General features: G+C 32.3%; 103 protein-coding genes and 18 long non-coding RNA genes across 178 annotated transcripts in view; 60 read left to right on the top strand and 61 right to left on the bottom strand.

Annotated features, from left to right (window-relative positions):
- Positions 1–5886, bottom strand: part of LOC107365005 (uncharacterized) — a 39928-nt gene extending 34042 nt beyond the window's left edge. The window contains exon 1 of the mRNA XM_089269150.1: positions 5053–5886. Within this exon, the coding sequence (XP_089125276.1) occupies positions 5053–5104 (52 nt within the window). The 5' untranslated portion in view covers positions 5105–5886. The remainder of the gene's footprint in view (positions 1–5052) is intronic.
- Positions 5887–9753: 3867 nt separating this feature from the next.
- On the top strand, positions 9754–11326 carry LOC107364760 (uncharacterized). The gene is made up of 3 exons (XR_003082786.2): positions 9754–9975; positions 10093–10197; positions 10715–11326. It is a non-coding gene; the product is annotated as an uncharacterized LOC107364760 (long non-coding RNA).
- Positions 11327–12246: 920 nt separating this feature from the next.
- Positions 12247–13956, bottom strand: LOC107364758 (GTP-binding protein 10). Its single transcript, XM_015932190.3, has 3 exons — positions 13833–13956; positions 13151–13727; positions 12247–13041 (listed from the first exon to the last, which is right to left on the bottom strand). Exons 2-3 carry the CDS (start codon positions 13722–13724, stop codon positions 12353–12355), a joined length of 1263 nt encoding a protein of 420 aa, XP_015787676.2. The 5' UTR covers positions 13725–13727; positions 13833–13956; the 3' UTR covers positions 12247–12352.
- Positions 13957–14296: 340 nt separating this feature from the next.
- LOC149093578 (uncharacterized) lies at positions 14297–14912 on the top strand. Its single transcript, XR_016200226.1, has 2 exons — positions 14297–14419; positions 14536–14912. It is a non-coding gene; the product is annotated as an uncharacterized LOC149093578 (long non-coding RNA).
- Positions 14913–15762: 850 nt separating this feature from the next.
- Positions 15763–18033, top strand: LOC107365050 (protein spaetzle 3). 2 transcript variants are annotated; one of them, XM_089269758.1, is made up of 5 exons: positions 15998–16017; positions 16089–16436; positions 16551–16730; positions 17647–17772; positions 17861–18033. In XM_089269758.1, exons 2-5 carry the CDS (start codon positions 16180–16182, stop codon positions 18027–18029), a joined length of 732 nt encoding a protein of 243 aa, XP_089125884.1. In that variant the 5' UTR covers positions 15998–16017; positions 16089–16179; the 3' UTR covers positions 18030–18033. The 2 variants fall into 2 exon arrangements, with proteins under 2 accessions (XP_015788003.1, XP_089125884.1); XM_015932517.3 differs by having other exon boundaries at positions 15763–16436.
- On the bottom strand, positions 16385–20324 carry LOC107365051 (uncharacterized). 2 transcript variants are annotated; one of them, XR_001569346.3, is made up of 5 exons: positions 20073–20324; positions 19847–19920; positions 19541–19777; positions 17543–18057; positions 16385–17394 (listed from the first exon to the last, which is right to left on the bottom strand). It is a non-coding gene; the product is annotated as an uncharacterized LOC107365051 (long non-coding RNA). The 2 variants fall into 2 exon arrangements; XR_001569347.3 differs by having other exon boundaries at positions 19887–19920; positions 20073–20257.
- A 22321-nt stretch (positions 20325–42645) lies between these two features.
- Positions 42646–57549, bottom strand: LOC107364911 (uncharacterized). The gene is made up of 9 exons (XM_089269371.1): positions 57151–57549; positions 56586–56938; positions 53280–56334; positions 52964–53075; positions 51693–52877; positions 49074–51479; positions 48727–48991; positions 46496–46742; positions 42646–45145 (listed from the first exon to the last, which is right to left on the bottom strand). Exons 6-9 carry the CDS (start codon positions 49088–49090, stop codon positions 43521–43523), a joined length of 2154 nt encoding a protein of 717 aa, XP_089125497.1. The 5' UTR covers positions 49091–51479; positions 51693–52877; positions 52964–53075; positions 53280–56334; positions 56586–56938; positions 57151–57549; the 3' UTR covers positions 42646–43520.
- A 301-nt stretch (positions 57550–57850) lies between these two features.
- On the top strand, positions 57851–61316 carry LOC107364913 (uncharacterized). Of its 4 annotated transcripts, none has more exons than XR_016199819.1 (5): positions 57851–58402; positions 58702–59055; positions 59532–60055; positions 60220–60368; positions 60500–61316. It is a non-coding gene; the product is annotated as an uncharacterized LOC107364913 (long non-coding RNA). The 4 variants fall into 4 exon arrangements; XR_001569296.3 differs by having other exon boundaries at positions 57856–58452; positions 58702–58808; XR_001569297.3 differs by having other exon boundaries at positions 57857–58402; positions 58702–58808.
- A 497-nt stretch (positions 61317–61813) lies between these two features.
- Positions 61814–66800, bottom strand: LOC107365054 (uncharacterized). 6 transcript variants are annotated; one of them, XR_016199818.1, is made up of 7 exons: positions 66479–66800; positions 65718–66053; positions 65288–65549; positions 64274–64970; positions 62917–64154; positions 62680–62815; positions 61814–62560 (listed from the first exon to the last, which is right to left on the bottom strand). It is a non-coding gene; the product is annotated as an uncharacterized LOC107365054 (long non-coding RNA). The 6 variants fall into 6 exon arrangements; XR_016199816.1 differs by having other exon boundaries at positions 62917–64970; positions 66180–66518; positions 66649–66798; XR_003082758.2 differs by having other exon boundaries at positions 62917–64970; positions 66479–66518; positions 66649–66797.
- Positions 66801–66894: 94 nt separating this feature from the next.
- LOC107365004 (solute carrier family 35 member G1) lies at positions 66895–69961 on the top strand. Its single transcript, XM_015932462.3, has 3 exons — positions 66895–67319; positions 67603–67860; positions 68053–69961. The coding sequence occupies exons 1-3, from the start codon at positions 67023–67025 to the stop codon at positions 68755–68757; spliced, it is 1260 nt and encodes a 419-aa protein (XP_015787948.1). The 5' UTR covers positions 66895–67022; the 3' UTR covers positions 68758–69961.
- Positions 68688–79365, bottom strand: Kua (Plasmanylethanolamine desaturase Kua). Of its 3 annotated transcripts, XM_089269137.1 has the most exons (5): positions 79150–79365; positions 78701–78894; positions 78295–78414; positions 76770–77080; positions 68688–71057 (listed from the first exon to the last, which is right to left on the bottom strand). In XM_089269137.1, exons 2-5 carry the CDS (start codon positions 78786–78788, stop codon positions 70785–70787), a joined length of 792 nt encoding a protein of 263 aa, XP_089125263.1. In that variant the 5' UTR covers positions 78789–78894; positions 79150–79365; the 3' UTR covers positions 68688–70784. The 3 variants fall into 3 exon arrangements, with proteins under 3 accessions (XP_089125263.1, XP_015787827.2, XP_015787829.2); XM_015932341.3 differs by lacking the exon at positions 79150–79365 and having other exon boundaries at positions 78701–79143; XM_015932343.3 differs by lacking the exons at positions 68688–71057; positions 79150–79365 and adding an exon at positions 76503–76690 and having other exon boundaries at positions 78701–79143.
- A 288-nt stretch (positions 79366–79653) lies between these two features.
- Mcm2 (DNA replication licensing factor Mcm2) lies at positions 79654–83270 on the top strand. Its single transcript, XM_015932340.3, has 5 exons — positions 79654–79849; positions 80015–80403; positions 80491–81786; positions 81851–82522; positions 82710–83270. Exons 1-5 carry the CDS (start codon positions 79771–79773, stop codon positions 82980–82982), a joined length of 2709 nt encoding a protein of 902 aa, XP_015787826.1. The 5' UTR covers positions 79654–79770; the 3' UTR covers positions 82983–83270.
- A 2194-nt stretch (positions 83271–85464) lies between these two features.
- LOC149093577 (uncharacterized) lies at positions 85465–88049 on the top strand. Its single transcript, XM_089268607.1, has 2 exons — positions 85465–86079; positions 86174–88049. The coding sequence occupies exon 2, from the start codon at positions 87229–87231 to the stop codon at positions 87595–87597; it is 369 nt and encodes a 122-aa protein (XP_089124733.1). The 5' UTR covers positions 85465–86079; positions 86174–87228; the 3' UTR covers positions 87598–88049.
- Positions 88050–88994: 945 nt separating this feature from the next.
- Positions 88995–89672, top strand: LOC107364797 (uncharacterized). The gene is made up of 3 exons (XR_001569253.3): positions 88995–89154; positions 89292–89373; positions 89484–89672. It is a non-coding gene; the product is annotated as an uncharacterized LOC107364797 (long non-coding RNA).
- A 1954-nt stretch (positions 89673–91626) lies between these two features.
- Haspin (haspin) lies at positions 91627–95284 on the bottom strand. Its single transcript, XM_015932449.3, has one exon. It carries the CDS (start codon positions 94896–94898, stop codon positions 92694–92696), a length of 2205 nt encoding a protein of 734 aa, XP_015787935.2. The 5' UTR covers positions 94899–95284; the 3' UTR covers positions 91627–92693.
- A 54-nt stretch (positions 95285–95338) lies between these two features.
- On the top strand, positions 95339–97625 carry LOC107365049 (uncharacterized). The gene is made up of 3 exons (XM_089269811.1): positions 95339–95656; positions 95770–96808; positions 96898–97625. Exons 2-3 carry the CDS (start codon positions 95869–95871, stop codon positions 97200–97202), a joined length of 1245 nt encoding a protein of 414 aa, XP_089125937.1. The 5' UTR covers positions 95339–95656; positions 95770–95868; the 3' UTR covers positions 97203–97625.
- On the bottom strand, positions 97609–100681 carry LOC107364765 (uncharacterized). Its single transcript, XM_015932195.3, has 2 exons — positions 98434–100681; positions 97609–98025 (listed from the first exon to the last, which is right to left on the bottom strand). The coding sequence occupies exons 1-2, from the start codon at positions 100293–100295 to the stop codon at positions 97926–97928; spliced, it is 1962 nt and encodes a 653-aa protein (XP_015787681.2). The 5' UTR covers positions 100296–100681; the 3' UTR covers positions 97609–97925.
- A 1078-nt stretch (positions 100682–101759) lies between these two features.
- Positions 101760–102366, bottom strand: LOC107364799 (uncharacterized). The gene is made up of 3 exons (XR_001569254.3): positions 102247–102366; positions 102002–102110; positions 101760–101901 (listed from the first exon to the last, which is right to left on the bottom strand). It is a non-coding gene; the product is annotated as an uncharacterized LOC107364799 (long non-coding RNA).
- A 2308-nt stretch (positions 102367–104674) lies between these two features.
- On the bottom strand, positions 104675–105327 carry LOC107364795 (uncharacterized). The gene is made up of 3 exons (XR_001569251.3): positions 105181–105327; positions 104958–105039; positions 104675–104849 (listed from the first exon to the last, which is right to left on the bottom strand). It is a non-coding gene; the product is annotated as an uncharacterized LOC107364795 (long non-coding RNA).
- A 1429-nt stretch (positions 105328–106756) lies between these two features.
- LOC107364763 (arrestin homolog) lies at positions 106757–109077 on the top strand. Its single transcript, XM_015932194.3, has 8 exons — positions 106757–106909; positions 107003–107063; positions 107147–107513; positions 107588–107808; positions 107946–108018; positions 108089–108229; positions 108538–108627; positions 108875–109077. The coding sequence occupies exons 1-8, from the start codon at positions 106862–106864 to the stop codon at positions 108942–108944; spliced, it is 1071 nt and encodes a 356-aa protein (XP_015787680.2). The 5' UTR covers positions 106757–106861; the 3' UTR covers positions 108945–109077.
- Positions 109078–109515: 438 nt separating this feature from the next.
- Positions 109516–113082, top strand: Nup133 (nuclear pore complex protein Nup133). The gene is made up of 7 exons (XM_015932249.3): positions 109516–109754; positions 109902–110521; positions 110578–110637; positions 110700–111024; positions 111094–111232; positions 111294–111408; positions 111479–113082. Exons 1-7 carry the CDS (start codon positions 109607–109609, stop codon positions 112928–112930), a joined length of 2859 nt encoding a protein of 952 aa, XP_015787735.1. The 5' UTR covers positions 109516–109606; the 3' UTR covers positions 112931–113082.
- A 359-nt stretch (positions 113083–113441) lies between these two features.
- Rop (Syntaxin-binding protein Rop) lies at positions 113442–117411 on the top strand. The gene is made up of 6 exons (XM_015932250.3): positions 113442–113585; positions 113901–114109; positions 114222–114638; positions 114711–115508; positions 115866–116109; positions 116198–117411. The coding sequence occupies exons 1-6, from the start codon at positions 113555–113557 to the stop codon at positions 116257–116259; spliced, it is 1761 nt and encodes a 586-aa protein (XP_015787736.1). The 5' UTR covers positions 113442–113554; the 3' UTR covers positions 116260–117411.
- Positions 117412–117772: 361 nt separating this feature from the next.
- Positions 117773–118423, top strand: LOC107364820 (uncharacterized). The gene is made up of 2 exons (XM_015932263.3): positions 117773–117962; positions 118073–118423. The coding sequence occupies exons 1-2, from the start codon at positions 117829–117831 to the stop codon at positions 118251–118253; spliced, it is 315 nt and encodes a 104-aa protein (XP_015787749.1). The 5' UTR covers positions 117773–117828; the 3' UTR covers positions 118254–118423.
- LOC107364818 (histone H2B) lies at positions 118367–119014 on the bottom strand. Its single transcript, XM_015932262.3, has one exon. It carries the CDS (start codon positions 118949–118951, stop codon positions 118577–118579), a length of 375 nt encoding a protein of 124 aa, XP_015787748.2. The 5' UTR covers positions 118952–119014; the 3' UTR covers positions 118367–118576.
- Positions 119015–119020: 6 nt separating this feature from the next.
- Positions 119021–119715, bottom strand: LOC107364815 (histone H2A). The gene has a single exon (XM_015932259.3). The coding sequence runs from the start codon at positions 119631–119633 to the stop codon at positions 119229–119231; it is 405 nt and encodes a 134-aa protein (XP_015787745.1). The 5' UTR covers positions 119634–119715; the 3' UTR covers positions 119021–119228.
- A 901-nt stretch (positions 119716–120616) lies between these two features.
- LOC149093576 (uncharacterized) lies at positions 120617–121672 on the top strand. The gene is made up of 2 exons (XM_015932252.3): positions 120617–120819; positions 120930–121672. The coding sequence occupies exons 1-2, from the start codon at positions 120686–120688 to the stop codon at positions 121108–121110; spliced, it is 315 nt and encodes a 104-aa protein (XP_015787738.3). The 5' UTR covers positions 120617–120685; the 3' UTR covers positions 121111–121672.
- Positions 121673–123437: 1765 nt separating this feature from the next.
- LOC107364817 (histone H2A) lies at positions 123438–124122 on the bottom strand. The gene has a single exon (XM_015932261.3). It carries the CDS (start codon positions 124032–124034, stop codon positions 123660–123662), a length of 375 nt encoding a protein of 124 aa, XP_015787747.1. The 5' UTR covers positions 124035–124122; the 3' UTR covers positions 123438–123659.
- A 12-nt stretch (positions 124123–124134) lies between these two features.
- Positions 124135–125039, top strand: LOC107364816 (histone H2B). Its single transcript, XM_015932260.3, has one exon. It carries the CDS (start codon positions 124390–124392, stop codon positions 124762–124764), a length of 375 nt encoding a protein of 124 aa, XP_015787746.1. The 5' UTR covers positions 124135–124389; the 3' UTR covers positions 124765–125039.
- Positions 125036–126776, bottom strand: LOC107364814 (endoribonuclease LACTB2). Of its 3 annotated transcripts, none has more exons than XM_089269134.1 (7): positions 126548–126776; positions 126158–126454; positions 125957–126071; positions 125785–125887; positions 125491–125718; positions 125346–125427; positions 125036–125280 (listed from the first exon to the last, which is right to left on the bottom strand). In XM_089269134.1, the coding sequence occupies exons 1-7, from the start codon at positions 126567–126569 to the stop codon at positions 125234–125236; spliced, it is 894 nt and encodes a 297-aa protein (XP_089125260.1). In that variant the 5' UTR covers positions 126570–126776; the 3' UTR covers positions 125036–125233. The 3 variants fall into 3 exon arrangements, with proteins under 3 accessions (XP_089125260.1, XP_015787744.2, XP_015787743.2); XM_015932258.3 differs by having other exon boundaries at positions 126641–126776; XM_015932257.3 differs by having other exon boundaries at positions 126645–126776.
- Positions 126777–128556: 1780 nt separating this feature from the next.
- On the bottom strand, positions 128557–131312 carry LOC149093575 (uncharacterized). Of its 2 annotated transcripts, XR_016199812.1 has the most exons (5): positions 131187–131312; positions 130816–130903; positions 130305–130646; positions 129973–130231; positions 128557–129799 (listed from the first exon to the last, which is right to left on the bottom strand). It is a non-coding gene; the product is annotated as an uncharacterized LOC149093575 (long non-coding RNA). The 2 variants fall into 2 exon arrangements; XR_016199811.1 differs by lacking the exon at positions 131187–131312 and having other exon boundaries at positions 130816–130919.
- Positions 131313–134692: 3380 nt separating this feature from the next.
- Positions 134693–135291, bottom strand: LOC149093574 (uncharacterized). Its single transcript, XR_016199815.1, has 3 exons — positions 135151–135291; positions 134936–135003; positions 134693–134830 (listed from the first exon to the last, which is right to left on the bottom strand). It is a non-coding gene; the product is annotated as an uncharacterized LOC149093574 (long non-coding RNA).
- Positions 135292–136658: 1367 nt separating this feature from the next.
- loqs (double-stranded RNA-binding domain-containing protein loquacious) lies at positions 136659–143758 on the bottom strand. The gene is made up of 9 exons (XM_015932379.3): positions 143615–143758; positions 143351–143474; positions 143136–143277; positions 142788–143064; positions 142065–142442; positions 137742–137753; positions 137475–137604; positions 137256–137397; positions 136659–137186 (listed from the first exon to the last, which is right to left on the bottom strand). The coding sequence occupies exons 1-9, from the start codon at positions 143618–143620 to the stop codon at positions 136841–136843; spliced, it is 1557 nt and encodes a 518-aa protein (XP_015787865.2). The 5' UTR covers positions 143621–143758; the 3' UTR covers positions 136659–136840.
- LOC107364931 (endoribonuclease LACTB2) lies at positions 138114–141915 on the top strand. Of its 3 annotated transcripts, none has more exons than XM_015932382.3 (7): positions 138114–138655; positions 139974–140628; positions 140720–140834; positions 140896–140998; positions 141121–141345; positions 141415–141496; positions 141574–141915. In XM_015932382.3, the coding sequence occupies exons 2-7, from the start codon at positions 140337–140339 to the stop codon at positions 141645–141647; spliced, it is 891 nt and encodes a 296-aa protein (XP_015787868.1). In that variant the 5' UTR covers positions 138114–138655; positions 139974–140336; the 3' UTR covers positions 141648–141915. The 3 variants fall into 3 exon arrangements, with proteins under 3 accessions (XP_015787868.1, XP_089125261.1, XP_015787867.1); XM_089269135.1 differs by having other exon boundaries at positions 138294–138655; positions 140048–140628; XM_015932381.3 differs by lacking the exon at positions 138114–138655 and having other exon boundaries at positions 139925–140628.
- A 429-nt stretch (positions 143759–144187) lies between the features above and the next one.
- On the bottom strand, positions 144188–145241 carry LOC107364932 (ribosomal RNA small subunit methyltransferase NEP1). Its single transcript, XM_015932383.2, has 4 exons — positions 144890–145241; positions 144682–144823; positions 144557–144615; positions 144188–144489 (listed from the first exon to the last, which is right to left on the bottom strand). Exons 1-4 carry the CDS (start codon positions 145142–145144, stop codon positions 144223–144225), a joined length of 723 nt encoding a protein of 240 aa, XP_015787869.1. The 5' UTR covers positions 145145–145241; the 3' UTR covers positions 144188–144222.
- Positions 145242–146310: 1069 nt separating this feature from the next.
- On the top strand, positions 146311–146940 carry LOC107364966 (NPC intracellular cholesterol transporter 2 homolog a). The gene is made up of 2 exons (XM_015932426.2): positions 146311–146423; positions 146484–146940. Exons 1-2 carry the CDS (start codon positions 146351–146353, stop codon positions 146846–146848), a joined length of 438 nt encoding a protein of 145 aa, XP_015787912.1. The 5' UTR covers positions 146311–146350; the 3' UTR covers positions 146849–146940.
- LOC149093573 (uncharacterized) lies at positions 146484–147549 on the bottom strand. Its single transcript, XR_016199814.1, has 2 exons — positions 147410–147549; positions 146484–147058 (listed from the first exon to the last, which is right to left on the bottom strand). It is a non-coding gene; the product is annotated as an uncharacterized LOC149093573 (long non-coding RNA).
- Positions 147269–170189, top strand: LOC107364965 (TBC1 domain family member 30). Of its 2 annotated transcripts, XM_015932423.3 has the most exons (11): positions 147269–148246; positions 148564–148728; positions 160344–160471; positions 161004–161129; positions 161994–162179; positions 164317–164657; positions 165949–166054; positions 167853–168060; positions 168362–168574; positions 168649–168893; positions 168964–170189. In XM_015932423.3, the coding sequence occupies exons 1-11, from the start codon at positions 147640–147642 to the stop codon at positions 169876–169878; spliced, it is 3240 nt and encodes a 1079-aa protein (XP_015787909.1). In that variant the 5' UTR covers positions 147269–147639; the 3' UTR covers positions 169879–170189. The 2 variants fall into 2 exon arrangements, with proteins under 2 accessions (XP_015787909.1, XP_015787910.1); XM_015932424.3 differs by lacking the exons at positions 147269–148246; positions 148564–148728 and adding an exon at positions 149622–150482.
- Positions 170190–170372: 183 nt separating this feature from the next.
- On the top strand, positions 170373–171321 carry LOC107364963 (mite group 2 allergen Tyr p 2-like). Its single transcript, XM_015932422.3, has 2 exons — positions 170373–170598; positions 170660–171321. Exons 1-2 carry the CDS (start codon positions 170508–170510, stop codon positions 171025–171027), a joined length of 459 nt encoding a protein of 152 aa, XP_015787908.1. The 5' UTR covers positions 170373–170507; the 3' UTR covers positions 171028–171321.
- Positions 171322–172037: 716 nt separating this feature from the next.
- On the top strand, positions 172038–175672 carry LOC107364964 (uncharacterized). Of its 2 annotated transcripts, XR_003082783.2 has the most exons (4): positions 172038–172642; positions 172788–172887; positions 173996–174036; positions 174240–175022. It is a non-coding gene; the product is annotated as an uncharacterized LOC107364964 (long non-coding RNA). The 2 variants fall into 2 exon arrangements; XR_016199810.1 differs by lacking the exon at positions 173996–174036 and having other exon boundaries at positions 172244–172642; positions 174240–175672.
- Positions 175673–176258: 586 nt separating this feature from the next.
- On the bottom strand, positions 176259–177197 carry LOC112539147 (uncharacterized). The gene is made up of 2 exons (XR_003082785.2): positions 176421–177197; positions 176259–176320 (listed from the first exon to the last, which is right to left on the bottom strand). It is a non-coding gene; the product is annotated as an uncharacterized LOC112539147 (long non-coding RNA).
- A 477-nt stretch (positions 177198–177674) lies between these two features.
- Positions 177675–178475, top strand: LOC112539146 (uncharacterized). The gene is made up of 2 exons (XR_003082784.2): positions 177675–177817; positions 178199–178475. It is a non-coding gene; the product is annotated as an uncharacterized LOC112539146 (long non-coding RNA).
- Positions 178476–190099: 11624 nt separating this feature from the next.
- Positions 190100–192690, bottom strand: LOC107364934 (platelet glycoprotein 4). Its single transcript, XM_015932387.3, has 2 exons — positions 192307–192690; positions 190100–192086 (listed from the first exon to the last, which is right to left on the bottom strand). The coding sequence occupies exons 1-2, from the start codon at positions 192403–192405 to the stop codon at positions 190389–190391; spliced, it is 1797 nt and encodes a 598-aa protein (XP_015787873.1). The 5' UTR covers positions 192406–192690; the 3' UTR covers positions 190100–190388.
- A 1136-nt stretch (positions 192691–193826) lies between these two features.
- LOC107364935 (ectonucleoside triphosphate diphosphohydrolase 1) lies at positions 193827–197873 on the bottom strand. Its single transcript, XM_015932388.3, has 2 exons — positions 197662–197873; positions 193827–195509 (listed from the first exon to the last, which is right to left on the bottom strand). The coding sequence occupies exons 1-2, from the start codon at positions 197758–197760 to the stop codon at positions 194070–194072; spliced, it is 1539 nt and encodes a 512-aa protein (XP_015787874.2). The 5' UTR covers positions 197761–197873; the 3' UTR covers positions 193827–194069.
- Positions 197874–198105: 232 nt separating this feature from the next.
- Positions 198106–199004, bottom strand: Dph3 (Diphthamide biosynthesis 3). The gene has a single exon (XM_089269136.1). It carries the CDS (start codon positions 198642–198644, stop codon positions 198381–198383), a length of 264 nt encoding a protein of 87 aa, XP_089125262.1. The 5' UTR covers positions 198645–199004; the 3' UTR covers positions 198106–198380.
- On the bottom strand, positions 198981–206069 carry LOC107364950 (unextended protein). Of its 6 annotated transcripts, none has more exons than XM_015932406.3 (6): positions 205600–206069; positions 204611–204789; positions 203194–204449; positions 201551–201694; positions 201285–201422; positions 198981–201001 (listed from the first exon to the last, which is right to left on the bottom strand). In XM_015932406.3, the coding sequence occupies exons 2-6, from the start codon at positions 204727–204729 to the stop codon at positions 199908–199910; spliced, it is 2751 nt and encodes a 916-aa protein (XP_015787892.1). In that variant the 5' UTR covers positions 204730–204789; positions 205600–206069; the 3' UTR covers positions 198981–199907. The 6 variants fall into 6 exon arrangements, with proteins under 6 accessions (XP_015787892.1, XP_015787890.1, XP_025017202.1 ...); XM_015932404.3 differs by having other exon boundaries at positions 204987–205628; XM_025161434.2 differs by having other exon boundaries at positions 205086–205609.
- Positions 206070–207420: 1351 nt separating this feature from the next.
- LOC149093571 (uncharacterized) lies at positions 207421–208410 on the bottom strand. Its single transcript, XR_016199813.1, has 3 exons — positions 208287–208410; positions 208084–208132; positions 207421–208008 (listed from the first exon to the last, which is right to left on the bottom strand). It is a non-coding gene; the product is annotated as an uncharacterized LOC149093571 (long non-coding RNA).
- Positions 208411–210368: 1958 nt separating this feature from the next.
- Positions 210369–213887, bottom strand: LOC107365038 (kinesin-like protein KIF3A). 2 transcript variants are annotated; one of them, XM_089269132.1, is made up of 14 exons: positions 213714–213887; positions 213277–213487; positions 213068–213209; positions 212821–212996; positions 212552–212669; positions 212292–212384; positions 212007–212211; positions 211856–211929; positions 211577–211786; positions 211323–211470; positions 211129–211249; positions 210878–211025; positions 210701–210801; positions 210369–210611 (listed from the first exon to the last, which is right to left on the bottom strand). In XM_089269132.1, exons 2-14 carry the CDS (start codon positions 213367–213369, stop codon positions 210531–210533), a joined length of 1710 nt encoding a protein of 569 aa, XP_089125258.1. In that variant the 5' UTR covers positions 213370–213487; positions 213714–213887; the 3' UTR covers positions 210369–210530. The 2 variants fall into 2 exon arrangements, with proteins under 2 accessions (XP_089125258.1, XP_089125259.1); XM_089269133.1 differs by lacking the exons at positions 212552–212669; positions 213714–213887 and having other exon boundaries at positions 212292–212373; positions 213277–213511.
- A 174-nt stretch (positions 213888–214061) lies between these two features.
- On the top strand, positions 214062–216714 carry LOC107365001 (eukaryotic translation initiation factor 2-alpha kinase 1). The gene has a single exon (XM_015932458.3). It carries the CDS (start codon positions 214559–214561, stop codon positions 216584–216586), a length of 2028 nt encoding a protein of 675 aa, XP_015787944.1. The 5' UTR covers positions 214062–214558; the 3' UTR covers positions 216587–216714.
- Positions 216715–220498: 3784 nt separating this feature from the next.
- Positions 220499–223456, bottom strand: LOC107364952 (tRNA (cytosine(72)-C(5))-methyltransferase NSUN6). The gene is made up of 2 exons (XM_015932409.3): positions 223317–223456; positions 220499–222302 (listed from the first exon to the last, which is right to left on the bottom strand). The coding sequence occupies exon 2, from the start codon at positions 222206–222208 to the stop codon at positions 220673–220675; it is 1536 nt and encodes a 511-aa protein (XP_015787895.1). The 5' UTR covers positions 222209–222302; positions 223317–223456; the 3' UTR covers positions 220499–220672.
- A 37-nt stretch (positions 223457–223493) lies between these two features.
- On the top strand, positions 223494–227163 carry LOC107364954 (CD151 antigen). 2 transcript variants are annotated; one of them, XM_015932410.3, is made up of 6 exons: positions 223494–223686; positions 223854–223995; positions 224753–225019; positions 225796–225891; positions 225955–226158; positions 226259–227163. In XM_015932410.3, the coding sequence occupies exons 2-6, from the start codon at positions 223933–223935 to the stop codon at positions 226388–226390; spliced, it is 762 nt and encodes a 253-aa protein (XP_015787896.1). In that variant the 5' UTR covers positions 223494–223686; positions 223854–223932; the 3' UTR covers positions 226391–227163. The 2 variants fall into 2 exon arrangements, with proteins under 2 accessions (XP_015787896.1, XP_089125254.1); XM_089269128.1 differs by lacking the exon at positions 223494–223686 and having other exon boundaries at positions 223756–223995.
- On the bottom strand, positions 227148–229441 carry MED17 (mediator complex subunit 17). Its single transcript, XM_015932408.3, has 2 exons — positions 229289–229441; positions 227148–229197 (listed from the first exon to the last, which is right to left on the bottom strand). The coding sequence occupies exon 2, from the start codon at positions 229195–229197 to the stop codon at positions 227266–227268; it is 1932 nt and encodes a 643-aa protein (XP_015787894.1). The 5' UTR covers positions 229289–229441; the 3' UTR covers positions 227148–227265.
- Positions 229442–229625: 184 nt separating this feature from the next.
- Positions 229626–233716, bottom strand: Invadolysin (leishmanolysin-like peptidase, invadolysin). The gene is made up of 12 exons (XM_025161401.2): positions 233647–233716; positions 232928–233591; positions 232472–232609; positions 232263–232345; positions 232059–232179; positions 231757–231938; positions 231376–231694; positions 231179–231286; positions 230983–231059; positions 230350–230887; positions 230128–230280; positions 229626–230049 (listed from the first exon to the last, which is right to left on the bottom strand). Exons 2-12 carry the CDS (start codon positions 233039–233041, stop codon positions 229891–229893), a joined length of 1992 nt encoding a protein of 663 aa, XP_025017169.1. The 5' UTR covers positions 233042–233591; positions 233647–233716; the 3' UTR covers positions 229626–229890.
- Positions 233717–235018: 1302 nt separating this feature from the next.
- Positions 235019–237167, top strand: LysRS (Lysyl-tRNA synthetase). The gene is made up of 2 exons (XM_015932333.3): positions 235019–235394; positions 235562–237167. Exons 1-2 carry the CDS (start codon positions 235082–235084, stop codon positions 237016–237018), a joined length of 1770 nt encoding a protein of 589 aa, XP_015787819.2. The 5' UTR covers positions 235019–235081; the 3' UTR covers positions 237019–237167.
- A 588-nt stretch (positions 237168–237755) lies between these two features.
- LOC107364888 (homeobox protein MOX-1-like) lies at positions 237756–238495 on the top strand. Of its 2 annotated transcripts, XM_089269129.1 has the most exons (3): positions 237756–237853; positions 237966–238191; positions 238274–238495. In XM_089269129.1, the coding sequence occupies exons 2-3, from the start codon at positions 237973–237975 to the stop codon at positions 238478–238480; spliced, it is 426 nt and encodes a 141-aa protein (XP_089125255.1). In that variant the 5' UTR covers positions 237756–237853; positions 237966–237972; the 3' UTR covers positions 238481–238495. The 2 variants fall into 2 exon arrangements, with proteins under 2 accessions (XP_089125255.1, XP_015787820.1); XM_015932334.3 differs by lacking the exon at positions 237756–237853 and having other exon boundaries at positions 237860–238191.
- Positions 238496–239899: 1404 nt separating this feature from the next.
- Positions 239900–252354, bottom strand: LOC107364884 (uncharacterized). Its single transcript, XM_015932330.3, has 5 exons — positions 252139–252354; positions 251992–252065; positions 249302–250737; positions 241191–241465; positions 239900–240572 (listed from the first exon to the last, which is right to left on the bottom strand). The coding sequence occupies exons 1-5, from the start codon at positions 252251–252253 to the stop codon at positions 240058–240060; spliced, it is 2415 nt and encodes an 804-aa protein (XP_015787816.1). The 5' UTR covers positions 252254–252354; the 3' UTR covers positions 239900–240057.
- A 5294-nt stretch (positions 252355–257648) lies between these two features.
- On the bottom strand, positions 257649–263140 carry LOC107364976 (serine protease 33). Its single transcript, XM_025161420.2, has 7 exons — positions 262903–263140; positions 261854–262808; positions 260073–260424; positions 259686–259818; positions 258419–258563; positions 258120–258271; positions 257649–258048 (listed from the first exon to the last, which is right to left on the bottom strand). The coding sequence occupies exons 2-7, from the start codon at positions 262365–262367 to the stop codon at positions 257878–257880; spliced, it is 1467 nt and encodes a 488-aa protein (XP_025017188.1). The 5' UTR covers positions 262368–262808; positions 262903–263140; the 3' UTR covers positions 257649–257877.
- Positions 263141–263316: 176 nt separating this feature from the next.
- eIF2A (eukaryotic translation initiation factor 2A) lies at positions 263317–265935 on the top strand. Its single transcript, XM_015932368.3, has 4 exons — positions 263317–263800; positions 263919–264243; positions 264313–264984; positions 265261–265935. The coding sequence occupies exons 1-4, from the start codon at positions 263453–263455 to the stop codon at positions 265629–265631; spliced, it is 1716 nt and encodes a 571-aa protein (XP_015787854.1). The 5' UTR covers positions 263317–263452; the 3' UTR covers positions 265632–265935.
- A 1787-nt stretch (positions 265936–267722) lies between these two features.
- LOC107364919 (uncharacterized) lies at positions 267723–271377 on the bottom strand. Of its 2 annotated transcripts, none has more exons than XM_015932369.3 (3): positions 271229–271377; positions 269837–270380; positions 267723–269651 (listed from the first exon to the last, which is right to left on the bottom strand). In XM_015932369.3, the coding sequence occupies exons 2-3, from the start codon at positions 269868–269870 to the stop codon at positions 268393–268395; spliced, it is 1293 nt and encodes a 430-aa protein (XP_015787855.1). In that variant the 5' UTR covers positions 269871–270380; positions 271229–271377; the 3' UTR covers positions 267723–268392. The 2 variants fall into 2 exon arrangements, with proteins under 2 accessions (XP_015787855.1, XP_025017189.1); XM_025161421.2 differs by lacking the exon at positions 271229–271377 and adding an exon at positions 270633–271025.
- A 2251-nt stretch (positions 271378–273628) lies between these two features.
- LOC107364936 (DNA-binding protein P3A2) lies at positions 273629–279246 on the top strand. 5 transcript variants are annotated; one of them, XR_016199805.1, is made up of 11 exons: positions 273629–273837; positions 274163–274277; positions 274373–274499; positions 274578–274886; positions 275035–275157; positions 275748–275906; positions 276016–276226; positions 276313–276382; positions 276850–276928; positions 277019–277045; positions 277484–279246. XR_016199805.1 is itself a non-coding variant. In XM_015932390.3 (9 exons), exons 1-9 carry the CDS (start codon positions 273684–273686, stop codon positions 277671–277673), a joined length of 1458 nt encoding a protein of 485 aa, XP_015787876.1. In that variant the 5' UTR covers positions 273629–273683; the 3' UTR covers positions 277674–279246. The 5 variants fall into 5 exon arrangements, 2 of the variants coding, with proteins under 2 accessions (XP_015787876.1, XP_015787875.1); XR_016199804.1 differs by having other exon boundaries at positions 276850–277045; XR_003082732.2 differs by having other exon boundaries at positions 275035–275295; positions 276850–277045.
- A 908-nt stretch (positions 279247–280154) lies between these two features.
- Positions 280155–282949, bottom strand: LOC107364937 (toll-interacting protein B). The gene is made up of 3 exons (XM_015932392.3): positions 281969–282949; positions 281474–281675; positions 280155–281210 (listed from the first exon to the last, which is right to left on the bottom strand). Exons 1-3 carry the CDS (start codon positions 282331–282333, stop codon positions 280947–280949), a joined length of 831 nt encoding a protein of 276 aa, XP_015787878.2. The 5' UTR covers positions 282334–282949; the 3' UTR covers positions 280155–280946.
- Positions 282950–283634: 685 nt separating this feature from the next.
- Positions 283635–286725, top strand: LOC107364844 (pyruvate kinase PKM). 2 transcript variants are annotated; one of them, XM_089269122.1, is made up of 5 exons: positions 283635–283864; positions 284312–284408; positions 284668–285081; positions 285187–285797; positions 286001–286725. In XM_089269122.1, the coding sequence occupies exons 1-5, from the start codon at positions 283826–283828 to the stop codon at positions 286418–286420; spliced, it is 1581 nt and encodes a 526-aa protein (XP_089125248.1). In that variant the 5' UTR covers positions 283635–283825; the 3' UTR covers positions 286421–286725. The 2 variants fall into 2 exon arrangements, with proteins under 2 accessions (XP_089125248.1, XP_015787768.1); XM_015932282.3 differs by lacking the exon at positions 283635–283864 and having other exon boundaries at positions 284098–284408.
- A 992-nt stretch (positions 286726–287717) lies between these two features.
- On the top strand, positions 287718–289879 carry LOC149093570 (UDP-glucose 4-epimerase-like). 2 transcript variants are annotated; one of them, XM_089269123.1, is made up of 3 exons: positions 287718–287963; positions 288542–289397; positions 289482–289879. In XM_089269123.1, the coding sequence occupies exons 2-3, from the start codon at positions 288543–288545 to the stop codon at positions 289692–289694; spliced, it is 1068 nt and encodes a 355-aa protein (XP_089125249.1). In that variant the 5' UTR covers positions 287718–287963; position 288542; the 3' UTR covers positions 289695–289879. The 2 variants fall into 2 exon arrangements, with proteins under 2 accessions (XP_089125249.1, XP_089125250.1); XM_089269124.1 differs by lacking the exon at positions 287718–287963 and adding an exon at positions 288065–288086.
- Positions 289880–289927: 48 nt separating this feature from the next.
- Positions 289928–291176, top strand: LOC149093569 (pyruvate kinase PKM-like). The gene is made up of 2 exons (XM_089269126.1): positions 289928–290248; positions 290452–291176. Exons 1-2 carry the CDS (start codon positions 289943–289945, stop codon positions 290869–290871), a joined length of 726 nt encoding a protein of 241 aa, XP_089125252.1. The 5' UTR covers positions 289928–289942; the 3' UTR covers positions 290872–291176.
- Positions 291177–293328: 2152 nt separating this feature from the next.
- dlt (codanin-1 like protein dlt) lies at positions 293329–295202 on the top strand. Its single transcript, XM_089269370.1, has 2 exons — positions 293329–295107; positions 295191–295202. Exons 1-2 carry the CDS (start codon positions 293329–293331, stop codon positions 295200–295202), a joined length of 1791 nt encoding a protein of 596 aa, XP_089125496.1.
- Positions 295203–295423: 221 nt separating this feature from the next.
- On the bottom strand, positions 295424–309210 carry LOC149093568 (uncharacterized). Its single transcript, XR_016199806.1, has 2 exons — positions 309173–309210; positions 295424–295790 (listed from the first exon to the last, which is right to left on the bottom strand). It is a non-coding gene; the product is annotated as an uncharacterized LOC149093568 (long non-coding RNA).
- Positions 295646–302725, top strand: LOC107363200 (pyruvate kinase PKM-like). Its single transcript, XM_089268706.1, has 5 exons — positions 295646–295823; positions 296079–296332; positions 296534–296950; positions 301668–302147; positions 302339–302725. Exons 2-5 carry the CDS (start codon positions 296114–296116, stop codon positions 302579–302581), a joined length of 1359 nt encoding a protein of 452 aa, XP_089124832.1. The 5' UTR covers positions 295646–295823; positions 296079–296113; the 3' UTR covers positions 302582–302725.
- dbo (Kelch-like protein diablo) lies at positions 298161–301582 on the top strand. Of its 2 annotated transcripts, XM_025161430.2 has the most exons (6): positions 298161–298380; positions 298655–298691; positions 299433–299854; positions 299919–300663; positions 300733–300876; positions 300956–301582. In XM_025161430.2, the coding sequence occupies exons 3-6, from the start codon at positions 299524–299526 to the stop codon at positions 301566–301568; spliced, it is 1833 nt and encodes a 610-aa protein (XP_025017198.1). In that variant the 5' UTR covers positions 298161–298380; positions 298655–298691; positions 299433–299523; the 3' UTR covers positions 301569–301582. The 2 variants fall into 2 exon arrangements, with proteins under 2 accessions (XP_025017198.1, XP_015787767.1); XM_015932281.3 differs by lacking the exon at positions 298655–298691.
- On the top strand, positions 303060–307016 carry LOC107363199 (serine/threonine-protein kinase PAK 3-like). Its single transcript, XM_089268705.1, is given in 6 exon segments — positions 303060–303824; positions 304554–305139; positions 305281–306011; positions 306050–306348; positions 306506–306645; positions 306981–307016. Coding segments are annotated over 6 exon segments (2409 nt in total). The 5' UTR covers positions 303060–303177; the 3' UTR covers positions 306987–307016.
- Positions 308076–313530, top strand: LOC149093567 (folylpolyglutamate synthase, mitochondrial-like; the record flags this gene model as incomplete). The annotated part of the gene is made up of 6 exons (XM_089269127.1): positions 308076–309208; positions 309468–310048; positions 310239–311193; positions 311336–311587; positions 311950–312682; positions 312947–313530. A coding segment is annotated over one exon (1023 nt), but the record flags the coding sequence as incomplete, so codon positions are not given.
- On the top strand, positions 309518–310442 carry LOC107362836 (pyruvate kinase PKM-like). The gene is made up of 3 exons (XM_015929973.2): positions 309518–309814; positions 309905–310048; positions 310239–310442. Exons 1-3 carry the CDS (start codon positions 309518–309520, stop codon positions 310440–310442), a joined length of 645 nt encoding a protein of 214 aa, XP_015785459.2.
- Positions 313531–314318: 788 nt separating the features above from the next.
- On the top strand, positions 314319–316712 carry LOC107363325 (uncharacterized). The gene is made up of 4 exons (XM_015930542.3): positions 314319–314492; positions 314798–315748; positions 315852–316064; positions 316307–316712. Exons 2-4 carry the CDS (start codon positions 314866–314868, stop codon positions 316405–316407), a joined length of 1197 nt encoding a protein of 398 aa, XP_015786028.1. The 5' UTR covers positions 314319–314492; positions 314798–314865; the 3' UTR covers positions 316408–316712.
- A 1634-nt stretch (positions 316713–318346) lies between these two features.
- On the bottom strand, positions 318347–319727 carry LOC112538968 (uncharacterized). Its single transcript, XR_003082466.2, has 2 exons — positions 319587–319727; positions 318347–319517 (listed from the first exon to the last, which is right to left on the bottom strand). It is a non-coding gene; the product is annotated as an uncharacterized LOC112538968 (long non-coding RNA).
- Positions 319512–321179, top strand: LOC107363245 (uncharacterized). The gene is made up of 3 exons (XM_015930440.2): positions 319512–319711; positions 320116–320447; positions 320536–321179. The coding sequence occupies exons 1-3, from the start codon at positions 319566–319568 to the stop codon at positions 320778–320780; spliced, it is 723 nt and encodes a 240-aa protein (XP_015785926.2). The 5' UTR covers positions 319512–319565; the 3' UTR covers positions 320781–321179.
- A 77-nt stretch (positions 321180–321256) lies between these two features.
- Positions 321257–322945, top strand: LOC149093566 (2-oxoglutarate and iron-dependent oxygenase domain-containing protein 3-like). Its single transcript, XM_089269120.1, has 3 exons — positions 321257–321930; positions 322029–322326; positions 322407–322945. Exons 1-3 carry the CDS (start codon positions 321500–321502, stop codon positions 322830–322832), a joined length of 1155 nt encoding a protein of 384 aa, XP_089125246.1. The 5' UTR covers positions 321257–321499; the 3' UTR covers positions 322833–322945.
- An 838-nt stretch (positions 322946–323783) lies between these two features.
- LOC107363246 (methyltransferase-like protein 27) lies at positions 323784–325003 on the bottom strand. Its single transcript, XM_015930441.3, has 4 exons — positions 324778–325003; positions 324363–324557; positions 324135–324300; positions 323784–324074 (listed from the first exon to the last, which is right to left on the bottom strand). The coding sequence occupies exons 1-4, from the start codon at positions 324886–324888 to the stop codon at positions 323875–323877; spliced, it is 672 nt and encodes a 223-aa protein (XP_015785927.1). The 5' UTR covers positions 324889–325003; the 3' UTR covers positions 323784–323874.
- A 153-nt stretch (positions 325004–325156) lies between these two features.
- LOC107363247 (uncharacterized) lies at positions 325157–327287 on the top strand. Its single transcript, XM_089269121.1, has 2 exons — positions 325157–326405; positions 326507–327287. The coding sequence occupies exon 2, from the start codon at positions 326545–326547 to the stop codon at positions 327037–327039; it is 495 nt and encodes a 164-aa protein (XP_089125247.1). The 5' UTR covers positions 325157–326405; positions 326507–326544; the 3' UTR covers positions 327040–327287.
- Positions 327288–332860: 5573 nt separating this feature from the next.
- LOC107363348 (methyltransferase-like protein 27) lies at positions 332861–333905 on the bottom strand. The gene is made up of 4 exons (XM_015930559.3): positions 333737–333905; positions 333456–333650; positions 333220–333385; positions 332861–333136 (listed from the first exon to the last, which is right to left on the bottom strand). The coding sequence occupies exons 1-4, from the start codon at positions 333848–333850 to the stop codon at positions 332940–332942; spliced, it is 672 nt and encodes a 223-aa protein (XP_015786045.2). The 5' UTR covers positions 333851–333905; the 3' UTR covers positions 332861–332939.
- Positions 333906–334825: 920 nt separating this feature from the next.
- LOC107362949 (proton-coupled zinc antiporter SLC30A1) lies at positions 334826–339342 on the bottom strand. Its single transcript, XM_015930094.3, has 4 exons — positions 338920–339342; positions 337846–338363; positions 335891–336085; positions 334826–335705 (listed from the first exon to the last, which is right to left on the bottom strand). The coding sequence occupies exons 1-4, from the start codon at positions 339320–339322 to the stop codon at positions 335373–335375; spliced, it is 1449 nt and encodes a 482-aa protein (XP_015785580.1). The 5' UTR covers positions 339323–339342; the 3' UTR covers positions 334826–335372.
- Positions 339343–339445: 103 nt separating this feature from the next.
- Positions 339446–341317, top strand: LOC107362954 (transcriptional repressor protein YY1-like). The gene is made up of 3 exons (XM_015930100.3): positions 339446–340536; positions 340800–340931; positions 341050–341317. The coding sequence occupies exon 1, from the start codon at positions 339535–339537 to the stop codon at positions 340315–340317; it is 783 nt and encodes a 260-aa protein (XP_015785586.2). The 5' UTR covers positions 339446–339534; the 3' UTR covers positions 340318–340536; positions 340800–340931; positions 341050–341317.
- A 489-nt stretch (positions 341318–341806) lies between these two features.
- LOC107362943 (uncharacterized) lies at positions 341807–353164 on the bottom strand. 6 transcript variants are annotated; one of them, XM_015930085.3, is made up of 5 exons: positions 352695–353164; positions 352143–352362; positions 346504–346858; positions 346054–346341; positions 341807–345765 (listed from the first exon to the last, which is right to left on the bottom strand). In XM_015930085.3, the coding sequence occupies exons 2-5, from the start codon at positions 352153–352155 to the stop codon at positions 342201–342203; spliced, it is 4221 nt and encodes a 1406-aa protein (XP_015785571.2). In that variant the 5' UTR covers positions 352156–352362; positions 352695–353164; the 3' UTR covers positions 341807–342200. The 6 variants fall into 6 exon arrangements, with proteins under 6 accessions (XP_015785571.2, XP_015785570.2, XP_089125235.1 ...); XM_015930084.3 differs by having other exon boundaries at positions 352143–352534; positions 352695–353137; XM_089269109.1 differs by having other exon boundaries at positions 352143–352160; positions 352695–353125.
- Positions 353165–353314: 150 nt separating this feature from the next.
- On the bottom strand, positions 353315–357265 carry LOC107362945 (uncharacterized). Its single transcript, XM_015930088.3, has 9 exons — positions 357141–357265; positions 356679–356831; positions 355769–356477; positions 355192–355675; positions 354979–355127; positions 354734–354904; positions 354512–354660; positions 354291–354439; positions 353315–354208 (listed from the first exon to the last, which is right to left on the bottom strand). The coding sequence occupies exons 3-9, from the start codon at positions 356423–356425 to the stop codon at positions 354057–354059; spliced, it is 1911 nt and encodes a 636-aa protein (XP_015785574.2). The 5' UTR covers positions 356426–356477; positions 356679–356831; positions 357141–357265; the 3' UTR covers positions 353315–354056.
- Positions 357266–358156: 891 nt separating this feature from the next.
- Positions 358157–361516, bottom strand: LOC107362944 (RNA exonuclease 1 homolog). 2 transcript variants are annotated; one of them, XM_015930086.3, is made up of 8 exons: positions 360703–361516; positions 360528–360636; positions 360265–360369; positions 359972–360202; positions 359314–359845; positions 359059–359249; positions 358608–358983; positions 358157–358539 (listed from the first exon to the last, which is right to left on the bottom strand). In XM_015930086.3, the coding sequence occupies exons 1-8, from the start codon at positions 361413–361415 to the stop codon at positions 358448–358450; spliced, it is 2349 nt and encodes a 782-aa protein (XP_015785572.1). In that variant the 5' UTR covers positions 361416–361516; the 3' UTR covers positions 358157–358447. The 2 variants fall into 2 exon arrangements, with proteins under 2 accessions (XP_015785572.1, XP_015785573.1); XM_015930087.3 differs by having other exon boundaries at positions 359972–360199.
- Positions 361517–362878: 1362 nt separating this feature from the next.
- On the bottom strand, positions 362879–366064 carry LOC107362951 (beta-arrestin-1). The gene is made up of 7 exons (XM_015930097.3): positions 365838–366064; positions 365441–365685; positions 364852–365115; positions 363992–364149; positions 363722–363865; positions 363382–363633; positions 362879–363075 (listed from the first exon to the last, which is right to left on the bottom strand). Exons 1-7 carry the CDS (start codon positions 365965–365967, stop codon positions 362994–362996), a joined length of 1275 nt encoding a protein of 424 aa, XP_015785583.1. The 5' UTR covers positions 365968–366064; the 3' UTR covers positions 362879–362993.
- A 1002-nt stretch (positions 366065–367066) lies between these two features.
- LOC107362948 (uncharacterized UDP-glucosyltransferase YojK-like) lies at positions 367067–368680 on the bottom strand. Its single transcript, NM_001323128.1, is given in 2 exon segments — positions 367067–368546; positions 368646–368680. Coding segments are annotated over 2 exon segments (1515 nt in total).
- Positions 368681–369831: 1151 nt separating this feature from the next.
- Positions 369832–377593, bottom strand: LOC107362947 (NADP-dependent malic enzyme). Of its 3 annotated transcripts, none has more exons than XM_089269116.1 (5): positions 377340–377593; positions 375140–375309; positions 372472–372831; positions 371246–371942; positions 369832–371141 (listed from the first exon to the last, which is right to left on the bottom strand). In XM_089269116.1, the coding sequence occupies exons 1-5, from the start codon at positions 377392–377394 to the stop codon at positions 370624–370626; spliced, it is 1800 nt and encodes a 599-aa protein (XP_089125242.1). In that variant the 5' UTR covers positions 377395–377593; the 3' UTR covers positions 369832–370623. The 3 variants fall into 3 exon arrangements, with proteins under 3 accessions (XP_089125242.1, XP_015785576.1, XP_015785575.1); XM_015930090.3 differs by having other exon boundaries at positions 375140–375276; XM_015930089.3 differs by lacking the exon at positions 377340–377593 and having other exon boundaries at positions 375140–375511.
- A 92-nt stretch (positions 377594–377685) lies between these two features.
- LOC107362942 (uncharacterized) lies at positions 377686–386066 on the top strand. The gene is made up of 11 exons (XM_089269107.1): positions 377686–377799; positions 378222–378693; positions 379081–379423; positions 379505–379916; positions 380567–381385; positions 381488–381795; positions 381867–381924; positions 382023–382330; positions 382420–382563; positions 382653–384024; positions 384110–386066. Exons 2-11 carry the CDS (start codon positions 378263–378265, stop codon positions 384334–384336), a joined length of 4422 nt encoding a protein of 1473 aa, XP_089125233.1. The 5' UTR covers positions 377686–377799; positions 378222–378262; the 3' UTR covers positions 384337–386066.
- Positions 386067–386328: 262 nt separating this feature from the next.
- On the bottom strand, positions 386329–387804 carry LOC107362953 (very long chain fatty acid elongase AAEL008004). The gene has a single exon (XM_015930098.3). The coding sequence runs from the start codon at positions 387416–387418 to the stop codon at positions 386612–386614; it is 807 nt and encodes a 268-aa protein (XP_015785584.1). The 5' UTR covers positions 387419–387804; the 3' UTR covers positions 386329–386611.
- A 1110-nt stretch (positions 387805–388914) lies between these two features.
- On the top strand, positions 388915–391336 carry LOC107362950 (proclotting enzyme). Its single transcript, XM_015930095.3, has 7 exons — positions 388915–389240; positions 389335–389575; positions 389642–390103; positions 390192–390271; positions 390337–390615; positions 390798–391061; positions 391124–391336. The coding sequence occupies exons 2-7, from the start codon at positions 389497–389499 to the stop codon at positions 391280–391282; spliced, it is 1323 nt and encodes a 440-aa protein (XP_015785581.1). The 5' UTR covers positions 388915–389240; positions 389335–389496; the 3' UTR covers positions 391283–391336.
- Positions 391337–391815: 479 nt separating this feature from the next.
- Positions 391816–393450, top strand: LOC107362952 (uncharacterized). The gene has a single exon (XM_089269119.1). The coding sequence runs from the start codon at positions 392136–392138 to the stop codon at positions 393144–393146; it is 1011 nt and encodes a 336-aa protein (XP_089125245.1). The 5' UTR covers positions 391816–392135; the 3' UTR covers positions 393147–393450.
- Positions 393451–393882: 432 nt separating this feature from the next.
- Positions 393883–396013, top strand: LOC107363094 (uncharacterized). Its single transcript, XM_015930264.3, has 2 exons — positions 393883–394153; positions 394216–396013. The coding sequence occupies exons 1-2, from the start codon at positions 393983–393985 to the stop codon at positions 395797–395799; spliced, it is 1755 nt and encodes a 584-aa protein (XP_015785750.1). The 5' UTR covers positions 393883–393982; the 3' UTR covers positions 395800–396013.
- Positions 396014–396216: 203 nt separating this feature from the next.
- LOC107363097 (Suppressor of deltex) lies at positions 396217–405246 on the bottom strand. 3 transcript variants are annotated; one of them, XM_089269114.1, is made up of 3 exons: positions 405126–405246; positions 399501–399916; positions 396217–398798 (listed from the first exon to the last, which is right to left on the bottom strand). In XM_089269114.1, the coding sequence occupies exon 3, from the start codon at positions 398777–398779 to the stop codon at positions 396542–396544; it is 2238 nt and encodes a 745-aa protein (XP_089125240.1). In that variant the 5' UTR covers positions 398780–398798; positions 399501–399916; positions 405126–405246; the 3' UTR covers positions 396217–396541. The 3 variants fall into 3 exon arrangements, with proteins under 3 accessions (XP_089125240.1, XP_089125239.1, XP_089125241.1); XM_089269113.1 differs by lacking the exon at positions 405126–405246 and adding an exon at positions 400143–400281; XM_089269115.1 differs by lacking the exons at positions 399501–399916; positions 405126–405246 and adding an exon at positions 400143–400283.
- On the bottom strand, positions 402353–404439 carry dsh (Segment polarity protein dishevelled). 2 transcript variants are annotated; one of them, XM_089269118.1, is made up of 3 exons: positions 404249–404439; positions 403048–404057; positions 402353–402960 (listed from the first exon to the last, which is right to left on the bottom strand). In XM_089269118.1, exons 2-3 carry the CDS (start codon positions 403997–403999, stop codon positions 402575–402577), a joined length of 1338 nt encoding a protein of 445 aa, XP_089125244.1. In that variant the 5' UTR covers positions 404000–404057; positions 404249–404439; the 3' UTR covers positions 402353–402574. The 2 variants fall into 2 exon arrangements, with proteins under 2 accessions (XP_089125244.1, XP_089125243.1); XM_089269117.1 differs by lacking the exon at positions 404249–404439 and having other exon boundaries at positions 403048–404147.
- A 331-nt stretch (positions 405247–405577) lies between the features above and the next one.
- On the bottom strand, positions 405578–406924 carry LOC107363098 (uncharacterized). The gene is made up of 2 exons (XM_015930269.3): positions 406629–406924; positions 405578–406545 (listed from the first exon to the last, which is right to left on the bottom strand). Exons 1-2 carry the CDS (start codon positions 406863–406865, stop codon positions 406150–406152), a joined length of 633 nt encoding a protein of 210 aa, XP_015785755.1. The 5' UTR covers positions 406866–406924; the 3' UTR covers positions 405578–406149.
- Positions 406925–407194: 270 nt separating this feature from the next.
- LOC112538969 (cathepsin L-like peptidase) lies at positions 407195–408220 on the bottom strand. The gene has a single exon (XM_025161063.2). It carries the CDS (start codon positions 408178–408180, stop codon positions 407569–407571), a length of 612 nt encoding a protein of 203 aa, XP_025016831.1. The 5' UTR covers positions 408181–408220; the 3' UTR covers positions 407195–407568.
- Positions 408221–411678: 3458 nt separating this feature from the next.
- LOC112538953 (uncharacterized) lies at positions 411679–412372 on the bottom strand. The gene is made up of 2 exons (XM_025161037.1): positions 412365–412372; positions 411679–412237 (listed from the first exon to the last, which is right to left on the bottom strand). Exons 1-2 carry the CDS (start codon positions 412370–412372, stop codon positions 411679–411681), a joined length of 567 nt encoding a protein of 188 aa, XP_025016805.1.
- Positions 412373–414670: 2298 nt separating this feature from the next.
- LOC107363015 (uncharacterized) lies at positions 414671–415879 on the top strand. The gene is made up of 2 exons (XM_015930177.3): positions 414671–414821; positions 414897–415879. The coding sequence occupies exons 1-2, from the start codon at positions 414784–414786 to the stop codon at positions 415753–415755; spliced, it is 897 nt and encodes a 298-aa protein (XP_015785663.1). The 5' UTR covers positions 414671–414783; the 3' UTR covers positions 415756–415879.
- A 142-nt stretch (positions 415880–416021) lies between these two features.
- LOC149093564 (uncharacterized) lies at positions 416022–418615 on the bottom strand. The gene is made up of 2 exons (XM_089269106.1): positions 418317–418615; positions 416022–417220 (listed from the first exon to the last, which is right to left on the bottom strand). The coding sequence occupies exon 2, from the start codon at positions 417210–417212 to the stop codon at positions 416778–416780; it is 435 nt and encodes a 144-aa protein (XP_089125232.1). The 5' UTR covers positions 417213–417220; positions 418317–418615; the 3' UTR covers positions 416022–416777.
- A 503-nt stretch (positions 418616–419118) lies between these two features.
- Upf1 (Upf1 RNA helicase) lies at positions 419119–424966 on the bottom strand. Of its 2 annotated transcripts, none has more exons than XR_016199803.1 (4): positions 424654–424966; positions 423388–424415; positions 419650–423270; positions 419119–419564 (listed from the first exon to the last, which is right to left on the bottom strand). XR_016199803.1 is itself a non-coding variant. In XM_015930166.3 (4 exons), exons 1-3 carry the CDS (start codon positions 424864–424866, stop codon positions 421098–421100), a joined length of 3414 nt encoding a protein of 1137 aa, XP_015785652.1. In that variant the 5' UTR covers positions 424867–424966; the 3' UTR covers positions 419119–419564; position 421097. The 2 variants fall into 2 exon arrangements, 1 of the variants encoding a protein (XP_015785652.1); XM_015930166.3 differs by having other exon boundaries at positions 421097–423270.
- Positions 424967–427253: 2287 nt separating this feature from the next.
- LOC107363016 (cysteine dioxygenase type 1) lies at positions 427254–430169 on the bottom strand. Its single transcript, XM_015930178.3, has 5 exons — positions 429756–430169; positions 428684–428801; positions 428380–428524; positions 427665–427837; positions 427254–427592 (listed from the first exon to the last, which is right to left on the bottom strand). The coding sequence occupies exons 1-5, from the start codon at positions 429917–429919 to the stop codon at positions 427485–427487; spliced, it is 708 nt and encodes a 235-aa protein (XP_015785664.1). The 5' UTR covers positions 429920–430169; the 3' UTR covers positions 427254–427484.
- Positions 430170–430492: 323 nt separating this feature from the next.
- On the bottom strand, positions 430493–432418 carry LOC107363009 (disintegrin and metalloproteinase domain-containing protein 12-like). Its single transcript, XM_015930171.3, has 2 exons — positions 432253–432418; positions 430493–431550 (listed from the first exon to the last, which is right to left on the bottom strand). The coding sequence occupies exons 1-2, from the start codon at positions 432416–432418 to the stop codon at positions 430511–430513; spliced, it is 1206 nt and encodes a 401-aa protein (XP_015785657.2). The 3' UTR covers positions 430493–430510.
- A 56-nt stretch (positions 432419–432474) lies between these two features.
- LOC107363017 (uncharacterized) lies at positions 432475–436933 on the top strand. Its single transcript, XM_015930180.3, has 5 exons — positions 432475–432623; positions 432703–433362; positions 434129–434243; positions 434316–434435; positions 434503–436933. The coding sequence occupies exons 2-5, from the start codon at positions 433337–433339 to the stop codon at positions 434626–434628; spliced, it is 387 nt and encodes a 128-aa protein (XP_015785666.2). The 5' UTR covers positions 432475–432623; positions 432703–433336; the 3' UTR covers positions 434629–436933.
- On the bottom strand, positions 434810–437455 carry LOC107363012 (zinc metalloproteinase-disintegrin-like atrolysin-A). 2 transcript variants are annotated; one of them, XM_015930173.3, is made up of 2 exons: positions 436417–437455; positions 434810–435867 (listed from the first exon to the last, which is right to left on the bottom strand). In XM_015930173.3, the coding sequence occupies exons 1-2, from the start codon at positions 437453–437455 to the stop codon at positions 434828–434830; spliced, it is 2079 nt and encodes a 692-aa protein (XP_015785659.1). In that variant the 3' UTR covers positions 434810–434827. The 2 variants fall into 2 exon arrangements, with proteins under 2 accessions (XP_015785659.1, XP_025016845.1); XM_025161077.2 differs by having other exon boundaries at positions 434810–435777.
- A 179-nt stretch (positions 437456–437634) lies between these two features.
- LOC149093563 (epithelial sodium channel subunit beta-2-like) lies at positions 437635–439575 on the top strand. Its single transcript, XM_089269105.1, has 4 exons — positions 437635–437987; positions 438060–438297; positions 438388–438955; positions 439071–439575. Exons 2-4 carry the CDS (start codon positions 438211–438213, stop codon positions 439229–439231), a joined length of 816 nt encoding a protein of 271 aa, XP_089125231.1. The 5' UTR covers positions 437635–437987; positions 438060–438210; the 3' UTR covers positions 439232–439575.
- A 712-nt stretch (positions 439576–440287) lies between these two features.
- LOC107363008 (degenerin del-1-like) lies at positions 440288–449737 on the top strand. Of its 5 annotated transcripts, XM_089269104.1 has the most exons (11): positions 440288–440410; positions 440475–440910; positions 445695–446191; positions 446256–446375; positions 446443–446526; positions 446618–447185; positions 447274–447534; positions 447604–447682; positions 447751–447846; positions 447927–448005; positions 448070–449737. In XM_089269104.1, exons 3-11 carry the CDS (start codon positions 445841–445843, stop codon positions 448229–448231), a joined length of 1800 nt encoding a protein of 599 aa, XP_089125230.1. In that variant the 5' UTR covers positions 440288–440410; positions 440475–440910; positions 445695–445840; the 3' UTR covers positions 448232–449737. The 5 variants fall into 5 exon arrangements, with proteins under 5 accessions (XP_089125230.1, XP_089125229.1, XP_089125227.1 ...); XM_089269103.1 differs by lacking the exons at positions 440288–440410; positions 440475–440910 and having other exon boundaries at positions 445388–446179; positions 447930–448005; XM_089269101.1 differs by lacking the exons at positions 440288–440410; positions 440475–440910 and having other exon boundaries at positions 445388–446191; positions 447930–448005.
- LOC107363013 (zinc metalloproteinase-disintegrin-like atrolysin-A) lies at positions 442341–444551 on the bottom strand. The gene is made up of 2 exons (XM_015930174.3): positions 443888–444551; positions 442341–443398 (listed from the first exon to the last, which is right to left on the bottom strand). Exons 1-2 carry the CDS (start codon positions 444396–444398, stop codon positions 442359–442361), a joined length of 1551 nt encoding a protein of 516 aa, XP_015785660.2. The 5' UTR covers positions 444399–444551; the 3' UTR covers positions 442341–442358.
- On the bottom strand, positions 449117–450910 carry LOC107363014 (cathepsin L-like peptidase). The gene has a single exon (XM_015930175.3). The coding sequence runs from the start codon at positions 450897–450899 to the stop codon at positions 449202–449204; it is 1698 nt and encodes a 565-aa protein (XP_015785661.1). The 5' UTR covers positions 450900–450910; the 3' UTR covers positions 449117–449201.
- A 1140-nt stretch (positions 450911–452050) lies between these two features.
- Positions 452051–453699, top strand: LOC107362912 (uncharacterized). 2 transcript variants are annotated; one of them, XM_015930050.3, is made up of 3 exons: positions 452051–452183; positions 452617–452750; positions 453090–453699. In XM_015930050.3, exons 1-3 carry the CDS (start codon positions 452140–452142, stop codon positions 453581–453583), a joined length of 672 nt encoding a protein of 223 aa, XP_015785536.1. In that variant the 5' UTR covers positions 452051–452139; the 3' UTR covers positions 453584–453699. The 2 variants fall into 2 exon arrangements, with proteins under 2 accessions (XP_015785536.1, XP_015785535.1); XM_015930049.3 differs by having other exon boundaries at positions 453087–453699.
- A 376-nt stretch (positions 453700–454075) lies between these two features.
- On the top strand, positions 454076–455631 carry LOC107362921 (uncharacterized). Its single transcript, XM_015930056.3, has 3 exons — positions 454076–454296; positions 454566–454694; positions 455073–455631. Exons 1-3 carry the CDS (start codon positions 454272–454274, stop codon positions 455564–455566), a joined length of 648 nt encoding a protein of 215 aa, XP_015785542.2. The 5' UTR covers positions 454076–454271; the 3' UTR covers positions 455567–455631.
- Positions 455632–456182: 551 nt separating this feature from the next.
- LOC112538954 (uncharacterized) lies at positions 456183–457390 on the top strand. The gene is made up of 3 exons (XM_025161038.2): positions 456183–456341; positions 456563–456699; positions 456851–457390. Exons 1-3 carry the CDS (start codon positions 456295–456297, stop codon positions 457342–457344), a joined length of 678 nt encoding a protein of 225 aa, XP_025016806.1. The 5' UTR covers positions 456183–456294; the 3' UTR covers positions 457345–457390.
- Positions 457391–459471: 2081 nt separating this feature from the next.
- Positions 459472–460654, top strand: LOC107362902 (pfs47 receptor-like). Its single transcript, XM_015930040.3, has 3 exons — positions 459472–459599; positions 459782–459924; positions 460059–460654. Exons 1-3 carry the CDS (start codon positions 459556–459558, stop codon positions 460553–460555), a joined length of 684 nt encoding a protein of 227 aa, XP_015785526.1. The 5' UTR covers positions 459472–459555; the 3' UTR covers positions 460556–460654.
- Positions 460655–461273: 619 nt separating this feature from the next.
- Positions 461274–462417, top strand: LOC107362917 (pfs47 receptor-like). The gene is made up of 3 exons (XM_015930053.3): positions 461274–461419; positions 461602–461744; positions 461887–462417. Exons 1-3 carry the CDS (start codon positions 461358–461360, stop codon positions 462381–462383), a joined length of 702 nt encoding a protein of 233 aa, XP_015785539.1. The 5' UTR covers positions 461274–461357; the 3' UTR covers positions 462384–462417.
- Positions 461274–464907, top strand: LOC107362900 (pfs47 receptor-like). Its single transcript, XM_015930038.3, has 4 exons — positions 461274–461346; positions 463098–463155; positions 464063–464208; positions 464349–464907. Exons 2-4 carry the CDS (start codon positions 463109–463111, stop codon positions 464840–464842), a joined length of 687 nt encoding a protein of 228 aa, XP_015785524.1. The 5' UTR covers positions 461274–461346; positions 463098–463108; the 3' UTR covers positions 464843–464907.
- Positions 464908–465504: 597 nt separating this feature from the next.
- LOC107362936 (uncharacterized) lies at positions 465505–466710 on the top strand. The gene is made up of 2 exons (XM_015930078.3): positions 465505–465623; positions 465817–466710. Exons 1-2 carry the CDS (start codon positions 465577–465579, stop codon positions 466445–466447), a joined length of 678 nt encoding a protein of 225 aa, XP_015785564.1. The 5' UTR covers positions 465505–465576; the 3' UTR covers positions 466448–466710.
- A 3946-nt stretch (positions 466711–470656) lies between these two features.
- On the top strand, positions 470657–471590 carry LOC107362924 (uncharacterized). The gene is made up of 2 exons (XR_016199802.1): positions 470657–471101; positions 471238–471590. It is a non-coding gene; the product is annotated as an uncharacterized LOC107362924 (long non-coding RNA).
- Positions 471591–471612: 22 nt separating this feature from the next.
- On the bottom strand, positions 471613–473849 carry LOC107362934 (cathepsin B). Of its 2 annotated transcripts, XM_015930076.3 has the most exons (4): positions 473143–473431; positions 472530–473085; positions 471985–472113; positions 471613–471895 (listed from the first exon to the last, which is right to left on the bottom strand). In XM_015930076.3, the coding sequence occupies exons 1-4, from the start codon at positions 473269–473271 to the stop codon at positions 471735–471737; spliced, it is 975 nt and encodes a 324-aa protein (XP_015785562.1). In that variant the 5' UTR covers positions 473272–473431; the 3' UTR covers positions 471613–471734. The 2 variants fall into 2 exon arrangements, with proteins under 2 accessions (XP_015785562.1, XP_089125226.1); XM_089269100.1 differs by having other exon boundaries at positions 472530–473849.
- Positions 473305–480367, top strand: LOC107362923 (ATP-binding cassette sub-family C member 1-like). Of its 2 annotated transcripts, XM_089269096.1 has the most exons (9): positions 474122–474271; positions 474346–474660; positions 475268–475884; positions 475983–476766; positions 476863–478075; positions 478156–478351; positions 478448–479523; positions 479610–479914; positions 480244–480367. In XM_089269096.1, exons 1-8 carry the CDS (start codon positions 474176–474178, stop codon positions 479864–479866), a joined length of 4554 nt encoding a protein of 1517 aa, XP_089125222.1. In that variant the 5' UTR covers positions 474122–474175; the 3' UTR covers positions 479867–479914; positions 480244–480367. The 2 variants fall into 2 exon arrangements, with proteins under 2 accessions (XP_089125221.1, XP_089125222.1); XM_089269095.1 differs by lacking the exon at positions 480244–480367 and having other exon boundaries at positions 473305–474271; positions 479610–480224.
- Positions 480368–481622: 1255 nt separating this feature from the next.
- Positions 481623–487501, top strand: LOC149093562 (multidrug resistance-associated protein 1-like). 2 transcript variants are annotated; one of them, XM_089269099.1, is made up of 9 exons: positions 481623–481767; positions 481842–482156; positions 482645–483261; positions 483359–484142; positions 484219–484675; positions 484736–485431; positions 485521–485716; positions 486066–487100; positions 487187–487501. In XM_089269099.1, exons 1-8 carry the CDS (start codon positions 481672–481674, stop codon positions 486634–486636), a joined length of 3732 nt encoding a protein of 1243 aa, XP_089125225.1. In that variant the 5' UTR covers positions 481623–481671; the 3' UTR covers positions 486637–487100; positions 487187–487501. The 2 variants fall into 2 exon arrangements, with proteins under 2 accessions (XP_089125225.1, XP_089125224.1); XM_089269098.1 differs by having other exon boundaries at positions 481624–481767; positions 484219–485431.
- Positions 487502–487544: 43 nt separating this feature from the next.
- Positions 487545–489214, bottom strand: LOC107362935 (cathepsin B-like). The gene is made up of 4 exons (XM_015930077.3): positions 488947–489214; positions 488302–488881; positions 487997–488125; positions 487545–487919 (listed from the first exon to the last, which is right to left on the bottom strand). Exons 1-4 carry the CDS (start codon positions 489088–489090, stop codon positions 487792–487794), a joined length of 981 nt encoding a protein of 326 aa, XP_015785563.1. The 5' UTR covers positions 489091–489214; the 3' UTR covers positions 487545–487791.
- A 1334-nt stretch (positions 489215–490548) lies between these two features.
- On the top strand, positions 490549–494307 carry LOC107362925 (protein argonaute-2). Its single transcript, XM_015930062.3, has 4 exons — positions 490549–491497; positions 491563–493439; positions 493505–493776; positions 493855–494307. The coding sequence occupies exons 1-4, from the start codon at positions 491199–491201 to the stop codon at positions 494143–494145; spliced, it is 2739 nt and encodes a 912-aa protein (XP_015785548.1). The 5' UTR covers positions 490549–491198; the 3' UTR covers positions 494146–494307.
- Positions 494308–494562: 255 nt separating this feature from the next.
- LOC107362927 (RNA-binding protein 12) lies at positions 494563–497354 on the bottom strand. 2 transcript variants are annotated; one of them, XR_001568763.3, is made up of 3 exons: positions 495453–497354; positions 495184–495384; positions 494563–495050 (listed from the first exon to the last, which is right to left on the bottom strand). XR_001568763.3 is itself a non-coding variant. In XM_015930064.3 (2 exons), exon 1 carries the CDS (start codon positions 497228–497230, stop codon positions 495215–495217), a length of 2016 nt encoding a protein of 671 aa, XP_015785550.1. In that variant the 5' UTR covers positions 497231–497354; the 3' UTR covers positions 494563–495050; positions 495184–495214. The 2 variants fall into 2 exon arrangements, 1 of the variants encoding a protein (XP_015785550.1); XM_015930064.3 differs by having other exon boundaries at positions 495184–497354.
- Positions 497355–497819: 465 nt separating this feature from the next.
- CngA (Cyclic nucleotide-gated ion channel subunit A) lies at positions 497820–514726 on the bottom strand. The gene is made up of 5 exons (XM_015930069.3): positions 514370–514726; positions 514093–514304; positions 500568–500903; positions 499215–499660; positions 497820–498934 (listed from the first exon to the last, which is right to left on the bottom strand). Exons 1-5 carry the CDS (start codon positions 514393–514395, stop codon positions 498329–498331), a joined length of 1626 nt encoding a protein of 541 aa, XP_015785555.1. The 5' UTR covers positions 514396–514726; the 3' UTR covers positions 497820–498328.
- Positions 514727–548160: the final 33434 nt, after the last annotated feature.

Raw genomic sequence — 548160 nt, 5'->3', positions numbered from 1 at the left:
TTTCCTTTTTCCGTTTTTATCTGTACACTTTAACAATCAATCAATAATCTCTTAGTTGCAATTGCACCTATTGGAGTCTCTTGTTAATAAATGTCACTCCAAGATTGGTCAACATTCAATCCCTGTTTAGATTCAACTTTTCGTTTGCTTAAAACAAAGTGTTCGTTGATGTTCACTTTTTTCAGAACTTTTTTTGTTCCTTCTCAATGGTTACAAGATTAAATGATGTTCTCATGCGAATTCCTATCTCTAACCATTTTCACCTTTTCTTTCTCACCCAATTATTGGATAAACGTTTTGTTTTTCATCGAAACATTTGAAATTAAATATTCGACTGTACAATATTATCGTTGCAAACGAATGTCGAACACTTTAAAAGATAAACTTCGACTTGGAATCAATCATCTGTTGTTCATCCCATTCGAAGAGCCGTTCAACTGTGTGATTGATATCGAAGTTTCGAAATTTCTTTTCTCTCGAAAAAGCTTTACTCGAATTTCCAATTCATCGCTCAACCATTCCTCTGAAACCATTGGAAAAATGTAGCTCTTCGAGTTTCCAAAAATAGCGAACAAGAACTTTTAATGTTTAAATATTCCAGAAAAAATGCTGACACAGAATTGGTGAAACAATGAAAATTTCAATAATTTTGCCAATATTCATCTTTGGAATGAAAATTGAAATTTTGTTGATCATTTCAATAATTGCATTTGAATATTTTCTCAGTTTCATCTCTTCATTTCCATCTGATAAATACGAACTTAAAAGATGCAAATTACTGAAAAAAAAAGAATAATTTTTAATCTTAAATTCTGTTCTTTTCATGAATCATAATTTTCAAGGCAAATGTCGGTTCATTTGTTTTTCAATAAGCACTTGCTTCACATACAGAGAAGCACATGAAAATGCAAAGTCTTATTTAAACATTGACTTCAGATTATTCATCACTTGCCATGTTTTTGCAATAATCAGCTTACAAAGTCATAAGATATTCAGATGCTTTCCCAGCAAGCCTTGCACTGAGCCTTACGATAAAAAAATGAACAAATGAACATTGAAATTGTGAACCAAAACAAAACCGAGTAAAATTGAGGACAAAACATCTGTTTGGACCAAAAATTTTCACCTTTTCTCCGCCATCTATAAAGAATGTTTAACTTTCAAAAAGCACTCTGTAGCTGTTGAATGATACCTGGTAAAGCCTGAAATATGGTTACAGCATTTGGTGTTGAGGTAACCTTCAAGTAATGAGATTGGCAAGGGTAAAGATTGAACATAAAATGTTACTCACATTAATCTTGGCATGTTAATCTCATCAATGTTTACTTGCATCTTTAAAACTGTTTGATGGTCAAGTAATTAAAGCAATTTTTACATTCAATGTTGCCTTAGTTGCAACAGGGAATGCCAAAAAATGGTGAACATTTATTGATTGGATATTTGGGTTTGGGAATGAGGCAGAAAAAAAAGAGGAGAGAAAAGGTTGAAAAGGGAAGGAAAAAGGTTGATTTTTACTGTTGATAATGTTATTGATTTTAAACATGGTTCAAGCTGGAAAAAAACATGGTAAAGTCAATAATGCTTTTTGTATCAATAAAAGGTTTGTTTAAATGATATCAAGTCAGTTTGATTATCTTTAAGTCGACAATGAGATTTCAACAGCTCTCCATGTTAATCATTAACATGGTATAATGAATGTTCTGTACAATTGTTTGACTTTTACCAATAATATTAAACTTTGAATATTCATTTGTTCATGATAATGATGAGAAAAAAATGAGAGAAGAAAAAAGAAGATAAAAGTAATCATAATCATGGCCAAATGATTATAAAAGTACCTGAGGATAACAGGGAAGATTCAAGGGTTAACACTGAGAGGAAACAATTCAAGTGTATTATGAGACTGATAAAGATCGATTGTTATTGTAATGAATCGTACAATGATTATCTTGAAATTCATTTTTTCTTCTTTTTCTTTTTTTTCTCTTATTGTTGATATGCTCATGAGGCAACAACCAGGACTAATGAATGAATGAATGAATGATTATTGGTTTAGATGGATTATCATGCAATAGAATCATTGAAATGATTTTGCAACGGTGTTTATGTTGAAGAAACGAATGGAAAAAAGGTTTTTTTTCTCAATGATGATGATTATGGATGATCAGGATGATCAGGGAAGAGTGAAAATGGCGAGATGATGATATATCAATATATCAATAGAATCAACATTTTAACTACTTTTTTTATTCTGGTTCTGGTGCACTGGGAGTAGCAAATCCCATGTCAATATATTAATATTCAACACGGAAACTTTCAACTAACCATCAAGATCGAGGTAACTTGAGAGACATTAAGATGATAAAGATGAACATTTTGTCCAATTAATTCATGATACAAAAGACAATTTTTACTCATTTTTTTCCTTCTTCTTCTCATCATTACTTATAATCTTCTTAAGCTCTTTCAGTCTCGACACTTTTTACAGACTTTCTGTGAATAATGAATTGACGCAAGTTTAATAACAATAATTATCTGCTAATATAATTAATACTTGGAATCAACTTTTTTCCCTCTTTTCTTTGCTTCCAATTTTCTCATCAAAATCTCATGTTCAACTCATTGTAACATCATGTTTTCAATGTTATTTAATTAATCTTTAACTTATTGTTGCAAGCAACATTTCAGATTAGTTTTTTCTCTCATGCAAATTGACTTTCACTTTGGAGTTGCTTCAGATAAAACTGAAACTGCTTTACATGTTCATCATTTACCTGGAATATCGAGAAATTTTCTTCTAATCCATTCTGAGAGTTTCAGATAATCATTTTTTCCATTTCAACTGAATATTGAACTGAAAACTGCGTGTTGCTCTGAATCATTAATAGAGAAACTTGTGAATCTAAAATGATATTTTTGCTAACAACACTTTGAATTAAATGACTGATAACGGAATCATTGAGAGAAAATTGTTTTTTCAAGAAATGTTCTCAAATTTTGCATTGAATATTCAGAGAAATTCTAGCATGGAAAAGGTTCAACTCGTAAATATAATCTTCGAGAAATGGTAAATTTGGTTCATTGTAAACATGATTTTTTCAGTTAATTTCAACAGTTTTAGTGTTGGAACTTCACTTTGGAAGATTTTTGAGTCTGGATTTTTTTTTCATTTTTTTGTTCTTTAAATTCTTCCACCTCTTTCACAGTCAACCTGAATTGATTAACAAAAAGAAATGAACAAAAAATTCTGTTAACAAATTGACTAACATAATGTGCTTATAAAGTTGAAAGATCAGTGAAAGGAAAGGAAAGGTTGAAAGCGATGAAAAACTGTGAGCAACTGATCACAGTTTGTGAGATAAAATCAATGAGAAAAGGTTGATGAAACATTCAAAGTATTCAGTTTAAAGTTTCAAAGGAATACATGATATCACAATCTTGAATAACGTTCTGATGCACTTGAATAGACTTCAAGACTCAAGTGGTTTACACTTGTATCAACATATAGCTTTTTAAATGAAACAAAATTGAAACACTGACATTCCCTGTCACTGTGATGACCACCAAGTCATGGAAATGAACTTTTCCAATGTTGATGTTTTGGGTTCTCATTTGAAAATATACTTTTCACTTTACGATAATGATGAGGAAGAAAAGAAATCTGAAAGGCAAATAAGGCTAATGAACAGAGCAACAGTTGTACATAATGTAATATTATTTTGAAAGGGTTAACGGTTGACTGGTGAAAGTGAATCAAGGAATCATGATAATGATGAGGATGGAATGAACAAGCAAAAATTATTTAGTCGAAAAGAGAAAAAAAAGAAGAAAAATATTCTTCCAAATTGCTACCAAAAACTTGAGATGAATAGTTTTCCTTCCTTTGGATTCATCAACAATCATCTGTTCTCATCAGCAACTCTTCATCTCATGGGCTGCTTTTCACTTGAGAAGTGAATTAGTTCAGTTATTACATGTTATTAAATGGTGCAACAACCATGAAAATACCTTGGTGGAATATGTTAACATGAAAATGTTTGGAGAAACATTGAAAAGTGAAACAAAAAAAGTCAGTAAAAGTGTAAACTAAACATCAACGTTTACTTCAACAGTGAACTTGATTCTTGAACATTTACTGTTCATCATTTTAATTGCAATTGAAATGAAAAGTCAAGCAAAGGTTAGATGATGGAAAAGATGAATTTAAATGCATGACATTTTAATCGACTTGAGAATTGAATTATTTAAGGAAATCATGAAACTCTTGCAACTGTTTGAACAGGTTTACTTTTCCCATTGATTGCAATTTAACTTTCTTGCACATTTTAAATGGTTATTTCGTTATTTATTATTATTATCATTGCTATTATAACCTTTTTATATTTTCATTATTATTGTTATCATTTAAAGATGAATAGATTGACTGATGCATGGAAAAGGTCTATTAAATTGAATTGTGAATCAATCTGAATCAAATTTTGCTGAGTGAAAATTCATTTCCATTTTCTGCTCTTCTCTTCATTTTCTCATCATTTTTTTCCCATTCAACTGAACACTGAACATTTCAAGTAAATCTCTTTGAATTATTTTCCATATTTCACATTCACAATTTCAATCTCAACATGATTAAAAGTAAAGACTAAAGATTTGGATTGAATTGAAAAAGATGATAAAAAAAGGCATTCTTGTTGCTCTTTTTTTGCTGTTCATTTTGTCATTGATATTACATTATTATTACATTGGCTTGGGAGTTGAGAGTAACTTTGACTTTAGATTTAAAATTTTTATTAAATCGACATTTCTCTTGGATAATGCTCTCAGTTGAAATGCAATTTTGTTTGTAATATTGAAATATTAACACAAATGACACAAAAGCATCATTAAAGGTAAATTTGATTTAAAATGAAATGGCAAAAGATTGTAAGTAAATAATTCTTTGCATCAAAAACTTGATGCTTTTCAGCTTGACTACACTTTAATCATTTGTTTGTGGAAAAGGTCAACTAATCTGATTGCTTAGTGATTAGTGTTTAGTAATTAGATTGTACTTACGACTTTCACCTCTTTGAGGTGTTCCTTTGGCTTTATCATTTTTTGGTGGCATATTTTGTCGGATATGATTTGCTTGTTTGGAGGAAGGATCCGCTGAGGTCACTTTTGTTTCGTGTTTTTTTGTCACAATAAGTTTGTTGAGTAATTAGCGATAATTGGTATTATCCAGGAAAAAAATGTTTTGCTTTTGAGATTATTTGGTTTAACCAATTGATGTAAATCTGTTTTGATTGTTGTTGGTTAAATTGAAAAGTGAATAGTCAATATGGAAATGGATCGACATTGTGTTCATCATTACGGTTAAAGTGTATTACATTGAAGATGTTGTTGCATTGAAACACTTTACTCGAAGAGGTAATAAACTAGTTGCATGTAAATAACATTGCTTTCTGTTGTAACTAACCAGTAGAGACATCATGGTTTCATTTTGCAAATAACTTCAGGGAAACCATTGTAATCATCTTTCAGTACATTACTTGCAACTTCGAACTCGATGTTGATAAACTGAATCGTTGGTCGAAATTCTTTAGTCACTTTATTTTCTGCCTGAGGGCGACACTTGTTGGACTTTTTGTATTTCAATCTTTTCTAGACTGGTTTCGCTCTCTGGTGTACTAATTTAAAACCATTTTTGTTGTAATTGAAAAATTGTTTGTTAATTTCAACTTTTTGATTCCTTTGCTCTAGTTCAGATTATCTTTTTTGGTGGTTTTTTGAGTATCCAGAAGCAACTTAGAATCATGTTTTTCAGTATGTTTTAGCTTTTAATTAAACGACCATTTTCACAATAACTTTTGACAAATTTTTCATTCATCTCAATTGGTTTCTAAATGTTTTTCCATACTTATTATTTTTAAACCGATGGTTTACACTAAAGAGCTCTTGATTTTCATAAGCCATTGGGCTTTTCAGAATTAACTGTCTTTTAAAGTTTTTGCCACATTTTTTGATCCATTAACCATCCTATTCCATTGAACTGGATACAATATAAATCGACTTCTTTGCTAGGTCTAAACGTAAAACCATGAACAGTAATGTAACTGGTTCCAAGAAACAGGAAAATCAAGCGAATTAAAGTTGATTATCGATTAGAAATTGTCTAAGTTGATTCTCTTTTGATCTGAAACCAAATGTGAAATAAATATTGTATCCTTCAAGAGCTAATGTATTTTAATTACCTTCAAAATGTCTGATAAATTTGCTCTCGATGGGTGCTGGGAAAATCTGGGTAAATGGAAAATGAAAAATCGATTAAAAGTGTATTTCAAATCAGTCAATTTTCTAATAAATTGATTATTTTTTAAAAATGTTACACTCAAAATGTCATCTTTTCACTTGTCCATTGCCTTGCAATGTAATCATCTGAATGTTCATTTCCATCATGAAAATTTACAACTTGAAACCAGGTTTTTTTAAACGACGCAATTTGCATCGAAATGTTGCCCGGCAAAAGCAGCCAGATTACTTGAATGATCGTTCGAGATTCATGATATTTCGTTTATCTCAATTCTTCACTTATTTTGGATTAATATCCTCATTAATAATTGTGATATCCAATTACATTGCATTTAGAGTGACTACCAAAGTTGACATAAGGACCTACAAAAAAGCTACTTTGCCATCCATTTCAGTATGTTTCTTTTACGATATTGATCCTAAATATGGACCAACTATACAAGAATCAGCAGATCATTATCACGCCACTCGATTAACAGTGAAACAAATCAATGATCTACTACCAACGTGGGACCAATTTGTGCCTTCTTGCTTGATTGTTGTACCAGGATTCCACAAACCCGTTTCCTGTACGCATCTTGATCCCAATATTTCTGAATATTTGAACTTATATTCAAAATGCTTTCGCATCTTCGATTCATCATTCAACAAACTGAAATACCAAAATTACCATCACTGGGGCAACCAGCTGGTTGAAATAACGATCAATAAATCAGTCTTGACAACATCCAAGATTGGTGTGTTTCTCAATAATCCGACTTCGGGTCTTGAAAATGCAATGGGAAATCCAAGTTTCATCCAATTCGACACATCAGAAAATAACCAGGCATCAATCACTTTTAAAAGGATAAAAATCAAATCAAAACCTTATCCTTACGTAACTGATTGCTTCGATTATACTCAACTAGATTGTAAACAGCGTATAAGGTGTATCCACAGCTGTGTTGGAGAGTTGCATCTTGCCGTCAAAAATGAATGGAGTTATCGTCGTTACATCAAATTAATACCACAGCATTATAATGCACGTTTCTCTGATCGTCCTGAACTCTCGTTCTTGTCAACCTATTGTTTCAATAAATATCCACAGCAGCCTTGTACCCAAATGTTTTATCTACCAGAGTTGGGGACACAAATCAATTCACCCTTTAAGGAAAACGGATCTTACCATATTTTGATAAATTATCCACATGGAACAGAGAAGATAATTAAATACTTTCCTGGCGAGTCTTTTGTAAATTTCCTCGTCCACTTGACATCAGTTATCGGCATTTGGATATTTTTACCCACGATTAGAGCGTTAAATATATTATTTTACTGGACTTTTAAAGCTTTTAATTTCCATCAAAATGTGAAAAAGAAACTAAAATTATCACATTCGTCTTTGAAAAATGGTTGGTTAAGTCACAAGAGTCATCCAATAAGGACAAGAAATCAGCTGTCACACGCTAAAAAAATGTCAACACGCAATGCTGCAAGAATAGCTTGGTAAAGGAAGAGTAAAACAGATCAAATTTCTCAATCGAAGAACGAAAGTTTAAGTTGATTGAACACCCGTCGCAATCGCATGACCAAACGACAAGTGACTATCACCTGTGAATTAGTAAAAGGTTAAAGTCAATCAATAAGCTTAGAGCTGAAGTGCGCGGCTGTTTCAATGAGAAGCCAGCTTGATGTTACGCCGAAGGAGCATCTCGATTAATTGCTAAAGGTAGCGAGTAATCGATAGCAATGATGCCTGGTCCAAACTTGGTCCATCCATAAATAATTAGGAACATGTCCGTCATATAGACTTTTATCAAGCCTTAATCTAAAATAATTAATGTTAATTGTAAATATAAACTGTCAATAAATTGTCACTCAACTATCCTTGTAAATTAATGTAACATTCAGACGATCAAATTAAAGTTGAAAATGAACATGAAATATCTTGGTAAATATAAAATGATTTTGACAAAAAGCTAATCATTTGGTAATTGCGTTATCATTAAACCTTTTCACTGATCAATTCATGAACATTTAAGTAATTTGTTGAATATTGAAGAGCAAATTATCGGATAAACCTATTAATTAGCATGAAAAAGGCAAAGTCAATAGCAAAATATCCAATAATTAGCAAGTTAAACTGTTAAGGTTAACATTTCAATTGAACCGGAATTAAATGTTACCAAACTTTCATGTGATAATCAGTAAAAAATGATTATAATAGTCATGATATTCATAATAAATTATCACAGTTTAGTTAATAATCAATTCCTATTAACCTGTTGATTTCATTTTAATTATAATAATTGACTTAATTGAGTTTCACTGTAAAGCAAAAGCAAAGTAAAAGAGTGACTCTAATTGTTGCAATCAACATTGACTAAGAAATCAATTAAACAAAATTAATTTCTTGAAGAGAAATGGGAAAATCGAGAATGAAAAATGTTCAAAATCGAAATGAAAATGGTCCAAGTTTATATCCAATTGATTGATAGCTTGAGTTTAAACGATTAAATTGTTGTAACAATGAATTGTAACAAAAATGGAAAAATTGATTAACCAATTTCAATTAAAGAATATCGAACATTAATAATTGTGATTAAGAATTAAAGATTAAAATGTAAATAAATTGTGATGTGAATATTAGATTTAGCTTTCCGGTAAATAGATTATCAATTGTTTCCGCTAAATTGTCACACCAATTGTTAACTAACAACAACCATTTCAGTGATTACAACAAATGATAATAAGAGCAATTAAAGTAACATCAACGTGAAAAAAAGAAAGTTTAACAATAATAATCAAGAAATGATTAGTAAATTGCAATAAACAAATTAAAAAAAAGTGTACATTTTTAATTTTTACAATTCACTTCACACTTGTTAACTTGTTCATTGTTAATCACTCCTAGTCACAGTTATATAAGTTTTGCAAATCAAATTTAAAGTTAATTACATTTCATTTCATGTTTGTTGGTTAACAAATTACACCAATAATTTAGCATATTTTTAATTGTTCAATATGAACTTATTTCATTCTCATTTCAAATGTCACAATCACGTAAATGGGTTTCAATTGTGGTCAAATGGTTGAATGGTAAAATATTGATATCAAAATGATGATCATCTTTTTTCTGGTTAACACTTAAATTGCTGATTCCAATAAGGAATTGAACATTACATTTGATACATTTTGCTTTATTGCTTCTAAGTTTATTGATATTAAACTCTCAACACTTAAAAATTTATTGATTTCAATTGAATTATTGGTTAACATAGCGTCAAGGTTTTTATTGGAATGCATCATTTTAACCTGTAAATTGCTACTATTAAGATATCAAAGGAAATATATTGATTTAAAAATGGCAAAATTAAGATTAATTTCATAAATTTCTGTAAAATTTAATATAATTTGTTAAGATTAAAGCTTTAAATAAATGGTAATCAAATTTGGCGGTTTCATTGGGTCATTGGTTGTCAATGTAAAGTGTGCATCAGCTGTTAAATTGTTGAGATTTCTGGTAAACATTTACTTCGTTAATTTGTTTATTTGTTCATTTGTGTAATTATTTTTTCTTTTTTACTGTAATTTTATTAAAGATGGGACAGTTGAAGCCTGGCTAATTGCAGTTTACTTGGTTTATCAAGCAATGATAAATTGTGGACAACTGGACAGTTCCGATTGTAAAAGCAAATATTGAGCAAAGTTGGTTCTCTTCCTATCTTGTGTTTATGTGTGTTTTACTGTCCATGTTAAACATCATCAATCATATTTAGTTTGATCATTTAACCGATTTATTTTCTTTTTAATCTATTTTTCCAGGTTATTAAGATAACCAAGTAACCGGGTTTGACCATGTTTTAACTTGAATTGTAAAGTTACCGAGGTAAGGTAACCTTTGACCAAGATCAAGATGCGTTGAACAAGGTAAGTGTTATGTAAAATTGAACATGCTGTTGTTGTGTAAATTAAATGTTGATTATTAAGTTAACTGATGTATTAGTTGTTGTTGTTTTAAATTATCAGTCAATGCTTATGTCAACTAACTACCGGGCCCAATTTTGCTTGGTTAAGCACGACAATTTACCTCAGTATCAAGTTCCTGCTACAATTAACCCAATCTTTAACAATTCACTTTCTTTTACTTCTCTTTTTACTCAGTTCCCTCCTTATTGCTCAGCCTCTTCTTTCCTCTTCTAACTAACTCTAGAGTTTCTACCATCGAATTATATCAAATTATGAATTTTTGTGTGTTTACCAATCAGAATTTGGCCAACTTTAGTTGACTATATAAGCTGATTTCATTGTTGTAAATTTATCAACTTGCTTACCAGTCTTCAAACAAACAACAACAAAACAGTCAACTCTTTAGTTGTGATTCATTCATTTTTCATTTTTACCAAAAAAACAAACACTAATTCTCTTCTAATCATGTCTCCAAAAGTTATTGTTTTCGCCATAATTGTCTGCCTTTGGTGCCTTATGGATTTAAGTTATGCTGGTGACAAAGGAGGATCCAACATTGTGCTCCAGGATAAACACTCTCAAATTATTTTGAACTCTGGTGGTAAAAAGGGCGGTGAAAACATCATCATCAAGGATAACAAATGCTGCGGACACAAGCAACATGTTAAATATGTCTACATACCTGTCTACACTCACCATGCTGAACACCATGGCTGGGGTCACGAACAACAACACTGGGGAGGTTGGCATAAGTGAAGGGTCACTGACTGATTAGCCCAACTGTCATTCAGTAACTCTAGAAACAACCAAATTGTCAATTCGCCAATCCATTTCTACCTTATTCATCATCATCCTGCCCAAAGGACCCTCTAAATTCATTTATCCAGCCACAATGTATCGATCAATTGATGGAAAGTTCTTTTTTGCTTCATATTTCATTTTTTCTCAAAATAATTCTCACTCATTTAATTGTTAATCAGTTGATCTGAAAAATGATTAAATGTAGCCTTGTATAGATGAAAAGAAAACTTACTTTCAACTCTGTCATTGATATGATACAATAAATTGAATAATTATTTATGAAACAAAATTCACTTTTCCAATCATTTCTTTTATAATTTTTATCACCAGAAAAATTAACGAAAAATTTAACCTAACTAAAGTTAAATATTGAGAAAAGTTTACTTCGCAAGATTTTATGAAAAAATGTTTCCGTTTGATTGTTAATAATTTGCTATGTAACATTCATAATCAATAATATTGCATTGTATGTTTTTATTAATTCACTAATACACTAACCCACGAAAATACTTGAGTTAATTTTACAAAATGGTTTGATAAGCGCTAGTAGCTCAACCATCCTTCATTAGAACAGCAATTGGAATGATATTCATCGCCTAATTATAGTTTGAGTTTGATAGAGTCTTTTAACCAGGGATAAAAATTGATTATTTAATTCTTCAGTTTTTGTTGAACTGTTGAACTGTTGCTATTTGTAATTTAACAATGTTTTTAATTTACGATCGGCCAGAGACAATTATTGACGAGTAATTTCTAATATCATTTCCCATCATCAAATGAGTGAAGCTAAATGGCAAGGCCACAAAATGGCAAACCAAACAGTACTGATCAAGATCAATCAATTATCAATTTCGACTCTAATTATTGCGATCCTCCAGGCTATCGATTGAGCTGTTTCACTTGATTAAAGAATAAAATAGCGTGATAATTAGTAAGAAAGAAATTCCAACTAATTGGTATTCACTAATTAGACTAAGGATCACCCCTGATAATGACAATAAGACAATTGTTTTTCAGGATAAGCTTCAAGTAATTTTGAAATAGTGTTTCTCAAATTGTAAGTTGAATAATCAATACAAACAAAAGTGACAAAACCGAAAGATCAATCATTGACTTAATTTTGACAATATAATGAATAATTAGCTTAATTATTCCGGTCAATTGACAAGCAGATTCAATGCTCAAATGGTGAAATTATTATAACAAAAATTTAGGAGAAAAGGTGAATTTATATGTTAATATAATAATACAAAATATTGTACATACAAAAATCGTGTTGATTTAATGAGACTCTCTTTTACTTACGACGAAATAATTACAACAATTTAAATTTTGTTTGTTTTCTGGATTCCATGACTCGATCTAATAGACTAATGAACGTACGAGGACAGTCTGGATCGCGCTTACTCATATAATTAAAGTCAATTAGTTCACGAACACGCTGCTTTACATAGTCAATATTTCTATCTTGAAGACAAGATATTGGAATAATATCTTGATATTTGATTAATCTACGAGGTAAAATTGATTTATCTAAATCACATTCATCAGGTTGTAAATAAATTTTCTTTAAGTCTACCATAAACTCTTCGAAAGCAACATCAGCTCCAGGTAAATCCATCTTGTTTACGACAATTAAGACTGGTTTAGATAAAAATCTATCATCGTAAATTTCAATTTGTTTGTTGAGTAAAAGCACCGTTTCGATTGGTTTGCGAAATATTCCTCGATTGAATCCATGAACATCAATAACAAAAAGAATCAATTGATTATGATATAAATGTTTCAGATAATGGTGACCAAGACCATCATTGCAATGAGCTCCTTCTACAAGACTAGGTAAATCAACACAGCTTATAAGTCTTCCATCTTTGAATTTAATATCATCCAACCAAGGCCTTTTACTTTTATACGATTTTTCTGGTGATCCGATGAGATATTGATCAGATGTCGATAGTTTGGTTAGTAAAAGAGATTTTCCAGAATCTGGATAACCGACAAGACCTTTAATAAAGCAAATTGATATTTAAGAAAGTGTTTGATCGTTTTCATAAAGGAAAGTTATTGAGTATGATAAGATATAAAATGGGTTTGATTATTCGATTAAAATTACCTATGTCAACGCAGTATCTTAAATCCAAAGTTATCCATTGTGATTGTCCTTTACCTCCGAAAAAATTGTTCCTTACGCTTCCACCTTGTCCTCCATGAGCAACAATTTTGGAGTCACCATTCTTGACTAAATCCCCAATTGGACTCATAAACTCATTGAATAATGTGACCCCGCATGGAACTTTAATTGTCAAATCAATGCCATCGGGTGCAACCAGTCTGGACTTTCGTCCATCCAGTCCATGACCAGCTAAAGCTTTAAGATCAGGAAAATTTGATTTAATATATGAAAGATCATCAATCTCGTCTGAAGCTGTAACAATTACATTTCCTCCAGAACCACCGATAGCCTTTGACACTGGACATCCATTACCTCCTGAACCCCCAATAACTTTTAATTTAAGTGAATCACAATAGTCTAATAAATCGCTTTTCAATTTAGACTTAGGGAAATTGTCCTTTCTTTTAAATCCAGACACTTTTTCTAAGGTTAATTTTTGGGTGGAATCAGTGAAGGTAGCATAACTCCTAACATTTAGGATGATTCCTCGAAATGCAACTTTAGTTATGAACATTTTCTACAATGAAAAAAAATCAAAACATTAATCAAAGTTTGAAGTTAATTTTGCGGGTTAAACAAATACAAGAAATTACGACAAAGCAAAATCTTAGAAAAAACTTACAATTAACAGTTTATAAACACAACAGTCGACATAATATTAAATTACAATTTCAAGAGTAATCAACTTATAGTTTTCTAGTTGATTAAATGGCAAATCAACAATTTATTAAACAGTATAACATTTTTTTCACATGTAAACAAATAACAACGCTTGTAGCAAGAGCAAAGAGTAAATTGCAGAATTAAGAAGCGGGTTTTTCAAACTTTATTATTTTCACGTCGTTGTTAATTCCACTCAAACAAATAATTAGTGATTTACGTCGCATGAAACCTTATGGATGAAGGTTTTACGAAGTATTAACAGCCAAAAAAATAACAATTGAATCAAAATCGAGCTTTAATCTGTAACTAAAAAAATTACTTGTGAAATAAGTTTAAAAAAACCGCTCCTTTAATCTGTAATTTACTGCTTGTGCCGCAAGACCGCAGTAGCTCTCTGTAGTGTAAATGATTTGTATTACAGGATTTGTTGTTGTTTTGCAGTGATACAAATTTACAACCTAATCAACTAATTGTTTGATTATTCCTGAAATTATTATTTAATTATCACATTATTTGCTTTGTGAAGTGTGTTTTAATTTGTTAAAGGTAAGTCTTTTTCCTGGTTTCATCTAGATTTTTAAATGAATTAATTTAAATGCATGTCCGACCTTGTCGTCCGATGTTCAACCTTGATTAATGTTTTGATTTTTTGCCCTTTGTAGAAAATGTCTCTTTCAAGAATCATCTTTCGAGGAACTGCCATCAATGCTAGAGGTCTTGCCACTGCCACGGATTCTATTCAGAAATTGTTTTTGGATAAGATTTCTGAATTTAAAAAGAAGGGTGATTTCATTGAGTCTGATGCCCAAGCAAATGCGCTAATGAAAGCCGAAATGGAAAGAATCGCAAATCAGTTTGGTGTAAAGAAAGATGAGGAGGACAAGATTACTTTCAAAAGCCAAGAAGGATTCAAGCTTGAGGAACCAATCAAGATTCAATATGACAATTAAATAGTGAATTACATCTCTTAAATAAATAGGTTGTACAAAACCAATAGAAATTTAATGAACTTTAAAATAAAGCAAGAACGAATCATTGATACCATGTAATTCGTTTTAACTTAAAAAAACCTCCTTAAGGCTCTTTTTTAATCTTTCTGGTGGACTGTGCAACTCAGGTAAAAAATAAAGAAGACAAGTGAGTAAAGAAAAGAAGAGAGTTGAAGGAAGATACTTTATTTTACAAGAATTTGGCCAAAAATCGTGAGACTTGTTAAAAAAGGAAATGAGCGGTTATGTCATTGAGAAACAAAAGAAAGAGATTCACGAGCTCAAACTGGATATGGAAGAAATGAAACATGAAATTAGTTAAAATACTGTGATGACCACTGACAGCAATCAAGTAAAATTAATACTCCTCCATATTTTAGCAAATATCGTACAGAGCAACTTGCTGATGATGAAAGTGAGACGATAAAAAAAAGGACAAGAGACGGCAAAGTTAAAGACGGCTTCAATGGTGGATTAGGAAGAACGAAATAAACTGAGAGGAAAAAAAATTGATGTTAGCAATGATGATAATGATGATGATGATGATGAATATTATTATTATTAGTAAGAAACATGACTATGTTAGTTTGGCAAATTAGAGGTAAAAGTGATTGTTAAAAACTGATAAAGCTCGGCTCTTGATGAGATCGTGACTGGTTATCCAGACGCTTAAAGATGATGGTGAGGGTAATGTGTAAGGTACGAGAAAATATGATGATGAAGCTTCAACAGACGCCCCCGAATCATGGTTACCTTTTTTCTGTTTACAGAATTCAGGGTGTGCCTCGACCTCCCCCTCTACCTCGGTAACCTTTTAAGCCTCCTCCTCCTCCTCCTCTTGACCATCATCTTACATCTACTTCTTATTCCCAATAAATATCAACATAATCATTTCCCACGGCAACAAATGAAAATGCACACAGAGTCGCTTTACATTCTCGCCATCTTCATCATGACTTTCACTCATCTCACTCTCTCATCATTATCATCTTCGTCTTCTTTTTTTCCTCTTCTATCACTTTACCTGCCAACTTTGAGACTTAAACTTGAACATTTTGTTCTTTTTTCCAGGCGAATTATATTCTCATAGTTCACCTTATCAAAAACCTTTACTTTTTTCAATGTTACTGTTTAATTTGCAAAGAAATACAAATTGTACGTTTAATTTTATCCTTTGAATCTGTTGATTTTTGTTTAATGTTTCATCATTGTTACCTGATAATTAGTTCTTTACCTTTTGTGTTCAATGATATTAAGATTAATTATTATAGTACCTGTTGATTTGGTCTGATTAACCGTTTCCATGAATCTTTTTGGATGATTACCTACAAAAGCCTCTGTTTAACCTCTTTTTTACTAGTTACATTCACTTTCATCAAAATCTTGGCAAGTGAAACCATCAATGTACATTTATCAAATGATACATCAATATCATCTTCAGAACCATCATCGACTGACCATTCTTCATCATTTACACCTTTTAATAGTAATGTTAATCAAATTGTTAGAGGATATCCATGTGTTAAGAAAAGTAATCAACTTTATTGTGGTTCACCCGGTCAAATTTATCCAAGGTAATTAATTTCGTTTATCAAAATTGTATTTTCATGCGATATTGTTATGATATATTCAAGCTTCCATATTGTTACTTCAATTGAAAATAACATCAAAATTTAACTGTTTTGCAGGAAAAACATTGAAAATTACATAGAGGAAAATAAAGCTTTGATAAAACGAATGTTTGGAGAAAATTTATCACAGTTATTTGATGGACAAATTGATGATCATTTAAATTTGGATAATCAAGCTGATAAAAAGAGTAAAGTTCGAGTTCCAAGATCTAGTTATGAAGAATTCAATGATAACAGGTAAGTCCAAAATGATTCCAAAACTTTGCCCGATTTCAGAATCTAAGCTCTTTTTAAAATGTCTAAATATTTAGGATAAATATTTTCTGAAAACTAATTAATCGTAATTGCTTTAACAAGGCTTATGAGACTTTGAACAATTATTTGTTGTACCTTTCAATGGATGAAGATGAAAATAGGCACAAATAATCTGAAGAGGAATGAGAAAAATGGATAAAAGTATCTTTCTGTCTTTAACTTTGTTGTAAGTCATCATAATTATCTTTTGCTAGCGAGTTTTAGAATGGACTTTCTTTTCATATTGCTCTTGTGGTCAGCCTGGAGATCACGTTTTCTTCTCTTTCTCTCTTGATTATTATAGAAACCTATTACAGGTTAAAATGAAGATGTAGGAGAGAGTGAGGGTTAGTAAGAGAAGTCAAACGATGAACAAAATGAAAAGCAGGTAAAAATGTAAGACAAGATTTTGACTGAACACTTAACAAGAGTTTGAATCGGCCTGGAAAATAATTCAATAGCACTACAATGGGATAACCGCAAATAATGTTATTTCTTTGAGACTCCTTTTGTTGTTTCCTTGTAGAAGCACTGTGCTTATTAAATTTTGTCAATAATAACGCAGAATAATGCCAATTATTTTCCAATATTTCACGTATTTGGTTACCTGCACATAAAGAGATTGGTAGAAAAATATTGTATAAGTTGACCTGAATGAGACAGATATGATTATCTAGATTCAGACAATTTGACTGAACAAAGCTGACTAGGATAGATATGTAGCTATTAAACTTTAACTAAACCATTTTATTTACCAGCAATTGTATAGTTGATGATTGCATGGGCAGACTCTATAAGCAATCAATTGATGATAACAATTTAACCAACTATATTTTCTCATCCATTGTATTTTGTCCAGAATTGATTCGTGTGAATCCAATGTTGAAATTGTAACTCCTTATTGGGCAGCCAATTCAGCAGGTAAAATCCGAGCTGTGGTCAATACTCAGCATTTACAACAGGCGATACAACAAGAAGTTTGCCGGTGAGTATAAATTTGCATGACTCCAAATTGAATTCACATCAACAAATGAAATATCCACAATTTACTTATTGATTTCCTTTTTTTACAGCACATCACAAACCAGTAGATGTAATAAAGATTGCACTTGTGAACAAAAATATAAATGGCATCGTTTACTCGCTTATGATCCAGATGATGATTGCAAAGGAATTTTCATGGATTGGTTTTTATTTCCATCTTGCTGTGTTTGTCGGTGTTTAAAGATCTTTAAACAATAACAAATTTTGGACTAAAATAAATGGTCATCTGTGAGAAAGAAAACAAAAAATAAAAATTAATGGACACTGCGGACACAAAAATGCTTATTTATAAAACATCAACATGACAACAAATTGAAAATTTTCACATGTAAAAAAATTACTGCCATCTATTGTAAAAACACTTTCATATTTTTATAATTGTAATTACTCAATTTTGTATTCCATATTATTTAAATATGTGATTTGTAATTAAATATCTCAATCACTAGTTGAAAGAGACAAAATTTATTTCTAATTGAGTCAAATTATTTCAAGTTATACTTTAGAGCCTTAAAAATTAAAGATTTTTTGCAGCGAAATTAGAATCACCGAAATTGAAAATTTGAATTCTCAGAAAACAATCTTAAATTCAGAATAATTAAGTTTAATTTTTGATTAAATTGAATTGTAAATTGAGAAAAGTGAATTGGAAAGACTTAATTCAGTCTAAATAAAATTGAAACCTTTGAAAGAAAGCAGATTTGGATTTAACTTGAGCTTTTAATGCAAAATATTAATAATAAGAAACTGATGTTAGACACTGATGTATTGTAATAGATCGCTGAGTAAAGGCTGAAGTATACACAACGAAATTGGCAATCAGATGAACTAAAATTAATTTTCAAAGAGAAAAGAGTTTAAACAATTAGCTAATCAAATGAATGAAGTTTTCTAGTGGAGACAATTAGTGTGTAGTTTTTTAGATTCAGAGAGATTAATCAATGTTTTTTTCTGTTTCAATTTTTTTCCATGGAATCATCCATGGAATTTATCCCTTCATTTCCATAAAGAAATGAAGACTTAAATTTTAAGTATTCAATTAGCTTTTCAAATTCAGAAGAAGCTCTTCAGGATAGTCAATTGATAACGGCAAAGTTTCAGTTTCTAAAGTTTCAAAGTTTTTCCCAAAAAACTGTGAGAATTAGAAACTGTGCTGCCATCTAGCGTCATGTAAGAATAAAAAAATAATGAAGACAATCACTGATTATTTTAGCACGATCAATAAGTTCTGTCCTTTGTTTGATCATTAATTTATCATGGAATGGTTGATTCAAACTGAATGATGAACTCAAAATAAAATGAATCTTTATAAAAGTATTGCCTAAATTTAACTAGTCGACTGACTTTAAATCGTAAATGCAACTAAGCATATTGATACTTCAAATTGATTTGATTTGAATAAACAGAATTGGAATATAAATCAGATGCAAACTTGAAACTATGAAATAGATTTAAGTTAGTTTTCTCTCTTTTCCTTTTTAGTTAGAGTTAAAGCCAAAGGCGTTAAGTTAACATGTAATTGTACTTAAATTGGATATATGAATGCTTGACAAAATTTCAATCAGAAAGTAAATTGACATAACACTGAACAACAAAGTTGACAACATGACGAAAAATAAGCCAGATTATGCTAAATCAATAACAATACTAGAAAAAAAACTCAGATCCTAAAAAGTGATCAAAAAAGGTTAAGTAAAACGTTTACAAACCCACATAATTGAAGAAACTGTCAAATAATCAAATTGGCAATTTCACAATTCTTGATATAACAAAAAAATAAAAGTGTCCATTTGTCACGAAGCAAAAAGACAGCGAATCGAGAAGCCCAAACAAAACGGTGATGTAAGGAGAAAGCAGTCAATCAGCATTGAACTAAATGTAGAATGATTACTATCTAATCAACAGAAAAGATCAGCATAATATGGTACCGCAGCTCCAAATTGAATCTGAATATGAAAGTAAAATAGAGAAAAGAAATAGTTAAATTGGCCAAATAAATAGATTTTATCATTTACCACAATCTAGAGTTTTACTCCTTGCCTAATCTTTACCAACCTTATTTCACCATCAAACGATAGTCAGATATTACCTGTTTCCATGTGAAATAGTAAAAAATATATAAAAATACATTGTTAGACAGATAGTAGAACATATTAAGACTCACAGGGAAAGAGGAGAAAAATGGAAATAATTGAATAATATAACGACAAGAAGGGGCAAAATGTAGACAGGTTAAGTTACCTTTGAAAAATAGTACAATAATGGATAACAATGGTAACCAGATAATGAAGACGATCCCTTCAGTCCCTTGAGAATGTAATTCAAGTCCGTTAATATGGAGGAAAGCAGCAAATCAAATAATAAAGACCAGATCATTATCTAATCATTCGGTTTACCGTTGAAAAACAAATAAAAAAAAGTACAATGCTGAATTTGACTGAACAATGTTAAGATGACAAAATGAGTTACATTAACAATAAGAAAGCTAAAATTGGCGCCTTCAAGATTAAGAAACACCATCACCATCGTTACTGTTTGCCAGTTAAATTTTAAATTTTTGTGCCGCAAATTTTAATATTAGTTAACTGAAAATTTTGCAGATTATTTTTGTAGTTATTTTTAATTGTTTGTTCAATTTACCAACAAGATCACAGTTATTTATGTTCATCTGTTTAGTTAATAAGAAAAGGTAAGTTGAAAGCCTTGATGAGACCAAGTAAAAGTAGAGAAAGTATTAAACATGTTTAAGGTTAACTGTTTTTTCATCAACTGTTAATAGCGTGACCCACCAGTGTTATTATTCTTGATTATTACCATTATTTCTATTATTATTATGTGATTGAAATTTCCTTTCCATTTATGAAATATAAAAGGCAAGTCTTAAAATGGTAAACGTAAATATGAATCGACATTTAATCGCCAAGGAAGGATTAAACATTGAATGATTGACAGTTTCTTATCCCAAGTCCAAATGTGTTGTTTTGTATTACTATTCAGAAGAAACCTTCACTTTCATTTTTCTCATTTTTCTCTTTCTCTATTTACTTTTCAGTTCATCATCACCATCCTCATCAGTATCATCAACAACATCAAAACTCAGCATCTTCGCAGTTTCCCATTATTGAGAGTTGATGGCAAAAAGGAGAGGAGAAGGAGAATCAAAGATGTCCAGAGATTATAGCTAAATACAGTTTGATTGTAAAATATTAACAGCAACATGGAGAGACAATCATCGATTGATTCCTAATAACATGTAAACGCCTCTTAAATGTAATACAATTTAATCCTTTATTTATATATTATTAGGTATCAAGTAACCTGGGATGACAACAATCATATCAACATATCAACAAGACAGACCAATTGCTCAACAATTAAATCCCAAAGCAACTGGATTCAACTTTTAATTTCAAGAAGACGAACAAGAAATAGTATTGAAAAGTGAAAAGGGTTTACTCAGACAGAAAGGTTAACCTTACGTTTCACAAGACAACCATTAACAATGGCTATAACTGTAATTGTAAAGGCGAGTGAACAAGGTAAATTTATAACAATCAACACGTAATATTGTTAGTTCATCTCATACGCCCTTTAGGTAAAAAAAGGTAAATACATTTCAAATTAAATCTAAATGGTGAAGGCAAAAGATTGACCCAAATTCAACTGTCATCATGAGCATTGTCCAGTCAAGGTTTTTACATTGATCAAACCTGCCCCCAACAAAAAATATATATCATCGACAATATTGTCAGCCTTTTTCCAGACAATAAAACATTAATAATACAACATCAACAAAACGATTGAACAATAAGGTGAAATAATCAAAGCTTACTTCATAATCCAAGCCTACTGACCTGTGGTTACCCACTAATAAAATGAACGGAAAAAGGTGAACAAAAATGCGAATCCATTCCAACCTTGCATTGATATTGAAATACTAATATCAATTTTCAGGCTCATTAGCAAATTATTTGATGCTCATTATGAATAATAACAATACAAAATGCTGCAAGTCGTAATAAACAAAATTTTCAGTTTCCGTTTTAAGGAATCAATTGAAAAAATTAGTAAATAAACTGAAAATTATTGCATCTTTATTATTATGTGAACAATGGAAGCTGAGTAATTTTTTTGCAGGAAAAATATTCAATTGGAATCATATTTCAGAATGTTAATTTACCTTTATTTACAGCTCAAGAATTTAGGTCAAACATGAAAAGGTTTCAACGAAAACTTTCTTTTTTTTCATTCTTCGATCCAATAATACAATTGATGAAAGTTTTATTTACCTGTCAACTACGAGCCGTTTAGATGCTGTCAACAATAGTTAAGGTCAACACTGACCACAAACAATGTAAATCAATGGACCCAATAATAAGTGATCAAACAAGGAGGCTTGCAACAGCACAGCCTTAAAGGTACTAACCACTAGACTACCAGAGATTAAACATTTTACATAACATCAAGTTGTGTGAATGAAGCAAAGTTGCAATAGACATTTGAAGAAATATAGTTTTTTCATGTGAAATGATCTCATTGAAAAAATAGACCAATGCTGAATGTTATTTTTACAAATTGAAATCATGAAGCATATCCATTTTTGTTGCTCACTTGCTTTAAGAGAAGCAAAAAGTTGAGCTGAATGAGAAAAGGTTATAATTCTTGTATCATGTAGGTTAAAATTGGTAAAGGTAAAGGTAAAGAAGGAGAGAAAAAAGATGAAAAACAAAAATGAATTATCATGAATAAGATTTAATAACCCGGAAAGCCGCAAATCTTAAGAAACGTCTTTCTATTGTCATCATCATTTCAATCCCAATAACATGACAATTTCGACTGTGTCCCAACAAATAATGATGATAATAAAAACCGTGTGGTTCCTCGAAAAAAAATGTACACAAAATAATTTCTTCTCCTTCGTCTTCTTTGTTAACCAATTATATATTTCTTTCTCTTTTCTTACTTTTCTTGCAAGATATTTTATGGACATTTTTATGACTTTTATTTCAATGTGTACATCAGATAATAGTTGATATTATACAGGTAAGAAAAAAAACGATGTTTAGGTGTGTTGTTACCTTTCTTTTTTACTTGAAACTGGGACTTGATGGGAAAATGGCAATAACCATAATAATAATAACAATAATAGTAATGGTTATGCAATTATTATGATAGCCAGTGATGCGAATAATGATTCAAATGTGAATATAAATTTTGTCCATTTTTGGGTGAAAATGTGTCTATTTGATCAGTGAAGACCTTTGAGTATTAAATGAAACATTGAAGACAAATTTGCTTCACAGAGACTCGTCTTCATTTGCTCATCATCAAGACCAACATCCTTTACCATTATTTACCTGAAATGTCCATTTGATTAATAATCTTGATGAGAAATAATTTAGTCAATGGTTTAACCATCCAATTCAATAAGTCTACTTGATTGGTGAAGATGGTTAACAGATTCACACAGGCAAATAAGATAAAGATGTTTGAATTGAGAGTAAATATTGAAATGCTACTATTTAAACAAACGTAAAGGCCATTTCCTTTTTATGTGACCTTTTTGTGTTCATTAAACACTCGCAATCCTGAAATGGTTAACGGTAAATGTTTACCGTTTACTGAATAGTCAAGATACTTCATCTTTATGAGCCTCTTTTAGGTGAAGATGCGTTTTGATGCCTTAACGGTCATTATTTTGATGACTAAACTTGGTGTTAATAAACATTACAAAAGGAAATGAGAAGCGTCTTGACTCGATCTTGATTTTCGAGCCTTAAAACCTTAGATAAACATTTTCTTAAACCTTGTGAGATGAAAATGTGTTTCAATGAAGGGCTTAATTGCAACGACTTTTCAGATGCACTTGAATGTAAAACGAGTGTGAAGCTGCCCTTTGATTAGGGGTCAATACAATTATGCATCTTGTTAACCCCTTAACTTTGAAAACATGAACCTCTTTTGGGTAAGCTTATTGCTGCTTTATCATAATAATGCTCAGATTAACGGAGAGAAATGTGAATATTAATCAAAATGATTGTGCGAACGCGCAACATTAACATATTTCAATCAATCTCTAATAATAACATCCTTTGTGTCTTGTATCATGCTAATAATAGGAGAAGGGTAAAACTGACCTTCAGTACAAGTAAAAGTGAAACATGGTTAAAGGTAAGGAAAAGGTTATTCTTGTATTACATGTTGTTTGAGGTTTTTTTTGCTTACTTTTCATTTCTAATAATACTTTTCACTTGCAAAGGGATTTCAATGTTGTCCCATTGAATAACATCAACAAACCCAGTAAGCTTGTAATCTGCTCAAAAAAAGGAAACAATTTTTCAAAAATTTAATCGTTTTCAACATTTAACCTTTCTACCTTCTTGGCTTATTGTGGGCCAATATTTTTGGGAGTGCCAAAGGTTAATGGGCAATGACAATGTTCATCAAGAAACAAGTTTCCCTCTTTAACTGTTTACTTCACTTTTCATTGTTCAACAAGTCAACTCATAGTAAATAGAGTTCAAGTTTTCAATGCTTAATCAAAGTTAATTTTAGCTTCAAAGTTCATTAGAATCAAAATATTTTTTAATCGAAATTCGGTGTTGGTTCGAACTCGGTCGATTTGGAAACTAATGAATCTCACAGTTTATCTGATTTCTATATCTCGATGTCTCGAGTTTTCAAAGTTCTGTTCAAATCTTTGTGTGTTGACATTTCCATTGAAGTTTGTTTCCAATTGTATCGTAAAGTTATTTTTGCGATTTTCTCGATTTGCTTTTGGCCTTTAACGGTTAAATGAAATGCAATTTGAGTTATTTGATTAACACAATTGAGTTGTTAGAAAATGCTGTTAACACGTTTTTTCATTTTTTGTAACATAAATCTGATTCTTGAAATAAAATCTTGTCAGGTAACATTTAATTGTCCAAGCGAAAAAAAGTTGTAAAACTGTTTTTTTCTCTGTGGTTTCATTATGAAGATGGCGAATGAAATATGTGTGAAATATCATCAAATTATATCGCTTTTCAACAGCAAATGTATATTTTACCGGTAAACTGTAACGCGAGTTGAAGAGTGAAAAGGGTTGAAAGGTAAAAAGAAGTAAAGAAAAAGTTGTTTTACAATTGCAACAAACAGTTGTCATATTTGATTGTATCAAATCTCTCACCTTTCATCTTCTCCATCATCCTCATCATTTTACCCTTTCTGCTCATTTACAATCGTACATTTAAACAGCGAAAATAAATGTTTTTTTTTGTTGCGGTAACTTTTTTTTCATGTAAACCATTGTAAAGTGCAATACCAACAACTACACTTCATTATGAAACCTGTTCAGGTTATTAAATGAACAATGAATGCACAAAAGGCTCAATTTGTAATTTGATTTCACTTTCAATGTTTGCTTTTCTTAAATGATCGTCATTTTTCATTCGATTAAACCCAAAAATCGAGTTTCCCATGAAAATTAAACTCCCAAACTTGAGCATTCTCTGATTGTTTCAGCTCGAAAAAACGAAAAAAATTTTGAAGAAAAAGAAATTCTTTTCTTTCTGAAACTTGGAATTACTGATTCATGAGACTTGATGAGCAACAAGAGCTTGATGACTAAACTGGTAAAATGTGCGAATCTTTAGAGTCGAACTTTATTACCTGGAAAAGCGAGGTAAATGATGGACACAATGAGCTATAATTATGAGGAAAGTTGTACAAAGTAATAAACAAATTATGAAAAGGTCTTCTCTTGAAAAGATTATCATTGGACCATGAAATGTTCATACTGATTAGACAAATGTATTTGATAGAAAAGTTCAAGGTCTTAAAGAGTGAATAAAGGCGAAGCGAAGGGCGAAAAAGAAAAAGAAAGTTATGACTTTTTCCTCTTTTTTTTAAGAATCATATTTTTCTCTGCATTTTTATCAATTCCCTTGATCGTCTTCAGGGAATGATAACAACAGAAGACGCTGTAAAGGTAAGGAACCGGAACTTCACATATTTAGAGAATTGGAAGAAAAAGAGAAAAGAGAAAAAAATATTTCATTTTACCTGTAAAGGTTTGCAACATTATTATGCAGAGGAGAGAGAGGATTGACCAAGAAGAAGAAGAAGAAGAAGATAAAAAAAAGTGTTTTCCCAAGTTTCACACTTTTCACTAATTTGGATATTGACTGGAATCCAGGTCATTAGATGAAGATGAGTCTCAGGTACAAATGGCACAGGATGTAGTTATACAGTTGAACACATTTGGATAACAATGAGCAAAGGATGAAGATGACTTTCTCTTGCTTCTCAGTTATCATTAGGACAGTTAATCTTATCCCATTTCACGCTTCTTGGTATTACATTTTTGTTTGTTTAAAACGCTGCCAATGCTGGGAGTGATAACAGATAATATTAACTCGCTTTAAAGGTAACCAAAATTGGAACGTGGTTCAACCATTTTTATATTCAACTTTTACTTTTATGTTATCAAGTAATAAATTTTACTTTTACTTCTTGGGTCGCTTCTTTAATGATAATCTTGTCCTATTCAACTAGGTTATCAGGTCTTGAGGTCAATTAACAAGTTTTGCCTTACTTTATTCTGTGGACCATTTCATGGATAATATGGTCTTGTCCTGTTTATCTCTTGATTTATCTCTTGTTTTTTCAACCAATTTCACTGTGAAACTAATAAATTATTATTTACTTTTTACCATCTTATGAACATCTTTTTATTTCTCCCTTTCAATGCTTAAATGTTTGGTTGTTGAAATGTGCAAGGCAATCAATTGGTAAGATAATGACAATCCCTTGAATTGAACATTGAACATCATCTGTACATTTTTGTTTTGGGCTTATTTTGACAAAAAAGGCGATTTGCTATAGAGATAATTTTCACGACTGGAGATGATTTGATCCTAATAAATGTTTCAACTTCAGTTTTCAGGTCGTCTGTGTTCAAATATTTAATCAAACTTAACTTAAAGTAGATTCAGTTTATTTGGGTTATAAATTTATTTGCAAAAGAGTGTGTTGAGGCCGGTGGGACTAAAATTTATTTGATCCTTCTATTTGAATCAAAGTAAGTTCATAGAGTCACTTTTTGGCAGCTAATAGGACTTAAGATGATAAAACCGAAGATAAAAGTAACTATTTGTTTCCGATTGCTTTTTTAATTGGAGTTAACCAGAAAACTCTGAACCAAACCAACCTAAGCAACCTAAGCAAAACCATCTAAAGGACAAGTTTCAGACAAAATAATTAACTTAGAACCTTTTAGTATTAGTAAACATAACGAAAATGAACCCAAATGCTTTTGTTTATAAGAGTTTATTTAGACTAAATATGATTGACTTGATCTTGGTTCAGTCGGTAAAATAAATCTTCAGAACCAAGTAAACGCAAAGTTTTGATTGTTTGATAAAGTTTCTTAACAGTTGGACAAAACAACAAAACTACGAGTAATGGCCGATGAAACTTCAAAAACGAAGCCAAAAACATTCTCATTACAATTACTGACTCGAAGTCATTAGATTGAACAATCGACTCAACTTTTCGTTGGAAACTTTTAAACATGTAAATAAGATTGACTTAAAAGCGAAAGTTGATTCTCTAACATTGGCATTGACCCTTCTTGGATCACATCTTAACATGCATTAAGAGTTAACTTGATCTCTACCAATTTGCACACTGATCCAGCATCTTTTGTTAACCTTTACCAGAACAATTGTTTCCTATCAACTGAACACTCAACGATTGTACAAATATTAACTTGAACAATATTTCAACTCTCACGGTTTAAATTATTAAACATTTTGTACCGTTACTCCTTTCAATAGATAATAAATAAAGTTTTGAAATATTAAAATTCATATTTCCTTTTTCACTCCATTAGGAGTCAATGAAAGATTGTTCAATGTTGAACCAGTGAGAAAAGGTTAATATGAATAGGCAATAATGAATCGATTGGTAAAGGCATAAATCAATGATTGAAAGGGGCACTTTGTAATACAAGACATAAAAGTAAAAGTAAAATTAATTGATTCGCGAAAAGGGAAGCGCACATTTTGTACTCTTAAAGAAGCTCGAATCATATTCACCTTCATTTTGCATCATTTTCATCATAACTCCTTCTGTACGCCTCGTGCTAAGGAAATATGCTTTTCAAGACATTTATTTGTTAACAAATCATTTCTCATTCTTTGGCTTGTCTCTTCATAAAAGGTAAAAAGTGTCTTCAACAATAATAACTCATTTGGACTCGAAGGGTTAACATTAAGACTGGTTAATGATTAAAATGAAGGTTAACAAACCCACTCGAATGGTACAAAAATCAATGAGAAACAACCCTTTGACCAACCAAATCGAAATGTAAATCAATAATAATTTACTTATTATAATAACAATAATTGTTCCCTTCAAACCTTTACATGTTTATCAATGTTCAAACTCTGACATAAGTCTAACCCTTTTAAGTGCACTTATCCAACTGGATGTGAAAGGCAAACATCTTGAAGATCATTTGATATTCATATTCACTCCAGGAATCTTTACCTTTCATCTAAATCATGAAAAGATGTTCCTAGTTGTTCAACATTTTACTTCCCTAGACAACAAAACATTGACTCCATATTCAAACCTTTCTTTTTTTGGTACTCAAAGGATTTACATATATTTACGCTTTTAACACGCCTAGACGTGACTTTAAGATATGTACATGGATACACACGAACACAAGAAAGCGTCGTAAGGCTTTTAATGATAATTTATAATCAAACATGAAACCCTTTTACGATGTTCAAGATGATTCCAGGTACATAAATTACAACGGTAAATGGCACTGTGAGACACTTTTCAAGGTTCCAAAGTCACCCAAAAAGTTAATGTTTCCCCGTCTAAATGGCATTATCTATCCTCTCCATTTAATTGATCCCCATTCAATCCATTCAAGCCTTAACATTATTTCAAGTTTCTTCCAGTATATAATTTGGACTTACAATGATCACAATACACAGTCCGCCTCACTTATTATAACTTTTTATTAATTCGCAACTTTGACTTCTTTCCGTCTCAACATATTTATGTCTATTTGTGTATCGTTATTAGTTTTACATTACAACTTGAATGGAAACTCATTGAAACTCTTTCTCCAACTCATCTTCTCTCAACAATATCGCCGTGTTTCTCTGGGTCTTCCTTCAAGTATGCAAACGTGAAAATGTCACATAAATTTGGATTTTCCAGGTTCGACTAACTGTTCACCTCTTTTTGGCCTTTGTTTGTGCTTTACTGCACTTTCCTAGGCAACTTTAATTGTCCATAAATGTTGATGTTCACAATGAGGAAAGGAAAGCTTTGGCTATGGAAAAAGGTAAAAGAGGAATAAGAAAAGATCACTTCTTGATTGATAGATAAACTTATATTGTTCAATATGATCACAGGTAAACAGAAATGGAAAAATAAAGAAATGTTTGATTGAGAAAAGAACATTTTCATCTTTTCTTTGCTGGAAAAAAATTTATATCAAAATGTTAACTTTTCTGTGGTCTGTAACCTTTTTTATTGTACCAAATGTTTTACATCGATTCGGGCATTGTTAAGATTCAAGTTCAATGATTTTAATGCCAACTTATGTTTGATTGACTTTTAGCTGTAAAAATTGTCTATTTTTAATGACGCCGACCGAGTTAGGATCAACTGGTTAACAAACCACTCAAATTAGTTTAGGAAAACGTATTTAGTTTTGATCGCAAAAGATCGCATCAACTTTAATGATAGAGATTTAATAAAATTGTCATTCAAGTTGCTTTGGCTTTCCTCGAAAATGAACTCTCATTTGGATGTGTATTTATGCAACTACATCAATCTAAAACCGATGTAAGAATGTTATTATTTAGCTTCTTACGCAAAGAGTTTGTGCATATTTTGAGACAACATTTCACTGTTAAAATCAGTCTGAAAATCCTCGTCTTTAACGTATTCTGAAGCATTTTTCACTTCAAAGCTTCATAAGTGTCTGCAAGATTGTTTTTTGCTTCATTTTAAAAAGCTTCCTTTGGTTCTATGTGAGTTTTTCTGGAATCGAAATCAAATTGCGAACAATTTAGGGGCATTTATTATTAGGGTTTAATAATTGCAGTTCTTGGAGATGAAATAAAAGTAAAGCTATCGAGTTAATACTACAATTGTCAATGTTATGAGAAATACGTCTTTAGCTGTTGATTTGGATTGATTTGGATTTGCATTTCGCACGATTGCAAAGGCAAATGATTTGAAGTTTATTAATAGTTTCATCTTAAATTGTGATATTTTCAATGGGAAATTGACTGCATCTTATAATCAGTTTATGCGGCAATCATTTCGTTATAAATGCAACTTTTATTCAAATTGAGTGAGAAAATGATACAAATTGATATTGACCTTCTCTTAATAGTTATGACTTATTTCAGGTCATTTAATGTTTAGTCAACTGTTGCTATCAAATTATGGATAAAATTGTAAACTGACTTTCTTATGGTCTCAATTGTTTGTCAAATGAAACTTGAAATTGAATAAGAAGAAACCCGGAAGACGGAAGAAAATGATCTCGTAATGCAAATGATAATAAAGAGAGGAAAAGATGAGTTTGTTAGCCAATTGAGATGATAGTAAATGAATATTTTGAAAGTCGATCAGGTTGTCAGGTTAATCTAGCGCAATTTGTTCACATTGACACAAAAGTACACACAAAAAAGACTGTTCAAACAAACACCAAACGCTAATGTTGTTGTCGTTGTTCATTGATTAAATGTAACGGTCCGTTAGCCTTTAAGTGGTGACCATTGTGATACCAATTGATAATCATTAATCATTGAGTTAAGGGCAAAAGGCCAAGGAAGAAGAAGAAGAAGTCAAAGTTTCTCACAAGATGAAGATGATTCTGATGAGAGTAAAGATCATGATAAACAGTAAAAAACCTTTTGAAAGGTAAAAGGTAAAAGAGAGGACAAAAGAAATTAAAATGATAAAAGATACCCTTTTCTGTCGGGCTTGTTCATTCGTTTCATGTTGATTTTGGACGTTAGCTTCTTCTTTCGCCAACATCATTTGTAAAGTGTCATCTTATTATAAATTAGATAACTATTTAAATTTAATGTGACAAAGAAGCGCAAAATAGACAGTCTAATAAGCTTCTCTCCTTGAGAAGATGTAAGATGGTAAAAGATGGTGAACATGAAGAAGATACTCTTCGATACCTATTATCACTATTATTGTCATTGTACCAGGTTATGTAAAGCCGTTGGACAGATGGAGTCGAGTCTTGCACTTTTTTTTATATTCCTTCTCATCTTCCTCCTTCCATCCTTTTAGATGATCTTTTCGAGGTCTTTACATCGATTAATAACAAATGTTTCCAAGGAAAAATTGTCTCTTCTCTTTTCGCCCATTCTATCGTCTTAAATCCTTCCCTTTGATCATCATCATCATTATCACCATCATGCTCATCTTCATCATTAAACTTCAACTTTTTAGGTTAATCGTTGTTCATTACCATAAACCATATTAACATAGAGTTTGCTTCTTATATCAACATTTTGGATTCGTTTTTTTTTTCGACTTCACTTGACATTGATTGATTTTGGTTCCGTTACCTTTTACTCAATCTCAGGACTTTATAACTGTCAGTTGTGATTAATCGTCGAGAATTGGTTTCATTAAATGTTTCAAAGTTTATTTTAATAACAATTCAACCTTTTTCTTCTTCTTCTTTTGCTTTTTGCTTCTCATTGCTTTGGTTGCTTTTTGTCAATTGAGGTCAGATAATTGACTTAATTTGATGGGTTAACCTAATTGTTGAACAATCACAGGAATTTCAAGTTCTTCACCAACAATTGTTGAGCTTTTCCCTTTCATTTCAACTTTCATCTGATATTAACATGGGCCCAATGTTGATTGTAAAGCTAATTGTTGGCTCAATGTGAATGGGTTTGGTTAGTTTATTTTATTGCAATGAATAATGAAAATTGATTGTAAAATAATATCGTTTGATATTCATTTTGATTTACTTTTTTCTTCTTTACTTCTCAATCCCTTTTGACCTAAAAATGTTTTGTTTTTTTTCAAGTGTTTTTTTAGTCGCCATTCAATGAGGACAAAAAAACCTCTCAACCTTTCATCAAACATTCAGGATAAACTTAATAATGAATTAAATGAAAAGTTTTGATAACATTTACTTTTCATTTTAAAGTTACATCTACACTTGACCTTTTCTGCCAACTTTCACCATTCATTTCGAGTCCAAGTTTACCTTTCTCACCTATCAACCTTTAACATTTGTGACCCTTAAATACGTAAATACAAGCAGAGTAGTTTGGCACCGATTTCATTGAGAAAAAAAACTCTCATGAGAGATTCGAGTTTCCTTCAAACATCAAGTTTCATTATAAAACGCTTTGATAGCACTAAAATTTACCGAAATGATTCGATAATTTAATAGAAAAGATTTTTCTTATTCTTCTTGCTTGAATATCGGTAAAAAAGGAGTGAATTTGATGATAATTTTCACTCCGAAATTTTCCAGTTTTCCATCCATTCATCAACTTTCATGCTTCTACTGTAAGAACTCTTTGCTCTGTACTTTCAGCTTTACAATCAATTTAGAACCTTTTGCAATTTGGCGATAATTTCGAAGAGATTTCTTGTTTTTAACATTAAGCTTGAATTTGGGAAGCGTTTGGTCGATGCTTTGATTGGACTTTGAGATTCTTTTGAAGGAAAATGGTTTCGTGATTTTAATCGATTGGTGCAAATATGATTATCATTTCCTTCGAATGTAGCGTTTTTATCGTCAAATGTGATTCGTTACTTGAATAGGTTTGCGTCAGTTTATATTGTCTCAACTTCTTATTTTGCTTTCAATCTAATTTTATGTTTCCGTACTTTTGGTTTAGCTTTAAATGTTGAGTTTAATTTTAAATTTATCTTGATTCGTAATTGTGTTTGCGAAAAAAAATCAGCAAAATTTAAGCTCAAGATGATTACTAAGGATTTGGAAGCAATGAAAGGAATCACTTTTCAAATGAAACTCTATTAGTTGAACGATGAGAAACTTTGAATTGCAATTAAAAAGCAAATGAATGTTAATCTCAGTTGAAACTTTCAATGGACTGCATTGATTCTGAGGTCTTATAACAGTTAACAGATTAAGTCTGAAAGATTGAACAATTGAATGTAATTCAAGTAATTGTTGCACTGTTATTTGAAAGATTAAAAATGCAAAAAAGGTAAAGGGTTAAGGGGTAAAAGGAGACGAAAGAATAGAGTTGGGAGTAAAGGTGAAAAAAAGAGTTTGCTTCTGTGGCTAAAAGTCGAATCTCCATTGACATGAAATGGAAACAAGAAGAAGGCGAGAAAAAAAGAGATTTCCGATTCAAACAGTAGCCATGGAAAAAAAGGGTTTTATTGGGTGAAAAAAACCAACATTGACATAAAGTTGATTGAAGCTTCTAAAGTAATTCAAATAAAGCTATTTTACCCTTTCTTTACCCATTCAAATTGTACACAGGATGAAGAGAAATGAGTCAACTTTGTGATGAGACGAAAAAAAAACGAAATGAAAATTGAAAAGGTTGAAGTAACTTTGAACAGGTATGAATGATGAATATAAAAAAAACAGGTAAAAAAAGTGAACTGGATTCTTGCAGGGTTTTGTAGGGTTTAGAGCTGTAAACTGTGTTTGGCTTGAGTAAAGGTCAAAATGATGAGGATGAAGAGGATAACGAATGATAATGAAGGTGAATCGAGAGTGAAAAAAGTGTTTCTTCCCAGCGACTTAACACGGGACTTTATACACTTGAAAAGGGCTTCATCATGTTTCACATTTTGCTACAACAAACACACTAACTTTTACCATTTTTTTGTTCATCTTTTTACCAACTCTTGTTACCATTATTACTGTACTTTGGCAGTTCGTCAAAAAATTTTAACAAAACAATTCTTTTCCCTATTCCTTAACATGGCGATTGAGTCTTTTTTTACAGACTCATCGGTTTTCATCTTCCCTCTCATTTCACTCCTTTCCTTCCTCCGTTTCTTCCCTTCTGTGGATTGTAACATTTTCACTTGATTAATTTGATTCACTTTTTTGTCCCTTTGTAACAAAATTTTTGCTTCAACATTCAACGCTAATTTGACCTTAAGGCGATTAGTTGTGAGGTTTGTTACTTGCAAAGCTCAACTTGTTTTTCAATTCATTTTAAATGTAACTTTGGTTTGTCTTGTCTCGACTCATTTGCTTATGTTAAGTGCAACGGAAAGAGTCACTTGTCTTAGGTTGAGCTTTACACTTGAAGGGTCAACATTTACGAAGATTCACTTGAAGATGAATGCTTAAGGTTTGATTGAAGGTTCATTTGATCATTTGTTGTGCTAATGATTTAACCAGGTACGGCTGGCAAACAGTTTGCCCTTTTCAATAATTTTTTTGTCCTGTGAATGGTAAAAGGTAACATTGTAAAATGATTTTTATTGTGATAAATTGTACATTTTAACAATTTATCATTATTGGCTGTTAAGGATTGCCATTTTTTGTAACCATTACAACGTTGCTATATTTGGTATTATTCAATGAATCAAGTTGAATCAAGCGCAAGGGTAAGAAAGGATGATGATGATGATGAGAATTGATGACTCCATGAGAATCATCAGCTAATCATATTTAATCGTTTCTCATTGTAAAAATTGAAGGTTAACGTTGATAAAAAAGTAAAAATGGAAGAAAAGAGTTTCGTTTTTTTATCCATTTAAGATGATCATCAGATTATATGCGCTTGTGTACAAAAAATGGTTATAAAAGGGTTATCAACTCCAAGCTGAACAATGACAGTAGCCATATTGGCCATAAAATTTGATCACAAGACGATAACTTTCGATAAAATTGATGATAATGATAAAGGATCAATTTTTTTCTTCGCTATTGTACGCAAATATCGAACTCCAAGTTCAAGATTTTATCAATTAATTGTTCACCAACTGAAGGATGATTTTGCGGTAAAACCAATCGAAGGTTCATCGATCCAAAATCAATACTTTCTTATCAACTTTGGTTCAAGACTGTAATGAAGTCGAAATCGTTGAAACGTTGAGCTTGAGAAGTAAAAAAAAGTTGCTTTTTCTCGATAAAAGTAAAAATGAATTCATGAATTGTAACCTGAGTTTAACCTAGATTGATACAATTGATTGTAAGCCTACTTAAATATCATCAAAGTGCATTAATGAATATTAATATATCCGTTTAAAGTTGACTTTTTTGTTGAAGCAACGAAAAAGGAAGAAAGCGAAAAAAAGCGAATTTCGTCTTTTCAATATTTGATTTATGACATTTCATTTACCCTTTCATTTTAAGGGTCCTTGCCTAGCAAATAGCTAGACAACACGTTTAAACACACAGATACAAAGGTAACTCAATATTACAATAATTGAAGATGACAAAGGAAAGGTTGAAAAATGAAAGGCGATATTGATTAATGTGATTTTACGAGAATCTGGAAAAGCCAAAAATCCATTCTAAATTTTCTGTTCCAAGCGATTCAAGATTTAAATCAAAAAATAACTTCTTTGACCAGACAATATTAATTTATTACAATTTGTCCAAACAGACAAACGTTTGGTTGAAAAAGGCAAAAATAAAGAAGAGATTAAAATGTCGATTAAAAAGTGCACTTGAGTCGCATCTTATGCCGCCCTTTACCATAAACTCTGACATGTTTTTCAATGGCTTACAGGGTGTCCAAGGAGGTAAAAGGTTGAATAATATGTACAATAAAAGGACGAAGAGAGAGAGAGAGAAGAAAAAAAAACACTGAAAAACCTTTACTATTAATATTGTTCACATGAATGGTTAAAGGTAAAGAGGTAAAAATGCTTACATCTTTACATACAGTTTTAAAACTCATAACCATCTGGCCCATGTAAGGCAATGTAACTGTTCCCATTGACTTTACATAAGATGATGAAAATGATGTTGAAGATTGGTAGAGATTGGTTGAGATTGAAAACTTGGAGAAACCCTTTTAACCCGTTGCCTTTACCTCCTCTTATCCATCTTGTTTATCATTCATCATCAATATTTGTCATCTTTCAATTTTTTACCTTTCTTCTTCTTCTTCTTCTTCTTGTTCATCATTTTCATCGTCAACATCATTAATCACAATACCTTGACCCGTTAGAGTAAAAAGTTTGATAAAAGTCTCTCTCTCTCTCTCTCTGAATAATGATTACAACTGATTAGAATCACAATTGAATACACTTTTTTGTACCTTTTCCGTTCAGAATTGTTGTCAAGAATCATCATGATAATGGCTAATATTTACAAGTGAAAGTGTGCTTTCCATTCATCCTTTAAACCAACCTTTTGCTTCTGTTAACATAAGAATGCTAATAAATATTGTTATCCTTTTTTACCTGGGAAGGTAAAGTTGAATTTATCTTTTCTCTTCTCATCTTCATCTTGTCAAATGGCTTGGCTAATTTTATGCTCATTATTTGAACGGAAATTTTAAACTCTTTTTATTAACTTTTAACCTTTTTTGTGCCTCTTCGATTGTGTTTTTGCCCATTTTTACATGTTTTTCAATGAAAAATGAGATTCTTTTCAGGTCAACATTTGAACGCTAAGGTCAATGGTTAACACTTTTAAATCAAAGACTATTAGTTGTCGATAAATAAGATTTATTTGAAGCAATTTATTTAGTATTACAATCATTATCATCACTGTTATTATTAACACTATTGACTAGGTAAGATGTTATCATGTTCATATTTTATTGTTTACAATCGAAAAGGAAAATCTTTTTTTTTCAATTTTCTTTACAAAAATTATTAACATAATCACAATTATTGCTATCATATTTACAGAACATAATTCATCTTTCAAGTCCACTTTTGGACATTAATGTTACAAATGCTTTGCTGGCCTTTAAATATTTATAAATGCTTGAATCGTGTTAATAATGAAAGCGATACCAAGCAATAAATCAAAAACTGCACTCCAAGATTTACGAGTTTAGGTTTGAAAAAATTGACCATTTCTGTGGAAAGTTTATCAAATTGGAAATGCCAGCCTTCGACAGATCATAACAAATGTGCCTTCTAATAGTTCGTTGTTCCGGTCAACAAATTTCTCTGAAAAATGTTCACTTTTACTCCATGAAAATCAATTCAGATTCACTCGTTTCATCAAAGTATCAAAAGCAGTAGTTTTGAATTTAAAAACGAAAGTTTTTATCAACTATCGTCTTTGATTATTGACTGAATTTTGGAGTTTTCAAGCTAATATTAGATTATTCGTTAATTTTTCTGTTGAACTTGACAATTCTAAATAAGTAACTGTGAAAAAAACTCCTTTCGATGTTCAACTTTAGGTTTGTTGGGACATTAAAACCGCGTCCATTAGTGGCAATAAAATTTTCTGTGATCAAATTGAAAGTTGCAACTTCGAACGCCTTTTGAACAGTTAGGGAACCAGATTTTTTGATCAAACTCGTTTTTCTGGTGTACGATCAACAAATCAAATACAAAGCTTTCACTTATTTTGCATCATTTAGAATCAATTCATATTTTAGAGTAAGAATTGATCTTTTCATCATGAAACATTTAAGTTTTACGAGTATTTAGTTCTCTCGAAATCTTTCTTATTCAGCTAATTTCATCTGCTTCTTTTAGCTTCGAATGCGTCCACTTTCCCATTGCTTATCAATTGTGAAAAATTGTTTAACATACGAATATTATGTTAACACGGAAAGTGTCCCAATGACTTGTAATAAAAATCAATCTTTTCATCGCAATAAAACTGTTTTATGGTTAATTAATTGTCATAAAACCTTTCGTCCCTCAAATCGAAGGTAAGAAAGCAAACTTACTTGTTTCAAAGTTTATCAAAATTTAAAGTTCAACTGATCAATTAGCATGTTTAGCTGATGCATTTGGCGATCTTGTGGTTAACTTCATTGACTTTTCTTGTTAAACTTATTGTCAATTTATTTAAACATGTGAAGACGAAGCTCTAAAAGCACAGTTACTTTGAAAGGTTGAACAGCATTTTAGATTTATTTTGATTGATAATTTGGAGAAGACAATTTATAAGTGGAAACATGATTGGGAGGGAATCATGATATGGGAATGATACAATATGATATAATAATCTGTCCACCAATGCATAAGAGTGAATCAATGAGGTGGGTTGGAATTGCATTTTGGCTACAAAAATGGTTGACAGGATGAATATTGATTCATGTCAATCAATCCTAGTCAAATAATGAAAGTGTCTTATAAACGAAAGGTTGTCCTAAAGTAAAAGACTAAACATCTCAAGACATTTTTGCATCTTTATACAATAACTGGTCAATGGAAGGACATCTTTGTCATGTTAATCAACCGCAGTTGATGAAGCAGCACCAAAAAAGGTTCATTGTACAGTCATGATTGAAGACGATTAGAAGGAGTTTCCAGGTTGTCCTTGTTGTACAGGTAATCAATATGAAAGCAAATGGTATGTAAAGATTTACATTGAAAATGGTTGTTTGGGGTTGACCAAAAGTTGAGATTGGTGAAACAAGTGACCAGCAAGTAGACAGCAAAAGGTCAAAATGATGGATATTCATTATTGATGAGTTTTGCTCTGCTAAGGTAAACATCTTGAAATGATAATACAACTGTTGGTAATGATAACGAGACTTGAAGAAGCTTGAAGATGATTGAATAACATCGGAAATAATGATAGGATATTGTTGCCTATTAATGAGACTAACATGATCAAACGTGATTATCATCATTACCACATAACCATTGAAATTGCTTTTCGTGCAGTTTACATCTATTTTTGTCTGTTTAGTATATTTACATCGCTTTAATGGCCATTTCTGACTTTAAGTTTACAATTGAAAATTTAATAATCATTATCATCGTCTTCCTCTTTACCATATGGTTAGTTGAAATTTCCTGTTCAATGGTACAGTTAATCAACGGTATTTAGACCTCAACTTGAGGCCAAATTCAACTCCCACTTGCAACTGCGGCCAATCAAAGGTATTAAACATGTTATAGTGGTTCAACTTTGCGCAAGTTCATCATTACTATAACCAGCTTGATTCAATGTTTAATTTAGTTTACAGTTTGATTATAGCTTTGGAACAATTTAGATTTCAAGTTTGTCTTTGCATTAATGTTCAAGAAGAATGCAAATGTTCATTTATCCAACAATTTGGACTAAAAATGCCAAGTTTAAACAAGTTTAGTTTGATTCAAAAATGTCTTTCATCTGCACTTCTGTCGTTCAATTTGCTTTCAGTGTCTCAAGATTCACTGTAAAAGTCTAGTTTTGAAGAAACTCATTCAGTAAATTATCCAGAAATTAAATGAATTGTTGGGAGAATCACAGGAAAGGAAGCAAAATTTTAGAACTTTTTACAACTTCAATATTAAAACCCTTATTATTATTATTTTTTGAAGACTTAATTTTTCAAAGCTTGCTTTAAGATTTTGGAAAATTTTGATTTCAATTTTAATTTTACAAATTTCTTGATCAAAAATGTCGAAAAGATTGCAGCATTTCTTGATGACTCGAGTCAAGTTGCCAAAATGTTTACACAAAATCATTTCAATTTTCAGAGTCGATTTTTGTATTTTGAAACTTTAACTGTAAAAGCACAAAGTTGATCGCTTTTCCAATCAAAATAGATTTTATTTTCGATTCAGAACAAATCTTCAGAGCAAATCAATTCTAATTATTTGAAAACCTTGAGAAATTGAAAGCAAAATTTAACATAATCATGACAATCGTTGATTCTAAGACCAATTCCGATCAGTAAATCGCAAAATGTTGTTGTAACCTTTTCTTGAAACGTAAAGCAAAAATTGAAAGTTGATCACAATTAAGCATTAAATGGTAAACTGCAAGGCCAACAATTATTAACCATTGTTTGAGTGAAATTTGCACATTAAAAGGTTGACAATTTAGCATGTAAATAAAACAGTAACAATCAGGTCATTTCCCTTGATTATCATCAATCATAATAAAAATCAATTGCAACAATGCAAAGTGTAAATGTTTATTAGTCTAAACCGTTGAGAAGCACTTTTTTTGCGTCTTTCATTGGCGTTTTCAATCTTGTTCAATTGTTTCATTGTATTGGAGCAAACTAAATATTCAACTGTCAATATTGAACAGGGTCAAAGTTCCAATCGATAAGAATGAATCTAAAATGACGAAGAAGAAGAAGAAGAAAGGTTCAAAGAAATGAATAGATTCACATTGACAAACCTTACTTTATTTGCATTTTTCACCTTTACCTTTGTCCCATTTCGCCCATTTAAACATCAAACCGTTGATAGATTGCCAGTGTATATCTAATTAGGTTATGTTGAACATTTTTGCACCATGAAAGTGTTGACCTTTTTGTCGCCCTTCAGTTTCAACTGAACACACAATGAGAAACGGTAAAAGCGAAACCAATCAGGAAAAGATTCCCATTGAAAGGTACAGTTATTATCATAACCATTATTACCGTTATTGCCATTATCATGGGAAGAAATTAAACTTTTTTTTTCTTCTCTCTCTTTTCATCATTATCATCACTTAACTCTTTGTATACACTTGGATATAATTGAACTGAGCAAACTTTGGATATCAAATTAAAAAAAAAAGTAAACCTTTTCTTATTCTTCTTCTTCTTTCAACTCTTTTCCTTTTCTCAACTTTTCATAATTTTCCCTTTCAATTTGATATGGAAAGGTGAAAGGTAAAGGTTGACAGAACAGAGAGAAGCAACTCTTTCGACGATTTCAATGATTCAAGTTTTGAACAATATTTTGATGGTAAACCATTTCGTTCAACAATTTCAATGATGATTGATGAAGTAAATTGACACGAATTGCTTATTATCATCATTTTCATTGAAGACTAAAAATTGGATAACTTTTTCTTTCTCTTCGTTTGGTGTTTGTTTAAAATTTTCATCTTAACTTTGGTCTTCAGCTTTTAAAGGTATTCAAAGGTAAAGGTTAAGGTTTGGACTGACTATGGTCACATTGTAAGTGTTGATTTGCTTGGATGTGCTACTTTGAAACAGGTTAACCTTACCTTTTGCCTTCATCATTTTACTCGCTTCTTTCGCCAGTTTCCTTGGTCATGTATTTTACTACTGGCAAGTGCTAAATTCCCAAAGAAAAACTTTCATTCTCATCTTGTTCATCTTCTTCTCCGTCTTTGTATGTATATTTGGGCTTCTATTCATTTTGCCCATTCTTTTGGCTCTTTACTAGGCCAACAAGGTTGAGCAAAAAACAAACCTTAAGACTTAAGTTATACGGACAATCTGTTCGTATTTAACCAAAAAAGACCTTTTAGAATGCATTTTTTCATCCTTTATCTTCCTTCTTCTTCTTCTTCATCTTTCCCAATTTTTTTCTCTCCTTTTCATTTCTTCTTTATTCGTCTTCTTTCTCGTCTTTATTGTTACCTTTGTGTTGACAAAAAAGACAAAAATTCAATATATGAAGGTGTTGAACCTGTGAGATCCTTTGCAAAGTGTTTTACATTCCTGTTTCCCTACTTGGGTCACTCTTAGGTCACTTCTTGTTTCCATTTTATCACTCTTTAACTTGTTTTGTCCAAAAAATGACATTAAACAAAAAGCATAAAATTTTTAATGGAATCGTTCGATCATCATTTCCATGGAAATTTTGATCGTTTTCACTTTTATCGTTCAACTTTTGAACTCAATGTTTGTCAAAGAGTGCAAGCCTTTGAAAATCAAATTTTTAAATATTATCATTGATTCTGTACCAATTTAAATCTCTCTGATTCTTCCTTTTTTTAATTTAATAATGTTTTCAATTTAGATTTCTGTCCGAAGGAAAATTATACAAAAAAAGAAACGATTTCGGGACTTTTTCTGCTGATTGTTTAATGTATTAAACCTTAATTTACAATTCTTGATTTGATAAGTTGAAAAAACAAAGTAAATTGGAGGTTGATCTTTTCAATTATTTGGTTTACTGAGTTGACAATTTATTGCTATTTACAAACTCTTATTTTTAATCAATTTTTGTATTGAAACTTTGGATTAAAAGAAATGATAAAACCATTTTGGTAAACTTTGATCAAAGAAAGGTACGGATTTCATTGAACTTTCACCTTAAATCCAGAGGTGATCTGAAAATGTGCCTTTTCAAGAGTTTCAATGGTTTCAATGAACAAAAATATTGAGCAAATACAAAAGCAAACAGCGAAAAGCATTTTAATACATAAATCAATGGCTTTTGGAGGGTTCCAGGTTTTTATCAACTTGAAATCAAGTTAATGTAGTCAATTTAAACGATGAAAAGATAAATAATTAGCCTTTTTAAAAGGTCACTTTTACCACCCATTGATGACCCTTACATATTATTAATCTTTTACCAGGCAATAAGATAAACAAAGTTACACACATTGACCGGAGATCAGTAAAGTCCAGTAAAAGTGTCATAAAATGGCATAAAAATGGTAAACAGAAAGGCATTGAATTAAAAAGTGTCAGCAAAAGTAAATTAATGGCAATTGTCTTGTCCTATTGATTGTCACATTCAAACCGTGTTTCAATGAGGCTTCATCATGATAAACCTTGAAAAGTCTCAAATCTTTTAACATCTTAACACATGTTCATGTTGACCTTTCACATTTCATTATTAACCTCATCGGGACTGATTGTGACACGCGTTAAGGTTATTATCAAGAATCGGTGAATTATTTTATTGCTTATTTGTCTAATTTTAATGTTGAAGTGAGGCTCGGAATGAGCATAAATAATGTTGAAAAAGATTTAGTTTTTTCTCAATTTGTTTATTTCAATGTTGGAGTTAAATTACATTTAATAAATTTACAATTAGAGAGACATTTAGAGTATTAATTGATGGCACAGCGCGAATTCACATTGTTTAATCACTGTGATTAATTGTTAAGGTTAATACAATATATGTTGGTTATTTGGACTAGTTTTTTGTTTTGTGTTTTGTGTTTCTCATTTGTCATTTTTATCATTATTATGAGTGCTCTGGTTAATTGTATGGTTTATACAGATAATTAAAGATTAACAATTTGTGTTGGTTGATTGATATTGAGTTGTGACTCGATTAATAAAGGTAAGATATTGTTGTATAAAAAATATTTACAATTGTATTGTTAACAAGTATTGTAGTCAAACACACACCATTTTGTTTTGCATTTCATTTTTCCTTAGCCTTGCTTGTCCAGCCAATAATTAGTTTAACCATCATTATTGATTCGGTGGGCAGTTTGATGATTAATTATTAATCTCAGTGTGCATATGTGTGTGGCTTTCTGTGTGTGTTGATATATTTATATATTTATGTATAAGTGTATATAAGTGTCTCTCTCTGTGTGTGTGTGATTTGTTGGTGATGGTAATTAAGTATATTAAAAGATGATTAATGTAAATATGAAATGTGGTCAAATGTCAACGGAACAATTAATAATAACGTCTTCTGGAAACAGTTTAGTTTCATTGTGGTCAACATCATTGGGAATGTAATTGAATGGAGTTCAATAATATCTCAATTGATATATATTGGTAATCGGCGTTATAATATGAATAAATGTAATAATAATATTGGCAATGATAGTAATAGAGTTGAGTAAGGAATTGGGTTTAACCAGTTTTTAGTCAACTGGGTAAATCACGTAGTTTTACTCGAGGATGAGGTCGATGAGGTTGTTGTGGTTGATAGGTTAAGGCTTTTAGCTGGACAACCATTGTCTTGATGTTTGGACAAGAGTGACATGCGACTAAATGTTTTACCACATCCTTTACAGCCGTACTTTTTAACATCTGAATGAGTCTGGAAATGAGCTCTCAGGTTTGATCGGTCAGCAAATTTACGGCCACATTGGGTACAAGCAAATGGCTTTTCACCGGTATGGGTTCGCATGTGACCCTGAAGTAGCCAAGGTCTGGAAAAGGCTTTGCCGCAAAGGTTACATTTACAGGGTAAAGTGTGGGTTCGGATGTGCATTTTTAGGGCGCCAAGTGAATGATACACTTTGTCACAGAATTTACATGAGAATGATTTTTTGGTCTGAGTTGAACAATGGAACTCTTGGTGTTTGGTTAATCCTGAGCAGGTTGAATAGCTCTTCTTGCAATCTGGACATTGGTATCGAGGAGCGGAAGAGTTGCAGGTTTTTGAGTTTACTTGGGTTGTCGTTGTTGTTGTCGATGATGAGGATGAAAGTGATGACAAGGAAGAGGTAGAGGATGACGATGAGTTTTGGTGGTGAGATGATGGTGATGGTAATGATTTAGGTGACAATTGGGTTTGTTGAGGTGACGAGGGACAGGAAAATGAGACTGGAATAGGTGATCCGGTTGCATCTTTACGCATCTTGGCGGGTCGACTTGATTGGAATGAGGAAGGACAAGAAGAGGATTTATTTTCAACTGATAGGTCAGTCATTGGCGAGTCTTCGTTTTCCTCGTCTACTGTGGCCACTGGTGAATGGACATATGAACTTCTTCCTGATGTAATTGGCGTTAGAGAATGGCGACGAGAGGTTAACTCATCATCAGAATGAGAGTCTCGAGGTGAAGGAAGATCAGAAGATGAACAGGAATCGGAACGGTGAAGGGAAGAGCTCAGTGAGCCATTGGTCAAAGCTAATGGTGAAGACGAGTTTGTGGTTCGCGAGGAAGTTGATCGTGAATAAGGAGTTCGTGGAGGTGAGATGAGGTAGGGTGGACTGGAAGGTTGATTGTAATAATGGTTATGATGGTGGGAATGAGGAGACATGTAATAGTTGTGGTGAGGATGATGATGATAATTGGCTAGTGAGTGGCTGGAATGGTGAGAGTGATGAGAGTGATGGTGACTATGATGATGGGCTGGATGGGGATAATGGGCATCCCGAGGTGTGTAAAGGCCAGAGTAAAGTGAATGTGGATGAAGTGATAAATGATGGGATTTGGTTGGTGGTAAAGGCCAAGGAATCAAATCGGAATCATGGTTAATATTGAGTGGTTCCAATGGAGCCAGAGCAGTTTTACCGGGCAAGGAAGATGATGTGGCTAGGAAAGCTCCTCGAGGTGAACCAGAAGAGGGAATGTAAAGTGTTTTGGCAGTTACAGCGGGTGAAGGGGTTAAAACGTTTAATGTGGATGAGGTTGATGAAGATGAACCAGGTTGACCGCGAGGTGAACCTGCATGACCAGAATCGGATTCTGATTTGACTGGACGGTCTTTGACTGAACCATTAGAAGGGACATTTGCTTCGGTTTTGCGATTTTTCGTGCTCAAATCAAATGGAACTAAAAGAAAAACAAAAAGAAAACAAGAAAAATGTTAGTTTTAAAGCGGCAAAAGAAATGTCAATTTTTCATTATAATTCCTCTTTTATTGGTCAACATTTCTCAAGTTAAATACACAGATTAAGATGTACCTCATAAGGTGAGAGGATGAAGATGATAATGATGAGCAACAAATAAAACTAGCTGAGGTCAAGTTTGGAAGAGCAAAAAGTCCATAAAAGTGAACGGGAAAAGTTGATGAAATTGTTTAATCACAATAAATTAATATACCTTTACTAGTGATCTTTTGCTTTTCGTTATTGATTTATTTTTGCATTGAATAGCGCAAAACCGGTTATCTGTTGTATATTGAGTTGAACGAAATGATCTTATTTACCTGAAACACTGTCTTGACTATTTTGTTATTTAAAAAACCAAAAATGTTTCACAAAAAAGGTATAAAAGATACATAAAAGGTTCCTCTTTTAAGTTGTAACGTGAATTTGAACATTTTTTTTACTAACATTCAGAGACTTGAGCCAATTCGGATTGTTACCGTTGTTTAAATTACGATTAATTTTCCAGTTGATTGGTACAAGAAACCTTTCTTTTTTGATGTTGACCACCAACTGATGAAACAAATTTGGTTATTTAATTTCAAATTGTTGAAATTGTATTCAACTTCACCTTGTTTCAACCTTTTTTTCATGGTAAATAATAAATAACAGTTTTTTTTGGCTCTCAACTTTTCGTCAATTTACAATTTCGGGATTGATTTGTTTTGTTTTTTATACTCTGTAAAAGCTTAACCATGATAATTAACTGACAAGATGAACAGCAGAAAACCAGTTTTACCTTTTGTTCAAAAGTAAAGGTTTTCGTTTAACACAGAGGTTCATTTAATTGTTCTGAGAATTCTGAAAAAGCGAAAAAAAGGCAAAAACGAAAACAAGAAAATGATAATAAGATGAAAGACTAAGGTGAAGGTGAGGATGAAGAAGATGATGGAAAGACGAAATAATTGAAATTTCGTTATCATCATCATCTCTTTGGGTAAAAAGCTGACTTGTCTCAAAGTTGTCTTCAGATTGTTATTCCAGTTTAAATTATTTACAGTAAACCGGTTTACAAGGTAGCAATTTAGCTTCCTTCCTTAACATTATTATGGACCACTTAAAGATGAGAGAGTTGATGAAGATGATGAAGGATCAATGATCCACTAACATGATTTCCTAGTTTTGACTTAACAGTTGCTTTCTAACTGATTTTCAAGGGTTGAAGGAACATGAAATGAAATGAAAAGTGTGAAAGTTGACAATGATTGAGGATTTGATTGGGAATGAAATATTGTAAATAAAAAGGTTAACTAACCATTGCTATTGTAATTGTAATTTTCATTCTGTAAATCATCTTGGATTGATCGTTCATGATTGCCCGATATTACGGTTGTGGGTGCACTTGGTGTGGTTCCAGTTGTCGTGGTTGTGGTTCCTGTTGTTACCAGAGATTTTTTAATCAAAAAACTTCTAGGCATTTTTGCTTGACTTTTGACTATAACAGTTGCTGATAAACAAATAAACAAACAAACAAGTTGGCACAAAGGTTGTCTAACAACGGGTTAGTTGATTAAAGTTGCAACAATTAAGTGATCAACAGTTAAGACACTCAATTATCGGTTGGACAAAATAAAAAAGAGTCACAAAATTGGTTGTAAATACGAACAAAATGTAGTCAAACAAAAAGTTCCAATGGATTGTGTTGGCTTGAAATTGGAGCAATTTTGGTTAAACAACAAAAGTCAATGAAGACAGCGATGAATGTCAAAAATAACGATGACGGTTAAACGATGATCTCGGGATGTAAACATGAAATGAAATGATGTTGATGAAAAGATGTAAATATATATAAATGTTATGTTATAAAATAATTTAAACTAAAACTGTTAATGTTAACTTGACTTGGTTCAAAGGTAAAATGATCTGTCGATGTAACCTTCATACCAATAACTACTAGCGTCGATCGTTCGGGAGAGCTTAACCTTTCCAAGTCTTTCTCTTTCTCTCTCTCTTCATCTTCTTGCTCACTCTATTACCGCCCTAACTCGTGGCTCGTTTCGCAGGGCAGGTGAAAGAAAGAGAAGAAAGAAAGAGAAGAAGAAGAAGAGAAGAAAGAGAAGCCATTGGAAGATTGGCCGTAGAGAGAGAAAAAGAAAGAGAAAGAAAAGTAAGCTTCTAGTTGAAAACCAATGATAACCGATCAATGTAAAGGCAGATGCTAACCTTTACACTGTTTAAACGGTTCACCCTCTTTTTCACCCTCTTTTCATCCTCCCAATTTCCCCTCTTTCTGTCCTCTTCTTCTTCTCTGTCTTGCTCCATCCTTCCGTCGGATCCCCCTTCGTTTCCTTTATCTTCATCTTCATCTTTACCTTCATCTTTGTCTTCTTCATCTTAGTTGTCGTATTCGTTGTCTCAATAATCTTTGTCTTCACGTACTTTTTCGCTATTTTTCGTGGTTTACTCTTTTTTTGTCTTCATCTTATTCCTAGATTGCATCCATTTTTTTACCTGTAAATTTGAGCAGAAAATTATGACATTAGATTATTAACAATTAGCTAATTTACACTTGCTTTGATCCTTGTTTTTACCACATTAACCTTGCACTTGAATATATTTGCATGCCTAATTCCTGATCCCTTTTGATTAACATGAATAAATGTTGGTAAATTCAATATCAAGTGAATCAAAATCAAGCTCATAGAATAGTTATTCATGGTAAAATCATTTTGTTATCATGAATAACATTTTGCTTGTTTAATATTGGCTAGCAAAAGTTAAGGGTAAAAAACAAATGCATAAACATTGCAAATGTTGAAGACACTTTTTTCTTGACTAATTGTTTTCAACATTTGAATCAAAAAGACAGGTGAGGAAATTGAAGCAATAATAAGAAAAGAAAAGGTTAATTAGTGACACTTAAATATGTGGGTAATTAACAATTAACCAAATTGTGTGAGTGTTTAAAAGCAACAGGTTGAGATGGTAACCTTGTTGAACGACTTATTCCAGCCTTGAAGACATCGATATCAATGCAAAATGATCAACATCATCATTACCACCATCAACATCATCGTGGATGGACAATTGCAGCAATAAGGGAATAAACCTGCTTTAAAATTTGGAGTAAAAAAAGGAGAAACAATTAGCAATACGAAATACTGTTGTTTGGTAAAATGTGGAATTGAAATTGGCTGATTACCTATGTATAATACATGGATAATCAATGATTGCAACTAATAATTAACAATTGAAATAAGATTATGATGGTGAGCCAGTGAGATAGGAGAGAGAGAGAGAGCGTGAGCCTGAAAAGACATGTGAAAATGAAAATTGATGGTGAACTTGATCATCAACATATGCAATCAACAGGTTTCATCTGGTGACACGTTCTGATTACTTTTTTATCATCACCATTATTATTATCATCCAAGATGCCAACTGCAAAGTTAGTGTGTTTATCATTTTTGTTGATCGCTAACAGTTAACAGTCAACTGTTGCTTCCTTCTGCTTCAATTTTTTATCATTAAAAGATAATATTTTTACTTTCTGAGTTTCTCCATGCTTGCTGTTTCTTTTGCTGCTGCAGTCGTCTTTTGATGATGATTATGATGTTGATGGTGATAGCGATGATTATCCTTGGTAACAGTCACTACGACAACATTGTGTATATGTGAATGCAAAGTGTCCCCAAAGTTTATTATTGCTTGAGGTAAATATTTCCACCTGGAACAATCAAGGCACTTGGTTAGTTGATTACTCTTTCGGTCTCCTTGGCTCGTTCCCTGTTCGCTTAGATGCAGGTTAAGACTGAAAGGGAAAATAAATAAATTAAAATTATTATTAGTGTGTTATAATTATTTTACTTGCATCCCTTTAATCAAATTTTTACCTTTCCAAGTTGACCATTTTCCCATGTGTATTTCATTATCTGCTCCTACACCATAACATATCCATACATGTATAGACAAATGAAGTGAGCCATTGGTTTTTTTGTTTCTTGTTTTTTTTGTTTTGTTTGATTATATTATAAAATAAGTTCATTATTAGTAAAATGTTACTGTTTCACTTTATTCTTGTATCAAGTTTATGTGTGTGAATATGTTGTGCTTCAATGATCATCACATTTATGGTGATCGTGTGAACAGTAACATTCACAACTGGGTTACAGTTGCTCTTGCTGAAAACCAACAGTATAGTAAGGCGAAATCAAATAGACATTAATTAACTGGACAATTGAGATTATTTCACTATGCATTGCCATTTACATTAGCTTCCATACAATTGTTAATCCAGATGATGATAAAGATGGAGGTAAAGGTGTTATTTAATTGTTGACTTGGCTGCAATATGTAGGATTAACAATCCTTAAGACTAAAGCAAACAGTTGATAAAAGGAAACTATGAACATTAAAGTTAATACAGTCATCTGTTGCAGTCTTTATCCTTGGATAAGGTAAACAATTTAAATTTGGTCAAATCTTATTGATTAAGGGAGCAATAAATAAATTAGAATCAAAAATTAAGCAAAAAAATATATATAATTTAATGAAAAAACTTGACTCGCCAATTTATACAAATCACATTTTGAATATGCTTTCTATGCTTTCAGCTTTTCGGCTGCTTGGTTTTTATGTCTTAAAATAATCAGCTCTTCGCATTTTCGGCTGATATCTAGGGTGATGTAACCTTTATTATTAATTGAATGTAACTCGCTGGGTTCATTAATATGTTAACATTAATCACATTGTAAATTGATGTGTGGAAACCAACGTTAAATTAACCTTTGAATGATGATAATATAATAGTTTGAAAATAAACTCTCAATTCGCGTGGCAAAAGGTTAACCAGACATTTTAACATCACCCTTGAAACCTGTTGTTCTTGATGATGTTGATGCGCTCTGTGAATTTTACATCTTGCCGTTATCCAAATGCTCTTTGCCGTCATCTTCTTTATCCTCTATCCCTATCATCATCACCATCTTAAAATTTTTGCTGTTTTTCCCTCTTCTTATCCACAGAAAGAGCCAAAAAAAGGTTCAAGTTTTGCTATATTTCTCTATCTTTTTTTAACAGTAATACATTATCATCGTCTTTTACTTGAAAAAAAAGTTGAATTCCTACTAATTGAAAGGTCCATTGGTTATGTACCTCCGATTCATCCCACTAACCACAACAGACACACCACAATATTAATCGCAGTTACTCTTGTTCTTGGTTAACTAATCAACTACAATCAATATGATGCCAATGACCATGTGGTTGTTGATCCCCAGAAAAGTTACCAATGTTAAGCTTTACCATTGAATTAACTAGGCTTGTTTTTTGCTTTACTGGCTCCTTTTGCAGGTCAAAGGTAGGGTAGCACGGTCAATCAGACACGTTTGCTGTTGATGTTGTTGTCCATGATGATGTTTAGGATGGTAATGAGAAGGATGATAATTTTGAATGATGTCCATCGAGAGGTAAAAATGAACGGGAAAAGGCTTGACAAGCGCAAAATAAGGCTTTAACGGAAATGACAATGATAACGTTTAAAGACAATATTATCGATCCAACTTGATGTAATCATTGATTGTTAACATTAATGGTTTTTACATGTAATTACCAATCACCATTACATCAGTTGTTGTTTTTTTGTGTTTGTTGATCTACATTTTTAGCTACCAACACCAGACATCTATCGGAAGTTGTAGTTACAATCATTTATCTGCTTAATTTTATACTATTATCCATGTTACCTTGTTTCCGTCTTGATGTATTCAATTTTTGATGATCACTCTTGGCTCAACGCTTAGTTGAATCAAATTTAAGCTCAATGTTTTTAGTTCAATTGTCTTGTTTTTTTTGTTGTTGTTATTATCATAGAAGATACCAATGATTGAAAATTATTTTATGCTAATTGAAGCCTAATCGATGGTCCATAACGATCTTTATGTGAACTTATTTTGGCCATAGACTTTCGGGGAGTAATCAGAGTGATTCATATTAAATACAATGCAAACATATTAAACCGTGAGAATATTGTCTCTTCATCACGGTCATTTTCTCATCTTTTCCTCATCTTTATCAAGTAGCATCATTATCAATATCATCATCGGCAGCAGCAGCAGCATAGAGAATGGTTGGAATTAATTCATCTGTAAATAGTTGACTGTTTGACCAGAAAAAAAGCAAACTTTATGCATAGCGAGATTCTCCTTTCACTCAATAATGGCATCAGTAGATTTAAGTAGCAATGCTCAACATTGAGTCGATGTTAATTGTTGAAAATGTTGCCAGTAAAACTCAGGACACTATGAAGATAATATGCCAACAAAAAAGGTACCAAAACGTAAGATATTAAAGTTGTTTGTTTGAAAAAAAAGAGAGCAAAAAATAGAATGAAAAACCAAAGTATTATGAAGGGATAAGAAAAAAGTGTAACAAAAGGCAAAAGGATTTAAAAGAAAGCAATTTCTTTGTCACTTGTTTTACTACAAAATTTTACCTTTCAGTTAATAACCTACCTTTTTACCAAGTATTTTAAACAGGTTGAGAAACGACCAGCACTTTATTACAAGTGGCACATATTTAGCTTAAAGCAAACTAGAAAAAAATCATTTGTTAAACAAAACAATACAATTTTTGCTTTCCTTTTTTACAAAAGGGGTCTTTTGTTAATTGAGATCGGCTTTTGGCTAAACAAAAAAAAATATCTTATGTTTTACAATTTGTCTGACTTGTTAGACAACTGTTTCTAGTTTTTTTTGTCTGTTGTGGTCAATTTTTAAATTGTTAAATGAGTCAGTATCGTTATATTGAAAGACTTATCTTTTGTTTTCACGGTGTCATGAAGGTACAAGCAACTTGTAAGTGACCCACAGGCAATGGACAGAGCTCTATGGACACTTCATTGAAGGAAAAGATGACAAAGAATAAATGGATAGGAAAAAAGAAAGACTATTTTTCTCTCTTTCCCTTTCTCTTGTACCTTGTTACTAGTCTCTGAATGGCCACGTACGAGGTCAACGGATTGTTAAAGGTCAAGCTAGGATAAACAGTTGAGCCTTAACAGGAGTAAACAGTTAATACAGGCTTTAAAACTCTTTCGGTCTTGTGACGGTCGAAAGAGTAAAATGGATGTAGAACCAGAGAAAGTACAGTTCCTCTCATTCTCTCTCACACACTCTGTTAACTTATCCCTTTACCTCCCTTTTCCTCCTTATAACTGGTCACTCTTGGTCCACCAGTCGCTCGCTCTCTCCCTTCGTGGCACGCGTCAATTGCACGTACCACGAGTATAATAGCACAAAGTTACTGGTCTGGTCAAAAAAAACGAAACAATGAAAACACCTTTGCTCTTTTCTTGACTGAAGATGACCCAGTTTATAAAAACTTCTGTCCCTACTCTTGTTGTACATCAAATCTATTCTTCTACCTCCCACTAACCTTATCCTTTTTATGATTCAATATAAAAAAAAGGTAATTTTAAATGTATCTCCCAATCCTTTGTTTACAATGCATATCGGAAATTGAAGTCAAAATATCGAAATGTTATAATTGTCAATGAACGCAACTCTGGTCTAATGCTGCATTAACCTTAATCGATGGTGTGATTGATCAATGATTAAAAATGATTACAGTGATGATGATACCAATCGATCATAGATGGGAACAATAAGATCGTCTTTTCTCGGTGTCTTCACAATAACCTAGGAAGAGAAGATGAAACATGTTATTACATAAATAACAATCATTATTACTATCTGTTATAATTTAATCTGAACAATATTCTGACCTTTAACAGTAATATTTGTCCTGCACAAATTCCCATAAGTGTACAATACAATTGACCTAACTGTTTCCCAAAAACGAAGATAACCCAAAGTCCTTATGTTGGAAAGGGTGACCTGGGAACCAAATGGGAACCAAACAAGATGATGGGATCGGTTTTTTTTGGTAACACCAAACGAAGAAATGACCCTTGAAGTGATCAATCAGGGAATGATATAAGAAGAAGAAGAAGAAGCTCCATAGTGGTTTTGTTACCTTTAACCTCTAACTATTTAAACTTCCTCTACCTTTACACTTAGGGTCATTTTCAAAATAGTTACCTGCACTGATAATGATGACGATGATGATGGTACATTGTAATAATATGTAATAATATGTATTTATAATATGCTAATGAAACAACATATTAATGCAATAATCAGTTGAATATGTAAAGGTTTCCATATCATTGGCATAACATTGAAAGGAGGACAAAACGCTGGTGATCATCTTCATGGGTTACAAGTGATTCTCATCCAATATATTTTGGTAATCAACAATCTGCTTCTCAGGTTAACCTTTTTATTTTGGTTCCTTCAATAGCTTTTTACAATCAAATTACTTCCTTGAGATTATGTTTTATCATTTCCTTGAACAGTCATCACAATCAACCAATACATGTTATCGTTGTCTTCCTTGTCCATGTTAACACATAACATTCATTGTTTGTAGGCCGGTTGATATGTACATATGGAGCTGTATTACTTGCCATTCCATGGCGATTAACCAGTATTGAAACAATAATCTGATTATCGTTGGATTGATTAAAGTTGATTATATTCACACAAGAAAAGGTAAATTGCCTCTCCAATCATCTTGCTCTCATTTGCGATTTAATGGTACTTTTTACCGCTTGTGTTTCCTCTTGTTTTATTTGCTTCCAGTTATCATTGGCCATTGTTATTGAAGTTGTTGTTGCTGTTATTGTTTTTGTTTTGTTTGCAATTAATGATTTACTTTGTCTTGAGTTTCCGGTCACTTTATGGGTGTCAGTAGGGTGTTAAAATTAGTGATTATTAATGGTTAAATGACAGGACACAAATGAAAGTAAAAAGGTGGCCAAGGAGAAACCTTAAAACAGTAAAAGACTTCTCTCTCCATACTGGACATTGGTTTTAGACAAAAAGTTGACTAATGATTGTCCAGTTTCCTTTTTACAGTAATGATGAAAATGCTGAAATGACCAAGACTACAATGGGAAGATTGATTCCATTTGTTATCCTTCCAAGATTGGTTTTAGTATTGGTCAGCCAATGGTTTTGATTAACAGCGATTCTCACGTTGGAAATGTCATTGAATTGAAAAATGAATCCGAATGGTGATTGTTCTTTGAAAGGGTAAAAGGGTGAGAAAATCAAAATTAACTTTTAGGTGAGCTTCTGATAATTAAAAAAAGGGTGAGAGTTCAACATATTGCAAAGGTAGGTATGATGAATATATGAAAATCAATTTACCAAAGATTTGATTTGTCTGGATATTTATAGCTTATGTTGGTGATTCTGAAAGATATTTAACGTTAAGATGGTTCTCCTCACTTTCCTGTTGTCTGCTAATGTTTTTGGTGCAGTTGATGATTGTAATTGTAGCTCTGTTTAATTGAATATGATAGTTTCAAATTGATTTTACTTTGATTGATTTGAAATAATGTTGACAGACAAATGAGCATCTATTTGGATAGACATCATTTGAATCATTTCATCATAACATTTCGCGTTTTGATGGAAACAATTTTCATCTACTGTTTGAAATTACTGTGAATCTGTGTGTGGTAAAAAAATAGCTCAAAATGTATCTCCATGCTAGCACTAATAACCATTGGCGAACCCCTTAATTGACCCTCCGTCATCACAATTGACAAAAAAGAGATGAACCTTCGGAAAGGACAGAGGATAAACACATAGTCAAATTATCATTGAACGTTTGTTTCAGTTTACATCAATCGTCTTGGCAGGTTGAAACATGGTTACCGAAAGACGAAAATGATGTTGATGATGATGATGGTTGGTGATGGTGATGATAATGATGAAGGCTAGTTCAAGCCAAGTTGCTTCTTAAAGACAGGCAACCATCACTCGGACAGGTGAGAAGATGTTAAGTTCAAGAAGAAAACGAACAACAAGCAAGATGAAGAAGGCAGCAAAAAAAACAGCATAAGAAGAGGAAGCAAAAAGATGTAACAGCAAAAAGCAACAACTGCTATATTGAGCTCATCATTGACAGCAAAATATCAGCCTTTGGGTAAAAAGCCTCTGAAGGTAAGATAAATTCACGTAGACATCTTACAAGCCAGGTAAGCATGTGAATAGGGATGAAACGAGAGGTTAAAAGAATAGGAAAGAACAAGGAAAACAAAAAAAGCCTTAAAAAATCGTGTTGAATTTGAAGCTTCATTAAAGAAAGCTAAAAGCGGAAACGTAAAAATAATTAACTGCCAATAGCTTGAAAGGGAAATTGAAGCGCCGAATATAAACCTGAATTGAATCACAAATATTAACCATATTTGATTACAATCTTGTTAAGCAAAAAAAAATCAATTGCTGAAAAATTGCCGATACTGAACTAAATACATAATTATTAGCATGGTATAATGATTTTGCTGAAAAAAGGGTAATAAAGTGCTCTTGATAAAAATGGATAACAATGGCCAGTTCTAATACTTGTATGGTAAAGAAATCGAAGAAGGTCGAAAAATACTGACAATTGAAAATAAGAGAAATGTTAAAATTGGATGAATTAATAGTCAAACGAATGAAAATACATTGGTTTTAGTGATAATGTATTAAATTGTGAAGTACAATTGCACGCGCCACAATCTACAATTGTCAATTGTTAATGTTGTTATTGTTGATGGTGCTGGTAATAAAAGATGTCTGTGTGTGTGAGAGAGAGAGAACGAGAAAAGACACAGAGATGGTGAGAGAGTAAGACAACCTGCGTGCGAATAGCGTATAAGCGTGCCTTCAGAGGAAATAATAACACCCGGTACAAGAAGGGACTTACTCTCCCTCGCAATTTTCATAAGCATCCGTTAAACAGGCTCAACCAGAGAAACAGCCTTTTCTCTCCCCTCGAATTGATCTCCTTTTGATGATGATGATGTAGATGTAGATGGTGATGATGAAAACCTTGTAATGAAAGTGAGGGGAAGTGTTTGTAGAAATACAAAATCACCTGCCTTTGGATATAAGCTTGCTTGACGGTGTTGAGCATCCACACGAGCAATAAAGGTGACCTGACCCTCTCACTCTCCTAGGTTTACCTCTCGACCTCTTGATTCTCCTGGTTCCTTATCAAATGGTTCAAACAATAGACAAACACAGAGACGAGAGTGAGTAACTGAAAGAGAAAAAGATAAAATGAGAAAGAGAGAGAGAGAGACTTATGATACCTGACCTGAAAGAAGGAGAATGATGATGATGATAGAGAAAAGCAGATTTACTCTCACTTTGTATATGTATGTAACTATTGACATTTGAATAAATATTATATTGCTAACTGACATTTGGCTCGTGCCTCGAAACCCGCTTTTTAAACTAATAACGATAACTTTTTTGCTTTCCAGCTGCAATTTGTTGCTGTATTACTACCTTGATCAAGGTTGTTGATGATCATGTTGTTGTTTTAGTATATACTCCAAGATTGATCTGCCATTTATATTGATCCATATTTATGTTGATCGGTACGGTTAGGTAGGTAGGTATACATATACATCAAGGTTTACCATTAACCATTTAGGCGTTCAAATTAATTATGCTGGTTCAACTGGTATTGATTCATTAGCTTTAACTATGGGTATTATTTCATATCAGGCCTTTCATCTTTAGCGGCTGCAATCCTCTTGATTTACCTTTTACTTGGTTAACTTGGTATTCCCTTTAGATGCTGCTGTTGTTTTTCCCGTAAACATGTTGCTACATTTGCCATGCCGTTCATTACTATCCTACATTGTTTCAAATAAATCACAAATTGATGGTTAATTAAATAAAGATCAACTTTTAAATTCACATTTTATGGCAAACTTAATGTGAATGAATAGGAAATATTACATGACTTGCATCAATAGCTTTTATTGTTTGCGTCCAGATTAAGTTAAAATAGTTCATTGTTTTCGTAAATTATTCCATTTTCTGAAATACTTGAATTGTTACTCACCTTATTTCAATAAAAGATATAAAAACAAGGCAAAAATTGAGACAATTGATGAAGACAATGGAACTAAACTTGATTATAATGTAATTTTCTGGTTAAAAAACAACCAAAAACCAGCCAATGTAGACGACATTGGGAGACACCAAGTGTTAATATCAAGAGACAAATTAAGATCCAATTTTAACAAGTATTCCGTTGCTGCACCCAAGGGTGAAAACAAGGATGATAATCAAGATTAAGATGAACCCGAATATTTATCAGTGAGAAACAAGTGCGATCCGTTATAATTGATCGTTAATATCTGTTACTAAAATGGACTATTATGCCACTTAAAGTTGATACAACCAATTATCTTTTACTTGTTCTTCATCAACTTTTCCTCATCATCATCTTCTTACAACTTTCTTCTCAGTGTCTTGTCTCTTTACCTCATATTCACATATCTTCACCTAAGGCATTTTCATCTCCTTTTGGCGTTAACTTACCTATTACATTTTTGTGCCCAATGTTGATCAACAATTCATGCTTCCATTAGTTGAGCAAAGTCAAAAATAAGATGAACAAGAAGAGCGTTGATTAAGTGTCTGAGTGTTTTTTCTTGATGCTTTAACCTGAAAAATCTATTCTAAGATATGTTTTCCAATATTAACGCCCAGTGACCTTTTTCTTGGCCAGTTTAAGGTTAGCGTTGTTTTATTTATTTATTTTCTTTCTAGCCTCTACTTCTTTATCCTCTTCGTTACCTTGCTACATAATCTTCAAGATGACCACTGCTCTAATAATAATAATATGATGATAACAAGAGGATCTGGGCTTTAAACTTCAAACTTTCTGTTTTTCCCTTGAAATTTGTTCCAAAAAAAACTATTTCCTTAAAAACATCGTAATCATGTCTTACAACCGTGGGATTCAGAGGTTCAGATTTAATTAACGAAGAAAAATCACATTTTCATGAAATTTCAAATTATGCGCCTTTATAAAAATGTGCTGTGTCAAGGTTCATCATGAATTACCCTTTCCCTTTGTTTGATCAACTTACGATGTTTATTTTATTTTTATTGTGTTAAATCAATTGTAAAGCCAATTGTAATTGTTTAATTGATTAACAGCTCATGCTACTTGTCAAATTAATCAAGTAAAAGGATTAGTAAATGTTATTGACAGAAGATAAAGGAAAAAAGATTCATTGAAACAGTTTTATGCCAAGGAAGATCGGATAGGAAGAACGAAGAAGCCATTCTTACTGTTTACAGTTGTAAGTAAATACAGTTTTATGTTTAAAATCAAAGAACCGTGAATGACAAGGTAAGAAGATGATAAGAAAAAGGTGAAGATGGTTAGAAAGATGAAGAAGAAGATGTGATTAGATAAAGATTAGTAACGGGAATTGTAACATTATAATTGTTGCCCATCAAACTCAATCTTTCCGGCTGTCAATCTTTTGAAAGCCATGTTAATATCTTTTTTCTTAACCTTTCGCCTATTTCTGCTCTTCTTTCTCATCTTTCTCCTTCTTAATCTTTATGTTTCTTTAATTTCTTTACTAATTAATAGATTGGTAGACCATTTTGCATCCCTAAACGACTTTAATTACCGCTAATAGAGACAAAATCATTAACACATCGTTATTTGTTATGTTAATGTGTCTATCTAGCATAGAGGTAATGTTGATAACCTGTTACTTGTGATGACAAAAAAAGGATGTTGATCCAACCTTATTGTCAACTTAAAATGAGTATAACTAATTGTCTTCAATTAATATTATTAACGATGTTAATGTTGATGGAAATATTAATCACGAAGGCAACAATTTCCTGTTTAATACACCCTTCAGGTGATGTTCAAAGTAAAAGTTTATTTTTATCATTAATGAACGTATCAGCATACAAACAAAAAATTATATTTAAGGTCAGAGAATTTAAAGCTTCTATTATATAATGATCATTGAAAAATTTATTAATTTTTCTTCAATGAATGAGATTTACTTTTTCCTCTTTATCATGTTCTTGAGATTTATTGTGAATATTATTTAATTACAAAATGAATACAACAGAGTTGAACAATAATTCAAAGTTATCTTTGATAATCATGATGTGTTTTGTTATTATGTTCATCATTTTCAACCTTCACTGATTGAGTTTGAAAAGGAAAAGACTGATTTCCCTTAGAGATAAATGCTGGTTGACACGCAATCATTTCAAAGATAATATGTATTAATTATGATAAACTGGACAGCAAGTTATCAAAGTATTCAATTGATCAAATAATTGTTCAATTGTTAGATTGTTTTTTTATAAAATTCCACTTTGAAACCCACCTAAACTAAGGCTATTATTGAATTTAAATCATGGATTTTAATGAAACATTTTTGCATTTTTTCGCAGTTCAAATCAAAGGTCGACAATTTATATCAATTCATGGTTAATTTGCTGCTATTAATCATCATTTTATTGAATCTCTGCTGAATCAACAATGGAAAACTATTTCTTCTCATAAAAAAAACCTGTTTGCTTTTACAACACATAACTGGACGGTGATTATGTTGTGGACATTCAATTTAGATGGAATTGGTTTGAGCAAAGTTTCAATCGTCATATTTGCAATTAATCTCAATGGAATTGTTATTTATGATTGGAAATATATTTCTCTTTTCGATGGACTCAATGATAGATTGTAAAGCCAACTGCGTGAAGGAACAATTTTTAATCATTTCAAGTAACAAGAAAAACTAGCAACATGGCAAGGTGTGTTTTTGGCTAATAATCTACAGACAAGAAGAACAAGTTACCTCTGGTCAAGCGATGTTATAGTTCAAGATATTATTAACACACAAAATCGATACAAGTCACGGAGAAGGAAAGGTCACTTGCAAAGGTGAAAGGCTAAGATGAAGATGAGGATGAATAAGGTATATCTTAAGGCTAAGATAGAGATGGTGTGATCTAAATGATTGTCACCAACGCTTTCTTTCAATGATTTATCACCTTAACAGACACCATGTTAACATTACTTACCTGAACTGTTTCTATCGTATTAATGTATTAATGATAATCTATTATTTTTCTCTCTCAGTTTGGAATCTTTAATTTGTAAACAATTACTATTACCATTGGACTAATCACGAATTTTTTAGCAACAATTAGTAGTCAGGTTAACAGAATTTCAACTCTGCAAGAATCCAACTAATTCCGTTAATCAAGACACTTTCATCAAGCAAACAAGTAAACAACTTTTGTGAGGATAACAAGAAATAATGATACATTTCTTGATATATTTATTTTTTCGCTTTCCTATTTAACATCTTTACTCCGATAATGATGATAATATATTTTTTTTCTTCTTGTTTTTTTAGGACCAGACTAATTAAATGGCATTTTGTTACCCAAGAAACCGGACTGACTTAATTAGCTTTGTCCCAATCTGATTAGGAGTGAAAATGATCAACACAATGGCAACATTTTTATGCTGTTAGACAAGTAATTGTTTTGGATCTGCTTTTTTCTCCAGTTGGACAGCAAGAAACAATCTGATGAAACAAAATTACTCAGGATTACAGGATGATGAATTAGTGGCTGATAAGTGATAAAAAATACAAATGAAAGCTTGGATGTGAAATTCTTGGAGACTTTCATTGCTATCATATAATATATTAATTAGCATGTTGATTGTTCTGATTCACTTTTTGACCTAGAATGGTTTCCTTTCATCCTCTGTTACAATCAAATGTCTACTATTTTTATGGTTGGAACAAAATTTTTATGGATTAATGGACTTGATGCGCTTTTTAGTTGCCTCTTGACCATTGTCCATTCATTTACTTCTGAATATTTCAATCTCTCTCTCTCTCTCACCCTCAGGCAATTTGTTTTTTTTTGTTGTCTTTGTATCATTATAAAGCATTATATTAGGAATATTATTGTACACTTTTGACTTTTCTTGTAATTTGTGCATTAATGTGATTATCTTACCTTCTTGAAGTCTTGCCTTTCATTGAGAATCAACTGTTGACCCGATTTTTATCAACATGATTCCTGTGTTTGTCCAAAGGCAGTGGAATAAAAAAGGTCAACTCGATTCGGTAGATTAACATCAACATGATTAAGATTAACTTTACAATGTAATAAAAGTAAATAATAGTATAAATAAAACGAAATGAAAAAATTATCAAAGGCTGACCATTACTTTTGTTTGATAAATGTCAATGTGTTACACTTTTTGTCAAAGGGAGAGACAAAAAAAAACAACAAATAAAAGATATAAAAGGTAAAAATAAAAAAGTTAATCAAACTTAGTTTGTTAACTAAATAAATTCAATTGTCAATTGATATCTTAGTTACTATTAAGTAAAGAGTGAAGCTAATTTCCGTTCGCTCCTGTAAGGCTTAATGATCAGTATGAAATTGCTGCCTTGAACAAGACTGATCAAGAAGATGATGATGATTGGATTTGTGTGTGTATTACAGATTATAGTTGACAAACGGATAGCGGAGTGAGAAAAACTGACCTCGGAAAGAAAGATGAGGTGAAAATCATTTTGTTCCGGTTTAAAAGATAAACTAACCTTCATGGCCTAACCTCGATTTTTTGGACTCGCTTCCTTTGGACTTTTTTTTATCCCTTTCCACTGTAACTACTAATAGTAACAAACAATCAAACCTTAATAAAGTCCAATAAATACAAATAATATAATAATGTAGTAATAATGTAATAATAATAATGTCATCAAACGGAAATTACTGATAAACCAATGTAAAAAAGAGTATAAATTAACACAGGGAATGCCATTGAGGGTGTTCAAGTCTATTGATGGAAACCAATCCTTAATGTACTCTATGGAAGATCATTTGTTAACCATTAATCGACTTTTCCGTTGATTAGTTGGTATTTTTTTGTTCACTTACTACTGGAATTTATTCATTCCTTCCTCATCACTTTCCTTTGTACTTCATCAACACAATCAAAGCAAATTTATCTTCAATTTTTTTGGGCCTTTTTTTACATTTACCCAACCATTGCCTTGCAATTTCAGCTTCTCGGTCCTTTCACTTTTTTTGCGAGCAGCTAATGATTTGACAGTCATTTTTTATCTCACCCTCCATGTCTTAATCAATGATTAGTTGGTGATATCAATTTTCTTAGACGTTCTTGAGAGACATTTAGGATTCTGGAAGCAACAAAATGTCTAAAAAATCCAATTAGGTGTTGATTGTGTTGAGTTTTTGTTGTATTGGAAGTAAATCATATTTCAAATGAAATGTCATCCTTTTTTTGTTGCCTTTTTATTTGTTCATTGCAATGTTTTTTTTTGCTGTTGGTATCAACTTGGTTTTTCTTGCCTTCTCCCTTTTGATTGTTGTTGTTGATAGTTTGTTGAAAATTAATCGTTCGTAATCATATTTGAAGGCTTGATTATCTGAGAAAAGGAAAGAGAAAAGAGAAGAGTAAATATATTTTTTTCTCTAAAAATAATGAGAAGATGAAGAAGTACCAGTAAAGGGAAGGAAAAGTGCTTCGGAATAAAGGTTAACTTACGTGAGAATACTCCTTATGGGATTATTTCCGGTTACCAAAGGTAAATGTTACCTATGTTTTTGGCTTTTCCTTGGTTCCTTTCATTTGCCATACTGATAACATCACGATTATTATTAACATCATCATGGTCATTAATCTACAGATACAAATAAGGCAAGGTGAATGTTCATTATTAGAGTAGTCATTTTTTCCTTCGAGAATTGTGAAGTTAATTGATTATGAAAGCTTGAGTATTACTTGCTCGGAAGTCAACGAAATCGTAGATTATTTCATGGTCTATGACTGGATGAAACGATAAAAGTACCAATAAGATCGAACTTGTTTTGTCCAGTTTTCTATTGAATTGGTTTCTCATCTCTACAGACTGAATAAGCTCGACACCTAAAATTAACTCAAGTCTGATCACTGCTGTACTTTGATACTTTTTAGTGTTGATTTTGTTTGTTGTCAGTCAATTGTGGTAATGAAGATGTTGATAGGAAAAATTGAATAACATTTCAATCTGTAATAATAGAAGCTATTGTGCATTACAATATTTTAATAATAAATAAATAGATATAAGTGTAAAAGAAAATGTTTTTTCTTTTACTTCTTTTTTTCTCAGTAGATCATTCATTTTTATACTTTTTGCTCTCTTTTTTTTGTTAAGATTCACGTTTGTAAATTGTTTTCTTTTCACTGGTCAAAATTGACTTTTTACTTATATCTATTGATAATGGATCTGTTAGTATGATGACCATTCCATTTCAAATCACGAAATCAAATGATTAACTTAAATAGTATGATCGTTTACCTCAATTTCAACTGAAAATTGAGACACTCATCAAAACATCTTTCAGTGTTTCTTTTTTTTGTTTGTTTCTTTCACAGTCAATAACAGACAATGAAAAACGTTTGACCTGCTATTTAAACGTTGATTTAGCATAAACATGTTATTTAGTTTGTATAATAATGTCATTCAAACTGACGATAACAAGTCTTGATAGATTTGTAATTGACTTTTCACCAGGATAAGAAGCCACCGTTGGAAATTAATTCAGCTCAAAAATCAGGAATGAACAAATACTTGACTATTCGAGTATAAATGAAATGACTCCTGGACTCTTGAAAACCGCAGAGTAAGCCTTTAAAATTTGTTTGCTTTTCCTTAGTTTGATCAATGAAATATTGATACATCACATTTACTCTATACACTTCATCAGCTTTGATTTGTCAGTCAATCTGAATTGAATTATCAGGGGAAACGCATGAACAAAGGGGAACCTTTTCCTCCTATGAAGTGGATCGTCCAATGAGAATGATTTTATAGTGATTGAAGGTGGTTACTTGTTTCTATATTGAATCAAGTATCAGTTGAAGAGTTTCTTTATTCATTTATTTTGCCTTCTAGAACAAGATTCCTCAAATTGATGAGATACCATGGGTCTTCATTTGGCCTTTTGATGGCTTTGTAACGTTTCTTTTTGATGGATCCTCTAAAAGATTGGGAAGAGAAAGGTAAAAAAAACATGTTTTAGTCAAGGTTATTTAACAACTGTTGGCAATGCAGGTAAAAATAATAGACAAGTTTACAGGTCTACATTTTTGTTTTTACTTCTGTATGATTTTGATTGGGAAGTTCTTGAGTTGATATTATTATTTTGAATGGTCAATGTGAAAGGTTAACCTGTTCATTTTGACAATTTTCATAGATCACTCTATGAGGTTAGGTGAATTAGAAGTGTTTTTGAGTCTTTCAGCTTTCTTTTTGCCTTTTGAAAAGCATTGAGACGGTAAGGTAAAAAAATTTAAGGCCAACTACTGTGAATTTCTTTGGACTTCAAGTCTTGGCTCTTTGTTCATCCAATGGGCGGTTGGGTGGTGGATAGTGAAGGAGCATTGAGATATCCAGAGAATGGATGCTGAAGTATCCAGGTTAAAACTGGACTGAGGTTAAAAAAGGACAGCAATAGCCAACAAATTTGATGGAATGTAAAGTTGAACTCATGGTGAGGACTTTTTTTGTCTCTAAATAACTAGCAAAGTTATAAAAATCTTTGACCACAGGAATCAAGGAAATGTGCGAGTTTTACAAGTTCATAAGTTTTCTTTCTGCAGATTTGGAGCTGAAGAAGTCCTGTGCTTGGAGTTGTCCGGCAAAAAAATCTCAATGTATTATGTATTAATATAAACAATAAAAACAGGTAAAATTTAACCATTTGTTTATCGGATTTTGAAACTGCAACAGTCTTTTTTCACTCGCCAAAAACCAAAGTATAACCATGATAATAAAATAATAATGGTACAGCAACCTGTGCGGGGTCAATAGAAAATAAGAATGAAATAAATAAGAAGAAAGGTAATCATAATCACTTGTTGTTAATGTCAAAGTTTAATCTTAGAATTCTTTGGAAAAAAGAACTTTAAAATTTAGCTTAAATTGTTAACTAAAAAAGAAGAAAACATTTAACTATTACTTTTTTGCCCAAAGAAACAGGTAACTCTTGCTTTGGTCAGTCTGTTTTTACTTCTTCTTCTTATTCTTTTTCTAGACTTTTTTGCCTTGAAACACACCTTTTCTTGGTAACTCAATCCTTATGAGTAGTAAGAAAGGCTAACCTTTTCTTACCTTAAAAGTAGTTGAAAATGTGATCTTTAGTTTTGCTCTTTTCTTATATTCCACCTTACAATAAGTTAGCCGACGACCAGACGAAACATTGAGAATATTTCCACTTGTTTAAGAAACTCTTTGACTTTTCTTCATCTTTGTACTTCTCCCTTTGCTTATCTTCCCTCTTTGAATGGACATTTTCTTCCGATGATGTTGTGGTTATCCGTATTGACCGCTGTTGGAGCCAACCAAATCACTATGTATTTAATGAAATTGGAAACTAAAGAGGCAAAAAATACAAAAAAATAAGAGGGTAAAAAAGTTTGCTTAGACGTTTAAGATAAAAAAAGGAGGATCGGAAGGAAGGAGATTGATAGGAAGTAAGAAAGGAAGGAAGGAAGAAATAAGCTGTAAGAAGAAAAGAATGAAAAAGACTTTTAAAACGAACCTGAAGACTGACCCTTATACGAACTATTTTCTTCGCCAATCTTTAAGATTTTCAAGGGACAGGTGAAACCATTGAGCAGGTCAATGGCTTTCTTTTACTGCCGATGTTCAATTTTAAACCAAACACTCCAATGTTCAAGATTCCTCATTGATTCTTTTTTGGTCATCTATTCCATTGTCCAGACTTCATTGCACCTTTTACCTCGACCTTTATAATTATTATATCAACGTGAGCAAGTGATCCATAATTACGAGATCTTTGTTTATGGATACAAGTTGACTTTGCCATTGAATCCTGATACAATAGATAACCATAAAGCAAATGCTTGATAAAGTCCTGTTGAAAAGAAAAATTTTCCATAATTAAATACACCATCTTAATCATGATTATCAAATTTTTACATAGATGTTGAAAAATGAGTTATAGGTTTATCAAAAAAAGTCAACATTAATGTTCACTCACATGTAAACAAGCTAACAGCTTTAGCTTAATCTAACCAACTTGAAACACTTCTTGCAAATTGATTATGTTATTTGGACAAAAAATGGGAAGTTATTTGATCAAAGAGATTATCAAATTTCAGCTAAAATAAGTCAGTGAATCAAATAAATGGGTTTTCATATTCAAATGATCAAATAAGACAACTCTTGAGCTGAGTGACTAAAGTTGTTTGTCTTTTTGATAAATCAAGGGTTTGATATGAGATGAAATCCATTTGTTGGGTATTGGTTTCAAAGGTTGACATTAACATTAAATCTTACCACTGATTGTTCATTAAGTCATCATCTATGGCAACAAAATCTGTTTCCCAAAGAAAAAAAAGAATAGACAATTAATGTTAATTTAGTGATCAAAGCTGAGTAACATAAGGATCATCACGATCATAATCGTGATTATGCAATTCGTTTGATGGTTAATTTACAGCACTAACTGGCAAAAATCATTGTGACAATACTTGTGGGAATGATTACTTCACCAATAACAGTTGTTTAATGGAACATAAATTGAGTAAATAATTAATTATTATTAAATATTATCCATTAAATTAACATCACATTAAGATCGCATTGCGTTTGACATTTAAAAAACACCACGCCATCTATACTATTTTTGTTTAACTAAATACAAGTGATGTTGATCATGTGATCTGGTTTCAACATACTGTTAATGCGATTGATTGAAATACGATTTGGAAGGTTTTGTTTTACTCTGGCCTCTCTAGTCTTGTTTAGTGTTTTAATAATTGGTTAATTGTTTTTCTCAGACCTTTTTTTCACTTGTGTGATCAAGTTTCAGTTTATCATAATGCGTCTCAAGTGGGATAAAAACAATAAAGGAACCATATTGGATGATCCATTCATATCTAAGGTTTCTCTTGGTGATAGTAAGATGGCCATTTTAAGCTCAAATCCTTCTGATGATGAAGATGTATTATTCGATGAATCTGAGACCAGTCGGCTACATAAAAATGATCGGTATGATGACGAGAAGGGTTCAACCTTACCAACAAGTCCTAAGTTAAATATTTATAAAGGAATCGTTTTCTCAGCCTTGTCCAGTATATTCTTTTCCATGTCTTCAGCGATTGTCAAGTATCTCAAGGTAAGGTCATTAGTTTCTTTCCATTTTGCACCAAAAAAGGAATTGAATAATTATTCCAATAACAAGCTGCTAATTGTTTCTAACTGTGTTGGCAATGCTTATAATTCAATTATATTAGCAGTTGTATGCTAACAAAGCACATATTACTGTAGCTTTAACATTAAAGACGTGAAACATATTTTTGCTGCTCTCAACTGATAAACTGATAAACTTTGTTGGTTTATTTACTTATCTACATTCATCATTTCCTTTGCACCTAAATTTTGCTATCTCTTCTTTACAGAATATTCATCCGGGCGAGTTGGCATTATTTCGTTTCATAGGTATTTTCATTCTCTCCGTTCCCCTTGTGTTTTATCACGAAGAAAACTTCTTAGGGCCATCAGATTTAAGATTATTCCTGGTATTCCGAGGTATTGCTGGTTCTACTAGTCTTTTCCTTCGCTTTTGCGCCTTCCGTGACCTACCATTTGTCGATGCTTCTGTTATCATCTTTACGGTCCCTGTTGTTGTTACGATTTTTGCTTGCGTATGTCTTAATGTAAGTTTAAACATTCTTAAAATTATTATATTTTTTTATGCTTCTTTTTTTATGATCTCACCTGAAAACAATTCGGGTCACTTTTTCTTTTTTAATCGATCCTCATTATATTTCCTTATTGTTAATTTTTTTGCAAATTTTGGTAACACATATTCATACTTTTTTCTAACGTCTCTCTTTTTTAACATGCAGGAGCCTTGTGGGTTATTCCAAACTTTCATTGTCACCTTAACCATGATTGGACTTTGTTTAACTGTACGACTCCCAATTTTAGTCGAAGAAGAAGGTGCTGTTTTCAATCACATATTGAACAAGATGCCGAATAGTTCTTATGTACCTGACATCAATCATCAAGTCTCAAATCAAACAATTTTCAATAGTCATGGACAGCAACCTGGGTTCAACTTTTCTGAAGCAAGCTATCTCAGAGGAGTCCTCGCTGGCTTAAGTTCAACATTCTTTGCTGCTTCCGTTTATATTATTTTACGCAGAGTTAAAGCAACGCATTATTCGGTAATCATGTTCAATTTCGGGATGGTTGCAATATTTGAAACTGCCCTTATAACCACAATTCTTGATGGTTTCTCAATTCCTTCAAGTTCAGAGGAATGGATTCTCATAATCTTCCTCATGCTATTCAGCTTCTTAGGCCAAATATTATTAACCAAATCACTCCAAATGGAACAAGCTGGCCCTGTGGCAATAGTCAGATCAGCGACTGATATTGTCTTAGCATTTGTGTGGCAAATATGGTTCTTCAATCAGACCCCTGATTTTTGGTCCGTCAGTGGTGCCTTTTTGGTAGTTTTGTGCATCTTTTTGACCAGTTTAAGGAAGTGGATTCTTTCATTACCTGAACACTCGATGATAAAACATAGACTCAAGTTTGTTAGATGAACAAATTAATTATTTTCTTTGCTGTGCTCATTAAACAGCATGTTAAATTCTCGCACCTTGTGCTAATTCACCAAAAGAAGTTATCTTCATTCCCAAGCCAAAGCAAACTCAAAATCAAAAAAACCAAATGGTCCCGGCTATATCTTCTGTATGGACGGTGTCCAGATTTACCAAACAAATTTACCAAAAATGAAAAGCAAGCAACTTAACTTCTTAGCTCACGGTTAAATGTCAACTCCTCGTCGTTTACCCAAGACATCTTTGAGCCTAAGCGATATCAATTTGTCGGTAACTTGCAATATTGTTATCAATATAATTTAATGTTCAAGATTCCATTATTTTTACTTCCAAATACCTTTTATTAAGGCTAACTATGATAGTCCATTTTGTTAGCCTTAAAAGATGTGATAAATACAGTATATGCTTTTTATTATTTTATCTCGACAAAACATGAATTTCTGCCCTTTAATCGATTAGGAGATGTCAAGTGGATGATCCATCTCAGTCAGCTTGATTATAGAGGAAGATCAATTTAAATCAGAAAGCAAAATCTAATATAATCTTACCAAACTTTCCCTTTCATTATTATTCTCAGAATTTTTTTTCCATTCAAAAAACTGACTTAAATGAGAGAAAAAATTTTATTTAAATTCTATTAAAATCAAAAGATTGCCCATGCCTTCAGTATTAACTTACAGGGAGAAACAAACCTTTGCCTAAACATTTTCTTACCCAAACTTATCTCATAAGAACTGAGAATTGGGTGGAATCCTTGATTTCTGTTAATAACTTAAAATTTCTATCAATTCAGAGTATTTTAAAACAAAGAAATTTTAATATATTATTATTGAATGATAACTAACTTTAAAATCAATTGTTACCAACTCAAACAAAAAATCCAATTCAATTTGAAAGAACCAAAAAGTAAAACAATTTACTTGCATATATTGTAACTATAAGAACTATTCATGTATTATCATCATTCTTATGATTATTGAATTTAATGTCTATCCATATTGATCCTTATGTTGGACGAATTCTAGTCTTTGTTAATCCAAAAAAAGATCAACTTAATGTAAATTGCAATCATAATGAAATGAAACCTACAACAAAGTGAGATAATTCAAATGTAGTAAATTTATAAATATATCAACTGTCAAACAAAAAACAAACAATCCTAATTAAAAGATAAAATTATTGACAATCAGTTGTTGCACTTATTAATTACGTGGTAAAATAATAAATTAGAAAAACAATAAATCAAATTACATGTGAATCTAATCAATCATCTTTCATTGCTCAAGAGTATTTGATTTATTCACAGCTGACTTGGCTAATTGTCTTTGATTCATTGGCATTCATGGAACGATAACAAAAAACGGAAAAGATCAAATGGTCATATTTGGCGACATTCTGTATCCACAAATCTCAATTACGAATTTTGTTTTTATTTATATTTCCAGTTGATTTGATTGAACTCAACCTAATTCATATGAACTTTAAAATTTAACTTGTGAACAATTATATTTTTAATCTCGATCGACTTAACAGTGTTAATTTGTTTCTTTACAAAAAAGTGACAAAAAATGGTTAACAATACATTTGATTGTCTTTTTGTTTTCATCAACTTGTCCATTAATTTGCTTCAATCTGTCCTTTTTTGCCTTTTTTTATTCACTTCAACCAGTTCAGCTGAGGTTGATGATTAACTTTTCATGGGAAAGAAATGAGTTTCCTTTTTCGCTTTAATTGGAACCTTGGAATGATTACGATTTGTTTTTTGCGCTACCATCTTCAAGTTACAGAAAATTAACTCTCTCCTGAAGAAACATGCTTTAATGTTTAGTCATCAGTTTATGCTTTGTTTGTCTTCTCAAATAGCTTTTGTTGCTTTCCTTTCTGATTATATAATCCATTGTTAATTATATACACAGTATTTCAATCATTGTTGTTAATTGTTGTGTTAATCAAACAGTTTCATCCAAATTGATTGTTACTACGCCATGTTAAGTGTTTCTTTTTGCGTCTCATTTTAATTTACTATTCACTTTACGCGCCCATCTAAAGTCATCTTCTCTTGGTTTTTGCCCGGTTAACCATGATATTGTTAATTCCAACCAGTACCAGAAACGTATCAAATCAAGTGGATAATTAAGCCAACCAGTTGTTATACAGTAACATGATTCATGTGGTGAAACATGATGTGTTCGATGGTGTTTACGAGGCAAAATAAGGTGAATATTTTGTAAAAAAACCACAACTCGTGGTAATCCAAAATATGTGTGAGACCATTTGTGAATCTGTTTGCATAAATAATTAATTAGTATTTTTGTCATCTTTTTCCCATAATCTCTTTCAATGTCAACCTCAGGATAACCTTTTGGTTTAAAACGTGGTGTAAATCGTAAGCTTACACAGCTATTAAAACATTGTAATACCATCTGATATATATCTTCTGGTTGATGGCTGGACACGTAAATTTTCAAGCTGTTTGAGGCCGGCTAAGTTCTTAATCCTATTGAAGGTGTTCTACATGGGATTTAATAAGTTTTCTTGGTCTCAAAGACAATAAACATTGCCACAACCATTTGGTTTTTGACAGCAAAATAAAGACAATATCTTCAATAAAAAACCACGACAAGATGTAAAATGGAAAAGCATAATTTTTTAACTGGAAACCAAAAAATTATCAACTTTGTCTATCACCATCCCAGTAAACCTGATTGTCACTGATAAAGCATTGACATGTACAACATAACACTAATCAAGCAAACGGTAGGCTGTAAAAAAACTGATGGACTCTTCTTTCTGGATTAACATAAAGATCACAATTGTTATTTTACATTTTTTTTCAACAACCACTAATACTTAGGACGATTTAAAAGAGAGGGAGATATAAATTTATACCATCTAGTATCTAGCCGAGAAGCCTACTGTGTTAACTGCTTAAGTGTATTCAACTTGGTACTGTCTAACTTGATCCAGCTCGCCCTCACATCTTCCTGTTGATCATTCATTATGTGCATCCATATTATTGTAGCCGTTAAAAATGATCCTTCAACTATAAACGTAAAAGGCAACACGAGCCAAATGTCAGTTGAGAAAATACATTTATTCAAATGTCAAGTAATTGCCAAAACTATACAAACGTGGTAAGACGAAAGACCCAGTTAAATCTGCTTCTATGTTTCTCTTTCTCTTCATTTTTACCTCTACTTTAACACTGTCTCTCTCTCTTTCTCTTTCAGGTATCATAAGTCTGTATGTTTCCATTGTTTGAACCATTTGATAAGGAGCCACGAGTAGAGGGTCAAGTCAGCTTTTAAGCTTTGGATACTGTTGATCATCTTGCTCTTATTGATGCTCAATATCAAAGGCAGGTGATTTTTGTTTTCATCTTTCCCTCACTTTCATTACAAGGTTTTCATCATCATCATAATCAAAGGAAAATCAACTTCGAGGGAGAAAAAGTTGGACTCTTTCACCGTTTTCTAGTTTCTCTTCTCTCTCTCTTTATCTCTCATTTACCCAATATTGAAATAGAGACCTGACCCTGTTTAACGGATGCTTATGAAGATTGCGAGGGAGAAAGTCTCTTCTTACTCCGGGTGTTTTGATTTCCTCTAAAGGCACGCTTATACATATACGCAGGTTGTGTTGCTTTTATTGTTGATAATCAACAATTGACAAAATTGTAAACGCGCGTGGCCTGGTTTGATAATCATTATCCTAGTGCATCAAAAATCGTGAAAACATTTCACAAAAGAGTAACGTTTTTTTCAGCTTAAACTACTTTCACTCTTCTGCCTAGGTAACTTATCCCAAGGTCTGATGAAATTACACTTTTGATTATTAACTCATAAACTGATTGATTTTTTTTTTCATTGATGTTTCGCAGTAAAATGATGATGAAAGGGAATCGATCTGTTTGCGCTCTCATAGTTATACTGTTCCCACCTCAATAATTCAAGGCTAATTTTACTATAAATCTATGCTGATTGCTATTACATTTATTTTTACAATTTTTCCTTTCTTTTTTTCGGCAAACGTTGTAATTTTATCTCTTCTTTTTCTTCTTTCTATTTCTAGAAATACCAGTCACCGTTCAATTTCATGGAGAAAAGTTACCGGAAAAGCTGATGCAGTTGAAAAGCAAAAATAATTATTCATCTCCAAGGTAAAGCTAACTAGTATTTTGATTAGGTTATGTTGTATCGATTTACTTTTTCAATGTTTACTTCATAAAAATCAGTCAATGAATTGATTACATTACAATTCATTCACATAAACTCTTTCATTCACCTCACGAGACTCATTTCTTTTTCGATATTTCAATTTATTCTCATATTTTTACCCTTCATGTAGAGTACTGTCTTTTATGGTGGTAAATTCATTAAGACTTTGTTTTTTGTAACCAAGCTAAATGTAAATATGGCTCTATGATTCTGGATTAGATACACATCTTGATAAAGACGGAACTTCGTTCAATCAATCTCCAGAAGTGCGAAATAATCATGAAGCTATGTAACAAATTGATGATTGATTTCATTTTTTTTTGGTGAATGTTAAGATGAGAAACTCGCTAGACTCACGAAAGTCAATGTTGAAAAAAAGGAAACGAAACTTTTACATCAATAAGGATTTCTTCATCCGCAATTTAACTATGAATATAAATATTTGATTGAGATTTTACGTTTTTGACAAACCATGAATGTTTGTAAACTTGATCCTGATCCCTTACTATATTGGCTGGAAAATCGATTCATGTTCACACGATATTGACCTAGCTGATCAATATTCATCTATTATTATTGGTCAACAAAATGGTTTGCCAAGAATCTTTCTAATTTAACTGTACCTCAATTGTGAAATATTATACTCTGATGTACGTATATGTTACATTTTATTGTCAGTAAGATAATGACGCAGAAACAATCATAATAATCATGGCTAAATATTATCCAGTCTAAAATGTTTTCATGATAACATTGAATGTTTCAGGGAAATACTTTTTTGCATCATTTTCTAGCACCATGGTAGTAATTTTTATGATGGTATTATTGATATGAGTTTAATGTTTGCCATTACAACTTATATATTTGTATAACTGTCAAGTCGTTTTCACATTTCTACACCCAACCTGATTTACTATCTTGTAAATTAACACTAATTATCATCTAATTTTCTTGTTATTCCAGAATGGTTAAAGTAACACCAAATATTAAAAGATTTCCGAACAATAAGGAGCAAGTTCAAGTGTCATTCCATTGGCAAAAACGTGGGACAATAGCGATGATCAAAGAGGAATTGGAATAAAGCTTAGGATTATTAACATTTAATATTACATGCAAGCTATTTAACTGGTTGGATTCATTTCAAAGGATTAATGAGAAAGGACAGATAAGCAAAAAAGAAGTCCAAGGTGGAATAAATAGGATTATAATGATGACGGAAAGAAGAAGGCGATGAGAATGATGACAAAGTCAATGATGAAAATACATCTCTGTTGAGAGTCTATTCTGATTCTTATCTTGATGATAAGGGAGGACTAAAAATAGTTGACAAATACGCAAGTTAACTTGGTACGAATCGAATTAAGCTTGAGAAAGGAGACAAACGATAAACTGGCCTCTATGATCAATCAAAATATGTGAGAAGATGAAGAGATCCAAGATTTCATTCTATCTTCATCTCCATTTCTTTCCCATCTTCCTGACGTCCCTGATTTTGGCTGCATCTTTCCTCCTTTAAGAATGTTCATCACTCTTAATGTTAATAATTTTTCTCACTATAACTCATTTTTGGCTTCCAACACTGGTCTTTAAAACTTGCCAATTTAAAGAGTTTTGAGAAAATGGGAAAAATTTGAATTTCTAAGAATCCAATTGAAATTAAGATTCTTAACTGTTGATTCAATCTTGGTCAGCTTTCGCCTTAAATTTCACTTCTGTAAAGTGCCTGTCAATTGATGGTTAATGGTTTCAAGAACAATCGTTTCATTTCAACTATAAGATGATTTTTCCGAGTCTCTTTCTCGTTAATTGGATAACTATCAAGTGATGATTTTTCCATGCGATCCCATGTATACTTTGAATATAAGGAAAACTGAATTGGTGAACAGTTTCCTTTTAACTGTTTCTTTCGTGTTATTGGATTAGTGGTTGATTAACATTTCCACAAGCATTCACAATTGACTTATTGTCTTGATTGGTTATTTGTTGACATGAAGATACTTGAAGATGCTATTAATTGTCTTTCAAATTGATAGTTTAAGACTAGTTAATCACGCAAATCATGGATCTTAACATCAGTGGATTGTCATTATTTATTAACATTGGTAAATCAACTCTACAAGTAACTGTCTTCCTTCAACCCAAATTTGATAATGAAATGAAATGAGTGAAACCATTGAATTATAAAATCTAGTGTTTAACAATCACTTTATTGTAAACAATAAAACCTGATTGAATACCTTGAAAATTTAAATAAATTTCAACTCAGGTTAATTATTCAAAGTTGAGATGATTGATCAAGCCTTGTTAATCATTAACGTAAATCGTTAATGGCTAGACTTTAATATCATTGCGTGTAACAATATTTCTTTGTCATTCTTAACTTTTAATTGCGCTAAAATGAATAATTAATCATCTTACAGTTAATGTTGAAAAACAATTGATTATTGACAATTGAAAAGCAACACAAAAGGTTTTTTCCTTTTCCTCCAACAATAACATTTAACCCTAGAAAAATCTTAATTATTTTAATTCTCATTAATTTCTAGATCCATTAAAACCTAACAATATTTTCAATTAGTTAAAATATTCTGGTTAAATTGCTCTAATCTAATTACAGTAACCTAAAAATTATGAGCCAACCATTATTAATGGCAACCATGAGACAGAAAAAAGCAGAAGTTTCAAAATTCAGAGTTATAATTAGATAATCAAGAAATTTAAACCAGTTGACTAATCTTTCTGAACTGAGCTTGAAATGAAACCAAAGATAACCAGTAAATCACAAGCAAAGGTTATTCAATTGGTAGGGAAAAAAAGGTAAAGTAAAGAGTTGAACCTTAATGGCACTTTTTGGGTTAACCAGAAATAAAAACACCAACAACCGAGACAATTGTAATTAGAAATATTCAAATTGGAAAATTAAAATTTCACTTTAAACCTGTTAATCATCTTAAATTGTACCCTTTATGCATCTAATCATTTAATCTTGCCGTCTATGATCGATATACCATTACGCTTTACTGGGTCAGTCTAGTTTTAGGTTTTTTTTCAAGCTTAATTCATACCTGGTTAAAGGGTGTGTCATTTAATCATCATTTCATTTTGAGGGTTTACTCCCTTTGCCTATCATCTTCACCTTTACCTGGAAAAGATGAGAAACATTCCAGGTTTACATTATTATTATCATTATTAAAAGAGCTTTGAAACGCTAATTCTAATCAACTAATATTATTTTATTCATCCAACATTTTCTTTATAACTTTATCATCCTAGTCATTAATCTTCATCATCACTTTTCTTGATTTAGTTATGAAGATGAAAGACGATGAAGAAGAAAAATGAAGTCATTTTTTGTCTATTTTCATCTTCATCTTTGGACATTTTATCCCTTTTCATTGAGAAACAACCTTTGCTATTTTTACATTTTCAGCTTTCCAACTATTAATAAACCCAAACCTATTTCACCTTATCATAATCATGATTACTATTGCTATTATTATCGTCATTAAATTGTCTGGTAAACCATTTTATTACATACAAAACTTACAAGGGTTCATATTGGAAATACATTTACAAATGAAATTGTTGACAGGCAATTGACATGGCTTATGGATTGAACCCATTTCAATTGAACTTCAAAATGTCTTATAATCATTTTATGTTCATTTACCAATTTGATGATTCCTAACTTGTGGTTACTAACATTTAGGAAAATTTGACAAAATGTTGAGGTTGCCATTGAAAGAGATTGGGTTTTAAAATGGTTACAGTTCCTACCTGATTTGTTGTTGCGATAAATATTGAGAGTAGAAAAATAAAACAAAGTAAATTGTAATTTGTCTCAATTGTTTTCACCTCCTTGATATTAAAATAAATTGCCAAATAGGTTAAAGCTGGAATAATGGACATGAAATTATCACCGTTTGTTTCAATGAAATCGTGGCGTAAAATTGCGGTTGGATCAATGTGATGTTCACGAAATGGCCTTATAAAAGCTTTACCAACAATGGGCAGTTCAACTGAACCCCAAGTATCAGCTAACCAATGGACAAGGCCACTAATGAAATCAGCGACAATTATACCTAAAACTGAGATGAAAAGAAGTGTCAAAATTAGCAAATTGCAAGTCAATGGGTATTTCAATTGTTGGAGAACCATTCAAGGTTGACAATTATTTTCATCGTTACTTATTATTTTAATAATCAATAATTAACTGCTACATGTGAATGGCTGGCTGACTAAAATTAGGTTAATAGTAAGTAGTCAACAACAAATTGGCTTAATGGTAAAAAAGTGTTTAGTTTTTGTTACGGTTTTTCACTTTTTCTTGACTTCCATTTTTATATACTTTACACGCAACTTTCACCATTTCACTTTGTTAACCATAAATTGTTGGATTAATAAGATGTTTATTGTTAAAGGTTGGTGTTATCATTAATTGGTGTGGTTATATTGTTGATGAGTGAATTAACGTGAAAACCAAAATGAATAAATGAAACAAAATAATCAATTTGTTAGCTTTTTCATGTGAGCTCCAATGCACTTGATATTGTTACTTCATAGATTATTTATTCCTTGGCCTGAATCATGTTTAATGTGAGTAAGAAATAATTTAGCAGCATTTAATGAAATTTATTTAATGGCTAGATATTAATAATAGTGATTAAGGGAAATCATTTCAACAAATTGATTGACCAGTTTCCTCGTAAAATTAACCTTGTATTCAATTTACATTGATTTATTATTTATTGTTCGTATAAAAATCAAAATTATTTAGTAAATTTAAAGACATAAACTAATCATTTTTAATTCAGCCTGATTGTCTACTCAAATTACTTTCTTGGTTACCTAATATATTAACTTGAATGGTTTGTTTTAAATTTTCACTCTATGTAATATTCAATACATTTGGTTTGTTATTGAATAAACTGACTCTAGTTTCAGATTGACGGGACTTTTGTATTTTTTATGGCTTATAATGGTTAAGATTTTGTGTGTTTCTGCTCTTGCAATCTCATTCCGGATTTACAGTGTTATTCAATAAACAAATTGTGTAATCTATTAACACTAAATTGATATAATCATGGTTTAAGGTTATTCATTCATAAATTCATTCAGTGTGTGTAGCTATAAAAATGCTCTATCAACATGATTGAAACTTTGACTTGGTTTTGTTAATTTCCCTGGTTTTTTCATACACTTTCAATGATATGTAATCATGTATACATCATGGTAATCTTTGTTGTTAGTTGGGAAAAGGTTGATATTGAAAAAGTAATTAAATAATTGTAATTGTACTTACTGGCTGATGAAAAAATTGAAAGCCATTGGGAAGAAACAAAATAAGACCAAAGGTAATAGGCATTTATTGTAATTAAAATACAGCAAACTGCTATTGAGATTTTTTCTTGAAGTCTTTTGCCTGGAGTCGTTAGGAGAGAAAAGAGAGAAACAATCAATATTTAATTGTAATTAAAGCTGATAATAAGGTCTAGGAAAATACATTGGTAACAATTTAAGCTCAACTCTTGAAAGTAAAACAAGCAAGTCAACAAAAAGGTTATTTTTCAAGATATTAGGAATAGAGTCAAAGGTAAATTGTTGTAGTTATAGATTTATGGAGTTAAACAGTTGATTAAACATAAAATTCAGTTAAGATATAATATCGAAATTGAAAAAGGTAGTTTAGATGAAGTAAATCAACTCACCTTTAGAGTAATGAAAAAAAGACGATGACAATGGATCATCTGTAAGAAGACTTTCTAATGTAGATTTGTTTTCACTTGAGTCTGACATATTTAACAATTGATAGTTAATTTAGTAAATATTTAATTTCCTTTTAACTCTTTCCAATGGTTCTCCGAGCTTGAAACAGCAACTTAATCCAATACTATTTTGATTCCTAGAACACAATTCAATAATTGAAACAGTTAAAGTTGTGGTAAAAAAACGAGAAAAGGTTAGGAAAAGTCCACAAACGTCTCCTGGAGTAACATAGTGTACCAAAGAGATGGTTTGCTTTAATCAATGATAATTACTCCTATGGACTGGTTAACGATTGCACTTGGAGTTGTTTTAACTAGAATGGTTAACCTGTTTCTTCAATTTAATGAATAACTTGTCTTAATTTGCTACTTTCTCAGATAGAGCCACCTACCAAGATTGATCAGTCCCATGATGAGATGGTAAACTATCTTCCTTATCATCTTTATCCATTGAAGCCATCTCCCTCTGTTGGTTGAACAGGATATAATTGAAATTTACGACTTCACAATTAAAGGTAATTCATTTATTTACACTGTCATCGTCAGCTATTAATAAAAAGCTTCATCACCATATTTTTGTGGTTATTGCTTTGGTTCATAATGAAACACACACCGATTTGTACAACCAAATTAGTTGACTTAAATTACTGATGATATTAACTATGTTATATGGAAACTGTTTTTCATTTTTCGATGATTTTATAAATTCAGTTCTTTCGAAACTCAGTGTCATGTTTTGTTTGTTTATAATATAATTACGATTAAGATAATCAAATAACGTTACATTTTTCATTCTTTCAATTCAGCGCTCACTTTGTCATTCGCTAGATGGCATTAACGTGAAATTTAGTTTGGCGCCTTTTTGCCAGTTTCTTTATCTCTTGTTTAAAAGACCTTTTGTAATATTTGTCTACCTTGCGTTTTAAATCTGCATTTAGTTTAAATTTGTTTTATTCATTTGTTTTTAATTATTTTTTTTTGTAATTAACTTTTATTAAATAACTGTTTCTACCATGAGTGAACCGGATGATGTTTTCGATGAAATCATTGGAGCTGACTCTTTATCTTCTCCTCCTTCCCATTACTCTGATGGTAAGTGTTTTTTGAACTTTGATCGTCTTGAGATGCATCTGCTTGTCTTTTACTTATACTTTGTCTTTGTCTGTTTTTCTTTGTTTGTGTTTTTTTATCGTTATCTTATTATTATACTTTTAACTTAATTCATTCTTATTTTTATTGTAAATATTTTATTTATAGCTCAAGATGACGTTCCCGAAGAGGTCGTCAATGTATCAAATAGACGTCGGGTTGATCAAGATGATGTCCCTATGGATCGAGAAGAAGAAGATGAAGAAGGAGAAGATTTGTATGGGGACAATATGTCCCAAGATTACAGACCTATTCCTGAATTGGACATCTACGATGCTGAAGATCTTGATGATCGTTCTGTATCAGAGCTTTCGATTTCAGCCAGGATTCAAGCTGAGGCCGGTATGAGAGCTAGAGATAGAGCTGAAGCTCGTGGTACAGGTCGCATGAGAAGAGGTTTAGAAATTTTCGATGCTAGCTCTGAATCGGATACCTTTCGTATATCCGATGTTAAAAAACGTCGAATGATGGCTGCAAAGGGCCTGAGTGAAAAAGATGTAAGTAATGGCTTTTTTTGTTTTTCATCTACTAAAATTATCAATTGAGACATTTTTTAACTCGTATTATGTATTATTGAATTAAAGGATGAATTCATGGATGATGAGCCAATGGAATCTATTGAAAATATCGGTGATACTCGTGGTTTAACTGTCCGTGAACACGTTTCTCTTCAAATTACCCGGCGAGAAATTCATCATAGATTCAAGAATTTTTTGAGAACCCACAGCGATGAAAAAGGCAGAATTGTATTCAAAGAAATAATTCGTCAAATGTGTGAAGAAAACAAGCAAAGTTTCGATGTTGCGTACCCTGTTCTGGCTTCAGAAGAATCAAATCTTGCTTTTCTTGTCGTCGAAGCTCCATTTGAAGTACTTGAAATTCTCAATGCTGCAGCCAAAGAAGTTGTTTTATCAATCTTTCCTGCTTACGAAAGAATAGTTTCCGAGATCGCAGTTCGAATTTCTGACTTACCTCTTTCAGAAGATATTCGTTCTTTACGTCAATGTCATTTGAATCAACTTATTCGTACTTATGGTGTTGTTACATCCTCAACATCAGTTTTACCCCAACTTCGTGTTGTTAAATATGATTGTAATAAATGTGGTTATATTCTTGGACCATTTGTCCAAAATCAAGACCAAGAACTAAAGCCAGGTTCTTGTCCAGAATGTCAGAGTCTTGGACCTTTTACGGTTAATATGCAAGAAACAGTCTATCAGAACTACCAACGAATTACTATTCAAGAACCTCCTGGACGTATTTCTGCTGGTAGAATTCCTCGTGCGGAGGATGTCATTCTGTTAGGTGATCTTTGTGATACTTGTAGGCCTGGAGATGAAATTGATATCACTGGAATTTACACCCATTCATACGATGGCTCGCTCAACATAGCAAATGGATTTCCTGTTTTTTCAACAGTTATTGTTGCCAATCATATTTTAAAACGTGATGATTGGTCATTTTCTGGAAATCTGACGGATGAAGATACTAAAGCTATCATTAAACTGTCTGAAGATCTTCGACTTTCTGACAGAATCATCGCTTCAATTTCTCCATCAATCTATGGCCATAAAGATGTTAAGAGAGCCTTAGCTTTAGCTTTGTTTGGAGGCGAGTCTAAAAATCCCGGCCAAAAACATAGAGTTCGTGGTGACATTAATGTTTTAGTTTGTGGTGATCCCGGTACTGCTAAATCTCAGTTCCTTAAATATTTGACCAAAATCGCTCCAAGATCCGTCTTTACCACAGGACAGGGTGCCTCTGCTGTTGGTTTAACTGCATTTGTCCAAAAAAGCCCTATCACTCAAGAGTGGTGTCTTGAGGCTGGTGCTTTGGTACTCGCTGATAAGGGAGTTTGCCTTATTGACGAGTTTGACAAGGTATGTAGATATAATTGATTGCATCGAATTGACTATTCTAATTGTATGCTTTATTAATTTACAGATGAGTGAAAAAGACAGAACAAGTATTCACGAAGCTATGGAACAGCAAAGTATTTCTGTTTCAAAAGCTGGTATTGTTGCTTCACTTACAGCTCGTTGTTCTGTTATAGCAGCGGCCAATCCAATCGGTGGTCGATATGATTCATCATCTCCATTTTCGCAAAATGTCGATTTAACCGAACCTATTATTTCACGATTCGACATCATCTGTGTAGTTAGAGATATACCAGATCCAGACGGAGACGAACGATTAGCGAAATTCGTCGTTCGTTCCCATGTCAAACATCATCCAGATATGGCAGGTGATGAATTATCTAAGCTTAATCAAACCATGGTAGAGGTTTATGAAGATCCTGAAATTGAGCCAATTCCACAAGATCTATTGAAAAAATACATCATGTACGCCCGGGAAAGGATTCATCCCAAATTGCATCAGATCGATCGTGAAAGGATTTCTCGACTTTATACCGAGTTACGTCGAGAATCTTTAGCCACAGGTTCCATTCCTATCACTGTTCGTCATATTGAAGGAATTATCCGGTGTTCAGAAGCTCACGCTAAAATGCATCTTAGAGATGTCGTGACTAATGACGATGTTGACATGGCCATACGTGTCATACTTGAATCTTTTGTTGATACACAAAAATTCACGGTTATGAGATCAATGAGACATGTAAGTGAAACATTTTATATTTAAATAATTGCCTTGATTTCGTTTAGTAAGCTAATACAATTAAGTTGTAATATTATTTAAAATGAATTAGGAAAATCTGTTTTACAATACAAAATGTTACTGTTACCTTTCTAGAGGCCCCTTTCTGAAAACTTATCTAACTATTTTCTTATTTTCTTCCTATCAGACCTTTTCACGTTACTTAACCTACAAAAGGACTCCAGAAGAGCTGCTTCTTATGCTGCTCAAACAATTGGTTCACGAGCAATTGGTTATTCTTCGTGGTAAATCTCAGGGCGATATTCATCTTGATGAAATTACCATTCCAGAGAGGGATCTTATTGTTAAAGCTAAGGAACTTCGAATATTCAATGTTCAACAATTTTATCAAAAATCCATCTTCAAATCTCATAACTTCAGTTATGATGCTAAGAGAAAAGTTATCGTTCAAAAGGTTTAAGTACCAAAAGAAGCTCAATCCTACTTACGTGATGCCTTGCCATGTCTATTCCAAATTCTCATTCTTGTTTAAACAAGATTCCAATAGGTTCTAATTAAATAGAACCAACCCATTTTAATCTTTATATCTTGAAAATTTTTTATTTTCACATCAATTGCAAAGCGGTGCCTATCAATCTTCAATACATTTTGTTATTCTCAATTATTCCAAGCATAATTTGTAATTTAAGTCAACTTTTTACACTTACTATGTATATCAAATAAATTGTTGACTTGTTTTTAATCAAAATTTCATATTTTTCAAAATAATTCTAAACATACAGATTTATAAAATCCATTCATTCGTCAATCCTGTAATACAGAATTTTATAAACGAAGATCTTATACGAAGCTTACAAATCTAAACTAAACATAATCCCGAATCACTGTAAACGCTAATCCTATTTCATAATCGTGAACTGTTGAATGATAATTCACACGATGCGATCAGATTGCTTGGTAAATGGTGTAATCTTGTCACTTGGACTCTTTTGTCGATTAACGTGTCCAAATTAACGATTTTGAGTTTTGACAATTCGTTTGAAGAATCATAAGATTTGCCAATTTTTACGAGTTCCACTATGAGTTATGCACAGATATAACGTCCGATTAAACTGCTATTTCATTGTCAAATTCATGAACCAATAAACCCAATAAACCGATGAAGAAAATCAGCCAAATGAGTCCATAAAATCTGCATTCGATTTGATAAGTGAAGCTAAACTGCCCGTTGAAGCATAAATCAATTTTATTTAGATGAACAGATCTGTAATAAAATGATTTACAATTTGAGTGCAAATTAACAATGAATGAATGAATATTTTACGATGAAACAATGCAGCCAACAATATTTTCAGCAGTTTCTTATTTTTAGTATCCATCATTTCAACCCTTGCAATGGACTTGTTTATTCTCAATTGTTTTTATTCAGATTATTGATTAAATTTGCTATAATATCATGAATTTGGCCTCAAAAAGAGGTCACAAACTGGACTAAACTGCTGGTTGAATAGTGTTTCCTGGCACTTTAGCTACTATAACCATAATCAGTAATTTGATCTAATCGCATAGTCACATTGATTAGAATGTTTTTGGCATTTTTAATGCTCAATACATCAAAATACATAAAATGTAATTGTTTATCAATTGACTAGCAATGTCAATGTACCCAACTCTGGTAATATTGGTGCTATTAAAATTGAATTGAGATTCAGCTATATCGTTTAATGAGATATCAGTGAAACACCAACCATCTAAATGATGGATTTCAAATGCCCATTCAATTTGTCAGAGAGTAATTGTCAAATTCAATGAGATCTTTGAGATTGTTTGGTTATTCTCATAAATCTCATCATTTAATCTGTTTTTGAGCTATGAATTGCAATTATTGCTATTATTCTGAATGAGCTTTATGAAATAAAATCAAACAATAAACTGTAAGTGGCACTCATGTTAATATCTCACTCACTCAGTGGTACTCATGCCAACCTTGATCTAGCCAATTGTCCAGTTGAAATGGTTAGATGATTGGTAATACCTTATTAAATTAAATTGTTAATCCATGTAAAAACCTGTAAAATCAGGAAAGCGGTTTAGATTAATGCTTTCATTGAGAATGAAGTGAGCCAAATATTTGACTGTTCATCACGGACTAAAAGATGCGTTTCAAGATTGAACTTGAATAGGAAGCAAAACCTTTCAAGATGATAATGCTGGTCATGTTTAAGATGAGGAAGAAAAGGAAACATTTTTCCGGTGGATTTTGAAGTTTAAAGTCCATATTAATCTTTCCGTCAAGCTTAATTGCACTGATTCGCAATCTTGCGTTTTCATTCTCATTCATTTGTCTCAGCTAACATCAACATCTCAATCTCTTTGTCCTTTTCATATTAACATCATTTTTTTGTTTTACTCCATTCTCATACTAAAAGCTTTATCAAGCACGTTCACAAGTTTAATTAAATCTAATTTAGTAAACCAAATTCTTAGTCAACTGTTGACTTAACTCTGCAATTGTTTAACCTTTTGACTGGGTCCACTTTGCCTTAAAAAAGGTTTACCAATTTTGGTAAACTAATTATTAAAGTTTTGAGTCAAAATTTTGTCTTAAATTGAGCTTATTTTTAATATAAATTGCACATTACGATTGTTTAATTTTGTCCTTAATTTGGATCTCAAGCTTGCGCTTTTCACTGGAAGCTGCCAATTACAATTTTCATTAAAAAGGACTCGTTCAACGGACGTGGAAAACTGTAACAAAATTTAGCTTCGTTTGGATAAAAGGAAATATAATTTAATAAAATAACAGCAAAAAATGAATTGAATTTGATTAGTTTGAACAAAATTAAAGCTGATTTAATAATCAATGAGTTGATCTTGAAATTATTTCAAGAATTGATCCGAAAGATTGATCCTTAATGTTAATCCAATCTTTGACCAAATCCATAAAAATATCAATAGGCCTAACCTAATCTTTTGTCGGTTATTGGGATTAGTTTGCTATTTTAATATTTTCAATTGTTTATTTTGTATTTTCTTAATTGTAATTGGCTTATTATATTAATGAAAAGATTTAACAATCATCTTCATCTAATCTCTCCAACAGTGTCCAATTTTCATTCTTATACGATATTCCCTCCTTTTACATCTCTCCTCCTTCTTTTGACTTTTTTTATTTTCCTTCTTTATTTTCTCACCATTCTTATTCTTGTTGATAAATCTTACCTGAATAAAATGAAAATTTGGATGGACTAGGCCAGGTAAAGTTGTCCATCAACAACTTGTTTGAGTGTGTTTAAAGTAATTGAGCAACATCAAGGACCACCTCATATGCCTTAAAACGTTGCCTGATTCAGATAACCAGATGCCTTCAATTTTATATACTTTTTCTGTGTCTCTTTCCTCAACCTCATCATCTTTGCTCTTTATACCGACTTAAATTGTGAACGGCTAGCGTTTTATTGTGATTTTAATGGTATTAATGTGCTATAGTTATCATTTAACCTACTGAATAAACTATTAGATTAACTAATCTTGTTAAAATATTAACTTATTCACGGGTTTGTGTTTGGTGTTTATTTCTATTCTTTTCAACAACAACTTGTAACCTGTTAATGCTGCTTTCTACCTTTTGTTATATTCCTTTTGTTTCAGTTTTCTGGTGATTCTTTTTATTCTATAAACATTGTTGCTTCAATCTCAGTTTCATCCAAATCATCGCAATTAAAAGTCTCCACAAAGTATACCAATTATTCAGCTAATCATTTGATACCCAAAAATTTTAACATTACAAGCCTTTGTTTTGGTTTGGTACGGATTCACTCTTACTTTCCTTGAACCAGCAAAAGCATAAACTGTTGGTGTTTCACCTGTAAATCCTTTCTTTTTCATTTTACTCACGGTAATCTGTCACCCTAAAAGTCGTCAAGAAATTCATGTTATATTCAACAGAAACAATCTTTGTCCAATTGATTTTTGATGGTACCATCAATTGAAGGAAAACTTAAAATCTGAGAACGGAAAGGTGTTAAACTGAAAATATGACTTTTGAAGCATAACAAAACACATTTCTTTAAAGCAAGTTTCAACACAAAAGAGAAGCAAAAAAGTGGAAAAAGAAGATGCCATTCAACATGTTTAGACCTCATTCTTGCTTCCATCATGTTTGACTTTGCCTGAATATTTTCATCTATGGATTAATATACTGTTGTTCATAACTTCATTTCATGGTGATTCAATCAATTAAATTTATCAGTGGGTTTTCAGACTTTAAAATCATCACTTTCTCATTCTACCGTCTGTGGAAATTTACAATCCATGGTTACCCAAAAGAAAAATTTACCCAAACTGGCGATAATAGGTAAACAAGTTTACGTAGGACTGGATACAAGGTTTTGTTTTCATCAGCTGACGAATGGTTTTATTGGAAACTCTCACAAGATTATCTATTCCTGTTGAAAAACTTCCTTAATTGACCTTCATTCCTTAAACTACAATGATTAATATGGAGTTATCAACTAATTCGGAATATCATCTATTTGTATGAAACTACATTTTACCTTCTTTTCATCTTACACCAAAAGTGTCTTCTAAAAATCTTCAACTGTCACCATCAACATTTATATCAACCTCAAACCAATACAAACCATTATTTCTCATTTTTCGAATGTTTTTACTCTCAAATTATTGATTGACTGAATCTCATCACCATGAGTACTTTAACAAGCTACTCAAACTATACAAGTTCAAATTATGGTACTAATTTGAAGACACCGAAACGCTATTTTAACTTAGGCCTTCTTTGCTGTTGTATAGCTGGTATTGTATTTATAATTGGTTTAATTTCAATGGTATGGGGATCATCGCCTCATGAACCTGATGCAATTTGGATAGCAGGAATAGTTTTCTTATTTGTTGGTGGTTTCCTTTTCTTTATTGGTATCAGTTCCATTGGAATATATCTTTCCAAAGAAGACAAAAGAAAACGTGAACAGGAACGAGCTCGAACAAGACAATATGCTGCTAGTATTTCATCAGCGAGAAGTCTCCGTTCAAATGATTTTTATCTTATTGAATGAGACAAACAAAGATTGGTCAAGCTCATCAACTATTGTCCAGTAGGAAAAGACACAAATCCATTGAAAAATTATCACGATTTAGTCTTCTATTGATGGTACAACAATCGGAATCATATAAATAGACACAAGAAACATTTATATTATTCTCATGTCTTCCAAATTTCAAACTAATGAGACTGTTTTCATTCTTACATTTATTGTATTTTCCTATTTTATTACTGCTACAAAGTTGTTAAAATTGAAATAGTTCAATCTAATATATTTATTATAAAAGCTATTTTTTGTAAATACATTAACTTTATCTTGTAAATAACTATTGTAAACATTTTGTTTGGTCTCTGTAAACTTTTATTAAAAATAGTAAATCAGTATTAAAGTTTTCTGTTTGTATCCACTGCATTCAATCTGTTCAAAACTACAGATTGAATGCAGTGGATACAAATATATCTGTAGATTTCATTTGATCTAATAATTATGTTTAAGTATTTGAAGCTGAAGAGCATTTTAAACTAAAACCCATTAGTCAAGTACAGTTACCTACCAGTTGCTGCACCAACCAGATAATGATGTAAACCGATAAACAAGATATCTGCTTTGCATTCAGTCGAATTTCGATTCGATTTCTTTAATTGTCAATTGGCTTAATTGTGTTCCTTCGTAAAATATCGATCCAAAAACTAGTAAAGACCAGAAACTAAACTTTTTTATCCATCCTTTTCATTTGAAATTTTCATGGTCTGGAAACGGAAACTCTAATCACGAATTGAATATTTTAACAATTGTTTGCAATGACTGTTTACCAGTTTTCACTTTTCTAACTTAAAATAATTGCAAATGTAACTGAGCAAACCGATTTATTGATGAGGTGATTAATTTGATAGAATTAACTAAACATGGGAGAGTGACATTGTTACATCATTATTATTCAGAGAATAGGATAAAAATTGCAATTCTCTGAAATGGATTGAAGAAGGTTAGGATTAATATTGATAACGTTCTGGTATTTGACTTTCAGAGTTGAGATCTGAGACTTTTGGGGTTTATTAATCCATGCTTAAAAAGCATGTTTGCCATCCGAAATGATGCAAAATTTGGTGTTCAAATGAAACATCTATTTCCGTTTTCTCTTTTTCGCATTTTAGTATGAATCAGTAATCTGATTAAACACTTCATAAATGACACGTTTATCTGATGCAAATCAATAAACTCAAATAGCATGTTCGTAACCTTGACAAAAGTTTTGACTAACAACTTACTTTGTTAGTGTTCAATTTATACAATGGTCCAAAAACAGTTTTCTGATACCAAGATGCCAACACAAGCTATGCAAATTGTCGTCAATCAGATCGTAATAGTGTTTTATTTTTTAACAGACGGTGTCTATGATGCTAATTTTTGTTAATTTAACCCTGACTACTAGAGTATATAAATCTCATTCCGAATCATTTGGTTATCAATTGTTACAATCCTTTCTCAAGTTGAATTCACTATATCGTATACAGTGTCACCATGAAATTCATTTCTATCTATTTTATTCTAATCCTGATGGGCGTTCTAGTGAGTATCATATTCCTTGCAGATTAACTATTTGGCTTTCATTAGTCATTAAAGCGATGCAGTATCACAAATTAGTGAATTGTTCATAAACGCTTTTAAGAGTATAAATTATAAATTATTTATATTTTTCCTTGCAGATTTACCCATCTTTGTGTCAAAGCCCCACAATATGCGAAGTAGATGAAGATTGTAAAAATCCACCAAACATTTGTTTTCAACGTAAGTAACTTGTATTTATTTAATTTCAATTCAACTCGATTCCATTCAAGTTAATACATTAGTTTTATATTTCGTTTTGGTCTAATATCTCTATATTTATTTTATTTTAGCTAATCCATTCGGACCTGGTATGTGTGCTTAATCACCAAACTCTGGATCAGAAACTGGACGATGATCTTAAAATTCGATTATCCTGAATTATCGATCTCATTTAAGGTCTATGTTATAAGAAACTAACATGATTATGCTATTATATCTTTCGATCTAATATGAATAAAGAAAAGATTATACTTTAAAAATTTTTGTCTTTTTTATCTTTGTTGAAGTAACGAAACATACGGCAAAGGACGACCGAGGTATCTGAGTATTAACTGTTTGAGTCATAAGCGGTTAAAACTAATCTGAAGTTCACTCATTTATTCAAATTAAATAGAATGCAATTTCCATATTCTATTATGAAAATTTTGAGTGAAATAGTTATTCGTTGATTAGCTATACATCTGAGCATTTATTGAAAAAAGCTATTTGAATAGCTATCGCAAAACTGCGGAAACGATAAGCAATATTTCCAATCTAATTGCTTATTTTTGATTTAAATATCTATATTTATCGTCGGTATATTCATGTTTAGTCAGCTTACCTTAAAACTGTGATAGATCACTGTTTCAACGTTGTTAACTTATCTCTAAATAAGCAGAAATCTCGCAAATTCGATATTTCTCTAACTTCTAAATTCTCCAAGTAAAACATAATTACTCCGAATATTGGCATTATCAGCTATTATGACTGTCTATGATGTAGCTTGTGTTGGCATCTAGGTATCAGAAAACTGTTTTTGAACCAATCGAAGAGTTTTTGAACCATTATCTTGTATAAATTATACAATACAATGTACGTGAAAGCTTGTGCAAAGGTTATGAACATGCTATTTGAGTTCATTGATTTGCATCAGATAATAGTGTCATATTTGTATCATTGAAGTATTTAATCAGATTTCCGACTCATAAATTTTTTATATTATTCTCTGAATAATATCGATGCAACAATGTAACGTTCCATTTCCAATGTTTAGTTAATTCTATTATATCAATTAATCACTTTATCAATAAATCGGTTTGCTCAGTTACATTTGCAATTATTTTAAGTAAAACTAGTGAAAACTGTTAAACAGTCATTGAAAACATATGTCAGATGTAATTCAATTAGTGATTAAAGTTTCCGTTTGCAGACAATGAAAGATACAAATGGAAAGAATGGATAGAAAAAGTTTAGTCTTTGGCTCCAAAAATGGACTGAAATGGTTTCATGATACAACCAAGCTTTACAATAAAAAAGGACATGTCGAGGTTGCCTACTCTTTCTAGATGTTCATCGTAAAGTTCTTGACTTCCCAAATTAATCTTATGAATTTCTGTGAAATGCTAGTTTGTCATCTAACGTCACCAGGAGCGATTCCTGGAAAATGATCTAAAATACCTCATAAACCTGTTTTTCGGCCTTTCTAACTTAATTTCTGTAATGTTTGCCCCTCACGCCTGTTTCATTTAAAAAGTGCCCGAAAAAAGGCAATTCATTTTCAAGCACCGGGCTATAATACGCTAGACTAGTTAATCTATCCACTAAAGCTTCACTTTTCACTCACTTTATGGACGTCAACTCTTACTACCTATTGATACTGAAATGGCAAAACATGACTCTATTCAAATATCTATTTGATGATTCCACTTATACAATTAATGGTCTATTCATACAAAACATGATAATGATATGTTAAAGATTAAGAGTTAACGCACCATTAATCAACATGAGAACAAAAGTTCCTGAGGGAAATATTTATATTCTCAGCATTCAATGGTATTTAGAAAAGTAAAATTAAACCGATTCTAGTCTGAGAATCTATTGATTCCGTTTGTCATGAAGTACCTTTTGGAATGTAAATGTTTCCCAAGTAACTTCTATTTTCTCACAGTTACAAAGAATTATTCATTTCTACCTTTAAAATCTGGATCTTAATACATATCATGAAACAAGAGATGAAAACTTGTTATAAAGCTAAACATTGCAATTCAAAAATCTACAACTAAATTAATTTCGTTTGTTTTTTATCATTATTTATTGGTATTGGTGGTTAATTTAGAAATACATTTTTCGTTTGTAAGAACAGATGAAAAGTTTCTTTCTAAGAATTGACTTTTGGTTAGATTTGTCCCAATCATCACAGATGATTGACATTGAATTGTGTTTGGGATATGGTTTTTTTATGAGGAAGAATAAATGAATTGTTTATTATTTATACAGGTAACAATTGCAACAATAAAATAAAATACAATTTTAATTGAGAGTGATTGGTATTTTTTATAAAATAGAAGATAAATCTTTGTATTCTTAGTAAACTGTAAATGGAGTCGATTTTTTTATTCCAGTTGATTGTGATCATGATCTTCATCGTGATAGATGAACTATTGATTGATTGGCAATTGACAGCGATGTTGGGGTTGACATAGTTGTCCAAATTTCGCAGAGTTAACAGTCGAGCCTTCACGGTTCAATAAATTAAAAGCTGTCCTGTAACTTATCCAAATTGTTCAACCAGAGTTTTGATTTTATTTGGTGAGATTAATGTAGTATTTAGATAGTCTCCAGTTTGATCAAACAGTTTGAGCCACATCGACTTGATTTATAGTTTTAATTTCAACAGCTTTAGTGTCCGAAATGAGATACTTGATAATAATGTTGTTACTATTAAGTATTGGTTTAAACCAACGACCATCAAATGTAGCGTCGATAATAATAGTTGGCCCGTCATATCAGGATTTTAAAGTAAGCTTTGAAAAATTCTCGATGTCGTGATGTTTAAGTAATTTTGAGTGCTACAATTAACCAATTTTACCTTTTGTGTTCAGTGAATATAGTCAAAAAGTTTATTTTTTGTGTTATTTCAACAGGCCCACCAAGATTGGGAAGGGAAAGAATCCTCTGCAGATGTTATGTACGATAAGTTGAAAGAGATGGACACAATTTATGCCACCAAAAAGCATCCATTTCCTTATCTTTTCAGTGACGCTTTCATAAAAATGGTTGGTAAATTGCATCGATATGAACAGCGTCGAACACAGAAAAAGTACTGGAGGAAACTAAAAAAGTACAAAACACGACCAGTTGATGTTTGGATGCCTTAATCGAAATGGACGGGGAGAAAATGTATCTGATTATTTTAGGACAACATATATTGTATAGTCAAGTTTAGTAATTTACAAAAGATCTTTTTAGCATTTAAATAATGTTGTGTTCATATTAAAAAGTTTGCTTTAAAAATACTATTAAGACAGTTTAGAGAAGAGTTCATTAAAATATGGGCTTTGAACGAATTGTTTGGTCGATTTGTAGTCCAAAAGAAGATTATGAAGATGTTTCAAAGCTTTCATTGCCGCATGATGAGCCTTACTCCTTGATCTATATTTTTTATCCTTTGTAAGTTTATATGTCAAATAATGGACCCAAAGAATATTAGTGTAAGGAGTAAACACTTTCCAATTATTCTTGTTGGCAATGCGCATTAAGCGATATATCTCGAATTGATAGTCACCAGTTCCAGTAAAAAGATCTTCATACTTGGAAAGGTCATCATAAACAGTGTAACCATCTTTAGCCATTCGAGCTAAAGTAAAGTCAATGACTGAAACTTTGAGACCGACAGAAGGAAGCATAATGTTTTTACCATCAATTTTGTATTCGAGCATAGATTCTGAACAAGGCATTATCAAAACATTGCCTGTGTGAAGATCTCTGTGTTCAAACTCGAATTCACTTTCAGCGGCAGCCAAAGAGAGAGCTGTTTGTAATATAACACTGAGAGATTCCACTGCAGAGCTGAATTTATGATTTTCAAGATCGATTCCACCGTTATTTAAAAGTATTATGAGCCAGTTACAGTTCGGTCCATATTTATCTGGATGATCGTTTTCGCTTTTTTTCAACTTGTTATATTCGTTCCAAGCTTTGACTAATTCTTTAGGCCAGGATCCATTTACACAAGAAGCTCGGAAGGTGTTTACGAAATTAGGTGTTTGATTTCGTAATCCTGATCTTAAATCACTAAATGTGAGCGATATAACTAGTTCTGGTAGAACTTGTGCCCATAAATCATCTTCGACAGAAGTTGTAGGTACAAGCGGTACTACTTTTATGACTACTTCTTTATCATCCTCAGTCTTTGATTTGAAAACTTCTCCATAAGATCCTTCCCCAATTTTACATATTGATTTCATTAAACTATGATTAAGAACATTATTGAATGTTGTAATTTGAGGTGGGTTGCAAAGAGCCAACACTTTCTCTTTCGTGGTCAGAGGTAGATGAACATCAACGTCTTCTATGATAGTTTTGTCAAATGCAACCAGAAAGTTAACCGTTTGATTTTCTGCGAGGGATTCTTTCCTTTTTCTGGTTATTCGCCGGGAAGGCTCTCGCACAATAGTTCGACAAGATTTTCCTAGAGCACGGAGAACATTTGCAGTGTCGACAATACTGCGTCGATAAAAATTAACAGAACCACGAGGGTATTCTGCCTCATTCATGTTGGACTTTAAACTTCCGAGAGATTCACGAATTTTTGTGGCCAAATTAGCTTTAGTATCAATACTGAAAACATTGTGCACTGAATCGTCCATTTTAGCTAAACTATGTACAGTTGACCAATTCAAAGGTTGGTCATTCGATACATCAATGGATGTATTAGAAATAACTAATGGTTCATCAAAGACTACGGGATGAGGAGGTAATAGTTGGGTTCCTCTACGGTCAGCAACGTTCCATGGCTTTTTCTTAGCTGGTGGTGGTACCTTTGGTGTTGTAAATGACACATCTTGATCCATATTCGGATCAAGGGTATTGTTAGCGTTTATACACGAAATATCATCGAATTTGGGACGAGCTTTTGCATTTGGTAACGGAGTACTGGCTTCTTCTTTATTTTCCCTATCTTCAATGTGATCACTAGAAACTTCATTATCAGCACATGAAGGTTCTTCAATGTTAATAGCAGGATTTGATTCCTTTCTTTTACTGGCGGAATCGATCTTTTTCAACAGAGGCATGAATGGTTTGACTATTTGCTTACGACTGATTTCAGTATATTTTTTGGGTTCTTTATTTGCATCACTCGATACAACAATGTTTAATGGTAGAGCTGCAATTTCATCGTAATCGGGTAACCCAGCGTTCATAAATGCTTCCAGAACTGCTTCCTTGGTACATTTTGTGGGCTCCTTTCTTTTAACAAGGGTTTTCTTTTTCACTTCTTTCCTTTGCTTATCACCAGCATATGTAGCAAAAGTGACTTTTCTCTTGAGTCTTGTCTTTACTTCTTTATGGTTGGTAGGAGAATCTTGACTCAGTAAATTCAGATCATTTGAACGATCAGCAAAAGTGGTTTTAGTCACAAATTGATCAAACAATTTCTCTGCTCTAGATTTAACAGGGAGTCGACAATAATTAGCTTTCAATGGTGACTTAACAGTCTCCATAATGAAAACGATGATGTAATAATGTTGTTATTGTAGGTATACTTAATAGAGCAACAATTAAAAGATATAATTAATAAAACTTTGAAATGAAAACAAAAACAGGATGATTTAAGAGAACACTGAAAGAGAATAGAAAGTTTATTTTTCTAACGTCACTCCAATTTGAATTCCAGTATCGCCTTCTAAACCAATCAGCGAAGAGAACAAATTTACTATGGCAACCAGAAACTTTTTGGCGCGGAGATTTTTTCTGGTTTTTCTGGTTTCATCAATTCTCGATCAAGTTTTGAATATTTTTATAATCATCAATATGAAGTTAATTTTAAATGATCACCATCCACTAATTATAATGAACATCATCTACAAAACTAATCATCGTTTGAAAATGACCTTCCAGAAGTGTGATCTTTTAAAAATGTGAAAATGATATCTTCATTATCAATTTATCAATTTACATATTTATATCAACTCTGTTTACAATTACAAACCGACTTCATAAATTCTGGAACTTAATTATGTGATTATGATGTGTTCAACTTGAATCTTTTTCAAGATTAGGCGCTCTAGGAGGCGTGACAGTCTTATTTTGGGTTTTTTGGGTTGTTTTAATTGCATCTATGATTTAATTAGATTGCCAGCCATTCTTTTAGGTCTTAAATTGGCCTTAATTAAGCCATTTGTCTAATCTTATGGTGTTTCTTATTTGTTGTGGTCTTTATTTGTGTCCATCTTTAAGCTGAAAATAATCTGAAAGCGAGGCAAGTTAGAAATCAATATTTAAGTCAAACCCAAATATTGATTTTTTTGCTTTCACTGCTCACCTCTTTCTTCTCTTTCTTCTATTACTCTGGTCTTATTTTTTCATACAAAGATTTTCACTTGAATTCAATGGATTATCTCTTGTTCAACCTAGTGCTGGTTTATTAAATTGAACCAACAGTATTCATCACGTTTTTGTTATCTCTACTAAATGATGTACCCTATTGGAATGAGCAGCTCTAATTGCTCTAATTCAACAAACTCTATTAATAATTCAAATGGAAGCAACTCTGGAAATAGTGCAGCTAACAGTACTAAAATTAGTCCATCATCTAGCGGAATAACTACACCAACTAGGGTTAGTATTAAGGAAGCCAATGATCATTTGCAGTTACTTCATTCTCGTGTTAATGAATTGGAAGATATTATTCGCCAACAAAATGGCCAATCTGCGGAGCAAGAGGAAACCTTTAGGAGACAATTAAAGGAATTGAAGTCTGCTAAAGAAGCTCAAATTGATGAGTTAACAAAGACAATTGTGCGTCTGGAAGAGAAGATAAAAGACCTTGAATCTTCTGTTAAATTTAAAAATGAAAGGCTTGAAGAGAATCAGATTCGATTGACACAAATGGACCAGATAAGTGATTTTTTACCAGGATTAGAAAATTTAATTTCTATATTAAAACGAGTTACAGCCCAAGAAGACACTGTGATCTCACCTATCGAGACATCAATCTCATGTAATTTACCAATCATTGGATTAATGGATCAAGAAATAAATGATAGTCACAACTCGAGTCACAAGCAAATCAATAGCAATTCTAAAGATGATGAATCTAATGGCGACCATTCTAATGAAGTCCATTCCTCTACAGTTGACATTGCATGTCAAACTGACATAATTGGTGATGCTGGGATAACTGTTAGTAATCCAGAAATTACTAATGGAAGTGTTAGCACAAACAATAGCAACGAAAATGACCCAAGCAATTTTAATGATGCAGTCGAAACCAGTGGTATTAGTACCATTAGTGGATCTTGTTCATCAGAAGCTTGCTATTCAAAAAGGTCATCAATAGATGACACAAATTATAAGGACAAAGTACCATCTGAGGAAAGAGTTGGTTTTACCATCACAGACGATGGAGCTGGTAAGTTAGATTTGTGTACAATAATATTAATTTTATCATTATATTATCGAAACTAACTTCTATTTCAAATTTTGTTATCACGTATTTAGATCAACAATGGATAGCTGACAAACGCACTAAGAATCCAAGGAGTAATCGCCCAAGGAGATTAAGAAAAAGTTCATCTGTTAACTGTCAATATTCTAATTCAAACAATTGGGAAAAAGACTTCTATTGTGGAGCATCATTAAACAATCCGGTATTCGGCCCTGGAAGAACAATTGGATATAAAAACCACTCAAATAACTCTTCATCACATATTTCTGGCAAAATCGAAAAGAGTTTCAGTATTACAAGTAATTTCTCTGAAGATGAAGACTTTCCATCAAATGGGTCGCGAGGCTATCACAAATGAATATTGACCATCTCACATTATCTCATCTTTATTTCAGTTTTTTAATTTAGCAAATGAATTAAGCGATTGATATACATATTCAAACATGAAAAGATGAGCGATACCAAAGACAGTTTTATAAACAATGAAAATCAAAAACGCAACATTGACAAAAATTATGTGTTTTATATTTATTAATTTTTGCTTGAATTAATGTAAGACAAATTTTAAAAGCTAGTCATTCTAATTACCTGTAAATCGTCTGTGAATGTATTATAAGAATCAATCTTGAGTTATCATTTATATTTAATACTATTATAATATATATGTATATATTATACTATTATTATATTAATATGTAAATATAATGTGCTATGTCATTTTGAATTATATTTGTTGGTAATTAAATAATATGCAATTAAATAAATTTTCAATTCATTTCAACCCCTGTTTTTATTTAACATTGTACTTTGTAAGAAGAGTGAAATACAATTGCTCAGTAAAATTTGAATATATAAATAGTAAGACATTTATCACTGACCAAAACTGACCAATAGTGATTACTCAAATGGACTGTATTTAGACATCCATTTGTTTAGAAAAAATTATATAAAATATTTATGTACAATCGGTGGATAAAGTATAAAGAGATGAGTAACATTGAATTAAATTCATGATTAAATTTTCGTACTCAGTAAGTCAATTGATTAACAGGTATAAGTGGATCGGCCATGTTTGATTAAGTTAATTTCTTTTGCACTGGAAAACCTTTTCACAGCGATTCTTCTTGGCAGCTTCCATTACTTGACCAATTCCTAGTTCATGATAAACTCTATTGAATCTCCTGAAATAAAAATAGGAAAAAAACATGATAGTTTATGAAATATGAGCTCAATAATAGAAACCTTTAATGAAACAATTTTTAGATTGCAATCTGTTCATCTTTTCCCTGATCATTGTTCTTCAGACTTCACTCAAATTACGCTTCACTAATCTCTCGTTTCACTGTCATAAACTTTATTTCAATAAATTGAATGAAAATTTTGAGTTATTGCTTTAGTGATCACTAAAGTCACTTCCTTAATTGTATTTTGATGTCAGTTTTGGTCTGATTCCTCAGCCTATTGTATTACTAATTGAATGTCATTAGCAACAATTTGTATTAAAAGTGACAAAATTATGTAAAATAGATGAGACAAATCATAAGTGTGATAAAATTAGTAAATAATATTAACAAAAAAATGACACTTACATATTAAGTGTAGTTTCAAAAAAATGTTGCCCGATCTTTTGCGATTTTCCTTGAACAGCAATCTTGCAAAGTATTTCTTTTATACAATCAGCATCTCTTAGCATTTTCATTTGATATTGGCTTAGGATATCATGAACAGGGTCATCATGAAGTGAATGATTTGAATGAAATAATGATCTTCGTCGTCTTCGCCTTCCGACTCCAGCTGCTGCAGTAGCTACAGGAACTGAAACAAAGGCAGGAACCATTGATGCCATCAAAATGCCAAGAGGAATAATACCGAGGAGGAAACCCGCCAATCCAGACCAAGAGTTTACATTATTGCTAGATTTACTTGGAGAGTTATCATCTTCATATGGTGGACCATAGAATCGAGTTGGATAATATGAATTGTAATAAAGCTGACGGTATGGCGGTGATCCAGCATATTTAGCTGTTGCTGTTGGGACAGTTGAAGCTTTAACCATAGGTCGATAATTTTTAAAATCAGGAAAAGCTTCAGTTGATTCATAATCTTCTTCCAGATAATCAATTGACGGAGTTAATGGAGGTTGTTGCAACAAATGATCTGGAAATTGTAAAGGTTTACCATTTTTATCAACATTAACAGGAGTCTGAGATAATTTGGAGCGGCTTTTTGAGATGAGATATGGCCCAGTATCATAATATTTATTAATGTTGCCATTATTGTGAACATTGTTCACATCACTTTGGATTAGGTTACCATCAACGTTATTAAGGTGGGGATTGGGCGATGGGCTGTTTGTCTCTGAAACAGATTCACTTGACTCTGAAGTTTCATCGCCTACAACAGCTTCACTTGGTCCAATTTCACTAACATATTCACCATTATAGTTGCCATTGGTACTTTTTAAATCTTCACCAATGGACAAATGTCCTCTCTCAGCAATTATTTTATTTGGTTCGTTTGAGGCATAGTTTATCTTGGGATTGATTTTGTAGGTTCCATTCGTTAAAGACTGTTTTTCGTTTGAAGACTGACTGTAAGCGCCAAATGTCGAGTCAAATCTTGTCGGTTTTTCAGAATTAGGTGATGACATTGATGAGGTTGATGAAGAAGATGAAGAGGAAGACGAAGATGATGATGATACACCTTTGACTGAATTCAAAGAAGAAGGTGTTGACACGGATGATAATCCAGTAGCTTGGGTTAAAGTTGGAGGCCAATTGAAGCTAAAAGCTGTGTTTTGATGATTTTTATGAGACACTTTGCCATAAGTCTCTGGTGAATAATAAAATAAAGAACGAGTTGTGTTTGTTGGTTCATTGTTGGTGTTAACATTACTTTTATCCACTTTTGATGAATCTGATGATGATAGCTGAGCAACAGGGCGATGGTTAACAGCATTGAGAAGAGCAAAATAATTTTGATCAAACTTTAGCTCATCATTTGTACGACTGTCACTTGGATCAAGTGCAGGCTCTCTTGGTTTTATCCTTTTACTTGTCCACAAGCGATGATCAGGTATTGCTGAGGAAACATTTGAAGTTTGATGAGCTAAACGACGGTTAATCAGAGTTTCATTGAAAGATACATTCAAATGTGACTTAAGTCCATCTTCATCATCCGAATGTGAAGAGTGATGATGGTGATGATGAGAGTCTAGACCAATTGGTTCGATTGAAGGTAAAGATGAGGATTGAGATGAACTGTTGTTGATTTCAGAGTTTATAAATAATGGTAGAAACGGTGTATTCAAATGTGTAAAAGTGTTGTTATGATTATTTCCAAGGGTAAAGTTACTGAAGTCAGTAAAATTGATCGCTGACAATTCATTAAAAGCTCTGATCACTGGAATTAATATGATTGATAGACCAATGAGCAAAATTGAACTGGTCATATTCAATGAGAGCAAATACCAAGCCAAAGTCAAAGAAAAATCGTAGATAAACTGGTCGAGGTAAAGCTGGTTAATAAACACAAAATTAAAATTATAATTGTAATATTTAACAAATAATTATAAATTAAGAAGATACAAAATAAAATTGTAAATGTACATTTTGTTGATAACAGCAAGAAGATGGTAAAAAGTCGATGACTAAGAAATCAGCTGAAATGACAATTCACTAAACAGTTTGCAGCTCGGCGCTTAACTGGTAAAGGTTGAACCGAATAGAAGAGTTTTGTTTCAAATGATAATGTAAAATGTCTATCGTTGAATTTCCATGATAATACTGATGCTGTTAATAATAATTATCATTATACCGGGTGTGGTTAACATCTTAATGTTTGTCATCCGAAAACAAACATGGATTTCCTTAAATTGAAATACGCTGCTTAACAATAACGTTGAAGCGTCTTACAGCCGTCTTGCCTACAGTTACTTTATAATGCTGTGTCTCGGTTTATGGTTTAGGTTAAAAGGTCTTTATTGACCTTGACAATCGAAATTATTTGATTCGGATCAAAAGTCAAATGTTGATTCCTTGCCTTAATTTGATGAATTTAAACAGAAGGAAAAAAAAACTAGCTTCAAAAATGGGTTCCCGGAAGATTCATGCATTCATCTTTTTTTTTGTACAATTCATACCAACTCTTGTTATCACCTTTTATCATTGCAAATCATTTAAAATAATCTTAAATCACCTTAACACCATTATTGTAAACACCATTTCAAACTATACCTTTAGGTGCCTTGTTTTTTTGGGGCAGGTACCTTTCATCTGGTACAAGTTATTGTTGATCCATCCATTAGTTTTTCGGAGCATAGAGAGAGTCGCAATTCCGTTGACAATCAGTTTAATATTGAATTATAATTGCTCAAATTTAACCTTTTAAACTAGTTTTTCATTCATCTAGCAAAATTTTGATCACCCACTTTTATACATAATACAAGCTGTGACATCAGTGACTATCTGGGATTTACCGATTCACCCAGCTTCGCAAAGCCTTGTTTAGGGCGTTTAGAGTTAAATTTGAATTGAGTTTTTTGAGAGAATTGATTTAAATATCTATATTTATCGTCGGGATATTCATGTTTAGTTAGCTTGCTTTAAAACTGATAGATCGCTGGTTCAACGTTGTTAATTTATCTCTAAATAAGCAGAAATCTCACAAATTCGATATTGCTCTAAATTCTAAATTCTCCAAGTAAAACATAATTACTCCGAATATTGGAATCATCAGCTATTATGACTGTTTATCATGTAACCCTTATGTGTCTTATTTTCTTCATCAAAATCTGAGATCTATAATAAACACTGATGACCACAAACAGTTGCTACTCAAATACCTAAGTTGCCCTTTGCCGTATGTTTCGTTACTTCAACAAAGATAAAAAAAGACAAAAAAGTTTCCAATCGTATTTGAAGTATGATTTTCATTTATTCATTTCAGATCGAAAGATATAATAGCTTAATTATGCTAGTTTCTCATAACTAATAAATGTTATATAGTGGAATGAAATGCTGCAGATGGTGCACAATAGCCAGGGTCGGATCCATTAGCTGAAACAAAGTATTATAAATACAAAATATTATATTAGAGACGAAGAAAAATATGAAACTAAATGTTGAATTTAAATTGAATAAAACTCAATATACTTACGCTTGAAACAACTGTAATTCAATTCCACTAGAAATTTACAATCATCGTCTTTTGTGCATGTGGCGGAGAGCCCTGACGATTCATTTGCAAGACACAAAGGTGGACAAATCTGGAAAGATAAAAAATAATATATAATTTATGATCTTACAAGTGTCTAACACAATTTACTAATTAGTGATATCGCATCGCGTTAATCACTAACAATGAGAATCAAAAAATTCATATTTAAGGAATATTATACTCACTAGAATGCCCATCAGGATTAGAATAAAATAGATGGAAATGAATTTCATGGCGACACTGTATACGATATAGTGAATCTAGCTTGAAAAAGGATTGTAACAATTGATTGTGCCAAATGATTCGGAATAAGCTTTATATACTCTAGTAGTCAGGGTTAAATAAACAAAAATTAGCATCATAGACACCATCTGTCAACAAATAAAACACCATTACGATCTAATTTGCGATAATTTTTATCCACTGTGTTTTGTTTGAACCAATCGAAGAGTTTTTGAATCATTATCTTATATAAATTATACAATACAATGTACGTGAAAGCTTGTGCAAAGGTTTTGAACATGCTATTTGAGTTCATTGATTTGCATTAGATAATAGTGTCATATTAGTATCATTTATTAGTCAGATTTCTTACTCATAAGTTCTTTATATTATTCTCTGAATGATATCGATGGAACAATGTAACGTTAATTCTTCAATGTTTAGTTAATTCTTTCAAAAAAATCACTTTATCAATAAATCGGTTTGCTCAGTTACATTTGCAATTATTTTAAGTTAAACTAGTGAAAACTGTTAAACAGTCATTGAAAACAATTGTTAAAATATTTAATTAGCGATTAACGTTTCCGTTTCCCAACCATGAAAAATACAAATGGAAAGAATGAATAAAAAGTTTAATTTTTGGCTCAAAAAATGGACTGAAATGATTTCATGATAAACCCAAAGTTCTTTACAAACAGTTAGATTGATGTAATGATTCAAACCTAGTTTTCAATAATAATGCAATAAAAGGACATTGCTAGATTATCTACTCTTTCTAGTTGTTCATGGTAAAGTTCTTGGCTCCTAAAGTTATTCTCATGAATTTATGTGAAATTTAAATTAGCAAACGAACTTAGTTTCATCTCTAACATGATAAGGAGCGATTTCTCGAAAATGACTCTGAATGACTTTGGCCTCAAAATATAGTATCTGCGGCAGTAGATTGGCACTTCCTGCAATAGGCTAGCAAAATTTTGATCACTTTTATACATAATACAAGCTGTGACATTATCAGTGACTATCTGGGATTTACCGATTCGCCCAGCTTCACAAAGCCTTGTTTGAGCGTTTAGAGTTAAATTTAAATTGAGATTCTTGATTGTATCTATATTATGACTCTTCATTTTCTGGTTTCTGGTTATAATATTATAATTTGTAACAGTTGATAATGGTTGAAAAGGTCCATAGGTTTGTTATTGATCTAGGGGTCTCACTATAAAAACCAAAGACGACCAAAAAACAAAGTTCGATTATCCTGAATTATCAATTTAAGGTCTATGTTATAAGAAACTAAAATGATTATGCTATTATATCTTTCGTTCTAATATGAATAAAGAACTTCTAATAAACTTCTTATTCTAATAATCGGGTTTTCGAAGAAATCGTTTATCAGTGAACTTGCCTACAACCTTTTAAGGACCTTTAGGTCATTTTCCAGAAATCATTCCTGAATGTCACAGAAGTTCTTGAGAATAATTTGTGAATCAAGAAGATTTACGATGAACAGCTAACATATCAGTTAGAAAGAGTGGGCAATCTCGACATGCACTCTTTCCTTGTGACCTTCATTGTTACTTCTGTATTATTGTAAAGTTAGGTTTTACTCATTCAGTCAACCTAACTGTTTGAAAGACCCTTGGGTTTACCATGAAACCATTTCAGTCCATTTTTTGAGACAAAAACTAAACTTTTTATTAATTCTTTCCATTTGTATTTTTCATGGTCTAGAAACGGAAACTGCAATCACTAATTAAATATTTAACAATTGTTTGCAATGACTGTTGACAGTTTTCACTAGTCAAACTTGAAATAATTGAAAATGTAACTGAGCAAACAGATTTATTGATGGGGTGATTAATTTGATAGAATTAACTAAACATGGGAGAGTGAAAACTATATTGTTGCATCGATATTATTCAGAGAATAGGATAAAAATTGCAATTCTCTGAAATGGATTGAAGAAGGTTAGGATTAATATTGATTAGGTCTTGGTATTTGACTTATAGAGTTGAGATCTGAGATTTTTGGGGTTTATCAATCCATACACTTAATTTACGATTCAAAAGGATGAAGTTTTTGTTCCGATTATATACAGCTGTATCTAGTTCAGTTCTTTCCTTTGTCAAATTTTATTTTTCCCTGCAGATTTGTGTATCTTTATATCTTGCACAAGACCTTTCTGGAGTGGTCGACGGCTCATGCACTACTAGCGTTAATAATTACTATCATAATACAATCTGGAAATTGCATTCAGTTTGATTTGAATAACCGAGTGAACTTCAGATTAGTTTTAACCGCTTATGACCACAAACAGTCAATACTCAAATACCTCCGTCTTTATTTGCCGTATGTTTCGTTACTTCAACAAAGATAAAAAAGTTTTAAAGTGTATTTAGAGTATAAGCTTTTCTTTATTCATATTATTAATAGATCCAAAGATATAATAGCATAATCATTTTAGTTTCTTATAACATAGACCTTAATCAAAATCGATAATTCAGGATGATCGAACTTTGAGACTATCCTTTTGCTCAATCATCGAATAAAGCCAAACATTCGCCAGTAGCTAAACAAAATAAATATATTATAGAAATATTAGACACAAACGAAATATGAAACTAATGTATTAATCGAATCTAGTTGAATTGAAATTAAATAAACTCAAGATACTTACTTTTTAAACACACGTTCGGAGGATCGTAACACTGATCGTCACGGGTGCAAGCTTGGCGTACTTTACACAGAGATGGGCAAATCTGCAAGTTAAAAGTAAAAATAATTTATATTTCATGCTTACACAAACGTGCATCAACAATTTACTAGTTGAGGATATTGCATCGCTTTAAGGAACAACAATGAGAACCAAATAATTAATCTGCAAGGAATAAGATACTCACTAGAATGGCCATCAGGATAAGAATAAAATGGATGGAAATGAATTTCATGGTGACACTGTGTACGATATAGTGAATCTAACTTGAGAAAGGATTGTAACAATTGATTGTGCCAAATGATTCGGAATAAGCTTTATATACTCTAGTAGTCAGGGTTAAATTAACAAAAATTAGCATCATAGACACCATCTGTCAACAAATAAAACACCATTACGACAATTTTCATAGATTGTGTTGGCATCTTGGTAACAGAAAACTGTTTTTGAACCATTGAATAAATTGAACACTAAAAAAGTAAGTTGTTAGTCAAAGCTTGTGCAAAGGTTACGAACATGCTATTTGAGTTTATTTGAGTTGTGTTTTGATTTGTATCAGATAAACGTGTCATTTATACAGTGTTTAATCCGATTTCTGACTCATGCTAAAATTTAAAAAATAGAAAAGCGGAAATACATATTTCATTTAAACACCAAATTTTGCATAATTTCGACGAATTTCGATCAATAAACCCCAAAAATCTCAGATCTCAACTCTATAAGTCAAATACCAAGACGTAATCAATATTAATCCTAACCTTCTTCAATCCATTTCAGAGAATTGCAATTTTTATCCTATTCTCTGAATGATATCGATGGAACAATGTAACGTTAATTCTTCAATGTTTAGTTAATTCTTTCAAAAAAATCACTTTATCAATAAATCGGTTTGCTCAGTTACATTTGCAATTATTTTAAGTTGAACTAGTGAAAACTGGTAAAAAGTCATTGAAAACAATTGTTAAAATATTTAAATAGTGATTAAAGTTTCCGTTCCTCAACCATGAAAAATACAAATGGAAAGAATGAATAAAAAGTTTAATTTTTGGCTCAAAAAATGGACTGAAATGATTTCATGATAAACCCAAAGTTCTTTACAAACAGTTAGATTGATGTAATGATTCAAACCTTGTTTTCAATAATAATGCAATAAAAGGACATTGCTAGATTATCTACTCTTTCTAGTTGTTCATGGTAAAGTTCTTGGCTCCTAAAGGTATTCTCATGAATTTATGTGAAATTGAAATTAGCAAACGAACTTAGTTTCATCTCTAACATGATAAGGAGCGATTTCTCGAAAATGACTCTGAATGACTTTGGCCTCAAAATATAGTATCTGCGGCAGTAGATTGGCACTTCCTGCAATAGGCTAGCAAAATTTTGATAACTTTTATACATGATACAAGCTGTGACATTATCAGTGACTATCTGGAATTTACCGATTCGACCAGCTTCGCAAAGCCTTGTTTGAGCGCTTAGAGTACAATTTAAATTGAGGTTCTTAATTGTATCTATATTATGTCTCTTCATTTTCTGGTTTCTGGTTGTAATAATTTGTAACAGTTAATAATGTCTGAAAAGGTCCATTGGTTTGTTATTGATCTAGCATTTATAAAGGTTGCTTTCCTCGAGACTTCAATTATCTCTCTGCTTACGCACATTTGATCGTTTTGAAGTTTATTGTTACCATTAGGATTTTCATTGATTCACTGGACTTCTAGATGTAGATCAAATTTAACCCTATTAAATGAATCCCATCAAAAAACAAAACTCATTTACTAGGCTTCTCAACATTTTTAATCTTTCATATAAATTGTAGCACTTCTTGTTTTATTACAATCAATTGATATTTGTATTTCATTCCAGCAATGACAGTTACTCGACAAGTTCATAAGAAAGCTTCACCCAATGGAAAGGTTAGTTAGTTAATTTAATTGAAATCAACAAAAATTGTGTGCTTTGGTAAAAATTTGATAATTAATTTACTTTTTTAAACTAACCTCCTTTAGCTTACTCTTATTTTGGTTAAAAGAGAAATATTGAGTCATATTTCATATGTTGAACCAATAGGTAAAGTGATTTCCATTAGCAGTGATGTTTAAAATAAATTTTGGTTATTTATTTATTTATTTTTGTGTGATTCAAATTAACAGAAGGTGTTATTGTTTATTCGGATGACATTGCTAAATCCAAAATACATGGTCAAGTGATCGTTACTTTCCGTTATGGTCGTGAAGAGGATGAAATATTGGGATTACATTTTAGCAAGGAACTATTTCTTGTATCACAAGAGATTTATCCCCATGGACCTGCATTTACACCTTCTAAAATTCAAACCAAGCTGGTTAATAAGTATGGACCAAATGCTGTCCCATTTGCGTTCAAATTGAACAAAAATACACCTCAAACGGTTGTCATTCAACCAGAAGAAGGGAGTGAAGGCCAACCCTGTGGAGTCTATTACACTGTTAGAGCTTTCGTTGAAGACTCGGACGGAAACAGATCAAAACCAGATAAAAGGTAAAGTTGTAGTAAATTATATTCATAGAATCTAATATTTAATGAATTTTTTCGATCTTTTCTTTGGTTTCTAGACAAACCGTTGAGATGGCAATACGTAAAACTGAGGTTGCACCAAAGGGTAAAAGTCGTCAACCATCATGTATCATCCGTAAAGATTTCCTTCTAAGCCCAGGAGAGTTGGAATTGGAGGCAACTCTGGATAAACCTCTTTACTATCATGATGAACCGATGAACATAAATCTGTCCATCTCAAATTATTCAAACAAATCTATTAAAAAGATAGTCGTCTTAGGTGAGTAGAAATTTTCAAGCTATTGAGCTTTTTAAATCTACCTTTAAATTATTCCCGAATTTTCATATTTATTTAATTTTCTTTCACTTCTTAATTATCTGGTCTTCAAATTTTCATTTACCAACCATTGTTAAAAGTTTTACAACACATTGATGTGGCCATGTTCACTTCGGGTAACTATTCATCATCTCTTGTCTCGATTGAAAGCCAGTAAGTTGGATTACAATTATGCTTAATCTGTGATAACTTTAATGGATGATTTGAAATCTTGAAATTTCAGAGAAGGATGTCCGATTAATCCTGGTTCCACTTTGAGCAAAACTTTCGTGGTTACTCCTAAGTTTAATGGTGTTAATGGTCGAGGGATAGCCATCGAGAACGCATTACCAGGGGAAGATAAAAAACTTGCTACTTCTACTCTGTAAGGGGTTCAATTGCTATTCTAATAGTGAAAAAGAAACATGTTGACTGAACTTTCTTTATTCTGTTATAAAGGGTGTATTGTTTAAGAGTGAAATTATGTGAGCAAAAGAGTAACATTTACTTATCTGTTTGTGCTGGTTATGGCGATAAATATGTTGATAAGATGCAGATAAAGGCGAAAATGGACAATGATGAAAAATGCATCATATTTATCAACATCTTTATCATCATAATCACCACAATCAGGTAAATAAATAATACTCTTTTTGCTCCCATAATTTCACTCTTAAACAATACACCCTTTAGATTAAGCTCAGAGCAGTCCAAGGAAGACGTTTTTGGTATTCAAGTTTCTTATTGTGTTCGCATTAAACTGCAAATGGGTGCTCTTGCTGGGTAAGATGAACTCAAATGAATGCTTGGATAATCAATTTATCAAGCTTATCAAGATTGAAAATTCAACTGAACAGATCATAGATGATTTGACAGTTCTGCTTTTTATTTCTTGTTTTTGAAGCCTTTAAGCTCTTACATTAGATATTTTTATGCAAAAAAATGTATTTATAATAAGTTTGATTTTAACCCTTTCTGGTGAAAATTTTACGAATAAGCATTGCTAATGAATCTTTTTCATCTATTCTAGTGAAATGGTTGGTGAACTGCCATTCTTGTTGATGCCGCAATCAGCAAAGGCTGCGATTGGGGATAGCTGAATTATTTTGTTTTCAATGTGTTCTATCTAATTCACTAATAAAGTTGTAATTTTAGAGATACTTGATGAATTTTTGAAATATTCAATAATGTAAATATCAATTTGAATGTTAAATTAAAAATCTTAAACGCAAAGCTCAAAGAACTTTTTATTCAATAGCAGCAAAATGAAAAGTCTTAAATTAGCAATTAATAATTTTGTAATTTCAATCAAACCAATAAGTTATAAATCAGAATCATCTATTTTTGTACATCTAAAAATTAAATCAATGCAGCTCAATACAACTTACCAGTTATATTGAGCTGTCAACAGCATCGAGAATCTTTTCACAAATGAATTTTGCTCACATTACCGCTTTTTTGATCTTATCTGTAAAAATATATTCTGGGTAAATAGTTATTCTTGTAGGGACGTTTTTTATCCTTTCAACGATAAGCTAATGAATTTTCATTTTCATTAACGTTACTCTTTGTTTCACATCAAGCTTACGCATTGCGCATTCAAAAAGGACGCCAAAAATTGAGTTAGATTCTTTGGTATCCATTGACTCTTACAGTTTGTTTAAACTTGCAAACCGCTAATTTTTTATGAACTTTAAATCATATTATCAACTGTTTATAAGCTTAATCTTCAATAATAAATAAATAATTTAATATCTTGAAGATGGATTCTTTCCTGAATATCAGTAGAGGAGGAAATACTTCAATTCAGTGGGGCCAATACAATGTTTTAGGTGAAAGTGATCATCATTTATTGCAAGCACATGGATCTGTATTACCGGTACTTTTGATTGAAGCAATTTCTTCTGAAGGTAAGTCAATTATAAAGATTTTACTAGATGAAGTTACGGTAATCAATATTCAAATATTGATGTGTGACTCATTAAGTCAACCTTTTGGCTATGAACATGAAATAACTTGTATCTATTTACGTTCTTCACCTTTTCTTTTTCTTCCAGTCTCACCATTCCAGTCAATCAGTGTTAACATTGTTAAAGAAGGATGGGCCTGGTTAGTCTGTGGAAGAAGGCTTTTCGTTTGGAAATATGTTCAAACCAAGAAATCAAGAATTGAAAGCTTTGAATTGCAGTTACCTGGAAGTGATTTACTACATAAAGCTGACTTAGTTTGTCTAGTATCCTACAAGTCAACCCATGTTCCAGGAATAGTTGCTGTATCACCAGAAGGAACTATCCGATATTGGCCTTCTATTGCCCATGATGGCCATTTCATCGAAACTGTTGCTGGTGACCTTCAGGGTCAAGAATGTTTTTCATTGACTGATATTGAACCTTTAGGATATATCCTTGGAACCACTACATCATCATTGTCACATATTTACATTACAAGTAGCTCAATCGTTTGCAGAACTCTTAAAATACCTCAGGGTGTTCTTGCTGGATTTGGACAACGAGTTACATCTTTCATATTCGGAGCCTTGCCATCTTCTAATTCCAACGAAAACAAACCTTTAACTAAAATAATTAGAGAAAAAAGTAGTTCGGATGAAGCTGTCATTTTCGTCTTAGCCGGTACATACCTACAGAAATGGAGCTTAGTTGATTTTCAAACCGAAAAGGTAATAAATTTAATTGCTCTGTTAATTTGTTTGTCTAATTTTTGTTTCTTATTTAGCTCATTTGTGAATATGACTTGGAGAAAGCTATCACGGACTCTTATTTGTCAACCGTTTGGGTGAGTTTTAAAGCTGTAAAATTGTTTGAAAAAATTCTTAATCAACCTTTCCATCTCTACAGAACCCTGGTAAAACTCATCCCAACCAATTAAAAATGTGGTTCATTGACATGGAACTTCAAGAAAATCTTATCTTAATATTGGTTGCTGCCCTGAATCAAGACGTCTCACACAAATTGTATTATGCTATTGCCGTTATCGATGTTATGAATATTTCAAGTAATCAAGAAAATCTAAAAATTACTAAATTCAGCGTTCTCCGAAGCCATACTCCTAATTATTCCTCAAATAACGAGGCCAATTTATTATCATTGAAAATGATTACCAACGTGGAAAGCTCTGATGTAATCTACATTTATGATAAAACACGCATTTTCTGTTGTCAATGTAAGAGTTTTTCAATATCCAAAAATGATGTCGTGAATTAATTCCATCTTTCTAATTTCAATATTTCAGATAATAATGATGTTATTGATCTCATATCTTTCACTAATCGAGAAAGTCAAATTCTTGGAGCAGGAGTTTTTGAGGGAAATCCTCTTCTGTTTACCTCACGAGATAACCTGGTTGCTGTCAAACCAAAAGATAATATAAAGTAAGTTTATTTAATCTGGAACATAAGCGTGAATATCTAATTTACTCCTCTTCTTTTCTAGTCAACTCATTGAAACTTACAAAGCCACTCCATCCATTATAAAAGCACCAAAAATGAGTGGTAATCCAATCGAAAATTTAAGATCAGCATTTCGAATGTATCGCAGAAAAGAAACGGTAAGTAGTCATACTATTTTCGCCAAATTTTCATATTAATAATTGGATTTTTTCTGCTGCTCTATTATAGAGAGAATGTTCAGCATATATCGCTGCTTTCTTAGCTAATTTTGACAAACCCTCCGCAGAATCTGGCTCAGATGAATTCATCCTCAAGTTAAGTCAAGAGCTCTGCGACGAAAGTCCATCCACTGATCCTCGTTGGCTTGACAATTTAAATCTTCGAGCTAATCGTGAAGCAATGTCTGCTTTGATTCTGAAACAATTAGAAGAAAAACTTGATGTTCACCGACAGTTTCTCGATTTTCTCAAAGTTGTTCGTATTTGGTCTCAGCTTTCTCTTGTCAACTACAATGGATGTGTTTCCCCGACTAAATTGATTCTTTGTGAACACGAAGAGAAAATAGTTATGGCAATCGCTATTAAAAATTTACACCAAGAGTTGGACGATATTTTTGAACCAGCTATTGATCGTTTGATAGATTTACGAAGAGAAGAGTCGGAAGAATCCCACTTATCGGCTAATGATCGATTTTACCGCCAGGTAACTAAGATTCATGAAATACTTCCTGTATTAATTCAATTCGAAGAAGAGGAGCTTCTCGCCTGCATGAACTCACCAAAAGATGGCTTGAAGTTGGTTCTCACCATAAGTGATATTGTCATCAATGTTTTCCATGAAGTTCGCAGATTTAAAGCCTCTAACCCTGAATTATATGACAACTTGGCCGCTAAAAATATTGAATATGTACCTTTAACCGCAACTGTTGGGCCTAATGGAATAAGAACATCCTTACTGAAGCAACTAGATGTTCTGATTAAAAACTCAACTCGGACAGACGCTGTTTTAGCTGGCCAAGATGATGAAACCCAATTAAAAGGAATCATTTATCAGAAAATTGTTGATATTAGTGATATTATTCTGGAAGGTTATGTGAATCATTTGAAAACAATTGATGAGACTAGCGAAAGATTCAAATTGATCAACAAAAGTTTCGATGCTGACAGAACTCAATGCATTAAACCTCTCTTACAAGCTAAACAGTATGAAAGAGCTTGTAGTTTGGCTGAGAAATACCACGACTTCGAGACTTTGGTTAGATCTTGTGAGGAGTTGGACAACAAAACGAAACTCAATCGTTATGTCGAGGAATTCAAAGAGAAGGGATTTTCCGAGTTCCTATTCAAATGGTATATGAAAGAAGGTAAACAAGGTAAAATGTTGACCACTCGATCACAGGACTTGTCTAATTTCTTGAAAGATCATGATGATATCAACTGGTTACATTATATTGGAATGGACAAGTTTAACGATGCTGCTAACAGTTTACAAATATTAGCCGCAAAAACTGATGATAATATCAATAAAAAGAAGACCTTACTCAGTCTTAGCAAATTGTGTTTATTAACAAATGGTGATCAAGATCAAGATCAAATCGAGGATATCAACAAACAATTGGAAGAAATATTAGTTGAAACAGAACTATCTGAACAAACTGATGAAGATAACTTTGATGAATAACTTTGTATTATAAAATGGTGTCTTCTTTCAATTCTAATTTTCTTAATCTAACCTCCAATGTATCCAACTTTCATTGTGTAAACATCATTTTTGTCGTATACAGGTATATGTTGCTTTTAAATTAAAAATAAATTAGTTTCCGACCAATTAAAGACCAATTTAACTGAATATATTTATGATCGATAATTATACCAAAAAAAGATTACAATTCATTAGCAACCTAACCTTTTTAGACATACATTTTACTCATCTTTAGACGAATCTAAAAAAGGAAACAATTCCTTGAATGCCTGGATTTTATTGAGCACCAGAATTTCAGTTGATCTTATTAATAGATGTTATCAAAATTGTCAATAATCTCATTCAATGTCAAATGATTATTTAATTGTCCTTGAAACAAATGAAACTCGAATTTTCTTTTCTGCTCAACTTTGAAGCGACATCTATGTTCATCTGGGCGTGTTGTTGTCTATTTTTGACGTAAATTACAGGATAACAATTGAGTTGTTTTTTTCCTGGGCTATCAAAGCTGTTTTTCTTGAAGTAAACACATTTACAGTTTCACTTATTTATTTGGTTATTGTTCTTTCGAGTCGTGTTTTAGATTAAATTAAAAAAGGATTCATGATGGCTCTAAAGATGCTCGTTGGTCAAAGTAAGTAATTCCTATTTCCTATATTTCAATAATTCTGTTTATGATTGTTTCTTTTTTACTGCTCTCTCATCATCACCACTATCAGTACAATAGGTCACCAAACCTATCCCATTTCCCTTACAATCTATCCTTTTTCCCTAACCATGTCTTTGCTTCCTACGCTCTATTCTGTTTCAGCTTATCTGCCTTGTACGGTTTACTTCCCTGGCTATTGATTTTTTCAATTCAGCCTTCTATTGGTGTTTTTATCAAAATTTAATTATTTACGATGCAATTTTACATGAATATTTTGTCAATCTTTTTCACCTTACGCAGAAATCATGAACGAAGCAATCAGACCTTGCAAGAAAAAAGGTGAATGGAAGGTTCTAATTGTTGATCAATTGGGGATGAGGATGATCTCAGCTTGTTGTAAAATGCATGAGATTGCCGCTGAAGGTATAACGATTGTGGAAGATTTAGTCAAAAAAAGAGAACCTTTGCATCATATGGAAGCTATTTACCTGATTACTCCTACCGACAAGGTAATATAAATCTATCTGGTTATCATTTATTAATTTAAAAGCGATTAATGGATTATTGACATTAATTTTTAATGTTTGTCTTTACTTTTTTTCATTTTTTTCATTCAATTAGTCAATTCGACTTTTGATGCAAGATTTTTTAAGTGCAAGATCAGCAATCTACAAAGCAGCACACGTATATTTCACGGAATCTTGTCCCGATGAATTATTCAACGAGTTGTGCAAATCGCCCGCTGCCAAATACATAAAAACGTTAAAAGAGATAAACATTGCCTTTTTACCCTATGAATCACAAGTATTCTCTCTCGATTGTCCAGAGGCATTCCAATATTTCTACAATCCAGCAAAACAATCAGGTCGTTCAGCTAATTTGGAAAGAATTGCTGAACAAATAGCTACAATTTGTGCTACCTTGGGTGAATACCCAAGTGTTCGTTTCAGGTCAGATTTTGATCGCAATGCTGAACTGGCTCAGCTTTTGCAACAAAAATTAGACGCCTACAAAGCAGATGATCCTTCAATGGGCGAGGTATGCAAGTTACATTTATTAGGACTTTGTCAACATATTTGTGTATTTACGATTTTTCTTTGTTTTGATTAGGCTCCAGAAAAACACAGATCTCAGCTGATCATTCTCGACCGTGGCTTCGATTGTGTTTCTCCTTTGCTTCATGAGCTAACTTTTCAAGCTATGGCTTATGACCTTTTACCAATTGAGAATGATGTTTACAAATTTGAGCAAACAGCTGGTAATGATGTTCGTGAAAAAGACGTTTTGTTGGACGAAAATGATGATCTTTGGGCTGAATTAAGACATCAGCATATTGCCGTAGTATCTCAAAATGTGACCAAAAATTTGAAAAAGTTCATTGAAAGCAAACGAATGAGCACATCGGATAAAGCAAGCCTAAAAGATTTATCTCAAATGATCAAAAAGATGCCTCAATATCAAAAAGAATTGAGCAAATACTCGACCCATTTACATTTGGCTGAAGATTGCATGAAAGCATATCAAGGCTATGTTGACAAATTATGCAAAGTTGAACAAGATCTTGCTATGGGTACCGATGCTGAGGGAGAAAAAATCAAGGACCCAATGAGGAATATTGTACCCATTCTCCTTGATGTTGGAGTTGGAATTTTCGATAAAATTCGCATAATCCTCCTGTATATCCTTTCCAAAAATGGAATTTCTGAAGAAAATTTAACAAAATTGATTCAACACGCGCAGATTCCGCCTGCAGATAAGTGCATCATTACCAATCTGGCACATTTCGGCTTATCCATAATTTCAGATGGCGGTCGTAAAAAAATGTACCAAATTCAGCGCAAAGAACGCATCAATGAGCAAACTTATCAAATGTCTCGTTGGACACCAGTATTGAAAGATCTCTGCGAAGTAAGTGCTTTTAACATTAACTCATATCATGTTTTTTTCAAATATTTTCTGTGAAAACTGTAGCTAAAAGTAGTATTTTATACTAATGATTATTAAGTGACTAAAGATTACAAATGACTAATACTCCTTTGTAATCTTTTGACCGCAGACAAATGTACAAATGTATTTACTTTGCTTTTGGTTTTATGTTTTAGTATTTTACTCCCACTGTAGGTTGATTTTCCAGTTTTGTATGTAATCCTAGTTGATTACATTTGATGAAGACAATTTTGTATGAAACTGAGATCAATATGTTTATGACTCTTTTTTCAATGATATCTTACTAATTATTGCTTATACTTTTAATGTTACAATCAGGATGCAATCGAAGAAAAACTTGATCAAAAACACTTTCCTTTCTTGAGCGCTCGAGTCGCAACTGGGTTTGGTCGACCCACTCCTACTAGTGTTCGTTACGGAAACTGGCATAAAGACAAAAATGCCCTGAATGTCAAAAATGTACCCCGACTGATTGTCTTTATTATTGGTGGATTAACCTATTCTGAGATGAGAGTTGCTTACGAATTAACAAGGGATATAAAAACGTGGGAAGTTATTGTTGGTAAGAATTCAATTCAATTATTTCTTTATTTACAATCTTTGCAATATTAATGATTTTAATTGGTTAAATTTTCCCTTTTTCATTCCAGGTTCTGATCACATTCTGACTCCTGAAGGTTTCCTCTCAGATTTACGAGATCTTTCCAGTTGATCATCTCCTTGTGGACGTGATGAATGAGCATAAGTGCAATCGAAAGTTTTCAGCTTGTTTTTATTTAATTTGCTGGATTTTAATTTAAACATCAATGAAGTGAAAACTCGGAGCAACATTTTCTCAATGCTTACTATTACATTAATATAAGTGTTATACTTTGCTCGACGAGATCTTATTGTTATCTTGAAACAAGTGACAACCAACTTAAGTTTCTCAATCTCTCTGTTGCCCCGCTGTTAATAATCTCATTCCATGGCTAACATTAGAAAATCTCTTGTTTCAAAATTTCGAGTGTGCTTTATTGCTTTTGAGTGATCAAAAATTTCTTCCCGCATAGCAAATGAAAAATATCTAACTAACGAAAATCAATTATCATTCCAATAATTTTCTTGCTTGGTGACATTCTTCCAGAATTTTTTCAATTGTGTACCTTTAATCAAACCATTCCTCTCCCAGCTTCTCCACAACAGTTAACTTCACTCACTGTTTTTGTAATTGTTCAACTTAACATTGTATTTTTGGTTCTTTCTTTTCTTCATTTGCTTGCGTTTTAAATTAACATTTGTCACCTTTGGTTAAGAAATTTAATATTACGTTAGTCCAGTTGCCAGAAGGAATTGGAGTTGTTTTGCACTAAAAATAATCAGCTATCACCAAAGCCCAAAGCGATATCACAAACCACAAACATCTCCATTAACATCTTGTTCATCTTCGTCATTCTTTCATCATCACAATCATCTCTTTGAGAGATTCAAATAACTTAAAGCTAGTCAACATTGGATCACATAGACAAACAGTAAAACTTACAGCTCTGAAAGTTTGGTTTGTTAATTGCTTACTGTTCACTTCTGGATTGCTAATTATGATTGTAAATTAACTCCCATATCATTTTGAATCAACAGTGAGTAGGATTTTTAAGTTAATCTAATCACACTCTAAAATTTCATTTTGTTTAAAAATTTGATTGTTATAGAAATTTTACCCATTTTAAAATGATCAGCAATGATTGATAATTTTCTTCAATTTTAAGATAACTTCGTACTTTATTCTGTTTTGGTTGTCTGTGAACTTTAAGATGATTTACAACTCAAACCGAAGACTGTACATAAATTTAATCACTATTAAAAGTTAAATTATGAATATTATAAAGCTTTCCCTCAATTTAAATTATCAATGGTTGATTCAAACCTTTAAAACCTGAAAAACAAACATGCAATTACAATGTAAAAACTATCAATAAAAATTACAATCAAGATGAAAAAACTAATCTATTATATAATAATTTTTTGGCTACACATTGATTTTCATGCCAAATATTTACAATCAAATTGTATCTAAGGCAATTTTAATAATTAGAGCTCTTTATAACTGGTGAGTTAACTCTACGTTTAAATCAAACTAATGGTGAAACATTGAATGCTCGGATTTGTCTTTCTAGGTATCGTTAGAGGGAAGCACTTTTATGCTGTCAACTTTGCGCTTGTTTTTTCATATTTCTGTAAAGTTTACATTGTAAACAACTGACATTTTGAAATATCTAATTTTGTTAATTAAAATATAGTAATTATGTCTTCTCCTGGTCCTTCTGAAGATCAATCTTATAATAGTGTACAGCCTAAAGAAGACAATGAAGTGATTAATCAACAGCTTTATCAGTTGGTCCAAACAGCTAATATTGATATGGATTACCGAGTATTCTGGTTAGTTTACCGCCTTTTTCCTCGCCCATTCATTCAATTGTTGTTTTAAAAATGATGATTATGCTTACTTTGGATTCTGTAATTTTATCTTACTTTTTGTTCATTTACAGTGTTGTTGTCGACCTGCTACGAGCTGGGATATGTCCAGAGGCTTTATTTGTATTCTTTTCAAACATCTATCCTCATACTCGTGTTGGCAGAAAGCTTGCTACGGCGAAAAAAAATCGAAGAAGCAAACCTTCACAATGTGAAAATCAAGTCGCAACAAACAAGGAAGGGGAACAATTATGACCACCGGGACTGTTCGTGTTTGTCAATTCCTTTTCAAGACACAAAATTACCAAACTGTTTCTTGAATAGACTATTGTTGAAATCATTCCATTCATCTACTCTTTGCGAGTCTGTAAATTTTTTTCGTGTTTTACTTTATTAAAGACATGGTTGAATTTGTTTAGTATTCACCACTAGAAGACTTTTGGTATAAAAAGAGAAATATTAAATAGAGAGATGATCAAGAATAGCATAAAACTTCTTTTCGTAAATATTTATTGGCCCTGAAAAGGGCCGTTTTTTGTTTTAAATAATGAAGGGAAGGGTCAGGAAGAATGAAATATTTATTTGGATGAAGTGTATTTGGTAACTGCCTTAGTTCCTTCAGACACAGCGTGCTTAGCCAATTCACCAGGAAGGAGAAGTCGGACAGCAGTTTGAATCTCCCTAGAAGTGATGGTAGATCGCTTGTTGTAGTGAGCCAATCTTGAGGCTTCAGCAGCAATTCGCTCAAAAATGTCATTCACAAAGGAGTTCATGATAGACATGGCTTTAGATGAGATACCAGTATCAGGATGAACTTGCTTCAACACTTTGTAGATGTAGATGGAGAAGGATTCCTTTCGTCGCTTCTTCTTCTTTTTCTTGTCGGTAGCTCGTACAGCTTTTTGGGCCTTACCGGCTTTCTTAACGGCTTTACCTGATGGTTGAGGAGGCATAATTAATCAAAAGAGTGTTAAATGAAGATCACGAAATAAAATTATATCAACGTAAGATAACAAAAACAGTTTAAATACAAAAAAGTTTTAATTACAAAGATGATTCACAATGAAATGATTAAGGTTTAATATTAAAAGAATGATGGTTGGACTAGCACAAAATATCTTTTCGTAAATATGTATTGGCCCTGAAAAGGGCCGTTTTTTGTTTATAATTCAGGAAAGGGTCATAATGATAATGAATTTACACAGAATAACTATATTGTCACTTGACTTTCTAGTATTCTTGAGAGGCTTTTCCCTTGGCTGGGGCAGCTGCGGAACCCTTCTTTGGTAATAGGACAGCTTGAATGTTTGGCAAGACACCACCTTGAGCAATAGTTACACCGGAGAGAAGTTTGTTCAATTCTTCATCGTTTCTGATGGCGAGTTGAAGATGACGGGGGATGATACGAGTTTTCTTGTTATCTCTGGCAGCGTTACCAGCCAACTCCAAAACTTCAGCGCCTAAGTATTCAAGGACTGCAGCCAAGTAGACTGGAGCACCAGCACCAACTCGTTCAGCATAGTTTCCCTTTCTCAAGAGACGATGGATTCTACCAACAGGGAATTGAAGACCTGCACGGGATGATCGTGACTTGGCCTTTGACTTGACTTTTCCTCCTTTACCACGTCCAGACATGATTAATTTATTGAATTGAAGATGAAAACAAAGTCACAAAAAATCAAAAAAGTTTTAAGAATATTGAAAGTTTACTTTAAACAGTTGAATTGAAAGGTTGTTGAAGCTCAAGTTAGCTTATATACTCACCAGCTAAAGTGTTTAAGTCACTAACCAATGAGAAGAGGCGTAGTTCTAGCAACAGCCAATGAGAGTGGAGATGAGTCCTAGTTTACGTCCGCGTTATCCTTAAACACGTTTTTACAGAGATCGATCAATTTTTGAGTGCAAATCGATTTAATCGATTTAGAATAGAAATCGAAACATAACCAGCTGACGCAACCAGTAGGAGGCAAATCACATGGTTTTCAGCAAGTTGTTTGAATTTTGATGGTAATAGTAAATATTGAAATTGAAATTTTATCTGTTCAAAGCAAAATAGTTTACTATGTGATTTCAAAAAATACAACTCGCCATTCAATATTATTATTTTATTTAACCCCAATCTATTCAAAATTGATAGAATCACAACACAATGATTGCTAGTTAAGGGTCCCTTAAACCTCAGTAGTGTCGCTTGTAGTTTGTTACTAAATTCAGAAAAATTAGTTTATAAGAATCTAAACATCTTCATAAACTGGAGTTGTAAATTTTCAACGAATACTCTTTGGGAGAGAGATTAAAAAGTGGCGATTAAAATGTGTCTAGCCATCAACAATGAAATTGCCATTCCCTGGAAACGTATTCAATTGAAAAGATCTAAACATCTGTCAGTTCCTCTTCGTTGTTGGCTGGATTCGTCATTGTAGCCATGGTTGTAGTGAGTTTCCCTAATAAACCAAATAATTCAGTTTCACCATGATAATTATATTTGGTATCAACTCTATTATCTCAGCTGACATTTGTTTATTATTTGTTTATTGTTTACAGGGTTAGTTTTTTTAGGTATCGTTAGAGGGAAGCACTTTTATGCTGTCAACTCTGCGCTTGTTTTTTCATATTTCTGTAAAGTTTACATTGTAAACAACTGACAATTTCAAATATCTAATTTTGTTAATTATAATCTACTAATTATGTCTTCTCCTGGGCCTTCTGAAGATCAATCTTATAATAGTGTACAGCCTAAAGAAGACAAAGATGTGATCAATCAACAGCTTTATCAGTTGGTTCAGACAGCTAATATTGATATGGATTACCGAGTATTCTGGTTAGTTTACCGCCTTTTTCCTCGCCCATTCATTCAATTGTTGTTTTAAAAATGATGATTATTTTTACTTTGGATTCTGTAATTTTATCTTACTTTTTGTTCATTTACAGTGTTGTTGTTGACCTGCTACGAGCTGGGATATGTCCAGAGGCTTTATTTGTATTCTTTTCAAACATCTATCCTCATACTCGTGTTGGCAGAAAGCTTGCTACGGCGAAAAAAAATCGAAGAAGCAAACCTTCACAATGTGAAAATCAAGTCGCAACAAACAAGGAAGGGGAACAATTATGACCACCGGGACTGTTTGTGTTTTTCAATTCCTTTTCAAGTCACAAAATTACCAAACTGTTTCTTGAATAGACTATTGTTGAAAGCATTCCATTTATCTACTCTTTACGAGTCTGTAAATATTTTTCGTGTTTAACTTGATTAAAGCCATTATGGGACTTTTTTAGGTACATTAAATCAGCTTGCCTCGCAATAAACCATCTTACATGCAATATCTCACCAACTGTAGGGAAATTTGGTTGACTAAAATTATTAATGAAACTAAACGAAGATAACCAAGGAATTGTACGATTTTTGAAAAATCTAGTTAGGATTAAATGTGGACAAATAGATGACCACTTATCCACAAAGAATTTCAGTTTTTCTAATCTTTGTTTACCAATTTACTTCTAAGCTTTCTGATTTACATTTGTATTCTTTTCAAGTTTAATTCACAGGCAAATCTGTCTTCAAATGTAGCTTTGCATGTTTCCATGGGAAATTGACTAATCATAACAAAGATTACTGAGCCGTACTGCAATTCACTTTATAAAAAATATTGATTAAAATTGGCTGATTATTGGGTGCAATACTGCGTTAGCTTGAAATCGATTCACTATTGATACATCAAGCATTTAATTATATTGTTAGCAGAAAAACAATGGTTGAATACAAGACGCATTTAGAGAACTATGAAAGTACTTATACAATATTTTTTGTATTCAGAAGCAGAGAATAGTAATTCCTACGTCCATGAATGGCAAATTTGGAAATATGTGATTGTTTACTGTTCAGAAAATGCCAACGCGAAGACGTTTATCTCGGGTTTTCAAGTTTACAATTTTTGGTTTTGGACTTCATACGATATTCACAATAATTTGCTCAATTGGTTTCCTCATCCAATTGATATTGGTTCTGATAAATTACTTTTCCTATCCTGTTTTAACCAATGTATATTTAACTGTTCCAGAAGTAACTGAATTGCCTGACGTTCCAGTTTGTTTTGATGGTGCTTATATGATAAATTGGACCAAAGCCCTGCTCGAACATCCCCAATTCAAAACAGTATTCAAAATTCCTCGATCAGTGAATACAAGAGATGAAGCGGCCATCCGAGTTCATATATTTAAGTTGTTTGATAAAAATCAAATCATGAGACTGACTGTCAAAAACTTGACGGTTCGCCAAACTGGTAATTTGTTTTATACTAAAGATGAGTTATTTGATTCCGTATCCATAACCAATTTAACAGCCTCTGAAAGTAAAGATTATTGTGAGATTCATGCATTGACTCGTAAGATGCGCTATTGTTCTGTAATTGCTTGTTCCGTTAAGAAAGTTGTGACTCTTTCGAATCTGGAAAATGCCAAGTCTTCAATCAGTCCAAATATCTTGACCATTCGAATCAAACAACAAATCTTTGACTATGCACCCAATTTTTTCATCACTTTAGTGCCGCCTAAAATAATGCCGCGAGGTAATCTACTTCGATGGGATACAATGAGTGTTTACCATAAGGAACCAAGATTTTATAAGATGCATTATTTCATCTTTGAACGACGACTACTTCCAGCTCCTTATGCTACCAATTGCTTTGATTATCACACCCTCGGTTACAAACAATCTATTGATATGAAGGATAGTTGTTTCAATAACGAGTCTATGAAGATGTTTGGTGTACCATTTCATGCATCAACCTTGAATCTCAGTATTGGTATTCCTTTTGGATCGGTGAAGTATGCAGAAAATCAATTCAACACCACATTTCGAAAGCAATTGGATACCATTGTAGACACTTGTTTCAAGTTAACGGAAAGACCAGACTGTTACCGAAAAACTTTCATAATTAGACCAAGAAATCCTATCATAACAACAGGTAATTGCTCAGTAATTGCTTTTGGATCGATTAAAGAGCCAAATATTAAGGTCGTGTTGGAACCTAGGCTGATGTGGGTTGATATCATCATCACAATTGGAAGTATTTCGGGTACTTGGTTTGGCTTTTCGATTGCTGATCATGTTCCACTAATTTATCGGTCATCTTGGAACAAAGTCTCAAGCTGGATTCGTTTCCAACCAAAAGCAGAGAAAACTAAAACTCGAGTTATCCGAGAACTGCAAAGACGAGCGTCAAAAAGGTTGCCAAGTATATATGAGCACTACCATTCACCACTTGGTTATAGAAATTATCCGAGATTCTGAATTGAAAGTTGTTGACAAGTTTATACCAAATTTTTCATAGCTAACTATATATTATTCATGTATTTTTATCTTAAAGTAATATAATGCGACCAACATTTACAGAATATCATGATGGAGACGGAGAAAATAGATATGAACTCCATTCGACATTGAAACTAGAAAATGTATCTTTTAATGTAGAAATGTTTAATTTATAAAAACAGATTTGAAATGTAATCACTAGAAGGCTTTAGATTTAAATAGGAATATAGAGATGATTGAGAATAGCATAAAACTTCTTTTCGTAAATATTTATTGGCCCTGAAAAGGGCCGTTTTTGGTTTAAATAATGAAGGGGAGGGTCATGATGATGATAGTGGTTGTACACAGAATTAAGCTTTCTTGTCACTCTTTTTGGGTAAAAGAACAGCTTGAATGTTAGGTAAAACACCACCTTGAGCAATGGTTACTCCAGCAAGAAGCTTATTCAATTCCTCGTCGTTTCTGATGGCGAGTTGAAGATGACGGGGGATGATACGAGTTTTCTTGTTATCTCTGGCAGCATTACCAGCCAATTCTAAAACTTCAGCAGCCAAATACTCAAGTACGGCAGCCAAGTAAACTGGAGCACCAGCACCAACTCGTTCAGCATAGTTTCCCTTTCTCAAGAGACGATGGATTCTACCAACAGGGAATTGAAGACCTGCACGGGATGATCGTGACTTGGCCTTTGACTTAACTTTACCTCCTTTACCACGTCCAGACATGATTAATTTATTGAATTGAAGATGAAAACAAAGTCAAAAAAAATCAAAAAAGTGTAAATAAGATTATTGAAAGATTACTTAAACAGCTGAAATGAATGATTTTTCAAGCTCAAGTTAGTTTATATACTCCACAACCAGGGTGCTTAAGTCACTAACCAATGAGAAGAGCCGTAGTCACAGCAACAGCCAATGAGAGTGGAGATGAGTCCTAGTTTACGTCCGCTTATCCTTAAACACCCTTTGTCAAAGTATATAAACTAAAGATAGTGATTTTGCTTGACATTCATCAATATTGTTGTCTTACGTTGATATAATCTTATTTCGTGATCTTCATTTAACACTCTTTTGATTAATTATGCCTCCTCAACCATCAGGTAAAGCTGTTAAGAAAGCCGGTAAGGCCCAAAAAGCTGTACGAGCTACCGACAAGAAAAAGAAGAAGAAGCGACGAAAGGAATCCTTCTCCATCTACATCTACAAAGTGTTGAAGCAAGTTCATCCTGATACTGGTATCTCATCTAAAGCCATGTCTATCATGAACTCCTTTGTGAATGACATTTTTGAGCGAATTGCCGCTGAAGCCTCAAGATTGGCCCACTACAACAAGCGATCTACCATCACTTCTAGGGAGATTCAAACTGCTGTCCGACTTCTCCTTCCTGGTGAATTGGCTAAGCACGCTGTGTCTGAAGGAACTAAGGCAGTTACCAAATACACTTCATCCAAATAAATATTTCATTCTTCCTGACCCTTCCCTTCATTATTTAAAACAAAAAACGGCCCTTTTCAGGGCCAATAAATATTTACGAAAAGAAGTTTTATGCTATTCTTGATCATCTCTCATCTCTCTCACGAGCTCAAACATATCTGATAACGTTGGTTTTGTAAAAATTTGTTTGAATGACACGAAATAGAAAGTTTTCTTTGTTACATGTGACTCATGTTAGGATTGTTAATAACTGAAACGACTTAGAGCATTAAAATAAACAGAAGCTTAAGAGTTTATGATTAGTCTAATCCTCTAATTAGAAAAATTATATTCTAGAAGATCTTTAATAACACAAGATAGTTTATGACTGAATTTTCTTGCACCTAACTCAATACAATGTATCTCTCTTTTCTCATCATATCACAAGGGAAGATGTACAATAGAAAAATAATAAGCATCAACAATATTGGTGAAGGTCTTTTTTATTCAGTCAAATGCTTGGCTTTTTCAGCGAGTAATGCAGTTCATCAGGCGACTCTGAAACGAAAAGAAAAAATATAAATTAAACTGATTCTGTGGTAAATAAAGATCCAATTCCTTACCTATTTTCTCATCTTTCAATAACTTATACAAATGATGTGAGACGTTAGAAGCAGCGGCCATATGTAGATGTTTTGGAGTATCCTGTAATTGAAAATTAATTTCATGAGAATTTTGATCTGTGAATGACATGATTTCCAAGTTAACCTTGTAAATGATGGATACGATTTCTTGGATCGTTATGCCTGATTCGCTTTTGGCTGAGCCAATGCAGTCAAGGATTTGCTTTTCACGAGCTAGACGGTGATTTATATATTCCAAGATTTTTTCTTCGGGCTTTGCAACAGCAGGACCATGGCCAGGGAAGATTATGTCAGGTTTAAGAGAAGATATAATCTGAAGTGAGTTTAGATAATCCCGCAAGTCTTCGAAAACCTAATTAAAGACCACAATTAGATTTAATTTTAAGTGTCTGAATTTGATTTCTGATTTGTAACTCACAGCACTTCCTTCTCCGAGAATACAATCGCCACTGAATAACGTTTTATCTTCATTCAAAAGTAAAACAGCGTGATCTTCGGTGTGACCAGGGGTATGGAATACTCTGATCAAAAAATGTGCACAGAGTAAATTATGCCAAATAATTCTGGTGCATTTTTCATTTTTGGATTACCTTAAAGTTGTCTTATCATCAACTTCAATCGTTTGTTGATCTTTCAGGTATTCATAGGTTAATCGACTATCAGTAATATCATTTGCATCATTTTTGAATTTCAGAACTTTGCAGTCTACAAAAAAAAAGAAACAAGAGAATTAATTTCATAGTAATTAATGAGTTAACGTTCAATGAAAAAGACTAATTGCATTAACTTACTTGAAGGCACATTTGACAAACCTAAAACACTCAATAGACCACCAATATGATCATCATGCCAATGTGTTATGATGATATTGGATAGCTTAATTTGATTTTTTTGCAGCACATCTTTCAAAGTGCCAATATATTCTTTGTTGTTATTTTCGCCAGTATCAATAAGCACTCTATTATCACCTGTACCAACCAAATAAGTATTTGTACCTTGTAGAGTAAACGGACCAGGATTACATCCCAAAACACGGATAACTCTCTCGGATAATTTGGTCACTTTAGGTATAATCGCAGACATAATCACTAGTAGAAGAAAAACCAAAAATCACAATGAGTACAGCAACCTGTTGGCATTAACCGTCAGCCTCGATAACAGTTATAGAATATATAAAGTACAATTAAATTGGACATTGATCATCAAGACAATCTATTGTTTACATGGAAACAGGAAAATATCAGATGCACTTCAAAAAAACAAATAATAATCACCAACGAGCTGTGTCTTTCTCTCTTTCCAATCAGTAAATCGCGATGACTATTAATAAGCAATTAAAATAACCAATTAGTTGTAAAAAATAATACAAATGTAAATATAAAATGCACAAGAAAATGTAAACAATTTATTCAAGCCAAGCCAAAAACTGGTTTGAACATCTTCAACCCCAAAGAGAGGCAAAATAAAAATGGAGGGAAAATTGAAAATCAACAAGTCATGATAGTAAACTTTGATTTAAACAGTGAGACTGTTAAAATTGTTGATTGAAAAGGGGCTAGTGAAAGATGGTTAATGTTGATTTTAAAAAGAGGTCAGGGAAAGGTGGACATTAACTATTTTATTGGTTCAATAGGGTAACGAAATGAACATTTATCAGTAAGTGTGGTTCATTGAAATTCAAAATGTATTCACATATAAGTAAGGAATAAGCCAGGCTTCCGTAGATGGTATCAGTGAAACGGATCAATTATCATCATGATAATAAAGCTTAACGTTTGATCGTGCAAATTTTCATTCTTCATGCATCATCATCCTCATAATTATAATCTACACCATTATTATTTTCATTTAAAGAGTATCAAAATATCCATATTGACGCTTCTTCCAAACCCTAATCCAAATTGGACTTTCATTTAAACAAATCTTCTTCTCCATCTTAACCGTCTGAATACATTTCAATCATTATTTCAGCATTAACTTACACTTGATTAACGTGATTTATCTGAATGTTAAGGTTGCCAATTAGGGTAGAATCAATTGTTACAAATTTCCAATCCATATTATATGGAAAAGTAAATTCACAAAAACCAAACCCATTTTAGTGTTTCTTCAACAATCAAACCATCAAAGCTGTGCCAAGTTGATTAATTAGAAGATATCATCAATCAGCTTCGAATCAATAACTCAAATCCTTAATTTAGCATCAATCAAGTGATTTAAGATTTTTGAACAAAAACAAATAATTTGCTTGTCGACCCTTGGATCCACTTTTGCTTCATCTTGCCATATTGATATCCTTCAAAACAGTATCAAGCCAAAATTGAATGAAACGATTAAAATGAATTTGATTATCTTTTGCTTTCTATTCATTGTTCAACGACAATTAAACTTGAATATTTAATAATTGAAATCTTTGGTTACCTTTTGCTTAAACTAATGTTTACAAAGTTAAACCCAAATAGGTAAATGGATACTGCTCAGGAATATCATTTGATTTGATTTTAACAAGCTTGCTCTTGTTAGAGTAACAACCTTATTAAATCTTGTATCAAACAAAGAAAGCAAATTAGATGATTAATCATTTTGTAGGTCATCTTGAAATGAACTTTTCAAAGACTGTCCATCTCCAGCTTGGTCACAATTTATATCAACAACAAAGTACCATTCACCTTACCCAATTACAATTGAAACAAAATACTAACCAATTAAATGGAAACTACAATTGTTAAAATTGATAGATTATCGTTCAATAAGCTACATTGATCTGGGATAGTTGATAATCGCTCAACAATTCATGTTCATCATCTTACGATAGCATTACCAGAAAAAAATCATTAATATAACGAATTACATACATTTTTACATTTTTATATCAATATATTGATGGTTATCAATCACTTGTCTTTCAATATCAATCAACAGATTATCATGAAATTTGAAATTATCATTGAATTGAACTATTTGTAATTGAAGGATAACAAGTTGATGATTCTAATTAAAACAGGCAGCTAATCAGATTCAATTTATAATGAATAAATCATTTTGGTGTAACGCCAATTACTTGTCGATAACTTATTCATCAATTGAATCTAATCATTTAAACTTGATTAATAGCTATTGAAATTATTTTTAACACTTCTTCCTTTGAATCAGGTTCAATTGAAAATTAATAAAAGCATCCAAGAAGAAATATATTTAAAGGTAATATTTAATCAACTCAACATTGTTGATAATTTTTGGTTCCCGTCTTTGAGAGTGTGAATCAATTGTCAGCAATTAGATTGTTCAAAGATGATTGACCTTTGATTTCATTTTATGCATTTTCTTGGGCAAGGTGCAAGACTGAGAACAGGTTGATTGTTGCCTTGATTGATCAGACAATCTAATAATCAGTAGCCATTTGAATCATAGTTTCAACTCGCCACATTAATTGAATTAAAATGTAATCGATGAAATTGCAAATCCCAGCAATTGCCAATTATTAACCGTCCGCAATCATCACGCTTAGCATCCTTTTGCCTTTCCATAAACTGCCATTTACTCGTTTCATTATCATCATGCATCTCTTTACCGTATTATTAAAAAATTTAAACACAGCAACAATTGTTATCATGATTTAGCCATTCCATTACATGACATGAATACAAGGCAGCAACAAAAATCGCCATTTAACAGCAAAAAATGAACAAAATTATTGTTGTCTGGAGAAACATTGAATGAAGTTAGCCTTTAGAGCTTTGGTCAATAGTGAAGATCCGTCATCGTCCCATTACTATTCATTTTTGATTGCAAATAATCAGAAGAGTTATCTTGATTTAAAATGTATAATTAAGGTACCTCCAAATTGGATGCTTTTGCGCGCAAAGATCAGATCAAATGCCAACAGACTGGCTTTGACACCCTTTTCTGGCTCCTCATACAACAGCCAAATTAACTTTGAAATTTTAATCAACCTAAAATGAAGCCAAAGTGTACCAAAAGCTCATCTTCATCTGCCACGAACCAAAATATAATAACCACTTCTGATTTCACATTGTAGACATCATGGCTTGATGATTGAGTTGGGATTTTGTTCAATAGTTGGTAAAATTAACAGACAGGTAACAATCCTTTACTGGCTTTTCACAGTTTAGTCTAAATCTGTTCCTCGGTTAGTTGTTACAATTTTTATGGTAATTCATGGTAAAGTTGATTCTTTTCTTCTGCCTTTTTCAGTCTCAAATGCTTTATCCTCTTGTTCCCCATTATCATCACCAGCTTATTGCAATGTTGAAGCAACGTAAGTTCCTATTTCAATTGATCCATATCCTCATCAATTGGCGTCTACAAATCACGACTAACCATGAATACGGTCATTTATTCATACTGTTTATCGGCAGCTTCATCACCACCACTTATCTTCATTATCATCTTCTTTCCATTCAGTTTGTTATCTGAAAATGAAATCAGGTGAAAAAAAACGAAACAAATGAAGAAGACAATTATTATTGTTTATGTTTTGGCATGATTTTGTCTTGTATTTAGTTAAAAATAAATCACAGATTTATTCATCAGATTTAACGTTAAATCAAGATTATTAAGATAAAATCACAGTTTACTGACTTACATTTTGTCCTGTTGTATATATTTTTGGTGAAAATCAATCAGTTATTAACAAGATTAATAAACAAGATTATAAATCTTGTCCATAAAAAATAAAGATACCATCAGCTTGTCTTGTTTTCACATATATCTTATTGTTTGCATTCTGGTGTATTTATTTTGAACATAAATAATCCACCATTACCATGTTAATCACGGAAGACCACTTGGATTGGATGAAGAAGAAGCTGTTGTAGTCTTTAAATCATTTCCGTACAGTTAAGCTTTCATTAACATTAAACAAAAGTAAACTGTAAGTAATTTAATCTCAAGATCATCTTGGAGGCAAGTTCTTACCATTTAAGATGACAAACGTCTTCCGTTGGCGTGATCATTAGTAGTAATCATTATCATTACCTGGATCATCATTTAATACCACCATTACAATTATCTTCATCAGCATCAACATACGTATCAAGAATAACCAAAATGTGAACAAGTAAATTAATAAAAGCCTAATTGACAATCAACCCCAGGGTAAAGGCTAATGTTAACCAGAAAAGCCGAGCAAGCGAAAGGCTTCAGTTTAAAGGGTAATTAGTAAATTGCCTTTAGATGTAATCATCGCATCAATTTAATCAAGCCAAGGTGTCATAATACCATAAAATGAGTATCAATTATTCAAGAAAAACAGGAAAACTCCATTTAACCAAGGTTAATAGTTGAAGATGATGATGGCAACCAAGAAAATTGTAACATGAAAAATGTCATTGAAAAGAGACGCACAAAATAAGACATGAACATTAGATTAGTAACATGGTAAGTATCAATTAATAACTAATGAAAACGGATAAAGATGAATACTCACGTTTACATGATGAATAATCCAGTCTAGACCATGAACCGATTAAATTGATTGAATTGAAATTGATAGCCAGTGTTTAAAATAAAAGCGCCTAAAACAAAAAACATGTGTTAAAAAAATACACATGTGATAATGGAAGACTTGAAAACTGTTTATTGCGCATTAAATAGGAGCTTGATACGAAAGTGCTCATTTTCCGTTCATGCGGTCAATTGTACAATGACCAAACTAATCATCAGATCAATTACAAATACAAACAATATTAGTGAGTATAATATGGTTTCATTAAAACATTCATCTGTATTATCACAATTGAAGTTTGTTTCCTTTAATAGACAAGGTTGATTGAGTTAAATGCAATTTACAATTTTTACCTTTTCTCTGCCATCTTTTTTGTTGTATTTTTTTCAGGGTTAATAATGACTTGATAATGACCTGACTACGATTCACTTTAATCAGTTGAATAGCGTGAAATGATGATGGACTCAGAGCAGTGATCGAGAGAGACTCTGAGAATGATGATTAACATGAAGACCTGTTTTCCCAAAAATCAAGTTAAAATGGTCTCTTCTTCAACCATTATTATCATTATTATTATTAGAGTTTTATTTCGCATTTATCATCATAAAATGTGATTCCTCACTTGATCTAATTTTTGACCAACAATTGGCATAAAACTGATTACAAGTTGTAAAAAGAGCTACGAATTGGTGTTGAAAATTGTTTCCACGATTAACAAGTAGGACAACAATAATTTGTGAGTTTACTTTTTGACTTGATTTTTTTTGCATTTAAAATCTTGATTCAGTTATAAATATAAGTGGATGATAGGATTGAATTAACTGAAACCACCAAGAGTTCAATAATTGTCTGATTGTCTTCCATCAAAAATTAATAGCCCATTTCCTGAATGATTACCATTAACTTTTCCTCTCAATTGATTTATATTTTCCAATCAATTCTGAAAAAGATGAAAAATCAAAGCAAAAACGTTAAATTTGACGAATATTAAGACATCTTTTGTAGTAAATTAAGGTGAGCTTCAAGTTAATTGTATCAGGTTTTATCTAATTATCCACTAAATAACCATTCAATTGTTTTCTCGGGTAAATTTTGATTTGACATTTGTATTCACAGTTATTATTAGCGTTTTAATAAGATGGATTAATCATTGAGACCAGCAGTGATTGTAATTTGGACGATACATTTTAGGTTTTAAATTTCCAGTGAAAATCATTTTGTCCTCCTTCAATCAACATGTTTTAATTCACTTTTTGAAACGTTGCTCTTGCATTATTATAACAGGTTGATTAATTGTCAAGCAAATATTTGGAAAGCTTTATCATGATTCTCATCAAAAATGGTATTCCTTAAAGATTGTCTTCATGGTCATGTACATTGGTGGGTAAAAACTCATCTCAACCATGAGAAGAGAAAGTCTTAATGATAATCAGAATCCATCCGGGTAAACAGATAGTAAACAAAAAAGTAAACAAGAACTGAAAATGAGAAGAAATGAAAATTATTGACTGTCCAAAACAAAAAATACCAATAACAAGGTAATCTGATTATTTGTGATTATGAACATGTCTACTTACATTAACAACAGATTTAAATTATCTTGACAATATATCATTTGTATTTGCTGGTGTCAGATAAGCGCAAACGTGTATGTATACATTTTTTGATTGAAAAGATTAAAACGTGAAAGATGAAGATGACCCAGCAATGCATAAGCAGAAGCTAATAGGCTTAAAGCCAAGTAAATAATGACCTGGATAACGGTAAACCAAACAGTGTCCACTTTGGCTAGAGAAAAAGAAAGAGAGTCAAAAGAGAAATAAATTATTAAAAGATAGATTGGAATTGGTCTGAAAGGTGGCTCAGGAAAAAAAGGTAATATTAATATAAGAAAAGGTGAAGTGATAATAATACATGAAAGTATCGATGAGGGTGAAAGACAATAGGGTGGGGAAGGATTGAAGGTGGCCATGGAGTATAAGCGCGGGAGGAGGTCAAGGGCCCAAACGGGTTAACGAGTGACTGCGATGAGGATGAGAGCGGGAGAGATGATGATAATAAAAGAATCAGGTTTGAATAAAACTTGATCATGATGATGATGATGAAGATGTGTATGGAGGAGAAGCGCAAAAACTCTTCATTTCACCGGCTCACCGTTTCTTGGATGCATCTCTTTTACCATTCTCCTTACGGTGGCCTAATTGTATTAATATAATTGTTGATGTGCACAAACAAACAAACAGGTAATCAAGAGAAACAATTGCTTGGAAAAAGAAGAACAAAACATCCTATTGACACATTATGAATTTTCATTCCAATTAACTTCAGTTGAAGAACACATTCATTTATTTTGTGTTGTTTTCATTGGATCAAACTCTATCTTAATCAACAGCAACTTCACCAAACGTTTCAGCATAACCATTGACATCATTTGTTGGTTAATTTTTCAGTTTCAGTTGATAACTCAATGTTGTTATAAGAAAAGCAAGTGAATCGTCTTCATCAATTTGGGGTTTCACTGTGTTACCACATGTAAAATGAACCAAACCAATGTTTCGTGACCAGTTGATTGTATTGGAATCATAGTTTCTGGATTACAAGGTATAAAATATGATGAGTGAAGTGCCAACGGTTCCTCGGATTAAACAGCTGTTAGTCAAGGAGAATAGCCTTTGTCAATTTTATCCAGGAAGGTCTGTGGTAGCCATTGGAACAGGACAATCAATATGTGGTGTTACCATAACCATTTTTGGTGTACTCATTTATCCTCTTGAATCTTCTCCAGTTAACCTTTATTCGGCCATTTGGATTGGTTTAATAGTCATTGTGAGTGGTCTTTTGGGCATTACCTCAGGTCGAAATGATCTCTCTCTTATATTGCTCAAGATAAACTTTTTCACCGCTATTTTCACCACTGCGGCCATTTCTTTTGTAACTATTGTTGCAGCCAATGGACTTTTACTTTGTGAAACGAAAGATCTTGTTGTTGAAATAGGTGATCGTAAAGAGATTATATCGACCAGTGAAAAATGGCGTCCACCTGATCTCCGTCGACCTTTGGTTATGATTAACTGTATTATATTGATAATCTCAAGTTTATCCTGTCTGCTTTCGTTGATCAATTTCTGGTTAACGGTTAGAGCTCTCATCTTTTATTACAACCACAATGCATCCACCATTTTGGGTTTAACAGACAAACCAAAGGCTGATGTTGATGGAATCAAACGTCGTGATCGTATTGTTTCTTGGATAATTGAACAATCATACGAGGTATCGCCAAATCTTAACAGTTGTTCAAACAACAATAGTTCAGCAGCTCGTTCACCATACAATTCAAATGGTCTATTATCAACTACATCAACCCTCTCGACCAGAATCTATTCATACGGACGAACAATTCCTTGATCCTTACAAATTTTGAGACCAAATTCTGGACCATCAACAAGAATGTGTTTGGCCAATAAAAGGAGTATTCAAAATATCATTTAATCACATACCATTGGTAAGCATTTAGTATTCAACGTGTAAGAACCATCAATCAACCATGAACCTAAAATAATTGTATATTTTTTAGTAATAAGCTTTGTAATAGCAAAGATAAATTAATAATGTATATTTTTGTCGCTGTATATACATATGCCATTATAATTACCATTATAAACCTGATGATAGTCCATTATTATCCAAAACTGTTGCTATCAATTTACTCTTCTCCTTTTCTGTACAAATGAAATCAATGATATCATTTAACCGAGTAATCACAGAATAGTCATCATCCATTGATCCAAATAGATGAGTAGTTGGATGAAAGTAGTTTGACTCATGCAAAGCTCTTCCGCACTCAATGTTTCCATTGTATGTTCATTTTCCGTCTTCTCCTCCTCCTCCTCCTCTCATTACCATCAATATAAATTTGAGATAATCTATCCTTCATTTCTTTGTGACCCGGGGCATGGTAATCATTAAACAGCATCTAAATTCCATCTATGAGAATAACCTAAATTTGTCATTTAAATGGCAAAGAACTGAATAAGTTTGAAGTAATTAGTGTCCTGAGAATGGTGACAGAAGATTAGTAGGAAAAGAGCAGCTAAGTTATTACCTTTCATGAGTAATGTGCATGGTGGACAATTAAAGTCAGGTACATCAGGTTCACTTCGTTTTCCATCGCTATTCAAACAATCAACAAGTTCCTGGGTTAATCAAGATATTTAAAGCAAAAGAGATTTCTCATCAAAGTAAAACATTTGTCAGCATTTTCCTTCCTCCTGATAATACTTGACTTTTTGAATCTTTAATTTTAACCCCCTTGATTACCTTTTAAGAGACACAATTGAAACCAAAGAAAGTAGAGTCGAAATTGTTGTTCACAACAAAAAAAAGAATCCCATTCAAAGATGAAATAACTGGAAAAAAATCGTTGCCCAAATTGAAATTTGTCAAACAGTTGTCATTAGGTGTGAACCGCAGCTTTGTCATAGGGTAATTTTCATCAATGTTGGTGGTAAAGGCATAAAAGGGCTATTTTTGTGAGATAAATTTTCTTTTTTAAACTCCAAACACAAATGAACCTGAATTAACATAATCAAGGATGGAGAAACAAAAAAATTAAATCAAAGTTAACGGTAATTGGGGAAAGCAAGGGCAGAAACACAAGATAAGCTGAGAAAATTAAGGTCAGTCGTTTCTTCATCAACCTCAACAGATGATGATTTGGTTTTTGTTTAACAAATTATTTGTTGACTTACCTTTTTTCCATTTATTTCTTCACTCATCTCAATTGTTCATTTATGCGTCTATTGTGAGTTGAACCTGAAAAACAGTCAAAAGATTATTACTTTTGTAAACAACTATTATATAATGCTGAAAAAGTCAGCATTCAATGCGCGGCAAAAAAATCGTTACTTTAACAGTCAACTTGTTTTACATAAACATTTCTCTCTTATTATGTGACCCCTAATTGTGAGTTTTGTTTTCAACTCAAATTGAATTGTGGTTGCTTCTTAATTATTTGAACTCAAATTTTGTAACTTTCCATGATTCCAAATAAATTAGAATCTTAGTCTTACTGTTCTCATAATAATGCAACTATTTACATTTATTGGTCGCGAAAATTTTAATTGAATAGTTTTTACCATGGAAAGCAAATCGATACAAATTTTATTCTTCACGAGTAATTTTTTATTCATTGAATATTATCGATGGTCATGTAAATGATACTTGATACTTGAGAATTACAAGTTTTTGTCGTACAATATAATATAAAATTATGAAAGGAACGAATTCCTTATATTAATTAAAAGGTTTAAAGATTAAACCACATAGGATTTAAATAGTCTCTTAAATATAGCGTACTTTATCTAGTAAAGTAAGCGCATTAGAAGCTGCTTTTCGTTTAGCTAATGTCAAGTCTTTGTTCGAGCCCCATCCAGTTAAAACGGGAACATCTTTGGCAGAATCTCCAATTTTTTTCAAGAAAACCATAACATGATATGAACCATCTTTATCATTTTTAATGTCCACGAAATTGGTCTTTAATCCAACTAGCGAGCAAGCTTTATCAAGAGATGCTATATAATCGTTAGTCTCGACATCATAGTCAATTATTGCTATTACATCGTCCAGTTTACGTTGCATTGGATCATTGACATTACCGAAAAATTCCACTATTTTGTCAACTTCCGAACTATCTTTTTTCACAGATACAGAACTATTTTTCAACTGTTTATGAAAAAAAGATCGATATTAATAAACTGATAAATAGTAGTTTAGCATTAAGATAAAGTCAAGTCAAATCAACACGAAAAATTTGAATCAAACCGTAATTAAATTTAAAGCTAGAAATGTATTTTAAACTAGATATTGCAAAAACACTTTTTACACAATCTCTAGTGAACGTAAAAGTTAGATTTATCTAATTATAATAGAATTGTAAATCATAGAAAACATTAGATTAAAGGGAGGAATATCCATGTATAAAAAATAGATTTTGAATCTAAAAAAGTAACTATTCTTCGACTGGATGCAAATTTTCAATAGTTGGTAATGACTCGACTTTTTCCTTTATGGCTTTTACCGAATCATCTTGGGCATCATATAGTCCTTTAAGCTCCAGAAGCCTTAGCATTTCTTGTGCTGCAATCTTTTTACCGCCCTTCTTTGACTTGTCTCTTCCTTGCGAATCAAGGTCTAAATTCTCTAATTTACAGGTAATTGTGAAAATCTTGGCATGTGGTGGACCATCTTCTTCATCTGTCAGATATAGTGGAGGTGCCCATTTCTTTTTCATACAAATTTCTTGTAATTTGCCAACAGGGTTAGATTTGTCTACAGCTGTATCAGCTTCTTTTTCACTGTAAAATAAATTAGAAAAGAATAATTCATTAATATAAGAGATGATATGATTTATTCGTATTACGAACCAAGGGACGGCTTCTTCCAATCCGGCAAGCTCTTGAGCTGCTTCTTCATCCTGTTCAGCGAGAATCTTCAATGCTTGGAAAGCTGCAGCTTGCTTTGCCTTCTTTTTACTGAATCCAGCAGCGATAGCCGATAGTTGAGTTTCTAACATGCATAATGAAAATACATAACATTTATAATTAAATTATAGGGGCGAGAAATTATGAATAAAAAATACTAACCTTCAATAAAAACACGGAAAGTAAAAGTTGGTTCATGGACTCTGCCTTCCTCGGAGATCATATTATAATCAACGGTCCAGTTATTCTTGGCACAAATGTTTTTAAGAACATTGATTGGAGTCTTAGCGAGCTGAAAAAGTTGAATAAAGACAATTAAATTGTAATTCACAGAGATAATCGAGGATAATAATGTAGATAATAATTCCAATGTGTTAAGCTTCATTGGGCGAAGGAAATAATTGTCCATATACTGGGTGTTATACTCACTTCCATTATAAAACAAATAAATTAAAGATGAATAAAAATACTTATGATGATACAAAGTAGAGTGTAGAAGAGTGAAAGGTAACTGCGATAAAAACAACGAGAGAAGGAAAGAGAATTCACTTGGCTAATTACTTCAAGTACACTGATCAATGTCCATTATTGAGTTGATTTTATATTATTGAAGAGGATCACTAGAAGAAACTCACTGTTAATATTATTGGTCAAATGTTTTCTTAGATATCACAAATTTAGCAAATCAAGAAATTCGGTTTAACTTAAAAAAATAATCAACAGAGAACAATAACAGAGAACATCTGTTTACTTACATAGACACAGACAAAGAAAGAGAGAAAAAAGGAGACAGACGCGTTGAAGACTTTTTTGTGGTTTTTTTAAACTTTCATTGCTTGGAGCAAGGAATTAACAAATCAATTTATTTCGCCACTACTTAACTTTCAATGGACAAATCAATTTATTAAATCAACTTTGTTTCTGTCTCAATACACCACAAAAAAACGTTACTCCAACAGTCAACTTGTTTACATTTTTCTCTTATAATGTGACCCCTAATTGAATTTTGTTTTCAACTCTAATTGAATTGTGGTTGCCTCTTAATTATTTTCACCCAACTTTTTTAGTTTCCCATGATTCAAATTAATTTAAATCTTAGTCTTACTGTTCCCATGTTAATCCAACTGAACTTAATTTGATTCCTATTTTAGTTTTACCCTTATTTACAATATTCATTAATGCTTCATCCAATTTCAAGTTATCCATCTTTTCATTTCTTTGAATAACAAACTAAGCACATCAGCTGGCTCAATCTTAATCAAACATTTATCTGAAATTGATTGTCATCTGTCAAGCCATCCTCTATAATAAATGTTGATTTGAGTCTGGACTTTAACGGACTGGTGAGTGACTCTTCAATTGAACCAATGAAATGTTCAAAGTTAAATGAACTGATGATTGATTGCGGTGAACAAATCATTGTTAACTGATGTGATAATGTTACCTGTAAACATTCAGATTTGATAAATTTTGAATTTCGTGGAGTGAAATAGCAACACTTTCACAGATTAACTTTAATTACATGTCAAGTTAAGAAAGCGATTATTTTTCTCATGAAAAGATTGAAATGAAAATTGTATACAAACCATTGAAACCCATTCTCAAAGTGCAGCAGTGATTGTAACATTTCCCATTTCAATTGTGAACAGTTTATGAATAATAACAAAATCATCCTAAACAATTAACTCTCGTTAAACTTAACTAATTAATAAAAGTTAAAATTTGAAAATGAGAAAAGGTTAAAGACATAATAGTAATCATTACAATTGGAAGATTTACTGCTAAAAAATAAGATCACCAGGTAATAAGAAAAAAATTATTTTATTATTACAGATTACAATCGTATATTACAATTAAAGGTTTAATGTAATTCTGATTTAATTGTTGATTCATTCCAAATGTAATTGTTCGAGCAAAGCTCAAGCCTCATAACCAGCCATAAAGGAAAGACAATACAACGGCAGTTCAAATAGCAATTGATATTCTTACCATTCAGTAACATTATTGTTACCATTCAAATTAATTAATTCAAGTCAAGATGAAATGATCGTATCATCAATAGTTTTATGGTTCAATAAAAATGCTAAATGCTAGACTCAGATTATTCACTCTCAATAAGATGCTTTCAAATAATGTATGCTTCTCAATCAGAATTACCGAAATCTTAATTGCGATTTTCTGAAACCAAAGCCTGAGAGGATGAAACCCAAGCTTCTCGTTATCATATCCGCTTGAAACGTTAACTGCTTTAATGAAAAAAATCAAAAAAATTAACTAATTCAGTATCACTAGAAATACAATTTGAGTTTGAAGGAACAATTGCATAGCTTTTAACCTTTGGAGCGAGCTTCCAAGTCTTTGAAATGCTTCACTTTTACTGACTCAGAAAGGACAGATAATTCATTACCATGTATTTCAATTTAATAAAAGAAAGTGGTTTCTTAAAATTAGATCTGAAGTTATGGCATTAAGTCCAGTTTCATCGTTAGGAAAATAAAGCTTTCGCACTTTTATTACTCTTTGAATTTCCCTCTTTTAGTGAAATTATGTTGTGTAACCTGCAAACAGCGAGCTGAATCAGCTGACTAGTTGAAAATTCCGTCATGATTTGCTCAGAGTCTTCTGTAATCTTAAGTTGTTTCTTATTAAACTGCATGACAGTTAATCGATTTTTCAACTCGATCGTTCTCCATTTACACCCATTATTTTGTGATATTTCATCGGATTAATTGAAGTGACTTGGATGGTTAAAATAACATTTTTTGATTGGAAAAGTGCAAACTGATATTATCTATGACGACTATTTTGATGGTTTAACGTAACATGGCTGCTATTTTCACGTTTAATGTTATCAAAACAATCGTCCGATTATAGATTGTCTTGATGACTAAAGCTGTGTTAAAGTGTCTTCAAGTCCACAAGCACTCGATTCAAACTAATTTAACTCATTAGAAGAAATCTCCTGTCTTCATTAGAGTTGATGAGCATCAAAAATTATCAAAGCTAATAATATTGTCAACGATAATGTCAGCTATTATACCTAAAGTGACCAAATTATCTGAGAGAGTTATCCGTGTTTTGGGATGTAATCCTGGTCCGTTTACCCTTCAAGGTACAAATACTTATTTGGTCGGTACCGGTGATAATAGAGTGCTTATTGATACTGGTGAAAAGAACAACCAAGAATATATCAATACTCTGAAAGATGTTCTTTCCAGCAGTCAAATTAAGCTATCCAATATTATTATAACACATTGGCATCCAGATCATGTTGGCGGTTTGTTGAGCGTTTTGGATTTACCAAATATCCACCCAGGTAAGTTATACAACATCCTTTTTTATTTTTACCCCTAAGTTTGTTGTAAGATGTTCAGTCTTTAACTGTTTTTTTTTCTTGTACTCGACAGGCTGTAAAGTTTTCAAGTTCAAAAATGATAAAAAAGATGTTATAAATGATCAAATTTCATATGAGTATTTACGAGATGAACAAAGCATTGAGGTCGATGATAAGACAACCTTAAGGTACATTATAGTTTCATGTTGTAAATAACAATACTTTAATGATTCTTTATCTTTTGCTTAGAGTATTATTCACTCCTGGACATACCGATGATCATGCTGCTCTACTACTGGACGAAGAAAAGTCAGTTTTTGCTGGTGATTGTGTTCTTGGTGAAGGAAGTGTTGTAAGTTGTCATGAACTTCACGAGTTATAAATTTGTATTTTAAGGCATGAAATAAGTCTGTTTCTAAAGCATAGAATTTATTTCAACATAAAATTGCGTCTTCATTTTCATTGAAACTTTAGATCTTCGAAGACCTCAGTGACTATTTGAAATCCCTGGAAATAATCGCATCTTTCAACCCAGTTAAAATATACCCAGGCCATGGCCCTGAAGTGTACAATCCTAAAGAGAAAATCAATGATTTGATTGGGCGACGGATGAATCGAGAAAGGCAGATCATGGAATGCATTAGATCTAGTGACTCGCAAGGTACCACAATTAGTGAAATTGTTTCCATTATTTTCAAGGTATGATATTTTAGTACTTTACCAGGAATTGAGTATTTCACAGCAAATTATTTTATTTATATTATTCAGGATAAACCCAAAGAGCTACACCCTGTTGCCGCTTTCACTATAACTCATCATTTACAAAAACTGTTGAAAGAACAAAAAGTCGGTAAGGCAAATTTTGAAATGTGATACATTTTGGACTTGAATTAATTGAAAAAATATTATCAAATCTCTTTTTTTCAGAAACTGATGGCCTAGCAGACCAGGCGCATTATTGGATTAAGGGTGTTCGCAATCAATGTTTGAAAGGACTTTAGGATTTCCATTGTTTTCTTTTTTGGCTTGAGATATCTATTTTTTTGATAATATATGATAATAACGTTATGTTAGTTTAGAGACTTGGACTCTAATTTCAATCTTTTCTTAATTATTTTCAAATAGACAGAATTAACTGTTAAGAACAGTAATTTGTTGGAAAACATTTATTGGTTGTGAAAAAGTTAAATGTTAATGAATAGTTTTTGATTATATGGAAAGCACATCGACGCAAATTTTATTTATCACAGATAAATTTTATTTATTGAATATTATCGATGGTCATCCGCATGACCCTTAATAGTATTACTAATATTGTAAGGCTTTTTCGTGCAATATGGTATAAAATTATGAAAGGAATAAATTCTTTGTTTCAAATATTTTAATTAAAAGGTTTACAAATTAATACACAGGATTTAAATATAACGTACTTTATCTAATAATTTAAGGGCATTAGCAGCTGCTTTTTGTTTAGCTAATGACAAGTCTTTGTTCGTGCCCCATCCAGTTAAAACGGGAACATCTTTGGCTGAATCTCCAATTTTTTTCAAGAAAACCGTAACATGATATGAACCATCTTTATCTTTGTTAATATCCAAGAATTTGGTATTTAATCCCATTTTCGCGCAAGCTTCATCAAGAGATGCGATATAATCGTTAGTCTCGGCTTCATCGTCAATTATTGCTATTACATCGTCCAGTTTACGATGCATTGATTCATTGACTTTTTTGAAAAATTTAGGAATTTTATCAACTTCCGAAATGTCTGTTTTAATCGGTACAGAATCACTTTTAAACTGTTCGGTAAAGAAAAAGATCAATATTAGTAAACTGTTAATAGCAGAATGTCAATAATTAAATAATAGTTTGACATTAAGATAAAGTCCAGTCAAGGCAACACGAAAAATTTGAATCAAACCAAATTAAATTTAAAGCTAAATGTATTTTAAACTAGATACGAAACGTAAAAGTTAGATTTATCCAATCAGCATAGAATTGTAAATCATAAAAAACATTAGGTTGAACGGAAAAATATCCATGAATAAAAAATAGATTTTGAATCTAAAAAATAACTATTCTTCGACTGGATGCAAATTTTCAATAGTTGGTATTGACTCGACTTTTTCCTTTATGGCTTTTACCGAATCATCTTGGGCATCACATAGTCCTTTAAGCGCCAGAAGCTTTAGCATTTCTTGTGCTGCAATCTTTTTACCACCCTTCTTCGTCTTGTCTCTTCCTTCCGACTGAATATCTAAATTCTCTAGTTTACAGGTAATGACAAAAATCTTGGCATGTGCTGGACCATCTTCCTCATCATCTATATATTTTGGAGGTGTCCATTTATTTTTCATACAGATTTCTTGTAATTTGCCAATAGGGTTATCTTTAGTTTCAACTGGAACAGCTTCTGGTTCACTGTAAAATAAATTAGAAAATAGAAATATATTAATATATGATATATGATTCGATTTATTCGTGTTACGAACCGAGGGACAATTTCTTCCAACGCGGGAAGCTCTTTAGCTGCTTCTTCATCTTGTTCAGCGATAATCTTTATTGCTTGAAAAGCTGCAGCTTGCTTTGCCTTCTTTTTACTGGATCCAGCAGCTATGGCCGATAATTGAGTTTCTAACATGCATAATGATAATGAAAATAAATGATAATTGAAGGGGCGAGAAATTATTAATATATAATCACATACCTTCAATAAAAACACGGTAAGTAAAAGTTGGCCCATGGGGTCTGCCTTCCTCGGAGATCATATTATATTCAATGGTCCAGTTATGCCTGGCACAAATGTTTTGAAGAACATTGATTGGAGTCTTCTGAGAAAAGTTCAATCAAGACAATTAATTGTAATTCACAGGGATAAATAAAGGATGATAATATACATGTTAATTCCAAGGGGTTAAGTTTAAAGTGTTGGGTGAAGGAAATAATTGTCCATATTGGGCGTTATACTCACTTCCATTATAAAACAAATAAATTAATGATGAATAAAAATACTTATGATGATACAAAGCAAAGTGAAGAAGGGCTAAGTTTATAGAGAACGTAGCTGAGATTAAAACAATGAGACAATGAAGAGAAGTCACTTGGCTAATTACTTCAAGAACACTGATCAATGTCATTTATTGAGTTGATTTTATATTATTGAAGACGATCACTAGAAGAAACTCATTGTTAATATTATTGGTCAAACGTTTCCTTAGATATTACAAATTAGCAAATCAAGAAATGCGGTTTAACTTAAAAAACAAAGATTAATAACTTATGTTTAGATCATGTTTTCACTCACAAGGGAACTCCTCTCATGACGTGCTGATTTTGATGGGACAAGCTCCCAAACAAACGTTTTTGCGGAAGCGACCATGGTGGTCATAAGTGAAATAGTTACCTTGTTGGACAGAAAAAAAGAAAGATTCAGGGACGGCGACGACTTTTTTTGTGGGTTTTCCAAACTTTCATTGTTTGGAAAAAGGAGTTAACAAATAAATTTATTGAGTTAAATTTCGTTACTATTCAAGATCACAAAAGATAAATTATCAAATTGTTTATTTAATGCAAATTGATTTAATGAATTTCCCATGCTTCTTCAAACGCGGATACTATTTTTGTACATGCGAGTGCTCCTGACAACGGATATTGGCTTATTGAAACGGTTTCGTCAACATAGTCAGCTTCAACCTGTCCATGAGCCATGGCACCAATCACAACTACTAATGGAGACTCGTCTGTTGGAACTAGTTCTTTACAATGAACTAGTTTTTTACACGAGAATGAAGTGCCTATTTTTTTGCATCCGATTGGTAAGTGCGATTGTACTGGATTCTTGATAACCTGTGAAAAACAAAACAAAAAATGGCCGCATTTAGTTGAGTTCGGTTGAAAACTTTGTTTTACATACCTTCAAGAGTCGGTCAGATCCTCCGGCAGCCCTTATACTTAGTTTATGTAGGAGTTGTACTGAAAAAAATGAAAACGTAAAATTAAGAATTTGAAAACTATCTAAACAAAAGTAGAAAAACTTACCCATAAGATTAGCAAATCTTTTGAATGTACGAGGGAATCGTGTTGCTGGATTTATTTCAATAAGGACATTTTGTAAGGTGTGAATGTAAACTTGAAGGAGTCCAGCTCTATTCAGAGGACTGTCAAACAACATTAATAAACACTGTGGATAAATAGGAAAGAAATAGTTAAAAGCTATAAAATAAACAATGAGAAAATGGCCACTTACCTGATGAGTGATATCTGGTCGACAGAAAGCGGGATCTTTTTTATATTTCCGAATCTGAGAAATGTGGTCATCACAATTCAACAACTCAAATTTATTACCAATTTTCACAACTTCTAAATTTGCATTTTCCAATACAACGATCAACCTTTTGGATTGGTCTTTGGCTGTTTTGAAAAATTTAGGGCGAATGATTTGGTGATTATTTTCTCCTGAAGATTGTTCCTCTACTTCTTCTTCTTCAAAATCTCTTTTCATATTTAAATTAGTATGAATTCACTTTAGTAAAAATTTATTGGAATTATTAAAATAAATAAAAACTGGAAACACGTTTTAAGGAAAGACTTCAAATGCTAAACACAAACAAGCAAGATTTTGAATTTAAAAACAGCTGGTATTCATCATGCGCTTGAAGCGCCAAATTCAAAATAAAAAACTCGTAAATAAACAATTCTTATCTCTTATCTTTAGTATTTGAATTATCGATGAAATATGAATATTGAACATGTTACAATTTCAAGCAGTTAATAAACTTTTATCTTTACTGAAATTTTAGAGTCGTGATCAGTACTCTCAATGAACAATGTTCAAATGCTAAATGTACAAGAGATTGAATCCCATAAACACTCACAAATTGTGAGTTACATAAGTTGTATAACATAAGATAAAGATTGGAGTGTAAGTAAATTATTTTTATTATGAATTAACTATAAAAGTGATTGCCTTTTTTTAATTTGCTAGACTCAAGAAATTCAAAAATGGATATTTAGATTTGTTTCTGTGCCTGTAAAACTTAAACAGAACTGTTTGGTCTGAGCGAAGCGAGTGTCAAAAATTTGTTTGTCAAATGAAAAGATCACTTAACCAGAATTTTTTTTCATATTTATTTCTGAGGATTAATGTACCTTGTTAATCATGATATTTTTATAATCAAATTCTAGAAAATCTAACTTTAGCAATTTCTATTGAAATATGTAAAAGCGAGTTATCTATTTTTCATTGAACTCAAAGCTCTAACAAATAATGACATTGTAGTGATTAATAATTCAAATGAATTTTCTCGATGCTCGTGTACTGACGCTGACGCTTATCAAATTTTACTGGTTGCAAATAAATTGTGAGCGTGAAAATAATAGAAGAGCTGAAAATTAACGATAAACTTGAAAATCTCTTTTAGAGAACATTGTTGATTAAAAATTTGCCATACATTGATCAGTTGATCGGAGAGAATCACAATGCTAAATATCTCGGATACTTAACAAGGTGATAAATGAAATTTCTGGGGATTTTTGCGTGATTAATCTCGATAAAAGAACTAAACAATTGAATTGATAATGATAACGAATTAAAAATGGCATATCAGAGATCCTTTGTTCCATTAGGTATAAAGTAATTGTAATCCGGGAACATTGAATCACAATTGGTTTACATTTTGTTTCAACAATCAACAATAATATTGCAACAATGATTTACTTATTTCTTTTGTTAGCTTTAATAAACACTTCGTTTGCTGGAGAAGTCAATTTCGATGTTTGCTGTAAGTAAAATATTTAAATTGTTACCATTCAACATAACTAATCATGTTTTTTATTGGCAGCCGATGATTTGCATGGTCCAACAAAGGTCGATGTAGTAGGATGTGAAGCTGACGATTGTACACTTTACAAGGGAAAAGATGTTACATTTGAGGCTGACTTCGAATCTCCCGTTGATACAGATGATTTAACTATTGCGGTTTCTGCTCGTTTGTTTGGTGTATGGCAACCCTGGGGTAAGGCTCCTGACAAAATTTGTGGAGTAAACATTGAATGTCCATTGAAGAAAGGTCAAAAATACACTTACAAATTCAGCACACCTATTTTGGCCGATTATCCATCGATCCGAACTCGAGTCAAGTACAATTTGAAAACTCCTACAGGCGAAAACATTATTTGTTTTACTTTCCCTGTTTCCATCAAATAATCATGTTATGATGTATTAAACGATTGACCGACTAGGTTGTTAGTATCACATTTACCAATAAATGTAATTAAATGAATCATTCAGCATATCAATTGTTTCCATTTGAATTTCTTTGCTTACAATTACGTCTCCAACCCGAAATGATATTCGTAAAAGGTCCTTATTGATCCCGGTTTTTGTAATCCTCGTTGAAATGAGAAAAAATTGAGTCTAAGAAAAGTAAAAGAGCAATAAAATTGGTTCAATCAGGGTTGTAAATTGTAAATGATAATGAGTGGAGGAAAGGTAACTCTAATTGAATAACAATGATACGAAAGACAATAATGGTGGTGAAAACGAAGGCTGATTAAAGAGTAAAAGGAAGACACAGAATGGATGAAAAGCACACAGGATGAAAAGAGAAATAAATACAGAAGACTTTCACCTGTATGATAATGATAACGATATTGTTTTCCATGTTTTTCTTTCCATCTTTTCCTTCACTAATTAAACTCATAACCAGTGATACAATTTTAGACTGCAACCAAACAAACAGAGAGAGAAAAAAACGTTTGAACTTACTTTTTTATAAATGTGTTTATAAACAATTATCAACAATTCCGTAGTCACAAATTAAGTAAAACATTGCTCACAGTGATCCAGGCTGAAATAATGTTGGTGATTCTGGTGTCTCTAATTAATTAACAGTGTCAACAACAACTGTAATCAAAAACAGTCAACTTTGATCCTTTTGGTTAAGCCTTTACTCATCGTCTGACATTTTTATTTTCTGTTTCCAACCAGTCTGTTCGATGACATCACTAGGTGAACCATCCAATGGCGTCTTAGAGTGGGAAGACATTTTATTGGACAATGAAAGTGTATCGCAAGATGATCTGTTAAAGACGAAAGATGATAATAATGGGAATTACAATGTCAACGGTGACCCACTGATTTTTGAAGATGTCAACAACTGTTTTGATGATGATTACGGTGATGATGATGATGATGACAATGATACATTGTATTGTGAAGATACTGCAAGTGAATATCGGACTCCACCAGGATCACCAAAGCTTTTTTACTCAAGTGATGAAACTTTAAACCAATCGCCATATTTAACAGATAATGATGATGATGACATTGCTGATGATGATTATAAATCGTTTGATGGACAATCAACAACCCTTTTCCGATCCAATTCAATAGGAGTATGCAATGAGAGTCTCAAGTTACCTTATCATAAACAAACTCGCTCCGGATCCTTGGTTGACCAATTGTTGAATGATATCCATTTTACTTTAAGGAAAACTGATTATCGAAGACGTTGTAGTCGAGGATCAGATACAAGTAGCCTTTCACCTCCTGACTTTACCTACCGAATACCTCACGTACGAAAAGCAAATTTACTTGCCAAAGGTAAATTAATTACACGCCAGTTGGTTCAAATAGAAAAAGCTGTTTGCATTTGTTGCTGCCTTTGTAAACATTTATCTGAACTAGATGTGTCAGTGTTAGAATTGGCTGTTTTTGATGAGCAATTGAGAAAATTAGCCTCATTAATTGACACTTGAACAATATTTTATCCAACATTGCAAACTAATTACAAGCCAATTGATGTTGTCAAATTGAGTCTATTTTTAGTTTACTGAAGACCATCTTGACCGTCGATTGTAAAATTTATTATTCCCTTGATGCCAAGCTTGCTTTCTTACCCATTTTTTTCATCTCATCAGATATTTGTGAACTTCAGCTATTACTCAGTACACTGGAATGTGATATTAAAAGGATGAATACAATTTTACTGCATCATTTAAAGAAAAAAGATCGACTCCATTTTCAAAGAGGACAATTTTTCGACATAATAACCGCTGCTCTCCAAGCCATATCTCCTAAACGACGTAAGCAAATCCATGCATAATACCAATTAATCCCAATTCAAACATCAACCTCATATCAAGCCATTTCCTTGATAAACTCTGTGTTAAAGTTAATCCATCTCATCAGAAAGGAAACCAATTTCTTTAGCCACCAATCTATTCAAATCATTGGAAACAAAAAAAGCATCAAGTTTATTCAGACTTAATGCAGATGTATCACTACATTTACATAATGATATAAAACCAATGATAATTAGATTAGCGAGTTAAATCAACTGAAATGTCAACAGCATTAAACAGAGGTCAATACAATCAAGTATTCAAATGAAAAAAAAAATAATTCACATTAGGGATCCTCTAACGAAATAAAAGACTATGCTAATCAAGTTAACATCAAGAGCAACACAACAAGAGTTACCAAGTTAATACCAATTAATCCTTGTCACAAATTCAGAGTAACACAGAAAATAACAATAAATCTCTCAATAATAAAATAATTAATACCACAAGATTAAAATTAAATGTAAAACAATTATAAAAATAGTAACCGATTTCTGGTTTTCAAACCAATTAACCCAACTTCGGTTACCCAAGTTGGGTTAAAAGTTTAAAAACCAGACAACAGAGGGAGCAACAAGACAGAACAACAAATTCATTATTTTTCCCATTTCCTAGTAAAGACTTGAGTTTGCGTTCAGTTCAGATGAAGGTCGATCGATTTTGTCTTTACTTTTATTTCCTCTCTCTCTGAATCTTTCCCTGACTCTTTCCCTCACTCACTCTACAACAATATATAAAATGAATTACGATGATAAATATTTTGTGAGAATAAGTGAAAACTAAATGCAAAAGGAAGATAAATCTTCCGGTGCGTAAAAGCACAGGTTGCACTGTTCAGAGTTTCAATTGTCGATCAGATGATTCAGTGGAAACATACAAAATCCATGAGTCAACTTGAAAACTGGCAAATGTTGAAATAATTTCTCCACAATTGCTATTCTCATTTCTGAATCTCTCCTTTTGCCTCATTTTTTGCTCTGTGTCCATAAATATCGTTGTAATATTTATATAAACATATTTTCATTTCATATAACATCTGATTTCCCATGTTTCTGTTGCATTCACACATTCGATGGACTTGAATATCCAGTAAAACAGTAAAATTAACACACACTTGACTCTTTTGATTAGTATTGCAAGTCTATAAAAATACAACTCTCAATCCTTTTATACTAATGTGTTAACCATATTGATAAATACACTTACCTTTGTAATCCACCTCTTGAAATGAACACTTAACATCACAACAATAATCATCATCATCTTCATCCATAAAAACCATTCAATGATGATTCTGTGTTTCCCTATTTCTGGTTTGTGATTAAACCAAACACATTATTAACCAGCATTGACAAATATTAATTTACCCTGGTAACTGTAATCAACATCAATAACTCATGTTTCCATTAATTGTTTCCCATCTTTATCATCAACCACTCTGAAAATCATCATCTGTCTGTAAAGATGATGGTAGTTGATTGTTACCATTCAATTGAATAGTTAATTTCCATCTCAAAATTAAAACCATTTACCATTGTTTCAACACAATTTAATTCAATTAGTTGAATACAAAATTCCCTGTTAATCCAGTCTTCTTCTTCCCATTAATCATATTTAACAAAGATAACAACTAATCACCATTTAAACCCTTCTAATCATGAGCCAAATGATTAACTCAGCAATATTAAATCTTGGAAGAAAATTATCCTCCAGTGGTAAGTTTAATTAATTTTTTGCTGCTTCCCTTAATTAACTTACAAATTGTAACAAGACTAAATATGATCACAACTGATTAATTAAGTTTTCAAGTCTTGTTAACAGCCATTGATCAATTGTTCATCAGAGCACAATGATTAACATCTTACTAATCACCAACATTTATTGTTAACCAGAAAAATATCATTTCTGTAGGCAAGTTATAATGATTGTGACTTACAAATGATTGGGAGTGAAAAGTTTTGATGAAACTGACAGCAACTTATCATTTCTGGTAAACCTGGTTTACTTGTTATATTGATATTTATTTTACTTGTTGGATAACCCTGAATAACCAGATAAAGGTCAACTTTGAACCTATTTTTTCCCTGGTTAATAATAAATTTGATGAAATACAATGTTTATGAACAATGGCCAATCCTTAGTAATAACAATCAATACAATGGATAACAAACCATGAAAGTTTCCCATAAACATTTGTTACCATTAAAAGGAACCAGAATTAGAATGAAAAATGAAAGTCAAACTACATCCATGAAAATTAACCAGATTACAGATTAAGAAAAGAATGGTAAAAAGACCAGAAAAAATACTGAAATAGCTTTGCTCAAGGAGAATGAATTTTGTGAAGTTAGTTTGAAATGTTTCCTACTTTCTGTATAAATTTATTTCATTTTCATTTTCTATTAGATTAACCAAATCAGAATGATTTGATTATTTCAGGAGCGATTATTTTCAACCATTTACTTAACAAACCAGTCGTGTGAATAGACGCTTTCAAAGGACGGTTAAGTTAGGACAAGGATCAGTCTGGTTGATTGGGTTAATCTGAGCTTAGGTTGAATTTTAGCTCAATAGCTGAGACTCTGAAATATTACATTTGATAAAAAGATGCATTATTGAATAATCTCAATGTGCTTTGGTGAAATTGAAAAACCAGGATTATAAAAAATCTTTCATCTTTTTGAAATATTTTCATCTTTTGACTTCTCATGAAATTAAAAGTTTCCCATGTTCAATATAAAATTTAAAGCATTTTCTTTCATTAATCTTACCAAATTTAAATGAAATCACGTTCTTATCATTGCTAGACAGATTCTGAGTGAAAATATTCAATTTTGCTTTGTTATCTTTGCTAACCAGTTTCAATAATATAATGCTAATACAATGTTATCATTTTGTAACCCATCAATGATCAACTCTTTTGTATCACCAATTGATTTCACTCATTAATCGCATTGAAATTAGCTACAAAAATAACCATAAATTTTGATGCCAGTGATTCCGATTCATATGATCCATTAACCAAACTCAATGCAGGAAAAATCATTTTACATGTTATCTTTTCCTGGTCACTCAATATTGAATACTTTAATGTAATTTTTGAATATGATAAATATATAAATGATAAAAATGTTGAAACAAATAAGTTTCATATTTACATTAGTCTGAAGCTGAGTTAGTCAATATTTTACCCACGCTTTTTCATCGCACATATTACAGTTGTTATTGTCAAATTTTTCATTTTGTTCAACCTTTCCATTGCAACCAGTCCAATGGTTAGCTGATTATTATTGATTTATGATTTAATTGATTGGGTTTTCCCTTCAAATAGCCTTAATAAGGGATTGGAAGGATAAAGGTGATGATTTTGTTCAATACTTGAAATGATGAAATGGTTCATCTTTATCATTTCCAGTTGATCATTGCATCTTTATCGCTGTTAAATGAGTGTTTTCTGGTGAAGAAGGAAAAGATCGTCCAATCATATCTGTCACCAGAGAATTCATTTGATTGATGTTTCCAGAATCCATTTACCTTCTTTACCTGATGAAGTGTTATTGAAAAGCACAAAGAGCAATCCTCATCTGTTTCCCCAGTTATTCAAGTGTGATATTCATTAGAAGAGATAATGATGAAGATGATGATGATGAGACGCTACTGTCTTACTTCCTCTTTACATCATCAAGGTTAATGATGATAATATGTGTAAAATTTGATGATTAGCAAATTGTTTAACTTGGATGCTTTTTTCAAATGTTGGCCCTTTGAATGTGCTTCACAGGTTTCTTTACATGTTTATTAAATAATCATTATTTACATGTATTTCATCTTGATTTTGTTGCATTCTTGAATATTTAAATATTTGATCATGAAATGGGTTGAAGTTGGAAAAGCAAATTATCCAAAATATAAAAAAAATTGAAACAAAATCCATCAGCAAATATCATTCATTCGTTGATGGATTTCAATGATGTCGATCCTTTTATTTAAAAATAGATAAATGATAAAGAGGAAATAGCTGAAAATCAATTCTATTTGAAACAATCTCCAAGCTGAACCAGTTTTAAATTCATTATCAATATCAAAAATCGTTCAAAGTGACTCAAGCTTTTACACTTCAATCCTCAACTGTCAACAAGCAATTATTGATTACTTAAAGACAATCTTAACAGTTTCAAATATCGGAAAACTCAACAGCTTTTCAATAAAAGACAGACAATTTACCAAATTATAAGATCCATTAAATTGCACGAAATGTTATCAATTCTTAACTCGATTCTAATTATGGTTCAACTTTTACACGGAAAATTTTCATCCTCAAGAATATTCCAATTAGTATTTGCCTATTCATCAAATTCTGGTTGATAATTGGTTCTTTGTTAAGAATCGTATCATGAATAGTTTGCCATTGAATGTTTATTCTGTACAAGAACAATGGAGTTAATTTCCACACAAGTTCAGTCGATTCTTCATGGAAATGTCAGTCCATCGTTGCTAATTCGTTGCTTGGAATTTCTTCAATTTCAAAATAACTTTCACGTCTCATGTCGATGTATTCAATGAATTGATCTTTCTCGATTTTCACCCGAAACTGTTCAGTATAAGAATGATAAATTTTTCAGATGAACATTTTCAAAAGTAAATGAACTTTTATTTTCAAAAACGATCAAAATGTTAACCTTTTTTGTAAATTTATAAATTGTTATTAAATCTGAAATAACTTACAGATTTTAACCCATTTCAAATGGATACTGAATTTGATCTGTAATCAAAGTCAATGAATTACTCTATTTGCTCATTCAATTTTCATTTGTGTTCACCTTTCAAAGTTTCAGTATTAATAATAGATAATGATAAATGTGATTCACATTTTAACATGAAACTAGAATAGCTTGGAGACAATTATTAACATGAAAATGTGTTTTAACTCTTTTCTGCCTTCTGCCAATTCAGAAAGTTTTGACAGATTGAAAGTGTTGCATTTACTGTTATCAAAGAGTTGACAAAAATTGACGTTCAAATGATGATCATTACAGATGATTGTTGAATTTTTCACAACTTGATAAATGGAAAAGTTGAGTTAGAAAAAATTTCAAAGTGAAAAAACATTGAAAAGCTGAGCCATTTTGTGCACTTCATTATAAGTATCATGATATAAAATATCGATAACATTTTCAACACTGAAATTTAATTCCAAAATTGAAGGTGAAATGTTAAAGGGAAATCTAAAGTTTAATCAAAATTACAATTATATAACAGTGTTAATAACATTTTTCAACTAAAATTGTGATCAGAATTGTAATTCCAAATTTCATTATCACTTTGTTTGTTCAACTTTAAACTTAAAACTTGTTTCTCATTCCATCAACATTCCATCCAGAACTTTGTCAATTTATTCAAAGTATAACCTTAAGTTACATTTTTTCATCTACTTTTCAAATAACATCTTCATACACATGATTCATAACTAACTAAGCCAATCTGCATTCCATCAGAATAATTCTGGCCAATTCAACACTTGTAACCTTTTCTGCCGCAAAAATTTTCCTCAAGATTCATGCATTTCTTTTCAGGCAAAATTCATTCTCTTCCGATTCATTTGTATAGCTTAAGATAACCTTATAATGAAATGTTAGAATCGATAGATTTTCAATTTTTTCAAATTTCGCTTCTTGGAATGGTTTTCACTCCTCAATCAGAAACAAAGTATCTTTTCGTGAATCCATTTTCTTGGTGCAAATGACTCGCATTGCTAAGAAAATCTGATCCATTCTGAGACTGATCTAAATAAAGAAAATCTAACGATTTTTTTCAGCAAAACATTGTTATTTAAATTTTTGCTTCAAAATACTTGCATTTGTTTGCTATTAAGATTACAGATTATATGCTTGACTGTCTTGAAATAATTTGAACTGATATACAATTGGAAAAATAAGTTAACCATTCAATGAGATTCGAACCTGGAAAATGTTCATTCAAGTTAAATTGTTGAGTAAAAATGTCTCAACTTGTGAGAGATTCACTGTTAAAATGGGTTTTCTGGTACTTACTGGTTTCTTCAAGTTACCTGGCTATTTTACTTCCACTATTTTCCTCCTTTTCACAATCCTTGTTACTTTATTGATTTAGATTCACCTCAAGTTACTATTAGATTAAAAGGTATCATTGGATTATTTTGCTTTATTATTTAGCTACAATTATTGATAATAAACACAATATGTTAAAGCAAGACAATGTTAATGGCAACAATACCAGAAATTGGCATTTACAGTCGCTTAATATCGATCAATTTGACGGCATCAATTGATTTTAACCCAATAAACCTTTTAATTGTAGTCAACCTTTCAATTGGACATTTATTGTTAGCTCAAGCCAACAATATAATGGTTAAATTATCATTTACTGACCTTCCAATTACATTGTAAAATGAACATTAGCCAAATAATTAAAGCAACCATTTGATGAGCCAAATAACCATTACCAAAACAGTCGACATTTGATTTTTAATTGCTTTATTATACTTTATTCACAATTGAATCTTAAAGGTTTATGGAAGGAAAAATAACACCAAAAAATCAATACAAATATAAAAATTCAACAGCTGACTGCCATCTATTGTTTACCATAAAACTCATTAGTGCATCGAGTAATTAAGTAAGCCAATGAAGAATCAATTAATTTAATGGCCAACCAATTAGATTAAAGTTTGAACAGCAATTAATTCACCAATAGAACCCAAGAAAGCAGCCAAATTCAACCTGCGCCTGGATTCAATTTTGACTGACAAATTGTGAGTTTAACATTTCATCTTTCAATGTTGTAAAAATTGAAACAATATCTAGGAAAAGCTGATCAATTTAGTTTAATAAATTTCAGAATTGATAGTGAAAAAGAACCAGAATTTGAAGTGGGAAATTCAGGTTCACCTGTTGACTGAATAAACCAATTGTATCTACATTCAGAACTACAATTGTCTAACAATTAACCGGTTGAAAGCACTTAACTTAACATTTTACCAAACCAGAATTAAACCCAATAATTGACCCAAAATCTTATCTAGAAATTTTCTTCACCATCTTAACCAAATGATTTGAATACTTAAATTGAAAGCAATATGAATAATATTTGCACAATATTTTACATTGAATTATGTTTCAAATTTCAATGTTGACCTCTGTTTGACATTTAAAGGTTATAGTTTTGTCAAATTGCAGCATTAAATTGATGAGCCTTTGAACTAAATATATTCCGATGTAATCGTAATAACCTTTAACTCGACTCATTTCTTGATCGATTTTTCAGATACATTACAATAAAAGCTTTACCAACAATTGATTTGCATTTCTGTATAACTTACATCTGATCAGTTGATTGTCAAGAAACTTGCTTTCACTTTTTACCTTAATTAACCCAATGTTGTTGTTGTCATCAACGAAACTGATCTTATTATCATCTCCAAACATTTACATTTATTCTGAATATGAACATGCTATCATTTACCTGAAACAATGTCAATAATGATTGAAAATTTTACCCAAAAAATTGAATAATTTTCACTCCCAGACTTGACCAGTAATTCAAGTTGATATTCATTATAAATGATTGATAAGCTTGCTTTGTTGCATTTACAATTGAGATTGTTGTTCATCTATTATCTCCAATTTATTAACTTTCATGCATTCACTATATTATTCAGATTATTCAGATAAATTATTAATAAGAATAACCTTTAACATTTCCTTCCTTTATCATGTCGGTTAATTTGGTGCATCAACTTAATCATCTTTACAAGATTCTTCCAGACTAATCCATGAATATCTATCTACCTGGGAAACTCTGATTTACTAATTAAAGGTATTAATGTGATCAAAAATGAGCTTATTGGACGAAAAATTTAACCCAAAAAAAGGTTTAAAAACGTTGAGAAGAAAAGACTTTTTTTCCCATTTTTTATGAAACAATTTTTAACCCAAATTTTCATTTCAATTGTTCACCAACAATGGTTTGCAACTGAATTGATTTACGGCGTTGAATTTCAAATTGAAATGGCCAATGAAGGCTCAATTGAAATTCAAATTAACCTGGAATTATAAAATTTATCATTTCTATTCAATGAAATCTTTTCAATTGAATATTTCATTTTGCTGATGCACTTGAATAGTGTTTTAAATGACGTAAAACTCAAATCTTGTCTTAACACAGCTTTTCATAACATTATAAAATTGATAGATTTTATCATAATTCAATAACTGAAACGGAATTCATCCATTTCTGGATAATTAAATCGTCTCTTGGAGTTGATTCAAATTTAATTTTCCCAATTAAATTGCAAGTCAACTTGAACAGTTTAACCATCATCGAGAGTTTACATTTTATCATCTAAAATGATTGAACTATTTTTCTGATAATCATTTCAAACATGGTTCCATTTTGATTGATTATCATCAATTAACAGATGAAAAATAGATGAATTTGATTAACACAGAACCGAGTTAATGCAATATTTTGCCAAAAGCATTATTGAACCCAAACTCTGGGATTTTACCAGATAAATCATTTGATTAAAGCTTCACATTGTAATTAGTATTGTTCATTATCGTTGATCAAATTAATTACAACAGACAATTGAGTGAACATTAATATAACCAAACATTGAAATGGAAACTTGTGATTGTCTTTCATTTTCCTGTTTGTTTTATTAATACAGTCACCATTGAGATAATGCACCATCGAGATAATGCACTCATTTTTTCAATGGCCCCTATTAAGGAGGAGTTATATCTACTTTTGAATTTCGTCAAATTTTGATTCGATTTCTTTAATTATCAATTGACTTAATTCAATTTTCTTTCGTGAAATTTTAATCCAAAAACTCGCAAAATCAGATTAAAGCAAAATTTAAGGTTAAATTTCATCTAATAAGGAAGATTGAAAATCATGGATTACGCTGCCCGAAGAATAGTGAAAATAAGCTATTCCCAGTGCGGTGCATTATCTCAATGGTGACTGTATTACAAGCTGAGCCCCCGATCATGGCTGATCGTAAATTTCTTTTCACTGAATACAATAAATTCAATCCACATTTAAAGACTCGAACTGTTGATGAAAAATCATTGTCAAAGAGAAAAACTAAAGAATTTTCGTTGATTTTGAGAGTTGTACAGTTACACAGTTACAGAGCACCAGATATTTAACTTACTCTTTGCTCGAAAGACAGTTTTACATAAACTCCTAGCCCAACAATAAACCATCAATCTGAATGAAAAAAAGTTTTTCCCCCAAAGTCAATAGTAAAAGATACGGATTCTGCATTTTTTCCCCTACCCTGTTTAAACGCTGATTTCTCAGTAACCTGAATTCCGAGAAAGCTCTGACTATTTTTCGTAATTGAAGTTCAATCAGGGCTTTCATTCGATGTGAAAATTTTCTTTAGAATCCTTTTAGTTTGGTCACAATCTTCCCGCAAAAATTTCATAGTTTGACTTTATATATTGTATAGATTGAGCAGAAAATGCAATTGAATTTGTTTTCATGGGATTTCATGACAAAACAACAAAATAACAATTCAATTTAAACATGTTTTTAAACACTGAGATTACATGATTATCATCAATTTTAAATAGGAATTGCAGTTTAACTGAAATGCCATTTTCTAGTTCAATAATCTTGTTCAATGAATGAGATAACTCAACAGGAATCCGACGATTACCCAATGGAAAAATTAATTAAACTGAATCAAGATTAATATGTAAATGTAATCAATTGTAACAAACATCATTGGGATTATTAATTTTCACAAAATATCCAAATATCTCATTTTGTTACTTTTATCATGTTGTTGCTTCAATCATTTTCAATACTCAATCCCTTCAGATTAATGATTAAAGCTTCCCAGCTTTATCCACTCTGCTAATTGTAATTTTCAAATCAAGTTGACGTTGAAACTTGTCCATGATAGTCGCTTTATCTGATGAAATTTTCATGTCGATAGTTCAATCAACCTGTGAAAATGGATGAAACAAAAAATGTATTTACTCGTCAAATAAACTCTCTTTTCAACTGTGACCTTTCAATGATCAAATAACACCAAATCATGTATCAATCATGAATCCTTTTTGTTTTGTAAAGATGGTTAAAATTAGATTCAAGTTGAATCAACTTTGTTCAATCTCAATTAGATGAAAAATGTTTCAATCCCAGAGAGATTAATTAACGTTTATTCAATCCTTTTATCAGTTCAATCTTCAACTGGAATCGTGAAATTTCAGCAAAATCGATAGACTAATTAGAAAAGCCTTTAAAAGGTGAAATTATTTCCAAAGTCAAAGTTGAACCAAATGTTGACCCTTAATCCAACAATGAAACATTTATCAAGCTGACATTTACAATTATATTACCATTTATATTTGATAACATTTCAAGTCAAAATAATATTCACAAATTGATATAAATATCAATAAAAATATCATATGAAAGTGAAAAAGTATCAATTTGTTTGCATTCATTATTAAACAAATTCAAGCTCATATTTGCCTTCAATTTCAAGTTGAACATCAACTTCAATGAAATGATCATTAATTTCAGCATTTATTTCACTCGCAAATCACAACAATAAACAGTCAATTTATTTAACAATTAATGCTGCATAAATGTGCAACTCAACTCAAACAGTAATTAAATTTAGCCTAAATGGTTAATCATTTAACTGTTTGTTTAATGTTTCAATGAATTTCCAGGGATTTTATTGTTCAAAATTAAACTCAATACTGAAGCTTAAAAATTACTTTAACCTAATTTAATGAAAACTGTATTTTAAACGTTGCTTTCATTAAAAATGGTTGAAAAAGTGAAAAGTCAATTGAATGGTTTATCAACCAAGAAATGAATAAAATAGCGTCAGATTAAACTTGAAAAGGTTAACATTTGATTGAGATGAAAGTTGCAATTTATCCATAATTTACTGAATGTGTGTGCTCCAATTAAGACAGCAATTCATCATCTGTTGAACATCTTGATCTGAAAATGTTCCCATTATACATAATTAAACATGCAAACCTTGCGAGTAAGGGGCAATCCGATCAACAAGAAATGTGAATGAAAATTAGGATAAAAATGTTTGTAAAGATAAGATAAGATAAAATTTCAATAATTTGTGACGTCACTAATTTACAAAGATCCGATCAACCAATTTTATCCACATTTCGGACATGCGTCTGTCGCCAATTAAAAAATTTTTCCCGGTGGACATTATTGAGATTAAATTTTTGTGATAATTAGATTCACTTTCTTATCAGTTTTTAATCTAATTGAAATTTTTATCTAAATAATTGTCTTGATCGGATTGCCCCTAAATTATTAGACAATTTATCAGAAAAATTGTTGACAGTCTAACAATAAACTAACAAGCAATTGTAACCTACAATTTAACACTTTATAACCTTTAACCAACAATTGCAAGTTATCAAGTTGTGTATTAAAAATGCTCTTGAACATTATTATCAGTTGTGAGTGGGAGTTGAAATGACAATCCCAATGATTAGTTTAAGTGATTAATTTGATTCTCGTTTTTTTTACAGGAGTTGATACCAAAATGAGATTCTCAATTGAACCCATTCCAGGAGATTCTGGTTTCAATCAATGGCATGATGCAATGAGAATGGTTGCTCGACTTCCTGGCGGAATACCAAATGAGTTTAGGAAAAAGGTAATCATAAAATTGTATCCAATCAATTATTGAAATGACTTCATTAATATAAATGGACAAAAAACTCAAATGTTATCAGTTATTAGATTGACGGTGGGAAGAAGAAGAAGAAAACTCAGTTTTCTCATTTCCATGAACATAATTTCAACTTGTAGCTTATCACCAGTTTTACCAGATTTATCAACGTCAATATTGTAATTACCAGAGTGTCGCCTTTACCTTGATTATTGCTATTTACATTATTATCCGCATTTAACGTTAATCAAAATGTTGACTTGTAACACTTGGGTTGGCTTAGATAGGAATGCTTTTGGGGATTTTATTGGATCATCATTTATCATAATGAACTTTCAAGATTAACATGTAAACTTATTTGAAACAACCTTCACCTTGTTAACCATTTATATTATTACAAGTTACAGATAATGCTCTTTCACCTGTTGACCTTATTCATTACAGTTGCTTTTATCAAATTATTGATCAATAAGATTAAATCTAATAAATCATTAACCTTTTACCTTCTCTGTTTCAGTTATGGTTAACCTTGTCTGAGCGATTCATTGAAAGTCGTAACATTAATTGGAGTAAAACGTCCAAATTTTGTTTCAATGAAAAATGTAATCCTGAAGATGATTCCCTTGGAACTCAGATTGTCAAGGTAATTAATATTCTAGTTGCATGAAACTTTCCCTGTTTTCATTTTCATGAAAATTTCTTCTCAATACTTGAGCCAATGGAAGCATTGAGTCAACTCCAAGTTAACAATTGATTAGCAGATAATTGTCAGTTGAATGTGATTCATGGAAGAAAAAAAATGAATTTCAAAAACCAGATTCTCTGAAAACTGTGAAGGAAATGCTAAGAAACTACGAAAATCTTCATTTCTTGTTTACTTTTCTTCTTTACAGAATGTTCAAAATTGAACGATTCAGGAATTTTTCTTCTCTTATTATCTGGTGTTTTTGGGCAAATGATTTTATTTCAGGGAAAATTTTTCTTTCAAAATAAACTTGACTTGTCAAAATGAATTTTCAGATCAGTTGAAAGCTCTAACTCAGCATTGAAAAGCTGACAGTTGAATGTCTAATCATAACTTAAAATTAATAAAAATCACTTTATCCTTTGAATCTAATAGACATTTAACATTTTAACATTACATTAAACATCTTGAACGGACATTTTCAACCTTTTACTTGAATCTCTTGGATATATTTTTTTCTGTTCATTCAAAACGGTTAACATCTTGAAGAGAGTGATTTGAATTGTTCAAGAAAAAAAATGTATTTCTTTCATTTCAAGAAGATATTGAAAAGGCTTATTCAAATTGCAATCAGATAAGAAGCACTCAAAGTTATTAAAGATATTTCATTTCCAAGAAATAAAACATCACAGCATTTCCATGAAACAAAAATTTATCTCCTTAACAATTGTTAAACATATGGCATTGGGAAATGTTGAGAGAAATGGTTGAAATGAAATTTGGTTATTTCCAGACTAAATTGGATTCCATTTTACCTTTCAGGATCTTCATCGAACAGGTTGCAGTCTATTCAGTGGTGAAGACTCTGAACATAACCAAGCTCTTCTCAAGCAAGTTTTACTTGCCTTTGCCCGTTGGAACAGAGGAGTTGGCTATTGCCAGGGATTCAACATGTTGGCAGCAATAATACTTGAAGTGATGAACTGGGATGTCGATAATTCCTTGAAGGTAATACAAATGTTTAACATTATTTTCAAGCCTAAAGACCATTATTATTCAAGCTTCAGGTTGAATGCTAAACAAATTCAACTGTTGAAAGCAACTCTTTAATATTGAAATATTTCACTTGAACAATTTATCCATTGAAATGTTGCTGGCGACAGTAAAAGTATCATCACTCCTTCAATTTACATAAGAAATTATTTCTTGATGAGTTAACTTTTATGTCACTATTTTGAATTTTATTTTCCTTTTCCATCATGATTATCATTTCTTATTGACTTGGTTATTTCAATGTATTCCCAGCAACAGCATAACCTCAATTTTTATCAACATTTTGTTAGGAAACTGGGAAAACAACAATAAAAACATTACAGTTAACAAGGCTTGTTATTACCAGGAAAACTCCCAACAGACTTGATTGCCTTCAACCAGACCTGTGTGTAAATGAGCACAATTTAATCAATGATAATGTCCACTCTGTTGAGTGTCTGTGTGGTTAACACAATCGACAAGATGATCAACATTTTGGGTACAATTTGCCTTTCCAAATTTCATTGCCATTTGACCATCATTCATCAACATCATCATCATGTAAAATGGATAACCAAGGTTAACCCAATTTAAGTTGAATAACCATGTTAACTTTATGGTTGGCTGATTGTTTACTCACAACCCTCAGAATAATAGAAATAATAATAACTTAGATAATAATGATCAACACTTTTCTTCCATGGAAAGCTGACAGTTGCGTAGGTTTACCCATTGAATCAGTCCACCATCTACTGGACCTCTTGTTGACCCTCTTTTACTCATCATTTCCGTTGCTTCAACCAATATCAAAATGTATTTTTATTTAGAGACTTTGTTGCATTTTTATCGAGGAAATGGCCAGTTTTTATGGCCATTCCGATTCTTTAATCAAATTTACTTTCGTTTTTCAACTTCACTTACCAAATACAAATGCAATTTATATTTTTACACTTGAAGCTTTTGTTCAAGTCCAGTTGAGTTTGGCCAAGGTTCATTACTTGTTAACTTGTCTCTGCTAATTAATTATGCTCTGGTTAGTTGTAATTATGGTTAACTTTAATTTACTGGAATAACAGTTTTCAATGGAAAGTTTACTTTCAATTCGTACACTTTAATTACCTTTGTTGATATTGTAAAACCACAATCAAGTTGATAGTTTCATTGGGACAAATGTTGACACTCTCATTACAATTCACATTGCGTGAGGTTAACTTACAACAATGTAAACACTTATTGAGAAGGCAATCGATAGGAATACCATAAAAGTGTATTGTTATTTCATTTCAAGCTCATGAGATGAAATCAAAAAATTGACCAATTCTGGTGATAAATTGACAACACTTGTTATTTCAATCAACATCACTTTTAACAGAACGTTTTTCATTCTGTTTACAGAAATGATTCAAAGACAATTTGAACAAACAATTGCAACTTATGCTACATCCAATGTAAACAATTTAAATATTTCACTAACAGTAAACACCAAAATTGACTTCACCAATGAACTGTATTAGTGAAATTGGTGAAGTCAATTTTTACATCAGAAGACACTAAATCATTGTTGGCTATAAAATCCAAGTCAGTTTTGATTCAAAGTCAGTCCATTTCCATAATTGTTTCATTATTTTCGTAAAATCACTCATTCAGATGTTAAATTGTCTCTATCGATTCAATTGATGGCTTCGTCTTGAGAAGTTGCAGTTTCTGTTGAAACTGCTTGTTATTTTAATGGTTAATGTCAGCAATGATTATTTTCATACTTTGAATGCTCATTATCGAAGTATCTTTACTTTAGGATTTAATATGTTCGTTGTCATTGATGCTCATGAAAGCTCATGAAATATCTTAAGTTTATATCCAATTATTGAACCAATTTCATTTTTGTCTAATCCAGTGTCAAATTTTGCTACAAATAATAATCTTTTTTGACACTTTTTTGTAATAATGACACAATAATGAAACAAACAAAAGGATTAATTGAATGTTTCACAAACTGGAGAAGTAAATTGCATGTTTAAATCTTTAATAACCCAATCAATTTACATTGAATGTAAAATATTGTCTAATTGTTTGACTCTAATTATTATTAATTTGCATTTTGTTTGCTTCATAGGTTATGATTTACCTGATTGAAGGTGTTCTACCAACAAGTTATTTTGCCAACAACTTGAGAGGTTTATCAGTCGATATGGCAGCTTTCCGTGATCTACTTCGACTTCGATTACCTCAACTTTCAAAGCATCTGGATAAACTTCAAAATGAAGCTCAAGATTTAAGCACTGGAGCCAGTTATGAGCCACCTTTGGTCAACGTTTTCACCATGCAATGGTTTCTAACGTTATTTTCAAATTGTCTTCCCAAACCTTTGGTCCTCCGAATTTGGGATTTAATATTTTTGGAAGGAAATGAAATTCTTATCAGAACTGCCTTAGCAATTTGGGATTGTTTACAAGAGTAAGTAAAGGCCACAATTGAACTTATCATTAACAATTAACTTCCATTAACTTGAGAAACAAAAATATTACATTTACTAGGATTCATCAAAATATCACTCAATGAATAATTCAATTACATACAGAAGCAATTATTTCAAGTAACTCTTTCAGCAAAAGCTGTTTATTGTTATTGTTATGGACATAAGAAATTTGTCTTTTTTAATTTCCACCGTAATTTTGGCAATATTTTGATCAATTATTGACTTTCATTTCACTTGGAATGATCTTGACACTCAAATTTTCATCATTCCCAGCCTTGACCTGAATTGTAGAACAAGGTTTGCCTTTGATGTATTTAGTGTAGGCGTTTGTTTCAAGTTCACCCTTCTATTGTAGCTGAACCTGATTAATCTTTGAACAGTTTTTCATCAAAAAAATAGTTCATTGTGTGTTTACTCGAGCAAATATAATCGATTATAAGTCTACATCCCTTTGATAAACCCTATGTAATTGCAATCCCAGCAAGGGGTGAAAATTTGAAAATTGAATGCAATAATTATTGGTGTTCAACATTTTTCCCACCTTCAAGTTGAAAGCGTACTTTTTAATTATCAAGTTTATTCCAAACTCCCTGCAGAGATTCAATCATGCAATGCAACATTTCACACTTTTTGTTACTTTCAAGTTATTCTTGAAACTGCTCAAGGCATTCAAGACAATATTGAAACAGAAAGTTAGATCTTGATAAATGACGCTTTATTTAATCAACAAGCTCGTTTTTAACGCTTTCAACTAATGAAAAATGCTTTTTCAATGTTCATTCAAAGCTGGAATTTTTTTATCTTTTGGTTATTTTTGAACATTTTACAAATTTTCGAGTAAATTTCACCAATTCGAGTTTGCTCTTCTCATCAGATTAGTGATTAAACTTCTGAAGATTGTTCTTAAATACAATTTTCATTGAAATGCTGTTCATTTAAGGTTCTCAGGTTCAACTTGGTCGTTTTGTTAGCCATCAGTCCAATGATAAAGAATGGTTTTTCAAATTTGAGTTTTTCTTTGAAAGTTGATCTTTTATTTCAGGTTTGGATGCAAATATAATTGAATTTGAAATTGATCTGATTTTTGATCTTAAATTGACGAAAGTTGATAGGATAAAATATAAATTGAATATAAAAATATATTCCAAATGTAAATGTTGAAGGTTTCGCTGTGATCGGTAAAAATTAATCAACTTGTTTTCATGGTTAAATCAATAGGGAAGGAAAAATTGCATTTAACTAATTGAATTGTCATTTTGTTTATTCCAGTCGAATCATCAATGTTGAAAGTGCTGATGAATTTTACAGCATCATGGGAGTTTTAACACGAGAAATGATGGAGTTTGGAGTCAGAGATACAAATGAACTTGTCAAGGTAAGTTTCAAATTGAATTGTTCATCTGTTTAATGTTTCCTTCAACCAAATTGACCAATTAAAGATGAAAAAGAGTTGATGAAATGAGGTAAAATTGACCAAAAGCCAAGCTGTATTTCAACTGTTCACATTAATTTCACTATTTACCTTGAAACATTTTTATCCAACCTAACAAAGTTATTATTATTAACATTATGATTATGACGTTAGTCTCAGGGATTTGATGAACTTTTACCGATCAAATGACAACAATTTGTTACTTTCATATTAACCCAAAATATAACAAAATTATTTCTTAATGTTTGCCTTGGAAAAGCCAAAAAGCTTTGAAAAGACTTAATAAAACTCATTTAACCCATTTTATTAATCTTTCTGGTTACCTTACAATCAATCCTGTTTGTTTAATCAATAAAAGACAATATTATTGTTGAAAAGCCAAACTTGGAAGCATAACCTTTTGTATTTCATTCAAATCCAAACAGATTCAGGGAATTAATTCAAAGAACAATGAAAACATGTTTTTGATTCCATTCATTTGTTGTTCAAAACTAAAGCTAACATAAGAATGGCCATGTTTCAGGTCGATTAAGGGAAGCAAAACTCAAATTTCCATCTCCAATGACCCAAGACCTTAGATGTTGAAATCGGGTTAAAATGGGTTTCCTGGTTTTCGTTCTACCGTTGGAAATTTGTGACCTTTTTTCATCTTGAAGTCTTACAATTGTTAGACAATTAAATTTGAAGGAAGCAATATTCAGTTTTAGACAAGCTTATAACCAAATTATGGTTGCAAGCTATAAATTTGTCTTAATCAGTATAATAACAATATTTTTGACGTTTATAACATCATTTGACTTTGAATGGTTAATAATTTTCAAATAATGGCATTTTCATTAGGAAATGTATTTCAGGATAAATCAATTTTAAGCTGTTGATAGTTTCAGCTATTTTAAAATCTTTAGTGATTTGACTTACAAGTGTTCAGATTGATTTTAATATTTGGTTTCGATATTATTTGTTTGCCTTTATTGATTCAATATTGTATTACATTTTTTTGTTGTGTTTAGCTTTTGCTGTTCAGAGCTTCTGTAATTCATGGAATTGCCTTTTTCTCGTCAATATTGTCATTGTAACTTGGATAAAATGAATTTGGTTGATCCCAAAAGCGGAACTTTGTCTCTTCTTGTTTATGTTCACATGAAACAACAAAACTCAGAATTGAAGTTTACATTCTTACAACTTTATTCATTCCTCTAAAGAGTTATCATAACTGATAAGGTTTCAATAGATATATAATGCATGGTACCTTCGAGTATTGACCTAAATTTAGTTCAACAGTCTTCTTGACTGAACATCAAAAATGACTTTTTTATTTACCAAAAAAAACAAGGAACCTCTGGAAATAAATGTCGAAATGTTAAACACATTAAATTTTGGTAACATTTTCCTTTGAAATTGAAACACTTTTTAATAATTGTGTTTGAGTGTAATTTCATGATTATTTAATAATGTTGAAGCAAACAAAATGTTTACAATTTAAACTCAAACAGCTACAAACTCATCAACATTTTAGTTATTTTTTGGGTTAATTTTGCTCAAACAAATTCATTTCTTGAATATTTTCACTTCATATGAAGATGTGAGCTTGAAATGTTCAATTTACTTGCATTTCTGAAACAACTTATTTGGTTAAAATTTGTGAAAATTAAACAAATTTGTCAACAATTTGTTTACAAGAAAAGCTTGAATATTTAAGTCTTAAATTTGATTCTAACATTTATTTCCTCTCCGTCTTTAGACAATTTGTACAATGGCACCATTCCCGTTTCCACAATTAGCTGATTTTCGGGAAAAATACACCTTCAATATAAGGCCTTTAACCTCTTTGGTCAAGAAAGGAGTTAATTTGTTTTACAGTGATGAGGAAGAAGATGATTCAACTACCGATCCAATTATGGTGGCAAGTTGGTGTTTGTCCAATGCTTTTAGTGGAGATCGAAGTCGAGGTAAATTAACACTTGCATCAAAAGGGGAATGTCAAGCAATTCAATTTAATCTAACATCATTAGGGTTAGAACAGGTTGATTTGTCTCTTGACTATAGAATTACAATGAGAATAAATTAAATATTCAGAAGACGAAACATTATTACAGAATATATCAAATGTCATGTGAAGTGAAGTTAATTCTTCAAGAATTTATTCAAAGAAATCTTTCATTCCTTTTGCTATTCCAAGTTAACTTGCAATAAAGATAATCATTGTTTCTGTCTTTGTATTGAATCTAAATTTACATTTTTGAATTACAGAACGAAGTGGAAGTCGAGCAACATCACCTTCAACACTTGATGGTTTCAGTAATAGTCTATCGATGATTGGAACGACAATTGGCACTAACTCAACAAATTTCCTCTCTTCTGCCAATATTGACCCTCAACGTATGAGTCTGGACATTTCACTTCTTAAAAAGCAATACATGAAACTAAAGGAGCGTCAAAGGCAAGCTCATATCATTTTAATTGGTAAGAATAATGATTGTTGATCAACCCAAATATTTTGGAAAATCAGTTCAACATTATCTAATCTCATCTTTCAGAGGGATTCCAAAACGCTCAAACAAATTCAGTTTCCCGGAAACAATCGATGACAGTGAACCATTTATTGCAAGGTAAAACTGCTCTAATTGCCAAGCGACCTAGAAAACCCTGTTCAGTTCGTCAACCCACCATTGGAAGTGTAGCATCTGCAAATGGATCTGGACGCTGTCCAGGCAATAAAAAATTTCTCACCGAACGATCAAAAACAGTGGCCAATCTTGATCCAATGTTAAAGCCTGAAAAGGTAATGTCCAACAAAATGTTGAAAATAGGTTTAAACCAATATTTACACTTTTTCATTTCTATTTTTACAGAAGCTGACTGTCGATAGCAAAGCAACAGAATCAGGAGAGACTCTCTTTTGGACTGATTTGCGCTCAGAAAGGCAAAAGAATCGAATTGCTCGTAAAATGTCAGAACCTTCATTAAGCATATGCCATGAGTCGTCCATTGAAGCCAACAACAGCTTGGACGAACCCGAAGTAGCCTTTATTGGATATTCAACATCCAGCTCTGGATTAACCATTAGCAAGCCAATCAAACGATTTGATGGACCAAAAAAGGAAAGCTCAGTTGATAGTGATGACGATGATGATTATCATGTCTCGACCAGCTCGTCCAGTAGTAAAAGTAGCAACAGTATTTTAAGCAGCGAATGTCATGATGATTCAAGTTCAACCGAGCTGTGTGATGATATTGACGAGGATGAAGAGGACAACAACAACAACAACATTAACAAAAACATTAAGATTAATATGAACATTATCAAGAGTTCGGATGAATTAAATACTGATGATGGGAATAACAATTTAGCTGGTTTGGTAACCCATTCTGGTTTATCCAATCCGAGTGGACAAACCAATGTAGAATGGACGGGAAAATTGAAGTCTAAAAAGCAGGCCAATGAGATTGAATTTGGAGTCGATAATGATTTGGAAAGTGATAGCATAAGTGCCAAAAATTGCCTTAATAATAAAAAGATATGGAGAAAGGGTGAACCGGTTGAGGATAAAGTGATTAACCTTTCAACTGAGGTCTATCCTTTGGAAACTGCTGATGAACCTGAAATTGTTTCCAAACCAAATTCACAGTTTATCAAGCCAACCAATGGAACCGAGTTAATTGCAGTTAATCACATTGATGAAATTAAGAAAGAGTTGTCCGATTTAAGTGTTGAACAGTGTATACAAAAGCTGAATGAAAAGATATCTTCATTGAGTTCAACTTGAATTGTTGATAAAATTGTTGAATCCAAAAATTTCATTGAAACCCTTCTATTCAATCAATTAATCTACAATTCTCCTAATTTAATTGACTTGGACAATTTGTTTGGTATTAATCTGTAATCTGTATATAAGTTTTCAATATTTTATTCATTTTAATTGCCTCTCTATTCAAAAAAAAAACAATATATTGTGAGTGCGAATATTGATATTTCAAATGTAAACTTAAAAGTGATACAAAATTGTGAACTTGTTTTGTCCTTCATATTATATTTATGACAATTAACTATCATGATTAAAATGATGATTTGTTTAAATTGATATTTCAACTCAATTTACTCTTAGCCGCTCTATCTGGTCAATCATTGAGTAAACTGTCACAATTGGAACTTGGATTGCTTGAACTTGATTGATAATCAAATGAGAGCTAAAAATGGGTTTTGTTGATTTTAATATTGAACCTACAAAAATCAAGGTAAATCAACATTTGTTTTGTATCACAGTTACATATTGAGGTTCAAATCGCGCATTTAATCATTTACCAAGTCAACGGATTGCTATTTAATAAATGACAATCGAGTGGATGAGACAGTTCTTGCTTGATTGTCTAACCAAATACCTGATCAAAAGAAACAATGTTTTCAATAGAAATCCTATTTCCAGTTTTCCTTTTTAGCTCCACAATTAACTTGGCTTTTGGTCAATCAATCAAATATGAGACTTGCGGTAAGTAAATTGCATCTAATTGAACAGATTAATCAATGGTCCATATTTATTTGATTTACAGGCAATAAATCCAATGATCCATTGTCCGTTAACATAACTGGCTGCCAGGATTCAACGCTTTGTACAATCAATCGGAGTAAACCCGTCCATTTCAGTTTAAATTACGTTTCTCCGATCGACTCTCCAGAATTGAGATTGAACATTTGGGCCCATTTTTTCAGGTTCTGGATTCCAATCAAAAATGAACCCTTCCGAGTCTGTGGACAATATGGAGTGGAATGTCCAATCGTCAAAGGAAGAGAGTACCTTTATAACATGACTGTCAATGCTCCTTGGTTTCCACAAGTACGAACCAAGATCCGATTTATGTTATCGTCGCCTGAAAAGAACCCAATCGTTTGTGCAATCATCAAAATTCGTATTGTTTAAGCTTCAAATCAATTGGAAATATCGCCATCTTAACTAGTCACTGAAAATTGAACGAAACCTGTTGGATTCAATGGTTCATCCAGCAACCAGTGTTTATCATTTTACTGTACTTGATGATCAGCTTTGATCATTGCCAAATTAAATATCAAATTATGAGTCAAATTAAAAGCTAAATTGTGAACTCAACTGAAAATTTAAATGTTATTGTATGACAATGTGAGGTTGAAATTTATGATGGATTGTTAAACTTGAAGCATTCAACTCTGCTAAATATTAAAACTAATTCAATTGAAATTATTTTAATATGTTATCAATAGTTGGTCATAATTAATGGTTCCTATCATCTATTCAGGAAGTTAACTGGTCTTTTTGGCCATTTTTTCGGTTCCGTAATAACCTAATTTCATGTGAAGCAGATAAATGAATTTGATTCAGTTTATGAATAACAATATCAGTAAACTTGATTCACTTACACGATCACCAATCTTTTATTAATCTTGATTTGCTTGGGATCAACATGTTTCACTAATGATTTTAGCTCTTGTGAGCAATTTTTGTTATACAATCTGCAAATTCAGTTTCAATGGTCAGCAATTAAAGAAAAATTAAATTCAATTGATCATTGAATTTGAAATAATGTTTAATCAATGAGTTCATCAAAAGCCAATAAAAGGCTTGTTTGTAGGTTGATGATACAATTGAAAAAAGACTGAAGTAAACAATGTGAATATAATGAAAATATTTACAATCTTTTGAAAGCTTAATTAATCTAATGATAACCGTTTTCAAATTGTAACTATTGAATGAATAATTGTTTAATTTAATGGTTGATTTGCTGAATGATTAAATGCATCGATCATTAAATCACAAGTGAACCAGGAAAAGTCAAGGTATAAAGGCGATTTACAGCAAAATATTGCAACTTTGCTGTTTACGGTCTTTTCAAAGGTATAACGATTATGGTGATGACGATAATGAAGATGACAGTAATGATTAATATTAAGTTTAGTTGAAGATACAATAGTTTGAATGGATTGAATATAAGTAAATAAAAGAATGGTGAAAGTGATTATTGTTACTTACAGTTTCCATTGAAATTTGGCTTTATCATGCAAGTCTGAATCTCTTTCTTGTTTGTTTCCTTCTAAATCCGGTTTTCTTCATTTTAAATGGTTGAGGGATTCAAACAATATACCAGAAAAGGCTGCCATCATCATCATGAGTAACAAAACGCTCTTGTTGTTTCAACCTTTATCTTTGAAATTAAAACCAAAGTCTCTTTCTCTTACTTTCACACTCTGTCTTATTCACTGTCTTTCCTTTAGTTGGCCATTGAACCGATCTTGTTTGGGTTGTTTCAATAATTGATGGTGTACACTGTACAGTTGGCAACAATTGAGTTAAAAACTTGGTTCTCACCATTTTCCAGCTTAACCTCTTCCATCATCACCAATAAACTAGTCAGCCATTTTAACTGGTTCAAAATACAGTCTGAATGATTAGTAATCAATTTTCTTATATCATCTCTATGTTATCCAGATCATAGGTGACATTGTCAATATTTTGCCTTTACTCTCTTCTATTAATAATTGTTGCTTTTCCCTCCTTTTATCATGTGAGTCAACATTTTTTTATTTTGTCTTCTCTTTCTTTTTTTGCTTGTTGGGTGTTTAAGCTTATTTTTTATTCATTCCGTTTTTCTTCTGGCTTGATTACTATCATCGCAACCATAATCATCATAATCAAAAATTGTATTAAAGTGATTACAAGAAGACGCAAAAGTAGAGAATCCTGGGACAAAACAATACTCAAGGTGACCTTTAGGAACACGGGACTTATTGGAAAGCTTAATAAATAGAGGTAAGAAACAATAGATTGCTTGAGATTTATTTTGCAATTCGTCAACATACCAGACATTAACAGCCATTCAATAAAATTACCAAGCGTTTAGAGAAAGTTGAGCATGAGTTGAGGAGCAAAGTTGAAGACATATGTAAAAAGGTTAAAAAAATTGTTAAATTTAATGAAAGCCGTGGAATGGGTGGCGGAGGAGGAGGAATTAAGAAGGGTGAATCTTCCTCTGGTAACAATAATGCAACTACCACACCCAATGCATTAAGTGATGACAGTGGAGTTGAATACAGTCGGACAACAACTGGGACTGGTCATGATGATGATAAATCAGATAACCAAATTTTCCGACTCAATTAAGCAAACCTTAACTCAACCTAACAGTAATATTCACAGTCCACTGAATCCAAGGACTGGTCATCGAATGGTTCCAGGTGAAAACGATTCAATGGTTTACGGATTGGCCGAAAACACATCTTCAACAGCCTCATCAACTTTAAGGCAATCCGTTACATCAACTTCAAACACTAAGGGCATTCGCTATCCACATCCACCCTCAACGCGGAAAACTCTATCATCATCTCCAGTAAATCAGTCAGCTGACTGCCCTGATCCAGCTTCGGCACCCCAGTCTTTCAGTGCCTTACTATTTGAGTCAAATGTTGATCACTTTCTGGCTAACCTTGATTTTATGCCCGAGCCAATTCGAGCTAGTGAATATTATCCGCCTTCAATGCCCATCTCTTCACCTCCACCTCCTCATCATCATCTACAAAATGAGAGAGCACGACAATGAGAGCTATAGATACAGCATTTCTCGGTGACTTTAGTCGAGTTTTCATTAGATTTAGTCAACCCGGTAGAGGGCGAGTTCAGTGACTAAATCTAATGAAAATTTGACTAAAGGTAGTGAAAACTCGACTAAAGTCATCGAGAAATGCTGTAAGAGAGATGAGAAGTTAAAAGGAGCAGGAAAAGAGGGAGTTAGCAGCGAGAAAGAGACGAAAAAATGACAAAAAATAAATGTAAACAAATTTTTTGATGAGAAAAAGTTCAAAAAATACAATTTACTGATATAAGTCTCTCTACTTTGACTATTTTCTTTGTTGAACAACAGTCTCAAACAACCCCACAGACAACAAAGAATAAATGAATTAGGTAAGTTGTTTTCTGGTTAACTTTTATTTTCACTTGTTATTTTCAATTTCACCTTTTGAAAAACCTCACCCGTCATCAGCAAATGAATGTGTGTGTTTGTGATTGCTGGTATGTTAATGAATTATTATAATCAACTTTTTGTTTGTTCTTTTGCTTATTGTGTCTTTCTCTCTCTCTCTTTTTATGTCTCTTCCTGTTAACAGATACCTTTTTTGGCATAAATCAACGAGTTACAAGGTAGAGTTATTCACTCTCTGAGCAATCCACAACAATTTACACTCCCGATAATACAGTTTTTAAACTCTCTGTGAATATTACCAGCGGATACAAGTTCCAGTTCCATCTTCAAGTGTGATCTTTGCGTCCATCAATACGTCTTCGTATCGCTACAAACAAGTGTCACAATGGTTGAGATTACTAGTAATACGAAAAAAATATTGATCATAATCGCCTGTTTAATGCTATTTCTCAGCTCTATCCAATTGATATACTCTATTGCTCATGAAGATGGTGAACAAATTGGTTGGACTGTAATCAATTTATTAGCTGATCTGTGTTTTGTGATTGTCATCCTAAAGCAATGGGAGTTAGGCCTAAAAATTTATCGAGTTGCGATGCAAGCATTCGTTGTTTTGTCCATAATTGCTCTCATATTTTGTATTTACATAATTGCCTCTGGAGATGAACGTCATAAGCAAGATATAGCTGAGAAAACTGTCTCCGTCATCATTGGTGCTGTTCTTTATTCAATGTTGGCATACCTTCTAAACAGGTATCTTCACCAGATTGAATATAACGAAGGATACACAATTGCTTAAACCAAATGACCTTCCAAGACCAATACCAATGTAAAATTTTTTCACTAATGACCCAATCTCAAACTCAAACGTAATAACCGTTTTCATCTCATTGAGCAACGATTTCAAAACAATTTTCTCATCCATCGTACCAATCACTATCATTAAATTGCATTTATGATAGCAAAACTCTAATGACTCATGGTGATTAATTCAAGTTATATCATCAACAACGAATTTCTCATTTTCCAATCAATGTACTTATCAACAAAAAACATCGTAACCATTTTCACAGTGACTGGGTTATTTTATGAACAACCATTAATTTATTTTGCTGTTGTTGACTGAAGCTGACGATGTTGACTGGACACCACAAATGTATGCTATATGATGCACCATAGATTCATCGTCTAATCTGTCAATTCATAAACAAAACTCAGCTCAATGAAATCATTTGGTGACGATTACATCAAAAATCAGCGCTGCAATTTGTCGTTGAAGCAGTACATAAAGAGTGGAAACCATTTATTCTGTATTTCTTACTCATCTCATGGTGTCACAATGATTCTTTAAATTACTTGTCAAGCCAATTGATCCTTAAAAATTCCAGGAGGAACTTTTATACTCGAATTAAACCATACTTTTCATCTGGAGCTGTTAATCTTGGCACCAATTTGCCTAACAATTTGATATTGAAATCTCTCTATTTTTGACCCAATGAAACGACAACCAAATATTTCTATTTATTTATGTTATATGGATTTCATTTTGATGTAATATACTAAAGTCAGTTAAAAGGTGTTAAGCCAAAAATAAAATGAATGTGATAAACAGCTGAAGCAAGTTTTAATCAGTGTAATATATTTTCTTTGCATCATTGAAACTCTCTCACAATTCTAGATATCAGAATGTAATCTCATAATTGCTATAATAGGTGATACAAATCTTGTCTGAATTTTGAATAACGTTCAACAAAATTGAATCAAGTCAATATTCATCATAACTCCGATTGTTGTGTGAACGGAAGAATAAGTTGATTCCCAATCGTGTTTTACATTGTGTTTCATCTTAATAGCATATTGTCTTTGCAATTTATTCCAGTTAATGCATTCATTAGCATTATTATTAACCATTATTTAAATTGTTTCTTTCAATTTATAAATAGATATTGTTGACTCGCAACATTAACAAAATGCAAAAATTAGTGAAACTGTTATTTGAAAACAATGGCAAGCTTGTTTACTGCATTATACTACTGTAATAGTTTCATCTATAGCGATTGATTTTTCATCTTGATTTCATTGTTGCGGAACTGCGAGTTTCATTTCCAGCAGGAAGAACTCATTCAATCGCTTAAGGATTTTATCACGATAATCACAGTAATCACCGTCAATCGTATCAGACTATTAAAAATGAGGCTTTAAATTGAATAAAAAAGAAGAAACATCTTTTTAAATTGATCAATCTGGAATGGATTCGAAAGTGATCTTGAAAAAAGAAATGCAAAGCAAAATTACTGAAATATAAACGTTAATTTCAAAGGTATAAGTCAAAATTTTGGCAATGAATGAAAAAAACTTCACTTACCTCAGGTTGATAACAGTCAAGTTTCTGGTCTTGGTTATTCAAGTTCATTGATTTTCTGGCAAAGATTTATGTAGATCGAGAATCGTCCAAACAATCTGCTTGAAAAATTGAAATATGGCGTCGGGAATTTGAAATTTTTTAGCTCCAGTCATGGTGTTTTCAACTCACAAAAGCTGAAAAAATATCAAAAACTAATTGACCATATCAATGGAGAAAGCAGTTCAATGAAACTTCAACAATTAACTGAATATATTCATGAAAAATAAAATGAGTAGTATTTTTCACTTTTTGCTTGAATCATTTTTTAATAATAAGCCTTTTCATGACTATGATTAGAGGATATTTAGAAGACCCGTTTTATTGTTGTTGTCATTACTTTGGTTGATGATGATGAAGATAATTAAGAATCTCGATAAAAAGGAAACTCTACTTTTACATTATTCGTGACTCGACACTGATCAGGATTGATTACAATTGATGTGATAATTATAAGTCCAAATTCAGGGTTGACTTCATTTTTGATACAATTTTCCCGAACCAATAAGATAACGATGTGAATCAGATCCAGTCCATGTTAAACCAAAAAAAATAGATAACATTAACAATATAAAATCCTAATAAGATTTAGAAATGCACAAATTCAAGATTACATTTAATTGTAACTGGTTAAGTGTAATTAGTCAAGAAACAATCACATGGTGACAAAGGGAAAAGGTAACTCTTTGCCTGGTAACCAACTTTCGATTGTTTTAATCGATCAATCGACCCGTTACAGCTGAGACCTGCCAATTATCACAAGTCAACGATAAAGTCGATTAATTCACTTCTAATTAATCAATGGAATGATTATTCAGTTATATAAGGAATTTAATTAATTAGTTATTTATATGAATTTATTTATTAGCTATAACTTTTATAATTTGTTTGAATTTAGTGAAAAAAAACAATTTGTAAGTTTTCATCAATATTAACGGACAACATGCATTAAAATGAAAACAACTTTCTCTTATCCATCTTTAAGGCATTATATTTTAAGGTGATTTTCCACTTTCACTTTTCCATCATCATCTTAATCATCACCATCATCTTTAACAACAACTGGACCTCCTTTTCCTTTCTATTAACTGAAAACCAACATCAATTGAGTTCACCCTAAAGTAATATTTAACCTTGATTTAATTAAGATGCAGCTTGAAATGAGCGTAAATATTTCCGGTTTGCGTTTTCTTCTTCTTCCTTCTACATTATTTATTAAGTGGTACATTCTTATAAGTTGTATTATCCCGCTTTAAAGCTACATGTAACGCTGAGAAGGAAGGTAAACCGAAAGTTATTCAATTATCAAAATTATGGTTGGGAAGAAACGGAAACTTGGTAAAGTTACCAATGCAAAAAAGGTTTGGTTGTTTATTAGTATAAGCATCAGCATCTCTTGACCGTGTTTTTGTGTTTATTCGTGTTCACCTGATAACTCAAGGAAAAAGCAAGAAGATGAGAGAGTAAATCAGCAAAAAAAGGAAGAGGAAACGGTATAAAGATGGATTGAAGAAAATGATAACTCATTTTTGAGCACAAAAGTTAATATCAAATCGTTCTTCCGGACTAAATTGTCATCAAATTGTGACTTCTCTCTTTTTTTTGTTTGTTTACTCACTTTGATCAAGCTATTTGATGAAGATGAACAAAGATTGATACCAAGATTGATTGACTGCCTTTTAAAACACAATTCAATTGAACAATATCAACTTATCGTGTTTACCTTTTTTTTACCTTTTTAGATTCCAACTTGCACAATCGGAGAAAGAAAAGATTGATTTGAGTTTTCCAGCCTGTTGATGTTAGGCTCAACTTGAGGTGTTATTGAACAGCTATTGAGCTTTTTTACGCCTTAATTATCATTATTATGCTTAAATATCTTCCTAATTAGATAATACAATTTGAAAAAATGACTCGGCCAATTCAGTTGTTGTTGGTTAACCTGAATAAGTCAAAAATATATAAAGTCTCAACCAGTTGAAGTCAATATATTTTCAATAAACAAGTTTTACTCATTCATTGGCTTGTAAATTTCAATTGGTTAGTAAAATATTATGCTAATGTCAATAATATATTAATAATAAGAGGCAACATTTAATTATTATTTAATCATCTTTAATCAAGTTATAAGGAAATGAAGCTAAAAAGCATGTGACTTTGTTCAATTATTGAAGCGTCAACTTGAATTTCTGGTTGTCAGCCAACTTTCACTTTTCTGGTTTCTCCACTTTTTTTTCTGGTATCAGCTGCTTATATAACCCAACTGTACTTAATTTGTATTAAATTTCAAGCCTAATTAGCCCAATTAATATTTACTTGTTTATAATTTGAATATGTTATTTAACTCTTGAAATAGTTAGTTGAATCGATTAAAGGATTTATCTTACCAATTGCAAGTTAATCAGTATTTTCAGCCATCTCAATCAGTGAACACAAATGTATCTCAAATTAACAAAATAATTGTCAACTAAATATAAACAATAATGATTAGCTAAAATTGTTTAACAAACAAGGAGTCAAGTCGAGTTAAGTACAATAATAAACCTAAGCTAATCATCATTTTGTACCAACAAACACCGAACCAAGTAAATCATTTGAAACGGAATCAGTTGAGAGTATTTCAATACAAATAGATCAACAATAATAACCTGACTATTTCAAACTAATCAAAAAAAGACCTAAATGTTGCACAAAATTGCATCTTTAATGGCTTTAAATTGAGCTTCTTTCAATTTGTCTTCACTCAATGTAAAGTAGCTTTTATTGTGAGCAGAAACAATCAACCATTTTTGCATTTAATTGTACAATTATGTATAAAATCATCTTTAATCATCACTTTCCGTTATAAGGCGTAAAACGTTTGATGAAAAATGAAAGCTTACATTTTTGTTTCCCACTGATTCCAGTTTATCTTTGGGTTAACTTAAATTGGGTTAATTGCTTTTTAGCTCATAGATTTAATCGCTCATCTATCAAGTTTATCATATGGTAACACAAATCTAAGTCTTTGTGAGTCTCATCTGGCCTAACCTTCAACCTTTCAATGTTGTTGACCTCAATTTCACTTCAATTTTAAACTCTTCTCACTGTATCCAAAATGATTCATTTTACCATCTAATTGTCTATTAGTTTCTAGCAAAGAATCAGATTTAACTTTCTCTTTTCCTGAATCCTTCAAATATTATCATCAGTTAAAATTGAGTCCAATGTTAAACTATTATCAATATAATTGTTGACCTGTTTTGCCTTTTCAACCTAACAAAGCATCTTCTCGTTAACACTAACCAAAACCCAAATTTAGGTTAGCCTGGTGTGAAGTGTCCATTTTAAGTTTCAATCAAAATCTTAACAAACAATTTTACTTGAAAATCCTTTAAATCATCAACATCACTGGAATCACCAGATTTTACTTGTTTTTACAAAAAACAATTTCAAAATAATCAAAATTTTACCTTAAACAAGTTTCTCTGTTCATTTAATTGCGCTTTTATTTTTCCCATCAAATTAACCGGTTATCCAACGCAGTTACCAGACAAGCCACGAGGAAAGTTGGCATTATCAAACAATTAGCAAAATAAATTGCTTCAATAAATCAAGAGTTGAAACCTTTGCATAGATTTTCATTGCTACTAATGTTACCTAAAATACAAAATAACAATCTTACAAACACTTGAGCTTTCTCATTTTCATCATTGAACCATACATTGAATCAAATTTCATCCAAACTCATCTCTTATACCACTAATGAATACCAATATTCTGAGCCACTATCTGATTGAATAGCTTGAATCGGCGATTTATTATTAACCTCACAATCTGCTGATTGGTGTTACTTTTGAAGCAAAATGGATCCTCAAACAATTGGATCCGTTGAATTGTCATCTAACAATAATAATGTAACAATGTTAACCGGTTAGCTTGAAACAAGAGTAAGTTAAAATAATGAGTAAGGAAAGATTCACCTGTTAATCAACTATTGATTAATTAATGGATATTGAGATGAGAAACAAAATGAAACAATGAAAGGTTTACTGTGAAGCTTAAAATAATCAACGGCAAGATTAAAATTAACACCAATAATTGATATTCACTGGAAAAGTATTGATATTATTTATAAATATTGTAATGGGTGAAGCCAGAAGTTGACTCTGAATGTTCAGCTTGATATCTGAAACAACCTGAGCTTATTCAGGCGACATTAAATCATGCTGATTCTAATTGTCGATTCTTGATTTTGGTTTGGCCAAAAAATGAATCCTAAATTTGGGTTTCACGGAGCTTCACTTATTATTGTCTCTATTGTTTTCAAATTTAGGTTTACATCCATTGTAATGGTGCAAATCGGTTGATCCATATTGGACTTTGTTTAGATTGTGATTGGTCACTATTTAGGTTAAACAATTTGATTGCTCGATATTTCAAGGTTAAAGTACAATCAAACGCAGGCCAAGTAATTAGAGTTTTAATATCATTGGAATAAATTTAATTTCAACTTTGCCAAATGATATGAAATGATATTTATAGCAGGCTGCTTTGAAAGTCAATTGTCATTGTTTCTGTTCATTATTATAGTTGATTGTGATTTAAGTCTGTAAATTGGGTTAATCGAGCATTAGAAGATTAATTTATACAAAATACTTTGATCCGATATTAAATTGAGCTTGTTTGGTTACAGATGATGTTTAAATGTTTTATGTCTTCAATAAATGGTCATAATAGAGCATTTTGTTGAAAATTTTGCCTTTTTTATGTTACCGAAACAATCAAATTGTTTGAATGGTTCAATTTGATTGTTTGAATGAATGAAAAAACAAAAGTAACTGTTTGTCAAATTTGAAGCATAGTTTATACAAAAATTAACCTTTTTACATTCAGTCAATTACAAGATGGGTGAGATTTGGGAAATACAATGGATAATGATTATGAAAATAGACAAAAAAGATGATTAAGCATGGAACTTGAATTATAAAGGTATTACAATTAATTGATGAGTATTTTCAAGATGATTGTACAATGATAAATGGCCAATTCATCTCTTGAAAAATTTTGAATGAAAAAAAAATATGCTTAAGAATTGTGAAGGAATGAAAAATGGTTATAAATTCAAGCATCGAGGAATAGTGATTGTCGATTTGTTTGAGTGGAAACAATGGGGCCAATATTTAATCAGGCTTGGATATTTTTCATGAAAATGAATTGCTCCTAATTTGTTCCTAAAATTGGTGATTATCTTGATCCTTGGTTGTCGGGTTAAGCAAAAACCTGAGCTTTGATTGAGCAAAAGTTGATGATCCATCCAACCTTAAGCGCAGATATGAGAGGTAAAGAACAACTGGTTAAAATTTGGTTTGATGGTAATGTGATGTAAATGAAGATGACAATGAACTGGATGATATTGAAAATATTGATGATGACGATGGTGGTGAGGGTGATGATGAAGATTAAGATACAAATGATTTATGTGCTGTAACTGAATTGCTCACTGACGGAGATTTGATCAAGATATTTGCCCAAAAGGTAAGCTAAAAGGGAATAGATTAGCGAACCAATAATGACGGTAATCAAATCATCAGCAATTTGCTCTTTATCCATTTTTTCACCTCCAACAAGAACAAGGATTCCTGCCAATGATGAGATGACACAAATTATGACAATAACTATGATTATTGTACGGAATACTCGTAAAACGGTTCTCCATTGCATAAAGATAGCACTCAAAAGGGTTCCATCGATGCAGACACTTATCACGGTGATCAGGATAGCCTCAACATATCCATTGACAATGGCAAAGACAAATTCAATAAGACTCAGGGTAAACTGTATTCCAATAAGAACCAACAAAAATAATTTTGTTTTACTTCTGACTTTAGATAAATCATTGGCATTTGCACCATTGGTAGACAACATTTTTGGGTAAACAAAGAGATAGGAGTGAGCTAATGGGGCAAAAACAAAAACCACAACAAGAAATGGGTAAAAGCGCGATTTACAAACACAGAGTGTGAAGACGGATAAAAAGACAATTAGACACCAGTTGTAATTTAAATTGTCTCAATTTCTTATTCTCACTCTTTGAGAATAAGATTCAACTGATTGTTGGTTTATTTTATACCAAGTTTAACTGGAGATCACAGTGAGTGTATCGATGTTAAAAGACAACTGATGGTGATGAGAAAATGTAGTGTATTAGAAACAGTCACTGAAACGAAGAGAAAAAAGGTGGAGAAATGAGAGAAAGAGATGAAGATAGAGCGACTGGAAGATAACGGGAGAGGTAGACAGACAGAAAGAAGGAAGGAAAAGAGAGAGAAAGAAAGATGATGTAAAGAGTAGGAGAGGTTGGTAAGGAAGAACTCATTCAACTGATTAGGTTGGAGAAACACAAGTACAGCTGAGTAACTCAGAATCCACCCCCTAATTACCATAAATTGCTTAGCTCTTATAACTTCTCATTATAAACTTGAGTGTTGAACAAAAATAATAACAACTTAACCATACATAGTTCACTGTTGACAAACCTGTTGAAAATACTCATCGACCAAGACAGAAGCATTTGTAAACACCTTGTCACAAGAAAACAATGAGCAATGTTTTTGTTGTTGGTAGCTTTAATCAAGACAATCGAAAGTCTCATAAACCAAAAACATTTACTTTCCATCAAATCTCATACATGTAAATAAAGTGTCATATTTATACAATTCATTGTTATTCCCTCTGAGAAACAATAATGATTGATTTTAACGATCAACCCAAAAAAACTTCCCTTTAATCGATCGCCTTAATGGTTGAACTTGTCGAGATATATAATGATCTTAAGACCAAATAAGCATCAAAATACATTTGGTATGGTCAAAGCCAGTGTCAATGAAACTGTCGCCAGTGAGGAAACAAAACTCGGTTTTATTACGAACAACCTCGCAAACTTGAACCCAACATCCTGCTGGTTGACTCGAACCAGAAAAAGGTTAATCTGTAGACAGTAAAATTATTGTATTCATTACCAATCAATGTAAATAAAGAATTAGATTCTGAAGAAAAATAATGCTTATTGATTTTCATTGGATTTAAAAACAAAATTAACTGATTCTCAGAGATAATGTTTTTTTGCAGCAAAATTAATGATATTTTAATAGTATAAAGGGAAATCAATGGAGTAACGAGATGAAAATTTAATTACCTCGTTTGTGTATTCATATTCAGCTAGCTTTGTTAATGTAAGATTATAAACCTTGTCAAATATCTGAGTGGCCTGAGTGTGAATATGAACAAGATAGTAAGTCACTATGATGATATAACTTGATTCGCCGATGCACTTTATTATGCTCATGATGAGATCTGCAGTTGTTTTGGATGAACTGAAGAGTAAGCTGAAAATGAAGAGACAGTAGACGGTAAAATAAATGTAAAAACCAAATATTGTAAATGATAGAAAGGTATCGATAAGGTCAATGAGCTCAACTGATTGGGCGTAAAGTCTCCGTATTGATCTGATTTTGTGTGAAGCATTGAATTTACTTGGTAAAAGCTTGATCAGCTCGAAATTTTTAAGATAATAGTTGATCATTTTGAATGTCGATTGAAGGTAAATACAAGATTCAACCAAGAAATGAATATAAGCAGCCCATCCAGTGCTGATTATTATAGTGAAAGTGTATTGCAAGGTTTGCTTTAAAATGTCAATTCTAGTTGAAGGACTTGAATTTTCTAGCGCAATAAAGTCATATGTAACCGTCAACAGTTCATAAACAAACAGTGTTATGATAATTATCGTCAATGCTTTTCTCTTTTTGATGATGAAATTGTTGGCAATCAATGGATTTTGACGAATTATTTCTTGCCAATTCTGGAAAAACCTTTTGTAAAGATGAGATTTGACTGAAAACTGTGCAAGACTAAGAGCAAAAATGAATGAATACACCGATCTCCACACAATTAACCACTTAACAACGTGAGTTTGCGAGATTGTGGTTGATTGTGAATCAGTCAACAAAATATAAATGCCAAATAATCCTCTGGTCACAAAGGCTACTAGAATGATGAGATGAGCAGCCTGGTGGAATCTACTTTTAAATATAATCGACTTGGCGAATATATTCAATGGTTTAATAAACTGGTGGCCACGAGTTTTATGCTGAAAAGCGAGTGAATACATTGTAAGAGTTGAATTTCAATTTAACACACTGAATAAAGGAAGGTTGAATTTCCAGAAAAGTCAAAGATGGTTACAATAGTCAACTTTGAATGAACTAAAGATTGGCCATAAGCTAAAATTGAATGAATTGTCATTGAAAAATTGGGAAACTGCACAGAATTCAAATGTTTTATTAATTTGTTTATAATGAATAATTAGACATTGTATTGATTAAAAATAAAAACGATATGCTGGACATGCAGTAGTGGAATATTACTGCATTTAAACACTCATTTTTAAGTTACAATAAGTTCTGAGGGAAATATTTTGCACTGTTCGATAGATTTAAAGCTTTTGCTTGACAGTTATTTTGCATTCCATAATGTTTAGCTCATTTGGTCAGAGTACGGTCCAAGTCCATTACGGTTTCTGTCCAAAATGACAATAAGTAACATGATTGTGCTTGCATTTTCCTTTACATTTGCATTTGCTTTATGCTGGTTGTTACTAAAAGACACAACTAAAACAATTGTCACATCTATGCACAAATTGACTCAAATACTGAAAAACAAATGGACATAAACGGGAAAAAATAAGTTTCTTTCAAAATCGAGTTTTGAGTTGAAACTTCGATCGGCTTTTGTACATTCATGGAAGCAGATTTTTTCGCGTAACTCAGTTTCCCTGATGTTCCTATTGATGATAAACCGAAAAATGTACTTATTTAGAGAAATAAAATTTTCTATTCTCCATAAAACAGATCAGTTCGATTTTTACTCAAACCGACCGTATCCTGTGACCGCAAGAGTTAGCGAGCTGAAACTTATTATTTATCCACAAAAATTGTTTGCACACATTATGAATTGAATAATTTTTTCAATTCACCAACGGTTCTCTTGATTTTGGCCATTGATTGACAAACTTTGAATCTCGATATTTCGAGAATGGTTACATCTACAGTCATCATTCTTGCACCAACTTAATCCTTCAATTGTTAATAATTCAATTCCTTCAAATAACTGTCCATTAGCGCATTTGGATTATGATATTTGGGTGTTAAATATACGCGCAACAACTTATTCAACAAATAAAACTCATCTCAACCCATTTCTTGGTAAATAAACCAATTTTCTGGTTAAACTTAAACTATAAAATGCTATGAGTACTGCCAAAGGCTCGAACATTTCAATTAAGAATTGAGACTTGGTGGATTTGTAGGTGCATGGAAACTGAATCCATTGCTGCTATCTAATAGTTCATACGATGGACAGTCTTCGAGAAAATCGAAGTCAAAGTTTAAACTTTGATCGCCTTTTGTGCAATTATGGAAACAGATTTTTCATTAAAATCTATTTGACTGATGTGAATTTTGATGACCAACCAGAAAATGCCCTCATTTTGAGCAATAACATTCCATGTTTTCTGTAAAACATATCAGTTCGATTGTCAGTTAAACTGACCGCATTCTGTGACCGTAATAGTTAGAGGACTAAAACTTATTATTCGTTCACACAAAATGTTTGTACGCATCATGGATTAAATACTTTTTCAAATTTTGAAACAGTTCTCTTGATTTTAGACATTAGTTTACAAACTTCGAACCTCGATAATTCGAGAATGGTATCACCTAAAGTCATCATTCTTTGACCAAACATTTGATTTCATTATGGGTTATAATATAATATGCCTGAATAATGTATAAAATTCGAGCTATGTCATATACAATGGATACCCTTCTATCACATAAGATTTGTGTTAAAGCAAACACAAATCTTGTTTGTGCTATTACATATAACTTTATAAATCATGCTCAAATCTGGTAACATGAACAAATACAATGCTATAACTTTTTTCATAGGATCTTGAATAGTTTAATATCTCAATATATTATAACCCATAATGGGATCTAATGTTTAATCAAAAAATATTGATTTTAGGTGTAACCATTCTCGAAATACCGAGGTTCAAAGTTTGTATACTAATAGCCAAATTCAAGAGAACCATTAGTGAATTGAAAAAATTATTCAATCCCTAATGTGTGCAAACAATTTTTAAGGCAAAATCATAAGTTCTAGCACTCTAACTCTTATGGTCACAGAATGTGTTGGGTTTAACTAAAAATCCAACTGATCTGTTTTACAGAAAATCTGAAATGTTCTTTCTCAAAATAAGGGCATTTTCTGGTTGTTCGTCTAAATTTACATCAGTCAAATAGGTTTTCATGAAAAAATCTGATTCCATTTTTGCACAAAATGTGATCAAAGTTTAAACTTTGACCTCGATTTTCTCGAAGACTGCCCATCAGATGAGCTATTTAATTGCACCAATGGATTCAGTTCTTATTTACCAACAAATCTGCCAAGTTTCAACTCTTTACACAAATGCTAGAGACTTTGGCCGCACTCTTTGCATTTCATTTGCATCTTTAACCAGAAAATTGCTTTATTTAACAAGAAATGGGTTTAGATGAGTTTTGTTTGCTGAATAAGTTGTTGCGCGTTCATTAAAAGTCCAACTATCAAGATCCAAATGCGCTAATGGACAGTTATTCAGATGAATTGTATTTTAAACAAGTAAAGGATTAAGTTGGTGAGAGAATGACGTTTTTAAGTGTAGCCATTTTCGAAACATCAAGGTTCAAAGTTCGCTAACGAATGTCCAAAATCAAGAGAACTATTGATGCATTGGAAAAAGTATTGAAGCCATGATGTTCGCAAACTATTTTTATGGTCAAATAATAAGTTTTAGCTCTCTAATTTTTACGGTCACAGAATAAGGTCGGTTTAAATAAAAATCGAACTGATCTGTTTTATGATGAACCGAAAATTTAATTTCTCCATATAAGTACATTTTTCGGTTCATCATCAAAAATCACATCAGGGAAATGCATTAAGCGCAAAAAATCTGCTTCCATAAATGTACAAATGGATATCGAAGTTTCAACTACAAACTCGATTTCCTCGAAAACTATTGACAAGAGAAACTTTTAAATCACACAAACCGACTCAGTTTTAATTTCTTTACAAGCCAACAGAGTCGAACTTTGAAAGAAATTTATTTTTACGCGTTTATGTCCATTTGTTTTTCAGTAGATGTGACAATTGAGTTTGCTGTTTCTTTTAGTAACAACCAGCATAAAACAAATGCAAATGGAATTGAAAATACAAGTACAATCATGTTACTTATTGTCATTTTGGACAGAAACCGCAATGGATTTGGACATCACTCTCACCAAACGATCTAGTCATGATGGAATGCAAAATAAAGTCAATCAAAAGCTTTAAATCTATCGAACAATTCAAAATATTTCCCTCAGCGCTTATTGTAACTGAGAAATGAGTGTTTAAAAGCAGTTATATTTCAGTTCTCAAATGTCCAGTATATCGTTTTTATTTTTCAATCAATACAATGTCTAATTATAAACAAATTAATACATTGAAACTCTAACTCTTAGAATGTATTCAATTGCTTTTCAGCATAAAACTCATGGCCAACATTTATTTAACCACAATTACCTAAATGGACTCAGTTTTTATGTCCATACGAACATTGTCTGTCTTTGAAAGAAATCAATTTTTACCCGTTTCTAGTTACAAACAGCAATTTTATTGAGTCAATTTAATCATACAATGCATTTAAGTTACAAATAGCAATTAGTAGCTCAATTTATAATCAGTTTCAACTCCAAAAGATGGCATCATAGTGCTGCTGAAAGTTTCTGAAAATTAATAAAATTCAGGTTGAAACTCGGAATCTGGTGGCGCCTAAAAGGTGAACTAAAAAACTCGATGAATTCAAGTGTTCAAGCCGAATGTTTACACGCATTTTCAGTGCAATTTGCAGTTACTTGAAACTTGTCGATTGACAATTAAAAATTAGATTGATTAACCATTCATTTTCTGAATATGAACCTGGAATTTATACCGAAAATTGAAAAAAGGTAAACTGAATTGGAGCAACAACAATTGAAGGTAACAACAATTACAGACAAAAATTTAACATGAAATTGGTTGATATGTTGACAATTTTAACTCATTTACTCTCACTTCATAAGCAGTCACACATAATTTACGGTCATTGTCTCATTAGTTTTGATGTTTCTGTTTCAATTTGCTCTTTCATAAAGTTTCTCATTTACAAGTCTATTTTGTATTATACAGGGCAATTCATCTAAAGATGCCTTTCCTTTTGACTATCACTCAGCTTCTTAACCGATCGACCTAAGGTTTGTTTGTGACGAATTGGCAAAACTTCCATATACAAAATCTTAGGTCGAGTTTCAGCTAAGTTTGTCCGGTGTCAACAAATAAGCTAATAAATTCACTAATTTAAAAGTCAATCACTTATCCGAATCGGACTTGGTTTAAATCATTTGCCATTTTATATTTGGACCGAAAGATTCCAAATATATTTCATTTGGTGTCAAAACCGGGCGGAAAATAATCACATGTAGATATAACTTGAAACGATGAATCAACCTGTCTAATTGACCCTTTTAAATCCGAAACTAAGAGCATTTGTATTACCTTTGTTGAAGTCTTTTGTTGATTGCTATTCAATGAATAATTTGAAACCATTTCTAATCAGTTTTACATTGTATTTGATGATTTTATTGTTTCACATGAACATTACAATGAACGGATAACCAAGTTAATGCACAATTAAACTGTAATCCATGAGCTTTATCCAATTCCAGGTTTGAAACAAAACACTCATCTAATTGATACAAGTTGAATAAGAGTTGCTACCGAACAGATGACATCCAATATTGTATGGATAGCGATTAAACTGGCAGCTTTTAACTTTGAAAATTTAGATAAACGTTGATATTTAATTGTTTTACTCATTGTTTTAGTTTACAGTATTTCATTGACCAAGAAGATTCAACCAAGTGAATGTTTGTTGGTTAAACCATATTTTATATAAAGTCTGAGGTAAAGTTGAACAAATCAATAACTCAATAACAATGAAAGCTACCTTTTATGAACATTATAATATTTGAGAAAGCCTTTTTCTTCCTCTAATCAATCAAACAATCAAGCTAAATAAGTGAACACAATGTTTATGTATTAAGCAAACGCAATGAAATAGCAAAGCAGATCAAAAGTTAAACTAATCGATATATTAATAATATAATAATAGTAAAAAATAAGGACACGCATGAAGTAGGTTGACACAGCCCAAAAAAAGGTATAATCAATATTGCAAGGTTTGATTCTAGTGGTTTAAATATTGAGCATTTTAAGTGTTTTAAAGCAACCATAGAATCAACTTGAATAATTAAGCTCATGCATGTCAAATGGTAATAATTAAAGGTTAATGTTTCAATGGTAACTGGAATGATCGTGAGAATATCCAATTCCATGAGAATGATTAGGACTAAAGGGATCACCAAAGGGATGGTTACCCTCAAATCAACCAAAATTGGTTTTTACCTTCGATGGATCATGACTGGTCCAGAACTTTCCAATGAGAGTTGAAAATACAAATGGGTTTGAAAAAATGTATTCAATTTGAGTGGAAAAAAATCTCATTTATTTTTCTTTGATTGCACTTAGAATATCGAGAGACAAAAATGATAAATACTATAATACTGCGATAGTAGTCGATGAAAGTAGGAAAAATATGAGAAGTGTAAAAAATATGAAAGCCCATATTGGGTTATTACAATGTTTTTGTGATGATTGTAAATACAAATGATACGAAATGCAATAGAAAAGTAGCAAAAAGTCTTTTCATTTTACAGTAGGATGAATGGTGGGAAATGTCTTTGTTTGAGTTGATTGAAAAAAATTGTTCATCTAGAACTTTTGATGTGGTGATTTATACTTTTCATCGGAAGATGATTTATTTGAAAGCTTATTTGATTTGTATCTTCGTGGTGGTGTGTTTGGCACTTCATTGGCGAGTGAAAAGGTATCATAAGGAGCACTTGGTAAACTTAGTTTACTTGTTTCCAGGGATTGCGTTAAGGATTTTTTAAAGCTAACAGAGACGTGCTCTTCTGGTTTAACTTCAGTTGTTTCAGTTGTACCATTGTTTGGTGTGACTTCTGTGCTATCATTGGCATCACTTTTTATTCTCACTATTGATTTCAATGCTTTAACAGCTTTCATGGCTTTAGGATCTTTGTTGTCCCTCAAAACTCTAAATGTGTGAATGCCTAAGACTACGGTAAATACCAACAGGGCGAATGTACAAAATAAGAATAGTGATATTTTAGCAGATGCAGCAGGTATCCATTGGACAATGAGCAGTTTGTCAACCAAATGAGGTGTCAATGCTGATGTATATTCGGACCAGAGGATTGGGAATATTATTTCAGGAACATTCCTGAACCGAATGGAAGCCTGACCAGTAGAAACAGCAACGTTTAGTTGCACTCGGGCAGCGATTCCGATTGTTGATCCAGTAGTGGGTTCAACGTCAATCCAGAAAGAATGTTTTGATCTATTGGGCTTTAGACCTTCCACGGTAGATGCATAAATAGGATCAGCATCGAGAAAATGTGGATTTGACAGATAGATAGGTGCACCATATTTACAAGGACCAAGGTCCATGATTCCTGAGGGCAATGGATCCATTCGAAGAAGGTATGATGAGCGAATGGAGAGGATTGATGGAGGACGAGCAGGACGTTTGATGTCATAGCAAGAATTTGGCGGATAATCTACTGAGTTTGAATAAAAGGAAGAATCAAGAACAAATCTTTCGGCATGAATTCCATGTGGTGTTAAATGACTTTGTGATTTAACCAATTTTAAGACACGACATATTTCCGCATTAAACATTCTCAGTTCTCTGGTTGTAGGTTTCAGAGGTGGTCTAACTTCACTTTTGGTACTTCCACTGAATGAGTTACACTCTGCAGATGACCAATATCGAAGAGCATTAGCCCCATTATGAGATTCTAGGACATTTAACAGGTTAATGTCATCTTCTCCGGTGTGAACACGGTATACACCATCGTCAGTATTGTTTTTCGGGTAAAAAAACCCAAACCTTCCATTGTATGCAGATGGAAGCTCAGGTCTGAGAAGTGGACCAAAAGTAGTTAAAACATCAGGATAACCTTCAAATAGAAGTTGCTTCACTGTCCGATTAATGAAAAATCCTTGGGATGTAGTATCAAGTGTGACACCGACAACTAAACGAACGGCAGGACTAGCTTGTTGCAACCAAGAAAGAGTCATAGCTAAAGGAGTGTTTAAAGTTGAGATCATGGTTGATTCATCGCCAATAGACTGATTCCTGATAAAAATCCATGTTCGCCTCTCCTTATATGTAACTGTTGCGTTGGCTTGATTATGTGTTATATCATGTTTTGAAAGAAGAACACGATATGTGAAAGGTCCAACTTCGACCAACTCTGGCTTGGCGCCATATCGTTCAACTTCAGCGGCATTTTGTATGTTAAAAAAATAGTAACGATTATACACAGGTACTGGAACTTGTTTCCAATTTTCATAAGTTTCCGATCCTTCACGAAGAACCAGTCGCTAAAGAGAAAAGAGATTGAAAATTTAGGTCAGCATGAATTAAGTAAAGAAGGACAAAAAAACAACTTAAAAACGCAACAAAACAAATAAACACTTCCTTTAAAACATTGTTGGTCTTATTTGTCCAATCAATGACAGGTAAAATCACAATAAAAGATAACCTCATTGAAAAAAAATACAAAGCTTGAAAGCACAAACAAAGTGATAGTTAATGAATTACCTTATGAATTTGGCGGAGAACGATTGATGGCAGAGAAAAATATGAAATAATTCCAAGAAGTATTGATATAATCCCAATGGCTAAACCAAACTTGGCCATGAATGATGAACTTGATTGAACAATCTTTGATCCACTTTTGATTTAATGATAAAAATGTATGTTAAAAAAAGAATGGCTTTTTAAAAAAATGGAGAGAGTGAAGTGTTTACACGCTGATATTGCAGTTGAAAATGAGCTTTGAGTGAAAGACGGAGGGAGAAGAAGAAGGAAAAGAGAAAGAGCAGAAAGAGAAAGATTAAAACGCTCCTTTCGTATTTTAACTACCCTGAAGCGATAAGGTGAGCAACAAATGAATCGAATCAGTCAGTCGCCCTAAATCCGTTTAACTCTGCTTAATACAATCACAACTTGACTTAATTTATAAGTACTCATAACCTTTGACTAAACGCCATCTAGGATTGATCACAACAAAATACGGTCAAAGGCCAATCAGAATCGTGTATTCAAATTGATAAGTAAACCATAAAACAAAAATGTAAACAACATTTTGTGTGCTTTTTAGTTAACGTCAAAATTTACTTTATCTTTTATTTTTAATTAGAAATTAATTTTCATTAATTTTCAGTGTTTATCCAGATGATTATACACATTATTGTACTGTTCAATAATTTCCCTTAGACTTCCTAATTAACCTTGCAATTCATTAAATATATTTTTACAATTGTCAACATTGGCCCAGTCTTGAAACAATTGGATAAATCATAATTGCCATTTTACTGTGTTTTATTTTGATTCTCTATTTGTGATCACCATCATTATATTCAACATTTTCATTGCCATAGAAATTTGGAGTCAATAATTTCAATCCGATTCACGAATTAAAATCAAAGTCAACAATAGCTTCAAATGATAACCAATATTTATTATAATATTTGGTACCAGCTTGGTAATCAAATTTTCTGAAGGATAAAGATAATGATTCGTTTATTTGAGTTATTTAAGGAGAAATGATCGTGAATAGGTTAATTGTTTTTTTGAAACTAAAAAAGGGTACCTGTAATTGTCTTAAAACAACCACCAGTAGAACCGAAAAGCGCGTTAACTTTGATTGTAAAGAGGGGACAAATTAGAGTTGTGATTTATCGACGAATATATTTGATCATAAAAGATGGTAGATTTTAATCAGTTTGATAATGAATTTGTCAATTATAATAAAACATCTTGTAAAACTACTTATTTAAAACTTAATTGTCTTATGTTGATAGTCACTATTTAGGCAAACTTTTTACTCTGACCCTTTTAAATGTCCCAAATTTTTCATCTCTTTTTGCCTTTTTAAACAGGTTTACTTTTACATGAAAAAAGGGGCCAAATCATCTTAATGGTTCAACTTAAAAATTATGTTCCTGACCACTGAACTGGTCAAGTAACTTTGATTTAACATCAGTCTAAAGCAGTAAACAATAAATGTTGGGTTTCTGCGGCGATAGGACAAGAAAAATTTGTGGTCTCGAGAAAACTTTTAAACAAGTGAAACCAAATTTAATTGTATTACAATAATTTGCTCTTATTGTGAGATCAGTTTGGTTTACAGATGATATTTAAAAAAGAAGAGCCATTCTGCCGTAAAAGATTGTCCAAAACAAAAACTGATCGTTTCTATCATTTGATTAGATCTTGTTTAACACAAGAAGCAGTTTAGTTGAAGCTAGGAATAGGTCGATGAAATTATAAGGTTAAAGTCGAGGCGACTCACGCTGGTATCAAGCATGATTGATATCAGCACTTTTTGATCGTCTTCCAATCCAGTAAGCTGTAAGAAATATCATTACAGCAGCTAATAATCCGAGTGATCCAAAAGATGCATATTTTGACCAAATCACGGGTTTAACAGGTTTTGAGGGTATTATATTTGTTTCTGTTATCATATAACCAAGAGACCAACCCAGTGAGGAATCTCTGATTTTATTGCGAAAATGAATGTAAGGCCACTGGTCATCAGTAAATTGATAGATTGTTTTCAAAGTGTAATAAATGTATAATTGTTTGAAACATAAATATCGGGCATATTTTGGATCAGCAAGTTGAACTTTCTCCACCCAAGGAGTCGTACACCAGTGATTCACTTGATGCAAGTAATCAGTGTCATTATGAAAGACATCACCACCGTTTTGTATTGAAGGTAAAACTTTGGTTGAATAGTAATAAGATGAGATGGCATAGAAATGAGTTTTCAATGGTGCTGGATCGGATTCACTTGTAGGACAAAGAGCATAATGTTGCTCACAATAAGATTGGTCAATTAAATCAATTATAACTGATGCACATTTAGAATGATTCATCGACGGTTCAAATGTAATTTCAGTGTTTTCCAAATCATAGGTTGATAATGTTTTCAAACAGGGATTAGAGGTAAATTCAGTTCCTCTGTGCATTTCAACTGGAGAATCATGATTACATGGATCACGTATTTTAATTGACCTAATGGAAGATGAATTGTCAGCTGCATCCTTTTCAATTTCCGTGTTGTCAAAATGTCGACGAACCAATTCAAAAAGATATCTTGTATAGCCTTGGTCCGAACCAAAACAGAGATTTGAATGTGATTTAACAGTATAATTTTTACCAAATAATGATACAGAGTTGACGGATTGATCATTCTTGTTTTCATTGGTTTCATTTATTTGATAGGCGATTTGTGATGAAGCTCCCCCCATGTCAAGCATACCAAGAGTGTCCATTTCGTCGGGTTGAGCAGTTGAATCATCTTCCAGAGAGTTCAGTAGATAATTGACTGTTACCCATGCATAGAGACCTTCCTCTGATCCACTTAGAATACGAACTTGTTTGACGTCCAATGAGCGTCCGTTGAAATCAGAATTGCTTAGATTGGTGTTTATACTGGACATTATTTCATCAACCAATTCAGGTTTGGTTAGATTAAGAATTCTTATTCCTGCCGTTGCACCTAAAAATAGAGGAAATGGTCCAAGTACACCTTCTGGTATTTGGTCAACTGCACTTGCAACTGCATTATACAATTCGTTCACTGTAGACTCAATGTCTTCACCATGGTCATCGATTCCATTTGATACTTCAACACTGGATAATTGTCGAGCATGGCCTGTCCCATTGACTTTATCGGACCATGTGTATAAAATGACTTCTGAATGTGATGAGCCAGCATCAATTGTCAAACCATACTAAAACACATAAAAAGACAAAAAAAATATAATTAAATTAATCACAGTTTAATGGATTTGAAAAAAATAATGAAAGCTGTAAAAAAACCGTTAACAACCGTTGAGTAGTTTTTCAAAATCAGCTGAAGGCGACTTCAATTAAAAATTTAACTAAGAGATGGAGTATTTTTAGTTTTTAAATTGGCGTTCGTTACTGCTCAATTAATTGTCAGCTAACCCACTCTTTTAATTTATTAATTGTTTATCAATGGTAACACCTTTAAACCTAATCCTAAATTCACTTGCTCATTATTAATGAGATGGTTTACATCACAATTTGTATGGTTTGTTGTATATTTTTCAGTTAAAAATTTCCATTCAAGTTATTTATGTGCTTCTTTGGCTAATAATTATCCAATCAATCAATACTGAATTCTGATAGTCGATTGACCATTACGTTTGAAATGTTGGAAAGTATTTACAATTTAAATTGATAATCGACTGCTAAGACTATTTGTCAACCACTTGACTCGAGTAGCTTCAAGGAACAAAGCAATTCTCAAAAACTAAATTATAAAATGTGATTTACAAATGAAGGTAAATTGAATGTAATCACGAGAAACATCAACAATGTACAACAAATGGTTAAACATTATGTTTAAAATGTCTATGTAGGTGTTAATAAGTACACAATTGTACGAATTGTTTTCCTGAAAAGGACAATTAAAATTGTAAAACAAATAAATCAACTGTTCAACCAACAGGCCAATGTTTAACCAAGGATGATGGCATCCTAGACTGAATAACAATATGGTAACAATACCAGATTAAAAAAACAAAGGTAACACAATCAACAATTACCTAGATTGTTGTTTAACAGAAATATCTTAATTACTTTGCACAACTTATATAACAATTTATGGACATGTAAACCTAAGAATGATAAAACGTAAAACAAGCGAAATATACTGAACATTGAATTGAGTGGATCTTGATAATTGAAACATTCAGGTTTATGATGATATCAATGCTCATAATTATCATCTTGATTACATGTAATAATTTCAAATCAGATATTTACATTGCTAAAGGTCTGTCTAAATACACATTCCATGCAAATAGCCAAGGTTATGTTTAACTATCAAGTTGACTGAGCAAACTAAATATTCAGCATTCACAGTATTCAGATGAGCTCATCTCTTGTTTAATCACAGGTTGAATTAAGGTTAACCATGATACAGTAGTGATTAGATTTAAGTTAATTTTTAGCTTTCACCATCTCGAGAATATTTAGTTTGTAGAGATAAGATAAATGCTGAAAACTGAACAAAATAAAGTTCCATCTCTGAAACATCTTCGTTAACCTGACCACTACTGAATGGCTAATTGACAATCATTTGTCGATCAGTTTGGATTCAATTTTGGTTGAGGTTGACAACAGTTACTGATGTGACTTTTGAATGACTCTTTGCTGGTCTTGCTGCGTTCAATGGCTTTGGTTGTCAGCTGAGGCTCAATCTATTTAACAGTTGATCACAACTATCTGTTTAACAGTGACAGGAAAAATTGTGATGAAAAAGTTGATTTGTCAATTATTGTGAAAAAGCTGAACATGTCAAGAAAGGAAAGGAAAAAACAGAAAATCACAAAACCATGTAAACGCTTTACACAAATTGGAATAACCAAACTGAACCAGAACATCTTTTTTTTATACGATTAAGTGACAATCTAATGAGATAGTTGAACTTAATTAGAGTTAACGCAGCAAATCAAATCAACCAAATCAATCTTCAAACTAATCTGAATGGTTTTGTATCTTTGCTTTCATTGTCAACTAATGAAACTTGCAAGACTTGCACTGTTCGGTTAAATTTGGTGCCAAAAATTTTTGTCCTGCTTTTGTCTGGTGTAAGATTCAACATGATGATAGCATGATGAGGTTGATAAAACGATAAAAAAAGGAAAGGCAGTAAAATTTGGAATACAAATAAGAGAAGAGAAAAGGTTGAAATGATTTCACCAAAGCTTATTACATAGCACAAGAAGCTGAAATAACTTATTAAGGTATAGGAATCAGATTTGAGGCAATTAATGGACTTGTCAGATGATTATGATTGTCATTTGATTCAAGATCAATTGGGTTGGTTAATTAAGTAAAATATTTGGTTCTTACATCGAGAGGTTTGATTCCAGGTAAATATTTCCAAAGACAAAAGGTGGATATAACTATGAGTATCGCAATGGGAAGAAGAAACAGCAATTTTGTTGCCATCTTTAATTAATCGATTATTATGAGTTTCAGAGTCAATTGGTGAATTTAAAAGTTGATTGTAATGATTGAAGTAAAAACAGTTTAAAATGAATTGGTACAAAACAGGGATTATAATGTTAGGAACAATTAGAAGATCTTTCAATTGTCTAAGATGATTTTGTTTTGTTATTTTCGATAAGCAAAGGAGTTAAAGTTGATTAAATGAAAAAAAGACAATGATATTGAAAGATATTGTTACATTGATTAAAACTTTTATTAATCAAAGATTGAATGTATAGTTATCATCACAAAGGTTTGATTTTTTTGCTGCAAAAATCAAGGTGAGGTAAAAAAGATGAGAAGAAATAATTGATCAAGACAAGACTTTATTTGATATGGAAAAGGTAAACTTATTTAATGATAGTGATTGTAATAGGTTTGCTCAGTTTGAACACTTCCATTGTTAATTTGAACGTGAACATTGAATGGAACTAACATTTTTAACTTTGCTTCGTTTTACCAATGATATGCAATGAAAATAAGCAACAGTTAAGTTTAAACTTGGTTTGGGTTTTCTTGTTTTTTTTTCATCAGAGATGATGAAGATGAAGAAGGAGGAGCTCCTCTGGAAACCATTTAGATTATTTGGTGACTAGTTCAAGAGCAGTTTGTGTTTGTGCTGATTGAAAGTACTTTGTTATGTCCGAGAAATCATAAATAACACGAACAATCAATGAACACGTTGGACAGCGAGCAATTTCCTCACCATTTTCAAGATCTTCTTTAGTTATTACGAATAAATCTCCACATGGACACGGATATGTGAATTTTTCCTCTTCAGCATCGTAGGTAAAGTCCTCGATTTCCACTTCATCATGGACTTCTGGCTCCTCAGTGTCACTCATTTTTACCAACAAATTAATCAAATCAACTAAAAATCATGAAAACAAATTTATAAGGCTTAATTTATTTACAAAACGTGAATACGAAAAATAATTTGTATACACAGGTTGTTGATAAAAATAACGTTAGATGGCGACAATCAATACAAATTGAAACATTTTTTTGTCTTGAGCTTTTTTCATTTGCAATTAATCGAATGGAATCAAATTGGTTTTGATTTATGTCTCAAAATAATCAAATTAAACTTGTTTCGTTCAATTTTATACGTTAAATCTGAAAATCCCGAAATAGATGGAAAATATTAAAACAATTAGGGAATAAAGGTGAAGAAAAATAACTTTAGTCATAATAATTAGTTTATTATTCTTTGATGTTCAAAAACAGCTTTAAATTTATGATAATGATTCCTTAATTTTACATAATTAATGAACATTTAAATTCTTAATAAAGTATGTCTAATTGTTTTACATCTATGTTTATTGCATAGATTTTTCACGCTGAAATCAGGCAAAGAGTTGAATCGTTCCTCAGCGAGATTAATCATTTCTTTTGTACTCTATTCCAATATAGAATATATTCACCAGGATTGAGTTGAATCCTTATTTTTTTTTGCTTTGTTAGTCCTCTTGTAAGTGTATTAATATAGATGTCTGTGTTTATCTCCATGAAATAATAACAATTAATGAAAAAGAAATGACTATCACTATAATTTGCTGTCAGATTTTATCTGCTCTTCTATGAAGATATAAATACAGTATTGCCTCGTTTGTTGAGTGCTGTCATCTAGGTAAACTAAAGGGGGAAGCAATTAAATTTTATAGTTTAAACAATTAGTAAAATCTAGTAAAATTAGTAAATTCCCTTTAGCCTTTTTACCCTTTTCCCTTTAGCGGGAAATTGCCTAGACCATTGATTTCAAGATGAAAAAAAGGAGAAAGTAAATGATAAAGAAAGTGGTGACAATGAATAAATATCTTGTCCAAAGATGAATATGAATTGAGAAAAATTGAGAACTTAGAGAGCATCAAAGTGAGTCAGTTAATGAGAGACAGATACTGTTCATAAAGAAAAAGGAAAACGGGACTTTTGAAGGTAAGGAGAGAGGTAGTTATGGTGGAGCCGCGAAGAAAAATATTTCGAGTGTTGATCTATTTAAATGTATACATAATACATATGTACAAATGATGTACAATGTAATAAGCTATTAATAGAGTTTTTTTGCTCTTTCTGAAAATCTATTTTCGTCAAATCTTGTGTAATATTATTTAGTTGGGCTTCGTTGTTGGTTTGGAGATAAGTTGGGAATCCTCTTTTGGACTACCAGGAGGTGAAGGTGTAGATCCTCTCTTAGGTGAAGATCCTCGTTTAGGTGAATCTTTCTTAGGAGAGCCATTTCGTCGATTATTTGAATTAATCCTAGTTGGTGACGGAGCACGAGGTCCTTGTGACGGTGGAGTTGGTTTACGATCCGGTATTGGATTAACTTTGGATGTTGAAAGATTTAACGTGGGTGGATAATTAGATAAGGGAGAGCTTGGAGCTTTGCTAGATGAATTACTATTTGCCAGTTTAGCTGCTGCCTGAATAGGAATACGAGCTAGAGCAGCGAGAGAATTTTTACGTTTAGCGGGAGACGTTTGATTAGCTTGGGCGCTTGAGCTACGTCGTTCAGAATGAGGACTGGTTCCGTCACCTCTAGCTTGACTTTCGTATAATAACTTTTCTCGTTCGCCAGCAATATGGAAATCTTTTCGACCTAAATCTGGAGATTGAGCTAACAGGTTATCATTGAAAGCATTATCGATCTCTTTTTGCAATTTGTCATCATCAGCTGGGAAGCCTTTTTGATGTTCCAAAAGAGATGCTCGGTAAGCAGCAATGTAAACATTACGAGGAACTTTCATATAAAGAGTTGGTTCAACAATAACAACACTAAAATCGGGTCGGAACGTAACATTTGCTTCAGCTCCTGGCTGTTGAGGTAACTTATTGGCTTCAATAGCCATACGAATATCAGCTGATCCAAAATTGGGTGATTCAGGTGTTGGAGGTCGAGTGCTTCCGGATGCTGTTGACTGGTTACGAATATCACTTGCAGTTAAACGTAAGGCTGATGTTCCAAAATAAGTGAATGGACCAGCATCAAAGCAAAGATTCTCACTTCCCACAGTAACCTTAGTTTTACCCTCCAAAATCATAATGAAATAATCGGCTGGTTTGCCAGCAGTGTAAATAGTTCTTTCCTTGATATTTCGAGCGTCATTATCTTTGACATTTTTTACATAATAGTAAATTTTTTGAGCAATCAATCGACGAAGTACAGTTTCACTGATGTAAGCTAGCTTGAAAGGTTCGACAGCTATGAAAATGAAGAAATGCAAAAAAAATTAGACAAATATCGAAGTATTTTTTTAAAATAAAATCTCAGACCTGAAGAGCATTGGAAGTGAGATAGAAGCTAGAAGGTTGAATGATTATAACTTAATTCAACTTTCAAGTTAGAATAGGATTTGAAAATACAAATCAACATTCAATCTTATTGATATCAAGTCTATTTACTATAAGAGTTTTTCCACTTCATCTCAATTCAGATCTGCTTTTTAATAGAAAGACAACTAGACTTTTGAGTTCAATAAATTTACCTGTGGAGAGATATTGGAAAGTAGCTAAAGCCATTTGAGATGAAATATTTTGAGTACCCGGACCAGCACCAATTCTGGCAAAATCGGTGAAATCTTGATGTTCAGCACCTTTTCTTCGTTGTTTCTTCCTATTATCAACTGTAAAGAAAGATTTGTAAACGAGAAATTAATAACAAATAGAAAAGGGAAAAATTGACCAAAAGATGCATGCATTTGATCGATCTCTTAATCGAGTTTATTGTTACTATTATTTTGTTGTTGCTTACTTAGTATATCAGTTTCATCGACAATTTCCATTTGAAGGATCTCCTCAATTACATCCTCAAGAGTAACCACGCCAGTTATCTCATAATAAGGATCCTCATCTTCGGTAGCATATATTTTTCTCACAAAGGCCATATGACTTTTTCCTGTAAATAAAAATTGGATAGATGATTGGAAATGATTATTAGAAGATGAAGTAAACCTTTGAACAAGATGTTCTAATGGTTAATCAAATAGCAATTGAAATTATGAAAAGTAATCAGAATACAATCTGTAATTCAAAAATGCAGGTTAATCTGAGGTAATAGACAGGAGAAAACGTGTTCATATTGAAATATTCAATCAATCTATTCACGGAGTCATAGTTAAGACAGTAATTAGGGCAATTTTCAACATCATATGAATTGATAGTCAAAGAAAAAATAACAATCTGCTCTTCAAATTTCATGGAAGATTGAAAATTGAGCCTTGAGGGAAATTATTACGTTTGTCATAATGACTATTTCTTTTTTTCCTTGAATCGTGAAATTTGGTTCTAGAAACAAGTTGATGATAAAAAAATGATCAATGAATACGTAGGGAAAACTATTGGAAAACAAAATACGTGAAAAAGGAATCAGAGAATCATAGTTATTATTGAGATTTCCATCACGTACTGTAGAAAGCCTTTGAAGAGCAAAACAAACAATAGATCGCATTGAGACGACTGAAGGTGTGAAACATGATAACTATGATTCTTGCATATCATTTGGTCAAACTCTGTTCCCATCAATGACGTTCTTTACATTTCACGCTAAAAATAGATGAGCTATGTTGGGTTAGTTCATGAGATTTTCAGTTTTGCTTTTACTTGATTTTTTTCAAAATTTATGAGCATTCGTGAACAACTGTAAGGGTTTATTATCATAAGTTTGATATAGAGAGGAAATTGTTTTGTTGATTCAAAGAGATCTAAAGATTAGTAAATAAGAATCAACGCTAATCGAAATGTTTAAATTAAATAACCAATTCAAGTAAACGAACTATTGAGATGAGATAAAATTAAAGTAGACGCTATTAAGATAATCTTGTATCACGTATTAGTTAATTATTCTGCTTTTAATCAGTAAAGGAAGACATTTTAGGTTAAGAACGAAAACTGAAGAGATGATGAAGAAACCTCATTTTGAAATATTTTCAATCAAAATTTGAAAAGGCTTTCTCTAGAGCAGTCGCTTTAAGTATTTTTTTTCTAGTCTAGTTTCTTCTTCGCCTTTTTACCTCTTCACTCTCCCACCTTATCTTCTTTCCATCATTATGAACCATCAAAATGATTCTACATTCACTTAATTCTGGCTTCGTTTTGCCGCTATTTATTCAAAAGAGAGAAATGACTATAATGATTCTGTTTGATATTATGGGCAAAATTTCAAAGAAACCATAAAAAGTTAAAAGGTTGAATTGTATTCTTTCTTTCTCTTCTCACATCATCATAATTACATTTTATAAATAAAGTTTGGTACGATATCGTTAAAGAGCTTAAAGTTCAACGCTATCATTCAGGACACAAAGGACAAGGAAATAATGAGAGGTAAACAGAAAAATGGAGAAAAATAAGAGGACAAATGAGTCAAGGAATGTTGAGAGAAATGGGAAAAGTACATACCAAGACGGAAATGATTCAATAGATTGTTCAGAGTTTCATCTTCGTAAGTGTGAATTAACTGATGTTTGTAAAATTCAATTACAGTTCTTAAAGGTGTATTGTCATCTGGGTCAATGAAAGCTAAATCTTTAGCATGAAGAAGGGCACAAACGTTTTTCCTTTCACCATCAAAAACAGGAATACGAGAGTAACCTTTTTTGGATATCTCAGAAACTGTGTTGAAATCTAAGGTGGCTGCGATTGGAAGCATGAAAACATCCTCTAGTCGAGTCATAATCTCGCCGACAGTTTTAGTTTTTAGACAGAGAGCACCAGAAATTATATTTACTTCATCTTCTTCTAGTTTGTTGTAAGTTTTGGTAACCTTTATATATTCCATAAGCCGTTCTCTGTCGTAAACATGACCAATTTCATCTCCCAAACAGAAATCCAACATTTTTGAAATTGGATACGAAAGAGGAAAAGTAAGTGCCATAAAGAAATAAGTAACTCCAATAGTTTTTGCACCAACAGCTAACCCATGGCGAGAACAAGCAGCTTGAGGCACAATTTCACCAAATATGACGATAGCAAGAGTTGAAGATATAACAGCGACTAATCCAGAGGTCAAGTCGTCCATGATAATTGTTAAAGTTGAGTTGACGAACACATTACCTAAAAGGATAGAGCATAGAAGATAATTCCCTCTGCTACGAATGGGAGCGATTGTCCGAGCATAGCGTTTCTCGTCCTCTGTACCACAACGAGCAATAACTAAGAGTTCATTTTTATCAAGAGACATAAGCCCCAAGTTAAGGCCAGAGAAAAGACCAGAGAAACTTAACAAAACAAAGATCAGTGTGATGGAAACCCATACTGGTAGGATTGGTACTTTGGTACCGATCTGAAGGTAAGAGTAGTCTCCTTGATGATGCCATGATCGATGATCTTTATTCAAAGTACAGATGAAAAAACTTCCCGAATAAGGAGGTAAAGTGACTTGAAGCTCATAAACACCATCGTTGATTTGCAGAGGTGTAAAAACTTCAGTATGATCAAGAGAATCACATTCTGCACCTCGAGATCTTGGAGTTCTCGTGAAAGTTATATTGGTCAACTCTAAATGTTGACCAAAAAGTATCAGCGTACTCCTTTTATCGGCTGGAATTCTAAGTGTACCTTCTTCAGATGAGCCACCCACGGCTCGCATTCCATAAATAACAGATCGAGTTTCATTTTTATTGGAAGCTTGAAGAGCCGCACTAGGAAAATTTGCTCTTTTTAAAGTGAAAACGATGAGGAAAAGAAAGTAGAAAAAAATGAAAATGAGTTAGAGCAGAGTGAATGATATTAAATTAATATAAAGTAAACTAAATACGAGTACATAAATCACAGAGTAATTTTTACCAGTAAAAGTAAAAGAGAAAAAAATATTTACCTGTTTGATAGGGTTATGGAAGATGTACGAGATGAAGTATTTAATGGGTTACCATAAACTTGACTGATATTGTTATTTAAACTGACGAATAAAGCCAAAATTGGAAGCCATTTCAGCATCTCCTAAGAACTCTCCGGTTATTTACAGTTAATGAGCTGGTATCACACGATGTATATCAACTAGGTTATAGAAAACACAAGTATAAAAAAAAATAGAATGATGATCGTGATCATTAATTGGTAAATGAAATTAGCGAGAAGATGGTGAGGGTAGGACAAAGAGAAATTAATAGAAAAGTCAAGTGGAAGATCATTTGGTAAATAAGAAGAAGAGGGAAATTGCGAGAATGTAAAGAATCAAAACAAAAGCTATTCACATTGATTTACAAAGATATTCGAATCTTTAACATAAAGCAAAGTGAGTTAGCAAAAGAGGGAAAATGTGTTAAATCTCTTCCAGAAGATATTAACAGTACTGTTTGATCGCCAGAATAAAGATGGAAGGTTAAGACATTATTTACGATATGGAAAATAGAAAGCAAAATGAAATACAATCCAATTGATATGGAAAATTAACCAAATAAGATGAACAATTATCGGCTAATGATAATTGACACCACGAGTATAACCACAGATTTAAAAATAAATAACACACTATAAATGATAATAACTGATCACTGTTTAACCTTAATAGGTTATAATGAAGACAGAAAGTGAAAGGGGAAGACTTGAATAGGAGCAGAAGAGGTAAACAACCAGAAGAGATTTTACACAAAAATAGAGAGGAAAAAAAGCATTGGATATGTACACAGGAATCAAAATAGTAATCAATTGAACAATTGGAAAAGTGTAAACAATCAGCTAACTTGATTTAATAATGTTAATTATTAATGACAGAAGAAGAAATATGCTGATGAGAAAATTAAAGCAGATGAAAATGGAGAGTTAAAGTGGATTTGAAATGGATAAGAAGACGAATTTTGTGTTTACCTTGCTATGTGGATGTTCAGATCAAGACTAAAAAGCTAAACAGACAGTCTCTCTTGTACTCTTATACTTCTGTGTATGTTTCTTCCCTACTTTTTTCCGCTCATTCGCCGCCTCTTTGCACACTCTTTTTAAATCATCTGTCTGTCTGTCTTTTTTTACTGTCATAAGTTTGTTAAATTGCTCTAGGTGGTGAATTGATTGTTATTATGGGAAAAAGTAACCTGACTATAGAGATGACCAACACTTGAACAAAAAGAGATGAAAGGTTTCACAATCTGGTCCTGGGTTTGGTTACTGTGAACACTTTCAATGATGGTTAAGGAAAGGCATACAATTAACTTTCATTTTCATTTTTTAAATTATAACCAGAGGCTGTTCACTATTTGTTCAGGTTCATTTAATAATGATGGCTATCATGTCGATACACATTTTTCTTGGGAATCCAGTTTGGATTACCAGCCAGTTGTACTTTTACCCTATGTATCAACATTTTAAACATTAACAACCCAATCATCTGTATCTTTTGGGTTACATTTTTTTCAATATTTTTGGGTTAACAAAGAAACCAACAAAAAGTCTGGTTGAGCTTTTTTTTAGTCAATTGCTTATTACAATCGCATTTTTCATGTGATTACAATTTTCATTATCTTTTGCTGTATCCTTACAGTAAAAGCAAAAAATATCGTGGAAATGATGAAATGTTTGATAAACATCTTCTGACTACTCGCAACATGCGGTTAAATCTTTCAGGTCCTCGAGAAGTGATTACAATCTATTTATCAATATTAGAAGACCATTTAGACTTTTCAACTAATCACATTTAAGATATTATTAAAAAGCACATTTCCAATCATTTTGCCATATCCTGGAGTATAAAGACCAATAATTGCCAGGTTTTGACTTGAAACCCAATAATTAGATACTCGTATCTAAATCATGGCATTACAATGTCTCATTGGTTTATTAATCACTCAATTTTTTTCCAATAGTTAAATATAAAATTCTCAACATGAACAACCTTTCCTAATTGTCTTTTTGCAGAGGAATACAAGGGTTTAAGAGAATCGAGTTGATAGCAATTAGTATGGACACAGAAAACCTAAAAAAACCATTTTCCTCTCGATTCATTTCAAGCGTTTCATATAGTTGACCATGAAATGAGCAAAAAATCAATTCTGAATACTATGGAGAGAGATTCCATGGAATATGATTTTCATAAATTTGGCTTTTGTTACTAACATGATTATCAATAAATGAGTTGATTGTAATGATGAACAAGCTTAATATACCAAAAAAAGGCAGACTTACAATGGTTCATCTTTACAAACCGATTAGACAGTGTATCAAGTATCTTTAAATTAAACAGCAAAAGGGCAACAATTAAATCTCTTCAACTGTTATAACAATGATCATTGATCACGAGAAATAATTGTGGTGTAAATAAAAACCAATGTTAATCCAAAGAAGCAGTAAATATCAATGTTGCAGTTGAAAAATATAAAATCACAAAAATACAGTAACCAGATAAATCGTGAGAATGGTTTGTTTGTTGTTAATTATCTCAACGGTTTCTCAATTGATTATCGTTAATCACAAGTTATAAGTTTTAATAACAACCTTTTTACCGGAAGCTCTTGTGCCTGTTGAAAACTGATTAAGGTACTCAAATGATTACAGATGAAAAACTATTGGTTTCAGTGCAGCTTCATTCCTTGATTAGGTTACAATTAGCAGCAAAAGACAGTTATTAAGAACTCATTCATCTTGTCTTTGCCAATCCATCGATCATTCATTCAACTGAAAATATACGAATACAAATCATTCTAATATCAGCATTATTTTATCAAGGTAAAATCAACAAATTGTGAAGTATTTCAAGATGAATCCAGTTTAAACAGATTTGTATGTTTACATTGTATAGATTTGTTGATTGGACAGAGTTAAGTGAAAATCATTAAACCATGGTTAATGTTTCAACCATTGGCTGTTTCACTTGACAAGAAACATTAAAAACCAGGAATTAACCAGAAAACCTAAAGTCTAAAAAGTTGAACCAGAAAACTTTAAAGCATCAAAATTTGGTTATCACTTTCTGGATTGAACCTTTGAAATGGATCCACTGAATCAAAACCTAATTTGATTGTTAACTTTAGGCTGAATTGTTGGGTCAATTGTTATTGCCAAATATTAGTTGTCCATACTGAAAGGTTTGCCTTTTTGGTTGACCTTGTCCATAACCAATGAAGTTAATGGTTACCATTTATAATTACACCATTGGCAGCAGTATATTTAGTAATAATGATTTTGTTTTTCCATGCTCAATGATAATTGTTTTATCCTTAAAAATGTTAATTTTGAATTATAATAATTTAATTGTTCGATTGAGTCCGTCTTGGAAACCTGAAATGACTAAGAGATAATCTATTAAACTATTGTGAAGCAAAAGAAGAGACTTTTCAAAATCAGATTTAAACAGACACATACAATAATTACAGTAATTGTATATAAAAGTAGGTTAGGCACAGGGTGGGTCCTAAATTGTGGTTAAGATGATTTGTCATTACAATATATGATGATGATAATAAGATGATGAAAGAAAAAAAAGGTAAAATGATGATGATGAGAAAAGGTACGAAAATACATGAATAAGGTAATAGATGAGATCTTTTCAAGTCACATTGACTTACCAACCGTAACCAGATGAATTTTGATCAAATAAAATCTATAAAAAATATGGTAATATGTAAATATCTTGAATTTAATTAGTAGATTATAAAGAAAACAAAACATCAACCTAATTATTTCAAGTTAAGTTATGAATCAATAGCCATTTGTAAACATTGAAAACCAATATTTATGGTTTAGCGCGCAATTCAATTTACAATTGGTCAATTGTTTATTAACACATTATTTTGTTATTTAAATAACAATCAAGCCTAATTGTTAAGTTAAAAGTGAGTTTAGTGTTTATCACACCATTTGTCAAATAATTGTATGAAATTAGATCCAGATTTAGCTCAATGTCTGTTCATTGGACTCAACTTTTGTGTAGGTTTCAGTTCATTTTGCTTTCTATTTTTGGTGATAATTCAGTAATGATTTAATTGTTGGCCCTTTAGGATTTTGATTTTTTATTAGATGTTATTGCTTCTATTTAACCATCAATGCTGCTCAATCACAATGTGGGCCAAATGTGGTCCATAGTGATAAGACCAATCGATCCAAAAAAGTCTCCATGGTGATTTATATGGAAAGGTAACTTTCATCTTTGGGTAATACTTTGATCTATGTAATTTATATTTTGTAGTTTTATCATCATATGGGCAGAGATGAGTTTAGATAAAAGGTAAGGTGGAAGGAGGATGATTATCATCATAATATCGATCGGAAATGAAAAATCTGGTAACACGAAAGGATTTGTGTATTTCAAAGTTATACTATAAAGTAAATGTTTCATTTTTACTCTGTGATTTTTGACTTCATTGTGTGATGGCAATGATTATTTCACTATTTACTATCAAAGGATTGATATAATTAACTGAGTACAGTTTCTGATAAATTATTATTACATCTACTCAATGTAAAACAAGCTCAATGGCAATTTGTCCTTATCTTTTTTTCCTGGTTCCTAGGAGTTGTGCCAAAAATCTTTATTTAGATCCTGATTTAAGGTTACATTTGTAACACCAGTGAATTAATTTTTCCTGGTTTCCTCTAGTTTTTGAACCTGTTGAAATAATCAAATTTAATCACAATTACTTTGACAGGAAAAAAATTAAAGGTTAACCTAAAAGACCCAAAATTAATCAGGTTAAACTGGTTGGATCAGAGTCTTTTTTAGGTTTACAATGTTATTGTTTTCATTTTAAGCTTGTTCATCATTTTGGGTTTAGTATGTTATTAAAAGGGTTTCAATGGTCACAATTTCCAAGCATTTGGTTGCTATTGATTTCATGGATTCAGGCTTTTTGTTTAAAGAACTGAATTTGTCATTTTATAGCAATTTGAAGCGACTCAACGACATTGTGATGCTCGTAAAATTAAGCAATGTTGCTAAAAATAAATCTACTCTAATTAACATATCACCAGTGAACGCTATTGCACAAATAATTCTTAGAAAAGTAAATATCCAACTGCACCTTTGATATTAAATTAAATATAACTTGTTCTAAAAAAACCTTTTACTTGTGAAATTAATGCAATATGGAATAGGAAATGATATTTTTTTCCAGGATGGTTAAATTCATTGGTAATCTTTTGTTGAACTTTTTCAGTGTTCAAACTGAAACCTAACCTACATTAATGAACACAAATAATACAATATATTATTATATTTAATAGTATTACTTACAGAAATGAGACCAATAGCTCAATCTTTTGCAAACAAGTAATAAGTGATTAACCTGCGCTTGTTCCTTTGGTTAGGAAAATTGGCTCAAGTTTACCAAATTGATTTTTCTTGATAATCTAATCATGGTTGATTATTTCCATACAACCGAATATAAATTGAACTTGAGTTTAGATGAGGATTAAACCCTTTGTAAAGGTACTATTTGTCACCATTCGGTTGTTAAATGGTTAAAATGTGTTTTGATATATTACTGTTACTGTGAAATCTTATTGTCTTTGAATCTATCGCTGTTTTACGGTTGAATCCGATTTTGATTTCATGATTACTTACTCTTTAGTTACTCTAAGCTTAAAAATCCATAAGATTTTGTAACAATAATTATTTGTAACAAAGACAATTGCTATAAATCATAAGCATGTTCAAATAAATAGCATTTATTGAACATTTACAGTGGTAATCCATTTTCAACAGATTTTCCTGTTGGGTTGATGAGTTAAGCTTTAATTGCCAGTTGAATGCTTTATCGTAAGCAACCAGTTGAACTTTGATCTTGAAATTAATTTACCGGAATGTAATAAGTTCATTTGCGATATGAAAGATATGCTTTAGCAGTGAAATCGTCTTCGACAAAATTTTCTTTCTGCTCATGGTGGAATGGTTTCTGTAAAGTTCAAAATTAAAAATGTATCAGAATTATTTTATAATTAGGTTTCACAAAGCAAATTTGAATTTAGTCTTTTGACAACTAACATCATGCATATTGTTCCCAGTGTAGGCAATGCATTTCAATTGCCATTCTCCAACAAGTTCATTGTATTTGGCTGATTCTTGGATCATTTCAAAGCAAGATTCTGCAAACAAAAAGAAGAAAAAAAACAATTGAATAAATGGAGGGAAAAATATGAACGTAACTATTTTACAATTTACCTGGAATGAATTGACTGATGATTAAATTTGCCAATTTTATTTCTTTATGGGTAGCTCTTATAGTGTCCAAAAGATCTTCACGAAGTTTGCTGTATTCACTTTGAATATCAGACAATTCACTTTTGGCTGAACATAAATAGTTGAAAACCTGTTAAGTGAATCATCCACATAAGTAGAGAGACCACGAAATGAATCGATTTATTAGTTCAAGCGTTGCTTCTTCACAAATCAAGACTTTACAAAGAAATTACCTTTTTTAATTTTTTATTGATTCCAACGACTTCTTCTTGAAGTGTCCCATAAAATTCCTCAATTTGAATCATTTCAGCTTGCTTCTTTTCCAATGCGATTTTAAGTTCGTCTTCTTTTTTTCTAGATTATAATTTATACACAATTTATTTTTTTGTTATCAACAACAATTTTACAATGTAATTGAAACACTTACTTGCGTGCCTCTAATTCAGCTTCACTTTCGATTAATAGTTTTTCTTGAAGCTCAGCTTTTTCCAATAGATTTTCACCTCCAACCATGATTTTTTCTTCAAGGCATTTAAGTTTCTCTAATAGTTCAGGGTTAGCAGGTTTTTTTTCAACTAACAAGAGAGATAAGGTTAGTAAGGAAAGAAACTGTTTTATCCCATGAAATTTAGTCAATTTTCTGCAAATGTTTCATTGATATTTTGATCTGGGAAAATTTACCGTCAATTTCGGGTTCAGGTTGTCCATTTTCAATATTTTCAGCCTCGGTAGCTTCCAGTTGTTTTCTGAGCTCAAGAATTTGTTCTTGGAATCGACGCAATAACGTGTCTTTTGCATCTTCGTTGATTCTTGCTTTGTTTTTGATATGTTTGGCTGTACTGGCGAATCTTAGAGTGCTTATTGTTTCCTCAATATTCGACTTATCGGGACCTGAAATCATACAATTCATTTTAGATTAAATACGAATAATATTTCGATTAACTTGTTAGTAATACTTACCGATACAAGCAATTAAAAGAGTCTTTGAATTACCTCCCAATGAGTCGGATAAAAGTCGAGTAAGTTTGGAATTTCTGTGAATAGAAGTCGATAATGTTGAAATCTTAAGCAACAGTTGAATGATTTCAAGATGAAATTGGTTAATTCTTACCGATAAGGAATGTGAGTTGCTTTAGGATCAGTTAAAGCGGCAATTACCAAAGAGAGAGATGTTAATGATAGGTTAATTTTGGCAGCTTCTTTAAGTCTATCCCCTTGAGTTCCTGTTTTACTCTGTCTTTCTGATCCAGCTAAATCGACTAGATTAAGTTTACCAACTCGAAGGTTTCCAGGTCCTCGTCCTTCTGATGGAGCAGCTACAAAATATCAATAATCAAATGAGAAAAAATGTTAATATTATTGATCAAAGAGTGAAATTAAGATGCCTGATACATACTTTTTATTTGTTCAATTGCTATAGTGAAAACAGTGTGTGACCGACTAGAATCTTTGTTGACATTTGTTGATGCTACAGCGCGCTGTTTATTTCCTGAAAAATAAAAATAGGATGTAAATATATTTTAACAAATGGAGAAGATTAAAAAAGGTTTAAAAAGTCAAAAAATTGAAAAGCATAAAATTATTATAATAATGTCAAAAAAAACAAAAACTTGAACAAAAATTAAATCACAGGGTAAATAGATTTAATTTGCAAACCTTTTTCGAGCAATTTTTCAAGCTCATTGACATTGTTGATCACAAAGCAGGATAAATCTTTGACATAAACACCACTTTGAGCTGATTCCTTCAGTTCTAAGGTTTTACTATTCTTATTCTAGATAAGTTTTATTAATAGATAATTATGTTAGAAGAACTATAAATTATTTTCAAGATGAGATAGCACTTGTATTTCAAACATTTTGCCATTTACTATTATTTTCCGATTGAATGAAAAGTAAAGAAAAATAGATTTCAATGAAACTTACCAATAAATCTCTAATCTCTTCATTATAAATTTCATAATAAGAAGCTCGAACTAAAAATTGAGTGTCTCTTGCACTGGCAGCAATAAAACCAAAAATATGAGCAAAGCTATGCGAAAGTATTCCCGCGGATGTATATGTTTTACCAGTTCCAGTTTGACCATAAGCGAAAACAGTTCCTAACAAAATTGAATAGATGTGCTTGTAAATAAACAAGTGACTACATTGATAAATTGACAAGGTAACCAACCATTATATCCATGAAGGACGGAATCAACAATGTGTTTTGCGGATTGAGCGTAGACTTGAATTTGAGTTGCTTCTGGACGGAAAATGGTGTCAAATGTAAATTCTCTCGAACCAACAATAATTGACTGATTATTCTCATCGAACTGTGGCAAGTTAAAACGGGAAAAAATAGGTTAAGAAGGGATAAAGAAGTTTTCGAGGGTAACTTACCTGAATAGCCATTGCTTTTTCATTAGACTCTGGTAGAAGAGGTCGACATCTAATAGCAACCTTGACATTGTCTTCTCCTGGTTCCTTATTCATTTTCTTTTGAAATTTTACACACTATTAGTCAAACAACTGAAGAATGTACAAAGAAATTTAGATGGCCAAAATGAATTCACAATTTATAGAAAATATGAGACAGAAACATATAAAATCACTGTTCAATGAGCAAATGAGGTGATTGATGTAAAGGGTGTTAAGGTTTATTTCTTGCAAAAACAGGGGGAGAGAAACGATATTATCTGAAGATAAAGATGAAATCACAAAAGTAAAAGGTTAATCAAAATACCCAAGCAAATGCAAGTGACCAATTCATATTTATCGTCATGTTATTACCATTTTTATCTTTATCTTCAGATAAGATCGCTTTAACCTTTTCCTACTTTGCAAGAAATAAACCTTAACACCCTTTAAATAAATTTTTACGAGAAGAGTGGAGTTTAATCACAAAAATTGGCTGATAATGCAGGTATTCAACCAACAGTTACAATTGTACTTTCAGATCAATATTGACAATTTACTAATGGACTCGATCGAGCAAACCAAAACAATCTCCATGGTGATTCGTGAAAAAATATTCGCTTTGGAGACCAGTTAGTTACTATAACCAGTTACCCAACCTCTGGCTCTTATAAAAGATGAAAAATGACATTTTTATGTTTGAATTTGGCGGTAACCATCAAGTAACCGGTTTTTTTGTACAAGCGCCAAACTCAATTTAAATTCAGTAAATGAATCAAGTTTCCATTTTTATTCTGTCTTATATTTGAATCGAAAAAGGTTAGTTGACAGATGAAGCATTATTAAAAAATTATTTCAAAATTTAGGATAAAAATTTGATCCAAAGTCTAGAGTTAAATTTCTTGAAAATTCCCTTGAATCTGAATTTGCTAAATTCAGATTATCACTTACACACTGGTGCTTTTATTGGTACAAAATTGTGCCTTTAAGAGTTTAACGATACATGTAAATGTACAAATTTACTGAATTGAAATTGGAGCTTGTAGTGTTGCCAATTAAAAATGAACATTTATGGTTTTTGTGGCTAATTGTGTATTTGTGGCTATTATTATTGCGGGTTTTAGTACGACCTTGTAAACTGTTTACGTAACCATGGTGCATGTTTCATTCAATCAGCTGTAATTTAGATATTTAAGAGGTACAACCAAAAGGTTGATTACTCTTTAACTGCAACCTTTTAGGTGAACTGTTTTAAATCAGTGCAAATATGACTAACGACTCTAATCCCCTTAAACCTGTGCAAACAAAAAACCCGGCTTTCGATGAAACTCGGTCATGTCTCTTACCTATTCTCAAGATGGACGTTGGCATAATCGATAAGGAGTACTCTAATTCGGTGATTAATTCGGATTCATTCAAGGAAACACTTTTTGCCTTTTATTCTTTATTGTATGAGAAAGTAGCCAAATTTGAAAAAGACCCATCAAAGCATCCTTTGGTTTACCAAAAATTATGCAGATATTTAGGATTATCACAAGCGCTCGTAATTTTTCCACAAATGGATACAGTCCGACAATCAGGAAAAGTGTATTGTTCCTATATAGATCAAATTATACCTCACATCTCTTTGGAAATTGATAAAAAAATGGAACTGTTTCCCATTCAAGCAAGAGCTGGAAACGGAAATCTAACCTTACCTTTCAAATCAACAAGCAGAGAAAATTTCTTCACTAAACTCAACACTCATCATCACGAAATAATGAACGGTCGACTCTTGGATGTTTTCAAAGACAATCGTTTGAAAGACTTTGTAAATTATGGCCTGATCGAAAGAGGTGGCTTTGGTCGTGTATATGCCATGCAAAATTTAACCGACAGATGTTTTTATGCCATTAAACTGATTCCTTTCAAGAGTAGAGACCAAATTCAGGCCGCAAAGATTGTCCAAGAAGTTATCCTTTTTGCTAATCTGCCAACCCACCAAAACATAGTCAGCTACAAAGGTTCTTGGGTGGAAAGTTATGTGAAAAGCTTCGTTCTTCCAGAAAATTCACCTCAAAGTACTAAAAATATAGAGAAATTAGTTCCATTTGATTCATCGTCATCTTCATCATCTTCAGAATCTCATAATTCAAATTTAAGCTTATCAAAATTATCATTAGCAGCATTGACAAAAAAGCACGAATTATCAGTCCAGTCATCTAATTCAGCTTTTTTCAGATACTCACCCACTCCAAAGATTATCCCATCGAAAGCCTATGACTCTTTACCAGCAGAACTTCCATCCAGATTTTCATCGGAACCTTTACCCGGGACTTCCTCGCAATTTTCGGAATTTTCAACTCACTATGAAGAATCTGAAGAATCTGAATATTCCGAATATCCAACTCAATCTGAACAATCTGAACAACCAATTCAATCTGAAGTGATACCAGAACTTAAAGTTGAAAAGGAATCAAAGAAAAGCTCAGATATTACAAAAGCTCCTGTGTTATATTGTGTTTTATTCATCCAAATGGAACTTTGTAAATTTAACTTAAGAACTTGGATCGACAAACGGAATGCTGAACTAATAAATAGTACTTCTGTAGATTATGATGCTGCAATTGATATAATGATTCAAATTTTAAGAGGTGTTCAACATCTTCATGAGCATAATTTAATTCATCGTGATATTAAGCCCCAAAATATTCTTTTTTCTTCTGCTGGAGTAGTTAAAATTGCTGACTTCGGACTAACCACCATTAACGATCTTCCGGAAAGTATTGCAGATGTAGCCAAGAAAGGTCCAGGAAAAAAACGAAAGCGTACTCAAGGATTAGGTACGAAAACCTACTCTGCCCCTGAACAACTCAAGAGTACTTCGTATGGTCGTAAAGCAGATATCTATAGCTTTGGTCTGATCGCTTTTGAGTTACTTTATCCCCTTTTCACGGATATGGAAAGAGCAGACCGATTTGAGCAGCTTAAAACTTTACAAATTTTACCCGATGAATTGACTAAACACAAGTGCCTTGCTGATCTAATCTTAAAAACTGTACAAAATGACCCAGATGCCAGACCTGAAGCATCAGAAATATTAGATAACGAAGAGATTATACGTTATGGTTGGAAAATTAATCTTAATCAACCATCGTACTCAGATTTGGTAATCCTAGTCAAAAATTTGAGCAACAAAGTGACTGAACTGACGGATATTGTCAAATCTCGAGATGAAGAGATAAAAGAATTGAAGAAACAGCTGAATCTCAGAGAAACTGATTCAAGTAAAGAGAAAGCACAAGGAGAGAAATGAAATCAAAGACATTAATCACTAGTTTTTAATTATTAAATGTCTATATATTTGTACATATTTTTGGTCTAACACCAAATGATTAGTAAATGAACATGAATAATTTTTGTTCAAACATTTTGACATAAAAACTTCTGTCTCAATTTTATTCCTTTTACTTCGTAAGATTGTTTAACATTTGTGTTGAAAAATTAATTTAAAAAATTCAAGTTTAGAATTTGCAAACTAATACAACAAGACAAACTCATCTTAACGTATTTCTTGCCAAAGACTCGAACATTTGATTTAAGAGTTGAGACTTGCTAGGTTTGTAGCAAAATAAAAACTGAATCCATTGGTACTGTTAATTAATTCATAAACAATTTTCGAGAAAATCAAGGTCAAAGTTAAAACTTCGAACGCCTTTTATTCAATTATGGAAGCAGATTTGTGTAACTCATTTCACTGAAAAGCAATTTAATAAATTCTAAGAGTTAGAATTTGTCTTATTAATTTATTCATAATGAATAGACATTGTATTGATTTAAAAATAAAAACGATATACTGAACATTTAGTACTGAAATATTACAACTTTTAAACACTCATTTCTAAGTTACAATAAGTGCTGAGATGAATATTTTGCACTGTTCGATAGATTTAAAGCTTTTGATTGGGTTATTGGGCATTCCATCATGAATAGATCGTTTGGTTAGAGTACTGTCCAAGTCAATTACGGTTTCTGTCCAAAATCACAATAAGTGACATAATTGCGCGTGAATTTTCCTCTCCATTTGCTGACTTTATGATGGTTGTTACTAAAAGACATAATTGACACAATTGTCTACTGAAAAACAAATGGACATAAACTGGTAAAAATAAATTTCTTTCGAAGTTAGACTTTGTTAGTTTGTAGGGACATAAAAACTGTGTCCATGTACGTGATTTGGAAGTTTCTCTCATCAATAGTTTTCGAGAAAATTGCGTTTGAAGTGGAAACTTCGAACTCCATTTGTACATTTACGGAAGCAGATTTTTTGCGCTTAACGCATTTACCTGATGTAACTTTTTATAATGAACCGAAAAATGTACTTATATTGAGAAACAAAATTTTCGGTTCATCATGAAACAGATCAGTTCGATTTTTATTTAAACCGACCTTATTGTGTGACCGTAAAAAATAAAGTGCTAATACTTATTATTTGACCATAAAAATAGTCTGCGAACATCATGGTTTCAATACTTTTTCCAATGCATCAATAGTTCTCTTGATTTTGGACATTCGTTAGCGAACTTTGAACCTCGAAATTTCGAAAATGGCTACACTTAAAAACATCATTCTTAGACCAACTTAATCCTTTAGTTGTTAAAAATACAATTCATCGAAAAACTGTCCATTAGCGCATTTGGATCGTGATAGTTGGGCTTTTGATGAACGCGCAACAAATTATTTAGCAAACAAAACTCACTTAAACCCATTTCTTGGTAAATAAAGCAATTTTCTGGTTAAAGATGCAAGAAGTGCGGCCAAAGTCTCTAGCATTTGTGTAAAGAGTTGAAACTTTGCAGATTTGTTGGTAAATAAGAACTGAATCCATTGGTGCAATTAAATCGCTCATCTGATGAACAGTCTTCGAGAAAATCGAGGTCAAAGTTTAAACTTTGATCGCCCTTTGTGCAATTATGGAAGCAGATTTTTTCTTGAAAATTTATTTGACTGATGTAAATTTAGATGAATAACCAGAAAATGTCCTAATTTTGAGGAATAACATTCCAGGTTTTCTGTAAAACAGATCAGTTCGATTTTTATTCAAACTGACCTTATTCTGTGACCGTGCAAATTAGAGAGCTAAAACTTATTATTTGACCATAAAAATGATTTGCGCACATCATGGACTGGATAATTTTTCCAATTGAACAACAGTTCTCTTGATTTTGGCCATTCGTACACGAACTTTGAACTTCGATATTACGAGAATGGTTACAGCTACAATCAATATTTTTTGTCCAAACATCAGATTGCATTATGGGCTATAATAATAATGAAATCGTAAATCACTCAAGATGCTACAAAAAGACTTTCAGCATTGTAATTGTTTGTGTAACTAGATTTGAGCTTGATTTATAAAGTTAGATGTAGCACAAGCAAGATTTTGTTTGTAGCAACCACAAAGCTTATGTGTTTGAAGGATATTCGTGATTATGTTAAATATCCCGGATTTTATACGATATTTAGGCATATTATATCATAACCCATAATGAAATCTAATATTTGGTGAAAGAATGATGACTTTAGATGTTACCATTCTTGAACTATTGAGGTTCAAAGTTTTAAGGCCAATGGCCAAAATCAAGAGAACTGTTGGTCAATGGGGAAAAGTATTTAATTCATGGTGTGCGCAAACAATTGATATGAACGAATAATAAGTTCTAGCACTCTAACTCTTATGGTCACAGAATGTGTTCGGTTTAACTAAAAATCGAACTGATCTGTTTTACAGAAAACCTGGAATGTTATTCCTCAAAATTAGGACATTTTCTGGTTATTCATCTAAATTTACATCAGTCAAATAAATTTTCAAGAAAAAATCTGCTTCCATAATTGCACAAAGGGCGATCAAAGTTTAAACTTTGACTTCGATTTTCTCGAAGACTGTCCTCCGGATTAACTATTTAATTGCAGCAATGGATTCAGTTTACATGCACCTACAGATCCACTAAGTCTTAATTCTTTACTCAAATGTTCGCGTCTTTGGCAGCACTCTTTGCATTTCATTTGCAAGTTTAACCAGAAAATTGGTTTATTCACCCAGATATGGGTTGTGAGTTTGTTATGTTGAATAAGTTGTTGCTTGTACATTTACAACGCAACCATCATTATCCAAATGCGCTAATAGACAGTTGATTGAACGAATTGACTTTTTGTCTAGTAAAGAATCAAATTGGAGAAAGAATATTGATTGTAACTGTAACCATTCTCGAATTATTGAGGTTCAAAGTTCGCTTACGAATGTTCAAAATCAAGAGAACTATTGATACATCGGAAAAACTATTGAAACCATGATGTGTGCAAACTATTTTTATGGTCAAATAATAAGTTTCAGCTCTCTAATTTTTACGGTCACAGAATAAGGTCGGTTTAAATAGAAATCGAACTGATCTGTTTTATGGTGAATATAGAATATTATTTCTCAAAATAAGTATATTTTCTGGTTTATCATCAAAAGTCACATCAGAGAAATGAGTTACACGACAAAATCTGCTTCCATAAATGTACAAATGGAGTTCGAAGTTTCAACTTCAAACTCGATTTTCTCGAAAACTATTGATGAGAGAAACTTCCAAATCACGTACATGGACACAGTTTTTATGTCCCTACAAACTAACACACTCTAACTTTTAAATAAATTTACTTTTATCCGATCAGGTTCCTTTTGTTTTTCAGTTTTCTGTCAATTTGTGTATAGATGTGTTAATTGGGTTAGTTGTGTCTTTTAGTAACAAACAGCATTAAGTCAGCAAAGTGAAAAGAAAACGAAAGCACTATTATGTTACTTATTTGTAATTTTCGAAGATTTTGGACAGAGATTTCATACAGAAACCGTAATGGACTTGGACTGTACTCTGACCTAACGATCTAGAAAGGATTGATGCAAAATAAAGCCAAACAAGAGGTGCGAATCTGGTGAGAAGGCAAAATATTTCCCTCGGCTTCGCAGGTTTAAGTCTCACCAAAATAGATGCAAACTCAAATCGTCGAAAACCAGAAAATGCTTCTAATCGTATTGACAGTCCGGTGTCAGAAGTAAAATTAATTTGTTTTATGAGACTTTCATTGGCATTCAGGAATTGAAACGCTTCGGTTATATTATCAGATAATACTCGATTTTCTGTTCTGTTTCATTGTTACTCTTTATACAGATAAGAGACTGAGTATATTAAGTTTCAATTTTTTTATTTGAATAACGTATAAACATTTACAAATATTGATATAATGAGAAAACATTCAAAAGTAAAAAAACTCAGTTCGATACTTTATTTGTGATAAAAAGACATGTATCAAATAGTTACAAAATATTTCAATGTTGAAATATTCAAAGAAATTGTTCATTTTATTTATCCTTGCGAAGCTTAGAGATCGTAAAGCCAATTGTGTCACTTTCAGCTGCATCAATATCATAAGAACCAATAAAACGTTGGACTTTCAATAAATCTTCTGATGTTAGATTATGAGCGCCTTCAAAACCTGGTTGACCGAAAAGATAAGGAGACTGATGTTCCAAACTTAAGTCAGGATGGTCGTGCAAAATTTTGGATACAATAGCTTCGTTTTCTTCTATGGTGAAAGAGCATGTTGAATAGATAAGGATTCCTCCTGGTTTTAGCAATTTAACAGCATTTTCAATGAGTCTTGATTGTACTTTCGGATAGGATAAAAAGCTGGCAAGACTTCTATCACCGACAAGTTGAGGTCTTTGACCAAGCCCACTACATGGAGCATCTAATAAAATACGGTCAAACGTTTCTTCACAAAATGGTGGTTCAAGGTGGCTCTGATTACTTGAATTAGTTTGGCCATCTTTAATGTTGATTGGTTTTGTACAATCGTGTGTAAAAACTGATACGAATTGATCCATTTCCCACCTCTCAAGATTAGCTTTCAATTTATCGATACGAGATTTAGATACATCACAAGCAATCAAGGTTCCTGTTAAATTCATTAAAGATGCTATGTGAGTTGTTTTACCGCCGGGCGCGGCACACATGTCCAAAATAACTTGTCCAGGAGATACTTCAAGAGCATGAACGGTGACCATGGAGGGAAAATTTTGAGCAAAGAAAAGATTATTCATGTTCCCATATAAAGATGGAGCTGGATAAAGGCAATCAGTTAATTGTACTCCAATTCCTTGAGGTGGATTGTCATTGAAAATGTCTCGACGATTGTATAAACTTATCCCATTTCCAATGAATACTTTAGCTCCTTTATAAGGTCTCTTCCACCCTTTTAAGCATTTACCTTCAATATCAACATACACAGCTACTTTGTCAAGTTTTCTTAAATCGGCTGTGGCACCAATTATTCCACCAACATAAATCTCTGATCCTCTGAGAACAGATTGGCCAGCTCTAAGATCAATAATAACAGGTTTACCGTAGGGCTTAAGGTTTTCAATTTTATCATAATAACCACCGTTTGTAATAACCAATAAATCTTTTAAAATTGAATGACCCTGAATAGACAATGACTCAACTGGAAACCGATGACAGCGACTTGATAGTATTTCTTTCAATTTGGTGATTGCAGAAGATTGGTCCAGTTTATTTGTGTTGAATCTGATTGTCGTATACTTTGGTGGTCTAGTTAACCATTTTTCCAACCTTTGAAAATTAAGTTCCTTGTCTTCTTCACTTCCATTCCCTTTTAGTAACCAGGAATTGAGTAAAGATTTTTTCAAAAATATCCTAAATTCATCAACACGTTTGAAAGGAGATTCCGGATAACAGGCCATTGGATTGGGATCCTTCGCATTTTTATGAAATAACCGCTGAACAGCAAAAAAACCACAATTCCTCAATGATTTCACTTGATTAAATAAAAATTTATTCAGTTGAAAAGCTGGCAATAGAAGAGGGAAGATAAGCATGTGTGAATGGCAAAAAATAATACAAAAAGAGCCCACAAAGAAGCAAATCAATCCTTGATGATCTTAAAAAACCATTATCATCCAACTTTGCGACCTAAATCAAGAAAAAAATACAAAAACCAATTAACACAGCATCATAATAAAGAAAATAAGAAAAGTGTAAACAAATAAACACATGTGAATAACAAAGCATAAAAAGCGTAAAGCGTAAAATGCATAAAAAGCATTAAATGATTCAAAATGATTCTTAATTAAAATTTTCGAGGTCAGATCAAGTTTTACTGGACAATTTCACTATTAAACACTTCATCAATAAAAAAACTAACAATTTACTAATATCAAAAATTAATAAATCATTAATAATATCACGAATAGAGCTTAAACTGGACAGATCTATGATAAGCTCTATTGAAGACAATACATTTTGTTAATATTTGATGTAATCTTGCTAATATTAACTTGGATTGTTTAAAATAATAGTTATTAAATTATCTCTAATTGAATATAAATATCACTTGAATGATAACTCTAACGTGGTTTGATTAGCATTGAAAATTTTGCTTTATTAATGTTATTCTGGTAATGACTTTATCAAAATGTATTTTGATACAAAGTATGTTGATTAAATAGATTTCATATTAAAGGTGTATTATTTAACCTGTTAATGATCATGTTTAATGATCATCAAATAAATCGGCCAATTTCGCAAAGATAATGGATTAACATATTACTAGACTGAATAAATATTAAAGAAATACATTTATGACGCACAATGAAAACTTGTAAAGCTAATATTACATGAAGTTTGAGTAAACTAGAGTTATGATTATCGATTTAAAACTGAATTTCTATCATGTTTTTTCAACGCAATAATTGAACGCCTACACTATCAAAATGATCAAAAACCATCATAATCATCACCAAAAATCATTCTTAAGCTTGATTCTTCATCTTCTCAATCTTATTTTTCTTTTTTTCACTAATGCTATCTTTATACTTCAACATCATTCCTGTAATGGTCACGATAATTTGATCAACTTTAAGAGGCACACCCTGATGATGATTATGATGATTCCTAGTCCCGATTAATGTGAAAAAATTGATTTACCTTTCTTCCTTTGATGTAAAGAACTGATGAAGCTGAAGTTATACACTGACAAAACACAGGCAACATTGAAAGAAGCTAAAAAGGATTGATTGAGTCACATTAAAAATGGCTGGTTTCTCTTTCTCCCGCTCAAATCAAGCCAGAGAGAGAGAGAGCAACAATCATGATTCATTTGCGATCAACACAGTGATTGGTTAACTTTTTGCTCTGTGAGTAATCAACAAGCTCAACCATATTTCTTTTGTTTTCAAATCAACGTCTTTTCGCTAACCTTGTGTCTCGAGGAAGACAATTTGGTGACTAAAATATTACATTTTTTCTTCCGTTTCTTGTTCTGCTTCAAAAAAGTCGGTGACACTGAAAGAGCCGAGTGAGTTAACTGCTACTTTCAATTTGTGTGATTAAATACAATAATTAGATTTACAGTTATTAAAGTAACTTTGTGCTGAATTGTTAACATCAAGCTTTTATTTTCCTTTAAGTTTATTACTTCGTATGTGGCTAAATGTTTACTTGACTTTTTACACTTTTGTTCAGTACCAGACCAGAATTTTCTGACCACCTCAGAAGGTCTGATGTGTCTGATCGGTAATACAACGATTAATAGTTATCAAAAATGGTTGACGGTTTTGCAAAAGGAGTTAAATTTGCTATGCTCATCGCAAATGGAGTTATATTTGTAAGTATTATAATTTTCATTTGATTTCCTTTCATGAATTCAATTATCATTGTGTCTGGGATTAATGATAATGAATAACTCATAAAATAGCAAGTTTCTTGCTATAAAAACTCGTGAAAAAAGAAAAATTTGTGTAATTTACTGCCCAATCAGCCTTTATTGGCTTTAAATTTCTTTGTCTTGATACTCTGTTAGATATTATCCATTCATCTCCTGTGATTTCCGTGATTAAATTATCGAAATTCAAGTGAAAAATGGAGGTAGTCAAGTTATTAATAACCAAAAGCTGATAGTTTATGATTGATTGAATTGAAAACAACAGTTCAACAGTTTTTGTAGGTGGATTCTGTTCCTACTAATCCATTTTCTTTCATCATTAATTATTCAAATTTACTTCTAAAGTTTTACTTGGCCATTGAACTACTGTCGTCTTACTACGAGTATCAATCATTTTAAAATCTTTTTCACCATCACTTTTTCATCTATTCATTAATTTGTTCTTTGGTCCATTCAATAACGCATTATGTTTGAGTTAGAAAGTGAATATTAGATATTAAAGCAATAATTTACTCTCAATCAGCAATAATTTAATTGCAGTGAATTGCACGAACCGTCCTCGTATCCCTCTTTGACAGTATAATTTGCTATCAGCTCTTAAACAGTGTCTGAAAAAATTGCAAATATACTTTTTCTGTATTTGAACCAAATTGTACATTTTAATTCTAATAATTTATTTTAATCCATCATTTCTGACCAGGCCGGCGGGATAACTGTTTTTTCGATTGGTGTATGGACTCTTTCGGATAAATCTTTTATGGAAAGGCTTCTAGGGACTAAATCATACATAGCCTCAGCATCTATTTTGATTGGAACTGGTGTGGTTGTGGCGATTATATCCTTTCTTGGATCTATTGGAGCTTGGAAAGAGATTCGTTCTGTTTTAATAACATTCTTTTTTATACTTGCTATGATTTTCTTGACCATGTTAACCGGAGGTATTTTGGGTTACATATTTCGAAGCGAGGTAAGGTTGTGAGTTTTATTTCCGCTCGAACCTTCATTTTGTTCAAATAATACTCCAGTACATAACTTTCACCCTACAACTATGACTGACTATGACAGTCAGTTGAACAAGTAGTATGTTAACAGCTCATATCCGTAATTTGCAAATCTCACTACCGATAGAGTAAATGCAGGAATAATTAGATTATTTGAAGTTATTATTTGATAAATCATTTTTAAGACCTTGCTAATCTATAATTAGTATTCACATTGATTTTCATGTAAAACTGCAAACAAGACAACAAGGGCAAAAAATTATTGATGCATTTTTATTACATTTTATTCAATTTGATTGAAAAATATATTGAAACTTTTTCATCTAAATTAGGATTGAATTATAACAGTTATTTTTGAATGACCTTTATCATATTATTAATATCTGTAATAATGAATTTTATTATTTGTTGACTTGAGTTAATATCAAAGGTTAATTTATCAATATTTGATCGGTTTATATTTTCAAGGAATGCTGCAGCATTCAGGTAATGTGAATTAGTAATACCTGAGGCACACCTTGTGAGTTTTGACGAGTCATCTCACAATTTCTAAGAATACAATGAATTTCAATCAAAAAGTTTATTTAAAGGTTGCTTGCAGTTTGTTTTGTATAGTTTTATTTTTGGCTATTCTGATCAGATTAAAACGGTAAATGTCATGTCACTGTCACTCAGTGAACCCTTTCTAAATAGTTTTCCCTCAAATTATTGTTCATTTTTTTTCTATTTCATACAATTAAAGGTTGATGAACGAATGCATTCAGAGATGATAATGACTGTCAAACTTTATGGAAACGATACCAAAGTAACAGAATCATGGGATGCTGTCCATAGAAATGTAATGTTTCTCATCAATTATTGAAATTTAATTTTTTTACTAATCGACTTCTTTTTCTTCTAGTTCAATTGTTGTGGAGTTATTCCTAATATTGCTAATCCGAAAGTTGGCCGTGACCAGAAGGCTTATAAAATTTGGATGCGAAATGTTAATTTTAGGCTAAGTGGTCCTCAAGTTCCTGAAAGCTGTTGCAAAAATCCACTTGAACCTCAGCAACGAAAGGCCTGTGTAAGAGATAAATTAGAAGAAAGATTTGTATTCATGGATGTAAGTATAATAGCAGTTAATTTAAACAATTTATTGATCGCTATTTCATTTTTATTTCATGTTTGTCTTGGTTTTGGATCTGGATCTTGGCGTTACTCAGGATTGTTATGAGAAAATGAAAGAGTTTGTAAAAGCTCATGCTTTGATTGTTGGAGGTATTGGAGTTGGAATAGCAGTTTTACTCATTTTTGGAATGATTCTTTCCTTGGCTTTATATCTTGTCATAGAATAGTGAATGGTTTAGGCGTATCGATCCCAAGCACTAATCATATCTTCATAATCCTTGATTTTCATTGCTGTCTATATAAATTATTTTAACATCAACATACTCGCCAACAAATGTAAATATCTGATGTTTCTATTAGATGAATAGACTATTAAGGTACAAGATGATGGATTGTTAACTAGCTAAAGCAATAATCACGCGATCTTTATCAAATTTATGAGAAGAGTGCTCTGGGAGTACAAAAAGTCCATTTGGATATGGAAGTAAAACAATCAGAGTATCTAAGGGATTTCTTGAGGAGTTATCTTCTTATTTACTCCGATTTACCTGTTTGTACTGAAGAAAAAAATATATCTAGATTACTTTCTATGTATTTAATCAGAGTAAATAATTAGTCAATAGTAATGATCTCATTTCAATTTGACTTATTCTATTTACTTCTCAATCTATTTCAATGTTATAGGCTTTCCCAGGTCTTCAATGATGAAATGTATTAATTTATTTTGATATTTACATTTTCTTAAGCCTAATTATCCGTGTGACCATCTTGTTTGCGTACAATTTACAAAGAAAAACTTAGAAATCTTTACCTTTTGCTAAATTGTGACCAAAATTTGAAAATATTAGACGGAATAAATTGCAACTTCAATATAAATTATTGTTCTCATATAAGATTATAAAGTCAAAATAAATTGAAGTACAAGTACTTTGTAAAAGTATCATGTAATCATAATGAGAATTAATAAAATGATAATCATTAAAATTTGTGATGATTAAAATATGTTTTTCACAAAATATTTATTTACAAAAAAAGAGCTTTATAAAGAATGGAAATTTAGATAAATATTTGTTCAGAAAAGGTCAAGTTCGAAGCTGCAGATTCAACCTTTTGCAAAAGACATAAGAGTCTCGATTTTGTTGATTAAGTTTTTACCTGGCATTTTCGTTAAATCGATTGATTTATAATTAGACTGGATATTTTGCCATTTACGATCACGAATAATTGAACTTGGATAGAAATCTTGATCCCTTGGATTAGTTGAAACAGCAACTACAGCTCCAGATGTTGGTCCATGTCGGATAGAAATGACTCTCTCATCGTTTGGTGAAGCAATCAAAAGTGATGAAGCTGTTCCGATTTGTTCTATAGAGCCGATTCCACAATTACTTGTGTATGAAATGCATCTCCATCCCATTAATTTGCATAAATTTTGAATTGTTGACAAATGATGATGAGAAATAATGCTCAGCAATGTTTCTCGAAGTAATCCGACATCATAGTGTAAAGTATACTTTTTACCTTCTCGGCAGATAATGGTCATGTTTTTAGAACTAACGTGAATGGTTACTGGAGTACGATTGAGAGATTCGTAGCCACTTGAAACAATAACAATTTTGATACAACTACGAATAGGACTATTCAAACATAAACAATGTACAATAATAATAGCTTCCTTGATTTCTTTAGAAAGATCGTCAATAGTTTTTAAAGCTTGATCACGGAGAACAAAATGTTGGGCTTGAGCAATTATTTGTTCTAACATGGTTTCATTTTTACACGATTCGGTGAGTACATGGCGATCATAGGCTTCTGGTCCAGCAAAATATCTTAGACGACTCAAACCTAAAGTCGCTGTTGTTGGATGAGGCATTGGATGATGAAGAGCGTTGTAATGAATCTCTCGGAGTAACTGATGTAAAGTATGCTCTAATACATGCTTATGAGGGAACTTCACGGATTCATTATTTTTCTCTGCAATTTCGTGATTCTCAAATTTACCAAATTTTCGCTTCTTTTTTGGTGGAGTTAAATGAACTAATCCAATATTTAGTTGAATTCCAGGAAATAAAGTTGCAATAATTACATTACTATTAACTATAGTTGGAATAGGAAATTGAACTTGCACTGCCTCTTGGGCAAGCTTGGCGAACAATTCCTTACAGAAAAGCACATTCTGAGCATTTTCAAGCTTCTGTTGCCAAGTTAATTCAATTTTCGAGAGAGCCTCTAGGTCAATGACAGGTTTGATAGGGTCGTCATCGAGTTCATTCCGGCCTTCTTGAACACATACATGTATGTAAGCTACACCCTCAAGATCACTCGGAATTTTAACCTTTAATGCACTCTGTTTGGGTCCTGGTCCAATAGGTGAGTTGCTCGATTGATTTGGAGATGCTTGCGTTTTTGGTGGATCTTCATTCTTGGTTACCTCAAAATTTCCTGGGTGAGGATACCATGAACCAGCTGATCGATAGCTAAGATCACCAATTATAGAGTTACCGGCTCGCCTCAATCTCCAACTTTGTCTCATCTGCATAAGCTCAGAATGAAAGTCAGATGTTTGACTTCGAGATGCATCATTTTTACTCTGCTTGATTCTATCAGCTCCGCTCATGATAATTGATGCGGCAACAGCGAAAGCTTTCTTTTTAGCAACCAGACTGACAATTGGTTTTGTGTCAACAGAGTCTTGAGAAACAGGATCAAGAACAAGATATTTTTTTTCTTTGGCTATATTGAGAACATCTTCCAGAACATGTATTTCAGTTAATGCACTGCGAATTTTATTTCGAGCTGATTCCCAAGGCCATTGAGGTGCCGCGAGAGAAGGCGATTCTTTAGTTTCGGAGGTATCATCATTGTCTTCTTCACTCTCAATTGAATTAAAATCAATCCGCTGAACCATACGAGCTAAATTCTCGGACATAGTTAAGGGGGATTGATATTTCTCTTGGCCATCATAAGTCACTTCTTGTACCGCATACTCATCTGTAATTTCAATGCTAACGGGTACATTAAATTGTGAAGACATCTAAATAATAGAGAATAAACAAGCATATGAATATTGAGACAAAATTGACAAGAAAAATATAACAAGTAAAGTTTAAAATGCAAAGACATACCTTTAGAGAGCACTGAGAAATTTGTTTGTTTATTTACAAAATAATTCAAATTTGCAGATGCTAAATGTATTGAAACAGGAACGAAAATATGACAATTAAATTGATTAATACAATTAACGTTTTCAAATGATTTCAAAATGTTATAAAAGGTTGTTTTGACATCAATCTTTAAAAATATGTTTCATTCAAAAGACCGATTTTTCCGGCAACCACTATCTCCATCTATCAGCTTTGATAGAAACTAGATACCGAATACAAAATGTTGATTGGCTGAGGATTATTAATTAATAATTAATAAGGCACAAATGTCCCTTGAAAATAAATAAGAAAACCGGAATTTCAACGGATAATTTTATTATGTTCATCATTTGGAATTGCAGATAGAAAATTGAGTACTTCAGAGTCTGCAAAATATCAGGCACTGATATATAGATTAATCTCTCATTTGATTACAGTCTTTTCAGTGATTCAATGTTATAAAATTGATTGTTTAACATATTATTTTGTATACAATACATACAGAAAGAAATTGACAGGAAAAAGAAAGAAGTTATGTGCAAAGGTAAAAGGAAAATTGTTTGTAATCTATTTCATAGGAAATGTTATCTCCAATAAGAATAGAAATAATAGAAGAAAATTAAATGAACCAGAATCACAGTTTGGTTGGCTTGATAATAATGAGATCCACATTGCAAATAGTCTTTTTTATTTTCATTATCAGATACTGTTTTGGTTTTGATCAAATCTCGACATATAGAGTTCTGCATAGAAAAATAATAGAATAATTAGTAAATTTATAGATTGTAAGATAATTCTAATAGGTGATTTAACAAACTTACAGGACATAATTCATCACACGAGGGGCATATGATGGTTCCCATATGAAGCCATCCATTAACTAGTCTTTGGATTTTAATTTCTTGATCTTTATAGTCGCAAACATAGGTTAAGTTTGCAATTTCCAAGTGTATTTTACCATCAACGCATTCATACTGTTGATTCAAATTTACAATTAATAAGATTAAGTCAAAAGTCATGATAAACGATTCGAGATGACAAACCTTGTAGCATCCTGATCCCCAATGCTGCCAATGGCGACTTTGTGAACAAGCTCGTTCTTCCCACTTTTCTTTATGATTGAAACACCTCGAATTAGGACCGTAAGATTCAAGAGCAAAATTTTTATCTTGTGGTGGACTGTTTTCAACAAATTGACATTGTGATCCTCGAACGACAACATCTTTTGATTTCCAAGTAAATTCTTGGATATACGGACAGTAATCTGCAAGACTAACTGATCCTCCATATCTATCGAGAAGAAATTTTTGTCCAACTCCTTTGATTGAATCAAAATTTTGATACAATGGAGGCAAATTTACATCGTATCTTCTTAAATTGCACAATGCAACCGCATCTCGAGCATCATTGCATTCAGTTTCTAAAGGTTCTTCTTTAACTTTTTCGCAAAAAGGGTGAATGCTTTTACCATCACGTCTTCTCTTGTCAATCCATTCTTTACAGCTTTTCATGGCAAAATCACAGCCAAGATTTTTACCCCATTCTAATGGTTGAGCCATTGAATAATTTGGTTTATACCATCTATAAATACAAAGCAAAGTTAAAATTGAAAAAATGAATCTTTATATAAACATTCAATCAAACTGAATTTCTTCAATAAATTTAAATCTTTTTACCCTGTATCTTCCATAAAAGCTAAAGTTATGCGAGAGTAAACAGGACTTTGTGTGTGAGTTCCAGTCATGGCTTCGTTCTGTTCATGAATAGAATAACAGATTAATTAAATATAATAGAGCAAATAGTAGAAGATGAGACACTACAATACAATTGGATAATTTAACTGAATAGACACTATTCAGGAAGTAAACTAACTTCAAAAACCCGTTTCTCCCAATGAGTCAAAATGGTTCCATCTTCGCCTTGATCTTCAAGTTCAGCTCCCTCCAGCTTGGAACAATTGAAATGGTTTCTAACCTCCTCCTAAAATATTTTTACAAAACAAAAAAAATGGATTAGTAATTAGATATGCAAATAGAGGAAAAAAGAAGAATAGATAGAAGAATACAAACCACTACTCGAGGTGTGACAACCATATGAATATCTTTTGTCATATAACCAGATCTGACCAGCCATTTATCTCGTTTAATTTTACGAACAACCTTCTCGCTCCATTCAGGTACACTTAGCTCTTTATTCACTTCGTGTCGTCCATTTTTACCTTTTGGAGTCAAAGGTATACCCTTTTTATCACGAAAGTAAGCATATAAAGAAATAGAAAAACCCAGAGCATGGAGAATCTCATGTTTAACTGTTGAAAGAAGAGTAGCCAAATCTTGCGGTTTCGTTGATATGGATCGAGGACATAAATTTGCATGGCCTGCTATTGGTCTGTACATGAAAAGAAAAATAATTAGTTAAACAGCAACAAAGCATTGACGAATAGACCAAACCTTTCAGTCTGTGATTCTTGCTGGCAATGAGCTGCATAAGCAACTGTAGCTCCTTTCTGACAGCGTTCAGTCTGAATTGCTGATATGTAGAACACAAAATCTGCATCTTTTACGCCAGCATCTTTAGGACGTTTTCCCACATCATGGCAATTAGCAAATTCTTTATTACACACTCGACAAACCTACGAATCAATAAAAAATGGAACATTAAGAAATATATTAGACAATTATGATATTCAAATTGAATTTGTGATTTTTTTGGTAAATAAGCAATCAACGGTTTGATAGTGAAATATCCATACATCGAGATGTTCTTCCGGCACAACAACTTCGCCACAGGTTGTCTTTGGTTCACATTTCTCTATACAATGTTGATGTTTAGGATTTTTTGGTGGGAAAAGGACTTCATGATTAGGGCACTTCCTGTGGATGAAATTGAATGATGGGTTGCAAGGAAATTAATTAAATACTTCATTTATCCATACAAGAGTAAATTATTTTCTAACCTGCTGATTATTATAGGCGTTTCTAATGGAGTTACTTGCAAAGCTTTTTGCCAATAGTCCAAGGCTTGAGGTAAAATAGTATTCTGAATTTATATGAAGAAAAAAAAAAGACATTGGATGTTGTAAAAAAACAGGAAACAGTATTAACAATGAGGAAATCATTCAGAGTTGAAATGATTTTAATCTGATTGCAAAAGTTTTTTACTCACATTAATTACATTGAATTTATCTCTAGGTAGCTCGAATGCACTTGAGTCATAATGAACTTTAATTCGCAAGTTATTACTGATGTTAATATCTCGCTGTTTTCGGTTATGAGATTTTGACTCTAGGTGCACAAAACCAATCTGTAAAGTTCAGCGAATACGTTGAAAAAAGAGTAAAAGAAAAAAAAACAACAGGTAAGTTTAATTAGATTATTGTTAGCCAAATAGTTGACATGGTTGATAGCAAAGCTCATGAAGCGAGGAAAAAATGAAAAAGGGGTGAGATTAAGCAAATTGATTATTGAAAAATCATACAAGGTTAATGGCATGAAATATATCATTAAGTTGATAATTACTACGAATGGTTAAAAACAGTAAACTGAAAAGGATTGGTAGAGGTGGAATGATGAGGCACGAGAAGACAGAAAATCAATTATCGAAGAGTTAATATTGTCTTACCTCTTTCTGTTTAGGTGGAATATGGTTGCATATGTGTCCAACAGTAACAATGAAAAGATTAAAGTTGATCAGCAAGATGTAAAACAATATTAAATAGTAAAAGTCATGATTCATTTTAAGATGAGAGATCCAATGGTGTTTAATATGAGATATGCAAAGCCAGACATCAATAATGCTTATTGGCAGGAATGCAAAGTTGATGTTTGTCCTCAATCAAAGAGTAAAACAATCAAGTTGAGGAAACTACGAAACAATAATCAACCAGCATTATTATCTGTTACCAAGAAACCTTGTCACCAGTCAATTTAATGTAATAACAATCAATCATAGATCATATAACCAAATGGTTTGCATTGTAGGTGACATATCACAAAGTACGAAGAGTAGAAGAAACACTGGCGTATCAAAATTACCAAAACCGATTAATTTAAAAGAAGTTAAATGGATGATTAATAACCACAGTTGATTGCATCTAAATCACATCAAGAATGGAGTTCATTTATACAGAGAACAGATTATTGGTGGTAAGATAGGAGTCTTTGGTAGAAACGAGAATGAGATAGAAAATAAGGTAAACACTTTGGATGGGATGATGAAGAAACAATGAAAGTTGTACTTGTAAATCACAGTTGATTTTAGAAAATTAATGATACAATTTGAAAATCTAAAATAAAACAATAAAGAATCAGGAATTGAGTGAAGAGTTAATGAACACCAACCTTTTTTGGACAGATTTTGAAAAGTGAAAAGATAGGGAGAGAGAGAGTTCACAAAAACAGATTGATGGAGCCAAACTACTCGGTGGATAAAAAATTGTGGGTAGGGGAAAGCACCCCCTTTTGTTGCTCAGAAGACAAATTTGGTTTGTCTACATTTTAAATAGTAAGACTGAGCACATTAAACCGAACCCCTTTTCCCTTTATTTTTTATCCACCCAGTATAAGATGGAAGAAAAGGGGAAGAGTCTGACAACCAGTCAGCGTTTAATAATAATGATGAAAAATTGAAAGATATTAACTGGTGAAAATTGATAATGAAAATGTTATTTATTATTGAAACGACGGATAAATTGAATTTATAAAAATCTACAAATGCTAACCTTCTTTTCGGTTAGGATGTGTTCATCATGTGTTCAACAGATGACTTAAGGGATACCCAAATCCATCTCTCAGGATATGCAGTGCATAAGAAACAAAATACTCATGTTATTACTGTTTATATTAACCGTTCCATCCAACCTATCAGCATAGTTAATCGAAAATGCTTTAATCAATTTTCGTAGATAAATAGTAAATAATTGTGAAATCCTTTCGATTATTTACTTCTCATATTTTCAAAAAAGCTGAGATTCAGCTGCTTTGGTCAAGGAATCGTTAACTTTACCTTACTCTTTGCAAAAGACCGATTTTTCCCGCAACCACTATCTCCATCTATCAGCTTTGATAGAAACTTAATAGATAGTTAACTTAATAATTATTTGTACTCTTTAAATTTAACAATTTAATTCCGCAGTAAACTTAAATTATTCAGCACTCATCGCCAATTAAATTATACAGAAATCAACTATTCCCTGGTTTTCATTTAATCAATTGAAATAAACAAAGTATGATGAGTATGATGAGTTTCAATCAAAATTGAATCTCATAGATTCGAGTTCACTAAAGAAGCGAAATTTCAATTTCTAAGCTTTAGCAATTAGATTTTTGAATATTGAAACCATTAAATTATGATTAAGCTTCTATCTATTTTCAATTGATTCAGCCAGCTTGGAAGCTTAAAAGAAATGCAGGAAATTCAATCGAATGAATCTTCGTTATTATTTTATTTGTGACTTTTGTACAGACAAGATTGTAATTTTGTATGTGATTTACTCAAATTTAATTTGGCAGTAATGAATATCTTGACCGTCTTAAAATTGGACTTATGGAGAGTTTATTTACTGTTGATTGTTTAAACAATTGTTTTAATTATGAAACAATTTCTTGATTTTGAGTTGAACTTAAGCGCGCTACAGTTTTTAGCGGTGGGCATGCGTATGGTCGGTTTTACTTCTTGGTTTTTCAATATGTGTGCAATGCAATGCAACTTATCTTTCCGGTGTTGAGATCATTTAATCGTGTGCTTCGTGTCAACAGTAGCTTAATATTGTCCAAGATGTCTGAATCAACTGAAAAATTGAGTAAGAATGAGCTTAAGCGACGTCTTAAGAATGAACGTAAGCTTAAGGAGAAAGCTGAAAAAGAGAAACAAGCCTCGGAAAGTGCGGTGAAAACTGTGGATAAGTCCAAGACTGGAGGTGATGCTGCCGCCACAAATGAAGATGAAATGGATGAGAACGAATTTTACACTTTACGAACTCAAATGGTTAATAATCTAAAAGCCAAAGGAGATAATCCGTTTCCTCATAAATATAATGTTACTATTTCGCTATCCGAATTTATTGAAAAATATTCAAGTCTATCAGATGGTTAGTATCTGTGAATCCAAGAAGTATCAATTTTTCTTCCGGTTCTTTCTTGTCACATGGCTCGTCGTAGTTGTTATTGTTTCATTAATATGCCAATCAAACAAAATATGTTTTGTTGGATGATAAGTAGACATTCCATCTCACCTCATGCTTTTAATTCTTATTAGGTCAAGTTTTGGAGGATCAAAAAGTGAGTGTAGCCGGCCGTATCCATGCTAAACGCGATTATGGAGCGAAGTTAACTTTTTACGATCTCAGAGCTGAAGGAGTAAAGATTCAAGTTATGGCTAACGCTCAATACTATCCATCTCAGGAAGCTTTTACTGAAATTAATGGTAAATTGAGACGAGGAGACATGATGGGTTGCCTTGGTCATCCTGGTAAAACAAAGAAAGGAGAATTATCTTTGATACCAACAGAAATGACATTGTTAACTCCTTGCTTGAGGATGCTGCCCCATCTTCATTATGGTCTTAAAGATAGAGAAACTAGATACCGAATGAGATTCTTGGACTTAATGTTGAATGAATGGGTTAGGCAAAAGTTTATCACTCGATGCAAAGTGATTCGTTATATAAGATCTTTCTTGGACCAACTTGGTTTCCTTGAGGTTGAAACACCGATACTTAACATGCAACCTGGAGGGGCCACAGCCAAGCCATTTATAACTCATCATAATGAGTTGGATATGGATCTTTTTATGCGCATTGCTCCTGAATTGTTTCTCAAAATGTTGGTTGTCGGAGGAATGGATCGTGTTTACGAAATCGGCAGACAATTTCGTAATGAAGGGATAGACTTAACACATAACCCAGAATTTACTATGGCTGAATTTTATATGGCTTATGCTGATTACAACGATTTGATGTCAATTACGGAAACTATGTTAAGTGGGCTTGTTAAATCAGTTCATGGATCATACAAGATCACTTATCATCCAGAAGGACCTGATGGTCAATCGGTTGAGATTGATTTCACTCCCCCTTTTAGACGAATTAAAATGCTTCCAGATTTGGAGAAATGTCTGGGAGTTAAATTCCCTGCTTACGATACTTTGGATTCAGATGAGGCAAACAAATTCTTCTCTGACCAGTGTCTTAAGCATGAAGTTGATTGTGCTCCACCTCGAACCACTGCTCGGTTAATCGATAAATTAGTTGGTCATTTTATTGAAGTCCAATGTAACAATCCGACTTTTATCACTGATCATCCAGTTGTTATGAGTCCATTAGCTAAATATCATCGGGAAAATCCTAGTTTAACTGAACGATTTGAACTGTTCGTGGGTCAAAGAGAAGTAGTCAATGGTTACACCGAGTTGAATGATCCTATTGTCCAAAGACAACGATTTGAACAACAAGCTAAAGCTAAAGCTGCTGGTGATGATGAAGCTCAGTTGGTTGATGAAACTTTTATCACTGCATTGGAATATGGTTTACCTCCAACCGGTGGAGTAGGTATAGGAATCGATAGATTATCTATGTTCTTGACAGACTCTCATACAATTAAAGAGGTCCTCTTATTCCCAGCTATGAAACCCGATGAAACCAAAAAATCAGATGAACCAAAAGACGGCTCCTCAGCATCACCTTCCAAATCCAAGGAAACTATTCAAAAAAAGTAAACTCTTGTGCATCTAAAGAGGCTCTTTTTTAAAGATAACCAAAGCTTAAAAATTTGAAAAATTAGGTTTGAATAGTAATTATTTATAAATTATGAATATATGTTAATGCTCCCGGTTTTTCTGTCAAAATTAAATGTTTTTTTCTTGCATCCGCATCGTTTGACAAAAAATTTTTGATTACCAATCAACGAGTCGTATTTATCCTTTACAATCAACTTTGATTAATACAAACTAAACCAATATCAGTTGTAGAAATAATAAGAGTAGCTCTTGAAAAACAATTATCTGACCGGAATAATCGCGATCTCCAAGAACATTAAGAACAGGATTAGAAATACCAGTTTCAATTCCACTATAATTATAATTGATCTTAATGAGTCTTTACCTGATTACCAACCAGAATCTCCTTTAACTTATTAAATGTCAATTGTGTAAATCAACTCTTCAATTTGGAAAAATTTTGTACCTCTGATTGCCAGAAGTGTCAACATCTTCAATGTTAGAAAGTCGTTGACAATCAAAAACCGCTGAGATATTATAGCAAATAAGTTAGCAAGTAAATCCATCCAATACATCAATATGTAATCAATCAATAGCTAGTAATTAACAACCATGGAAAAATTGCTTCAACCAAATGACCTGAATGGAAATCACTTAAACACATGTTTCAAACGGAAACCAGCTATTGGAAGTTTTTTTTCTTGAGGAGAAATATGATTTAATAGCTTGAGGTCTATGACACTGTGAATGTTTCAGATCACTCATTATAAACCAACTCACGCCAAAATAAGATTGATGAGAGAGGATAATCATAAATAAATGACGAGAAACCGAGGTGATAATCATTTACAGTTCATGTCCACTTGTTCAACATCAAATCTGTTCAGCTAGCCTAGTAATTATTTACGTAAAATAATTTATTTCATTGTAAATCCTCTTTACAATAGTACAACCATGAGAGTAAGGATTCATGATGTGAATGATGACAATAAACACGGAGTTGACCAAATCGCTGGTTATGGGAGATTGGACAGTAATGGTAATCGAAAGGAACGGACATTGTTTACCAAGGATCAAATTAAAGAGTTGGAGGATCAATTTAATCAACACAGATATCTTTCTCGGTTAAAGAGATACGAAATTGCCATGGCTTTGGATTTAACTGAGAGACAGGTAATAACAATCAAATAATCTTTCAATTAAACCTTAATTATCCTTGAGATGTTAAAAGATTTGTTTCTCTATTTGTTTCTAGGTTAAAGTATGGTTTCAAAATCGCCGAATGAAGAGCAAACGTAATCAAATTCACAATAAATACCGTGATCTGGAAGAAACTAGAGAAGACATTGACCAGCAAATATCGGACGCAGATCAATTTAGAGGTGATTTTAGTGTATCTACAATAATATTAGATGAATCATTTTGTCCTCAAGAAAAACACCAATGCAGCTCGAAGTACTGAAATCAAAAGTACAGGCAACAATGGATCTGCAACAGCCAACAATTATTGTTACCCACCTTTGAATAAACGTTCAACAATGAATAATTACAATTAATGTAACCCAAAAAATTTGAGGTCAACAATATAATTCATAGGAGTCAAAATTGCCAGCCAAAACAACAATTAATAATCTATTAAATCATCATCATCACCACCATCTGTTTATTGTTGTGACTGTTAACTTAATGTTTTTAATTTAATTTCACATTAATAGTTTGTGTTTGTGAGATAACACTATTTTGATTCTGTGAATTATTTTGGTGAATTTCAAGTGATTTAAAATCAACAAATTTAACATCAGCCTAAATCAATCGTTTAACTAAACCGCAATGCCTGAAGAAACGCCTGCGAAATCTTCTGATCCTGACATGAAACAAGAGACAACCTCAATGTCCCTTAAAACTGAAGGCTCTCATGCCGCTGCCGAAGAAACCGAGGTCCGTCGAGGAAGATCCAGAACCCGATCTCGAGCAGAAGCAAAACCCAAATCACAGTCCCGAAGTACCTCTCGATCATCAACTAAACCAAAGGCCAAATCAACAATGAAAGCTAGAAGTGTTTCTCGATCTCGCCGAGGAAAGGGCAAAGCTCGACGAGGTGGACGTCGTAAAGGAGCTAAAGGTCGTAAAGGTGCTGGCATGAAGGCCAAAGGAAAAGGAAAAGGAAAAGCCATGAAAAAGGTTAAATCAAAGAAGTAAAGTGTTAACTTAAACTGTCCCAATTATGCTGATCCAGTTACAACAGACTCTATGGATGTGACCACATAACATTCAACATTTTATTCAATATTCAAAATAATTATATCAACTCTATTCTTAATTTAGTCTCTTATTGTTCTTATTAATCTATGATCAAACTATTCTCAGTGTATTACTCAGCAAAAAAATAAATAAATACAAGAGTTAATGTAAATTGTTACCAAAACTTCCGGGTAATTCCAATTTATGCAAGTTCCATCTTTTGGCTTTCTATTTTATGAAAAGTCATTTCATTATTTTGAAATCATGTATTCATTAATTTACGCGATTGAAGCTGAATCAACTTTTAAAACCATTAATTGTGAATAAAAGTGAACTGGAATTTTGTAAATAGTACCAAAATGGGCAAAAATTGTCATCAAACATTTACTTTACATTTGAAAAGACTTAACATTTTTTTTCTGGTTAAATGTTAACAACAGCCATCAAAATTAGGTGAATCCTATCATTTATCTATTGTTTGGTATCCAAGTTAATCAATGGCCGATTATTTTAAGCCTAATTGTTGATCATCCGTGCCTTTTTGAGCGTTTTCAGTGTTCAAATCCAGAGACTCATCGATGCGGTCTCAAATTGATTTTAAATTATCAATCATTGATTGAAGGTTAACAAAAGATATCCATTTTTATGGCTGTATATAATATATAACTATTATTTCAACAATTATTTTTACATACAATTTTTATATTCGATTTGATAAATAATTAATAATTATATAAGATTATCGGCAGACAATTGGAGCAAAACATTTATCGCTCTTCTTTGCCCTCTTGGATTGAGCTATTTTTTACAGGATTCATAACTGGTAATTGTAACAATAGGACTACTCGTTGATTTTTTAACAGGAATTGGTGGAGGAATTAACTTTTTACATGGACTTGTAGTCCTTAAAATGGTTACAGTTTCACCATTACTGTTGGTTATTGTTTGCTGGATTGGCGGAGGAATCGATTTAATTGTGACAACTGGACTTTCGATTAGCTTATTATTGTTAATGTTGTTATTAATGATCACCACGTTATTTTGATTCAACATTTCTTGTCCATTTAACTGTCCCTTTGGCTGTCCATTTGGTAACCCGTTTGATTGTTGCTTTTGACTTGGATCACCATTGGTTTGACTATTAATTTGTGTACCATTTTGCTGTTGATTAATAGTGTTACAATTATTGATATTATTATTGTTGTTCATCTTTTCTTCACAATTTGATGCAATATTTTTGATATCACGAAGTTTCCTCTCTCCTGAGCCAAACATCTTTGAATGAGCAGCTCTGAACTCTTCCATGAGCAATTCTGGTAAAAGGAAAAGAAAAGAAAAAAAGAAATTGAATGAAAATTTTTGATAAACGAAATGGTTAACAATCAAAATTTTCCCAACTAATTGACAGATTGACATCTTAAATTAAAAAAAGATTCATTCATTAATAGACTAACAACCATTAAACACAAACAATTGCAATTCAATTTACAAGGTCAGTTTCACGGTAAATTGCACCGATAATAATCAACAAACTAAATTAACTGGCAAAGGTAAGTTCAATCTTTTTTTATTAATAACGTTCAACCCTAATATTGACTTAATCATCCACTTGATTACTCACTCAATCCATTTTATGATAATAATAAAACACATCTATTCAGCTTTTCTGACAAATAATTGTAAGAAAAATCATTTTCTGTCCTCAAACTGAAGGTAACCCTGAAAATTGTGGCATTAAAATTTGATTAAACATTGTTATATTATTAAATATATAAAATTAATCTAATATTGATTTGAATCAACAAAATAGTGTTTAAACATTTCTCACAATTATATTTCAATTGGAAAAACTAAAAGTGAAAATCTGTTAACTGTCGACCAATTTTCTGGTTCAATTTTGAAACATTGGTACTTATTGGGCGATACTTTACCATGTCGCTTGCGATTCTCATCGTCTTGACCTGAAATTAACGTTTTAGGTCCTTTGGTCATCATTTTTTCCAGATTCCGTGTTTTATTCAATGTATCGGTAATCAATCCATTCTCATTGAGCCGCTTTTCAGCAAGCTTTTTAATTTCATCCAAAAATCCCAATTGTGAAGTGCTTCCACTTGAGCTTATTGAAGGATTTCCACTTCCTGAGATTGTGCTTGAACTGGATATACTTTTTGAATCATCCTGAGGTTTCATATTTTCCAGTTGTTTCCTAATGAGATTTCATACAAAATTAATCATTAGATGAAAGCGTCAAAAAGTCACTTTAATATTTGCCATAAAAGATTATGAAAATACATTAAAAATACGTTTCTCGTTAACAACCAAATAACAAATTACTAATGGTAATCACTTTTAATCGTAGTTAACAAATTGTCCTAGAAACACAGTGCAAGTTAACATTAAGTCAACACAGTTTATCAATAATAAGGATTGCTTTTGACTCATTGTTTAATCTATGACAAAATTCATTATTGCTCAGCAAAAAATTAGATGTTAATTGCATTAACTAGCTAAATCATTGCAACAATTGGTTGATAAACTTCCGGGTAAAAGTTACTCCTTTTAATATGTAACAAGTTTCAATCTAAAATTGCATTAATTGTCATTTTAATATTTGGATAAAATGAAAGATTTGTTTCAACTGGAAAGACCATTTAACTTGGACAATTGGTTTACATTTTTGCAATCAATTTGGCGTTTACAATAAACCTTCAATTAGTATCATCAATGAGGACAATCAAGTTTTATTACAAACTGAGATTCTCATTTCAATTGTTGATTTATTCAATTGAAAAAAAGTAACCTTTAGGCTTGTGATTTTCATTGAAAAATTGTTTCTCTTTTGGAGACACAAAATGCTTGGATTCATCAACAATTGGTTAATTTCAAATTTAATTCAGATCACTTTCAAAAAGTACATTTAAACGTGGTTAAAATGGTTATGGCCTAATAAACGAAATAACATGAAGAGTAAAAAAAAGTCCGTGTCATTGGCATGAGTCGTGAACAGATTAAAAGGTAATCAGAACTGCAAGTAATTCAACAACTAACATCGCCAACAATCAGGTAAAATTAGTAAACAGTGTTACGATTGATTTTAATTAAGACAAACTGATGTTATTTTGGTCCATTTTTTTGGTAGCTTCACATGACAACTTTGATTTAATTTCATCATCAGAATCAGGTCAATTCTGAAACAATCATTTAAAGATTAACTGTTGATCAAGAGATGAAGAAAACCGTTTTAACCGTAAAACAAAAAAAGCAAAGTAACAAAAAATTAATTAACCAACAACTTCTCATAATCAAATTATAAATAACATTAAATGATCAGCAGTTAGGAAAAAATCAAAATGAACCTTTTGTTACATTTGTATTATAACTAATCATTGTTAATTGGTGAAAAATGACCGGCAATTGATTTGAATGGTTTAATTGGTTTAATCAGTTTTCAGCTTCCGATCATCACAATTTGAATAAACTTTTACTATTCAAATTGAATTATTTCTTTCAATTGTAAATTGTTTCCTTTAAATTCCCAAGCTGTAATCAAGGAAACCAATTTAACGTTCAATGTTTATCATTGCATTGTAATCGATGAAATAATTTGTATATTAAGGTGAAATGAATTTTTTTGTTCAAACCATCAAATGATAAGTTAATTGTGAATAAGATTTGTTGATTGTTTCCATTCAATTGTTGAACAATCAAGTAAACAGAATGTAAAAAGTAACACGTTTCTTGACTCAAATTTATGCATCTTAAATCCTTCAACACAATTGCAGTTAACAATTGAGTAAATATTGAACTAAATTTTGAATACAATGTTTACATAAATTTAGATAGCCATTGATGGTAAAGTCATCAATTTGATTGCAACAATATAATTTTAAAAAAGGTTTCACAGCAATTAACATTAAATGATAGCAATTAAGTACATTATTGGGGAGACAAGAAAAAAAAACAGAGATTTGATATTAAGGATTGAATTAATCAACAATCTGGAAAACTGGAAAACAAGTTGAACAGCAATTTATCATGGATTGAACAAAGTAAATTGCTGGCATAATGATGCACTTAATTATGTCTCATTGGTCTTAAGTTGATATTTAATGAAGAGTGATATCACCTAAATTGCCCTTCGAGCACCTTCATCACTGTCAACCTGACCATCAACATCATCAGCATCATTTGCATCATCAACATTCATAGGTAATGATGTTGAATCAAAGTGTTGCTTCAACATCTTTTATCTTTTCTTGAAAATTGTTTGATCCATTGAAGGGCCACACAATTAGACAACCCAAATTAAGAGTCGAGATGTCATCAGATTGTTTTGATTGAAAATAATGATCAAGAGAAATGATGAATTTATGGGAAATTAAATTAACCCAAAGACTATTTAGGCTTAAAGTAGTTTCCATTGCGTTTCTGTTCAAGATGAGGTTACTTCAAATGGTTGTTGTCATTAACAATTCATGTTTTGTCATGAGAGGCCAAAACAAAGTCAACTGTTAATGTTAATTCATAATCATCAAAGTGCTCATTTAATGTACACAAATCATGGGAATGAGTGTAAATCATGAATAGTAACAGGTTGTAAATCATTATGTTTAACAAGGATCAACATTTGGGGCCATTTTGTGACCATCAAGAGTCTCTTCATCTTTACTTTTTAATATCACCTGAAAAAATGTTGATCATTTAGTTGGTAAACTGATAAATCAGTATCCCTTCCTGGCGATTATCTTTCATCCACCATGATTGGTGAAAATAAAAAATAATCGATGAAACTTTACTGAAAGGATTAACTGAATGAAAGTTAAAAATAAGTTGAAATTCAACTGTTCATCTATTTTACTGTCACTTCAACAATTACTTGATTGAGAAAAAGGTAAAGAATGATGAAGATGATGATGAGACGATGAACAAGCTGTAAGAGATTGAAAAAGTAGCAATAATAATTTGATAGAGAAACAAATTATCAGCAGATGTTGAATGATCAAGAGTAGGAAGATGGTGAGAATGATGATGAGGATAAACAATAAAGTTGCCAAGTTGATGTCAATTTAAATCAATGAACCATGTTATAAGTTAATTGATGAAAAACAGAGTGGCGAGACCAACCAAAATGAACACAAATAGGAATATCAATTTGATAAAGGTTTTTTCTATTCTTTTTTTCTTCATCATTCCTTTCATGAAATAATAACCGTCTATGTCATCTGTTTCTTGCCCTTCACACACCAACAACAGAACACACAATCATCCGTTAAAGAGGCTTCAACGTTCAAATGACCATTAAGACCTAGATTACTTCATTTTCAATGGGAATTTGTTCAGCCCAATTCACAGACTTGACAATCTCACATTTTACTCCAACTATCCAATCAACCAACTCAACCTGTTTAGTCTAATTTTTACACTCACATAGTTACATATTAGGACAAAACAAGGGCAAAACTGGCGAGACAGGAAACATTTAAATAATTTAAACTGATCATTGAACATCATCAAACATCAACTTTAATTGCTATAATTTTACCTGCGATTGACTGTAATCTGTAAACTATTCAAATTACCTCAACAATCATTGTTATTCAAGTTAATTTACATATTGTATTGAGATGTGAAAATGTTTGGATGAACAAGAAAATATCTAAATAATGTGAAGCCCTTTCAGTGAAAAGGTTAACCAAGGTAAATAAGGTAAGACCTTTTAAGGTTTGTATTACAGTATTTAAGTGAGGAAAAAGAAAAGGTAATTGTAATAATGTTAATGATAATATGATTAAAAAGGGTTCACTTTAATAGGTTACTATGAAATAAGAGTAATCCAATTTTGTTTACCATTAGATTAGGCTTTTTGGTGTTTGATTTTTTTTGCATTTCAATGTTGACACTCACAAATCAATATTTACATTTGATTCAGTTTACCTTTATATAATTATCAGATTGTTACATTGGTAAACAAAAAAGGTTACTTTGATTACCTGAACATACATTGAGATGAAAAGCTGAGTAAAGTTGAACAATTTTGTTATCGCATGTAAATATTACAAGATTAATGGATGAAATAAAGATATTTTTAATTGAAATGATTGAAGCAGAGTCAACATTTACAATTGACAATTTGTTAACAAACCAAATTAACCTTGATTTTGGTAAATAGTTATATTGTGAGTAATGTTCATTGAATGGTTGTACATGATGGTGGTGGTGAAAAAGGTAAAAGTGTAAGTGACTTTTCATCATTACCATTATGATTGTGTTTTTGTTTCAAGAGTAACCTTTACAATTGAACGCAAATTCATCACCGCACCCGAACATGACGAAGTAAATCACAAAAGATGTCCATAAGTGTTGATGAGCACCTTATTCAATTAGTTAATTAATTCTTACATTTTCTTAACATTAACTCCAATCATTTAACCTTTTGTTTAATAAACAAATTATTCAAGTAAACCTGTCAAGGTTGATTCTGGGTACGTGAAGATGATTAACTTAATTAACCAAAAAACTGAAAGTTAAACCCTTAAATTGGTAAACACAACAATTGTCTCAACAATTTAAGGTTCAACAATTAATCTTGCATTACAATTGAAAGTGTAACACAAGGTTTAATCGAAATGTTTTTTTCTCAAAGTAACTCTGTTTTTTGTTTTTCAATCAATTTCGTTGAGGTGTAAATGCAGGTAAATGAATGTTGAGTTGATACCGAAATAGAAACAATCAAAAGCAAATTTCAATCAAAACTCAATAAGTTTTACTTTTCATCTTGAAATAATCCATTTCTTTATATACTTTTCATATTAACCTATCATCATGATGATTACTCAACAAACGGAACTAACAGATTTTATAAAAAGGATAAAAAATTCATTTCCATCAATCCTAAATATTAAGGTAGCAAAGGGATGAATAACAGAAGTAAATAAATAACAATTGATATTGAATGGCGAAAGCCGAAAGTTTCATTAGTGAATTATTATTAGATAAGGGTTGGTTATCAATTCAAAGTTAATTTACTTTTCATTTCATTTCATCATCATAACCATCATAATTATTGTTGATGAAGAAAAAAAGAAACTGAAAAATTCAATGAAATAGCGTAATAAAGGATGAGAGAAAATGAAATGGGCGCTAAAGATAATAATTCAATTGATGGTGATGGTGATGATGATGATGGTGGATAAAATACTCTAATTTTCACTGTTATTCATGATAATCAACAATTTAACTGAACAAGAAGGTGTTTTATCGCAAAGATGAACAAAATGAAATTTCATGTTTTTCTCACCATAAATATACATACAGTTAGACATTAAAATATAACAATTTGGTGACAAGTGACTATTAATGTGAAGTAAGAAAAGTAAATTGGTTGAAATTGGTTAAAATTAGTGAACCTTTCTCACACAATTAAGATGGTAATGATGAGACTGATGAGAGATTAGGATGAAAATGGTTAAGGATGATAAAGATGAGGATAAAAATTGAGATTAAATGAGAGGAAAAGGGTTGATCCAGTTGTTTTCGAGGCCAACTCAAAGCTCCAATATGACCCTGTTTTTGTGTTCATTGAACATTTCATATTGATGATGATACTCAACTCAGACGAGCTTCTTCACCATCTTCCTCCTCTCTTCCACCTTCCACCTTCTTATCATTACCTTTCTTCCGTTAATTTAGGCTCGGTACTTATAAGTAATGCAAAGTTACACACAACGCAAAAAAAAATAGCTGGGAATCAAGTTGAATATTATTATTTATGTATTATGAGTATCAATTAACAAATGAATTTTAACCATTCTCAATGAGCCATTAACTAAACACAAGTAAACGGGATAAAAATGATCATCAACTTGGTGATGATTGTGATCATCAAGATAAAGGTGATGCAAACAAAGGTACACAAAAAACCTGATCAACACACCTACCTTTAATATCTAAGCCTAACCTTATCTGAATGAGGACGATTATTTTCATATTTATTATTTTTATCATGATATTAATATTAATTTATGATAACTTTTCCCTTTATTCAGTTTCACTTGAAAATATCTCTTAATATTACCTTGAAATATAAAGGTAAATAGACTAATTATTTTGCTCTTTTTTTCAACAAATTTCATTTTCTTGCATTTTTTTGTTGTTGTAAAACAAAATAATTTTACCAACGCCTTGAACATTTGCAACAGTTATTAAGTTTGTCAAAATGATTATCAATGATTGTTCAGGTTTGAAGTTTATTAATTTTTCTGCTCTTCCTCCTCATCATATGCATGATTCAATTTTGATCATCTTTGTCAGTTTAGTCCGTCAATCATCATTATCGTTGATACGAATCGAATGGCTTGAATGTTACTAGATGAAAAGTTGAGTTCAGTTGAATGAACAGTATGTCATTAAATCAGATGAATGAACTAAAACTTGTTAACGAGAGATGGAAAGGGTAGATTGATCAGAATGATGAGTTTCCATGATGATCATTGCGATCAGATGGTGTTGCTTGTGGTGGTGAAAAGGAGGGTTAATGAGCATAGAAAAGATGATCAAAGTGTTGACAATTGCATACAAACAGATGGCGGAAGGAAGAGGAAGGATGAAAATGGTTAAAAAACATTCACAAGTTGAGCGATGTGTAAAAGGTAATAATTGCCATCTCAAGGTAATGAGACTATCGAAGCACAAAATTGTCAAATAAACAATTGAAATGCAAATTGAAACACACAAAAAAAGCAAGTCTAAGAGTAAAAATTTGTATCAACTGAATACATGAATGACAATAATACAAGTTTAGGTCAAATATTACCGCTTTTTAGGTTCAACAAAAAATTGCGATTATAATCGGAAGTAATTCGAGAAAATGCACAAAATAAAAACGGTAAACAAATACTCGAGTAAAGCAAAAATTGAAAACAAATTTTTGCCTCTTCTGAGCTTAAAATGGAACCAAATTCTGGCAATTCTAATGAACTTAAATTTCAATTTTTGCTGATCGATTATTGGTTTTAATGGTTTAATAATAAAACTCAAAACTTGAAGCTTAAAATTGAAACAAAACTGTAAACCTTCATTGAATGTTTTAATGAACAGCTAATAACGGATAATGGTTAATGGATACAATTTGAAATATTATAATATATTTGGTTTGATTTAAAAATGGTAAATATTTGAATAAATATTTGAAACCCAATATTGAATTTTTTCAATTTTTTCAGGAAATTATGAAATCAAGGAAAAGAGTTGAAGACTGAAGAAAAAATTTGCTTAAAATCGCTTTATTTCAAACTCAATCTTTCTGGCATTTTCAACTTCTGGTATCTTTTATTGAAATTGTTATAAAAATGGAAGCTTTTAAATTGAAGATTCGGAACATATTTGAATAAGGTTTGTATTTAGTTATGAATTTAATTTTTAGGCCTGCTGTTTACATAATTATCAGATTTATGACAATGATGGGAATAACGTTTAGATAATTGTTGTGATAATGACCCTGAAATAATTTTGTCAACAAGATTACTATCTAATGATGAACACAAAATGAGCTGTACTTTGATATTTTTGGACTCATCAGTAGGAAAGTATAAAATGGTGAAAATTATCAAATTGTAATCACAACAGCGTTTACAAATGGCTGAAAGGTACTTGGTTTTTGTTCATTTTCATTGTTGTTTGGAAACAATTTCCTAATCAAAAATGATACAAATAAACGGAACAACATTTGAATAGGAAACAAATTGACTACAAAAAAAAGTGCTGATAAATAGAGATGATATTTTGACATTTCTTTGTGAAATGCAAAGACAATATAATGTGATGATAACCTTGGTTACAGTTTACTCAAATCATGTTCACTTTGAGCTTGCCTTTTTTTCAGATGGACTTTTAATGAATCAAAAGTCTGCCAGGCGTGTCGATGATTTTGCACCAAGATAAAATGTCATCAAACTGTTCATTGTCTATTCTCAGCCTTCATCATTATTTTAAAATCTTTTAAGGCTATAATTATGATTGGTCAAGAGAAGTATATGGTTCTTACCTTTCCTTTTCCAGCTTTTCCAGTTCGGCTTGTAACCTTTTTTGCTCAGATTCCAGTTTTTTCCTCTCTTCAGCTAACCTTTCCTCTTCTCGACGAACCTTGTCATAAATTTTGGCTGTAGCTGCAGAAACATCAGACCGACCTGGGCTTGATCGATCAACACTATTGATGGTCTCTTTGCCAGAATTTTCATGTCCAATGGGAATTCTCATGACATAATTTCCATTGGATTCAACTTCAGACATGGAATAATCATGTTCAGAAGGAGGGTAAAATCTTGATGAACCATTGAAGGGTGAAGATGACGATTCAGATGAGGTTTTATTTAAAAGCGGTGAATGATAAATTTCCTCAGCAGCAGCAGCTACAGCCGCAGCAGCTGCAGCCTTTGAGATGCCACTTCCATTGGTTGTGGTTGATATTGGCGGTGAGTGGACAATTGCTTTAACTCGCTGTTTCGAGTTGCCATTGGTGTGATGATATGGATGGTGTGAATGACGAGCATGATGCTGATTAGAATGGGAATAATTTCCATTTGGTTGTTCACTATTACTATGATGGTTGTGATGCTGTTGGAACAGTGAAAGACCTGACTTTTTACGGACTGTTAAGGTCATTTGAGAGGTTGACTTTATTCTTGCTATGGCTTCATTGAATTCAATATCTCCTGGTTCCATGGACAGTCCATTCATAGCGATTATCTGATCACCAACTTCAAGTCCAGACTCTTGAGCAATTCCACCTTCTTTGATTGTTTGTACAAAAATACCCGGATAATTGGATGGACCTTTAACCACTGAACAGCCCAACCCTTGACCTGGAGCTATACGGATGAAGACACGGGCTTCCATGTAGTCACCGTGAGTCATTCCGTACGAGGTGAATAAATCCTTGTCTGGACAAGAGGATTGATCCTCAGATGATTGACTAGAGGAAAGGGAAGATCGATTGGAGGAAGAACTTTTAGAAGAGAAAGTTGACCAAACTGAGTGAACTGGACATGGTGGTGGTGGTGGTGGTGGACCAGGATGATGGGAATGATGATGGGTTCGGTGTAAGTGTTGATGATGATGGTGATGACCATTAGTGTTACTTCCATCACTGCTATTACTGTTACTATCACTGTTTAAACTGCTCACAACACTGCTATTGGAACTACTTTTATTATTATTATTCATGTTGTTGTTGATTGTCTTTAAATTGTTTCCATTAACGTGAATGGTTGTGGTTGTTGCTGGTGTTTTGCTTGGTGACATCTTTGAACTATCAATCAGCTTCCATGAGAGAGTTTCTGAACGATTTGATTTAATTGGAATCATTCCCACTGATTTAACTTTCAATGTAATCCGTGAAGATGATTTTATAAGTGCAATTACTTCCTCGTGAATTGCTTGCTCAATGATGAAACCATTTACTCTAAGTATTTGATCACCGGGCTGTGATTAAAATAAACATAAACAAACATAAATTAGAAATAATTACAATCATTTTACAGTTAAATTGTGAAAAGGAGAAAAATGAACAAATTGATTATTCATTTCAGTCATCATTTTAAATTGGTTTAATTGGGCAAGAAACACTTTTTCTCAATCAATTTCTTGCTATATGTGAATATACAATTAAAGGTAGTTAACATTTCATGAAAATGAAACTATTGAGAGTTACTGGAAGCTGTTCATTCATGATACTTTCACTGAATTGCGACTGATTATGGTTATTAAATTAACAAAGTTGCTTTTGAAATCATTGTGGTCAATAATGGTGAAAATGATGGTGATGATGGTGAGAGGCGTAAGAGGTAACAATGAAAGTAATATTGACATTGGCTAGTTGGTGATTGTGGGCAGATGAATGATTATGATTCATCTTGATTGATTGGTTCGAGTGAAATCAATTGAATGAAAAAGGTAGCAATTAGTTGATTACCAATAACAATCAAAGTGAAGATGAAACAAGATTTTTAAGGTTGCAAGTTAAGGATATATTGGAAAGAGAAGAGGAGAACAAAAAAGTGCAGATAAGATGAGAAACTATCATCCATTTCTGATGAAAGAAGATGAGTTAAAGATGATGAAAAGATGAGTATTGATGATAATAATGATGATGAATCAAGATGACCAAAATAAGATCAAAAATGATAATGAAAAAAAATCAAAATAATTGGTTTACACAAAAAAAAGTAATATTTTTTTCTTTGCTTCAAGTTTCTCATCAAATGCAGACTTTTACATTTCAAGTATTGGTCAGTAGGTATTGAATCGGAAAGGTTGCCAAAAATGAAATGGAATCAAACTTATTTATAAATCATCATTACCATTATTATCATCGTTGTTATGCTTATTATTATCAAGTATTATTATCATATACAACTGGAAAATCTGATTACAATTAAGTTCACTTTTGATCGAATGTCTAATTGAACCTTTTTAGATGTCTTTTCCTTTCCCTATTCAATGATTTAACTGTTCATGTAAATTGCTGTGAATAATAATTGTACAATTGATGATCAACAGTTTAATTTGTGTATTGTAAAGAGTAGGAGTTGAACGATTAACTAGTAAAGGTAAATAATTTAAAGTGTACTGGGTGGATTATAAGGAGTCGCCCTGTTGTTCGCTGTCATAGCGCATTGAACGGGAAAAAAGAAAGATTGATTTTTTTGTCAAATAAAAATGGCACATTTTTCTTACTTTTAATCCTTCACGGAAAGCTTCTGATCCTGGATGTACTTCCGATATGTAAACACCTGTTCCATGTTCCCAACCTTTTGTTTTAATAATAAAATTAGAACGGCAATGATGATATAATTTTGAAAGAAAAATATTAATGATATTTACCTCCTCTAATTGAGAAACCAAGGGATGACTTGCCAATCCGACAAAGACGCACAATTCGAGTTGCCGAGTCCATTGTCTTTGGATAAGAAGGTGATGATTGTGTATAAGGTTGCATCAGAAATTCTGTTGAAAGTTGAACAAGAACCGAAAAAGATGGTAAATCCAATTGAAAAGTAAAACCAAACAAAGAGCAAAGACTCTCAACAAGAGCAACAATAAACAAGTGTGGATGTTAACAGGAAACAACACCTGAAGCGCATCCCGACACATGCGCTTTTAAATTTTATTAGTTGATCAAATGTTTTCCGAATTAAACTTGAAATTTAATTGCTAAGACTTTTGGTTAAAACAAAAAAAGTGAAACAAAAAGTAAATGAGAATAGATTTCAATCCGAAGAGTAAACTCTGCTGAATGAAGAGTCCAAGAAACTCTTCAAGCTGAAGCTGAATTTTTGCTGAGTGAGTTGGTTGATTGTGGTGACATCTTTACCTAAAATTATCAACTTGCCTGTAAACAAAGTTTTTTCTTGATTTAACATTTATTAGAGCGATCAGTAAATAGTCAATTTGGTATGAAAATTAAGAGTTTTTTGATTTTTATTTCAAGTGTTCTGATGATGCATTGATGCACTTTTGGCAACAGATTGGCAATTCTTCGAAACCTTCCCTAAACCAGTTTGACGGTCGTAATTGGAAAAGGTTCTCTACAGCTTTTAATCTCATCTCAAGTCTCGATTCTTTGGAGACAACTCTTTAGATTATATAATAGATTGGGTGATAAATGTGGTAACAGATCGCGAAGATAAAGTGGATCGATGATACTGACTAAGGTTTAAATTTGGACTGTTGCAGTCGCTATTCATAGAAACAAGCGTTATTTCGGAGAAAGAAACACTCGTCTGTTAGTCGCTTTTTTGAATAGCTTTTGTGTTCACAATCTGGTCTTGCCTAAATTATAGAGAATTGTTGGAGCTATTTCGACCTCACAACGAATATGTTCTCATTTAGCAGACACTAAGACCTAGTAGATGTGGACAAATGTTTACTGTCCGATGATATATCGTCATTGGCAGTAAATTAATGAATATCTTGATCGCACTGATACTGGATCAGAGTGAAGCTATTCAGAGTCATGTTTGTTGTTAATTATTACCATGGATTATATGCTGGTATCTTGGTTTCTAGTTTGAATTAAAGGATTGGTTCGTCAGTTGGGTGCTCTAATTTTCGGTTAAGCTTGCGATTGAGAAATGTTAAACTTGACCATCAAATTTGCGTTATACTGGTTATTTAGCTTTGAACTTGTTATAAAAGAATGATTCAGTTTATTGATTCCATGGATAATAATGGACAATCAACTAGTGATAATGATAACTTGTATTAATAATAAAAGTAAAAAAGACGGAAAAGGTTAGATCAGTGATGATATTATTAATACACTTGAAACTGGTAACAAAAAAAGCTGAGTTTAATGGTTGGTTGATTAGCCTGTAGCTTGTTGATCTTTTAATTTAAATATATTTCACGATTTACGTGAATAAATTCACAACAGATAATCATGATAATGGTGATTATGAGTGTGATTAAGAATGATAATTTGTCTATTTTTGGAGCAATTCAAAACCTATTGTCATCAATAGCGAGTAAGTCAGACCGCAAAAAAGCCAAAGATATTCATCTTTACAAAAGGTAAACAAATGCCCATCTCGGTTAACTCCAACAATTGATTAACATGCAAGTGCTATCAATTATTATCAAGTAATCAAGTCCTTTCGCTTATACACTTTTCACATGTAAACTTCACTTGAAACTGAAATTGCAAGAATGTGAGCTTTACATACGATAGTACAATAATTAATATCAACTCTACTTATCCTGAATAACACTGTTAGATCTTGAAGCGCGTTACTTGTACGGTTTATAAATCAAACAAACTCTTTATTTGGCGATGTTCCGTAGATTTTTCAGCTCAAATTGCATCCGTAATGCTAGGCGATCCTATTATTTTGATCTTCAACCTTTCATCATAAATTCATTGATCACAAATGATTGGAAAATGAATCAGATAAAACCAGGAAAAGATCCGGTCAAATAAGCAAACAAAGAGTCAACCTTTATTGATAATCCAATGTAATTTACTTTCAACGATCTTCTTTGTTCAGCAACACTTGAAATCAACGCTTTAACCGTCAATATCATCTTCCTATCCTTTTGACCAGCCATTTGGCTATTTAATCTGGTTTTTAAACCAACAATGACCGGTGGAGGCAGAAAGGGAAGAAAGGATGAAATAAAATGAACGATAAAATTTACAATCAACACTTCTTTTCAGGCCTAATTGTTGGAAACGTGTTTTTTTCAAGTTGCTTGCTGGTTGAAGGCTTCAATCAAGAATAGGTTGTTTAATTTCAATGAGAAGCGTTCAAATGATAATCTAATGGTAAAACATGAAAATATTTATTCATTTATATCTCATTATTTACCCAATTTATTGTAATGATCATTATGAATAGTTGATGAACAAGTCTAGACTCTGAATGGTGATTATCATGGTATATTGATAGTGTTGGAATTGTTAAACTGCTAACAGTTTAACTAAACATCTTTACATAAACATTTTTTCAATACAATCAACATTTTCTCGCTGTTGCTTGTTAATCTTGTTTGTTACATTTGTCAAGTTAAAATATTACATACAATTATACAGGTAAATAGCAAACATTTTTACACCAAATGGTAGCCATGCTTATCATAGTCAGTCAACTAATGCACAGCAAACACCCAGAGTAGGTCATAGTTAAAGGATACTGATTTACTGATTTGCATTGAAAGATTTGTTAAGTGAAACCATGTCATACTGTTAACTGTTGGCTTGATTATCAACAATACTATTTTATCCTTGGTTTATCATAAGGTTGTTTAATTATATCAAATTATACTATGCAGCAGTCAACCAATTGATTGTTCATCTCAGCTCACAGATATCCGTTATGTAAATGTATCCTGACAGGTTAAACAATTTTCATTTATTTTGATACTTTTGGCTCTTCAAAATGTGTACATTAGTTAAATTGTATCCTTAATGATGAACATTAAAACTGCTTGAATGTAAGATCAGAAGCCCTTTTACATCAGATTTTACTAATGCTCTTTTTTTACTGATTAACATCCTTCTGTTGTTATTTGTATCTAATTAATCTGGTGGTTGGATTTAATTAAATTATGATGTTCATGTTGATATTGATGATAGTTATACAAAGAAGTGATTTGATTTCCAGATTAGCAGCCATGATTAATAGTAATTACTTTAAGATGAAAGGGTTTCCTTTGAGATTGTAACTTTTCCTGGATCATCCAAGCCAAAGGGATTGTTAAATTAATATTATATATTGTTGTGTTAAGCATTGCAATCATATATCAGGTAGCCAATTGTTGTTGGTGTTTATTAAAGTAAATGTCAATCAACGATTCAACCCAACCCTTGGATGGAATTAAGGTGAAGATAATGTAAGCATGAGATTAGATATTGATGTTGATTGTGTCAAAAACGATGAACAAAATCTTTTCTTCTTTTTGAAAATCATCTATCATTACCATCAATGTACTTCACGATTATCAGCTAAATTGAGTTTAGGTGAAGATGAGTAGTTAATAGACAAGCCCAGAATTTAATCTTTCTATCCGTCTATCTGTTCCTCTCTCTCTCTCTTGTTGATCCTTCTGGTTGAAAATGATGATTGGTCTGGAAATGAGCCTAAAAATGGTGTTAATAGCTATTGAAATCTATTATAAAATCTCCAATGAAGCTTTAGTCTTTCCAACCAACATGCCGCAATGGATACGCAAACCATCAAACAGATGCTGACAATCAATTGAGGCTTCTTGACTGGAATTATGTTAACATTTTCATTATATTGGAACACATTTGAAGGGTTGAAGGTAAAACATTTAGTTCAGATTAACATGGTCACAAACATTTAAAAGAAACTTTATCGATAATCGATCAACCAGATAATTTGGTGAGCCATTTTGTTCACTGGAAAACAAATCAACAACATCAGGATTTGAAAAGATGTCACAATGGTCAACGACCAGACTCCATTGAGGTAGACTATCTGGATTATTTAATAGCCAAGTGAATGGACGTGCAGATGTCCTTGTGTAGACATTGATTAAAAAATTTCGGGTTCCTTTTGATTGCCAACTTTCATTATCAACTTCTTTGAATGAAATTGGTGAAGCTTTAGACAAACCTATTACATTTGAAAACAGCTTGATATCGTTCTGATGTAATTGAGTAACGGTCCCTTGCCCTTTCCAACTGTTTTCACAGAGCGGGTAAATTTTTTCAATGGATTCTGTTTTCAAGCTGATTACTGATATGTTTGGATGGACAATTAAATATTTTCTTACAGTTTGTTCATTAAATACTCTACAGTAATCTATTTTAACTGTATCATCATCATCTGGATCGTTGGAAGCTTTTGTTTCGTGTTTAAAGTGAACAGCTACACCATAAACCGGTTTTACTTCTCTATTGGCTTCATCATCTTGATTCTCAAATTTTATCAACAATACTTTTGAACCTTTTCCTTTCGCCATCAACAATTCAGCAATATTGGTCTCATCTTCTGGTTTACTTTGATCTGATTGTTGTAGGCCACTTTGATTGGATAATGGACTTTTCAATCGTTTGGCCAAAGCACAAGCACTGACGATCTCATCCATTGAGCTACTTGGGATATATTTAACTGTCACATTGGACCCAATTAGTTGGAGAATCTGTCGAGTTTCAAAATAATTGTCCCAATGGTTACACGATTTTAACGCTCGAAACCAGTATGGATGACTTGAACCACCAAATTGAGTTAGCTTCAACGTAGTAGATGAAGATGAGCTTGATTTAGATTTCAACTGGGCTAAAACTAATCTCCATCCTTTGGATTTACGATCTTCCCATGACATATCTTGTTCCATAAATAAAACCGGCTGCCCACCAGGAACCAGAATCTTTTCAAGATTTTCATCATTGGATTGTCCATGGATAAGGCAAACTAAAAAAGTTAGAATACAATTAAGACTTATGTACACTTGGAGTAACATTATCAATTTATAATCAGATTCAAATTTATCATAAGTTTCGAAGGTAGATTTAATTATTTTAATTGCGATGTATCCACTTGTAAAGGTAAACTTCAAGCTACTTTTTCATTTCAACCTGAATGATGGGCAAACTTGGATCCGTATGATCATGAAATATTTTGATCAAGGAAAGGATATTTTTTAAATCCCGTTCAGTCTGGTTTCTGAAAAGTTTTTTTCTTTGGATTAACCTACCCTAGTTGACCCGGGTCGTTGACACTGTGCGCTGATTTATGCTTCAAGTATGAAAAACATGTTTTAATTTCTTGGTGACTTGATATCAAAATTAGTTCATCCAAATTGATTGTAAGTGGTTTGAAATGGCATCATGAAAATTAGTCAAAATTAATCAAAAATACTTCAAATGATTATTGAAAAATAATTTTCTCTTTTATTTTATTTTATTGTTTCAGTAACAATTTATATTGTGATTGTAGCCGATCAATTTGATGGAAATTTCAAGAACTGGATCATGATTTTGATTGATTTGACATTAATGCGTTAATACGACGATGAGCAGTTTATATCCATTGAATGGTAGATAATTAGATTAGCCCAAAAATAAGCATTGTTTCTTCATTGAAGGATGGTTGCAATTCAACGTCCATCGATACTCCTGATTGTCTCATTAATCCAACCAATATAATAGCCGATGTTGGTGTAAATTCCTGGCTTATTTGGCAATCCGCAACCAACCCCACTGGATACAAGAGCAATTAAGGACCAAACACCATGTTTATTAACAACCAAAGGACCACCAGAATCACCCTAAACAATGATTTAAAAATTAATCAATTATTGGTAACATTGGTGGCACATTTAAAAGCAAGGATAATTACCTTACAAGAATCTTTGTGGCCTTCTTTACGACCCGCACAAATGATTTTATCAGTATCAATGAAAAATTCATTTCCATAATAGTGGAAACAATCTGAACCAGATATCAATTGTAAACTAACCTCGGATAAGATATTAATTATATCACTGTTACCTGCAATGAAACAATTGGAGTAATGCGATTACATGGAAATGTTACTTGGTGGTTTAATTTCAGATTCACGGACATTCCTGAATTGATTGGAATAATTTTGTTCAACTGTTTGGAATAACATTTAAAGCATTCAATAATATTTGCTACCTTGACCCCAGCCAGTGACAAAACCAAATTTGGGTAAATCATCAAATCTTGTCCAATTATAAATGCAAACTGGTTTAATATTGGGCAAATTTTTAACTGGATAACTCAAGTGAATGATTGCAATATCATCTTCTTTACCATTTACCTGTGATAAAGAGAAAAAGTAAAAAATTCTTAATGCAATTTGATCACGATAATTAGTTGATTCAAATAGTGTTATGGTCACAATTTAAATGTATGTTTTGGTCTCTTCATTAACAGTCAATGAACTTAATGTTGTTGTTTTTTGAGTTGCTTTACTGTTTAAGATGTAAAAAACAATAGTGCAACACTGAAAACATTGAAAACATTAACCTGAAGCTGGTTAACGAAGTAAGTTACATTTATAACCTTTAACCTGTTTCTTACAATGAACTTAAAAACAGACCAAATTAAATTAATTGTTGTGCTCACTAGTGTGACTTGTATGCATCAAATGAGATTGATTTAAGGAAATAAATTCATTTTCACTTTCTCAGCAAAACGTCAACAAATGTCTCATTGACAACTTGGTTTAATTTGATTCTTATTCATTAATTAATTCTGTTATCTCAACACATAATGAACCTTATTATTTAATATCAAATTTAAATCAATTTCTTTGATTGTTTGTCAAAAGAAATATTAAGTATTTCAGATTTAATTTCATCTAATCTGTTCACCTTTAGGAGTTGGTTTTATACAAAAATCCTGTAAACAGACTTATGGTTATAGACTAGCTAAATTGCTATTAAGACAGTTAACTAAACAATAAGAAATCTTTCTTATTGAATACTAATCAACTGTTATAGAGATTAAGCCTAATAATTATAAGGTGAACCAATTAACCGGAGACTTTTCAAATGAATGGCTTTTAACACACATTAAATACATCATTAAACTTTAATGATATTGACAGTAAATATTTACCGGTTGATTATTATCTTCATTATTGTTGATGTTATTATAAACAAATTAATTTCAGGTTTATACTAACAAGTTAATGAGACAAAATCAAAATGTTTAAGATGTTAATGGGCCAAACAAAAATGAAGAAAGCTGATTCAATGATAGATTAACTCTTGATTTATTAATTATAAACATGAGATTTATGGCTTTTGCTTCAACGCTTTATTCGATTGGTGACAATCAGGGAGAAATACGACGATTTAGTAGCTCTTATAGTAAATTAAATTGTCGGATTAAAATTTAAGAAATAATTTGAATATAAAATTGTTGATAAACTTACTCCATTCAGTTGGTAATCATGATGAATTGTTACTTTTCGTAAATATCTTACGGTTAAATTGGTTTCACTTGAATCGGGATCTAATCGGTATTGTCCAAAAGCCAATGAATATTTGGTTATATCGAGAGTTTCACTAAATTACATAAAAATACAACAATTGTTTATCAAAAAAAAGCAATTAAAATTTTCTAGAAAAATGTTGACGCTAATTATTGATAGATGGCAATGGGTTCATCTCTATGACTTAAATAGGTCAGCTGAGTTAGTCTCTAAATTACCCTTGATTTTTGCCTTTTCATTTTCAAATTGGTTTAAATGTTTACTTTGTGATAATTAATTTAAGTATTTTGATTTGTTCTCGTAATTATTTTAATCAAAGGGTCTAACCTTTGGAAACAATGGGCTGCTGTTAAAACAATTGAATAGTCAATTAAAACGGCTCCACAAATGTGATTCCAATGGTGATTATGGGACCTTTTCCTTAAAGATACTTGCCATGGCCATTCATCTGGAAGTGACGCTGTTCCGCCGATAATTGAGAGTCTTCCTTTTGATTGAGAAGGACAAATTAATTTCCTGTTATCCTTATTATCATCGTCTTTATCTCTATTAGGATAGCATGGCTGTTCATCGGAACCATCGTAACAATCATCAACTCCATTACAGATCAAGGAAATGTTGAGACAATTACCATTTTGACATAAAAATTGAGTGGAAAAGTCACATTCATGGATGGCAGCTAATAAACAAATAATTGTTTACCATAAATCAAGAGGAGTACGATTACGGAAAAGATGACGAAGATAATAGGATGAGCATGAGGATGGTGATGGTTTCGAGTTGATAGGAGGATGGAGGATCAAAGGAGACAAGAAAAAAGGAGAAAGTTGCTTTAATCACGATTTAGATTCGTTATTATGAAGTGAATTGATTAATTTAAAATCGTGGGAGAAGAAGATTGTAAAAATACTGAAAAAGTAAACTTCGAGCATCATTAGAAAATCACAATTTAATTAGTTTGTGTTTTTCGGTTTTTTGTTTCATTGTGCTTTACAATTGTTGCTATTTAAAGGTAAATCTTGATTAACTTTAAATATCATTTTGATCATAATCAGTCACAAAGGAAGATGTTGTGTTGCAGTCTTTTGTATCACTTTGAGCTATTTTTCAAGTTAATCTCCTTTTACTTTTAACCGCAACAATTAAAACTTTCTAACCTTTTAAACCATTCAATTAACATTTCTCAACTAATCAATATTCATGTCAACAATAGTATTGACCATCAATAACTGTTGACAAAAGTAACATTCAATTTGATCTTCTAATTGTTTTTTTGAATTGTTAACTTGTCAATTTGTTGGCATTATTGTCTTTCCACATTGAATAATTCAACTTGTGAATTACAATTTTGATGTTTCTGCTATTTTAAAACCTTGACTTACCTTAAACAATTAGCTAAAATAAGATTTTTAGAAAATTTTGTCTTCTGTTTAAGTGTTAGTATTAAATATCTGCTGTTTAGGTCCAATATTATATCAAATCTAATTACCTGGAATGTCCTTAATTGCTTATTACTTCTCCATCTTCATCATCGCTGCCAACAACAAAATCATTTCTCATTTCTCATTTTAGTTTGTTTACTGATGAATTTTAATTTATTCATATTAATAATAGTATTGTTTAACCTTTAGTTTGCAGGGTTAAACAGTAAAAATCTAAATTGGTCAGCAATTTATTTACATTTTGTTTGTATTCAATGTTTAACGGCAGTCAATTTGAATTGTAAATCAGATGGTCACTACAGAAAAAAAAACAATTCTCATTTAGATCAAGAAGGAAACCTTGATTGTTCACTATTTACTCATCTAAGTGTAACAAAGGGCCAAAATAAGCAACTTTAAACTTTAAATTAACTAATTTTACTGCTATCAATGACAAGATAATTAAAACAATTCAATTAACGATAAAATTGTTTATAAAAAACAAAATGTAAACAAAATATATCAGGTAAAGACTGATAGCTCCATCTGATATAAAATTTTTCAACTTTAAACACTTGTTGAAATCTTAACTTTACATCCAACAAGAGCTTATTTATAAGATTTTTATTGTTTTCTTGTAATTGAATTTATATTTCACTTTTGATGAAAATTAAATGTAAAATTTACCGTTTATTGGATCAACTGCTTGGAAAGATATATTGAAACCCCGAAAATTACGTTGTGAGTCGGTCACAAAGATGAGGTTAACATAGGATGAAGCAAATATCTGGTCTTCTGGTAAAAGTGAACCACAAAATTGGTAATCAGGTTGGTAATCGGTTGAATTGTCTATTGTTTTTCCATCAAATATCCATAGTGAGTCCAAAGCACAATGGAAACTGACTTCCAAGTTAAAATCTTGATAAATGGCTTTTATAAGAGAACCGGTCGGAGCGATCAATATCCACGAACAGAGGATATCGTCTGGATAATGTTCAAATATATGATACCCTGGACTGATAATGTTTACCGTTGAATTGTTATCCAATTGAAATATTGTTGATTTCAAAGATTTAAAATTATCTCTGGATGTTGGATCATCAAAATCAAATGTGACACAATATTGAGCAGATCGATAGACACAAAATATTGATACTATTGCTGCCGATAAAATTGTTGGGGAAATTGTTTCAATTTTCATTGAGAAAAGACAATGTTTTTGATTATCACAGGATTGAAATGAATTAGGTTTGATTAGAAGAATTTTTTAGTATAGTAATAATAATTCACTTAATCATCACCAATGAGCCAGTTTATTGTTTCACTATGAACATTTATAATTGTAACACAACGACAAATCGTATCAATCAATATGGTTCTATGTTGCCTTGTAAAGTAAAATCTCAATTGGATTCAATTTTTTGATTAAACACAAAAGGTTTTAATCATTCATTTATTTTCCATAAAATCCAGGTTGAATTACCACAATCGATAAGAATAATAAGTTATCATCTGGATGCATAAAAGGAATATATGTGATTGCTATCAAAAACTGTTGAGATCAGGCTTGTGCTGGATTGATTTTCCAGGCAATGGAAATAGTTGTCTAATTTGATTAAATCAGCAATTGTAAGTCAACTATCTAAATCAATTGAAATGAGCTTGCTAGTTAGTTTCTTAGTAAACAAAATTTCTCTGTTATTTTTAGCTATGCTTAACATCGTTTAAATACTTACATTTTTCTATTGAATTTTTTCCACTGATGCAAAAGCCTTCCTTAATTAACTAATGGTAAAGGATAAGCGAAAAATTAATTACAATTTATTACAACGTAATTTGTGTCGGTCTATCAAATAATCAGTAGGAACAAAGAGTAGAGTTCCTTTACTTTTTGAATAAGAATCATAGAGATGGTGAAATGATTGGTTTGCTTGGTATACTCAAAATGAATGGTTTGGATTGGGCGATTGAATCGTTATAAGACTTATTTGTTAATATATTCATTTAAGTATCATAATTACATTGGAAAATTTAAGATTAATTTAATTAAAAGCAAAAAATATGATTCTATGCACATTAAGGGAAATCATTTTAAGCGCGCAACAGCAACCAATAAACAATAACAAACACAAATGTGAACAGTTGGTCTCTAATGAAAACCATGCCTCTGCTGATCCTCTGATGTTTACTTTCTAATTAATTGTAGTTTAACTTAGTTGTGTATTAATTTAATATTTTGTTTAATATTTTCTGTCTATTAGTTGATTGTAATTCTGATCCTCTTGAATGATGGCTTCCGACTCTACAGAAAATTTGTCTATAATAAATGAAGATTACCAAGGATTACACCTTTTATCTGGTCCCCCACAAATTGAACAGATTGAAACTTTTTCCGGTCGAACCCGAGCCTTGACAATCTCAAAAGATGGTAATTACATTGCTTTCTCGGACAATGTATCTACTAAAGTGGTTGATTTAAATGACCGGAGTGTTAAGTTTACTCAAGACATTCCAGGAGTTCAGTTTGTTGATTTATCCCCCAAGAACAATTTCCTTCAAGCATGGGTTTACACTAAAAATGCAACAGATCACAATTTAATGATCTATGATATCAAAAGTAATACTCTGGTTCAGGTGAGACAATCTTTCTAGTTAATTTCACGATTATGAGCTTGTTCCTAAGCAATACTGTTCTATGGATCTTTATTAACCTATTGATAGTTCCTCTTCTTTCTTTTCTTCCATTTCAAAGACTATGAAGCAAAAGCAAGCTCAATGGAGGTTACATTGGACAGATGATGAGTCTATCTGTGTCAGATTTTTCAATGAGGAGCTACATTTTTACGAGAACAATGATTTCACTCGATACATCGCTAAATTTTACACCCAAAAGGTCGCTGATTTTAGTTTAACGACTCACGTTAAATCTGGTGTACACTATTTTGCTTGTCTATCTATCGGAACCCATGGACAACCCAACTTCGTTAAATTGTATCGTTATCCGCAAATGGAAACTGCCATAGCTATTAAAAGTTTCTTCCGAACTGATAGAACAACTTTTAAATGGCGATCTCGAGGTCAGCTGAACTTGATTTTTTTTTTAAATTATAGTCATTTTAATATTAACCTTATTTGTTTCGTTTTAGGTGATGCTGTACTTATATTGTGTGCTGCTGATGTTGATAAAACTGGTAAAAGTTATTATGGCGAGCAAAATTTGAATTATATGGATGTAAATGGTAAAGCATTTGCTGTCACCTTGGACAAGGAAGGACCTATTCACGCAGTCGAATGGCACCCTTCAACCACTGAAACTCTCTTCTGTGTCTCCTATGGTTTTGTTCCTCCTAAACTTGCTTTCGTGGATTCTGATGGCCGAATTATTCATTCATTTGGTGAAATGCACATCAATCAAATACACTTTAACCCATTTGGCAATCTTGTCATATTTGCCGGCTTCGGTAACTTACGTGGAGGTTTATCGGTATATAATTCGGAAAAGAAAACATTGCTAGCTCAACTCACTAGCCCTGATACTACATATATCAACTGGGCACCTGATGGGGCTCACTTACTAACAGCAGTTACCTCTCCACGAATGAGAGTTGGTAATTGTCTCCGAGTTTGGCATTATTCAGGTAAATTGATTGGAGAAATTCAATATCCCGATGGTGATTCGCTTTTCCGTTCAATTTGGAGACCCAATCGTGATGATTTTCCCAATGCACCCATGATCACGGAAACTGGAATAAAAGCAGCTAATTTGGGTAAAGAAGCTGAACCGAAAAGATATGTGCCACCACATTTACGAAATTCAGGTTAGTAGAATAGTAAACAGTCGATTTTTTCTTCTCTCTTCAATCGTTCGCTCCTTTCTTTTTCTGTCAACATTCATGAACTTAAATTAACTACACTAAATGTGCTTTCTAGTGATAATGATGGCTACCTGCTGAGTGTGAGAAGTGAAGAGACAAAAGGAAGAAAAATGAAATCAAATTTACCTGGTGAAGACGAACACGATGAGGATGAAGGATTAAATTAATTAATGATCTGAATTATTTATCTTTTTTATTTTCTTGTCACTCTTTGAAAAGGAGCAACATTAGAAGCTACTACTAGTGGACCATTATCAAAATCATCAGCAAACTTACGTTCAAAAGGACCTAAAGGAAGAGGTGGCAGAAGAGGTGGCGGTGGTGGTGATCGCCAAGCGAAGCCTCCAGCAGCAAAAGCACCAGAAGCATCAGAAGCATCAGCACCAACAGGAGCAACTTCAGGATCAGAGTCAAACGATAAAGATAATAGAGAGAAAAAAGTTAAAGCGATTGAGAAAAAACTGGAGGCCATCAAAAATCTCAAGACTGTTCGAAGTAGTGGCGGACAATTGCAGAGGAATCAATTGGTCAAAATAAGCAAAGAAAAGGAATTATTAGCCGAACTGAAGAAATTACAAATTGTCGAGTGAACACAATATGAATTGAGTAAACAAAAAGTAAACGAGATGAAAAGGGAAACTGTGTTTTAATTTATATACATTAAATATATTTATATATATTTAAAAGAAACAAGATGTTGAAAGAACCAGGAATTTGAGTGAGAGAAGAGAAGAGAAGAGAGAGAAGAAAAAGTGATGGAAAATAATACTTGAAGATGATGAAAAGAAAAAGAGAAAAGAGGACAAAATATTTTTTTTGCATCTTTCAGCCTTTTTATCCCCCCGAAAATGTTATTTGTACATTTGTTTGAATTAAATTTCCTTGGACATATTATCAATTATCAGTAGCATCATATTGACATGATTACTTTTTCCAGGCATTTTTATCAGGATTTCTTGGATTATTTTTTTACAAATTGTAGAGGTTAATGATTTTTAACCTTTTGTTATTTACGTTTTTTGTTGAGTTTGTGTGTGTGTGTGTGTGTGTATTGATTGTTGATAGATGAAAACAATCGAACAGAAGTTGAGACTGAGTAATGAAAAGGGCAAGGTTGAGTGAAAAACAAGGCAAAACAAAGGTTGAGTGGGTTGAGGCCGCTGAAACAGGTAAGACACAGATTTTTTCACAATCTTTAACATGATTAAAATTCAAATTGTGTTTGTTTTGGACCACAGTGATAATTCAATTGACCAATATTTTGTTAACATTGTTTCAAAAAATCATTTTCAGATAAATTGTTGCTCAGAACTGTAGGTTTGGTTGTTTGGTTTCTTAAAGATTGTTATTAACTTTTCCTGAAAAGGTGGAGAATAAATTTAAGCTCAAATTTAAGTCATTAGTAAATTTTAAATGTTACATTTTGATTGATATATATTTTTTTAAATATCATAGATATTTCATTTGTTGAAGTGTATTCTTCAAAATTGATCATTTCACATTTAAACATCGACGTCGACATTTTAATCTCCTCCTTTTCGGAACTAGTTAACTGAAACACCCTTTAAGAAACATTTTTTTGTTGTTTGACAATCAACTTGATTTTGTTGAATCCTAAACAAAATCATGAGGAGGAGATTGAGAGAGGAATCAAGGGAGAGTAGAGGCAAAATAAACGGAGAGTGAGAGAACAAGAAGGTCAACAGGTCTTCTGCTTGATGACTATGGCGAGTTGAAGTTGTAATCATTAGCAATGATTCATTACATTAATAGTATTGATGTTTGAAAACGTTACATTTCAATATAATTTTTAGCTTGATTTCAAGTTATGTTTATTATCAAGGTTTTCACTCGTTTCTAATGTTCAAGAGTAAACTAATGTTATTTTTTTTATTGGATGTTACTCTTAAACATTATTAAGTGCATATTCCTTGTGTGTAATAAAAATAACAATTTAGCAGACTTTCCTGATTTAATCATTACTTTTCCCTCTACAAGATCAATCCAAGTAAAAGGACAGGTTGAATTTTAGATTGGCTATTGGCCATCAAAAGGATGATATACAGTGATTCCTTGTAGAGATTGTTTCTTGTTTTTTCCTTCCTTGGATAATTTTGCAGATGGTTCGCAACCCTTTTTTTGCCTCAATTTACAGCTTTTTCAAGCCGCGATTCTCCCTTTTTGTTTTGCTTGTAAGTCATCAACATAAAGTTTACGCTAAATTATATCACTGATTATTACATTAATATTAGCTTATTATACTTTTTTTCACAGATATTTGAATTTTATGAAGATTTTTTTATCGGGAATTTATCCATCACATATGGAGCAATTTATACGAGACAATTCCGTTTTTGTTTTCAATGATAAACAAAAAGAGAATAGAACCAAAACATGTATACAACTTGAAATAGTGAATGAGGTAATATTTGTTACTTTTTCCTCATCGTCCAACATCAATCTTTTTGGATACCAGATAGCAACGACAGAAGTGGCAAGGGTGATAATTGTTGTTTTTGTTGATGATGATGATGTGATGAGAAGATGAAGATTGCGAGGATGATAGAGATGTCACGAAAGGTGATGAATATGAGATAATGGAGATGAAGAGGATGATGATGATGATTATGATGATGATGGTAATAATTGAACAGCTTTGAACAAACTGATAATCTGGGTTCTTAATTTACATAAACTTTGTATTTGAAGCCATGGAGATGTCAAGATAGTGAATTATTGATGTTTTTGACAAATGTACAGACAAAAGAGAAAAGTAGAGTTGAAATGGGGTTTCTGGCTTCCCTCTATTGCCATGTTTAAATTATAAGACATTTAAATAGACCACAATTTTAAACTGGATCCGTGATTCATCTCCATTAGTTGCGTGTTATTGGTACCAAAGTGATCTTTATCTTTTTAAAACAGCATAAACTTATAGGCAACATATTTAACGGAATCAATAGAATTTTAGAACTAGATTGCTAATATTTTGGATGGAGAAACATATAATTAGTGTTTCTGTATTATTCCCGGACTTGACTTTCACTTTTAATTCTCTAAACGCTCTCTTCTGATTTTTGTTGAGAGAAAGAAAAAAAAGGAAGAAAGAGGAGACGACGAAAGGTATAAGGACACATAGACTTTAGAAATAATAGAGTAGAAAAGAATGAGAGAAGAGTGGGAAAATAGTAAAGGACGAGATCAGTGAGCTTAACGAGTGGTTTTGATTCTTGCTTTTTTTAGTTTAAAGCTATGGTAGTTGAAATCAACTAGTTTTAAAAAAATTAATTCATCTTTTTAGTTTCATGATTTTGAATCTTTCATTTCCTAATTGAAAAATTCTTTCAAAGTTCAATAGTCATTGCCAGGTCTTCGAGTTTCTTGAAATGTGCGATTAATTTCATCTTCAATATGATCTTGAGAAATTCCGTGATTATTTAGTAAACGTCGAAGAATCATCATTTGTCCGCTTAATTCGTCGACTTTTCTTTTTAAAGAACCGTTCTCATTTTGTAATTCAAGCACTTTTTTCTCAGTATCTCTAGATCTTTGCTTTGCTTTCTCTCGACTTTTGCGAACAGCCACATTGTTTCTTTCACGGCGTCTTTTGTACTCATCAGAACCTTTGTCTAAGCTTTTTTTGGAGCCTTTTGAACAATTCCTCAGGAAAGATATAGAACCCCCTTCAGCACTTAAGCTTAAACAATCATCAGAATTACCCAAATCACAGTTAAGGCTAGACATATCAGCATCATTTGGAGTATCAGCACCACCGTTTTCAAGGTTACTATCAGAATTATAATAGGCCACTTTAGAGGATTTTGGGGATACAGGGCGTTCGTAAGATGTAAAATAATCCGATTGTTGATTTGGTGGTAGATGCTTTTCGATTACATTTGATTTGTTGGTTTGATGTATAATAGAAGAATTGCGTTGAAGAAAATGTGGTTGCTGATCACGATGATTGTGTGTAGATGCTTTTGAGTCGTTGATATTATTTGCACTACAGCCACTGGTCCGGCCACTACCACTAGCACTACCACTATTACTGTTGTTGGTATTTTGTACCCAATTGGATTGATTAGGTGATGAGGGTGGAGCTGACATCAAGGCTGGTGATAAAACATCGTTCTGGTTGCCATGATATTCTGATGGTGAGATTACTGGAGATGAACATTCATAGGGTTGACCAATTGTATTCGCTGATATTGTAGCAGCGAAAGCCCGAGTTTGACTAAATTTGACTTCTTGAATACCAGAAATTAAATCTGTAAAAAGGGAAACACAGTCAGCTGGATCAGAAACTGAACCGACATATTGTCTTCGAGCAGGATGAGTATCTCTTTCAAGCGATCGCAAATGATGGTGTGAATGAAGATCATGAGGAGGTTCTGGTTGATGTTGTAGTTGATTTTGAATATGTTGATGGTTATGATGGTGACGTGGATTGCTAGTGTCAATTTTAGAACATAATTCGTCAGAAGCCTGAAGTAGCAAAGCACTTTCTTTATCGGGAAGAATATCAAAATTGGCAAGTAGACTAAGCGCATGGTGATCGAGGTCGACACCAGATTGATCATCCTCTTGACAATAACCCCAAGGAAAGGATTCTGAAAGTAGAAAAAAAATTGAATGAGAAATAATGTAATAAAATTCGTGAGTGTTAGACATATTTAACCTGGTTAATTTTTTTCATTTGCATAGAAAATGAAATATCACAATTGGTTAACCCAGTTAAGTAAGTCTGGAACTAAAGCAATACTGCTTAAATTCATCTTGCTCAATGACTTCTTACTCTTTGAACTTTGGGCGTTTATCTGGTCTACCATATTTAAGCACAAATTTAGGTTTGATTTTTCGCGGAAAAATCAAGCGTAACCACAGAACAGGGATAAACAAAAGTATAACGGGGTATTAACTTAGTTGAATAAAGAAGGAACTTTTGAACCAGGTGTGTTGATAGCTGAACGGTGAATCAAATTAACAAAATTGGAGATGATTGGTCGATTTAAATGTCTAAGGTGAGCAAATCCGCTTGAATCCTTATTTCTAGACACTTCTTACCATGTTGGGATAAATGGCTGCCAAAGAAGATTTCAAGGTTGAACAGATACTCAAGTGAATCCAGATTTTTCAATCAACTTCGTTGATTTAATACATGAGCAGTTTTTTATGATCTAAAGAATCACTCTAACAGATAGAATGTTGATGATGATACAGATGATTGGGATCCGATCGTTGAAAGGGTTTTTGACGGTAAAGATGGACTGGTAATCGCTTGTGACGAACGAGCAAATTAACTTTGTTTTAAACAATGTTAACAATGGCGGTACATAGTGCTAACAAAAAAAAGAGAAGAGAAGAATGAAGATAATGTTGATGGTGGTAAAATGCGGTGGAGAAGAAAAAAAGGATGTTGAGGAGGAAAAGGAACAATTTGGCTGGAAAAGTGGTTCAGTAATGGACATCAGAGTAGCTTTGATAATTGTATAGTGATTTAAATAGAGGGCCCATCAATTATAAATATCATTTGAGGAAACTAGAAGATCAGAGACAGTTTTAAACAATATTAATAATGAAATACAAATTACGAGATCTTCCGTTCGTCTTTTTTTAGTCAAGGGTTTGAGGTTGTTGGGCAGAGAGTTGGAAGATATCTTTTTTTTCCTGCTTAGTAAAGAGAACGGTTGAATACAATTCTTTGACTAGTGTAAATATGATAGAAAATGAGAGAGGAATACTAGAAGCTATATTAATAGGAACGAAATTGAATCTACGATGCAACGAAGGTTTACTATTTTTAAATAACAAAGAGTGAATTGAGGAATACGACTGAAATATATTGAGCACTGAATGATTTATAAGGTAGGCTTGATGTGTTAGAGGTGTTAAAATAAAAATAAATGTAGCATTTAATTTATATACAAAATGAATTAAGAGATAAGTTGAGATTTGAGAGACCGAGATAGACAGAAAGAGAAGGAGAAAAGGGGTGAGAGAAAGATAGAGAGAGAAGATGAGAGAGGTTTAAAGAGACAAATAGGAGAGAGGGGGGTAAGAAAATGGGAGATAAATTTGTATAGAGGGAGAAAGTTGAGATGAAAATAAGTGAGAAAGGTGAGCAGGGAAAAAATGGATACAGAATTCTGAGAAATAGACAGAATATAAAGAATGGCGATTTACTTACAAGATTCCGGATGGAATGAGCAATTAGGTTAAACACACTTAGTAAATACAAAGAAAGTGTTACATTAACTTCCAAGTATCAACCAGCACCAACTATATATATTAATTTAATACATTAAGAATGATTCAACAAATCCGATTCAAAACGAAGACAGAAATTAAGAGTTAAGAGTTTAATGTTGCTAACAATTAAGAGTGGCGCTGTAACCGCACATTTGTCCTACCATCTGTTGGTTGATTTAAGAATGTAATCAAGGTCGATTTTTCGCACAAAATCAAATCAACTTTAATTTCAACCCAAAGAGCAATAAATAATCAATCAAAGGAGATATCACGGTAAAGATATTAATGGAGACAGTTTCTTTAGAAGAGAAATAAAGAAATAAAAAGTGAGAAAAGATACAAAAAAGAGAAAGTTAATTAGTGTTGACAAAACCCTGTTTGAAACAATGAGATGACCTGATATTAGTAAAGTTTAAATTCAATAAAAACATCATAATAAAACCCCGCAAAGGTTACATGAGAATCGCCATCTTTGGATATTCAAGATTCTCCCAATGAATTTTACATTGATTACACGATGCTTTACACGATTATACAATTTAATTATGTTAATTAGATAAAACAGTTACATAAAACGGTACCGGTTCACAAAACTAATATAACCTTTGCGAGATTTTACTGTAAAGCACTGAAGTCAAGAAATTGATACATTTTCAAGTTATTCTTACATTCAATTTAATAGCCACTGTAATTAATTAAACATTGAATTTGGTGTAAGATGAAAGATAACACTCGATTTAAGACTCGATTTGATTTAGATAATCCAGATTATTATGAAATAAATTATCTATGGATTAAATCCATTGGATTTAGTCCGGTAAAGGGACTGTGCATAAATTTAGTTTCTATGGCTAGCCAGTTGATCAACCTAAAAGTAGCTTTATTTACCTTCAATATTATTCAATTAAAATTCATGAATTCAGTGTATTAATATCAGAATTATCAAGACTATGTTTCTTTAAGTGTATATTTGAATTGCATGTGATTCAAGCTTGAAATTGATAGGCAAGCAATTGTGTTTAATTGTGAGACAATAAGATAAAAGTTGACTTGGTGAATGGAAACCAACACATGTATTGGATTATTTCCATTGTGCTTTCAAATTATTGAACATTTTCTCTGATGATTGTCAATCAACGTTAAATTGTTATACATTATTTTTTTTCATTCCCTCCATTTAATTAACCTATTGTTGGCAATTGAAACAAATTTTTGACCTCTACAATTATCAGGCTTGACGAATTGGTGTCACTATCATTCACATTCAATTGCGACCAACACTTTGTGTGTTTGTTTATATTTATATATTTGTATCCATTTTGATACTTTTATTTTGCTGGTTTTATTAACAGCTATCACTGTTAATTGTGATTGTATTTTGTACAAATGAAATTTTTTTGTTGCCGCTTTTTTTCTTGCCTTTCCATTCCTGACAATCTGGTTCATTTAGGTAATGTTAACGTGTACAAAAAGATAAAAATAATTTAACCCAAATGTGTGATTCTATTTGTATCTTAATTGTTAACTTACCATGTTATGTTGATTGTTTTCATGACACCAAGACAAATCTAAATTGAAAAGACAAATTAAGTTAATACAGTAAATACCAAGTTAGGTTATATGTTTGTACTATTGAAATGGTTCCTCAGATTGATTGATATCATGTTTACTTTGCTTTCAAACGTGTTAATTTGAAAGGTTTGTTTTTTAATAATAAAACAAAAGCAAAAATTAAAGCTAAACCTAGTTTAATTGCATTCATTAAATTAAAAAAGCCAATTCACAACAAATTAGAGTTTTAAATATTTATTCATATAAGTCATGCTTTCATTATCAGCTCAGTTTCAAATATCTCTTCTGGATCTAGTCCATGAGGATCAATTGATCTTGATAATCTTCGATACAATTGATATTGATTGTTATCCAAAAATAAAATCATTTTTATATTAAATTAAATGAGTAACAAGCAATTTGTTGCTGAATTTTGTCTCTTAACCTTTGATGTCAATTGAATTTTAAAGATCGGTACTTTTAAATATTTTTAGTTTCGATACTTTGATCTGAATCTTAATATTCGTTTTAATGGCATTTTTTGCAAGGATCAATGTTAATCTCTGATTTTAGGCTTATTTCAAATTAAGTTGCTAGTTTGCTCGACTAGATTAGATGATTAATGAAGAGGTGAAATTGACTGATTTAATTTTAATGTGGTTTATTTAATAATCGGTTATGTAAATATGAAGACCTTTTTGAATTGATCCAAACAAAGAAAAAGAGTGGATTTGATGGTAGATGGTAGCACATCTCAGTTAAGAGAGAAAAATTTTCCTCCATTTTCTGCGCAGCTTTGATGGTTTAATTTAGGTCCACAAAAGTTAATTGTATTCAATCAGATGAAAATTGATTCTTCTCCCTCAAATAATATCATGAACCATAGTGATATTACTGATTGCGATGATCTCAGTGACGATGATTCAAATTTTGACGATAACGACCTATTATCATCATCCTGCCAAGATGAAGTCACAGCCCAGCTTGCTGCAGCAGGTTTGTTTCTTATGTGTATTTTTCATTCACAATTCCTCTTTCTTCTCTTTCTTCCTCTCTTTCTTTCGCTCCTTTATTTTGTGACTCTTCCATGTATTTCTCTATGTGTCTCTGTTTATTGTTACAATTCGAGAAAAATGGATTTATCCCCACCAACTTTCAAAGCGATAACTTTATTTCTTGTTTCTCCTGGCAACATTGTCCTTGGTCGCTTTGCGCCTTTCTGCCACTTTCAGTATTATTCTGCTTTTTTCCTTGTGCTTATCGTTTTGCTCTCACAATCATTCTCACTTTTCATCTCTCCTTTACTTACAACCCGTTTTAGGCCCAATTGGTGTTGCTGCGGCTGCAGCCATAGTTACCGCCAAGAAAAGAAAAAGACCCCATTCTTTTGAAACTAATCCTTCTATCAGAAAGCGGCAACAAACAAGATTATCGAGGTTTGTTTCAAACATATGATGATTTGACTTTCAAGTTCATGCGTGTTATTGAGATTTTTCTCTGATTCTGTCATTTTTTTTCTCCCCACGCTCAGAAAATTGAAAGCAACAATCGACGAGTACACTACGCGGGTTGGTCAACAAGCGGTAGTCCTCGTAGTCACACCCGGAAAACCTCAAAATAATTACAAAGTATTTGGTGCTAGACCTTTGGAAAATGTGGTATGATCTTCTAGATGCATTACTGAGAAAGTTTCAGTTTAGCGGCTATTAAATATTTCGCTTTCACCGTTATTTTAGGTTCGTAATTGTAGGAATATTATAATGCAAGAGCTTGAAGCCGCTCTGGCACAACAGGCACCACCTCAAGTCAAAGAAGATCCTTCTCGTCATGAATTACCCCCTCTAGTCGTAGACGGTATTCCAACTCCTGTGGAAAAAATGACTCAAGCACAACTCAGAGCTTTTATACCTCTCATGTTGAAATATTCCACTGGACGCGGTAAACCTGGTTGGGGAAAAGAGTCCACAAGGCCAGTGTGGTGGCCTAAAGATCTTCCTTGGGCGAATGTTCGGAGTGATGCTCGCAGTGACGAAGAGAAGCAAAAGGTGAAATAGAAAAATTGTTTACTTCCTGGTTGTTTTCATTGAATCATCGAGCTGACAACAAAGATCGATCTTCAAAATTGTTACAGCTGTTATCAAAGTTGACACTGGATTTCATATTTGTTCTTATTCTTTTCGTGCATAATTTCAGGTCTCATGGACTCATGCTCTCCGACAAATTGTGATAAATTGTTATAAGTACCATAATCGCGAGGACATGCTTCCGATATTTAGTGAAGACGATGACAAGAAACAAGATACCTCCAAAGAGAAGGTGAAATCTCGTACTCACACAAGCATCAGCGTAACAGCAGTTCCAGCAGTGCCAGGGAGTTCTAATGTCAACAATATACCCACTTTAACTGCAGATTCTGCGACAGACACTTTAGCTGTAGCAGCACAAAGTGTCAATGTATGTTGCTATCTCTCTTTCTATGAATGCTACAATTATATTTTTCCTCCTTTAATTACTTATCCCCTATTAATTTTCAAAGATTTCCTTTTCAAACATTTTTATTCCTTTTTTGGCATGAATTTTTTTTACCAACAAAAAAAATTTATTTCAACTCTTAACTTTTTTTGACAAACCATGAACTCGCTCGAGATTTGGCTTAATTCCCCAGAAATCAACCTAAGTAGTTTTATATATATTTTTTTACTTTTTTATTTGCTTCTTTATTTTATTTAAATTTTGTTATGTTTACTTACATTTGGATATGTTGATGCTTGTGCCTTAATTTATTTTTTTTTGTTTTTTTTGCGAATGACATTTTTGACAATACTATGTCGATTCACGCCAAAATAGTTCTAACTTTCATCTAATCCGTGTTTTTTTCTAACGCTTTTTCCACTTTCAAAAAATAGATGCAGTATCAACAGGTACATTATGCTCCGACCATGGTACAAGCCATTAACAATCCAGACGGAACTGTTTCACTCATCCAAATGGATCCAAACAGTGCTGCTGTAGTTACTCTTCCAGACGGAACTCAAGCTCAAGTTCGAGCAGTTAGTGCAGTTAGAGTATGTTATTTTACTTAATCTTGATATAGCTGTCATGTATATGCGTTTAGTTTTCTTTACTTAAATTTACATTTCAATAAATAATATATTGGATAACTTTTAATTTTAGATTCAAGGCTCGGGAGGTGAGGCAAATCAAGCTGTTCAAACATTGGCTGAACTATCCACCGGCCAAGATGGGGAAAGAGTTACTCAAATCGGTACTGTGAGTGTTGATTTAAGCGGTGACGGGTCCGGTCAAACAGTTGCCACATTAGCGGAGGCAACAATTAGTCCGGATGGTCAAATTATACTTACAGGGGAAGATGGAACTCAAAGCAGTAAGTTCTTTTTCATTTATGTTTAATGGCAAAAAAGTAAAAAATAAATAACATTAACATCGTTCTTTTTATTCATCTATTTTTAGCCTTTCCAGTTTCCGGTATGGTAACCATACCTGTATCCATGTACCAAACAGTGGTCACTAATATTGGAAAGTAAGTACAATTCCGAGTTGACCAACTAAACAAATGAGAATCACTGTTTAGAATCATATAGATTATTGAGACTGTTTTTTTTAATGAAATTTTTTGACTAAGTTTAAATAGTTCTGATCTTAATTAGCAGGCTCATTGTAAATTGATGTTTATGTTTATTTAAAAAGCCAAGAATAACTTGAGATCCTTGAGATTATCCAAATATAACAAAAAACAAACATAAACCCGATTCTTTTAATGTTAATGTTAAACCTCAACCGGAAATCTACGCCAGCTATAATTAAGTCTTGGGTCAAATTGTCAAATAGCTTATTTTGTATTATATTTTCATTTTCGTAAAATGTTGTTTTTACCATGATTTTTTGAATCAAACTCTCAATTAATTTATTTTCTATATCAATTAGTTATTTCACTTTAATTTTGTTTCCTCTCTAAACCTTTTATAATTAATTTTTTTCTCAATCCAGGCCAAGAACTTCTCAACCAGCTTAGTAATAAAGTCAAAAATCATTTTTAGTATTCGCACTCAGAAAATTTGGTTCGAAGGTATTCAATTATTTAAACTTGTATTAGTTTAACAATTTATCATATCAATATTTTAAATATTCATCATATTGGGATGGTTCTTTTATCCAGAAAATATGAAATATTTTGTAGAATAAGGTGAGACAGGTTAATTGTGTCAGCAATCAGCTCATTAACATTGCAATTTAGCGAGCTTGCATCCAATTTTCTTCCTTCCATTGTTTTTCCAATAGAAACACTAGTTAATAAAACTTATTCAATTCAATTTGCATGGTTAGTTAGCATGTTATAATTAAATTTATGCAATTTTGAAAAACCTGCAAACTCCAGTAAATATTGTTGACAAGATTCTTCCAGTTCCTCTTGTTTAACATTCTAAATGATTGAAATTCACAAATTATCTAAATTATAACCAATCAAAGCTCGTTTGTCTTTCAATATTACCTTTTCCTAAAACTTAACCATTTTAACCAGGATAGACAAGATTGTGATTAATACAACTTAAGTTGACAGATTAATACTTGATGTAATATTGCTTGAAAACTGTATTATTAATTTTACTCTCTACCTTTACAGTCTTAATGAAGGAATACCAGTGACAATGAGTGCCATAACCGCTACAGAGTCAGCTTCAAGTACAACAGGAGGAATTGCTGAAGAGCAAGTTAATGATGCCAGCACAACGACCAATACAGAGATGGAAGATGTTAAAACTGTTCTCAATGGTACTCAGACATCAGTCACGAATTCGGAGGAAGAAAGTTGAATCTTATTTGAGAGGCTATGTCAAAATTTACTTGATATTCTAATATTATTATTCCTTAACTATTTTGCATGTAGAAACCGCTTTCTCTCTAATATCCTCCCGAGTCTATCTCTCATCCGATTACAGTAAAACCTCGCTTAGGTTATAACCAAAAAAACAACTCCATCTAGCGAATCTATGTTTTTTTTTCTCTTACAAATAATCTTGACAATTTTTTTTGTCTCTTTCTCGATCTCTTTCTTTTCATAGATGGCAGTGACAAAATTTAACCTAAGAAATATCACCTAAGCTAGGTTTGAACTGTAACTGAATCTTCCTTTCTTCAGATTGAAGATTCAAGAAAAAAAAGCAAGGCAAAAACATTTGAGGAGACCTTTTTTTCCTATGACATTTATGTAATTATTTGATCATTCATTTTACATCTTGTATTATATGCCTCATTGATTTCCACTTTGCACAGAGAGTGTTGAAAATCATTTTCTTTTCTTCTTTCTCTCCTTATTTCTTGCTCTTTTTTTCTTCATGTATTGTTTTCGTTTTCCTTGATTAGATTTCTGTTAATGCCAAATCAACGCTAACAAATGTCATCAAATACCCATCAATGCCACCGCTTCAGCTTTGGTTCCTCTCTTCCTTTCATCCTTCTTTCATCCTTCTCTATCTTCCTCTCTTTCTCTGCCTCACTTTCCTCCTCCTCCATCCTATTCACTATATCATGCACATTTCACCACTTTTTCTCTACCCATCTCTCACCTCTCTTTCCACCCACAACAAAACCAACAAAAGAAACAATTGTCGATCATCTGTAAATTATTTAGACAAAAGTGTAATTCTATTGATTACCATTTTGTGCAACCCAGTGCATCAAGGAATTGAAATCGGTGAAAGACAATTCTTTCTGTGAAGTCCAACCATTGAAGGTTCATGTTTTATCACCCAAGCAAAACACGGATCTCAATTAGACCCTCACAATTATAACCTCAAAACAAAAAATCAACTAACATACTTTGAATAAATCATTGGTAAATTAATAATTTAGACGATCAATTGTGACCATCAAAAAAAAACAAACAAAAACAATTTGATAATTGATAAAATGAATTCTAAATTCTTGCCGTGCTTTTATAAGCTATTTCAAATGGAGATGAATCTTTAACTGGGAAACTTTATTTCTTAATGATTCCCTTTTTATGACTTAATTCGTTCTTTTTATCCTTTCAATCCCTTCTCTTCAAATTGTTTCAACCCCAACATTCAATCCATTCAACATCTGCATCAAATTGCCTGATTTTACTGGCCAAACAAAAACAAAACATTTTCATGACTTGAGCAAATGAAATTGACAACAAGTCATACAGTCATCCATAACATTTTAATTTAAAGACAAAATTATCTTCATTAAGAAGTCAATCATACATTTGGTGATGTAAATTTTTTCTCATCCTTTTTATTCTCATTTTCACCTTCTCTCTCTCTCACCTCTCGCTTTTACCTCTTTGTTTCTCTATTTCTCTTATAAATATTTCAACTAATATCAAGCAAAATGATTAAAAATCAGATCAATAATCTTAAATGTCGGACAGCGTTTCTTGATTACCACCACAGCCACATCATATTCAAGGATCATTTTTCACTTTTAAAACATCAAACGATTTTAAGAGTTAAGAACTAGATTAAGTTTTGTTGAAATGCAAACACAGAGCTCTGAGTGATGATTTCAATCATTGAAAGTACTCCGTTGACTCGAGGCTTGTTGAATCTTCAATTGTTATTCTCGATACAATTTACAATGCTCATAGCTTGTTGATTTTAGGCCAAGTTTAGAGGTTGATTTTTACATGAAGTTGTTGAAGCGCTTGAAAGATTCAATAATCAAGAGATATGTTCAATTGTATAGAAATGGAAAAAATCTGATTCCATTAAAACTATTTGCTTGCATCGGAATCTGGAGCATGATGAATTATCCCTTCAACAATTTGAAAAGTGCAAATAAAAATCTATTGAAATAGATTGAAATGGGATGGCTTTGTCAGTACCTGTTGGAGGCCTGTTTAAATAAGAGTCAGAAATTGAAGTAAACATGGAATCATGTAAGTAGATGATTGAGGTTCTTTTCGGTACTTGAATCTTTTGTACGACTTTTCCACAGCTCAGCTCTTGACTCAAGACAATGTTTTTAAGTATAAAGTTCTTGTTGAAATTCATTCGGATTCATCCAAAATTTGTCAGTTTCATACTGAATGCAGTCTAAATATTATCATTTCACTTCATCAAGATGCGTGAAATTACTATCAATATTACTAATAATATTTTGCCTTTTCTGATTTTAAATGTCAGCTGTATTCCGTTTTTTGACATTATGGCATCTTGACAGTTTTTGACAACACTTAGGTTGAGTGTAAAAATTTTCAGCTGTCAATAAAAATGTCTGCTAAACAATAGGAAAATTGATAATTGAATGGATAATAATTATTATAAATGTTACAGAAAACAACGGTTGGAAATTTTAATTGAGATTGATTCAGTGATAATCGGTACAATGAACATCTCAAGACACTTTGGATATTCTCGAAATAAAAGCGTCACAATCAAAAGATATACAGTCAGACGGTTTGACTCAAACCTCTCACAATGTCTCGTCGTGGGATTAACATCCTTAATATTTTCACTTAATATTCAGGGAAAATAGCCTTTAATAATTATCAAATGTAATCCTAATTTTGTGATTGTGAGTATTAAAGGAAACAATTCTGATATAATGTCAAAACGCAACTTAAAATCCAAGTATTTAACTGAATAAAATTGTAATCAATGCTTACTCGGTCACCATTACTACAGGACATTATTGGAGATTTGACTGTATTTAACTGCAGATGATTTAAAACACTAATATCAAATAATCCATGGATATTGAAGCCGATTCAACTGGCAGCTGGTTAGAGTTGAAATCTTTGTGAAAACCTGGCATTCCATGGCAATAAAATGAGCTGATATGATGACTGTGTCCGATTATGTGGATATTCAAAATTTTGGTGAATCGCTTGGTGACAATCTTGGTCTAAGTCCATTACCAATCAAATCAACTTGTGAAAATTATGGGAAATTACAGATAACTGAAGAATTATCGGATAACTGGAAATCTTCGCTAAAATCTGTTTTCACGTTTTCATGGTAAAATGTAAATGGCACGAGAGAAGAGGTAAAAGAGGTAAAGAGAGTTTGTCGAAAAGACAAAAGAATATTATTTTGAAAAATAGAAATATTCCAAACAAATTAATCACTGTTAACCAGAATCAATGCATTAATTGTTCTTTCCTTGTTCCCATTTTGATCTTCCAAGATGCTTCTAATAACTTCTCGGTCAACATTTGGAAACATTTCTTGAATTTGGTCAACTTCTTCTTCTGTGATGGTAACTTGAATTGGCTGTTGTTGCTGTTGGACTATTTGCTGATTAACTGGAATGACCATCTGTGGCTGCTGATTATAATTTACATAAGCTATTCGCGGCTGTTGGCCAATCAATCTGGAAATTGGCTGGAAATGGAAATGAAAATAAGGTCTTAAATTGTGCTTTACTTCATTTGAATAGCTGCCCGTGCATAATTAAGCTGATATGACAAACTCAAATGTTAATCCTTCACAAGCGATTGGTAATGAAAATGATAATCACATGGGAAAATCATCTAAGCAATCAACGGAATTAATCTTGGCTCTCAAGATGATTACAAAGCTACACATTGATGATAATAATGATACTCGTAATAGATGATCAATTCAGGATAAATTAGATTACTTACTGCAAATGAAAGAATCAAGCAAATTGTTCCTTCTCTACTTTCACCTTGTTTGCCATCTAATGGAATCCAATGTTCAACTGTTTCTCCAGTAAATATCTGACTTGGAATTTTATATTCAGCCCATGCTATTTTTTCATCCATTGTGAATGCACATTCATCATACAACTCAATGTGAATGGTATCAACACCATTTGGTAGGGAACTAAAGAAAATAAACAAAGTACATAATTAGTTAATAGAATTGAGTATTTCTGTTGACTACTCAATCTTCATTGTCTACTCTTCTCATAAACAAAACAAATGGTAATTAAAGAAATAAATGAATTTAACTCATAAACTAGTTTCATTGTTGAAGCATTACAAATGAGTGAACCGTTGAAAATGATGAACAAAGCATCAATTTTGACTAGCATGTCTCAATTTAACTCTTGCTCATGTTCAAATATAAATGAACCTCTCAGAGATATGATTTCAAGGTACATTTCAATAAATTACCAATGAAAAATACGGTTCCATCTTGGATTTTTTGCTCCATTATAACAGGTTCTAGTTTCATAGATTTGATGGCCTAATCTTAAACGCACATAAGGATCCATCCGAGTAACACCATAATTTTTAACCAATTTAGCTTCAACCACAGTAATCACAAGTTTACCCTTAATGTTGTCGGTAAAACCGTTATAGTTGGTATATTGATGTTGTAAGGCAAGAGCTGCCTCCTGGTCAAGATTAATATGCCTCTCGGGCTCGCGTAAATCACTATCCAATCGAAGGAAATCATTTGGAAGCTGAAGCATAACACGATCACGTTGAAATCGCCTCTGAGATTGATCTGTACAAATTTCACTTATTGATGACATTTTTTATTCTGATGTAAACAACTTTTAATTCAAGGTATCTTAAAGTATCACTTGATGTCTAAAGAAACAGTAAAAAAATTAAGATCAGGTAAACAAAAAGGATAACATATTAAAGAGAGAAACAATTTATATTAAAACAATGAGTGGATGAAATAAAACAATGTAGGTAGATGCGTGTTGTTGGTGGCAGTGAACAAATAAGTAGAAACAGGGAAATTCAAGGATGTCACACTTAAAGCAACTCATTCACTCATGTCAGATTGACTCTTAAAACAGAATGATGTCAGATTCACCATGTTCATTTCATGTGGTTATTTCGGGTAAAACTATTGATTGATATGATTGGAATTGCTTTCAATATCGATTATTTATCCACCCGATCTCGAGAATAATAGGCAAACAGACCAAAAACGCAGTACTTTGATTAGAAGGAATAACAATGATCCTGAATGGTCGAGATGTTTCGTCAACAATTCGGATCAATATCAACGACAGTTCCCAAAAATATACCAGAATCAGCTTCAAATGAGAAATAAATGAAAATAAAACACAAAGGGTAACGTATTTGATGAGCAAGATGCCGAAATAATTGATAAAACAAATATATTTGTAATAAGGTTAGCTATTATGGCTATCTAATAAATTAATTACTCTTAGATCTTTTCAACAATTTAATCGCGATTTCCAATTGAATACATATACAAAAAAGCCAAAATCGAGATGTGAGCTGCTTTAGTCTTCAAGCCACTGAAAACATAAATGAAAACATAAGAGCCCAAAAAGATTCAACAAACCAGAAAAAAACGAATATTATTCTTAAAAGTAAATACGGCTGAGCATGTAAAGTTTAAGTCTGACGGCTTTTTTCAATCGCAATCCAAAATTTCCCAGGAACTCGATCGGAAATCAATCGGTCTCTTTATCATTCTCATCTTTAATAAACCAACAGCTTTTCCAATAAATGGCCGATTGTTCATGAATTTGACTGTTGATATCAAAGATTAAGGCTAAATTCAATAACGACCTGAATGATTTCTGAATTTATGTATTGACGTGTATTCAAGTCCGTTGAAAACGGTTACATTTAACCAAATGAACATTAATGATTGTTGCTTCAATACAACAATTAAGAAATAATTGCATGAAACTGAATCTAATACATTTATTATTACATAGTATTACATAAAGGTTTAAAAAGATGGAGCCACAAAGCCAGACATTAAGTCTTCGCTTATCAAAGTAGCTTAGCAACTAGAAAGTCTCTATGTGGATAACTTATCAATTTTCTGTTATACTTAGGCCATGTTTCACCCATATTAAAGCTTATAACCCGCATTTTGTGCTTTGATTAATAAACTTCTAGTCTTCCGAAAAACTATCCTCTCCAATCAAATAATATTTAAACTAAACTGTCCATTTAATTTGGTTCTGAAACGCAACAAAGTTTACCTATTTTATTCCTATTTTCTCATTTCATTTTCCAATATTTCCAATGGCTCAATATTTCCAAGTTAGTCAAACATACAGTTCCGTAAGTACTCGTTGGATGCTTCATTTTTTTCTTAAAATTTACACTTTTTTACCTTTTCTTTCAATTTCTATCATTACTATCATGGTTTTGTGATTTTTTTCGAGTTCAAGTTGACTAGTTTTTTCTCTTGTTTTTATTCGTCTTGCTCCTCCTTTTATAAAATAGAGCAACCGTGATCTTCATTTAGTCTTTACCACTTTGCCCTTTGTTGTTTTTTTGGTTGATTATTTGCTTCTATCCTCCTATCAGTAATTGTCATTTTTATAGATTCCTAAGAATTGCTTACTGTTGATTCTCACTTCATCATTAATTTTGCTTTACAAATTTGTTAAGCCATCGATCTTTTTAATCGAAATAATCTACTCATTTATTAAACGGTGTATTATTACTCTAAGATCAATGCCTCGAGCTATGAGTCCATCTAAATTATACTCTTGCCAATTTCAGGCTGCCGATGCTAATTCCAGTCTTGAGCATTTGGCTGCTTTGGACATCGATTCTAAACCACCTCTTGTTCGACAAACCGGAATAATATGTACAATCGGTAAGTATTACGACTAACTGTCCTTCACACAATTCTTTTTATGTTTCCTGTCAAGGTCAAAATAGAACTAAATATTAATATATTGAATCAAGATTTGATTTGATGTTTAATTTCTATAACCTTGGCAAAAATAGTTTTATTGATTTGAGTGATCTTTTCCTTTAAATGGATCTTACAAATAAGTACTCTCAATGTATTTATTAACTATTTCAGTCCAAACAAATAAATTGATCAATGGTTGCTTTCTATCTTTACTCAGGTCCTGCCTCTCGAGAAGTACCGAAGCTTATTCAAATGATGAAAGCCGGTATGAATATTGCTCGAATGAATTTCTCTCATGGAACTTATGACTATCATCAAGGAACCATTGACAATGTTAGAGAAGCTGTTAGGCAATTGAGTGCTGAATATGGAGTTGGTGAGCATCCTGTTGGAATTGCTTTGGATACTAAGGGACCTGAGATCAGAACTACTCTATTAGCTGGCGGTCCTTCTGCTGAAGTTGAATTAGTTCGAGGAGCTACCATCAAAGTCACTACTAAAGATAAATACATCGATAAATGCTCTGCTGAAATTTTACACTTGGACTATAAAAATATTGTCAAAGTTGTTTCTCCTGGAAGCAAGGTTTATATCGATGATGGTCTCATTTCATTAGTTGTAAAGGAAGTTGGTACGTTTCTTTTTTATTATTGCCTTATTGAACTTTAAATACTAGTAATCATTTCTCAACGCACTTCTGTTTTCTCTTTTTTATCTACTGTCTATTCCTGTTTAGGATCTGATTTTTTAATTTGTGAGGTTGAAAATGGAGGTATGCTCGGCTCTAAAAAAGGCGTTAATCTACCAGGAGCACTTGTTGACCTACCTGCCGTATCAGAAAAAGATAAGCAAGATTTGATGTTCGGTGTTCAAAACAAGGTTGATATGGTTTTCGCCTCTTTTATCCGTAATGCTGCCGGTGTTCAAGAAATCAGAAAAATACTTGGTGAGGAGGGTAAAGACATTAAAATTATCTCTAAAATTGAAAACCATGAAGGTGTTAAAAAGATAGACGAGATTATCGCAGAATCAGATGGTATTATGGTAGCTCGAGGAGATTTGGGTATAGAAATTCCTACTGAGAAAGTTTTCTTAGCACAAAAAATGATGATCTCTAAATGCAACATGGTGGGTAAACCGGTCATCTGTGCAACCCAAATGTTAGAAAGTATGATTAAAAAACCTAGACCCACTCGAGCTGAAAGTTCTGATGTGGCCAATGCAGTTTTAGATGGAGCTGATTGTGTTATGCTTTCTGGTGAAACAGCAAAAGGAGAATATCCAATCCAAGCTGTTTCCGTAATGGCTGCTATTTGTTTAGAAGCTGAAGCTGCTATGTTCTCTAAGGTATTTATAATTCTCATCATCTTTATTCTCACTTATCCAATCTTTTTTTTTTGTTTCAAATGCCATTTTTTAAAAAATGATCTGAGTTAATTTCTCTTTTGTATTGGTTCATCACTCATCCGCAACTTAATTTCCACTTTATCTACCTTAGTATCTTACTATTCTTACTATCTCACCGTCTTTCCTCTTATTGTCATTTACAGCATATCTTCATTGAACTGAGCGCCAACACACCATCACCAACTGATTTAACAACGACCATGGCAATTGCTGCAGTAAACGCCTCTCTTAAATGTATGGCATCTGCAATTGTTGTGCTTACAACAACTGGTAGAACTGCTCATCTCATCTCCAAATATCGACCTCGTTGTCCCATCATCGCTGTTTCTCGCCACGCACAAACAACACGTCAAGCCCATCTATGGCGAGGACTCTTACCAATCTATTTTACCGGTGAACGAGCTGGTGACTGGCCTCAAGATGTTGATGGTCGTATCCAAGCTGCTATTGATTTTGGTAAAGCTCGCAATTTCATGCGAACCGGTGATTCTGTAATCGTTGTCACTGGATGGAGAAAGGGTCCTGGCTCTACAAACACCATGAGAATTGTTACAGTTGAATAAATAAATCTCAAGAATATAATTTATCTAGGAACAAAAAAACTGTTTGTGATGCCTAAAAGCAATTATTATCCAATCAAGATCTTAACGAGTTTAATAATTCGATTTGAATTATGTATTTTATTCGTTACAAAGCAAACAATAACATTTATTGTTTAATTAGTTTTATTTCCATATTTTGAAAATTATAGTCTGTCAACTCTCATTCTGTGAATCTATGTTAACCTGTAATCACGTTGTTAACGCTCTTGCGAATAGTCATGGTGTAACAAGATTCTTATCTGAAAATTAAAAGAAATTAATTTTAATGTTCTTTGAATAATTGAAAACAATTACTCTGATGTTTTTTATTCATTTGATTAGATTATATTTTCTCTATCGGTCTGAAATATGCCTACCTCTAATAATTAATTACTTTATCTAGCTAGCAAAATTTTACGCATAATTTGCTTTGCACAAGAATTTAGTTCAAATATCAACTGGTATTTGCATTGCTGACTCTTCTGCATTGATTATCTTATTTTTTAACAGTGCCATGAACTGTAAGAAAGATTATCAACTAACTATTACCAAACCGATTTAATTTGTTACATGTAATAAATACAATTAATCCATGATTAATTTACAGCAAAACAGCAAAATTTCCGTTCCAATTCAAATGGATTATGCCTAATCTTTTTTATTTTAATGAATTGTCGATGAGTAACACGAATTAATTTAATTGCGTATTATAAAGGGCAAATAATAGTCAAACTTATCAACCCTATATGAAGTTGGAAAACTCAACTGATAATTAAATTAACGAGAAAATTGTAGGATAGTAAATTATTCAATCACGTTTTTTTCACGTTCTCATTTTGCCTACTTGAAAATACAATTCATAGCTGTATGCTGAAGAATTATCATTAAATTGATGCAAAGAACTGAAACTTGATTAATCAATAATTCCAAACTCTACGGGACTGAAATAATTCCTAGTCTAAAATTAATCTTTCAGGCTTATGATCACTTACATAAGTAAATCAATTGATCTCTAACAGTAAGTTATTAACATAATAATTCAAGTATTTTTTCTTTCAAATATTTCTATGAGTCAGTCAATAGATCAATAAGTAAACTAGGTTAATCTAATCAAGGAACGAAAGCTTCAAAATCTGAACTTGAGATTCTGAAGCTCACAATTGTCAGATTAAAAGAAATGCTATTTTGACAGGAATGTTTGGCTATTTTCAGAGCATTTGACATGTAACGCTATCTATTAGTCAATGTTATCACTGCTTTGTTGCTTAAAGATTGAAAAAAAAATTTTCTAGCTTTATTCTTACGACTTTATCGTTAGACTAAAATCATCAAGAATAAAAACGTTTTGTTGAAGTTGCTTAGATCATCACTATTTTAATCATCATTTATTCTAATTTATATTTAATTTTTGCAATTTTATTATTTAGATCATTCACATTGATTGACGAACCATTGTTGGATTTAAATTATTTAACCCGAGCAAGTTTTAGGGCACAGCCCATAACCTTTGAATACAATTCACTAGGTAAGTGAAGAAGGATCTTTCATATTGATTTTTTGATTTGTTTTGTTTATTTATTGAATTTATATTATTTTTGTTTAATTAATAGTTTACCCTGTAATCTGATCTTTAGCATCTTTTGATTCAGTTAAGTGTTTGATTGTCAATTTATAATCATTTCATTTGATTCAGTTCAAATTTTCTCTCTCCTTACGTTCATTGTGTTGATGCTCTTCGGACTTCAATTGAGGTTCAATTATCAACTTATATTTTATTGCTGAATCTTCTGTATTTGATTATCATTTGATTTGATTGTCTAAAATGGTCATTTTAAGGCAGAAGATACTTTTTTGTTTCTAGATCGTCTACGTTTAGTCAACGTGCAGGTGGCGTTGATATTAGGAATTTATTATAATTCAATTTATCATAATTCTGATATTTTTTTAATTCGTTTAAACTTTCATTTAAATATTTCAGAATAGCCATCAAAGTGATTCTTTCTAGTTTCTATCTTTCGATTTTTCGATCCAGCATAATATTTTTTACTAATCTACATTTCTTGCTAATTTTATTTCTTATTTATACATTGTTTGTTTCAATAGAATGTCTCAAGTTATTTTAGTTACTGGTGGAGCTGGCTTCATTGGAAGTCACTGTGTTTTGACGCTTCTCGAATCTAATTACGAGATAATCGTTATGGATAACTTATCCAATGCAATATGTACTGAAGTTAATCAAAATGGTTTACCAGAAAGTCTGAGGAGAATTGAATTGATAACATCCAAGAAAATTCAATTTTACAATACAGATTACTTGGACGCAAGAGGAATCGCACAAATTTTCAAGGATCATAAAATAAGTGCTGTAATACACTTTGCTGGACTGAAAGCTGTTGGTGAATCCATGGTTAAGCCTCTCGAGTATTATGAAAACAACGTGGCCGGAACAATTAATTTACTTAAAGTTATGCGAGAATATAATGTGAAAAATTTAATCTTTTCTTCTTCTGCTACTGTTTACGGTTTACCTCAATATCTTCCCATTGATGAAAATCATCCAACTGGCTCTACGATTACAAATCCTTATGGTAGAACTAAGTTTGTTATTGAACAAATACTCGAGGATTTGTCTAATAGTGAAAAGGATTGGTGTATTGTATCCCTTCGTTACTTCAATCCAATTGGTGCTCATGAATCAGGAGAGATTGGAGAGGACCCACAAGGAATTCCAAATAACTTGATGCCTTTCATCTCTCAAGTTGCTGTTGGTCGTAGGCCCAAACTTCAAGTATTTGGTGATGATTTTAAAACCAAAGATGGTACTGGGGTCAGGGACTACATACATGTCACAGACCTTGCCCGAGGCCATGTAATTGCCTTAGATAAAGTTTTCCTAAATAAATGGTCCGGTTTCAAGGTTTTCAACCTCGGTAATGGTTGTGGACTTTCAGTGTTAGAGGTAAATGCCCTTTAAATTGATTGACATTCCGGTAAAAATTCCGATAAAATTTCATTTCAACTTTCTTTTTATTCAATTTCACAGGTTATTGATGCCTTCGAGAAAGCTAATGGTGTGAAAGTTCCTTATGAAATTGTTGCTCGCAGGCCTGGAGATGTTGATGCCATGTTTGCAGATAATCGAAAGGCACTTGAGGTATTAGGATGGAAACCACACTACAACATAACCGATATGTGTAAACATACATGGAAATGGCAATCAAAAAATCCAAGAGGCTATCGGTCTGAAGATATGTAAAAGCCTTTTACAATCAAATAGAGCACGATTCTGTTTCAAATTTTATTTTTTAATAACTATTGAATATATTGTGATAAAATGATTCTGTTTTCAATTCTGCACCGAAAAAAATGTTTAAAGTTTTTTAGTTAACTTATAAAATTATAACATATACGAATTTATGCAATAAAACAACGTGCATTCAATCTCTAGAGAGGTTATAAAATTGAAATGGTTCATTTGATTTATTACATTTTTCTTGATTTAGTATGGTAGCTCGAGGAGATTTGGGTATAGAAATTCCTACTGAGAAAGTTTTCTTAGCACAAAAAATGATGATCTCTAAATGCAACATGGTGGGTAAACCGGTCATCTGTGCAACCCAAATGTTAGAAAGTATGATTAAAAAACCTAGACCCACTCGAGCTGAAAGTTCTGATGTGGCCAATGCAGTTTTAGATGGAGCTGATTGTGTTATGCTTTCTGGTGAAACAGCAAAAGGAGAATATCCAATCCAAGCTGTTTCCGTAATGGCTGCTATTTGTTTAGAAGCTGAAGCTGCTATGTTCTCTAAGGTATTTATAATTCTCATCATCTTTATTCTCACTTATCCAATCTTTTTTTTTTGTTTCAAATGCCATTTTTTAAAAAATGATCTGAGTTAATTTCTCTTTTGTATTGGTTCATCACTCATCCGCAACTTAATTTCCACTTTATCTACCTTAGTATCTTACTATTCTTACTATCTCACCGTCTTTCCTCTTATTGTCATTTACAGCATATCTTCATTGAACTGAGCGCCAACACACCATCACCAACTGATTTAACAACGACCATGGCAATTGCTGCAGTAAACGCCTCTCTTAAATGTATGGCATCTGCAATTGTTGTGCTTACAACAACTGGTAGAACTGCTCATCTCATCTCCAAATATCGACCTCGTTGTCCCATCATCGCTGTTTCTCGCCACGCACAAACAACACGTCAAGCCCATCTATGGCGAGGACTCTTACCAATCTATTTTACCGGTGAACGAGCTGGTGACTGGCCTCAAGATGTTGATGGTCGTATCCAAGCTGCTATTGATTTTGGTAAAGCTCGCAATTTCATGCGAACCGGTGATTCTGTAATCGTTGTCACTGGATGGAGAAAGGGTCCTGGCTCTACAAACACCATGAGAATTGTTACAGTTGAATAAATAAATCTCAAGAATATAATTTATCTAGGAACAAAAAAACTGTTTGTGATGCCTAAAAGCAATTATTATCCAATCAAGATCTTAACGAGTTTAATAATTCGATTTGAATTATGTATTTTATTCGTTACAAAGCAAACAATAACATTTATTGTTTAATTAGTTTTATTTCCATATTTTGAAAATTATAGTCTGTCAACTCTCATTCTGTGAATCTATGTTAACCTGTAATCACGTTGTTAACGCTCTTGCGAATAGTCATGGTGTAACAAGATTCTTATCTGAAAATTAAAAGAAATTAATTTTAATGTTCTTTGAATAATTGAAAACAATTACTCTGATGTTTTTTATTCATTTGATTAGATTATATTTTCTCTATCGGTCTGAAATATGCCTACCTCTAATAATTAATTACTTTATCTAGCTAGCAAAATTTTACGCATAATTTGCTTTGCACAAGAATTTAGTTCAAATATCAACTGGTATTTGCATTGCTGACTCTTCTGTATTTGATTATCTTTTTCATAGTTAAAATAAAACTGGAAAACTCGACTGATATGCAAATTAAGGATAGCAAATTATTCAATTGCACGTTTTTTCACGTTGTCATTTTGCCTACATATAAAAAATACATGGCTGAATGTTGAAGAATTATCATTAAATAGATGCAAAAAAATTGAAACTTGATTAATTAATAATTCCAAACTCTACATGACTGAGTTAATTCCTAGTCTAAAATTAATCCAACAGGCTTATGATTACTTACATAAGTGAATCATTTCGTGAGTCAATTGATCTCTAACAGTAAGTTATTAACATAATAATTCAAGTATTTTTTCTTTCAAATATTTCTATGAGTCAGTCAATAGATCAATAAGTAAACTAGGTTAATCTAATCAAGGAACAAAAGCTTCAAAATCTTAACTTGAGGTCCTGAAGCTCAGATTAAAATACTGAAGGTGATGACAGTAGATATAATATTTACCGTTGAAATCAAGTTACTCAATTTGAACGAAAATAATAATTATATCTTTGGTTATGATTATTCTTGTAGCTCCTACACCAAGTAAACTTCCGATTATTAAGTGTTCGCGAGTTTGTTGAAGAAGCATTCAAACATGTCGGTAAAAACATTGAATGAGAAGGAAAAGGATTAGATGAGGTGGGTAAAGAAAAAGAAACTGGAATCGTCCGAGTTAAAGTGAATACAAAATATTTCCGTCCTGCCGAAGTTGAAATCCTTTTAGGCGATGCTTCATTTCATCTGGATCTACTATACAGTTTCCCGATAATCAAATTGGAATGAGTGTTGAAAAAGATCGCTTCAAATTGAAGATCCGAGATGTTAGAGAAGTAGATAATGGGTTAATTTAATCAAGGAAGGAAAGCTTCAAAATCTGAACTTGAGATTCTGAAGCTCACAATTGTCAGATTAAAAGAAATGCTATTTTGACAGGAATAATTTGGCTATTTTCAGAGCATTTGACATGTAACGCTATCTATTAGTCAATGTTATCACTGCTTTGTTGCTTAAAGATTGAAAAAAAAATTTTCTAGCTTTATTCTTACGACTTTATCGTTAGACTAAAATCATCAAGAATAAAAACGTTTTGTTGAAGTTGCTTAGATCATCACTATTTTAATCATCATTTATTCTAATTTATATTTAATTTTTGCAATTTTATTATTTAGATCATTCACATTGATTGACGAACCATTGTTGGATTTAAATTATTTAACCCGAGCAAGTTTTAGGGCACAGCCCATAACCTTTGAATACAATTCACTAGGTAAGTGAAGAAGGATCTTTCATATTGATTTTTTGATTTGTTTTGTTTATTTATTGAATTTATATTATTTTTGTTTAATTAATAGTTTACCCTGTAATCTGATCTTTAGCATCTTTTGATTCAGTTAAGTGTTTGATTGTCAATTTATAATCATTTCATTTGATTCAGTTCAAATTTTCTCTCTCCTTACGTTCATTGTGTTGATGCTCTTCGGACTTCAATTGAGGTTCAATTATCAACTTATATTTTATTGCTGAATCTTCTGTATTTGATTATCATTTGATTTGATTATATTTTCTCTATCGGTCTGAAATATGCTTACTATTAATAATTAATTACTTTATCAAGTTAGCAAAATTTTACGCATAATTTGCTGAGAACAAGAATCAGGTTAGAATCAAACTATTATAAACTTATATTTTATTGAAGAATCTTCTGTATTTGATTACTGTATCTTATTTTTCATAGTTAAAATAAGCAACCCTAAGTAAAGGTGGAAAACTCGACTGACATTCAAATTAAGGATAGCAAATTATTCAATTGCACTTTTCACTTTTTTTGTCTTTCATTTTACATTTCCATCTTTATTTTCATCTTTTTACTGTGTTTTTGCTCAGTTTTTTTTAATTTACATCGCTTTATTATTTAGGTTAATCAACATTTTTACAAAATGACGAAAAATCTTAACCACTGTGATCTTGACTGTATCAACTTTGAACCTGAAACTGATTGTAAATCTGCTTTTAGTGTTGAAAAAGCTTTTCATTCTTTCAGGCATCAACGTGATATCTTCTATGAACTTTATAACAATTGGAAGAGTTCCCAAAGTCGACCATCGCTGTTTTCATCGACAGATCCTGGGGATGTTAAAAGTCAATTCGAATCAACTGTCAACCGGCTTTTATCCTTTTCTCATGACGCATCAAATAGCTACCATTTGAGCAAATTGTTTGTATCACAATTGATTCGTACCTGTATCATGGGTGGTACCAAGGATCTACTATCAACCGATCAACTTATATCGTATATTCAAAATGATAGATTGAAGAAATTACGTAAACGTTTAGATCATAGTAATTCTAAACTTCATTCAACGTTTAATGATGAAGAACGGTTTTTCCATGAATTTATCATCAACGTAAAAAATTCCTCTTTTCATCATTTTCTAAAATTGATGCTGATTCACAAAATTTTAGAAACAAACGACTGTTCACCTTTATCTGGTGAAATTGACCAGGATCTAGTTAGCAGCGAGCTCAACAATTTGAAACCGAAATTTAACCAACTTTCTCTGACTTTACAAGTGTTGGCAAAATTTCTCGGCTTGGTTGTTTACTTACCATTCCAGATAAGTAAAAGCAACTCGCTTCAATTTATTGAAACTCAAGTATTTTTGAGAAAAGATGAAACTTGCTGCCTTAATTTAATTGGACTGTTGAAAGAAGCTGTGGAGGTGAAAAAACTTTCATTAACTCTTCCATGGATAATTCAATTTCTACGACAAATGGACTCTATATCTCCTCGACTTAAATGTTATCAAGAAATCATTCGTTTTATTTGCAAGCTCGATGAAAATTTGCAAACCAACAAGATAAAATGTGATCCAAGTACCAGAGCTTACCTTATCAACATCATTGAACATTTCATCTCTGATTATAGAGAGTTCAAATATTTAGAAACTAGTTTTTCGATTGGATGCCCAAAGGATTTATCATCTTCGATTATCAATTTCGATGAATACAAAGGCTTAATAGATGACGACTCCTCTGGTACCACTTCAACTATATTAGCTCCTCCCGTCACCAGCCCTGTTAAATCACCTCAAAAAGATCATAAATTGACACCAAGAAAGATTCGTCCATTAACGCTAACAGGAACTTTATCAAATGGTTTATCGTCTATTCGACTGGAACAATTTCAAGAAGACAAAATGGAAAGTAGTCGGGATTTAGTTCGAGAGCTTGAAAATAACTTCTTGAGTCTACATCCACTTTCAATGGTTAAAGTAATTGATCTTGTTTCTGACCGAGTCTACTCTCGGTGCATCAAAGAGCTTAAAAATTCTGCGATTTATAAAGCAAAGGGAACAATTTCTGATTTTGAACCTGATGGAACTATTAGTTTAAATCGAAAAAGTAGTGTTGATACAATCCGAAAATTTTGTTCCGATTTCGCTCACAATTTTTGTGTCCAAGAAACAACTAAGATTCTACCTTTGCTTCTATCTCAACATGATTATACTCAGGATACATTAGACTTTGCTGCCAAATTAACAGCTCACAAATCGTCTGAGAAATGCTGCCAATGGATTGTTGGCAATATAAACCCTCAATGGTTAAATAATCATTTTAAAAGTTCAAATGTACCTGTCGAGGAATCGGAAAAAGATGTTTATGATTTATCTGGTCCTCTTGGTGTGATACGAGATCTTTTAAGAGAATCTTTGCTCGTACGGAAAAAATCTTGCCCTGATTTGCATAAAAGGACAAAGCTATTATTTTCTTATCTTTCAAAATTACGACAAGCCGTCAGTGCGGAAGATAAAATTTGTAAAACAATGGACCAGTATGTACTTGATTTAGTCATCTCGATAATCGTGAATTTGCCATCTCAAATTGACAACAAAATTTGTCAATGTTGGTTTGATTATTGGATTACATTTAACATCAAGTTGAAGAAGCTCGTCAGTGCCAGAAATATTAAACTGCTAAATGGTGCAAACAACATTTCCAGTTGGGATAAATTTTCTTATTTTGTAACAAGAGCTATTAATTCTGGTATATATTCAACAAAGCTCTTTGAACACGATTGTCTCTCCGTATTGGAGTCAAACAAAGATGATAGATTATTAATATCATCAATCAAATCGGTTATTTCCAATCTACGATCGAGTTCGAATGATCTAGCTGTACTTTCCAACTTTTTATACCAGCTCGATGAAATTGAATTCCCAGCACTAAGTTGATTTTTTGTTGAGTTACTGCTAATAGACGCCATTAAATTATTGCCACTCAAAGCAAGCAATGTAACCGGTTATTTTGTAATCAGTTTTTATACCCCTAAAAACTCACAAAGTCCCAACTCTTAGCGGATAAATCGAAGTTTTAAGCCACCTCATCGATTCTAAACCACCTCTTGTTCGACAAACCGGAATATGTACAATCGGTAAGTATTACGACTAACTGTCCTTCTCACAATTCATTTTATGTTTCCTGTCAAGGTCAAAATAGAACTAAATATTAATATATTGAATCAAGATTTGATTTGATGTTTTATTTCTATAACCTTGGCAAAATAGTTTTATTGATGTGGTCTTTTCCTTTAAATGGATCTTACAAATAAGTACTTCCAATGTATTTATTAACTATTTCAGTCCAAACAAATAAATTGATCAATGGTTGCTTTACTATCTTTACTCAGGTCCTGCCTCTCGAGAAGTACCGAAGCTTATTCAAATGATGAAAGCCGGTATGAATATTGCTCGAATGAATTTCTCTCATGGAACTTATGACTATCATCAAGGAACCATTGACAATGTTAGAGAAGCTGTTAGGCAATTGAGTGCTGAATATGGAGTTGGTGAGCATCCTGTTGGAATTGCTTTGAATACTAAGGGACCCGAGATCAGAACTACTCTATTAGCTGGCGGTCCTTCTGCTGAAGTTGAATTAAAGGTATTTATAATTCTCATCATCTTTACTCTCACTTATCCAATCTTTTTTTGTTTGCAAATGCCATTTTTTAAAAAATGATCTGAGTTAATTTCTCTTTTGTATTGGTTCATCACTCATCCGCAACTTAATTTCCACTTTATCTACCTTAGTAACTTACTATTCTTACTATCTCACCGTCTTTCCTCTTATTGTCATTTACAGCATATCTTCATTGAACTGAGCGCCAACACACCATCACCAACTGATTTAACAACGACCATGGCAATTGCTGCAGTAAACGCCTCTCTTAAATGTATGGCATCTGCAATTGTTGTGCTTACAACAACTGGTAGAACTGCTCATCTCATCTCCAAATATCGACCTCGTTGTCCCATCATCGCTGTTTCTCGCCACGCACAAACAACACGTCAAGCCCATCTATGGCGAGGACTCTTACCAATCTATTTTACCGGTGAACGAGCTGGTGACTGGCCTCAAGATGTTGATGGTCGTATCCAAGCTGCTATTGATTTTGGTAAAGCTCGCAATTTCATGCGAACCGGTGATTCTGTAATCGTTGTCACTGGATGGAGAAAGGGTCCTGGCTCTACAAACACCATGAGAATTGTTACAGTTGAATAAATAAATCTCAAGAATATAATTTATCTAGGAACAAAAAAACTGTTTGTGATGCCTAAAAGCAATTATTATCCAATCAAGATCTTAACGAGTTTAATAATTCGATTTGAATTATGTATTTTATTCGTTACAAAGCAAACAATAACATTTATTGTTTAATTAGTTTTATTTCCATATTTTGAAAATTATAGTCTGTCAACTCTCATTCTGTGAATCTATGTTAACCTGTAATCACGTTGTTAACGCTTTTGCGAATAGTCATGGTGTAACAAGATTCTTATCTGAAAATTAAAGAAATTAATTTTAATGTTCTTTGAATAATTGAAAACAATTACTCTGATCACGTTATCATTTTGCCTACACATAAAAAATACATGGCTAAATGTTGAAGAATTATCATTAAATAGATGGAAAAAAATTGAAGCATGATTAATCAATAATTCCAAACTCTACTCTACTGATTACTTACATATGTAAATCATTTCGTGAGTCAGTTGATCTCTAACAGTAAGTTATTAACATAATAATTCAAGTATTTTTTCTTTCAAATATTTCTATGAGTCAGTCAATAGATCAATAAGTAAACTAGGTTAATCTAATCAAGGAACGAAACTTCAAAGTCTTAACTAGAGGTCCTGAAGCTCAGATCAAAATACTGAAGGTGATGACAGTAGATATAATATTTACCTTTAAATCAAGTTACTCAATTTGAACGAAAATAATTATATCTTTGGTTTTGATTATTCTTGTAGCTCCTACACCAAGTAAACTTCCGATTATTAAGTGTTCGCGAGTTTGTTGAAGAAGCATTCAAACATGTCGGTAAAAACATTGAATGAGAAGGAAAAGGATTAGATGAGGTGGGTAAAGAAAAAGAAACTGGAATCGTCCGAGTTAAAGTGAATGCAAAATATTTCCGTCCTGCCGAAGTTGAAATCCTTTTAGGCGATGCTTCATTTCATCTACCATACAGTTTCCCGATAATCAAATTGGAATGAGTGTTGAAAAAGATCGCTTCAAATTGAAGATCCGGCATGTTGGGGTAATTCGATAATGGGTTAATCTAATCAAGGAACGAAAGCTTCAAAATCTGAACTTGATATTCTGAAGCTCACAATTGTCAGATTAAAAGAAATGCTATTTTGACAGGAATATTTGGCTATTTTCAGAGCATTTTACATGTAACGCTATCTATTAGTCAATGTTATCACTGCTTTGTTGCTTAAAGCTAGAAAAAATATTCAACAACGTTTTATTGAAGTTGTTTGAATTATCACTATTTAATCATCACTTATTCTAATTAATATTTAATTTTTTCAACTTAATTATTTACATCATTCACATTGATTGACGAACCATTGTTGGATGAAATTATTTAACTCGAGCAAGTTTTAAGGTCAAAGCCCATAACCTTGAATACAATTCACTAGGTAAGTGAAAAAGGATCTTTCATTTTGATTTTTTGATTTGTTTTGTTTATTTATTGAATTTATATTATTATTGTTTAATTAATATTTTACCTTGTGATCTGATCTTTATTATCTTTTGATTCAGTTAAGTGTTTGATTGTCAATTTATAATCATTTCATTTGATTCAGTTCAAATTTTCTCTCTCTTTACGTTCATTGTGTTGATGCTCTTCGGACTTTAACTTATCTTGTATACAAATATTTTTCTAAATTACGGTATTTTATTGGTTATTAGGTTCACAATTTTTTTCTCACTATTTTTGTAATTATTGGTATTTAATTGAGTTTTCTTCTGCTTTAAAATAAGATCTGAACAAAATTTGGCTCAAGCAATGATTGAAATAAATACGGGTCACTTACCAAATACAGTCACCATTGAAAAACTGGCCTCGCTAGAAATAGCTTATTCACACTATTCGTCGGGCAGCGGAATTCAGGATTTTCATTCTTCCTTAGTTGATCAAATTTACCCTTAAATGTTGCCTTAAGCTCATTTTGCGGATCATTTGATACTTGAAGAAATCGAATGAAATTCGACGAAATGCAAAGGTAGATCTAACTCCTCCTAAATAGTGGACGTTGAAAAAATTAAGTGCAGTTTCTCAATGGTGACTGAATGACAATACATGAGGTAGAGTAGCTAATCTTTGTTTATCTGGTTTAAACACTAAACATCTGTCACAAAGGAAACATTTATTAGATAGATATTGATGAAAATTGATTGAAAATTCAATTTATTGACAAATTAATGCATCCATCAAGAAAACACCATAAACAATTTGATTAAAGTAATTTTAAAGAGCAGAGTTTTAAACAAAATTTTAAAAAACAAAACAAACATTCGATGGGAAAAATAAGATTTGTAAATCGCGCGTCAGAAAGTTGTATTTTAAGAGGATCTGTCAAAGAGTAAACTCAGTATTGCTCTCTTGATTTTATTTTGCATCCATTGTTTCATATCTTTTCACTCTTCATTTACTCATTTACTTAAATTACTTATTTCTTCCGTCTAGGATTCCATCTGGATCTATTGTTCAGCTAATTCTTGGAGTGTCAAAACAAACGTGAAGGTTGGTGACATTGTTCATTGGTATTTGCATTAAAATGGGCGATATAATCCATACTGAAACAGATAGAGTGCCAAGTCCTTGTAGACTGGAACACTTTAGTGATAAACATCCTAAATACACTTTAGAAGCATTACACTCTTTGCGAAAAAGGAGAGAATTATGTGATGTTGTTTTAATTGTGTCAAAAAGGAAAATTTTAGCTCATCGAGTTGTATTATCTGCATGTAGTCCTTATTTCCATGCAATGTTTACCGGCGAGCTCCAAGAAAGCCGTCAAGCTGAAGTTGAAATCAAGGATATTGATGAGCATGCAATGGAATTATTAGTAGATTTTGCATATACTTCTCATATTGTAGTCGAAGAAGGTGAGTTTATTGATCAAAATTTCATTTCACTTTAATTAATTCAATATTTTACTTACTTAAATAGGTAACGTGCAAGTTTTACTGCCTGCTGCATGTTTGCTTCAAATGACAGAGATCCAAGAAGTCTGTTGTGAATTTTTAAAAAGACAACTTGATCCTAGTAACTGCCTCGGAATCCGAGCTTTCGCTGATACTCATTCTTGTCAGAAACTCTTCCATTATGCTGATAAATTTACTCAAGAAAGATTTCAAGAAGTCATTGAAAGTGAAGAATTTCTACTGCTTCCAGTTCACCAGTTGATCGATATTATCTCTAGTGATGAGCTGAATGTGCGTTTGGAAGAGCAAGTTTACAACGCAATCATGTCATGGGTTAAATATAATGTTGCTGAACGACGACAACACTTACGTCTGGTATTAGAGCATGTACGTTTATCTCAATTAACAGCTAAATTTTTAGTTGGCACCGTTGGGTCAGATATTTTAATCAAAAGTGATGATGTGTGCCGAGATCTTGTTGATGAAGCTAAAAATTATCTTTTGCTTCCAAATGAGAGAGCTATTATGATTGGATCAAGATTTAGACCACGTAAACCTATTAGGAAGGGCGAAGTATTATTTGCAGTTGGAGGTTGGTGTAGTGGTGATGCCATTTCTAGTGTTGAAAGATATGATCCTAATACAAATGAATGGAGAATGGTAGCTCCGATGAGTAAACGCCGATGTGGCGTCGGCGTCGGTGTTCTTAATGATCTTCTTTATGCTGTTGGAGGTCATGACGGACAATCTTATCTCAATTCAATTGAAAGGTAAAATTAAAAAGCACAAGTCCCGAGTTTAAAATACTAGTGTTATAATCCTCTTTTCTCATCTTTCAGATATGATCCTCATACAAATCAATGGTCTACCGATGTAGCCCCAACAGACTCCTGTCGTACTAGCGTTGGTGTAGCTGTTTTAAATGATTGTTTGTATGCAGTTGGTGGACAAGATGGAGTTTCTTGTCTGAATTATGTTGAAAAGTATGTATCGGATCAATTTTATGTATTCTTAAATATAATTTTGAGTAATTGATAATCATTTTCATCTTCCTTTTTTAAGATATGACCCAAACACTAATCGTTGGACTAAAGTTGCTCCGATGAGCACTAAAAGACTTGGCGTTGCAGTAGCTGTTTTAAATGGATATTTATACGCTGTCGGTGGATCTGATGGATCATCACCTCTCAATACAGTTGAAAGGTACGATCCACAATTTAATAAATGGTCAATGGTTGCACCAATGTGTACTAGAAGAAAGCACTTGGGCTGTGCTGTTTATAATAATATGATTTATGCTGTTGGAGGACGAGATGATACAATGGAACTTAGTTCTGCCGAACGATATGACCCTCGATCCAATCAATGGCAACCAATTGTGGCCATGACTTCTCGACGATCTGGTGTGGGTTTAGCTGTTGTTAATGGTTATTTGTATGCTGTTGGTGGTTTTGATGGAAACACTTATCTTAAAACATTTGAAGTATACGATCCAGATAAAAACCAATGGAATTTAAAAGGCTCTATGAACTATCGTAGGCTTGGAGGTGGAGTTGGAGTGATTAAAAATATCCATGAAAATGGCCCTATACCTCAGATAAGTAATGCAGAGATTCAGTACTTTTGTAAAAACGACCAACCTACAGTACGAACCAACAGTAAACCTTGTCGATAAATTGGTGTTTAAAAGTATTGGTTAAATTATTTATTTGTTACTCCAATGAGCTACCTGACGAAAAGTGGAAAATCCGCTAGCCTCCAGCCGACCTGTTAGGGGCGGCCTCGGCTGGATATGGTTTTCGCCTCTTTTATCCGTAATGCTGCCGGTGTTCAAGAAATCAGAAAAATACTTGGTGAGGAGGGTAAAGACATTAAAATTATCTCTAAAATTGAAAACCATGAAGGTGTTAAAAAGATAGACGAGATTATCGCAGAATCAGATGGTATTATGGTGGCTCGAGGTGATTTGGGTATAGAAATTCCTACTGAGAAAGTTTTCTTAGCACAAAAAATGATGATCTCTAAATGCAACATGGTGGGTAAACCGGTCATCTGTGCAACCCAAATGTTAGAAAGTATGATTAAAAAACTTAGACCCACTCGAGCTGAAAGTTCTGATGTGGCCAATGCAGTTTTAGATGGAGCTGATTGTGTTATGCTTTCTGGTGAAACAGCAAAAGGAGAATATCCAATCCAAGCTGTTTCCGTAATGGCAGCTATTTGTTTAGAAGCTGAAGCTGCTATGTTCTCTAAGGTATTTATAATTCTCATCATCTTTACTCTCACTTGTCCAATCTTTTTTTTGTTTGCAAATGCAATTTTTTAAAAAATGATCTGAGTTAATTTCATTTTTGTATTGGTTCATCACTCATCCGCAACTTGATTTCCACTTTATCTACCTTACTCTTACTATCTCACCGTCTTTCCTCTTATTGTCATTTACAGCATATCTTCATTGAACTGAGCGCCAACACACCATCACCAACTGATTTAACAACGACCATGGCAATTGCTGCAGTAAACGCCTCTCTTAAATGTATGGCATCTGCAATTGTTGTGCTTACAACAACTGGTAGAACTGCTCATCTCATCTCCAAATATCGACCTCGTTGTCCCATCATCGCTGTTTCTCGCCACGCACAGACAACACGTCAAGCCCATTTATTTATTTATTTATTTATTTATTAAGTCCAGATTATAGCCTGTGAACTCTCATTCTGGCAATGTATGTTAACCTGTAATCACGCTCTTGCGAATAGTCATGGTGTAACAGGATTCTCAACTGAAAATTAAAGAAATTAATTTTAATGTTCTTTGAATAATTGAAAACAATTACTCTGATGTTTTTTATTCATTTGATTGGATTATATTTTCTCTATCGGTCTGAAATATGCCTACCTCTAATAATTAATTACTTTATCAAGCTAGCAAAATTTTACGCATAATTTGCTTTGCACAAGAATTTAGTTCAAATATCAACTAGTATTTTTATTGCTGACTCTTCTGCATTGATTATCTTATTTTTTAACAGTGCCATGAACTGTAAGAAAGATTATCAACTAACTATAACCAAACTGATTTAATTTGTTAAATGACAAACTTAAACAAACACCTTTTACATGTAATATATACAATTATTGTTAATTATTAATTTTGTCCCCCACTACTGGGCTGATTGTTTGGTGGGAATTGATCCATTACTTGCCTTGGCTTATTTCAAATTGATCACATTTTCTCATTATTTGGCTCAAAATTTTTCATCTCCAGCACAACTTAGTGACACCATGGAAGACAAACCACCGCAACCTCCTGTTCGATTGACCTCTCAACAAAATAACCATTCGAAGCTGTGTAATAGCCGAGAATGCCATTTTGTAAATCATAGTAACCCTGCCTCTCCTCACCATTATCCTCTTAATTACCAAACGGTCAACTATGCTCACCAACAATCACTTTACCATACGCCATTACATCAACCATACAATTCAAATAGTTCAGTTCCTGTTGATCTCCGTCCCTTACCAAAGGAACCTGAAAAAGGAAACTCTGTTGCCTCTAAAGTAATTAAGAAAGGATTAAAAGTTCCACCAAGCAAATCTCATAAAAATGACAAGAAAGATCGTAATGTAAATTTTGGAGTTCATGGCTCAAGCAATCACAATCAATCTTCTTCATTTGTTCATAAACCATTTATTTCATCACCAACCAATTTCGAGCACACTATTCATGTTAGGTTTGATGCCCACACAGGTGAATTCACCGGGATGCCAGAATCTTGAAATAAAATGCTTCAACACTCTAATATAAGTAAAATAGAGCAGAAAAATAATCCTCAAGCTGTTCTCGATGTTCTCAATTGGTATGATTCGAGTAACCGTGAAACAATTGGAAATCTACCTAAATACATGACAATTAATTGATCATTAGGTTGGTATTGAAAATGAGCTTTAATTTATTCTACTGATGATTTCATACTTTTTTATGTTATAAACCAAAAAGACTATGATATGATAGTGAATACACTCGGGCTTCGCCCTCGTGCATCTAACTATCATATCACCTCGCAATCGTTGTTTAAATATACTTATTCTGATTGATTAACTAAGGTATGACTGGTAAAGAACGCAAAAAAAACACTGTAATCCAGGACTGATTTGGGTGAATCAATCCGTTTCCAGGCTTTTATACCGATTTTTTTTAATTATTCTTGACAATAGATGAGGGAAATGTCGAAATTTGAGGTCAGTTTCCTTTGTGAACCAGTCCAACCGTCATCAATTTTTTGAAACGGGCAAATTCGCGCTCCGTCATTTTGGTCGGTTTTCGGCAACAATTCGCATGATTTTTTAAATTTTTTTCATTCCTAACTGTTCTACCGATTCAATAGACTGGACCTAATTTGATTTCATGAGCCCTCATTTGCTTACTGCATTCACACAAGCTTAGTTCTGGATGGTCACCAGCAAAATTAACTTTGAGATTTCGACGATAACTTAAACTTAGCCCCATTTGAATTGGATAACAAATTAAAAATGCCCTAAAAATTATATTTAATTGAAGCCCAATAAATTTCCGTAAAAACAAATCTAATTTGGTAACAATGTGTCATGACTGTGAATCGCCATGCAAATTCAAAGTTTTTATTTCCATTCTTTACCAGTCATACCTTACTAACTTGGTTAGTCAAGGTTTATTGGTTTCCAAATGATGTTTTAAAGTCAGTTAAAAGTCACCTTTTTCTCAAAGCCATAAAGTTATCCAATTGTGCCTCAAGTTGCACTAGTGATGCCGGACTTGGAAGTGGAAATTTAAGTGCAACTAGCTCACCAGTCCATTCATTAATCAAAATAAGTCCTTCATCTAATGGAAGTAGCTGTACACCTCGTGAATCTTTACAAGAACCTTTATCATGTACATCTTCGCTCAGTTCAAATCCACCATCAACTCCGGAAGAAGATAATACTAAATCACATTGTACGAAACATCAAATACATCAGCAAAATATTTCTCATGTTCACCATTCAAATTACCCTATTCAATCTAATCTTACAACAATTGGTGATAAGAGTAGTGGAAGTAGCAGTTGTAATAGCAGCAGTAGTCGTGATAGTAATAACATCGATGATCCTCACCAACGATCTTCACCAATTGATGAGAACCATGCACAAACAACACCTCCGTCTCATCCACCTCCACCACCACCTACTCGTCCGGAGAAGACAAAATCCATTTATACAAGGCCATATGTAAATCTAAATTTCCTGGGTTAACCAATTCTCCAGTTTCAGTTTCCAACATTAACAATACTACACCATCTTTAAATGTATCTGCAAACAATTCAGTTCCATCACAACCAAAAGAAGTAAATTCACCTACAACACCCTTAGCAACATCTGAATAAGCCTCCAACGACACCTAAAAATTCAGATAACAACTTGAACATTCATCCAACCATAGATGAAACCATCGATGCTGTCAATAACCTTTCAATAGATCCTAAACCTGGTCATAATAACAACATGACCGTGTTAAATAACAGTGTCAACAAAACCAAAACAATTACCAAGGAATGTGTGAATAATAATATTAATATTGCTATTAATAATAATAACAATAATATTAATAACTTAAATAACAACAAGCAAACTTATTTGCCCAACAACATTAAAAGTGCTGATAAAGTAAATGCCAATAATCTTGGTAAACTAGGTAAACCAGATAAAAACGGATTACTCGAGAAAAAGAAAATGTCCGATGAAGAAATTATGGATAAATTACGTAGCATAGTGACCATTGGTGATCCTTATAGAAAATATTCAGCGATTGAAAAAATCGGTCAAGGAGCCTCGGGTGTTGTCTATACTGCTATCGAAGTATCAACAGGAATGGAGGTTGCAATTAAACAAATGAAACTTGTTCAACAACCAAATCAGAAGCTTATAATAAACGAAATTTTGGTAATGAAGGAAAATAAGCACCCGAATATTGTTAATTATCTAGATTCATATTTGGTTGGTGATGAATTGTGGGTTGTTATGGAGTATTTACCTGGTGGGTCTCTGGTAGACGTTGTTACCGAAACTTGCATGGATGAGGGTCAAATTGCTGCTGTGTTAAGGTTAGGTGTTAGGGTTAAGTTGTTTCTTTTTAATTTAGAGAAATTTTACAAGCTTTGGAATTTTTACACTCAAATGATGTCATTCACCGGGATATTAAGTCAGATAACATTCTCCTTGGTATGGATGGCTCAGTAAAATTAACCGATTTTGGTTTTTGTGCTCAAATCTCCCCTGAACATAACAAGAGGACAACTCTTGTTGGTACACCTTATTAGATGGCTCCAGAAGTAGTCAACAAAAAACAGTATGGTCCAAAAGTCGATATCTGGTCTTTAGGAATATTAGCCATTGAAATGATTGAAGGAGAGCCTCCATGTTTGAATGAACATCCTCTTAGGATATTCACGCCCTAACTTTTCAAAAAATTATTCATCCAATTTTGAAAAGAAATTTCTTCCTTGTTTTTTTTCTCTATCATTTGATTGACGGACTTCTTTTGATCATCTCTTTGGTAACCATTCATCTCTATTTACTTTTTCATCTTATTTATTTTAGGCTCTTTATCTGATCGCCACCACTGGCAAACCAGAAATTAAAGATAAGGATAAACTTTCAGTTTTATTTCAAGAATTTCTGGACAAGTGCCTCGAAGTTGATGTGGATAAACGATGGTCATCATCAGAGCTTCTTAAAGTAAGTTTACATCATGATATTGTATTTATTGAATCATATCAGCAGTCACTCTATAATTGCTTTAAATAACTGCCAACCCTCAATCTTTTCCTTTCCTCACTCACTTACATGACAAGCTATCTATAAGAAAAATAATCAACAAAAGTTTTGCTGCTAAACCTCTAACAGTGGTTTTGAATAGCGAAGAAACGTTTTGTTGAAGTTGACTAAATCATCGCCACCATTTTGATCATAACTTATTCTAATTTATATTTAATTTTTTCAACTTAATTATTTTCATCATTCACATTGATTGACGAACCATTGTTGGATTCAAATTATTTAATCGGAGCAAGTTTTAAGGTCGCAGCCACTTGATTAAAACTCACTAGGTAAGTGAAAAAGGATCTTTCATATTGATTTTTTGATTTGTCTTGTTTATTTATTGGATTTATATTATTATTGCCTAATCAATATCTTACCTTGCTAATTGTTATTATTAAGTGTGCTTCTTGTTTGGATCTTAAGCTCTAACTCAATTTAAGATTCATCTTTACTGTCTAGTATCTTTTTAATCTCACTGACTTGAAGGTTTACCTTATGAATCAATTATCCATCTAGTCTCATCGATGCAACTCTTACAATCTATCTCGTCTACCGTTTAAATCTTTACCCCGTTACAAATTTTTATCGTATAAAATGAAATGTTTACCTAAATCATTGAAATTTTTAACTTGGTGTAATCTTATTTAGTAACTGCTAATCAACTTTATGTTAGGCTAATGCTGTTTTGCGTCCGACGCTGGAAAATTAGTCCAACTTTTAACAGGTAAATACAGTATGAACTCTTAAGGTACATTTGTACTAACTAAATCTATTGTTCTTTTTAATGGTCTGATGAAATGTTTGAGTTGTCTCTCATATAAATACTGTTATGATGAATTATAAGTTTGTTATTTGAACTGAGTAAATCGTTAATTTCTTGATTAGACAAGATTAAAGATAAATATCCTCTCATAGTTCACTTTCTTGATCATTTCATTTCAAGCATCATTATTTTTTGCTTCAATGTAACTCTGTTCTAATTTTTTTTCTTATTCTGTTTCTAATTTTTCATTTTTATTAGCTGTTTATGTGACCAAATGATGGATTTCGAGGCAAAGTCAAACACCCAAATGCTTCTCAATGGGAATACAGAAACTTCCAATGAATTGATAAATTCAAACATTAGTTACAAGGAAACTTTGTCCAAGCTAATGGAATATGACAGCGCTTTTCTGTTTTGAAAAAGCTTAATCCTACTAATACGAAAGATGCAAGAAAGAAGCTCAATGTAATCACTGAACTTTTGAAGTGACTCGATATAGAATTGGATAATTTGAACAATCTTAATATTATTCATATTGTTGAACTAAAGGCGAAGGCTCAACATGTGCCTACATTGAATCAATTTTACGGTGATTCAATTTTATTTTGGTTGCGAATTCGACTGTACAAATATTGTCCCAAAACCAATTGTTACACGTATAACATCACTTGGTATTGATCATACTTCTGTTTTGGGTGATACTTTGGAATCTATCGCATGGCATAAGGCTGGTATAATTAAAGCTAATGTTGTTTGTTTCACATCTTCTCAACCTGAACCAGCTATGCAAGTTATTCGCAATCGGTCAATTGAAAAAGACACTGAAGTTATAATTTGTCCACCGATGGAAAACTATGAAAACCTTACACCTTATAAAATCAATTTAGGTATTGATGGTCACGTTCAAAGGGTCAATGCCTCTCTTGCTTTACAAATATCTCGGTATTTTCATTTGAAGATGACTTCTGCGGAGATTAATCCAAAAGAATTGATAGCGTTAGGCAATGGTTTCGCTCTGGACAAAGAAGAAGTTTCAGGATTAGTAAAAACAAATTGGCCTGGTAGATGTCAACTAATTACCAAAGGAAGGGTTCATTATTTCCTGGATGGTGCCCATACTGTTGAAAGTTTAAATAATTGTTGCATTTGGTTTAAACAAAAATCATATCTTCAGTCATCCAATGAAAAAATAATCCGCATTTTATTCTTTTTTTCGGCCGGTCTCCGCCAATATGAATCTTTGATTCAAAGAGTTGCTCAGGAATCGTTTGATGTCGCTGTTTTTCCTTCAAATTATATTGAAAATATTTCAATTTATCCTGAAATTATGCTGGATTCTCGATTTGAAATTGATAAGATCTCTGATAGAATCAACAAAACAAGAGAAATGTGGCAAGCAATACAAAAAGACCTCAACAGAAATCCTGATAATTTTCACCAATTTTCAAGCTTAAATAAAGCTTTAGATTTCTTGGATTCAAATGAATTGATTGAAAAATATGGGGTTCAGGATGATTTCAAGCTTCATGTTCTAGTCACTGGTAGTCTAATTTTTGTTGGCAATGTCTTAGCACTTATAAATCCTGATACATCATTTCATCTTTAAATGGATCTTGGAAAAAGAAATAAATAATTCCAGTCTCAAGCATTTGGCTGCTTTGGATATCGATTCTAGACCACCTCTTGTTCGACAAACCGGAATAATATGTACAATCGGTAAGTATTACGACAAACTGTCCTTCTTACATTTTTTATATGTTTACTGTCAAGGTCAAAATAGAACTAAATATTAATATATTGAATCAAGATTTGATTTGATGTTTTATTTCTATAACCTTGGCAAAAATAGTTTTATTGATTTGAGTGGTCTTTTCCTTTAAATGGATCTTACAAATAAGTACTTCCAATTGACTTATTAACTATTTCAATCCAAACAAATAAATTGATCAATGGTTGCTTTACTATCTTTACTCAGGTCCTGCCTCTCGAGAAGTACCAAAGCTTATTCAAATGATGAAAGCCGGTATGAATATTGCTCGAATGAATTTCTCTCATGGAACTTATGACTATCATCAAGGAACCATTGACAATGTTAGAGAAGCTGTTAGGCAATTGAGTGCTGAATATGGAGTTGGTGAGCATCCTGTTGGAATTGCTTTGGATACTAAGGGACCTGAGATCAGAACTACTCTATTAGCTGGCGGTCCTTCTGCTGAAGTTGAATTAGTTCGAGGAGCTACCATCAAAGTCACTACTAAAGATAAATACATCGATAAATGCTCTGCTGAAATTTTACACTTGGACTATAAAAATATAGTCAAAGTTGTTTCTCCTCATTTCGCCAAGACATTAAAATTATCTCTAAAATTAAAAACCCGGAAGGTGTTAAAAAGATAATTACCGGATCACGAGATTACCGGTGATCGAGCTGGTGACTGGCCTCAAGATGTTGATGAGCTTATCCAAGCTGCTATTGATTTTGGTAAAGCTCGCAATTTCATGCGAACTAGTGATGGTATGGCTGCTATTTGTTTAGAAGCTGCTATGTTCTCTAAGGTATTTATAATTCTCATCATCTTTATTCTCACTTATCCAATCTTTTTTTGTTTGCAAATGCAATTTTTTAAAAAATGATCTGAGTTAATTTCATTTTTGTATTGGTTCATCACTCATCCGCAACTTGATTTCCACTTTATCTACCTTACTCTTACTATCTCACCGTCTTTCCTCTTATTGTCATTTACAGCATATCTTCATTGAACTGAGCGCCAACACACCATCACCAACTGATTTAACAACGACCATGGCAATTGCTGCAGTAAACGCCTCTCTTAAATGTATGGCATCTGCAATTGTTGTGCTTACAACAACTGGTAGAACTGCTCATCTCATCTCCAAATATCGACCTCGTTGTCCTATTATTGCTGTTTCTCGCCATGTTAACCTGTAATCACGCTCTTGCGAATAGTCATGGTGTAACAAGATTCTTATCTGAAAATTAAAAGAAATTAATTTTAATGTTCTTTGAATAATTGAAAAAAATTACTCTGATGTTTTTTATTCATTTGATTAGATTATATTTTCTCTATCGGCCTGAAATATGTCTAACAATAATTAATTACTTTATCAAGCTAGAAAAATCTTATTAAAATCTCAAAATTTCAAGAAACAAAATAAACTTTGTTGGGAAAAATAAGATTTGTAAATCGCGCGTCAGAAAGTTGTATTTTAAGAGGATCTGCCAAAGAGTAAACTCAAAATTGCTCTCTTGGTTTTATTTTGCATCCATTGTTTTCATATTTTTCACTCTTCATTTACTTTCTAATTAATTAAACTAATTTAACTTAATTTTAACTTTTTTATCCATTCGTTCCTTCTAATAGCCATCAAATTTCATTTAAATTAGCTTTTTCTTTCAGATTCAGCATATTCTATTAGACTGTCTATCCATTTGAAAATTTGTCCACATTTTGGTACAAAAACTTGAAGTCTAGGTCTCTTAACTTTGAAAAGTTCACTTTTTCAGTCCAAATCGTGTTTCTTGTGGTTTGTTATTCAATCATCTTTGTCATCGCATCTAAATTGTATGACCTCCACTTTGGATTTATGTCTATAAGGTGTAGCTACTTATTTCTTCCGTCTAGGATTCCATCTGGATCTATTGTTCAGCTAATTCTTGGAGTGTCAAAACAAACGTAAAGGTTGGTGATATTGTTCATTAGTATTTGCATTAAAATGGGCGATATAATCCATACAGAAACAGATAGAGTGCCAAGTCCTTGTAGACTGGAACACTTTAGCGATAAACATCCTTAATATAACAACTATTTTCTCTTCTAACAGTGTTTATTCAGTTTCATTGAACCATCATCTCTAATTATTTGCCGATAAACAACATTTACTCTCACTAAACACGATGCTACAATCTTCATCAAAAGCTTGTTTCAAATCATGCCTTCTAAGAATGCCTTATGGGACCGTTTTAGCCACAATTTTGGCACTTTGTGGTGTTGCCATTATACTAGTTTCACTTCTAGAATCAGCTGCCATAGCTGATAGATTAATATTTGAATTATTACATCGTAAATATCTATGGTAAGTAACAAATTAATAACTTGTCATCGTATTCATTTTTGCATTTAAAAGACCTTTTTTATCTTTTTTAAAAATAAAATTGATCTCACCTTGATCTAGGGTTATCAATGGTAATCTTGTTTCTCTCAAACTTTATCTTTGGCTATTAATATTTAGCTATTTGTAACTTTTAATACGAGAAACCAAGTTGGATAATTATCTGACGCTATGAAAATCGCAAAGTGAATTTGTTTATATAGACAGACAGCTTTTATGTCGTTCAAAAAAACTTTTAAAGTAAATTTTGTCAATTATCATTATATCGAGTTTAGCTTCTTTAATTCCATTTATTTATTTTTCTTTTCTTCTGTTGTTATCTTCAGGTTCAATGATTTCAAAGTGGTGTTCATCATTTTTTGTGCTTTCCTATCTGCAATTATACTAATCAACCTGATGATTGGTCGACCACAGGTCGAAATACTTCGCATTATTCAGGACAACCAAGCTGCACTTTTTGTGGATCTGCGACAAGTTGTCTGGTTGAATGTGTTTTCATTGCCAATTATGTACTCTTCTATCTTATCCTGGCCTTAACTATTGCATTTACCGTTGCTCTCTTTATTTGTTACATAATGTCAGGATTATGTAGCGAGGGCCGTACTTAATGGAAGAAGAACCCAATGGATCTAATCATCTACCTCCAAGTGAAGTCACTGACAGTTCACAACAGTTAAATCTTAAATTATTTGCACCATTGCTCAATATCAAGCCTAATGAAACAGATTATCTACTCGTTTTTGAAGGTTACAAGTTAAAAAAATTATGTGTCGATTACCTTCCCAATTTATACCTCTACATTATTTTCTGTTTTGCTGGATTTTTACTACTTTTTTCTGGTTTTCTTAATTATCTAATTAATTTAAGTATTAATTGGGCACGAATAACTACTTCTCAAAAATGTGCTGAACTCATCGATCTAGATTCGGCTGAAATGACTGCTTTTGGTGACGACTAAAGTAATCATCATCACTAATTCCAGTTTCGAGCATTTGGCTGCTTTGGACATCGATTCTAAACCACCTCTTGTTCGACAAACCGGAATAATATGTACAATTGGTAAGTATTACGACTAACTGTCTATCGGTATGAATTGTCTATCACATCATAAACACTGTTTATCTGTCATTTGATTTGATGAATTATAAGTTTGTTATTTGAACTGAGTAAATCGTTAATTTCTTGATTAGACAAGATTAAAGATAAATATCATCTTATAGTTCACTTTCTTCATTTCATTCCAAGCGTCATTATTTTTTGCTTCAATGTAACTCTGTTCTAATTTTTTCTCTTATTCCATTTCTAATTATTCATCTTTATTAGATGTTATATGGCCAAATGATGGATTTCGAGGCAAAGTCAAACAACCAAATGCTTCTCAATAACTTCACTTGGTATTGATCATACTTCTGTTTTGGATGATACTTTGGAATCTATCGCATAGCATAATGCCAAGTCCATTTATGGAGAGGACTCTTACCAATCTGTTTCACCGGTGATCGAGCTGGTGACTGGCCTCAAGATGTTGATGAGCTTATCCAAGCTGCTATTGATTTTGGTAAAGCTCGCGATTTCATGCGAACTGGCGATTCTGTAATCGTTGTCACTGGATTTAGAAAGGACACTGGCTCTACAAACACCATGAAAATTTTACAATCTAAACGAGTTTAATAATTTGATTGATTTGTATTTTTATTCGTTACAAAGCAAACAATAACATTTATTGTTTAATTAGTTTTATTTCCATATTTTGAAAATTATAGTCTGTCAACTCTCATTCTATGAATCCATGTTAACCTGTAATCACGTTGTTAACGCTTTTGCGAATAGTCATGGTGTAACAAGATTCTTATCTGAAAATTAAAAGAAATTAATTTTAATGTTCTTTGAATAATTGAAAACAATTACTCTGATGTTTTTTATTCATTTGATTAGATTATATTTTCTCTATCGGTCTGAAATATGCCTACCAATAATTAATTACTTTATCAAGCTAGCAAAATTTTACGCATAATTTGCTTTGAACAAGAATCAGGTTCAATTATCAACTAATATTTTATTGCTGAATCTTCTGTATTTGATTATCTTATTTTTCATAGTTAAAATAAGCAACCCTAAGTAAAGGTGGAAAACTCGACTGATATTCAAATTAAGGATAGCAAATTATTCAATTGCACGTTTTTTCACGTTATCATTTTGCCTACATATAAAAAATACATGGCTAAATGTTGTGGCTGCATGCTGAAGAATTATCCTTAAATTGCAAAAAATTGAAACTTGATTAATCAATAATTCCAAACTCTACGGGACTGAATTAATTCCTAGTCTAAAATTAATCTAACAGGCTTATGATTACTTACATAAGTAAATCATTTCGTGAGTCAATTGATCTCTAACAGTAAGTTATTAACATAATAATTCAAGTATTTTTTCTTTCAAATATTTCTATGAGTCAGTCAATAGATCAATAAGTAAACTAGGTTAATCTATAATAATCAAGGAACGAAAGCTTCAAAATCTTAACTTGAGATTCTGAAGCTCACAATTGTCAGATTAAAAGAAATGCTATTTTGACAGGAATGTTTGGCTATTTTCAGAGCATTTGACATGTAACGCTATCTATTAGTCAATGTTATCACTGCTTTGTTGGTAGAGTCTAAAATCATCAAGAATAAGAACGTTTTGTTGAAGTTGCTTAGATCATCAATATTTTAATCATCACTTATTCTAATTTATATTTAATTTTTTCAATTTAATTATTTAAATCATTCACATTGATTGACGAACCATTGTTGGATTTAAATTATTTAACCCGAGCAAGTTTTAGGGCGCGTGGCCACAGCCCATAACCTTGAGTACAATTCACTAGGTAAGTGAAGAAGGATCTTTCATATTGATTTTTTGATTTGTTTTGTTTATTTATTGGATTTATATTATTATTGTTTAATTAATATTTCACCTTGTAATCTGATCTTTATTATGTTTTGATTCAGTTAAATGTTTGATTGTCGATTTATATTTATTTAATTTTATTCAGCTCAAATTTTCTCTCTCCTTTCTCGTTCATTGTGTTAATGCTCTTGGGGCATTAACCTATCTTACATTGCGTTCTCCCTTTCTTCCTTTCTTGTATATAAATATTTTTCTAAATTACGATATTTTCTACGTTATTAGGTTCACAATTTTTTTTCTCACTATTTTTGTAATTATTGGTAAGTGATTGAGTCTTCTTCTTATTCAAAATGGGTTCTGAACAAAATTTGGCTCAAGCAATGATTGAATTAAATACGGGTCACATACCAAATATGACAATACATGAGCGTCGTGATTATTTGATGAAAGCTATTCGTGATATCAGAAATGAAATTGAATTATTCAGAAAAGAAAATGATATTCTTGGTGGTTTCAAGGGCAAAGCTGAACTTGTAAACGCTAAAGTTGAAGAAGTAAGTGAAATAAATATTCAACAACTGTTCAAAGAAATTGGTAAACAGATTGACACCAAAGACGTTTCCATCCAAACTGAACCAATTGCAACACGATCAACTTCATTATTTCATAAAGCTGACAAATACAAAGACAGAATTCAAATCGCCTACAACTTGAGTAGTAAGGAGAAACTATTGATGAAGAGATTGAGTGATATCAAGTTGGCAACCAACCATAAAGGTCCTAACTATTTGTTGGTTAAAAAAAGTGAATATCATGATCTTATTGCAAAAATTGAAAAGATCGCTACCGATGGACTGAATTTCGCCAGAGCAATGGAAATGGATTCTCAAATTAATCTAGATAAAGTACACAATCTTCACCATGAACATCCACATGACCATCTAAGCATTTCAAACGATACCGCAATCATCTTCAACAATAATCATGTTACATTATCAAACGTTGAGACTCAATCACAATCAAATCAAGAAACTGTATTACCGACATCGACTATAGTTGGACCTTCAAGTGTCTCTAACAGTGGAGGCATATATGAAGAAAGTGATGACGAAGGTGTCCAACTCCTGCTCTCCATGAAAAGAAACGTTTTCAGTTGTAAATGTGGTGAATATCTCAACTCTATTACTGACTGGAGTGAGCATCAGAAAATTTGTTCGCGTTCTGTAGAGAAAAGTAAGTAAACATTATGTAATCTTCAATCAAGATCTCGTAATTTTCCTACAAATTACATTATGAACCATTAATTTTTGATTTTTTCTCTCTGTTTCTTTCTCAGCTATCGGAGAACAATGTCAACTTTGTAAAAAGACATTTTTAACCTGCGTTGCTCTCAACATTCATAGCACAAAGAAACATAATAAGAAGAAAATGCGAACTGATTCGATTATGCATTGTCCATGTGGTCAAAGTTTTACAGCGAAATGGAGGCAGAACTGTGTCCATAAATTAAATAGTCATGGACGTCACTGCAAAGCCTTCAAGGCCAGAGGTATAATTTATCATATGCTCTAGTTTTTTTACGTTCTTGTTTATTTACTAACCATTCCTCTATTAAGCTTATCTTACTTTTGGTTCTATCGTATATACTTATTTTTTGCATCTTTATTAATTACTTAGGCTAATAACCTCAATGATTTTGGTGAATTTTAACTTATTTCTCCTACTATTGTCTATAGCTTTTATTATTCCAAAATCTAATGTTTTTTTTTCTGAAATTTCTTTCATTTACAGAGATTCAATGTGCTATTTGTAAAAAGGGGTTCATCGAAAGGAAAAGCCTCGAATATCATGGACTCAAAGCTCATAAATTGGCGGTCCCAGTCAATAGTTAATTATCTACATTTAAAAAAGTAGATGAATGTAAGGGGCGAGTAAGTTGCATGTGTGCTTGTGTGATGGTATGTAAATGTTATAACTTAAACACTACACCAAGAATGTGAAAACTATCCAATTCAATATATACTTGGAAAATAGTTCAATTAATTTGATTTTAACGCAGTTAAGCTAAGCACTCAACTAATTTACCTAAATAAGCGCCAGGCAAACCACAAAAAAATTATTGACGCAAGCTGTATTCAATTGTAAAATATTATTTGAGCTGCAACCTGAATTAAATCATTAAATCACTTGCCTCATATCGATAGAGTAACATTTTTTTAATCTGAATATGTTAAAATTTTTGTAGGTACTCATGTTCATCCAATCAAGTACTCTTAATAATAATGTACTCTAAAACCATATTGATTTATAACAAATGAAGAACGCCAAGTGATGGAAACTTTTCTCATTGCAAAATGTTGAATCATGAATGTATTAACGCCTCCTATCAATCTTTATGGTTTTACTTTAAACATTGATTTTACAATAAAATGAGGATAAATGTAATTAAAATAAGCATTCCAAGTTATTTGATAATCACAATAATACAATATATGAAATCAATTTTGACGGTTAAAACAATTAATGTGTCTTGATAAAATAGTCATTATCATTAGCAAATGATAATTAACTTTGTTTATAATGTAAACCGAATTCATCTTCACCATAAGATGATGTCAACAATTTAGTTTCTTCATTAAGAGTGGCAAAGGTCGAGTCCATTTAGGTTAAGAATGCTAAAAAAGTTGTTATATCAATAGTAACAGAATCAATCATTTTAACTTGGTATGTCTGTTCTTTGAAAAAAGGTGCACATGAAATACCATTGGATACCATTGATCAACTAGACTTCCTAATTTTACTGCCTTTTCTTTTTCTTAAGTAGTAAACTTTTATTTAAGCCTTTCGATCTTTTCCGACGTTGATTGGTCAGTAGCTATTTGTAGATTTTTTCATGGGTCTGTTCTGATGTCAGTTGCTCGAAAACAATAAGTTCAATCTCATTATAATCTTACATTTCTTGACAATTTTTCAATTCTTGACATTACTTGCATTTAAGAATCAATCTGTTAGTTGAACTTCCTTCCATATTATAACCAAGTTGACCCGGGCTAACTAGCTTAGGAAGAATTTTGTAAGAAATCTGAGAAGCTGAGAAATGAAAAGAATGCTGTGGCTTGATAACTCAAGGTAACAACTGAACTTTATCCCACTACCTCAATGATTTTGATGAATTTTCACTTATTTCTCACACTTTTGTCTCTAGCCTTTATAATTTCAAAATCTAATTTTTTTCTAACCTTTCTTTCGGCAATAGTCTAGTACTACGGACACAGGGAGGAGCGTTAAGTTAACACAAAGTTTGATGGAATCACAGAAAAAGACGCTCATGTGTTTATTTCAATTCATTAATCCATGTTTGCTATTGTATTTTTTGTTAAAGCATTTGATTACTGTATTAGTGGTTAAACAAATGAACAGCAATCAGCTTTGATATCTTTACATTTCATGTTATTTTCAGTGTTTGATTTTAAATTTAAAAGATCCTCTTGATTGGATACTGATTTAAAGGTCTTTTTAGTTATGCCTTGGGTCCGTCCAACTAGACTGTTACCTTTCTTTCATTTCCAGAGATTCAATGTGCTATTTGTATAAAAGGGTTCATCGAAAGCCTCGAACATCATGGACTCAAACCTCAAAAATTGGCGGTCCCAGTACATTAAAAAAATACATGAATGTAAGAGGCGAGTAAGTTGCATGTGTGCTTGTGTGATGATCTGTAAATGTTATAACATAAACACTACACCAAGAATGTGAAAACTATTCAATTCGAATTGAAAAAGGGTTCATCTGAAAAATAAAGAAAAATTGAGTGAATAATTGAGAAAATAGTAGCAACATTGAATTGTTTTATCATTTTCTTATAAATAGCTTTTCATTTTCCATTTAGTGTTGAATATTCATTAACATGTAAAATTGGGTTTTAGTTGGACAAAATAATTAAAAAAGGTTAATAAACAAAAGTTTTGGTCAATTTTTGGCAAGTCAATCTTGAAGCTGAAAGAAGATGATTTAAAAGTAAATTTCTTCTTCCTTTTTTTGTTAACCACTTGTTTCAACGATCAATCGCTCTGATTGTTGTGAACTGCTCTAATTGTCCAGCAGTATATGATTTCCGTTGTAGACATTCATTATCATTACACTCATCACCATCAGACTCATCATTATACTCTATTATCACTCTAATCCAGGCCAACTAAAATAATGACAGTGAGGATATTTAACAAAAATACATATACAAATTATGATGACCACTTTTCCCCGATTAATTACAATCTCAACACTAACAAGCTCTCCATTATAGTAAACCATTAACAGAAACCGCTAAGAGTGAAGGAATAAAGGGCACAAGAAAAGGCACCAGGAGAAATTAATTTTTGTTTCTAACCAGCCTTCACTATTATCATCTTTGCCCCTTTAACTCAGTCCAGTGAGTTTAGTGACTTGAATCAAGAAGGTCAGTTAATGGGAGACAAGAGCAACTCATGAAGAAAGCATAAATCTTTATGGTTACCAAAGGGTATAATGTTTATGTAGATAACTTGAAATTAAAGTTGAGGCCCATAAGAAAACGAGGAAAATGTGTCATCATGTAAATTCAAATCTTCTTTTTTCTCTCCTTTCCACTCAATATCTCAATTAGATTGACCATCGAGGCATTGGTCGGTTGGAGTTGACCTTTGACCATTGGAGGGAAACATTAAAATGATCTTGAAATGATGATGAGATGAAGATGAATTTAACCTCTATCATTCGGGTAATCAGTGGTGTATGACACTTTATAAAATTGGCTAACCAAGCCCACAATTCGGGATTTCGTTTCTTATTTTGGCCCGGTTAACATCGTCCTTTTTTACTCATGTTGGAGACAATTGGTGAGATTTACCATTAAAGTTGACTTCTTCACTGTTTTGTTTTACATGATCTTTAACAACAATCCAACCAACTGGACATTCATCATTTACTCTTGTGGTGTGTGTTTCTATTCTTGTGCCTTTAAAACCTGTGAAAATTTAAACATCAATCAATAAATCAAATAATAAAAATAAAAATGAAATCAAAATATATTTACCGTTCATTAATCATCTCCTTGACTTGTGCTCTTCTCATGTCCGAAGTATCAGCTGGCTTATTTAACCGCCTTCTATACATGATGATGAGGAATCGTCGGCGTCATTACGTTCCATTCCCAGTCTCGTAAGTTAATTTTATCAACAATCGACTGATTTTTGTATTCAATGATTTCCTTAGTGATCAAGTGAATAACATTTATAAATAATAACAGTCAAAATGAAAACAACTCCATTTCATGGAAAACTATTCTTCCTAACAATTGTGATTACAATTTATTTTTCACTATCAGTAATTTAATGGAACTAATTAACAGGAAATCTCTTGATTACCGCAAAAATAATTATATTCTCATTATCACAAGCAACAATTGGTGTATTGAAACTCAATTATATTTTAATCAGAAGTTTATTATCGTGAAAATAGTACGAATAAGCTATTTTTAGGTATTTTTATGTTACATTAGAGGCAATTTTTATTTCAATTTTATTTCAATTTTTACTTACTTTTTTATTTAAATGATTTTTCAGATTATCTCCATTCTCAAACTTTGGATCTTCATCACTCGGTGGAATGTATCCTCTTTCCCTGTCAAGTTTAAGTAATTCAATTACACCTTCCGCTATATCTGCGGCATCAGCTGCTATTCCTTACTCACAATATTTATCCAGTTTGGCTGGTCTTAGTGGAATACCGCCAATTTCACCTTTAGGACCATGGGGTGGCATCAATCCTTATTATTCTTACCTGAATTTGGCTGATTATCCAGATTATCGCAGCTTCCCAACCATACCAAATTACCTTCCACTTCCGTCTTATACACCACCGATATACACTCCACCATCTTTCCCATCTTTCCCAGGTTAGTCTTGAATCAAAGGTTTTTTTACCAATTTTTATTTACACTTTGTTTACATTTTATTTTTATTTTGTTTCTATTAAAATTTCAGCTGTTAATATAAGCGATATTAAGGAAAATGACAAGAAAATTTCAGCTCGAGCTGCCGCAGCCGCTGCTGCTTCAACTGGTTCAACGGGCAGTCCAGCCACAGGATTAGCGTATAACATTCAAGGCCAAGATAGGAAGGAATTGTTGTCCAAGCTTAAATATCTCGCTAACCATCGACAAGCATCCAACTACAGAGCTCCACTTCTGTTCCCTGAAACTGATGATTTGATGGACTCTTTTAGATGAGCCAATGGTTTGATCTTTCATCTCAAAATTTTATCATTCATTTACTCTAACTTTGGTTATGTTCATTTACCTGCATTTATCCTCATCTCTTGGTCATTATTTCCTTCTTAAAAGATAAGTTATTAATCCTTGGAAGACCAATGAATATCATTATTGATCATTAACGTTCAAAAGTATTATTGTTTAACAATCTGGATTGGAATTGAATTTATCAAGTGCGAAAACTAAATTATTAAAAGAATCTCATTGTTGATTTTACGAAATACGAAAGCCAATTGTTTCACTATTAAGAAATAATTGCCAGTGAAAATTGACCAACCACATTTATCAACATTAAAAATCGTCGTCCATGCCTTTTGTATTTCAAATCGTTCAAATAAACTAATTCACCTTCCTTAATCTTTGCTCACAACTTACCTTTCTTCTCCCTCACCTTTCATCTTCCCTATCCTCGCTCTTCCCCCAAACGGAATCATAACTGTAACGATGAGACTTAAATAAAACTTGAGAGAATCAAGTTTTCCTTTTTAAACACTATTCTCGGTCGTTGTTCTGTTACTTTTTTTTCAGGCCATCATCGTCATCAATTTTAACCGTCCCATTTAACTTCAACTGACTTCATATTCATCTTATAGTTAAATTTGATGCCAATAATGTTACATGTATTTTGTGCTAACAATCAAAATTTGATTCTTTGTTTTTTATAATCAACACCAAGTATGCCTCCATTCAATCCGTCTTCACAAGTGTCAAATCGTTTCAAAGGAAGCCAAAGTCAAACTAAATTGATTAATAGGAGATCAATTCAAGTTACAAGCCAGGTTGACAGACGAAACAATGAAAAGTCAAAGAAATTATCTTCAGAGTCATGGGATGCTTCCTCGGTTAAACTAACTATCCTAATGATTTCACTAGTCTCATTAACTTTGTATATATTGAGTCCATCACAAGTTAATAATCAACAGACATCACCAGAGTCATCTTCTCAGCCATCTTCCCAATCATCTCCACAGCCATATGTAAAGCAGTCAAACTCCTCAGACAACGCCCATGGTAATGCAAATCCACAGGTTGGTGATTATTATGAACAACAAGAGGGACAATTTTTCAATTTCCTGGCTACAGTTGATCAACATTTTCCGCAAATAAGGTTAGTAATCATTTATTAATATCATAATAAAGTCAGTGCATTGCCTTCGGGACCTTTAACCTATAAACTAATCTGGTTTGTTTTCATTTTATTTTCAGTTTGCATGAAGTTGACTGTCATCCTACTGGTTACAAGAAGGAAGCTGAGCTGGGTTTAAACCCGCAACGATGTGGAACCATGATTACAGATGAATTGGTTAGTCGAGCAGACACAATGAAATTGCGGCAACTGGCAATGAAAGTGATCGATAGAATGGGTCAAACTAATTTCCATAATCGCGAGTCAATAAACTTGAAATGGATTAATTTGCACAATCTATTTCGAAATGGAACTGAAAATGGTGTATTAACAGAAAGTGATTTCCAGTTGATCAAGAATACCTCTGAAGCTGCTCGTGTAAGTGATTTGTCCACTTTGCTAAATTAGACTTCATTGTATTAAATTGTATTCAATTGATTTTTTGGTTTCCTTTACAGTCTGCCGTAGGATTAGCATTTGGTTTACCTGAAGAGTATCTTATGTTTCATGGAGTTTGTCAGTTCACTCGTTATCATCCAGTTGTCCAATTCCGTGAATTTAGACACATTGATAAACTTAGATCGCCCAATTTGATTGTTACTTCAATTTTGTGGTTATCTACAATTGATGAAGACTTCGGTGGAGGACGAACTGAATTTCTTACTGGACCAGGACCAGAGCCTTTTAGTCCATTGTTGGTTGAACCCAAAATTGGTCGATATGCTGCTTGGACTTCATCTTATGAGAATCCTCATGCAGTTCAAGAGTTGGATTATGGTTATCGATATGCACTCATTTTTGCTTTTACTGTTCTTGAAGGCTTTGGTCATCCTGATTTAGAGTCATTCAGGGAATGGGCACTGACGACTGATGCTCTTAAATAATGACAATAAGGAGTATTTGGAAAAACTTTGACTTTCGATTGTAATTAAAAAACTTCAGAAAACTCATCAATACAATTTGATAAAATGGTTTTTTACGACCGTATTTTCATATATTTCCAATCGAACTTACTTTCTTTATGTTTCTTTTAACAGCCTAACATACATGCTTGTAAATTGGTGATTGAAGATGACATGTTGTTAAAACTAAGAAGATCAAAAGTTCAAGATCAGCTGAATGGACCTCATAGTCAACAATCAGAGAATGGAAAGATTACGAGAGACTTTATCTCATTTTTTGAGAGACAATCAAAAAATGAGATTAATTGAAAATGAATCTGAGAGAATCATTTTTATACCAAATAATATACTATACAAGACACTGGAAATGATATTACAAGGTAAAATGTTAAAATCAACTGTTGAAACGTGTGAAGTGTTGTTTTATATAAGAGTTGGATTCATTGACGGAATTGAAAAGATGTCTAATTTATAAATCATCACTGTGCAGAAGCATTTAATCGAAAATTGTGACTCTTGAAAAAATAGATTGTGCCTGGAAGAATCCTGGAAGAAAGAACAGACTTAATTCTGTTGTTAACACAATCGATCATTGCCATCACCAACTTCATCAACATCATTGTTATTCTTGTCGAAGTTATTGGTTTATCCAATTTAAAGTATTTGGTGACATTTTTCCTTGAAATATTATCCCATTACCTAAAATTCATTAAGAAATTGACTGTAGACAATGAAACCAGGGTGAGTTATATTTCAATCTGAATTATTCATATTTTAAATGTATTTAAAAGTATCATATTCAATATGTTCAAATGATTTCTAGAAAATTTTCAAGATAAAATAAAAATTCACAAGTTCCTTGAGATGATGCCGGTTATTTACAATTATCAGTATGTTTCTGTCAGTCTAGCAATTTAATGGCGGCCAATGGCATTTGATAATCAATCAGTTTTTTATTCTTTCAACTTATTTAATCAATTTAAGATCTCGATTATAAAGTTTCATTATTTAATTAAATATGGCTTCATAATTTACGGAGAGCCCAGAAGAAACCATCTTCACCTTTAAGATAGTCTTGTTGAACTTTTGGATGGTCAGCTACAACCTCAACCAAACCTTCAGCCACAAGACTGTCCATAATCTTTTGGAATCCATTGTTGGCATAAGTCTCATCTCGTTCTGCATATCGATCAGGATTGGCCATTGCCCATGTGATGATTCCACCTTAGTTTGATAAAGATTATTAGTCTCAAGTATGCTTTAAAAGTAAATTAATTTACTTACCTTTTTTGAGGACCTTTAAAAATTGTTTAAAAGTTCCAATGTGTAATGGAAAGTGACCAGGACAAAAAACTCCAACCATTATCAAAGCATCATAAGATTCTGGTTCAAGAGGCAGTTCAATCTCAGGTCCAACATAAGAGATTGTTATTTTCTTGTAGATATTTTTCTGAAAGTAAATTTACCTTCAAGTTAATTGGCTGTTAATAAATTACTGGGCATCAGACTGACCTCTTTAGCTTTCTCGGCCATCTTTTCACATCCATCCAAAGCCTCGAGATTGGTATATCCAAGTTCAGTCAATGCTTTACCTAACAATCCAGTTCCAGCTCCACAGTCGAGGATCTTGGAATCCTTTGGTAAATTCAATTCGTTGAACTTAGCTGCAGCTCCTTGAGGAGCGTTATATCCACAACCAGGCATATCCTAGGACAAAAGATAATATCATGTATCAACATTGGAACATATTGTTTACAATAATCCAAAAACAGGAGGAATCATCCAGATAATGTCCATCTTTTAATGACGACCAAGCAACAAGTGAAGAGTTGTTTTACAGCAGTCAAGATCCATTTCTTATCAATTATGCGAAATTATGCAATTCCGTAATTGGTGAATCATATTAATTACAAAGTCAATTACTCACCTCTTCATATTTATCAGACCAATCTGCATACATTTTGGTACACTCTTCCTTTGGCATAGGCTTCAGAGTTTCTTCAATGTAATTGAACATATCTTTCTTTTCACTGGCCATTTTGTTAAAATTTAAGGTTGATCTTACAACACAAAGTAAATTAAGTTGAAAATTATAAAATTAAACTGAAAAAATCAAGTTGAACTTGTTAAAAAAAGGATAAGAAATAAAATCTAAAATAAAGGGTTGAGGAAACAAGACTAACGCTTATGTAACTTTTAGTATTATATGACCGAGTGAGCAACTTGCCTTCTGGTTTGGTTATCTAAGCAGTTGTCTGTCTATGGGTTTTTTGGGTTTTCTGTCTGCTTCAAAGTAAACCAAAAACATCGACAGAGATTAAAATGTTTAAGACAGGTAAAACAGACAGACAAACTACCTGTTAATCAATCACAAGTCTTCTTGCAAATGCAGCCGTTTACTTTGATGTATTTAACTGCAAGTTGAGTAATCAACTTTGAATTTAAATTTTCGTACAAAAAATATCTTTCAATCAAATTCTCACTAAAAAATTTCTGAACTTATAATATTGCATTAAATAAGCCTGGAGCTGGGCTTTTCAAAATCAAGCTTCTTCAAACGATAATCTCAACTTGGACAATCTAACCGAAAGTCGTTGACTAAAACAAAAGGCGAATGTTCAATGACGTTTGATTTCTGTTGTTTAAATATAAACTTGAATGTCACTTTCTGCAGACAAGCTTGAACTATCATCAATCAGACATTCGATGATAAAAGCGAAGAGTTTCTTGATTGATTGGAATTGTTTAATTTGCCCCTTTTTTGTTTGATTTTATTTTCCTGATTCGGAAACGGAACTATTAATCACTAATCAATAACCTTCAACAAACGCTTACGTTGGCTTAAAAGTCTTGATGATTCACTTATTACTAGTTTTTTTATTAGTCATTTGTCTAGCGATGCATCATTGAAATCAACTAACAAACTTGTAAATAAACTAAATGATTGTACAAAGCACGAACGATTAATAAAATTAGTTGATTTATACAATGAGTAATTGACTAATTGCTATTTGGTTTGTTTCTTCAAATGATAGTTTCATAACGAGCAAAGAGGATCTTATTTGATTTTAAGGTGTTCAAGTTGATCTGATGGCAATTTAAGATAATCATTGAGTAAACTTCAACTCATCAAAAGTACTGCTACATTGATACTAGATTTTTGTGAGTAAAAAAATCAAGCGAAAAAGTGCATAATTTAACGATTTAACCATTGAAATGTAACTTTAATTAACAATCATGTTGAGCTAAAAGCTAAAAGTAAAAAATACCTTTAAAAACTGTTCAGAAGTTTCAATTTACACAGGGAAATTTCCAGGGGTGAAGAGTTTTTCAACATTGAGAAGATGACAAAAAATGGTTTGATTGTTTTCATCAATTTTTAAGCGTTATCAAACTTCTCTGGCCTTTTCAAGCACCTTTTCACACCCACCAAGAGCACCAATGTTTGGATAATCAATACAATCTTAAATACAATGCCAATAACCCAGTTCCAAGCACACGATCAACTTCAATATTACTTAAAGCTGACAACATAAAGACTGAATATAAAGCAAGGTAAGTGTAATGGTGATCTTTAATACTGTTTTTTTACTTAAGATTTGTTTTGTTTATTTATTGAATTCAGTTTATTGTCTAATTGATATTTTAATGTTTAGCAACTTTATTGATAAGTAGTTGATTCATCTCATTTAAAATGGATTCTGAACGAAATTTGGCATTACATGAGCATCGTGATTATTTGGTGAAAGCTATTCGTGATATCAGAAATGAAATTGAATTACGCAGAAAAGAAAACGATATTCTTGGTGGTTTCGCTGCCAAAGCTGAACTTTTAAACGCTGCAATTGAAGAAGTAAGTAATATAAATATTCAACTGTCCAAAGAAATTTCCAAAAGCCAAAACCAGTTTCCAGAAACCAAAGACGTTTCTATCCAAACTGAACCGATTGCAAAGCGACCAACTCTATTCCATCCATTCGCATACTATCTGAGTAGTAAGGAGAAACTATTGAAAAAGAGATTGAATAATATCAAGTTGGCCACTAACCATAAAGGTCCTAACTGTTTGTTGGTTAAAAAAAGTGAATTCCGTGCTTTTATTTCCATGATCATGTCAACTTGTCAAACCTACGAACGCAAACGAAATAAAATCCGTAAACTTTATTACCTTCATCGACTTCACCGCTAGTTGGACCTGAAAGTTTTTCCAATGGATGGAACAGCTAGATGAATGCAAGGAAAATATGTGCAATGAATTTATTTCAAGCTAAGCCATGCACTCAACTCGACGCAAGCTGTAATGATGGAGAAGTGATGGAAACTTTTCTCATTGCAAAATGTTGAATCATGAATGTATTAACGCCTCCTATCAATCTTTATGGTTTTACTTTAAACATTGATTTTACAATAAAATGAGGATAAATGTAATTAAAATAAGCATTCCAAGTTATTTGATAATCACAATAATACAATATATGAAATCAATTTTGACGGTTAAAACAATTAATGTGTCTTGATAAAATAGTCATTATCATTATCAAATGACAATTAACTTTGTTTATAATGTAAACCGAATTCATCTTCACCATAAGATGATGTCAACAATTGAGTTTCTTCATTAAGAGTGGCAAAGGTCGAGTCCATTTAGGTTAAGAATGCTAAAAAAATGGACCAACATAAGAGATTGTTATTTTCCTGTAGATATTTTACTGAAAGTAAATTTAGTTTAGTTTAGATTGTTAAGATTAATGATACAATGCTATGACTTTTTTGTGGTTTCCTAAATTATCAAACATTTCATTTCATTAAAGTCCTAAATAAAATCTAATGATTGTTGCAAGAATCATGATTCTAAGTGGTACCATTCTCGAGATATCGATGTTCAAAGTTTTAAGAACGATTGCCGAAATTGAGAGAACTGTTTATAAATTGAAAAAAGTGTTCAATCCATGTTGTGCACAAACAATTTTTATGAACTAAAAATAAGTTTTGGCCTTCTAATTCATATGTTCAAACAGAGAGATCGGTTCTACTGAAAATCGAACTTATCTATTTGTTTAGAAGCAGAAAATTTCGGTTCTCAGATTAAGTTCATTTTCTGGTTGATAGTCAAAATAGAGTTTCATGAAAAAAGCTGCTTCCATGATTAAATAAAAGGCGTTGGAAGTTTCAACTTTGGACTCAATTTTCTCGAAAATATTGATCAGATAAACTTTTAAATTGCACAAATGGACTCAGTTTTTATGTCACTACAAACCAACAAAAGTAATTGTTAGTTGTCACCAAAAGAGTATAGATCTTTGGCTGTTACTAAAAAGATACAATTGTAAAATTTATGCACAAATCGAAACAAATAGGAAAAAAGGGCAAAAATTAATTTCTTTTGAAGTTAGATTCTGTTGGTTTGTAGGTACATGAAAACTGAATCCATTTGTGTACCTTAAAGGTTTTTCTCATCAATATTTTTCAATTTAGCAACAGTTCTCTTTATTTTGGCCATCGGACATAAAACTTTGAACCTCGATAATTCGAGAATGGTAATACCTACAATCGCCATTCTTTCACCAATTTGACTCTTTACTAATTAATAATACAATTCAATCAAATAACTTTCCATTATAGCATTTCGGTCATGATATTTGCGTTGTAAATGTACAAGGAACAACTTATTAAACAAACAAAGTTCATCTAACCCATTTCTTGGTAAATAAACCAATTTTCTGGTTAAACTTACAAATGAAATGCAAAGAGGGCTACCAAAGGCTCAAAAATTTGGGTAAAGAGTTGAGACTTGGTGGGTTTGTAGGGAAATAAAAACTGAATCTGTTGGTACTCTTGTAAATTTCATCCGATAGACAGTTTTCGCGAAAAACGAGATCAAAGTTGAAACTTCGATGGCCTTTTATTCAGCTAAGGAAGCAAATTTTTTCATGAAACTCTATTTCATTGATGTAAATTTTGATTGTCAACCAGAAAATGTAAATTTTTTGAGAAATAAAATTTTCTAATTCTGTACAAATAGATAAGTTCGATTTTCATTCAAACCGACCAATTTCGGTGACTATAAGAGTTAGAGAGGTCAAACTTATTGCTAGTCCATAAAACTTATTGGAACACATCATTGATTGAATACTTTTCTCAATTTAGCAGCAGTTCTCTTTATTTTTGCCGTTGGTTTTAGAACTTTAAACCACAATATTTCGAGAATAGCATGACCTACAAGGGACATTCTCTAGCCAATCATTCGTTTTTATAATGATTTATAATACATTGAAATATTTGCTGAACCAAGATTCTACAAAAAAAGTTATAGCATTTCATTACTTATGTTGTCAGTTTTTAGACTTCATTTATAAAGTTACTCAACACAAATCTTAGTGCTAGAACAACATTCATTATTAAATGAATTAGTTCAGATTTATGCGGTATTTCGTTATATTATATTATAGCTCATATTAAAATCTAGTGTTTGGTCAAAGAATGACGACTGTAGGTGATGCCATTCTCGAAATGTGGAGATTCAAAGTTTAATGACCACTGGCCAAAATCAAGCAAACTGTTGATAAATCAAAAAAAAATTTCAATGAAGCATTTATTGGTAACAATTATTATGCACGAATAATAAGTTTCAGGACGCTTACTCCAACGGTCAAAGAAAAAGGCCGATTCAAATGAAAATCGAACTTATCTATTTGTACAGAATTAGAAAATTTTATTTCTCAAAAAATTTACATTTTCTGGTTGACAATCAAAATTTACATCAATGAAATAGAGTTTCATGAAAAAATTTGCTTCCTTAGCTGAATAAAAGGCCATCGAAGTTTCAACTTTGATCTCGTTTTTCGCGAAAACTGTCTATCGGATGAAATTTACAAGAGTACCAACAGATTCAGTTTTTATTTCCCTACAAACCCACCAAGTCTCAACTCTTTACCCAAATTTTTGAGCCTTTGGTAGCCCTCTTTGCATTTCATTTGTAAGTTTAACCAGAAAATTGGTTTATTTACCAAGAAATGGGTTAGATGAACTTTGTTTGTTTAATAAGTTGTTCCTTGTACATTTACAACGCAAATATCATGACCGAAATGCTATAATGGAAAGTTATTTGATTGAATTGTATTATTAATTAGTAAAGAGTCAAATTGGTGAAAGAATGGCGATTGTAGGTATTACCATTCTCGAATTATCGAGGTTCAAAGTTTTATGTCCGATGGCCAAAATAAAGAGAACTGTTGCTAAATTGAAAAAAGTATTCAATCAATGATGTGACCCGATGAGTTTTATGGACTAGCAATAAGTTTGACCTCTCTAACTCTTATGGTCACCGAAATTGGTCGGTTTGAATTAAAATCGAACTTATCTATTTGTTCAGAAACAGAAAATTTCGGTTCTCAAAATAAGACAATTTTCTGGTTGAGAATCAAAAGTTACATTAGTGAAATGAACCCCATGACAAATCTTGCTTCCATAGCTAAATAAAAGCCGATCGAAGTTTCAACTTTGAACTCGATTTTCTCGAAAAATATTGATCAGAAAAATCTTTAAGTCACACAAATGGACTCAGTTTTTATGTCCTTAAAAACCAACATAGTCTTAACTTGCAAGAGATCAATTTTTACCCTTTTTTCCCATTGCAATCAATTCGTACATAAATGTGACGATTGAGTTGATCGAGTCTTTTTAGTAACAGCCAAAAAGTCATACTCTTTGGTAACAACTAAAAATTACTTTTGTTGGTTTGTAGTGACATAAAAACTGAGTCCATTTGTGCAATTCAAAAGTTTCTCTGATCAATATTTTTCGTGAAAATCGAGTCTAAAGTTGAAACTTCGATCGCATTTTGTACAGTTTTAGAAGCATATATTTTTATGAAACTAATTTTTCTGTTGTATCCTCTAATGGTCAATCATTAAATGGACTTATTTTGAGCAGTAAAATTTTCTGTCAAAATTAAAACAGATCAGTTCGATTTTGATTTAAAACGGCCACATTCTGTGACCATAAGATCTAGAGAGCGGAAACTTATTATGCGTCTCCCAAAAATGTTTGCACACATCACGGATCAAATACTTTTTTCAATTTACCAACATTTCTCTTGATTTTGGCCATTGGCCTTAAAACTTTGAGCCTCGATATTTTGCGAATGTTGACAGCTACAGCCATCATTCTTTCACCAATTTAACCCTTTACAAATTACCAATTCAATCAAATCCAACAACGGTCCATTAGTGTATTCAGGTTACGCTGTTTGGGTCTTAGATGTACAGGCAACAAATTATTTAACATACAAAACTCATCTAAACCCATTTCTTGGTAAATAAACTAATTTTCTGGTTTAACCTACAAATTAAATGCAAAGAGTACTTACCAAAGGCTCAAACATTTGGGTAAAGAGTTGAGACTTGGTGGGTTTGTAGTGAAATAAAAACTGAATCTGTTGGTACTATTGTAAATTTCATCCAATGGACAGTTTTCGCGAAAAACGAGATCAAAGTTGGAACTTCGATCGTCTTTTATTCAGCTAAGCAAGCAGATTTTTTCATGAAACTCTATTTTACTGATGTAAATTTTGATTGTCAACCAGAAAATGTAAATACTTTGAGAAATAAAGTTTTCTGTTTTTGAACAAATAGATAAGTTCGATTTTCATTTGAACCGGCCTCTTTCTTTGACCATATAAATTAGATGGCTAAAACTTATTATTCATGCATAAAAATTGTTTGTACACAACATGAATTGAATACTTTTTTCAATTTATAAATAGTTCTCTTAATTTCGGTCATCAGTCTTAAAATTTTGAACACCGATATCACGAGAATGTTACCACTTAGAATCATGATTCTTTTAACATATTCATGGAACATATCTTAAGACTTATTGAAATATAAGATGATCAAAGATGCTAAAAAATTTGGCTCGATTTTCTGGGCAACTGTTAATCTGAGAAATGCTTAAATCGCGCAAATGGACTCAGTTTTCTGTATCTTGTTTTGATTTCCTGGTACTTTGAATTTCCTTTCTTCATTTGCCTGCACTAACACTACTGTAATTTATGCAATTTCTGAATTTCTAACCTTTTCTCACTGTCTGTCTATGGGTTTTTTTTGGTTTTCTGCCTGTTTCAAAGTAAACCAAAAAACTTAGAGACGCGGAGATTGAAATGTTTAAGACAGGTAAAACAGACAGACAACCAGACTACCTGACAATCAATTACAAGTCCTTTTGCGAATGCAGCCGTTTATTTTGATGTATTTAACTGTAAGTTGAGTAATCTTTGCATTAAAATTCGCATTATAAAATTTCTGAATTTAATATATTGCATAGAGCCTGGAGCTGCTTAACAACTGGTTTGTAAGTCTATTTCTTCAAACGATCATCTCAACTTGGACAATCTAACCGAAAGTCGTTGACTAAAGCAAAAGGCGAATGTTCAATGACGTTTGATTTCTGCTGTTTAAATATAAACTTGAATGTCACTTTCTGCAGACAAGCCTGAATTATCATCAATCAGACATTCGATGGTAAAAGCGAAGAGTTTTTTGATTGATTGGAATTGTTTAATTTGCCCCTTTTTTGTTTGATTTTATTTTCCTGATTCGGAAACGGAACTATTAATCACTAATCAATAACCTTCAACAAACGCTTACGTTGGCTTAAAAGTCTTGATGATTCACTTATTACCAGTTTTTATTAGTCATTTGTCTAGCGATACATTAATGAATAAACTAACTAAATGAACTAAATAAACTAAATGATTGTACAAGCCACGAAATTAAACATCAATAAAACGAGTAGTTCCTGTTTAGTTTGTTTCTTCAAATGATTGTCTCATAACGAGCAAAGAGGATCTTATTTAATTTAAGTTGCTCGAGTTGATCTTATTGCAATGTTAGAAACATCTTCGGTACATCATTGAGTAAAATTCAACTCATCAAAAGTGACTCTACATTGATACTAGATTTTTGTGAGTAAAAAAATCAAGTAAAACAAAAAGAGTCATAATTTAACGATTTAACCATTGAAATGTAACTTTAATAAACTATCAGGTTGAGCTTTTTTAATGCAAAGCTCAATTTAACAATTAAATCATCAAAGTTTACGAACAGCCCAAAAATATCGTTTCTTGGGTTGAACTGATGGCAGTTCTTTTGGATGGTCTTTAACTACTTCAATCAAATTTTTAGATTTAAGTTGTTCAATCAACTTATTGAAACCATCATTGGCATAAGCAGGGTCTCGATCAGCATAATGTTCAGGATCTGCCATTCCCCATGATAAGATACCACCTATTGAATGGGCAAAAAGTAAATCAATAAATATCATTAAAACAGTCGAGTAAAGTAAAAATATAAAAGAACACAAAAAGAACCTTTTTTAACAACTCGAAGAAGCTGTTCAAAAGTCCCGATTTGCACAGGGAAATGTCCAGGGGTGAAGACTCCACACATAACCAGAGCATCATAAGTATCACTCAAGAATGGCAGTTGAATGTTTGGACCCACAAATGAGACAAAATATCGACTGTACAAATTTTTCTGTCAACATTGAATGACAACAAAAATGATTCAATTGTTTGTTTCCATCATTTTTTAAACATTATCATACTTCTCTGGCCTTTTCAAGCATCTTTTCACAACCATCAAGAGCATCAATGTTTTGATAACCAAATTGTTTTAAATAAATTGCCAATAATCCAGTTCCAGCTCCACAATCAAGAATATTGATATCTTTGGGTAAATTTAGTTCGGAAAAGCGAACCGCTGTACCTTTGGGTGAATCGTATTGCCAAACATCCATATCCTTTCAAAGCAAGAAAAAACATTGAATCAGTTTTAATCACCAAGTAATCACAATAATCCTTTTAATCCTAAATCAACTGGACTTACGGAATCATATTTATCGCTCCAGCTTTCGTACATTTTGATTGATTCCTCGATGGGCATTGGTTTCCATTTTTGTTCAATGGCTTTAAATTCATCGGATAATTTTTTCTCGGCCATTTGTTGTCAATTACAATAACACTTGAGATTATCAACTAAACTGGACAAAACTTATTCACAAAATGAAATCTCTTCTTCTGTCAAAGCTTTTAATATCCATCCAGAGTCAACCTCCCACTTGTATTCACTATCACTGATCGTACGATGTTCAAAATTGATCCTGATGTTGAAACGGCAAAAAAGGTAATCATCATCAAGCAGAAAATTTTCAGATTTATTGTCGATAATTTTTCTCCGACAACTTTTTTACTGCTTCAATAACTCAACCTAAAATTGTGATTAAGACACTAATCTAAGTTATACTAATCTACTAATGAATAATATCCAATAATTCATTATCTAGATTTAGAAACTCATTTAAACTCATCTAAACTCATCAATCTGGAATAATCTGTATCTCTAATTGCAATCAAATCTAGTATCCTATTGATGAATCGTACAATTCATTATATGCAATATTTCTTGCAGTTGCAACATTTGGTCTGCAGACTGGTTTCAATATTAACCTTGATCAGTGTAATATGAAAGCTTTTAAGATGATGATTATAATTTTTTATGGTTACGATGACGATATTAATTGAAAAGATTCATAATTTTGTTCCCAATTTTCATCATTTTTAAATTGCTAAAGTATTTCAAGATGTTTAAAAGTGATAATCTTGATTCTCAAATTGATACAATGATAATGATTCAAGGTAAAAGCTGTTGCTAAGCTTTTCATCATTTCCAATTTATTATAACTCAATGTCATCCATTAACTCCGTGAATACAATTAACAATGATCAATGATCATGACTAATTCAATTTATCATGTTTAATGAAACATTTGGTGAAACATTTTTACAAAGGTTCATTTAGAGTTAACTGTGTTTTACCCAAATTTTGACCAATAATTGGCATCGGTTTGAGAGTCACTTTGTTTTTTTTCAGGTTGAAATTTATTTTATTAACAAATAATGATATTGAATTAAGAAATTGATAAAAAATGAAAACCATGCATAATTTATTTAACTGAAGTAATATTTCTTCGAGTCGATGTAACGAAAGTTGAGATAAACAAATGAAATCAATGATGATTATTGATTGAGAATGAAAGTTACAATAGTTATGGAGAAAATCTGTTACAATGAACAAAATCATTGACCAGAGAAACCAAGTCACTTAAAAGATATTGATGGTCTATCACAAATATCCCAATTGAATTAGATTGATTTAAAACCCTTTGACCAATCATTGTCGTTAAAAATAATCAGATACAGATGGAAGATGAAATAAGATAATAAAAAGTGCAAAAATTCATTGCAATCCATGATTTTTGTCTATGATTGGCCAAAGCTTTCTCAATGTTTATCATTTGCATTAGTTCAACTTTATGCGTCCGAGCGTTATCCTCAATCCACCTTGTCTTTTAGTTGACTAAGCAAAAATTAAATGCGATTGTGACTTGGTTTCGGTATAAGTCGATTGCCACCTTGTCATCCACCATAGTCGCTTTTCGAAGACTATAAGTCAAGTTTCTTTTTTATACAACATTATTGTCTAATTTAGCTCGTAAAGCTGATAATTTGACATCAGGTCCAACATCATCTTCATCACTGTTATCTGCATCTGCATCAGCGACTTCTACATTTACTTCAGATAATGGAATCTGTAAAAGGTCACAATCAGGTCCTTGGTCATTCCTTGGACGTCGTCTAACTGATGTAGGTGTAACTTCAGTGTAACCCTTATAAGCACCATTGTGAATGTTTAACTTTGGTGTTTCTTTTTTGGGTCCACAACACGTTTGGGCGGCACAACTAGTATTTTGAGGACAGTCTAACACGCAATTTTCTTGATCCTCTTTTGTTTGATACTGTTGAGAAGAAGAGAAATGTTATTATAATTATTTAACAAGAAAATTAGACTCAATAATGGTTATAAAAAAATCTTGTAGAGGTGAATGATGGAGATATTAAAACAGGTTGGTTGGTAATAAAGATGACGGTAAAGTTGGTGTAAAAAGTAGCAGACGTGATATGAGAAAGTAAAAAAACTCACCTCTAATTCAAGGTCCACAAATTCAGGTTGAATTGTGGTTGAATGAATACCTTCATTGTGAAAAAATTCTTTGACCTTTTCAGCTATTCTCATGTAATCTTGCAGATTGTGGCATCGTATGTGAGCTGAAGCTATTATACGATCACCAGCCAGTTGCCAGACATGAAGTTCATGAACAGCAAGAACACCGTCTATCTATTCAGGAAACAAAGAAATCAATTCAGTTATTTTATATAATAATCAGATGGAAAAGGTTAAAATAAGCTCGATTCTCGAACTGAAAAATGTCATGCATGTTTGTCAATAGTCAACATTAATCAAGTCTAGTTGCAGTTGATCTCTAAATCAATCTTGGCAAAGGAAAACTAAATAAAGAAATTTTAGTTTTATAATTATAAGTCATGACATCTATCGCTTCATTTTGCAGTTAATTTCCAATTCTGTTGGAACTGAAAATGGAAACTGAAAAAAAGAATGAATTCTATTGAAGCACCGTCATTTTCAATAATGACATGAGACAAAAACGCATGATGGTACCAAAATTTCATAGCAAATAGAGTCGCAAATGAGAGCAAAATTAATGGAAATTAAAATTGTTAGTTTGATAGCAGTGATGTTCAAAAGTTAGTCAAATGTCAATACCAAGAATAGACGAATTGATTATGATAAAAAAACATTTATGGAACAATAAAAATTGATAAAATAGTTAAAAAAATACTTTGAGATGTAGACAGTTGAGATAATCGTGGACAGAAGTAGTTGTATATAATCAAGGGTCTAGAATGATTATCGAAAGATGATTTCTGAAGATGCTGGAATAATTTCTGCTGTTGGTTGACAATTTATGCCTTCTTTAAAGCAATTGAAAAGTCAAAGTTTCTCAATTTATCATTAGTAGTAGTGGATCACTCCACATGTAGTCGTACTTGTACTTATATTAATAGATTACAAAGTTCAAGTAGTTGTAATTATCTTTATGACGAATACAGTCGATTGTGTAAATGAGCTAGCATCAAATGACAATTAGAGAAATATGTTAATTTGATTCACATCAAGTCTAAGCTGAATTTAAGATTTGCAAGTGAGTTAGAAGAAAATGATAATTAAATTTAGAAAAAACAAAACAAAATGAAAGAATAGCAAAAATATTTCGCTAATAGTAAGGTTGAGCTTCGTTTAAATGGATCATGTCTCGAATGAGCGAAGAAATCAAGAGTTGGAACCGAGAAATTGTGTGAAGTGTCTGAATTTGTCAAGTTTACCTCTTTAAAAAGTCAGGGAAATAACTGTCATTATCAATATATTAATGTCAAAAATATGTCAAAAAGTCATTAAGAATAGAAATTGAAATAGCAAATTCATGTCTTGAATAAATTAACCTTTGCTTTATGAAATTTGACCATTGTTTGACTTGAATTGAATCAAATGTTAAATGTCAACATCCCGACGAATCTCTATTTTATTTCATCTGAAAGTGTTTTCTGATAAAAATTATTATAAAAGAGGTCATTGAAGTTTATAATGAAATAAAATTGATGTAGCTATTTAACTATGTCACAAATTAGAATCAATGAAACAAGAGTAAAATAAGTTTTTTTTAAATATCAAATCCTGTAATTAACAAGGATTATATCAGCAAACGCTGACTAATGTTTCATTCATGACAATTTCCTAATAGATTCCTATAATTAGTCATAATAATGTCAATTAGTTTAAAGCTAAACTGCAATCGATAGTTGATTGAATTGGAAGAACATGCAAATAATAATTAAAAATGAATGATAAATGAAAAAGGATTGCTAGTGAAAAATGCAGCAATGCTATTTTTATAAAACTAAATATCGAGGATAGAGAGAGCGACGTAAAAGAAAACAATTTAAGTGATAAGTTCAAAATTGAAAAAATTCCAAAATAGTGATGGGTTAATTTGTTATAAGAAAATATTTGTTACTCACTTCTTGCAGCAATTTTCGCTGAAGAGAGTCAATCTGGATATGAGTGGGCACTGTTTGTAATAAAATCATGGCTGATTCAACCAAAAGTGGCCATGTACTGTAACTAATCAGTGTGACCATTAAAATGGAAAGGAAGGGGTCAACGTATTCTTTAAGCTCCCATTGGGTGTAGATGATGATCAAAGCACTAATACAGACAATTACAGATCCCAGAGCATCAGCCATGACGTGCAAAAATACTCCTCTAATATTCATTTGAGCGCTACTACTGTGATTTACACGATTTTTCAGTGCTGTTGAGGATGCTGAGGATGAGGAGGGAGATAATTCAGTCTGAGTCCCTGATGGATGGATTGCTGATGTTGATATTGGTTCACGATCTTTAGAGATGATGTCTCCTTTCTCAGAGGTGAAGACTTCTTCTTGAATATTCAAGTGATTCCTGATCTCACCATTGTGCTCCTTATGGCTGTGACTGTGGCTGTGACTTCCACCATGACTGTGTCCATGTCCTCCATCTTGTTTGATAACGAGCCAAAGATAAAAAGATGTGCAAAAATATAGACAATTAAATTAGATCATAGGCGAATCTAAATTTCTTTAACACATAACATTGATAAAGGCAAAAACTCACAAGTTATCACTTGTCAAATTATATTAAATACAGGTTCAAGGCTAGAATATCTAAAAGTGACAGTGAAGAGCAGAGAAAGGAAAGAGAGAGATTGGAGAGACGAGAGACAGAGAAAGAAAGACTTTCACAAGAATGAGAACAAGTGCTAATTATCGAGTTGAAAAGCTATTAGAAAGTAGAGCTACCTAGCAACTTCCAATTTAAACTCGGAGGTTTTCTCAGAAAAAAGTGAAGATTTTTGACTTGTAATTTGTCTATTATTAGACTATCAAAGATATTTGTTAAGAAACCTTGAATAATAGATACATTTTTTGACATGATAGGTAAAGAAAGAATAATGACGTTTGAAATAAGTAAAGAAAACAAAATGCAAGAATAAGGAGACTGAAGATCGATTGTGAATGGTAAAGATGATGAGAGTTTAAGGTGAGAAACCTTACCTTTGAAGAGAAAGAGACCAATAACATTAACAACAAGGCCAAAGAAGCCAACAACTAGAATTAAAACTGGTTGATGAATTTCTTCTGGGGTGTAAAACCTTTTAATTGATTCAACCAAAATGGAGAAACACAAAGCCACTAGGAAAACAGCGTTAACAAGAGCACCTAACACTTCAGCTCGAGCCCAGCCGAAAGTGTTTTTAGACCACTTTTTTGGTGACATAAGAACAGAGATGTATGCAATCACAAGGGCAACAACATCACTTAACATGTGGAATGAATCTGCTACCAATGCCATCGAATTGGTTATATAACCAACTATTATTTCGATTATAAAAAAACTTGTGGTCAAGGATAACATAAATAGTAGTCTATGTCGAGCACTTTTGTTGCTTCCCGTCATCTTGATGTTCACCAGAAAAAGAAGCACAAAGTAACAGATTTGTAACTTGAACAGAATTTTATGTTTTGCACATCGATAGTATTGCTAAGAATATCGATAGATATTGATGTTAGTGCATCGATTAAATTTATTGTGTTATGATATGTGATAGTCTTTACCACTTAATTTAATTTATAAATTGATATTTTTTTGAAGCTTACCCAATTTATAACATGAGTTTGTCAACCTATGGACCCAATTCACAGGGTAACTTAACATTCCATGATCCCGATGAAACATATGAATTGGTTGGAGGTGATAAAGATAACTCGACCAGAAACCTTGTTGGTACATCTCTACTACGACAGCCAACAAGATCAACCAAATGGAAAGAAAAATCAATTCAAATCAAGACCTTGGGAGGTGGACATTTCAGATTTTTTACTTGGGTACCTGCAAATGACGATGAAGATAATGATTCTAATTCAACACAACAATCTCAACTTCAACTGGATATGAGTGAATATGTGACTGGTATCAAGAAAATACCCAAAGAGGGTATACCAGGAGTTGATCTATCTGATCCTAAACAATTAGCTGAATTCGCAAAAATGAAACCCCGTAAACCTTCATCGGATGACGATACTCGGACCATTGGTTGCCCACATAAAGGCTGTTCGAAAATGTTTCGAGATAATAGTGCGATGAGAAAACATTTACATACTCATGGTCCTCGTGTTCATGTTTGTGCTGAATGTGGTAAAGCATTTGTTGAATCAAGTAAACTTAAAAGACACCAATTGGTACACACTGGAGAAAAACCTTTTCAATGTACATTCGAAGGATGTGGAAAAAGATTTTCCCTAGATTTTAACTTGAGAACGCACGTAAGAATACATACAGGAGATCGACCTTATGTTTGTCCTTTCGATGATTGTTCAAAAAAGTTTGCCCAATCAACAAACCTTAAATCACATATTTTAACACATGCCAAGGCTAAAGCTAATAATTTATAACATGAGTTTGTCAACCTATGGACCCAATTCACAGGGTACCTTAACATTTCGTGATTCCGAGGAAACAAATGAATTGATTGGAGGTGGTACTCAAGAAACTGATTTTGATTGTATCGATTAGCATTATCCACATTGACCCAAAGTCAATTTTCCTAACCCCTTGCTGGTGTAGGACCATCTGTAACATCAGGAGATATACATGTTGATGGTCAAGCTAGCGTAAGTTTCGATTTCCCTACATTCTTTATAAATGCTATTTCTTGAACAGGCTGTTCATCTTATAACCCATGTTGTTAATTACATTGTCTTTTATTGTTTTTTTGATTGATTGTCGAAGCTTCATTTAAGGCATTAGCTTCCTTTCACTTCAGATTAGCCCCTTTGCTCTCTTTATCAGGAAGTCCTTAGTTTTACTTTATACGCTGTTCAAATATCCATTCTTTTAATCGACAATATTTCTATTTACTTTTAACAATCAATAGGCTCATGGACCAGGAGACTTGGGACTACAGAATGTTAGTCTTTTGCTCGAGCTTTTGGTGAGCTGGGTTTTGCCAACTGAATATGTATCTAATTTTTTTCTCGACTTTGTTTGGAAATCTACATCTTGATAGGTAAGTGTTTCAATTTAAATTTGAATGATATTTCTAAACTTATTCTGAGTCTGTTTAAGTTCAGTCACTAAATTCAATGTTTGCTTACTCTTCTCATTCTTTTTATTCGTCATTTTAGGATGCAAGTTGCTCTTCGTCAGTTTGCTGTTGATGAATCTTCTATTTCCAGATATATTTATCATCGTTTACTTGGACACGAAATCGACGATTTTATAATGAGATGTAATCTACCCAAGCACTTTTCTGCCCCAAATCTACCAGAATGATTGAGTTGAAAAATGATTAAATGATGAATTACAAATTGCTAAAACGATTTTATTTTTGGTAAAAAGACTAATTGATAATTTGGATCTGTAACTAATAAATTCAAAGTTAAAGAGATTGTAGGTATGACAAGAGTTATTTTCAGGTGACATTGATAGCATTAGCACTTTTGCATTAATTTTAGATCAAAAGCAAAGGCTTAGAAACTAAAAATCAAAATTAAAACTTGTAAATTATACTGACATAAATATTTGAATTGCTTTAGAGACAGTATTATTTACCAAGTGAAATAAATTGTGAGTCAATATTGGGAAGATTAATTGCAAAGTGGAACTTATTATTTTGCTTTTCTCAATGGTACATAATAATTTAATAATCATCATTGAATTGCACAGGATAAATAATCTAGTTAAGACTATGGTTAAGAGTGTGAGGTTTGAAAGAGGATGAAGGGTGAGAATGAAAAATGGGTTCACAAAGAGAATGAAAAGAACACAGCAAATTGTTAGTATTATATTCAATTGAGGTTGCTCAAAGATAATCAATTGTTTTCTTCGGTTCCAGTTGATAATCGTTTAACTGAAATGTTGAAACGGAAAGTGATCAATAAATAAAAAATAAATGTATTTAATTTGTATTTGCATTGATAGATAGATAAACGAAAACAATATGAACAAATGGAAAGTAAAGAGAGAGAAAAAAAACAGAAAATTAAAAGTCAAAATAATTTAAACTTAATTGGATTTGTTAGGTTGAGTAATTGGAAAAAATTGGTATTCCTTTAGAGTGAATTTAGTAATTCTTTAGCAATAGTTTATCCTTAATTAGCAAAATGAGCCTCAAGAAGAGTTGTGATGGTTGTTTGAGAGAAAAATAAAACTAACAAATAATAGAAAAGCTCAGAAGGCTGTTTGCAATCTTAATAATTTTATCATTTTAGTGTATTTTTGCTTCTTTATATCCACAATAATCTTAATCAATTTAATTATCATTAGAAGACAACCATCACGTTCTCTTTGAGTTGCTTCTAGGCAATGTTTTACTATTTGGTGATGTTAATTGTTTAACCATAGGCGGTGATTTATTTCCTTTAGCTATTGGTATCATAGATTTGAAAACGTTGGTATTGGCACCTAGCGAGGTTGGTCTTTTAGCAACTGGACCAGAAGTAGGTCTTAATGTGGATAAAGGTGGTTTGACTGGAACTTTTGGCTTAATTGGTAAGGCTAATGATGGTGAGTTGATCGTGTTTCCCGGTGAAGTCAATGGTGTTGCTGAAGTTGATCCTTGTTTGCTATTTTTATTTTCACATTTTGAACTTTTCACTTTTCCTACTTCATTATTTGGATTGGTGGAAAGTTCAGGTGAATTAGCTGATGATGATGATCCAGGTGATACTGTTAACGATTCCCATCGTTTTTTAATTACATTAAAACTCGAATTTTTCTTTTCATCTTTAAAATTGGTAAACTCATTTTTATCCCTATTTTCATTTGATTGACAATCATTTGTTCCATAGCGATTGGTCTCACCAATTATTTCTCCTTGTTTTGAACATTGTGCAGCTTCTTTCGATGACACGCACATGGATTCACTTTCTTCAATGACTTGTTCTTTAATAGGTTCATAAGGTTTAGATGGAGATGATAATCGAGTCTTGAGAGCGCCAGTATTTCCTCCTCCTCCAATTATATTTGTAAATTCTTTGACTGACATGCCTTTTGAGAGAAGATGACAAAGCCTATCAACTGATGGATCATCAAATAGACCATTAGCCATTGAAGAGGGAATCTCATTTGGCATGACATTTGTTGACATTGATGATCTTGCTCCTTGTCCCTGACAACACGAATTAGATGAATGATGAGCAACATGATGATGATGAGATGACTGATAAACTTGAGGTGAAGGTGGAGTTGGATGTGAGTAAAGGTAATCATGGTGCGGATGGGAATGATGATAATAAGGTTGAGGTTGACAACAATTTAAATGACAAACAGGTTGGTTATGGCATACGCAAGAAGGCATAGTAACACTTCGAGAGATAGTGTTACGGTATGAACATTCAGTTTCAGGGTGATTTCCATATTCTGAAGGCTCTTGAAGCGAGTGTCTCTTTTTTTCTCTGCAAACACATCCACCGGTGTTATCCTCTGATGGACATTGGTAACTGCCATTATCCAATGACCTGCCCGGCGTCAACCTTTTACGAGGTCGAAGTTTAACTTCACCCTGAGGACTAGATTCAATGTTAGGATCCTTAAAATTACTGCTGAATGGGTTAGAGCTATTATTGTAAGCATCTTTAGCAACATTACTTGAGTTATTAGTAAAAACATTATTATTACTGTTACTATTATAATTATTATTATTTGTAGTATTATTTGCACTTTCTCCAAATTGCTTTCTATTAATGTTTTCATAATTTGATTCTCTCTTTTCTTCGCTTTCTTGATCACCGGTTTTCACTTTTCCATCACCTTCTAATCGAGCAATCAATGATTTAAATTCATTTGGTAGTAGAACTTTCAAAGAATCCCAATCTTTGATATGATTAAAGCTGCGGTTAGCAATCAAATTTTCATAATCAGTACAAGATTTGGGTCGAGCTCCTTTACGTCTAAGAGGTCTTTTAACTGGCGGAGTAAACTCACGAATGGGTAAATTCAGCTTAGTGGGTGATAAATAGACAGCAGTCGGCCCTTCTTCTTTCGGTGTACAAGGGCAAGAAAGATTTCGAAGAAAACTTAAATCTGGGAGAGAATAATTCGGGAAACAAACGTACAAAGGTTTACGTTGATCATTTGGTTCTGTGGGTGATTCTTTGGCAAAACTTGACAATGGTATTTCTTTTTCTCGGACAGTGTTTGTCGGATATTCACGAATAATGAAACTTGTTGGGCCTGGTTCATCATTAGACTTGTAAGTTGTTTGAACTTGCTTATCTTGTATATGAACTGGAACTTGAGTTGATGCTGTTTTCATGGTGGTTACAGAAATTGAATATTTTTTAGACGATGATGGAATAGAGCCAGAAGAAGATGAAGGGTTAAGAGGATATTGAGATGATGGTAAAGGAGGTGGATGAGATTGAATTGGATTAGCTTTACGATGCCATTCACTTGATCCTTGGCGACTGCTTAAGTAGCCACTTGAAACAGAGCCAAACTCTCGACCTGATGAGAATCGTATCTTGTTCATATTTGTTGAACCATAATCAGAGCTTCGTCTTATATTGTTTGATGTACCAGATGAAGGGCAGCCACATTGATTAGACATGAAACGATCAACCGAAACACTTCGTCGAGCTCCAATTACATCGCGTTCATGAGGAGTATTTTTGTTGCCATTATCAAACTGTGGAGACCATTGTTGATTATTTAGTTTACCCTTCAAGGGTAGACCATTTCCATGATAAGATTCATCTGTACCACTGGCAATAGCTTCATCAGCTCGTGAATTATCCGTTGTTGCATCTTCCTCTCTGATAGGACTTGCTTGTTTCAATCGACTAAATCCACTTTTAGGAGTCAAAAGGGTTACATGACCTTCAGAGACTAAACTATCTTCAAAATTATTCCAATCTTCACTTAAACACTGTTGACCAACTGTTCGTTTAGTTGAAACTCGAACAGTACTTTCTTTTTCTCGGTAACCTTGATTATCTCGAGGTGCAACTCGATTGGATGAGACTTTGGAAATTCCATGACCAGAGACCATTCCATGACTACGAGGTTCACTTGATTCAATGAAATGCCCTTCAAAACTGGTTGAAGAAGACCCTGGACTACTTGAAGTTGGTGATGTACGATTTTTAATGAAAAGTCGTATCAATGATCGAGGTGGACTAGCCTCACTATTTGATGAATTGGTGGTTGTATTTGACTTGTTGAGATCATACAAAGGAACATAACTTCCTAATGGAGGAAACAAAGATTCATCACCAGTAATCACGGAGGCTACCTGAACAATATTGGGTAAACTCTGGCTCTGTTTAGCAACAGAGCGAAAAGGATAGCGTCGTAGTTTAACTAATTCACGTCTACCATTTGAACCAATTGGTCGTCTTTTCACCATATTCCAAGTGGTATATTCTGATTTAACCAGATAATTGTCATTATAATCATCATCATCGTCTCCATCTGCAGCTATATCCCCATCAAGGACAATGTTAACAGTACCATTAGTCTTTCGACGTCTCAAATTATTTAAATTAAATTTGGTTGCAGCATCACTTTCCTCTGAATTGTTTTTAGTATCATCCGCAGAGTCCGAAAAGGTTGTTATAGATGAAACACTTTCCTCGAATGCAATTGTATATTTGGTTTTATCCTGTTCACGGCAGCGTAAAATCATCTCATTGGTATTATCATTTTCCGAGGAACTAAAATCCAATGAATCAACTGAAACACCAGATAAATCAATACGAGATCTTGAATAAAGACCGGGCAAGCGTTCACTTCGCATTGTTGCCGAGGATAATGCTTTTGAAGTCTCGTCAATCATAGAGGAATCAAAAATAGAACTAGAACCATTTAAGTCAATGCCATGACTGTTAAATCTCTTGGAGCTGATTGGAAATAGGAGTCACGAAGAGGAAAGAGAAGAAGAGAGAAAGAGAGAGTTGATGTTATTGATGATGATAATGATAATGAAAACAAGGCAATAAAGTAAAAAGGGAAAACGAAGAAGACATAAAATGCATGAAAAACAAAATAAACAAAATAGGAAGGAAACAAGTTAATGGTTAGTATGATGTATGGTTAGACATTGGAAGCATTCTGAGCAAAATCATGCAGTAATAAAACATGGTGTACAGGGATGAGTTTATCAGTTGATTGGCGTGAAAATGTTTCACCTTAAATAATGGCTATCAGTAGTGATCTCGTCCAAAAGGGAACCTGATACTGAGGCAAACTCTTCTCCGCCGTCTTCAACAACTGGACCACATGAAGAGTCAAGCTCAGGTAGAGTTGAATAAATGTGATTAATGTCTTCACTTCGAAAGGTTTCCATATCAATCTGGGCTAAAGTGGCATCAATATTTCGGGATAAAGCATGATATCGATTTAAATCACGATTTGATGACTCGCCGCTTGAAGATTCAATTATTATTGGCATGTTTTCAACGAGTGGGACTTTTTCACTAAAAAATGAAGAAAAGAGAAGAAGAAGAGTTAGTTAAACAATTTAATATGCAAAATCAATTCATGTTTTACTGTTAAAGCTTTTTGTCATCTTTATCAATCTGAAAGATGATTAAATTTTCTGATCAAATGAAACATTTTTGCTGAATTTTTCGACTAACCTTTGATAGGTTTCCTCATTAAACCAATGAAGATCGGTACTATCTTGCATAATTGAAATATCATTGGTTGTTTGTAGGTTAGCAGATCCATTAAATGAGCCTGTTATGGATTTAGTTAACAGCTGATCATTAATTTGTTGCTCCTCTTTACGCCGGTCACTTGTTTCTTGAGCTTCCTCTGGTTTTGAGCAATAATTTGAAGGACAGTCAGACTTTTCTGCAGTTAATTCTGTCTTATTACAGGATTGACCAGAAAATTCTTGGTCCAATATTAAAGAGTTTTCACCAGAATCTCCACTATTTGTCTGTCTTTCTTCTCCCTTTTTATCTATCGACAGTAAATTTGAAGCAGCATCTGAAAAGAGAATAAAAAAGCAAAGAAAAATATTTAGAATGAAGAAAAATTGAACAAGAATAAGAAGAAAAATGTTAACCTGAATATGAAATTAAGGAAACACACACACACACTCAAGAAGGAAATCACTTAAAAAGTCAGCTTTTTACACGATGATCGCAAGATGACAGAGTGATGAGAAGTGAAATTCAGTTTCCTTTTCTCACCCTGTTGAAGATGAGAAGACTAATATGAGAAGATGAAGATGACAAGAAGAGACAAAAAGAAAGATGAAACAACCTTTTTTTCACGAACAATTTAAATGGATACTTTAATTGTGACAACAATTTGAACCTTCAACAGTCAACCATTCAAACTAATGGCATGAATATTGTCAAAGTGAACAAGTTAAATTGCTAACAATTACCTTAAAATGGTTAAATTTAGATGAACATTTAAATAGTCAACAATTAACATCAACAAACTTGAAAACATACAACACTAACCATTATTGCATATTGAGCCTGAAACGAATGTTTTTTTCATTGGAATTTTTTCATTTTTATTTTTCCTTTTCCTAATCAAACCTTTCAGTATTGATCAGAACATGAAAAATATTGAAAATTAGTAAAAATCATGCAATTCGTTAATTAAAAATTAACCCAAAGCATTCAGTATATTTAACTGACCAAAAGAGTGGTTCAAGTAATGAAACAATAATAAGAAACGAGATTATTAATAACTTTGAATATACACTAATAGCAATGATAATGATGAACCACGTTTGGAGCTGAATTAAACAGGAGAATCAATAGTTAGCCTGAAATGATATGAAAGTGGTTAAAAGACTCACTTGGTTTATAATTAAATGATGGTTTAGTCAGTTTAAGATAACAAAAAAAAGTGATTAAAGGGTTTTCAATTGTTTCAGTAAAAATTCGTGTCCAAACACCAATTTTAATAGTTTACAAGTTTTTGCTGAAAATCGAGTTCACTGAACTTTTATCGTACTTTTCTGTTATGATTGTAATGATGGAAATTCATGAGAAATGATAACGAAAAAATGAGGTAAAAAAATGAGAATCAATTGAGTACTTTATGATGAATGCGATGATTGAGGTTTACCTTTATTTTTTGCCCACCAACCAAACTGGATTACAATATAAACTGCAATTAAGTTGGCATATTGTTTCAGTAATAAATGTCTCAACTGTTGTCTGATGGTATTAAATGACTGTTAATTACATTGCAATCTTATTAACAATTGAAGAGCATTACCATTTAAATGGAAAAGTTTATATTAACAAGTGAATTAACCCTTTAAACACACCTTTTTGTATCGTTAAACAAGAAATTAAATTTAATGAAACAATGGTCTGAAAATGGACCAAACATGAACACAATCAGACATAAAAGCTAATTGTTTATTGATAAATCCTGATTCTTCAAGTGAACATTTTTTGTTTCAACTGAGCTTTTAAAGTCTCTCAAAGCAATTGAAGATCAATTTTAATTGATACCTTTTCTGATTCTCTTGAAATTGTTATCCTTTTTATTTTACAATCAAGTGTGTTCAAATGATAATCAAGTAATTGATATCAAATTGCTATCATATATTGCAGTGAATTAATATTTCATACAAGAATGAATGGTTTTGGTTTGTTTCTCAAGTCTTCTTGTAAGTAATTTCAAGATTAACAATAATGGTTTCAATACATAACAATAATTATTAAGATAATGGTGGCTTAATTAGGATGAAACAATTGACTTTTCAATGTTGACTGTTTAGGTAAATACTTGAAGGTAGGTGAACTAAACATGGATTGATTAAAGTTTGATTGTTGATGTATTATGGTGGTGGTGATGATAAATAAATAAGGTTAGAAATGAGTAAGAAATGAAAAAAAAGGATCAATTTCAAATGAAATGTTTAAATTGAAAAGTAAAAAGGATTTGAGTGGGATTTTGATGGGAATCGGTAAAAATACAGTCGATCAAGTTGACCTGGTGAATGAAAGAAAAGGTAGAACGAATGAAAGATTAACAATCAACATCCTCCAGTCATAATAATCATCAAGCCCCAAATATATCAACATTTAATCCACCCTCAACCCACTGAAGAAGCAATGTATCAACCGCCATAACAGCTGAAAATACATCTCATTATACAATTAATAATGACGCAGAGTAAATTGTTTCATAATGGTTAACGGTTAAGGGCATAATCATTTGTCTGGTTACAATTATTAATTTACTAATTAACACTGATGAGGTTAGAAGCAATTATTTTACTGTTAAATAGTAGCAGTAACAGCAACAACAATTAACAATTGTTAGCTTTCTTTTGCTGGTTTTAAACTATTCAAGATTTGAAAATTTACCATCATTTGAATTAGCGGTAAATTGTAATTGTTGCTTCGTGTTTATTTATTATCATTAGTTTGCTCATTCATTTACAAGTTCAACAATCAAAGACATTGCAATTAAGCATTTTAAATTGATTTATTCTGAATATGGAATGAATGGGAAAAATGAATTGCTGACTATTTCATGTTTTCAAATGTTGAACACTGTTTTTGCAATGTAAATGAATGTAATCATAATTTTTATCCATTCAAATTGGACGGTCATTTCAATAAATTACAATTTAATTGTATTGTCACAATTGAAGTCAATCATCGGTGGCGAAAAAAATGAAAACTGAAAATTAGATTAATCTCAATACACTATCTCAGAGTTCAGGTTTGATCAAGTTTACTAATCAAGAACTGTTGATTGTTGACCGTAAAAAAAGTGTTTCACTTTAATCGTGTTTTCATTTTTACTTGTTTTGATAGTCTATTGCAGTTAAAACAATGAATCTTGATAAATGTAAATCTTATTACAATGTTAGGTTAACAAAAGGAAAGCAAGGAAAAGCAATTTAATGAAATATTCATACCATAAATGTGTAATAGTTGAGATAACAGTAATTAACTGAGTTTAATCACAACTCAGATTCAGATAATTTCAGTGGTTATAAGGAAGTTAAATCGATGAATAAGAATCCAAATGAAACACTAAATTAGGTAAACACTAAAGGCACAATAAATCCTTTGGTATGTTGATTACAATCGACAACAATTGTCAACAAAAGCAATGAACTCTCATTTTTATCATCCTCTTTTTTGGATAACTATTTACCTAATCATCCCTGGTTTGATTACAATTTAAACACTCACAATGAACATCACTAAGTCAAGTTGTTTAACCATCAACACTAAACAAAGTTGATTAAAAAGAGTGTAAAAAGATGGATAACTGGGTGAGATAATAGTGAGAGTTACCAGAAGATGTGAGAGAGACTGAAATGATGAAAACAGGAATGAGAAGATTATCATGGAAGATCAACCTATTTTCGCCCAATTTTGTCTCTCTTTTAGCTTCTTTCTTTTCCTTTCATTCGGTGCTTCAAAACTCGTTCTTTCTCCAATTGTATCGACAGTTGAATTCATGAAAAAAAAGCTGGCTAACTTGACTGTTCATTGCGTGGGTTCATCTGGTCCTGAGTGAAACAGCAGCAACATGATAAATAATGAAGAAATTTTGACTCAAATGAAATATCCTGATAAAACTCCTACGACTATATTTACGATTAATTGGTGATCATCTCTTCAACTATACAAATCAAATCAAGTAAATTACACTGATTATCAATTATTTTTGTTATGTCTAAAGGGTAATCAATGCAGAGTCCGTTAAACATGACCATCAATCAAGACTAACCAACGGTTTACTTTGAAATAAAGTTAAACACTGACCATTACATGATTGCCGGTTTCATTTCAACTTGAATCAAGTTTCAACTGTAAAATTGTGGTTCACATTTTTGCATAATAAAACTAAATGTGAAAATATGATCTTACAATTGAATTGGTTGAAAATTTGCATCTTTTACATTTAGTTCAATCAAATGTTGGTGTTGATTAAGTTCAAAGTGGAGGCGATTGAATTAAAGTGGTTAATTTTGTGTACAAACATGAAATGATCATGATGATGGGACATTTACAGTTTGATGACAACATTATTTGGCAGTAAACAATCTTTTTGAAACTTGATTTTTTATCTACTAATCCTGGGATTGAAATTGAATGAGATCAACCTGAATGTGTTCAGATGAATGTCACATTCAGGGTTAAGAAAAAGTGACAAAAAAGGTTTTTTTAAGATGATAAATTCACTTGTTTGTGCTCAATAAATGTTAGTTTTTTTGTGGCTTACATTTAGACAGAAATTGTGACCTTTTAATCGGACATTTATAAGATCAACCGTTGAACTGATTCTCATGTTGATGTGAGTTTCACATTAAACCTGATAAAAACCATAAATTACTTACTAGGACACAACAGGTATTGTTGTTGACTAAATTGCAGTTAAATTAATTCAAATTGGCTAAATGAAAGGTTAATGTTGAAACAATATACTGTTTAATGGGAATGAATGTTTTGCCTTTTATAATTCAATGGTTGTTGAACAAACAACGGAATAACTAATTGAAATGTTGATGACGATATACTTGATAATTTTGTTGTTTTATTCAGTTGCTGTGGATTGCGGTGAATTAAACCATATTGGAAACTGGTTTGTTAATGATTAAAGGAAACTAATTTAATCAGGATGTTATCAATTGACTATCTGATGATGTCAATTTCAAGATGTTTTATCGAAACAGCTGAAATCAGAATCCTGAGTATTTCTAGACAAGGTAATGAAATCATTGTGAAAAGGGCCAAAGCTTTTGATCAAGCTTTGACAAAGGTCAAGTTATAGCTTATCTAATCATCATGAAGCGTATTTACTTAGTTAACACAAGGCTTTAGTTTGGAGATAATTCAACGGCAATCTGTAAATATCTTGATTTTAACAGGGAAATGATTCCTTAAAAGTGAGTTGATAAAGAGGGATTCTTGGGTTTACTTTTTTGGGGTGAAAAAGATAAGTTACAGATTAGCTGAACTGTTTATGGTGGAAATATTTCAGAATATGGAAATAAATGGAAAGAGCTTTTCACAAAAAATCAATCAACAAATGGGTGCATAAAGAGTCGATGGTTAACATTAACTTGGATACTTTAACATGATCAAATTGTAGCTATAAATCAGTTTACAGGTGAAAGAGATATAAGAATCTTGAAAGGGAAAATGATAATAATGAGAAAGGATTGAATTAATAATGAAAATCAATGATCATAGAGTGGAAAGAAAGGATCTGGCTGGAGATTCTTTTGCCTTTACAAAGCAAATGTAAAATGTAAAAGTAAGCTTACCATTGAGATGCATTTTTGCTGCTTTTATCAAATTTAATCGAAAAATTGGATTGTTGAATGAGAATTTAGAATCACCACACAATAAGGATTAAATCATTATGTATTAGGGTTAATTTGTTCTAGCCAAAATTGTCATTTTGGTAAGATGATCAAGATGGTTGATTAAATCATGGTGTTGAAAGTGTTGTGAGGAAACCAGTCGAGTTAGAGTTTAAGATTACTGTAAATATTGGGAAGGTTAAAAGTCACAAAAAGGGTTGAGTGGTAAAGATAAGAAGAGAAAATATCACAAATAATTTAGTCCATTGGTACAATTAATTTTAATAAACTGGCCAAATGAATAAGGAAGGTTAGCAAGTGTATTGTTTTGGGTGGTAAACTTGAAGGAAAGTCTATAGAAAGAAGCGTGAAAGGGAAGAAAGAGGAAAAAGTAATGTGTGACTCATATCAAATTATTGATCGAAAGATTCAGAGAAAAAAGACAGAGCAAGAATTTGTGTGAAGATGATGATGATGGTGTATGAATAGGGAAACAGAAAAACATGAAATTACCTTTCTTTGCATCTTGTCCATTGAGCCGGTCTCAAACCTCACCCAATAATCACCAGTATGATTGGTTTGATTCTTTCTTTTCTCAAAACTCACAATTAAAGCTTAAATTGCTTTAAAAATCAATTTTTAAATGCTGGCAACATGAATATTCCAAATTGATTGATCGAAGAGTGTGTCTTTAACTGTCTGAAAGCCTGTCTTACAGTTAATACGATTAAACAGATGAAAAATTTGATTTCACCAACAATGACCACTAACCAGCCATTGCAATTTTTTACTGTTTATTTAATCATGAGTTTGACCAATTAACATGATTAACAGCAGTGTCAAACACAAATTTTAACATCAGTAATATGTCCGTAGATTTATGGCACTATTTCAAAATTTGACACTAATTAAACTTATTTATTGATTCACAGTAACATTATGATTGAGATTGTTGATGGAAAAAGTGTTTATATTTTGAACCTCTTTTCAGATAAGGTTTAGGAGGTTAAGAAACTACTCGATAGATGTCACTACTCAATATTTATCCGAAATTTCAATAAAACTTTGAGAGGAGCTTGAGTTTCCAATGAATTGATTGTTTATGTAACAGATGAGAGTTTGGACAAATTTAGTTTGAATTGATATAAAAGCAATTTAATGATTTACAGTAAAATGTCTGGTATCATTGTACATGGATATTAAATACATTTGAATAGTTTGCAATGGAAAAGAATTATGTTCTTAATTTTGAGCATTATTGACATTTACCTTTACCAATTAGTAATTGTAATACAGCATAGAAAAATGGAGTTTAAAAACAATTTAGTTTTCTTTGTTTTCTAATTGGAACGTTTTAGGCTAAGATTTCGATTTTGATTGTAGTTTTCGGGTGATCATAAAATAAAGATTAATTGATTAGATTTTTTATACTGAGCTGAAAATTGATTTTCAATGCAATTTTGGTGAATCTACATCTAAATCTATCACTTTATAAAAACAAAGAAAATCAAATTGAACCTAAACTTCATCTTTTAAAGAATATAATTTAATTGATTCACAGTTTTACTGTAGATAATTATCCTTTAAATGGTTAAAAATATTTTAAAAAACTCAATTTTGGTCATGATTCATGAATAATACTTACAAAGTTGTTATAGTATTATATGATTGAAAATATCATCTTGCGCTATCGATACAAGATAAATTAAAACATATTTGGTTGACGACGCTTAATAGCATTACCAAAAATTAAATTAATCAAAATAAATTATTAAAATTGCTAGAGTCCAGTTTGAACGTTCTGGTCAAACTATTTTGGGCTTTGATTGAGGTTTTATAATACTTTTAAGATCGACTTTAACTCTGACAATCAATTTATCCTTTTACTACTTCACAGCCTGGGTTTCTGGTCCTCATGAATTGAACAAGCTCGTCGGTCACTGCTGGACAATTTGTTAGTTCAACCAACTGCAATTCATCCAAATGAGTCAAATGTATTAAACCTTTGAAGGTGAATAGCGGATTACCTAGAGAATTGATAGAAAACGATAAATTTTGTTATTAATGATTAAATTGGAAACAATAGAGTCAACATGAAGTCAATTTTACCTGCTAAATATAATAATCTGAGTCTCTTCAAATTGCAAATACTAAGTAGAGATGAGTCACTGAGTTGAGGGCAGCAACGAAGAGAGAGAATAATTAAGTGTGGAAGTTTAGAGATGTATCCGACTCCCACATCAGAAATACCCGAACACCTGAAGTTGATAAAAAAAATGAATGATTAACCAATCAATATTAAGATAATTTTGACAAAATATGACCATTACCTGTCAAAATTAAGAGCTCGAAGATTGAGTGATAAATCACAAGCAATGTATTGAAGAGCTATATCAGTGATTCTCGCACACCAGGATAGATCCAAAACTTTCAAACGCCTGACTCTATCAGACATCATTTCAATAGCTTCGTCTGTGATCTATAAAAAAAGATGTAAAGTCGTTAACAAAAGATCAATATTGTATAAATTAATGTAGATAAAAAATTATTACCTTCGAACATCCTAATAACCCCAGTCTTTCAATATGAGGAAGACTGTGAACAATATTAACAACTCCTTGATTAGTCAGCTCCCAACAATTTTCTAAGCGCAGAGCCTTAAGGTTCTTTCGCAGGGTAACAGGACCGAAAAAACTAGTACTAGCATCGGACATATGGTATGTCTAAATCGAAAGAAAAATTTATCAAAAATGTTGTATTTTGATTTGGTTTTAAAAATTTGCAAAAAATAGTTTACCTGAAGGCACATTTCTTGTAATTCAGTTAACATTTGTGAAGTTGCTGCGATAGTTTCGTCACTTATATTTATACAATCGCGAATTGTTAATGATTGAAGATGTGGCACTAAACTAGTCCATAAACCAGAATCACTAATTTCATTGCAACCTAATTAAAAAATAGATTATATTAAATTATTATTCAAGCGAAAATATTACAAAGAAAAACTTACTGGTCAGTTCGAGTTGTATCAATGATTGACTTAAAGACGCAAGAAAAATATCAAGTCCTTTGTCAGTTATAGTCGAACAGCGTATGGATGCTGATTGTATACATCTAAGTCCAGAAGGTGAGAGTTTGGTAACAAAGTCGAGAATATCATCATCATTGGCTGCGTAAAGAATAATAGAACTAAAACATCTTCTCTCTATGCTAGCATAAAGCTCATCTTTAACTCTATCTGGGTGAAAATTATATCTTTCGTCTAAAGATGTATCGCTTAGTACACTTTCTTCGGATGAAGTTGAATCGATAGATTCTTGATTTCGAAACATTTCTATCCGTTTTCTGATGTAAGGTCCGATTAACCATGGATCTGGAGGATCTGGGCTATTTTTAACTGGCAACCTCCTTAGTTCATTTGTATAAACAACAGGTGTTAATCCATACCAAAATTTTGGATCACTGTATAATACATCTTTCCATGTAGGACAAACCTAGAACGAATCACATTTTGAATAAATATCTCGGTTAATTTTCTAGAGTTACAGTTTTAAGCATTTTTAAACGTATGAAAAAATGTAAATTACCTGAGCAAGAAGGCATCGATCTCTGGAAGTAAAGAATCTAAAAAAGTAATGCAAAAATTTTACATCACGAAGCAACTCGAATTCTGTAGCTGGTTTTTGAAGGCTAAGTAGAAAATTTCTCCGTCGAGCTTTACTAGTTTTTGGAGGGGCAACAGGAGGTGGACGTTTTGAAGGAGTTAGCTGACACGCTTCGAATAAGTTTATTATGGTTGGTGACTGCGTTATCATGGCCTCATTGGAATCATTATCATTGGAATCATTATAATCGAGATCTTTGGTTTCCTCGGAATCCATTAAATTTGCTTTGTATTGTATTTTCAAGAAAAGCTCAGATTCGTATAGAGGTATAATTGTTCTACCATTTGATTGATGATTAGGGGAAGCACCGTTTTTCAAAACTTTCTCCTCCTTGCAAATTTGATTGCTTAACCCGTTTAACTTTTCACCCGATCGTTCTCTCAAGTTTTGTTCTTGGAAAGACTTAGTAACAGCGTCCAATTCATCATCCTCTTCATTGTTCACAGACTTAGAAGATGCCGCTGATCCATTGGCAGTTGAACCATTATTTTTATAGTTGTTTCTCGATACGGATAGTCCATTAAAACATCGAGACAGCTCAGCCGTCGTTCGTTTCGTGTAACCCACTTCTGCAGACATAGTAGCTAAACTTTACCAGGCAGCCTTCAGTGTAACCAGAAGACAGGCCACCCTAGATAAGAAGTTTGGAAAGATAGAATTTAAACAAAAGAAAACAGAAAAATTGGTTTAATTAAATTTATTGATGCAACAGTTTCGATAAAAAAACTAATGTCAATTCAATTCGAAGAAAATAATCTAAAATAAATACACGATCTACAGAAAATGACAGACGCATAAACTCACAGAAAAATTAAAATCAAATTCGACTTACTTTCTTGGTTGAAGTCAGCTTGATAAAATCAAGTAAATTTGCACTTTAAGCCATGAGAATCATCAGAAGACCAGTAAGTGATTAAAAATTTGATTAGTTAAAAAATAATATGAAAATACTCTGAATCCTTTTAAAATTGACAGCGTTGCCGGACTGGTTTTATAAATTGTCACCATTTACAATTATAAAATGATCAAGGCATGGACAGCATAATCGAAGATTGAGAAGATGAAATAAGGTTCATTTGTGTTGAAAATTTGGGAAATAAATTAAGTATAAAGAATGAAAATCACGACAGAACACCATCAAATAGACAAAGAAGATTACAAATCAATATGAGCAAGTGGAAAAAAGATGGCATAAATCGTGAAGGAACCATTAGAACAGAGGGAAAAAACAGAGATTGAAAAAAGAAAAGGGGGAAAAGTCGATGTGATCTTGTTTAGATGAAAGGTTACTCACCTAGAGAAGCTCAATTAAGAGCATTTGACTAGAAAAGGGTTTATTAGTTGATTGTTATTTAGTTTAATTGGACATGACAATTTTTACAAAAATTGACAATTAACTTGTCAACAAAATTTACAAAAAAATGAATTTACTCTTTTCTAACTGTTTCTTTAGCTTGGGTATCTTCTCCGTCCCTAACAACGGTTTCTAGGTAGCCTTTTTGATATCAACCTATCAATTTGGTTTGCCTTTAATTTGAATCTGGATCAAATGTTTCCTTCTCATCTAACTTTATGAATCTGACAATGTGAATCTGAATTTGTGAGTTTTGCTCGATTTATCATTCATAAGTTCACAAGTTGAATCTTTAATCAAGTTGAGTGTCATTGTGTCATCTGATGCCAATAATTGTGTTTTAAACATAATAAAAAGGTAAGAAATTTTGGTCAAAGATGTTATACTGTTAAACAAATTCGTGTTAAATATAATTTTATCAGATTTTCAAGTTTAGTGGAATCGTTTAGTTCATTCAGTTGTCCAGTATTTTGAGCTTCTATTAATAATTACTTGATTAGCTCTGAATTCTGATTTTCTCCCTGAAAAGGTACTTTGCTGCAATGACATAAGTTGAGTGTTTATTGAAGATATTTTCATTAAAAACCAGATAAGATTACTGAATATGGATGAAAATCAAGTGTTAGACTAAGGATTTCCCTCTTTACTTTCTTATCTTTACTCGACGAGGAAAGAACTTTGAATTTGCTACAATTTTAATGTTTCCTATCAGCAATTGTAAACTGTCATATTTATTGCACTTCATGAACACATTACTTTGACTTGAGAAATTATTCATTTGTAATTAAAATGACTACATCTAGACTTGAATTCATTAATCATTTCAATTTGTTTGGGTTTTCCTTGAATGTGAAAGGTAATAAATGTGTTATAACATTCATGTTAGACTGATTCAATAAGCGATCATTTCTGAATTGTAAACAATTCTTTTTAAGTAAATTAAACAATTATCAGACTTTCAAGTTTTCAAGTTGGCAAATTTATTGCAAAATTTAATGTGTAAATTGTTTCTCAAAATCTCAAATTTAATTTACAATCACCCGAAACGATTGCATCTAAAAAATTTATAAATACTAATAATGAATAGATGATGACATTTAAATGGTATAATATTACAATAGGTATATCGGGGCGAAATCATAGTGAGTAGATAAATTTGATGGACCAAGAGGAAAAATATAAAGTATGAGGTTATGAAAAAAGTAAATTGATTGTAAGAAATAATTAGGTAATTATTAAATAGTGGATCAGCGTTTAACTTTAGATAAATCCTGCGAGACTTTCCAGAGCATTAATTTCATACAAGCGACAGCATCTTCTTGACTGTCGTGTCCATCAACTAAAGAAGGAAGAAAAAAAAGAAAATTAATCTAAACGAAGAATTTGAAAGTTAGAATAAAATATTACCATCATTTTGAATAATAGACTGCAAAAATTCAACCATTAAGGTCCTCAAAGCGCGTTTATAAGGAAGGCCTCGTCGATGTGGAAAAACTTCCGCTGTATCAATCACAGTATCGTGAATAATTTTTAAGGCTTTAAGATCACTCTCCAAAGAATGACCGATAAGGATAGTTTTATCTCCTATCAGAGCTAACAATTTTTGCTGGACATCTTTCAAAGAAACTTCAACTTTGTCCAAATCACCTTCTTTTATTCCACTGAATTTGGTGTTATAGTCAAGAACCGGGTTATCTGGCTTCACAAGAGATTCATAAACACATTTTAATTTATGATCAATAACAGAAACACGAGTCAGTTCCAATCCAACAGTTGTATAAGACTGAAAATAAATTGATAATGTAAATTAGTTTGGATTCAGTAGTTAGTAAAAATACAAATATTGATAGATGATTACCATTTCACAATCTAACGCATAGATGCCGAAAAAACCATTAGAATCAGCTGCCTTTGGTCCAGTATGTACATATCCCATCAAGTAGTTAGGATGACACGTACCATCAACTACATGGGACTTTCCCGAACAACAGCCTCCAGTGGACGAATCACCCTTACAGCACGAATATTTTTTTTCAATGCTTCTGTTGACTGTCAAATAAAGAAATGTACATTTTAGAAATGATGAATTTTGAGCAACCATGGATAACCTTACATCTTTCGTTCCAAAGACGGCCAGAATGATAAACACATGTCTCTAAAGACAATGGGTAACCGAATTCATCAACGGCAAAGTTTTTCATACATCTATGACATATTCGTCTCGATGATGAAAAGTTGTTTTTACATTTAGCATCACTCGGTGGTAAAATAGCTTTGCCTTTGACTTGAGGGTCAGGTCTGGGATAGCCGTACTCAGACAGCTTGTTAATACTCATAATATAGCGTTTCAGAGCGGTGTAAAGTTGAGCATCGGATAAATCTTGAACACTTATGCTAACTCTACGTTTTTCAATGCTACAACCTTCAGCGTGGGGACCATTCAAAATCATTTCATGTGAAACTGGACGATTACCAATTGATCCATCAGCTGATTTTGTTGGCGTTTGAGGAGTCGATGGTGATGATGAGTTACTATTTTTCGCATTAGCTTCATTCCTAATTCGCTTGATTGTATTAACTGCTAGATTTAGATACACGTTTTTACTTGTACTACGTGTGTATATAGTCTTTTCTTCGAGGAGACCCTGAAAATTAGATAATAAAACAATTAGATTTTATAAAATAAAGTATTGAGAAAAACATTTCTGCAATCATAGAGATCATCTTTAATGTCATGATGTCAATTCATTTTACTAATGGAAATTACTTACCCTGCTATACGATTCGTCTTCTGAGGTAAACTTGAGTAGCTCGTCGATGAAATTATTGAGATATCGAGTCCGAATAGCCATGGGAATTTTCCCTCCAAATTCATTGGGTATCACCGGGCGTCTCTTTGTAGGCAAAGCGGGTGTTGCCTTTTGAGCTGTGCTTGGGCTTGAAGAGGTTTTAATGATTGAATTGTGAGCGATTCTCTTCTTTGCATTTGCATCGTTTAACTGCTGGAAATGAAAAAATAAATGAATAGTAAATCCTACAAAATGATATTCCATTAAATTCTTACAGGTTCATTGATTGATTCTTTGCTTGCTAGATCGTTGAAACGGTTAAACATTATTTGTGAAGGTGTCAATTTAACTGGTTTCTTCGCCATGGACAATTTCATCGTCTATAAAAAAATAATAAGAAAATTAGGTCTAGAAAAATAATGAATGGGTTAAGAGTTGTCATGCAAATTGTGAAATGTATATCGGATCAAACTTGAAATACACAAATTTGCATGTCATACTCTTTGTCAAAATAGGTTTATTAAAATGTTGTTCATACCAGTTCAGATGGTCCGCTGTGAGCGACTCTTGATTTTTTTGCTACAGAAACTTGATTCAACTCGTCTTCTGTGGGTGGAGATTCTAATAATTCAGCTAAATCGTCTTTCCTAAAGAGAAATAACCAAAAGGGAAATTAGTATGAGAATTTCAACAAAGATTGATAAAAAAATTACTTTTGACTATCTGCTACCAGTTTCGATGGAGATTTTTTGGATGTATCGACAGTTGATGACTGGGATGTTAATGATGATGATGCTGAGTCGTCCGATTTGGTAGCAGAAACTTTCACAGATTTTTTAGTTCCATCATGGTTTAATTTTGTTGAACTTGGAGTTGTACATGGATTTTTGGATGATGAAGACTTGACTGATTCTTTGGTTGGAGGCAATTTTTTTTCTTCTGAAGTTGACTTGTTAATAGATTTGGTCAGATCCGTCTTTGAATCTTTAGATAGCTTCTTCTTTTTTAGTTCTTCTTTCACAGTGGGTTGTGTCTTGGTTTTGTTTAGTTTACCATTAAGCTGGTTAGATGCTTTATCCTTAATACTTTCTTTGTTTATTTCCTTAGTCTTGTCCTTAAATTCTTTCTCGGAGGCATTGGCTTTGTCGCCAACAATAGTTGCAATGATATCACACTCATCGTCAATTGGTTCTTTCTTTACTTTCACCAATGGCTCATTTGAATTTGATAACTCACTAGCTTTTCGCTTTCTTAATTCGGCAATGGGTGTCGGTTTGTATTCAGGAATCTTATTGATTGGTGTAGGTATATATGTTTTAGCAGTAGTAACACTGGCATGTTTGTAATGACAATGGGGGCGACAGCAAAATCCACTTTTATAATAGGGACAATGGAGATTCTTGAAATAACCACTTGTTGGGAGCATATTTAACACAATCTGATTTAAACTTTATAATTATGATCGTAAATATAAATGAGTAATATGAATATTTACATCAATGATAGTTGTCAAAACAAAGCCCGTCAGATGTTTTTAAAAGGTATTAAGCTTATGTATGAGGATGTACAGAGTTAACTCGCTTCCAAACAACCAATGAGAACAACTAGCGGGTAATAATGAAATCATAAAATTTTGTAATAAGATTTTGTAATCAAATCAAATTTTAAATTACCTTTTGATTGAAAAATTTCGCCAAAATTGCAAACCAAATAGATGGAAGAGTTGATTGGTTTCATTATCTTACTGATATTCTCTCTTTTCTGGCTTATGAGTATTTTCATCTTCAACTCTGTTTCAAAAAAAACAAAAACATTGCAAATTAAAGCATTTTAATCTGATTAATCAATACGGTCAAATTGAGAAATCAATTGAAATTTGAACAAAAGAAAAGGATGATTTTTTCAAGTTAAACTAAAACAATTGTCATAGATAGCGTAAAATTAGAAAAAAAACAAAATACAAACAAGAAAAAAATGGGAGAAAAGTCAAATTGAAAACTTACTGTGCTTTTACTGATTATTTTGTCATTGTCTTGACAGATTGATAATAAATAAGAAAATCTCAATAAAGCTGATCATGATAACTGACAATAAATCATTATGAGTAATAAGATAACAATAATTATAATAAAAAACAAAAAAAAGTTTATACAATAATTTCGGGCTTAACAATAATACACAAAGAATCAGCTGAAGATCTGATCCAAAGTATCAGAATCCATAATATCACTTGTTCAGCTAAAGTTGTTTTTATCTCACAGATGAAAGCCATTAGTGTTTTTCATAGCTCGTCATCTTCCATCTCATGATATCTCTCTCTATTCAAATCTAGCTCAGGTGCTTCATGGAGTTCCCCCGATAGTGACTCCAATCGTCCTACCAAAGCTGTCCTTATCAAATATCATTGAATAGTCCAGGATAGTTTTCAATCCTGGCAACCTTTTCTAGATACAGATTGTAGCTCAAACTCTTTTTGTATTTCATGTTGAAACATGGAGACCAACTTTAGTAAAATAATATTTTTTCATATTTAAACCTAGTCTCACTTTCATTTTCTTGATGCTAACAATGCTCGATACAAATCATTGTTGAAATGCGTCTTCGTCAAAGAATAAAAAATTCTTGCCTTCTGGTCCGATTTGATAATACATGAACCATTATCCATAAGTCCTGAATATCGGACATCTTCAAAACAGTTCTAACTTAACACCATTTGTCTCTAAATTGGCAAAAACTTTTTGTTCTTCATCAAATCAATTGAAGCATGTTCGATTGAAAGGCCAACTTGTGACCAACAGGGACTGTATTTAAGTAACTTTAAGCCATACACCGGCTAAATCTCGTCGAATACGCTTTTGAGTAAAAAATTAAAAGTAATTGCCATGTAAATTCAATAATTTAAACACTGTTTATTGAAAACCTTGCAATGCTGTGGATTAACATTGCTACAAGGTGGGTAAGTAGTTTTTTAAGAGAAGCAACCCAAAAAGTATAAAAATTCTGATCAATTGGATCGTGCTTCAGTTTCAGCTTTTAATCTGGTCCGAGCAAAGTCCTCGAAGATAATATCATCTTCTGTCGGTTCTCTATTGAAAAATAAAAATAAAAATGATAAAAATGTACAATCTTTTGGTCAATTAGAGTGATTCATTGATAAACACAGTACTGTCCAAAGTCAATAAATTAAAATCATCAACTTCGTTCTGCAAATTTTCAGAATTAGATTTCTGAGTTAAAAAATAAGATGAAAATTTTAAATTAAATAAGTACATATTTAGTTAGTTGATGTCATTAAGTTGAATCTAAAAATACTGCATCAATAAGCGATGAACCCGAAACATGCGACATAAAAGGAAGTGAGCAAGAGAGACAGAGTCAAAATCAAAACTCACGTATCCAATTGGATTAAGTTAAAATCGTTGATTAGATCTTGTTTATTTGCATCATTGCTGGCATGATTTGTGCGAGTGTCACCTTCAGTTGAAGTCTCAAAAATTTCATTCTCATCTTCAGGCTTGGGGTGCATCAAAACAAATGGTAATTCTGCGACAACATCACCACCCAATGGGCCCAGGCAAAGTTTGACTCTAACCTTATATTGAACTATTATGCCAAGGTTTTCCTTATGCGCTGGATCGTTTATGCTGTTGAAAAGTTCAATAGAAACATATAATTGTAAGAATAAATTTTTCCACATTTATGATTAACCTTAACATGAAAGGTAATATTTACATGGTTGATGAAGCTAGGTTGGTATCTTCATGTTTAAGCTGACCGTCAAGAGCCAAACCTCGTTTTGATTTGTTATCCGTTAGAAGAGGTCGAAGGTGATAGACTTTTGATAAAGTGAATCCAGGACTAACAGGAAAACCATCTCTGATTTGATGTGATCGGAATAAATATGAAGCCAAAACATTTTATGTGATGAACATGAAAAAATGAGAGAAACAATTAATGAAAGCTAAGATAAGTCTAATCGAGAATGGAATTTCAATCACGTACTCACTCTGGATTTCAGCTACTGTGCATTTATATTGTGCCGTTGAAAACAAACAGATATCAGAGAATTGTCGAACTGATACTTTGATTTTCTTGACCGATCGATTAGAGTTGTTGGCAATATGAACATTAACTGCAATGTCTTCTCCATGATGATAAAGCTAAAGAATCAAAGCAAAATGAATAATCTAGAGATGAAAAAGTATTTCAAGTCTCAGAGCTATTCAGGGAATCAGAAATTTTCAATACCTAACGATTTACAAGTAAATTTACCGCAAAATACGGTAGATTCCAACTTAACCAAATCCTAAAAGTTCAACCCATTATTTGACTTCTAGCTACTCTAACCAACTTTAAGCATTCTGACCAAGAAATTAAGTTATCAGCAGATTCAAAATTCAGATGTAAACAATCGTATTACAGAGACCATTTAGACAGTCATTATTGCTGAGCTCTTTTGAGTAGAGTTAATTTTTGAAAAATATCAATCAAACTCATGAAAAGGGTTTACTCTATTAAAAAAGATTGAATACATCCGAACATTGAATTGGTTGTTGTTTGGTGAATTTTTGTTTCAAGATTTGCAAATGAATCATGTTGAGATGGTTAAAGTTCAAAGATTAGGAGTAAGCCATATAAAGATTGGTAAAGTTGGACCGAACCTTGGAAATTGAGCTTTGAGTTTAATGGTAATCCTTTTAAAATGGAACAGCGTAACTTCAAAATTGCTAATCTAAAACTCTTTTCTAAAATCCTTTTTTGTTACAAGAAAATTGTTGATAACTCCTCTCACTGTTTCCATTAAATTGACTGTTTTAAGTAATAAACAAGTTAATGGAATATAGATGTTTGGAAATACAAACCTCTTTATCTAGAGAAGCTTCTAAGTGGAGCTTATTTGGGGACATCACAAATTGTTTGCTAACTTCCACACTGGGTTGTTCGCCTTGTTCACTTGGTGCATAAGTAATTTTTCGTATCGCCAACCTTACAGAATTACGTTTGTGAGATTTTTCGTCTACATTGTCAGCAACATATGCTTTTAACTCATAATCAACTCCACATGGTTTACCGGTGTCTCCTGGTGCTGGTTGGAGTGTAACCGATGCTGGACAATGCGAAGGAAGCTGAAAAATATTTTTAAGACGGAAAAGGAAAATTGATGAACATAAGAAAGAAATGAAGACGCAATAAGCACAAGTAAAATGTCAAGAGATGAATGAATACAACATATTCACAAATTGTGATTGAGATTGCAAGAAAATGAAGCAATAAATTATAAACTTCATTTACCTAAAAATTGAAAGCTAACAATATAATCTTATTGAAATAATCATTTGATAAATTGAAAGCTGGTATTTAAAATTACACACTAATAATTGACATTAAATTGAAAAGAGTAAATTGACAAATATCAAGTAAATTTAGCGGGAATCGGAATAAACAATTTACCTCGAAATAAAACGGGAATGCATTAGGTCCCAATTTTTTTATTAATCTTTCTTGTAATCTGGTTCGAGGTTTTTTCTTCGTTTCTTCCGTAACTGGAAAAATTTGCTCCGATGCTAGGTAAAGATCTTTACGAAAAGTCAAACCAAGAACATCTAGATCTTCTCTTCCATAACGAAAAGCAGCGGAGACATGGCCGAATACTCGGCGATCTTTGACATACTCTGAATCAACCAAGACTACGCCATCTAAGGCACAATAAAAGGAAAGAGAAAACGTAGGAATAAATGGGCATGAATAATGAGAGAATAGTTGTATCTTTAAGATCGAGTATTCAATGCAAGTAAACAAGATCAAAGTAAATTAATTTGGTAATATTAAATCGAATTGGGGATTTTACCTATTGGATCAACGTGAGTAACATGGTCGACGAAATCCCTTTTACCAAGATAAACTGTTATTTTTCCGTTTGGCGCGGATTTCTTGAAAACTCGAGTACCAGGCCTTTTAATATCATCCTGTTGACTCATAATGATGTCAAAACAATTTTTAAATAAAGCTGAATAACCATGAAACTTGATAAAAATATTATATTGATGAAAAAAAACAACAGGACGATGTAAACAGATGATAAATATGTTTGTTTTTTGTATTTATTTGATTTATACACAATAGATGGAGTAGTCAGCATCAGTCCAAGATTTTGAATTTTGGATTGTGTTAAAGACCAATCTTCAACCTGAAAAGTTGTTATTGATTCAATCAAGATGATTAATACAATTTGTATTACAACTAATCATTGAGCAAATTACCAGTTAGATGATTTGCCGTTCATAAACCCAACAGAATGTCAAGTCAAGTTAAATCTAGACTTTAATTTTAATAAAAGTCAACCTTTTTCTTCTCCTTTTTTATTTTTTTAAACTATTATAAATTGGTATCTTCCAATTTAGAGCTGCTATAAGTCTTGATTAAGCGTTGGATGTGAGAGCTTAAGTTTTATTAAGACTTTAGCTTCGTTAGACTCATACATTATACAATATACTGATTGTTTACATCTGAATTTTGAATCTGATAACTTAATTTCTTGGTCAGAATGCTTAAAGTTGGAATTTAAATATTAGGGTTACCTTTAGGCGTTAACAATGTTTTATCTGTAACTTCTAAATAGTAGTTAAAGAATTATTTAGCATGTTCAAAACCTATGTCAAATTTAATCTCAAAAGTTCTCATATAAATTAAACATTTTCAAACCTACAATGATCTTATTGTTATTGAATGATAATTGTTGAATCCATAACTATTGCTCCATCAAATTAAGCGATGATATCGCGTTTACGTTTGCAAGTACATCAATCAAAGGGGTTAAGTTTACAGTATAACACCATTGAAGAACCGTATAGAAACTGAGATAATCAAGTGGAAATATTGCATTTTCGATAAAGTAAAATGTTATTAAATAGCTATAAACGAAATGTAAGAGGATGAAAGGGTACACATACAATAGGTCGAGAGGTAATTTGTGTTTTTGATTTTGATAGTAATGAAGGTAAATTATCAATTGGTAATAAATCTATGCCAGAATGATTATTGAAGGAGTATAGTGGCTGACGCCAAATTGAATAATAGTTAGGACTTAATTAGAATTGAAGGTTCATTCCAAACTGGTGATATTTTACCAGATTTATCTTGCGATGTTGTTGTTGTTTCTGTTGTATTTTCATTCATATTAATCGTCCTTTGATTATTGTCATTTATTCCAACTTGTGAAGGTACTGTTTGTCCAACTGTCTTCACTGGTGATGTTATTGTTTTAGTTGCTTTCGATAATTTATCCAATGGTCCATTTTTAACGACTTCAATTAGCTTCTCATTTAAAATATCATGACTTTTTGTTTCTCTTAAATGTTTACCAATCAATTCAACTCTTGCAATTAATTCTTTATCATTAAGAATTTCATCAATACCATTCAATAATTCGCTTTCAGTTACTCGATAGGGTAAGAAAAATTTACCAATCTTCTTGTCAACAGCTCGTCGTCCATTATCATGTTGATCACCAAATAATGGCATAACAATAAAAGGTTTGCCAAAATAAATTGTCTCAATGAAACTGTTATTACCACCATGATGTATAACCATATCAACACGAGGCATTATCTTCATTTGATTCAAATATTTTGATCCGACCATATTATCAGGTAATACCATTTTATCATGGTGTATACCCTTTGATACAATAAACTTGTGTGGTGATTTACCCAATATGCCAATTAATCGACTCATCAATTCATAATTTGATGTTCCAAGTGAACCAAGTGAAAATAGTATAATCTTTGAATCGGCATTCTCTTTAAAGAAACTTTCATCTATTCCAAGTGGTATATCATCACTTCCTCGTACCATATGATCAACTCTAAACCATTTATCTGGAACTGGACCAAATTCAGAATAATCTAAATCCTCTGGATAAGGATATAAATTTAAATATGGTGATTTACCAAGTATAGAGAAATCAAGACGATCCTCTGTCTCTGGATCAATTCCTTTAGATCGAAACAAATCGTCAAATTGTTTTTTAATAACAGCCAAACTATCATTAAATGCCAAACGTAGTCTCTCAAATTCTGTAGGATCATCATTTATTCCAAGAGCTGATGAATATGGTGGTACATTTGGTCCCCAATAAGCAATCAATGGACTGGTTGACCATAGAACCACATAAGGTATTCCAGAATTAATAATTGCAGGAACAGAAACCCAAAAATCAAATATAATTAAATCTGGTTTCATTCTTTCAAGAATCACTGTATATTGATCATCTGTTTTCAACAAATAATCATAAAAATTTTCATTACTTGGCACATTTAAATGAATAAATTTTTCAATTGTCTCCATATCAAATACTCGTGATCTTTCCTCCATGAATTTACCCCATTTTTCTTGAGGATCTCTATCAGCTTCAAAACCATCAGCAACAATTGATTCAATACCAAAATTATTTCCAGCAACAGCTTTTGTCCAATTTTTTGGTACAACAAAAATACATTCATGATTATATTTTTGTAATATTTTAGCCAAACCAATACAAGCATTTACATGTCCATGCCTATTGAAAACAATTACATAATAATAATGTAAAAATGTTGAAATATTTCTATAAATCAAAGAAAATTAAATATAAATAAATAATAATATGAAAACTTACCCGTCCATAGGAAGAAATGCAATTTTTAGCTTCATTTTTAATTTCAAGGTTTTCGTAGCAATGTTGATATTAAATAATATTTATCTTGATGATATTTTTGTTGATGTTTAAATTGATGATGATTAATATAAATTAACAAATTTTAAAATGCTGGAACAGTAAACCTGAAAACTTAAGTGGTTGAAAATGTTGATGTTAACTTGGTGAAATGAATTCTGAAATGAGTAACCAAGTAAAAGTAGCCAAACTAATAGTCAGAAGATGAAGCAGAAGAATAAGAAGATAAAGAAGACACAAAAAATTGTGTGCTTTTAGAGAGCAAAGGAGAGATGTAAAGATAGACAGTGAGATAGAGTAATTGAAAGAAAGACAGAGACTGATTGATTGATTAAAAGACAAAATGACAGAGTGAGAAGGTAAGATGAATGATAAAAGATAGTAATTGGACTAGAGCTTCTGTCTTTAACCATCTAGATTTTAGCTTTACATTACTTTACATAACTAAAGGTAAAGGGTCAAAATAACTAAAGGAAATCAAAACTCTTTGATTTGCTCGCTATTTTTTGATTATTTTCAAGGAATTGGTTTATTTTTGTAAGCAATATGAAAAATATGATGAATAATTTGCGTTCATTTCATTATTTCATCAATTCAATTTGAGCCTAGAAACTCGAATAATGGGGAATTTTTAGCTGCTTTGACTTTATCAGAACTGCTTTAGCTAAAAAAAAGTTATCATAAAGGTTTTAGATTGATTTTGATAGCTGATATTTAAAATTGCACACTAATAAATGACATTAAATTGAAAAGAATCAATTGACAGATATCAAGTTTAGCGGGAATCGGAATAAAAATTACCTCGAATTAAAACGGGAATGCATTAGGTCCCAATTTTTTTAATAATCTTTCCTGTAATCTGGTTCGAGGTTTTTTCTTCGTTTCTTCCGTAACTGGAAAAATTTGCTCCGATGCTAGGCTTGTATTTATTTGATTTATACACAATAGATGGCGTAGTCAGCATCATTCCAAGATTTTCAATTGCATTTTGAATTGTATTAAAGATCAATCTTCAAACTGAAAAGTTGTTATTGATTCAATCAAGATGATTAATATAATTTGTATTATACAGCTATTCATTGAGCAAATTACCAGTTAGTTCATTTTCCGTCCTAAAAGGATTTAGTGGTTATCAGTCATAATCTTTATTTTATTAATTTTGCAATAAGTTTCATAACATATTCTTAAATTAGATTTAATTTTGATTTTAATTTTTGATTTTAGACCAAAAATCAAATAATTGAGACCCTTAACGGAATAGTAGATAGACTTCAATAAAGTACAATGTGCATTATCATTATGATAATTAAAATCATTGTAGAAACAGTAAAGCCTCAAAAAGTGACGATCAAGGCAAGAAGTAAAATCTTAATTGGATTTGATTCGCCACGATTTAAATTGTAAATTTTTTATAATATTGCGTTAGATATTTTTGGTTCATTTTTTTCAAAGTCAACAAGGTAAATTAAGTACATAATTTAGAGATTAAATGAATAACAAAATGAACAAGTGTCCTTGGTTAATCGTGTCTTTCCACAAAAACAGTTGATTGTTGAAGTTCGTCTTGTTTTCATGATCTTACATTATCACAATAAGATGACAATAACAATGAAAAGTAGATTATCTGGTGCTGATACTTGTTGGATATCAATTTTTTTAAAAGATAACAATTAATATTTGGTAACTTGAAAAATTATTTGGAGGTGCTCAGCGTTCAACAGGTTAAAATCGCAACATTATTCAACATTAGGATAGGTATCATCTGTGACAGCAACAATCGATCTTTTGACAAACCAACAACAATTAACATTTGTTAGTGTAAAAAAACAAAGAAGCCTATTGTATGATAAAACTAATCAAATTTCAATCAAAAACAAAACCACAAGCTAATAAGACTAGTTTTCATCGATGTTATACTTATTTAAACATAAGAATAATCATATTGCAGTGTTTTCATGAAGAGTAATTTATCCGTTGGTTCAGGTCGAACTGTTGCTAATGATTCAACGTAAAAATATTGGGCTACTTTAGCAGCTAATTTCAACGAAACTTCACGGATATCAGATAATGGTGGGTAAACTCTTCCTTGGGCCAAATCTTCATCAGTTACTTGGTCAGCCAAGGCTTTGGAGGCAATGAGAAAAGATTCATCAGGAATGGTATGAACACCGCAAGCAATGGCTGCTAATGATATTCCAGGGAAAATGTAGGCATTATTACCCTGACCAGGATGAAAGGTTTTACCGTTTATTTCAACAGCATCGAATGGACTTCCACTAGCAAAAACACATCGGCCTTCGGTGGCATGATAAGCTTCATCTGCTGTGCATTCAGCTTTACTAGTTGGATTACTTAATGGAAATATCAATGGTCTATCACTGAGAGCGCCCATCTTTTTCAATATTTTTTCATTGAAGGCTTTAGGTTGTGCAGCAACACCTGAAATAAAACAAAATGGTATCAAATTAGTAAAAATAATATCCATCTGGGATTAGTAACCTTTGAAAGAAATGACAGTTATTTTAAACTAATTCAATACTAACCAATCAATGCTGTTGGTTTAACCAAATCAACAATTGCTTCTAAATTTTTCATAGGCTCAGCTTTTTTGGCAAACTTTATTTTCTCATTATCAAGTCCTCCTTCACGATTTTCAACAACAAGACCTCTCGAATCCATAAGCCAGATTCGATCTCTAGCCTCTTCATTGGGGACACCTTCTTTTTCCATAGCCATTACTAATAAATTGGCAATTCCTAAAGCTGCTTCACCGGCTCCGAAAAAGAGAAACTTTTGCTGACTTATTCTCATCCCGGTAATACGACAACTGGCCAAAATTCCCGCAACACAAACTGATGCTGTTCCTTGAATATCATCGTTGAAGGTACAATAGTTGTCTCTATATTTCTCTAACAATCGGAAAGCATTTCGATTACCAAAATCTTCAAATTGTATCAAACAAGATCGTCCCCAACGTTTGATAACAGCCTCCATAAATTCATCAATGAGATCATCATACTGTGGACCACGGACTCGTCTTTGTTTCAGACCAATATAAAATGGATTATTCAATAATTCTTGGTTATCTGTTCCAGTGTCAAGGGTAACTGGAAGTGTTAAGTTTGGAGGAATACCAGCAAGAGCGGTATAAAGAGACAATTTACCAACAGGAATACCCATTCCATTGGCCCCAAGATCACCAAGACCTAAAATTCTTTCGCCATCAGTTACTACAATCGCCTGCAATAATAAATAAAAATAGATTAAGATATAATGATTTTGAATATTTACTCAATTTGCTTAATTGATCAATCAAATATTGTACCAAGATTTATGCTAATGTTCACTAATGTATCATGAAGATAACACGAGCTAAGCTGCTATCGACAAAATGTCAAAAGTCTACAATTAGTTGAGCAAATAAATTTTCAGCTATTAAAACTTATGCCATACAAGTAGATGGAAAAAATTAAAGCTTATAATTGATGATTACAGCTTTGATGTAAACCAATGTAAAATTTTTAATTGAGCTATTGAAACATTGATTGATATATCTGCAAGATCAAAGTTTCGCATTATATTTAATAGTTCATGGTTTAATTTTATCAAAGCAACCCCCAACTTTGACCTGTTAAATTAAAACTGTTTAAACTGATGGTCATATAGTAGATAGATTAGAGTATAGTTCAATTGTTATCCTGATCATTCAGCCGCAACTAAAAGTTGAAAATGGTACAAAAAGACAAATTAGGAAAACAACTCGGTTTACCTTGACATCTTTTTCAGGCCAATTGGCAAGTATATTTGATATTTGACCAGAATCGTGAACAGTGATGTACATTCCTCGAGCTCGTTGAAAAATACGGCTATAATTAATACAGGCTTCACCCACGACCGGAGTATAAACCAGAGGCATAAGCTGTTCAGTATTTTCACATAGAACGCGATAGAATAATCTTTCATTTCGATCCTGTAATTCCCGGAGAAACATGTATTTGGTCAAATTGCTTTCCAATGAGTTTAAATACGCCATTGCGGCTTCAGCCTCTAATTTTTGACCTCTAATTGCTGCTGGCAGAAGACCACGAATTTTGTATTGATCACGTTCCCTCATGGTAAATGATAAATCCTGTTATAAATGAGAAGAAGAAAAAAATATAAAAAAGATAAAAAAACTCTCAACATTTGATCTTCGAGGTGGTAAAAAGAATCAATGGAATCTTGTAAAGATAAAGGGTTCTCGTGCAACACATAAATCATGTCAAGGATGGAAATGCACAATTTATATTCCAATAACTTGTTGTGACGCTTCAATCATGATAATTTACGTGCTGTTTAAAGATTAAATATCAAGAGATACATCAATGGTTTAATTTCAATCACTTTGACTGATGTGCGAGTTTATTTGTAATATTTGTAATATTTGATTGCAAAGAGGGAATATTACACATTTTACTGATAAATTGAGTTACAGTTCAATATTAGTACAATTTGAGCAAAAAGTAAGCTTGAATAATCATCAATGACGGTTCTTATGAGCTTATATTTTGATTGCGAACTAAAGTATTTAAAATAAATACTTATTAGCAGTTTGAATACAAATTGCGCAGACATGAGCCTTGATCAAGTTTAGTTCATTTGACCATCACAATAGCACTGAAAAGTTATTATTTGAAACAAGAAACAAAGAGATAGTGAAATATCAACACTCGTTAATTTAATGGGAAAAGGCATGTTATTACAGAAATACTTGATCATTGTCAAACTATTGTATATCGTTGTGTATAATGATAATTAAATATACGATCAAATGGTTTTCACTTGAAAGGAGTTATGATTAGCTCGTTATGCTATTCAATGATTATTACCATTATCGGTAATAAATAAAATTTTGCTTGTAAATTGTAATACAACTCTTACAAGTACAACTTTGCCGTTAATCATCAGCAGCAATAATACGTATTGAATAGATTTTTCAATGTTAAATGTTATTCGTGACATGGTAATAAACAATGAATTGGTTAGGAAAATTACAAAACGCTATTAATTAAATGATAGTTTGTTTGTTATATTAGCAATATTAAAAAAGGGTTGTCATTAAAATAAATCTACTTTTAGAATGATATTTTTCAATATTTCATTGACTCAATTTGTCTCAATCAATCAAAGGGTGTTCATAAAAACACCCATGAATGGTCAGCTTTGAATATTTTATTGGGAAAAATCTGTTCCTACAAATGTTGAGATTTAAATCAACAGAGGTGTGTTAGGTTTGATTAGTTAATTATTGGTAGTTTCAAGAAAAACTGACCAGACGATTTAATGAATGTAGTTTGGGTAAAGCAATCAACAAGTGTTAACCATAATGGCAATAAAATGAGGTATCAAATTGACCAGGCGTTACAAAATTAATAAAAAAGTCGCGTCTGGTTAAACAAATCTACGAAATCAAAGGCATTGAGAATAAGAAACGGTAATCTCAATGACAATGGTAACAAATAAATGGGTAACAATAGGGTTAATACATTAACTTTTACCTTTTTTAATGGCAATAGTCAATTTTGGCTTTTAGAAAAGGCTGTTATGAAAGGAGAGAAAATACTCAAAAAGTGTGTTTAAACTGTTTTAACAAGGTTCTACAGGCTCAATCAACTGTGATAATTATAATTGTATTACTATTATTATTGTCATTACTATCAAAATCAACAATAACTTGAAAAACATACACACATTTACACAAATTGGGAGTACAGCCTTGAATTGTTAGCTAAACATTTTACTTAATTTAAATCAACAATTAAGCTTATTATATTATGAAAAGGCTCAAAGAAAAATTTTGCAAATTTCGTTTAACAAATGAGAATAATCAAGAAACCCAAAAGTCTATATATGCTAATAATACCTGTATTTATCTTTGCCATAACCTTTATTTTCAATTTTTTCAATCATGGTTCAAGAAAAGCTGAATAAAAGGTGATGAGAAATCAAGTCTTAATAATAAGTAAAGCTTAACATATGAATAGAACCTAAAAATCCTTGAGAAACCATGAAGAGTTCATCTGTTAATATTGTAAATCAATTCTTCAGAATATACACAATCGATAGAGTCAGGCAGAAATAATCACAGTTGGCTAAACAAGTTGAGAGGGGACAATATGGCGAACCAGATCATGGTAAAGAAAAACCGAAGAGTTTCCAAGAGTTGATGATTAAACAAGTGAAAAATATGGTTAAAGTGTGAGACAAAGGGTTTGTTAGCAAAAAGAGGGAAAAATGGACTCTGTTTGTCATCAGGCTTAATGAAGAGGGAAGGAGTAAGAGTTAAAATGGCGATGGTAAAAGATTAGAGAGTAAAAAAAGGATCCTTTAAATTTGAATAAACTCAACGGTTGGCAGAAGATTAGAGGGATTATATGGAATATACATTTTAAACTTACCTTATTTTGACGATTATCCTTAAGAAGGTCTGATCCAGATAATTGCCTATTCGACATTTTGGTAGAGTCAAGTGAAAACCAACGTTTACCGGTAACTTGTTGGTTAACTTTTGAATAATATGGATTGCCAGAGAAAACTGTGGTTCGATATGGAGTTGGAGATGATGAAACTGGTTGAGTTACACAAATCTTATAATGATCGACTGTATTACAAATACATGCGCATCTATTCAACCCTGATTGTTGATTTTTTGATTGCATTAAACCCATCTTGTCAGATTAATTGTTAATAACAAATTTGAATTGATGAGAGAGCGATGAAAATCACAAACTGAAAAACAATGTTCTCCACTATGAAATGAACAACTTAAATTTTCACCAAAACTAAAGTTCAGATTGTTTAGCTGATTGTTTGGTCACAATTTTATTCAAAATTATCTTTCAATCTTACCAAACTATTTTCAAATTGAATATATTGTCGTTATTTACAGGCAACTCAAATTAACAATGAACAGCAGTTAACGGTTTTGAAGAAACTTGAAATTTATAAAGGAAAAGGTTCCAACTTTCTTATGATTTCTCCCTCTCTCTCTCTCTTTCTTTTTCTCTCTTTCTTTCTTTCTTTCTCCTTTCCTCAACCTAAAGATACAATTCAATTTAGTAAATCTGAGTTGGTTAATTTCAATAGAAACTAATTTCAAAATGTAACACTGATTAGTTAAAGTAACACTTGTGTTTACCATTACAATCAAGATCGACTATTCAATTTTCTTGTTTCCAAGTTTAATGATTTACAGGCAAACTATTGTGTTTCATCGCAGATTTGGTGGACAATCAACTCATCCAGACATCTCAATTAGCTTAAATAAATTTTAATCAGTTAATTATAATCTGTTTGTTTACTTTCTACTTAAGCCTAATCCTTCAACTTTCACACATGTGGCTACATGAAACTGGGCTGAATCCTAGAAAATATGGTTCCAATTTTTCTAGTTATCTGAATAAATTGTATCGAAATTGCTTCTCAACTTTCTATCAATTAGGTGTCATCACAATTAATTGTACTAATCAGGTTTCAATTGAATTTTCAATCAAATGTAAATTTAACGGTCAAAAGTGATGATAACGCCATCTAATATGGGAAAATCAATTTAAAACCAGCTAAATAAAATTTTTGCGCCAACTTTTTTTTCTGGTTTGCTTAATGATTGATACTGAACCCAAAATAAATGGATTTGCGGTAAACTAGCTGAACAAAAAGTAAGGATATCTTGATAAAATTAATTTACTTGAAGCTGTCTCCGTTTTTTGTTGGCAATGTATTGTGTTTTTAAAAAAAGTAAATCAAGGATTAACTGTGAAATTTTGATCAAACCTTGAGATCATCTCCTGAACTGAATCTAAACAGTTACGGATCATAGATAATTTAACGGCTAAATTATATTAAGGAAATGATTATTAAAAATGTGACCAGCTAATAAAAAGTCCTTTGACTAAAGAGCAATCATCTGCATAGAAACCAGAAAGACAGATTTAAGACTGTGATAGGATAGACAAGCTTTATACAAATGCCAATTGGATTAATTTTTATTGTGCTATTAGATGTGAATGTTGAATGGTTGAGGATGAGGTAAATATCATTTGATAAATCAAATTAAGATGTGAAGATCAAGCAATAAGATAACACATGTTGAAAACCTTTAGATGAATTGAATGTCCATGAGTTTATTCATTTATTACTAATCAAAGCTATAGCTAATTGAACGATTGACTAACAAAAGACATTTTGATGAGACATTTTCTATTAATCATAAAAGGTTGAACACCAAGTTGAGTTGTTAATTGTTTGAGTCAAAAGGTAAAATTTGAGGGATCATGTAGAAATTTACTTTCATTATCTGGTTCGTGTTAGTAAACATTTAACCCACAGAAGATTCAGTAACGAGCAAAATTGTGCAAATATGGGTCATTTTTCAATTGGTTATACACATAGTCAAGGAGGGAGAGCAAACCTGAATTTTTGATTGCAAATAAATGTTCAATGATAAATGTAAAAAAGGAAACTTGGGCAACTAAAACATGAAAAGGATATATGTTTCATGCTATTTACTGTTTAACTACATAGAGTACAATGATACTTAAAAGGATTGAACATGTTATGTGTGTAATATGGTATTTATGTATAACCGAAAATGTTTACCTTTGGAGATTGAATGGAGAAAAAATCCATTCTGGTTAACTCGGAACAAAGACATTGTTAATTTTCTTTGATAGGTTAAACTTTAAGATGATTTCCTTGTTCAGGTTAACATTGGTAAATATTGGTTAATTAGCAATAATGATACAAAAGGTGATATTTTAACGTTTTATTGTTCTTTAAAGTTTAAACTTAGGACCAACGTTTGGGAAGCCATTTTCAGCAGGCAAGATACACGCCATTTTGTACAAATCACTGGATGTTGTTCACTGGAAGATTGTGCGTAGTGAAGAGAACTGAGAACGGAGGTGAACGCAGCCGCATCTATATATCAGAGTTTCTTGTTTTGCAGACAACATTTAGTTTTGTTTTTAAAATTGTGAATCAACTTTATCAGTAATCAATCAATTTTTTCGTTTAATTTCAATGTACCTCATCACAATAGACATTATCTGACTAATCAGTAAGTATAAATTTAAATTAAATCAGTTGAATTAACTTCTATGTGGTCAAATCTTAAAACCAAATATCAATTCAAATTGAAACCTTTTTCTCTTCACTGTCTCTCTCACTCTTCTTTATCTCCCTCCTCTTTCTATATCTTTTCACCTTTCCACCATTTTCAGCAGCAGCAGCATCTTTCTTTCTCACTTTTTTTGACTCGCTTTTTTCCCTTTTTCTGCTCATAAGAGAGCAAAGAAAATTCATTCTCTCGGAAGGACAAATCTGTTCAGTCTAATTTTGTATCTCTTTTCTATTTATTAATTGTGGTTTTAATGGTTTATGTTTGATTACAATTATTTCTTCTCTATTCTCTTAATTTTTGTTTGATCTCAACTGATGTCTCATTGTTTCTCTTTCATCTAAATAAATGTTCACTTACAGGTATTAACTTATAATCCTGTTTTGTTTTGGTGTTTGTTAATATGTGGCAAAACGACGAGAACAAAATGGAGATGAATCAAGGTTGGAACATTCCTAACAGAGGAGATGATAAAAACAGTGACCATCAGCAACAAATGGATGCAGATAACAATAAGCTGGGCTTGGAGAATTTCGATGAACTTCTTGGTGCTATTGGTGGTTGTGATAATTTTATGAGCACTGGAAGTAAAATGACTAATAATAATAGTGTCAGCAAAACCAGTGATAATAGACTCTCATTTAACACTGGACCAAACTGTGATGATGGTGATGACCATTCTTTCCCTAATTACAACTTTACCTCTGGTAACACTTTTAATAATCACTCAGAAAGGTCCCAGGATGGACCGAGCAAGAATGAAGGATGGCCTTCAATTAGATCTCAAAGAGGCGAAAGCAGTGCAAATTGTGGAGGCCCATCTATTAATTCAATGTGAGTTGAAGAATCATTCTTTGGTTAATCACTTGTTATTAATGAGTAAAGTCAATTTATTTATTGTTTCTATCAATTGAAACCTAATTGACTTGAATTGAATATCAACTTGACAGATTTTACTAGATTTCACTAAATTCATTTTAGATCAATTATTTATATGACTTGGGCTTCTAAGGTTCTAAGCATTATTTTTTGCATATTTACGAATTTATGTTAACAATTTGTGTCAAATATTTTATTTTAAACTCAAGAATCACCATTTACTTGAATGGTATCAGCGATGTTAATGCGTCGCATTCAGTGATTGACTTCATTAATCTAGCCTAATTTAGACAAAAGTTGTCCTTATTTTTAATTTTTGATTATTTTTTCTAATATTTTCAGGAATAATGATTCTGGCTGGGGTTGCGCTAGTCAACAACTTCAACAAAATCAATTTCAACAAAAGAAACAAAATAACAAAACTCAATCCAACAACCAAGGAGCTCCAGGCCCTAGCTGGGGTAGCTCAACTGCCTCCAAAGGTTCTGGTAATCGAAATTGGCTTAACGATAGCAATATTCAGGACGGTAGTGAAGAAAGCCACATGATCCGTGAGAATGATTTTTCATATGGATCTCATCCCAATTCCGCCGTCGCCATGACTGTCACCGATGGAGAGGGTAAACCTGCTCCGAATGACTATCTCAAAGATGCTGCTCTCTTTTCTGATGACTGGGGTAAAACTGTACGTATTAGATAAATGCTTTTATGGCGCTTTTCTCTTCCTCACAGCTTACTCATATTTCTTTTATTATTTACAATATAGGTGATAAACCAGGAAAAGGCCTGGGATCTCCCTCCGTCCCTTCAGTCGAGTCCAAATGAGAATAGCTCTTTGTGGTCTACCGGTTCTATAACAGGCACAGAAATTTGGGAATATACCGTCCGTAATAAAACCAAAGCACTTATCTCAGTGGCTTCGGCTGCATCATCATCATCATCAGCTGCACCTATTGCTGCAACACCAACAGTCTCAACGAATCAAAAGGTATCTCAACAATGGGGCCATAACTCTGCATCTCATATCGGAGGCACTTGGGGTGAAGAAGAAGATTCAAGCAATGTTTGGACAGGCGTTCACTCAGGTGTTTCTGCCACAGCTTCTATGGCAACTGGAGGTGTAAGTGCGATTGCAGCTCCTGTTATGAATGCCAACAACAATCACTCTGCTCCTTCCGGTAAGAATAAAATTCTATTATTTTATATTTTTCTGTTGAAGAATATCTAGTTCATTCGTCTAAGCAGAAGCTGGTATCAATTATTTGACTATCATTTCAACGTGGCAATTATTTGATTTTTTCAACTTAATTAAAACCTTTGGTCTAGTATTCACCCACCAAAGGCTCATTATCTCTTACCTCTATTGTGCGCTTTCGTTTTAAGATGAATTGATTTGATTGAAAGTTTCTTGATCCGTATATATTAAATGATAGTTCAGCATTTTTGAATGTTCTGGCTTTAACATTTAACATCACAACGCTCTGTTTGCTTTTTCATGTTGACCTGAATGGAAAAATCCACCCCCTATTTATTTCCCTCTTTATTCGCTTTACTTTTACTATCCCCATTCATTACTTCATTAAAGCATCAAATTATTTTATTTCGTTTAAATTCATTCCTTAACTCTTAATCATTAATATTTGTCTCTTTTAAGTGTTTTTTCTTTTTCTTGCGATTTGATTTCCTGGTGCATACCAGTCAGTTTGTTCCTTTAAAGTTTTATACATCATCTGCTGCTGCTCTTTATATTTATTTGATCGTAATTGCATCAAATGTTCGTTTATTTTTTTGTCTGATTCGATATTTAATATTCAATCTTATGTTACAGAATCTGATCCATGCTCTGACAATGCAGCTTCTATTTGGGGAAGCTCAAATAAAGCCAATAATGGGAATGGTGCATTAGCATCAAATAATGTTTCAAACAACAATGCTGGAAACTTTGGTGGTCCTATGGCCGCTGGCTCAAACTTAGGCATTGCTTACCCATCCGGTGTTGGTATGAAGCGTGATAATATGAATATGAACAGTAATGGCATGAAAAGCTCTTGCTCATCTTCAGCATCCTCTGGTTCAGGCTCTGGCTCAGTTAACATTGGAACCTGGGGCACTTCTCAAGGCGGATTCAATAAGAATAATGAATCAGTAAATCCCTCAGGTTGGGATGGTGACGAAGAAAATGCCAGGAAACGAATTCCTCCTGCATCTTCCGGTAATGGTGTCGACGATGGAACTGCTGTTTGGGGTAAACCTGAACAGCATAATAAAATAGCTCGCTGGAAAGATCCTGCTAACAATCCCAAAATACCAGGTAATAGTGCCAATGGAAATAATGCTCTTGCCTCACAAAGTAACAAAAATGGTGCAGGTTCGGGAATAACTTCGCCTAGTCCAGGAATGATCCGATTACCCCCTGGTGCCCCAGGATTGAAAGGAAATAACACAAACAAAGGTAACAATGGCAGCAACAATAATAACCAAAACAAACAAGCCAATGGATTGCCAGGTAATTTCACAAATGACAACAGTGATGGTGGTGATGGTGGTTTGAGTAATCAAGGCACTGATATCTGGAACAAACAAGCCAACAGAGGCTGGAGTGATAATCAGAACTCTAATTCAAAGAGTAATCAAATGCCTATTGGAGGTAATAACCAAAATAATCATAATATTAATAAAAATTATAATTTCAATGCTAACCCACCAAATGATGATGAACGTGATGCTAATGCTACAATTTCATCTCAAGGTTTTGGATGGGGCCAAAAACAAAATGATAATGGAACTCCTAAAACACCTGGTACACCAAATACTCCTGGAGGTAATCCTGCTGGAAATTGGGGATCTGATGTTGGACCTGCAAGTCCTCTTTCGTATTGGGGATCGAAAGGACGAACTGGTGGAGCAAATAATTGGTTAACTGGCGATGAGCCCACTGATGAAAATAATTGGAACAAAAATAAACAAGGAATGCCTTCTCAACAACAACCTCCGATATCAAAAGAAATGTTAAACAATAACAAAGTTTATCGACTATTGATGGAAATGGGATGCAAGGTTAGTACACCTGAAATTTATTTTTTTATTCTTTTTTTCTAATTTTCTTGTCTTTTTTGTCATTTTCTCAGAAAGGAGATATTGAAAATGCCTTACGTTCCAGTGGATTATCAAACGGTGATTTTAATGGTATGTTCTCCTCACCTTGCGTACAAATTTACATGTGTTCAAACAAACGCATTATTTATTTTGTTTATTAACTCTTCATTAATTATTTCATTACTCAGATCTTGCTCGAGCTTTCTCAATGCGTGATAATATGAATGAGATGGATTTGAGGGGTAAGGACCAGGTCAGCAGCAATACTCCGACTAGTCTACTCTTGAACCCTGGCCTCGTCAATTCTAGTCTTTCCAGTATTATGAATCGTAATCCATCTCAAGGGATGCAACAGAACCAGCCACAAGTGACTCTTTCCTCTCACCAGACTCCAGACCATATCATTAACGTCCAACAGTCTAATTCGCAGCAACAACATGATCAAAGCCAAATTCATCATCAGCTTAATCAAGCGCCTTCTCAAGCATTACCCTCAGTAAGTAAAACTGTTTGCTCTAGCATTAAATTGAATAAATTATGAAGACGGAAATTAACGAAATTTTCTTCAACAATTCCAACTTTTAGATCAATCATGTCCAAAATGTGCTAAGGAATCAAGCAGCTAAAAACTTGGGCTCAGGTCAGCCCAATTTGCCATCAGAAAAACAATTGATGCATTTGGTCCAACAGATTCAGTTAGCTGTTCAATCTGGCCATCTTAATGCTCAGGTAAATATTTCTTTCAATTATACTTTAATGAATCCATTCCTCCCTGGTTGAATCTCACAATTTTCATCTTATGTTTTCAAAATTTTTAGATATTGAATCAACCGTTGGCATTACCTACTATCCATTTGATCAATCAGCTTTTACAAAATATCAAAACACTCCAACAATTACAACTACAAATTGCCTCTCACCCCAAAAATGGGGGACCTTTCAATAACTCTTCTCAGTCAAATCTTCACGTACAAATCACTCAAACCAAGTTACGAATCCAAAACTTACAAAATCAGATAACTATTCAACAAGGTTTGTTCCTAAAACAACAGCAACAACAGGGACAGATGACTGGTGGTCCAACTCACTCTCAACCTATGAATTCACAAGCATCACTTGTAAATCAATCTGGTTTAATTTATTCTCAATCAAATGGTGATATTGGAGGAAATGGAGGTGTTCAAAACCATTCACAACAAGTGTTGGCTTCTGCACAAGCCTCTCATGCTCAAATATTGGCATTATCAAATATTGGCAATAGTAACTCTATTCCTCCGGTATTCAATTCAAATCATGGAAGTGGAAATGGAGCTGGCATGGACTTCCTCAAAGATAATGATAGCATTCAATTGAACAGTGATTTCTGTGATTTATCGCTCAAAGATTTTGTCCAAAGTGGTGCTGGAGCACATCAAGGGCTTGGCATTTCTGGCCTCAATGGAGGTATGAATACAAATGTTGGTAATCAACAAGGACAACAACAAGGAAATGGTCGACAACATCAACATTCACGATTGAAAACCTGGAAATTTTCTAACATGGATAGAGTCGAACATGGTTCATCTGGATCAAATAACAGCGGAAACAATGATTTTCTTCGTGCCCCTGGATCTTCAAAGCATCATATAAACGACAGTGGTGTGAACCGTGGTAATGGTAGTGATAATGGTTCTGGAATCGGAGGTTGGTCAGGTTTAAACTTCCCTGGAAATGGAAATGATGGTTCAAATTGGTCAAAAGATTCCATGATGAATGCTGTTTCCATGGCCTTTAATTCTGTTCCTTCCTCTGTTATGGGACCAAACAGTACGCAATCCGGAGACTTGAAAGGTTTAGTCATGTCAAGCTCTAGTGTGACTGGAGGCATAATGACAGCTCCTAGCCAAACGACTGTGAACAATATGGACCTTAATGATATAAATAACCTTGTTCCTGAATTTGAACCAGGTAAACCATGGAAAGGTGTTTCTGGTATGAAAATCGAGGATGATCCTCATATAACTCCCGGCAGTGTTACTCGATCTCCGTTCTCTGTGAACACAATCCGTGATCCGGCAATATTAACCGGTTTGTACAATAATTGGTCAGCCAAAGGTGCAAGTCCAACCTCAATGAATAGTGATTTATTGGCCCCGTCTGTTGGCTTATCTTCCAACGCTACTTGGGCTTTCAATACTAACGCCAATGCCGGTAATTATTTTACTAACTACCTTTGAATAATTTTTTCAGTCAAATTTGAGTGAATTTGGTTTTAAAAATATTTTCTTTGTATCAGGTTGGGGCGCTATTCCGAATGAAACTCCAAATAATGAAGTTATGTGGAGTGGATCTATGACAAAGACTCGAGGACCACCTCCAGGATTGGGTCAAGAGAGACTTGGTCCACGGGGAGATCAATCAATGGCAGGTATCCGTCCTCAATCAAGTTCCTATGGCAATTGGATGATGAATCCTTCCAATGAAGGTGATCATAGGATCAACGCTATGATCCTACGATCATGATTCCTCATCTCTTCAAAATCTCTCTCTTTCTCTACCTCTCTCTCTCACTCTTAATATCCTCACTCGCAAGTACTCAAAGAGGTGACCGATTCAGAGATGTAGAGATTATTTTCCCTCTCTTGCAATCACTTAACTTAACGAGAGGTCCTAAACAAAGATTTATTATGAATTCTTGTATCTATGGAGATTGATTCTCTTTTTCTTCCCTTCCTCCTTCCAATTATTTTGTCTCCTTTTTTCCTCACTTCCATTTTTTTGTAAAGCTCATTAGAAATCTTATTATTCATAGCCTTTACATCTAAAACCTTTAAAATTGCAAACCAACCCATTACAAACCCATGTATACATTCAACAAATTAGACAATTAGCAACCACGCAAGCATCATCAAAAAAAAGTGAACGAAAAAAAGTTAAATGATTGATAATTGTGTAAAACAAAGCATTAACATTAAGATTTTTAACAAAACAAAATCTACAAAGTGAGCTTTAATCAAGACTATGATTGTAATTTTGGGTTTTGTTTATCATTGTCTTGCAAAAAACAAATTAACTAATTTTTGAGAGAAAACATGTTTCAAGTTAATTAATGTAAATATAATTAATAGTCAACCAAAAAAAAAACTAAAAAAACAAAAAAAAAATGAAAACCTTTGACAGAAAAGCCTTTTTAAATGTTATTCTTTTATTAACATCAGTCAGTAATTGTCAGCTTAAGTTCACAACTCCTTTATTCATTTAATAATCCCGAATCTGTCTTTCAATTTAATTTTTGTCATCCTTTTCCCTTTTTTTCGTTCTGTACTCACATTTTTTCCCTTTTCAATTAATTGTCTCAATAACAATTGTAATTATGTTGTAACTCCAAAATCCTAGTCCATAGCTCTTTTTGTCAACAGAGTAATCAAAGGACTGTTTCCATTTAAACTACAAATTTCACTTTGATTCTCTTCATTTATCTGATTTTAATTTCTGTCCCTTTAACTTATCTCCATTTCAATTATTATATGTACTTGATTTTTCAATTTTGATTTTGTTTTTCTTTTTGTAAAGTAATCCTTTTGTTGACCGTACAAAGATTACTAATCTGATCAATATTGTTAGTAATTTGTTTTGCTTACTTATGACACCACAAAAACCCACCAATGGAGCAATGAACTTAATGCTGCCGCCGCCACAACAAATGAACACAAATGCGTCTTATGCCATAAAAGAAACACATCTTCACATTATCTTTACATTATCATCATTAATATCATTCTCATTGACATCATCCAAAAATAATTGTACACCAATAGTGACCAATCTAATGTATTTGCCGAATCAGCGTCATGGTCATTGCGATTTCTCATTTTTTCGTTGCAAAGATAACATTTTCTTCTCTAACTATTTTCCCTCTTCTTTACAAAACAAACCATCTCACAATCACTGACCAAATAATCCTTAATCAGTTCGTTTAAATTCTGTTCGCATGTTCATCACAAATTAACTACTCAACAACACCTCAACCTTTTGTATCCCTTCCAAAGACTTAACAATCTAAATGCGAAACATGCTTGATTATCATAACTCTCTTTCTCTCACACTCAATTTTACCTCTACGTTCGTTTTTGTTTCTCTGTAATAATTGCTATTACTACTATTATCTTTGTGGTTACTATTATTATTACTATTACGATTATTATTACAATAATTATAATTACGTGAATATTATATATATTTTATTAATTCAACATTTGCTCTACAAATCTTTTGTTTTGGTAAACGAAAATTTAATCTGGCCTTGTATCAAGTAACACTAAGGTGAAAACCACTCAATCCTCAAGTTTTACTATACAATGATACATTTTACTGTAATGCAAACTCATTAGTTGATTATTAAACTCAAATCCTTAGTCAGATACCAGGAAAGGTTGAAATATTTACTTGTATCATGAGCAAAGATTTAACAAAAAATATTGTTGCGTATAGAATAAAATAAAATTAATAAAAAAATTGACTCTTGATATTTTTTATTCACTTAAAGATTGACAATTTAAAAATTACAAATGAGACTAAACAAAATAGCCAATTGTGAGCAATGTAAGGTATATCGAGTATAAACCTTATCTCACTATTAAAATAAATATCCGTAAATATTATTTCATATTAATAGTTCAATAAAAAAACCAATTTACAAAAAATTGGCAGGAATGAACGGCGCTCCACCGTGAAACAAAATAAAAGCCCATGTGCTGTTCAATAAAAAACATTTACTATAAATATAGATTTAACCAAATTAACGAGATTTTGTTGTAAATTCATCTTCAGCCAATTTTGATTTGGATGTAAGCTCTTTGATAGCTGTGTAAATTTCACCACAACTATGGAGGATAACAAGTATCATCATACCTGGAGGACCAGCACAAGATTTAGCCAAATGAGATATTCCATGTGTAGCATTAAGAATGGCAAAAAGCAGGGCAACATAATGAATATAATTTTTAAACCATAAATGATGACGGAAAGCTGCTCCAGGAGAGGCTAGGACATAATAAGCTGATCGTAAAACTGACAAAATGGCATCGGTAAAAGGTAAAAATAGGATTGATCCTTTAGCGTACATTCTTAAGGCAAAGTAAACAACCAAAATGAGACTACTATTTCGTAAGGCATGATTGATTGGCTTTTGACCTGGCTTAGCCCGAAGAATCATCACCAAAGTAGTCATTATATCTGCTAATTTTAACCACAAATAAGTATAACTGAGTCGTAATAAAGTCTCCTCGATAAAGAAACCTTCTTTAGGCTCAGCACATTGCCAACAGTTGAAGCCAAAATTGGTTAACCAGCCAAGAATGGGTATAGCGATACCGTAAACACCAAAATTGAGTCCATTAAGAACCAACATCCAAGGTCGCAGATCATAGGGTCTAATTGAAGACATTAAAAATGGGCCAAGTTTCCATGCAATTAATAAATAAGCTCCAATAAATGTTAATATCTGCCATCTTGGATTGCTCACTAAAAAATAGTCAACAGTTCGTGGCTCATGATAACCACCAGAGAATAGATTCTCAATTTTGTTGCTAATCACTTCCATCATTTTGATTTTAGGTGTTAATTAAAATGTACAAATCTTAATGTTCACTAAATCACAAAATTAAATATTAAATGAGAACCAGAAAACACGTAAAAAATAAACACTGTAAATAAAGTCTAAGGATAAGATGATAGGAGAACAGCAAGCTTACCCTGAGAAGATGGCAGCTTATGATGATCAGTGGACAATCTTAAATGATTTGGATTCTTGAAGTGAAATGTTTCAAAATAAGGTTTAATTATGAGGAAACTTTTTCGCAAAATGAGAAAAAGGTAAGTTTAAGGTAAAATGTTACTTATCATTATGTTTTTTCCTATTATTCTTGATGACCTGTTTGCGATTAGCAAAAAAATACATTAAATGATCTTCAACATGAAAGCTAACCTTTTTGGACACTTATTTTCCTTGATATTGAGCATGTATTCAATAAATATACATGGAGCCTCTTGCAATTGAAAATAGCAATCTTTTAATAAGAATAAATTAATCAGCATATAATTAAATAAAACATTTCACTTCATTTCATTTCTCATTGGAGGTTTTGATCGGTAAATAAAGCATTGGGACAAATTTTCTGTCTAAATTTTGAATCTTCGTTCAGTCCTGTACTAATTTTCAAATTAATTGAACCATAATTTAATTAAGTTTTTCACTGAAATGACACCAAACCAACATTGATAATCTTCAATGATAATAGATCGATATAAAAGCACAAAACATTTTTCGGAAAAACCAAGATTCAGTTTATTTGGCGAAAAATTCGATCCATTATCAAATGAATTATATCTTTCGAGAGTGATTTCAGTCGCGACAAATTGAATGACAATTCTTTGAGTGATGAAAATCAATTGATTTCATGTTTTAATAATCTTTTAAGTCGATAATTATGTGTAAATTGTTTTGTTGTCAAAAGCAAACGTCAAAATAGTGTTGAATGTTGAGTTGTAATCAGCTTTGTTTTCAAATCTTGAATTATGAATGAAGCTTGTCTCACACGAGTTAATTGTTGTACTTGAACTGTCTTTATCGTTCAGATGTTCATTTAGGTTGATAGCAATTTCTTTGTTTTTGTAAATTCTCGCACAACAAGTCTTGGATGTGACTCACATGTGAGATGCTGTCCATTATCAACTTGTTTTAACCTCTTCGGACATACGTTGACGGTCATATTTATTTTGACCGGTCTCTCGGTTAAGGCACGATCTAATGTTTTCAGAATTATGATACAAAAGATATGAAGAGTAGCAAGTAGTGACCATCAAAGGCTGGTAATGATATCAAACATGAGATTCGGCTTTCTTCAGGTTCTGTCTGCTAAATTATTATTTTGATTTTAAAGTTAATTGAACCAAAATTGAATTGTTATTCAAACTGATATTAAACACGGAGTATCGAGAAAATAAATAACCTTGATAAACATCCGTCCGCCTCTGGTTTATTTTGCATTTTAATTTCCTTCGGTTGGTAACATCAAACAATTCCGGTCTATTAGTTATTTTACCAATTTTCCTTTTATAATTTAAAAAGAATCAACGAGCACCAAAATTTCAATGATAGTTCAACAGAATTTTGTCTTCAAAACATTCAACCAGAAAAAATTAGAAAAAAAACCAGTTTCTCTCTCCACCTTTAACTTTTTTAAACCAATGGACCTAAAATTTACAAATGAATTTGATCGAAACGAATAGGATTCATAATAAAGAAAAGATATCATTTGAATTGTCAACACTTTAAGGTAACTCATCAGGTTAAGTGAATACATCATCTCTGTGTGGTCGATCTCCTACTAAAAGCAGTAAACCTTGTGTCTCTTGCATCTTTATTGGTAAGCAAATTTTCCCACCTTTCCCAAGTTTTGTAAAATTGTGTTTTCTATTATTTACTGATATTTCAATGATAACTTCTTTCTATTTCAACAGATTATTTGATTGAAGCAAGCTGAAAATCTTTTTATTACGGATTAATTTTCAATTGACTCTTCGCTATGCTTAAAATCTAATGTTTACAATTGGTTTTGCCATTTCTTTCAAAGCTTGAGACCTGTGAAAAAGATAAAAGGATTGTCTACTTTACTTTTGAAAATGAAAGTCTCTTGCTTGATAGTAATTTTCAACTTGTTTCTCATCAAACTTGTTACAGGTTCACTCGTTAAAAGACAAAGTAAGTAAACCTTTCTTTCCTCTTGTGAATGACCATTAAACCTTTCTTTCCTTTTACTTTCTTTAGTTGTGTTTCCATCCGATGAAGACATAAAATCAGATGATTTACAAATATTATGTAAAACTTTTCAAGGTGGCCGAGGAACTTGTTTACCAATTTTAAAATGTCCCAGTATGCAAAAGGAGCGTAATTTACTCATACTGAGAAACTCAATTTGTGGTTTTGATGGTGTTGTTCCCAAATTATGTTGTCCTTCCTCGATACCAAATGGGATTGACAATGGAAATGGTGATCCTCTGGAACCTCAGCCATCTAAACCAGAGCAGGAAACGTCTGTAAACCCTGACTCTAGTGCTGAACTTATTGGACCAAATGATAAAAATGGAGCCAATATCCATGAAAACATTACACCAAGACCACAACCTGTCAAAACTACAGCTTTACCTAAACCCACTGGTCGACCCAAACAGGGAAATGATCGAGGTTTGAAAGAGTTAAACCTAAGGGTACCACCAACTTTGCCATCAAGTAAGTGTGAAAAAAGGTTCGGTATTCAACATGTTGCACTTTTTCTTAATCTGATTATCTGATATCTAATAAATTTGGGTGTTTAAAGAGGAATGTGGTGTCAATAAACAAGCTGAAACAAGGATTGTCGGAGGGGTCCCTGCTAAACCAGGAACTTGGCCGTGGATGGTAAGTTCAATTTCACATTTTAAATTTATTGTAATCTAATCAACTATTGCTAATAATCATTTCAGGCTGCTCTTTTATTTGATGAAGATGGCGCTAAAAATTCTCAATGTGGAGCTACTTTAGTCTCAGAGGAAATTATTATTACCGCTGCTCATTGTGTTTACGAAGCTGGTGCTGTTCGTGATCCATCCAAAGTGACCGTCAGGCTAGGTGAACATAACATCGAGCAAGATTCTCAAGATGATGCCGTCCAAGATTTCTTGGTTGAATCTATTAAAATACACCAATCATTTGATCCAAAAACGTATAAAAATGATATTGCAATGCTCAAACTGAAAAATAAGGTAAATCAAATATTGATTTACTCACTTATCTTTGTATTTTTTCACCTATACTTTGATTTATTTCTGTGACTAATTCATTGCTCTACTTCAATTTAATTACTAGTCATGTTATCTGCGTTTCTCTCAATATCAATTGTCAGTAAACAAAATTATTGAATAAATTTCTTGATATTTCTTTTCAGGTCTCTTTTAATGATAGAATGGCGCCAGTCTGCTTGCCTTTTGACTCACAACTATTACGCTTTGGCAATTTGACTGGAAGGAGTGCCACAATCACTGGTTGGGGTCGAACTTCATTTAATGGCCCATCGAGTGAAGTTTTACTCCAAGCAAGCTTCGAGATTGTCCCTCAAGAATATTGTAGAGAGGCTTTCAAAAAGTGGGTTCCAATTTCTCAAGTATATTTGTGTGCAAGTAACGCCGGTGCTACTCGAGATTCTTGTCAGGTATGAAATAAATTCTCAATTTTTGTTTTGATGATAAAAAAGAAATTTTTGTTACTCTTTAGGGTGACTCTGGTGGTCCATTGGTCATGTTTGATAACACAATGAGAAAATGGTATCTTATGGGTGTCGTTTCATTTGGTAGACGATGTGCGACTCCTGGCTTTCCTGGCGTTTACACGCGAATCCCTGAATTTCTTGATTGGATTGAAAAAAATCTGTGAATATTGCAACTCTAACTGAAACTCTATTTCTCATTAAAATTTTGGAAATATCAAGATTGACATTACAGTATTTCGTCGAAAGTTCACTATTATCATCACATCACCAAATAATAATGACAATTCATTTGAAACATTGTTTTGTTTAATACTCATTTCAATGAAAAGCGCGTTTTAAAATTCCTCTTCTGAGCAACTTGGGACTTAAGCTTTCAAATATTGAAGCAAATATCCTTCAACTCAACTTTTAAAAAATCGGTTGATAATGTCTGATAAAATTGAATATTATACTGATTGTAGTCATTTTAAATGAAATATTGTGCACCAATAGAAGTAACATATAAAATGTATTGTATACATCATTTGATTATTGTATAATTGAGGATCTTTGGCTTCAAAAAGGCGAACAAACTGAACCTCTTAAACTGAATTTATGAAGAGTATAAAGATTATAGAACGTATACATTTTTGAAAATTTGATTGTCATTAGCTGATTATAATGTTTATCGATGAAAATTTGATGTTGACAATTAATGTTTAGTAAATGGATCGCCTCGAGTTTGCAGAAAGCAAAATGAACTATAGCTGAGCTATATTGAACTTTTTGAAATTGTTAATCGATACTATTGTAAGCAGTATCGATAGGTTATGTTTAGTGCATCGATAACATTTATTGTTCATCTCAAAATCTTCATCACACAGTCTTCACAACTAATAATTCAGTCCTTCTTATATTAAAAATATGAGGCCTGGGTTTTTATAAAAATAATATGTGACTAGTTCAAGAATCTTTATTATCTAATTTGACGCCTTAATACATTAATGTTTTTTTTGTGACGCTAGCCTAGTTTATAACATGAACTTGTCAACCTATGGACGCAACTCACAGGATACATTAACATTTCATGATCCTGAAGAAACAAATGAATCGATTGGTGGTGATACTCAGGGAACTGATTTTGATTTCACCGATTTTACATTATCTACATTGACCCAAAGGCAATGTTCTCAACCAATTACTGGGGCTGGACCATCAGTAACATCATCAGGAGATAAAGATAACTCAGCTAGAAACCTTGTTGGTACATCTCTACTACGACAGCCAACTAGATCAACCAAATGGAAAGAAAAATCAATTCAAATCAAGACCTTGGGAGGTGGACATTTCAGATTTTTTACTTGGGTACCTGCAAATGACGATGAAGATAACGATTCTAATTCAACACAACAATCTCAACTTCAACTGGATATGAGTGAATATATGACTGGTATCAAGAAAATACCCAAAGAGGGTATACCAGGAGTTGATCTATCTGATCCTAAACAATTAGCTGAATTCGCAAAAATGAAACCCCGTAAACCTTCATCGGATGACGATACTCGGACCATTGGTTGCCCACATAAAGGCTGTTCGAAAATGTTTCGAGATAATAGTGCGATGAGAAAACATTTACATACTCATGGTCCTCGTGTTCATGTTTGTGCTGAATGTGGTAAAGCATTTGTTGAATCAAGTAAACTTAAAAGACACCAATTGGTACACACTGGAGAAAAACCTTTTCAATGTACATTCGAAGGATGTGGAAAAAGATTTTCCCTAGATTTTAACTTGAGAACGCACGTAAGAATACATACAGGAGATCGACCTTATGTTTGTCCTTTCGATGATTGTTCAAAAAAGTTTGCCCAATCAACAAACCTTAAATCACATATTTTAACACATGCCAAGGCTAAAGCTAATCAACAACAAAGAATAACAACAATGGAAATACCAATATCATCACCAGCCTCATCAGTCTCAACGAATATGATCCCAGACGTTGGAACGGAGTGTTTTGTTATCGCAGCGCCCGATTTACTCAATTAGATTATTAAATTTTTTTGAGTGTTTCATATAATAAAATAATATCATCGTAAATTGTCATCTTCCTTTGCCTTGTCACAACAGCCAATTTTCCTCCTTTTCTTTCTTTCACTTGTTCTTTTCTCAAACAAACTTCATCAATCTCTGTTCTTACGGAAAACTTTAAGGGCTAATATTTTCACCATCATCCATCAAGTTTCTTCATATGAAAAATACCTTTTCGCAGAAAAAGACAGAAGTATTTAATTCATTTGCATTATTTCAAAATAAATAAATGTGCGCTCACGAGTTTTGCAAATACAGAAAATTGTTTATTCATTTTTTTAAATAGCAATCAGAAACAGTTTATTAACTACAGTGATAATACAGATAATGGAAAAAGTGGGAATAGCTTGTTGTTATTGTTCATCGAGTATCTTCTACCATCAAATATCTTTGATGTTTCTATGTTTCAATATTCAATTCGAAATTTTGATTCTAATAAGATTAAAAAAAGGTTTCATGTCATATGAAATCAACTTCACAGATAATAATCAAAGTACTTTGCTTTGTGATATTTGAATAGATTATTAACTTAATGGTGCTTAAGTTGTTTCAATTATCTTTAAAATAGTCTTAAAAAGTTTAACATTGTTTGCAGATTAAAAAATGACATTCAAGCATATTATTATTATAAGACCCCTTTCATCTTACAATGTTAGAGACTAGCGAAATCTCACTGAGAGCTTACTTCTATCATAGAGACTCTATGAGAAACAATAGTGTTTTAAATTATAAACTGTCTAAGCTTTTCATTTGTCTGTGTCACTTTCTTTGTTCATTTGTTTAGTTTGATCAACATGGTTAAAATCAACTGTCTGTTCAATTTTGATGGATTCAACCACCGACTAGAAGTAAATTCTAGTGACGATAAAAATGCTATCACATTTGAAGAGCTGCGAAGGAATCTTCGTGAACATCCAAAGCTCAAATCTGTAGACTTTTTTGACTCTGAGAAATATATCATAGAGGTAAGTAAACAATTACTGCTTTTGAAATTCTTTCTAATTCAAGTTCATTTCAATCTACTTAGATATTTGACAAGGGCTTCGATGATTACCTTAAATTGCCTAGAGATGCAACTATTCCTGATTTCAGCAAATTGAGAGCTCGTCTAAAACCTAAAGCCAACTATACCATGGCAAAGAAAGAAAATGAATCTCTTAAACGTCCTTTATCCATGTATTCAGAAATAAACATAGAAGAGGAACACGCTCAAAAAATTTTGAGGGGCTCGCCACCGCCGGTTAATCGTGCTCGACCTCATTCATCACCTCCTCCTGCTTTTCGTCGCTCCCATGCCCCCAGTGTTGAGACACCAAGAACAGAAAACTCTAACCGCTCCCATGCATCTAATGCTGAGATGCCGAGACTGGAAAACTCTAATCGATCACATACAAGCCATAATAGCCCAGTAACACCGAAACCTACTATTCATAGTACACCAAAGACACTAGTCCCTACTAAAACGCCAACAACTGCCCCAAGAGCAACAGCTGCCCCGAAACCCCCAGCCACTTCTAACACTCCAACTCTTCCGAAAGTACCAAGAGATACGGGCGCCTCAAATTCAGCACCAAATGCCTCTAGATCATCTGGACAAAATGGAAATGAAGATAACTTATCGGACTCGGCAAAATTAATATTGGCCAAAGCTGTAGCTAAATATAATGATGAATTTACTGATATTATGATGTTTGATGATATTTGGGCAACAGACAATGTTTGGAGTTTTGTTTTCCGAGAAATATCTGGACAAGGTGTGAAAGATATCAAAAATGTATCACAAACCAGGAAATTATTCAAGTCGTTGGTGGATAAATATGTCTCTTTATTACAAAACCCTTCTATATCAGAAATTGAGGCTATTGAAAGCTGGCCCTTATTTGAAATTTTTCACAATAAGATGAATCTCAAACCGTTTTATGGCCGCATACAAATGTTGAAAGATGCATTTGCCACCAGAAAGCCCACGAAAAACAATGATAGTAAACTCGGAAAGCCTGAGATAGCTAGCCAAATCAAACCAACATCACCAGCCCCAGCCCCAGCCCCAACCCCAGCATCAGCACCAGCACCAACACCAACACTAATTTCAGAACCAATTTTAGCGCCGAAACCACAAAGATTTACACCTAAATCATCAGAGGATATAATTATTCTGACTGGTTCAGAGGACAACGATAAACCTTGTGATGACATTGTGATGGATGAACAAGATGACGAACCAGAAATCCAGGAGATATCTAGCGTAAATAATTTACCACCACCGCGACAGACGAATGTTACATCTCCACCCGTAACTGCAGCTAGCTCATTAAATGTTACATCTGATGATTTTCGACTCTTGTTAGCTGTTGAAGACCACAACAAAGAGTTTTATGATGAAACTGTTCCTGAATATAGTATCTGGAGAGAGGTTACCGACCAAATAAATCTTTACAAACCTTTCGATCCCAGTTTAATAATGAAATACAAAACCAGATTTTATGAGCTGCTCGAGGAATTTATTAGAATTCAGAATTCTTCTATTCCTGTAGCCGAAAAAGCGCAATGGAAACTTTATAGTTCATTTATCAACATTGACACAACACCATTTGAATCAAAACTAAATTAGATTCCTCATTGTATTTTCTCAATCGCAGTACTTGATTTTTTTTCTGTTCTAGTAACTTATGAATGATATATTTATCCGTTAAAAATTATCATTTTCTTATTTTGTAAAATCTCGATAATCATAAACAATCTTTCATCTTTTGTCCTTCAATTTCGTCAATATGTATTAAAATCATTAATTTCATGGCAATAAAAGTATGATTGATAACTTCTTAGATATGTCCGTTCTAAGCCTAAAATAGCTAACCCCTTAAAACCTAATTTAAATTAGAAATTGAATAAACTGACCAAAAATCAATTTGGAAGCAGAATCAATGGAAGTAAAAACGTACTTATCTAACGGATCATTAATTTATCTTATTGTCTTTACATTCGTCGATTTTAAAAATACGTTGAATAAGCAAGGATCACAATTGTAAATATTAACAAAGGACAAAATTTAATTTGAAGTTTAGTACATTGGTGTCACTTTTATTTATATAAACTGTATATATAATCTTAATTTGCTTCTCACAGATTATTTCATGAATATACATCATCGTTTTCATTAAGCTATATAGTCACATTAGATTTAATTTTAAAATTTGATACGATGTTAGATTATCGGAAATGATGGTAACCCTGGTCGCTTTATCTAGCACTGTCCAGGCTTTCCGGGCTTGATTCTATGCAAATCACGAAATTTGTAAATTTATAAATATAGTTTTTGTTAATTATTGGTCAAATTTGTAATTGTTTTATCATCATTCCTGGGCAAATCCTTCCGTTTCTTCAATGGCATAAGTTAACTTTTCAACTAACTGTTCGTACGATTTGTAAGGTGGCAAGTCGAGTCGATTAAAACAAGTATGACTTTTGGGTAACCAAGTTTCTTTGCCAACTTTTTCAATACAAAATCTTTGTGGTCCATTAGAACCCATTAGTTCGGCAAAACCTCCAACAGGAACTCTACAGGTACCAGTTACAAACTGTAAAAGACGAGCTCTCTTTTCATTGTCCATACCTTCTTTCACAAATGTCCAGAACCATTGGATTTGTTTACTTCCTCTACTATAATGTCTGTAAATGGTGTTCTTTTGCCAATCTTCAATGTCGATTTCTTGCATACCACATAGAAGAAGTTCTAATTCTCTTTCATCGAAATAGTGGAGCCATTCTAGAGGCAAAACCTCATTAAAACCGTCTAATAAGGCTTTGGTTTGTTCTTCTTGCCCTCGACTGAAACGCCAATCACTGATAAGTCTTAAATACTCATCTTTGTTCTCGTCAGTCACTCGAATATCTGATCCACCTTCTTTAAGTTCCGTGCTCTTGAGTTGGCCCAAAATTTCATAATCAACAGTAAAATAAAGTTCCATTCCATCTTCAATGTCTTCAAGGCTATTCTCTTTGATCCAAACAAGACTATTGTAAAATTGGGGGTCAATTGATTCGATATCTTTCATAACAAGTTTTTTACCAAGCATTCGCTTATAGAAAGGCAGAGTAAATCCAGAATAAATGAATTTACCATGAAACAGGGCCATTGCAATGAACCGGCCAATGAATCTAAAGTATAATAGGTGATCTGGATTAACCGAAGAGGCTGGATTGATTTGAAGGGAATAATTGTTTTTACCAGCGTATTCGAAAAGACAATACATTGGATTAAGAACTTGATGAGAGAGAAGGAAAAACCATTCTCTAGCAATTCCTCCGTAGTCTAATCCTTCTTCACCTTTAAATGTAATGAATAATCTTCGACGTAATTCGTGGGGAGGAACTCTCATGATTTGATGGAAAGAATCTTCAAAAATATTTGTCCGAGAGACACATATCTTAATGTGAGAAGGCAATGCATTAATGTGACACAGATAACGGAATTGATGAAGTTTAGCACGAAAACAGCGTTCATATGTTATTAAGTTTGTTGCAGCGGATGCATTGATATCACCATTTTCAACAGGGATCCTTGGATCTTGAAATGTAGTTGATTTCCTATTGTGATCAACGAAATATCTTTCGCCGTCTTTGGTGTATCTAATTTCCCAACCTTTAGGTAATGGTAAAAGATCATAATTGGTTGCACCATTTAAACCATTAGCTCCATTCAGCCCACTTTGTAAAGTTGGAATAAATTTTCCTTGAGTTCTAGGATCTTCCCATTGAGTTGTTTTATTCTTATGATTAACATAATAAACACGATTATTTGGATCAAGACGACGTTCCCAGCCTTCAGGTAAAGGCTCTTCGTAAGAATTTCCTTCTTTTTTTACCGAATTGGTGGCAGGAACAATGTTTGCTGCTGATGCTAGTGAAGATAGACTTAAAGGGTTAACACTGATGCCACTTGGACCAGCTGATTGTGGAAGAACAGCTGATGCTTCGCTAGATTCTCCATTAGATACAGTATTAGATGTTGAGCCGCGATCCATTTGGGGAGTAGCATACATATATCGTTGACCACATTGTTGCATAACCTGGCCTTGTGATGATTGCCATTCATTAAAAATACGTAAGGTATTTTCAGTTGGTCGTTGCCAAGTAGTTGTCTTGGTATTATGATCTACATAGTAAACACGACCTCTCGGGTCTATCCTTAACTCCCAACCAGGAGGTAATCTTTGTGGTTTCTCCCATGTTGTACTTCTTGTATTATGATCAACATAGTATTTCCGATTGTATTGGTCATATCGTATTTCCCATCCAGGTGGAAGATTCTCGTCTGAATCATCTTCAACTCTAGGCCTTATTCCAGTTGGAGCACCATAACCACTTGTGTTAATGTTACTATTTGAAGGTCTATTTCCTGATGCAGAAGACGACGACGAGGTGGAAGAGGCATTACATATTGCAGATGATGATGATGAGGATGATGAAGAAGATGATGAGCCTCCATTGACCCAGTTTGAAGTTGAAGCTGAAGATCTATCATTTACATTAGCACCAGAGTGAACACCTCTCTTAGGGTCGAGTAATGACCATTTAGGCAATGAGCCCATAATTGATTAATATTTAAAACTAAATTTACAGTGATGACAAATCAAATTTATGATCAGATTAAAAAGATTGAAGAGGATCACAACAAAAACAGTTGATCAAACTGGGAGAAAGAAAGTACTCTCTCACTTGCTATTTTTATCTCACTGAGTAACAGGTAAAGTTAATATAGTCACTTTAAAGGATTACAAAAGTAGTGCTGGAATGTAGGACAGTAAACAATTTGAAAAAACAGGAGAAAGGAGAAAAGTGAAATAGAAGGTTGTGGCAGAAAGAAATACTATTCTACTATTGGTTATTGACTGGCTTAAAATGATTTAATATTTCATGTCAAATAGAAAGTGAAATCAAAAGCAATCTTTTTTCTATTTTCTATAAATTTTAAAGCAGAAGAGTTGCTGGAATAATACGACTTTTATATGAAAATAAATGATGTAATAAAGAAATGGAAATGAGGGGATAATTAAAGGAAGTAAAGAAGAAAAATTATAAAGCTAAACCTTAATCAACCATTGACTTGAATGTGAAACATACGCATTTAAGTGCGAATATGGTTGAGAGATATTCAAGATTTCTCGGGCAAGAAAAACAATTAACTCGTTAGTCCCTGTTAAAATTAAACTCCTAGATTAGTCAAGTCAAAAATGATAGACATGTGCAGGAAAATAATACACAGATTGTAAAAAGATAAACAGGTACAGTTAAGAATTCAATTTGTGTTACCTTATCGAAAGCAAAAAGAGCCGTAGTGGGGAGGAAGAGAAAAGGAGATAGCGAAAGAGAAAAGGTAGATGAAAAGAGAGTTAAAGCCTCAATTTAACTCTAAACACTTCCTCGACGAATGTACCAAATCAAAAATGATACAGGCGACGGTGATAAAGGTAATGGAGGCAATGGAGGTGGTGATAGTTTCGATGATGTCTGAACGTCTGTCGTACCAATAGTTTATAGATGATAATAAACTCCTCTTTCTGTCGGTGTTGGTGATGACAATAGAGAGAAAGTGACAAACTGAATGTAGAGTAAATGTTTTGGTTTTTTCTTAACCAAGACAAAGATTTTGAGCTGTTTGCAGTTCAATAATTACATATTTTTACAACAGCTACCACCGAAAGTATAATCTTTAGGGTTTAAATTGCCTACGAACAGAGTAATAACAAAACGTCAATATGAACAAAAAATTTAAGTGAGACAAAAGTAAAAACAGAGAGGCGAGAGAACGAGAGAAAGAGAGAGATACAGAAAGAGAAAGAGGATAACAAGAGAGAAGAAGAGAAGAGACAGAAAAAAATATAACATTCATTCTCATAGCAGATTTGATTGAATGCTGAAAGCAATCAAATAGAAAGGCAAAAGCTATCTTACCTTATTCATAAATACGGTGGTAATTTAACACCCAACTTGTCCAAAGAAAATGATAAGTCAAAATAACAACAGAAATAATTTTATCTATTAATTACATGTTTGTTTCCATCTTTCAAACATCGACTTTAATGTTATAAAGAGGGAGCAAAAAGACAGTCAGGCCTTTTTGAGCGCCTGACTTGAAAAATGATTGTTGAAAAGAGACTTTTTTTAAACAAATTTTTGTTATCAAGAGTAAACAAGAAAAATTGTTGATATTTATTCATTAATCAAGACACAATAAGTCTGCATATTTAATAGATAGATGGCTGATCAATAATATAATCTTTTTAACCGATAGCTATTAATTTTTAAACAACTTTTACACGAAAACGATTTTTACCAATTTGAGCAATAAATGTATACCAATACCATCTTTGATTCTGTTGTCTTCCGAAAATTTTTTCTTAAAAATTCATAAGATGACATAAGAAATATTCAAAAATAACATAAAATAAAAATACCTTACGATTCCAGCTCTAGCGAATTGTCTCTCTTTCATTTGCGAAGCTGTGATTTCGGCTGCAATTGAAGCCTGCTCAGCTTGAAGAGCTTTAAAGTTATATACAAAAAATAGAATAAAAGACGATTAGAAAATAATCTAACAAGGGAAGTATCCGACACGTTACGATTTTTTCGTGATTTAAATACGTTGAATACCAATCTTTCTACTTCATAAACTTTTCTGATAACAACCAAATTCAATGGATCTTATTGGAGCCTTTTCTTGGCGCTTAATCTTGAAGCCGCAAGAGTTCCTATTTCTGAACTATTTGTTGACGGCGCTATTTCTTGATCAGAAGTGGAACTCATTAAAGACATATCTGACTGGTCTGTGGATTTTGATGTTTCTTCTCTCGGTTCTGCAACTTCTTTGAAAACTTTTTTATTGCTTTGTTCAGGTACTTTTATCGGTGGTGGCATTTCAGGTTTCACTTCTATCCATTCCAATTCTTTTACTCGATGAATATCTTATGAATACTGGAAACTTTTCAGTCAATTATTTCTGGATTACTTTGGACGATCTAGTAGGCAACTGGGCGAAACCCGAACCTTTATTTGAATATCATATCTTTTTTTAAATGGATGTCTGATAATTGTAGAGCAAACAGATTTAGAATCACCATTTTCATCATCGTCACTATCAGAACAAGAGTCAGAAAGAGAATCTTCGTTAGCAGCTGCTTCCATAGTAGAAATCGGTCGAAAATAATCTGAGCATTGGCTGATTGATTTTTTTCTTTCAAGTTTCTAAGCTCCAGGTTCAGCTTATTAATATTTACTCCTACAGGCAATGTACCTGATTTTATCATACGAGCAAGGTTAGCCTTTGCGATTTGAAGCAATCTTTCTTTATCGACCTTTTCGTTAACTGATTGACTTTTTGATCGGCTTCTTCGTTTTCTCTTTGTATGAAATGATCGATCACGACTTTGGCTACGTGCTCGATTTCGACAACTACTTCTGTGACCATGATGATGAATGGAACATCAAGATTGATGATGCGAATCAGAATGGCGATCTTTATTCCGAGATTTGTAGAGCGAATAGAATAAAAGCCAAGACCTTTTCGCTCATGTGGACTGGCAGACTTCTTCTTTCTTGTCTTCTTTCGAGTTTTTGAATATTTATCCAAATTATAAAATCTTTTTTCTTTTTCTTTCGTTCCTTGTCTGACTTCTGTTTTTTCTTTTTCTTCTTATTATAATATTATCCTCGATCACTTCCTCCTCTTGAGAGCTTATGTCTTCCTTTTTTCTTGATGCTGGAAACTGATAATTAACTGCAATCCATAAAAAGCCAGGAAAAATCGATGGATTTTCAAGTCACTCCTTGGTTGATGGCCCCTGGCAAGCAAAAAAACGAGATAAAAATATTTACACTGACAAAATATTAGAACATGCTTGGACCTTAAACAATGGATCAAATTAGTTGAAAAAGATGATTATTTCGTGCAGACAAACTTAGACAATTTATATCAAAGCACCAAAATTAAGTCTAACTCACATAATTTATCATCGAAAATGGTACAAAATGGAGATTTCCATGAAGAAATGAATTTCAATGAATTTTTCTTCATTGGCATTAAGTAATTAATCAGCATTACGAGTTTATAGAAAAATTTCTTTCCTGTAAGATGCATCACGAAATAAACATTTTTGACATTGATGTAACCGTTTGAAAAGCATAATTTATTTAGATAAAAACATAAAAATTGTGACAAGTTTTCAAGTGACTTGTTTTAATAAAGTATTAAAGATGTGAAAATTTGATGACTTGATTAATGAACAAATATGTTTTGTTCACAGAAGTGAGTTGTTTAATTTAAAAATACCGATGGAAAATATAAAAAAGAATGGTTTGATTAAATGAGTGCAAAATTGTGAATAAAATCAATCATCTTCGCAAAAAACGCTCTCGTCGAACACATAGTAGCAATTTTTGGAAAACTTTTTAGCTACAGTAATTTTGATATAGCCAGATTTCAACATTTGCTTAGCATATTTATACGCTTCTTTCTTTGAACTAAACCCTCTGACCTTTTTATATAACCAGTCCACTAAATCCCGGCCTACGAAAGCATTTGCAATTCTAATTTTTAGCCACTTTCTGTCTTTTATAATCAATCCGCTATCTGGTCTGGCTGCAACTTTGGCAATTGTAAACATGGTACTGTTTGTTAATGAAAGTTCTGGCATTTCAGATAAGAGATGATGTCGCTCAGAAATAGGCATTGAGGAATGACTAACAGATCCTGATGAAGGGTGATCAATGGCCTCTGAAAAAAATAAAAAAATGAGAGCAATTAAATTAGTTATCTGTTATAAATATTGAAGTTATTTCATATTTATAAATCACAACTCACCGTTTAATCCAGTGGCAGCTTCAGTGGTTTGAATCCAGGCTTCTAAATTGAGAGGTTGAATTGGCTCTTCTCGAAGGATAGTGAAATAATTGTCAAGGTTAGGTTCAAGAATCTTGGCAACCACAAGTTTAATTGGTCCTGGTTTTTGAACAGCTTCTCGGAGTATTTCAACTGCCTGGTCATTTGTCATATTTGATAAAACATGGTCATTTACTTGAAGAATCATATCGTTAGGTTGAATAGTCCCCTCCGCAGCGACTGCTCCTCCTTTCATGATTGATCCAACATAAATTCCTCCATTTTCAGAGGAACTTGCTTGACCAACTAAGCTCATACCTAGAAAGTTTTTACCGTCTAAATTGAGGGTAACTGTTTTGATTGCTTGCCCAGGAAAACAACTAGCTGAAGAATCTGTTACACTAGAGACAGAGGATGCGACGGACATGGCACGTTTCCTTCGCATCACACTAAGCGGATTGTAACGGCTTACTGAAGTTTCATTTGTCGAGGTTGAGATCCTTGAGCTTGTATCATCATCTGGATAGTAGTCATATTGATGATGATAGTGAGGTGGGTGAGAGTGAGGGTGAGGATGAGGATGAAGATGAGAATGAGAATGAAGATGTTGATTTGGAAGAAATCTACTCTGACCAACATCACACATGCAGGCTGTGTCATCGTGAAGCTGAGATTCTACATAACAAATAATGTTATCTTTGAAAAAGGGCAACTTAGCATCATCATCTGTTATCAGCTCTTTAACTATACCAACATTTTCATCAATCGTTTTGAAAAAAAATTTATGTTCACAGGATGATTGAATGTTGATGGCAGATTTAAAGTCCCTTAAAGTCACTTGGTCTGGGGGAACAGCAAGCCGTATTAACACCGGTACATCATCATCGCCATTGTAATAGATAATTTTAGTCTCCGCAGGCTGTGAATCACTCATTTTGCAACTGGACTATTGCTTAGAGCTACAGTTAATATGACACATCAAACAAAAGTACCTGGAATATAAATATATTAAATATCTAGATTAAATATAGTAAATACCAATTAATAATAGCATTATAACTGCTTTCATAGATTTTATGTTAAATTTTTCGAAAACAGAAATAAAAACTCATCATTTAATTGCATTCAAATCCAACGCTGTAAATTTTTAATAAATATTCAAGTAATGAAGCTGAAAATATACTTTTTGATTGAAATTTAATCAGCTATTATAAAGCCCAGCCTCAAAAGGGACCATTGAAAAAACTAAGTGTTCATCTGATTTGACTCAAATCATTTGAGCAGCATCTGGGAAGAAACTGAAACTATTTCGAAAATAGGAATCAATAAAAACTCATTATTAAATTGCATTGAAATCCAACATTATAAATTGCACTAGAGATGGGCGATTCTCGATTAATCAGGTAATCGATATTTTTAGCGATTCGCGCAAGGGAATCGATTATATCGATGCTTAATCAAGGTAGGAAAATATTAAATCTTCAAGCATTAAACAAAATTTTCCAAGTTTGAGGCTCTTCTTTACATCAATAAAGTACAAATTAGTCTTTTAAATTGCACTGAAATCACTGGAAGAGTCAAGTATTTTAATTCTGAGTTGCTAAAATCATGCAGATTTCCCTTTTATTTTTTTCTGCAAACATGGAATCGCAAAATTCGTAAATTTTTAGCTCATGTGAAGCTTATCGATTCTCACAAGAACTAATCGATGCTCATTTTCTGAAAAAGAATCGATCCGTATCGATATAATCGAGGTAATCGCCCATCTCTAAATTGCACTAAATATTCAAGTCTTGGAGCTCAAAATACTATTTATACAACAGCAATCAGTGAAAGTATAATCTTAGGGTTTATACTACCTACGAACAAAGTAAAAACAAAACATCAACATGAATATGAATTAAGTGAGACAAAAGTAGAAACAGAGAGAACGAGAGAAAGAGAAAGAGGATAACAAGAGAGAAGAAGAGAAGAGACAGAAAAAAATATAACATTCATTCTCATAGCAGATTTGATTGAATACTGAAAGCAATCAAATAGAAAGGCAAAAGCTATCTTACCTTATTCATAAATACGGTGGTAATTTAACACCCAACTCGTCCAAAGAAAATGATAAGTCAAAATAACAACAGAAATAATTTTATCTATTAATTACATGTTTGTTTCCATCTTTCAAACATCGACTTTAATGTTATAAAGAGGGAGCAAAAAGACAGTCAGGCCTTTTTGAGCGCCTGACTTGAAAAATGATTGTTGAAAAGAGACTTTTTTTAAACAGATTTTGTTTATCAAGAGTAAAAAAAAAATGGTTGATATTAATTTATTAATCAAGACACAATAAATCTGCATATTTTAATAGATAAATGACTGATCAATAATATAATCTTTTTAAGCGATAGCTATTAATTTTGAAACACCAGGTAAAGTCAATTTTTACTCGAAAATGATCTTCTAACTTGGAAGTGATGAGAGCTGTAGCATTTAACAATAACATGTTGAATTAAAGGAATTGAATTTGTCAGGAATTCCTAATTAATTTATTTTCAAATTTCTGTAAAGATTTCAGGTTAAGTTGACAGAGATTGCTTGTATTAATAATAAACGATGAAGATTCAATTGTGACATTTATGCGTAGTTTTATAATAATCGCATGTTTCTAGGTTGATAACAGCAGAGGAAGTTGATAAATTGTGAGGTTTTAACAGGTGAATATTAGTTGAACATGTTTATAGTACATGTAAGAGAAGAAGCTTCGTTTACTGAAGATAATTAAGAACTCAAGATAACTTTACAAGTAAGAGTTAGACATGAAGTGTGAAGACACATTACACGTTCTGGTTAGCCTTGAATCAACGATTTCATGCATTTTAACACCCAGATTTAATATCAGCAAGATCAATGTCAAAGTTATTGGAATAGTTAAAGGATTGATTTAAGTGCATAGTTACTAAATACAGTATGATTGGTCATTTATAAAATCAAATTAATTTGCACCATAAAAGAATGTTTTTTTACTTTGTCAGTTATCCTAAAGGTCATCATTATTATCGGTTAATCACACCATCACTTCAATAAGGCACATGTTTAACTGCATGGCTCTATGTCAATTTTACTCTCAGTTTCTCTAAGCCATTTTTGAATTCTCGCCTTCTCTTCCGATTTAATTATACCATTATCCATAAGTCTCGCCAGAATATCGGACATTTTCAAAACAGATCTAACCTTAACACCATTGTTCTCTAAATTTTCAAATCCTTTTTGTCCTCTATCAACGAAAATTGAAGCATGCTCGATTTCAAGGCCAACTGATTTGAGTGATTGAACAGTTTCCATTATGGAAGAACCACTAGTAATGACATCTTCAACGACCAAAACTTTTTGTCCAGCTTGGAACTTTCCTTCGATTAATTTCTTGGTTCCATAGGTTTTGGGTGAGCTTCTTCGCATAACCATTGGAATGTTGTTATCTACCGACATAACCTAATTTTTCAAAGATTTACAAAATAAAGAATAAAAAAATTTAGTCTGTGATAAAGTTTTTCAAAGATTTTAGAGTTACTTACCACGGCAAAAGGAATAGCAGTTAATGGAACACCACAGATAAGATCAAATTCAAGGTCCTGGACCATTGACCACATCAATTTAGACATAGAACGAAGAAGATCTGGATGTCCGACCACCAACCGCAGATCAATATAAATTGGCGATAGATCACCAGACTTCAAGATTATGTCCTCAATTTTGATGGCTCCAATTTTGTAGAGTTCATCTATTAACTCGGTTTGGGTCAAAATTTTCATCTTTATTAACTAGTGTAGCACAGCACCGAGAAAAACGTTTTTCGTTTATAATGAGTCAGTTTAAATCTGAACAAGTTACAACTTGTAAATTGCAAGTTTCTTATTTTTTTGCTCAACTTCTGGTTATCAAGGTAACCGGTATTTGCCCGGTCTTTTTAAATAGCAATATTACATTGTATCATCAGAAAGATTAAGAGATAATTAAGCTCAGCACGAGTTTTATTTATATTGAAACAACTAGATCAGAATAAATTAAACAATTAGCGGCTTTCCTCCCTGAAATTCAACTTTTCCCAGCAATCAAATTAACTTTGGCTCACTGGATTCCATTCAATTGTTGCTCTATCATTTGTTTTTTACTTTTAATTGTAAACTGTTTAGCTCTTTGGCTTTTTCTTACTCCTTATGGTCGGATTATTATCGGTTTTACAACTTGAAATGGACAGTAAATCAATGTTTAAACTTAAATGAAAATTGCCATTTTTTGTTAAGTAAAAAGCAAGGAGTTGGTAGCTTTGGCTAGTCGTCATTTCACAGTTATTATTTATTTGGAGCCTCAGGATATAACCATCTTTACCACAATTAGTTGACCATGAGTTACATGATCATTAGTCGATAATGATTAACGACTTTTCTCCCCGACATTTACTTTTCCCAACAATCAAATTAACTTAGGCTCACTGGATTCCATTCAATTGTTCTATCATCTGTTTTTTACTTTTAACTGGGAGAACTGTCGTAAATTGTAATCTAAATCATCTGAAGTATTACCACAGTTTTCATCATAATAAACACCATGAGAATAGAAGGAGAAAGTCTTTTGTAAGGCGTCAATTGCAACAGTAACAGGTCCATGCTCAAATAGAGCCAATTCAAGAGCTTCAGCACTACCAGAAGTAACATTGACGAATCCGGTGAGCTTAACGACTTTTGGTACTTTTGAGTCATGGCATTTTCCATCTTGACCTAAATATGCACCATAATCTTCGTCAAGAGAGATTCCTCCAGCTCTTTTAATGTAAGCATAAGCTCTGAAGTCTTCTCCTCCATCACAACCGTTGTCTCCTTGATCCCAACTACAATCAACTAATTGTTGCTCTGACAAACGAACCAAATGACCAGTTTTGACAAAATGAACACCTTCAATGGTACCAATGGTTCCAAAAGACCAACAAGATCCACAAACGGCTTGATCTTTAACTGGAGTTACAGCACCAGCGATTCGCCAATCGAGAACTGGAGGACGTTGCTTGCTTTCTGGAAGAGCAAATGGACTTCCTCCATTATATCCCTTGGATCGAAGTCTTCCTCTCATGTATTTCAATTCAGAATCCTCAAAATCGGATAGATGATTCACCTTTGAGCAATTAATGTTGCGATGATTATGGCTTTCAATGAAACGATGTTTGTTATTTTACAGTATCTTGAGGCTAAGATTGTTGATCATTTTATTATGGGCTATAATATATTGAAATGTTAAATCATTTAAGATCCTTCAAAAAACTTATTACTCATATTGTCAGATTTGATACTTGATTTATAAAGTTAGTTGTTGGTTGTTACTAAAAAGACACAATTAACACAATTGTCACATTTACGCACAAATTAACAAAAAGGGAAAACAGGTAAAAATTAACTTCTTGTAAATTTAGACTCTGGTTTGTAGAGACATAAAAACCATAAAACCAGAGTCCATTTGGGCAATTTAAAAGCTTCTCCGATCAATAGTTTAAGTGAGAATGGACGTCGAAGTTTAAACTTGGTTAGCTTTTTGTGCAGTTTTAGAAGCAGATTTTTTCATGAAATTTCATTTTACTGATGTAACTATTGATTATCAACCAGAATATGTACTTATTTTGAGAAATAAAGTTTTCTGTCAAAAATAAAACAGATCAGTTCGATTTTAATTTAAACCGACTACTTTCTATGACCATAAGAGTTAGATAGCTGAAACTTATTATTCGTACATAAAAATTGTCGATACACATCAAAGATTGAAATTTTTCTTCAATTTACCGACAGTTCTCTTGATTTTGGCCATTGGCCGTAAAACTTTGAGCCTCAATATTTCGAGAATGTTAGCACCTACAATCGTTATTCTTTGGCCAAACGTTAGATTTTAGTTTAATCTATTGCATGATATGTTTGAACAGCGAAGAAAGTGCGTGCTAATTCATTCAATGATGAAAATTCTTCTAAAACATCATAAGATTCGTGTTTGATTAGCCATTTACCTTTATAAGAGTAAATAAAGTATAAACTCTCACAACATAAGTAATACAATGCAATAACTTTTTTTGTGGTTTCCTGAATTAAATGTCATTTCAATTTCATTATAAACCATAATAAGTGCTAATGATTGATCAAAGAATGATGATTGTAAGGGCCACCATTTTCGAAATATTGAGGCTCAAAGTATTTAGGTTCGTGGCCAAAATTAGGAGAACTGTTGCTAAATTGAAAAAAGTATTCAATCCATGATGTGACCCACTAAGTTTTATGGACTAGCAATAAGTTTCAGCTCTCTAACTCTTATGGTCACAGGAGATGGTCGGTTTAAATTAAAATCGAACTTATCTATTTGTTCAGAAAAACAAAATTTTGGTGCTCAAAATAAGTTCATTTTCTGGTTAAGAATCAAATGTTACATCAGAAAAATGAGTTTCACAAAAAAATCTGCTTCTAAAACTGTACAAAATGCGATCGAAGTTTAAACTTTTGACTCGATTTTCTCGAAAAATATTGATCACAGAAACTTTTAAATCACACAAATGGACTCAGTTTTTATGTCACTACAAACCAGCAAAAGTAATCTTAGTTGTCACCAAAGAGTATAACTCTTTGGCTGTTACTAAAAAGACACGATCAACTTAATTGTCACATTTATGTACAAATTGATGCAAATGGGAAAAAAGGGTAAAATTAATTTCTTGCGAGTTTAGACTCTGTTGGTTTGTAGCGCCATATAAACGGAGTCCATTTGTGTGACTTAAAGATTTCTCTGGTCAATATTTTTCGAGAAAATCGAGTCCAAAGTTGAAACTTCGATCGGCTTTTATTCAGCTATGGAAGCAAGGTTTGTCACGGAACTCATTTCACTGATGTAACTTTTGATTTTCAACCAGAAAATGGTCTTATTTTGAGAACCGAAATTTTCTGTTTCTGAACAAATAGATAAGTTCGATTTTAATTTAAACCGACCACCTCCCTTGACCATAAGAGTTAGAGATCTGAAACTTATTGCTAGTCCATAAAACTTATTGGGTCACATCATGTATTGAATACTTTTCTCAATTTAGCAACAATTCTCTTTATTTTGGTCATCGGGCATAAAACTTTGACCCTCGATAATTCGAGAATGGTAATACCTACAATCGTTATTCTTTCACCAATTTGACTCTTTTCTAATTATTAATACAATGCAATCAAATAACTTTACATTATCGCATTTCGGTCATGATATTTGCGTTGTAAATGTACAAGGAACAACTTATTCAACAAACAAAGCTCATCTAAACCCATTTCTTGGTAAATAAACCAATCTTCTGGTTAAACTTACGAATGAAGTGCAAAGAGCGCTACCAAAGACTCAAACATTTGAGCAAAGAGATGAAACTTGGTGAATTTGTAGGGAAATAAAAACTGAATCTATTGGTGCTATTAAATAGTTCATCCGATGGACAGTTTTTGCGAAAAATGAGATCAAAGTTGAAACTTCGATGGCCTTTTATTCAGCTAAGGAAGCAGATTTTTTCATGAAACTCTATTTCACTGATGTAAATTTAGATTGTCAACCAGAAAATGTAAATACTTTGAGAAATAAAGTTTTCTGTTTCTGAACAAATAGATAAGTTCGATTTTCATTTGAACCGGCCTCTTTCTGTGACTATAAGAGTTAGATAGTTGAAACTTATTATTCCTGCTTAAAAATTGTTAGCATAGATGCTTCATTGAACAATTTTCTTGATCTATCAACAGTTCTCTTGATTTTGGCCACTGGCCATAAAACTTTGAATCTCAACATTTCGAGAATGGCATCACCTAAAGTCGTCATTCTTTGACCAAACACTAGATTTTAATATGGGCTATAATATAATATGAAGGAATACCGCATAAATAACAACTAATTCATTTAATAATGAATGTTCCTCTAGCACTAAGATTTGTTTTGAGTAACCATCTAACTTTATAAATCAAGTCTAAAAACTGACAACATAAGTAATAAAATGCTATAACTTTTTTTGTAGAATCTTGATTCAGCAAATATTTCAATGTATTATAACTCATTATAAAAACGAATGAGTGGCCAGAGAATGGCCATTGTATGTGATGCCATTCTCGAAATATTGAGGTGCAAAGTTCTAAAACCAATTGCCAAAATCAAGAGAACTGTTGGTAAATTGAGAAAAGTATTCAATGCATAATGTGTACCAACAATTTTTATGCACGAATAATAAGTTTCCGCTCGCTTACTCTAACGGTCAAAGAAAGAGGTTGGTTCAAATGAAAATCGAACTTATCTGTTTGTTCAGAAACAGAAAATTTTATTTCTCAAAATAAGCTCATTCTCTGGTTGACAATCAAAATTTACATCAGTAAAATAGAGTTGCATGAAAAAATCTGCTTCCTTGGCTGAATAAAAGGCGATCGAAGTTTCAACTTCGAACTCGATTTTCTCGTCCACTGTCGATGGGAGAAATTTTTCAAGAGACACAATGGACAAACCTCACAAAGTCCCTACTTTTTAATTGCAATTCAAAGTTTTTGACAATAGTTTTAATTCGTAAATCATTTAAAAGCATTTATTGACAATTTACAGTTCATAATCAACAAAACATAAAACATCATAATCTTCACTGTATTTTTCTTCTCCTTCAACTGGTCCCGAAGCTTTCATATGAGCCAAATGTATTTTACCCAGAACCGTATAGCCATATGTTCGGAATCGTGAAATGTAAAGCTCTTCATCATATGCAGTGTAACCACCAGAAATGGTTCCTGTTTGTAATTTGCCTTTTGACTCTGTGGCCCAAAGTAGTCGAGATAGATTCTTTGTAGTTAACAAATCAAAGACTGAATGAGGATTAGCTTTATCATCATATGGGACTTCACATGAACCATTGCTTGGAAAAAATGTGCCTGGAATTAGTTCGTCTTTATAACTCATCTTGGCTGGATGTTCAGCTCGACAGACGTAAACTGTGTCACCATTGGCACCAGTGCCACCAGCGAAAGCATCAGTTAGTGAAAAATTGTGCGAACAGTAACGAACCCATTTAATTTCGTCTGTAATCGAATCGAATCCAATCTCTCTGCTAAAGAAAGTCAAGTGTGAAATATGTTCAGGGAAAATGGATTCATCAATAACTGAGCTAAAGACACAATTAAAGCTATCAGTTTTAGGTAGCAATAAACTGATATTTATCGATAAATTGTAAATAAATGATAGGCAAATGAAAATAACTAACACTACCTTTATATTACAATATTTACCTTTACTTGGTCATTATTTCAGCTGATTCAAAATACAATTCATATGATTCAAGTAAAAAGTGATAAATCATTGACTTTGTAATCTTAAAATTATTAGTAATTATTGAGTTCATCTTGAGTCCGATGAGTATGATTAGCTCATGAATACTTTAACTTTCAAGACTTCAATTTTCATCTGTTCACTTAAAATAGAGTCCAATATCATGCAACCTTGATTATTGTATTTCAACTCTTGTCATTTCAGACTCAACCATAATTATAAGTCTAATATTATATCTCAATCCAATGTTAAATTGTAATGCAATATATTTGATTAAAAAATGATGATTCAAATGTTTCACTAATGACTGAAATCATAATTGTAGTAAACCTTGAAATAACATTTTTCCTCTGTTTTTCCCTGGTAAGTAAATAATTTTGATCAATGTTAACAGATTTATTTTAAACATCAGATTGCCACACTCAACATCAGAACTGTTATTCACACAATTTTTGTAAAATGTTGAAGATTTGTATCTTGATCATCAATAATCTAATCCGAAAATCCACTCTGTGAAAGAAATGGTTCACTGATTGCTCCAAATAGATTATTTTAATTTATTGAAAGACCTAAAAGGTTGAACCAGAAACCCACTGATTTAGGTTAATTCAATTTTGCTCTTTTAAAAATTTAGCTATTTTAATTGAGCTTAATGAGAGTAATTAAATCAGGATACCAAATTGTTGGCTTAACAGCTGCTGCTAAATCACCGGTAATTTTCAATTTGCCGCCACTAGAGCCTTCATTGTTTACATTTCATTGGACTTTCATTTTGTAATTACAAGTCTTTATATTGACATGTTTCGTTTAGTCTAATTGATTTAACTCTCAATTGTCAGTGAATTATTGCAATTAACAAGTCAATATATCTTTTTAAATGGTTTCTTGGTGTGTCAACATTTAGCTTATGTTTAAGTTTTGTCAACAACACTTCAACATGATAACTTTGAGTTTATATCTTCATCTCAATATCACTTAAAGTTTGATGACAGCTTCGAAGTAATGAAAATTAAAACAATCAACAATCTAATATCCTGTTCATGTTTCTTATCTTTAATTAATTCTTCAAAGAAACACTAAAAGAACAATGTTAACTCCTTAATTTTAAAAAGCTGTTAAACCCTGGATGCATTTTTAATGGCGGTTCAAGGAAAATGTAAACATGTTTATCAAGATGATAAAAAACTCGTCAATAATCAATGTCCATGTAATTTCTGAATTGAGAAATAATTACATGACGTAAAGCTAATTTAGTTGCCATGTATCTGGTTATTGCTACTATAAATAAAATATTGTTCAACCTAATGATCACCTGATATTAGGTCTATCCTAAGATGCAGCCAACATGGAAATCCAAAAGCTAATTTCTCAATATCCAGAAAACCTGGCAATTTCGTGTTTCAAATATATTGAACTAATGGTACAAATCCAGCTGGTCATCGGACTTTTTACCCAATCCTTCCGATACAACAAGCCTTTGGTTATCGATTCCACGTGGTTCATTGTTTACTAGTTTGATTGACGTGAATAGCATCAAACGTGCCCTTAAAATCCATCAATAACAACAAAATTTTTGCTGGCAACAACATCAGATGAATTTCAATGAATAAATATTATCAGAGAAATATTTCTCATTCAATGAGGATCTTTGAATGAGCCGTTGGGTAAACATGGATTATAAGGGAAACAAATGCCTGAAGCTGTTGTCGTACTTGCTGTTATAAGTTATAACTTTTTTCAACGGCCATTTAAACCAGCACATTAGTCATGTAAGAAAATGATACGGAATTGCTAATTGTGCCATCAATTCATGCAAAAAAATGAAGAAGAAGGGAAAACCGAAGAGCGAAATATGTGGCAGCAAGAAGCAAGACAGGTCTCTACAAGGAATGAGCAACTGAAAAAACCCTTTCCACCATCTTAGTCCCCTCACCATTTCCCCGTTTTTAAAGACTTAGTATTGGTCAAAACTCAAGCTGAAGTTTCGCACTCTAGCTATTCATATTCTGTGTGAATTTAACCTGAAGGCAAAAAAGGTTGCCCCGTTTTATCCTACAATCCTTTCTTCACTCAAACTCTGATTAATTGAGTCCGGACAAACTAGTTCTTCTCCAATCAGCATTGGAACAAAATAAGGAATTACCAGATCGTTAAGGGAGAAAAAAAGGGGAGCGAGTTACACTTTTTGCCTTTTATTTCACAGGGATAACTTGGTGGTCACTAAGAAGTCCATTTAAAAAGGAATTAACGTTTTAAATTTTCAGTTGAGTTGGAGAGCTTGCTTGGTTACTTCTTAGAAACTCGTGTTTACATATTTGTGGTTCAAAGTGTTTGTGGCGTTGGGATATTTTCAGCAATAATATTTAAAAAATTGGACAAATCAAGATGGTTATTCAAGAAGACATAGCTCCAGAAATCATTGAGTAAGTTTAACATCTTTATTTATTAGTGAATTATCCTTAACCGTTTTTTTAATTTTTTTTTGTTTTCTAAATCAGAGTTTTCAATGCTTCCAAATATCCAATGAGATGCTTTGATCTCTGGGATCGAACAAAGAAATGGCTGGCTGAAAATCCGTCATCTGTTAATCCAGATGATGCTTTAATGTTCTTTGCCCATTCTACACCACTCATTGCCTTCCTCGAATCCCACGATTGGGATACAACTAAAGCTTTCAATGGTATAAAGTCTATAGCAAAGAAACGCCATTCTGACCCCACAACAGATGTTGTCTTGTTGGATTTCCCAAAAGATTATCATGAACTTGGCGCTCTTCTACCAAACCTTGTGGATAAAAATGGCCGACCAGTGTTATGGGTTCGCTCAATCGATCCACCTGAACTTCTTTACCCAAAAGTCATGCGTATGTTTGCTTGGGTAACAGATCGTTTCTGTGAACGTGTCTCCGCATCACCTTTGAAACCAGGTCTTGTCTTTGATTGTCAAGTAATGACGACCAACTTCAGATTGATTAAAGATTCAATTACAATTGTATTGCAACGTTGCCCTCCTTGGGTGGAATACATCGCAATTGTTGGTTTAAGTTCCTATTTCAGATTTTTTGGTCGAATCTGTCGAAATTTTCTTCCTCGTTACTTGAAAGACTCGCTAATTTTCATTGACATTGACGACTTGGACAATTATTTCGATATGAAACAATTACCGCATTACTTGGGAGGTGAAACTAGATTGATAACTGACAAAGAGTTGGAACAATGTCCAAGTTTACAGGAATATGCTGAAAAATGTGGCCTAGAGCCTACGCTGTTTGACAAATGGAGGGAAAACGCTCACTCGAAATACATGAAACATGCAAAACCTAGTGCTAAAATTAAGCCAATTGAAATGTTTACCTAATCATCGTCTTCATCATCTCATCATATGCTAAAATTACAAACATATTGCAATGTCACTTCACATCATCTCAATTATCATGTAATGATTTTCCCAAGATAAATAATAAACTAATAAATTTAATAAACTGATCACCACCTTTTATTGAGGAAATCAGGCGAGTTCCTAATTTCTTTTTACCTGATCGATTAGATTCAATCAAATTATAAACAATAAAATCGATTTGTATCAAGCATTGTTGGCACCACGAAAATGAAAATGAGACTAGGTTTAAATATGAAAAAATATTATTTTAGTAAAGTTGATTTCCATGTTTCAACATGAAATACAAAAAGATTTTGAGCTATCCAGAAAAGGTTGCCAGGATTGAAAACTATCCTGGACTATTTAATGATATTTGACAAGGACAACTTTGGTAGGACGATGTGATGTTAGATTGGAGTCACTAACAAGGGAACTCCATGAAGCACCTGAGCCAGATTTGAATGAGACAGATGTCATTAGATAGAGGATGATGACTTATGGAAAACCCTTTGGCTTTCACCTCAGTCTGGTTGAGTCGCCTGAGTTTCTTAGGATAATTTGGGTTCAAAATTTGGGCCTTTTTATTTTAAACATATTTAAAAATTAATTTATTTCAATTAATTCAGCAAATATGTTTTAGAAAATTAAAGTAAAAAAATAATTGAAATAAATAAATCAATTTATGAAAATACAAAATTATAAATTGGACGAGTTTCTAATAAAAGTACCCAAATTTTGAACCCAAAATCTTTAGCTTACAGATGAGAGCCATTATGATTTTTAATAACTCACCATCCTCTATCGAATGATATTAACCTGATTCAAATCTGGCTCGGGCGCTAATGTACTTCCCATGTAAGCAACTTGTATGTTGAGTCTTGAGGTAAGCTTTTGACATTTATTTTTCTTTATTAACACCATTTCATTTAAGATATTATTTCTTGCTATCTTAAATGGTGACCGTGAAGGTAATGATGAAAAAGTCATGGTAAAATTGTCGTTTAACATAACAATCCTAATAAAAATGAGCGAACCTTTTCAAACCAAATATACAAATCAACAACTATTTCAATATCATCTCGGGCATATTCTGGCGGAATTTCAAGGGTATCCTCATCATAGTCGTTATCAAAACTGTACAAATCACTGAAGAGATCATGTTTATCTTCTCGTTTCCTTAATGATTGGTTATTATGTCGAGATGATTGTGAATTTGTTGATGGACAGGTCCAGGGTATATCAGAATCACATTTTAAAGCACGTTGTGAACATTTTGAGATCAATGAAATTGCTGTGGTTGGTTGAGAGTTACAATGATTGTTGGACTTTTCGGCACTTTGATCACAAGATGATTTCTCACTAATATCATGGTATTTAGTACTATTTTTATCCAATTGATTTGGTATGCAATTGTGGGAGTCACTTGTATCATCCATATTCACTACTGTAATGAAGCAGAGAGAGAGAAAAAAAATAATAAAAACGGTTTCACTTGACTATCACAAATGAAGTGAGTCCATAGAGCGAGTTTGTGTGATCAAGAGAGAGAAAGAGAGTGAGAGTGAGAGAAGAGAGGAGGAAGATAAAGACAAAGAGAATAACTTGAAATGATAAAATAATATCCAGGACAGATTATTGAACAGAGTCAAAATGAAAACTAGAAACATTAACAGATGCACACATATTGAACAGTGACGATGTAAACAAATTGAAAAAATAGCTTGAATTGAATGAGTTTGAATGAAAATATCAATAATAAAGCGTCAGCAGTTGATACTTGATGTGAAAACAAGGAAAGATGGATTGAAGCTGTAAAAATCCCAATCAGTAAAGTTAATTAAAAAATCTGACGAGGAATTAAGGAAGAGTTTTCATGAGACAATGAGAGAGAAAATGAAAGAAAAAAGCAAAAAGAGAAAATGGAGAAAAATAGAAAGCAGAGAGAGAGAGAGAGAGAGAGAGAGGTTCAGCTAAATTAAAACTTAATAGTTTGCTTTGTTTCCATGATTTTCCTGATGATTACCATAAAGAGTTTTCAGATGACAACTTTCCTTATCTTGATCATAATTTGATCGAGAAATGTATAAAGAAATAAGGAGAAATGAAACAAATAATTGATTGAGGAAAGTGAAAGGAAGATGAAATGACAAATGGTATTTGGATGAACAAATGGGACAAAAAAATGTTAATTTTATCAGAGAAAAATCAGGTAAACAGAAATGTAGTGAGCAAATAAAGCCATACATGAGATTTGTATGAGCAGCCTACTACCAAATGGTGAACAATCAAAATTACGGGGAAAAAATGAGTCAAGGTACACTTTCAGGTTGAAATGATTTGAACAGTATTGGCAGGTTGACTCAAATCAAAATGAAACTGGAAACAGAACACAAAAACATGTACAGAAAGGAACAAAAAAAAGAGACAAAATGAAAGGAAAGCATCGTAGACTTGATCTTTGTCTGATCACAGTGATTTTATCCAAATCAATTGTCAATATAACCAACAAAATCAGGTTAATTGTTGACCTGTTAACTTACCGAACAACCTTTTCACCTTCACTTTGGTATAGCACAATAAGATATTCACAATTAACAATAAACAGATAAACAAACAAGCATGCGAGTCAAAAAAAAGCGAGATACAATTTTTGTAGACCCCAAGAGGAGCGAAAGCACAAAAGTAATAGAAACAGGTTACCAAAATAAAGAGGGAGGATAACAAGAAGGTGGTGTAGAGGAGGAAGAAAAAGATGATCGAGAAGACAGAGTTTGACGAACTAGATGAGGAACATAGACATTTGAAGATTAGACAAGTTAATAAGCTTTCTTGTTACTGGCATTTGTTTTGTACTTTGAAAGCGAAAAGTATATTTCTTCATCTTATCTCTCGCTCACTCACTCTCCAAGCTGATTCGTTGATCTCAGTTTTGTATTTCAACCTTCAGGTAATTTGCTAATTTTATCATGGTAGTTGATTGTTTGTTTCACCTGAGGATACTCACCTTCAGAGCAATGGACCATCAAAAGGGATGTTTGTCATCAGAGAATAAGTTTCAACTTGGGAAAAAACAAGAAAGTAACAATCATTTTTGTTCACAGGTGATGAAAGAAGGAATTGTAATTTAATTGTAAACAAACAATGGATTCCAAATTAGCAATAATCATATAAATTGGGTTCAAAGAAAAGCATATTTTTCAAATTTAAGGCAACCAGAAAATTATTGGAAAGGAAGAGTCAGGGAAAGATAAAGATACGCTTAGAGGCGGTTTCTCGATTTTTTGGTTTTTGTTTTTGAATAGTTCCCTACATTTTAATAAAGGTGAGCCTCTGTGAAAAAGGTAATACGTTCAAATTGAAGACAAAACCACTAGTTTGTTTTCATTTTATTGACTGTTGATTAATGTAATATTAATATAATTTTATATTAAACTTCTGGGTAGCTGGAGGAGGAAGGAATTCAAATGTTAGTTTAACTAAGCAATCATGATCTACCATAGCCATGCTTAGTGTGTCAAGAAAAATATTAGTTTAATATTATTGGACGATGAGTTGAATGTCCACCGTGGTCCATGCCTTCATGTGGATGAACAGTGGTCATTGGTTCAATTCTTCGTTTACCACGATCGCTCTTCTTTGTAGTACCAATATGGTGTTCGTGTTCCTTGATTGCCTCCTCATGAAGTGAAATTAGGTCATGTGAACGAGTGAACCGTTTTCTTCTAGGTGCACGAGTTCCTGAACCTGTTCCATCCTTTTCATCGCCACAATAAGCTAGTCCAATGAGCCTAAAGAATGGTAAAAAAAACAAGAAACAAATAATTGATTAGTAAACATTATTAAATGTTAATTGTAAATAAATACAAAACTCACACCACAAGAACAATGGAGATAAGAGTTAATTTATCAGCAGACATAAAACGAGTCATTTTCATAGTTTGTTGATAACTTTGAATTGGGAATATAACAGTTGTTTTAATCTAAAGACTATTTAACAAATCTTAACGATTAACTGAAGACTATGATTGAGGCGTTCATTTTTATAACACCATTGCTAATACTTGTGATCGATGTCATCCGATTAATCAAATTACATAGTCTCAAAGATGGAAATGGTAATTCAATCCAACTTGTGATTAAGCAGGAAATATTCATTTTTCAATTAACATCTCAAGAGTCAGATTACACAGCATATTGGACAATTAATTAATATCCATTTCTGTCTGGTTCAATGTAATTATTGACAAAAAGTTGATTTTTTTAACACAAAAAGGTTGAAATGATTACTGTAGTGTTATGGACTAACAAAAAGTAGTCAATTCAATGTGTTGACTAAAAAGAGGTTATTATTTTGGCTTTGATTTCTGTGACTTTAATTGCAATAAAAGTGATAATAAAATGAATCCTTTTGATTATTTTTTCACTCCTTTTCTTTCATCAAATTACTCTTAATGATAACATGTAATACATAATGATAATGTTTACTTGGTTCAGTCAAAAGGTATAGCCAATTGGTATAATTTTAATTGTAATCTCAATGTTTAACTTCACAATAAGCTTCAGGTCAAATGTGTTGTGTCAATGTTTAACTGGCTTACTTTGAAAATATGAAAAGAGATTGATAATTGAGTATTTTAGTTTGTACAATTAATCCAAGGTAAAACCGTATTAATTGTAAACACTTATTATTGTCCAAAAGTGCGAAAGATGCAAATCTAATGTTTTCAACGAATCCACCATTAAGGATTAACAATCTTTAATGATTAAAGTCCTTGAAATAATGAAACTGATATAGCTTGAAAAAGATGTATAAATAATCACGTTAATAGCAAAAAAGTGAATCAACTAAAATTTAACCTCGATTAAGTGGCCATGAATTTTAATATGCTTAAAGGTAATTTAAAGACTGACCTTCACTCACTTTCACTTATTTTACTTTTACTTTCAGGTTTTACTTATTATTACATTTTCAAAATTAGGTTGAACTTTAATCTGAGAACAAAAAACATTGATTAAGGTGTAAGTCAATCCAATTTTGAGCTGGTTTTTCATGTTGGCAATAATAATAACCAGTATTAAACTAATTGGAAATCTTTGCTATTTTTTCCTTCTTTCGTTTAAAGATAGATTTTGCTTTTTTATCTCATTATCAACTAAAATGGAACCATTCTCAAAAGAGGAACCAAAGATACAATGTAACAACTGAACTAATTTGATCAAAATATGTTTATTTATTTGTTTGGTTTTTGTTCGATATTTGTTAATAGTTTGTTACAATCACATGAGATCAATCATATCATGATAGTTCAAATCAAATTACCTTAGAAATTGTATGGATCAGTCATATATGGATCTTGAGAAAGTTCGGTCTGTGAAAGCCCAGGCTGGGAGAAGGGGTGTTGAGATAAACTTGGATAGGGTAACTGGCTTATTTGGCTCATTGACAGTTGATTCTGTGTCAATGGACCCTGTGAGAAAGATGTACCACCCACTTCTTGACTTGCCGGTTGACTACTGGGACATGAACCGTTCTCCAGTTTAGTTGTTCCAGATCGACGAGGAGGCTGATTAGGGTTAAGACGATTGAGTCTACCTGAGGTGACACCTTTGGATCGCTGTTCCGGAATACCTTGTTGCCGTGATTGCATTGCTTGTTGATGTTGATTGTAAAATCGAGGTGGTATATGAATCATGTTCATGAACATTCCAATTGGAACTGGAAGGTTAGATAGAGCTGCACCAGCTTGTGCACGCTCGGGACTTATGTACGATATTTGATCATGTGCGCGGAAATATGGGGGATGAGTAACATTTGGTAGAGGTCCAGAGTTTTGGCTTCCAGCGGCAGCAGCAGCTGCTGCTATTAAATGAAGTGATCCATTGAATCGATTGTTATTATTACTGTTTCCTGATCTATCGTAAATACTTCCAGGAATCATAGCTTCACGAGCATCAAAAGTGGTAGTGTGCATGAAATGACCACCAGGATTAATCGAGTTCAACATTTTACGTGGCTTACTGAACTGAATCATACTTTCTTTCAGATTATTTAAAGGTCCTTCGACCAGAACTTTGTTTTCCTTGTAAAAAGTAAGCAAATGATTCCAGAGTGGTTGTTTGGACAGAACTTTTGGATTACCAACAATTATAATACCGTAACGAGAACGGGTCAGTGCAACGTTAAGTCGACAAGGGTCATTAAGGAAACCAATACCTTGATGTTCGTTGGATCTTACACAAGACATAATAATTAAATCCTTTTCTCTTCCCTGGAAAGCGTCGACACTGGCAACTTCAATTTCTTGGTATAATTTAGCATGTAGCGATCCATTGTATTGCATATACTGGACCAAATAGGCTCTTTGGCCTTCATAAGGGGTAATCACACCAATCTGTTCTGGTCTGACGCCACCTTTAAGGAAACGTGTAGTTATCTTTTCAACAAGTGCAGCTTCAGTTCTATTTAAATACGATGTGCCAGATCCAGCAATTTCTTCTTGTCCTTGACAACAATAGAAAAACATGGGTTTATCTGGCTGTGGCCATGGAAAATCAACTCTTTTCATTTTACGATCATCTGGATTTACCCCATTTTGAAGTGAACCTTCATAGAAAAAGTTGGATGGGAATTTACTCAACGATGGATGCATACGATATTGAACCTCTAATCGAAGAGGTCTAATACCGAGGACAACAAGTCGCTCAAAGAGCGATTGAGAAAGACCAGCTCGAGCCGCTTTCTTACACATAACAACAGGACCCAATTGGCAGTGGTCACCAACTAGAACCAGCTGTTTAGCACCTAAGACAACAGGTACCATGCATTCTGGTTCAGTGGCTTGCATGCTTTCGTCAATTAAAATTGAATGAAACTTGAAACGAACCAATCTGGGATCACCGGCACCAACACATGTACAGCAAATGACATCGGCTGCTTCAAGAAGCTCTCTTTCACTTGCTTTCTTGAGCATACGATATCGTTTTTCATCAGCAGATGATAACTCGCCAGTTTCATCTTTAAGCTGTTGTAGTTTATGTAACTCTGAATGTCCCTGCATATTACGTATTTGGTTATGAAGAGCGAGAAAAGATACTGGTGAGCTAATTGCTTCACGACTTTTTGCACATAACCGAACAACTTTTAAACCTGTACGGTGAATTTTTTCGGTCAATTGGTCAACAGCAATGTTACTAGGAGCGCAAACTAAAACTGGAGTATTTCCTGTTTTAACAAGATGATAAACAATTGTTGCTGAAGTAACAGTTTTACCAGTTCCAGGGGGGCCTTGGATTAAAGATAACGGACGTTGGAGAGCATGTTTAACAGCGATAACTTGTGATCGGTTCAATTCTGGTAGATTTGGGGCAGAAAAGTGCTTGGGTAGATTACATCTCATTATAACATCGTCAATTTCGTGTCCAAGTAAACGATGATAAATATATCCGGAAACAGAAGATTCGTCAACAGCAAACTGACGAAGAGCAGCTTGCATCCTAAAATGATAGATAAAAAGAATGAGAAGAGTAAGCAAACATTGGTTTTAGTGACGTGAATTAACTTAAACAGAATCAGAATGCGTTTGGAAATATAAGGTAGATTGAGACACTTACCTATCAAAAGATGTAGATTTCCAAACAAAGTCGAGAACGAAATTAGATGTACATTCAGTTGGCACGCAAATATTGCTTTTCATTTCAATACCAACTTCTTCACTGTAATTGTCAGGTATTTTAATAACATGGCCGACTCCAGACCATGGTTTGTCAAGTTCACCCAAATATCTCAGGCGAAGTTCATCTCCATGCATTAACCGCATATCACTATCAGATTTGGCAATGTTGAAATATGCAATTATCTTTTTGTTCAGACCAATATCCCATCTTACTTCAATATTATCCTGAGTTTGTGATTCTTTAAGTTTTTCGTCATAATCTGCTTCCATTTTAACAAGTGGACCAAATATATTTTGGTATTGGTAGCCATCTTCATACCGGAGTAGAACCTGTTGAGGTTCTTCATCAACTCCTGGCTTCTCAAGGTCTTGGAACGTAGCGTCAACATTATCTTTCCAAAGCTCTTCTAGCTTATTTATTTGCTGAGCTGTTATCTGTCTAGCTCGTGACTGTTCCTGACCAGAGGGAATTTTAACCAACCAGGATAAGAAAGTTCGGTCATTGATGAGAGGCTTCCATTGTTCCAGATCCCAATTCATGTCTTTAAGACTGCTTTGTGCAGCACAAGGTTGACGACACAAAAGTACAACAACAGAGTCAGCTTTAGCTGGAATAAATCCAAGAACAAAAACATTTCGACAGCCGCAGCTATAGCATTCTAGGACAGTTTCACCAAGTGGCCCATCTTTATGGAGAGTTACCTCCTTATGTTTGGCTCGAACAAGATGGTTTATGATGTGACTCCCTGAGGTATTTCCTCTTCCATTGCAAAACCATTTTTTACAAACGTTACATTGAACAACACATGATGGATCATGTATGCCACAGTATTTACAAGCGTGATCTGGTAGATCTTTGTTGTAATATTGGTCTTCCTCTTCTTCCTCAAAATTCAGCTCACCAAATGCTTGAGCAACAGCGGTTATATCTCCATTCTGTAATCCCAAATCTCCTTGTTTATGAGCCTGTTGATTGTTAAAAGTAAATAAAAATGTCAATTAAAATAATGAGCATTTTAACAGCGTCTAAAGTAAAAATTATGGACTTCCTGGTAAAAATAGGAAAGGGGTCAATATGAAGTGAAAGGAAGCTAATGACTTCAATAAAGCTAAAAGACAACGTAATTAACAACATGGGTTATAAGATGAGCAACCTGTTCAAGAAATAGCATTTTATGAGGAATGTTGAGAAATTTAAACTTACGCTAGATTGACCATCTTTATCTCCTGATGTTACAGACGGTCCTGCACCAGTAAGGGGTTGGGAACATTGACTTTGAGTCAATGTGGGTAATGTAAAATCGGTGAAATCAAAATCAGTTCCTTGAGTATCACCTCCAATCAATTCATTTGCCTCCTCGGGATCATGAAATGTTAAGGTACCCTGTGAATTGGGTCCATAGGTTGACAAACTCATGTTATAAATTGGGCCAGCTTCAAAAAAATATCAATTTATGAATTAAATTAAATGATGAAGATTCTTAGACTAATCACATATCATCACACTAAATAGAATAACTCAACAATAAATTTTATCGATGCACTGAACATCAATATCTATCGATATTCTTAGCAATACTATCGATGTCGTTTGAAAAAATAAATAAGCTGATCAAAACAATCGAAACAAGTACATTGTAATTGAATTGGTTGCTCCAAAATTTTGATTTAAGCTGATTTGCAGAAGGCACTTCAAACTCTTAATCTTAATCTAATTCTGTAAACTCTTTTTCAGTGCTTTACTGAGCGCAAGAAAATTCAATTCCATCGATAAGTAACAAAATCCTTATTTTTGCAAATTGGTTTCAATACTTTTAATCGTGTTACCATTATTCATGTACTGAAACTACAATAGCATGTCCAGTTTAAAACCTATTCAATTAATTTATGTAATGACCATTGTCTTGTGAATTGAGCGACTAGTCATTAATAAGTGTATCTTACCTATGGCCATTTATTAATCATCTAATTAAAACCGGACAAGTGGTGAGACTACAGTAACTGTTCTGAAAGTTTATATGCTTTTAAAAACGCGAAAGATTTATGATTTTTTGTCGCTGTTTACATAAACTACAAAAATAATTTACGCAAATCATTTGATCTTTAATTAGGAGAAGTTTAATTATCACGATTCACCATTTTTACTGACAATAGATGGTGTTAACTCCACCGTATTGATGTTTGAATTGATCAATGAATGAAGAATGAATTAATCCAAAGAGTAAAGAAGTTTCCTCTACCCTTTGAATTTAATCAAGTAAAGTAGTATCAATATTATTCAATAATCAATTTTAAAGAAAGATTGAAACAAAACTGTTATCTTTGTGCCATTAGTACTTTCATTTATCTTGGTGTTAATATGATTTTTGTTTTAGTCAAATGGCATTTATCATTGAAAAGACCAGGTTTGGTTCAGATACTTCAATTATTGGATTGTTTAATTGGTAATAAAATATTTTCTGAGAATCAAATCACGCGCTTCTGTTGCAATATTTGCAGCTGTTGCATCAAATCATTTAATTGTTATGAAACTCATATGAATCAAGTGATTCATTAAGATTTTATTGATAAATTAAAAATTGATTGTTCAGTCTCTGCCGCATGTTGCAACCCAATAACAATTTCACTTTTTGATGTCTGAGTTTAATTTAGTTTATTTACTACTCTACTCTTCGTAAGATCGTAAACCAGTTTCTATGTGTCAAAATTAAAAGTTGGTCCTCATTTATTTGTCTCTTGTCCATCTGAAATTATCAGGTCAACTGAATGAGGTGAACTTATTCAAAATCGAAGCAAGATCAATGGTAAAAAACGACAAAGCTTTTTGATATCCTAATATTTTTCAGTAAATGAACCTCTTACAAAGAAAATTGACTCTTTTGGATTAAAAATGAAAGTTGAATTTTTGATGTACAATGTAAGTCAATATATAAATTCAAACTCTCATGATTCAGATTAAAAGTAAAGAAGCTTATCATGAACTTCAAGTCAAACAAGAAAAAACTCAACTTAAATATCTAAAATAATTCCTATCAAAAACTCGAAATGACAGGTGAAGATATTATAAAACCTTTCAAGAAATTATTTAAGACTGTGAATTTGCGCTCATACAATATGGATCTGTTGGAACATCCTGATCAGAATACGTCTTGTATCAAAATTTATATTTTTTGAAACGAATCCAAGATGGAAAATATCTTATCCCAATGCATTTTAATTGTGTTCATGATTCAAATTGTTATCGTGTATATTTTGTTATGATCTTATTGTAAAATAAGGTTTGGACCTAAAACAGATAAACTCAATATTGCTATAAGGTAAATTCATAAGAGCATCTATTGGTCAACCACTTCGATCGAGTTAGTCAGCTAAAACTAGTGTTTTCATATTCAAATCAGCTTAAAATTGACTGAAATCGGATGTGATACTAAGAAATTGCCCTGAAACTTGAGCGAATAGATTAATTAAAGTGTCTTAGTAACGCTAAGTGAATTATTTGATCACTAGTTCCTAGAAGTTTAATTATCAACCTTTTATACACCATGTTTATTCGCAATAGATGGTGTTAATTCCATTGTATCAATGTTTGAATTGATCAAGAATGATTTAATCAAGTAAGATAATATCAATGATAACCAATAATCAATCATCTTATAAACTTTCATTCTTTCCCTTTGAAACAAATTGATTGAATTGTAGCTGATTCAGCACTGATAATTTTGAATCAATTTTAACAAGATTGAATCAGCTGGAAAATTACAGAAAATTGTTCCACTCTTAATAAATAAATATACTTCTTTAGAGTAATCAATTAATGAGATTATGTTTAATTGAGGTGAACTCTTTTCATGAGTATCGCCAGTTTAATGACATTGTTAATCATCAGATAAAATTGTTGATTCCGCAAAATAGACTCATCAAAGTGTTACTATAATAAAATGCAGTTTTTAAAAATATAAATCAGTAACCAAACAAATGTTTTAAATTGCTTGAAATGTCTACATTTCCTGATCGATTCACAGGTTACATCAATAATCAGGCTGGAATGATTGAAGTTTTGGACGATCCATTAGTATCGATAATATGTTGTTCATCGTTTTTGACTTTGCTTTCAAAAGTCAAGAATCCTTTCTTCTCGGTAACCTGTTGATCAATAAAGTCAAAATGTTAGAGTAAATCAAAATTCCCAATAAAAGTATTTATAAAATAACTAACCTTGTACGGAGTCCGTACACCGCTTTCACTGAAGAATGTACATGAAACTAAGGTACTTTTACCAGTTCTTTGATCATAAACATGACATTTGTTTATCGCTGGTGCGTAAAGATGAAGACTAACAGCTGGTTCCACATGGCTTGGATTTTCCACACGGTGAAGACCAATTGTATCTGGCGGAAAAAAAACAAATGTTTAGCATTAAAATGAACTCGCTTTTTCTGAACCAAGAAATCGATTGGAAAGCTGACACCAAAGAAAGCAAAGAACTCTGAATGAATAAAGAAGCATCTAGAATTTTATCGCCTGAGATTATTAGCCCAAACTATTACACCTGTATCTCTTATGTGTGTTAATAATTGAGATAATTAGCTAGCTATAATCTAAGCTAATCATATTTTTTACTATAATCTGTTGTTTGATGATGTGAAAACTATAATCTAATCAATACCAGTTTTAATATCGAAAGGTAATTTATCTCTTTTTTGTATCTTTATAATCGATTAGCAACTCATCTTTGAAACCAGAACACAGAGCAATACCTATCTTAATACTTTTTGAATCAAAAGAATATCTATCTTTATCAGATAGTCATGATGGAAATCGTCAATGATTAGTTAAGGATTGATAATTGTTGTTAGCTTCAAATGCTAAAGATAAGCGGAAAAGTAACCAGAATGAAGAATAAGATTAAATCAGAATTAAATGAGCTCACCATTAATGTAAGCTACTTGATCACATTTGAAAGTTGTTTTTGATATAGCTTTGAGCTCACTTCCTTCATCGAAATGAGTTTCGGGATCTATTTCGCTATTCTCAGGCCACGCAAATTGAGTCTCAAGAAGTGAACCAGACATCATCTGAAAATAAAAAAAACATTGAACTGTAAACCAATTTGTCTTTAAAATTGAAAAACGTAAAGTTACGCGGGTAAATAACACATTTTTGCATTACAGTAATTTCTCGCTGAATTACCAAACGCAGAATAGTTATTTCAAATAAATTAAAAGTGACATTACCTTCATGAAACAGTGAGAATTGGCATGATCATGAATTCCGCTTCCTTGACCAGGAGACCAGCAAATAAGGATAAGGTTGTATTTGCCATTACCAGTATCAATCAAATTACGCGTATATCTATACAAGTCAACAAAAGATCAACATTACTATTGTTTTCACAGATTAAATTTATTAATAAATAATTATAATGGATAACGAATAGATGTTATTACAGATTTAATTTCAAATAATTGAATGGAATTGAAATATAATTCCATTTTAAACAAAAATTAAAAATGTGACAACATTTGGGTTGATTTGAGAAACAGCAAGATTTTAACACGTGATTAATTGAATGAAAGGCGGTAAAAATATTCAGATGTCTTTTTTTAAAATTACAGAGAAACAGCTTGGTTTTAAATTGCCGTTAATCTTATTGATTAAATTACTTATTTTTCCGTCATTAAATATTGGTGTGAATTTTATTCTGTTTAATCAGATCATTTGTGATCAGCGGATGTTTATTATATTCATTGTTTGTTCGCTCTCTTTAAATTTCTGTTATTCAACTTGGAGGATTACCCTTGATGTTCAAGTGGATAATCAATTGAATGTGAAACAATAACAGATCGCAATCTTTTACTTGTTGCTACTTTAGATCCTCGGATACAACTTATCAAAAGGTATGGGAAAGGTTCACTTGCATCAACATTTCTCAATCATTCCGTAAATTATTCACAGAAGCTGTAGCTAAAGCTTTAAGACTTCAGTCATCTTGTATTTCAAGGGTCATACTTGAATCCCCACCAATCCACACCACACACCCACATCCAATGGATAGGGCACTTTTTCCCACCGAACGGTAAATCCATAGAAAATTAAAATATCGAACAATTAAACAGTGATAGAGACAAAGAAAATTACGTTCTCGGCAATGAATATCCGATTGACCAGTTTGAATTTCTCACTAAACTGTTCAATCGGAATTACCAACGGTCAAAGAAAGTACCAGGTTTGGTGTGGGGTGTGGATAGCTTGGATTCAAGTAGGACTCAAACAATCTAGATTTTATTCTCAATCATTGATTCTTACCTGTGGCGATCAAAATGAGCATATTTTCGCCATTCTTTTGGATTACTTCGATGTGTGGACATTAATTGCTTAACCTGGTCAATATCAACTTTGTCATTGTCAAATATTTCACGCAATTGCTTGATAAGGCCATCCAAGTTAACTGCTTGCTCTTTGCTTTCCATAATTAATCGATGTACAGTTAAGAAAGATCAGGAATGGACTAGAGATATTACAGATACTTAAAAAAAGGATTGGATCTCAGTCTTTCGTTGGCAGCAGACAATTTCAAAAATAACGTCTTTTCAAAGATTATCACTTAAAACAATTGATTGAATCAAACAAGGAAAATACTTTAAACCACAAATTATAATAATTTTTAAGTTGATTTCTAAAAAAAGTGAATTTGGTAATATTGTTAATCGTGCAACCAGAATTGTATGTTGAAGCAAAAATGTAAGTCTCATTGGTTTTATTAAGATCAGTTGTTTTTCACTGACTAAAATCAGTGTTTCTCTCATTATTTTCTCACTCATCTTTTCTCTTAACAGATAATTAGTAATTTTATCTTGTCATTCTATCACCTCTTAATCCACCTCTTAATCTCTTCCTTAGATTGTGAACAAACACTCGAGATTGAAAGGCAAAAAAGTGGCTGATTATGGAAAGAAGAAAAAAAACCATCCAGAACGGAAAATACAATTGATGGATGGAAACTAAATGTACATGATCAAGAAAAGAAAGAACAGAGGAACAGATAAAAACAATTATATTTATTATTTATTAAATTGTATCCAAATCCATGTTGACGTCACCACAACCATTACAATTAATTGAATTGTAGTTTCAAAGTATCGAAACAAGGCTGTCCAATTTGGTGAAGTTACCGGAGAGAAAGAGCAATCAGGCGATTTATCTTTTGGATTATTACAAATACAAGTTCCTTGGTTAGTACATTTACCTCGATTTTGGCAATTGATTGGACATGGTTTCGTCTCAATAACTTTTGACACTGGAATGCATTCTTGGTTGAGACACATTTTATTTGGAGCACAAGGCGCACCATCAGGTACTAAACCTAAATCGGTTGCGTTACGATGGAAGCTTCTGGAAATATGGATAACTCGACAGGGTGGGTTTAGAATGTCACGTAGTAAATTTGCATATGCTTGTCCAATTGAGCTTCTCAATCTGCCACTTTCAGTGCAATGTAATCGGCCACATTTGACATCTTCATTTTTACATTTTTTTGCTTTTCCGTCGAAAATTTTAAAATATTTAATTGGTGGACCACAATTAAAATAATTTGTAGCCAATGTATTTCTTTCATAACAAAAATCTGGCCCTGGATCAGAATTTTCGAAAATTTTATCACAAGAAAGATGATAACTGCCACATTTACCATTAAAACAGTGACCCTGACCGTATTCACAACTCCAACCATCGTGCACATGAAGATCAGGAGGACAGAATTGCGATGATCCGTCACATTTTTCTTCTATATCACAATCACTTTTTGCTGGACGGCAAACATGATTATCTGTTGACTTGTAGAGCTCACAAGTTTCAAAATTACAACAAGGTCCGTGTCCACACTTGGCTCCTTCTAAAAGTAAACAAGTTGATGGATTGCAACATTTTGAACAATGTTTTATATCCGCACAATCACACTGTTCGTAGCCGCTTAAAGAGTAATCCCCACAATATTTGCCTAACTCTGGTTTATCTAAAAAGCAATCAAGATCACCCGATAAAATAGATGCTTCCACCTGTGAAATTGTGAATGGTGACAATCCTACCTTTGGTTGACCTCGAGCTAGTTTTATTACCAGTATTCAAAGTGAAATTGAAAGTCGTTTTTTTGCAAGAATCAATTAAAGGGGAAAACAATTTACATATAATATTATATTATGGTTTATATATGTACAAGGCTTTAAAGCTAATAAGAAAAATGTAAAACGCAACTAACTTCGCAACTAGAAGAGTTACTGACCCAGGAATCGAATAATGATTCGGCCAATATTTAATTTTGCTATTGAAGTGTCAAAGTTATTTACAGTCACTCTGTTGTTGACTTTTGTCAAGTCTTTAACGATCATTTTCTGAAATCGTGAATTTTATTCCACTGATGTTTCCAAATCAATATTCATCCTTGATCAAAAGTTGGAGATTTTTAAAAAACGTTGTTTTGCCTGAATCATGGAGGACCTTTGCTATTTCTGCAACTATAAATATTAGCGGCTTGTGAAAAAATCGTCATAAAAAGATATTGATTAGGTGAATGAAAATTTGCAATTTCAGAAAATGGCCTCCAAATGCTTGACAGAAGTCAAATAATACCAAAAATGAATGTTGCCTGAATAACCTATACTCAATTGCTGGGTTAATAACTCTTCGAGTTGCGAAGTTATTTGCGTTTTTACATCTTTCTTATTAGTTACATAGCCATTTAGAGGAGTAATTTCGAGTCAAAATAGTTAAGCTTGATCAACATCTAAGATGCCTATTGTCTACTTACGTGCCGAGGAGTACATCAAACAATGTTCATATGGACAATAGGCTTCTTCTGTGAATTCTTCCTCATTGTCATGGACTACTCCAAATGTATGAAGTAACTCATGAGCAAAAGCTGTTGAAAAAGTATAATCACTATCGCTATCTCTTACAACAGTTCGTCCCAACATCGGATTGCAAGCTATGTTAAGATTTGTTACTCCGAGCCGATCACAATTATTATTGCATGGAGCTGTAATTCTCACAATTACATCATAATTGCCAAGTGTTTCATGGTTTTCTATGATATATTCTCTGAATTTAACCAGCAACGTGTCGGCATCATATTTGTAGGTCTTTGCTTCATCACATTGACCTGGCAAACTTTTAATCACAGTAAGTATTGCAAAAATATTCATTTGTGTTAGCAGCTGAATTGCCCTTTTAAAAATGTTTACTAATTCATGCTCTTTAGCGTAATATTTAAATTCAGCCGTACAATCAATTGCAATTCCTACTCTAACGTATCTTGGAGTGGACATCAAAAACTTTGGATCAAAAAGATGATTCAACGATGCATCATGAACTCTTATTATATTTTCCGGTTCCAGTCCATCGAATGTATCTATTGGTATAATATCTCGAATATAACATTGAGACGATTGAATTTGATAGCATTCTTTTGTTTCATTGAACTCAATTAACCAACTATCATTATGAATAATCAAACAAATGACAAGAGTTGAGTTTTTCAATGAATAAGAACAAGTGTTAACTCTGACGCGATGTGATGTTCCGTTCATTTTCCCAGTAAAAATACAATCAGTACCATTGGCCTCGATAAGATAATATTTACTAGTAGCTGGTTCAAGTTGAAATGTTAAATTACCATGAAAAGGAGATGCAATTAGTAATACCTTTGGATCAACACAAATATCACTATTATTTTTGGTACAGATTAATAGAGGATTCGGAATACACTGGGTAATGTTTTGGTTAGCATCCACATCTAATCCATAGATATTGCAGATAAACAGTAGACTTACTATTAACACTGGTTGGATTTGCATTCTTTGATTATCTTATTTAAATATGAATTATCAATCTAGATGGGAATTGCGTTTACAGTTGAAAGGTCAGTCATGTTTAAAGTTGTTAAAACATGTTATATGCTTGTGATGAACATTATTAGCGTTCTGGAAGCTTATGTTGGACAAATGTCCAAGGATAATTATTTTCAATCAAGACATATTATTGTAGTTATCTTTTGTTATGAATCTGTCAATATCCAAATGTGCTTTCATTTGCCCCGCGTTTATTTAAAAATACATGTAACATTGGTATTTTGGTTAGACTTTGATTATTGAAAAAAGGCGAAAAAAAATCAATTATTGTCATCCTTTTTACAATTGCTGTGAATTGAATCAATTTAATTAAACGTTGAATGTATCGAGGTATGGGCCAAACTTAATCAATAATTGAGGAGTAGGGAAAAACATTTGTTTCTAACACAGAGAAAACTCCAATCTAAATAATTTTAATGAAACCTTTTTTCAATCCCAGTTTACTCAAAAGGGTCTAAGAGAATTGAACAATTTTTCAAAATATTCACTTATTTTCTTTCATATATTGATTAGCTCTTCTTAATCTACCATTTCTAGAGATAGTTAATCAATGAGAACCTCGACAATACCCAGTTCGCCAATTCTTTTCTCTTTAACATCAAAACATGGTCAAATTTGTTTACCCAATTCAGTTAATCGCCGACCCAATCGACCAAGACCTATCAATTTTCCATTCAACAATTCAACCCGAAACATTAACCGTGGCCGTAGTCCCATATCATTAAAACCAGACAATACTCAACCAAAAAACGGTAATAATTCATCTTTCAATTCCAGGAGACGATTACCTCGAGGTCTTTCATTGCGGGAATTTATTCAAGGATTTCGCATGTTTATCTCTGGTGATGTCGTTGGACTTTTCAATTCAACCGGACTGTTAACTGGTTTAGGAGTAAGTTCATTGGTAATGTATTTCATCTACAAATGTCAGCTTTCTCATATTAAATCTTTGTATTAATTTCAGGAATCAGGATCGTTTATTGATACTGCAATCATTCAATTGGCCAAAATATATGGCATTAATATAAAATCCAGTGATGACTTGATTCCAGCTTTGTTTCTTAAAGGATTTGCTGACATTACGGTGAGTTAATCACGATTAATGAAGCACATTTCATGTTATCTCATCTCTCTATTTATCTAATTAAAAGGGTTGTAGATTTTGGGTCAGTCTAGCGTTCAAATGGATCAGTTGCATTGGAAGCCACATTGAGAAATATCACATTTTGAATGGAATGTGCCTATTGTACTGCACCTTGGGTTCGATCCGTACTTAGAGTAAATTCATCGTCAGAGAACGAAGGATCGAAGTGAATCCCCTTGGTATATTAGACTTATTACAGACATGTTAGCTGATTTAAGTCGTCCAGAGGGGAAAAAGGAGAAAAAGCCATCCAGAACGGAAAATAATACAATACTAAATTTACATGATAAAGAAAAGAAAGACAGAGAAACAGATAAACACAATTATATTTATTATTTATTAGCTTGTATCCAAATCCATGTTGACGTCACCACAACCATTACAATTAATTGAATTGTAGTTTCAAAGTATCGAAACAAGGCTGTCCAATTCGATGAAGTTATTGGGGAGAAAGAGCAATCAGGCGATTTATCTTTTGGATTATTACAAATACAAGTTCCTTGGTTAGTACATTTACCTCGATTTTGGCAATTGATTGGACATGGTTTCGTCTCAATAAATTTTGGCACTGGAATACATTCTTGATTGAGACACATTTTATTTGGAGCACAAGGCGCACCATCAGGTACTAAACCTAAATCGGTTTCGTTACGTCGGAAGGATCTGGAGATACGGACACCTCGACAGGACGCACTTCCGGATCGGATTACCGTCCTAGCATATGCTTGTCTAATTGTGCTTCTAAAGCTGCCGCTGTCAGTGCATAGTAATCGGCCACATTTGACGTCTTTCTTTTTACATTTCGTAGCTTTGCCGTCGAAAATTTCAAAATATTTACTTGGTGGACCACAATTAAAAACTTCATCCCCCACCGTATTTTTTTCATAACACGAATCTGGAGCAGGCTCAGAATTTTCGAAAATTTTATCACAGGAAAGATGATAACTGCCACATTTACCATTAAAACAGTGACCCTGACCGTATTCACAACTCCAACCATCGTGCACATGAAGATCAGGAGGACAGAATTGTGATGATCCGTCACATCTTTCTTCTATATCACAATCACTTTTTGCTGGACGGCAAACATGATTATCTGTTGACTTGTAGAGCTCACAAGTTTCAAAATTACAACAAGGTCCGTGTCCACACTTGGCTTCTTCTAAAAGTAAACAAGTTGATGGATTGCAACATTTTGAACAATGTTTCACATCCAAACAATCGCACTGTTCGTTGCCGTTTAAAGAGTAATCCCCACAATATTCGCCTAACTCTGGTTTATCTAAAAAGCAATCAAGATAACCCAATTTAATAGAAGCTTCCACTTGTGAAATTGTGAATGGTGACAATCCTACTTCCGGTTGACCTCGGGCTAGTTTAATTACAAGTATTCAAAATGAAGTGAAAGTCGTTTTTTTGTAAGAATCAATTAAAGGGGAAAACAATTTTAATATAATATTATGCAAGATGCTGTAAAGCTTATGCGAAAGATGTAAAACGATGTGATGTAATAGATGTCATAACGAGAGTCGAGTAATGGTGATTCGGGACATTCATTTTTGCTATTGAAGTGTCAAAGTTATCCACAGTCACTCTGTTATTTGGCTTTTGTCAAGTGTTTATCAAGTATGTCAAGTATTATAATCATATCATAAAAATTTGAAATTTCAGAAAATGGCCTCCAAATGCTTGACAGAAGTCAAATAACAAGAAAATGAATGTTGCCTGAATCACCTATCAATACGTTAATAACCCTTCTAACAAGGGAAGGTCATGAATTGTAAAATCGATATTGAGATTTTATAATTCATGACCTTCCCTTGTAAGTTGCGAAGTTATTTGCGTTTACATCTTCCAAATTAGATGACTAGCCATTTGGACTCAAAATAGTTAAACTCGATATACATTTGAAATGACTTACGTGACGAAGAGTACATCACACAATATGCATAGGGACAATGAGCTTTTTCTGCCATTTCTTCATCATCGTCATGGACTACTCCGAATGTATGAAGTACCTCATGAGCAAAAGTTGAGGCAAATAAATAATCATCGCCATCTCTTACAACAGCATCTCCCAAACTCGGATCGCATCCTATACCAACACCAGCTAATCCAAGCGCATTACACTTGCATGGAGCTGTGATTCTTACAATTACATCATATTTGCCAAGTGTGTCATGCTTGGCTCTTATATATTCTCTGAATTTGCTCAGCAACGTGCCAATATCAGCATTGTAGGTTCTTGATTCATTACACTTATCCAACGTATCAAACCTTTCAATCACAGTAAGTATTGAAAAAATATTCATTTGTGTTAGCAACTGAGTTGCCCTTTTAAAAATTTTATATATTTCTTGATTTGGAGTGCTAAATTTTTTTGTCATGCAATCAATTACAATTCCTACTTCAACGTATCTTGGAGTGGACATCAAAAACTTTGGATCAAATAGATGATTTGACGATACGAAACCAACTCTTAATATATTTTCCGGTTTGGGTCCATCGTATGTATCTATCGGTATAATTCCTCCAATATAACATTGAGACAATTGAATTTGATAGCATTCTTTTGTTTCATTGAACTCAATTAACCAACTATCATTATTAATCATAAAACAAATGACAAGAGTTGAGTTTTTCAATGCATAAGAACAAGTGTTAACTCTGACACGATGTGATGTTCCGTTCATTTTCCCAGTAAAAATACATTCAGTACCATTGGCCTCGATAAGATAATATTTACTAGTAGCTGGTTCAAGTTGAAATGTTAAATTACCATGAAAAGGAGATGCAATTAGTAATACCTTTGGATCAACACAAATATCACTATTATTTTTGGTACATATTAATAGAGGATTCGGAATACACTGGGTAATGTTTTGATTAGCATCCACATCTAATCCATTGAAATTGCAGATAAACAGTAGACTTACTATAAACACTGGTTGGATTTGCATTATTTGATTATATTATTTAAATATGAATTATCAATCTAGATGGAATTTACTCTTACAGTTGAAAGGTCAGTCATGTTTAAAGTTGTTAAAACATGTTATATGATTGTGTTGAACATTGTTAGCGTTGAAAAGATGAAATCTTGTTTGGATCAAATGACCAGGATAATTATTGTCAATCAAGACATATTATTGTTGTCATCTTTTGTCATGAATCTTTCAATATCCAAATTTGCTTTCATTTAGCGCTGTTATTTAAAAATACATTTATCATTGATTTTTGGTTAGACTTTGCTAATTGAAAAAGGTGACAAAAAATCAAAGTCAATGCTGTGAATTTAATCAATTTAATAAAACATTGAATTGACCAAGGTATGGACCAAACTTAATCAATAATTGAGAAGTAGGGATTAACATTTGTTTCAAACACAGAGATTTCAATTATTCAGATTGAAGTTTTCAATCAATCAGTTATCAATTTGAAGATTGAAGTTGTTGAATTTTCAATTCAACCGGACTGTTAACTGGTTTAGGAGTAAGTTCATTGGTAATGTATTTCATCTACAAATTTCATCTTTCTCATATTAAATCTTTGTATTAATTTCAGGAATCAGATCGTTTATTGATACTGCAATCATTCAATTGGCCAAAATATATGGTATTAATATAAAATCCAGTGATGACTTGATTCCAGCTTTGTTTCTTAAAGGATTTGCTGACATTACGGTGAGTTAATCAAGATCAATGAAGCACATTTCATGTCATGTAGATTTGGCTCAGTCTATCGTTCAAATGGATCAGTTGCATTGGAAGCCACATTGCGAAATATAACTGATCTTATATTGGTAAGTATCTTAATCTAATGAATAAAAAGATTTAAATTGATTTTGATGTTAAGAGATTGATTAATCTTTTGCTCACTTCTTTTATTCAAGAATTCAGGTTGCATTTGGAAACTTCCCAGATTATTCAGCTTATTTCAAAACTCATCAGAACGTCTTTTGAATGGATTGTCCTCTTGTACTGCACCTTGGGTTCGATCCGTGCTAAGAGTAAATTCATCGTCAGAGAAGGACTTTGATCAAAGTGAATCCCCTTGGTATATATTATTAGACTTATTACAATCATGGTTGGCTGATTTAAGTCGTCATCACTTATCTGTTGCTCGACAATTGGGTCACCAAAGCTCAGATTTGATTGTAAGCTGTCATTTTGCTGGTAAAAAATGTTATCCCATTGAATTTGAGTCAATCTTTTCAAGCTCTTATGGCAACTGTTACACTTATAACATGGCTGAATCTTTAATATCCAGTGCAACCTTATCTAAACCATCTGATCAGAAACTCTCTGGATTCACTGGACCTAAATTTGGACTTGAATTGGTTTTAAATTTAGAGGTTGATCAATATATGCCAACATCAAGAGAAACAGGAGCAAAAATTGTTATCCATGATCGCTCTCAAAAGGCTGATCCTGATCAAGATGCAGTTCATGTTCCTCCAGGTAATCAAGGAAATATTTAATAATGAAATGCATTAAAATTAAAATCAATTAATTTAAGTCAAGAGAGAAATGCTATCAAATCTAACTAACCAATCTTATACCTCTATCTTACAAGTCTTGTTAGTCGATCGAGTCTTATCAATTGATGTATGGAAACTGAATGTAGATGACCAAGAAAAGAAAGACAGAGGAACAGATAAACACAATTATATTTATTATTTATTAAAATGTCTCCAAATCCATGTTGACGTCAACACAATCATTACAATTAATTGAATTGTAGTTTCAAAGTATCGAAACAAGACTTGCCAACTCGATGAAGTTACCGGGGAGAAAGAGCAATCAGGCGATTTATCTTTTGGATTATTACAAATACAATTTCCTTGGTTAGTACATTTACCTCGATTTTGGCAATTGATTGGACATGGTTTCGTCTCAATAACTTTTGACACTGGAATGCATTCTTGGTTGAGACACATTTTATTTGGAGCACAAGGTGCACCATCAGGTACTAAACCTAAATCGGTTGCGTTACGTTTGAAGGTTCTGGGTATAAGGATACCTCGACAGGACGCACTTTCAAAGTCGATTATAACATTTATATATGCTTGTTTAATTGAGTTTCTTAATCTGCTGCTGTCAGTGCATAGTAATCGGCCACATTTGACATCTTCCTTTTTACATTTTTTTGCTTTGCCGTCGAAGGGATGAAAATAATCAGTTGGTGGACCACAATTAAAATAAAGTGTGCCCACTGCATTTTTTTCATAACACGAATCTGGAGCAGGCTCAGAATTTTCGAAAATTTTATCACAGGAAAGATGATAACTACCACATTTACCATTAAAACAGTGACCCTCACCGTATTCACAACTCCAACCATCGTGCAAATGAAGATCAGGAGGACAGAATTGTGAGGATCCGTCACATCTTTCTTCTATATCACAATCACTTTTTGCTGGACGGCATACATGATTATCTGTTGACTTGTAGAGCTCGCAAGTTTCAAAATTACAACAAGGTCCATGTCCACACTTGGCTCCTTCTAAAAGTAAACAAGTTGATGGATTGCAACATTTTGAACAATGTTTTACATCCGCACAATCACACTGTTCGTTGCCGTTTAAAGAGTAATCGCCACAATATTCGCCTAGCTCTGGTTTATCTAAAAAGCAATCAAGATAACCCAATAAAATAGAAGCTTCCACCTGTGAAATTGTGAATGGTGACAATCCTACCTCTGGTTGACCTCGAGCTAGTTTTATTAAAGTATTCAAAGTGAAGTGAAAGTTGTTTTTTGTAAGAATCAATTTAAGAAAAAATTTCTGAACTTGATAAACATTTGAGATGTCTATTGTCTACTTACACGGTGTCGTGGAGTACATCAAACAAAATGCATATGGACAATGAGCTTCTTCTGCCAGTTCTTGATCATTGTCATGGACTACTCCAAATGTATGAAGTAACTCATGAGCAAAAGTTATTGAAAAAGTATAATCATTGTTATCTCTTACAACAGCATGTCCCAACATCGGAGTGCAAGCTATAAAAAGATTAGTTACTCCAATCTTGCTACAGTTGCATGGAGCTGTGATTCTTACAATTACATCATATTTGCCAAATGTTTCATGGTTTTCTATGATATATTCTCTGAATTTGCTCAGCAACATGCCAGCATCATCATTGTAGATTCTTGATTCATTACATTGGTTTGCCGTGTCAAGCTTTTTAATCACAGTAAGTATTGCAAAAATATTCATTTGTGTTAGCAACTGCGTTGCCTTTTTAAAAATGTTATATATTTCATGATTTGGAGTGACATATTTTTTTGTCATGCAATCAATTGCTATTCCTACTTCAACGTATCTTGGAGTGGACATTAAAAACTTTGGATCAAAAAGATGATTTGACGATGGATAACCAACTCTTAATATATTTTCCGGTTTGAGCCCATCGTATGTATCTATCGGTATAATATCTCGAATAGAGCATTGAGATAATCGAATTTGATAGCATTCTTTTGTTTCATTGAACTCAATTAACCAACTATCATTATGAATAATCAAACAAGTGACAAGAGTTGAGTTTTTCAATGAATAAGAACAAATGTTAACTCTGACACGATTTGATGTTCCGTTCATTTTGCCAGTAAAAATACAATCAGTACCATTGGCCTCGATGAGATAATATTCACTTGTAGCTGGTTCAAGTTGAAATGTTAAATTACCATGAAAAGGAGATGCAATTAGCAATGCCTTTGGATCAACACAAATATCACTATCATTTTTGGTGCATATTAATAGAGGAGTCGGAATACATTGGGAAATGTTTTGATTAGCATCCACATCTGATCCATAGATATTGCATATAAACAGTAGACTTACTATTAACACTGGTTGCATTAGCATTATTTGATTATCTCATTTAAATATGAATTATCAACTAGATGGAAATTACGTTTACAGTTGAAAGGTCAGTCATATTTAAAGTTGTTAAAACATGTTATATGTTTGTGATTAACATTATTAGCGTTCTGGAAGCTTATGTTGGACAAATGTCCAAGGATAATTATTTTCAATCAAGACATATTATTGTAGTCATCTTTTGTTATGAATCTGTCAATATCCAAATGTGCTTTCATTTAATCCGCGTTTATTTAAAAATACATTTATCATTGATATTTTGGTTAGACTTTGTTAATTAAAAAAAGGTGAAGATTGAAAAAGGTGGCAAAAATTAATGACTGTTATGCTTTTTTCAATTGCAGTCAGTTTAACCATTTTAATGAAACAGAATTGACCAAGGTATCGGCCAAACTTAATCAATAATTGAAAAGTAGAGAATAACAATTGTTTCTATTAGGGTGTCCGGCTCAATGTGTCATAGTTATAAATGTGAATATTTTATTGATGAGCGAACCAATGCAGCCAAATCTTTTGAAAATCGTATAAATAGAGATTCAGAATTCTTTTGACACTTCATTTATTATTTTCCGTTTTCTAATTCGAAATTTATCGAAAAAATGAAATTTTATGCGGCTCAAAATCTTATTAAAAACCAAGGATTCCCCCTGTGATTTGCTAGCGATAGAAACTTTTTTAATTGAACATTTCATGAAAACTTGAAGGTCAGAGATAAATTGTGAAAAGTGATTTACAATCAACCCAAATACTATAATTAAATGGAATAAAATTGCAAAATTTTCATTGTTATCGAACGCTATATGGCCACAAAGTTCGAAATTTATATATTGGTCTTATATATATATCTTATATTGGTAAGTATTGTAATAAGTTAATTCAATGTATAAAAAGATTTTTATTGACTTAAAATGATGATGGAAACTAGCTGTACATGATAAAGAAAAGAAAGACAGAGGAACAGATAAAAACAATTATATTTATTATTTATTAAAATGTCTCCAAATCCATGTTGACGTCAACACAATCATTACAATTAATTGAATTGTAGTTTCAAAGTATCGAAACAAGGCTGTCCAATTCGATGAAGTTATTGGGGAGAAAGAGCAATCGGGCGATTTATCTTTTGGATTATTACAAATACAAGTTCCTTGGTTAGTACATTTGCCTCGATTTTGGCAATTGAGTGGACAAGGTTTCGTCTCAATAACTTTTGACACTGGAATACATTCTTGGTTGAGGCACATTTTATTTGGAGCACAAGGCGCACCATCAGGTACTAAACCTAAATCAGTTGCGTTGCGTTGGAAGGTTCTGTAAATATAGATACCTAGACAGGGCGCACTTTTAAATCCGAAGGCATTCCATTTATATGCTTGTAGAAATGAGTTTCTTAATGTGCCGCTGCCAGTGCATAGTAATCGGCCACATTTGACATCTTTCTTTTTACATTTCGTTGCGTTGCCGTCGAAAGTTTCAAAATATTTACTTGGTGGACCACAATTAAAAACAAGATTACCCGCACGATTTTTTTCATAACACGTATCTGGAGCAGGCTCAGAATTTTCGAAAATTTTATCACAGGAAAGATGATAACTGCCACATTTACCATTAAAACAGTGACCCTGACCGTATTCACAACTCCAACCATCGTGCACATGAAGATCAGGAGGACAGAATTGCGATAATCCGTCACATTTTTCTTCTATATCACAATCACTGGTTGCTGGACGGCATACATGATTATCTGTTGACTTGTAGAGCTCGCAAGTTTCAAAATTACAGCAAGGTCCGTGTCCACACTTGGCTCCTTCTAAAAGTGAACAAGTTGATGGATTGCAACATTTTGAACAATGTTTTACATCCAAACAATCGCACTGTTCGTTGCCATTTAAAGAGTAATCGCCACAATATTCGCCTAACTCTGGTTTATCTAAAAAGCAATCAAGATAACCCGATAAAATAGAAGCTTCCACCTGTGAAATCGTGAATGGTGACAATCCTACCTCTGGTTGACCTCGAGCTAGTTTTATTAAAGTATTCAAAGTGAAGTGAAAGTCGTTTTTTTTGTAAGAACCAATTTAAGAGAAAACAATTTATTATAATATTATGTAAGATGCTTTAAAGCTTATGCAAAAGATGTAATGTCATAGATGTAGTAACTTCGTAACTAAAGATTTATCGATCCAGAAATCGAGTAATGGTGACTCGGGTAACATTCATTTTTGCTGTTGAAGTTATTCACAGTCGCTCTGTTGTCAAGTTTTCAAAGGCCACTTTGAAATTCATCTGGTGATCTGAAAATTCCAGAAAATGGCCTCCAAATGCTTGACAGAAGTCAAATAACAAAAAAAAATGAATCACCTATTCTCGATTGGTCGATAACTCTTCTAGTTGCGAAGTTATTTGTGTTTTGAATCCTCCATGTTAGCTGAATAGCCATTAGGAGAAATGATTCGGAGTCAAAATAGTTAAACTTGATCAACAATTGAGATATCTATTGTCTACTTACGTACCGAGGCGTACATCACACAGAATGCATATGGACAATGAGCTTTTTCTGCCAGTTGTTCACTATTGTCATGGTGCACTCCAAATGTATGAAGTAACTCATGAGCAAAAACTATTGAAAAAGTATAATCATTGTTATCTCTTACAACAGCATGTCCCATACTTGGATCGCATGCTATATTAACACCAGCTAATCCAAGCTCCTTACACTTGCATGGAGCTGCGATTCTTATGATCACATCAAATTTGCCAAAAGTGTCATGCTTTTCTTTGGTATATTCTCTAAATTTGATGAGCAACATTGCAATATCATCATTGTGGGTTCTTGATTCATTACACTTGTCTAACGTGTCAAACCTTTCAATCACAGTAAGTATTGAAAAAATATTCATTTGTGTTAGCAACTGAGTTGCCCTTTTAAAAATTTTATATATTTCATGATTTGGAGTGCTAAATTTTTTTGTCATGCAATCAATTACAATTCCTACTTCAACGTATCTTGGAGTGGACATCAAAAACTTTGGATCAAAAAGATGATTTAACGATGCATCATGAACTCTTATTATATTTTCCGGTTCCAGTCCATCGAATGTATCTATCGGTATAATATTTCGAATAGAGCATTGAGACAATTGAATTTGATAGCATTCTGCTGTTTCATTGAACTCAATTAACCAACTATCATTATTAATCATCAAACAAATGACAAGAGTTGAGTTTTTCAATGAATAAGAGCAAATGTTAACTCTGACGCGATTTGATGTTCCGTTCATTTTCCCAGTAAAAATACAATCAGTACCATTGGCCTCGATGAGATAATATTCACTTGTAGCTGGTTCAAGTTGAAATGTTAAATTACCATGAAAAGGAGATGCAATTAGCAATACTTTTGGATCAACACAAATATCACTATCATTTTTGGTGCATATTAATAGAGGAGTCGGAATACACTGGGTAATGTTTTGATTAGCATCCACATCTAATCCATTGATATTGCAGATAAACAGTAGACTTACTATTAACACTGGTTGCATTTGCATTCTTTGATTATATTATATTAAATATAAATTATCAATCTAGATGGAAATTACGCTTACAGTTGAAAGGTCAGTCATATATTGTGATAAACATTATTAGCTTTGGAAAGATGAAATCTTGTTTGGATCAAATGGCCAAGGATAATTATAGTCAATCAAGACATATTATTGTAGTCATTTTTCGTTATGAATCTGTCAATATCCAAATGTGTTTCATTTACCCCGCGTTTATTTAAAAATACATTTATCATTGATATTTTGGTTAGACTTTTTTCATTGAAAAAAGGTGGCTAAAATTAATGACTGTTATGCTTTTTTCAATTGCAGTGAATTTAATCAATTTAATTGAATTGACCAAGGTATGGACCAAACTTGATCAATAATTGAGAAATAGTCAATAACATTTGTTTCAAACACAGAGATTAGTTTGATTGAAAACTTCAATCTGAATTATTTTAATGAAACCTTTGTCCAATCCGAGTTTACTCAAAAGAGTCTAAGAAAATTGAACAAATTTCTTGAATGTTTCATTTGTTTTTTATATATTGATCAGCTCTTCTAATTCACTATTTCTAGAGATGATTAATCAGTTAGTTGAACTATTTAGAACCTCAACGATACCAGGTTTTCCAGTCCTTTTCTCGTTAACATCAAAACCTCGTCAATATCTTTGGATACTTGTCTTGATTGTTTTCCTTGGACTAACCACCAATTCATTGATACAAATTGTATTAGAGTTTCTTTCCTTTCCTATCATTGTTAATGTTTTAGTCGCTGATTCCAGAGTATTACCCTTTCCTGCAGTTACAATTTGCAATCTTAATCCAGTCCATCGATCACGATTTTGTGCCTACCAAGATGAAAATATCAATAAGCCTGTTGACGTTGAAAGTATACTTTGTGCAAATCTGGATAAAATGTTGGATCTTTGTGAGATTTCAAGCTTTCTCAATGAATTGCTCGATCAAGGAAGAGAAATTTGTTTACCCAATTCAGTTAATCGCCGACCTAATCGACCAAGACCTATCAATTTTCCATTCAACAATTCAACCCGAAACATTAACCGTGGCCGTAGTCCCATATCATTAAGAACAGACAAAATTCAACCAAAAGTCGGTAATAATTCATCTTTCAATTCCAGAAGACGATTACCTCGAGGTCTTTCATTACGGGAATTTATTCAAGGATTTCGCATGTTTATCTCTGGTGATGTCGTTGGACTTTTCAATTCAACCGGGCTGTTAACTGGTTTAGGAGTAAGTTCATTGGTAATGTACAAATTTCATCTACAAATTTCAGCCTTCTCATATTAAATCTTTGTATCAATTTCAGGAATCAGGATCGTTTATTGATACTGCAATCATTCAATTGGCCAAAATATATGGCATTAATATAAAATCCAGTGATGACTTGATTCCAGCTTTGTTTCTTAAAGGATTTGCTGATATTACGGTGAGTTAAACAAGATTAATGAAGCACATTTCATGTTATCTCATCTCAATATTTATGCCATTAAAAGGGTTGTAGATTTGGTTCAGTCTATCGTTCAAATGGATCAGTTGCATTGGAAGCCACATTACGAAATATAACTGATCTTATATTGGTAAGTATCTTAATCTAATTAATAAAAAGATTTAAATTGATTTTGATGTTAAGAGATTGATTAATCTTTTGATGACTTTGTTTCATTCAAGAATTCAGGTTGCATTTGGAAACTTCCCAGATTATTCAGCTTATTTCAAAACTCATCAGAACGCCTTTTGAATGGATTGTCCTCTTGTACTGCACCTTGGGTTCGATCCGTGCTTAGAGTAAATTCATCGTCAGAGAAGGACTTTGATCAAAGTGAATCCCCTTGGTATATATTATTAGACTTATTACAATCATGGTTAGCTGATTTAAGTCGTCATCACTTATCTGTTGCTCGACAATTGGGTCACCAAAGTTCAGATTTGATTGTAAGCTGCCATTTTGCTGGAAAAAAATGTTATCCCATTGAATTTGAGTCAATCTTTTCAAGCTCATATGGCAACTGTTACACTTATAACATGGCTGAATCTTTAATCTCCAGTGCAACCTTATCCAAACCATCTGATCAGAAACTGTCTGGATTCACTGGACCTAAATTTGGACTTGAATTGGTTTTAAATTTAGAGGTTGATCAATATATGCCAACATCAAGAGAAACAGGAGCAAAAATTGTTATCCATGATCGCTCTCAAAAGGCTGATCCTGATCAAGATGCAGTTCATGTTCCTCCAGGTAATCAAGAAAATCTTTAATAATGAAATCTCATCTGTTGCTATCATAATACCAATTTTAACCCGATTTTTATTTCTTATTTAAAAAGGTGTTGTCACTTACGTTGGGATCCAGTTGATCAATATAACTCGACTTCCAGCTCCATATCGAGATAAGTGTTCAGATGATTGGGTAGAGGGATGGGTCAAAGAATGGGCTATGACCGTTGATCATGGTCCATATACATCACAGTTTTGCCTTAAATTATGTCTCCAAACATACACATTGAAAGAGTGCAACTGTTGGACTGTTTCAGCTCCTCCACCTTATAACTCGACTCAACCTCAATGTGATTTACGGAAGAATCCAGGTTAATTAAAATCAACAGAGAAATGCTCTAAAATCTAACTAACCACTCTTATATCTCTATCTTAATCAGTTCAAGTTTCCTGTGTGGAAAGAGTACGGGAAAAATATTACGCTGGTCAGTTGATTTGCAATTGTCCACCAAGATGCAAGTGAGTATTTAATATTTGTTTCTTTCACATTTAAAAGCTTCTAATTGAAAAATCTTTTTTTTGTCAAGTGAAAAAGTGTATGAAAAGTTCATCTCAACTGGTGTTGAAGCTGCTCAATGTTCAGCTTTATCATCTGGAACGGAAGAATCCTCACTTGATCACAAGTATAATCTTTAATTTTCTAACATCATGCAATGTGCATGTGAAAAGCTTAATTTTAATTAACTTTTCTTAAATAATCAAGCAGAGAAAATATCGCTAAAGTAATCATCTATTACCAAACATTGAGCTTTACTGAAATCACTCAAGACGTCAAATATACGGTAAGTAAAGATTAATGTTTAGCTGATCAACAATCTAATCATTTATTATCATTTCAATTTCTAGTGGTCGAGCATAATTGGTGCAGTTGGTGGAATCCTTGGTGCCTATTTGGGTTTCAGTTTTATCGCAATTTATGAATTTTTCGAGATTCTCACTGTGGCTTTGATAAGATTGATATTTCCACCCAAGACTTTTACCACTAAAATTAAGACACGAATCAATTGATTGATCAAATTATGGCCATTCAACTCTTGGATAATTTCAAAGCACTACAAGTCAACAGTTCATCCATTTATTTGATAATCACAATTATCCTGATTGCCTCGAAATAAGGTTAAACAATGGAAATCTCAATGGATCAATAAATCGCTACTGTAAAAGTTACATTACTGTAAAAGTGTAACCTATTGATTAATCCAATATTTCTTAGCACAACACAATTACTTTGATGTTAATAGTGACAAAATTTTGTCCCAATTTACATTAACATGAGCATTAATTACCAATAATATCTTCGGTATCATTGCCATTCATTTCACCATTAGTAAGCCAACATCAACTCTGTTGGGTAAACTGGTCAACCTTATTTTCAATCATTTAAAATGTTAATTGTCCATACTGTACAAACCTAAATTGTTGACAATGCTAATCAGTTATTTGTTTTTACTGTTTGGCTTACAATTATCGAAACCAGAATCTAAATGGAATCGGCTGTTTTTAATAATCAACTTAATCAACTCGCTCATTACCTTTGGATTGACTATTCTTACTTGCATCTTTTTACGATCAACTGCTAACCAATTGATACTTTTAATTGCAATCATCTAATGCATTAACTAATGCATAAAGAGATAATTAAGCGCATCACAAGATTGATTTGTATTGAAACTACTAGATCAGAATCAATTGAACGATTAACAGCTTTTCTCACCGAAATTCAACTTTTCCCAACAATCAAATTAACTTTGGCTCACTGGATTCCATTCAATTGTTGCTCTATCATCTGTTTTTTACTTTTAATTGTAAACTGTTTAGCTCTTTGGCTTTTTCTTACTCCATATGGTCGGATTATTATCGGTTTTACAACTTGAAATGGACAGTAAATCAATGTTTAAACTTAAATGAAAATTGTCATTTTATTTTTTTAAGCTAATGTTTGCAATCAATGTAAATTGCCATTTTTTGTTAAATAAATTTAGGCAAGAAGTGGGTAGGTTGGGCTGGTTGTCACTCCACAGTTGTTATTTTTCTGGGCCATCAAGATGTAACCATCATTACCCCAATAAGTTGACCATGAGTTCTTGATTAGCCAATAACGTTGACCATAGAGTGTTCCGTAACCGACGGCAAGAACTTGGTGATCTAAATCATCTGAAGTATTTCCACAGTTTTCATCATAATAAACACCATGAGAATAGAAGGAGAAAGTCTTTTGTGAGGCGTCAATTGCAACAGTAACAGGTCCATGCTCAAATAGAGCCAGTTCAAGAGCTTCAGCACTACCAGAAGTAACATTGACGAATCCGGTGAGCTTAACGACTTTTGGTACTTTTGAGTCATGGCATTTTCCATCTTGACCTAAATATGCACCATAATCTTCGTCAAGAGAGATTCCTCCAGCTCTTTTAATGTAAGCATAAGCTCTGAAGTCTTCTCCTCCATCACAACCATTGTCTCCTTGATCCCAGCTACAATCAACTAATTGTTGCTCCGACAAACGAACCAAATGACCAGTTTTGACAAAATGAACACCTTCAATGGTACCAATGGTTCCAAAAGACCAACAAGATCCACAAACAGCTTGATCTTTAACTGGAGTTACAGCACCAGCGATTCGCCAATCGAGAACTGGAGGACGTTGCTTGCTTTCTGGAAGAGCAAATGGACTTCCTCCATTATATCCCTTGGATCGAAGTCTTCCTCTCATGTATCTCAATTCAGAATCCTCAAAATCAGCTAGATGATTAACCTTTAACTTGTAATGAATGTTACGACGATTGTGGCTTTCAATGAAACGATGATTGTGTCGGAATTGATTTCGGCGTTTCTCTTCAGTCAAATTATTTTCATAGTTTTTGTTGTGAGCTGATTTGAATAGATTGAAAGCTCTGCTTACTTGAGCTTCCCGAGTAGCTTCATCATTGACAAATTCAGACATTGGGTTGTGTAAATGACGCACTTTACCAGCACCAGGTCCAGGGAAACTTCCACAGGTCATATTAAGAGTTACCTCAAATACTTCAGCTGATACAGATCTAGGTCGATAGTTTTGGTAAGATACTTGATATTTGTCATAATGTGAACCAAAAAGAGAGTTATAACCTTCCATATCATAATGAACTGGAATTGGCGATCCATCGGCTTGATTTCTTTTCATCCAGAAAGTATATTTGCTCTTTTTTTCTCCATTAATCACAATGTTGGTGTATTTTTCACAAATATCACTTCCTTTAAGTTCAGATCCATACTGAGGGCAGGCTTCGTTTCCTTGATAAACAAATGGAGTTAGATCTGGGAAAGCAGATTGTGGTGCAATTGGATCAATTGATGAACCATTAACTTGGAAACAAACTCGTCCAGGATTACCAGCAGCATCCACATTGTAGGCAATTTTGTAGCTTACTCCTTGAACATCATCGTCATCCAAATTGATGTCACCTCTTTGCAGGGTTAAAACCAAATCACCATAATAGTCGATTCGACTTCGGTTAGCTGCACCATCATAGTAGGCTGTAAAAGTTTCATGGATTTCAGCATAAGGAAGAATAATAACACCTTCTACATAATAATTGTCATCAAAGGTAATAGATCGTTGATTGTTGGTTGAAGATGAAACAAAAAATGGAAGGCAAACTAGAAGAAAACAGTGAATCACCAGGTTAAAGAAAGACATGGCTGGTTAATGTTGTCCAATGAGAAAAAAGCAGAAGAATGAGATTTCTTAAATAAGACAACACAGCTCTTAAAGTTGTCTCTTTCCTTTGTCTTTACTCCCTTGTACAGTTTCTCTTAACATTATCTTGATTTAAAACATCTTTTGTTTAAATATTGATGTGTTGATAATTATGTTGGTAATTAACCAACTCATCGAGCATAACTTTTAAGCTTACTTTCATCATTCTAAATGTTACACAAAATAACCTTTGTTTGTCTTGGTTAACTTAAACAATGAACTCTTAAACAGACCATTGTGATCACAAGTTGCAAAGCTACAAAACATGAGAAAAAGCGAGATTTTGCAAAATCTCTTTTGGATCAAGATCTCTTTAGTAATCAAAGTAGTCGATATAATATCAATCATTATTTAACCAGCATCGTAACAACGGTTAATGATCATTAATACTCTGGATAAGTTTATTAATTAACAATGAAGTAAACAAAAAATAACAGATCACAATGTTTCATTATCACTGTCAAGTTGCTTTAAGATGCTTCATTATGATCCATGATCAGATAATAAAAGATCTTTAATGCTGTTTAACAAGAATCACTGTGATATCACTTGAGTAAAACAAAAGAGACTTGAAAAGCAATCACAAGAGCTATTCATAATTAATTAATTGTTTTCCTTTCACCTATCAAATCGACAAATTAACCAACAAGATTAATTTACTTTTCCTCATTTCTAATCCAATGCATTAAACGGTTGATTAACCAACAATTTTCCTTAGAACCTTATTTGTTGATTATTCATGTTTATTTATGATTTTTGTTAATGTTGATAAAATTAACAGGAACTTTGATATAAAACAGGAATTATTTGTCCTGAAATCACCTTCTAGGTTCAATCAGTTCAACATTGAATATTGGTTCAGATGTAAATATGGTACTCAAATTGATTTGAAAATAACAAAAATGGGAATATTTCATTATATCATTTCTCAAATTTGTATCTAATCATATTTAAATACAGATTTCGGAAGATATTGCTACTGTTTGAACCGGAATGTTATCAAGTTATATGATAAACAATAGGGCCGAGGGTTTAGCTTCTTGATACAGTGATTTAAATGCTCAAGTAACATTTTAAAATCAATTAGTTTACATGTAATTGTGGCTGTAATGTGTACATGATTGAAATTGCATCTAAAAATTAAAGTCAAGTTTAACAGTTCAATATCAACTTATTTACAATGAAACTTGAAGATAATCTTAATGAAGTATTATCATCTCCTGGGTAAGTACACAACAAACATATTTAACTTGTCAGATCACTTTTACCAGATTGATTCCAGCCAGTGGAAGATTCTGGTCTTGACCTAATATTATGACAGAGCCATCAAATGACTTTGCATAAAATTACCCAAAAAAGTTGTGAATCAAGATGCTGGTTGGGATTTTTCAATCCTATGTTTTGATACAGCGATAATGATAACAAAACATTGACTGACTTTTAATAAAGAAGTGAATTTACAGTAACACCTTTGAATTCAAGATTTCACACTAAGAATTTCCGATTGCTGTTTACTAGTTTATCTACCATGATGTTATATCCATTGTTACATCTTTCAACCCATCTGAGAATCAATGATAGTTCCTGATGTTTCATCATTTTACCCTTTTCGTACAAAATACAATTTATCGACATTAAAACTTTTCTTTTCCAATAGTCTTACAAGGAAAAGGATAGCGTTCATTGGTATTGGTGTTTTAGTGGCTACAGTTGTATGCATCAGTGTTATTGTTGCTGTTAGTGTAAAGTCTTCATCGCCCAAATCATCTTCAATCTCAATGCGTTACTACAGTAATTATATTTTTAAAAACAAATCAACAAAAAATGATACAAACTGGACTGGGAATTAAACCCACAATAAAAGCTATTGATTGTGAATAAATAAATGAAGATGAAGTTTCGTTGATGCAAATTTATCGACTTGTAAAATGTGAATAACGGCATTTTTTCAAATATAAATATTTTAATCTAAAGTTAGTGTTAGATATTTTTTTGCCTATTTAATTACCATTTAATCTATTAATGTCTGTTTATGGTTACTTAAAACTGATAGCTTTAATTGTGCCTTTAACTCAGTTATTGATGAATCCATTTTCCATGAACAATTTAACATTTGACTTTCATTAGCAGAGAGATTGGGTTCGACTGCAGATGCAATTAAATGGGTTCGTTACAGTTCGCAAAATTTTTCACTGACTGATGCTTTCGCTGGTGGCACTGGTGCCAATGGTGACACAGTTTACGTGTGTCGAGCTGAACATCCATCCAAGACTAGTTATAAAGACGAACTGATTCCAGGGACATTTTTTCCAAGCAATGGTTCATGTGAAGTCCCATATGATGATAAAGCTAATCCTCATTCAGTCTTTGATTTGTTAATTACCAAGAATCCATCTCGACTACTTTGGGCCAACGAGTCAAAAGGCAAATTACAATCAGGAACCATTTCTGGTGGTTACACTGCATATGATGAAGAGCTTTACATTTCACGATTCCGAACCTATGGCTATACGGTTCTGGGTAAAATACATTTGGCTCATATGAAAGCTTCGGGACCAGTTGAAGGATACGAGAGGTACAGTGAAGATTATGATGTTTTATGTTTTGTTGATTATGAACTGTAAATTGTCAATAAATGTTATTAAATGACTTAAAATTGATTTCAATTGTAAATTAAATGAATTTCAGTGACTGGTAATTTACCCATTTTACTTATCAATATTAAAAGATACAACCTAAACACCTTGAAATAAACTTTTGTTACATAAAATCAAACTCGGCAATTTTAATTTTGACATAATCTCGATAGTTCTTTTTAATTTTCATGATATGAGGTCAACAGGTTCAAAAGCGTATCAAAAGTTAGAATAACTCATTTATTAACCTGGTCAGTGATACCATTTAGACCTGTATGAATTATTTTATGCTCAGAAGAAGAGTGCATTTCAGTGAATTTGTGGATTTATAAAATCAATTCTGCTCAAGATATTACACATTTGCATGATTAAGTTTACAGTGTTTTAGTTTACTTTATCTTGGTGGTGAATCACATATGATTTTAACAAAAATAACGCCTAATATTTACTGTTTGATTATATATAATACTTCGTTTAATTTATTTCACCCCTTTAATTGGATTACAATTAAATGCTATAAGAAATGAGTAACAGTTTATATTAATATAACAATCAATACAATCAACTAGACAAGTTATTGTCACTTGTAATGTGTAGTTGATTGAAGGTGAACTTATAAATCACGTTTAGTTGGTCACTAGCAATCTCTTGATAATGGAGTTGGAATCAAATCTTAATGAGACATCATCATCCTGGACAAGGCAAGTACCACGTACCCAACGAACATGATAACTTGTCAGGTCACTTTTATCCAAAATATAAATTCTATTCCAGGCAGTCAAAATTTTGTTGATTCAAATTGAAAACAAAGTTATTGTCTCATTTTGTATCAATTTGTGTTACCAATGTAATGTAATTTTTGATTTTAGATTTTTATAAATATTCAAGAGTCAATGTTTGATGCTTTTATAATTTCATGATTGTAAACTCACAATATACAATTTATTTACTTTGAAATTTCAATCTTTAGTAATCTCACAAAAAAAAAGAGTAGCATTCATTGGGACTGGCGTTTTGCTTGCTACAGCTATCAGTATTATTGTTGTCATCAGTGTCAAATCATCGTCGAAGGCGCCGTTAGCTTTAAGTGTATTCAAGGGTAAATATATCTTGAAACTATTATTAAACTAAATTGCGATGATTTGCATATACAGTAAAACCTATCAAAGATTGTGAGAAACACATCTCTTCGATCTAACTGATTTGATTACAATTACGTATTTGACTAATGGTTTCAGGAGTAAGCTTATTAAATGAATAAAAAAGATCCTTAGCATCGAAAATGTTGAGAAGTTTATCCTTTACTCTAAGCTTTCAATCAAATCGGGAGTTCGTGGTTTGATCTTAGCTCGGCTCGCAGCGAGCGAATTTTTTCTGCCATCTCTACTGTATATGAATTTTCATCAGTTACCTGTTAACCTAACAAGCGTCAGCTCATTTTTTAAGAATATATTTTATCTTTAACATTTCTTTACAGATAAGATGAATTTGATCAAAGATGAAATTAAATGGATTAGTTATAGCACTGACAATTATTCACTGACTGATGCTTTACCTGGCAGCACTGGATCAGTGGATAAGAATAGTGTTTACCTTTGTCGAGCTGAGCAGTTAGCATACCTCCTACCTGGAACTTTTGATCAAACTGATGCTTTATGTAAAGTCGCATACATTAGAGTGCGTACCAATCGAAAGTTTGATTTGCTTGTTACAAGAAATCCCTCTCGATTAGTTTGGGAGAAAGAATCAGCTATCGGATTAAAAGAATCAAGTGGCCGATTAAAAATTGGTGCTATTTCTGGTGGTTACAGTAATAATGAAGAGCTGTCTGTTGCACGATTTGATTACCATGGCTATATGGCTCTCGGTGATTTAAGTTTAAAATATAAAGAAGCTAGAGGACCAGCTGCAGGATTCGAACAACACTCGGAATATTATGATGTTTTATATGTTGCTGATTATGCTCTGTAAATATTTTGATGAATAATAACATGATTTTGATTATGATAAATAAAAATGAAAACTTGAATGAATAACGTCAATTTTAAACTATGTGCATTCAAAATCTGACTATTTTATGCTTTGAATCAATTTTATATCTTCATGGCAGCCGATTTTTCAAACAACATCCTGCATTCAAATAATCTCCAGATTCAATTGAAACTTGGAAACTTGAAAGTGTTTCAATTTGAAAGAAAATTAATAACTTTTTCTATGATCTCAGGTCAATTGATTATTATATATAATAAATTGCAAGAAAATCATCTGCAATCAGTATTTCATCAATTAGACTGAGAATTAGATTGAATTTAAATGAAGTTTCCTTGAGTTAAATGACACCTCTTTTGCCATGATTTGTCTGATTGTTGCTGGTTTGGTTTGTTTTTAGTGTTCAATTCCAGGTTTATCTATTATAACATTATCTGATCTGCATTTTTGAGTAAATGCTTGATACTGCCGGTAATATAATCCGGTGTATTTCATCGAACAATATAAATTAGTTTATCTCGAACTTACATTTCCAGCAATTTTACAAGGAAAAAACTCGCGTTCATTAGTACTTATTGCTTTACTGAATCCATTCAATGAACATGCAAGACAGTCAACAACTAGACTGGTTATTGTCACTTACAATGTGTAGTTGATTGAAGGTGAAGTTAAATTCACAGTTTTAGTTGGTCAATATCAATCCCTTAATAATGGCGTTGCAATCAAATCTTAATGAGATATCAACATCATGGACTAAGTAAGTAATTTTTTGTACACAACGAACATTTGATTGATGCATTGATTCCAGTCAGTCAAAGGTTGGGAGACTGACTGGTTGGTTTGACTTTGTCGATTCAAATTGTAAGCAAAGCCATTGACTTATTTTGTGTCACAATTAAAGCCGTGCTATTTGATAATATTATAATTTGATGAATGTTAACTCACATAATTAATTTACTCGAAATTTTACTCTTTCAGTAATCTCACAAGGAAAAAAGTAACGTTCATTGGTATTACTGTTTTAGTGGCTACATCTGTTTGCATCAGTGTTATTTTTGCTGTCAGTGTCAAGTCATCATCACCGGAGGTACCTTTAGCTTTGAGTTTATTCAAAGGTGAATATATCTTTAAACCATTTAAACTAAAATCCCATTTATTGTGATCATTTGCCCGTAGATGACTTGTCATTTAAGTAGTTGCCTGTTCCCACCATGTCACTTTATTTATATCGAACATTTTGGTAATATTTTCGAAATTTCTTTGCAGAAAAGATGAATTTAACGAGAGATGAGATTAAATGGGTTAGTTATAGCTCTGACAATTATTCACTGACTGATGCTTTGGCTGGTGGTACTGGATCCGATGGAAAGACTGTTTACGTCTGTCGAGCTAAGCGAATAACTAACAATGGAGAAGAAGTGATTCCTGGAACTTTTGACCCAAATGATACATTTAATTTTTGTACAGTCACACGCGATAAAAGAGCTTTGAGCTTTCTATCCTTTGAACTGCTTGTTATAAAGGATCCATCTCGATTAGTTTGGAAGGCCGAGTCACATGGCAGAATAAAGAATGGTGCTATTTCTGGTGGTTACACTGCATCCAATAAAATACTTTACGTTACACGATTTAAATACGATGGCTTTTTCGTTTCTGGTAAATTGGATCAACTTGATAAGGAAGCTTCAGGGTTAGCTGGAAACGACCAGATCAAATCTGTAAATTATGATGTTTTATGTGTTGATGATTATGCTCTGTAAATGCTTTTAAATGAAAACTTGAATGAGAAACGTCAATTTTAAATTATCTGACTTATAACTCGACATAAAATTATCTATCGAATGATGTTCACATGTTGTAATTGTATGATTTTTAGTTCGGAAAATATCGGATCTTGAAGATACGCAAAAGATGCACCTTGCTATGCTATTCATCTAAACCTTTAGCCCTATTGAATGAGCTATCAAACATGAAAATCGGCGACTTCCCTTGTCAGTTATTGATGAATCCATTTTCCCTGAACATATCTTTAAACTTAAAAATCCCATCTATTGTTATGGTTGTTACTAAAAAGACACAATCAACAGAATTGTTGAATTTATGCACAAATTGATACAAAGACTCTGTTGGTTTGTAGAGACATAAAAAATGAGTCCATAAGTGCTATTGAAAAGTTTCTCTGTTCATTAGTTCATTAGAAAATCAAGTCCAAAGTTTAAACTGCGAATCAGCATTCTTTGACCAAACATTAGATTTTATTAGGGCCAATGGACAAAATCAAGAGAACTGGTGATGAATTGAAAAAAGTATTCAATTCATGATTTGTACCAACAATTTTTATGGACTAGTAATGAGTTTAAGCTCTCTAACTCTTATGATCTGTTTAATTGAAACTCGAACTGATGTGTTTTACAGTAAATAGAAAATTTGATTTCTCAAAATGAGTGCATTTTTTGACTGATCATCAAAAGTTGATCATCAACACCAGAAAAATGAGCTGCATTTAAAAATCTATTCCTTTAATTGTACAAAAGGCAATCTAGGTTCTAACTCTTAACTCGATTTTCTGTAAAATTGAGAAATCAGAGAAACTTTTGATCCATCATCTGCTTTTAGTGCAACCACATGATAGAAAAGTTAATTCCTATTATAAATTAAAACTGCTTGTTACAAAAGATCCATCTCGATTAGTTTGGAAGGCCGAATCATATGGCAGAACAGCAAATGATGCTATTTCTGGTGGTTACATTGCATCCAATAAAATACATCAGCTTTTTGGTTCTGGCTAAACTAAATGAACTCGAAATTGAAGCTTCAGTGAACCGATATCAACTCTCTTTATTATGACAATTTAATTTTTGATGATTATGCTTTGTAAATGTTTCAATGAAAATCGTAAATTTTAATTAGCTGTTAAGTACTTCTAAATGTGAATGTTTATGCTTCTTATTATAATTTTAATAATACATCTTGTATCTTCATGTAAACTGACCTCAATCTCTTTACTCTTTTCGTAATCGTACCAGCAAAAAACTTGGTAAATAATTCATTTATTAAATAATATGAGGGAATCTGTGGGGATAACATCAAATATCATTATAAAGGGACATTGAAAAAGAAGTGAACCGCTCATGCTTTCTCAGTGAACCAGTATTAATATTTGGTGCTAACACAATAACTACGAAACAAAAATAGCGCTCGGGTTATATTTAAAGCTGATATTAGATAATAGATTCCTTGAATAAATAACACCTTTATGTGAAGATTTGTTCTGATTCTATGTTACCCTTGCACCTATTTTTAGTGTCTGATTCCATGTTTATCCATTACAGATTATCTGATCCAGCTTTTTGGTTAATATTTCATACCATTATTTGATGAATTTCACCGCACAATGAACAATACGTTTACCTTGAAATACATTTCCAGTGGTTTTACAAGGAAAAAACTTTTGTTCATTGGCAATGAAGTTTTGATGTTGCCAACTGTCGTTATAAGTGTGCAGTCACAATGATTTTCGGCTAAATATCTGTTGCTTCATGGAGAAATACTTTCTTGATACCCGAAGTGAATTTTAAGATACAATGCTCAGCAATGATACATTCCCATCTTGCATCCATTTCAATTAATTTATTGATCATTAAATCAAATCTTCAGATCAATTCTGATCAAGATTGTACACATTTGCATGATTAAGTTTACAGTTTTTTAACTTTATTCATATTTATCTTCGTGGAAACATGATTGTTTGTATTGTAACAAAAATAACGCCTAATAAATATTATTTACTCTGAAAACAAATTAAGTTTCATCATTATTTATGATTTACGATAAAAAGTTGTGGGGCAAATTCAGTGTAACATTCAAGACAGTCGACAACTAGACTGGTTAGTGTCACTTGTAATGCGTAGTTGATTGAAGGTGAAGTTATAAATCCATAGTTTTAGTTGGTCAATATCAATATCTTTACAATGGAATCGGAAACAAACCAAAATGAGACATCACCAGGGACTTGGTAAGTACCTTATACAAAACGAATCGTCAGATCACTTTCAAACCTTGATTACGCTCAATTGAAGGGTCTAAATCTATAGAATCTATATCTGAGAATCAATAGATCTTACTGATATCTGATCAATTTCGTCCTTTTTGTGAATAAGACAATTTACTGACATGGAAACTTTCCCTTTGCAATAGTCTTACAAAGAAAACGATAGCGTTCGTTGGTATTGGGGTTTTAGTGGCTACAGCTATTTGTGTCAGTGTTATTGTTGCTGTTAGTGTCACAAGTGCTAAGCCATCACCACCGAAGGCACCTTTAACTTTAAGTGAATACATAGGTAAACACATTTTAAACTATCAAAACCAAAATCACGTCTAATGCATCTTTTATAAGCAAACGAATTGTCTCTTGACCTGTTAACTGTCAGATCATTTTTCATTGAATGTATTTATATTTTACCTTTCTTTACAGAAAAGATGAATTTGATTAAAGATGAAATTAAATGGGTTAGTTATAGCTCTGACAATTATTCATTGACTGATGCTTTAGCTGGCGGCGCTGGATCCGTGGATAAGAGTACTGTTTACCTTTGTCGAGCAAAGCATCGAGCAAATACAAGAAACAAAGAAGAACTGATTCCTGGAACTTTTGATCCCACAAGTGGTTTATGTGCAGTCCCATACGGTGATAAAGCTAACGACCATTCAGAGTTTGAGTTGCTTGTTACAAAGAATCCATCTCGATTAATTTGGAAAGAGGATTCGAAAGGTCATTTAAAAAGTGGTGCCGTTTCTGGTGGCCAAACTGCATATGATGAAGAGCTTTACGTTACAAGATTTCAATACAATGGCTATACAGTTCTGGGTAAATTACATTTGGCTCATAATAAAGCTTCAGGCCCAGCTGATGGAATAGAGAAATACCGAGAAACTTATGATCTTTTATGTTTTTATGATTATGCTTTGTAAATTTTTTAATCAAAAGTCCAACTTGAATCATCAGTTTTTAAATCGTGTAACTTATGTACCTGAATAAGTAATGTGTAAATGTAGATGTCGATTTTTAAATCTTCATGTTGACCGTTTTTTCAAATAATATTTTTACCAGATTTCCTGGCCATAAACTCTTTACTCTTCTAGTAATCTTACCAGAACTACGAAACAAAAATAACGCCAGATTATATTTAAAGCTGATAGATTCCTTGAATAAATAACACCTTTTATGTAGAGATTTGTTCTGATTCTATGTAACCCTTGCACCTATTTTGGGTGTTTAATTCCAAGTTTATCTATTACATATTATCTGGTCCATATTTTTGGTCAATGTTTGACACCATTATTTTATGTATTTCTGTTGGCTATCTGTTGTTTCATGGAGAAATACTGTCTTTAATATTATCCGAGGTGAATTTTAAGATACAATTTTATGCTCAGCAACGTGCATTTCAATGAATTGAGTTAGAAAATCAAATCTTCTGATCAAGTTTGTACACATTTGCATGATTAATTTTACAGTTTTTAACTTTTCATATTTATCTTCATGAAAATATTATTAATTTTATTGCAACAAAAATAACGCCTATTAAATGTTATTTACTCTAAAAACAAATTTACTTTTCATGATTCATGATTTACGATAAGGAATTTTGGAGCAAATTCACTTTAACATTCAAAACTACTAGGCTAGTTATTGTCACTTGTAATGTGTAGTTGATTGAAGGTGAAGTTATAAATCCATAGTCTTTAGTTGGTCAATATCAATCCCTTAATAATGGCTTTGCAATCAAATCTTTATCAGATATCAAACCAAAATGAAACATCGTCAGGGACTTGGTAAGTATTTTGTTGTACAAAACAAACATGTTTAATCGTCATATCACTTTTAAACCTTGATTACGCTCAGTTGTCGCCTTAAATCTATTCACTCATCTGAGAAGCAATAGTAGTTCCTGTGTTCTGATCAATTTTGTGCATAAGACAATTTACTGATCATTGAAACTTTTTCTTTCCAATAGTCTTACAAAGAAAACGATAGCGTTCGTTGGTATTGGGGTTTTAGTGGCTACAGCTATATGCATCAGTGTTATTGTTGCTGTTAGTGTCACAAGTGCTAAGTCATCATCACCGAAGACCCCTTTAGCTTTAAGTGCATACATCGGTAAACAAATTTTAAACTATCAAAACCAAAATCACATTTAATTTACTATTTACAAGTAAACGAATTGTCCTTTGACCTGCTAACCAAACAAATTTCAGATCATTTTTCATTGAATGTATTTATATTTTACCTTTCTTTACAGAGAAGATGAATTTGATTAAAGATGAAATTAAATGGGTTGGTTATAGTTCTGACAACTTTTCACTGACTGATGCTTTAGCTGGCGGCACTGGATCCAATGGAAAGAGTGTTTACGTCTGTCGAGCTAAGCATTTATCTAATAATAAAAGAGACTATGAAGTGATTCCTGGAACTTTTGATCCCACAAATGGTTTATGTGCAGTTCCATACGGTGAAAAAGCTAATGACCATCCAGAGTTTGAGTTACTTGTTACAAAAAATCCATCTCGATTATTTTGGCAGGAGGATTTGCAAGGTAATTTAAAAAGTGGGGCCGTTTCTGGTGGTCAAACTGTATATAATGAAGAGCTTTACGTTACCCGATTTCAATACAATGGCTATACAGTTCTGGGTAAATTACATTTAACTCATAATAAAGCTGCTATTGGACCAGCAGATGGAATAGAGCTATACCGAGAAACTTATGATCTTTTATGTGTTGATGATTATGCTCTGTAAATGTTTTAATTAAAAGTCCAACTTTTATCACGAATTTTAAATTGTGTAAATTATGTATCTGAATATTGTAATGTACTGGGTAATACTATTAATTGTATTCTTACAATTTACAAGCAATTGTATTCTTACACACAAAAGCAAACTCGACAATTTTCATTCTGAGAAATGAGGTAATAGTGCTTAGAAAAAGTCCTTTTTAATTTTCCATAATATGAGGTCTCTTCGGTCAACAGGTTCGAAGGCATATCGAAGTTGGAATAACTCCTTTATTAGATCTTGGCTTTTCTGTTTAAATAAAATTTAATAAGATTCCAATCCTGCATCCATTTTATTGATTGTCGAAATCAAATCTTCAGATCGATTCTGATCAGGATTGTACACATTTGCATGATTAAGTTTACAGTTTTTTAACTTTACTCATATTTATCTTCATGAAAAACATGATTGTTTTTATTGTAACAAAAATAACGCCTAATATTTACTCTGAAAACAAATTAAGTTTCATCATTATTTATTAAATATTGACAATTATTTATCTATTCCGCTTAATTCATTTCACACCTGTAGTTTTGATTACAATTAAATGATAAGAAGTTGTGGGGCAAATTCAGTGTAACATTCAAGACAGTCAGCAACTTGACTGGTTAGTGTCACTTGTAATGTGCAGTTGATTGAAATTGAAGTTAAATCCATAGTTTTAGTTGGTCAATATCATTCCCTTAATAATGGAGTTGGAATCAAATCTTAATGAGATATCAACATCATGGACTAGGTAAGTACCATTTTGTACACAAAGGACACGTTTAACTTGCAGGTCACTTTTACTCAAAAAGTAAAGGTTATTCATTCAGTCAAAAGCTTGACTTTGTTGATTTAAAGTGAAAACAAAGTTATTAAAGCTATTCAAGACAACTATGAGATTTGTAAAGATAATTCTGGAACATGATTTGATTTTGTCTCAATAATCAAGACCGAGAATTGTCAGATATCGAGATTATTCAGTTTGAAGTGTACACAACATAATTGAGGTGGACATGAAATTGTTTGATCAAAACAATCAAAACGGTTTCAATCCATTCATCTTCAACTCCTTAGACCATCAAAAATGTTTCAGTGAAAATCTTGAGACATTTCAATGTTAATTATATTTATTAGACGCTTAAATTGATTGAAAATGATGACTTTGTAAGGATCAATTTTGATTGAAAAACAAAATTATTCGTATTGATCTGATGATAGCTGTAATTTGGTGCAATCCTAGTAAACATCAAAACCAATCTTTAGATCAGGGTTTATTATAATTATTCATTCGACTAACCTTTCAATGAATTGCTCATCTCAGTGAATTCATAACTGAAGTTTAAGTTTATATTCAACCTTGATTAGTTTTAACATGTTATCTGAGATGTAAGATACAAACAAAATCTGCATTCCATAATCAATTCAACTGTTTTGTATTCATTAATAAACAATAAGATTGATTGGAAATAAAGTTTCATTGAAATAATAACACCTCTTTTGTTAAGATTTGCCTGATTCTGTGTTACCCTTGAACCTGTTTGTAATGATCAGTTACAGATTTATCTACATATTTTCGAGTCAATGTTTGATACTATTATAATTTGATGAATAATCAATAACGATTGTCAACTCACAATAAACAATTTATTTACTTTCAGCTCTTTCAGTAATCTTACCAGGAAAAAGCTCGCATTTATCGGTACTGGTGTTTTAGTTGCTACAGCTATATGTATCAGTGTTATTGTTGCTGTTAGTGTAAAGTCTTCATCATCGAAGGCACCTTTGGCTTTAAGTGTACACAAAGGTAAATAAATTTTTGAACTGTCAAAACTAAAATTACATCTATTGCGATCATTTGCTATTAGATTAACTGTCATTTGACCTGTTTACAGACGTCAGCTCATTTTTCATTGACCGAATTTTATATTTTGCATTTCTTTACAGAGAAGATGAATTTGATTAAAGATGAGATTAAATGGGTTAGTTATAGCTCTGAAGATTATTCACTGACTGATGCTTTAGCGGGCGGTACTGGTGCCAATGGAAAGACTGTTTACCTTTGTCGAGCTAAACAGCGAGCTAATAAAAAAAATGAAGACGAAGTGATTCCTGGAACTTTTGATCCAACCGATTCTGTATGTAAAGTCCCATACGGTGATAAAGCTAATGCCCATTCAGAGTTTGAGTTACTTGTTACAAAGAATCCAACTCGATTAGTTTGGGTGGAAGATAAGCATGGGGAACTAAAAAAAGGTGCCATTTCTGGTGGACACACTGCATATAATGAAGAGCTTTACGTTACCCGATTTAAATACTATGGCTTTACAGTTCTTGGTAAATTACATTTGGCTCATAATAAAGCATCAGGACCAGTAGATGGATTAGAGAGATACGATGCATATTATGATCTTTTATGTTTATCTGATTATGCTCTGTAAATGTTTCAATGAAATCTTAATGAAAATAGTGAATCTAAATAAATAATCTAAAATCTAAATCTGAATATTTCATGCTTCAAATTATTTTATACCGTCATCTCAACCGTTTACCAAACCGTATCAATTTTACCAGCTTTTCCAGTCATAAAGCTCTTCATGCTCAGCATACTTCGACAGAATGGCTGATATAGCTTCGAAAAAGATTTGAATGTATTGCTCTTTCATTAGTATCATACTTTGGGTTCTAGGACTTTAATGGATGCTCGTTTTACTACAAGTGTCACGACTAAAATGTCTGTCAATTTAGTACCTTTTGTGGTTTCATAATATTAATTGCTGTCAGTTTTGAGCAAGATTATACATATTTACATGATTAAATTGAAGTTTCCCAACTTAATTCATGATTTCTCGATACAAGCGATTAAAAACTTGTGATTTTTTCCTGTGACTTAATTAACGCCTAATATTTACCCTTAAAACAAATGAAATTTATACATTATTTATTGATTGACTTTCAAATTTACAATTGTTTCCCCTTAATTCACATGACACCATTCATTGAAACCTAAAATCTCGATAACAATTAAATGATAAGAAGCCAATGCGAAGTAAGTTTATTCATTTATTAAAGACAATATACAATTAGACTGGTTATTGTCACTTGTAATGTGTCATTGATTGAGAGTGAAGTTATAAATCCATAGTTTTAGTTGGTCAATATCAATCCCTTTATAATGGAGTTGGAATCAAATCTTAATGAGATCTCATCATCATGGAATAGGTAAGAACATCATTGTATTGAACATTAATTTCAACCCGAAACGTGTTTCCTAAGCAAATAACACCTCTTAAGATTTTCATTATTTTATGTTAACCATCCACTTTTGTAATGTTCAATTTCAATCAAGAGTCATTGTTTGATCATGTCAACTCTCAATATAAAATTAACTGACCTTTAAATCTTACTCTTTCAGCAATTTTACCAGGAAAAAACTCGCATTTATCGGTACTGGCCTTTTAGTTGCTACAGCTATATGCATCAGTGTTATTGTTGGTGTTAAGTCATCATCATCGAAGGCACCTTCAACTACATCTTTAACTTCATTTACAGAGAAGATGAATTCGATGAGAGGTGAGATTAAATGGGTTAGTTATAACTCTGACAATTATTCCCTGACTGATGCTTTTGCTGGTGGAACTGGATCCAATGGAAAGACTGTTTACGTCTGTCGAGCTAAGCATTTAGCTAATAATAGAAGAGACTATGAACTAATTCCTGGAACTTTTGATCCAACTGATTCTTTATGTAAAGTTCCATACGGATATAAAGCTAATGAGCATCGAGAGTTTGATTTGCTTGTTACAAAGAATCCGTCTCAACTAGTTTGGGAGGAAGAATCAAATGGTGGACTGAGAAATGGTGCCATTTCTGGTGGTCACACTGCATATGATAAAGAGCTTTATGTTGCCCGATTTTCCAACTCTGGTTATAAGGTTCTGGGTGAATTATATCCAGCTAGGAAGGCAGCTTCAGGACCAGTGGGAAGAGACGAGACACACCGGCAAGCTTATCAACTTTTATGCTTTGCTGACTTTGCTATTTAAACTGAAACTAAAAGGAATCTCTATTTTATAGCTTATTTAATTACTGATGATAATGTCGACTTTTGACTCTAAATATAATTGTGTTTATTAGTTAAATTAACGTATCTTGTAAAAAAAAATTTTGAAAAAATTGTTATAATACAATTTTTGCGTACAGATGACTTTGCTATGCAATGTTCAAGTTTTGTTGATAAAGGGACGTCTAACAAGTAAACTTGTTAAGCTACTTTTCGCTCCAATAAATAATTATTTTAATTGTTTAAGTTTCAATCTTTTTGTGTTGCCAATGGTTTATACCTGCCATTAACTGTCATTTTCATAAACTTATCACTTTCTATGAAAATTCAACTGCACCATTTGAGTATATTTTATTTGTTCATAAAATTACGGTTAACCTTTTGTTACAAATTCAAACATGGACGTGTTCAACTTGGACCGTATTTGGCTAATAATCGGAAAACTAATCTTGCCGTAAGTATTAATTTAAGTAGCCATTTGATCTGCATATAGCAATAAGATGGCCTAAAAATTTTACTAAGTTACTACTAAGTTTCAGCTAATTCATACGGTCACAGAATGCAGAATATCTAACCTAAAATCGAAGTTATCTGTTGCACGGAAACAGAAAACTTTCTCAAAATACATTGTAAGTTCATTTTCTGGTTTACAAACAAAAGTTAAATCAGTTGAATGAGTTTTATGAAAAAAATTTGCTTCGATATCTGTACAAAATGCAATCCAAGTTTCAACTTTGAACTGTTTCTTTCTTTAAATCTTCAATCTCACAAATGGACTCAGTTTTTATGTCACTACAAACTAACAGACTCTTGCCGGCAATAAAGTAATTTTAACCAGTTTCTAACCATTTTTTCATTTGGGAATAAATATGAAAATTGTGTCTTTTTAGCAACAACCTTGTTATAATATCCTTTGAATAATTTTATACTCCTTTTCTCACTTCTTCCAGTGTTTTTTCACTAAAAATATCAGCAATTGTAAGCAATGCAATATGGTAAAAACCTGGTTTGAGTCTAAATTTTTAAGGACTAAAGAGCCATTGTCGCAACCAGTTATCCCCGTTACTTTAGTGTTTACATGTTTTGTTACAGTTGTGTTTGGACATTTATCTAGAGAACCCGGATTGCGTTTTATTCAAAGTAGTCCTTCATTTATTTCCCCAGAAGCTACAAAAATTGAGATTGATTTTAAATATCCTGGGTTCACAGACCGTGCCAAAATCCGTTATTGGCAGCCCAGTGGTCTGAGTTATTATGTCGTATTTAATGGTACACATTATGCGTCTAGTAACATCATCAATGGTAAATTGGTTGAGCTTTGTGCACCAACAATGATGGCTAAAAATCCAGCAGCATTTTCACATAATAGTTGGAAAGGATTTATGATTGTTCACAAATGCGATTCTGTTCGATATGGTGACCATTGTGTTAAATCAGCCTTTTTGAGTTTATTTCCTTGTGATGTTCAGACTTTTTTTGTTCCAACCATCAGTTATGATCTGAAAGATGTTGGGACACCGTTGGGTATACACGGTTTTGGTGATTATACTTATGCTTATCTAGCGCTTACTAATGACAGGGGTACAGTTTCAGTTACTCGAGCTTGTACGGAACACTGGTGGACGGTTCCGAGAGGGATTATTATCCCAAATTATGGAGCCATCCTCAAGTTGAAAGATTGTGCAGAAACACCAACTTTACCCATTTTTGTGAAATTTTTCAGTGCCGCGCAATACATTATAGTAGGTTATCTTGATGATGGAGGCTCAATTCACATATGTGTTTACAAGTTTGCCAAGATTAATCGCCAGCTTGACTTGAGTCGTAAAAATTGTGATAAGGCATCACAGAAACCCTATTTACGGGCCATTTCGGCAAAAGGGCGCAATGTTAGCAAATGTCAACTAACAGATAGACCTTATTCATGTTGGGATTCAAATTACTTCAACGAAATGGTCTATTACAATATAAGTAAAAATTATAGCGCTACATATATCCGATTTGATGAAATTTCGGTGACACCACAAAATCCTATTCAAGACACATTTGAATTTGAAATAACAAGTCCGTTCAATAAATGGACGCTCATAATTGCTCAAAAAAATAATGTCTTTATCATCAATGGACTGGAAGATATTGACCAAGACATTAACCCAGTTATTACTCGTTTCAATGCATCACTTGATTATATTCACCCTCAGAGGAATATTATTTATCTTTACCATCCAAACACTTTCAACGTTTTTATTCCTCGTCCGATTTACAGCTGCAATATTTTACCTCAACACCAATGTAAACTTACTCTTGAATGTGACCTCTGTGGATTGGAGTGCGTCTCACAAAAGAACTTCAAATGTCCAGTTTGGAAAAAATTAGCTCCAAGCTCAGTGATAAATCCGTTGATCTTATCAAATGGTGTCCTAGAGATTAACTTCAATCCCAATGGAAATGTATTAAATATCAATGTGACACTGGAAGCAACTTTCAATATTTTAATCAAAATCAACGCTAGTTATATCCCCACAACCGGCAGGATCGTGTGTAAACTAAACAGATTGAATAATTCAATTGCATTTCCTTATTATAAAACAATTAACGTTTTCTTGACACTCATTGTATCAGATAACACTCAACCCAGCCTCACTAGGACTGAATATCTTGAGCTATCAGATATCGTTTACCTTGTTGATCCTTTGTTTGGATCAATCTTATCTCAATCCATTATGATAGATCATCCATCAAAAATAAGATTTGAATATAAACGTATTGCAACTAAACATATTGTTACAGTGAAAATTGTTGCCAATAATTTAACTTTCCCATGTTCCACACCAAACACGGAAACATTCATCTTCAATTGTTTGCTTAATTTCCCTTCTGGTATTTATTGGCCTGGTTATGCATCAATTTACGTGGCGGGCAGTTTTTTCCAATCATTCCCTCTTCAAGCGAATCCTTATCCAATCTTCCACAAGACTGAATGGCATAATTTTCCTGGTTATTCTGTACCATTTCATTTCATTGGTCAATATTACAACTCTTTCCAGGATCTAAAAGTCAATATAAAGCTGGCCAATGTTACCAAGCCGATTGAACTTAATTGTACCGTCGTTTCGGATTCAGACATATATTGTAAATTTGATTCTTTTCCTGGTAAATTACCAGCTTTTGGTAACTTCGTTTTCTACTCGCATTCAAATCCATTGACATTACCGAACCTCAGTGTAAATCTCAACCTTCCTCCAGCAATTACTTCTGCCGTTTACTCGGCAAATACGGAGACTATCAAAATCTCAACTTCCAATTACTTTACTGATTACCTTTTAAATACGAACATTACTGCTATCCAATGTAAAAGTAGCTGCACTGAGTACAAGTGTGATCAAATTGTATTTAACTATATCCTAAATATTTTGACCTGTAAAATTAAATTAGAGTATGGTAATAAATCGACTGAATGGGTATCGTTGGTTGAAATTGGATCGCATCGATTAAATATTGTTTTAACTGCTCAGGAAGAAAAGAAGTCTGTCACACCTAAAATTATTTCTTCTTTTAAATTTTCTATTATCACATTATTGGCATTAAGTTTATTGTTGATTCTTGGACTTGGTATTTATTATCTTCGTAAGGAAATTGACAGATTTAAATTAGCAACAGTTTCTACTAAATTTAGTGATGCACATCGAACTGGATCAAGAAAAGTGGCATCCATGAGCAGATTAGACTCAGCGACCAAGATATCTGAAATAGATAATCCAGAAATGCTGACAAACCAATTCGCTTTCTTCACAAAAAGAATGTAAATTTATTATTATGTCAAATTTGAATTAAACTCCTCAATAGGTTTTCATTCATTTATTTTTTGTCATTCTTCGTGAAAATTACTTTCTTTATTCAAAAAGTTCATAGCCTCAGATCCTTAAGTTACCCGATGGGCAGTTTGTGTCTGAACACATTCACTTTATTGTTGTTTGTCTTACTAGTTTGCAGGTAAGGGAGGCATAAGATGCGCCATCCTGAGTTGTGGGTTCAGGTAATTGGAGTCTTACATTTTGAGCAGTTTTTGGGGTACACTATTTTGACCAAAAATCAGCGCCGTCTATTATATTGCCAATAGTAAGACGAGAGTACTTTTTGAATTATCCTAGCACTGTACATGCTAGGGCTAGAGCTGTGATACCAATAGATGGCTCTGATTTTTTGGTCAAAATAAGTGTGAATTTACTGGATTTTTAGTGAGGGCCATTTTTTGGATCAGCTTCTTTGTTCTCATTGTTTCTTTCTGTTAGGACAACATTCCATAAGTTCAAAAACTTGTAAAGGGAAGCGGAAAGCGTTGATAATGTGGGCCATAATCAACGCTTTATGCTTCCCTTTACTCAGTATCTTCCTAATATTCACCTGTGTCGAGTTGGACCAAGACTTCATCTATTCCTTGAAATTGCAAGAAAAATGGATCCCAAATATTTTCGTCAGCCTTTAAATTAAAGGCTTTATTCATAGATAATTCAATGAGTGCTGGTCCGTAGTTGAAATTTAACGAGGGGCGTGTCAGTTGTGTGTTGAGTTTTATTATTTATCGATGAACCATTCAAGTTGAGATCTGGAAACCAAGGAACCAACCAAAAAATCTGGTAATGTTTTAATTTCTATAAATATTTCTCACCTTACTATGAAATACAAAATAATTGTCAGTAACCCCGATCGACATTAAACACTCTTTGAGCTAATGAATGTAAAACATCTATTTTATGTGAAATTATGTGCCAGAGTCAAACAATGATGGCTTTCGTGAATTTGGACACAAGTCAACTTGTTCATCAACCTGTCCATCAAATGATCCTTGAACTAGAGATGAATATCGTAATATTGGAGAAGATTGGTTTGAAGGACGATTAGGTCTTGTATGAAACTCGAGTTCCGAGGAATTACTTCTGCCGTTTACTCAGAAAATAGACTATCAAAATCTCAACTTCCAATTACTTTACTGATTACCTTTTAAATACGAACATTACTGCTATCCAATGTAAAAGTAACTGCACTGAATACAAGTGTGATCAAATTGTATTTAACTATATCCTAAATATTTTGACTCGTAATAATAAACTCAACCCATCAATTGAAATCATGATAAAGGCTTTCAAATTGTTTTTACATCTGAATTTTACTGTTCAAAGATCAAGTAAAACAATAATGGTGTTTAAGATTCTTGCAAATACAAATTTTTCAACGTATTTGATGAACATTTCATCTATTAATCAGACTGTCTACCAAGATTTATCACAACCACAGCTACACTTGTGAGCGACTAGGAAAAGTTGCTCTTTATCCATTGTGGAAGGAACTTTTGTATTTTTCTCTATTAAAGCAGAATAATTATTTTCTCCTACTCTAAGTGCACCAACGCCTCGTTTAAGCTTGAAAAAACCTATTAAAAATTACATTATTGTATTAAGAGTCAAAGATAGCAAATTATTAGATCATGATCTCGTGGAAAAATCTCGTTAATTTACTTACCGTTATCACCCCATTTGGTGCCCCAAGAGTTAGCTATAAGCCAATAGTCGACACCATTCTCAACACCCCAACCAATGACTTTAACGAGATGAGATCCTAATTTTACATCGCTGGTTCTTTGGTAAACACCTTGAACGACAATGAAATCACAATTAAACACAGAGTGTGGGACAAAACAGCATTAAACTCACAAGCCAAGGTAAGATCGATTGATTAAATTGTTTATTGTATTTCGTTGGTGTTGGTGGTACTATACTTTTGTATCAAACTAATCTCATGAGTAGATTTTCCTAAATTTCAATCGACTTCCTTGGATTAATTATCACAGATGAAAAAATTGAAGCTATTTTATAATAAAATAATAATTTGCAATCCTTCCTTTAAGTAAACATAGATGGCAGCTTACAGACACAATTATTTTAAAATAACGTCAAATTGAGCGCTAATTTTCCGAGATCTATGACCGATCAAAATCTAAGCTCTTAAAGATCACGTATTCCTAAACTGTAAAAATATAATTGTTCAATAAATTATGTCATTCAAACCTGATTTATAATAAAGTAGATCTAAATAGACTTCGATGTGAAAAGTAATTGGTCCTCGGCTTAGTATCTCCTTTATTATGTCCAGCTGTTGAGATAATCTATAATTACTAACACCGAAATATTCATCGTTCATCTTTATTTGACAACGACATTGGTTTGAAGATTTTTCTGGTTTTTCAATGAAGATTCCCTTTGTGCTCCAATATCGGAAAGCTTTAGCACCATCAGCTGTATTGAAGTTGCTATTGCAGTCGTAATTGCCATTCATCATGTGTTCAACTGTTGCTTTAACATCAATATTTTGACCTGTTTTAATGCAGATACGATCAGCCATTTGACCAACAGATGCGTAAATCCATGAAGGTGAACAGAATCCTTGATTAAAAATTTGACCAATTGATGGACAATGCGGCCATTCAGTACGAGCATCAAATTCCTTGTGCGAATCACTATCTGAATGCCATATTTGTTCAACGTTTGTGGTCAATGTTTCTTCTGAGCTCATAAAAAGCTTTTTCACTTGCGATAAACTCAATCCATCGAAATTCTTTCCAGCCTGAAACGTGTTGAAAAAATGATGGATTAATATGACTTGGAAAAAACAACTACTTACCTTCCATGTTGTACCATTAGAATTGAAGAGCTCGATAAGCTCATCTGGCAACGATTCTAATGCATCAGAAGAGGTACCAGAAGACTTAACGAAACAAATGCTGAGTACAATAGCAATGAAAGATTTCATTTTTAATATTCTGGTTTAAAGCTGAAAAAGTTAAATTATTACTCTTAAATGATGATTTTTCCTGATTATCGGATGAAAACATTTTACCAAATATGAAACGCTTTCACACCATTGAATATTGCTTCAATTTTCACATTTTCTGGTTCCATCTTCAATTATGACAGACTTTACTGATCTTCAAGATTAAGTAACCGCCCTGAATATTATTTATCTCTGTATATAAATGATTGATACTGATTTGATAATGATTGAATTAATCATATTTCATTTTAATGTGAATCATTCGAATATAATATTACCGGAACCAAATTAAACGTACGAGATCTCGCCGAATCCAACTGATCATTGATTATCAGACCATTTCTCATCATTTAGAAACAAAATCTTTGGTGAAATATGTATTAATATTAACTTTTATACTTTACTTTATCAGAATCAGTGGTTAACTTGAAACTTTCTAAAACAATGTGTTCTAGACATGACGTTTGAATTATCTGTTGGTAGATTTATCTTAATTGCCTGTTTGGCGAAGGAAATTAATGTTGATTCTGTAATAAAAATGTTTATTCAATTAATAGCTTAAATTATAACAACTTGTGAAAATGTTTACTTTATATTCAATATTGATCTTGATCACTAAAAGGCTACAACAGCAACTTGATTAGACATTATACTGAATGAAGCTTGATTATTCTTGATAGTGTGTAAACCATTTTGATAAAAAACATTGTGAATCGACGGTTAAAAATAGCAAATCTACAAGAAACTATTATCAAGAAAATTGAAATTGTTATTCAAATGGTGAGCAAGCTCAATAACAGGTTAATATCGGTCCTCCAAGTCACCTAGATATTTAATAGTCAGTAATAATAATTGAGTTTATTAGGTAACTGTTTGTTCGGCAATGGATGAATTTGAAACAAATTCAGAGCCAATGGTTGAGGTTGCCGTTGATGATGCAGTTTATTTTGAAACTTTGTGTCATGAAAACATCTTCTGGGTAAGTCCTGTGTCAGTTAATTTTAATTTGTCTTTATTTGATCTTAATTGTTTCTAATTGTTTCGTCTCCAAAGAGCAACAATCAAACATGGAATACAACTTCACCCAAATTAAGCCGATGTTTCAGTCAAACAGTGCTTAACTGGTTACCAACAGGACTTCTTTGGTTATTCACAATCATCAAACAGCTTGTCAAGAGTGATACTTGTGTTAAGGAAACACAGAAGATTCCATGGAATCTTCAGAATTCATCTCGTTTCATACTAACTTTGATTTGCATTCTTCTTTATGTGTTACAATTATCCAAAACTATCTATCAACATTCCTATTCACCTGAATCAATTATTCCAGTCGATTTTTTGGCTCCAATATTGAACATTGTTTCCTTTGTAAGTATCTATCTTTATGACCCTTTTATTTTCAAGTTTGTGTTCGTGGTTCAATCAGATCTGAGAATTAACAAACCAGCAATTTAATTTATTATTTAGTGATCAATTAAAAGGATTGTTTACACAACTATGGATAGATTCAAGTTATTGAGTACATTTTATAATGGGTTCTAGATTAAATAAAATATAAATCTACGATAAATTTGCAACTTTTAATGTTAATGTCATTAAATTCTGTATTCTTTCATTGTACATAAATTATATCAAGAACGACATTATTAATCTAACCTTTTATTTCATCTAGAATCCATTATAAAATGTACATAATAACTTGAATCTATCCATTTAGTTGGGTAAACAATCTTTTCAATTGATCATAATCAAAAATTTATTATTGATTAAAAAGGAAAGAATATTTTGCACAATTTGAATTTTGAAAATTTGAAAGTTGCATAAAAGTAACGGTCACAGCTGATGAAAGGCTTAACAGTGAGATGATTGAGTATTACTTATTGTTTGTCTTTACATATTTATTAATTTGATCAACATAATTTGTTTTACTTTTTAATTATTAATATTATAATTATAATTTGCTGTATTCTTCTAGATCTTTGTTTTAACATTATTTCATTATCATCGGTTACATGGTGTTCACACTAGTGTAACAATATGGATTTACATATTTCTTCAAACAATCACGTCATTTATAACCAGCTTTCAAACTTGGACTTATCCTGAAGATTACTCTCCATTTGATATCAACTTATTCAATACACAATCTGTTGTGATTTTTTTGTTACTCTTTGTCATCTCATTTGCCGATGTACCTAATCCACCTTTGGAAGATCATTCCGAAACAGGTGCCCAAAAGGATAGCTATGGTATCAATCCAGAAACGAAAGCCTCTTTTCCCAATCACCTTTTTTTCTTGTGGTTTAGTCCACTGGCTTGGCTAGGATGGAGAAAAATTTTAACCACTAAAGATCTCTGGGATCTTCGAGATGATATGAAAACTAAAAATCTTATTCAAGTATTCGAATCTTCAGCAGAAAAAAAGACTTTCCATGAAAATAAAACTCCCAATGTGAAGCAGTTGCAATCGGATGAACAAGAATTATCAGTTATTCCCGTTTTTATAAAAATTTTCGGTTATCGTTTTCTGGTAGGATCTTTTTTAAAGCTTCTCCACGATACTGCTCAATTCATCGTACCACAATTGTTAAAGTAAGTTGATCATCCAATTTCATCCTCGTAATTTTTTTACTTAACATCTTGATTTAAAAACCCTTTCTGATGAATATTTTTACATTTTTCTCCCAAAGGTATTTGATTGATTTTATTGAAAAACAATCAGACGAACCAGTTTGGCATGGGTATGCTATTGTTGTTGCGTTATTTCTTGCATCAATTGTGCAAACTATCTCCATCAACCACTATTTTTATCGAATGTACATAATCGGGATGAAAGTTAGCTCAACCTTGACTGCGGTTATATACAAGAAATCACTCAAACTGGGCAATGAAATTGGTAAAGAAATTACTTCTGGTGAAAAGGTTAACTTACTTTCTGTTGATGCAAGAAAATTCATGGATTTTTTGCCCTTTGTGAATTTAATCTGGTCCATTCCATTACAAATTGGGGTTGCCATTTATTTTCTATACATTGAATTGGGATATTCTTCGTTCTTCGGTTTGCTCATTATGATCACGATGCTTCCTATCAATGCAATAATGGTTCGTATAGGACAAAAGTTTCAGATCAAATCCATGGAGCAAAAAGATTCACGGGTCAAATTTATGAATGAAGTCCTAAGTGGTATCAAAATTATCAAATTTTATGCTTGGGAAGAGCCATTTCTCCAAAATGTAATTGCACTTAGAAAAAAAGAATTGGATCATCTTGAAAGTTTATCCTTTCTCCATTGTGTGTCGATTTTTCTATGGAGCTGTTCAACTACAATTGTTTCTGTTGTAACATTTGCTACTTTTATCTTAGTTCAAGGCGAAACACTCACGGCCCAGAAAGCGTTCGTTTCTTTATCTTTATTCAACATTCTTCGTTTTCCTCTAACGATGATTCCTAATGTAACATCTTTATATATATCGGTAAGATCATGACTAAATGAAAGTGTGCATGTTATCTTGATGTTCTGTTGATGTTAACCTCGAATCATTTTACCTTTTCTTTTGATCTTATTATAGACTTCAGTATCTATTAAACGTATCAACGAATTTTTGAGCGCAAATGAACTTGAGCCATATGTGACCAGAAATGATAGACCAGATTTTGCTGTTACAGTTGAAGATGGTTACTTCATGTGGAATCAAGTGATAAGTGAAGATGAAAGGAGCGAACATAAAGAAAGAAAAGCATTTGGATCGATTACTGACAAGGATCACGAAACTTATAAGTTATTAAGTGAATCAAACTTGAAACAAATCAATATGAAAATTGAACAAGGTAAACTTGTAGCGATTATTGGTCCGGTTGGATCGGGAAAAAGTTCATTATTACATGCGATTTTGGGTGAAATGAAAAAAGTGAAAGGTCGTGTTAATATTGATGGAAAATTAAAGATGGCTTTTGTAGCACAACAAGTATGGATACAAAATACGACATTACGTGAAAACATTTTATTTGGCAATCCTTATATTAAAAGTAAATATGATCGAGTTATATCGGCTTGTGCTCTCGACCTGGACATTTCTTATCTACCAGGAGGAGATGAAACTGAGATTGGTGAGAAAGGTATAAACTTGTCAGGTGGTCAAAAGCAAAGAGTCAGCTTAGCTAGAGCTTGTTACAGTGACTCTGATCTATATATTATGGACGATCCGCTGAGTGCTGTTGATGCTCATGTGTCTGCACATATATTTGAAAATGTTTTTTCTTCAGAAAGTGGACTTCTTAAAGATAAGACTCGTATTGTGGTTATCAATAGATTGGATCTGTTAACAAAAGTGGATCAAATTTACATTCTAAATAACGGTATGATACGTGAAACTGGTACCTACAAAGAGCTGATGAAATCTGAAATTCGTTTTGTTGAATATGTGGAGGAACTTTCACAGGGAACTTCAACTAGTCAGAATAATCAGCAATTTGAAGCTAAAGATGTTAATATTCAAAATGATGATGATCTAGACGAGAGACATAAATTAATCAGACAAGAAACGACAGAAACTGGAACAGTGAAATCTGTTGTTTATTTTGAATATTTTAAAATGGTTACATTTTTATGGACTTTTTTGATTATTGCGTCCCATTTTGTAATGGAGGGATTTGAATTGGCATCTAATGTATGGTTATCTGAATGGTCAGATTTAGACACCAAGGAGAAAGCAGTAAATGATTCAATACTTGTAAATGCAAAGATGGGAATTGGTATCTACAGCGTTCTTGGACTTGCAAAAGGTAATGAATGACAATACAATTTTAATTTTTTTAGAATGTTTATTGATAGTAATGAATAATTTAATTCTTTGTTTATCAAGGTATTGTAACTTTTATTGTTTCTTGGACCCTTGTAATTGGCACATCAAAAGCATCAGTTGGATTCCATCGCGATTTGCTTTTCCACGTTTTCCATGCACCGATTTCATTTTTCGATTCAAATCCTTTGGGTAGGATATTGAACAGATTTTCAAAAGACATGGATTCAATTGATACAACCCTTCCTCAAGCCTTAACGTAAGTTTTTGCCAACTATACATTCAAATCAAATGAATTTGGTAGAAAAATTATCTTTGCGCACATTAACATTTTCCTCGTTTTTTCATATCGCAGTAGCTGTCTTGGGTGTTTTTTTGGAATAGCTGCATCCTTTATTATCTTATTTGTGAAAACACCTACATTTATAGCAACATTCATCCCAATTTTTATTGTTTACGGGTTTGTTCAAGTTATTTACATGGCCACTTCTCGTCAATTGAAGCGTCTTGAGTCAATTAGTCGATCACCCATTTATACACATTTTGGTGAAACATTGAGCGGATTCAGCACTATTCGGGCATTTGATGTGTCAGAACAGTTTATGGAAGAATCAGCCAAGAAAGTTGATCTGAATATATCGTGTTTATATCTAAGTGTTACATTAAATAGATGGTTAAGTACTAGACTTGAGTTTTTTGGTATTTTGATCACTCTGTCTACAACAATATTTGCAGTTATTGCTCGAGATTCCTTAGAACCTGGCTTAGTTGGTCTTGTTGTATCGTATTCAATACTTCTTACCGGCAAGCTTAGTTGGTTTGTTCGAACGGCATCTGACTTTGAAACTAACATCGTATCTGTTGAACGAATATTGGAATATTGTAAAATTTCAAATGAAGAGGATTGGTATAAAGGTAAAATTGATCCTGAGGATGATTGGCCTAGCAAAGGGACAATAACATTTGATAAATATGAAGCTCGTTATCAATTTGGAAGTGAATTAATCATTAAAGGAATATCAGCAAATATAAAGTCAAAAGAAAAAGTTGGTATTGTTGGAAGAACTGGAGCAGGTAAATCGACATTAACATTAGCACTGTTTCGTCTGATTGAACCTTCAGGAGGAAAAATTTATATTGATGATTACGATATATGTGATTTACCATTGAGCAAACTTCGATCTCGTCTTGCTATTATACCTCAAGATCCCGTCCTTTTTGGTGGCAGTTTACGATTCAATCTTGACCCAGTCAACCAATATACTTCAAATGAAATTTGGACAGCATTGTCTCATGTTCAACTTGCAGATTTCATCGCAGCAAATGGTGGACTAAATTTCAAGATAACAGAGGAAGGTAAAAAATTAAGTTGCGGTCAACGACAGCTTATATGTTTGGCCAGAGCATTACTTAAGAAACCAAAAATTTTAGGTAAACTTTTTTTGTCGTTTACATCATCATTGATTGCATGTCAATAAGCAAATCTTACATTATAAATATTTTCTTTTCAATTTCAGTTCTCGATGAAGCCACTGCTGCCATTGACTTAGAAACTGATAATTTGATTCAAAAAGCTATTCGATCTCAATTTGGAGAATGTACAATCTTAACCATTGCCCATCGTTTAAACACTATTTTGGATTCGGATCGAGTAATGGTCTTGGATGCCGGACAAATCATTGAGTTTGATGAACCAAGGAATCTTTTGAACAACAAAGATTCACTCTTCTATTCACTAGCCAAGGAAGCTAATCTGATCAAACCAACAGTCTAATTCAGTATTAAATTTGGTTGAAAAAAATCTTAAGGAGCAATAATGTTTGTAAGTCTTTGTACTTGACAATTTGCTTCAGAAAAACCACATTGATTATGTCTTGTTAAATTCAATAATATTCATTGATTTATGTTTAAAACTGTTTAGAAATTACATGTCACAAAAGAGCAAGATATTCAGTCCTAGTGAGGTTGGGTTGAGTGGTATCTGATGCAATGATTGTCAAGAAAACGTTAATTGTTTAAAAAAAAGGAAATACAATTGAATCATTAAAGCTGTTTAGTTTACACATGATCCTACCCGTTGTAGGAATATAACTAGAGTTAATAACTAATATTGAAAATTTTTTTGTAATTTACCCACGAATGATTGTCTAGTCTGATTCCTCGGAACTCGATTTTCTTACAAGACCTAATCGTCTATCAAACCAATCTTCTCCAATATTACGATATTCATCTCTAGTTCGAGGATTATTTGATGGACAGGTTGATGAACAAGTTGACTTGTGTCCAAATTCACGAAAGCCATCATTGTTTGACTCTGTCACATAATTTCACATAAAATAGATGTTTTACATTCATTAGCTCAACGAGGATTCAATCGTGGGATAACTGAGAACTATTTTGAATTTCATAATAGAGTGGGAAATATTTGATGAATTTAAAACATTACCAGATTTTTTGGTTGGTTCCTTGGTTTCCAGATCTTGTCTTGAATGGTCCATCGATAAATAATAAAACTCAACACACAACTGACACTCTTCTCATTAAATTTTAACTATTGACCAGCACTCATAGAATTATCTATGAAATAAAGCCTTTAATTTAAAGGCTGACGAAAATATTTGGGATCCAGTTTTCTTTCAATTTCAAGGAATAGATGAAGCCTTGGTCCAACTCGACACAGGTGAATATCAGGAAGAGACTGAGTAAAGTGAAGCAAAAAGCGTTGATAATGGCCCAGCAAACAGGTAAATGTCAAAGGTTAATCTCTTCTAGGCAAGTTTTTAAACTTATGGAATGTTGTCTTAACAGAAAGAAACGACGAGAACAAAGAAACTGATACAAAATGAAAGAGGTCTAACTAAAACCAAAAACGAGCAAAATAACCCAAATGTACCAAAATGTTGCTCCAAGCTAATTTTGTGAGTTTTCGGTTTGATATTTTACGAAGGAAATTTGAATCAATTTTATTGATGGTCAAAGAAATCGAATCGAAATTCAACTTTTGTTTTTAAATTTTGACTCTTCTTAATCACTAACTGGTTGATTAGTACCCTTTGGTTTACTTTAATCAAGAAGGATTTGCGGAATGACTTCGAACCCAAACTTCTTTACTTTATTATATTGTAGATGGAGTCTACAAAAAACACAAAAGCACCGAAATTGCCAAAAACAATGAGTTTTATTATAATGAAACATGGATGAACTGTTGGTAGGTTTAGCTTAATTGCCTATTTTGCCGAAGGAAATTAATGTTGATTATGTAATATAAATGTTTATTCATTGAATAGCTCAAATTATACAACTTATGTAATAACAATTTATGAAAATGTTTACTTTATATTCAATATTGATCGTGGTCACTAAAAGGTTCTGGACAGCAGCACTTGATTAAACACTACAATGTATGATTATTTTTGATAAACCATTTTGATAAATCTACAAGAAACTCTATTATCAAGAAAATTGTTATTCAAATGGCGAGCAAGCTCAATAACAGGTTAATATCAGTCCTGCAAGTCAGATAGATATTTAATAGTCAGTAATAATAATTGAGTTTATTAGGTAACTGTTTGATCGGCAATGGATGAATTTGAAACAAATTCAGAGCCAATAATTGAGGCTGCCGTTGATGATGCAGTTTATTTTGAAGCTTTGTGTCATGAAAACATCTTCTGGGTAAGTTCACTGTTAGTTAATTTTCAATTGTTATGATTTGATCTTAATTGTTTCTAATTGTTTCGTCTCCAAAGAGCAACAATCAAACATGGAATACAACCTCACCCAAATTGAGCCGATGTTTCAGTCAAACAGTGCTTAACTGGTTACCAACAGGACTTCTTTGGTTATTCACAATCATCAAACAGCTTGTCAAGAGTGATACTTGTGTTAAGGAGACACAGAAGATTCCATGGAATCTTCAGAATTCATCTCGTTTTATACTAACGTTGATTTGCATTCTTCTTTATGTGTTACAATTATCCAAAACTATCTATCAACATTCCTATTCACCTGAATCAATTATTCCAGTCGATTTTTTGGCTCCAATATTGAACATTGTTTCCTTTGTAAGTATATCTATCTTTATGACCTTTGGAATTTACAAATCAGCAATTTAATTTATCATTTGGTGATCAATTAAAAAGATTGTTTACACAAATAAATGAATAGATTCAAGTTATCGAGTACATTTTATAATGGATTCTAGATGAAATAAAAGGTTAGATTAATAATGTCGTTCTTGATATACTTTATGTACAATGAAAGATTACAGAATTTGCAACTTTTAATGGTAAAGTCTATTAATTCTAGGCATTAACCAAGCAATTTATCAATTTAAAACTTAATGTGAAAATCTATCGTTGCATAGAATGGAAGAAATGAAAAATTTATATTTTGAACAATTTGAAAATTACATAAAACTAACGGTCACAGCTGATGAAAGGCTTAACAGTGAGATGAGTGAGTTTAACTTATTGTTTGTCTTTACATGTCTTATTAATTTGCTCAACATATTTTGTTTTGCTTTTAATTATTAATTGCTGAAATCTTCTAGATTTTGGTTTTAACATTATTTCATTATCATCGGTTAAATGGTGTTCACAGTAGTGTAACAATATGGATTTACATATTTCTTCAAACAATCACGTCATTTATAACCAGCTTTCAAACTTGGACTTATCCTGAAGATTACTCTCCATTTGATATCAACTTATTCAATACACAATCTGTTGTGATTTTTTTGTTACTCTTTGTCATCTCATTTGCCGATGTACCTAATCCACCTTTGGAAGATCATTCCGAAACAGGTGCCCAAAAGGATAGCTATGGTATCAATCCAGAAACGAAAGCTTCTTTTCCAAATTACCTTTTGTTCTTGTGGTTTAGTCCACTGGCTTGGCTAGGATGGAGAAAAATTTTAACCACTAAAGATTTCTGGGATCTTCGAGATGATATGAAAACTAAAAATCTTATTCAAGTATTCGAATCTTCAACAGAAAAAAAGACTTTCCATGGAAAAAAACCTCAGAATGTGAAGCAATTGCTATTGGATAAACATAAATTATCAATTATACCAGTTTTGATAAAAATTTTTGGTTATCGTTTCTTGGTAGGATCTTTCTTATTGCTTGTTCACGATATCGCCCAATTCATTATACCACAATTGTTAAAGTAAGTTGATCATGTAATTTCCTCTTCGTAATTTTTTTACTCAAAATTTTGATTAATAATCTTTTCTAATGAATATTTGTATATTTTTTCCCCAAAGGTATTTCATTGATTTTATTGAAAGACAATCAGACGAACCAGTTTGGCATGGGTATACAATTGTTGTTGCGTTGTTTCTTGCATCAACTATACAAACTGTCTCCATCAACCACTATTTTTATCACATGTACATCATGGGAATGAAAGTTAGCTCAACTTTGACCGCGGTCATATACAAGAAATCACTCAAACTGGGCAATGAAATTGGCAAAGAAATCACTTCTGGTGAAAAGGTTAACTTACTTTCTGTTGATGCAAGAAAATTCATGGATTTTTTACCCTTTGTGAATTTAATCTGGTCCATTCCATTACTGGTTTTGCTTGCCATTTATTTTCTATACATTGAATTGGGATATTCTTCATTCTTCGGTTTCTTTATTATGATCACGATGCTTCCCATCAATGCAATAATGATTCGTATAGGACAAAAGTTTCAGACCAAATCCATGGAGCAAAAAGATAAAAGAATTAAATTTATGAATGAAGTCCTAAGTGGTATCAAAATAATCAAATTTTATGCCTGGGAAGAGCCATTCCTCCAAAATTTAATTGCAATCAGAACAAAAGAATTGGATCATCTTGAAAGTTTATCCTTTCTTCATTGCGTGTTACTTTTTCTTTGGAACTGCTCAACTACAATTGTTTCTATTGTAACATTTGCTACATTTACCTTAGTTCAAGGCGAAACACTTACTGCTCAAAAAGCGTTTGTTTCTTTATCTTTATTCAACATTCTTCGTTTCCCTCTAACGATGATTCCTAATATAATATCTTCGTATATATCGGTAAGATTATGCCTGATGTGAATTACTCTGATGTTAACCTCGAATCTTTTTACCTTTTCTTTCAATCTTATTATAGACTTCGGTATCCATTAAACGTATCAACGAATTTCTGAGTGCAAATGAACTTGAGCCATATGTGACCCGAAATGATGAACCAGATTTTGCTGTTACAGTTGAAGATGGTTACTTCATGTGGAATCAAGTGATAAGTGAAGATGAAAGTGGTGACCATAAAGCAAACAAAGTATTTGGGTCGATTACTGACAAGGATTACGAAACTTATAAGTTATTAAGTGAATCAAACTTGAAACAAATCAATATGAAAATTGAACAAGGTAAACTTGTAGCGATTATTGGTCCGGTTGGATCTGGAAAAAGTTCATTATTACATGCGATTTTGGGTGAAATGAAAAAAGTGAAAGGTCGTGTTAATATTGATGGAAAATTAAAGATGGCTTTTGTATCACAACAAGTATGGATTCAAAATACAACATTACGAGAAAACATTTTATTTGGCAATCCTTATATTAAAAGTAAATATGATCGAGTTATATCGGCTTGTGCTCTTGACCTGGACATTTCTTATTTACCAGAAGGAGATGAAACTGAAATTGGTGAGAAAGGTATAAACTTGTCAGGTGGTCAAAAGCAAAGAGTCAGCTTAGCTAGAGCTTGTTACAGTGACTCTGATCTATATATTATGGACGATCCGCTGAGTGCTGTTGATGCTCATGTGTCTGCACATATATTTGAAAATGTTTTTTCTTCAGAAAGTGGACTTCTTAAAGATAAGACTCGTATTGTGGTCATCAATAGATTGGACCTGTTGACAAAAGTCGATCAAATTTACATTTTAAATAACGGTATGATACGTGAAACTGGTACCTACAAAGAGCTGATGAAATCTGAAATCCGTTTTGTTGAATATGTGGAGCAACTTACACAGGGTACCTCAACTAGTCAGAATAATCAGCAATTTGAAGCTAAAGATGTCAACATGCAAAATGATGATGATTTAGATGAGAGAAATAAATTAATCAGACAAGAAACGACAGAAACTGGAACAGTGAAATCTGTTGTATATTTTGAATATTTTAAAATGGTTACATTTTTATGGACTTTTTTGATTATTGCGTCCCATTTTGTAATGGAGGGATTTGAATTGGCATCTAATGTATGGTTATCTGAATGGTCAGATTTAGACACCAAGGAGAAAGCAGTAAATGATTCATTACTTGTAAATGCAAAGATGGGAATTGGTATTTACAGCGTTCTTGGACTTTCAAAAGGTAATGAATGACAATACGTACAATACTATTTCAGATTTGTTTTCAGATTGTTTATTTGAAAAAATAATTTTAATTCTTTGTTTATCAAGGTATTGTAACTTTTATTGTTTCTTGGACCCTTGTAATTGGCACATCAAAAGCATCAGTTGGATTCCATCGCGATTTGCTTTTTCACGTTTTCCATGCACCGATTTCATTTTTTGATTCAAATCCTTTGGGTAGAATATTGAACAGATTCTCAAAAGATATGGATTCAATTGATACAACCCTTCCTCAAGCCTTAACGTAAGTTTTATTAAACAGTCAAAGAAAATTAGATTGGTAAAAAATTGGATTTGTTCACAGGTGAATGGAGACTCATTCACATCCGGTAATAAGAAAAATGTAAACAATCGTTCTCATTAGATACATTATCAATGACAAGTACCATGGTACCATTGTAATATTGTACCATTGTAAATATTTTTAACAAAGTCTGTCTGCAGACAAAAAATATTTACAATTTTTCTTAATTCTGAATGTATTGGCTTGTCAATATGTGCAAAGATAATTTTGTTGATCAAACTCATTTTCTTCGACTGTATATCATTGATTATTCATTTGCGAAATTTTCTTCGTCCTTTTCATATCACAGTAACTGGCTTGGGTATTTTTTCGCAATAGCTGCATCCTTTATTATCTTATTTGTGAAAACACCTACATTTATAGCAACATTCATCCCAATTTTTATTGTTTACGGGTTTGTTCAAGTTATTTACATGGCCACTTCTCGTCAATTGAAGCGTCTTGAGTCAATTAGTCGATCACCCATTTATACACATTTTGGTGAAACATTGAGCGGATTCAGCACTATTCGGGCATTTAATGTGTCAGAACAGTTTATGGAAGAATCAGCCAAGAAAGTTGATCTGAATATATCGTGTTTATATCTAAGTGTTACATTAAATAGATGGTTAAGTACTAGACTTGAGTTTTTTGGTATTTTGATCACTCTGTCTACAACAATATTTGCAGTTGTTGCTCGAGATTCCTTAGAACCTGGCTTAGTTGGTCTTGTTGTATCGTATTCAATACTTCTTACCGGCAAGCTTAGTTGGTTTGTTCGAACGGCATCTGACTTTGAAACCAACATCGTATCTGTTGAACGAATATTGGAATATTGTAAAATTTCAAATGAAGAGGATTGGTATAAAGGTAACATTTGATAAATATGAAGCTCGTTATCAATTTGGAAGTGAATTAATCATTAAAGGAATATCAGCAAATATAAAGTCAAAAGAAAAAGTTGGTATTGTTGGAAGAACTGGAGCAGGTAAATCGACATTAACATTAGCACTGTTTCGTCTGATTGAACCTTCAGGAGGAAAAATTTATATTGATGATTACGATATATGTGATTTACCATTGAGCAAACTTCGATCTCGTCTTGCTATTATACCTCAAGATCCCGTCCTTTTTGGTGGCAGTTTACGATTCAATCTTGACCCAGTCAACCAATATACTTCAAATGAAATTTGGACAGCATTGTCTCATGTTCAACTTGCAGATTTCATCGCAGCAAATGGTGGACTAAATTTCAAGATAACAGAGGAAGGTAAAAAATTAAGTTGCGGTCAACGACAGCTTATATGTTTGGCCAGAGCATTACTTAAGAAACCAAAAATTTTAGGTAAACTTTTTTTGTCGTTTACATCATCATTGATTGCATGTCAATAAGCAAATCTTACATTATAAATATTTTCTTTTCAATTTCAGTTCTCGATGAAGCCACTGCTGCCATTGACTTAGAAACTGATAATTTGATTCAGAAAGCTATTCGATCTCAATTTGGAGAATGTACAATATTAACCATTGCCCATCGTTTAAACACTATTTTGGATTCGGATCGAGTAATGGTCTTGGATGCCGGACAAATCATTGAGTTTGATGAACCAAGGAATCTTTTGAACAACAAAGATTCACTCTTCTACTCACTAGCCAAGGAAGCTAATCTGATCAAACCAACAGTCTAATTCAGTATTAAATTTGATTGAAAAAAAATCTTGAGAAGCAATAATATTCAATTTTTTTAGCGAATAGTCGAAGCCAATTTACTATCGAGAAATCACATTAATTATATCTTGTTTAATTCAATATTTTAGTGTTTTAAATGTAATTATTTATTCACAATTGCAGATAACTGATTATTTTGATGAACAAACTCAAAAAAGCAAAAAATAGAAAAATTTGAAATCCATAATTTGAAAAGTGTTGTGGAGAGCAACTGTGAAATTCTTATTCATGCTGATTTTGCAGAATCGGGATTGAAATATGTTGTTTTACAACAAAACAAGCAGCTTACGTTGATAAACAAGTTTGATTTAGGGTGTCCGAACGAAGATTCGATCGAGCGTCCACTCGACTCTTTCATCAATTTCATTAAGACTAACAGCTAAATTATTCTTTTCCATGCCAAGTTCATTAGTACCTCGTTTAAGCTTGAAGAAACCTATCAAGATAAAAGATTAATATATAAAGATTTATATCCATTACAATAGTTCATGATAATCGCATGTTTTTACTTACCGTTTTCACCCCATTTGGTTCCCCAAGAGTTAGCTAGAAGCCAATAGTCAACACCATTCTCGGAACCCCAACCAATGCATTTAACCACATGAGATCCTAATTTCACATTGCTTCTTCTTTGATAAACTCCTTGAAAGTAAAATAAAGAATTATGTTTTTCTTATGAATTAAGTATTACTTACAAGGGAAGGTTCCCAAACACTACACCAGTTTTCAATTTTCGCATAGGTTAAGCCTATTGAATGCAATGTGCATCTATTAAGAAATACAGCAAAGATGCGAGGAAAAATCTTAGTTGTACAAACCTGATTTATAAAAAAGTAGATCTAAATAAACATCAATGTGGGAGGTTATCGGTCCATAATGCAGTATCTCGTACTGTATCCCTGACTCGTTAACTGGTCGATAATAAGTAACTCTGCGGATACCGTAAAAATTTCTGTCTGAATAAATATCACATCGTTTTGAAAAAGGCAAACATTTTTTTAGATCGGAAATGGCAATGTTAGTTGTTTCCCAATATTCAAAGGCTTTAGCCATGTCAGCTGAATTGAATTCATTTGAGCACCCATAATTGCTCCTCATCATATTTTTAACTGTTGTATCAACGTCAATATTTGTTTTATTGCCTTCATTAACACAAAGTCGATCAGCAATTTGGCCAACAGATGCATATATCCATGAAGGTGAACATAATCCTTGGTCATAAATTTGACCAATAGATGGACAATGTGCCCATTTATCACGAGAATCAAAGCTACTAATTTGCTCCTCATCATGTCTTAAATAACGTAATTTTTCTCTTATTGAAGTCAATGTTTCTTCTGAGCTCATAAAAAGCTTTTTCATCTTCGATAAGCTCAGTCCATGTAAATTTTTACCAGCCTGAGATTACAAGAAAAAATGATATCAATGTAACTGTTAACTATTTCATGAATCACTGTACATACCTTCCATGTTATATTGAGGGCGTTGATTAGGTCAATTATTTCATCTGAAAAAATATCAGTATCTGAAGAAGTATCAGTTTCTGACGAAGTTTGATAGGCCTTGCATGAACAAGTAAAAAGCACAATGAAAATGAAAAATCTCATTTCAAAACATTAGTTCAGGGAAAAGTTAAACTGAAAGCAATTAATAATATAAAGTATAGATTTTGAGTCTTTTTTTATACTGATCTAAAGGATGTTGCGGAAAATTAGAAACTTTCTCACCTTACAAGATTGTTAGATTATTAAAATCACTGAAGAAAAGCAATATCCACGTATTTTCATTTTTCTTCTTCTTCAATTTTCTTATCTTCATTGTTATCGTCGTCCTCATCATCTTCATCATAATCTAAGGAAAGATAATTTCTACCTTTTATCCGCAACACACTTATTTTCATAAAAGAACAGGGCTTTTGGTGATTTCAAAAAAAATATTAAGATGTGTTTAGTTATTTGCATAGTGAGAAGGTTTGACTCTAGGCACTTCCACATATCTGCCAACAAAATCTTTTTATACGAATGATGAATGATAAGGATAGCCTGATGTTAATTTTTATTCATGAAATGAACTGACTTTTCTTAATACAAGTTGTCACATTGTTTGTTACTGTGTCTAGCAGATTTCAAGGATAATTCTCGCTGTATTTAACACGTATTATTAGATCACTCTGGACTCCACCTCACTTATCAACCATGAATATCCATTAATACAATATGATCAAATAAACTTATATCAATTTTAGACAAGATTAAACCAAGAATACAGTATATCATGTGTACCAATGCACCGTTATTATTGTATGTGCAATGCAAAGAGTAAGGTACACTTCACTTTACTCTTTGATGGAAACTAAATGTACATGATAAAGAAAAGAAAGGCAGAGGAACAGATAAAAACAATTATATTTATTATTTATTAATCCAAATCCATGTTGACGTCACCACAACCATTACAATTAATTGAATTGTTGTTTCAAAGTATCGAAACAAGGCTTGCCAATTCGATGAAGTTACCGAGGAGAAAGAGCAATCAGGCGACTTATCTTTTGGATAATTACAAATACAAGTTCCTTGGTTAGTACATTTACCTCGATTTTGGCAATTGATTGGACAAGGTTTCGTCTCAATAACTTTTGACACTGGAATGCATTCTTGGTTGAGACACATTTTATTTACAGCACAAGGCGCACCATCAGGTACTAAACCTAAATCGGTTGCGTTACGTTGGAAGCTTCTGGAGATATGGATACCTCGACAGGGTGGATCTAGAAAGTCACGTATAAACCTTGAATATGCTTGTTTAATTGAGTTTCTTAATCTGTCAGTGCATGGTAATCGGCCACATTTGACATCTTCCTTTTTACATTTTTTTGCTTCGCCGTCGAAGGTTTAAAAATAGCGACTTGGAGGACCACAATTAAAATAATCTGTACCCAATGAATTTCTTTCATAACACGAATCTGGGGCAGGATCAGAACTTTCGAAAATTTTATCACATGAAAGATGATAACTGCCACATTTACCATTAAAACAGTGTATTCACAACTCCAACCATCGTGCACATGAAGATCAGGAGGACAGAATTGAGATGATCCATCACATTTTTCTTCTATATCACAATCACTGGTTGCTGGACGGCATACATGATTATCTGTTGACTTGTAGAGCTCGCAAGTTTCAAAATTACAACAAGGCCCGTGTCCACACTTGGCTCCTTCTAAAAGTAAACAAGTTGATGGATTGCAACATTTTGAACAATGTTTTATATCCGCACAATCACACTGTTCGTTGCCATTTAAAGAGTAATCGCCACAATATGCGCCTAACTCCGGTTTATCTAAAAAGCAATCAAGATAACCCAATAAAATAGATGCTTCCACTTGTTGAATTGTGGAATGTGACAATTCAATGATTGAATTTCAATCTCCGGGAAATAATAAATGCTCACTAGATGGCGACTTTGTTACAAACTGTAACACCTTACAGCAATACATTGTACTGTAAATTTCAATATGAAACTAACATGTGGTTAAACTGACAGGTAATTTTTTTATCAATATCGTTCTGATTCAGTGTAATTTTATTATTGTGTTTTTAATTGATTGTAATGTTTAAATTTTTTGCGGTGGCAAGAAATTACGTAACAAATATGATTAGTGTTACAAAATATTGCAAATACATTGCATTTTGTTGATCTGACACCACCTCACATCATGTCAGACTCGATTAAAAAATTTCGCGCTGATTTCGATCAACCAGTGGCCTCGACGAACAAAAAAATCGAACTGGTCACAAATCATTATCATTTGGAGATACCGAGATGCGTTGTTTATCACTATGATGTAAAAATAGATTATGGAGGATTTGATGGCAATCTTTTCAATGAATCTTCATTTTATCACGGTAAATCAACAAAATTTTATTCTGATAAAAGCTGGAGTGTCATGAATAAATATATCAAACAGAATCAATCATCTGGGGGCACCTTTTATGATGACAATTTGCAGGCTTGGTATGTATATTGTTCAACTACCTGTTAATGTGTGATTTAATCACTTACTTCTCAATTTTTTGCAGTTTGCTACCTGTTTTTGATGGTAAACAAAATTTGTACACAGTCCGCCCCATACCATCGTTAGGCATCACAAAAATGGCTGAAAAATGTGAATACATCAAATTAGAAGATTCATCGAAGTTTGGATACCGAATCAAGATTCGATTTGCAACCAAAGTAGATCTTGAAGCTTTGTCTGATTATGTCAACGACAATAGATCATTCAAGAGTGCTGATTGGTACAAAAGACTACCACATGATGCTGTGCGAGCGCTTGACATAATTCTCCGTGCTAGTTCACCGGTAAATCACGTTCCATTAGGAAATTGCATTTTTCCTAAATCTGAAAATGCTGACTCTATCAACATCGGCTGCGGGAAACAAGTCATTAGTGGACATTACCAAAGCATCCGTCCAACAGCCAGTGGCCTTTCCTTAATTATCGACAAAAGTTCAACAACATTTTACAATGCAACTGATTTAGTTGATTTCATACGAAATTTACTTAAAGAAATTCCCGGTAAACAAAGTGTTCGTAATATGGACCCTCTTGCCAGCATTAGTTTAGCATCCAAGGAAGCAAAAAAGACGATTGAAAACAATTTATTATTTATTGAAAAAGAATTACAAGGAATCAAGTTGGAGGTAACTCATACACCACAAAAAATGAAATTCAAAGTCAGGAAATTGACGAGAACTTCAGTTAAAGAAACCTATTTTACTTTGAATGGATTTGAGGATAAAAAAATTTCCGTTTACGACTTTTTCCTTGAAAAATATAAAATCAAAATCAGTTATTTGCATCTACCTTGCGTGGTTGTTGGGAATGCCAAGAGACCATCTTATCTGCCACTAGAAGTCTGTCAAGTTGTCAAAAATCAAAGGACCAAAGCGTTGAGTCAAAAGGAGAGGATTTCATTCATCAAATCTTCTTCGCAAGACTGTGATCGTAGATTTGAAGTGATAAACGATGGTGCACTTTCAATCAAAAAGGCCAATACCAATTATCTTAACGAATTCAGCTTGGATTTATCCGAAAAACCTATACAAGTTGATGGTTTGTGCTTAGACAGACCAAAAATTTATTATAAGGATAATTTTTTTACACCCGACGCTGGAAAATGGAATATGTGTGATAAAAAAATTGTCAAAGGATGTAAAGTTGATGATTGCCGTTGGTTTATTGTCAATCTTTCAAAACTAACGGAGGATGTTGTAAAACGTTTCATATCACTTTTAATCTCATTCGGCAACGATAAAGGAGCCAGTATTGGACAACCTGAATATTGGAATGATGGTCATTATGAGTGTAAAAGTGTGGAAAGAATCTTGAAATCCATCCACAAAAAGCATTACAACAAAGAGATTCGTCGTCCAAAGTTGATAATGTTCATCATTACTCGGGTAAAGGATGATAGCATTTATCATGAAATAAAGCAATCTGGTGATGTCGAGTTTGGTTTCAACACGCAATGTGTAGTTGATTCTAATGTAAGAAGTGCCATTAAAGATAAAGGTTTTTTCATATTAGCCAACATTTTCTTAAAAATGAATGCAAAACTGGGAGGCATAAATAATGTGATTGGTGTTGATACTACTCTAAAAGGGATTCTTGGGAAACAAGCAACTATCATCATGGGAGCTGATGTAACTCATCCTACCGATAAAATGTCCTACTCAATAGCTGCATGTGTTGCCAGTTTAGATGAAAATCAAACACAATATGCTGCAAGTGTCCGTGTTCAACAAAGATCTAATGAGGAAATAATATTAGATCTCCCTGACATGGTTTATGAACTTTTAAATACATATGTAAATAAAAATATGAAAACTGATTCAAAATCAGTTGACAACATTTTACCTGAACGTCTTATATTCTATCGAGATGGTGTAAGCGATGGTAAGTATCACCTGTTAACCATTTATTCAACTCAATCTAAATCTCAATATTTCTTATTTTCATAGGTCAATTTTCAAAAGTGATGGAAAAAGAAATTGAAAGAATGCCAGAAGCTTTCGAAAAGATCTCGAAAAAATTTGGCCTTAAAGTGTCCTATCGCCCAAAAGTAACTTTTATTGTTGTTCAAAAACGACATCATACCAGATTAAAACCTCTGAATCCAGATGATTCAGAAGGAAAGGCCAAAAATGTACCCTCAGGGACATTAGTGACTCAAAAAATCGTTAGTACAAACAACGGATCTGATTTTTTCCTCTGTAGCCACTCAAGTTCATTGGTAAGCGAAGAAACAAGAATTGAATTAGTCATCAGAGATTTCAAATTAATTTAAACTTTTCTCTTTTCTCATTTACAGGGAACATCTAAACCAAGTCATTACTATGTGCTCGTTGATGATAATAACTTTGACTCAGGAGTTCTGTATAGTTTAACCTTCAGTCTATGCTATATTTATGCTAAATGTACTCGTGTTATCTCAATTCCAGCCCCGGTTCAGTACGCACATTTGGCCGCTTTCAGAGCCCGTCAACATTTGGTTAATACCGACAAAAGAAGATACTCTAGCGACCCTGAGAGCGAGAGAAAAGAAATCGAGAAATCCATAAAAATTCATCATAGACTAACCTCAGATTTTTACTTCATTTGATTTCTTTTACTGTCCAACTTTTAATTCTCATCTATTTTAATTTCCAATTTTTTATCACCAATGCTTGATAAGAATTCACTCATGCATTTACTCAAAGTACTTAATCATGTTTTGTTGACCAAATTGTATGTTTTGTTTAATATAATCAATTTTATCACGTTACTTTTGTTCATAAGTCAATATTGATTCAAAAAGATAAGCAGGCTACAATGGTTTTGATGGTTGAAACAAGAAAAAGTATAAATAAAATGATTTAGGAATTGGTTTAGAATGTAGTTTAACTAGATATTAAGATGACAATATTAATTGTATTGATGACTTTTATGTGCACCCAATAAGTTTTTTTGTTTAAATTAGTCAGTAATATTAACAGAATTTTCGAAGGAAGAGAAAGCAAGAAATAAAGCTCAAAACATGTTGACATAAAAAAACTTACAAGAATTTACATTTTTTTCCAATCTTTACACTCAAGGAGGAGGGAATCGAGAAGATTTTTAAATTGGAATTTAAGTTGATTAAATCATGGCCTGATTAGGAATAATTTCAAATATTTTCAAGCCATGCAATGAAATTTTATAATCCAAGGATTTATCTAGAGATAGGGTAAAAATAATGAAAGAATAGGTTCTTTTGCTTTGGATCAATTTGAAAAAAAACTCTTTATAGCTGAGTTGTGTTGAGTGATGATATTGATGATGTGAATGCAAATAATGCGGTGGCTTGTGATTATGACAAATGGGAAGATGGTAAATGAGAATCATGGTGAAAATGGGTTATGAAAATTGACAAAGATCTTGGCGTAGCAACTTTTTGTGGTGATTGGCAGAGAGAAGAGAGGAAGAATGACCAAGGAAAGTTCAAATCAACCAAGAGATGTGTTTTTGTATGACCAATAGTAGAAGAAGCTGATGATAAATGAAAGATGAAAAAAAAGAAAGGAAAAGGAGAAAAAGAAAAATGAAAAATTACAAGGAGAACAAAAGAGCGAAGAAAATAAAAGTAGAAAAAACGCAAAAAAATGAAAAACAGAGACGAAACTTTTATGACTTTATGCAGGTGATAGAGATTATCAGGAAGCAAGTCGCAAGAAAACAGGTCTTCCAATCAAAAATTTTTTGTGCATCGTTCTAACAGCTCTAGCTGCATCCTCAGGAGTCCTGAATTCAACGCTACAGTCCGAAGTGGCCTGGCCCTTGTCATTTAACCGTCTAACAATTCTGTCGTGTTTAATATCGAAGTCTGCAAAAAAGACACAAATATCCTCATTGGTGGCCTTGTAAGGTATATTCGAAGCAATGACAACACACCGAGGATCATTAAAGCTGGTGTAGTTTCCTCCTCCTATGGGTCCACCTGCGTGCGCTCCGTCCCCGCCTCGACGTCCTTCCTTCTCTCGACGGCCACGGAAATCTTCTCGTCCTCCTCTTCTCATTTTCCTAGGATCACCACTCATTTCTCCATGGGGTGGAAACATTGGTCCACCATGTCTCATATCCATGCCTCCGTTATTCATTGAAGGAGGACCAGGTGGAGGAGGACCATGATTGCCAGGTCCACCAGGTCCACCAGGTCCACTAGGACCACCTGGCCCGGCTGGTCCGGCTGGGCCACCAGGAGGTGGAATACCGACTACTCTTCTCATCAGATCATGTGGCACTGAACGCACAGATATTCTCTGAGCACCCATAAAACTACCATCTTTTCTTATTGCTTTCATCTGTTGTTCTGAAGTCGAGAATTCGACAAAAGCTTCACCTGCATTAAAGCCATTAGCCTTTAGCATAATATGAATTGCAAAAGGCTGAGCACCAATTTCACTGAAGTAATTAGTCAAGTCGCGATTAGTTACTGTAGGAGGAAGATTTGTAACTGACACACAATAGGTTAAGCCGCCTGAGCCACCTCTAGGTGGAGGTGGTATGCCTCGATCATTAAGTCCGCCGTGAGCCATTCGAGCATCATTCATGTCTTCTTTCGTAGTAGGAAAAACTTCAATATATCTTCGACCCATATGTTTCATATTCATATCCAAAGCCGCATTGAAATCTTCATTGGTGGCAAACTCAACGAAAGCATTTCCCGCTGGTTTACCGGTTCGCCCGTCAATTTCAAAAACCATGTCAACAAAATTCAAGCCGGTAAAAAAATCAGCAACATCACGCTCTGTACAGCTATTGTAAGGTATGCCTTTCATGTAGACAACATAGTCTCTTGGAGGAGGTAAAACATCATGAGGAGGCTGATAACTTGCCGGAGGTCGACCAGTTGAACCATTGCCACCGATCGGTGGAGGAGAGTTATAATGAGGAGATCTACTTCTACTCCTATTACCTATCCTATAGCCTATTGACCTATCCCCTATTCCACGAGTAATGTCTCGTTCACTTGATCGACGCCGAAAATCGGCTTCTTGGTAACTACCGGGTAAATTACCTACACCCGCCATGGGATAATTCCCCATTCCGGGGTGTCCTACTGGTTCTGATCCATGATGATTAGAAGGGTGAAGTGGTGCGGGTGGAGGTTGATTTGGTGGTAAGCCATGATGATGTTGAGGGGCATGAGGATGGCCAGGACCGATATTAGGTTGTCCTGGTCCACCACTAGAATAATTACCAGGTGAGCTATTAACACCCGGTATAGGGTAATTTACCAATCCAGGAGGTCCTAATTGTTCAGCTTGGTGGTGATTACGAGGGTCATTAATAACTGATGGTGGCGGTTGGTTTGTCTGTAAACCATGATGATGAGGAGTAACATGAGGATGAACAGGCCCACCAGCAGTTTGGCCTGGGTCATTACCTTTTATTCCCAAAGTTTGATTACGAGCCTGTTCAATAACTTTTTGCATCTCATTGCGGCTACTAAGATATAATTTGACTCTTGAATCTTTAATTAAACCACCATCTCTTTCCATGGCTTGCCGAGCATCTTCATCACTAGAAAAGGCAATAAATGCATCACCCTTATCACCTCCAACAATATGAACACCACCATCAGGAATAGATAATCCTTGAAAATATCGACGAATATCCAGTGAATTAGCCTCCCATGGTAAATTTTGTAAACGAATAATGATAGACATTATAAATCAATACTCAATTGTCAATACAAACGTGTTTTTAAAGCAATCCTGTTATTGAATTAAATGAAAAAAAAACCTAGAAAAAAACCAAATAAATTTTATGCAGCTGAGCTGAAGGCTTTTCAGAAAATCCGAATCTTGGTCAGTATCTGAAAAAAATAACCGAAAACCGGTTTTCCATACTGCCATCTGTTGTCTGAATCAAAACCTTTTTTCACCCGGTAGACTAAAGTTTTCGTTACATTTTTATGAAAATCTAACTTTAACCAATCAATCAACATGAATCAACAGCTGGCTTCTGTCATTTTAACCAATTAAATCATATTTAATATTCCTGGCCCTTTAAAATATGTGACAAAAAAGCACATAATTTATTTCAAAGATGTTCAAATCTACCGATGATCTTAATATTTTCAATCCGCAGTTATTGATATTTGACCTGTTTTACAGTTAATTTAGTTTTAAAGCTCAGAAGTGCTAGAGTAATTAGATGAAAATAAATGGTTGATTCCTGATTTCAAATAATTAGCGTTGCGAGTAATATCGATTATAAGTGGTATATTCATGATGTTCTAATTTTTTAGACAAGTAAAATGTAAAAAGATCGAATTTTATTTCTTTAGTTTCTTTCGATTTGATAATTTACATTTTATTTTGGGACAGTTCTCGTTTCTGTCCTTTTTACATGAATGAATTTGAAGATAAATTGTTGAGATTGAACCAATAGAAATTTAAAGTCGAGATGCTCATAAATCACTTTGAGACAAATGTTGGCTGGCCAATCGTTGACTTTGAATAGTCAGTAATTCTGAACAATAACCATTACATTACTGTTGCACGTTTCGATGAGGTTTTGTCTTATTGGAAGGATTTAAAATGGGCTCAAAATTATAATTAAAAATTGCTTCTTGAAAGCCAAACAACTCTAAAAGACTAACCATAAAAGATTTCATTTTTTTGGACAAAACTTCATGTACAGTGAGTAATATACAAGGATTGTAGATTTTTTATCACAAATATTGGTTAAGACCATGATCAGAAGCATGCTTTGCACTGGTTTTTGATTGTACTTCACAGGTCATGATACAATTTTTAATTTCATTCACTAGAGTTTCCATTGATTGTTAATTCACAACGCTTCTCCAAATGATATAATCTTTGTTTAATCTTTTTCTGGCCAGCTGAGTATTCTGCTAGTAAACGAGCAAACCGAGTAGTCAATGTGTCCAAGTTTGATTCCAAACGTCCACACCTATCTTCTAGCCTTTCTCTTTCCTTTTGACTTCGTCTTAGAGCATCTTCATCGAGTAATCCATCCTTCAATAAGATTTGTTTTCCTCGTTCAATCAGCATTTCCTTTGCCTCTGGATACTCTTCCAGAACTTCCCACAAGTCTTGCTTGGAAAGCACAAAGCAATCTGAATAACCAACCGAACGAACATTCGCTGTCCTCCTGTTTCCCGTTTTGTTTCCTCTTATATTTAAAATGGACAATTCACCAAAAACAGAGCCATCGCTCAAAGTTGCCAGAACAATGTTACCATCATCTCCAACAACCGAAAGTCGACCTCTTTTAACTATGTACATTTCTTTACCAACATCACCCTTGCGACAAATAAAATCACCTGGACTGAACACTTGAAGGCGAAGTTTCAAAACCAATTGAGCCAGTAAACCAGATTCACAGTCTTGAAATAATTTAACCTAAATTTAACATAAACCAAAAAATGTATACATGAGAAAACTTGAAGATTAAATGAAAGAATTGAAAGAAGTAATCGACTTTTTCCTCTTCATTCTTTTTTTGCTACACACTAGCATTACTATTGCAATAGTATTACAAACACACATCTACCTCGATCTAATGATCCACAAGAGATTAATATAGCTGGCCAAGTAAACTTAATTTCAAACCAAGCCAACCATTTTGATAGATATTTGAGTTGAGTTTTTTGCTGTTCACTTTTTATCCATTATTTCTTACCTTTTTCAATGTATCCAAATGAATATGCATTGCAATCTCTGCTCTTAACTTGTCAGGTAAAATTGATATAACTGCTTCTTCATCCAACGATTGTTTATTTGACCATAGATAATCAAACCATTTGATAACTCTTTTCTCCAATTCTTTTGAAACTTTACGAAATTCCATATACTGTTTAACAGCATCCATGCGAGATTGAAATTCAGCTCGAGAGGCATTCATATTGGTTATCATGGAACCCACATTACCAACAATTGTGGCAAATATAAGGACACCGATGAGAAAATCAAAAATGACAAAAATATATTCCTCATCGCGAGTGGGAACAGGTACTTCACCAATGGCAGTTAATGTTAAAGTTGACCAATAGAAACAGTAAACATATTGTTGAAAAAATCCTTCACCAGTATTGTTCATACTATAAACCCAGCGATCAGTATCGAAACCTAATTAAAAAAAACAAAAAAAAATGATCAATAAACTCAAACAAAATCAAATAAAACATTTCAAATAAATTAACAAAAACAAAACATTGAGACTATTGAACCCTGAGTAAAGCATCTTTACTCTCTGGTTGAACCCAAAGTCACCACCGGTTAAGATGAAGCATAAAAAAGGAGGTTCAATAATTAAAAAGCATAAAAAGCATCGATAACATTGAATGTTGACTAAATATTGAATAAAATAAACACTTTTTTACCAATAATTGAACCAAATTTTTTCATTAAAATAAAAGCAATTTATAGCAATAAATGTTTTTACCAGAAATTTAACCAGAAAAAAAGATTGAGCTTTTTTCCAATCAACTTGAATCACCATTAGAGCTACACTTTTGTACAAATGTATTAAGATGTAAATACCAATTAAAGGCAATCAATGAAAAAAAGCTAACTATTCATTAACCCAGCTAAACATTGATTAACTTTTGAGATAATTAACCCTTCAGCTAATGTAATAACAATAAGAGTCAATCCTTATTAATACATAACTTACTTTACCATGTAATGTTAACTAATAACAAACCTAATCAAAATGTCATCAAATGGTAAAGAGCAAGGCAAAAAGTAATACAAAACCAAATTAACTTGACAAAATTAAAAGGTTACATCATAAATTTAATGCATGTAATACGATAAAATGAATGCTAATTAATGGTTCAACTTGATTAATGTTGATGTAAAAAGATTGATTGAAACTGTAAACACGATCAAAAATGAATTGACCTTTAAAACATTGAAACATCCTTTGATGGTAATTTTTGATGACAATTTTGATGTTAAATTGGTGCAGACAACTTTTAGGTTAACTTTACAATTTAATTGCAAGCTAAAGAAGAGATATAATGAAGCTTACCAATGAAACTTGACATGGCAAAATAAAAGCAAGCATTCCAATGGATAACCACCAAAATGATGAAGATCAATTTACAAATACGAAAGGCATTTGGAAAATTGGTTCGAGTCTCGGTTCGATCAAAACACTCGATTAACCGGTGAAGTTTAAACAGACGATTTAATCGGACAATAACGGGACACGGAATGTGACCATCTTCACAGGAGATTCCAGTAATAAGGTAAAATAAATCACTTGGTATCAAAGAGATCAGGTCAAGCTTAAGAGTGGGACTTGTAACATAATTGACCAACAGCTTTTCTGTATCACGAACAAGTAAACCTTGCTCTAAATAACCTAAAAAAAGGAGAAACAAGAAAAGACAAAAATGTTTCAAATGTTGAACCCAAAAAGATTGATCAAAAGCTGAAAATTCATTTCCAATGAAAAATTATTCAACAACAAGCACTTTCCAACAATTGAATACAAATTTCTCAAGTTGAATAATTCAAAACATTCAACTTTTCCATATTATTTCATCATTTCAATATTATTGCCTTTAAACAATTGAAGCAATTGTCTGGCCAATGAAATGAAATGATTATGCAAAATGTGATAACAATTGAACGGAAAAAGTGAATCAAGAAAATCGAAAGAACAACTTTTTTCCATTTTTGCCTTCTTTTGGCTCAACACTCGACATTTGCAAATGTAAAAATGTTGATATCAATTGGCATTTCGAGTTTTGTTTTTTTGTTTTTTTCTTTCTTCTTCTTCTTCTTTTTTTGGTTTGCTTTTTGCAAAATAGATTTGTTTGAATCTTTTTGATGATTCAAGGAATGGCAATGAAAATGTTTCTCAGCATTGAAAAGAGCAAGAATGGAAGAGAAAATTTTCTTTTCTTTTTTTCTCTTTTTCCAAATGTTCTATTGATGCAGAATAGGGAATGAAACGGGAACTGAAAGGAGTTAAGATGCTGTTTATAATCATCATCATCATCATGATAATGATGGTGAAAATGGTGAACATGAATTGGTTCAAAGATGGTAAAGATAATGGTTAATCTTTGCCAATGTAAACTGTAACCGGAGATGGAAACTTTCAAGATGAAGCAAGAAGAAACTCGACAAGAAGAAGAAGAAAAAATCTCAGTTCCATGGAAAGTAATATTATTAATATTATTGTTATTATGGGAATGGCGAAACAAAGAGAAGAAAAGTTTATCTTCTTCTTTCTGGCGAAAAACAATTTCCTTGCAAAGCAAAAAAATGTTGATGGACACTTTTATTTAGGCTAAGACTTTTCATTGAAACATGAAGAATGTTGAAGCTTAGTCTAGGTTGTCACCTTGTTGTGTCAATCGTCAATGTGACAACCTTGTTTGGTCAGCTTAGTTTGGGATGGAACCAGGTTTTTGGCACAAAACACTTTCACCAACTAATTGTTAACAGTAAATTGAGTAGAAATGAATTCTCACTCAAATAACGTTGAGAATAGTTTACTTTGGTTGATTTGGTTAAACAAGATTGTTTTGTCTAAACAATTCAATTAGATACAGTCGAAGGCTAAAGTTGATTTGATTCTGATAAACATTTACTTGTTATAAAACCAAATGGTTCACTCGGAGTTTACATCACATTAATTTACTTTGCAGTTGTGATTGAACCATCAATATATCCTTACTAATATTATGTCGCTCTTCAATTTGATTTGATTCCAATAAACATTCCAAATTGGTTAACTTGAAGCTCGCTTTTAAGTTGTATCAAGTAGTATCGACAATCATTTCATGTTATTTGGTCAAGACAATAGTTGATCGTTTTAGACCGAAATTGCGAGACTAGAAAAAATTGTATTTTCTTTTGACTTTTAGGCCGTTTTGGTTCTTATCCTGTTTCAGCTGTTCAACTTATTTACTTAATGATGTATGAAAAAATTTAGGTAAAGTAAACCTTACAAACGATTTGCATGTTTTTTGAGAAACAAGGGCAAATAACCTAATTATACGATTTTTACATTGAATTTTAAAAATTATTTCTGAATGTTTTAATCCTTGCGTTAGCTCATCAATTGACATTTTGAAGTTTTGTTGCAGTCGTATGAACAAACTGAGTTTTGCTAATTGAAACAGATAAAACATGATGTATAATGATATTCATTTAGACAAAAAGTAAATAAGAAAAGCTGACTCGTTGCTGGAGTTGGATCAAGCTGAAACAAATAAAAGTTGAACATAAAAGCAACTATTACAAAGTTATAAGTTGAAATTTTAAGTTTACAAGTTTTTTCCCAGGGTAAAAGTATCAGTTAAAATGCAACTGTATTTTACAAAAATCGTATGTCTAGTCTTTTTCATTAATCTCTGTGTTATTGTTGGAGAAGGCGCTGGTGGATTGCCCGGAGAAACCGTACCAAGTGGTCTCTTGAATACTGGTCTCTTACCTGGATAAAGTCAAGAGTGACTGAAGTTGCTGAATCTCTAGATCGTGGTTTACCGATTCATTTTATGAAGTCATAATCGGAAAGATTAGCAGTACCGAGACATTATGAGCATACGATGATAAACAATTTAGGTCCAGTAAACCTTATTAAAGCTCTGAATATTAGAGTCATTCAAGATTACTCGATTATTTGACGATCAAGTCACATTCTAAGGTCATTCTAAAACTGGTATCTTGACGAACTTGTCTATGCTGTCGAAAACTTTTACCATAAAGAAGATACAAGAGTTTCCTTCAAACCAATACTGAATTTTAGCTAACATCAGCCACTCGAGATTGAGTAACTCGAACTGTTTTCAAGAGATTAGAGTTCAAGTATCCTTCAGCTCAGCAATTTTGGTTTGAATAAAACTCAAATTGGTTAAGGCTCTTCAATTTACGAAAGCTAATAGTTCAAACCAGATCTGTAGCATCAACCGTTTGTGAGTTATGACTGAAAACAATGGATGAAAAAACGTCCGATGCTCATTTAAATGCATCTTTGAACAATCAGTGTAAAAGGTCGTCCAATTTAAAGGTTAATTTAATTGAATCAATTTTCCCTTTTGAAACCTTTTCTTCTTCAAATAAACCAAATTGATGTCTTGTAAAGCAACTCATTGATCTTGATTCAATGTAATTGTTGAAGGAAATTGTCATTCACTGTTTGTTAATCACAGTCATCTTTTAATTGCTGTTGGTCAAACTGAATTTTCCCTGTCAATCGTTTGCTCCAACGGTTTCAATCATTAAAAAAAGGCAACATACAGAGTTAATTAACTGACGGTGCTTTTAATTACAATTTTATTATCCATTGATTAAGATAAATTACATGGAAGAAACGAGAAGAGATAAAGATTTCAATGGATGAACATGAATCTCATTAAGAGTATTAGTAAAATGTAACACAAAAGCACAAACAGTAAACTAAACGATTACCAATTAATTTGATTGTTACAAGCAATTAAACCCAAGCAAAACCCAAGCGAAACCCGAAAAAAAAGTTGAATAAATGGAAATATCAATGAAAAATTTTGACTTTCCAATAAAGTCTAAAGAAGGGAAAAAAGTTTCTCAATATTTACGGAACAATATTTACAAACACAAAACTTAATTCCTTTCAATTGAACTTGCCTGATGATTCGGTTGAACATGAAATGAACATTAAATTGTTTACTCAAATGAGAAGGGCAAAAAAGTTGAACAGAAAAGAGTTGAACATCAAAATCAGAAAAACATTTTAAGACTCAATTTCACTTTTATTTTCATTGTTATCAATAAATAAAAGCGAAAAGATGAGCAAGAAAAAGAAGAAGCCAAAATGAAGAGGGAAAAAATGACAACAATAATGATAAATATGGGTTAAAGTTGACATGAAAACGAGTTGACAAGAATAATAACAGACGAAAAAAAAGGAAAATGAAGGTAATTCTTTACATGATAAATCAGTGGAGAAAAAAAAATTAGAATCAAAAATCCTCTTAACCAGAATCAATTTATCTAAAGGATAACATTTTTTCCTCTAGTGTAACTGATTCAAAAGATGATGAAGATGCAAATATTGAGAATGACAATGAAAATGATGAAGATGATCAAGATGATTATTCATCGTTCTCACTTGGTTTCAACTTGTCTTTTCCAATTTTATTCATTCCAATAAAAATTGCTCTTTCCTTTTTTCACCCACTCTTGTCCTTCCCTGAAAAACTCATCTTTAACATTCAACTTTTCATCTTGATTCTTCTTCTTCTTTATAATAATATTATCATTATTTCAATGCATAAAAGTAGAAGAGAAGAAAAGTTCATTTCATGATTTTTTCGCTCTTCTATTGTGCTTCACTTTTTTTTCTTTTCTTCAGAATTTAACTTTTTTTCCTTCTTCTTCTTTCATATTCCTGTTGCTACTTTTGCTGTTATCAACTTGATCACAACTTGTTCAATGTTGAATGTAACGAGGAGTAAAAAATGTTGGAAGAAAAGAAGTGAGAATGAACCAAAAAAAAGACGAAGAGTGTTGACAGGAGAAGCAAGAATAGAGCTTCATGAAAATGGGAAACAACAAAATGCATGGTAAAAATGATTGACGAATTTGCGTCTCAAATGGCCGTTTTTTTTCTCTCTCTTTGCCTTTTTTTCTTCTGGTCTTTTAGTAACCTTGTATTATGTCTAGTAAACCTTGATTTATTTGTTCATCCTCGATTCATTTATAACATGACAGCTTTTGTTTTGACTGATCAGACTATCCATCACCAAACAAAATCAGGGAAACTTGAAAAAAGAGAAGCAAACTTTCAATTTGAAATGAGAAATGATCATTCAAAGGATAGACAAGAGAAACATGAGAAAAAAATGAGACGTTTTGCCTTCTCATTTTCACCTTTTTTCCCTCTTTCCCTTCATTTCCAACTAACACCATTTGCTACCCTTATTATGATATTTACCTTATTTCCATCTTATAGCTTCTTTAACCAGCTTCCCATGAGAAAACAGGTAAATACGTTTGTAAACATTGAGGTTAATCATTCAGTAAACAGGGAAGCAAATGCGCTTTTCTGACCAAATTCAATCTGAATGGATTCTCAAGTAAAAGTAAAGTCAAAGAGTATCGAGTAAAAGTGTTTAAAAAACAACTTCAACAATCGACCAAAATATCGTTTAAAAACTGATAAAGATATAAATCGATTCCATTGCTCTCTAGCTAACACTGAATACTTCAGTCAATCTCATTTTACTTTGGAAGATCGAAAAAGAAATCAAATTAAAGATTCTTTGATCATTATGTTATTAACGCGATAATACTGTCAAAACTGTTTGAATGAAGAAACCAAATTTTGAAGATGAAACATTTGAAGCTATTTTTGAGTCAAGTTTGTTTGAAGTCAATGATGAAAACGTGAAAATTATTACAAACATATGAAAAGATATATTCTGAAATGATTGAACACAAAAGAAATATTGACATTTCACTTTGAAGCTTCATTTGTTCATTTTAATCGGAATTTTCTGTTCGCCTTTTTGCCCGAATAAATCTTCAAGAAATTGAAACTTCTTTTCTTCATTTTATGTTCATTTCAAATTATCGCTTTTGATTGTGATGCAAAATGATTCCGAAAGTTTTGAATCTGATTCAAATTTCCAACGTTCATTTCGGATTTCCAATCCTTTATAAAGTCCTTCGGAAGTAAATCCTTTGATAATTGTCTCTAGTGAATAAACTCGAGTTGTAAAATTAAATCGATCCAAAACAATTCTAAAGAAGCGACAATTCCTGACAGTTCACTAAAAAAGTAAAGATCCAAATGCATACATGGGCATCATCAGAACTTATTGATTCTGAATTTGTGCATTTACAGGTCAAACATGGCGAGTAAACAAGTAACATGTCGATTGTACATGAAAACTGATATTTATCTTAATACTAGTTTTATGCTGAAGAGATAATGAACAGGGAAGAGAATGATAATAAACAATATTGAGCAAACAAGAGCAAAGGTACACCTTAAGGTTCAGGTCAATGTTAATATTTAGACAAGTCAAACCATTAATTTCCGTTTCCTTATTCATTCCTCTTTATGTTCTCTCCTCATCATCATTACCTTTTATTGTTATCAACTTTTTTTCTTCTTCTCCTCAAGCGATTATCTTACAAATTATTCTCATCCTATTTCCATGTATTCATCATTCAATCCATTGTTTTCATTCAACCTCCCAGTTATCCAGATAACTGTTGGCATCTATTCACACTCTTGCAACTTTTCAATCCCAGTCGTTAGTCTTGACTCTCAGTTTTGAAGAAAATTTTACATCTTCGAACAACTTTTTTTTCTCGCAATTTTTTCTCTTTTCCCTCCCAGTTATTCACTTCTCAATTTGATAAACAAACACATTCTATGGACTTGAGGGAATTGAATTACATTCTGACCTAAATTGTTAAGACTAACATTGTCTGAATATTTTATTGATGCAATAATATCAATCTGTGAAAAGAAGAAAGAAATTGGTTGAAAAAAAAACAGAAACAATTGTGAATAACACTTGGAATTGACTGTGATATTAATTATAATAACAATGATAATAATGATATGAACAATCTTATTAATAACACAAATATTAATAACATTCTTTGTTTAATGTAAAAGTCCAATCGGAATGTGTCATCGAGAGTCAATTCTGGGCTCTTCTTTCAATCAACACAATTCTCATAATAATATTGTGATAAAATGCTTCTCAATTATTGCTTCCATTATTATTATCATTATATTTTCAGCACCATAATATTATCACATACAGTGAATAACAATGTTTCTCATATATTAAAGGTGTTACTTTCCTTCTTCTCTTCACCATTAACGTCATTTAGAACTTTTCCTTTTCCTTTTTCTCTCTCTCTCCTTGATAAATGCAATTCTTGTGACAATTTATTTTGTCAGTTAACAGTAAACTCACTGGGAGTGAAAACAGAAAATCCCAGTTTCATTGAAAAGCAAAGGATAACAAGTAACAGTCTTGACCAGTTTCAACTTTACATTTATCAGAACGATATTCAATTTACTTTTATTGGCACAGAAGGTCAAGATGCTTTACAAAGTCTTGACCACTTTCATTGGTATCAATCAAAGGTAAATGTTGATGCTAACAACAGGAAAAATTGGTTCAAGAGTCAAGAGTAAATACAGTCGAGATTGTGGTTCTTCAAGTATCAACTCGATTAAAGTACAATGTTAATAGTTTTTATTCAACATCAGAATTTAAAATTTTCCATTCCAAGTTGTTAAAAGTTCTTTTTCCAACAATAACTTTCAGGGAGTTTTAGAAACATCCGGAATTATAACTTCCGAGTTCAACTTGAAATTTTATTTGCATAGCATTAGATGAGAGATAGAAGGAAAATTCAAATTGAAAGTTATTCTTGTGAAGTTGACTTGTTTATTTTGATTACAATTCGTTGACGAATTTCGTTCGCGTGCAAATTTTTCTGGAAATCACTTGAATCGAGTGTTGAAGAAATTTTCAAAACTTGAAAAGCTAAACAAAACACGCGTTGGTTTCAATATTGACTCTAAGAGACAAATGGTTTGAAACTATCAGATGAAGTTGAATAAAACTCTCAACGAACAAAACTGAAAAGCATTATCAACACATGAGTGGCATGGTTGATTAAGGTGTCAATCAATTTTATGTCAAAATGGCTTCATTTGGAAATGGATGAAAAAATTGTTTCTTCTTCTCATCTTATCAAGTTCATGTCTCTAAATTTTGGTTTCATTAAAAGTATCCGCCAACAGAGTTTGACAGGCAATTCTGATCAACAATCTGATTAACAATAATGATAAACTTGGAAACTCGAAAAACTGGAAAACCTCTATCAACGATTATCCTCATCAGAATAATGTTGACGAATCAAACAGAAGAATGAGAAAAGCAACTTTTCCAATTTACCTAGCTTAACCAATTTGACCCATGCAATTGACCTTTTGTCTTTTACTTTCCATTGACATTGAATTTCATTCATGAATCAAGAATAATAATGAGCAATGACAAAATGATGCCGAGTTTCATCAACAACAGTAATAATGATAAAAAAGAAGGGAATATTTGGTCTTCTTTTGCTTGACCAACGCATTATTATTTCAAGTGAAAGAACTTAGTTTATCCTCAAGAGAGCAGCAAAACAGGCGGAAAAGATGAGAGATGAGAAAAGATGAAATGAAGTCGATAATAACAGGAATAACAATGGATAAACATTTCAAGAAAAAAGAGGAAAAATTGTTGACCATCAAGATGTGGTTAAAATTGGTCAAATTTCAACTCTCAATCGACTGATCAGTTCTCAACTAAACTATCTCAAGTGACTTAACTATTGAGGGAAAAAATTGAGAAACAAAACGTCTAAACATGAAAACTGGAAAACTGAATGTAACAGTTTGATGAAAGTGATCCATTTTGAGTAGAGTCAATATTAAGATAATTCACCTGATAATGATGAAAAATTTTGCGCTTCATATTACATCATTAATATGGGAATCGTTATGAGCAAACAGAGAATGATAATGACCAGGAATGGACAGAAGGAAGGAGAAGCAAAAAAAATGATTGGGACTGAAGGATATTGAGATAAATTTTCATTGGCAGTAAAAGGTTGATATTAGCTCGAGATAATTCAATTTCCCATCGAAAATTATCATTGCAATTTAGAGATGAAATTTGATGGAGGAAACAAGAATATCATGAAATGTCGACTAAAATTAGGGAACAATTTATATTCTCTGATAACTCATGATGATCCTTGAAAACCTTTTCCTTCTTCAACCAGATTCCTAACCTCATTTATGGTCAACTTTCAGCTGTGACGAGTTAATCATTTCTTGGACAATTTACTTTCCAAGGAAACTCCAATAATATTTATTACATTAACGAGTTTGCAAATTGTCTTCAACTTTTTCTCTTTTCCATGAAATTCGTTGCACTTGACAATGAAACATTAACAGTTGACGAACAATCGTTTAACAATTAAATGATGATTCCAAGTTTCTTTCAGTTTTGAGTTGAACCTGAGGCAAGAAATGGTAATGAGGTTATAATGAGAGCAACACTTGTCCAGGTAACGAAAAGAGACTTTTGTTTTGCAACAAATTGCTTCATTAATCAGGTTCGACCTTTGGGCGAACAAGTCGCAAACTCGAAGATAATGTTCTGATGAGATTATCATGTTTTCCTTTCTTTTCTTTCTTCAGGTCAACAATCAGTTGCAAGATGAAAATGGATTTGAAATGATTACAATCGGTGTTTATTGGATAAACTAGAAATGTCTTCCTTCCAAGCTGCTTCATCAATCATTTCAAATGTTGATCAGATTGAGGTTGCAATATGGGTCCAAGAAGAGGGTAAAAAAGTGGATAATGAAAATGATGAAACAACAGAAATCTTTATTCAATTTTGATTCTCTCTTTAATCCAATATTTCATCTTCATGTTAACCTAAAAAAGTCAACTTGCAAAAAGTAAAAACCAATCAAACCATTAAGCTCAACTAAAAGTGTTTAAAAGTGGAATCATCTTAAATCGTTAATGTTCATCACTTTAATCATTCTTTTTGTTCATTCATTTATTCAATGAAAACAGAGTTTTGCCTTTTCTCCGGAAATTCAGTTCAAATGTTCAATTACTTTATTCAATAGTGACTTTGACTTTATCCTCATTATTAATAGGCTCATTGAGAAACCTTAATGAAGCTTGCAGATGGATTCAAGCAACTTGTTAGGAAACAGAAAAAATGATCATTTCGATCAACAGAACTTCCTGATCTACAGCCGATTCACAGTCATCATGTAAACTCTGTCATGCTTTAAGATTGACTTTGGAACAAAAAAAAGTCAAATTGATAAAAAAATCAATAACATTAGTCGTTCCTTGACAATCACTAAACACACTACAAACAATGATATTTTCATCAAATTCATTATTGCGATTCATGAAACGAACAATAATTTTGTTGAAAAAACTTTCTCATAACTTGCTCACAACATTGTTCAAGATGAAAGTAAAATGTAACTTTTGCTGAGAAAAAAGGTGAACATTGAAATTGTCATTTGATTAAAATTGATAACCATTTGGTAACAGTAATTACTATTTATTGTGAGAGTAAAAAATCCAATTACAATGTTGAATAATGAACTTGCAACTTTCACATTTGATTAATTAGTCTGAACCATTTTCACTGAAACACTTTTACCTTTTGTTTCACTTTCAACCATCATCTTCACTTTATTACCCAATTTATTTACATAAATACATTTACCCAACTTGATTAACCTTGATTCACTTTGGGTTCAACTTGCAACTTCATTTTTCATCTCTCAACAAGTTATCGTTTTTAATATGGAAACTAATGATGAAAGGAAGACGAAAAAAGAAAATGCAAAAAGAAAAGAAAAATTCATTTTTTCCATTTCCATCTCGAACCAAACAAGCTAAATGTGTCTCTCTTGAAATCAATGAATTCGATGAAACAAGATGAACATAATCATAAATTGTGATATTACTTTTTGTGTTTCATTTTGTTTCATTACTTGTTTCCATGTTGACATTAAGCCTTTTTCCCCTTCAATTTAACCTCTTGTTTTTTGGCAACTCCAATCATCAATGCTATTATACTTTGACCAGGATTTTCATCATTGACCATTAATGATATAACCTCGTAATATCTGAAACCACACAAGGAATGATAAAAAGAATCGTGAATCAGTAACATGGGAGAGAAAAAAAGAAAGAAGGAAAAGTCTAAAAAAAGAGATGAAAATGATGATAATGATGATTCAATGTTGGAATGAGAATGAAAGGCAAAGATTGGACAGATAACTTTAACTCCAAGGTAACCACAAATATAATAAAGATGAGTTTTGTTATAAGTTGGTCAACAGAACCAGAGATTAACCAAGAAACATGTTTCTCATCCAGTGATGACCATTCATGATGCAATTGTTTTTCTTCGCTCAATTTTCCATTCCAATAGCAAAACCTTATTCTGTTGAGCAAATTGAATCTTGAAAAGTTGAAAAACTTCAATTTCAATTACACTTGTAAAGGTTGAAACATTTGAAAAGGGAAAAAGTAAAAACAAGAAGAAAACTCGAAAAGTTTAAACATTGTAAACGAATCAAGAAATGAAATCTATTGAATCATTTTGGGCAACCTTTAAGTTAACCTCATTATCATGATAATTATGAGAACAAAAAGTGTGAACACTTTCGAGTTTTAATTAACTTTTTTTTCTCTTCTCTTGCTTTTCTCTTCATTTTTCGAACATGAATTTTCATTCGGAAATTGCGTTTTCGAGGTTCAAATGAAGCTGCCCACGATCACCTCTTTGCATCATCAGAATGTAATAACTTTTGGAGAAGATGAAAAAAAACTCATTTTTCGATTAATCAAATAATGAAATTTTATCAACTTTAATAAAGTCAACCCAAGTGATAATGAATTGTGTTTATGTTTTGCTTCAGGCAAACCTTCACTTCAATATGACACTTTAAACAGTCGACTTGGAATATTGTTTAGAAAATGTCTTTTCATGAAAATTCCAAGTTGCCAAGTTGCAGGGTTAAGAATGAGAAAAAAAAGATGAAAAAGTGGAAAATTTTGTGACCAGAATTGTTATCATGTTATTATTCCGAATTGAATTGACAAATTGCTGGTGAACATTTTCTCCATGAATGAAGTCGAAAATGAATTGCAACTTTTCACGACACTTTTAGAATCAATTACATCAATTGATTTCATTTCGAGTTTTGTTTTTAATCGATAACTCGAACTAATCAAATTGAAAACATTTTTCTCTTCAATTGAATTGCATTTTTTGGTTTCCATGAAAATCTAATTGAATCAGTAAATATGGTTAGAAGAGAGGAAAAGCCATCAACTATGGACAATTGAAATTCCATATCAAATGAACTTTAGAATATATTTCAATGGAAAAAAAAGAATTCGATTTTCGAGTCAGACGGTTCGATCGGTTAATAACGAGTTGTTTACCAATGTTAAATGTTTTGTTAGTTTTATAACATTATTTGCTCTGGACAGTGATAATTATGAGTAAAAGATGTTGAACATAAAGAGTTATAATTACTGTTCATGTTGGTTGAAAGACAAAGGAATAATGTGAAATTCAATTTATCTTGTTTACAGAGAGAAGCTTGAATCAGGCATTCATGGTGAAATGAGTTAACGATAAATAATAATGTGTTAGATTAAAACGATGCTGGATGATAAACTTGAATTTGTCTCATTATAAAAGATAATTCAATTCATTAGCTAAAAGTGAGAAAATATTAATGATGAAAAAATGTCTTTTTTTGCTTTTCTTCTTTCAAAATGAATTTCAGCCTTTTTTTCCCTCCATTTAAAGCCCATTTTTTCATGATTAATAGAGTTTTCAGTTTCATTTCAAGTGAGTGATTAATTGTGAACCAGGATTGTCAATTTACCAACAATATTTGAGTATCTTACAGAAGGAAACCTTTACATGATAATTGATGGTTAACAAATTTTCAACTTTTCAGTTTGAAATTATTGAATTAGTTACGACGACTAAGCATGAGTTGTGTACTTTTCCGTTCAAGTCAACTTGTAAAGTCCAAAATTAGGTTTGTAGTTTTATTTGTCAAGATTGACAGGGAAAAGTTTTGCAGTTGATTTGCTAGAGAAACTGGAAAATCTTTCTTTTATTTCACTCGACTTGAGAAAGGCTGAATGCTGAAAGATTTGGTTAAATTTTCTGTTCTAACAAAATTCAAGAAATGTTTCTTCTAACTTATATCGAGAGATGAACTATTGTCGAGATTTAAAGCCATAATTTTGAATAAATTTATGCATTTTGCGATTCCTGTGATTCTGCAAACAGTCAATGGAACATTTTGCGTTGGTAATGCATCGATTGCGCTTCTCGTGTTTCCTGGTCAAGTAAGGATTGAGGTGAACTCAGAAGTGGAAAACTCCTCATTCAGAATTGTATAATATTAGTTTCTAAATTGATTGGACGATTGAATGCATTTGATCGCAATGGATCTGTTATCCGGAGACAAAAGCACAACCAGATCAAGTCGTCGTTCATACACTTCTGTATTCACGCTAGTTTTTAGTCTTTTTGGGATTCACTTATTTAGCTTCCAATAGTTGAAATTAGTTACAAATATTGGGTAAAAGATGTTAAGTTATCGAAGGTTTTTCCTTACAAATTCAATTGTTGCGGTTAAGTTTCCATTGAAAAACTCGAAGTCTTAAATTCTGTTTCTTTTGAGGATCTTTAATAATGAAAATTGCAATAAAGTAAGTTCGTTTTCTCTGCCTTTTCTAGCTTCTTTTATTCATTTCTTGACATATCTTGATCAACTTTTAATGCAGGTAAAATGATGACACAGTGGATCAAATTTCAAGCTTGAACGTTGATCTTTAATGTTGATTTTAGTCTTAAGTTTAAGAAATGTTTCTGCTAAAAATTTTCAACTTTTAATGGAAAGAATTTTCGAAATTTGGTTTCTTTAGTTCAATTGTTTGTTATTGAGCTTACCTGTTCTTGAGTTGACGAACATGTCGATAATATAAACAAAATCACAAGTGTAATCAATTGCAAACCATATCCATGGATGAGAATTGTTGAGTTTCCAGAAAACTGTTCGTCCAATAATCATTAGGACATTATAAAGGACGGCAACTGTTATGATTCCAAGCCAACGGTAATAAAACGATTTGGCCGGATCAACGACCCAAGATCCCTTTAACCTGAACAATCAATTTAAATATATCGTTCAGATCATTCGACATTCGTCTTTCTTAACTTTACTTACTTTTCTTCTGTACATCCTGTGGGCATTTTTGATGAAGACGATGACGATGATGTTGCAGATGATAGTTGAATATTGAAACAAGTTTAAAGGTTAAAGTTATTTATTAGCTGACAAACATGCAAACGTCAACATGTTATATTGAATAGAAAAAATTACGTAAACTTTGAATTAACATTTTGTGTTTCGCGGTTCGATGTGTAACGATTGATTTGTATAAAAAATGAAACGTTCGGCTTATTCTGATTTTGGTTTATGCTCGGCTAGCTGAGCTTCAAGTCGAGCAAAAGTTTCCTTTTGACTTTCAAGTGTTTATTGAAAAGTGAACATTTGGATGAGCAAGAAAGTCTCTCGAGGCTGCTCAATCCATGGAGTGAAAAATTGGTTATTATGCTTTTACTCCTTCAATTTAATATAAGATTGCATTCAAATATTCAATCGACTCCGTGACAGAGGCTACCATCTATTGTAACAGGAAGCAACTAAACTCGAACCAAAAGTAACCAAAATTTTCATGCGCTCAAACAAGTAAATGTTTACATTCTTAAATTGCAAATCCCAGATTGCAAATCCTAGATATCAGTCGATATCACCACCTTTCGGTTAACCGAAAAATGTTTTCATTTTCCTTGCGGCGCCTTGTTCGAAATTTCTTCAAATTTTTCATTCCAATCAATCACATTTGTTCCAAAGCATTTCAATAAATATCGCTAATGAAAATTATCATGAGTAGCATCATTAGCATTGTCGTGAATTCATGCAGTTCAATTCATCGTTTTTTGAATTTGACTTGAAAGTAAACTTTTTTTGATACATTTGTATTTTGCAACTGTTTTTAATTGCAGTCTACTCTACTCTGAACCCAAAAAAGATAGGAATGATATTATAATAGATTATTGAGTGAATTTCGACCTCACCCATGTCAACTACCCAGAAAAGTTTCTAATTATAGTTGATTCGACCTGTCGACCTAATAGTCCTATTGATTTATTAATTGCTTCTCAGATAAGTTAATTCAACGAATGATGAATACGGATGATGAATAATTGTTTCAGGGTTGACAAAAGGCTAAATTAGGTACAGCGAATGTCCTTGTTGCTCCAAACATTCGATCACAACTACTAGTAGTTGCCAATCTAAGCGGAGATATTGATCTGAAAACTTTGAATTTCATGACAGAAAAAAAGAAAAATTAAAGAAGAAAAGTTCAACAGTTTAATCATTCCCTGTTGGATTAGAATAAATTTTGATGAATCAAATTTTCATAAAATATCAGACTCGATTCTTCGTCAGCAGATGGCGTTCAAGTAGTCAATTTCATCTCGATTCCCAAATTTTGGGACTTTTGAATCAAATGTCATTCTTTGGTTGCTATTATCCCAACTTTAATTTTTAATTGCATTTTAATCATTATAAGATCATTTTCCCCGAAATAGGTCATAAAATTACTGCAATAAAATGACCAAAAAATTGAAAATAACACTTGAACTGAGACTGAAAGTCATACATTTATCATTGTTACAAAAATGCCATTTTAAATTCAATCAAAGCTTGATCGATTAAATTTGCTTAAATCTATAAACTTTGACAGTTGAAATACAGAATTGAACAAAGACAGAAATCAAATTGCCTGATGAGAGAACCTCACAATTGAACCAAATGATATTTAAATTGAATTTACTTTGATCTGTTGATTCACCATCAAAAGGCTGAAAAAGTTTCTCCAAACACGAAAGAGAATGAAATTTCAATTTCAAATGTAAGGTGGCAAAAAACGATTAACGGGAAAACAAAAGGAATAGTCGACGATAAAAGTGTGAATAAGAAAAAGGGTTGAAAATTGTTCAGGGAATGATATTTATTTTCTTTTCCCTTTATTCCAGTTTCTGTTCCAATGACATTTCTCTTTGCCTCACCAATGGGCCATAAGTAATTGCATGTTTTGACTGAAGTCAAGCGTACCAAGAAGATTGAAATTAGACGATCATGAAGGTAAGAGAATGAAAAAAAAGAGTAAAAAAAGAGGTTCGTCTTCAAGTGATTCCAATACGTTTTGTTAAACTCTTTCTCATCATCATTATCATCATTTCTTCACCAACTTTTCACCAATTCTTAGATGCCCTGGTAACCGTGAAATTGATTTGTTTCCAGTTGATACCTCAGTAAAAGAGAAAAGACGAAATACAAACATTTCTCTCTCATTGTCTTCCATTGTCAAAGAGTACAAATCAACTTGAAAAATCTTCATTTCGCCAACATGATGAGCTGAAAGAGAAAATGAAATTGACTTGAAACGGCGAAAAAAACAAATTATTCCAATAATTGATTGACATCTTTTCACCAACAAAAAAAAGAGCTTCAAATTGATTTCAATGAAAAAAAAGTTGAATTATTATTAAAAGAAAATTATTTTTATGCAATTTTGTAATTTCTATTATTTACTCGACATTCTTGTTGGTTCACTGACAATTACTTCACATTGTTCCTTCAGGTGAGAATCTGGAAAATTTGTTGCTTCCAAATTTTCTCTCTTACAGGCAACATGATCATGTTCAAGATGACTTTCAACATTCATACTTCATGTTTCAAGATTCAACCCGAGGCAACATTTTCGTCTCCATTTATCACCGAGAAAATTCAACTTTTCAATCTTTTCTATTTATAGCTCAACCTGAAAAGTCACGCTTTACATTCAATTTTCAAGATTGAAATCATTGCCATGGAGGGAAAAAAGGACGAGATTGAATAAGAATCATTTTTCCACACTTTTCATTCTCTCAAGGCATCTATTAACATGTTATCCAATATTGTTTCATGGTTAAAACATTTAAACTGCTCCAAGCCAAATAAAACAATCAAAATATTCTCATAAATCAATTTAATCAAATTTCCAAATTCAATTAAATGTGAGCTTGGAAGAAAAGTAAAGGGTCAAAATTTTGAAGGAAAAAAAGATCGAAATTGATTTTTTGGAAAATTTCACTTTTTTGTTTTACAATTGAATGGGAAGCTCAAACGATGATTAAAATGATGAGAAGTAACGATGGATAAAAAAAGGTTGAATTGAATGTTATAATAATAATATTGAAGAACAAGCGAGATTATAAATCCAATTACAATATGCAATGAGACGTGAAATCTTCTGAAATCTATTTTATCATCAAAATAACTTTTCTTCTTTTTTCTTCTTCTTCTTCTTCTTGTTCGGTTCATTCCCTATTCTCTATGAGATTCTTGTTCTCTTTTTTACTCCCTTTAAGCTGATCAGTTGATTCAAGAACTTGGTAGTTATAATAGTTACCAATTAAAGGTTACAAACCTGACATTCCCTGTTAATCCGTTGCAAATAAAATGATGAATACTGTTGCAGCTAAAGGTAAGGATGAAATAAAGAAAAGAATCGAGAGCCTGAAAAGGAAAACGTTCAACAAGAGATTCACATTGAGTGAATAACAATGTTCACAATCATCTAGAAGAAAGAAGCTACAAAAAAAGTAAATGTTGCAGATAATAACATTGTTATCTTGTAACTCCTTTTTTGTGTGCTGTTGACGTTATTATTATTTGTTATTGCTATTATTAAAAAAATTATTATTGCACCATAAATGGTTATAAAATTGACAATAAGCTAAACAATGTTGGTTCCAATGGTTAGGCTCAACAATTGCCATTTCAGGTTCACCTTGTTATCATTTTAATTGAATTTAATGGTAACCATTGCAATGTTTTGTAATGTTATGGTCGTCTTGCAGAGAGTTTCAATGTTAAGCATTGAGCGCTCGCTTGGCTTGAGGCAAGTTTCAAAGGTGAGTTTTTGTCCAGTCAATTATGTAAATAAAGTGTGCTGCTTTTCAAGGCTCAGTATCTAGAACCAGAATATTGCAATGTATAACATCGAGCTACAGAAGAAATCTTGCATTCGCAGAATAACTAACACAGAACAATTATTTGTCGAATTTTTAACTTTCTTGGAAATTTTTATTCACTGGTGATGTGGAAGAGCACTTCGATCAGCAACTTTATCTGTTTTTCAAAACTCTTGGACTAAATAGAGAATCGGAATATGTGCATTTTCCAAGTGGTTCTCGAGTCATGAGCTTATCTGTATCACATCGACTAATTGGCTTACAATTGATACGCGGTTGATGCGGTATTAGGCAGGAGTCTTCTCAGTATTGGCGAAGCAAATAGCTTCAGTGAACCCATCGGTTCAACTTGATAGCCATTGAATGCAAACCAATTGTTATGTGATACTTCAACCTGCAAAGTCTCCCTTGTAGGTTGAGACCATCAGAGGCTTCCAGCCTAATTTTACGGTGAAAAGGTAGAAACAAAAGCTTTGTAAAAACACATTACAATTGCAACGCATTAAGAACAACCAGGATGTTTCGACTCATGGACATATTGTGTTATAAGAAAATGTTTAATTTCCTTCTTAAAAATCTGCAACCTGTTACCATGAATAATACCGAGGAAAACTATTACAACTACAGATGTAGATCTGCAAATGATAACTTTGAATTTGATAACCAATCAACATGATGACATCTCATCAGAATTCATCTCAACTTGATGAGTGTAAAATGGTTTTTACAAGATAGATATGAGCTTATAAGGCAACCAAATTATCCATTAAACAGAAGCAGTGAGAAATTGGTAAACACAAATTAGCAGCTTAAAATAGCCAGCACGTGTTTAAATTGGTTAAGATTAAGATTGAGATTAAATTTGAATTGCAAATGAAACTTTGGTTCAATCAACTGACAGACAAATACATTTATAAAGTGGCCTTCTCTCCTTCACCTTGACACAATTGAAAAAGTATTTGACTCAAAATTATGTTCACAAGTTTACCATCAACTTGTAAAGCAGTAACAAAAAATGCAACAAAAATCAAACACAACATTTTTCACTACCAAAGGCAACATTACCCAATCCCAGTCAACTCCCTGCAGTCTCCTTACAAGATATAAAAACTCAAATTATTACCGTTATCGTTATTATATTCATGTTCAAAGATGTAAAATTAGACCGAATGTCAAGTGTTTTAGCAACAAGAACAAGTCAAAAATTACAAGCTCATGATGCTCATCGTGCCCACTCTCACAATTGATACCACTAATAACAATTGAAAGGCCATCATCATCTCCTGGTCCAAGAAAGAGAAAGAGAGAAAAAGTAAAACTTTCAAGTGATGAAGATGCTTTTTACTCGTTATCTTCAAGATAACATTTTTCTCATCCTTTTCTACCTCCTATTTCTCCTCCTTTTTTGCCTCTCCAAGCACTTCATGTAGATGTCTGCATTCTTCCCTCATCATCATCATTCCTTTTAATCTTTTTTTTCTTCTCTTCTTTTTTACTCTCGTTTTTCCTCTTTGCCAGCCTTATAATATCATTTGAAGCAAGTCAAGTGGTCATTACTGAAACTGAATGCTAAAAAAAGCTCAATGTTATCTGTAAGCCAAAGAAGAAAAAACATCATCGCAATAAAAACTATTAACGGTGGAAATGATGGAGAAGAGGAAAGATGAAGAGGGTAAGAATGGTACAACAACAATGCAAAAGTGGAGAAAAGAAAAAAAGTCAACTTTGAATCGAAGATGATGATTAACTTGATGACAAGTGAATAATGCTAAATTACTCTTGTAACCTGTAGGGTTGTAATAATTGTTATGCTTTTTATGCGCAAATACAACGAAAAAAAAAACAGGAAACATTTCAACCATGAATATTCACTTTGGTTGAACAATAAGAATGTGCAAAGTGAATAAGCGATAAAGTGCAAAATTCATGAATACAGAACTGCAAAGGCAAATGCTTTCAATGATTATGCGAAAAGTTTCCTTGATCAGAAAACTTCGATTCAATTGGACAGTTTTCAAGTTTACCTTCAATATTTACTCATCTTGCAAGCGACATCTTTTTTTTGTTTTGTTTGTATTTTTTTACACCATGTAATATTGCAATTGTATTACATTGTAAGGAATGATGAGTAAAATTTTGGATCATTTTCCTTTTCATTGCCTTCTTAAACATTGCTACTTATACCGGAACTATCAAGAAAAGTGTTTAATGTTCTACACTTTGAATTTGTTAACAGTTAATCCATGAGCGAGTTTTACTTTCTCCCTTGGACTATTAATAGCAATCAAAGTGTAACATGATAATTCACTTGGGCACTGTTAAGTAAACTCAACTACAAACAAAATCAAACAAGTGTAAGTGGATTAGACAGGAATTAGAGATTAGCCCGTGAGTAATAACCATTGTCTAGTAAGGCAGGATAAAATGGTAAATGTTTATACCGAGTAAATGAAGGTGTTTAGTATTGGGTGCTCTTTAAAGGTTTCACTTGGTTTTCACGGTAAATGTCTTCAACCAAATGCTCTTTTTTCAAACAAATTTTATACTTTTGAATCATCTTTAAATTCAAGATTTAAAATTAATGTTGCCATTACAAGGCTTACTCAACAGTTAACCGCTTTTATAATATTTTGCATTACTATTGTGACAAGAAAATTTAAAAGACAATATTTTTGCAGATAATGACTTCTTAAATGACTCAAGTTCATTTTGAAGTTCAAAATTTGAACCTTTTGCTTTCCCCAAGATTATGTAAACTCTTAATCATAAGTAAAATGGTTAGTCGAGCTCAAAGAGTAAAGTAGGAAGAGACAGCAATTTGGAAGGCAAAGACAAAAGTGTTGCCTTATCCCACCGGAGGGCACAAATTGCAAGAAAATCAAGAAAAAGTCTTTTGCTTCAATCAAATTTGTTTATTTTGCGGCGGTTAATTTAACAATATTTTTATAATTTTACTTTATTAAAACACTTCTCATTCAATTTTCCAATTAGCCCCCTCCAGTGGGATAAGGCAACACTTTTGTCTTTACCTTCCAAATTGCTGTCTCTTCTACCTTACTCTTTGGTCGAGCTGCTTCATAGATTAACATTGAAAAATAGTTTATTTTACATTGCGGCAAGAAAATAAGCTAACATGATTGTCAATTTCTGAGATCGTCATGAGACTCAGGATACAAAACTACCTAAGGTGAACACTTTTCATCGTGGTTCCAGAATATCGTGTATTCCATTATTCAAAAAATGTATTTTCGAGATTCTCCTCTAATTAAAAGATGCTTAAACACCCTACAATCAGAAAATGACCTTGCCCTTGAAACAGAAAAAATGAATGTAACTCAAACTCACTATATTCGATTCCCAGGCCAAAAGCATGTCTGACTGTAAAGTTATTGGCGTTCAACATCTTACTAAGTAGCTGAATAGGCCTGTATATTCTGAGCAGTATGCGTTACCGGCTCGCAACAAACAAACAATTTGTTGATTCGGAAGGTGAGTTGTTACACACTCCTTAGCGGATTCCAATTTCGATGGTCACCCTCATGCTGTCTTTAACAACTAACACGCTGTGAGAACTCAATGGCCTTCAATTAAGGCCAAATTACAAAATTGACTTGAACCAACTTGAGTCTGATATGATGAAAACTCACATGTTATGAGTATTATAGTCATGTAATGAAACATACATTTGGCATCTTTAGTTCTTGAGTTAGCACGGAAACAAATAGCATTTATTTCTAAGATGATTTGAAAACTCTCAATATGTTGACTGCGCTAATTTAAAGGTCCATGATAGTCAATAGGTTTTCTTTCCTTATTATTGTAACAAGAAAAATTGACTACATTGTAATATGTTGAAAGCTCCAACCTTGAATCGATTTCAATAAACTTTCATTTTCAATATTTACATGTTTCAACAAAAAATGCTCAAGACTTGACTGAAAGTTTTGAGGTTTCTCAATATAATACACTTTAATAATGGGCTGAAGACAAGTCATTTGTTTGCTGTTTAATAAACATTTTGTGATTTGATTATGCAAATGATATCAATAAAGAGCGCAAAAATATTACAACTGCTGTTGTTAATACAAAATCAAGTTGAACCTTTTTTTGTCCCACTTCTTTATTCAGCTCATTATCATGTTTTAAACGACTCTTGAGCTGTTCAATTGTTGAGCTAATAAACAAGATGATTAAAGAGTAAGAGTTAAGAATTTAATTTGTTGAAAAGTGTTCAATTTTTAATGCATGAGGAAAATGGAGAAAAAAGAAGGAAATTAATTTCTCTTTTGGAAAAGCATTTTTCTGTCTTTGCCAAGTCCTTTACACATTATTCACAACTTGTAACATAAGCGTTGATATTAGCTTTAATATTGTGTTATATCCGTCTTTATTAATATTTTATGATTATTAGTTAGGAGTGAGTGTTGCCAACATTTTAATGAGATTGTATTTATTATTAGTTAAATTTGTTGTGGATTGTGTTTTCGCCTCATCTTGTTGTCCATATTGAACAATGGTAAAGAGAGAGAAAGAGAAAGAAAAAAAACTCTAAACATGACCATAAATAATCGCCATAATCAAATCGACAATTGGTAAATAATTTAATACTCTGTTCCCTGTCAACCACATTTGTCTAAAAAACTATTAACATTACAGTTAACATTTGAATTCAACATTGAATTGCAAAAGAGTGAAGCAAAAAATCAAAACTTATTCACTCCCTTCAAGGGATTTCATATCAAGACAAAAAGGCGATATAAAAGATTAATGCATTTCTCTGTATTTTAATCGCTAAATGAACAAATTGTGACTCTATTAACACTTTGATTATGTTTACCGAGAAAACGAATCAAGATTTGAAAATTTCTTCCCTTCAACAAGATTCTATGGACAAGTGATTCTGGATAATTACATCTTTCGAGAAAAAATCGAAATTTATTTTTTGGAACTTTTCTTCGAGTGCAACAAAAGAGCAGAAGCTTGATGCCTTTAGTTGCGTTGTAATCTGAAAATAATGGAATGAAAAGAGAAAGAAAATTTCGAAACTTGAAAAATTTCCTTTTCTCTTTGTTTCTCAATCTTATCAGAATTTTTGCTATTCATTCCCTGTGAATGTTCCAAATATGATATTTCTTTTAAATAACAGAGATAATTTTAATCTAATAATGAAATTGATAGATAATGATATTTATGAAAAAAATTTTCTTCTGTTTCTTTCGAAGCTAGCATTTGGTCATTTTTCATCAGATTGACTTGGTTCAAGTTTAGGTTGATCATGAATAGGGTTTTGATTTGAAAATAAAGATATCAAAGTCTGCAAGTTGCGACTCTCTGTACTTATCCTTGGCGATTCCCTTTAATCTCTACACGTGACTCTTTCCCATGAGCACTCTCTAGTGACTTTTGGTTTTACATTTTACTATTCATCATCACTGATGATGATCGGCATCATTTTGTCTCTTCTTATCTCATCGTATTAATCAAAAAAAAAAATTTTCTCCTCAATAACCTCTAGAGAGTTTATGCGCCAACAAAAATGAAAAGCTAAACCATTGATTTATTTAGTTTTAAATCACATTTCACTAAATCTAAATTGCATATTCAAAGGATGTAAATAAAGCGAAAAAAGTATCAAACTTTGATTTAATTTCAGACAATTTTCTGCTTTCATATTACACTGTATTTTCAGTTAATGTTGAGCCTCAAGAAGTATCAAAAATATTCACAATTCGTTTATTATAAACAGTATTAAGTGACAAAAAGTAAAGATTTAATTAGAACAAAATTGAAAGATAATAATGATTCTTTGGCTTTTGAACAATGAAGTTCATACTTTATTAATTGATCGCTGATAAATGGAAGGATAAATGAATTTTTCTCAAAACCAATAACTGAACGCTATGGAAATAGTCTTATCCTTTGACCGGCATGAGTTATGAACATGTAACAAATATCAACCAATCCGAAAAAACTTTCACTTTTAGAAAATGACCTTAGAATGTCATTTAGAGGTTTAAAAGGGATGTGATTTTGACTGTTCGAACTAATGATTCTTCAATCAGCAAAAACTTATGGTTCAAGTCTGAGGTCTGTAGCAACAACCGTTCGTGAGTTATGACTGCAAACAGGCGTACAGGATAAAAGTACTTCGTTAATCGATCGGAATTTTTCATCTATTGTTTCAGTGCTTGAATGAGATTTAAAAGTATTTTACTTTCTTTTCGATCGAAAAAGTCAAGTCTAGCTTGTCATGCTTTCATTGAATGACACCAGCGTTTGAAAAGGTTAACAATGTTTGCATCAATACTGCACATTTTATATTGCAAACATTTGTATCATTTTAGGTGATTTGTTTGCGTTTTAAAAGCGATTTGGAAAGAGACACAAAAAATGATTTAAAAACTCGATTTAAAATGAAAAGGAAAAGAAATAGTTGAAAGAATAAAAAAAGTCAGATATTGCAAGTAAAATGTTGCCAAGTTGAAAGCATGTTATTTTGTGCTGTTTATACTCAACAGATCAACAAAAACAAGTTTAATATTAAAGTAAAATCTGTAAATTGTTTTGTCGGCTAAAGCAAAGAAGGAAAATATCATTACTATTACTATTAATTTTGGCATTATGTTGAACATAATCGATGTAATCTGAAAGGTACTACAATTGCGCTATTATGTTGTAAGAAGAAGAAGAATGAAAAAAAAGAAAAGAGAAAAGAAGAAATGATAATGTCGTTTTCGTTGTCGCTCTTTAGGAGCAAGTAACTTGTCTTTCAGTTTAACCAACGTTTTACAATCGTCTTTCCTTTCCTCTCTCTCTCTCCTTTCGTCATCATCTTCATCTTCTTTGTCACTTGCTGTCTCTTTCATTTAATCCGATATACCATTGAAATGTCATTGAAATGTCATTGGCAAGACAACATTGTTTGATGGTTTATGTAAAAAGCAGAAAAGGAAGAGAAGAAGAAGAAGAGAAGAAAAGAGAGGAAAATTCGAAACCTGTCATCTTATTGAGATAAATTCATATCTATTAATATTACAGCAAAGGATAACAAAGGTTCATCTTGTCCAAACCTTTATACCAAACATGTTCATTACATTCACTGATCAACTGTACATTACCTTATCCCACTCCTACTCAAGTTCAACCCACTTGTACTTTTGTCAATTTAAACGCAAACCCAATGTTGAGTAAAAGACGAAAATGGAAATCAGGAAAAAAATCAACTTACAACATCATTAGATACCCAATGAACATAGTTTTTTTTGTGAGTCAAAAAAGAGTCACATGTGACTCACAAAATTTTGTGAATTTTTTTGTGAGTCGCAATGTGACGGCCTTTTGACTCACAAAATCTAGCTGGCCATTTCGGGCACTAAATTTTGATCCTGTTCATGAATCATAAGGGAAATTCATATGATTCTCAAATTAAAGCCCAATAACTCAATTGAATTTGATTCTTTAAATTTTAACATTAAAGATTTGAGTTAGAAATCCTATTGAAAATCGTCACATAATTTGAGCCTCAATATAAGAAATATTATCTTATATATAAATTCTGAATCTCCTTTGAAGATTCCTGTCGCTAATGATTCATGTCGCCATTTCAGAATCACGAAGAATTTTATGAATCAACCATGAGAAGATTCGATAACTTCTATTCAAATATAAACATCAAGCATTGCTCACGATAGATATGTCTTTTAGTAGTTTAATTTAATAAGTTAGTTGTAGCCGAGTGGTTTGAGGCACATTAAATTAGTATATTAATTAGTGTCCTGGGTTCTAAACCCGTTAGGAGCAGTTATAAATAAATTAAATTAAAATGTAAGATATAAGGTAAAATAATTTTTGGCATAAAGATTCTTATCCAATGAATTTTGAATCAGAATTTCTGATTCTCATGGTAAGGATTCAATACGATTCTAAATTTCGTGAATCAATTGTGACAAAATAGAGACTCACAAAATTTGTGACTCACCTGTGAGTCATTTGTCCTGTTGTGAGCGTTTCGTGACTCACATGTGAGTCACAAGTGTTCATTGGGTAATCATTACTCCATTGTTATAAGCACATTATCAATAGACTGTGATAACTGAATATTCAACAGTCGCATTAACAACTAACTCGAAAATGATTATTAATTATTTTCCATCTCTCAACACTTTCATTTTTGATTAACTTTTTTTTTCTCGCTTCTACTGCATAATCAAGAGATTAACGGTTGAATTTGAGCTCATGTTTTGAAACGAAAAGATTTTTTTCGCCAAAAAGTGGTCTGAACTTTTGCATTGGAAATTTTGGGTTTAATTAATGTTTTTATATCAATGGTAAAGTTGCAGTAAATACAGTTACGGTGATGATGGAAAACAATAAATAATGTAATAATGATTATGTGAGTGAATCTGTTGACCGAGAAAACAATGAGATTGTTTGATAATGAAGGAAAGACTGGAAGACAATCAATTAATGTATTGTAATACATTGCTGGATAAACTGTTTGACTTAATCACCAGTTAATGAATCATCATGGTTTGGGCTTCAGTTTGCAGAAATAATTTTTAATTAATTGCTGTTTGCAAAATCTTGCCTTCCAATGAAAAATGTTTCAACTCGAATCAACTTTTATATCCTTTTATGGGTTAACACATCGTCGCCAACAGCCTGTAAATACACTGGCAAAAGTCTTATCTGAGCTCATTAACCATTCAACGGTAAATGCTGTGAGTGAATTATTGCATAATAAGGGTTCCTAAGAAATAGTGTTAATGAGCGTGAAATGAATTTTGCAGAAAATTCATTAATTGATCGATAAATTGAAGTAGCAATGTTCATTAGATATTTCATGCAAAATTTTTGGAAGTTTTCGAAATTTTGATCGAATATTTTTAATAGATTAAGTCCAGAACAACTAGCTGCTTTTATTCCATAAGCAGAGATGTTTGAATCTAGATTTTTGGCCTCAACTTTTTCAGCTAGGAAAGATACTCAGAACTTCAGAGTTCAAATTGAAACTTAAATCTCCTTTTGCACAGTTAATCTTTTTTACTCTTTACGCTAAATACAGTTTTACATAAAATCCTGGTCCAACAATGAACCATAAGCATGAATAACAAGATTTTTCCCCTTCAATCAATGTTATTGAATACGGATTCTGTGGGTACAAGTGTTGAAAAAATAACAGACTTTCTCCAGAATTCATCTCTCGTTTTAGCATCTAACTGAGATAATTTAAATTCAAAAATTATCTGATGGTCTTAGCAACATCAGGACCGATTTCAGAAAAAGACTTTGAATGATCTTGACCTTGAAATATGCCAACAATTTCATTCTTTTTATTATTTAAATGATAGTTTTTCATTTTCAAATATTATTCAACTGTATCTTATACAAGACTTGCGAAGAAACCTGAGACGTTTAGGTTTGTCTTGAATTGTTCACCTTTAACCTGAACCTTTAAAGGTCGTCAGGACACAACCTGGTTACATCAGGTTAGATATTCAATTGGTGTTGTTAAAAATGTTTCTTTTTGTTGCATGTAAGTGATCAAGTTGAAACAAAAAGAAAGGAAAAAAAGAAAGGTAAAAACCTCTGGAATGAATGAAGAAGTGAAAAAACCGTAAACTGTATTTATAAAGCAAAAAAAAAGGTTAGTAAAGATATGATTAAGCTTCGGTAAGCAGATGATTTGTCCAACTGGAAAGCAAAGAGAAAGAAGAGAAGTCAAATTATGCTTGGAATTTTGCTTGGACGCTTTACTGATTTTCCAAGTCAATGATGACCATTAAAAGAGTCAAACAGTCTATGTAAAAATATAACAACAGACTCAATGAGGGAAGCTCAAGGGTGGAATTGAACTAGAAAGATATTCGAAAAAAAGAGATTCAAAAGAACACGAAAAGGTTGTGACATGAAGATTAAGATTCAAGAACAATTTCAACTTTTGTAATGTTGAATCATTTTTGACCTCATTTTTCACCCAATTCTGACTCATATTGATCATTTATTTTAACATGAAAATTTTACAAAAGCGCCTCAGCAAAGAGTAAAACAAGAATCTGCCTTTTGTCCCTTAACCTTAAACCAATTGATCAAATTACGAACGCGAGACAAACTTTTACGTTTCCATCAGACAGTGAAAACAAAAGGTTGAGACCTTGTCTGTTGAACAGATTAATCCTTTTAGGAGCATCAAATTGACATTAATAGTGGACACAGACAGTCATTATGTATGCATTACAAGATGAATACTTTCGGGTCAATTTATTGATATTAGAATCAAAATCATCAGAGTGGCTGAGTGAAAATGAATCGAAAAATCGATCACTTCCTGGTACAGAATAATAAAAGCAGCTGAAAACGAAACAAGAAAATCAAAATTTCAACTTTTCGTGTCAGAGTTCTTCAGGCTAACATGATTTTCATACGAACTTTATGAAGATTAAAATTTTCTAAATTGACTTTGACTTCGAAATGATACTTTGATTACTTGCAATTGAATTCAGTTCAAGTTTTTATTAGGAGGTGTTTCGATTGTTAAATGTTCAGTGCGTGTTTCATCCACCCAAGGCCATAAATTTCTCTTAGAATACATTGGACTCGAGTTCTTTCGCCGGACCCTGCCGGATCAATATGATTGAATTGTTTTTATTGCCATCTTGAAGAAGACGCTTTTGCGAGTCGATTTATGTCTTACAAATTTATTCCTTACCGTTCGTGAAATCGGTTCTTTTCTAATTTTGAAAGAATTTCATTTCTTAAAATTTTCTAAATTGACTTTGAACTGCAAACAGCTGAGAAAAGTTTAAACTGCGATTTCAATTCAATTTTGCATCCACAGAGTGCTCAATCCTCATACCTTTAATATTTTGTTCTCGGTCGAGTTTAGTTTGAATCGAGATCGTTTGTTCGAGCGAGAAAATTATTTTTCAAAAGTGAAAATAGATTCGACTTTGATCAATCTCATTTTTCGAAATTCAAAATCGAGTTTACCCATTTCTAATGCAACATTGAAATTTTGTTTTGCAAAAGTAGAGTTTACTCCATCTTTTGCAACCTATAAAATTGGTCCTTTTTATACCATTGTATGATCCAAAATTTCATCTGATAAGTTCATCTTTTTCATGCTCATCACTTAGACTGGACAGGGGAAAAAAGAAGGAGAAAAGGGTAAAAAGTCGAAGCAAGAAGACGATGAGAAAAAAAAGCTGTAGATCAATGGGTTTGACTGTTGACAAGTTGAAACTGATTGTGTGATAATGGGAAGCTTGAACGTCAACTGTAAAAATGACACAAAAGAGGAAAAAGCAGAATATTACAGATTGGATGGACTTCAGTGTCAAGGAGATAAAAATTGAAGAGAGAAGAAAAAAGTTTTCTTTTATCTTAAAACATTTCTTTTTCCTTGCTGATAATATTCCTTTTGGTCGAAACTTTTCTCGAAACTAATGTTGAAAATGTAGAGTTTAAAATTGATGATTAAAGTGAATGCACAAGAAATGGAAAGAAATGGTGAAACAAGTTTTTCTATGAAACTCATCAGAAGAAAAGCAAATTATTTTTATCCAGAATCGAAATTTTGAATGAGAAGAAGAAAAAAAGAAGAAAATTTTTATCGTAAAATCTTGCCATTTTACATTTCAAATCAATGGAGTAAAATTGAGATTGATATTGAAAAGAAAATGATATTTTTCCATTCCCAGTTCAACCAACGAACTGATAACTTTTTTCTCTCAATTCCAATTGCACATCATAATCATTTGACCATTAATATTCAACCATTTTTTGTTTCTTTTTCTTCTTCTCTGTCCTTGCACAATGACCACTGAATGGTGAACATGAAAATGAATTGAAAGTGTTTCGATTGACAATAAAGATGGAGCGATGAACGCAACAAAAGTTGAAAGTCATTTCCTTATTCATAACTGAACTGTTCAATAAATGCTGCAAATTACATTAACATTTGATAATCAAAGTTGATAACAAAAAATGAAAAGCCACAATTGTTGGTCAGTAAGAAAAGGTTAGAACCATTGAACAAGCTCATTGGCAAATCATCAATCAAAAAACATTGCAATTTCTTTTCGAACTTGACTTTAGAAAATGTTGAATGAAGAGAATTTCTTTTTTCTTTTTTTCTTCTTCTCATAATCATTATTGTCAATTCTTTTCACTGGCACAATGACCATCAACTTGGCAATAATTCAACACCCAAAGGCGAGTTTCAGACAAGAAGAAATTCTTTTCCAAAGTTTACCTTTTTTTCATGATTTATCATTGAGAATAATTGTCATTGCAAATGAAGAAAAGCATTTGAGAAAATGTTTGGAAAATGAAACTTTTTTCAATCTTTTCTTTTCGATTGCAAATGTCACTTCAAGTGTAATGCTGGAATCTGAATTGATGCAAAAAAACACTGAACTATCTTCATGAGCAAATAAATTGTTTATTTTTTTTCTCTACTCTTTTTACCTTCGCTCATCATTGAAGCATTTTTTTCACTCGTTTTACTGTTGTTGTTGTTGTTACCTTTTGCCCTTAGAATTAAATTGAAAATGAAATGAAATTTCAATTGAAATCAATTACAAAGAGATTGATTTCGTTCTGGCTCAATTTATAAAATGGTTTTGTTGAATGAGAAGCAAAAAAATCTGTTGTACAGTTGAGTGAAATCAAATGGGCAAGTTCAGGATTTGTTCAGGTAAAATTTACATGAAAATAGAAGGTAAACGAGAGAATGAAAAATAATCTAAAATTTGTTTTGCCAACAAAATTAGATGAGAGTGAGTAGTTTGATCAAGTGAAAGGTTGATGCATATTTTCAGGTTTACCTTTCAATTTCTCAATGAGTCGCCTCAAATCACATGTTTAACATGGTGAAGGAGAGAAGGAACCATCAAATACACAGCCAATCGAATTTTGGTGAAGTAAAAAAGAAAGAAAATGAAAGGAAGGAAAAAATGAAGAGAAAATGTTAAACACACCAATTGGTTGAATAATGGATCATTCATTTCCATTCTTGATCATTTCAAATGAATTTTTGACACAAATGATGAAACAAAAGAGTAAAGTCAACATGAAAAAATCGATAAAAGAAAACGAAAATTCCATTCGACAAAAGTTCCAAAGACTATTGCGAATCAATGAGAAATATTCGTACATTTCTCAAGAACATTTTATCGATCTGTTCAGGAGACGAAGAACTGAAAATTTTCACCGAAAAGCAGCACTTTTTGCAACATTTTTCGAGCTCAACTGAATTTTTGATTCTTCAAATTTTAAATTCGAAAATGACTTTTTCGATTTTTTCAGAATGTTTTTTGGAAATTTTTCTTTCGATTTAAAAGGCTTCATAATGCACTGAGCTTCGAAAATATATTAGCGTGAAAATTTGCATTTGGAAATGTTTGTCGAGTTTCGAATAGATCTTTGATTCTTCAAATTTCAAGTTCGAAAATGATTTTTTCGATTTTTTTCAAGTCTCATATTTTGATTGGAAAGGATTGATGATGGCATGAACTTGGGAAAATGAAAAATGAATAATCGAAGTTACTCAATGTTCTGAGGAATCAAATTTTGCCAACAATTGAATTTGAAGGTAAATGAGTTTGAAAGGAATGAAAATTTTGTTTTGGATAAACAAAAGGCGAAAATTGAAACGCATCTGATAACTATTCTTGCCATGATTGTTTGGGTGGAAGAAAAAGAAAAAGGAAAAAGAGTTTTGTTAACAAATATTGGTCTGCGATTTTTAGGTTATCGCGAAAAAAAAGAAAAGAAAATTATAAGGTTTTTTTGTTCTTCGTTTTTCTTGTTGATGTTGTGAGTCTATGAGTTTGCTTGTTTCCAGTCTTTCCTTTCTTCATCATTCCCAGCACAAATACATTGGCAAGATGATGATGATGCTGATGATGAAAAGGAAAGAGGAAGAGAGACGGTTGCAGATTATAAATCCAATTACAGTGAGCATTGAGACGGAAAATCTTGAAAAACCTATTTTGAATCTAAATCAGAACACACAAGCATCTGTACGTTTTTCCACCTTCAACATTTACATTCAACATTCCTCTTTTATTGTGGTGGGTGAGAGTGAGCAAGAAGAAAGGTAAAGCTTGACAAAAAGAGTAAAAGAAGAAGAAGAAGAAAAAAGAAGATAAAAAAACTCATTCTATCTGGTTTTTATCTGAAAATGCAATTCTACTTTTTTTTATTATCACCAGAATTTATCTCAACTTTTTTCTTCTTCTTCTTCTTCCAACAATTTCAAGTTGTTCAACATTTTCATTCCCAGTCTTTTTCCATGTTTTTCCTGTTCATCATTTTCTTCTCGTGGTGAGGATGAAAATGAAGATTATCATTATTATGATTGTGATGATGATAATAATGATAATCTAGCAACGTTTATCCTTTTATGTTGTTTTCCTTTTTTTCTTCCTTTTCTTTCTTGTTGACCCTTTTCTTCTTGCTCATTTCATCTCTTCAGCTTGGTTGGTTGAATTTACCAGAATTTTTCTTTTCTCTTTTTCCATGTTTCCTTCTCTATTCATTTTTCAAGGTTCAACCAAAACAATCAACCTTTCAATTTCAATGTACATAAAACTTTTCATTTTTTTCTTCTTTTCGTTTCATTTCATTATCGTTAAACGAGAGAAAAAACTTTTAATGTTGATGACGAATTGAAAAGATGAATAAAAATATCGATAAATTCATCATTTCCAATCTTGAAACTATTTGATTGAAGAGAAAAAGTAAAAAATTGAATTTTGCAAAACAATTTCAATGGAAAAAGGTTTAATCCAAAAATTGAAAGATGAAAAGAAGAAGAAGAAAAAGTGAAATGAAAAGACAAAACAAAAATTGAAAGGATTTACCAATAATCTCATGAAGATTCTCATGAATATGGAATCCATTTCTTCATCTTGTTCACCATCATTATCATCTTTCTTTTTCTTCTTCTTGTGACTTTCCAATCAAACTTTCAGTTTACGCTTTACTATCAAATCGTTTGGAATCCCAGTGAGATTTTGATGTGTATATAAATAAATAACAGTTAGACCAAAATCATCATTTCTTTTCTTCTTCTTCTCATCTCTTGTCTCACTTTTTTTTCCTCTGCTCTCCTCATCTTCTCATCATCATCTCTCCGCCTCAAAGAATCGTAAAGGAAAAGCTAAGTGGAAGGGTGGAGAAAAGGCGTTTGTTTCTTTTCACCGAAATACCTCTGAAAATAGTTTGAAACTTTCCCTGTTTTCTCTTCATACTAATAGGTATATAATGTACATGGACCATTGCTTAACATGATCCACATCATTCCCATCAACCAATCAGATTGTCCGAGTTTACATTTCCCTTTGTTACCCACCTTCTTTTATCTTCCCTTTTCTTCATTCCTTTTCTTCTTTATTTTTGCATCATCATTATCATCTTTTTGCCTTCTTCTTCCATTCAGCTATCGCCATCATCTTTTTGTGTCCATCATCATGGTTAACAAATTTTGACCAGCAACTGGATCACCATTTAACCTTTTACACTCGCAGCTTTGGACAACATTTCAAATCTAAACATGAAGTTCACAAAAGGATTGCTTGATAATCATAATGTTTGCATAAAATGATTATCAAATGAAGGCAACTCTGTAAACAATATCTTTGGCTATCTTGATTCTAGCATTGAAAATGAAATTTTGCATTTTTTCATGAAATTTCTAGCTTTTAATTTCGATTCTTTTGCTTTTCTTTTTTTCTCCCTTTTCTCCCTTTTCTCTCCATTTTCCAGTTGAATTCATGTTATTGTAATGGCACCATTTTCAAGAGTAATATTCTGAAAGACAAAAATGAATGCTTTGCTGAAGAGTTCAGGGAAGAGGGAAAAAGAAAATGTCAACATAATGATGAGAATGAAATTGAAACAGATAAAGATGACAAGTATCATTATTAACTGACAGGGAATGTGAAGAAGCAAAAAGTAAAAATATACTTTTAGAGTGAATAAGAAGAGGCAGCGAAAAAGTATGTTTAAGATGACGTATTTACGATATAATATTAAAAGATGATGATGATGAGAATGATGATGAAAATGGTGAAAATGTATTGAGATGGAAGATGGAAAGAGCTGGCGAAGAGAAAGAGAGAAAAAAATGTTCAACTGAATACAGAATACAGGAAGAATGGTGAAGAATGAAGAAGGAGGGAAGAAATGTTTCATTAATTTGATCTTTTATTGGAGCATGTCTCCTGTTATGGAGGCTTAATGGGCCATGTTGGCGTTAAACAATTGCTTGATCAACTGTTAAAGGCAACACCAATGTTGCCCCAACACTCAACTATTACCCATTTATTCCTAATAATATCAGTCCAAGAAGATCAGACGAACAAGTTATTTAAGTTAAACAATGGGCAAAAGGTGAAATAATGGTTATCCAAGATTATTAACAAAAATATTGTCATCATCATTATCATCATAATCACAATCATTTTTCATTTCTGCATGGAAAAGGAATTGATTGAAACAATAAGCTTCCACATGATTGATATAGATTAGTAACAGTAACCTTTATGTTTGCATCACAAGTTTACTTTGAATTTTATCACATCATTGGTCTCAATGATGGACTAGCTTTTGCTGCAAACTTTGCAACTGCAAAGGCTTTTGTTTTGTTGCTTGGCGCTTATTTTTTACCAATAAGTTTGATTATTTGATTACTCATAATTTGATTATGATAAACATGTTGAGTTGCAGAAAGGGTTGAGTAAAAGTTGAAGTTTACTTCGTTAACATTTGCTTCGCTTGATGTTAGTCAAAACTGGTTCACTTGATGAATAATAGTTCAATAAACATCATCAGGTTATTTTCCTTTATTATTGTGTCATGAAATTGATCGATTAAATGATAACTGATTTGTTGCTTGAAAACTACGTCAAGGTTTAAGTTGATTAATTGATCAATTGATTAATCGCATAATTCCAGATTATCGCTTCCAAATTAAATCCAATAACACAGCTTGTAATTGGATAATGGTGAAACAGCAATTAATTGTAAAATTTGATATTTTGATGTTGATGTTTGAACATGATCAAGATGAGCCTTTTTTACAAAACGTTTTTATCGCGAAGCTTTTAATCAAGTAATTGGAGTGTCTTGCAATTGGCACCGGTTATCGTTGCTAGTTACGTTTTTCATTGATTGGTAATTCGAGTGATCCACCGCATGAAGCTGTATCTTTGCCACCGTGGGCTTTTGATAAGTATCCTGAATCTGCTTTGAGAGGGTTAAAACAATTGTATTCAGTTTATAAAAACCATAGTTGTCTTTACTTAGGTAGGCGAAGAAATGTAAAACTTCCTTCTTTAAACCTTGCCGTCAGTATAAGCTGAAGACTTGACCAGGTACCAAGTATGTAGCAAGACAGGCTTTGCATTATAAACTACAATAATAGCAGTTTAAGAATCATAATTGCCTTTACTTAAGTAGGCGAAGAAGCAAATTGCTTTCTTTAAATCTCGAGATCATTCCTACGTCTTGTGATGTACAAATTAAGACTAGGTAACGATGTAAGGGCTGTGAAATTTGTGTTAAATTGGTGAATTTGCTACATTTCACGGAAACAAATCTTAGTAAAGATTTGATTGCTTTCTAGTAAACTTTCACTTTTTCCAACCACAGTGACAAATAGGACGAAGTGCCAACAAGTTTGACAATTTTGTTTAAAATTTGCATTACAGGATAAACATCGGCACTTTACTCGACAAATGTCATTGAGTGAGAAAATTCACTTGAAAACTGAATTTAGTCATCAACTTTTTTTCCTCATTTCTCATTGGCGAAATTACATTAACATTTTTTACCATTTTTACATTTCTCGTCTCCTTCTGTCTTTTTTTGTACCATATAATGTACCTCATCCTCTTAATTTTCCTCCTCTCTTTTTCACTTTTCCGTTTCCTTCAGTTTCTATTGATGATAACAGCATCATCATCATCATCTTATTGCAAATTATTGAGGCGATATAATTGATTTTTTTCGGGTTCCTTGGGCATTTTGCTTGGCCGAACCTCGTCAAACCCAAAAGCAGAAAAAGATGATGACAGTTAAAATGCTTTACTTTTTCCTTCCTTCACCTTCTAAAATAGTCCTTTCAGTTTTTTACTTTTTATATTGTTACTTATTATTCAGTTTCATCAGTCATCATCTCACTCTCTTCTCCCATCCTTGCATCCCATCTCTATCAAGTTAGCAAAGCACTCCCAACTGTGCATCCCAAGAATGAAGCATAAAAGTCAATCCTCAATCGTGTGCTCATCCTTTTCATTTTCAACCTTTCACTTTTATTCCCATTCCCTTTTCCTTGCCTCTGTTACGACCCTCAATTTAGACCGATAATTGGTGTTGACTTTGATTCGTTGAGCATCATCATCACTCTGATTACCACGCTTGACCCTTAAGCGTGCGCTTGTTTACACACTTAGTCAAGCACATACTTGTGTGCGTACGCAGTTAGTTGACAAAATAAGAACGCAAAGAAGTACAACAAAAAAAGATGCAAACAAAAAGAGGAATCATAATAACGTTTAATAACAAAAGTAAAAAGCATATAAAATAGCATTTATCCATGCTTCACCATCTTCATCTTCATCTTCATTTTAATTCTTTTTCACTTTTCTTTTCATCAATTCTCTCATCTCACCCTCTTAACTGAATAAAGTCATCAAGAGTGAACCCAGTCAACAAGGCGAACAACAACCAAACAGCAAAAAAAACACAAAGTCAAAGTTTTGTTCTTTACGCTTTTCTTCATGTATTTATCCATTAAAAAAAGGCAACATATTTAAGCCCAAGAGTCTTGATTATCGTCATCATTATTATACATTATTAGCTTCATCTTTTTTCATCATTTTTCTCCTTTTTCTTCCTTCAACTCTTTCCACTCAATGATTCATTTTAGACCGTTTAACCTGCTTTGCCTCACCAAATCTTGTTTAATGCAAACTTTATATTTCAAGAAGTAAACTTTTTTTTCCCTTCTTTTCTCTTCTTTTTCATTATCTTTGTTTCAAGTTGATACTTTTTTTTTGCATCACTTTATATCCAATAATGAGTCGAGCTGAATCTCAAGGCAAATGTTCATCTGGAATCAAATTGAAAAAAGTAAAACAATGAAAAGATTAGAAGTTGGAAAAAAGTATTTAAGCTTGAATTTTCCAAAAAAGTGTCGTTTGTTTCAAGACAACTTTTCCAATTATCATCAATTTTCATGTCTACCAGTCAACTTATTCAATTCATGATAATTTTCACTCCCAGAGTATATACTTGAGACAATTTTATTCACACTTCTTTTAATATTTTCGCTTCATTTCGCGCTCACTTTATCCTTCCCTAACCATCCATGAACACTTTTTCTTCTCAACTTTTTTTTCTTCCCTTCTCATCATTCGTTCATTTTTATCTGAAAGGAAGATGAGGGATAAGGAAAATAAACAGTTTCTCTCTGTAAACCAAAGTACCATGAATTGATACAGAAGTTTTTCAATGAGAAAAGATGAAAATTTAGTGAATAGAAGGAAGAGGAAAAAAAGAATGATGGAGAAGAAAAAAAGAGTTTAAAACATTATCAACATTTTCATTTTCTTTGCTATCTTTTATCTTCTCAAGTCGTTTCATTAAACAATCAACAGGCTAAAATGAATTTCATAATTGATTAATGAGACAAAACAGCATCATGAAGCATGAAAATTGTTTGCCCAAAAACAGTTAACTGTTGAATGAGATCAACAAAAGTTGAGAATTTCAATTTTTGTCGCTCAATTTTCGCTCGTTATCATTTCATGTTCAGAAACAAAATTAAATAGATTCAACTGATTAAATTATTCAATCAAGACAAGTCATTATTTTGTCATTAATTATCAAAACATATCAATATTTGAAAACAGGAAGAAATAGGAATTGAAGGAAATTGATATCGAAACATCTTGTCACAAGTTTTATGTCAAATTCATACGAAATATCATCTCATATTTCCACTAACAGCTAATAAAAACTACCAATGAAATGAAGTATTTTTCATTTAGCATATTTATAGAGATGATAAAATTACAGAACAGATCAAAGTTCTAGGACTAGAAGTTCAGATTTTCTTCTACATATTCAACCTTTCTTAATCTATTTCCGAAGAAAAAACTAAAAATCTTTGAATAATCTGAAGTTTATTGATCAATCATTCCCAAACTTTTTCTTCCACAGGTTAGTAAAAGCACCAATCCAATTCAAAATCTTTGTTTAATAAATTTTGAAAGCTTCGGGGAAAACATTTGTATAGAAAATCGTGCATTTTAATTCCTTTTTTTTAAATTAGACCATCATTATAAATATGTTACATTAACTAAGTTCATTACAGTTAAATGTTGAGATTAGTGAAAGTCTCAAGTTTTGCCTTAAATCAATGACACACGAAACAACAATCGTTGCAAAAAAATATTGATTTCAGACGATTTAATTCATTGGATATTGCATCCAAAAATAACAACTGAAAATACATATTTATATCCATCTACTGTTATGTTAAATTAAACAAACAAATGGTCAAAAAGTCTATGAATTTAATGTGACAGATATTCGATCCATGGAAGTTCGATCCACCAATCAAGTAGAAATTTATTTCATCTTTGGTTACCATGTTTACATTTTGATTTAAAGATTCATTTTTCTCAAAAATTCGACTGATCTTTGTGATTAAGAGTAAATTTTCATCAGTCTTTTGCCTTTGATTTCGATGTAAATTGATCTTGAATTAATGACAGAATAATTATTTTCCAACGACTTCAGTTGATTTGATTGTAATAAATCTCTCGATTGAATAAAATTAGATTATTTCATTTCATTTTCCTTTACTTTTTACCTTCCAAACCAAGGGTTAAAGACTACAAGATGAATGGTCATTCTAGCAGATAATGTTGAATAATCATGTTCAACAAGGTGTTTACCCAACAAAACAAGGTAACAAAAAAAAGCGTGTAAACCCAAAGTAAATCAAGTAGATCAGGTAAGTAGCGAGAAGAGCATTTATTGGATCATGTATCATGATGATGTTTAAAAGTTGCCTTTTGCCCATTATGCTGATTATGGTTAAGTTAATCAATCAATCACTCATATGATTGGGTTAGCGGTTTAAAAAGGTAACAATTTAGATACAGTTGATTAATTTGTGAAGATAAACTTTCAACCAATTGATATTATTAAATAAACACAACGGCATCACCCAATCAAACCATCAACCCAGAAAGCGAAAGAAAACAAAAAAAAACGAAAAAAAGTTGAACCAGAAATGCTCACATTACAGACTAACCCCTTTTTCCCGTCAACTTTACCTTCAACATTGAAAAGCTGTCTAAGATATTACAAGCTTTTCAAGATTTATTTATTATGCTTCTGCCCATTGATTCAGAGTTAATCTTATTGGGATAAATAACAAGAACAAAAATTACTTTCACTATCGACAGAATAAGAAACGAGATGAAAATTTATATCATCATCATTATCATGAAGAGAGAAGAGAAGAGAAAAAAAAATGTTGGAAAAAAGCAAAAAGCTTCATTTAGCCCCATTAAACTGATTTACTTAACAAGAAAAGAACAAATCTTTTCTCTTTTTCCACCAGAAAACTGTTCATGTTGATTAATAAGAAGAGGAAGAAAAACAGTCATCATTCTCACACCAAAAGAACCACCTTTAATGTTGGTGAAAAAAGGGATAAAAATGATTCCCTGATTAATAACTAATTGTACAACTCCTTGGAGTAAAACTCCAACATGAACCTCCCTGATTGACCTTATAAACTTGCAATTATTACAACTCAACGATTGCCACCTCATGAAGAGTGGCGAAAAGTGAAACAAGAGAAGAAAAAGTTTAATCTTTTGTCCGGTCGCTCAGGGTCACCCTATAAAATGGGTTCCAATGAAGTTATTTTACAGTTTTACAGTTTCGCATTCCTCCTCCTTTTCCTCCTCCTTTCCTCCTCAATCTACTCACTTCACCCTCACTTACCCTCACCCAAGCAACTCCTCCTTCCTCATCACTTTCATGCCCTATAACCATGATAACACAAAAAAAGACGAAACGCTCAACAAAAGGCAACGGAAAACAATCAACATCTTTAAATGTCTTTTTTTTCATTCCTCTATTAGCCTTGAGCAAATACATTATTACATTTATTAATATCATCATTACCATTTGAGGATACAAAATGATATTTACATTGAATGATGAAAATGAAGACAATTTTAATCAATAAGACAAAGTGTAAGGCCAACATGTTAGTCCATTTACGGACTCGATAAAAGTCAAGGGTAGAAATGGAGACAAATTGAAATTTTTTTTCTCTTTTTCTTCTTCTTTTCCATCTTCTTGAAACATTTAGTCTCAATAATAATAAAAATGGTATAAAGGTCATTGTCGTTAATGGATCAAACTGTTGTTTATTTTTTCTCTTTACAATATTTTTTCTTCTTCTCTTTCAACTCCTCATCTCGAACCGCCCACTTAGTTATAGCATCTTTACTCATATTCATCTTTTCCATCATCTTCATCATTCTTCACCAGCTTGAGCTCTTCTCCTTGCGCCTCTCTCTCTCTCTCTCTCCGATTGACTCTTTTTGCTTGACTGTTCTAGACACTTTTTAAGCCCGAAAAAAGATCACAACATAAGGCCAAAATGATGTAAGAATGGTTCAATGGTTCGTTACTAATTGATCGTCCATCCGTAAACATCATTCTCTCTCTCTTTCCATCGTCATCCTTCCCTTTCCATCTCAATATCACTTGCATTCTCTCTCTCTCCTCTTCTCATCCATTCTCACCAAGTTACTCATTTTAAGCTTAATATCGTTCTCTTTATCATTATTATTGCTATCATCATCATTATTATTATGGGTCATTCTGATTGAAGTAAACTGAATGCAAAGCATTTAACAATGATCAACAATGCCTTTATGCACACTCAGATACAAATGAATGAATCTAATATAATATTTATACGTAAACAGAGTCAACACCGTTTAACTGGCAAGACAAATCGTTGAACCTTTTCAATATTAAACTAATCAACTTGGCACACTTTTACAAAAAAAAGGGAAACATTTGACATTCCTTTCTCCATGATAATCATGACAACTTGAGATGACAATTGTTGACACTTTTAATTAGCTTTAACCATTTAATAGTCAATTTGTATTGATAGAGAAAAGAGTTTCTCATATTTCAAGCTCAATTGTTGGCCAAATTATACTTTTACCTTTTGATGAGTTGACTTGTATGTGAGTGTGCAAATGTGCCATTCAATGAAGAAGCAAAAAGAAGGAGAAAAAAAAGTCAAAAATTTTTACCTGTCAATATTGACTAAGTTCAAGTTGTTATGAAAATGATAACAATAATCGATGACAATAATGCTCAGCTTTTGTTGTAATATCTTCGACTCTCATTGATAAGCTACTTAACTGTATTTAGCGTTTGGATTCAATGTCTACTTGATCTGCCCTAAGGTCAATTTTACGAATCAAAATAGTTGAAGAAAAGAAAAGGAAAAAAAATGTTGAAAAAATTAATAATAAAACGATTTTAAATGGTCATGTTTAGTGGTTATTCACAGTTATATATTTAGTCTCTTATTGTGTCATAGATGAGAAGAGAAAACAGTTTCCGATTTCCGTTTATCGAAAGTGACGGTCGACTATTTTACGTCTTTTGTACCTTTGGTTCAACAATAACTTGAATGCAAATCAAACTCGTAAAGGTGAATCAAGGTTTACCTTGCATTCAACCTTTAAAGGGTGGTTTTCAATTCAGTGTCCCATTTCTTCGTCTTTTATAGCGATTCTTTTCTTTGCTTCGGATCTTTTTAGGTAAAAAAATTTGAAGAAAACTTCTATTTTTACCATTTTTATGACTTTTCTTGAAGTTAAAATGAAATGCGTTCAACTTTTTATTTTTCATTTCCTTTCATTATTTTTCATTAAATTGACCATTCAAGAGACATTTATAAATAGCCAGAGGAAAGGTTCATTTTAACCTTTCAATTTGAATGTTAAACATTTTTCAAGTTTATTTGAAAAAAAACTCATCCTTATTTTACTCTGCTCACCTTTTCATTTTTACCGTTTCTTTGCACTACCTTTCCTGGTTTGATGAAAGGTTATAAAGCTCATGTGCTACACACCTTGGCACAGTTTGATTTCAACACTTATTTGTGCCCAACATTTTAATTAGGCAATGTGCATTCATTAGTAAACTCTATATGAGGTAATATTTTGTTGGAAATCAAAGTTTAATTTTAAATCTATATACGACTGGGAATGTGCTGGCTGAGGGAAAGTGTTTTGTCATCTCTATCAAGCCCTTTTAAGTACAGTTTAAGCAAGTTTGCATTCGAAGGCTAGAAATATATCGAATAATTATTTTACAATGTTTTGTCGGAAATCTCTTAAAAGTTAGCGATTCCTTGAAATTTCGGAGTTTTTCATCAAAAGTACATGTAATTGGCTTGTAAATGTTTTTTTACAGTAAAATTATTAGAGTGATTTGTCCAATTTTCTTGAAGATATTTTGTTTGATAGAAAGAGCGAAAAAAGCGATTTCAGTCTGAAAAAAGTTTCCATTGAATCTAAGAGTAATTGTTTAAGAAAGAAGCGTGAAGAAACGGAATGTTTTAAAACTAAAATCCTTATTACCAAACTTAGCGGTTGAAGAGTTGAAGCTATTAGAATGAAAAGATCGCTTAATTATCATTTTCACGGTTTATTTTGTCATACTTTTAAGACTCGAAAATTTGAAAAGTATCAAAATATCCAAGTATCCAAAGCAACTGCGATCAATATTGATATGCGAAATGTTTGTTCAAATGCTTATTTTTGTGGTTTTTGTAAAGATCTTTTTGTTGAAAGAATTGAGTTCAAACATTATTCTAAAACGATGTTTATTGAAACCGAGTTACCGCAGGTTACAAGTCATTGAGAATAAGGGAAAATATTTAATAAAATAAGATTATCCAAAGCCCTTTGTGATCAAAAGGCGTTGAAAAGTTTGACTCGAGAAATGATGAGTCTGTAATAAGTGTGACCAAATGATGAGGTAGAAAATGACTCACAAAACAGGTAAAATGCAACATTATCCAATGGAATGGGAAAAAGCGTGAAATTGTGCAAATACATTTCTACATTGATTCTGAATGAACGGCCTAAACGATGGACAATAAAGATAAATTTAGTGAACAAGCAACCAGAAAGCAACCTAAACAGGTAAAAGAGGCTAACCGATAGAGGAAAGGTAAAAGGTAACAATAATTATAGATGGAAAATGTTGATACAAGTGCTGTGGTGTTAAAGTGTCAAGTGGTTTGGAAGAGAAAAGCATTTTCCCATTTTACCAGTTACACCAAACACGATATTATTTGTAAAGATTGATGGATTAATGAAGTTAAGAAAAGTAAGCAAACATTGAAGTATCACAGTGACCTAAAAGGCTTTACCAGACTGCATCAAAAGACTGTTACCTTGAGGGGTTTACACGGAGTAAACACGATGTTAACGAGTCAAGTTAAACAATGAGATTCGATGGGAAAAGAGTTTCATCGAATGTGATGAACCCAAGACTTTTTCATATCGATTCATTTGTTCTCCTGTCATCAAGTCACGCGACTTTTAATCATATCATTTACAATCAATAAAGATGAACACTTTTGTCGAAAGGGAAAAGCTCTGATTTTAGGAAATAAAGAAAAGACAGAGAAAAGATATTCAATTGTTAATGTCCAAACCAACAAATATTATAACGTTAACAATGATGATAATGATGATAATAATAATGATGATGAGAATGTTTAATAATAAGAATGACAGATGAACCCTTTTCGCTTCTTCTTCTTCTTTTGATAACTTCTACTCTCTCTGGCCAACAGTTTTACTATTCATTTAAAATTTTTATCCCTGTAATTATAATGAATGATTAATATCCATGAAAAATGCTTCTCTTATAATAACATTATTCTGGTTACAATTATTATCAACTTTTCTCATCACCATTATTGTTATAATTATTTTTACATCAAAAATGTTCAACAATAATCTGGAAAAGCTCAAGTTCAACTTTTGTTTCAAACTTTAACTTTTTTCTTTCATCTCTTTTCAGTGTCCATTTTTTTCCCTGTAATCAGCCAAACAATACATTTAATCACTTTTTGTTTAACCTTTATTCACAATTTATAATTAGTTGAATCACATTATCATCCCAATCCCAGTGAATAAACATTGAAAGATTCTTTTCCTTTAATGATATTTCCATCAATTTACCGTTAATTACCATTGAATTTGGTCAAAGTCATGCAAGTGAAGAGAAAGAGAGAAAAAAAAGTGTTCGAAAATTTGTTCAATTCATAATTCATTGTGACACGTTTTTCGGTGCAAATGAATATTCATTTACAAGATTGATTGGTTTAATTAGAACGAAATTTGTGAGAAAATGAAAAGATTGAAAAGAAACTGAAAAGCTAATGATTTGACCTGATTGTTCGTTTACCTGTGAAAATGTTATTGAGTTGTTGCAAGTCAAGAATGAGGTTACTTGAATGTAGCCAAATTTGACCAATTCTGAGCTCACTTTTGGGCACAACAAAGTCCAATGAACCTTTCATCAAAGGTACTTTTGTTTGGATCAACAGAAGAAGAAGAAAAGTGTTTTCAAAGGGTTTTTGCATTTCGACAATTTCCAGTCATTCTTCTCATTTGGATTACAAGTAAATACTCTAAATACAAATTTTTACGACTCTTTTTACCTGGCCAATGTCCTCGGGCAAATTAAATGTGGAACATGAAGGGAAAAGAAAGAAAAGAAAGGAAAAGAAAGAAATGTTTTCTTGTTCTTGATCAATTGTTGCCCAAACTTTCAACTTTACCTTTAAACATTGGTTAATAATGTGAAAAGATTTTGCGCATTCGAAAGAAAAGGCAAAGAAAACTGAGTTTTGAACATGGAAAGATGTTGCAAGAAGAATGATGAAGATGTAAAAGGGTCAAGTATCTTGATTCCTGTGGACATGAATGAAATGGCTTCTAATCAACCTTCTCTTATTGACTTTTCAATGGAAAATGATTACTCGAATATGAAGAGTGAGAAAACTTTTTTTTCCTGTAACTGTGCTAATTGGTTTGTGTGATGATGAGGAGGAGGAAAGAAAAGAAGATGAAGAAAAAAAAGATGAAAGAAGTTTTTCTTTCTACTCTTTTTTTTTGTGACTCTTCAATGGTTGACATTTGCCATTGACTTGGTACCTTTGGTGTCAATCGTCAATCAAACAGAGTCACACAAACTTGCACACTTATATTGAGAGAAAGAGAGAAAAGTCTTTTGGTTAAAATGAATATTGCAATTTACACTTTTGTGTATAACTGGAGAAGCAAATTGTAGGTTAAATATCACATTGTTGCCATCATTACTATCAATTATTGTTAATTTTTGACATTGTCGGCCGACTTTTGATGACCATTTTCATTGACCATTCACACTGACCTTTGCATTTTTATGAGAAATATTCATTTCTTTTCAACTCAATTTGATCAAACTACATTTGTAATAAAAAGTCGAAGCAAAATGTTTGTTCGCGAAGAGGCAAGCATTTACTGTTTTCTTGTGCAGTGAAAGTCAATGTTTAGGTTGACTCTTGATGGAAGCCCAAGTCTTTTGATCCAATCTTTACATTCATTTCTTGTTATTGATTCTTTCCAACAAACTTCGAGTTAAGTTGCCGGTCGACTTTTATAATCATTTTCATTGACCATTCACACTGACGTTTGCATTTTCGATGAGAAATATTCATTTCTTTTTAACTCAATTTGATCAAACTGGATTTATGATGATAAATGTTTGTTCGTGAAGAGGTGAACATTGATTGTTTTCTTGTGCAGTGAAAGTCACTGTTTAGGTTGACTCTTGGTGGAAGCTCCAGTCTTTTGGTTCAATCTTTACTTTCATTTGTTGTTTTTGATTCTTTTCAACAAAATTCGAGTTAAATTGTTTTTCGCTGGAAAATTATCATTTTGTTATTTCTCTTGCACATAAAAGGTCACTTTTTGGGTTCATTTGTGTTGTGATACAATGAAACTAATTCAAGTTGCAACCTATTTTTACAAGTGTTGAAAAATTAAGGAAACATCAGTCACAATTATGGTCATTTTGTTTGGTCTGGACAACAAGGCGAAAGAAAAAGTGACGAAAAGAAAAGAAAAGAGAAAAGAAATTTTTCTATTTTTTCGAGAAAAATAAAGGTGAAAATGATGTTTTTTTTCTTTGACTTTGTAAAGCAATACAAGGTTACAAACCAAGTTATGCTCATTGTTGAAGGTAAAAATCAGTAAGTTACAAAGAAGTCGATAGAATCATCATTTTTAACAATGACAATGTTTAATGCTAATGAAATGATTACCGTTTGAATACACGAAAGTGTAAAATGAATAAGTTAATTGAACATTTTTGGAGAAGAAGAAGAATAAAGGAGAAATTCAATTGTTATCAACTTGTAGAATATCAATGGACAAGAAAATGATGTAAAAATGATCTGAAGAAAAGAAGGCGAAAACTGAGCGAAAACGGAACGAAAAAGAGCAAATTTCCAAAAGTTGAAAACCCGCAAAAACGTTGAATGGAAACAACAATTTATTCAATAGCAAATGAAGACATTTTTACAAGGAAAAAGAAGAAGAAGAAGTAATAACAAAATGAAAACCCAGAAGACAAAGGTGGAAAGAAGAAGAAGAAAAGAAGCGAAAAAAGAAGATGAAATGATGATGATGATGGTGAAAGATAAAGGTGATATCCGTCTTAAGAAACACTTTCTTTTGTGCAAACAAAATACAATGTAATCGATGAAGGTGAAAAATATCTGTAAGTGAAGAGAAGAAGAAGAAAAAAGGTAAAGAAATGAGGTCTTGATATAATAGTGTAAAACGATCATCACCAATATTAATCTTGATGATGATCAAGTTTGTATTTTGTTGTCACTCTTCTTCCAGCCTCTACATTAAAAGCAATCACGCAATGAAAGCAAAAAGCAGAAGCAAGCTCAACCCAAGGTAAAGCCTCGCCAACACAAATGATCCTTGACCGCAACAACATTTATCGTTAACTTTATCATTCACCATTTTTACTTAACCATTGTCACCATCAATCCTCCTTCAACCTTTGTTGATACCTGAGAGAGAGAGAGAAAAGTGGGAGAAAAGTTTCTCTCTATTTTTTGAGTAAACTTTTTTTTCTCTTCTCTTTTCCTTTTTGGCCTCTCCTTTTATCCAAAGAGAGGAGTCGGCACATTCCGTGCCAATATGGCTTCAACATGCAACATAAGTGAAACAAGATGAACAAACCCTTTGCTAAAAGAGGGTAAAGACACACACTTAGTCTCTACCCTTAGTGGTACAATGAATAGAGTGAGAAGATAAAGAGACAGTTGAATATTACATGCACATGAACGATCATGTTCATGTTCATAGAACCGAAAAACCGTTGTAATCGCAGGACAACAAGGCGCAGTTTTATCGCATATTACGAATCTTTTATTTCGCTCTTTTCTTCTCTTCTCTTTTTCCATTTTTCTCTTCCTTCCTTTTTCTTCTTTGGCCCGTTCGCTCTTTTTTTTACTCTCCTTAGCCATTTTCAACAGACGCATTCATTGCTTTTCATCGCTTTTTTTTATTTTACCTTTTAATACATTTTTATTGATCCAAGTTTTTGGTCAACTTTGCAACTTGTTTTTTAACCATTTTTAATCCGTTACAATATATGCTTCTTGTGGTCGCCAACAGTTTGATGGTTAAAGATAAAAGGGCGAGAAAAGCATATCAAGCGTACTTTACTCTTGCACACAAAACAATCGAGAAAAGTCCAAGAGTCAAGAAA

Source organism: Tetranychus urticae, chromosome 3, assembly GCF_039701765.1.
Source record: "Tetranychus urticae isolate SD_2017Ah chromosome 3, NJAU_TeUrti_SD_1.0, whole genome shotgun sequence".
Lineage (NCBI taxonomy): Eukaryota > Metazoa > Arthropoda > Arachnida > Trombidiformes > Tetranychidae > Tetranychus > Tetranychus urticae.
The sequence above is the reverse complement of the archived record's forward strand: the minus strand, read 5'-3'. Positions and strand labels throughout refer to the sequence as shown.

Excerpts from the sequence above, each read along its gene's own strand:
- LOC107364758 (XM_015932190.3), bottom strand. The coding sequence starts at position 13,724 with ATGTTCATAACTAAAGTTGCATTTCGAGGAATCATCCTAAATGTTAGG. Across the intron at positions 13,042-13,150 it reads AAGATACTGCGTTGACATAG|GTCTTGTCGGTTATCCAGAT; the intron begins GTAATTTTAATC and ends GCTTTATTAAAG.
- LOC107365050 (XM_015932517.3), top strand. The coding sequence starts at position 16,180 with ATGATTACCTACAAAAGCCTCTGTTTAACCTCTTTTTTACTAGTTACA. Across the intron at positions 16,437-16,550 it reads CCCGGTCAAATTTATCCAAG|GAAAAACATTGAAAATTACA; the intron begins GTAATTAATTTC and ends ACTGTTTTGCAG. Across the intron at positions 16,731-17,646 it reads GAAGAATTCAATGATAACAG|AATTGATTCGTGTGAATCCA; the intron begins GTAAGTCCAAAA and ends TATTTTGTCCAG.
- LOC107364911 (XM_089269371.1), bottom strand. Across the intron at positions 46,743-48,726 it reads GCATGGAGAAACTCAGAAAG|CCCGTTGTTAGACAACCTTT; the intron begins TAAAAATATTAT and ends TTAATCAACTAA. Across the intron at positions 45,146-46,495 it reads TTACAATTACAATAGCAATG|TTCCATTTGATTTGAGCACG; the intron begins GTTAGTTAACCT and ends TTTTTCTTTTAG.
- LOC107365004 (XM_015932462.3), top strand. The coding sequence starts at position 67,023 with ATGCGTCTCAAGTGGGATAAAAACAATAAAGGAACCATATTGGATGAT. Across the intron at positions 67,320-67,602 it reads CGATTGTCAAGTATCTCAAG|AATATTCATCCGGGCGAGTT; the intron begins GTAAGGTCATTA and ends TCTTCTTTACAG. Across the intron at positions 67,861-68,052 it reads TTGCTTGCGTATGTCTTAAT|GAGCCTTGTGGGTTATTCCA; the intron begins GTAAGTTTAAAC and ends TTTAACATGCAG.
- Kua (XM_089269137.1), bottom strand. The coding sequence starts at position 78,788 with ATGTCAGACTCAAGTGAAAACAAATCTACATTAGAAAGTCTTCTTACA. Across the intron at positions 78,415-78,700 it reads TTTTTTTCATTACTCTAAAG|GCAAAAGACTTCAAGAAAAA; the intron begins GTGAGTTGATTT and ends TAACGACTCCAG. Across the intron at positions 71,058-76,769 it reads TTATCGCAACAACAAATCAG|ATTCACAAATGGTCTCACAC; the intron begins GTAGGAACTGTA and ends TTATGCAAACAG.
- Mcm2 (XM_015932340.3), top strand. The coding sequence starts at position 79,771 with ATGAGTGAACCGGATGATGTTTTCGATGAAATCATTGGAGCTGACTCT. Across the intron at positions 81,787-81,850 it reads TTATTGACGAGTTTGACAAG|ATGAGTGAAAAAGACAGAAC; the intron begins GTATGTAGATAT and ends ATTAATTTACAG. Across the intron at positions 82,523-82,709 it reads TTATGAGATCAATGAGACAT|ACCTTTTCACGTTACTTAAC; the intron begins GTAAGTGAAACA and ends TCTTCCTATCAG.
- LOC149093577 (XM_089268607.1), top strand. The coding sequence starts at position 87,229 with ATGAGTACTTTAACAAGCTACTCAAACTATACAAGTTCAAATTATGGT.
- Haspin (XM_015932449.3), bottom strand. The coding sequence starts at position 94,898 with ATGGAGACTGTTAAGTCACCATTGAAAGCTAATTATTGTCGACTCCCT.
- LOC107365049 (XM_089269811.1), top strand. The coding sequence starts at position 95,869 with ATGATGTACCCTATTGGAATGAGCAGCTCTAATTGCTCTAATTCAACA. Across the intron at positions 96,809-96,897 it reads CATCACAGACGATGGAGCTG|ATCAACAATGGATAGCTGAC; the intron begins GTAAGTTAGATT and ends TCACGTATTTAG.
- LOC107364765 (XM_015932195.3), bottom strand. The coding sequence starts at position 100,295 with ATGACCAGTTCAATTTTGCTCATTGGTCTATCAATCATATTAATTCCA. Across the intron at positions 98,026-98,433 it reads TTTGAAACTACACTTAATAT|GAGATTCAATAGAGTTTATC; the intron begins GTAAGTGTCATT and ends TTTTTATTTCAG.
- LOC107364763 (XM_015932194.3), top strand. The coding sequence starts at position 106,862 with ATGACAGTTACTCGACAAGTTCATAAGAAAGCTTCACCCAATGGAAAG. Across the intron at positions 107,514-107,587 it reads AGATCAAAACCAGATAAAAG|ACAAACCGTTGAGATGGCAA; the intron begins GTAAAGTTGTAG and ends TTTGGTTTCTAG. Across the intron at positions 108,230-108,537 it reads AAACTTGCTACTTCTACTCT|ATTAAGCTCAGAGCAGTCCA; the intron begins GTAAGGGGTTCA and ends TACACCCTTTAG.
- Nup133 (XM_015932249.3), top strand. The coding sequence starts at position 109,607 with ATGGATTCTTTCCTGAATATCAGTAGAGGAGGAAATACTTCAATTCAG. Across the intron at positions 110,638-110,699 it reads CTTATTTGTCAACCGTTTGG|AACCCTGGTAAAACTCATCC; the intron begins GTGAGTTTTAAA and ends CCATCTCTACAG. Across the intron at positions 111,233-111,293 it reads AAACCAAAAGATAATATAAA|TCAACTCATTGAAACTTACA; the intron begins GTAAGTTTATTT and ends CTTCTTTTCTAG.
- Rop (XM_015932250.3), top strand. The coding sequence starts at position 113,555 with ATGATGGCTCTAAAGATGCTCGTTGGTCAAA. Across the intron at positions 113,586-113,900 it reads AAAGATGCTCGTTGGTCAAA|AAATCATGAACGAAGCAATC; the intron begins GTAAGTAATTCC and ends CACCTTACGCAG. Across the intron at positions 115,509-115,865 it reads TATTGAAAGATCTCTGCGAA|GATGCAATCGAAGAAAAACT; the intron begins GTAAGTGCTTTT and ends TGTTACAATCAG.
- LOC107364820 (XM_015932263.3), top strand. The coding sequence starts at position 117,829 with ATGTCTTCTCCTGGTCCTTCTGAAGATCAATCTTATAATAGTGTACAG. Across the intron at positions 117,963-118,072 it reads ATGGATTACCGAGTATTCTG|TGTTGTTGTCGACCTGCTAC; the intron begins GTTAGTTTACCG and ends GTTCATTTACAG.
- LOC107364818 (XM_015932262.3), bottom strand. The coding sequence starts at position 118,951 with ATGCCTCCTCAACCATCAGGTAAAGCCGTTAAGAAAGCCGGTAAGGCC.
- LOC107364815 (XM_015932259.3), bottom strand. The coding sequence starts at position 119,633 with ATGTCTGGACGTGGTAAAGGAGGAAAAGTCAAGTCAAAGGCCAAGTCA.
- LOC149093576 (XM_015932252.3), top strand. The coding sequence starts at position 120,686 with ATGTCTTCTCCTGGGCCTTCTGAAGATCAATCTTATAATAGTGTACAG. Across the intron at positions 120,820-120,929 it reads ATGGATTACCGAGTATTCTG|TGTTGTTGTTGACCTGCTAC; the intron begins GTTAGTTTACCG and ends GTTCATTTACAG.
- LOC107364817 (XM_015932261.3), bottom strand. The coding sequence starts at position 124,034 with ATGTCTGGACGTGGTAAAGGAGGTAAAGTTAAGTCAAAGGCCAAGTCA.
- LOC107364816 (XM_015932260.3), top strand. The coding sequence starts at position 124,390 with ATGCCTCCTCAACCATCAGGTAAAGCTGTTAAGAAAGCCGGTAAGGCC.
- LOC107364814 (XM_089269134.1), bottom strand. The coding sequence starts at position 126,569 with ATGATCAATGTCCAATTTAATT. Across the intron at positions 125,888-125,956 it reads GATGATAAGACAACTTTAAG|AGTATTCCATACCCCTGGTC; the intron begins GTAATCCAAAAA and ends TTTTTTGATCAG. Across the intron at positions 125,428-125,490 it reads TCGTATCCATCATTTACAAG|GATACTCCAAAACATCTACA; the intron begins GTTAACTTGGAA and ends TTTCAATTACAG.
- LOC107364931 (XM_015932382.3), top strand. The coding sequence starts at position 140,337 with ATGTCAGCTATTATACCTAAAGTGACCAAATTATCTGAGAGAGTTATC. Across the intron at positions 140,835-140,895 it reads GATGATAAGACAACCTTAAG|AGTATTATTCACTCCTGGAC; the intron begins GTACATTATAGT and ends TCTTTTGCTTAG. Across the intron at positions 140,999-141,120 it reads TTCTTGGTGAAGGAAGTGTT|ATCTTCGAAGACCTCAGTGA; the intron begins GTAAGTTGTCAT and ends TTGAAACTTTAG.
- loqs (XM_015932379.3), bottom strand. Across the intron at positions 137,398-137,474 it reads TTTCCGTGTTTTTATTGAAG|AAACTCAACTATCGGCTATC; the intron begins GTTAGTATTTTT and ends TATGCATGTTAG. Across the intron at positions 137,187-137,255 it reads TTGGAAGAAGCCGTCCCTTG|TGAAAAAGAAGCTGATACAG; the intron begins GTTCGTAATACG and ends TTTATTTTACAG.
- LOC107364932 (XM_015932383.2), bottom strand. The coding sequence starts at position 145,144 with ATGAAAAGAGATTTTGAAGAAGAAGAAGTAGAGGAACAATCTTCAGGA. Across the intron at positions 144,616-144,681 it reads AAGATTTGCTAATCTTATGG|TACAACTCCTACATAAACTA; the intron begins GTAAGTTTTTCT and ends CATTTTTTTCAG. Across the intron at positions 144,490-144,556 it reads GATCTGACCGACTCTTGAAG|GTTATCAAGAATCCAGTACA; the intron begins GTATGTAAAACA and ends TGTTTTTCACAG.
- LOC107364966 (XM_015932426.2), top strand. The coding sequence starts at position 146,351 with ATGATTTACTTATTTCTTTTGTTAGCTTTAATAAACACTTCGTTTGCT. Across the intron at positions 146,424-146,483 it reads AGTCAATTTCGATGTTTGCT|CCGATGATTTGCATGGTCCA; the intron begins GTAAGTAAAATA and ends TTTTATTGGCAG.
- LOC107364965 (XM_015932423.3), top strand. The coding sequence starts at position 147,640 with ATGACATCACTAGGTGAACCATCCAATGGCGTCTTAGAGTGGGAAGAC. Across the intron at positions 164,658-165,948 it reads ATTTGGGATTGTTTACAAGA|TCGAATCATCAATGTTGAAA; the intron begins GTAAGTAAAGGC and ends TGTTTATTCCAG. Across the intron at positions 168,894-168,963 it reads CAATGTTAAAGCCTGAAAAG|AAGCTGACTGTCGATAGCAA; the intron begins GTAATGTCCAAC and ends CTATTTTTACAG.
- LOC107364963 (XM_015932422.3), top strand. The coding sequence starts at position 170,508 with ATGTTTTCAATAGAAATCCTATTTCCAGTTTTCCTTTTTAGCTCCACA. Across the intron at positions 170,599-170,659 it reads AATCAAATATGAGACTTGCG|GCAATAAATCCAATGATCCA; the intron begins GTAAGTAAATTG and ends TTTGATTTACAG.
- LOC107364934 (XM_015932387.3), bottom strand. The coding sequence starts at position 192,405 with ATGGCCAAGTTTGGTTTAGCCATTGGGATTATATCAATACTTCTTGGA. Across the intron at positions 192,087-192,306 it reads TTCTCCGCCAAATTCATAAG|CGACTGGTTCTTCGTGAAGG; the intron begins GTAATTCATTAA and ends TTTTCTCTTTAG.
- LOC107364935 (XM_015932388.3), bottom strand. The coding sequence starts at position 197,760 with ATGGCAACAAAATTGCTGTTTCTTCTTCCCATTGCGATACTCATAGTT. Across the intron at positions 195,510-197,661 it reads CTGGAATCAAACCTCTCGAT|TATGGTTTGACAATTGATGC; the intron begins GTAAGAACCAAA and ends TATGTGTTTTAG.
- Dph3 (XM_089269136.1), bottom strand. The coding sequence starts at position 198,644 with ATGAGTGACACTGAGGAGCCAGAAGTCCATGATGAAGTGGAAATCGAG.
- LOC107364950 (XM_015932406.3), bottom strand. The coding sequence starts at position 204,729 with ATGCTGAAATGGCTTCCAATTTTGGCTTTATTCGTCAGTTTAAATAAC. Across the intron at positions 204,450-204,610 it reads TCCATAACCCTATCAAACAG|AGCAAATTTTCCTAGTGCGG; the intron begins GTAAATATTTTT and ends CACTTTAAAAAG. Across the intron at positions 201,002-201,284 it reads TTTCCAATATCTCTCCACAG|CTGTCGAACCTTTCAAGCTA; the intron begins GTAAATTTATTG and ends TCATTTTCATAG.
- LOC107365038 (XM_089269132.1), bottom strand. The coding sequence starts at position 213,369 with ATGAATAAGGAACCAGGAGAAGACAATGTCAAGGTTGCTATTAGATGT. Across the intron at positions 212,670-212,820 it reads AAGAGATTAGAGATTTATTG|AATAAGAATAGTAAAACCTT; the intron begins GTAAGTTTCATT and ends AAACTTATCTAG. Across the intron at positions 211,250-211,322 it reads GCTGAATTAGAGGCACGCAA|AAAAAAAGAAGACGAACTTA; the intron begins GTAAGTGTTTCA and ends ATTATAATCTAG.
- LOC107365001 (XM_015932458.3), top strand. The coding sequence starts at position 214,559 with ATGACTAACGACTCTAATCCCCTTAAACCTGTGCAAACAAAAAACCCG.
- LOC107364952 (XM_015932409.3), bottom strand. The coding sequence starts at position 222,208 with ATGCTTATCTTCCCTCTTCTATTGCCAGCTTTTCAACTGAATAAATTT.
- LOC107364954 (XM_015932410.3), top strand. The coding sequence starts at position 223,933 with ATGGTTGACGGTTTTGCAAAAGGAGTTAAATTTGCTATGCTCATCGCA. Across the intron at positions 223,996-224,752 it reads TCGCAAATGGAGTTATATTT|GCCGGCGGGATAACTGTTTT; the intron begins GTAAGTATTATA and ends ATTTCTGACCAG. Across the intron at positions 225,892-225,954 it reads GGGATGCTGTCCATAGAAAT|TTCAATTGTTGTGGAGTTAT; the intron begins GTAATGTTTCTC and ends TTTTTCTTCTAG.
- MED17 (XM_015932408.3), bottom strand. The coding sequence starts at position 229,197 with ATGTCTTCACAATTTAATGTACCCGTTAGCATTGAAATTACAGATGAG.
- Invadolysin (XM_025161401.2), bottom strand. The coding sequence starts at position 233,041 with ATGAATCATGACTTTTACTATTTAATATTGTTTTACATCTTGCTGATC. Across the intron at positions 231,939-232,058 it reads TGCCGGAAGAACATCTCGAT|GTTTGTCGAGTGTGTAATAA; the intron begins GTATGGATATTT and ends ATTGATTCGTAG. Across the intron at positions 230,050-230,127 it reads CGTGTGATGAATTATGTCCT|AACTCTATATGTCGAGATTT; the intron begins GTAAGTTTGTTA and ends TTTTCTATGCAG.
- LysRS (XM_015932333.3), top strand. The coding sequence starts at position 235,082 with ATGTCTGAATCAACTGAAAAATTGAGTAAGAATGAGCTTAAGCGACGT. Across the intron at positions 235,395-235,561 it reads ATATTCAAGTCTATCAGATG|GTCAAGTTTTGGAGGATCAA; the intron begins GTTAGTATCTGT and ends AATTCTTATTAG.
- LOC107364888 (XM_089269129.1), top strand. The coding sequence starts at position 237,973 with ATGAGAGTAAGGATTCATGATGTGAATGATGACAATAAACACGGAGTT. Across the intron at positions 238,192-238,273 it reads TGGATTTAACTGAGAGACAG|GTTAAAGTATGGTTTCAAAA; the intron begins GTAATAACAATC and ends ATTTGTTTCTAG.
- LOC107364884 (XM_015932330.3), bottom strand. The coding sequence starts at position 252,253 with ATGCAACCTTATACACAATCATCACCTTCTTATCCAAAGACAATGGAC. Across the intron at positions 241,466-249,301 it reads GAAAAGCTGGAAAAGGAAAG|GAAACAACTGGAAAATATGA; the intron begins GTAAGAACCATA and ends AAATCTCATTAG. Across the intron at positions 240,573-241,190 it reads TGAGAATCGCAAGCGACATG|AATTGCTCATGGAAGAGTTC; the intron begins GTAAAGTATCGC and ends TCCTTTTACCAG.
- LOC107364976 (XM_025161420.2), bottom strand. The coding sequence starts at position 262,367 with ATGAAAATTGAAACAATTTCCCCAACAATTTTATCGGCAGCAATAGTA. Across the intron at positions 258,564-259,685 it reads ATGATTACCAACTGAATGGA|GTAAATGGTAAAGAAGATGA; the intron begins GTAAGTTTATCA and ends TCTTTATCACAG. Across the intron at positions 258,272-258,418 it reads TGTCACTGGCTGGGGTCAAG|GTAACAGTGATATAATTAAT; the intron begins GTAGCAAATATT and ends GTTTCATTGCAG.
- eIF2A (XM_015932368.3), top strand. The coding sequence starts at position 263,453 with ATGATGGCTTCCGACTCTACAGAAAATTTGTCTATAATAAATGAAGAT. Across the intron at positions 263,801-263,918 it reads AAAGTAATACTCTGGTTCAG|ACTATGAAGCAAAAGCAAGC; the intron begins GTGAGACAATCT and ends TCCATTTCAAAG. Across the intron at positions 264,244-264,312 it reads TTTTAAATGGCGATCTCGAG|GTGATGCTGTACTTATATTG; the intron begins GTCAGCTGAACT and ends GTTTCGTTTTAG.
- LOC107364919 (XM_015932369.3), bottom strand. The coding sequence starts at position 269,870 with ATGGTAGACCAGATAAACGCCCAAAGTTCAAAGA. Across the intron at positions 269,652-269,836 it reads AAACGCCCAAAGTTCAAAGA|AATCCTTTCCTTGGGGTTAT; the intron begins GTAAGAAGTCAT and ends TTCTACTTTCAG.
- LOC107364936 (XM_015932389.3), top strand. The coding sequence starts at position 273,684 with ATGAAAATTGATTCTTCTCCCTCAAATAATATCATGAACCATAGTGAT. Across the intron at positions 274,887-275,034 it reads GTGACGAAGAGAAGCAAAAG|GTCTCATGGACTCATGCTCT; the intron begins GTGAAATAGAAA and ends GCATAATTTCAG. Across the intron at positions 275,296-275,747 it reads TAGCAGCACAAAGTGTCAAT|ATGCAGTATCAACAGGTACA; the intron begins GTATGTTGCTAT and ends TTCAAAAAATAG.
- LOC107364937 (XM_015932392.3), bottom strand. The coding sequence starts at position 282,333 with ATGTCATCAATAAGTGAAATTTGTACAGATCAATCTCAGAGGCGATTT. Across the intron at positions 281,676-281,968 it reads TGGAACCGTATTTTTCATTG|TTCCCTACCAAATGGTGTTG; the intron begins GTAATTTATTGA and ends TATTTTCTTTAG. Across the intron at positions 281,211-281,473 it reads GCTTGATTCTTTCATTTGCA|CCAATTTCCAGATTGATTGG; the intron begins GTAAGTAATCTA and ends TTCCATTTCCAG.
- LOC107364844 (XM_015932282.3), top strand. The coding sequence starts at position 284,264 with ATGCCTCGAGCTATGAGTCCATCTAAATTATACTCTTGCCAATTTCAG. Across the intron at positions 284,409-284,667 it reads CGGAATAATATGTACAATCG|GTCCTGCCTCTCGAGAAGTA; the intron begins GTAAGTATTACG and ends ATCTTTACTCAG. Across the intron at positions 285,798-286,000 it reads AAGCTGCTATGTTCTCTAAG|CATATCTTCATTGAACTGAG; the intron begins GTATTTATAATT and ends TGTCATTTACAG.
- LOC149093570 (XM_089269123.1), top strand. The coding sequence starts at position 288,543 with ATGTCTCAAGTTATTTTAGTTACTGGTGGAGCTGGCTTCATTGGAAGT. Across the intron at positions 289,398-289,481 it reads GTGGACTTTCAGTGTTAGAG|GTTATTGATGCCTTCGAGAA; the intron begins GTAAATGCCCTT and ends TCAATTTCACAG.
- LOC149093569 (XM_089269126.1), top strand. The coding sequence starts at position 289,943 with ATGGTAGCTCGAGGAGATTTGGGTATAGAAATTCCTACTGAGAAAGTT. Across the intron at positions 290,249-290,451 it reads AAGCTGCTATGTTCTCTAAG|CATATCTTCATTGAACTGAG; the intron begins GTATTTATAATT and ends TGTCATTTACAG.
- dlt (XM_089269370.1), top strand. The coding sequence starts at position 293,329 with ATGACGAAAAATCTTAACCACTGTGATCTTGACTGTATCAACTTTGAA.
- LOC107363200 (XM_089268706.1), top strand. The coding sequence starts at position 296,114 with ATGATGAAAGCCGGTATGAATATTGCTCGAATGAATTTCTCTCATGGA. Across the intron at positions 296,333-296,533 it reads CTGCTGAAGTTGAATTAAAG|CATATCTTCATTGAACTGAG; the intron begins GTATTTATAATT and ends TGTCATTTACAG. Across the intron at positions 296,951-301,667 it reads TGAGAATTGTTACAGTTGAA|GGGCGGCCTCGGCTGGATAT; the intron begins TAAATAAATCTC and ends CCGACCTGTTAG.
- dbo (XM_015932281.3), top strand. The coding sequence starts at position 299,524 with ATGGGCGATATAATCCATACTGAAACAGATAGAGTGCCAAGTCCTTGT. Across the intron at positions 299,855-299,918 it reads TCATATTGTAGTCGAAGAAG|GTAACGTGCAAGTTTTACTG; the intron begins GTGAGTTTATTG and ends TTACTTAAATAG. Across the intron at positions 300,664-300,732 it reads TATCTCAATTCAATTGAAAG|ATATGATCCTCATACAAATC; the intron begins GTAAAATTAAAA and ends CTCATCTTTCAG.
- LOC107362836 (XM_015929973.2), top strand. The coding sequence starts at position 309,518 with ATGAATATTGCTCGAATGAATTTCTCTCATGGAACTTATGACTATCAT. Across the intron at positions 309,815-309,904 it reads ACTATAAAAATATAGTCAAA|ATTACCGGTGATCGAGCTGG; the intron begins GTTGTTTCTCCT and ends CCGGATCACGAG. Across the intron at positions 310,049-310,238 it reads AAGCTGCTATGTTCTCTAAG|CATATCTTCATTGAACTGAG; the intron begins GTATTTATAATT and ends TGTCATTTACAG.
- LOC107363325 (XM_015930542.3), top strand. The coding sequence starts at position 314,866 with ATGGGTTCTGAACAAAATTTGGCTCAAGCAATGATTGAATTAAATACG. Across the intron at positions 315,749-315,851 it reads TTCGCGTTCTGTAGAGAAAA|CTATCGGAGAACAATGTCAA; the intron begins GTAAGTAAACAT and ends TTTCTTTCTCAG. Across the intron at positions 316,065-316,306 it reads CAAAGCCTTCAAGGCCAGAG|AGATTCAATGTGCTATTTGT; the intron begins GTATAATTTATC and ends TTTCATTTACAG.
- LOC107363245 (XM_015930440.2), top strand. The coding sequence starts at position 319,566 with ATGAAATCAAAATATATTTACCGTTCATTAATCATCTCCTTGACTTGT. Across the intron at positions 319,712-320,115 it reads TACGTTCCATTCCCAGTCTC|ATTATCTCCATTCTCAAACT; the intron begins GTAAGTTAATTT and ends ATGATTTTTCAG. Across the intron at positions 320,448-320,535 it reads ATCTTTCCCATCTTTCCCAG|CTGTTAATATAAGCGATATT; the intron begins GTTAGTCTTGAA and ends TTAAAATTTCAG.
- LOC149093566 (XM_089269120.1), top strand. The coding sequence starts at position 321,500 with ATGCCTCCATTCAATCCGTCTTCACAAGTGTCAAATCGTTTCAAAGGA. Across the intron at positions 321,931-322,028 it reads CAACATTTTCCGCAAATAAG|TTTGCATGAAGTTGACTGTC; the intron begins GTTAGTAATCAT and ends TTTTATTTTCAG. Across the intron at positions 322,327-322,406 it reads ATACCTCTGAAGCTGCTCGT|TCTGCCGTAGGATTAGCATT; the intron begins GTAAGTGATTTG and ends TTTCCTTTACAG.
- LOC107363246 (XM_015930441.3), bottom strand. The coding sequence starts at position 324,888 with ATGGCCAGTGAAAAGAAAGATATGTTCAATTACATTGAAGAAACTCTG. Across the intron at positions 324,301-324,362 it reads TGGCCGAGAAAGCTAAAGAG|AAAAATATCTACAAGAAAAT; the intron begins GTCAGTCTGATG and ends ATTTACTTTCAG. Across the intron at positions 324,075-324,134 it reads TTTAAAGGTCCTCAAAAAAG|GTGGAATCATCACATGGGCA; the intron begins GTAAGTAAATTA and ends TATCAAACTAAG.
- LOC107363247 (XM_089269121.1), top strand. The coding sequence starts at position 326,545 with ATGGATTCTGAACGAAATTTGGCATTACATGAGCATCGTGATTATTTG.
- LOC107363348 (XM_015930559.3), bottom strand. The coding sequence starts at position 333,850 with ATGGCCGAGAAAAAATTATCCGATGAATTTAAAGCCATTGAACAAAAA. Across the intron at positions 333,651-333,736 it reads GGAGCGATAAATATGATTCC|GATATGGATGTTTGGCAATA; the intron begins GTAAGTCCAGTT and ends TTGCTTTGAAAG. Across the intron at positions 333,386-333,455 it reads TGCTTGAAAAGGCCAGAGAA|AAAAATTTGTACAGTCGATA; the intron begins GTATGATAATGT and ends CAATGTTGACAG.
- LOC107362949 (XM_015930094.3), bottom strand. The coding sequence starts at position 339,322 with ATGACGGGAAGCAACAAAAGTGCTCGACATAGACTACTATTTATGTTA. Across the intron at positions 338,364-338,919 it reads TGGTCTCTTTCTCTTCAAAG|ATGGAGGACATGGACACAGT; the intron begins GTAAGGTTTCTC and ends TTATCAAACAAG. Across the intron at positions 335,706-335,890 it reads TTGTGGACCTTGAATTAGAG|TATCAAACAAAAGAGGATCA; the intron begins GTGAGTTTTTTT and ends TCTTCTCAACAG.
- LOC107362954 (XM_015930100.3), top strand. The coding sequence starts at position 339,535 with ATGAGTTTGTCAACCTATGGACCCAATTCACAGGGTAACTTAACATTC.
- LOC107362943 (XM_015930085.3), bottom strand. Across the intron at positions 346,342-346,503 it reads AATGAGGAAACCTATCAAAG|TGAAAAAGTCCCACTCGTTG; the intron begins GTTAGTCGAAAA and ends TTCATTTTTTAG. Across the intron at positions 345,766-346,053 it reads ACTGATAGCCATTATTTAAG|CTCCAAGAGATTTAACAGTC; the intron begins GTGAAACATTTT and ends ATTTCCAATCAG.
- LOC107362945 (XM_015930088.3), bottom strand. The coding sequence starts at position 356,425 with ATGTCTGCAGAAGTGGGTTACACGAAACGAACGACGGCTGAGCTGTCT. Across the intron at positions 355,128-355,191 it reads GATACAACTCGAACTGACCA|GTTGCAATGAAATTAGTGAT; the intron begins GTAAGTTTTTCT and ends TTTTTTAATTAG. Across the intron at positions 354,905-354,978 it reads TACAAGAAATGTGCCTTCAG|ACATACCATATGTCCGATGC; the intron begins GTAAACTATTTT and ends CTTTCGATTTAG.
- LOC107362944 (XM_015930086.3), bottom strand. The coding sequence starts at position 361,415 with ATGCTCCCAACAAGTGGTTATTTCAAGAATCTCCATTGTCCCTATTAT. Across the intron at positions 360,370-360,527 it reads ACAGCGGACCATCTGAACTG|ACGATGAAATTGTCCATGGC; the intron begins GTATGAACAACA and ends ATTTTTTTATAG. Across the intron at positions 358,540-358,607 it reads GTCTATTATTCAAAATGATG|TTGATGGACACGACAGTCAA; the intron begins GTAATATTTTAT and ends TTCCTTCTTTAG.
- LOC107362951 (XM_015930097.3), bottom strand. The coding sequence starts at position 365,967 with ATGAGTCAACAGGATGATATTAAAAGGCCTGGTACTCGAGTTTTCAAG. Across the intron at positions 365,116-365,440 it reads CATTCCCGTTTTATTTCGAG|CTTCCTTCGCATTGTCCAGC; the intron begins GTAAATTGTTTA and ends AATATTTTTCAG. Across the intron at positions 363,634-363,721 it reads AACCTAGCTTCATCAACCAT|CATAAACGATCCAGCGCATA; the intron begins GTAAATATTACC and ends ACTTTTCAACAG.
- LOC107362947 (XM_015930089.3), bottom strand. The coding sequence starts at position 375,409 with ATGGGTTTAATGCAATCAAAAAATCAACAATCAGGGTTGAATAGATGC. Across the intron at positions 371,943-372,471 it reads GGCCTGAAAAAGATGTCAAG|GCGATTGTAGTAACTGATGG; the intron begins GTAAACCGAGTT and ends TTATTATTGCAG. Across the intron at positions 371,142-371,245 it reads TAAACCAACAGCATTGATTG|GTGTTGCTGCACAACCTAAA; the intron begins GTTAGTATTGAA and ends GTTTTATTTCAG.
- LOC107362942 (XM_089269107.1), top strand. The coding sequence starts at position 378,263 with ATGTGGCAAAACGACGAGAACAAAATGGAGATGAATCAAGGTTGGAAC. Across the intron at positions 382,331-382,419 it reads CTTCTCAAGCATTACCCTCA|ATCAATCATGTCCAAAATGT; the intron begins GTAAGTAAAACT and ends TCCAACTTTTAG. Across the intron at positions 384,025-384,109 it reads CAATACTAACGCCAATGCCG|GTTGGGGCGCTATTCCGAAT; the intron begins GTAATTATTTTA and ends TCTTTGTATCAG.
- LOC107362953 (XM_015930098.3), bottom strand. The coding sequence starts at position 387,418 with ATGATGGAAGTGATTAGCAACAAAATTGAGAATCTATTCTCTGGTGGT.
- LOC107362950 (XM_015930095.3), top strand. The coding sequence starts at position 389,497 with ATGAAAGTCTCTTGCTTGATAGTAATTTTCAACTTGTTTCTCATCAAA. Across the intron at positions 390,272-390,336 it reads CAGGAACTTGGCCGTGGATG|GCTGCTCTTTTATTTGATGA; the intron begins GTAAGTTCAATT and ends TAATCATTTCAG. Across the intron at positions 390,616-390,797 it reads TGCTCAAACTGAAAAATAAG|GTCTCTTTTAATGATAGAAT; the intron begins GTAAATCAAATA and ends ATTTCTTTTCAG.
- LOC107362952 (XM_089269119.1), top strand. The coding sequence starts at position 392,136 with ATGAACTTGTCAACCTATGGACGCAACTCACAGGATACATTAACATTT.
- LOC107363094 (XM_015930264.3), top strand. The coding sequence starts at position 393,983 with ATGGTTAAAATCAACTGTCTGTTCAATTTTGATGGATTCAACCACCGA. Across the intron at positions 394,154-394,215 it reads CTGAGAAATATATCATAGAG|ATATTTGACAAGGGCTTCGA; the intron begins GTAAGTAAACAA and ends CAATCTACTTAG.
- LOC107363097 (XM_089269114.1), bottom strand. The coding sequence starts at position 398,779 with ATGGGCTCATTGCCTAAATGGTCATTACTCGACCCTAAGAGAGGTGTT.
- dsh (XM_089269118.1), bottom strand. The coding sequence starts at position 403,999 with ATGAGTGATTCACAGCCTGCGGAGACTAAAATTATCTATTACAATGGC. Across the intron at positions 402,961-403,047 it reads AGCTGCCACTGGATTAAACG|AGGCCATTGATCACCCTTCA; the intron begins GTGAGTTGTGAT and ends TATTTTTTTCAG.
- LOC107363098 (XM_015930269.3), bottom strand. The coding sequence starts at position 406,865 with ATGAAAATTTTGACCCAAACCGAGTTAATAGATGAACTCTACAAAATT. Across the intron at positions 406,546-406,628 it reads CTGCTATTCCTTTTGCCGTG|GTTATGTCGGTAGATAACAA; the intron begins GTAAGTAACTCT and ends TTGAAAAATTAG.
- LOC112538969 (XM_025161063.2), bottom strand. The coding sequence starts at position 408,180 with ATGAGAGGAAGACTTCGATCCAAGGGATATAATGGAGGAAGTCCATTT.
- LOC107363015 (XM_015930177.3), top strand. The coding sequence starts at position 414,784 with ATGGTTATTCAAGAAGACATAGCTCCAGAAATCATTGA. Across the intron at positions 414,822-414,896 it reads ATAGCTCCAGAAATCATTGA|AGTTTTCAATGCTTCCAAAT; the intron begins GTAAGTTTAACA and ends TTTCTAAATCAG.
- LOC149093564 (XM_089269106.1), bottom strand. The coding sequence starts at position 417,212 with ATGGATGATACAAGTGACTCCCACAATTGCATACCAAATCAATTGGAT.
- Upf1 (XM_015930166.3), bottom strand. The coding sequence starts at position 424,866 with ATGAGTTTGTCAACCTATGGACCCAATTCACAGGGTACCTTAACATTT. Across the intron at positions 424,416-424,653 it reads ATAAAGATGGTCAATCTAGC|GCTCATAAACAAGGAGATTT; the intron begins GTAAGTTTAAAT and ends AACAATCAACAG. Across the intron at positions 423,271-423,387 it reads AAATCTACATCTTTTGATAG|GATGCAAGCTGCTCTTCGTC; the intron begins GTAAGTGTCTCA and ends CTATCATTTTAG.
- LOC107363016 (XM_015930178.3), bottom strand. The coding sequence starts at position 429,919 with ATGGAAAGCAAAGAGCAAGCAGTTAACTTGGATGGCCTTATCAAGCAA. Across the intron at positions 428,525-428,683 it reads ATTCTCACTGTTTCATGAAG|ATGATGTCTGGTTCACTTCT; the intron begins GTAATGTCACTT and ends TTTTATTTTCAG. Across the intron at positions 427,838-428,379 it reads TCAAGTAGCTTACATTAATG|ATACAATTGGTCTTCACCGT; the intron begins GTGAGCTCATTT and ends TTTTTCCGCCAG.
- LOC107363009 (XM_015930171.3), bottom strand. The coding sequence starts at position 432,418 with ATGTTGGGACGAACTGTTGTAAGAGATAGCGATAGTGATTATACTTTT. Across the intron at positions 431,551-432,252 it reads TTTGATGTACTCCTCGGCAC|CTCGAGGTCAACCAAAGGTA; the intron begins GTAAGTAGACAA and ends TAATAAAACTAG.
- LOC107363017 (XM_015930180.3), top strand. The coding sequence starts at position 433,337 with ATGGGAATTGCGTTTACAGTTGAAAG. Across the intron at positions 433,363-434,128 it reads ATTGCGTTTACAGTTGAAAG|GAGACGATTACCTCGAGGTC; the intron begins GTCAGTCATGTT and ends TTTCAATTCCAG. Across the intron at positions 434,244-434,315 it reads GACTGTTAACTGGTTTAGGA|GAATCAGGATCGTTTATTGA; the intron begins GTAAGTTCATTG and ends TATTAATTTCAG.
- LOC107363012 (XM_015930173.3), bottom strand. The coding sequence starts at position 437,455 with ATGCAAATCCAACCAGTGTTTATAGTAAGTCTACTGTTTATCTGCAAT. Across the intron at positions 435,868-436,416 it reads TGTGATGTACTCTTCGTCAC|CCCGAGGTCAACCGGAAGTA; the intron begins GTAAGTCATTTC and ends TAATTAAACTAG.
- LOC149093563 (XM_089269105.1), top strand. The coding sequence starts at position 438,211 with ATGTCATGTAGATTTGGCTCAGTCTATCGTTCAAATGGATCAGTTGCA. Across the intron at positions 438,298-438,387 it reads ATATAACTGATCTTATATTG|AATTCAGGTTGCATTTGGAA; the intron begins GTAAGTATCTTA and ends CTTTTATTCAAG. Across the intron at positions 438,956-439,070 it reads TGCAGTTCATGTTCCTCCAG|TCTTGTTAGTCGATCGAGTC; the intron begins GTAATCAAGGAA and ends CTATCTTACAAG.
- LOC107363013 (XM_015930174.3), bottom strand. The coding sequence starts at position 444,398 with ATGTCCACTCCAAGATACGTTGAAGTAGGAATTGTAATTGATTGCATG. Across the intron at positions 443,399-443,887 it reads TGTGATGTACGCCTCGGTAC|CTCGAGGTCAACCAGAGGTA; the intron begins GTAAGTAGACAA and ends TAATAAAACTAG.
- LOC107363008 (XM_015930167.3), top strand. The coding sequence starts at position 445,502 with ATGATTAATCAGTTAGTTGAACTATTTAGAACCTCAACGATACCAGGT. Across the intron at positions 446,527-446,617 it reads ATATAACTGATCTTATATTG|AATTCAGGTTGCATTTGGAA; the intron begins GTAAGTATCTTA and ends GTTTCATTCAAG. Across the intron at positions 447,535-447,603 it reads TGATTTACGGAAGAATCCAG|TTCAAGTTTCCTGTGTGGAA; the intron begins GTTAATTAAAAT and ends TATCTTAATCAG.
- LOC107363014 (XM_015930175.3), bottom strand. The coding sequence starts at position 450,899 with ATGTCTTTCTTTAACCTGGTGATTCACTGTTTTCTTCTAGTTTGCCTT.
- LOC107362912 (XM_015930049.3), top strand. The coding sequence starts at position 452,140 with ATGAAACTTGAAGATAATCTTAATGAAGTATTATCATCTCCTGG. Across the intron at positions 452,184-452,616 it reads GAAGTATTATCATCTCCTGG|TCTTACAAGGAAAAGGATAG; the intron begins GTAAGTACACAA and ends CTTTTCCAATAG. Across the intron at positions 452,751-453,086 it reads AATCTCAATGCGTTACTACA|CAGAGAGATTGGGTTCGACT; the intron begins GTAATTATATTT and ends GACTTTCATTAG.
- LOC107362921 (XM_015930056.3), top strand. The coding sequence starts at position 454,272 with ATGAGACATCATCATCCTGGACAAG. Across the intron at positions 454,297-454,565 it reads ACATCATCATCCTGGACAAG|TAATCTCACAAAAAAAAAGA; the intron begins GCAAGTACCACG and ends TTCAATCTTTAG. Across the intron at positions 454,695-455,072 it reads AGCTTTAAGTGTATTCAAGG|ATAAGATGAATTTGATCAAA; the intron begins GTAAATATATCT and ends ATTTCTTTACAG.
- LOC112538954 (XM_025161038.2), top strand. The coding sequence starts at position 456,295 with ATGGCGTTGCAATCAAATCTTAATGAGATATCAACATCATGGACTAA. Across the intron at positions 456,342-456,562 it reads ATATCAACATCATGGACTAA|TAATCTCACAAGGAAAAAAG; the intron begins GTAAGTAATTTT and ends TTACTCTTTCAG. Across the intron at positions 456,700-456,850 it reads AGCTTTGAGTTTATTCAAAG|AAAAGATGAATTTAACGAGA; the intron begins GTGAATATATCT and ends ATTTCTTTGCAG.
- LOC107362902 (XM_015930040.3), top strand. The coding sequence starts at position 459,556 with ATGGAATCGGAAACAAACCAAAATGAGACATCACCAGGGACTTG. Across the intron at positions 459,600-459,781 it reads GAGACATCACCAGGGACTTG|TCTTACAAAGAAAACGATAG; the intron begins GTAAGTACCTTA and ends CCTTTGCAATAG. Across the intron at positions 459,925-460,058 it reads AACTTTAAGTGAATACATAG|AAAAGATGAATTTGATTAAA; the intron begins GTAAACACATTT and ends CTTTCTTTACAG.
- LOC107362917 (XM_015930053.3), top strand. The coding sequence starts at position 461,358 with ATGGCTTTGCAATCAAATCTTTATCAGATATCAAACCAAAATGAAACA. Across the intron at positions 461,420-461,601 it reads GAAACATCGTCAGGGACTTG|TCTTACAAAGAAAACGATAG; the intron begins GTAAGTATTTTG and ends TCTTTCCAATAG. Across the intron at positions 461,745-461,886 it reads AGCTTTAAGTGCATACATCG|AGAAGATGAATTTGATTAAA; the intron begins GTAAACAAATTT and ends CTTTCTTTACAG.
- LOC107362900 (XM_015930038.3), top strand. The coding sequence starts at position 463,109 with ATGGAGTTGGAATCAAATCTTAATGAGATATCAACATCATGGACTAG. Across the intron at positions 463,156-464,062 it reads ATATCAACATCATGGACTAG|CTCTTTCAGTAATCTTACCA; the intron begins GTAAGTACCATT and ends ATTTACTTTCAG. Across the intron at positions 464,209-464,348 it reads GGCTTTAAGTGTACACAAAG|AGAAGATGAATTTGATTAAA; the intron begins GTAAATAAATTT and ends ATTTCTTTACAG.
- LOC107362936 (XM_015930078.3), top strand. The coding sequence starts at position 465,577 with ATGGAGTTGGAATCAAATCTTAATGAGATCTCATCATCATGGAATAG. Across the intron at positions 465,624-465,816 it reads ATCTCATCATCATGGAATAG|CAATTTTACCAGGAAAAAAC; the intron begins GTAAGAACATCA and ends TTACTCTTTCAG.
- LOC107362934 (XM_089269100.1), bottom strand. The coding sequence starts at position 473,271 with ATGAAATCTTTCATTGCTATTGTACTCAGCATTTGTTTCGTTAAGTCT. Across the intron at positions 472,114-472,529 it reads TCTACTTTATTATAAATCAG|GTGTTTACCAAAGAACCAGC; the intron begins GTTTGAATGACA and ends TTGTCGTTCAAG. Across the intron at positions 471,896-471,984 it reads CACCAAATGGGGTGATAACG|GTTTTTTCAAGCTTAAACGA; the intron begins GTAAGTAAATTA and ends AATTTTTAATAG.
- LOC107362923 (XM_089269096.1), top strand. The coding sequence starts at position 474,176 with ATGGATGAATTTGAAACAAATTCAGAGCCAATGGTTGAGGTTGCCGTT. Across the intron at positions 474,661-475,267 it reads TATTGAACATTGTTTCCTTT|ATCTTTGTTTTAACATTATT; the intron begins GTAAGTATCTAT and ends GTATTCTTCTAG. Across the intron at positions 476,767-476,862 it reads TAACATCTTTATATATATCG|ACTTCAGTATCTATTAAACG; the intron begins GTAAGATCATGA and ends ATCTTATTATAG.
- LOC149093562 (XM_089269098.1), top strand. The coding sequence starts at position 481,672 with ATGGATGAATTTGAAACAAATTCAGAGCCAATAATTGAGGCTGCCGTT. Across the intron at positions 482,157-482,644 it reads TATTGAACATTGTTTCCTTT|ATTTTGGTTTTAACATTATT; the intron begins GTAAGTATATCT and ends GAAATCTTCTAG. Across the intron at positions 485,717-486,065 it reads ACCCTTCCTCAAGCCTTAAC|TAACTGGCTTGGGTATTTTT; the intron begins GTAAGTTTTATT and ends TTCATATCACAG.
- LOC107362935 (XM_015930077.3), bottom strand. The coding sequence starts at position 489,090 with ATGAGATTTTTCATTTTCATTGTGCTTTTTACTTGTTCATGCAAGGCC. Across the intron at positions 488,882-488,946 it reads CCCTCAATATAACATGGAAG|GCTGGTAAAAATTTACATGG; the intron begins GTATGTACAGTG and ends TTGTAATCTCAG. Across the intron at positions 488,126-488,301 it reads TCTACTTTTTTATAAATCAG|GAGTTTATCAAAGAAGAAGC; the intron begins GTTTGTACAACT and ends TTTACTTTCAAG.
- LOC107362925 (XM_015930062.3), top strand. The coding sequence starts at position 491,199 with ATGTCAGACTCGATTAAAAAATTTCGCGCTGATTTCGATCAACCAGTG. Across the intron at positions 493,440-493,504 it reads TCGAGATGGTGTAAGCGATG|GTCAATTTTCAAAAGTGATG; the intron begins GTAAGTATCACC and ends TTATTTTCATAG. Across the intron at positions 493,777-493,854 it reads GTAGCCACTCAAGTTCATTG|GGAACATCTAAACCAAGTCA; the intron begins GTAAGCGAAGAA and ends TCTCATTTACAG.
- LOC107362927 (XM_015930064.3), bottom strand. The coding sequence starts at position 497,230 with ATGTCTATCATTATTCGTTTACAAAATTTACCATGGGAGGCTAATTCA.
- CngA (XM_015930069.3), bottom strand. The coding sequence starts at position 514,395 with ATGCCCACAGGATGTACAGAAGAAAA. Across the intron at positions 514,305-514,369 it reads ACAGGATGTACAGAAGAAAA|GTTAAAGGGATCTTGGGTCG; the intron begins GTAAGTAAAGTT and ends TTGATTGTTCAG. Across the intron at positions 499,661-500,567 it reads TGCCATGTCAAGTTTCATTG|GTTTCGATACTGATCGCTGG; the intron begins GTAAGCTTCATT and ends TTTTTTAATTAG.